Below are 488,315 nucleotides of genomic sequence, written 5' to 3'. Positions count from 1 at the left end.
AAAAATTGTTCCTCACAATCCTGAAGCATAATTTTCTTTTCATTTCAGTGAGTAAACTAAAGAACCTGATGTACACGACAGCTTTTAGGTTTGCTGCTGGAATTACTTTAGATGAAAAGCTGGACTTTGCATTGAATTATATTCTACATGAGCAATGCAAGGGAAAAATGTGCTTTTCATTGATAAAACATGTCCAAATCGAATAGTCTGGGGAGTGTTGATCGAAACTTGAACACTTCAGTTAGTTAAAATAAGCTGAGATAGTGGATTAGGAGAGAAGTAGTGTGAATACCTCTGACTTCTCCTTGCTATGGCTGGCTTCCCCAGCTGAGCCATGTTCCTGCCTTGCACTGCAGCCAGGGCAACTTGCAAGATACAACCCAGTTGGACAAGGGTGGGACCATCCTGCATCCTTGGAGATGTAGTCTCACAGAGGAGGTGAAATCACACAGCTTTTGGAATATTCTTGGAGGAGGGGAATGCCACAGGAAGTGGGCTATCTTACCTTCCCATCAGCTAAAAGAGACAACCAACCTGGCACAAATATCTGCACTTCAGCCAAATAGCGTTCTAGGTATATGCAAGAACCTTTATTGTTTCTTGCCCCTCTATCAGTAAAATGTTGCAACTCATAGCTTTTATTTCTCTAGAAATGTTGTCTTGCAAATTGGGTGATTAGATCAAATACAAAGCTCTTAGCACAGGGGTCCTCAAACTTTTTAACCAGGGGGCCGGCGCGCGGATGCAGTGGCAGGCAGCCATCTGCGGCTGCTTGGTTCCGCCCCCAACCCCCGGCGGGGGGGTCTGTAAATACCGGGGGCCGGACTGAGGACCCTGGGGGGCCGTATCCGGCCCGCGGGCTGTAGTTTGAGGACCCCTGTCTTAGCAGTTCAGTGCTGTCACTGCTTTCTTGGGCATATCCCTCATGCAAACTTCAATAGTTTCAAGTGTTATTGCTAAAGAATATATATATAACCAAAGATATCCATGCAGTTGATAAAATTTCAGTATAGCAGAACCTTACACGCATGTTTTATCTAATCTGTTTCTCAAAAAAATCTTTACAAATCTCTAACAGCCAGAGCTACAAAAGCCCAGTTTCCAATCACTTTATTCATACAGTTGACTAATTTTTTTAATGGGTTATATGTGGCACAAGCTTATACATTTTTATACACCAGGTAATCCATATCGACTACGAGTAGTCAGAATACAAGGATCCTTTTTTCTATATATGACAGCATATTCTCATACATTTTGAAACTTTTATTTTAATATCAGATTAGACTAAAACTGTCTTGACCATTATAGGGAAGGAAATGCAGAGGACTATCCAAGTAGATGAACCTCACCTGCTTCAGAAATCAGTTAAAATGGGTCCACGCCCTTATCAAAGGGATGGGTAAATTTGATATTTCAATTAGCATGATTGATAGAGCTTTTCTGGTACAGTAATTTAATTCTCATAACCTCATAATTTTTTTCACCTTGCAAAATATTCACTTGTCATCCCATTTTACTGGAACCTTTTGAAAGGAAAAAAAAAGAGACACGCAATATTGAAAAGCCAAGTCTGCCTTTGTCAAAAGCGCCAATGATTTGTAGTGCTGGGAAGTCCTGTGTGGCTGAGGTCTCGAGTGAATTAAACCCTGGAAGTATGGCTGTATTTTAGTGCTGAGCCATCAGGTGTGAATATTTCCCTGGCTGAAAGAACCCTCATTTGTTACTACTGGCTAGACGTGCTGACCATAAATCTGAAGTAAGTAAAGACACTGGGCTGAATTGGCATCTCGAAATACTTAGGCTTGCAAAATCCCCAAGTACTCTGTGTGCCCTGAAATGTTGATGCCTGTCTGACTGGAACCAATAACCTTCCATGACTGCTTTTTGACATAGGCAACTGTGTGCAGAATAGGAGGCCAAGCATCTGAGGAGCAATTTATTCTGCTCTCTGCAGCTATAGTTGCTTCAGAGCTTGAATTAGCACTTTTATTCCGTGATGGCTTTTTTGTTGAAACCAAAGTGTTTTATAAATCAGACAAGTATTCTGTGAAAATGTGATTGATGAGGTTCTCCAGTTCAGGAGCATATCAGGGAGACAAAAACATTTACCTGGAAGGAGGGACGCTCAAAGTAAACTTCTTCACTGCCTGGTTCCTTATGGAGAGCTGAGTTTGGGTCTTTTTTTGTCCAAGGTGAGAAACTAATCTTAGAATCATAGACATTTTTTTAGGCTGGAAAAGACCTTTAAGATCATCAAGTCCAACCGTTAACCTAGCACTGCCAAGTCTACCACTAAACCATGTCCCCAAGTGCCACATCTACACGTCTTTTAAATACCTCCAGGGGTGGTGACTCAACCACTTCCCCGGGCAGCCTGTGCCAATGCCTGACAGCCCTTTTGGTGAAGAAATTTTTCCTAACATCCAGTCTAAACCTCTCCTGGTGCAACTTGAGGCCATTTCCTCTTGTCCTATTGTTTATTAATTCTGTAGGTTATAGACAATATTCCAGCTGGTCTCCTGAAATAGTTGTTTGGGGGTTTTTTTCTACATCCTACTTTAGAAGTAGATGTATTGATTTTGGCTGAAATGGTGTTAATTTGCCCCATAGTAGCCCCCACAGCGAGCGCTGCGCTTGCGTTGGTAGCTGGAAAGGTGCTGATAACACACCAGTGGTTTGGTTACTGCTGAGCAGCGCTGGCACAGCATCAGGGCTGTCTGCCCAACCTTCCCCTGTCCCCATCACCAGTAGCCTGGAGGTGGGCAAGGTCCTAGGAGGGGACATACAGGACAGCTGAGCCAAACGGACAGGGATATTCCCTACCATACAATGTCTTTTCAGCAACAGAAGCTAAGGGAAAGGAGAAGGAAGGAGGTTATTGATGATTTATGATTGTCTTCCAGGGCAACAGCTACACATACTGAAGCCCTGATTCCTGGGAAGTGGATGGACATTGCCTGCTGATGGGAAGTACAGAATAAAATCTTTTGTTTCCCTTTGCTTCCATGCATGACCTTTGCTTTTGCTTTATTAAACTGCCTTTATCCTGACCCATGAGGAATTTTTTCCATCTTACTTTCACTGCCCCTGTTCTGCTGAGAGGGGGAGTGATAGAACAGCTTGGAGTGCAGCTGGCATTCAGCCAAGGTCAACCCATCACAGGAGGTATTGGTTTTGTTCATATTAGAACAGGCTTTGAAACCTCAGTATGTTTCATGAGCTGGAATTACTATTTTTCAGCCAGCTCTAATGTGACCTTTGATTTCTACCATGCCCAAGGGTAGTTATTGTGGTACTGTTTGATAGATTTCTGGTAAATCCCCAGGAAGGTCTAATGGGGAGGAGATAAAAGTAGCTGCAGAGGTAGTCATGCACTCTTTATTCTAATATCTTGTTCAGAACTAGATCAAGATTGCAGCTATGATACTTATTCTGACCATAGGAAACAGAAAAATATATACTTAACCAAATGAGGAAAACAGAAAATATTTACTTATCTAATAATGCAAATAAAAGGATATAATAATACAGTATTTCAGTTTTTTCTATGTCAGTGGGTGGTCACCAGGGCTGGCTCATAAAACTTTAGTACTACTATAGTAGAGGACAAATAAATTAAAGAGGTCTAAAACAAAGGTGAAGAGTTCACTGAAGACCTGACTGAACCAGGAGCTCAACATCAACCTGCCAAACCCCAGTGACTTGGATACTACCACTGTGTACTCAGCTGCTTAAGGAAAGGCTCAAGGAAGTTGACATCTACAAAGTAGTTTAGCACATACCACAGATCTTTCTGCATCCTGTGGTCAGTGACTGAGCTTCTCAGACAATATCCAGGAAACTGCTCACCTCAAAAAAGCATCTAAAACTCTCTATCCGTTTAAAATGACCGCATGGAATAATGTTTTACTCTGTTACTTATTCTACTGAGTATCACATCGTCGTGGTTTGTGATAGGGATGCTACTTCATGTCCTGTTTCCATCAACAGTCATTAATGCATCCGTTAGGACCTCCAAACTACAAATTGCCAGCCAAGACCTCAGTCACAGACAGTCTATTCATCGACATTAACTGGAAAACAGTAATGCTCTATTGGCAGAAGAATTTTTTAAGACTAATTTCAAACCTTTCAATGATGCATGACCTCGTCATCTTCATTTTATGTGAACAGACATTGGGCATTGTTGTGGTTCAACCTGGGCTGGTAATGGTGCCACGCAGCCATGGAGCCATGTAAAACTCAAGGGCTGAGATTAGAACAATTTAACAATTGAAATAAAATAAAAATGAAATAATAATAATAACAATAACAATAACAATAATAATAATAATAATGACAGTTATAATGAAAAGGAGGGAAAGGGGGAGAGGAATGAATTCCAAAGGGAAGGGAGAAAAGAAGTGACGCACAATACAACTGCTCACCACCTGCTGACTGATGCCCAGCCGGTCCCTGAACAATGATCGTCAGGCCCCAGCCAACTCCCCCAAGCTTATATACCCAGCATGACGCCCCATGGTATGGAATACCTCTTTGGCCAGTTCAGGTCAGCTGTCCTGGCTGTGTCCCCTACCAGTTCCTTGTACCCCTCCAGCCCTCTCGCTGGCAGGGCCTGAGAAACTGAATCCGTGACTGAGTATAAACATCACCCAGCAACAACCAAACCCATCAGTGTGCCGCCAGCACTGTTCTCACACCAAAGCCAAAACCCAGCACTGCACCAGCTGCTAAGAAGAAAATTAATTCTATCCCAGCTGAAACCAGGACAGGCATAAAGGGAAAGGAACAGTAAACAGGACCACAGCCATAAAGGATACAATTTTGGGACCTTCTTCCTTGAAACAGAACTATCAGTTAGACACTGTACAGTGTTCCTGGTCTACCACAGAGGTGTCACAACCACGTTGCTGTTGCTCGTTTTACCAGCATCTGTTTTGAAACTATTGCAAATCTTTCTCTCTCTCCCCCTTCCCCTACCCTGAAGTCATGAACTTCTGCTGTTTCATTTAAACCGAAAGAAAATATTTCGCATTATGTGTACTAAATGAGATAGAGGCTGCAGTAGCAGTAGCAGCATTCATGCACAGGGTAGTTTAGATAAATAAAAGGGTAATTTTTTCATACAAAAATAAGTAATAAATTGCCTTTTTGCTTAGTGACCCTTTCTAAAAATCTTCACTAGTTGTATTAAATATACCTTCTTCAACTAATTATTCCCGGCTGAGTGACGAAAACTGCTAGAAAAGCATTGGTTTCATCTTATTGGATTGTTAAATGTAAAAAGCTAAATTATATTTTATTCTAGACAAAACTATGGATCTCAGCATGCATTGCTTATCTTTCATTGCATACTGGATTCTTTTTGCTACATAGTCTATACACACTGAAATTTAATTCCTTAAGAATTTGTGCAACTCCCTAAATGATTACAGAAAAATGCTGTTTATGCCTTTGGTATTTTCCCTGCAAATGGAAAAAGTAGAAAATATAAGTTAGACCTTGAGGCATTTCATTTCTATTATCAAGTCCCCTGTGATCTCTTTAGAGAGGGATAATTTTGGAAAATTAAGGTCTGAGCAGTATTTTAGCACAAGATTTCTTTCTGCAGATGCAAAGCATTGTTAAAATGGCTTTGTAATGTTTGTTGGAGAGAGATATATATGTGCGTGGAATGAAAATTATTCTTTCTTTCTCACTACCTGATTCAAAAATACCTAAATATCTGCAATCTGGAATGTATACCTGTAGCCTAAATTGTTCATCTACTCTCCCTCCATAGCTGACAAAAAAGTGTGTCTCCCGAGGGCAGGTCATTCCACCTCACAGCCATCTGTCTTTGGATGGGATGAATTACTGTTTGGAAATATTTCTGCACTATCAAGGAAGGAGCCTGTGTGATGATCTTAGACTCCACACTCAAACTTTTCAATATTTAAAATTAGGAGAGCTAAGTCTCACTCACAGACAATATGCTACTTGGCTAACTGGGATAGGCCTTGTCCTGCCAAATCTTAGACGTCGAGTCACTCACATCTGGCAAAATCCCTGGATGCCTCCCACGTTGAGGCACAGTTCCTTCGTTCTGCAATGGCCATGTAAAACAGATTGGAGGAGTTGTCTAATTCCATACTTCCATACAGGTGACTTTTTCTGGAAACCACTGTACAAGCTTCCCCGAAAGGCTGTGATATCTCCATCCTTGGGATGTTTCCAAGACAAAACCAGCGCTGACCTGATCCAGTGCTGCTGATGGTCCTGAACTAGAAGACTCCCTGTAGACTGCTTCCAGTCTACATTTCTGCCATAGTTTTTTTCTTCCCTGTTTGTGACAAAGCAAGTCCAGATAATGAGCTTTGACACAGGTATTGATGATTAGGTGGGATGAATGTAAACCCTGGTCTTAGGCTGCTTCTGTACACAGTTTGCCCTGTTTTGATTACAGGGAGGTGCTCCTGGTGGTCTACGTGAAGCAGAAAAAATCTTCAGTAGCAATAAATACTAATTCATGGTTAAGTGTGTTAATACCTAAATCTAGAAATGTTAAGGGGTATCTCTAGTTTAACTACACTACTTTAGGGCAAACTGAGACAGACATTTAAATGAGATAGTATCAATTCTTTAAAGTGAATATCTACATGTTTGGATTACTATAATGGAAGCTTATGTAGATTAAACTAGATATCTAACATGTAAATAGCTAAATATGAGTTAAGGATGGAATATAGCTGGGAAGTCAGCTTTTTTCTAAAGAGTTTTCTGCCTCCTTTTCTTGCCTTTTTTCATTACCAGGGAAGCAGAGACTGCATTGTATATACAGCTGTTTGAAAGAAAAGAAGACACAATTCTCGAAGAGTTTTATCTGCTCTTTTTACTGTGGGAAAAAAAAAAAAGGTTTAGAATTTCCCTTTTTACTTTTCTTTATAATTTAAGCCTCTCACCATGTACAGGTTTCTTTCACTTTATTTGTTTCACAATAAATTGAAGTATTTTAAGTTCCCTTTGGAAACAGGAACATTTCAGACAAGCTAAATATTTCTTTCCCTCCAACACTTTTCGTAGTAACCAAAACACTGTATGTGATCTTACTGAATAGAAATATGGGTTTGGAATGTGCTCTCACATAGTGAAAGTATCCAGAAGAGGAGACAGAGAACAAGAAATTTTTAAGGAATAGGATGGCACTAGAATCTTAGGCTGCAGTAGAGGAGAGCATCAATGACGGTGAAAAGACTGCTGTGCATCACTGCAGTAATGTTACTATTTTTGGACCATTACACATTAGCTATCTAACAGAGATATCAGCATCTGTTCTTCAAAGATTAGATCAATTTAACATTTCAAATACATATAATTATTTGTGGAAGAGGGTGGTTGTGCTGTTTTTTTCAATTTGTGGGTTTAGCACTTCTGTTATTTCTCACTCTGACTCCTTTCCTGCACTGAAGTACAGCAGAAATCTCACTTTAGGGATATGTGCTATCAGCCACCGTATTACCTGACCCCTTTCCATGTAACTTACGAGGGCAGCAGTGACCTCCTTGATAGACCTTATGGAGGTTCTGGCTCTTCCCCTTTTTCTGTTCTAGGAAACTGTTTGCCCTGAGATGTTTTTTGGGGGAAGAATGAGAAATGTTCTGGTTATGATAAAAGGTATTCTAACAAATAAAAGGGGCTGACAAAATTTCTGAAGTGTGGTTAGACTCTAGATTCATTTAATCTCCTCTGAAGTTTCATTCCATATTTTCTTTCCACAACTGCACACAAGGGACTAGATCCTCAGCTATTTTAAGTCAACACAGCATCACTGACATCAGCTGTCTGTTAGCCAGGACAATCTGGGTGTTACAACACGCTGGCACACATAAACCCAGGCAGTGCAACAGTTTCCAGTCCTGAACTGGCTTGCACAGAACCAGTTTAAGTGTCCCTGCACTGGACTCCCCTGTGTATTTGGTATTACTTCAGGTGCTGAGGCATGTGAACAAGTGAGACTTTGTGAGAGCTGAAGAAGTCTGGTCATTGCTTTGCCCAAGTTACCAAAGCTTTCCAGACGTGGATGTGCTAAAGACAGCGGAGGCACTGGGGCAGCAGCCCAGTGAAGTCCATCAGGGACAATACTGGCCAATATAAACTGGAGATGTGAGCAGAGTTTGCTTGCTTTCCAGAAGTGGGGAGCCTTTTTGAGGGTCAGATCAGTGATACAGGCTTAACATCCAGCTGTGATACTCGGCTGCCAAAACCCTGCCAGGCACTAGATTGATTCTGTGGAACAAGCTCAAAAGTGTCTTTTAATAAGGACACAGGATATCCCAAAACCTATTTACCTATCTACACTACCTATACAATCTGTTAATATATAATGGATATGAATATACATATATTCCGATACAATTCACCTGTTGGTTTCCAAGAGCTACAGGTCCACTCCAAAGCAAAGGCTTTGGCTAACGTTATGTTCACCTTCTTCTTTGGTATTGGAGTTAATGTAATCTTTCCTTTCATAAATAGAAGTTAATATTTAACACCCTTGAGAAAATACTTTTCATATTTCTTACTGAAAGCTTTGCAGAAGAGGATAGAACAGACATTTAAAGAACCAGTTGCCCAAACATAGGTGTCTCGTGTACATTTAGATCCCTAAGGAGTAGCCTGCAGGTGACTATGGATCTTCTACAGGTACTGAGCCCCTCGTGATTGTGCTACAGCAACCCAGATGGCACTAGGTCTGCTTTAGGTCAGCTGAACTGAGTCCTAAGGCAACTCACTGAATCTGTGTTGGACTTGCTGGGCTAGAGCTTCTGCAAGCAGTGCTCAGAGGAGGCAACCCACCAGAGTCCAATGATTCCTGAACGGAACTGGCAGCCACGACACATTCGCTATGTTTGGAGAGGCCCAAATGTTTAGGAAGAAGTTGATCAGTCAGGCCATGGGTAGTGAACAACACGGACAAACAAGAATGTGAACGTGGCTGACGCTGCCTGTTAAACTGAGAGTAGGGAAGAAACACATTGTTTATGGAAACAACGGGTAACACCAAAACGAAGGTCTCTGATTTTCCCTTGATTTTTTTCTGGAAAACATATTAATCAACCTTGTTGTGCAGTCCTTCAACTTCTTGGAGGTGTCCCTCTCATGCCACTGTGGCTTACTGTTTCTGGGATGGGACACAGAGCCTCTGAAAAGGGAATAAAAAGAGGCTAAAAGGGATCATGTGGATCCAAAAGGTGCTAGAAGTAACACTCAGCTAACGCAAAAACTGATTGCCTTTAATTTGAGAGAAATTCATATTTGTTTCCAAATCTATAGTACTTTTGGCATGTTAGCGAGTATTTGAATAAATGTAGCACTCTACATATAAAAATTGCAACCCAAAGGGATGCAGCAGTAGTTTAGCTCAGAAAAAACATACAGTTCTCTATTTCTCACTGATTTGGCAGAGAAGCCCTCCTATATCCTCAGAAGAAATGAAAACAGATGAAGTCCCATGTAGTCCATTCTCTAGTAGGAAGCAGATCATACTTCTCACATCTGTTACCAACATGGCTGATCCGCTCTGTTCCCACCAGAGGGATAGTCAGGATATCAATGATTTGAGGTTTTGCCTTTTTAGGAGATATATTTCTCATCTTGTTATGTCTTTTGTTAATTTTACAGTAGTTTGATGTTATGAAGGAGCTCCTCCTTTTCTGTCAATAGTACGGAGTCACCCAATAAAAGTAACATAATACATCACCAGCCTGCATGCCTCAGGCGTTTGAATAGATTAATTCTGTCCTGGTAAAATTTAGCAATGCATCTTTACTTCCTGCTTTTCTGTGGACAGTCAGTCCAATGTTAATGTCAAAAGTAACCGCATATTATGGTGAGATATTAGGCTTAAAACAAATCAGATATTGTAAAGATCTGAAAGTACAATGTCATAATGCTTTAGTTCTAGGAAAGTTTGTGGGTTTTTTAATTTTATGAGCTATAAATAAGTTGAAGGATGGAAACCACCTAAACTTTTATCCATTTGCCAGCTTGCCAGTATGCAGCAAGGGGAGAGACAAACAGGTTTACAGGCCTCCATGTCTGAATGCCATACAGAAAGAAATGTGGGGATGAAATTCAAGGACAACAACACACATGTAGCTTCCACAAATAATTTTACACTGTAGAAACTGTGGCCTGAAACACTTCTGCAATGTAGAAGCCTTTGTCAAATCCAAAGATCTATCCCTTTGCAGTGAAAGTTTTGGAAGCATTAAGTACATTGAGTCTCCCAAATTTTAGAGACAGAAATTGCCAGAATAAGTCCATGTGACTTTTGTTCTTGTGAATCTCATATTCTAATAAAATCTCATTATTTGCTACTACTCCAATCAAAGGTATACACCACAGAATAATATTTATTCATCACATGTAAGATAGTGAGTAGAAAAGACCTTGACAGGCTGGTGTAACAAAGTAGCCAATAATGAAATCTCATCACTTCTAGAAATTACTTCAGAAAATTCTTCTCTGAGGTTGCACAAAATAAATGCAGGAAAACTGGGCGCTCACTAAGAAGTAACTACAACCATAATTTTTGTTGTTTATCTGTGACACGGGTGAAGACTGAGGGAGTACCAGTGGAGCAACACAGTGAAGCAATGAGCAAGCTCAGAACGCTGAACATCAGCCATCCGTTAAAGAAATACTGAAATCTTTATAATGCACATCTAAACAGAAGAATGTACAGGGTGAGAAGCCAGGGATACACCTGATAATTTTGCATTCATCTGAGAAATTGCAATGAGATGGATCAAAAATGCAAGAGTTTAAAGGGTAAAAATCTGCCACTTTCTGCTCTGTAAGAATACTTGTTGAAAATTTTAGAGTGAATTGTCAGTTAAAGGTTAAATTTGTCATAGAGTATCTTGGGGACCAAAGATGGAAAGCATGTTTCTGGTGGATCCCTTGAAAAAATCAGTCTCTGAAAACAGCAGAAGATCCTATTTCTGCTCAAATAGGTGTCACAGGTATACACACCATTAAACAGTATACATAGAAGCAGCAATTTGGACAGTTGGTAAGAAAATCACACCTTGGCTGTGAAAGTTACACAGACAAAAAAAGAAAGTGGGAGTAACTGCCACTGCACAATGATTTTCATGTAATTTGTTAGATTAATACACAGGGCTTGTTTCAGTTTTTATTAGTACAAAAAACATGTGTGTTCATATCAATGTAAAGAATCATTGGGGCTTTTGGTTCTGAATCAGGACATCACGTAAGCAATAAATGCTTTATTCTTCCAAGTGATTAAAAAAAAAAAAAAAAGCTGAGATCCTTTGTGTCTTCACATTTGGATGTCAAATGTATTTTTAATTATGATGTTCTTTCTACTATGGTTAGCATTGTTAGCAGATGTTTTTGCTCAAGAATCAAGACTATTGGAAACCACTATGTTTCTTAAACTAGCTGTGTTTTTCCTCAAAGAGAATTCTGATCTAATTGGCATGTGTATTAAAGGGATTTCCTGTTCTAAATATACTGATTTCCTCAACTGTTGTGACTGTGTGTAACATATGTCTCCATAAGTAAAGTCTCCTCAATTACCAGTGTTCCAGAGTTTATGCTGTGCAAGCTCAAAGATCTCACAATTTTAAAATTTCATTCTTAACTTCTGAGTTCAGTGGGATTTAAGGGCACTTATGACCTTTCATGACATGTTCAATAAGTTGCAGGATCAGGCCCTTAAGTATTGCCACAAGAAAGTATTCAGAATATGACTTTCTGGATTTTGTCATTCAGAATGTCATAGAATTGGCTCAACAATTGCAAGAAATTCCAAAACATCTGGAAGACATCACATTTCATACTGATGGTACCTACTAGACTCTAGGTGGAAAAACTCCAGACAGAGTATCTTTTTTTATTTTATTTTAATACTAGCCTTGTTGGAAAGAAGTTGATACACACATAGCTAAGTTCTTAAAAATGTGGAAAATCTCACCAGCTCTGAATAAGGGTTTAACAGAAGGATTTAGAAGAGTCTATTATGACAGCCTCGGGCATGTCATAAGTGGGCCAGATTGGATATAGCAGACCAGATAGAAGGTGAGAGAACCAAGATTTCCAGGAGAACTCAAGTTTTAACAAGAAGTATTAAGTGGAATATGAAATATTACATCCATATGCTAGAGAAACCGCATGTCGAACAGAAGGAATGGTAGACTATCAAAGCAGTGACTTAAAATTTGTTGGGTTTGGCAAAGCAAGACATAATCAGTACAATAAACAGAACACTCAAATATTTAAATAACCTTGAAGAAATGTCGTAACTGCAAACAATATTTTCTTCTTGATTAAAAAAAAGAAAGTGGCAGCAATTCTGTTAGGCAGTATCATGTTTTAGTTTTTTAAGATTTGAGAGTACCCAGAATTACTACATTTTGGTTTTATAGAAAATACTACTCTCTTGTGAAAACACTACCACTTGTTAAATATTGCATGAAAAATATCTACTTTTTGTGGGCAGTAAGTAAAAACAAGTACAGCATATGCAGCAGCAACTGCTGATGAGTGGAAGTGCTATGACTGTTACCTTACAGCATTATTTCATATAAAATATCATGCATTATTTACAGAATTGCCTCACTGTGCAACACTGGAAGCTTTATCCATTATTTTAGAAATTCTGAGGACACCATATAATCTTCAAAACTCAGTTTTCTTTCAGCTGTTACAGTATGTCACACTAACCAATATACTACCTGGAGTCAGAAGTTTAAATTGATTCTCATATTTTTGCTTTAATATAAACTAAAGAAAATGTCATTCATAGATTTCAGACAGATGTTACAAACCAGCAGAACTTACTTCACAAGTTTCCACAATGTCTCCTCATTTATACTAACAGCATATGACTCTAGGAATTATTACTAGTATTTACAAGTGATATTATTCCTAACCCATAGGACAGCAGTCCTGTAAGCTGCAGCATGTAGGATATATCATACATCTCTGAAGCCAACAACTTCTTGAGATATATTATATATTGGAGATGTTCTTTTTTTTTTGGCTTGTGAGGAATCTAATGCTCAGGATGAAGCAATTTCTGTTTGCTGAAATTTACATGTGTTTTAGCTGCCTTTCTGTGTGCTAAGATAACAAATCACACATGAATCAGTCACCAGGAACACATCTATAAACAAAAAATGTCCAGCATACAGGTTTTTATTAATCATTCCCAGTAAATCACAGTGACAGTCTGAAAAAAGGACATGTTGATGGAATCGTAACATTTCTTCCAGTTTCACAGAGATGAGAGCACTGCGTCTCAACTCCAAAGGTCTAGAATGTCTCTGTTACACCACATCAGACAACAAGGTGTCCCCAACAGGAAGGTGTTGATTGCGCTCCAGACTTTGCTTTCAGCTAGAATATACACAGACACCACTGTGAGCGATTTCATTTGGAATGGCCAGACTCCCTGGACTTCCTCACTCGCATTGAAGTGGTATGTCCCTCAAGGAAAGGCTATGTGATCCCTGCTCAAAGATCCTTTCACAAAGCCACAAAGCCTAATTAATCTCTGAACATTAGGGTTCATGGTAGACTGAAGTGCCTGAAATACATCTGATGTGATTTATAAGAAACTTGGACAATAAAAAATATTTTTCTCAGACACTGTATCAAAGCATTTTATTATGAAGTAGTCCCATCACGCACAGTAACCTTTTGTGACTTGTTGTTGAGTGGGGGTTATTCAGTGAAGCGGTAGAGAGTTATCCACGTGGTTATATTTGAAAGGAGAGGGGACAGATGCAGGGTGGATTCTCAAGGCAGGATTTCATTGTGAAAACAGGGGCTCCATACAAGTCTTAGGCATTCAGATGTGACCTGCAGGACTAGCCATACTAACAGGGAGGCTGAGTACGTTCGAGCAACAGTGTGGTAGGATGCTTGCACCTCCTCTTGCTTAAACTGAATGGTGGCAGTCTGTAACTCTAACACCCTTTGTGATGGTTGCCCCAGTCACCTACACTATGCAATTAAAGAATGACATTTTTGAGCAATTTTCTACTGCAGTAGATATGCAATCTTTTCAACAAACTTAGATGTTTTACTGTTCCCTTTTCCCCACCAACTTCCAGGCAGAAACCACGTTGGCACTCTCTGCTAGGGCTTCATCTGTATTTTCAACCCACAAGGGTGCATGAGCAAATGCTCAGTGGGAAGAGGTCTGCTCTGCCCCATTCCTCATCCCAGGGACACAGGGCATCCCTCCTCCCTCACAAGAAAAAGGCAGAGGAAGAGAGAGATTACTCCATTTAAATATAGGCATGTGAGAAGGAAATCAAGAGGTGGAAGAGTTGCATCTCTAATCCTAAAGCATTTCAAATGGGGTAAAGGTTTCAGTTCAATAACTGGAGCACAGCTATTTTTTCCCAAATTAAAATTGGCAAGTGTGTTATTAAGATTAATTGCATATTCAGTTTATTAAAAATATTCAGATTTACTTATACCCTACAATCAAGATTTTTTTTTAATGCTGATTTGGGGATATTTAAGAGTGTTGCCTGTTTAGTGGGGGTGATTTTTAATGGATGCAAAGTGCCCGTCAGTAGCTGCAAAGAAATTCCTTCAGCCTCTGTACTTCATTTTCTTTCTTCTTTGCAACAGTGTAATAGTCTTGGCTTGCTTCAGTTATCATTAACAGTAGCACCATTGTGAGCAGAGAATGATTAAGAACTCCTCAAAAGAAAGAAATCTCCTTCAATCCCATTGCTTACTGTAATTTACATTAGTGGACAGTTTAAACCTGTAGAAGTACATGAAGTTGGTTTGGGGGGTTGCACACCCCAAAAGATAGATCCTTTTTTAGCCAGGCTGCCCTGAAAACCTCTTGTGTTTCTGGATCCCTAGATTAATGGCCAAATCACATCACACCTTGGAGCAGGCTGTGAAGAGAGAAGCTCATTCCAATTTCCTGCCTCACTGTGGAATGGCCCATTTCTGGGACCCAAAGGAACAGATGGTACAGATAGTATAGATATAAAATGAATTTTATGTTATCCAGTATCATGCCCACTCATATGCTAGGAAATTCCCAGCTCTCCATCACCTTATCACTTTTTATCAGTGCAAGGAAGAAGGAAGACTGAATCCAAAGCCAAAATCAAGCTTGAAATGTCTAGTTAATTTTTTCTGGGCTGTAAAGACCCACAAAATTAATCTGGAAATTCATCTGCAAGTTTGAGCCAGTCAATGAAGCCAAAGACTAAAGGAACAATCAGCATGGTGAATCACTAAGGATGTTCAAAGGGAAGTTCTTCCCCAGTTTATCCATTCTGGGGTCACTTATGCTTTCTGTAGTGTTTTCAGTGTTAGTCTGTTGCTGGCTTTTAGTCAGGCCTATTGCTGGCGCCAGAGAGACTCATCATTTTATCAGGCTTGCCTCTGTTTCACGAGCATTTAATTGTTTGTGGGATATTCTTAGAACACAGAAATGATAGATCTTTCTGGCATTCAAATGAATTAATTCGATTTATTTGTTTTCCCTAATAGCACGAGAGGTTTCAGCTGAATATTTAATTGCAAGGGCTTGGTACGTAGAGAAATGTGAAGAAAAACAAATGTTTTTGATCCATTCAGATTATCTGGCTGTAGTGCACATGGAGAACACACAGCCCATGCAGATGCAGAAGAAGAGCCAGTATAAATGTTTGCTTTACAGTATGCAATAAGAACTGCCAGAGGCATAACTTGTTCCTGGAGAAAACTGCTTGAGCTCTGTTCTCAATGTTAGCCACATAGCTTTCTGTTTTTCAGACTGGGTGTCTTCCTTTGATACTAGTAGCTAAAGGCTTTGACTAAGAGCAGGGTACCGCTCCAACACATGCAGAAAACAGGTAGAGCAAGTGTACTGATGCATGTTCACTCATAAGAAAGGATAGGAGTGTGATTTCCATTTTTTGGAGGGAAACATGGCTCATCAGACTCTGTGCAGATGGCCCACATGCCTGACTTAGGGACTACAGTACCGTGTTGTTTGCATTAAAGAGGGTGACTTTCTGCTCTCCAGAGCATCATATTTGAATTCCTTGGAGGTGGAAAGAGAGAGATGGAGAGAGGTAACCCAGCAAGGCAAAATAATCCAGGCCCCTGTAATTCCTGTAATTCAGTCCATCTAGTTCAGATGTTAGGATTCCTCTCCATTGGCTACATAGGCAGCACTGATTGACATCCCTGATGAGAAGATAGTTTTGTACATTTGCTGCAGTTCTGAAGGAAGGTTTCATCCTGGCAGTGCTGACAACTACAGGATGACCTGCGAGCATGAAGGAGGCTGACTGTTGTAGAGGCAGTGCAGCAAATTGCCCAGTATCATGCAGTTGAGCCAGTCACCTGACAGAAAATTGTCCTGTGTTCACCTAAATCTGGCTCCACAATTGTCACAATAAGCACCAGCACAGACCTAAATGACAGGTGCTGCACAGCCTGTGGACATATCTTATGATGTGGGAAGCCGTGCCACACTGCTAGTGTAAATGATGGAGATAGGAAAGAAGATGATTTATGTCTCTTCTCCATTGTGTATCTGCACCTGACCCTACGGTAATACTTCTTTCAGCATAATGTTGAAGTGCAGTAATGGAACATATGAAGGCTCAACAATGCTACAGATTTCTTCAATATGTAAAATTCTTCTGGGTTAGTTTGTTTTTTATTTTGAAAGGGTTCAGACACAGACTGCTATCATGAAACTGAAAATGTCTGTTTTACTTTTTAAAATCAGCCTCCATAGTTCACCTGTGTAGATAGAAAACTATTTACCAGTATGGGTTGCACCTGGAAAATACAGCATCATCAAGATTTAATGATTTTTTTATCAGAGAAAATAACTGCAACCTTCCCACACTAATAAAGCTTAAAAAGTTCATCTGGACTTCAAATTAATGGTATTTCAACATTAGCAGAATGAAATATGCCTGTGTTTTTATGCTTTTTTTTGTCCTTTTTTTAGAAATTATGTTCCACAACACTTTTTAAAAATTTAATGATTTTGTCTGTTGAGGACAGACATTCCATTTATGAATAGCTCTAGTTGTTGAGGAAATCTGGAAAAAAATGATCATGGCAGGCTCAAAAACCAGAAGACCAATAAAAAGAAACAAAAAATGCAGTATTTCTTAATATTTCAATTTTATACCGATGCCACAAATGTTGGTGGCCTGACACTGTGGCTTGGCAGTCCTGCATTCATTCAAATCCTAAATATTTTTCATCTCAGTTGTGCTCTCAGACATTTGTACATATGAATAATTTGCATATGAACAAGGCATCTGTGTAGAGATGAGCCCATTTGCTCTTAGCCATAGTTACTCGTTTTGATTAGTTACTAATTAGTCACATATGAATAGTAACACATTGTGGAAATTGTATAGTTTCAAAAATGCTATATAAAGGGGTCTTAACCAGTCCCCAAACCAAATCTCAAATGTTTTGTTGTGATAAAAACCATGTCTTCTACAGCTGTTTAACCACAGGTCTTGAGCATCACAGTGAAAAGGCACAATGGTTACAGAAACGGGGAACTGGGACACAAAGCAGTGAAGTAATTCTTCTAAGGTACGGCAGTAGGTTGGTGATGGACTCCTGTATCCCTTCAGTTCGACAGCTTGCCCTTTCTTGGCTTCTAAGGCTTTCTTGGCTTTCTTGGCTTTCTGTTCTTGTGGTAGTGTTAAAGCGCTGAAATGCTTTAATGGCCATTTTTTTTGGACAAATATTCTGTGTGTGCTTGTCCAAAATGGGTAACTATTGACTTACACTGCTACACTCATATGGGATAGATTAATTTCTAAGCTGCGATTTTTCACAATCAAAACGTTCTTTGAGTAGTAGGGTAGAAATAGCTGTTAATACAGTGCATATGCTAAGGGGAAAATTTTAATTTACCTAAGACTTTTTTGCAATACATGCAGAACTCTTCCTATTCTGCCCTATATACTGAAATTTATCATCGTTTCCCTATTTCAACTCCTGTATTTTCTGACTCCTATTTCTTCTGTACTCTCCTGGTTGACACCAGAAGATTTGAGTTATACCAAACATTCATTTAATCTAAAATTTGAGACTATCTACCTACAGATCAATGACAATTAATGCTGTTAATATTTATAGCCTACAATTATACATTTGTGTGATCAGGCTAAAAAGGATATGTCCCATCTGTGACTTCTAATGTTTTCTCCATATATACTGTTAACTTCTAAGAGATCACAGTGAAGATACCTTATCAAATAACATGGAAAGAACTATTATTATCATAGGTTTTCATAAATATTTGTTTTAAAATCTTTTACATAAATTCCTAGGCAAGTGTTGCAATAAAGCAATGTAAAATGAAGGCTAAATTCTGCTGACCTTAAACTGAATAAGAAGTGAAATTACCGCTTCACATCAGTCCTGCTACATCAATGCACTTTCAATGAGATGACAGCTGAAAGAGATTTGAGAAGGGTTCTGCATGCTGTCACTTAGACATTAGGGCTAATCTTTTCAGACTATTGGCAAGATGAGTTGGCTGCAATCAGGTTGAGGTTTGAAATTTACATAATTCATTATACAGCTGTCTGATGGTTTGGATTTGGTTGAGAAGAGCAAGTAGGCACCCTTGAAAAAAATTGGTATCTTTCATTTTGGTCTGCCAGGGGACCCCTTAAGATCAAAATCTGGCTTTCCAAGTGACAGAATTCATATGGAATCTGGTGAGGGTTTACAATTTTCGTATCAGCAATAGTCAGTTTGTTTCCATCAGAGAGGTTAGAAGCTGTCATTTTAATTTTTTTCTGCCTTCTGGTATGTTACAGCATTCACACCTGCCAGAAAATGTCAGAATGTTTATTCCAAGAATAAAAATGTGGGCACATGTCCGCCTCCCAAAATAAATAGTACAGCAGATATATTCTGTACGGCCTCCAATACTCACAGGTTAGTCATTCTTCCTGTGAGAGGGTGGCCATCAATCACTGTCAAAGGGAGCCTTGAGTTCAGAGTCAAGAACAGGGGTATTTAGATCAATGGACAAGGAGTGCAAGGAGCCTGTCGGGAGAGGATATGCCTTTTCATATGTGTAAGTGGCAGCACTATGAAGTCCCAAAAGCATCTGGGCTTGAGGAGGAAAAAAATTGCATTATGGAGAGTTTGCTGGTTTGCCAAGCAAATCATCTTTCAGCCACAACCTTCTCTTCCCACAAGACTGAATGGTAAACATTTTCATAATAAAAAGAAGTAATTAATTTTTTGTCTCTGCCAATGGAACATATTCAGCAATCATCTGCATTGATTTACTCGAAAAAAGGAAATCTTTGTTCTATTGTGAAGTGGTACCACAATTTTAAGATGGCAAATGCATAAGAAGCACTAAAAGTGATATTCAGAGACAGATTTAGTGTGTCAAACTTACTCTTTCCAAATAAGTTCTAATAAACCAGTCTCCTTGCAAAATCTTCTATTTAAGTGATCTGAAACTGAAACAGAACAAGTCATGAAAGCTTTACAGGGAATGGTAATACTGCCTTGTATTTAAAGAGCTGGAATAGGAATTGCCTAAATTTCTGGCTCAGTCACAGACTCCTTAGGTGACCCTGGATGATTGATTTAATCTCTTTTTGCCTCAGTACTTACAGAGAACAAAATACTCCCCTTGAACTTGTTGCTTTACAAGGCAAGTATTGAGGGGCAGGTAATGTGGCACAGATTCTCATTTGATACAGAGAATCCAGCAGAGCTTCAGTAGTGAGGAACATGGCAGTTTCAGGCTCTTGCTATAATCAGAGCAAGGGGATAAGAGGCTTCTTTGGCCATGAATGCAGTCCAGCCATGGTCAGAAGGGCCCTTTGACAGCACCTCTTTTCATGCATTCACAGCAGAGGAAACTTAGGGTGACCACAGTCCTCATTCGCCATTTGGCTTAGCTGGTTGCCAAAAAAAATGATGATTTCTCCCCTCCAAGCTGATATGGCCTCCTCCAGAAAAACTGGTAACTTCTTTCTTCTTTGTGTTTCATGGGTCAAGCTCCATAGCTAGACTGTTTCCCAAGAACCACTGCAGGAAAAAAAACACCTCTTATGCATGGCCTTGTCTAAATACAAGAAGACAATGAGGCCTTAATGGCCCTGCAACTGCAGTTCTCATTAATTCAGCGCTTTCAGGGTTGGGTTTTTTTTTCTGAAATGTATTTAATGAGATGTCGGAATCAGTGTTTTGGTTAAAGTTCTGCCGGTAACAACCTCTCAGCTTTCTGAACCGCACCTTATATGACAAGTTGAAAACAAGCAAGAACCCTTTGGCTGCCAAAGAGTTACTTACTCACACAGCATCTAAGTTCTCGGCTTTTCTAGGAAAAAAAAATAATAATGTTTTTGAAACAACAAGGCTTACAAGGAGCTGAAATATTGTAACCAAAGCATAATGGCAATCTAAGAATAGATGGGAAGCTGTGGCACAGAACATAATTTCAATACTCATGCTATTTATGTATTTTATTAAGTTGGACTAAAGAGGAAGGGAAAAACCCCATCAGATATTCTGTTTGCACATGAGGGCCTGGGGAGGTGCACCCATGAAATGTGTGGTGCTTTCACAAAAAGAACCTATTTCAGCAAAAGAGACGGAAGATACCTAGTACACTTGGCCAGGGCACTGTCTGGTGAACTAGAAGGATTTGGATCAAATCCCTGATGAAGCTGCAAACCAGAGGGATTTTGACCATGACCCTCACATCCTGCCCAACATTCCAAGACTATCCTGTTTTCTGTCCTAATTTCCTTGTGTTTTTCTGCTCCAGACCCATGAACCTTGGTAAATCTTGACCTGAATTTGTATTTCCATCAATTTCCTGCACCCTCCACAGCCCTGGAAGCCCTCTGAATATGAGAAATCATCAAGCTCTCCAAGAACAAATAAAAGTAGGATAACAGAGCAGAATTATCCCTTTCCTTGCAATGTGATCCACAGTCAAAAAGTGCATTGTCTCCCACTCCCCCTTATGCCTGTTTATTGAATCCCTTCCATTTTACTAGATAGTTTTATATAGATAAAATTATACCTGAGTAGGGAAACCACAAATGGCTTCCTTGGAAAAAAACCCCAGCGTTTATTTGATTTTTAGCCTTCTTAACTGCAGGTGAGGATAAATACCTGCATCACAAACCACAGAGTTTTGTAAGTCTCTGGTGAATGCTTTCTGGCCTTCAAAATCTCCGAATTTAGCGTTTGTTTCTCAGCAATGAAGTGTAACCAAGGAGACACACATTCCCAGACAGAATATCTTTAACTAGCATAGGCTCCCAGACATGGATAAGGAGAATACAGAATTGCTTGCTTGTAACCTATGAATTAATGTTACTGTGAATATGTGTTCTTAGAAACAAACATACTGCAGACAAAACCTAGATGTGGCTGGCAAAGGCACCCATCCGTCCAAATCTGAAAACTATCTGGTCATATATTTAAAGACAGTCGTCTTAGCTTCATCCTAAAGAAGCTCAATGAAATCTTTGATTTTCTTTGAGAAATTGCATGACAGGAATTTCAATTCATTTAAGAGACTTGATGCTACAGGCTAGTTAAAAGGCTTTGATTTTTGTCTTTCTCCTAGTTGCTCCTAGCAAAATGAAGAATCAATCTCCCATAGTACTTGGCACTTTGTAGTGCAAAAGACCATCCATGAAATGTTCTGATACAGTGTCAAGAACGATGTGAAGTTTCTGAACAAAATAAGAACAGATGACAAGCTGAGGTAAGTAGTAATGACTCCTGAGTTTAGCTGATATATACACTTGGCAGTCACATACGGGTTTTAAGTTTTTGTGCCTTTTTTGGTTTTGTTGTGTTTTTTTTTTTACTTCAGTCATCTAACAGGAAAACAGCTTGATCTTTTGAAACTAAATTAGACAAGCTGTTAATGAAGACTAATTGCTTTGCATAATTTAAAATATGTAGCAAGAGCTCCCTTGATCTGTGCAAGCTGTACTTGGGTTAGCACTGGGGCTGGAGACGAAAGATATCTCCAAGCCATTCGCCATCCTCCTAATCTGTAACCAGACTGAGAGCCAAGATGCCCCTAAGAAAGTTACAGGAACCCAGAAATATGCATTACTGCTCTTTTATTGTGCCCTGTCATATAGCTTAGCTGTGCTTTCATGTTTTAGTCAGGAGGGAATGTGAAGGTCCTTCTCACCCAGCACAAGGTTCTCACTTCATTGACAGAGACCCTTTCCATGCTGTGCTGAAGAAAATCTCGTTACCTCATGAGAGCCAGGAGCCTGAATCTGCCCTTGGAAGTTTTACACTTCAGGAGATGTGTTTGGGGGATGGGGGCAGAGATTGCAGGAAGACGAGCACGGGTGGAACTCGCACTGCCCAGCGCAGGCGATGTAAGGCACCTACTTAGAGAAGTGGGTCCCCCAGAGGCATGAGAAAACCCATCAGGGTGACTGGGGTCTTGCCTGTTATCATCCTGGTGGCACGTTCCCACGTTTCCCCCTGCACCAACCCTGTGGCTGAATATCAGATCTCTTCAGGGAGCTTATCCAAAATTAAAACCTGATCTGATTTTTTTCCTCTGCATTAGATTTTTGGCTGAGCCAGCTCACCACCTACCAGACACATGGGAGAAAGAGCAGGAACGTACAGCTGGAGGTGGAGGTGGGGTTTGCCACACCACTGACTTAGATCAACTTAAAATGCTGTTGAATTGCACTCTTGAGGGCGATTCACAGCCTAGTTTCTCTGTATAAAAGTAAAAGAGTCACTGGAGAGCAGTAGACTCTGCATAAGGCGAGTCAGAGCACCTAAGCTAACTGCCTCGAGTCAGCAGTGTGGCCCCCCATGTTGAACATGCTGTTATGCATTAATGATGCTCTGGACACACTTGGGTGACTGGTAGGTTGGATTTCCCCTCCACCCCCACCCCGAATGTTTATTGATTTAGCAAACACAAAGAAAGGAGCGCCAAATCTGGCAGTTATTAGTTGACCCCATGCTGTAGCCTGCTTGTGAACATACGATGTTCTGAAATATTTTCTAAAGAGCCTAGTTTAACACAGCCTGATTTAACTCAGTTATCCTCTTCACAGATTATTACCTTTTAGGAACTCCTCTGCCTCTTCTTCCAGTCTTCTTCTAGTAGACTCTAGTCTCTAGACTCTAGTATGCCTCTTCTTGCTAGTAGCATAATTTCTAAGTTAAAATACATGGATACAACACAGTCCGGTATGTCTATGAGCACTCACACTGCCAAATTTTAATGATGTAATTTTAGGTGCTCAGGTAAGGAAAGCCACCTCTCCATGAGCTGCTGAGGCACTCACTGGAAAAAGGGAAGCTCTTCCAGAAGCATGTGATGTGTGCTTTTTTTCTGAACCACTGCTGGAGACTCAGTTGCTCTGTAGTGATCAGTTCTTGGGCTTAGGGAGCCTAAGAAAACTAACTTACAATTTAGATAAATGAAGTGCCCAAGATTAAGCACTTGGACAAAAGTGTCATCAAAATATTTTCAATTTTCTTTACCTGCAAAGCAAAAAAATGTTAAGTACACATGCAGCCAGACAATGTAAAGTGCTTCATTGTTCCTTTTGAGATCCACCCATTTCTAAAGGACGTATCTGAGAAAGTAGGGTTAGGTAAAATATTGAAAAATGGCAGAATTCCTCCATGGCCATGAACCAGGACCACTATTCAACTTGGAGAGAAGTTATTGTGGGTTTACATTGAGATAAGTGAGAGGAAAATCAGACAGTACAAGTGAAGTAAGGCATTTAGAGGAACATTTTTCCTGAACTATGGAAGTTTTGTAGACGAGCTCAGTTTCTGAAATTACGAGTTGCTGCACTACTTGGTAAAGAACCGCTATATTTACAGCCAGAAAAAAGTGCTCACACATTTCTTTCTGGAGAACAGTGACATCTAGTGAGCGTCCCGGCCGACACTGAGCATCCCCTGGGGTCGCCTTTAAGACTGAGCCTGCTACTTGGGCTTAGTTTGTTTTTTCTGCTGTTTGAACTCTACAGTTCCTTGAATCTCAGCTGCAGGTGCTGCTCATCTCTGACAGGGTCTAATGAATATAAATGGCAAAGTAGCTCTGAGCTGGAATGGCGAGGGCATGGAGTGACTTCGCAGAGGGGACTTCAGCATGATAAAGAAGTGTAGCTATGTGCCCTGGGACAGATTTGCTGTAGCAGAGGAATTATGGTGGTAGCAGAGCTGCCTAGAAGACAAGCATCAAGCTGTCAAGCGGTCAGGAGCTGCATCAGCCAGGAAACCACAAAGTCTAAGTGTTTCTTTAGTTCAGCACTTTTCTAGTAGATTTTCTGTTTCTGGGCCCCTGGGAAGCTCCTGGCAGAATTCACAGCTGCCTTCTCCTGCTGGACATCCCAGGGCATGTAGCCATACTCACTTCCACTTACAGCCAGGAGGACTTCCCCAGATACTGAAGTCCCAGTCTGAATTCCTCCATCAGGTGCAGCCTGCACTTTTCTTCCCTATTGGGGTTCAGCCCAGGACTGTGAGAGTGTGTGGATACATCCCTCTAAGAGTATAGATGTTCGAGCTTCAAGATAAAATGCTTTTGGAACAAAAAATACTATTCGTTTTACATTGCAGGTCTGTGAATAAGCGATGACTGAGACGATCCTCCTAGGACCCCTGGGCAGCAGAAAGGTTGAAAGAAAGAACTGGAAATATCTCTGTGAAGGAACAATTCTGAAAGATCGCAGTGAATGATGCAATGGACTTGGGGATTACAAATGGTTCTGAGGTACACACACACCAAACTGCAAGTCTTCAGCACTCCATCAGCATCCACAGCTGGACACCTCATTAGTGCTTGGTCTTTAAAAAACTGAAGAGGTGATCTTTCAGCTGGGTCATAAATGACCATTATATCCAATCCCATCTGTCCAGGCTGTAATCATGCATTTTATTATATAAATGACATATATATTTTGTTAGTATTCAGAGAGATACAGGGCCAGATTCAGCAGTGTTTTGTAAAGCAATTTAAGGAATCTAAGGAAACAGTTTTTCTACATCTGTGCCACTTTAAAAAGTCACAATCCAATCCTTTTACACCTAGACTATCGTATATCACTTTCATCTGCCAGCATTTGAAGAAACTCAAAAATTGTGATGAGAAGGCCTAGACTGGTGGAAAACCAAAGGTAATTAAATCTTTACATTATGTGCTATGTAGTTCCTAAAACTGGAGGATGTTTACATAAATGCCTTATCATAAGCTACTTGAATGGACAAAATCCTCACTGTAATGTGAGGTTTTGATCGTTTCCAGTGTCGTGGCATTTACACTGTTGGGTTTTTTTTGTTTTCTCTCGTTTTTCTTCTTCCCACTGCAAATGCTGGAAGTGTGCACACATTTGAGGAAAATTTGTGCAAATACCTCAAATGTCAGGAACAGAATCTGAAAACTATCCCACTGTATTAAACCTCTTCCTGTTTTATTACAAAAAGAAAAAAAGTGGAAAAGCGTAGTATGTGGCTATCTATCTTAATGGATATGCGCAACAGGACCAAAGTAAACTTTTCTAGGCAAACAACCTTAATGTTTCCCATCTTCTGCATATTTGACTTTGCTACCATAACATTTCTGTAACACTGTGATAGAGTCAAACGACCCTCCAGAATCTTTTATCATATTTACAAGGCAGATACATAGAATTTTATGGAAGGTAGTCGTTGAGTCTAGAAAAAGAGCTTGACTTGTTCTTAGGAAAGTACTGCTGACTGTCATAACCATGCTGCCACCAACACAGACACTGTGTCTCAAGTCTTTACTGATCCCTCTTGGAACAAGGGCTTTTCTGCGGAGATCTACTGAAGAGTTTGCTATAATGAAGGAAAGAGCTGCAACTTATCAGTGGAAACATGACAGAGGAGCTAGACTGTGTGGCAACCAGATTCTGGGGGCCAGCCATAGCCAGGTGATAGAAAGTGTTTCTAGGACAGAGGGAGCAGAATTGATTTTCCACTTTACACCACCAACAATCTGACAATGGCACTGCAGAAGGACTTAGATTAGGTGTGGAGAAAATTTATCTTATGTTGAGGTCTTTGAAAATCTGACTGCTTTAAGAGTAAAGCTTCAGCAGTTAAGACATTTTGTCAGTAGGCATGTGCTTTGCTGTTTCCTTCCTTGCTCCTTAGACATCTAATTTAGCTCCTCAGAGACTACATTTTATACAAAGAAATGGATGGGAAATGTTTAATGTTAATGTTAAAAGTTCAAGAGAGTGCTCTTCAACACAAATTTGGGAATCCAGTGCAGCTTCCTGTCAGATTACAAAGTCAGATTAGAGGTCTGACCTAGGATCGTATCCAAAAAAGACAGAGCCAGAACAGTGAGACTGTTATTTAGCCATTCTCAGCTGATTTAAAAGTATGTAAGATTTAGTAACAGAGTCTAAACAATGAGGTATTTGGCTTGGCTGTGCAAGCGTAAACAATGTTTCAATTGAAACCTTCCATATCAGATTATTTTCTCTCCAATTTGCATTGTAGAAATTACTTGGAATTGTACAGATTCCCAAGAGTCAACAGCAAGTTGAAATCATTACACAGACAATGTCCTCTACAACCTGAGCCACTTCAAGCATTAGAGGCTATTTTTGCTCTCAGGGTACCAGCTGCTGGAGGATGAGTGATGCACTTTGCCCGTGGCTTAGTTACTGTTTTCTGGTATCAAAATGTACAGAAAAATTACAATATTGATTCACAGTTGGTTATTAGTAAATTTGTAATGTTAAATCATTCCAATCTTGTCAGGGTATTTTTCTCAGTTTGGAAAGGTATTTGTAATTATTTTTCTACCAGTGATGACTGGAGAACATAAAAATATGTATTTATGGGTTAGGTTTTAGGGGAATTACTTTCTGCTAGGAAGTGCTCTGGATAAATAAAGGAATTCCTCATCCTTTGTTAGTTAAGGATCAGTTTTAAAGTGTTAAAAGATAAAATACATTATCTGTAAACCGCTAAACATGCTTTTTAAAGACTCAAGACCAAAATTTACAATTCTTCAGTTTTTAACACTGTTTCCTTTTATGCTGCAAGTTGGAAAGTGTACAAAAATCTTTGTGCTTTGTAGAAATTTGATTGTAATTTGGAAGTGGTTTACATACTAATAAAGTATAAAATCAACTGTAAGTGGAAAAGTAACTGAGACAGAGTTAGATCACCATTGTATGTGACTGGAAAGAACAAGACCTGTCTTGGAAGGCTGAAATAACTTTATTTTCAAGAAAATAAACCTTATGACATAGCTGAGTATCAGAAAGGTTCTAGACTAAAAAAAAAATTATTCTCTTTAGAAAAAAAAGTAGTGACATATTAGAAGCAAAGGTGGACATAGCTTTGATTTGATGCCCCATGATGCCAACATGTCAAGAGTGGATTAGGGGTGGATGAAGATAATGAGTCTGTAGACAGTAAGAAGCCCATACTTCTGATCCGATGGGCTCCTCCTTTTCTGAAGTTATAGAAAAATGAGATTATAAAGCAAGTAGCAAAAGAAAGCATTTATCCTATTCTCAAGTTCACCACAATTTTTGTAGTTTGTCCATTGGCTTATATAAATGAAGAAATAGCCAGATAAATGAAAATGAACGGTGAAACAAAAATGCTGCAATTCACTGCTTGGCAATAGTGATTTTTCTTTTCATGAACGTTTCTGTAATATGATGACAAGACTGCATTGTCCTGTGAAAGAAAAAGTGGTAAAACATTGCCAAGAAATTAGATTGATATATCGATTTTGAAGTTCTTACCAGGACATTGATTGAAATCTATTTAAATTAAAATATTAGTCGGAATAGAGAATGTTAGAAAGACTTTTTATTTTTTATAAATAAGACTATTGAGATATATTTATATGGTTACTATTTTTTACAGCTCTCCAAATGAATTATTTTTATAAAACCACTTTTCAGACTTTGTAAGATTAAAAATTTTTATCCATTGCTCATCTATAACCCTACACGTTAGGTTGTCTGTGATACACTACGTGGGCCTGCTCAGTCCTTAGCTGGAATGGCTGATCCACCTATAGACTAACTTTGTTATTTACATTACGTTATGGTAACACTTGCTGCTACTTGGAAGAAGTAGATATTCTGAACTCCATATGGCTAGACCACACTCAGTGATGCAGTCTTTGTTAAAGCCTTTCCACAAAAAGGATAAATAAAAAGAATTAAAATGAAATAGTTATTCCTTTTGTTTGTGCTCTCTTTTTAATTTTTGTTTTCCTTTTTTATCAATTAAAAAGTCATGGTTAATAAGCACAACTATTTTCCTTGTCTTTAATTATTGTGTCCCCTAGGTGTTGGTGAGGGCATCCATGTGACTAGGAGAGCAGGACTGCAATCCCTAAATTGGCATTAAGAGAAACAATGACTAAATGCTGGCCTCTCATTTTTATTTCTCCAGATTATAAACTGCAGAGGGAAGTTTTGTTTATTTCTTTGTTTGGATAAAATTACTTGCTGCTCAGCAAATTAAAATGTTTTTTTCAACCCACAAAAAAAATCTGGCATTCTTTTCCAAACTATAGTGTTTACTTAACTATCCACAGGCCTTCATGCTTCTATTGCCATCTCCTGTTTCCCTGACCACTTTTTGTATTGTCTTTTATATTTTCCCCCATGCACTACTGTACTTCAGTTTTTCCTTTTGCAATCACATGGCATTAGAGTATTAATGCCTGGGCTGTCTCACGTTGTTAATATTTTCCTTTCCTGTTTCAATATTCCCCTCTGAGCATCTCCTTCACACTTGCAGAAGCAGGTACAGAAAGAAGTTCCCTATATTCCATTCTGCCACCCTATGACTTCCTGTGGCTAAGAATTGTAGTTACAAAAGTCCTCCTACCTTGGCAACGAAGCATGCACTTTTGCTCAGATGGAATGGCCCACAAGCATTCTACCCAGCAACCAGAACTGAAGCATATTCAGGGCAGACAGAATTTTGAGAGAATTTTGCTTCCAGCTGAAAACAGTCACCACCTCCAGAAACTCTCATGCACACACACTGAAAACGTTAGTTCTTATAGCTCTGTCAAATCTGGGACAAGATTTTATGGTAACAGCAACAGATACATCCCGATATCAGAATAGCTTTTAGTTTGGATCAAAAGCTTGGTTAGCGATATCTTTTTAATGAGCACCTCTTAAAATTTTCAAGTAGAGGTAAATTGGTTGGAAAAAAATTTAAGAAAGCTCTTTGAAAGAGATATGGAAAATTTCAGACCAAATCTTGAAGAAATTATAGGTCTTAGAAGCAACCAGAAAAGAAAAGCACCCTCCAGTAGAGGATGCCATGAAACCTTAGAGATTTAAAAACTGCAGATGTTCTGAAATCTTTATTTAACTGTTCTCTGACTCTCCCCTAAAGAATAAATTCTGGTTTATTTGTGAATCACAATAACACAACTCTCAATACAACTATGTATACTTCAGTATCTAGGCTGGCTAGGAAATTGTCATACTATCTTCATAATTCCTAAAAATACTTCCAAACCTGTAGCCTGTAGAGGAATTATAGAGGAATAAAGGCAGGTTAATTAACAGTAATAATATGCTGCTGTGGGCTGGCTTCAGGGGCGATGGGTTGGCTGATGTGGATGATGTGCAGCTGTGGCTGGTTCCTGCGAAGTAATTAAATAGCTCTGAGGGGTGTGGAAGAGGAGCCCTGGATGAAGAGAGACCTGGAAGAAGTGGAGAGAGAGGGGGAGTTTATTTTTAAAACGTGTGCACTAGACTTTTTATCTTTTTGATAATTCCTTTATTGCCCTGTTTACAATTAGATCTAATGTTAAACATTATTTAAATGTTATATTATGTATCTTTAATATATTTGTACATATATTGCTTAAGCAAGATATGAATTTATTATAGGCTGCTGCTTTCCAGTTTATATTCTAAAGCAAGCAAACAAAACATCTGAAAGGTAATATTTCTAATAAAATGTGTGACTTCAGATTTAAGAGTGTGCTGCAAGCTCCTCAAACTGCACACAGGCCCATACTGTTCCAATTTATACCAATCTGTTGCTGTGAGACTGGTCTTACTACCAAAATTGTATTAAGCAACATAACTATCATCTGCCTGATGTTGTTTATTCTTTTCTCCATCTTCTGCCCCAGAGGAAAACTGTTTGAGACAGATTTTAGAACAAATTATTATGTGTATTATGCTGTGGGTTTATGCTGCATAAAGGAAGGTTGATTTAACTTGGAATGAAAGTAAATAAGCTTTTGCTGTGGCTACCTGTGAAGTTTCATTCCATGGTCTTGACTGTTGGCTGAAGAAAAATTGTTTAGACCATCCATGAACTTCAGTAGGACTGTCTGTATGTATAATTAGCAGTGTGAGTAGAAAGGTGAAGATTTGATCCTTTAAAGCTGACACTGAACTTGAAAAAAAAAAACCCAAAAACAAAAACACAAAAACCACAAAACCCACAAAAAAACCCATACCTCCCAAACCTAGAGATAGATAAACATAGGGTTTATCCAGAGATTTTATTGGGCCCCACCTGTGAAGTCTTGGGGTGACTGGGTACCTTCTCTCTCAGCAAATGCATGTTTAACTTCAGCCTGACATGAAGAGATAACAGAGTCCTACCAATTATCTAAACTTTCTGGCTAGGGCAAGTACATTAAGATCTTTATGTTTACAGTATATCATGTGTCTAATCAAAAATTAATCCAATGATGCCCTAAAGCAAAATAATTGATGAAAAAATTCTTCTACCCACTGAATCTCTGAATAGTGCCAGGCTGAATATTAATTATACAAGATGTTTACTTGTTATTTGTTGAGGACAACTGCTCTGACTCCCATCCCCTAATGTTCCATGAATGTCAAGTCAATATTGACAGATGACAGTTTCCAGTTCATGTTCTTGTCATCCCGCCTAAGGTGCTGCAGTTTTTGATGCACTGGAACCTCCTCCTAGTTGCAAGTACATTTCAGAAACATGGTTGGAAAAGCCAATGGGCAGCCAAGTCAGGCAAATTCAAATTCATGAAAATCAAGTTTAGTTCTTATACAAGAAAACAGTGAATGTTAAACTAATCTCAGAGAGATGACTGGCAGTTTGGTCTTGTTTACTTGTGTCATGGTCTAACCCCGGCTGGTAATTAATTACCACACAGCTGCTGGCTCACTCCCCCCTCACCCAGAGGGATGGGGAGGAGAGTTGGAAAAGAATGTAAAACTCGAGGGTTAAGATAAGAACAATTTAATAGTTGAAACAGAATAAAAATGAAAGAACAATAATAACAATTATAATGAAAAGGGGAAGGGAAAGATTAAAATCCAGAGGGAAAGGAAGAAAGGAACACATGGTGCACAGTGTAACTGCTCACCACCTGCCAACTGATGCCCAGCCAGTCCCTGAGCAGTGACCTGCCCACCCCAGCCAGCCCCCCAGGCTCTTTGACTAGTTCGGGTCAGCTGACCTGGCTGTGTCCCTTACCAACTCCTTGTGGCCCTCCAGCCTTTTTGCAAGCAAGGCCTGAGGAACTGAAAAGTCTCACCAAAAAGTCAAAGCCAAAGCACAGCACTTCACTAGCTCCTAAGAAGATAATTAACTCCATCCCAGCTGAAACCAGGACAACTTGGGCTAGGAGAAGAAAGTCAACTTTGCACAAAACTGCATATTCAATTAATAAGATTTTGACTGGTTTTTATTTTCTATTTCAAGGAGTGGCAAGCTTCTTGAAATATAACATCAAAGTAAACAGTCTGAGGCTAACACTGCAAATAGAGAAATGTCCAGATTCCCTCATCCTATCTGAACCTGAACTTACCCTAACGCTGTCATCTATGAATTAGATCAGAGTTTTATATCAGAGATGCCTGAAGATTGATTCACTTGAGACAGAAGATTATTATTACTACTATTATTGTTATTATTATTATCATTTATTATCTCTACACAAATTTAGTTACTTCTGTGTTGAGAGGTTTGAATCTAGTGCATATGTTGTACTGTGCAACTTACTTTAAATCTCAAGCATAGCTGCAACATTTAGAGATGTGCTGTGTTGTTACTTGTAACCATGAGTAACTTGCCTTCCATATTTAAATGTATATTGGTATACACACATGTATTTGTGTTTTTTTTTACCAGTATTTAATAAGAGCATTTAATGAGTATTTAATATCATACTAAATTACTTTGACATAAAATAACTGACTATACAAATAAGTATAGTTCAAGAGGTATATACCTAGCCTTGAGTAAAGGTCTTCTAAGGATAATCTGAAACTTCTTTTTAAATCTTTTTCTGTCTGTGTTGTAATTTAAAGTACCTGACTTTAGAAATCTTGACACTCCTGGTAGAACACTGGAGGGTGGTATCTTTACTACCCTCTGGTACGAATAGCATAAAAGAGACAAGAACTTGAAATCAGAGAAAATGTTGACATGGTACCTGGGCTGAATGAAATCAGAGTTGCCACTTGCTGTTGCAGATACTTGCTATGAATGGACCTGGACAGAGAGCCAAATCAGTGTGGCTAAATGCATTTGCAAGTACCCATGTCTTGCCCTCAGTACTGATCAGGGCCACACCAGCCTTTTACAGGTCTCATTCAGTACTTTAGGTGCTCTCACTGGGGATTAACAGTTGTCTGTCTTGTCTCTTTTAAACAGGCAGCTTTTGGTCAGGTATCCCTTAATCCATTTGATCCCTTCCAAACAGCCTCACCAAATAGGAGTGAATTGTTTCCACTTGAGCTATAGTCAACTTCTTTTGAAAAAAAAAATTAAAATTATATAAACATTATAACATGGTCTTGCCAAAATCTGCATAATAGTCTTGAAGTCTCAGATCTACACACATAGTCACAAATTACTTGGCTCAGAGAGTAAAATACCCTTGCATCTTCTCTCTCTTTTGCTATGAAAGTTTTTGCTGTGTCTCAGCTAAGTCAGTGACAGTTTTTCATGTCTGTATTGGAGATTCTGCCAAAAATACACTGGAAAGTCTCAGACCACTTTAGAAGGCTGTAATCCTATAATGACAATACTCATTGAGGAATATGATATATTTTCATTGGTACTATAATGATTTTGCCCACAGGCAATTTCTCAGGACACAAGCTCCTTCCTGACACTTCTCCTGTAGCAGTTACCTTTCCGCACTGTGTTAAAAGCACCCCTCTTCCCATCCTAGCAATATAATTTAGCGTGAGATCTAATCGTACATATCATGAGCTTTCCTCTGCTGAGATCACTTTATACACACACATGCACACACCAAAAAGTAGTTATTTTTCTGATTTGCATTCATCTTTCCAAAGAATCCTTTGATCTATGCATATAACCTCTTCTTCACCCCTCCTCCTCCTCCAACCGGCTTTCATTTATTACTACACAGTGCTTCAGTCTTCCCTTGTCAAGGGACAACAGATATGAGCATCCATATTATTAGTCTCAGACAAAAGTGTGATTCTCTCTTCTTCAGGTATATTCTCTGCTTACCAATCTATGCTAATTGCTGCCCTGTTAAACTGAAGACTGGTTTTCAATTTGGCTTTCATTGTTTTAGCTTCCTCTGAAAGCAATTTGTCAATGGAAGTAGAGTGCTAAATGATTCCCAGACAAGGAAGATGTCCTAGTCAGCATGATAGAGCAAGGAAACAGCAAGAACTCCCAACACTTGGACCAGTCTCTGTTAACTGTAACCAATATTGAGTGACTTCTCAGCAGCATACTCAGTCTGTCACATTGTAAGAGAAGAAGGTACTATGGAAAAAACATTGAAAAGAATTAGCAATATCCCATACTATTTACCTCACAAATATTGGTAACACTCAGCATTCAGCTGAACACTTAATTCAGCTCTCAACATAATACACTATATTAGAGTAAGTCACACACCAGTGATCTCCACTGTGTTAATATTATGTTCTATATTTGGAAATAAAAAAATAAATAAAAAATCAGTGATGCTAGAGAATTCAAGCTGATGCAACATGTGTTAGCTCGCTTTCTGTGTAACAGCTTCCCACTCCACAGTAATGCTTCCATTTTGCATTGACAAGACTGCCTTTGAAAAGGATGCATTGATATAAAATTCAGCGAATTATTTAGCCTTAGCTTCCCATTGAATTCATCTTAAGTATGAGTTGGAAGCTTAAAAGTTTTCTTGGATGTGGGCTCAAAACCGTATCTCAAGACATTTTCCAAGTGGAAAACAATTTTCTTACCAGAGTAGTGGTGAGTCATTTGGTCTTTGCGCCTTAGGGCTCTGCAAGTGAGGTGAGTAGCTATTGCTACAGTGCTCAATCATATGAAACCACAGCTGCCTCATCTGTAACCACATGGGCACAAATCAATACCATTAGCTTCAGTGGAGTTATCCTATTGACATATTTGACCCTAAATCCTTACCTAGAACACACAAAGGTGATGACTTGTTGACAGTAACAAAACATCAGAGGACTGTAAGTAAATTTTTCTTTTGTCTTTCTCCAGAAGTTGGCTAAATCATAATTTGCACTGCACCAGTCACTGAGGGAAGTAAGTATAGTGCCCTGCTTGTTTTTCCTATATGTCCTGGGCACATTGGAACTGTAGTTGTGAGGACACAAGTGGGGTGCATCGCATGGATAGACTTCTTTTGTTCACTTCTTTTAGCTTTCATTTCTAGTAGTCAGAACTAATAAGATTAAACTGGAACAGGATGTGCTGCAATTTGTGTATACCCACAGCAAATTATCATCTCAGTAGAGGAAGCAGCAGAAATCTCGCTACTTAGCAGGGCATCTGAGGCACAATACCTACAAGAGATATTACTGAGATGACAGGGCTCAAATACCACTCCTTGTTCAAAAATCCCCTTGATCATTTTAATTCCCCATATTGGGCAGAAATCAAGATCAAGTGCTGTCTTCCAGCCTAAGCCTTTTTTCATTTATGCTGCTGTCAAGCGAACGACCTGGCTGTATGTATGTGAACAGCCGTGTGGGGGCTGGCAAAGGAAGCTCATTTGCATACATACAGTCACACATGCAGTTGCATCTAGATATCAGGCCCAGTGCAGCCCTTCCCATCTTTATGTGAAGATTTCCACAAAGGTTCATTGAAAGCCAGTTAGAAGCATACAAGCTCTGTTAATCTCCTTTGTTATTTTCTACTTAGGATGCATCATTTCAGCTGCAGGCCTGATGGTGCGTGTATGCTGCTTGTCACATCCTGCAATAGGCTGTAGATGGATCACTTGCCGGGTGACCCATCTGCTGCTTCCCCTCAAGGTTAGCCTCCAGTGACCCTTTTGATCAATTAAGCTCAACTTTAGAAACCGATCTTGTTACAGTTCTGTTTCACATCTGGCCTCTTTATGTGGGTCGCTGATACCCATGCAATCCAATTGCTAAGTGTCTCCCGAGTACGTGTTGCATCAGCCTGGTCTGAACCACTTGCCAGAGTTCAGCAGGTCTCAAGCAAACGTTACTTTACTCCTGTATCAGCCATGACTTCCATCACACAATTTCCGCTAACTGCTTATTTTACACCACCAGGCGTTTCGCAGTATATCGAAGGGGAGGATCGGCTCCACTGCACACACAAACCCACACCTCGCCGTGGCCCTCCCAGACATGCCACATCTACCGGGACGAGCCGCATCAGCGCTGCGGTACCGGGCAGCCGCAAACCCCACCGCTCCGCGGCCCGGCGAGCTCCGACCGCTGCTTCGGCAGGGCGCTGAGGGAGAAGCCGCCCCCCTCGCTGCCGCCTCCTGCCCGTAGTGCGGCTGGAACGGGAGGTCTCTCCCTTCCACAAGCCCGTCTCCCGGTGGCGAGCGGGCGATCTTCCACCCACCCCCAGCCGTCGCCGCTTCCCGCCGCCCCGACTTGCCCCTCGCCTCAGGCGGCGCCGCGGCGGCAGGTCAGGGCAGCCGCCCGCCCGTGCGGCGCTGCGCATGCGTAGCCCGCTCCCAGGCATGCTCACTGGCGGGGGCGGGGGGAGCGGGACGCGGCGGCGCGGCGCTGCCCGGCTCGGCTCGGCTCGGCTCGGCTCCGCTCCGCTCCGCTCCCCTCAGCGCGGCTCGCACCATGCGGCGGGCGGTCGCGTGCCTCCGGGCGCTGTGTCTCCTGCTCCACCTCCGCGCCGCAGGTGAGGGGGGCGGCCGGGGCCGGGGCCGGGCGGCGGGGCGGGCCGGGCCGGGCCGGGCCGGGGCGGGGCGGGCGGCGGGCACCCTCCGGCGCACCTGTTGTGGCTGTGGCGGGGGGGCGGCCCCGCGGGGGCTCGGCGCGCGCCGGGGTGACGGCCGCCGGCCCCGGCCGGGCAGCGGCGGGAGGCGCGAGCGCCTTTCAGCACCGCGGACAGCGGGCGGCGGCGGGGCGGGCGGCGGGCGAGCCCCGAGCCCCGCGCCCCGCGGAGCGGCCCCCCCCCCCCCCCCCCGGCCCCGGATCGCGGCGACCCGGCCGGCGGCTGGGGCAGCGCGAGCAAGTCCCGCCTCTCGGTCCCTCTTTCTCCTGCTTAACATTTGGTGGCTTTTTAAACCGCCGGGCGGACGGAGGGCTCGCGGCAGCAGGGTTTCGCAGGGGGAGTTGCGGCTGCGGCGGCGGGCGCTGGGCTGCGCGGTGCGGTGCGGCGGGGGGCACGCACCCGCTGCTTGGCTGGCAGCGCGCGTGCTGCCTCACAGGTGCGGGGGGCCGCCAGCGCCGGCGCCAAGTTCCGCCGCCGGTTGCATTCTGATAGTCGTGGCTTGTATTTCTGGCGTAAACCTTGGGCACGTCATGAAAAACGGGGTGTTTGTTCAGGGTCTCTCTCTCTCTCCCCTGTGTGGACTTAAGCATATATACTCTTGGGAAGGAAATAAAATCTCGGGTGACCGTATAATCGAGTTAAGTTCTCAATCGGTAGAGCCGAAGAGTTTCTTTGTTTCATCATTTACGGCAAGCTGCTTCTGAAGTAGCAAATGGCTGTTGCACCCTGCTTGTAACTTCACTGAAGTTTAATTGAGAGCAACAACTAAATGCACAGGTAATAATTCTTCCGCTCCCGGGAATGTTGTTTTCAGGAGAGATTTTTAAGACACAACTAATTTGCATCATCTTACTGCAGAATCATTGAAAGTAAGAATTGGACTTCGTGTTTCTCTTAATATGGAAGCAGTGCACAGACATGTATTCCATCCCTGCATCCCCCACCCCCCCAAATAAGCTGTGTTATGAAAATAGTTGTTTGTACATCAGGAGGTGGGCGCTGCATTCTGTTGTCAGGAGAAGTGGTTTGCCTCTGTTATATTTTATTGCTCTGGAATATTAAGCTACTCTTCATAAAATCTCAGGAGCCTCTTTCCTTTATAACTGTAGTTAGGAAGCTCACGCTGTTATGCCTTATACTTGTATGTGCAAGGGGTTATCGACTGAAAGCTAGGGAGCATTCCGTGATCCATTTTAACAAAAGCCTTAAGCTGCTTTTAGATAGTTCTTTTACAACATGTATTAAAACGATCACCTGTGCAAAATTAGTGTACATGCCTTCTAATCTCAATATATCCTCTATTAATAGTGCACTTCACATTAGTTTCGATGCTTCGTCCTTCCACCCTACTAATGGGAACTGGGTCTATACCCTGCCAGTAAGCCATTTACTTTCCTTACCAAGTTTTTCATTAATGTGCTGGGAATGCTTGCAAACAAAGCTTGCCCTTTATTATGAAAGTGTCTCTAATAATGAGGAAAAGGGTGGAAAATATATGTTTTTATGGTGTTACTTTCTTCCCTGGGCAATCTTGGAAAATAATTGTTTCAGTGAAGGCAGCACAGGATGGACAGGGGCTGAATTCACCCTTTGTGTGTTGGGCACAGCTCCAGTTGGGTGCAACAACTGTGCTTCCTCTAAGGCAGGGCTAGACATAACTTGCTCTGTTGGAAGTCATTGAAGATGTCACAATAATGAAATAAAATAGCAAGCTTAAACTGTTAAGATTTCTGTATTTCATCTGATGCAAGTAGAGAATTTCATCTTACACAGGCTACCACTATGGACATCTTTTATGTATAGCCTAAACTTTTGAATTATGTGAATTATTGACAGTGATTTTGCAGCCTTGGTTCATGTGGAATCACAAAATGCATTCCACTTGCCACTAGTGCTAGGTCACAAATGATATCCCAAATGTAATTTTTTTTTTAATGTGGTGGAAACTGCTTGGCTTTTTTGTTCTGAGGCTGAATTTATATGAGATGTTTCTAGGGAATGCTACAGACTCTGTCAGCAGACATTAACAAAATCTCCCTTGATATCAGTTGGTGATAATAGATTTTAGAGAAAACATACGTCTGCATTGGCTTGAGCTAATGCCACAGCAAAAAGGATTCATTCTCTAATGTATTTAAATAGTGCTTTGTAATGAAAAGGCAATGCATGTCGTATAGGAAATCTGGTTTCCTATGGAAAGATGATTCTACTACTATTGTGTTACAATAGCCACATATGTATTCACACAAAAAATGGAAAATATTCTTGTCAAAAATATGATCAGAAATATTCCTGTGCTTAAAAAGGTACTGCCTACTAAGTTGATTCAGATACTGATTCCCATAAAGCACGACAGCTGTGTAAACAGAAAATTAAATCCAGTTGTGCTGTTGGTATACCCTTATATTGTTTTCTGAAATCGAAGACACTTGTGTGTGCATCTCTGAAAACAGAATTCGTCCCTTCTGCTGAGTGCAGCAGGTGAAGTAATCAACCTGTATAGAGCTTGCTGTTGGATGAAGACCTAAACCTCTAGTGACTGATTACAGGTCAACATGAACTTTCAACTTACGTTACGCATTGCATGAGAGAGTGCATGACAGCCAGTTTATACTCTTTTTTTTTTTTTTTAGTTAGTATGATCTAATACATGTTCTTGAATTAAAACCTAATGTCTCCCAAGATGACTAGGGAAGCATTGTTTCCTTGTAAAAGAATGGCAGGTGGTAGCAAAAACACAAAGTGATGCATTAGACTAACTTGTAATTAGAGAGCTATTTGAGTCATCCAGATTACTCAACTAATTAACTATTTCACCTCATTTTCTTCTTTACCACATTTCATGAACAGAATTAAAATATATGATTAATTAAATATCCAGTCACAGGAAAGAAGCTTGGAAAATCAACTAAGCTAGAAAAAACCTTAGTTAATAATCACCGTATCAACCCACCACCTGCCTTGTATTAAAAATCTCTAACAGAGCATTTTTGTAGAATTTGCTTTTAAGATGAACAAAGCGTGGTCCTGGAAAAGCAAGAAGTTGACAACTGAAGGTTTGGTTAGGTCATTAAGCCATGGTTTCTTGAGCAAAGGCCTTACACTAGCTTGCTACGGGCTTCTATTACCTCATGTTATTATTTTCATCAGTAAAGAGGTACATCAACAACCTTAAGTCAGTATAGACCAATAGCTCCCTACTAGCCTTTTCAGAGAGGAAGCATGTAGATCCTTCTCTCACCCTCAAGCCCATCAGCGGAATCAGGTAAATAGTAGGTAGGAAATAGTGGCACTTTATCTTCTTGGGGCAATGCTGGAGTAACATGAGGATTGCTTATATCAAGACGGAAATTCTTTGACCATGAACTAAAACTCCTTTGGGTAGAATTCACTAGGTGTAGAAACATATGTTATGAAAATATGTGTGTATATATATATGTATGTTGTGTGTACATATATGACATACATATTTATATGTTTATGTATTTATATTTATGACTGGTTCTCAGTTAATTGTTACCAAAGTCCCAAGGTGAATGTACTAAGTTCTGCTGAGCAGAGACTAGTACTTCAGCATTCCTGGTCAAACATACACTGTGTGGTATTCTCAAGGCTGGAAATTACTTGAGTGGACTGTGGTTTCTACTTAAGTGTTGGGGGGCCTGTTCCCTATAAAATGCACAAGCTCTGTCGCAAAAATAAGAAAATCTGGGGACTGTATTTCTGGGGTTGCGGTGAGATCTGCACAAAATGCATTTGCAATCAGATCCATTTCAGTAACCTCATACTAATGAGTGAATAATGCTACCTTCTAAATACATTTAGAGTGAATGTGAAGGAGATATTGATTTTAAAAATGTATTGGAATTCTGCTTCATTACACTAACATAACCTAAATGAAGCTGGTACTTATAATTGCCTTCTTTAGAAACATATTGCTGGCCATGAGTGGGTGTTTTTACTAGAATAGACATTTGTGCCTTTTATTAGTAGACTCATGGATAATCAGAGGGTAGTCATCTGCCTCTTTAAAGGTTCTGTTGGGGAGAAATAGTTTTATAATTCAGTATCTGACCTCATATTTTTAAGGAAGTATTTAGTTGGAATAGAGACTCTTGTCATGTTTTTACATGTGGAAATTCTTGCTATTCATAATTATGAAAGACATCATCTTCTATGATAGGTTCATGTTCAGTGCATCCGTTAGGAAATTACTGAGATTTGTGATCTTGAAATCCCTCCCTAATTTCATTTGTTGTATTATGAGAAGACTGAAACGTCTTAGACAGCAAAGGCTGGTTCCAGCATCTCTGGAGAGTGAAGCAGGAAACTTGTTGAAAAAATATGAATTGGGCTCTTGGAGGAGTGTGTCGCTCTAGAAGGAGGCTAATGAGATAGCAGTGGGTGGTCATGTTTGGTGGTGGTCCCCTGCCACAGGGATGTTGTGAGGCTTGATGTGGGGAACTAGAAGGAGGGGTAGGGCTCTTACTCCATAAAGCAGTCATTGTTCTGTGGGATTTTCGGCACGGCTTTGGGATAAGTACTTGGAGAAGCTTAATAAGATCTGTTCAGAAATCCTCAGTGTGATTTCCTAGAGCAGTGTTACTGCAAAAAAACACCCAGCCAAAAATTTAAGACTGAACTTGACTCCTCTTCATACCAGCTACTGATTCCCATGGAGATATTATGTATTTCATAGAGTTACTATATATTTACATCCGTGTTATGCATAGCAGAAATTAGCCTCAACCTTCACTTGGAAAATGACAGTAATCACAAAATTAGCAAATTGATGCAGCACTTTCTCACACCTTCTGGGAAAAAAAAGTCTGATGTGAGACTATATGTTAGTATAGATGGATTTGGTACATTAGTGCCAGGGCATAAGTATGGCAGAATACTTCAGTGCCTTTGGGACCAATGTCTCATCTCTTAATTCCCATGAGTAGACCTAGTGAAATCAATGGTCTGTGGTATCCAGTTTCATTATTGACATATCTGGCAGCAGGCCCATAAAATGAAATGCAAAGAGTCTTTTTGAAGAAACATACCACTTGTGCTGAATTCAAATTCATGTAACTGTGGATATTTTTGGCCAGGGCATATTTTTTTTCCCTACTGAAAAGGATAAATTCAGCAAAAATGAATTTGCAGTTGTCTCTATTTTCAGTGAATTGTTTATTAGAAAAGGAAAAAAAATCCTTGCAATCATCACTCCCCCACCCACCTTGTGTGTACTCCCTCCCTCTCTTGGGGGTGCTCTCGCATGCTCACATGTGTGTGCATGTGCTTGTTGCTCTCACATGCACAAACACACATAGAAAAATGAACTGTATATACATGCAAACATTTTGTATTCATTGATTTTGTGTCAATTTTTTGTTTTGGTCAAAAGTTCTGAACATTTTGTTTAAGGGGAAATCAAACTATTTTCCCAGTTTTTTACAGTTGTCTTGTTCTATGCTTGCTTAGCTCTGGTGTAGGTTACTTGCTCTGAATTTTGACATGTCATGGGCACTGTGCTGCAAAAGGGCTGGCCTTTTGGTGACTGGACCTAGCTAGGAAAGTGTAGAACCTTTCCACTGGAACAGGCTGCCCAGAGAGGCTGTGGAGTCTCCTTCTCTGGAGACATTCAAATGCTGCCTGGACACGACTGTGCAACCTGCTGCAGGTGAACCTGCTGTAGCAGAGGGTTGGACTAGATGATCTCCAGAGGTCCCTTCCAACCCTGACCATCCTGTGATTCTGTGTGTGATTCTATGAAGGACTGTGACCTTGTAGCCATGCCATTGCCAGTGACAAAGCCATAAGCTTTGTGCCGAGTTTGCAAGGCCTCATGACTGGGGCTTATCAGACCTGCTGTGCCCAGTCTTCCCTTGTCCTGCCTGTTTTACTCGGTTTAGCTCTGTCAGCAGTTTCTCTAATTGACCAAGCATCTATAGCTGTTCAAATCTTTTTTATTTTTTCATGGTACAACTCTACTTTATACAGGTAGCAGTAATACAGGTTTGGTAGAACAGCAGAGGCACTGAGTGCAGAGGCATGGGATGCAGCATGGAGTGCAGGTGTGGGGTGCTAAGAGATGGGGCACAGGCTGGGCACTGAAGACCCCGTGCTATAAAAAGCTCAGTAATAGGTAAAAATACAGACCTGGAGCTTGAGAAAACTGGTTTTAGGGGTTAACAAAGAGAGCAAAGAAATAGTATCTAGCATGCGTACTTCGCACATTTTATAGTAAATTTAAATGTAACCTGGAGCTGCAGACCAATTGAAGAAAGAAAAAGGTGTAAATGCATGTTAGCAAACAAATATATATACATATGGCCCTAAGAGGAAGGAAGAAGAGAGGAGGAAGAAGAATCCACCAGCACAAACATCATATTCCTTCTGGCAAAGGACTCCAGGTGCTGAAAACTCCTAACATTGCCCCATTGCCAACACTAGTGTGAAAACGCTGACCTTAGGACCCAGAGAAGCAGAGTGTGGGTGTGGGTGTGTGAACCTTACATCAGCGAAAGGGATAGATAATTTTAATTGTATTATTGCTATTATTGTGACTTTTCCTGTATTATTATTATTTGTTTTCTATAAAAGTTAGATCTAGACTAACAGTGCTGCTTGAATTAGATTATGATTGTAATTATGCTAACAATAAACTCTCAGCTTTGCTTACATGTATAAGGTGAGCTTCATCTTTGTTCAAGAGCAAAGCTTTGAATGTAATAGAGCTGAGAAATTCTAGCTGAAGGAGGGTGTGAGAAGCTACGCAGGAATATGCCTGATGAAAGTTCATTAGGTCTAGCAGCCTACTTTGGGTGAGGAATAGCTTCATTTGTATTGCTGTAACGGGTTTTGTCTGAAGAGGAAGCTGTGTTGTGAAGGAAGGATCTGATCAGGCTTTGTGTTTTGGCATTATTCTTTGAATGATGGAAACAGTCACAAGCCTGCAAGTCCCTCTGCTACAAGGGCTGTGGTATGTGTGAAAGTATTTTCTCAGATGAATTCTTTTGCCAGTTCCAAAACTTCCAGCATGTTGCTTCATGCACGTGCTATCAAACCAGCAAGTGGATTGATTAATATTTTTCACCTTTTGGGTTTGCCTGATTTGCCTCACAAAAGCACTTTTGAAAGTATGTTCTGTTATCCAGCTAATGTTGAAGTCATATTCTAGCCACTGTTTAACTGCATTTTATTGGTAGTGATTTTTGGTCCACCTTGCTAAAGATGAACAGTAGTTTGTGTTTAGCTAAAACTGCATAGCCTATCCTAATGAGATTTAGATTTGATTGATGTACTACTATGCTGACAGTAAGACATATTTTTAACTAGTCAGTACAGATGCAAGGCATATTGCCACCAGAGAGCTTTTCTTTTCATTTGTGCTTTCAACTTCCTGTAAAACATTTTTATTTCCCACCAGATATGTTGATTCCTCTGATGTGTTTTGGTTGGTTTTGTTTTTTGGTTTTTTTTTTTTCTCCCAGTAAGACAGATGAAAAAGGTATAAAAGCAATACATTTTGTATCTTTTAAAGTCACAGCCAAAGGAAGATCCTGTTGCTTGCGTCAGAAGGCTGCCCTCACAGCCCAGAGAAGACAGAAATCTTTTAAACCTGTAGTAGTGTTTATCCTGTGTCTAGTAATTACCAGTAGTGAGCACTTCCCTTAGCATCTTTGTCATCAGGACTCCTGAGAGTTAGAGCCATGCTCAGGAATGGCTAGCATGACATTAAGCATTTTAGCATTCCCCTTTCTCTGGGCCAGCATTTATTTGGCCCTTCTATGGACAAGAGAGAACTGCGAATTCTGCTCTGCAGGGTGTGAAGCTGTTTGCATTTCAATGGACTAAAAAGAGGCAGGCAATGAATCTGTTAGAACATTGGCGTTATTGGAGAGGATTGATCAATGGTCTGCATAAGTACATTGACCTGCCTCTCACAGTGACCCTGGGTGCCTGTTCAAGAAGAGGTGAACCACTGTGCAAGAGGTGATAAAGACCACGCCTGGCCAAAGTCAGAGGCTGGTTTACAGGGTGTGAAGAAAGGTTGTATAGGACAAAGAGCATCTTTCAGAATGGTGAGCTGAACAGAAAGGAAAAAAGCATGGGGGACCTGAGGATATGAAATTTAATTACCAAAGTTTAGCAGGTCTTTTTAGTGAAAATGTGAAATTATTTGGCAACAGCATTAAGTATTGTAACTCAAATTAAATTTGAATTAAATGTATCTTTGAAACCAATCAGTCAAGTTTCAGCATGTTTTTCCCTTATGAAATGACTACATTTTCTGTCTTTTTTCCTCCAATTTCCAGCTTGTTAGCGTGAAAATCTCAAGCAGTGTAATATACTAAGATACCTGTAACTATAAACAGACTTCAGTGTTATTATAGAGCTAGTTACAGTATTGAGTTTTAAAGCATATGCACTATGTGTCTATATTCATTTGTGCATTTTACTTACTAATTGGGTCTAGCACAGCAGTTCTGTGGATGGATTTGGGGTGACTGCACTTCTTAGAAGCAGTAAATATACAGTATACCTCTCATTACAGATAATGGGAATGTTCAGGAACTTACCTTGTTATGAATCTAATTTGTTCAGATTAAAACAAATAACACGACTTAAGACAATGACCTCAAATTGTTTTTCCAGATACACACCAAGACTTTAGACACCATTATCTTGGCCCTATCAGTTTTACAAAAGAATCTTATGTCCCACTGGGACTCTCCTTTTCCAGTCAAATAAAGCTCTGGTCTCTGACTCTAGAGAATGTGAGATTAAAAAACCCCTGTAAAATGGTAATATTTTTATGTTTAAAAAAAAGAAAGCCGTGCCATGTTACTTTCTAATGGATGTTGATTATCTTGAAGTTTTTTATCTATTTTGGAGAAAGTGAAGGTATTTGAGAATTGGGAGTCTTACCAATTTTCTGGCAGGTTGCTTTAAAATAAAATGTCAACTGTCTGAGACTACTCAGGGAGTCAAGACAGTCTAGAAGAACCTTAGGATTTCTCTGTTAAGCAGACGCCAACTGGGGCAGTCAAATGTGCCCACAACATCTTTCACATCAGATTTACCATTTATTGTAGACTTTCATTTCTGCATATATAATACAAATTTGTAGTGTAAGACAGGCTCAGTAGCGTGTGCTATCTAACATTCTTGTGATTTACCCATCTATTATCATGAGAAGATTTTGTGCTTCCTATATACTGGGACCATATGGGTATTTCGCATGGACTTCTACTGATCCATTCTCCATCATTCTTCTGTAGATTGGATTATCTTTTTTTTCTTTTTCATTTAGAACAGAAATTGTTTTATCTTGTATGTTTCTGTAGACATCTAAGAAAATCAAGTGAACACAGAAAGCAGAACAGCTGGAACCAGCAGAACAGAGTTTTATCGAAATATTTCCAATTTTCCTTTCAGGATAGATGATGAAGACAAATACGGCAACTGGTGGCAATGGTAGAAATACTGAAATCAGTACAAGCAGTGAAGATGTTCAGATGTATAAAGTATGCATTCTACATCACCCTCAATCTTCTCACTGCACTTTAACAGATGAGGTGTTTCAGTTGGTACAGTTTTTAGAAGCAAAGCTCCAGCGACTGGTTATGCAACTAAAGATAATCTGAAATTTGGAGGAAGGAGAATACTGTTGTATAGGAGAAGCCAAATTAGAGAGGGGGGTTACAGTGAAGGAACATGGAAGCAAGATCAAGACAGGCTTTTTTTGTTAAAAAAAGTTATAAGGAAAAGTAGGAGCAGCATGTGGAAGGAAGAAGGAAAAGTCAGCCAGCAGATAAAGAACAGAGGAAGACCTCTAACAATATTCATCAGGAGCTAAAGCCTAATAAAAAGAGTGATGACCAATCACTACATTGTAAAGACAGAAGAACTGGAAGACAGAATCAACAAATCATACCAGTATAAAGTCACAGCGCAGCACCTGTTACTGAAGGGAATAGGAATGGTTATAAGGTGAGATGATCTACAAGGAGGAAGGGTAGGTGGACTTCCAGGAGCAAAGATACATACAAACCTGCTGCAAAGAGAAGGTCTGATGTGAGTTTGAAAGTAACCATGGATTATTGTTCATTTTGGAAAAAATAATGAAATAATATTTTCCACTGACATAAAAATTGCTATACTTAGCTACAGGTAAAGCTATAGGTGACTTAGAAATAGGTGAAGACTCAGAGTCTTTTTGATTAGAAGAAATAGCATGGAATCACAGTCTGAACTTCTAGTCTATTGTCCTCAATGCCAAGGCAGAATAAACTATAATTCTTTATAAATACATTTGAGGGGAGGGAATTTTAGGAGGTAGAATAAAATTATTTTAGTTAAAGGGTGATATCAGCACTGGGTGAATATTACAAGTCAGTCATGAATAACTACATTTGGCAGTAGAGTTCAGACAGAGTAGTGTGAGCAGAATATCAAAACTCACTTTAGGATCTGGTTTGCTAAGCTTATGGAAGAGATACCTCTAGGAATTCTATTTTTTTAAGCCTTGTCCTAAGCCTCATTTTCTGAATTTCTGCATGTGTTGGGATATCTGAAGCTTAAAAGGCACCAAAATCACTTTTTTGCTGTCATACTTCAGTTCTTCATAGCTTCTGATGGTTTCCCTGGAGCATTTGCTTTTTCTGTATAGGTGTAGAACTTGATACAGGAATCCCAGTTTTCTCTCTCTTAAGGGTTGGAGACTGGCAGTATTTAGAGGTGAAGTGTAGCAGAAGTGCTGGTGTTTCTTAATGACTCGCTTCTCTGAGTGTCTCCTAGGTGCATACTGCTTGTGTTCAGAGCTGAAGTCTGGGGGTCAAGAGAGAATATTTTACCCCTTCATGAGCTTAAGAGAAAGCTTTACGTTCCCCTGTAGTATCAAGGGTGGCCCGCTTGTTAGGGTCACCGGAGGCATCCGTCACAGTCTGGGAGCCAAACTCTGATTGTGTTTGGGGCTTTATCCTATGAGGGCTACTTAGGTCTACTGAGGTCAATGAAGTTTTTCACTTGGGGCACCCTAAATGCATGTAACCTGCTTAAGCTGGGGCTACATGGACTTCTCCAAAACCCAAATTCAGCCTTCTAATTTTCTTGAAATGCTTTTGAACCTCTGTGCTGTCAGCTGGTAAAAATAGATTTGTGAGAGTGCAAAAAGTATGTTGTGTAATTAGACTTATTAATTTCTTATTTCTACAGGATGGCTCTTTACCAAAACATATTTTGTTGTCCATCTTGAAAATCTGCTGCATCGGACCATGTATCGAATCCACTGCAGGGATCTGTGTTGCTGTTGTGATTTTTAGCATTCTAATGGAAGCAAGCTTGCTGGGATTTAGTGGGAAATGGTGATAATGCTGTTAAAAAGTAATGAGACTGATGAGCAGGCAAACCTTTCAGCCGCTTCCTTTATTGTTTTATCAAAAATAAGAAAACTATTCATGTTTTTCTGTGTTACTCTGGATTCAGTCAGGATTAACTCTGAGGTCATACTTGGGATTTACCTTAATACTATTCAGTGCACAATTTGGGCTAGCTCTTATTTATATTATTTTTTTCTGCTTCTTTCAGTAAAAAGAAATGAAATAAAAGGGGAATTTGGAATATTTAAGTGTGTAGGAAGTACAATATAAAGAATTCCAGGAGAATCACAGTGGAGAAACTCCTCAGAAACAAGGATGTAGGAATGAAGGAAGCAAAGAGGAACCACAGTCACCAAATGTGTCTGTAGTTACATTCCTGTATTTATCTATGATCAGAAGACATGAAAAAGAAGTGACTGTGGGAAGTAGGTGGCTATGGGAAGTGCTGATGTTTTCTTGTTTTTATTTTGCCATTCACAACTCTCTACATTGTTAGGTAAGACAAGCCCTCAGGATTTTATCAATGAAGCCAACCTCCACGAAGCTTAATGAGATCCCAGCAAGCTGAACAAGCTTTGAAATTCAGCAACCTTTAAGACTATACTCTGCAGTTTCCTTTTTTTTTTTTTTTCCCCTCTTGCTCCCAGTCATCTTCCCAATCAAAACCTGACAACAGATGTACACATGTGACCCAAGTGGTTATCTAGGAAATTACCAGTGTTTGTTTTTACCGTGTAAAAGAGTAGCCTTAGGTTTAGCATTGTACTTTATAGGAGAATTTCTAAGTGTACTGCAAAATGCAGGATTCTGTGTTGTCTTCTTCATATTGCTTTTCTGCTCATGTATGTTACAAATTGCTTTACTGCCTACCGACATGGACCTGCTTATGGCAGAGAATGTGTTTCCCGATGATGTTTAGCAATACTGTAGCATGAATAAGGTATTGTCCTTGATTTTCCTAACTGAAATTTCTCGAGGAAATGAGGTCAACAGAATGTAATTACCTACACTGAAATCTCCTAAGGGCACTGGGTAGAGCTGTGCAAATGACTGATTATTTTGATTTGCTTACAGAAGCAAAAAAATCAGAGGCAAAAATCAGTCTGAATAGAGCAAAATTATTTATTGTTCAACCTGAATTGAAACATGTTGTTGGTTCTTAACTGTTCTTCACAGCTCATTATGAGAATTAAAATAACATTTATTTTATATATTTTAAACTAAAAATCAGCACAGAAATTCAACATTGCCATTAACTCCAACAGCTTCTCAAGAGGAAATTCCAGGCTGATCAGAGCAAGCTCTCTGGGTTCACTTCTCTTAGAACACAAAGTCCCTTTTGTACCACAGTGGGTTTCTCAGAGCGCTCTTCCAGTAGATGACTAATGCAGTTTCAGTTACTTTTTGTCTGTAAAGGAGCTGATCCTTGCCTATTTTACTGCTCAGAGGGACAGCCCGTCTTCCAGACTAGAAGCTGAACTGGGCTGTTATAGCTGCTCTGTTCTTCATAAAGGCATGGAAGATTCACTGTGTTTCAGCCATTAAAAAAAAAAAAAAAAAACCAAATAAAAATTTAGTTCTGGTTCCTTTTGTAAAGGCATAATTAGAAAGTATTTTGACTATCAAAAGAAAACTTATTTATTACTAATACATAGTTATTAAACCCATGTAATCTAAGAGTTCTTTGTGCCCAACATCAGGGTATGCAAAGTATGGCTAAATCCACACACCTGTATCTCCTCTGTAGCGAGCCAGGTGCTCTGTTGGCTGGCTAGGCAATGCTTGATGAAGGCTGGGTCATAACAAGGGACTGTAATGTTTCCTGATTTAAGCAGCTGAACAAGGAATGCAGAGTTATGATTATGGTCTCAGGCATCTGAACTTTACCTTTCTTCTTTTTCTTACGTGTTTAAGTCTGATTTTTGGATTTGGTTCTTGGCCTTTTCTCCTCAAATCCTCATATATAGAAGATGATCGCAGCAATTCTCATATTTGCTATTACTGGGTGAATTGGAAAGTGGACTGCACATGTTTTCCTATTGGAGTTGATACCAATACGAAAGTTGGACTTGGCTCAGCGTGTGCTCTGCTCTTGCACATCATTTTTGAAATGTTGCCCTGGCTGGAAGTATAAATAACATTTTAAAAGACTATGTAAAAAGGAGTTTAAGAATGTGATACACTTCACATACTTAGTAGACTGTCTGTAGTGTTAAGCTATTGCTATAGAAATTGCATTGTGGGTTTTTAAGGGTGTTCCTATATTACACAAATATTCTTTCCAAATCTTGCAGAACCCAAAGATCTCGTCACATTTCCAGTGCCGTCTACAGAATATCCAAGAGAGACATTCTAAACTTATTCTTCTCTTTCTACAGGCTGTTTTTCTGGAGACAATGACCACTTTTTGGCAATTCATCAGCGAAAGAGTGGAAAGCCTGTGTTCATTTATCACCATGTGCAGAGTGTGGAGAAAAGTCTGGATACTGACAGCTATAAGAATTCCAAACAAAATTTCCATTCCTCTTCCCACACCAAAATAAGCAGGTTGCACCCTGCAATAATTGTTAAATCAACCTTCCCCAGACCTGCCTACGACCCATCCCTTAATCTGTTAGCTATGACTGGTCAAGATTTGGAAATAGAAAATCTTCCTATTCCTGCAACGAATGTGATTGTTGTGGTAAGTGCCTTTTTCCAGGTTCTGGAGGTGGTTTTTGGGTTTTTTTTTTTTTTGTGAATAAATATGCCTGTAGGTAAATACAGACAGATTGTTATGTGGGGTATCGAAAGTTTGTATTCCACTGTCTGGCTGGTCATTAAATCTAAATAATGACCGCACAACTCAAATCACTTCAGTGGAATTTGCTTTCATATAGGCCCACAGTGATCAACAAGCAATCTGATGAACCAGTGGAAAATATAGCCTCTCTGTAGGTAAAGAACTTACCTTTACCTCAAGTGCATTTAGTCCTCTTGTCTTGATTGAGGTTTGCACTGCTTTTGCTGCATGGTTTTTAAACTGATTCTGCATAGGGCACAAGAAAATGTACTTTATGGAACAATTCTACAGAGGCAGGGAGATTTTTAAAAGGCTGACACAAAGGTTTCATTCACTTCTATTTCCCCAGTAAATCTACCATAATGCTTACATAGCTGTTTGAAAATAAGCCTGTTTCTTGCAAAGAATAGGACCTGTGTTTTTGTTGGTGTAAGCCATACGTGCTCCTTCTGTGACCTGTGGGCTGGGACCGTCCTTGTTCTGTTAACTGTATGTGATCTTTCCCATTCTCAAAAAAAGTGATGGCAGTTCTCCCTCCTACAGTGGAGGGCACGTCAGTGGAACTGTATGTTGATGCCACCCTAATGCCACCTTCGTGCCAGCAGAGCCACATACTGTGAGTAGAGCTGTCCTCTGTGGAGTGCACAGCAGAGTCTGTATATGCTATGCTCAGACACTGCTCTGCCTCACCCTGCTGCATAGGTAGCCCTGCTTGATTATGGAGAAGAGCACTGGGTTCATCCTTCTACTTCCTGGAGGGAAGAATAACCATTCATAATGGCTCACGTACTCGTTAGAATGAACTAATAAAGATTAAACTGGAACAATGTGACTAATTACAATCAGCAGCTATTTGCCTAATTCTGTAAATTACTCTGTACAGAAGATGCTAGATTAAAAGAGAATGGCCTTTACAAAAAAGGAAAGAAGATAGAGCATACAACATTAAGGCATGTTAGCACACTAAGTCTTTCAGGATCGTGTATGCGTTCCTCACACTGGTGGTACCTCTAGAGATCTGCCCTTGTGAACGCACCAAATACAACAAAGGCTAGTGACACAGAAAAGAATAATCGGGGGGAAAAAAGGCTAGTAATTTTATTAGTCTTACTATCCGGGAATTAGGCTCAAAACCTGTGCTCTGGACTTGTTGCATCCCACATGAACAAGACCTCCTACTTTGAGATTAGATGGCTAGCATAGTTAGTGGACTAGATACAGTTGTATGTAAGTGTCCGTATCAGAGCAAAATAAGGTTCTGACGTTCTTACTTCACCGGGGACATGCCAACTGTACACAGAGTCCCCAGTCAGCACTGACTGGTACTGGTCAGGAAGAGGAGATGCCAAGCAAGCTGGATACACCCATGCCCCAAGCTAGTGTAAACTAGCAGGGCCAGCCTCATAGTAAAGGTACCTGCTCTCTTTCCGTAGCAAGTATTATTTCACCCTCTGTGAAAGTGAAACCTTTCTGTTAGTGCAAGGAACTCAGAATATGCATGGCCCCTCCTTTTTTCGTTAAATGATGCTGTTATTTATGGCCTGTTATTTTAGTAGAGCTTTGCACACTTCTGGAGTCAGTTCTCAGTTTGCAATGCAAGAAACCTGCAAAATATGCTGGGGCTACCTTGATTTTAAGCTGACTGGCTCTGTGCCTGCATTAAAAGCTAAATGAGGCAGAGTTTCAATTGGTAGTCACATAAAGAAAAGACCTATTAAATCTACATTAAGTTCTCATTAAGTGACCTCGGTCTGAAGCTTTGCTACTACATTTCTAGGATGGAGCTGCTGCTCTGAAGCCTTCTGTTCTGGCTGAGAACCATATGTCCTTTAAAGGGGGGCATAACAGCATGAGCTAATCACAACATGAAAGCTGTTTGTAGCTTGGGATCTTCAGCTGTCTCTGGATGCGTTGAAGGACGGTGCTTTTGGTTTGCTTTTAATGTTGTCCTTTCCAAAAAAGCCATTGGGGAAGCATATGTTTTAAAGCTGAGGTGCTGAGAGTCAGACAGCTCCTTGGATTAATCCCACCCTAAGAAATTTTGAAGATGTCTTCCTCCAAAGGGCAGCTGTCCCACAGCAGGGTGGCTGCCATAATCCAAGCACAGTCCTGCTCCTTCCAGGTCTCTGCACTTCAACATTTTGTTTCTTGCTCTTGAATGTCACCTGAAGTACGTTGTAATGTTAATGTCATTGCCAGGGGAGTCTTGGTGTTTTGGTTGGTTTTTTTTGTTTGTTTGGGGGTTTTTGTTGTTGTTTTGTTTTGTGGTTGTTTTGTTTTTTTTTTTTTAAACGCACATATATCACTCCCTCTTTGTTTCAAACTAGCATTTACTGCTTGTTGCTGCTTTTCAGTTTTTATCATACAGGGCGAGCAGCAACATTTGTTGTTTTGCCCTGGCTGACCCTTTTTGTTCCAGCCTTTAGCAATGCTGTTGGTTGCTCAACTTGAAAGGGCAATTGCTAGTGTTAATGCTTCCAGTAATCCAGTTACATGACTAGAGCACATTGTGATTTAGTATGAAAGCCAGCAACGGGGGTTATTTTTTTGAAATAAATCAGTGCTGTTGTGGCTCTGCAGAGGGGAGGAAACTGAATTAAATCTAATTTCAGTGTCTTGAGGTCCATTTTCTTCATCATCGAGGTGGAAATGTAGGGTGAAAAGATGCTTAATGTAGAATTATTACAAGGTTACATTTTGTGCTAAGGACTGGACCATCTGATAAGCAAAATGTTGCCAATGCACAGCAGAGTGCTATGAAGCCAGGAATTCTGCAGGTATTGTGTCAAAAAGTGATGTTTTGTGACTATCAATAAAGAATGCATGCTAAGCAGTAATTTTACTGAACCTGGGGAAATTGTAGTGCTTGTTTGCCTAAGGAGCAAGGATTTATTTTCTGGGAGTGAGTTTTAAATAACTAACAGAAGCCTTTCCGTCACATTACCCAGTGTTAAGTTCCTGTTGGTTTGGGGTTTGGTTGTGGTTTTTTGTGTGTGTGTCCGTGTGTGTGTGTTCAGTGCACATTGTTTGCTGAGGGAAGTGAGGACAATCCAGAGCTCTTAGAAGCATTTTGACTGTTCTATAAATGCCTTAGTGCTTACCCATATGTTCTGTTTAGCTGTCTCTCTAAATGATGTGTGTCCAACTCATATTAAAATTGCTTGGTTAACATATGGAATTATATACTTTTTTGTAATACTCAAGAGTTTTCTATTTGTATGGGTTTATTTTGGATCTCAGAAACTACACAATCATCCAAGATATTAGAGAGTTAGTAGTGAAATGATCAAGTTCTCCAAATGTCTATTTGTGTTTATTCCAAGTCTTTCCAATACTGAATGTGAGCACCACCAAGGTCAAGGCAGTACGTGGAAAGTAGAAGTAGTCTGTGGATCCAACTACTTATGATTAAAAATATTACTGTCTAACGCACTTGTTAAAAAATGCACATACATATGTATATATAGTTAGGGATGAACTTGAGAGAAAAGCAGGACTTGTAGTGAAGGTTACAGCTCACACTAGGTCTTAATTATCTCCTCATGGAGGTGCTAAAGCATCGTCCCTTGTAGCCTGCCAGTATGGTATGTCCAGAGTCTCTGTTGGGCACACAAATGTGTTGTACTAGGACTGGGCCAAGCTCCTCAGATGCTTTTTTCACTTATATCCCGTGAAGTGTTTCAGAAATGTAAAGGTAATAAATTTGCTCAATATATCAAATTTTTCCCTTTCACACCTTGGTATTACTATATACCTTCTTATGTAAATGTGAAAATCTGTCTCTTTTTCTGTTGCTTGGAAACTCTACAGTAGCATTAAATTCAGCACATCAGTTTTGTTTGGTTTACATGAGTTATTGAACTGAGTTGATTTAATTAGAGTTTCTCTCAGCTAATGTCAATAGGATGTAAGATTTACAGACAGCTACAGAGCTTATGTTGCCTTTTGCATAGCATTTTGCATAAGGCTGAATGGCTCAGAACTATACCTCTGCCATACCATTACATCTATTTTGTCACCAGTATTTGAACCATCTGCCTTCAAGCACACTGAAGAGCACAGTGCTAGTGATGCTAGTGCTTGGAGAGAGGGTTCAGTGGAAAAGTCCACAAATGTATGTTTCTATAAATAGATAACCACATGTGAACTAGGTATTCAAGCTTCAGTATAGGCAGTGGAAATCTAGCCTATTGGTAGTCTATTAAGCTATCTAGCACATTTCTAAACAATTTCTGGGTTATCGGGAAATTAGTATAGATCAGGGACCATATTCAAAGTCAATGTGGTCATCCTGTTTTGGAGATTAGTACTGACATGGGCCATTTCCACATCAGTTTTCACACTGCCAGAGAAAAGAATCAGACACATTTCATCTGCTAGTAGAATGTAGCCTTGAAGTCTGCTTCAGGGTGAACTGACTATTTCCCTAATCCCAAAGGGTTGTAGTGACGAGATTTCTATTGATGATAGTGTGTGCTTAAGCAGCAACTGCACACTGACTACTTACCTATTTGTATATATTCACACACACACAGAGATATGTACGTTTAGTGCTGTCTTAATCTGGAGCTGATCCAAGCTTAAACAACACATTTTATATTTAAATAATGTGGAAATCCTTTCCAAATCTAGGCACAGTTCAAGTAAGTGTCTTCTGGGTGGCTTTGGGTAGCTGAAAACCATGAGGCTGTGAAACCACAGCAGAACTGCTTTTACGCTTACGTCAAATTTATCCCATAAATAATGCTGTATTCTCTTGTCTAGTTTTGCTCATACTACATACTCAGAGAAGATGCATCTTTTGCTTGCTTACTGACATGGCCTTACACGTCTAAGTTCCCCATTTCCTGATGCAGCATGTTTAATTACAAATGTCAAGGCCCAGAATTTTCTTTTCCCTATATCTTATTTCATTATTCCCACATCTTTTTTTTTCTGCTGGAAATGTCTGTTTTTCTAATTCTTTGTACTTCCTATGAAACCATGGTTTCCATGTGGAATGTCATCCCTAAGGCCCTGTAGTAACATACAGAATGTCCTGATCTCTCTTCCTTCATGTATCCACTCAAGACTTTTGATGCAAGACTTGCTTCTTCCTTTTAAAGATCAGCCAAAGAAAGGGAACCAGACTACAAAATAACCCTACTTTCTGAACATTGAAATTGCCTCTACTGATGGGCTTTGTTGGAGTACCATAAGAAGAACTGTATGAAGAGAGCTTGATAAAAAGGTGGGGGCATCCAATCCCTCCAATCATTTCCAGTTGTTTTTTTTTTAAATATCTTATAGGTACATTTTTTTGGAGACACTTAATATAGTTTTCTACTCATAAAAATGGAACAACGTCTATGGAATTTGCTTTTTACTTTTCTTTAGATGAAAAATGCATGTTTCTTCTCAGTGGTATTTTGGTAATATAAGATGCCCTCTTTTTCAAGGCTAAGTCACGAAGTTTTACTGAATGAGAGGAGTAGGACACAGAGGGCCCTCTGAGTCACAGCACCAAGCTGTGTGTGATCTTTCTGTGTACCAGAAGGTAAATGACCTGAGAATCCCAAGAAGAGAAGATGCTCTGATAATGTTTTTTCACTAATAACCTATTTCAGATTTCCCCAGCTGTCCACTCCACTGACTGTTTTTTCATAATCTCTTACTGTTTTTTTTTTTTCCCTGATATTGGATACCTTGCCTTGAAATAAGACAAAGTATCTTCCTTTTTTTCAGTTGTTCTTGTTAGGAGCTCTTCTCTCTTTCAAATACTGTGGCAGCCTTTGCTGGCACAGCATCCACCCAGTTAACTGGCCCAGTAAGGCCATGGCGAACAATCCGCAAAGTTACATTCAAATGATTCTGTCTCAGTCTGATAAAAACGCATATAAGCCTGTGAGAATCTTTGATAGCTGAGAGTGATCCATTAGACCAGAAATTCAGGACTGCTTTTAAGAGACCACAGACCAAAAGTCATTCTTTGTTTGGGAGGGAGAGGAGGGAAGAGGAATGGATAAGGCAGAGGATGTTCTTACAACAGTTCTGCAGCAAGTGGCTTGTTGTTGCTCAAGAACTGTTGGCCTTCCATCATCTGTTGCGTGATACGTTGTACTACAGTTAGTTTGGAAGTTATTTGAAATGGTAATTTTATCTTCCTATTACACCCTGTACAGTAATGTCCTAATTTTCACTGGGATAGATGTAGATGTATGTATATATAGTTCTATCTGTGGCTAGATGTAGTTATACTATATTATAATAATAGAAGTGACTAAGGAGCTGCTTTTTGAATACTGTATGAACCTGGGGTCTCAGCCTTGAGTCTGCCAGATTCTGACTCCAAAGGCCATTTAGCTTCTGGTGTGCAGAAAGACTACACACAGCTTAGCGCTGGGACTCAGAGGGCTCTCTGTATCCTACTTCTCCCATTCGGTAAAACTACCCTAAGCTCACTCCCTCTGTAGACCCTGTGAGGAGGTGATCAAAATACTTTTGAAAGTATATTAAGCTACAAAATGAGGTGAGAATAAGGCAAAAAAATATGAGTGAGGAGAACAAGTAGTCCATAAAGTGGCAGGTCAACCAGTGCTGGGGCAGACAGCCAAGCTAGCTGTCTATGAAACATAACACAAAGTCAGATGTCATTTTTTGTCACTTAATGTCTGTTATTGCCAGCCTGAGAGAGGGATTGGCACTGGACCAGGCAGAGGAGGCATAAAGAGAAAATCATGCCTCTGCAGTGACTTCTCAAAGGAGCCTCCTGAGGAGTAAGATCTCAACATCCAGTAAGGTATCAACTATGTCCCTCTCCATTTCCAGGTCATGTGTTTGTCTGATGCTTGGAACAACAGAGGATAAGTCCCATACTAATAGACAGTGGAGTTTTAAGACCTTACGATAAATACAGTGCTGAATGGCTACAAGCTCTAAATGTTAGTCACACATTACAACAGTGGGCAGTATCAATCAGTACCCATAGTGAGATTGTTATAATCACTATTGTGTTCCTTTGCACTTTACATCATGACCCCAAACATCAGGTCTTCCCAGTATTTGGCATCTAGACTCACATCCACCTTCTAATGAGAATGATGCTCACCGTTATCTCAGTCCTTTCTTAAGTAATTTTACTAGACATAACATATTTGCAGCAAGGCTTGCAAATAGACCTGGTAGCCTGCAGCTCTGTCATTCTGGATTTTGTTTGCACAATGAGATCTAGAGAGTCTGCATTAGTTGGCCTCATTTGCTTGCTGCTTCCTTCTGTGCACTTCAGCAGGGATAATTGCATGCTGAACCATTATCATGGTATTGTTTGCTGTCAGTCTTTGTGAAAAACAGGAAAGATTGCATTAGGTTGTAACATGCACTAAAATCTCCTTAAGGCACTTTTTTGTTATATGACTTGCAAAATGTTAAAAAAATGGTGGGATATTCAGCAACCCAGTGCTTTAATTGATTATCTTACTGCTAGCAACTTTGGGATTATTTTTCTGTAACATTCAGTGGGATGATAAACTTGCACAGAAGTTAGTCATATCTTTCACAAATTGTCCAGATCTTTATTGGTCACAAAGTTTTCTTTTCTCTGCATTTTTTAATGAAGGGAACATGTTTCTTGAAGTCATTTAATTTTCTTCATAAGCTGCACAGTTAAATGAAAAATGGATTTCAGGAGCAGGCATGTTATATGTTTTTAAGCTGAAGCCTAAAGTTTCATTGGCAGCATTGGCAGTCAGCATTGTGCAATTTATCTGTGAAAAAGCGTCAGCTGTTCCATACTTCTTCTTTCAGCTGCATATTCCTATCACTGGCCCATCCCAGCTATAAAGTAGACACCTACATGTAGCAGAACAGAATCTACCTATGTTTTTCCATTCTTCAAATTATTGGGTTTTGTCCTCCAGGAAATTCCTTATTGTTTGTTTGTTTTTTGTTGTTTTTTTTTTTTTTTTTTTTGGGGGGGTGTGTGTTTGATTATTTTTTTTTGGTGGCAAAACGAGAGATTTTCCATGAAATTGGATAGAATTCAGCCACGGTTGCAGCCAAATCAAAGACCTTCACTTTTGCTTAAGCATTTTCAAGATACCTCAAATGTTCAGAGGAACTCACATGTGGAGAAAGACTGTTTACCCAAATGTGGGAGTCCTGCCTCAAAGCGTTGCTCTAAAGGAGGTAGAGGCAAAACCAGAACCTGAGTCTTTCCCATTTCACTGAACTAAGGGGTACAGGGTACGACTTACCTCATATTCACAGGTGAAAGTATTTGTTTGAACCAAAACACATAGTTTCAGCAAACTGAATATTTAGAGAAGTGTTTATCTTGGGCTGATCCAGTACAAATTTCTTGTACATGTTTTGACTTGGTTTCTGAAATAGGGAAAACCCCCACAAACAAGCCCCCCTGCTGCCTCATTATTGCTTACATGACTGCATTTATTCCTCTGATTGAAGTAGGCTAATGTATCATTTCTGTGCCATGCTGTACTGAGTTCCAGGAGAAAAGACCCAGAAATTTTGACATCAGTGGATTTTCCATCCTTGCTCTTTGTTTGACCTTTTTTATGACAGTGCCCAAACTGCACTTTGGGTGTTTCAGCATTCAGCTTTGGAGGTAGCCTTGCACTCCTCGCCAGTTGTAACTACACTGACTCCATTACCCTGAACAGTACAGCAGAAATTCAGGAGATTTCTATACTGCTATCAATGTTCTGTGTTCCTTTTACAAGTGGGCTGAAACCTATTACTGCCTAAATATGACTAAGGAAAGGGGAGGTTTCCTGGCACATGGGTTCTCGGTGGAATCACACATGCTTGACATTCAAAACCATACGAACAAAATGGCTGTGCTGGGGTCATGACACATAAACAATTCAGTCACTACTTCCCGCAATAAATATATGCGTTGTGTTGATAATGTTCAGGAATAAAGACTGAAGAAGAACTTTTTCTTCTTTTTTTTTTTTTTTAATCCCTTAGTGCCCTCAGAGAGCTATCTTTATGAAAACTGAAGTCCCCTACAGTGACATTTAAAAGGCAGATAAAGGGCACTCAGATAAAAAGACAGCATGTGTTTCCTTATCTGTCAATGTTTTGTTGGATCTGGCAGTTCAGCTTCTGGAATAATCCTTTTGGTTCTTCATTTCTGACATTGTTAGGAAAAGTGACAGCTTCTGTAAAGTTCCTCAATACATGGTTAATAATGTGTTCTTGTATGTAACCCTTTAAATATTAAACCTTATAAAAATTGCCTTTGAATAAGAAAAATAATAATTTTTTGTACCATCGCCACATTAATTTGTGATGTTTTTAAAACACAGTGAAACAGACAAACATTATTAGGCAGTAGAAGATGGTCTTTTGAACACACTTTTTATAATGCTTCATAGATCAAGAATTACTGTACTTCAGCATCTCTTTTGCAAAAGATAAATATTGAATTCTGAAATGAAATGCACAAGCTGGGAGGATATTGGAGTTTGAAAGGATTGCATAGCTGTCAACTGAATGATGTTTTTTCAGTCACCTCAGTATTAAAATGGTTCATGGAAAGCGGAATAAGCCAGGGAGGTAAGCAGAGAGGTACAGAGCCTTTGTCTGTCTTTGTTGTGGTTGCTAAAAGCATTTAAGTAATGTTTTGCTGTCCTTCCTTTGAAGGTCAGTCATGAATGACAGTTTGTAATGGAGATAATTCGTATTTGCCTCTGCACCACAATAAACCAGCAGAAAATTCTTTTAGTGGATACAGTGCTCTGAATTGAGTATATAGTAGGAGCATCATGAAAAGTGTTGAGGGTATATAACCAGACTGCTAATACAATGGTGTTGAATAGTGTAGGAAAGTGGTTGACTGCATATGTTTTATCTGTGTTTATTTAAACATAAATTGAAACAGATTTACATTTCAGCATTTATTAGCTGTTGGAGAATAATAGTGGAATGTCTGCTTTGTACAGACTGGCTGAGGACACACATTCTCCTTGGGAATGGTCATTCTGTAATAAACTGTAGCACAGAAATCAATGACAATATAAATCAAGATTTTTAGATTTACGATATGCTAAAGTAAATTTTGCTTGATTTACACAATGCCATTGATTGAATTTAACTTCATGGGTTCTGCCCATTTTCCTGTTGGTGTTTTTAAAATAAGAGGTTATCTTTTGGCTGATACTAATTGTAGTAGTAATCTTGTTTTCTTTTTGAAAACATACTGAGAGAAATAAGGGTCACTTCTGTTACAGTCCTGTGGTGGTCTGGCAACACTTACTGCTTTCTGCACTTTTTAGCCAAATTGTTGCTGATATGCTTTCTTCGTGCAACGTGTAATGTATTGTCTAATTAAGAACACAGCTCTGGAGGCTAACCTTTACAAATAGAGATGATATTTCAATTTTATGTAATAAAAATTATTTCATGTTACAACATTTTAATTTCAGGTACTGTACCATGCAGCTCTATAGTAGTGCAGTCTTCTGAGTTCACAGGTCATTAAAACACAAATGTTTTAGGATAGTGGAAGAATGACCTTAAATACTGCACTCTTAGAGCTTTTGCATTCTTCAGGCAAAGTAAAGCTAAACGAGCATAGAAATTATATTCCTTGTCCTAAGGTGATGATGAAAAATAAGCATGAAGCAGATGCTGTTGCCAAAACCTTTCTCATAGGCTTTCTCTGGAATGGTGCTACAGGATGCTGTGGCTTTGCCTAATTAGCCACAGAGAAAGTGTATACAGGCAATAGAAACTAACTTGAAAATTACAAATACTCGCTCCCTTTCTTCCACTATTTTCTGTTTAAACTATAGCTACACTACGTAAAGGCCTCTCCCCTTTGTCCATTGCCTACTATGACATAAACTTAGTTTTAAGGGTTTCTGGATTGACCGTGGTAGAAAGACTCTGTTAAAGGATGGATGGGATGGGAGGAGGAAGGTGATTATTAGCTGTAGGAACACCTCTCTGGCATGCTGTATACATACTTTTATGGTTGGAACAAGAGACTATTGACTGGAGTTGGGAGAATAAGGAAACATAAACTGAAATTTTAAAAGACCACCCAGATAATGAAATAGCAAGAAAGCTATTGAATGTTGTTCAAGAAAATTGTAAAAAAAAACCCACAAACAAAAGAACAAGCAAACAAAAAAAAACCCCACCCAAAACCACTGACCCCTCTAGAAATAGGTAATAGGACAATAATTAAATAGATAATTTGAAATCCATACGCTAAATAAAAAAAATGATTGTAGCTTTAATTTCTAAATATGCTTCTTAAGAATCTGCCTGAAAATTGATATAACCTTTAATGAGATAACTGTAATGTGAGTCTTTCACTAATGAATGAATTAGAAACCATATGAAAGCATTAAGTAGAATAATAAATGTACCATACACAAAAGTAGGACATCCATAAATCATGTATGATGTCCCTTCTCATCAGTTCTTGGCTCTTTGAGTCTTATTGAGTCTAATTGAAAGCCAGGGTAGCTGGATATTAGAAAAACTAGATTTGTTAGTCAGATAATAGACAACTTTCATTAAAGCATTAATTAATTTTAGAAGGCTGAGGGCCTGATGCATTAAAAATACTTGCAGAGCAGTGCTACTTTAGTCATATTTTTTTCTATTGTAATTACTGTCTTCCTCTGGTCAATGAAAGTTATTCGTGTTCTACTTTAACTTGCTCAGCAAGCATGATAGGATAGTATTGTGTTTATCAAATTAAGTCTTATCTTGCCCAAACAATTCCAAAGGCTTCAAATGGCTTCATGATCCAGGAACAAAAGATGGCTGTTCTTACAGTAAATGTGAGTGAGCTTTCTTCCTCTTTCAAAGGCATAGATTTAGAGTACCTGTATTAAGTAGTTCATTCTGTGCGCAGTCCTTCATGCCAGTAGAGACAAGGGAACACCGTAGAAAATACCTTTTTTCCTCCCCCCTCCCCCCTTCACTTGTATTTAAACATGTTAATTTAAACTCTCTTTTTATCACCTTTAATGGTTTCCTTCCTGGAATCAAATCTCATTAAGATGATGGCCAAAATAAACATTTTGCATCACTTATGAAATGAGAGTACAGCATACATGCTGAAATTAATGTGAGACTCAAACAACAAGCTTGCTCTGCCAAAGTAATACATGTCTATGCCAAAATGACCAGAGTTGCTTTAATAAAATACTTTAGGAATTTTTTTCACAGATAAATGGATTTACAATATTGGTTCTAAAAAGTTAAAAGATCCAGTCTGAAAGTAATATTATTCAGTACAAATAGCACATCTTTGTGGTGGTGAAAAATATGCTAAGAAAAAGTAAAGATAAGGAGCTTATTTACAAGGATCATATTTATTTCTGTCCAGGTGTTGAGTAGGATATTTTTATAATTATTTTTTCATTATTCAAAGTGAGGGACTAAGGGATGTTGTAGATAATGAAATAAACCTTGGTAATGTAATGTAACAATATAACAATTTAACATAGTAAGATCATGATGTAGATGTACTGGGCACAGAGTTAGCTCACATCTATCAGGACCTAACATCAAGATGCTAGCCAAGGCCTAGCATCAGTGCACAGAGCTGGCCATCTCTAACAAAAAGTCCCTTGGAGTCCCAGTGCCAGGGAATGTGTTGCAGAACATGAGAAGCATCAATATCAGCACTGAGTTATGGCATCCTCCTGACTGAGCTACCACTGCTTAAGGGCAGCTTTGGTGTCTCTGCATTTGTGTGTCATTAAACTGAAATCCAAGGGCAACTCAGCACTGACTGTATCTCTAGGCCAGGGAATGTATTTCTAGGCCAGACCCAGATGTTTTCAGCTGTCCTACCCACAATCAAACCCTTTCTTTTGTTCTTATGTAACTGATCTTTCTTCTGTAACGCTACCAGTTTGGTTGGTTGGCCAACAAGGTGTGTTCAGTCCTTGGCGATGCTTCCTCTTCACCCACATCAAATTCACTTTTGCTTTCTACTGTTATCCTTCAGTGGACTGTAAGTTTGGCTTGTCTTACAGCTGTGGGCTTTCCTGGGAGCTAGCCAAAATTTCCCTGGTGTGCCCTGTTTGACTCATGGGTTGCCAGTGGATCAGTCCTCATTTGTTACGAGCACAGTCCTGTAAATTCTTTTCATTAAAGGTAAGAGACTTTAAAGGAAGAATCCAGTGCATCTGGCATGCTGCTTATTCATCTCTTGATCAATCACTGAAGAAACTAAATACTTCAGAAATACGTATCTGCTACTTGAAAGGACTGTTGAACCACTGTGGCCTCATTAATGTCTTGTGTGTCGCCGGTCCCAGTGATCCCTGCCTTTGCCAAACGCAGTTGTGTAAGTTTGGCAGAGGCTGCTGGCTTTTCTTTGTCTTGATGTTGTTATAACCCTCTCCGTCCATTGCTCTAGTGCTATTGATCTTTGCTCTCTTGGCCATGTTACTGCTATCATTGTTTCTCCAGTTGTAATAGAAAGGCCTTGACTATAACCTTTGACTCCAATACACAGTAATTTATTTTCTTGGCTGGTCTACTTTAACATATAAGCTACATCTTTGATTTCTTACATCTTATTCTGACTGGAGGCCGACTGACTCTGCCTCTAAGTTTGGCTTTCTTTTTCTTTCCCTTGTCTCTCATTGTGGACCTCTCTCAAAATTACTTTGAGGCCGATGCAATGCAAAATTGGTATCACATCAGCTGCCAAGTAGCTCTCTAATTGCTTATTAGTTATGGTGTGGATCACCTATTCCTTGTAGCAATTGAGCTGTACATGAGGCTGATCAAGAACCACTGAAATGAAGTCTGAGTCAAAAACTCAAGGCAGAGATATCCCCAAAACAAAGTTCCTTTTTAAAGAATTTCGAGGTTTGGTGTAAAAAAACCCAACCAACCAAAAACAAACAAACAAAAAACCTGCGATAAAATGGTATTATTTAGACCTTTTGATTGGGAGGTAGGGAGGAAATGAAAGTAATGTATCACAAAATGGCCGAGATCCCAGAGTTCAAGGCATAGAGCTACAATGGGCACTCAGGTTCCAGCACCTCTTTTGCCACATCTGGGTGGAAGCCAAGAGGCACAAGGAGAGTTTTAGTTAAATCATCCAAATCAGGTTATTTAGTGTCTTTGTTTACATTTTAGGATAGACCTGAGACAGGCTTATGCAGGGGGTGTTTTCAGTGTACTTGAGATTGGTCTTGCCTTCAATATATGGGAGTTCCAGAAAGCCAAGTCTCTTTTACATACTGAAATGTTTTGCTCTACTTTCCAGATCAATTTTCATTTAATTATTTGGACTGAGTGTACTCTGTGGTGTTGGAGGAATAAGATTTGTCTGGAAGTCTAGTTATTCAATTAATCATGTGGCATATGGAGGACGAAGCAATAATTCTTTATCCTCAAGCATATACAGATTAGGGACTGGAGCTGAGGTCTCCCATAGGCAGTATAAAGCTCTAACCACAGATCTGTTGCTTGTTCCAAAGTAAATCAGTCTCCAGGTCTTCAGCAGGTTGGCCATTAGTGAGATTATCAGCAATATATTATTTTTCAGCAGTATAAGACTCACAATTTTGAGAAGAAATTCTGGGGACAGGAGCTGGAGAAGGAACCTATCCTTAGCTGTTCTTTTGCTAACAGCCTGTGCAAAATCAGGAGGCAGTGTATTGGCATGAGACTCAACACAGATTATCCTGGTAAAGTTTCACTGAGTTCCTCAGGCAACCTAGATAGCCAGGAGTTTTTGCATCCTTGCAAAAAAAAAAAAAAATAAAAAAATAAAAAAATAAAAAAAAAATAAAGGAAACAGTATAAAATAAAAACACAGGCAAGTATTTCTGAACAGGGAGATAAGACCACATGCAGTCCATGTGCTTTATCTGGTAAAGTGGGAAGGCAGAAGCTGGTTTTCACAGGCAATACCAGAAAGGTTACATAAAGAGAAAGGAATGAATAAAAACGCAGTGTGGTGCATCTAGTACACTCCATTATTCCCTGTTAGGAAAGATAGTTTATTATCCATGGAAGCCTTTTAAAAATTCTCTATGTATAATCAGGAGCCATTTAATTTTAAAATCATAATGTCAACTAGACAATTATTTCAGGTAAACTTGCACTGTATTACTTATGCATTGTTCATTCTTCCTTAAATTATATTTCCTTCTGGTACTTACAATTTAATACTACTGATGTGAATTGATGTGAAACTTATAAGAGTTCTAACTGGTACATTTTATGTTGCCCAGCATAATTTCTCTCCATCTAATCAGGCATGTAATGTATTCAAAAATATTAATTCACAAGGACGTTGCTGCAGTTTTCCTATGTCCTTTCCCCCCCCCCCCCCCCCCCCCCATCTTTTCCTGTTTTGGCTAACCACGTGCAGTATTCTGTACCCTTTTTTATTCTTATCTTTCATTCCTGTAATAAGTTTGTTGGAGTTCGTGACTCCAAAATACCTAGTCTGTGATGCCTAGTTAAGACATTTGTCTCATCATCCATTCAAACAGTCCCTCTCATCTACTCCTCTGACTCTGCTGTGTGCGAGTCATATAAATCCTTTAATCCTTTCCTCATCAAACCCTTGTCACATCTTGTTTTTAACATGTATTTGGGTTTCAGACTATGATTGGGCAAATATCTAATCTTACATAATAAATTTGAAATTGGAAAAATACTTTAAATAGCGGATTCATCTTGCTTGATCATGCCCTCATATAGCTGCTGGAAGTGAAGCTCAGCTTCCCTCCTTGGAGTGCCTCATTGTTCTTCTGCACACTTCTGCCCATGCACTCATCCCTTCTTCTCACATCTTCTCATTCTTCTCATGCTCTGCTATTCTACCTCTCCTTTTTGCATACCTTCAGTACTACCTTGGGCTCAGTAAGCCCCAGGCTACTACCAAGGTCTTGGTTTGCCTTTGTTTTTTAGTCACCTTCATCTTAGCCTTTCTTTTCCCTTTTGTTTTCTGCTCCTTGTAGCCTCAAACCATTTTACTGATCTCTATTTCCTCTCCATTTTTACATATTTTTTTAGCCCACACTTCTTTTTGGTTCCCTGGATAAGTCTTCCCCTCTGCTGTGCACATTTGTTTTTTGCCCAGGGCCCTTCTGTTACCAGCTCTCTGACAATGCTGTGAATATGCAGACATTTTCTTGAACCGTGATGTGCATCTTCTCAACATATATTGTGACAGTATGGCAGTTGTTCTCAACACTGCTTTTAGTGAGAAGGTTTTGTCTGTTTTTATTTTTATTATTATTATTATTTAATTAATGATGGCATTTAACTGCTGCAGTTCACTCTGAGTGAAGCTATTTACTTATTTGCTTGTGATAAGCTAGGAAAAAACAGCTGGAGAATATTCCTACTGTTGGTATAGGGTTGCCTTGCTTTTGCAGTCCTCCACGGTCTTCTGGATTGAAGGTGGGGATTATTGTGAAGCATGTACGTACACCCATACGCTTGCAGACCTGGAATTAAATGATGATATAAGTGATTTCTGAAAATCCCATTTAAACTCAGAACCAAAATATGCTTTGAAGTTCAAGATGCAGTTTTGCTATTTTTGATAAAGTGTTACAGAAAAGGTATTTCTTAACTTTGAAAAGGTTCACATTTGCCACATGAGTGGTGACTAAAAGAAACCAAATTAGTGTCTGCTCAAACACAATAAAAATTATCTCAGCTGAAATAAACACTCATTTAAGATTAATTTATTGTAAGCTGTACATGTCAAAGTCACTTAGCAATATAGAAATATGCATTATTTCTTAAGCGTAGGCCATTGAATAGATTGAATTTGTACTCTGTGGAGTTTTGGAGGAAAATATCTAATGAAAATAAGTAAAATAGTATCAAATCACAGTACCGTCCACCAGATGTCCCTGTACTCATAGGTGGTAATGAACAATATTCGTTCAGCTGTCTAATTGCTTTTATTAAAGGCATTTTACATACTGTGTATATATTTCCCAAGTCTCTGTTAACCACTGTGTAATAAGATCATGAAGAAATGGCAATTCATCAACAGTATCTGAGAGCTGTAGTTATGAAAATAAATTACAGGAGTTCACTGTGAAGTTTCCACTTGCCATCTCAGTTTTGTGTGCTTTTCCTTCTGTTGGGAAGCAACCTGTCTTTATCAGGCATTGCACGGCAAAAGTGATAAGTATCGATCTCTTGTATTTGTAATTTATATAGATTTTTATATGTAAATTTGATTAGTCATATAAATGTTACCAATCAATATGTTCTCATCTACCTATCTATCTATAAAAGACTTTACGTTACTAGAACTGACAGAACTAATGAGCTGAAGGCATGTGGCTTTTGTGGAGATTTAACTTTGGTAGTTGTTGGAGCAGACTCTAGTCATGGTACCTGCATTCACACAGGGTGTTTTGGTTCAGTCAGCTGCTCCCTTAGCTCGCCGTGCAGCATGCTGGGCCATCCATTGTCTGTGCAAGTTTGGGGGGCTACAGCAGGACTGTGAAATATCTCTTCTCGAGCGGGTACTTAGGTTACTGCCCTCAAATTTATAGATAACCGTATACCTGCCCATACCCCCAGTGGGAACTGGGCGTGTCTGCCAGCATGTGTGCCCTTAAGCATCATGGCCAATTTGAAGGCACAGCCTGACCTTTTAGTGATGCTACGACAGAGGAAGGGCACCTTGTCCTCCTCTGGCCTGAGATGACTAAGCTGCCAGAAGAGCACCTGAATCCCTGCTGGGAGCAAGGCTCTAGCCTGAACGAGAGATCCCACCCCAGGCATTCACTCTGGCAGGTCTACGTTGGTGGCTATCCTTGGACAGCAAGCTGGAAAACCGTGGTGGCAGGTCACTTGGCACAGGAGCCATGTGAAAGCCTTCCTTTCGTTTTCTGTGCCAGTGCCGCCATGGCATAGCCCAGGTTGGGGATGTGCAGTCCTGGCAAGCTCTGTGGACCTTCCCTACCTGTGTGCTGCTGTGTATCTTGACAGCTACTACACGTGGCCAGAGCCCAGCTAACCACAGGGGCTGCTTGGCCTCCTACCCCATCTCTGCAGAGGGGCTATCGCTGCCAACAGCTGGCGTGCTGAGGTAGGGCCACCCATAGGCAGGGAGCAGCACCTGGGCTTGGAGTGACCTTTAGGTACAAAGGAGGCACATCTCTTGGGAAAGGCCACGTGCCTAGAGTACTGATGGCTGCCGTGGGTCATTCTTTCCTCTCCTTTTTGCTATGAGGATCTGATGGATGATGACAGGAATCAAAGAGGGCTTCTTGGGTAGGACTATGTGGGAAGGGCACAGGTGTTTGTGTTAGCAGGATCTGGGACAGACGCTTGGTGACCCAAGCACTCCCTGCAGTGTTGACATACCTGAGCTGATCTAAGGTGCCTTGGGGGCTGTCGTGTAGACCTTGCTTTGGGCCTGAGGTAATCTTACCAGTATCCAGACAAATGAACATGGACAAAGTACAAGTTTACAGAGCGAAATCTCATGTAGCTGCTAAACAATACAGCCGTGGAAATCCCATCTCAAACAGGAGACATCTATTTATTCTCCAGAGTAGTCCCATTTTATGCAGTTATGCTGGTGCTGAGGCATATTTGCAAGAATGCACCCTGTATTTAGTCCTGGTAAGTTAACATACAACTGTGGACAGAATTATAATTTTATACTTGCAGTTGTGACTCTCCAGATGTTTCTATTTTTGGCAATGTATTACTTGATTAAAATGTTTGGTGTTAATAGTTGTTTTATAAACAATCTGCTGCTTTTTAATCATGATTACAAAGTTTTGCAAGGTGCATAGCCTTGAAGTTTTCTATGGAATGTTTATGAATTTATTGATGGGTGTTTCTGTTGTCTTCTGCCTTTTTAAAAAATTAAAGGGTATCTAAAGAATTCTTATTAAAACCAGATAAACATTTATTTTCCACTAATAGTGCTTTCTGGTCATGATGGTAGAGCAAATGAAACAGTTTTTGTTATTTTTCAATGTGTTTGTGACTGTCTTTTAGTATACACATGTGACTTCCCTGATTGGTGAAGCAGTTATGCAAGTTTTCATGCTAGATACATAGATTGATTCATCAGTAGGAATTCTGTCTTAATAACGATGACTGTCTTCTAGTGTCTAAGCACTGTAAGCTTGATTAAGTAAGGGGAAATCAGTGGGAGCCAAAGGAGGCAGGAAGGGAATCAGAAAGAACAAATGAATTTGGAGAAAATAAGCCACTTTTGAAAGCAGCAGACATCCTTATCTTGATGGATGGGCTAAGGGTTTGCCTTTCCTAAATTATCAACGAACACTTTATTACCTAAAAGTATATCTTGTATTTATGTATATTTGTGTGTATGTATTTCAAAATGGCATATTGCATGGAAAGTTAAGTGTTTTCTTTTGACTTTTTGGTTGCAAAGTTTTCCATTTCCACAAGGCATTATTGTCTCTCACGAACAGCTATCAAACAAAATCATAACGAAGAATGTTTACTGCCATAGCCCAGTAAACAAGGCATGAAAGGTTATTCCAAGTCTAAGTATTAGAAAATGCTACTCAGATTTTCAAATCTATAAACCAATACAAAAGTTAATTATTTTCAGAATATTTTTTCCTCCTAAATATATTTATTTTTATTAAAGTATTCTCAGTTTGTTATATACCATGATATTGATGTAAAGAAGCTTTCAAGAAGAAGGTTTAGTGGAAATAAAAGGGTTTATGTGCATTTTAGCACAACAGAGTGAACTAAATTTATTTCACTCCACTGAGCTAACTATAAAACTTAATCCTGTTATGTTATTTGCAGTTTCCTGGATTATCTCTAGCTCTTTAATCTCATAAAGTACCATGTTTATTAAACTGCTTGCATCTGTTGGGGAAAGGCATTGGCTGAAAAAGAAACAGAGACCACAAAATTTCTTGCACAACTTTCTTAATTTGAATGTAGGGACGTATACCAACTACTGTAAAGGCAGTAATGAAGTCCGATTATGTAAGTACTTGGATTTTTTTTAAATAGATTTTGTGCTTAAACCTAGAAATAATGGTATAAAATAGACAAAGGTATAATCAAGTTGTGACTTAGCTCTGTTTTAGCAGTGTGTTGTTAACGCTACTGTAGTTACTTGAAAATGCTTGTTACAACTTGTGTTTTCAATGAGCTGAATTTTGGTTTACAGACCAATCTAGCACTGATTAGTTCTACAGCGATGGTAGTTATGAAATATCACAATGCTTGTGCTAATAGTCTATAAAGTGTATATCGTACAAACATGGATAAGTTTTGGTCAGCAGTGGCCTTTTTTTTATAAAATTGCTTCCGTAACACTCTTTTTAGAGGAGTTAAAATCCTCTTTCTGTGACTTCTTAGAATTGTCTTTACTGACAGTGAGTGTAACACCTGTCTGTAATCTGGCAGTGCTTTATGAGGAGAGTTGACAGTGCGTTTTTGAATGACAGAAAAATATAATCAGTAGAAGAATTGTTTTAAATAACTATTTAATCATATACATTTATTTAATAGTAATTTACATGCTATTTTAACATCAAAACATGGCTAGAAAAAATGTGGGACAGTTTAGCAGCTCTTGAGTATTATCTATATGATGCTGTACAATGGGAAACAGGTCTTCGATAATACATAATTTTTTAATTCCTTTCTTTCATGCTTAGTGTACCTCCATGCCTGTATGTTTTTCTATTGCCTTGGTGTGGATTACAATATGTAGGTGTATGGAAAATAGCTGTGCATACTTTGGGCAAGTAAGTGTTTCTGTCCCAAGTTCTAGCCACGTCTAGTCTGTGTCTCTGGGGATCCATTCAAACAGTGGATCTTCTCTTTGCCTGTGTCTCACTGAGGGGAGGGAGCCAAAGGTCCCATCCCATGGACACTTGCTCAGACTGAACATGCCTTAGATAAATAGCTGCACAGGACATGGTACTGTGCTCATTTCTACTTTGTTGATAAAAGAAAAGGATCTAGTTCACTGGTAGTTTCTGCCCAGACAGCACTGAGATCTCAATGCATAGGAAAATGAAAGCTACAGGCCAACAGTGAGTGTAATACTGCAGCACAGCAGATGAATGAGGAACGTAGAAGGGATGGAGCGAGCTCTGTCTCCTTATATGTTGTCATTTTGAGTCTTATGAATATGACCACGACTATGTCACCTTGAAGCTCTCGGATTTCAGTGAGCATGGACAGCTACATTTTTTTTGTTTTGAATAGCTGTCAGGATTGTATCTGTAGTTACAGAATACCTTTTTGACTTCTACAGTACTTCTACAGTACTTGCTGTTGGTCAGTGCGATGCTGAGCTCTTCCTGAGAGCTCCCTGCCAGAGTCTCCAGACCGCTAGAGCGGCCCAGAATGCAACTATCCTTCATTTCTTGTTTTGTCCTTTCTTTCTTCCCATAAGGGCTAATAGCACTCATGATGTGCTTTTTTGAGGACAAACCTAATGCCTGATGTTCAGTGAACTAATCTGTTTACATTTGGCTTGGCTCCATCAATGACAAACAATATTAAATCTATTAAATAGCATCCTGGTATTTTAGAGCATTTGTGCATGAGTTTTGCAAAACGGTGCTTGAAGGTTTACACAATGAAAAAGGCAATTCTCCTAACTTAGTGTTTTAGTTATTTCTCATAACATTTGGATCGTGGTCCAGGATAGATGTGATATTCACAGAGGCAGAGATCCAGGAAAAGCCTTTCCTTCAGCACAGTAGCTGAAATGAACAAAATGTTCCTGGTTCTTTAATTGCTTTTCTTTCTATGACTTGTCATGTCACATAATAACATGAAATAAAACAAAAGTGCATCTGTCTAATCCTGTAGCACTCATTCAAGCTGAACTCCCACATACATCAATTTTAACCTTTTCCTTTTAGTTGTGCTCCTTTTGTTACAATAATAGAGGTGAAATACCTGTGACAGAAGTGGTACCAGAAAGGGTGGCACATAGGAGAACAGTAGTTTACTTGGATATCCATGGCCTTGTCAAACAGCTTGCTTGATTCAGTTCTGGGAAGGAGCTTGGGAGAAGAATGATCTTCTGAGACAGTCAGAGCTCTGCCCCAGATCCTACTGCCTTTGGAGCAGGGTAGCTTCCCAACACCATTTCTTCTGACTACAACTCTAAATCTGTCAAGGTGTGCTCATGTTTAAGAAACTACTGCACTCACAGATATTTTAGCCAAGCACCTCCATGTTTTCAGCCTCTATTAAGATCATTTTCATGAGCACCTGCTTGCTGGCTTGATCACATAGCCCCCTTAAAAGCCGGAATAGCTAATAAGGGCACAATTACGGTGTGTATTGCAAATAGCTAGCTGTAAATGAGACAGATGAGGTATTGGAAGCAGTGTGGCCATCGTCACATAGTAGCCATAGCTGTGGTTAACTTCTAAGTTTCAGGAAGCTGTTTGGGTTTTTATTCACTGCACCTCAAAATGCTGACTCAGCAGGTGGCACCTGCGGGTATTGGATGCGCAGGAAGGGACCATGTGGCCATAAAACCTCTTTTCTTCTGGTCCTTCAGCACAAGTGTGAATGTTGCTACTGAATGTCCTCTGAGATGCAAGATCATAAAATAGTTAGCAACATAAGGCCTTTATCATAAACAGGATATCAAATTTTGTGCATATTATATATATATGCATAATAGTATATGTTTATTAATCATGAATAAGAAGAAAATTAATTCTCAATTCTCTGAAATGTATTAAACATTAAAAGATGGAATGGAATTAGTTTCAGGAACTTCTGCTTAAAATGAGATGAGGTACTCATTAGAAGATATTGCTTTATTGCTTGTAATTTAAAAATTATTACTATTTGTATGTGTTTGGTTATTATTTTCTAAGAAAGAATTGCTAATTGTTAGTAACTATGTAAAAAATACCAAATACTGGTATGATTAAATATTTACTGGATAAAAACCAGGGAACAGAGTCCAGGACTTGCCTCCTTCTGTGCCTAAAGCAGTCACTAAATTGCAGAGTTACGGTCACTTTTGTTCTCTATCTCTTCTCTCAAATATCTGGACCTCTTGTATATACTCTGAAATGGCTTCAAAAGGATGGATAGGGAATGCTGGAAATCCAAAAACTGAGGGCCTGTTACACAAGACTCATTCTTGGGGAAATGTGGTTTGAAGTCTCCTTGTAAAAGGGGGAGTATTAAAGCCGCATCTTTCTCACTTTGGATTGCATCCCTAATCCCTAAATTACTAGAAAGAGGGAATAAAGGGTACAATAACTCCCATACTGTATTGGGTGTAGAAACGGGCTAAGTGTAAACAAGCAAGCAAAGTCCTTCCCCAGCGCTCTGGGAGTAAGTCCTTCTGATGTGAAATGGGATTTAAACCATGTCACTGTCCACAGTGATCTCAGTTTGGTCACCATCGCCAGCTCAGATTTTATGCATGACCTGGCTGTTTATGCCTCAGTTTCCCCCTCCACTGAGACACGATATTATTTAATTTTGCCACATACAGAGGCAGCTGCAAATATACATTAACTGTTTATGAATTTCTCAAATATAACAGTAATGACTTTAGAAAGGAAAAAGCCTTCAAAAAATTAAAAACAGTATGCAAATATGTCTGAAAAGGTGCTTCCTAAGTGAATTTTCTCACACTAACAGCAAGAAAAATCTGTAGTCCCCGAGATTCATGGAGAAAAGGTATTGATTATATTGCCTAGTTTTCTGGGTTCTTCTTATAGTTTTGGTTTACAGTGAGTTTATATGACATGGTTGAGTTCAATAGCAAGAAACTTGATCCAGAAATATGGTAGGCGTTTTCCTAATTCTGTTATCTGAAATCAGAGAATTCTTAGTCCACAGCTAAAAGCATAGGCTGGTTTTCACTACAAACATTTAGAAATCAATTGTATGTTTAAATCTGAGCAAAATTGCACAGGGTTTGCATTAGAATCAGTTTTAGGAAACTCATTTCTTTTACTACTAGGTACTGTGAAAGATCCAAGGAATAGACATTTTATATTAAAGCTGTAACACTTAAAATGAAAATCACAATAACAGGCTTGTTGGCATTATGTCACAGATAACACGTTCAGTAGGTTTGGCCTGACTTTACCTAATGAAGATGGATAATTTGTCATGAATCCATCTCTTACAAAAACATTGGCATTAAATATAACTCTAAAAAATCTGACGTGATAAGATATGCCTCTAGTAGAAACAAGTCTACATTTGCTTCTATGATAATTTAAGGAAAGCATTTTAGTGAAACTATTGGTAAAACTGTGAATCAGACTATAAATATGTTTATTATTTTTTTGAGTGAAAGGCTTAATTTGCAGAGGAGGTGCTGCATGCATATGTTGCAGGTAGGGCAAAAGCAGGGCATGAAATTACAGGCTGCCATCTGTTTTAACAAATTAATTTTTCAGTTCTGCCAATCAAAATCTAAAATTCATAATTAATGCATGGTGCTCAGTTTGAAGCTGTTGGAATAACAGACTGTTCAGCACTGAATTCTACTACAGCTAACACGGCAGATCGGGGAGGTCAAAGCATATTTCTTTTAGGCTTACAGAGGCAAGGAAATCCTTCTCCTCATCCTTAGTATCTTTATATCAGAAAGCTCACAACATCTCCAATATGTTTTCTTGGAAAAGAGATGGCTATGTGAAAGAGCTGATTGGTAAGACTCTATTCATGTTATTACTTGTCTTTCAGTATTTTGCAGACATTGGTGATTAACGCTGCACATAATCATCCTAAACCAGAGAAACTCTGTAAGCAGTAGTGATTATAAATTTTAACAGTTCTCTTGCAAAATATATTAATTATAAAGGTAATGGGACATGCTTTTAAACTCCTATGTATCTTTCTTTTTCTATTTTTTTTTTTATTATTTTTTACGGAAAACCTTTGACATTTTTTTCTTCTATTTTTGTCCAACATTGTGGATATTCTATAGAAAATTATATTTGTTAGATCAAAAGTTACTTTAACTTACTTTTAACACACACACACACGCAGACCCACACACCAATTTTACCATTCTTTTGATTTTCTCTTTTGCTATTATGTCATTCAGTAGAATTAATTGTACCTGTGCTTTTTTCAGGATTGTGTTTTATTAATCTTTTTTGCCTTTTACATTCTGTAATTAATTACTTAAGTCTTAAGTCTTAAAAACTTGAAAAGATTTGGATAAGTTAAGCAATAACAAAAAAATGCAAAGCACAAATTAAAAAATAGGAAAACTGGAAAGGGAATGAAAATAAATAGCAAAGCTTGAAATAATTTCTTCTATTCCAGTTGATGGCAAAAAAACTTGGACTGGAGATGAAGAATTAGAGGGGGAAAAAAGATGTACCACAGGTTTTGTTTTCCAAAACTAAATCAATGTAGGAATTCCAGCTGGAATAAGGTCAAGTTTGCCAATTTGATGAGGGTTTTTTTACTTATAAATTTCACATTAAAAACTTTCAAATGTTGTTTCCTTTAGTATAAAAGTAAGACTAGGTTATTTTTCAGAGAAAACTTTTAGAGAGATATGTCATCCAGCTCTTCTGGGGCTGATGGCTTTTTTGTTGTTGTGGATTACAATCATGATTTGGAAAAGTTTAGGAGCTGTTCCATTTGCAGTGATCTCAAAAGCATCCCAAAGCTGCCAGGTACCAAGCTGCACTTCTGAGAGGTTACAAATGCCAATGCCAACAGTCTATTGATCACCAGCTCCATCACCTAAATCAGCTGGGCAAAAGGAAATTCCACGTTTCATTTGTACTATTGTGCATTGTTGCTTATTTGATGTAAGGATATTGTATGGAGATGATCCATAGTTAAGGAAGAAAAATTAAATCTCCATTAGGAAGAAATTATTGTCACTTTCAAATACTAGACATTGTGTGCTTTCTCAAATGAAAGCAAGCAAGCAAGCTACAAGAAAAAACACTTTAGATTATAGCTCTTGCAGAGTCAGTTGTGGAGAAGCCAGTGAGGTTCTAGGTCTCCCAACTGCTCCTGGAGGTTTCTACCTTTCCCAAGAACTGTTGATTGTATCTGCCATGCTGTCTTTACATTCTTACAGTGGCAATACCAAGGTGAAGAAGGACAGTGCAAGCATGAGGTTTTACAGATGACAGGGCAGTGCTCTGCAGTCACAGTCAGAGACTACAGTGTGGCCTCTGAGCAATGTGCGCTGGCAGATCGTGTACTTGGGGAATTGTGCTGCAGGATGGCTTCACGTGAATGATTCAGGTCAATATCCCTTGAGCAAAAAGTTTGCAGTGGAGAGACATTTGTGATTTAACATAAAAGTATACCTGTGTTTTTCAGATTAACAGGCCTTCTCATTATTATTTTTGGTTTTTTTCTTATTGGCCTCATGATCCTGTTTCAAATTTTCTAACCACATAGTAAGAATTTAAAAATTGATTCAATTAAAAATACTTGTATCTTTCAGGGAGAAAAATACTGTCAGAAACAGAGGAAGTCACATTATCTTGTTTAACTCCTGGCCTGGCCTTGCTTACTGGATAAAAGAATTTGAATCAAAGCTAGTCTTCACACAATGTGCTCTCTACTTTAGAGTTTCTCTAGCTTACAAATTATACCAAATGTATTTAAGGCTTTCAAAGCATGCGGTTTCTTTCCAATTCTAACTGTACAAGTGTGTGTGTATCTGATTTACAGCAGTCACTTCAGGATGGAATAGAATAATTAGAAAAAGTCAGTATGTATGAGAAACATGTATCTACCTGCATGCTGGAATTATGAAACTACAATTTACAGCATTCTAGGGAAAAGAGGTGACAATTTAAAACAATACAGCCCCTATTTAGTATGCTCTTGTCTCTTGTATGCATGCATATGCCTGCGTGTGTGTATCACACATGGTATCATGCAGTGTTATCATCCATTTTGAAACTGTTCTCCAAAGAATTTTCCCATGTGTGTGGTTTGCCAGCACATTTTCCTCAAAGTAGCAGAAAGTCTTCTTGCCCAAAATAGGTGAGAACTGGCCCTGGGACAGCTATCGCAGGAAAGAAGCTATGTGGCAGTGCTGGTAGGAAGTTATGGTGGGGGAGAAAGCAAACCACCAAATTTATCACTTCAGGAACACAAATTTTCTTGTTTGGCTTCTTTACTGAAGTTCTAATTAGTTGTTTTTGCATTACGCATTGGTGACTGAAGGTCACTTCTTTGTGGTTCTTTTCTATCATTTCCTTCTGAGGTTAAATTTAATTGTTTATTGTTGTTTGGTTTTGGGTTTTTTATGCTGTCTCATCTCCCATCTCTTTTCTACTCATTTCATCCCTAGATGGGGAATGAAGGAGGAGGAAAGAGAATAGTGGCTATCTCAAGTAGTATTTCTTCTTAATTTATTCATATGACTCAACTATACTGCTTCCCTAATGATTAATACAAAATTTCTTGACCTTCTACTTCACCACACAGATTGACAGCTGAGAGAGACCAGTAGGTGAATGGAGGCTCCCAATCCATCCACATCCTCCTTTTCCAAAGGTCACTCATTAGGTTCCCTCTGTCCTCTCTCCAGAGGACTTTTCTGAGGAAACTTGCTGCTTCCTTCTCTGACACCACAGCAGGCCATGCTAGAGAAATCCAGTCTTTCCCATTTACCCCTGTGAAAAAGCTGCTTAACTATAAAGATTTTAATTTATATTTCCATTCAAAGACGTTCTTCATTTTGGATCTCTTTCAGGCCTTACACTACCATGTTGTACCACCATGTACTGCCTTTCCATTTTTGCCATATATTCCATAGAAAATCACTAGAAGATCTTCCAATATTCTCCCAAGTCATGACATGATGGCACCGCCTGTCCTTTCCATCAAATGTTGTGTATCATCCTATTCAAAAGTGTTGTTCTGCACCCATCACTGTGTTATCAGCATCCCTTTTTCACAGCAATTTGGGAAGCAATTATTTCAGTGCTCCCGTGTATATCCTAAAGCTATGTGAAAGCAGACAGTCAAGGAGATCCACATGAAGAATCACCTTGAAACAATTTCTGTGGTTTTCTCTATTCTTCTTCCCACTCAGTTCTCTAGTGAGCTGGAGAAAGTATTTCTGCAAAATGGTTTAATTTTTTATGAAGCTATAGAAAGATGCAAGAGTTATGTTACCTGCTGAGAAAAGAAAGCCCAAGTGGGCATGTAATATTATTTGAATCTGTCTGCTTTAGCAGGAAAACATGTATTGCATACATTTAAAAATTTGTCTTAACCTCCCAGCGTGAGCTGAGCTGTTCTCACTTGTTACTAAATTTGGCACAACTGCACAGAAACAGTAAGAAAAAAAAGCAAATAAACCTTGAATCTTCACTTCCATTAATAGTTAATTGTTAACTGCATAATGTCTTATTTACAAGATTATATTAGACATACAGTCTTCTTTATTACAAGTGCTGCAGTATTATTAGAGACAGGGAAAAACAATGGAAAAAATATCTGCAAATAAATGTGGTCCTCAGAGAAATAAAACCTTCTGAGATTTTTCTTCCTCTTATGAAACACTTAAGCTGGCCATCAGACTGTAACAAGGAGTAGATCTGGGAGAGTAAATCAATGGTAATGTTTCATAAAAAAAAAACAAACAAGGAAACAAAAAAAAAAACCCCCAAAAAAGGAACTCAGATGCTCTATAAAGGTTTTGTGGTTCCATATTGGTTGTGTTAATGAAGTTCATTCTCTGTAGATGATATAACTGCACATGCTAATGCTTCCTGCATTAGTGAATGAATTCCCTTTTCTCTTATGGCAGAGCAAGTCTCTGGTGAGAAACTGAATTCATGATGAGATATAGGTCAATATCTCCCATCTGACTAGGACAATCCTCCCACCAGCCTGCAGAGAATGTGGGTGGTAAGGAGAAAGGTGCAGGTATTAGCAGAGATTAAAAGAAATGAAATGAACTCTGCTTGTTAACAAAACTATCAGTTCTAGTCTTGAAGACCTGATGTTTAAATGAGTAATGGGAACATCTCTGATGATACAGAATAAAATGAAAAGTGGAGAAGCAAAAGTCACCAGCTTTTCTGCTTTGGCATATAATACATGCTGTGCCCGAGAGTGTTAGACAGAAAGAAACCTTGCTTTAAGGGAGGATGCCCATGTCCTGGCTTGCTTGTGGCCTTCTGGCTCTCCCAGAACCAACAGCTTCAAAAAGCAGAAGAGAATGCAAAGGAACTAGTGACCGTATGTTATGAGTTTGGTTACTGTCAGTAACGGGAAAGGTGATCCCGTGCAGAAGGAAACATCAGGCACTCACTGTAATTATACCATGTTTGAGATGATGGTGAGGAAAAGGTATGTAGATGAGAAACAAGTGGCTGTGATTACCCTTCACATCTTCCAGCTCTGAGAGAGTGGTCTTAAACTGCCACTCCTTCAACAAACAATTTGAATTTTATTATAACAGTAGTTTCTAAACCCAATTCCTACTGAGAGTATAAAGGAAGGATTTAAGCCTTTCCAAGCACTCTAAATTTGCATGAGTCAAGAGCTGTGATAAAACATTTTGAAGGCAAGGAACTTTTAACAGTGATCCCTTCATAACAGTGACAGGATTATTCATATAAACCTGTGAATAGTTTATTTCCTAGGGCTCTTTAGTAAAATAAATAATATGGATAAATGCTCTAACACACATTTCCATTGCCATCAAAAAACAGTTTCTTCACCAAGCTCTGGAGAGCTATGATGAGATGCTGCAGAGAGATAGGTTTACTATTAGAGTGCCTGTCTGCGTGTTCAACAGCAGATAACCTGGATAAACCCATCGGTTAGTTACCTTGCATCCTATTTAGGATGTGACTTGACTTGCCACGACCCAGCTGTCACTGTGTGTTGCAGTTAGGCTTGATTCCCTTACCTAAAAATGTCTGAGAAGCTAATTGGCACAGAGGTACTTTTGTCTCCCACTTGCAGGGAAAGGTACAATTATGCAGCAGACAGAGGAGAGGGAATATACAGGGAAATGATGTTTCCCAGTGTCATTAGAATACTAGGTAAGTCTGGAAGAGTAGGGATCATTGTAACAAGAGATAAAGACAGGGAGTAGTTAAGTTTCTCCCTGACAGGGACAGGGTTTTATGTTTCATAAGACAATCCTAAAAATTAAAAATACCCTGTCTGAGTGCTATGATGCACTCAGGTATTTTGGAGACTGTTACTGCCAGTGAGCAGCTGGCAGTAGTATACTTATTTAATTTCACATTTAGGAGAATTGATCTATTATCCTTCTTAAAAAAAATAATTGAAAGATGTATGGAGGATTCATGGAAAGATTTCACTTCTCATGCTTGTAAATAATTAATTAGTAGGGAGAATTTACTGCTTTATGTTAGAAAGGGTTTAAAAAAATCTACCATTCTATTATTTGCCAACAGAAAGTAAATGCTAGATGAGTGCCAATGTTCATTTTCCAGTCTTGTAGCTTTCTATTCAGGACTATAGAGAGAACTATTTTTTCATGCACTGCCGCTACCATCTAGTGTCATGGAAAACGCTAAACAGGATTTTTATTGTGTGTACTGAATTAATATCTCTAGGTACTTCAGCATAGTTGCTATAACAGAAGACACAGCCATTCAGTTACAGTATTTGTTGTTATAGATTTCTGGGTTTGTGACAGAAGAGAGGGAAATAACCAAAAATAGTTTCAGAGCAGATCTTCTGGTTTGCAACTACACCATATGCCTACCACGCACAATATGTCTGATTATTCCAAAAATTGAAGTGTGGATGGTAAAACATGATGAATGAAATATATGGCTGGTATAGCACTACTGACTTCGGAGAAACTACACTAGCAACAAATCTAGCCAAATGACCTAACAAGTACGTCTATTTTCAGGCACCTACTTGTAGCTGTATCATTTCAGTACAGTGCAGTGTCAGATCAGTGTAACTGAGAGGTTCTTTTTCACTTCTAGAGAGCTTCCAAACTGATTCTGAAACTAATTGAAAAATCACTCCTCTGTTTATTAAGAAATTGAGCCCATCTGGTATATGTCCCTTTCATAACAGTATCCTTTGTGGGGTTTTAATCAAATCTGCATTCTAGCAAGATGTTCTGAGTTTCTGCTTGCTCTCTTATAAGTAAATGTGTCCTTTTGTTCTCAGGGACACTGTTTTTATTAGCTCACTGTTAAGGGCATTAAAGAAAAGACTCTAGAAATAGTCTCTCACCATCCCTCTAAAAAGTTACATATGTGTTGTACACATTGTATATGAAACTACTGCACACATTCCACCCCATTAAGCTGTATGAGGACATGTAGCATCGTATCATCGAGCAGCAGGCTGTTACTTATTCTGTAGTTCATAAACTAATAGACTTCAGAAGACTTATGCAAAAGTGATTTAAATCATGACATTACAGCTGTCAATAAACAATCCCTTCTGACCAGAAGTAGCCCACAGAAGTGGCAGGTTGCAACAGGGCCTTGCATATGAAAAAGGAGGGATGTCTAAAGCTATTGGGAACAGACCAGAGAGGAGATGCACAGTGAAGAGTTTTGACAGAAATAAATGACACCTTGTGAACAGGTTTTTAGCTTTTTCTCTAATAGGGAAATAGCAGCTTTCCTACTGTTAGGTTTTCTTACTTAGTACAACTCTACCCCAAATCCAGCAACGTAAAAAGAAAGATTGTGACTGAATGCAGGCAGCTTTGGTTCCAGATTTTTAACAGGTTTGTTCTTTCTGCTAGCTTTATTTGCCCAATTCTCTTTATCGCTGCTGGAGGAACTCCACAGCTCCTTTGTCCTCCTCTCATAAGCTGAATACTTGACCATAGCAGAGTCTAGTTAGAAAAAAAGGAAGTCTATAGCTTGTGTCTGGTTGTCAGAAAGATTAGCGTGAAGATCAGTTATTCAAGGGCCCGTGTTTGAACTTACCATACTTGTCAGATCTTTCACCTGTTCCTTTAGAACTCTGCCTAGCCTTCTTTTTTTATGTCGTTTATTAAATCAGCACTAATAGATTTGATTAGGAAGATGTCTAGAACAAAGAAAAACAAGTGCCTTCACTTACTGACCTTAAGCTAGGTTTTAGAGTCTGAAGGGAGAGAAGCAGCGTGGGGCACGGAGGTGGTCCGTGCTTCAGCACAACCAAAGTGTAATAGATCCCTCTGGAGTGTAAATCAGCAAACTCCACTCAATGGCTCCATGTCCACTTTCACCACCCAAAGATCTGGCAAAACGATATGAGCCAATTAAACAAATCTTGGAGGAAAGTGTCATCTTTGGGTTTGTTTTTTTTTCATCTTTCAAACTCAGTATAGCTAAAGTGGTAGATAATATGTGGCAAGCCAGTGGCAAGGCCAGATTCTGCGTTGCTTCATTATAACAGCAAGCAAACAACTCTATGGTGGTTCCCTTGGATTTTTTAAGGTTCATTTTTCTTGAATAAAGATGAAATTATCATCATGGTGCCACCTCTGTTGTTTTCAGTTGACATTTCTGTCTAAGGCATTCTGATTTTTACATGGAGAAATTCAAGACTGTTAGAGACTTTTCTGGGAGGTTATGGGTCAGCTAGGGAGAAGAATGGGTTTTGTCATCTAAAATGCATGCAGGAACATGTTTTTATTGGCTTAAGTACATTAGCAAGAAAATTAAAATTTTAGCAGTGCTTAATGATATCGGCAATGACATTTTCAGCTAGTGTCCTAGAAAGATACATGCAGCAGTTCATGCTTCCCAAAGCAATAGTAAAGACTGTTTGCAAAGCTCAGGAAGACAACTCTGCGTGATTTGAAGTTCATTCATGTTTGAGGAAGACTATTCTTGACCTTGTAAGTCCAGAAAGCATATTTTTAAAAACAAAGTCAAAAGTGATGGAATAATTGCAGGAAGTGGTTTTAATGCACAGACAGCTAAGGAAATCTTGGGTTCTTAGCACAGTCACTGTTTTAAGAGATTCTTCTTTGACATTCCCAGAATTTCCCAAGCAAATAGTTAAAGTGAGTCAGGCAATTAAAGATAATAGATAAAAGTAGCATGCAAATATAAAGGAACATTCCTTGCTGAGATAACAACAGGAATAATTAACTGTGAAATCAAGTAACAGTGCAGAAAATATATTCCAGCTACAGGTTTTATTCAGAGACATATTGCTTTCATCTTCTGGTTTCACCTGTGGGGAGCATACAAGTTAGCAGCACTGTCTTGAACTGAAGTAAAGAGTTCATAGGAAAAGTTAGTTTTAAAATACAGATATTTTCTTTTTAATATAAAATTTACTTGTGTTCTAGAATAGAGTATTTAAATTAGTGCCTGTTATTCTGGTTTATTTAAGGAAATACATTCTTCTACCAGTTTCAGAAAGACTCCTCTGGCTGAGGAAGTGATGAGTGGAGAAACAATGATCCGTGCATTCCCAGTTTCTTCCGACCAACTCACTTCACAAGAAAAAATGGTAATGAGAGGATAAATTCTTAGCTACATCGGCATTGCTAAGGCTAGTTTAGATGTCTAGAAATCAGTTTTCTGTTGGACAGATTTGTTTTTAACCCACTTTAACATGAGCCACAATCAGTAAAGCTGACTCAGATATTTTTGGTAGGCAATAAATTTGTCACAAAAAAAGTCATCCCCAAGAGAGTTCACATTCAGGTCTAATTCAGTAAGTAGCTTTGACTGAAAAACTGGTGGGAAAGGCAAAGAAGAGGACACAGAAAATCCCCTGTGCAGCAGCTGAGTATCTAGAATACACTTCCCAGGGTATGGAAACCTTTTCTCATCTTCAGTGGATTCTGAACTTAGTTTCTGGACTATCTGCTTTTCTGGGGCAGGTGCTTTCATTGTCTTGCCTTGACAAGTTCTTACCTAATGTGAGCTAATGGGAGATTTACTGGAACGGTAGCTGTTGCACTCAAGCGCTGTTGGTGTCCTAACCACCAGGCTAGATTCTCTTTCTCTACCATTTATGGATTGAATGTGCTTTATATAAAATGGAGGAGTTTCTGAAAAGGAAATCAAGATTTCCTTCACCCAGAGTGCTAACTGACTCTGTGGGTGTCACTTTCTCCTGGGGGCCCAGAGATGACAATTCAGCTCTCCCAGCTATGATTGCACAGAGTGGCGGACCTTACATCTTGCGTTTCCCTTGGGAGACTTCTGACTGCTTTGTTGTTTCAATGTAGGTGGAAACATTGACAAAACCTAACTTTTCATTGTCTTTTTTTTTTTTTTTTCTCTAAGTGCCCAATAGTAGAATGCCAAATGGAAAATTTCAGTTAGTAGGAAATGCTTTTTTTGGTTCCTCATTTCAGTGGGAAGTCAAAACATGTAGTTTTGCTTCATTTATGCAGTTTGTCAGATACATGAAAGCATTGAGTATTTCTGCAACCCTGCAGTCAGCGAGGGCTGGAACAGAAATATTGAGCTCCAAAATGCATGCCTCTCCACCTGAGCAGGAAGGATAACTGCTCTCACGGTATCAATAACAGCAGGCATCCATTATTTGGTGGCAGGCAAGCAAAGTGGGGAGATGTGGCAAACATTTTGTCATTTATTACATGTAATGTGTCAGAAAAGAGGGCAGCTCTCAGGCCTGCTGAGCTCTGTCTTGCAGAACTTAAACTGCCTGCCTTTATTGCAGGTCATTATTCACCCTGCCCATTAGAAAAAGAGGAAGATTCACTGCAAAACATGCAGCATGGATCTGTGGGGACAGGGGTGATAGAGCATGTACTCCTGCCCTCGTTACTTGCTCTGTTTCTCCCACTGACAGCTGAATTTCTGTGATAAATGGCAGCACTGTGTATAATTAATACTGTGTATAGTTTGTAAACCAATTTGTAATGTATGTAGACATCCTTTTACCTGAAGGGCACTCACTGTTATTGCTGTGAATCAGAGGCTCTTGTCTGGTCGGCAGGCACAGTAAGGCATAAACTTTTTGCCACAGATCACTTTCCTCCCACACCTTGCAGTTATACAAAAACAAGGCATCTCAGGGGTTCCATGTTTCATTTTTATATCATTAAAACAAATCTTTACCTCTCACTCTTCTAATAATTTCCCTTGTCTTTCTTTTCCTCACCCTGCATCAGTCATGTTAATTTAAACAGTGGAAGGTCTGTCCAACTGCTAAAAAAAGAACAGCTCAACTGCTCTCCCTGTCCAATTCATATTTTATGATTCAATCAACTGCTCAAGGTATTAATTGTTAAAATAAAATAATGGCACCAATGAACATCATGTCTGGATCTTTTAAAAAGTGTACTAAAGTGGTTCAGATATTCATTACATATAGAAAGCTACTAAAAAAAAGTGATGATACACCACTAAAGGACATGAATCTTTTAAAGCCTGCTTTGGGTGGGAGAAATATTGTAACACTTTGATTATATTTGGATTAATGTGGTTAATCTCTATGTGCAATTTACGATGTTTTTCCATATAGCAGTTTTGCACCGCATTGGTATGTCAGCCTCAGGGATGGTCAGGAAGCACAACGTTTCTAGATTTGCCAGCTGCCTCCCTATTACACAGGGCTTTTGCAACAAGCTGCAGACCCCACTGTGGACGTGCTTGGGGGCATCCAAATCCATCAGGTGTAGTCAGGTCTTTAATATGCTCTCCTGATGTGCTATTTGAACACACTTTGGTTATATGCCTGTGTTTGATTTATTCACTAATCATAAAGAATTTTGAATGGTGAATTTTGTCCAGGAGTTATTGATCACTCGGTTTTTTTCCAGGCTTTGCCAGATTTAAATGCTGAAAATAATTGATATGTTATCATGGCTGCCTGTATTTAACCCTCCTGATGGAGAACAGTGAATAGGACAAACTCCTGTGTTTCAGCTACTGAATTAATTGTCCAGCATCCTACTGCAAACCTGCCTTCCTCCGTGGTTTCTCTTCATGAACCAGAAGTCCATCTTTGCATCAAGTGTAACTTGGCTTTCTGCAGAAGAAAGGCTGAGCAGACTCTGTGGAGTAGTAACATCATAACTGTACCACTCCACTCCAGCCCACAAATTCCTTGGACCCCATTTTCCAGAGCCCTTCAGTGTCATATGCCTTTTTTTTTTTAACCTTTTTTTTCCAGAGCCACAATGTATCTGTTATTGCGGAGTCTTCCAGTGGAAACAACTATACTGTTCAGCTGGTGCTAGTCCAGGTTAGGAACATGGTTACATTTTTAGAACTTAAATTGCTATTTAGCATTGATTGCTTGGATGAGAGCTTTTGAATAATTAATAATGTTTAATTGTTGCCTCAGATTGGAAGCATGTTATTATTTTCTGATACCAGTTTCAGAAGCTTGTCTCTCTGAAACCTTTATTTTCTCCCACCAAGATATTGACAGATGGAAAACCCCACATTTTTTATGGAGAGGAATTGTTAGTTTGTGTTCTGCATACCTTATACAGAGAGTCAGCTGGGCAGTACAAGTTTAGTGATAATAAGTCCGTAACAAAGTTACCTGCTAAAAGCGGAGGGCTGTTATTGCACACAATCAAAACAGAGAGATTTTTATCGCTACCCTCCTCTGTGTGGAACAAGATACTATACATTTTAGCCAGCTTTTTTTGTGATTTTTGCAAAGCTTATGATATAGCTATGAACAATTTTCTATGGGCTTAAAGCATGAGAGTGATATCCCACTGTAATGGAAGCATTGTTACCCTGATAAATTCCTGCTGAAAAGTCCCCATGTGTCACCATAGGCAAAGTACTCTGTAGGCCTCAGACCTAGTGAATGAAGTAATGTAATGGTCTTATATTTTATTTTATGTCATGTAATGTTTATTTATTCAATACTGAAAAACTGAAAAAACTTTTACCAGGCCCTGATACTGCAAAGACACCATGTCATTTTGGACATAGGGTTGTTGTCATCTTTAACTTCCTTTAAATAGTTTGTAGTCACATGAAAATGTGGATAACTAAATTGTACATGAAAACTTTGTATCCTTTTCTAAGGGCTTTGTGCATTCAAAGTCAGTGCATAGGTAATTTTCAAATTATTCTGAATATACAGAAATGTACTTTTGAAAGATGTCTTTTTCTTATGCCACTAGAGGCCATGAAGGGTGTGGAGCAGAGGGATAGGCAATATCACAAGCTACAGCTCTGTTACTGTCTCTAGCTGAGATTTTCCACTCCACTGTGCCATTTCTCAGTCTCTGCAATGGCTGCTAAGTAAATTCTAACTATGTGGTGTTTGACTTGATTAGTTGAATGACTAAAGTGAGTGGTTTTCTGGATATCATGTTCTCATATGTTTGAATTGCTCTATTCTTAGCTTGATTTGGTGGCTGGGTTGTTTTTTTTGTATATGTGAAATGATTTGGATGCATTTCACATATAGAAAAATAACAGCTGGTGAGGGGGCAAGGAAGAGTAAGCTGTAGCTATCAAAAAAAAGGGGATAGTTTTTATCATATGCCGTTATGTAGAGAGTTCTTGTCTTCAAACCACATCCAATGTGTCTCTTCATCCTTTGTGTAAAAGATCTGTGTGCCTAAATGTGTCCTTTCCAGAAGGCACAAAAAAAAAAAAAAATAGTGTTCTGCCTTGCAATGATAGTAATTCTGCTGAAACAAAGTAAAGTTAATCCTAGTGTAATGATTGAATTAGAACAAGCACCAGCTTAAACAATTGTCTTTAGCATCCTGGGTCTAGGTTCGATCTCATATTCCATGAACTGTAGAGGGAAAGAAATGTAGTGGTCAGAAATGATCAAGCAGAAAGTCTCTTGGAAAACATGTATTTGCCTGGCACCTTTATGTCCCTTCATCAGAAACACTGGGCAGGTGAGAAGGCAGGGAACTTGGCTCAGAAGCTTATCCCAATCTGACAGCTTCTGCAGAGTGCTTTGATCTCTAGCAAGTTCAGAGGGGAAAATTTTTAATATTGATACCAAAAGGAGATAGCCTTCCTGCAGCTTCCCTGTGCTCTCCTGGTGTGCTCCTAATGAATGAAGCAAAATCTAGGGTTGAAACCTGTATTACAGAAGCTACTGGGGGCACTGCTATTGAGTTCAGTAACTGCAAGCTCACACTTACATAATTTATTTAATTATCACCACTTTCTAAAGAGAAAGAGAGTTTTAAGTGGCTTTCTTCAAGCTCTTTAGAACCTCTTACACCTGACAAAATCTCTGGTTTGAAATAAGCCAGAATTTTGCAACAGTTTATGACAATAGTTAATTCATCAACAAAATGCTTTTATTGTTGAGAAATAATCCTAAAAGAAAGCACAGAGAAAAGAAAATATGCAATATCGCAATACTAATTAATTGTAAAAGTGGTTTTTTTTGAAACCAGATGAAGAAAACCTGATTGAAACATGACAAAGCATGTAGACCATACAATATCAGAGCATGTTGTGAGGCTTTTGAGGGGAAGTCAGCATTCTGTAGTGGTAAGCACAGGCCAGAGCAGCTCTGTAGCCTAACCTGTGCACTCAGTGCCCCAGCTCACATCATGGGAATGGCTGTGCTGTGAGGTTGCCTCCTCTTTGCATGACAGCTGCATCCATTTCAGAAGGAGTGAGGTTCAGATCAGATGAAGGCGGCGGTTCTCCAGACAGTGAGCAGTAGATCTTACCTGGTGTTGCTGTGGGTGCAGGACGTTTTTTCAGGTTCACAGAAGGAACTTTGAAGAGCGATCTGCTGGAGGTTATTGTTATGGCAAATTACAGTATGCTCAGAAAATCCTCCAAGCCAGAAGTGGTTTGACACAGGGTTAGTAGCAGGGGAGAGATTTCATATGCTTGCCCTGTCCTTACTTTTCCCTTCAGGTCTACTTACAGCTGTGCATGAGACAGCATTGTGAAAGCTGGACATTTGGTCAGAACCAGTAGGGCTGTGTGCTTCTGTTGTAAAATGTAAGTGCTGGCACAGTATAAATAATGTTTTAATTTTATTTCATGATCTATTGTAAGATTTTATGCCAATTTATGCACAACTAAGCATGAAATAGAATACATATTTCAGAAAATTTCATGCTGTGAAGTGATATGAAGGAAGTGCCTTCCTCCTTGCAGTGTTATACACATAACAGATTTGTAAATAGTGATGGGAGCTGTCCTTGTGTACCATGCACTCACTGTCCACGATCCTATTATAAGTGTTCTATAAAATTCAAAGGCTAATAAGCAGCAAGGCAGAAAAATGCTGAAGCATAATGTAGAATATGTGAATAATTTTGTGGAAGTTAATAGGAGCACTCATGTTCCTTGAACAATCATAAGAGCTGCTCTGGAAAATGATTGCAAAATGCCACTTTTGTTCTTGGCAGGTCTGTGCCATGCGTTTGTTCATAAACACAGCTGTTTAATATTAGATACAAAAGTAAGTTTCTCATTGTGTTATTGTTGTCAACCCTGTAGCTTTGGGAAAGTGATCTTGATGAAACATTTAAACAGCAAGCCAGAGAGTTTCTTCCTGAAAGAAATAAACATTTTTTTAAACTTTCTTACTTTACTGATTTTACTTTTTTCCCTTTAGAAAATGTCTGTGTCTTTTCCCCTTATAGAATTACTTCCAAATTTTTGTTCTAGGAGAGGAGTTGCTGTAAGTTGGCAATACGAGTACAATGCATAGAACAATACCACTGATTCTGGCTGAACTTTAATGTCATGTTTGATTTCTTATCATAGAATGGTTGAGACTGGAAGGGGCCTCTGGTGGTTGTATAGTCCAAATGCCCTGCCCAAAGCAGGGTCCCTTAGACCTGCAGGTTGCTCAGGACCTTCTCCATTTGGGTTTTGAATATCTTCAAGGATGGAGACTCCACAGCCTCTCTGGGCAATCCGTGTTTGACCACTTTTGTAGTAAAAAAAGTGTTTCCTTATAGATAAATGAAACCTCCTGTTTCTGTTTGTGCCTATTGCCTCCCTGTCACTGGGCAGCACCCAGAAGAGCCTAGCATCATCTTCTGTACTTTCTGCCGTCAGATATTTATACACATTGTCAAGCTTCCATCCTCCTGGCTAAGTGATTGCTTTTCAGGAGTTTGCATCAAGTTCCAGCAACTGCTTTGGAGTCGTTGTCTTCATGGAAGTGAAGTATCATTGACTTTGGTGCTTGTGTGAGCAGCAGTGGGTCCCAGATTGCAGCTGTCTGTGTATTTGGAGTTCATCAGGAATAATAATCCCTTTCATTCACAGCCATAGTCTTTCCAGTGCAGCAGAAGCCTAGAGCCAATGGCTGAATCTAACCTCTGCCACTGTCAGAAGCATCTGCATTTCTTCCCCAGCTCTGGCTTACTTCAGGCTGAACAGAAACCTGGAGCACTTGCTGATTTATAGTAAGGTGTAACACCAGGAACTAAGCAGAGAAACTCAGTTTTCCTCATTTTAATGACACAGAAGGCAGTAGAGTCCTCTAGGCACAGACCTGGCTCCTAGGCTTTCTATGTTACATGACCATAGGATTGAAAGGAGAGCTTTTTCCAGCATAGATACTCACTTCAGTGTTCAGGATTATGCACTTACGGACTATTCCTGAAAGCTCTGGACCACGAACTGTGAAGCACTCAGTTGCAGGCAGGTGAAGCAGGATCCAAAGTAAAACAGGGATATTAAAACCCTGCTTAACCACTGAACACCTTACCCTTTCCAGTGTACATCTGCGTAGATTAGCAAAAAGACTAAATGATGCTCCCAAGGCCTAACTCACTTCTAGTTCATTTCTTTATGCACACTCTGCATCTTTATATTGTTCTGTAGGAAAACACGTTCTGAGAATTCCACAGAGGAGAATGGTTGTTATTAGATTGTTATATCTGTCCGCTTACCCTAAACAGGAGTTATCATTTAATGTGAGGAACTGTTAAGCTTATGCAGCAGAGACACAGCTTAAAAAAAATGTTTCACTTCCATTATATTTGTACTTCAAAATCATCTATCCTTGGCATGTAATTTAGAAAATAGATTTGATGACTGTTGGTAATTGCCTGTATTTTCTGTGATCAGTGTGTGTAGTGTTCAAAATTGATGTTGCTAATTAAATAACAGAAACAGGAACTGAGAGTTAATTGCAGTCTATGCAGGTTGCCCCTCAGGTGTTTTGTGTCACCTGGTAAGTCTCAGCTCATCAGCAGAAGCAAAGTCAATAAGGGTTTACAGAACTGGAGGCAGCTGGAGGGTTACAAAATCACCATGTCCCATAGAAACTGTGTGCCTGTGAATGTGTGTGGTCATGGTCACGGTTGTGCTCCTGATCACCAGCATAAGTGAGATATTAACGAATTGAAAAGTGGTAGAAAATGATAGCCTGCATGTAGTTTTCTCTGCTGATTACCAAGATACAAGATGTAATAACTGAATTTTGCCACCACTCAGACGTTGCTGTACAGCTTCCAGCCAGTTCAGAGAGGGGTTGGGTAGGGATTGTATTCACGTAACCTTAGCCTGCATGTTGTCCTCAGAGTACCTGTTCACTCGGTTATCAGATATGAACTGACCCACTTTCTGAGCCACTCCTTTTAAAAATATATTTATTTGCAGGTGAATTACGTGTGCTTTTCCAAGATTTGTATTGTCTTGAGTTTAGCCATATTAAGTACATGATGTTCAGGTGAACTTCACCTGAACTACCCAGTGCTCTGACCTACCTTATTGTTTATCCTGTGTTCCTTGATTCTGAGTAACCTTCAATCTTTTGTGTTATCTTCAAGCTTCCGTATGACTTCGTGTGGCTCAACAGACTTCTAGTAAGGATGTTGACTAGCACAGAGCTAGGGGAAACTTTCTGCAGTCAGTCATCTGTTCCAGCATGTTTGCAGGTTTACCCTTCTACTTGCTCTTTCAGCATCCAATGTGATTACTTTTGGATTGAAATATATACAATATACATCACATTACTATCACCCCTTGATTTCTTACCTCTCAAAAATATCTAGAAGTTGTTACTTCTTTATCATTATGAAAATTTTGCTGTCTTGATGTGTATCGTGTATCCCTGTTGATATTTAAACAGAAAAGCTTAAGTAGACAAGTCCACTGCCCCTTGGTATCCATTGATAGTTTTTATTCCTTTAGCTATTGCCAGCAGTTCATGTAGGCTTTTTTCCCCCCGTTACAGTATTTACGTGGTTATCTAAAGGGATTAAAATTGGCCTTCTTCACAGAAACATAATTTCTGTTATTCTGTTTCTAGTCTTTTCACAAGCTTTGTATTTTTCTTCATGAGGAAGCACTTTGGATTTTCATAAATGGGGAATGTCTAGATGTCAGCGCTCTCTGGATTTGAAAGCAGTGCAGCAGGTGTTCCTAGAGGGCCAGAGCATATTTGCAACTCACGAAGTATTTTTCTATCTCTCCTGAAGGGGCTTTTTAATTGTGGCCAGCAGAACCATTTACAAGTTGGAGCTGTCATGAGCAGACTATCTTTTCCAGATCTGTGGGATACCTGACACAAGAGCCTTAGGCTGGAGAGGCACTGCCACTGCCACCGTCACTATTTTCCGAATTCAAAGCAGTCTGCAACTGGGTTTGCTCTGCGGATAGGTGAGCAGTGCCAGCCTGAGGTCATGTTCATTATGAGGCTCTTTAGGAAATTCTGATTTACAACCTTTTTCTAGAGAGGGAACTCATATCCAGAAAGACAAAATTAATGGCATTACAGAAGTGTAAATATCACTAACGGTGTGAAATTATCCCTTTCATCAAGTTTATTTAATGAAATTTGAACGTTGGAGGAAAAGATGAGGGGAAGCAAACTGGATTGATAACATTAAATCTGAATTCCCAATTCTCTTTCTGCTTTTCTGAGCTTCTAAGCCAGTCTGTTCTTGCTTCCTAGGACCAGCTCTCATCATCTATCTACCTTCCCATTATTTCAGCTCTGAACCAAGAACAGCACTGCTGCTTCTCTTTGCATGCAGATGTAATACCTCTTCAGCCTAAACAACCACATGCCTTGCTAATAATTAAAGCTCTACATGTGTTCTATTGTACTTGAAGGTTGAATACACAGGTATACATAAATCTTATATCCAAATAGCCATCTTCCATAAAGATGTAAAGACTGTCAACTAGCAGCTTCTTTCTTGCACAAAAGTTTTACTAAAAATATCTTTAAATGACAAAAACTGTCAGCTTTCTTATTTAGCTGTATATTCTACTTCCTTTTACTAAATCCTCTCCAAAATATTAAAATTGAAATTAAAAAGGTTTGAGTCACTGAATGAAGATTTGGATTTTTTACTTACATAAATTGCAAAATTCTCGTTGTTCAGGTAGAAGATTAAGCCTATTTGGACTCCTATTAAATGGAAATAATTTATTATCTATTCATTTCAGTTTGCAAAATATTTTGGTAAATGCATTTTTCTCATTTGTGAGCTGCTCTATGATCTGTCTAATCTATATATGAACTGTTAGCGAGCAAGACAGAAGGGAAGACACAGAATACAGAATTACAATGAAATTTAAAAAACTCACAGTTGCAAGCTTACAGCTTAGAATCTCTAATCACAGTCGAACTTTAAAAGATTGATGAGTCACGAATATGTTTTCAAATTATATTAGGTAAAAAAAGAAAAAAAGACATCATTCAGCTGCCATGACAAAGTTTCCATCTTATTCAGGTTATGCAAATAATTTAAATGCTTGTCTTGTATTTTGCATATTAGTTATGTAATATATTATGATGTTGATTAACGGCAAAAATTGTTCTTGATAAAACAGAAGAAAATTTAATGAGATATAATACAGGCTTCAAAGAGAAAAGAACATATATGATAGCATACACAAAAATAGGACACAGTTCATGAAAAGAACTTAGATTCAGTGATCTTTGTAAAAGATATATGGGAAGTCCTTTGTTTCTGTACATTACAATCTATGTAAATCTTAAAGTTTTGGATCTTTGTTAGGGGTAGAACGCTAACATTTTCTGACATTAAGTATAAAAAATAACCCCAAAACCTCGAAAATGAGATAGTGAGGGATGTTGGCCAGAATTCTGTGTTGGGTGTCCAAATTGTCATTTTTACTTGTAGTGTTGGCATTGCGTACCTTCTTCATGTTTGTAAGATAAGTACTTTGCCGTGATGCACTGATTTTTCTTCAGACCTAATGAAGGTTCTTAGTCCCCATCATTGCATCCTTTGGTGTGCACACATGAAAAGAACTACTAGCGTAAGCTGAGAATTATTATTAATTACTAAAGTGTTCTTTGTTCTTGCATCCTTGCTCGCCCTGTCACCCAGCATGATGTAAACCCTCACTATGTGTTTGAAATGGTTTAGGAGGAATACAAATAATTCTGCCTTAACAGAGGTGCTGGATCACATTATACCTGCCTGAGAAAACACACCCGACCCAGGAAACATGATGTATGCAATCATAAGCGAAGAAATGCAGTTACCATATGGATGACCAAAAGACGTTAACACTAACAAAGACAATACTGTCTATTACAAAATCATGCTGCTGGTTAGATTTGCAGCTTTCTAAAACATGTCTCAGGAAATGCATACCAAGTAATCCGGCAGGAGCTGCCTCAGTCTTCATGGGGCTAGCGAGCTCTTGTTGAACAGAGGTCCTGCTCTTTGCCTCATTGGTGTAACACAGCTTTATGTACCTGTTCGAACAGGTCTGTCATGACAATGAAGCCATCCTCTTTGTACAGTCCTGTTGTAGTAGGACAGAAGAAGAGCCGCTGCCCACCTGTAGTGTTCTGCCAGGGGAACACACCTCAGGAGGTCTGGGGCTGCTACCTACCTGCAGGAATAGCTGGCAGTGAATGAATGGGATTTCTTTCCTTTCAGCTGCCTTATAAACATCCCTGATTAAGGCAGATGAAACTGAGTTGCCTCAAGTTGTGCACATGAATGTGAACCTTGCATCACAGGCTGATCAGCTCTCAGAAAAGGAAAATATACCAGAAAGTTATTGAGAGACAGACATTGCTCTGTTAAATATGGCAGGCTATGAGAGGGTAAAATGGCTTCTGTGTAGACAGACAGAAACAAATTTTACTGATTAGGTTTTGTCTAACATGGCAAATATGAAGCATATGTTTATGGAGTTGATCAAAGAATTCTCCCTCATATATTCCTGTATCCTGTGGCAAGAGGTAGATGAAAAATTGAGGGGTCTCAGCTATGACATTCAGCTTCACCGATCTTATTTCTGTCCTCTCTTGCAGTATCAATTTGGGGAAAAATCACAACTGAAAAAATCATATTTTGAAAACCTTTTTGCTACAACAGAGAATATTTATGAATGTTTACCTTCCTCTTGCTGTTTCCTTTGCTTAAAACACAGAGATTTCTTTAAAAAATGGTAATTTTGATTATTTTTTTCGTTTCTTCTTTTCCCTCCAGTCATTTAATTATGCAGTTTCTGGAAGGTTTTCTGGGAGTTTTATATGTAATGGGGAAAAGATCATAGAAACAAGAAGCTGTAAAAGCAGTTTCGTTGATCTTAGGTTCCTTTGTTCATCCCAGCATGGGGTTGTTCCGTTTTATGGTCTATCATCTTTGTTCAGCTTTGTTTCAGCTAGTGAAATGAGCATTCCTCCACTACTATACACAAAATCTAATGATGAAGCTGGTAAGGGAAGTTTGTTGATTATAGTTCAAACTCAGAAAAAAGGCAAAGAAGAGATTAGCTGACAGACTGAGGATGCTCCCTGCCAACCCTAATGACCTTGGCAGTCAGCTACCACATTAGCAGTGACCTACCACATTTTTCATCAAGGTAACGCGCTACCCTACTGCTTTAGTCAAGTAGTAATGGTGGTATCTTGGTGTCCAGAAATACTCTGAAGTCATATACAGAGAAACTGTATTGCTCTTGTGCAACTGATCCAGCTTGTTCTGGTGAAGCTGAACTTGCTGGTACTGCATACAGAGCCGTGATAGCAATGTCACGGTAGAAATGGGGCTGAGCCCTTTGCCGTACACCTCTGGTGCTGTGTCACGCCGTCCTGTTGGGTCACCTAGTGGGCCTACACCCTCATGCTGAGTTGTGTGATAGGGTCTCTGCTGTGCAGGGCTGGCAAGAGAGGAGGTGAATGGATATAACGCATACATTCAGACTGCTGCACAACACTGTGGCTTCTCTCTCTTTGGAGGAGTGAGAGATGTGACATGAGAGCAGGCCAAAATACATGATTTGCCAGCACAGTGTGAAGGGAAAATACAGCAGGGAAGGGGAAAATGAGGATAGTGCAGGAGATACAGCTCTTTCAAGCCCTCTGGTAAATTCACATCTGCATCTTAGAAATTATAGTGCATGTTTAGTCCGGCACTGATGGGATCTGTTGAGTTGCTCCTGTGCAGTGAGCAGTAGCCGTGCAGGCCTGGCACATCCGTGTTTAGCTGGGTGCCGGGCTGCCCCGGGGGCAGCCTGCAGCTCCCCAGGCAGTCATATGTATTCCAGTGGGATAATGTCAGCAGATTTTCTTCCCAGAAGCATTTTCTGGTTAGGACCCTTTGCAGAATGGGTTGCTGTCTTATCACAACTAAAAGGAACAAGAGCTTGTAAATGATAGATCATGGAGATATTTTCTCAAAATCAGCTAAAGTCAGTTGCTCCTTTTAGACATTGTGTATAAAAAATAGTCTCCAGTGATATGCCTGTTAAATCATGTTGCTCCGCTTTTCCTGAGGCTGTGTAGCTTTTTGTTTTGCTTTTACACTTCTGAACTTTTTTGAGTAGACAAACCTCTCCTGATAAACTTAAGCCTTAAGTTTTAGCTGTATACCAACAGCTATATGTATATAAGGTAGAAGCCAGACAGCCTTTTGTTAACAGGCATAGATGCTACTGCTGTGTGTCTTTTTTGTGGAATAAGGTAAATGTCCTGGTTTTTTTTTAATGAAGTCTACAAGCCCTCTTGCCATCATTTGCAGGACTTGTGTTTTGATATGACAGGTATAACACAGATACTGCTGTGGATCAGAGCCATAAGCTCGGTTTCTGAGGAGCTGTGCATTTCTTCCCAGGCATCTCTTCCTGCCAGCACAGAGCAGCAGCCACAGAACCAGGAATCTCCTGGGTTTCCAGAGTGCAGGAAAGAGGCAGGAAGCGTGCATGGAGGTGCACGCGCTGCATTTGTACAGAGGAGCAGTACCTCTCAAACACAAATGGCACTGTTTGTGGTCACTTGGGGAAATCTGGACAATTACTTCTTGTATTTTGAAGAATATTGTTAAAAAATAAGAAAGAAAGAAAAAAAAAAAAAAAAAAGGAAAAGGAAGCCTCACCCACCAAATCTGCAATTGCTGTTTCTCACTGAAAGTATTATGAATTACTTTGCTTTTGTGTATGTGTGAGAATGAGAGAACTGCACACAGTTTTTAATATTCTATTTTAAGGGTGATCAATTCTGAGTATAAAAGGGGAAAAATGCATCTTTCTCATTCTAAACATCTGAAGTGGGCTTTGACAGCAGTGTTGTGTGTTTAAAAAAACAACAACATTGAATGCTTTTCTCATGCTAAACATAAAAAACAGAAATTGAAGATCCGTGAATTGGGCTCTGTGTCCCAGTTATTTTAGAGCAGTAATATCTCATAATACATGGCAGCACAGTTTTTTCATCTTTGACCTCACAAGTGGATTCAACTCTAAAGAAAAGTCACCTAAATTAGCTTGAAAGCATTTTTCTAAAATGTTTTTTCCTTGTGGTTGAGTCAGAAAACTTGTCCTATGTTAGGACATTTGGGACGCAGTGTACATGTCACATTTCCAAAGTCAGAAACCCAAATCCTGAGCTGCTGGTCAAAAATACAAGATTGTTATTAGTATTAATAGGAATTGTTGAAGTAAAACTCTCATTAAATCTTTGAAGATTTGGTGTTAGTGTTTTCCCTTAAGCTGTGCCTTCTCTGTTCAGTACTAGACATTAGAGGGAAATCCTTTGTCTGCCCAGATGTTCAGGAGAAGGGGAATTTGTGCCTCATATCCTCTGAAATACATTTGGTATTAGCAGCTCCAGGAGGTCAAAGATCCTGAGACAGTTGCCAAAATCATGAGATTGTCTTTTCTCTGCATTCTTGTTTCTGAGCTTGTAGGACTCACGTGCAATCATTAATAGTTTTCTAAAACTTTGAGACAAAGGGACATATCCAGTCACATGAACCCATGACAGGATAAAACTCAAAGTAATGCAAACTTTTTCTAAATAAAAATGCAGTTCTCCAAGAGTTTAGCTCTATTTTGCTTAACTTTGTTTCAAGTTCATAATAGTAAAAGGAACGTAAGGCAGAAATTACAAGGGTGCCTTGTACTGTCTGCACTCGGCCTGGTTGGCAGATTTGGAGTGCTAAAGTAGGTAAGGGAAAGTCAGCAATACAAGTTTTATTCCAATAATTTGTGATTATGGTGACGTTAATGGCTGTAAACAAACTTCATGGGCTAAAAGCAGATAAAGACCCAAAACATACTGGTGAATTGTGTCACACTAAAGAGCCGTTGTTGTTAGACATTGTTTCCTGAGAACAGGATCGTGATCTCTCAAGAGCTGAGGTGTAAGAATTGCTTCTTTTTTTAGAAGACTTGGCTGTTTTGGACGAATAATTCATACTATCCTGGGCCACGAGCTGTATTCAGGAATCACACAAGAACAGCCTTTCATGTCAATATCTCAATTCCAGTTGAGCCAAATGTATTTTAAGACTTTGTTTTTCAGATTTATTTCAAATTTTCTTCTTCATACACCCAGAAACTGTAGAGAGCTACAATTATGGGAAAAAAGGGAAAGTGTTTGCCTGTTTCTACAACATTCCCATTGTGCATGTTCAGGCAGATTTTGCTTATCTGAAACTGCCAATAAAATTTGTCTCTGAAAATAAATACATGAGAAAGCTGAGATGTCAGCAGTACTGGAATCTCGCTTTGATTTTCAAAGCAAAGAGAAAGGTTACTAAGGAAAGTAAGTCAGTGGGAGTCTTTTGGCCACATCAGTTCCTGAAAGATGTGGTAGTTGCTGTATTGTCTTAGGTTTCTAGTTTTCTTCTTCATTGGTTTGTAAGGTCACATACATGTCTGCTACAAACTAGATTGAAAATTCTGAAGATAAAATGAAAAGGATGAATTTGGGGTTGGTTTTATGTCTTTCATTTTTCTGGAAGGCATTCTGATGTATTGAGGACCATTTTACAAAGTCCAAACAAGGATTTAAACTTCAAGTAACTAAGAATTATTTGAAACATTAAACTAACTGAAATGAAGGTTTCACAAAAGCAGCATGGAGAAACAATACTGGTTTTCTGGCATTTGGAACTCTACCTAGGGATTTAATAATTGGGCAGAAAAACCCAAACGTATTATGAAGTGCTGTGCTGAACAGGCTCAAATGGGTCTGTTGGCTCTGAGGATTACAGCTGGCTTTGGGATGATGAAATAGGATGTGACTAGTACAATCATGCTGTGCATAAAAGTTGTACCGGACATAATAGCACCACGCATTTCTTTTGTAATGGAAGGAATAACTTTTTGCTAATATTGAATAAAGACAGATAGGACAATTTTATGGAGCTCATTATACATGCCTCTCAAAGAACAAAAAGGTTAAAATAGTGTTTGGCTGAGCTCTTCCAGCTCTCCATGTGTTTCCACCTCTGTATTATCTTGTGCTTTTCCATCATCTTGTCCTTTTCAACTGTCTACCCGTAAGGGAGGAGGGCAGGGTGATGTGGATGGAGGAAAAAAAAAGCCTAGAAAACTCTCAGAGCTTTGAAATGAACTTCAACTGCTATTTTAAGAAAACTTAAATACTTTGTGATGAGGTAAATCCCAATCCTTGAAGAAATGCAGCACCAAATTAAAAAAGAAAAAAAAGAAAAAAAGAAAAAAAGACAGGCAGTAACTTTTGGGGGCAATGTTAATATTATGTGTGAAAGAAGTTGAGAAGTTCCATCCTTTGTATCTGTCCCCCATCTTCTTACTAAAATATATAAAATCCCATTAAACAGTCAAATACTATTGTCCCCATTTTATATAGATAGGACTGAGGCAGACTTGCTAAGGCCAGAGGCACAGAAAACCTTTGGCCTCTCATCCCTACAGGTAATTAATTTGCACTAATTGTAAATGCTCCCAGCTTAGTACTCTCTCAAACAGATGTAGTTTTGTTGTGATCAGGTTTCGAAAAAAGAGCAATATACTTCCACGCGCAACAGAAAAATGTCTCCTTCTGCCACTAGGTACTTAAATCCCACATGGTGGTGAAGCAGAATGTTCCCTTTGCCCCAAAGAAGCTCTAGAAAATCATCCACAAAGTCCAACAGAACTACTGCAGCCTCCTGCGCCTCTCCTTCCCCCTTCCAAATGGCTCCCACGGTACAGAGACCTTCAGGGACTGCTAGTATTTAATAACAGGGCTGCATCAAACTTCTGTCCCATGGGTAGCAGATAACCTCTCCTTCCCCTCTTTTGTACCCCCTCAGCAACAACGAGGATGCATCCCATGGGCATTTAGGATATGGGATTCTGCAAAAATCCTATGTACTGGGCTCTACACAAGGTTATCCCTCTACTGAGGTGGGGCTGTGGGATGCTAGTCTCACACAATCTATAGCACATTGGGTGTTTGGAGGCTGTACGTAATTTCAGACTTTGAAATACATAACACATGATTAATGCATTAATGATACCGTAGCAAAGAGTTAAAGGGAAATGAGTATGATGAGCATTGAGAGGACAGTCTAACCACACTCAGACTGTCACCTCACTAACTACATCACGTTGTGGTACGGGAATGACCCATGTGACTCAGAAGCCAGGAGAACAAAATAACCTACCTTTTGTGATTTCCTTCAGAAGAAAGACAGAAGACTATTCCGTGTCTTCTCATTAGGTGTAATCAGTAAATTCACGTTAAATGACACTGAAAAGCTGACCCTTACCTTTGCTAGGAGGCCGCAAACCCAGAGGTTAATGCAAAACGTAGGACTGATAGAAATCAAAGTGTGCCTCTTGAAGACAGACATTAACAAACCTTATCCTTAATAGGCTGAATGCATTGTCATACACTTTAATCATCCATGAAGGTCACAGTCTTTCTATAGCTGACTGACTCACTGCCCAAGTGCATGTAAAAGCTCAGAGAGGGAATCCTGGACCAAAGCCAGACCTCACAGATGGAGCGTTTCTCACTCTTGTGTTGGTGCTTCCTACAGAAGTGGTCAAATCAGCCCCAGATAGCTGATCTCATTTGAGAAATTAGTTCTCCTCCCTGCAAAAAGAAGTGTAAATCTGTCACATAGCTGAGATAAACCAGTTTAGTCATATCACCCACCTGCCTCCAGAGTAGCTTTGCCAGTCTGAACTGTGGATGCCAGTGGAGTGCACTGACCTTACCTCAACACCTGGCAGAGCATCTTCAGCCTCTGCCACGCCACAGCCTCTAGGATCACCCTCAGTTGCTACATAGATGTGCAAACAGGACTTGTATGAAATCCAGTGTCTAGCCCAGGATGATGGCCAGCACTCAAATTTTTAAATAGCAGACTGAGAAACTTTTTTTCAAAAAAAAAAAAAAAAATTATTGCACTAGGGTTCATCTTCATTTCTGATAGTTAGACATTTGGCTTCAACTCTATGACAAGTTTTGTAGTATCTCTTCTGCACAGTTTTGAGGGACATTAGTGGCATTCAGCATCCATCTAAGCATCCAGTCCTTTTTCTGCCTCTTGTTCAGTTTTTGGCCTCAGCAACTTCCTGTGGTAAAAAGGTCTGTGGATTAACTGCAGTGTGCGAAAGACTGCTTTCTTCGGTGAATTTTGATTTTGTCATATTTTAATGAACACTCGAAAATCAGTATGGGGGGAGACCATACAGCTGTCTTAACTAATTAGAGTAACCCTACATTTCCCGTTAGTGTTACTTCTGTCTTTGGTTTCTTTCAGAGAGCTCATAATATGCATAAATATTTCAATGTATATGCTTTCATGAAAAATTGATCAAAAGCCAAAATTGTTCTTTAATGTTACATGAGAAATGCATAAATGCATAAATGCTTACCTTAAACAAAGATTTTCCATATAAGATGTGGGGATTTTTTCTCTAGCAAAAATGTGAATGAATGTACAATGTCACACCTTGAAAAGCAGCATCCAAATATAAAAAACTTCCCTGGACTAACCAGGACTGAAGCAATCCAAGCATCCCATTCCTATCACTTTTTCTTTAATGTTTATACAGGACCAGTTTAGAGTTCTTTTTCTCATCACCCAAATACTCTTTGGAGAAGCACACTTAAATTTTCGCAGGCTACATGTGGAATTTGATACTGTTTGGCAGATTTGTGTATTCTGCAGCCTCAGTGTCTCATAAGAAAATTGGTGAATTAAATAGAAGCATGTTTCAGGTCCAGAGCATTTCTCAATACTTCTCACTAGTTCTTGTAAACTCAAGCATATGCCTGTAATTTTTCTACTTTCAGGTGATTTTCACTGCACTGTTGTAGAATAGCCAAGACTCCCCCTCACAATTTTTCAGTAATTTCTTCCTGACCTTAGAAGTATTTAAATGTCACAAAATTTATATTTCTAGTCACATCGTCACATTGTGTTTTAGCAGAAATATATTAAGTATGAAAGTTTGAGTAGGTCACTGCAGGCAACTGCTAATACATAGCAACACAAAGCTTCTTTAATTAATCACTAAGAATAATGGATTTTATACTCAGGAGAATTCTATCTTAGTTTACAGACATAATTCAAAGTTTAATGTGAACTTCATAAAAGGGCAGGCTTCCCCTGTTGGAGAAAATAACGTTGCAGAGGGAGAGGTGGATGGGGGAGGAGGGAATGCTGCGTCAGACACTGGTTTGGTTTAGGGCAAAGTGCCTTTGGAGTGGTACTTGGCTTGGCAAAATGCTTTGTTCTAGTTGCATAATGCTGGCTGAGGACATGCTGGCTCCCGTGCCATTTGTGGACTACATGAGACACTAAACTTGCTGTGACACATGACACTTCATATGATAAAAGCCAAAATCCTCTGTGGCTGTGTATTAGTCACCTGAGCCAGCCAAAGGGGCTAACCTGATGCCCAGTGCAGCTGCGGCCTCACATTGTTAAACTGCAACAGGAAGGCAAATCTAACGTGTTTAGGGGAAGAAAAGGGAAAATGCAGGTATTTTCACAATTTCTTGCCAGATTTTTTGTAGTCTTGTGCCCAAACATACAGCTCCAACACTTACACCTTCACTCCCAATAAATACATGCTTTTTTGGTTGTACAGCTGAGGCTGTCTGATGAGGGTGCTAAGATGAAACATGGTGACACTAATTAACTGTAGACACTGTCACTGGCACAGGGTGCTCAGATGGAGGGACCTGTGGCCTGGCCACAGTCCAGTACCTGCTGTAGTGCAAAAAAACATTTTATAGCATTTTTGGTGACTTTCTTAAAACAGAAATAAATAGGTGGAGTGCAGGCAGATAAGACAACTCTTTTCTGAGCTTTCTTTTTTGTTTGGCCTAAGTAAATAGGGGTGTTAATTTTTATTTTCATTTTTAGAGTTGTCTTTCTTTGGTTTTAACACAAAATAGAACTTACTACCCAATGGCCCTTAAGTATGTAAAATTCCTAGTATCTATAATTTGCTGATTTACTTGTACTCTTTTTTCATAAAAATATGTGAAGACTTATACTTTAACCTTCAACCTTCTTCATCCTTGATTATTTTTCTTCCTGTATGTTCAGGTTAGCTGATGTTTGAGAAGACACCTGTGGTGGTAGGGTCAAGAGGAGTTTAGAGTGGAGTAACCAGTGTATAGAAAAGGAATGGTATATCTGAGGCTTGTTGCAGAAAGGCTATCACTGATGACAAGGAAAAGATAAGAAAAGGAGATGTATAATTATTTTTTGAGAAGCAGAACTTGACTTGGGAAATTACAATTTATTGTAATATCCTAAAAATATTATTTCAGAAATTGTGTTATACATTCATCCCTTTCATGCTGTTGGTTTTTGGTTTTGGTGGTGGTTTTTTTTTTTGTTATTGTTGTTTGCGGGTTTTGTGTTTTGTTTTGTTTTGTTTTTTAACATGAAAATCTTTATCAAAAAGCCCCTGTAGGATCTAGGTTGAGAATGGTCTTTGATGTTTTTCTGTGCTGAGTTTCCTTTTCTGGAACTCTGTCTTCCCACATTTTCCACTACAAGCAGAAAAGTTCTTCCCTTCTAACTACCTGTTTTGCTTGGATCAGATAAACCTAGAAACTGTCGCTAGCCGGCTGGTAATTGCTCAGGGAAATGAGTCCTCCAGGGTGTTCGCCTCTAAGCTCAACAAGTCGCTATGACCAACAGTGGCTGTGGGTTCAAAACTGTGAACTCCTTGTGGAGTAGGCTGCAATCCATGATAAACACTGCAGATGAGCAAAGGGTAAATGATTCGTGCTGTCTAACCGGGATGCTTCAGCCCTTTCCTTTTCAAAGCAAAAGGAGCAACCAGAGGAACACAGTAAGACGCTACTTGTGTATCTATGCTAACACTTTATTTATTTCTATGGGTTTACTTTACAGGGGTTAATTTCACATTTTCTTGAGGTGGTGACAGAATACATAATGGTTTAATCTATGTAATTATAATCTGTAAATGGCTGGACAGGTTTCCATTCCAGGAGTGATCTTCTTAATGACAGTTTATATTGATCATCTAATGTACAGGTATTGTTGCATTTGTAGTGCATCCATTATCAGTTTTCTATCCTAATCTCTTACTGTTATAGTCAACACAACATCTAGGTGTGTCATTAGACTAGCACAATAATATTAAAATATTAAATTTTAATAATGTTTTAGGAATTTTCTACTGATAGGAATAGTTAGGATATTATTTTTTTTCCATTCTCTATCTTCTTTCTCTTTCTTTTCTTTTTTTCTTTCTCAGACTAACTTTTCTTAACAAAAATTGTCATAGTTAAGAATTTGCAGAAAGGCAGTTTTGTACCAGACCCTCAGGTCAGACTGAAGTTTCAGTCACTTCTGGAAGGGCACATGCCAGAGCTGAGAATATAATGCCCCCAAGTGTTGCCTTCATCCCAGATCTTGATAGTGTCAGTATGGGTTATTGTAGGATAGCATTCATGTAATTGAGGAGACCCATTGCCTTTTAGTGCTGAGTAGGCATAAATTAGCCTGGATCTTTTCAGAAAGCACTTGGGAAAAGAGTATAATCTCGCCCTGTTCCTATCATTTTCCATAAGCATCCAGAGTTGGCTACAGGATGCTGAACTTGATGTGTCTCCAGTCTGATCCACTCCTGCTTTATGATTTTTTGAATCCAATACAAACAAGTGGGTAATAGAGAGCACTGACACGTTTGTGATGTGCTGCTCACTCTAAAGCAGGTGCTCTCAGGGTCCCATTGAGCATTTCTATACATTATCTTTCACTGATCGAGTTAGAGATCCCATTCCTAAAGTGTCACATTCTGGATTGCTAACTTTCCTCTTGACAGGAAGAGGCAAATGCACTCTCTTGTGCTGCCTGATAAAAGAAAAAGAGGCCTATGTTGCTCTTATTTAATTTTGACTATAATTACCATGGAACTAAGCTCCACACTAATGCCAGCAATTAAGAAGCAGATCATTTCAATGAACAGTGAGGCAAGGTTCTTTTAAAAAATATGAGCTTTTTCTTCCTCAGATACTTTTTTTGGGGGGAGAGGGGGTTGGTTGGGTAGTCACAAAAAAAAATAAATATCCTTTCTGCTGCATAAGAAACACTGAGATGAGGCTTAAGAACAGATTTCTTCCCACCCACTTGGGAGGTTTTCTAAAAGGGTCCTGAAATCTGCAGCTTCCAGGCCAGGTGAGCTTTCTAAGCAGGCTGGTGCCAGCCTGACGCAGCGAGTGCTGTGGTCTTCGGGCTTCCCCCAGGACCAGCACGGACAGTGTAGCTGTTACAGTGACACACGCACGCTCTGCGGCCTTTTATGACTATTTGTTATAGGATGCAGTAGACCAAATTCAGACCTCGTAGGAAGAGATGTGACTGTCCTGAAGATAATGGAGGTTCACTACTTTTTATTGTCCCTGGATATGATGAACCAAAATCCCAGCATAGTAAATCTATAAGAATTTGTCGTCTAACCTTGCAGGCTCTTTAAGATCTTCTATTTCATCTGAAGCCAGACATTTTTCTGGCTGTTTTATTTTGGTGTCTTTGTCAGTGAGCTGTTAACACATTTTAACAACATCTGTATTAATGTGATCTGATCCCTGGCTCAAGTATGTTTAAGTGAATGTATTTTGATTTTATGTCTGCTAATTTTGCTCAGTAACAACAGCTAGCATTACCCCCATGACTCAAGGTCACTGACTTAGACAAGCGGTTTCACACTCTTTATACCATCCTGATGGATCTCCAGGGACCCTCCTGACAACCTTCCTATTTCAGCAACAACTCCCTTTCTCATTTAGCCAGGATCCTCAGACCAGGCTGTCGACTTTCAGTCTAGTGATGGTTTCACAGCTCCAAACCGATTCTCCTCTGCTGTATTGCTCAGGTGTGCCATGGCCAGAGCGAGCCAGTCTGGGGAACAAGAAATGGTGCTCAGATCTTTTAGCTCCCCATATGTCCCCTCTCGAGACATTCCTCTCTTCCAGCGACAAAGCTGGAGTAGTTTTGTAACCGCTCGGGATGTCTGTCTAATTCAAGAAGAAGCAAAGAGAAAAGATCTTGCATTTTGAAAATGCCAGGGTAGAAAGGGTAATTTAAATCAAAGAATTGTATAATACTTCCACTTGAATTAAAGCTCAGCTGTGTAGTAAAAGCAGATCTTCTTGATCCATCAAGACCTAACAAACCCATTAGTGTAAAAAATGAGGAAAAGGGGGTGGGGAGAAATTAAAAACACTCAGTACTGATGGAAAAATCAACTTGACACTGGACAAGGAAAGCAAATATTTTGTGGTTTTATATCATAACTTGAAAATACTTACTGATAAATAAAGAACAAGAGTCAAAACGTGTGATGCTGTTTTTCTTCAAGAAAAAAGTTGCCTTTCTTTCTGGACCATAACCATATTCCAGCGTGATGTCTGACCCATAAATATTTAATTCTCTTCATGCAACTCTGGTTAGAAAGGTAGAATATTTGCTTGGAGCAGCAAGCCGATCTGTTGCTCTGAATAGGATGTTTAAAATAAAAAGTCTTTTTCAACTCAAGTCAACTGGCTCAGTCAGAACTTACTAACTTCCTAAGTCAGAAGTTGCCAGAAACACTGGAGGCCTTCTGGGACCATGTGACATACTCTTCCTCCCTCTCTTCTCCACTACATATTGTCTGCAAAGGGGATATCGAAGTGAAAAAAGGGACCACAAAGTACCACATGGGATTATTGGCCACCAGGCATCACGTGAAGAACCCATATCTGGTTTGTCTTGGAAACAGAGGATTTGAACCTAAACTATTCCCTGAGTAGAATTCCACTGACTTCACAGGAGAGATTTGAGCTTGAGGAAACATCTAAATTTCACTATGATTCTAAGACAAAGAAAGAAAATGCTTCAGTGATATTGCTGGTATCTGCTGAGAAATATAGTGTTCTCTGACTCACATGAGGAAGTTTTAGGAAATTCAAGAATGTGGGATGTATCCAGAATGTTTCTTTTTTGATCTCAGAAACAGCTAATCAAAATTAAAATTGTATAATTTCACTATGTCTGACTCATTCTTCACTTGCAGGGAGAAACACTAAGATAATAATCAAAGCAAACCTTCATTGAGTAAATCCGACATCTCATTCTTTAAAGGTGAATTGATGTTTAATGCTTGACTTTCATTTTTAATGTAGTAATTGTGTTATCTTGTAACTTGTCCAAGGAATTTAGCCAAAAAACCTCTGGAACCTACTTTGAATGTAGTTGAGGAAGGTAGTACTTTGCTAACGAGCAGCATTTAAGATGCTTAAATTTTCCTTTGGGCTTATTTTTTATTGCTTTGTAACTAGATGGCACAGATTATTGTTCTGGGAAAAAAAACCAAAACAACCAAACAACATTAGCAAAGAGTCCCAGAGATCAGTCATCTTGAGAACTGAATGTGTTAAGCAAAGAGTTCATTTGAACTTGTTTTGTTTTTCAGACACTGCAAATGGATGTAAACAAGCTGAATATCACATTGCTTCGGATATTTCGACAGGGAGTGGCAGCAGCACTGGGACTGTTACCTCAGCAAGTTCATATCAACAGACTTATTGTAAGTACCAAAGGGCTGTCTATAATAAAATGTACCTGGGTATTTTGAATTCTCTTAAATTTATTTTCCTGTCACTATGGAAAAGTACAATAAAATAGGACAGAAAAATACTTTTTTCCAATATTTTAACTGCACTACAGAAAAATAGATCTCCATTACAGAATGATTTAAATTTTCTTTTGAAAGGAAACCATTCTTGGTTATAGTCTAAAAAAAAAATAAGTCAGATAAATCTCTTTTGCATCCTATTCATAAGCAGATTGCTTATCCCTTAGTTTTCATTCGAATACAGTTCTACATCACATTCATTAAGAAACACTTATTCGTGTTTTGTTTCTCAAAGGTTGAATATTGCTCAAAAAATACATGTGATTCTCCCTTTCAAAGGCATCTTCACAATCAGACTTTCCATTAGTAAATTAAATGCCTTCTCACAATATTAATATTCATGTTTTGCTATTCAGCTATTAACAATATATGCTCACAAATTATCTCATAGACTACAGTATCATATTTGCAAAAGATGACGACAAATTTGCTTCTAGCAACAAAGGCTTTTTAAAAGCAGTTGTCATTGTATGGTTTTCTGATATGGTTAAGGGCATGCATTCTTAATCCTGTTCTCTTTTTATGACAGATTTACTGTGAAGCAAAAATACCCAACATCATGTGTGTATTGCTAGCATTCGGTTCATGTTGCAGAGGGAAGATTTATTTCATTTCATTCTACATGCACATTGAATATTAGGGAAGAAAACTGACAGGTTCAGCACAAAAGTATTTTCTGCCTTGATAGCTTGATAGGATTGTATACATCAAAAAGGATTATAAAACTCCTTCAAATAATGTCTCTGTGAGAAAAGATCACACAAGAAATATAGCGGAAAAGATCAATAGGAATGCAATGCAGCCCTTTTCATGTTCGCCAGGGATGTCACTCATTCGTGACAAGTGATGCTAAATCTCCTTTGTCCCCTGTATTAACCAGAACGAAAAGCTGAAAGACATATTTAGAGAAAAGCACAATTAAATGAGAAATGTTCCAGACTTTGGGATGTGTATTTCAACATACTAAGTCACTCAGTAGTTTTCTTACTGTGCTCTGTGGAAATTCTGTAACTAAGCAGAAGAAATATGCTGTTTGTTCTACTGGCTCCGTAGCTTTTCCCTTTCTCCTCTCATTTGTGGTCTAAATGAAGAAGTAATGTCATTTTGCACCTGCATATAGCTCAGAATACAGTAAGTACTGTTAATTAATTAGTCTTCTTGACATCTGTAAAAGTCTGCTATGAGTTAATATTTTAGTGATATAAGAAAGACAGCAAACTTTTGCCCTGTTTGCTCTAAAAAATCACAACAGTCAAAATTCACAGGGAAGAAAAATATATCTTAGGAGACATTATCCTCATTTCACATCCTTCTAACATGAGACAGTTCCTCTCATGCAGGGTACTGGCAAGCAAGTAGGGCACATAAAAATTAATCTCACCTTACTTCAGCCTGGTCTGTGCTACTCATTTAGGCTCCCTGTAAAAGCAATATAGAGAAGGATAACTGGAGGAGGAGAGGCACTGAGATCCTGATTATTTTAGGATGGATTAAATCATTCTCTAGAGATGTCAGTCTCTCTCTGCTGACTTTGGAGGTAGTTTAGATGACTGAAATGAGGTAAGCTGGCTTCCTCCCAAGTGAGCAGCTCTCAGAAGTGATCAGGAGCCTTGCAGTCAGGATGTGGCTGGGTACAGGGAGAGCAGAGGGCCTGCTTGCCTCTTCTATATGACAACACATAGTGTGCCAGGAAATGTTAACTGGGCGTTTCCACTGTCTCCTTAACCTTCCCAGTAAATCCTTCTCCTATAAAAGCCTTTTAATGGGCAGAGGAACTCCTAAACAGAGGAGACATGAAACACTGGGAATGCTGCAACCCAACCAAGCCTTGCGTTGTGCCTGCCACCTGCACCCAAAACCAGCCAGCTACCCATGTCAGAGACTGAGTAGGACTGCGGCCTCGCATCAGTTTCTTCAGCTTGACAAAAGTCTCTGCCTTGAACTGATGGTTCAGACCTGTAGGTCTGTTTTCACCCCTTATAACCTTGCTGACCTGAATAGTCCCAGTGAAAAATGCCCAGTCCCACCAGAAGCCAATATCCTTACCAATCTCACTGAGCAGATGGAACAGCGGCGCATGTGAGAGCACAGAGGGCGGATTTAGGGCAAACATGTTTGAAAGCATCCCTTTCTGTGCAGCTCTACTTCTGAATGCAAAACTAGATATTTTAAGAATAGCAAAAGATGTCTTTTTCTTCACTTCAGTGAAGATAATGATGCACATTCAAGGTGATGGGAAGGAGATGGGGGAAATCAGGATTATCCTGGTCCAAACTGTTCTCTCCCATCCCACAAAGACGAATAGCAATTAACCAGACCGGTGAGGTTTTTGCCTGCACCGGCAGCAATGCAGATAGTAGTTCCATGCTTACCTTGCATGTGTAGGAACCTCCAAAGTCTGGACTCTACATCATGGCTTCAGCTAAGCTGGCCATAGCCCTGGTTCCCACACCCAGTTTGGACACCCGCATTGTTTGGAGTGCCAGTCTCAGGTGCTTTTCTAGTCTATCACAAGCAGAGGAACCCTCTGGCAGTCTCTCCTTTTGCTCCTTGTGACAGAGTGAGCATCGTTGACATCTCTAATACAGCACACCTTGGGCTATCAGGACTGCATCAAAGACACCAGGGCAGGAATTAATAGAGGGGAGAGCAGGCATTCTCAGCTTACCCATTAAATGTAAACAGAACTTTTCTGGTCCTTTCATTTTATTGTGCCATTTTAAGGAGTAGCACTGCAGTCAACCAAAAGGACTTTATACGTTGTTGTAGTGTGTGTCTGCAATGTGTTGACATGGGATTAGAAGGCAGTACCAAAACACCACAGCATTATAGTAAGCATTCCCATTTAAGGACCATCTTTAAAACAGGGCTGCATTTCGGCTCAGATCAGATAACTATCTGCTAAAATCCCTGCTGGCACTTTGCCCTTTTCTTCATCCCATGGCTCCTCCCTTCACCATGTTACATCGACCTGTCTTGTTTAATGGTACAAGACTCAGGAAAGGGGTACCTTGTCAACAGTGAATGACACAAAGCACACTTGCCCACGTACAGTATTTGCATTTTCGTGCACAGTCAGCTGGGATTTAAGGAGCCAGGGAATAGATATACTGTCCTCACAGAGCAGGTTGCAGTCTTTATACTTCATGCTTTTGTTTTTGTAATTATAGTTACAATCTATAAACAGCAGAGGTTATCTCAAACCCTTCCTATGATTCTGCCTTTTTTTATTTTCCTAGGGGAAGAAGAACTGTGTGGAGCTGTTTGTGTCCCCACTGAACAGAAAGCCAGGAATTTCTGAAGCACTCCCATCTGAAGAAGTGCTACGTTCCCTTAATATCAACATTTTGCATCAGAGTTTATCCCAGTTTGGAATAACAGAGGTCTCCCCTGAGGTTGGTTATCAATTTTCTAACCTGTAGTTTGTTACACATTATGCAGCTGTTATATCCCTGTTAGTTTTCAGGCTGAGGTACTCAAGCGTGAGGCAGGAAATGTATAAGCTAAGATGGCATTACTGCTATAAGGCAGTTATACAGCTAGCCCCGTTAAATTACTTTAATAGTGCTTCATTAGGCTATTTAAGCATTAATATCCAGGTCCTCTTCACCAACTGGGCTACCATTGAAATCAGAATTTAGATCCTAAGTGTGCATCAATTGCCTTAAAGGAAGTGGGCCCAAGGACTTTTTGTCTCTTAATGTGGGTTGGCAGGTGTAACAATTTCAGTAGAGAGATAAATGAAATGCAGATGTCAGGTGTGAGCATCACTAGCTGTGTAACTTGTGTCTAACACGATTTTGAAAAACTGAATTTGTGCATTGTACCCATGTTTCTTTCAATTCTCGGGAGAAGTGAGAGACTTATTTTGTTTACCTGCTCCAAAGAGAAGGCAAAAATAAAATTTCTAGCTATTATTTGTATGACTACATCCATAGGTTTTTTTGAGAAAATAAAGAATCTATGTCAAAGCAGAGACTGCACTGCTGTCTCCACAGTGTCCCAGACATACCAGTGAGAGGGACATCTAATTCTGGGCTGACCACTTGAGATATGCACAACAAATGAAAAAGCGAAGGCCTTTAGGAAAGGAAATCACTGAGCTCATGGACATGGTCACATCGCTTTGCATGTTATTTAGTTTCTTAGAAGAACCTTACCTGCATGTAAAGACCCTCAGAATCCAGTGTGAGGTCTGAATAACCTCAAAAATGTTATCAAGAATCAGCATTTTCCGTTGAATCTCCCATTTTCACGGAAGAGATGTTTATATCCAAAAATGTAGCAAAAAAAGGAGAGGTTCTGATGAGCTGTGTTTCCTCCTATGGTAAAGAGTTCCTGTATTGTTTACATCCAAACCTATGTTGGAGCCATTGCTGAGTTAATACTGGCTGTTATGTTCATCTGTATTTCTACCGATCAGAAATGCTTCGCTTATTTTAAGTATTCTAACTCTGTTCAAGAATCTGGAAGACGTCTTTGGTACAAAAAATGAAATATAAAATCAAGGCCAGTTTAATGCAATTTTACCTGCTGTACTGCAGCAGCCTGCCACTATGAAAATGAAAGAATTCTCGGTTTTTAGCTGTTCTAATACAGAACAATTCAAGCAGTGCTGTCCAAACATCAGATCAGGTCTTTATATCGCCCATCAGTGACCTGAGCTAAGCTTCCTTTAGGTCAGAATTTCCTTTGTTACTGAAGCATATGAGTCTGATGGCTGTGATGGATGCAATTATCTGTTGCAAGTACTCCAGTTACAAATAATGCTTCAGGCAGACACGGGACAAGAACATATATGAATAATAGATGAATGGAGAAACGTCATCAAGCTATGAAGAAATGCTGGAAAAAACCGCAGCACTGAACTCAAGATCTCGAGTTAGATACATTTCAATAATTTCAAGTGCTCAGATACTTGAATTTTCTCTCTGGAAAAAATGTAGACAAGCAGATGGAATAATTTAGAAAATATTAGAATGAAAGTTGCGCAGACTAACTGCTTTCATACTGTTGGAGGAGCAAGAGATTATTTTAATATTTTAGTTGTTAGCAGCTTTTACAGCTGAGGACCTGATCCTGAAAAGATCATGGAACTTTACATTAATAGGCTTTTTTTTTTTTTTAATCTTAATAAATTGTTTACATATGTAAGACTTCACAGAAAACAGCAGCTAAAAGACAACAACATATAATCTTTACTCAGCTACTAAACAGTTGCTTACTCTTTTGTCAACTTGTTCTAAGAACAAATCATGCCAAAGTAACAGCAAAGAAAATAAAAACAGGCAGTTTAAGGCAGATACAGTTATACAAAGCTTTAAATAGCTTTGACATAATACTTCACCCCTTGTGTGTGCATATTCCTGAGCTATCAATCCTAATTAAATGATGAGCTATAAATTGTACACTCTTCCGCCATTAAGTCTGAATGCTTCACAACCAGTATTGCGTGTGTACTGTCAGTGTATCTGTGCAGTCAAGAAGCATTAATCGCACCTTTTAGTGGCTGACACAGGGGTGTTAGGGCTGGAATTTGTCTCGTTTTTCAACTGCCTATTTCAGTATGAGCTGCTCTAAGGCTTGAAAGTCTACAGGCTCTCTCTACAGTAACCAGAGAGATATGTTCAGCAGGTGGTTCATTCCATCTCTGAGATACCTCTCCTGAGATTGCTTGGTTGACTCTTTTTAACAAGGCTTATCTTAAATTAGAGCTCCAGCTGTAGAGGGTTAATGGTGAGGGAAAATACCCTGTCCTAAGAAACTTTACCAAGATTATGTAGGAAAACTCAAGATCTTTGCTTAAAGTCTCAGCCCATGTAATACCATGAACAGCAGAAGTCTCAGTGGATGTAGGTGGCTGGAACTACATTTGCATTTCTGATGCATTAGTCACTGATTGGTCTATTTTCAATTAAATTGTCTGTCTCAGAATTCATATCCTGGTTTCTTATTCTGCAGTAGCTGAAAGAGCAGATTTCCTATATGCCTTTGCTGCAGGAGCCACTTTGCTGCCTAGTGTGGAACAGGATATGCACCTATGGGAAAGTGAAAATTTAATTTGATGGTGGTGTTGTCATGTCAGGGATCCAGGGCAACATCTTCTGTATGTCCTTTCTTTTCCAAAGGCCTCCTGCAATTGTAGCATTTGCTGGTTTATAATGGTCTAAAGCTTTGTCTGAAATGGGATTTAGGATTGTGTTCTGTTCCATGGCATGTCCCAGGGCTGGGAGCAGACTTCCCCAGAACAACCAGCCTAGCTGGTGCTTGGTGGGACTCAGTTCAATGACTCAGGCAGTCATTACAGTGTGGGAATCCTGACTTCCTCATGTCTTTAAATTGTGCTCAGAGAAAAAAAGAAAATACTACTGGATTTCAGAGCTCAGTGGAGCAGAGGAAAGCTTGAGCTGGTTTTGATGCAGTAAGTAAGATACCATCTCTCAAAAACTGTCTTTTGAGAGATACGTTGTCAGCTGGGACATGTGGCACTGAAGGAGAGATTTCCAGAGTTGATGCCAAAATTATGCCATTCCAAAATGTACCATTACAGCCTCCTTGCACAAGGCTTCTGTTGGTTGCCTTTGAAGTGTGTGATATTAACTTCTTAGAGAAGAAATCAAAGGAAGCAATCATGCACTTAAAGCATGCAGAAACCCTATGTCATTGCAAGGACAAGTGATCAAAACCAACAGCTTAGAAATTACAGCAGCCTAGACCAACAGAGGCGCCTGGGAACAAAGCAGAACACAAGGATGTGCTGCTGCAGTCAGGCAAGGCAGACGTGGCCTTACGCCTGCGCGGGTGCACCCAGAGCGCCCGGTGGGGACTGGAGCCCTGCAGGCCTGCCGCCTTCGAGGTGAAATCACAACGCTTTATCGCACATGTCTGTAAGGTAGAGTCTTTGGGGAGGCTTTGTCATGGGCCACATGAAGTGCGTATTATCCAGCATCCTGGGAGTCTGAGAGGTCATGCACATTCCTGCATGTTTTCACTGGGAGTGGAAGTGATTTCTTGGCAGATTTTCCTAACCTACTTTAGCTAACATAGTTAAGCTAGCAGAAGAAGCAAAGCAGTTCAGTGTGAACTTCGATGAACCCTTTTTGATCTTAAGTTCCATCCCCAGCTCCCTGTAAGCTTTCCTCTGAGCTCAGAACTACAGCTTGCCATGCTTTCATCAGGGTTTCAGCCCAGGGAACTAACTGGGGTTAACTTACCCAGTTTGAAAATTCACCTAATTTCCAGTGAAGACTTACCATTCCTGGCAGCTCCTGATACCTTGGCAGGATCTTTCAGTCACACACTTTACAGTGACTACTGTAGGTCAATGTCTCTCCTGTTATTATCAAAAGCTGGCTGCTCATTTTATTCATTTGTACAAATAGTCCACTAGTTTTCCATAATAAGACCAGAAAGGCCAGAGTGGATTTTTTATGACATTTTTATTAAAAAATAGGTTTATAAAAAGTATTTTCTAAACCCATTTGGGCCAGTTCAGAGCAAAGCACATACCTGTGCAGGCACTCATCAGTAAGGTTAGTGATAGCATGGGATTGTTAAGAATACATTCTTCCGAACTCAAATTATGCTGAATTTAAACTGTTTAAATTAACCTGGCTAATTCTGCCTGAATGATTCACCTGACTGTGGAGACTCCTTAGGAACTGAGTCAAACACTGGGCTATGATGCTTTTGATGCTACACATAACGATGAGCCTGCCTCCTTGTAGCCAGGTTTGCTCTAGGACCTGATAGTTTCTGAACTACTGGAACGCTCCTGCCACCCCACCTGCTCTGACATTCCCCTGCCTTTATCAGCTGTGGCTTTTCACAGCTTAGTTTGAGTTTATCTTCCTGCCCTCTGATGGCAGGGGTACATTCCCACTCCTCAAAAACTATCCGAAACTCTTGGTGGATTCTCAGGCAGGGAGATGTTCCTGACTGAGTGTGAGAAATGTGGAGTAACATCAGTCAGCTGAGACACAGCACACCTCCATGCGGGAGGCTCGTTGCCCATGGTCGTGAACAGGAGCCCTCTCTCTTTTTTGCTTTTCCCCTAGCGTTTGGCCACCCTGCAAGATTGTTTCTTGGGCATCAGCAATCTGTAGTGAGTGTGGCAGTTGCTGTCCCTCTTATCAGTTTTCCCAGACTGAGGAACAAAGTTCTGAATGAGCAGTACTGATGTTTCAGAAAGCAATTTCTTATCATGGGTGTGAGATGACTCAGTTACTGGAGGTCACAGCCTCTTCTGTCACTGGGGAGCAGGTTAAGCAATGGTTCTGCTGTCCTACAGTCAGATCTGGGGGAGAGATTTCCTTGGGTAGGTGAAGGTACTACTAAAGTGTTTCAAATTGGTGTGCAAGATGTGTTTAAGTTGTGGCATACATTTTTTACTCTTTTTACAGCATTTGTTAATACTCTTTGAACTTAATTTTTAGAGAGACAAATCAGGGAAAGATGTATCCTGAATATACATACCGTTAGATAGACATCATAGAGATTAATTCTCTTAGACTCAGTTATGCATACAAAGTCTATTATAAAATATTTAAAGACTTTTGTGACACTAATGAATTACAGTTCATTTAAGTCTTTCACTCACTGAGTCAAAAAATCCCATTAGCTCTTCATTTACTTTTTAGTGTATTTGTCCTTTAAGTGAAGAGGTACAAACCCACTTCATTTACTCCCTTACAAAAGGTCAGCACGGCCAGTTCTCCTTCAGCTCCTGCTTTTTATCTAGGTTTCCTCCTGAGAAATCTGAAACACTGGAAACCTATCAGGTAACCCACCCAGGGTCAAACAGTTTATAGCTAATGGGCCAGAGCTACAGCTGCTCCTTTTGCCATGGGATTCCCAAGGAGCTCCACAGGAGCATCCCGAGTGTGGAGCAGCTGCAGATTTGGGCTGTGAGCCAGCAGTGGGACCAGACTCCTGTGCTGTGAGCGCAGTGGAATAACCTTGCTGTGCTGAGGTAGCAGATTGCACGGAGAGCTGCACCCTGCTAGAGTGGCAGTGCTGTTGGAGTATGTCTAGGAACATTTTTTGCAGAAAAGTTTGGCAAGATTTCCAGCTTATCTTTGAAAGCCCTGATTTTTAAGTTGCTCACTAAACACCAGACTGACACTTATAAACCTTGTTAAACTGTCAATACCTGCAATACTTTTAAGCCCAGATCATGAAACACTGTGTGAACAAACACACACAGAGACACAGACACAGACTCACACACACACTCTACAAGCAGCAGAGGATGAAAGATTTCCATTCTGGTCCCTATGGTTATGACTTCCAAAGAAAACTCTTCTTTATTATGCTTTCTGTTCTGAAACAGTCAACTTGTCCTCTCTTCCCCAGGCCACGATCTCCTCCTCCTCCTCAGCAAGCCTTTCTACATGAATTCAGCTTCATGAGGACTTTCTGTGTTTGGGAGGCTGATGGACACAAGGAGTTTGCTTGATATATTGACTGTTCCAAAGAGCAGGCTAATGGGTACTTAAGCAGACTTTGGAGCATGAAGTACCCATGTAAAGTGCTAGACGGTCCCTGCAGTTACACAGGTCCAGTGAGCAGCCAGTCATCTTTAAACGGAGTAACTCTTTCCTCTATAGAAACTCCCAGTCCTCTTACACAATGTTCCCAAAGGGGAAAAAAGGCCACCTTGAGATGGGAAGGAAAAACTCACTAGTTAAACAAGAAGTTTAATTAAAGCCATAGGGGATTTCAGTGAAAGGGAAATGCCAAGACCAGCGGAAACCAGAATTTAAGAAACTAATTTTTACTCAGCCTTGAGAACTGTACTGAAAATACACAACTAAGAAAGGAAAACAAATAGCTGAAAATTGGGAAAGCAATGTCTACTGAACTGTGGTCATGGAAACACAAGACAACATACTTTATTCTGAATAATATATTGCAGTTAGACCAAGGATACATGTGCCCTGTTTCTACTACAAATCTCTGTTTGGAAACTTAGTGAAATTCTGGTAATTTAATAGCCCAACCAAGTCCCCACACTGCAACAAAACCCCAAATAAATGATTTTACAATTATTATCACATAATCCCCAGGAGTTCCTCAGGAGTTCTGGAAATTTTGGTGTGCACAGCTGTTTTAGAAATGTACTATCAGCAGGGACCCAAAGATAATGAGATCACTTTAAGAACGTTCAGAATTACAGATAGGTAGATAAGGAGATTACTTTCGTCATAATGGTAATTTTTTACGTATGCACGTTTATGTCTGCATGTAATCTAAAGGTGACAGTGTCGAGGCTTCCCAGCTCACAAAGGCAAACCAGGAAATCAACCTGCTCTTTGCTCCTCCTGTGTCAAGTGTCAACATTCCCGATGCTGGTGCGTGGGTGCTGGGGCCGGAGATAAGCACTGGGGAGGAAGAGGCAGGACGGGAGCACTGCCCTTTTACCTGATGAGCCAGGTAGTTTCCAAGAAAGACCACGGGTCTTGTTTGCTTACCTTCAACCAGCCCGTGACTCCTGGTGAAGGATTATCTCAGCCGCCACAGAGAAGGTCTTAGATCATCTCACGTAGCATTAGGACCCCTGGGTCACACGCAGGCACACGGACCCACGGAGTGCAGGCAGGGTGCGTGGCTGAGGTGGGTGTGCAAATAGCAGTGTTCAGAGTGCCATATACTGTGCAATGTGAACTGTGACAAAGCTGAGGACCAGGTGATTAATGCCTGACAAGAGCTATTTAATCTGCGCATGCTGCTGTGTAACTTTTTTTCTTTTCCTCTTTCTGTTTTATTGCTTAAAAAAGAAAAATGTTTTGCAAGGCCAGCGTGAAGCAGACAAAATCTGGAGCAAAGAAGGATTTTATGCGGTTGTCATATTTCTCAGCATCTTTGTCATTCTAGTAACTTGTTTAATGGTAAGTTTCCTTTTTACCTTTTTTTGCTGTTCTTTACTCCGTGCTTTTCTCAGTCTGAAGGATAGAGTCACACAATCTTTTCATGACAGTTGTTTTCTCAAAGCTACTGAAAACTCAGCTACAAAGTAAGAGTCGTTCAGTCTCATAATGCTGTGAAGCCAAAGTTTGAGGAACCAAATTTCTTGATATATTTTGAGTCCAATTGAAGAATGTAACTAGAAGGAAGCTGAAGAAATAAATAATGAACTCTTAAATCAGCAGAGCATTTGCGTAGTGATGTGAGTGATGGCATCTCAACCTGCTTACTAAGGTCCGAGGATTCCTGAAGCTCTGTTAGCTGCCTATATTTCAATTTTATTAGATAATCAAAACAACACCACATTGATACAATATTGTCAGTGCACAGTGTTAAGAGTGTATGTCAGTCAGTATTCGTGTGTCAAATATAAACATTTTAAAATTTTAAACTGAAATGATTAGTAATTACATGAAAGAGTGATCACATTTTGGACAGCTTTGCCATTCACGTTGTCTGATTTCAGTGGCCACATTTCTGGGCATTAGACATACTTCTAATACACTGACTATGAGATGTGGAAGGTTTGCACGAAAGATGAATAACACTACACCACCACTGACTTTCATAGGATAATTTCTGGATTTTTTCCGATGTTGTATCTCACATGTTTTCCTTCTCTGAATTGAATGTTTCTTCTATAGTGCATAAATAAAAAGGTTTACTAAACTCCATGACAATTCTTAACATTTATGAACACATAATATTGGAGTCTTTTGAGATATTTTGCTCTCAAACACATTTAATCTTCTTTAAACTGGATGGATTTCCTGCTTGCAACCTTAAGATGGAAAGAATGTCTAAACTTAAGGTATTAATAAATGATGACATTTTTAACAAAATCTTGTTTAAGCTTTTAAAATCTCCCAAAGATTTGAAAAGCACTTATTTTTTCACAAACACTGTCGGTTCATGTAATTTCTACTGCCTAGTCATCTCCATTTCTCCATGCCATCTCACTCAAAAATAGGAGAGTAATTCTAGAAGTACTAATTTTTACTCAAATTCTTTACTTTGGAGGAGCAGATATTTTCGTCATTACTGACTATTTAACTAGAAGGGTATAGAAAATGTTGTTTGTCCTTGTTCTGGAACTACACAATATTTTCATTAATTATTTGGAAACAGAGATGGTATTTAGAATTGTAAGCATTGTGGAGGACAGTATCAGAACTTTAAATATTCGTAAGGTGCTGGAGAAAAGGTGGGAAGTAACAAGAATGCTGCTTGGCAGGGACAAGAGCTCTAATTGTGTGTATCAGTACAACATAAGAAATACATGGCAAAGCAACAGTTCTGTAGGAAAGGTTCCAGCAGTACCACAGAGCAGACACTGAAGTAAATGAGTAACATCACCTTGTTGGAAAAAATATACTTCTTGCCCTGGGGTGTATACAAGAGGATAAGATCTCCAAGATCTGCATTCAGCTTGGCTCTGGTAATAATTTGGTTATTGCTACTCTTTCTCTGTGGTCTCTGTCAAATACCACACTTGTGAAAAATGTTGGGCAGTTGTAGTAGAGAGGAGATACAAGACTGATCAGAAATACAGAAGACATGAAATAATTTTTGTTTATTTATGATAGAGCAAGGAGAAACATGATAGTTCTCAAACATGAAAAGATTTCAAAGGCTGTAGTAAGGAAGATAATACATTCTCCACTGGAGACTGGAAAAGAAGAAAAAAATTTGAAAGGGTGATTTGGCTGACTCCTTAGAAAGAACTTTGTTATTGCATGGGTCACTAGATCCCAGAGTGCATTGCTTGGGGGAAGCTCAGGAGTTTTCACCCATTGAGGTTTTAGGCAAGCATCTGTCAGGAATAGTTTGGGTGTAGCTGATCTAGAGTTAGGGCAGAGGTAAATAATAGTAGAGTCCTCGAACTCCCTTCCAGATGGATTTACTATGATGCTGTGGTCTTTCCTGCAGGCATTCCCCTTTCTGTCCCCTCCCAAATCCAACCTGTATCTTTATGTGTGCAACTGTTCAGACTGTGTAAGTGGACATTGTCTCAGATTTTGCCAGGACCTGCTGATACATCGAGTATGTGCAATCTGTAAGGCTAAGAAACAGCTCACAATTGTTTTTCATCCCACTTTGTATGTGTCAGAGTGGCATATTTACGAAAAATAGGAATTCGTTATTTCAGATTCAGCCATTGCAGTCTATCAGACCATTCAGCTTTAGCATAAGGCATTAGGGCTCATCCTAAGTAGCTTTGGCTGTAGCAACCATAGAAGACCACCAAAATACAGCCCCTTTTTTAAATTGACAGGGTAGGCACCTGTTTGTCCATAGGTGGTTATTTGTAGTTTAGAGGATCCAAAACCAGAAGCGTAGCCTGCATCTGTAGATGACTTGGGAGGGTTCTTTACAGTATGGAGTAGGAAGTACTTTGATGATTATGATGATCAACAGTGTTCAGTGTATGGCAGCTGAATTGCCAGTGTTACTGTTTTGTACCATGTAATTTCTATGGAAATTGAAAAACATGCAGCCTTATCTCTTAACTGGCTTTCACAAATCATGATGCTTCCCTGTGCTGAGAGTGCACTGTGTGTTAACACTTTTTAGGCTTCTTAATGCTTGGCTGAAATTTAACAAATATCTGACCTATATATGTGAAAACCTGCAGTGCAGAGTATTCCTAAACAGTGTAATACAGTAGCACATTTGGATTTGTAAATTGTACCCCTGAGGTTGTTTTATTAATTTACTGAGCTAGTCCTCATTGTTGTGGTATGGGAACCTCTTGCATCTCAGGAGCAATTCATCACATGTGGAAGCCAACGTGTAGCTCATTGCTATCCTCATCATGGGCTGACCATGGGCTCACATCCACTGGGAACATCGTGCGTCATTTATAAAGTTAGCCAAGCAAAGTGCTAAGTAAGAATAAATATTTTTAGCACTCCCATGTGTAAAACAGGTGTCTTTATTTCTTATTTTACATAGGTGGAAAAATAACTGAGCTATCACTTCATTTACTAAATAACACAGTATTTGACAGTGGATTAAATTATTTGCTATCAGATTTCTTACTAATTGTGCCTGTTTTAATAAACCAGTATGTTTGCATATCCTTTTTTTTTTTTTTACAAAAAACTATGTGCATACAAGTATCTGTTTAGTAGTCTGGAAATATCACTTTCAGATTATGAAATATTTGTAGTTAGTTGTAATAAGAGGGGTTTCTAAATGTTTTTCTTTTTCCCAATAAAAAAAAATAATCAAAAAGTAGGATTTTTTTCATTTAAAATAATGAAAGCCATGAACTTTGAGCAACTTGACTTGTGAAAGATGTCCCTGCTTATGGCAAGGAATTTGGACTTGGTGATCTTTAAAGGTCCGTTCCAACCCAAACTATTCTATGAATCTATGATTCCATGAACTTTACCTTGCCAACAAATTGTGAGAATCTATATTTTTATTACTGTCTCCAGTGTTTTATGAGTTATGAACAGTTATTTGATGTTTTAGGGAGATAGTTACTTAAATGATAAATATTTTTTTACCTTCATGATTGTATTTTAGCATTTGTTTAACAAGAAGAACATTGAATAATGAAAAAATCCATTCCCACATCACATTTTCACATGACCTATCTCTTGTTCTTAACCTTGCAAGTTTCAGGATTCCTCAAGTGGTACAGAACTGCTGAAAGCACTTTGATTATAGAATTTATACAGCTAACAAATATGAGTCTCTCAACTTCAACTTTTGGCAGTATAAAGATTTACATCAAAATTAAAAGCATGTATTTTTATCGTACTGCAAGAGTGTTTAAGCCAACTCAAAATTAGGTGGCTTCTGTCTGTAAACTAGTCCTAGATTGTCTGAATTCTGGTATTATTCTTCTACAGAACTTTTTATAGTCTGTTCAAATCATGGTATCCAAATGCCTCCCAGTAATGCCTGAAATAACATGCCTCACATCTGTCACATTTTTGTTCATTCATCCCTTCCCCAGGTTTTGAGGGAAATTTTGTTACCTGATTTTCTTTTCATGTATACATGCGCACAATAGCTCTGTTCATGCAGAGACACACACGTAGGCTCACACACATGTTAATAAGTACTTGTTAGAGAGGACACTTTTAATTAGAGTGAATTTTCTTATTATCTGTTGTTTCTGGGACATTTTACTATACAGTTCTGGGTACCCTAAATATCTCTAGGCAGATGAAAATTTTCATATCACTGCTGCACATAACCATTGCCAACATCTTCATTCTGGAGACATAGTTATCTCGCTGGGATTTCCTTCCGATCTCTGAAGATGAATAAAAGCAGTTTCCACTGGTATTTTGAATGGGTAGGTAGGAGGTTCTGGCCCAGCTAGGGTGCAACATGTCAGCTTTCCTTTGCAGAAATCTGAGCAGAGATACAAAGGGTGAATGTCACACTGCCAGTACCCTGTAATTCTTCCATATAAGCTGAGTCAAAAAGGAGGCAGAAAGAAGAGTTATTTTCCTTTTGGACTGTGTCTTTGAACCCTAGGCTTAATACGTGAAAAATTCCAAGTGACTCACCTTGTGTGTCCTTGTATGCCTCTTGATTAGCCTCACAATGAATATTCTGAGGTATTGGTAAAATGGCAGTTTTCCTAATTTAGCAGCTTCGTATCTGTTTCCATCCATACTGACAGATGTGTTTAAACTGATTTGAAATATGAGTACAACTAAGTTGTTCCCTCTGCAGAGCTTGGTAATAGACTTGATCACTGTCTTTTTGGCCATTCTTGTTTGTTTGACTTTCACCTGGCATTCATTAAAACACAACGGCCCTGACCACACTTTCTGAGGAAAGTATGTTAACTCTTAAATCAAATGTGGTCCTTTAGCTTTTTTTTCAATTTCTGCTGGTGGCAAGCTATCTTTTTTCCTAGTGTCTAATAATAGAGTATTAAAAAAGATATTAAATAATACTCATCCACATTTTTGGAAATCAAAACCATAATTCCCTGGGTCTCCAAGGGACAAAACTTTGAGGTGTATCAGTGACAAGAAGGTATGGTTAACATTGTCATGACCATGAATGTCAGAGCTGTGTATCTGTGGGTTACCAGAAACAAATGAGACAAAAGCAGTCACTGGAGAAAAAGAAGGTTAAAATATTTCAAGGCCCTGTCTTATCTTTACTGATACCTGTGGCCTTGCTTCACAGTAGGGTTGGTTTTTTCTGCAAAATAATGGCAAAGAGCAGCTTATCTTATCCATGCAATTTAATTCTGAACTCTTCTGAATGAACAGATGGATTACGTAGCTAAGTCTTGTTTAATGGGTGTATTGCTAATGTCATTAGGCCAGTTCCTAGCTAAACCTCTAAGGCTAATCCTTGGAAAAACAAACTCATCAGATACATCCAGTCTTCTCTGGAAGGCTATGGAGTGATAGATCTTAATGCAGTGCTAGCGGGGAAACAGCTGTCAAAGAGCTTCTGACTTGCACTGGAAAAATGCTTTGATATAGGCTTCGTCTTTATGGCTTTACAAACCAGGATTCAATCTGAATGTTTTACAGCAACAGATAAAGCACAGTAGAAGGCAGGAGGGTATCTGCAGACACCTTCAAAAAGCTGCGTAAGTGCCTATCACCCACCTCCCAAACAATACTTAGTAATTCTCATAAGTTTCATAGGTTGCAAGGCACGTTTTGAAAGTGGCACAACTACAGCTCAGAAATCATTTTTGCATTCCCGTCAAGAGAGGTAAGATGTGTTAAATAGGTGTAACACAGGTTCCTCTGGAGGGACGCGTCCGAGCACACGCTGCCCACCAGCCCTCACCGAGCTGCTGTGCAGCAATGTGGGTGTGGAGTTCAGGGGAAGAGGATCAGCACAACTACTGAGGAGCTTTTGCTGCAGATATCTGACATCCAAGTTCATAAGCAATAGGTGGAAAGAGAATCCTGGTATACCAGTATGTTCGGACATCAATGTCTCGATAACTGTGAAACACAATTTTTTGAACAGGTGCATAAATAGCTTCATAGGCCACACGTTGCTTCAGCTTTATTCCAGAACAGGTTATGTTTCTCTGAGGATATTGAGAATATCTTTGTCCTGAGGAGTATTTCAGAGCAGTAGCAGTCTACCATTACAGAAGTGGCCTAGTAAAGTTACTCTGTTCAACCATCAGCTCCATGCAAAATGAGTAAGAGATTTTAAGAACATCTGTTCTAAAACAAATGGAGGCTGCTATAATTAGAGACTTGTACCTGCATATATCATGAGCATTTATTTTATTTTGGGCCATTGTCTCTCTTGTGTTAAATTCTTACAAATATTTCTGCAATTACTTTATGTATCAGTATTTCCCTCTTCACAGTGTCTTTTGTAACGGTTTTCCATTCTATGTTATTTGCCCCTTTAATAATACGACTACTGGTATTACAAATAATCACTGGCTCACAATGAGTACTGTTAAAATCCCTACTGCCCACATGTACACACTGGTTTATGTAATGGAATATTTATCCTGTTGTGGGAAACACAGTGACACAACTTGTGGCTCACCTTCTAGAAATGAAAGCCACACTTACCCAGCATTTGTGATACCTTCCTTGCCTTGTTTACCAGGGTATTGAGATGGGGATTTCCTCTTTATTTCTGTAGGTTCTGTACAGATTAAAGGAGAAGATCCAGTTGTCACTGAGACAAGAGAAGGAAAAGAAGCAGGAGATCCACCTCTCACCCCTTCCCTTGCAGACATCTCAGTCTAAGACCACCAACAGCATGGTCCAGCCTCAACAGACTCCAAAGGTTGTCAATGTAGTAGTGGATCCTCAAGGCCAGTGTGTTCCTGAGCTCAAACCTCCCCTGTGTGTCAGTCCGTCTCCTTTCAGAATGAAACCTGTGGGGCTCCAGGAAAGGTAGGATGGTGCCTGGTGCATTCAGGATTTATTCTGTTTTGTTATACTGATGCTGCATGATTTCATGTGTGCATCTTCAGTCAATGAATGGGAGACTTTGCCATGCAGACAGCTGAGAAGTGGGATCATGGTGTCTTAATATCTGTCTCATGGGTATTCTCTCCTTTCCTTTTGTTTTCGTATGAACAAACGTCCAGAAGTTTGGGCTGAGATTGACTGCAGTACTGGAATTCTTTTTGCTAATTTGCTCTTCCCCTTTCCAACAATTACTCCAAAGAAATAATTTTTCATTTCCCATTGATTTGTTGCCTGTTTTGATCCTGGAGATCCTGGCAGAGGGCACAAGGGCTGATTATGTTTTGTCAGCAAAAATCTTTCTCATTGTCAGGGAGTACCTAGCACATGGGAAACTTAGAAAGAAGAAATATTCACACTGAGTGCATTTACCAATCTCATACAGTGTTCCCATTATTACCTTCAGATAATTTTTCTTCTTAAATCCAGCTTTCCATGATGGTTGGGATACAGTCCAAGGTCTACAGGCTTTACAAAAAAAGAGGAAGAAGTGATTAGTAATGAAACCGCCCCTTGTGTGCTGCTCGTCAGAAATACTTGGGTACCAAACCTTGCCATTCATTCTAAGTTTCAAAAACTGGGCCAGTGCTCTTCTCATAAAACTAGTTATTCTTCCCACGGGAGAATGCACACTGACATCTGTCTCTCCTGTGTTAGAAACCTATATAATTTCTTGCCTGTTGGCTGGAGGCAGCTTTCATAAAGCATCAGTGCCCTGAATAACTAATGTAGCATGCAGCCGTGCAACTGAACTCTTCTACCCCGGCACAGATGATACATGAAAGAACAGACGCCATGCAGATATAATGGGGAAATCGGAATGAAAAGGAGACCAAATGCAGCCTTGTCTGTGAGGACAGTCAGAGTCGAGCAGTAGCCCTGATTCAGCTTGAACCATGGGATTTCAATGACAGAGATTTTATCAATGGCTTTATGAGGCACAGACAGAGCTAAGGGAGAGGGATGGTTCTTCCATGAGTAAAAGGTGCTGAAAGGCAGAGCTGTCACAAAATATATAGTGATATCACTGCAGCTACAAAAATAAGGAATGGAGGAAGCAATTAAATACATTTTGATATTTTCTTTCATTCCACAGCATGGGGATTGCATATTAGGTTTATAATACCCAGTACCTAACATAGCATATGTAATAGTTGAGAGGGATTGGGGTGAAGGAATTTGTAGAGGGAGTTTGTACTTAAGAATCTGGGAAGAAATTTTTCTGTTGCTCAAACAAAGAAAGCAAAACCTATTGATCTAGGATCTTAATTTCCACCACCACATATAGGAACTCAGCATTTAACGCTCCTAAACCAAATTTCATTCTTTACAAAGGCAAAGTTATGAGTCAGATGTGTCAAAATGGAGAGCTGAGATACAAAGAGGAAAGTAAACCTGATGTTTGATCAAATAAAACAGGCATTTCAGCTTATTACTACAGCGAAAAAAAGTTGAAAGAACTGAGCACTTCAGTTTCTACTGTAAAAAAACACTAACAGGTCGTTCTGAAAAAGTGAAAGCAATTGTGATAACATCCCATTCTTCAGTTCTTTTTGTCTCGTTTAACACAGTTACACTTTCTGAGCCCAAGTCCACTTCTGAGAACTGGTGGTTTAAGTTTATTTCAAGCTCAGTGATACGAATGTCTGGGGATGTGAGGGAGAGAACTTTAGAGAATTGGTTGTCTTCTCTTCCTCTGACATAACCAGCTATTATTATGTATATTCCTTATTTATTTCCTATTTCCTGTATTATGAACAAATTTACACACATTTTGACAAACAGAAGCATAGGAGACAAGAAGTGATAATGCAGCAACACATACTGGTTCGGTCATCATCTAATGACCAGGTATGTGGACAGTTTAAAACCCCTCTCCACCTTTCTGCCCCACAACAACCTTGCACTAGGCAAGCTTGGGCCATCCTCGTTACACATGGGAGCGGTGGACCTTACAGCCTGGGTCTGCACACTGCAAGCAGCACACTGCACAAGACAGTCTGCTTACAGCCCTTTCTCCATAATATGGAGTGGGGTCAAGCCTGCAGGTCCCCTCCTGCTCATAGCCACAGCCTGGGGCACCCATACAAGAATGTTTGCTACCCTGATTTTGCTTTCTGCCAGGGAAAGAAGCTCTTGGTAGGATAGTGTGGGTATGGGGAGTCCTTGACAAATTTATCATTGTGATTCCTTTGGCTGGATGGTTCCTGAGCAGTATTTTCTAACTATCCAAACTCCCTGGTTTGATTCCTTAATTGCGATCCATGGTCATGAAATGCCTAGTAGGATCCAGACCAAACTGTATCTCTCCAAAGAGAAATCAATGGACCGTGGGCCAAACCAGGGAGGGAGCCAGCCACTGTGCCTGGCTATCTAGATGGGAAGTTTGTGACAGAATCTCTGAAGGATGGGGCAGCAAAGTCAATGATGCCTGCCTCAGCCTCTCCCAGCTCTGCACACTAGGTGCTGCTTCAAGGAGCAAATCTAAATGCAAAAATATGGTGGACCTGAGTTTTCACAAAGCACCGTATCATCTTCTGGCCCTCTGAGCCTTTCCATTTTTATTGGGAATAGCATTGGCTGTTATGGAGGCAGACAATTTGTTAATGGATAACTGTGCCTAGATCAAAATGTTTCCGGGAGTTTGTCCAGCTTCTTAAAATGCATTGTGCTTCTGAATACGAGAGCCAAGTCCATGTGCATTTTTTTCTGCATATCTGGAAAGGCTCTTCCTCAGCTATTTCTATAAGACACAGCCTCCCCAGCAGATTATGCAACATTTGCACTATCAAATGTGCAGAATGCCATTTTTACGTGACATGTCCATGGTCCATACACCAGTGCTTGGTGCCTTGCCGAAGGACGTTATGAGGGAGTCTGAGCGCGGGGAGGCTGACACCTGCAGCTGTGGGCAGCACTGCCACTTCCCCTGCGCTCACAGTCTACTCAGCTCTGGCATCAGGGTGGCCTGCATTTTTTATTCTTTGGCTGTAGCTCTTGGAGGAGGGACAGTGGTCATATAACCAGGATGGTAACTGACCCTGTGACCTCAGGAGGGGAGTTATTTTCCTGGATGGTGATCATGGATGCATACCCATGTGCAGCATGTGGTTGGGGAAAGGATGGAGTGGTGGTGGCCAGGAGTGGAGTATGGACTGAGAGGTGTGGAGGTGAGAAGGATGTTTGAACAAAGAGGCACTGGCCCCTTTCTATTACAGTTAATGATAGATGGGGCAGGCAAGTGAAGGGCTTGCTTCAGAGCTTCCTGGCGTCCTCCAGGTCATTCAGTAGAGTGCTTCAAAGTTGTTCTCTTCTGGTGTTTTCACAACTGCTGCTCTTTTGCAGCAAAGACCTTCTCCATCAGCAACCCACACAGTGCTTTTACTGACCGGAGGAGCAGGAGAGCTAATGTTGTCCTGTGGGTGTCTTTGGTGATGAACTGTCACAACATCATAGTGCCGACACCTGAATTTAGGATGTAAATAATCCTTCTCTCTTCCATTATCACATAAATGAATATTGCATCAGTGTTTATTTTTTCTGCTTAGGCTTTTACAGGTTTATATGCATAATATATACTTTTTCCTTCAGCAGAGTAAGGCTTCCTTTAATTCTGCTAGTTGGCCCAGAATTCATCTTGATAAGAATGGTCCCAGCCAAAATCAAAATCTGGTGAAGTGGGATGTGATATTTTAAATTTCATTCTGACATGTCAGGCATTGAAAATTCTTAGTACAAGCAGCAAGTTGTTAAAACACAAGCATGGTGGAGATATAAATATAAATAAGTTACTACATCAGCACGATATTCACTTGTTCTACAACTAGATCTACTTTTTCTGCAGCCACTGCTGCTGTGAGTTTTAGTTCCAGTATTGTTTGTGCCTAGGACAACTGTATTTCAACTAACTGGTACAGAATGTACTGCTTTGTTCAAATTAGTTACTATCTAGCATGCAAAAGTACATGGAAGAAAAGAAAATGTGGAAAACAGCTCTTCTACTGTGTGTGTTAAAAAACACAAACAGTGTTTTGGAAAGCTTTTGCAAACATTTGCATTCCATCCTAGCCACAAAGACCTAAAACTGTGGCTATTACACCTGAATAACCAGTGGGAAAAATCACAGCACAATGTTTTCTCTGTCTATTGCGTATTCATTGGAAAATTTTTCTGTCTAAAAGCAAGAGCTCCTCATGTTCACAAATCAGGATGCTATGGGCATGCAGGACTCTCATTCAGACCAAGTAACGTTTTACATGTGCTTCATGCTAGTTTTTTTTCTCTTTGCAAATAAATACAAGAGAGTGGATAATATAATAGAAGAAAAGGTTTGGCAAATAGAGCATAAACCTGGCAGATAAGTGAAATAAAAAAATATTTTAATTTTTTTTAAAATGTGAGATAAAAGCATTCTGTAATGGTATGGAAGCACTGCTGCGACACGGGAAAACAGAAGATAATCTGTGGAAGGGAAGGCAGGCAACGCCAGCATGAGCAAAACTGGAGGAGAGAGGACTGCTCACTGACATCGTTCAACATACACTATCCAAACAGGTCTGCAGCCTCCAGAGAAAATCAGCAGGAATCAGAATAGAGAATAGTAGTGGGGGGAAATCACCTAAATCAGTGCCAGGTGTAACTCCCTACAAACGTAACAGGTAGGACTAAATCTTGGCCTGACCTTGACCATGAGAACCGTGTGTGATGTTACTCTTCCCCACAAAGCAGGGCAATGCTATAAAAACTATGTCACAGTTAACAGGCTGTAAGCAGTTTTTCTTACCATCCTAAAGATGCCTGTAAATTGACAATAGAATTCTTTGTTCCTGTTCCTGTTCTAAAAAGTTTTCAGTGGACATACAGCTCACTGTAAGTGTAATAAAAGTTAAAATAATGTGCATTATAAAGCTGCTAAATGCTCACCTCTGTCCACTTCCTTATAAGATGAGAAAGAAGGATAGTCTGATGGAAAAGAAAGGCAATGCATTTTTAAATAATTTAAAAAAACTTAATCAGATAACCCATAGTAGTCTGTGGAACTCACTGACAAAAGATAAAGTTTGAATCAGGAATGTGTTAGCAAGAGGTACTTACACATATAGTCGCACAGTAACAGAGAGCAGTTACTGTTCTCGGTCTGCCTTTGGCATCCTTCCTCAGAAACATCTTGTGTTTGACACCTTTATAGAGAAAATCATGGACAGTTTGGGCTTCAGGTTTGGAGGTGGAAAAAAAATCCCATGTTGATATTGGTAACTGTTCTCTTTTATTAGTTATTCTGCATAGACAGATTCAACTATTGTTCTGGCCACCTCTACAGTTTCTATGCCCTGTCAATTGCCATCTGGATGACAAATGCTGTGGGTGACAAACACTAACTGTAATACCTGTTTTCCTGGTGTTAGAAAAGCAGGATCTATTAAAATGAATCATTATTTTGACAATACTGTATACCAAATAAAACCTCAAAAGAAATGTTGGAACCAAGCTAAAGCACCCGATGTGCTCTTTACCTCATTAATATAATGGCAGCTGCATCTCAGGATGCCACTGTTCAACCCAAACTCCACTCTAATAGATGAGAGAAATTTCCAACGATTCTCTCTGGTTCTGCTCTGATTTTTAGGTCACAGAGCACAGTTGCTGCAAATATAATTACAGTGTTGCTGATCTGTTATCTTTATACAAAACCATCCATTGTGAGTAATCATTTTGAGTAATGCTTAGAGGGTAGCACCTTGCAGTTGGACTACTGTAAACATGCCAGGTTTTGTAGTTTATGTCACAAGCATGGGAACTTAATATGTTTACAGGAAGGGGCCTTGAATTTCCTGGCTAAAATATACTAGCTTTGCACAGATTTGGAGGGTAAATTTACCCTATTGTGCGGAGCGGAATATGCTTTCTGCATTCTTAATTTAAAACCTAGGGATTGTTTTCAGGAAAATGTCAGTGTATTTGTTCAAAATACAGCTATGTATCAACACAAAAGTACTAGCTGGAGAACAATTTTACAGTGATATCCTATCAGAAGGAATCTGCAAAGCACCACCGACCAGTAAACTGGAATTTTTGTGCTTCGGTCCATCTCTGCCACCAAGTCATTAAAGCACTTTGGACATGGCACATAAACCTCCTGTAGCCATGCTCCCAACCACTGGATTGAGGGTGGCTGCTTGGCATGTCTGTCTGAAGAGATGTAGTGAAAATGAGAACCTTATCCTGAAGTACAGTAAAAGTCTTGCATGAAACTATTTGTCCACATCATTTCAGAAGAGTGAGAGAATACCAATAAAAATAAAAATCCAAAAACTTTCTGAAGGACCTAAAAATGCACTGTTCTCATTTGTCAGACCTCTCAGCTATATTCTGTCCTGATCTATAAGATGCAGTAATAAATTCCATACACCCAGGAACACTTATTGCACTGAGGCCAGCTAGCAGAGATTAGTTTGTGTCCATACTGCCAAGCTCCCAAAAGAGCCAGGGCTGGATGCAGACTGCCTACCAGGAATGGCTTGTGCATGTGCTGGTTCCCAAATGGTGCCAGTGAATTGCTTTGGCATGCTCTCGTTGGCAAAAGCTAAAAACAAACCAGGGCTGCAAGGCTTGCTATGTAGCAGTATCAATTACCAAGTTTCAGTGCCTGGGATTGTTCCCCGGTGCTGTTTAATTTCTTTTTCTAGATGTAGCTTGCACATGCAATGTGCGCAGCTGGTGTGGCAACTCTCATGAGGGGAGCAGTCCTGCTCATGGGCAGCTGCTCACGGGCTGTGCCTTTTAATAACGTTCCTTACGGCACAGGGTCTCCCCACAGCCTGGCGTTGTGGCTTCCCTGTTCCTCAGGCCATCTTGGCTGTCTGGACAGCCACACTGCGACTGCTGGCACCTGTTCTCTGGGCGACAGGGTAAGAGCAAGGGCTGAAAACTTGGGCTACCAAGGTGGGATAAACTGGTCTGAGAAACAGGGAACATAAAGTGGGATCCAGCTCCAAGGGTCGCCTGCCCAGTGCCTGAGAAGTCTTGTTTTAGCACATGGATTCATGACTAGAGGCAGAGTAACTCATTACCTCCAGCTTGCATCCGTGTGACATTTCTGTTAGTGCACGGTCAATCTGAAAACTTTTTGCAAGCACTGGACCTCTGAGTTGCACAAACGCCTGTTCTGTCCAACCCAATACAGACGTCTTTGCTTATCTGCAGGGTAGGAAGAGGGCAGGAATGTGAATTGTCCCCTTCCTTCGGAGGGGAAGTGAACTCGGGCACCAGCCTAACAAAGACACTTTAAAAACCACGTTTTAACTGTTTGACTCCTGGCTGGTTGGAAAGGTGTTTTGGTTGTGGTTAGAGCTCTTTGAAGCAAAACTCTGTGGGAGTTATGATCTAAATAAATAGATGCGAATAACTATGTAGCATCGCCCAAACTTACACCCACGGTCCGTTTCCCTGTGTCGCTATCACATTTTGCAAATTACTTCAGATTAGCGTGGGTAGATGATACGTTTCTGCTCCTAGCTCCATCTCTGCTTTAAATTGTCCCACATCCCTTTTTTCTTTTTGTACAAAGAACTGAAAACTCTTCAAAGCATGTTACATTAATTTCTGGGAGTGGATAATTCAGGCAAATTAGCCCACCCTAGTTCAGGTAAATTCTGGTGCAGCCTCATAGCCATCTTCTCTCAGGTTCCAGGGAGCGCTCCATTTAGCACGCAGCCCATGCCTACCCTTGGTTTTGCTTTTACTGTCCTCAGAGGTTTAGTCAAGATTTTTGTAATAATTTTGTTGTATTCCCAGGTCTCTTATCTGGCATTTATTCTTGTTACTCCAGTTGCTACTGGTTTTAGCTTGTACACAGGAAACCGCAGTGCCAATCAGTGTCGTTCCCAAGGTGACAGGAAACCCTATTTGGTCGGATGTTGATTGTGCTTGTCTTTACTGCTCCACCCATAGCATTTTCTTCCTTTTTGGCTTAAGTTAAGACAAATTAATCAGTGGCCGCCATCTGGTAGACAGTTTTGGAGGTTTTGCAGTGATTTGTCCAGCTGATCTTTTGAAAAGTCACACACGGCACAAGAAGCTGAGGGGAAATAGCCATGTGAATATTTAAATGCTTCTTGAGCCCTAGAATGACAGGGGCTGTTGTTGCCCTGGACACCCGAGTAATTGGAGTTGTGTAACTCCCTTGTCTCATCCAGCAGCAAGTTTTGTTTTTTTAAGTGCTGCTTGGTCAGAGGGTTAAACTGTTGCAGCTTTCCTGCAATTGATTTCCTCAGCTCCTCTCTGCCTCTACTCCATTTCTATGGTTGACCATCTCAGGCAGGGTTTCTGTGACTGCTTCACCAGCTGTCCTACTGTGCAGGCAGAGTGGGACATCTGTGAAAGTGAGGAGATGCACATTAGCTGAGCTTGAATGCTCCAAGTATCTCGGCTCAGCCTGTAGCAGGATGTGTCCATCTGTGACTTTTGCGACCAAATATATCACCTTTTCACATGGGTGGGTTGGAAATGCCGTGCTAAGGGACAAAGAGCAGGAGAAGATCACCATTTTCTTTATGAGACTGAGTTGTAAGCAAGATGCGGTACATTGCATCTCATGAGCCCTTGACAGAACGCACAGTTACTGGTTTCAGCATACAAAGAACTGCTGTAGAAGGAAGCACCCATATCAGATATACAGTTTTATATTTACAAGGAATGTTGATTTCTCAGATCTGGGGGGCTTTGACAAATGCTAATGCTTCAAATTAAAACACAAATATTCACCTTCCTTTTTGTTTTGGAACTGATTTCACCGATCTTGCTGTTCCTTCTGGCCAACTTTTCTGTAGGGCAGCCTAAAGCTGAATTTAGTTCAGTTCCCCTTAATTTAAAATGTTAGGAACTGACACAGAACACAGAGAAAGACAAACAAGAAAAACATCAAAGTGCCTTCAAAACTGCAATATAAAACACCCAAGTGTATCTTTGAATTGGCGTGAAGTACATGTACTTCATGCAAGAAGCCATGTACTGGATAGTACTTACAGCTTATATTGTAGCCATCAGTTAATATTCCAGTCCATGACTCTCTTCTTTGAGTACAATCATAATTAATTTTGTTTCTGTGCATTGTCAAGAGGACACTGGAAAATTAAAAGTTGACGAGTTATACTGCTTATTTTTAGAAAAATCCAGTTCTGGAAATTCAGCAGAGATCTCTTACACAGTCAGAGCTAGTATGTACAGAAAACTTAACATTGCTACCTAGCAGAAGTGTCTCTTGTTTGCAGATCTGTGGGTCAGACTATTCCTCAGCTTTTGTGGGAAATTCTCTTTAGCACTTTTATTAATATAGCATCTGAGAGCCTCGGTCATAGACCAGGACCCCTCTGTGCAAGGCTCCATATGCACACAAAAATGAAATGATCCTCTATCCAAAAAACTTACAATCTGGACATCAGACAAGGTAGTAATGCATACAGTCAGGCAAGCCTCAGGAAAGGAAGAAGTAATAGCATCACGGCAGAGAAGAGGATGCCGGGAGTATGCTATGAGAATGGCTTAGCCCAAGAAACACTGCCCCGAGGCAGTAGCTGATTTCATATGACACTGACATTTCAGCCAGGTTCTTGCTAGAGTTGTTTGTCAGCTTTGATACCACCACATCTGAGATGATGCATCAGTTAGGTTTGACTTTCAACCTTAGCTGTGTGCAGCCAAGAGATTTCAGGAACTCTTTTTACGATTTGCATACTAAGGCAAGTAAGACATTAACTGGTTAAGTGACTGATCCAAGACAATATTGCAAATCAGGACCCTATCTTCATAAATTATCTGGACTTTTGAACTCTTCGTTCAGTTCTCTAACCAGCAGAGTCTGTAACAAGCTACAGCAGTGATATTTCTTTCTGGGACAGGGACTTCCCTTATGTTCCCTATCAAAGAATATACTTTTGACGCTTAACAAACAGTGTATTGTTGTTACTAATTTATGGTAGCTATAATTATCCCTGTTATGTTAATATTGTGGTTTGATAACAGGAGCAAAACAGAACACGACGACTTCAAATGCCTGCTCAAATATGCGATAGGCATCAGAAGGGGAAGTACTGTATATAATTCCCATACAGAAAAATGTCGTTAAGTACAATGTTTCTCTAGGGAACTCGGTCCCGGTGCTTTGGGGTAACTAGTAGCAGCTCCCTGGAAAGCCACGCTGCCAGCCAGAGATGGGGACAGTGCTGGGCAGGAGGCAGCTGAGCCTGCCCCTCTTCCCCGGGCTGGTGCTTCCGCTTCCCACCATCCCCGGCAGCCGCATCTCCTGTCTTCAAGATGTCTCAAATCCTTCCTGAGCTGTAGTAAATTCCACAGGAGGACTGCTGCATAGTCCAGAGGCTTTCCGTTCCTTTCCCTGGATTTGATAGTGGATGTAACAGTGCGCCCTTACAACAAATGAAGGAAAACAATCAGAACAGCAGGAAAGTATGCAACAGCTAATAAATCCAATTTGCGTGGTCTTGTTTCACTTTAGGCTCTATTTAGCTTGTTTTGCCTCGGTGGTTTTACGGAGGTGTCTGGGAAGAGAATTTGGCCCACAGAGCACAATACTGAATAGGTTTGCGAAAGAAGGAGCCATTGTGAAAAGCAGAAAGCTGGTATTGTAATTAATCCCAAAGGTAATCCTCTGGCTACAGGGAATGCATTTGCAGTTTACGGATAAGATCAGAATAAAATACATGTTTTCTGCTTCATCAGAAGGATTTTCCCAAATGCAGATGGCCTAAATACCCCTCTAGTCCCCACATCTATTGTTCACTGTTGTCCTGGGACAGTGTGGAGGTCATAAGGTGGGCTAAGGAAGCTGTCTGAAGGGAAAACCCCAGAAAAGAAGACACCAGACACAAAGATGTGGAAGCAACCTTGGTTCACGACAGTCCTAAACTATGGATTGCCAGAAGCTAGAGGGCATACTAAAAATAAGTAATGGTGTTAATTAAGTAATGGGTGATTCCTGCTTGCTTTGTTCTTGCATTCTTTCCCTAAGCCTCCTCTTGCTGGCCATTGTTGGAAACAGGATATTGGGCAACCTTTGGTCTTACACAGTACACCAAGTTTACGTTCATATTTCTACACCACTCCCTTCAATATATGCTAATCTGACCCGTGTTACATCATCAGCTGTATGGAGCCCTGTGTGTTGGGAATGTTTGTACTGAGATAGATGGGGTGGAAGCTGAGATGGGAGGGAGTTTGGTTTATCCTTCAGATATGACTTCTCCTCCTTTTTCTTTATTTCATAACGCAATGTGCATTTAGAGTAACAGTGCTTTTATCGGAGTCCTCACATTTCCCTCCTCCATTCAGATTCAAAGAAGTAAATTTAAATAAAGTGATTTAAGTTCCTTAATGTCATGATTCCTTTGCTAATACAGAACTATGAATCTGAAGCAATTATAATTATTTCGCTCTGAAATTTCCAGTCTGTACTGACTCATTCGTGGTGCATATGAGGAAGAGTGGATCGAGAAAGCCTTCGTTCTGGCCTGTGTCTTCATCTCTGGGCACAGGTACAGGTGCATTTCCCTCCCCTAGAGCTCAGCTTATGCACTCCCCTATAGGAACATCTCTGATGAAGGCAGGCAGTGGCCAAGGCCGTGACCTTCAAGGGATCTACTGAGCTCCATAGAAAGGAACTCCAGGTTACTTACCTGTTGGTTCCTCATCAGCTGCTTAGCCCTAAATGGGACTGTACAGCTTGGCAATACCTCTTTTAAAGGTCTATCTAATCTCTGAAGTGCAAGATAAAGTACGCCTGGGTATGTAGACACTTACAGCTGTCTTCTAATAGCAGTCAAGCATTGCTCCATTTCAAATAGCAAGCCTAAGTGGATTTTCTACACTTCATTTTCAGAGGGAATCCAGGCACTTTGCACATTAATACACTTGTTTGAGCAACCCTTTCTGTAGAAGGCAAGGCTGGAAAGTCAGACTACTAAAATGAATTGGGGGGGGGAACAAAAAGAAAAAAAAAAGCTGGAAGAGAGAAAGTTTTTTGTACCTAGCTTAGGTGTAAGCTCTGGAAACTTCAGAAGCAGCTAAATGGCTGACCTGAGTGCACATAAACGGTTCCTGTCTCTAAAAGCCTAAATCCCATCAACTCGTAGTATAACTTAGCACGTAAGTCACTCCAGAAATGGGACTGTGCCTTCCAAAGTGTGTGAGCTAAAAGGATTTTTGGTCTGTACGGGCAGCTTGAGGTGCTTCATCCGCGGTGTGACTGAGTGGAGCAGTTTTGTGGCTCCCTTCAGAAGTGTCCATAGATGGCGCAGCTTTGTTGAGCGATGGTATGGGTCTGGAGGTTTTACATTCTGCAGGAACCGCTGCTGCTCAGTAATTTCTTCGAAGTGCACTAACAATTAATTTTTCTGCTTAGAAATCTTCTGTGTGACACTTGCAGTAGTTTAAAGATAATGAAGACCAAGTCAAATAAACAAGGAATGTGCTTTTTTATTATCTTAAGGTTGACAGGGTGTAGTAAACGCCTCTTTTCCCAGATGTTCCTTCCTGTCTTTCCCAAACAGCAAATGCACTAGGAAAGAACTCATTGTACTGATTAGTCTTCAAGTCACAATAAAAGATAATTCTCTCTTACTGATACTGTCGGAAGATACTGCCCATTTACATTAAGAATACTCCTACCCATGTCTTTTTCCAGGTCAGCTGCTTTTGGTTAAAGCCTCAAAAGAGTACTGAAGGACATTAATGTGTGAATAGGCTATATATTTGCTTTTTCGGATCTAAGGGTTGTAGATTATATTCCTTAAATGAGCAGCAGGTGCAGGACAGAGGTAGAGTTTGTGCTTAAGAGATTAATAACTATAGAACACATGAAGCTAAATAGACCTATTGGTAAGGGTGGGGTTTTTTTGGTTGTTTTTTTTTTGAGGGGGGGTGGCACACATGATGACACAACAACCCTCAAACACTTTTTTCATCTAAAAGCTGAGAAATCTAAGATCAGTCCATGATTTATTTGTTTACCATAGGGCTGACCAACTAAATAGGGAAAAATCTGTTAAGCACTCTTAAAAAAAACACTTCCTAGAAGCTGTTGCTGTAGCATTGCACCTCTCCATTCTCATTTATTAGATTAGTTCTCTTAGATAGGCTACAGTTCTCTGAATATTGCAGGCAAGCACCCTCCGGGCATGCTGTAGTGCTCAGCAAAGAAGTGAGCCTTGCATGTGCTGGGAAAAGTAATCAGGCTTTGCACCTGGACAAGAGATATAAATGGGAAATTATGGTGCCTGGCCACAGCTTCTCCAATGCATCGTGGCAGTACTTATGAACTGAAATCATAGAGGGGCAATTCGTGCAAGTGTGACAAAAAGTATATTGCAGATCAATTTTTTTCTCTGATTTTCAAGCAAAAGATACAGCAGACAGGATATGTGGAGATTTTTAACAGCTCTTGTTGCCTTACCTTAAATAAATGCATTAAGCTGTGCATTAGTTTAATCTGTGCAATGCTAGAAGCTAACTGTTACTCCTCTCCATCTTCTTTTCCATTTCCCTATTCTTGTAATCCATTTTGTTTATATTCATTGTAGCTTGGTTCAAATTAGCATGTACATCAATCGGAGAGAGAACAGGTCATCTAGTATGTTTCTGCAGTGAGGCCTCCAGTATGAAATAGAGTAATGCTTCAATGCAAGCAGATAATAGCAATAAACAAGACTGCATTCAATTAAAGCTCTATCCTCTAAAGCAAATTAGCAATAAATTAGTAAACATTTTTCAGCTCTTTGAAAAATAGCTCAAATAAGCACAACAAATTAGCCTCTTCATTTATTTTTACTTCTGAACATTTAACTCAGTTTTCACTCATGCTGAAAACACATATATGTGAATATGAATCAGAAATGGAGCTTTATGTTACCATTCAGATTTTATTGGAGAGAAAAGTTTGCGTGACAAAATGCAATTTGATTGTAGAAATAATCTACAGGAAAAGATGGGAGGCTGTATAAGCTTTGCATTTTTGAACAGTCAGTTCCCGTAGCCCAGTGGCGTAGCCTTATCGAGGGCAGAACAGGAGTGAATTGGCAGTACATTAGAAAGCATGATTAAAAGAGGGAAAGTTGAAACTACTCTCATGTCAGCTGTTTTCCTCTACAGGATATTGAACCATTCCTGTCCTAACCAGATACTGATTGCTTAAAACTTAGTCCAGAAATACTTGTCAAAACCATTTCCTCAGTTCATTTTGACATGCTGAGGTGTGAGTAGATCCTGCAAATTGTTTGCAATTTAGTGCTAGAGGTATTGGTCTGCTCTCACTTGTGGCTGTGGGAACCTCTGGAGAGAACATGAAGTGCCTCCACTTTCCAGAAAAGCTATTTAAGAGGCTCCTGATCAGTTTCTATGGACTGAGAGAGGACTGGAGGATGCTACCAGCTTCTGCCAGGAACTGGCTAGGAAGCTGCAGAGGATTAGAAGTCTTGCCTTACAGCAGCCATATACCCCTCTTCATCTCCTTCCAGTAGGCACACAGCTTGTTGTCACACTTCCAGACACATTCCTCAGGGTAAGAGGCAGGAAGCATCAGTTTTTCAAGTGGCAAGTAAGTGGGAAAAAATAATAATGCAACACTGGAACAAGTATGAGAGCCGTGTGGTAGAGCAAACATGAGCAGAAATGGCAGATGTTCTTTTGAGGAAGATACATAGGATCAGCATGCTTCATCCTATTGCCTCCCTTATAGTCCTGAGCTTAAATATCTTCCATCCATGGCTTTCTGGTGGTAGGTCTTAGCTTCGGTGTCAGACCCTGATTACTCCCTCTGCACTGTAGATGAGGTCCTCTAGTTGGTGAGATTGGGCTGCCCACATAAATGGCTTACAGGGTTTGTCTCAGGTGCAGATGATTGTAAGGCAGAGTAGAAATATTATAAATATCAGTAATATTAATGACTGAATTGTTAAGCATGCTTGTGGAAACATCGGGCTAATATCTCCCTACCTGTCCAGGATCTCCTCTCTGGAGAGGAAGAATCAGAGCCAGAGGAAGGAGGCTTTGGAAATGAGGCCAGGAGCCTATAGAGAAAGAGAGGTCCACTGTTCCTAGGCATGATAGGAGGTCAGTAGGTAACTTCTGGTGGTTTAAGTAGCACTGGTATTTCAGGGGAGAGCAGGAAGGTTTTGACCACCTGCACACCGAAGTGCCGAAGCTGAAACTCTGGTCCTGCATTTTATATTTTCATGCATAGTAAAATTGCTGCAAAATGACCAAACACGAGCTGAGTGGAACAGGTCCTTCAGGGTATCGGGCTGTATCAATTTAGACTGGCCATGATGCATATTATCCTTTAATGCAAAGCAGATCCATCATTTTGTATTCATAGTTACATAATTTCTGTCAAAATCAGCTTGTATTCCTCTGCTGTTGTTTTTTTAAGTAAATGATTTGCATAATCCGAATCTTGACAACAATTGAAGAGTAATTTCCTTTAGAGAAGAGTGCTTATGACAGTTGATTGCTAAATGACTTAAGGTAACTTGAGAAATGACATGAATTTAGGGAACCTTGGGTTTTAGTCCTGCTTCTAACTCTAGTTCTTTGGCCTTGTTAATTGGTTGATTGCAGCTTTCTGATTTTCAGCTTGGCTGTGATGTAAGTTTGGTTTGTTTAAAAGTGTCAATAACCCCAGGTCTGAATGGGTTCCTAAAAGCGACAGCACTTGTTCAAGTGAAAACCAACACCAACCCAGAACTGTCAGCAAGAAAAGCAGAGATCATTTGGGAAACTGAGTCATCATCATAGATCTGCCAAGCATAGTATGTGTGTAACAGTGCTTCATAGGGCACCTAGGAGTGTAAAAATAAAAATTACATTATATACAATAAGTACTGTGTGCAAATATTTCTTTATTAAGATGACATTCACATAGTTACATAATTACTTTTTATTCATTATTTTCTCAGACTAATACCGATGATACTGATTGACCTTTGTTGAAAGTAGGAGTAAATAAGAGGATAAATACATGAACGGGTATTGTATATTATCAGAACTGATGGGGTTTTCTACCAGAATACTCTCTGATATGTGCTGCAGCACAACAGAAAACTCAAACTTACGAGATCTCCATTTCCAATAAAAGAACATAGACCTAGGAAAAAATAAATCTGCTGGTTTTAATTTTGCATCGTCAATAATGGAGTTTTACCACATGCTTAGAAGACTTGTTTGAGATGATAGTGTGCTGATAGTCAGAAAAAACATGAGAGATTCCCACACTTGTCAATGTAACCATACTCTCATTCAGCCCTACTTTCCCAAGACATCCAGTATCATAAGCAGTACAAGATGATGATATATATTTCAGGCTGGCATGTACAGAGCAAGAATCATATATATGCATTTTTAAAAAACATATAAATCGTTCTTATGCTTGTTAGAAGCAACTATTTAACAATACTGTGAATGCTAATTTAAAACTTAACAAATTATGATTCACTTCAAATGAGAGTAATTTCTTAACCTTCTGACTGACTTAATGGATATTATAAATCTGGATTTGTGAAGAAATATCTCAGTCATATATTAGAAGATCTGTGTTACTGTTTGCCCCAGGCTGAAAGAAAATGGCACTATGTTCAGTCCTTTGCAAAGATTATTTTAACCCCTCTCTTGCTGCTTTTCTACTTATGCTTTTTTCAAAACTGATTTTTCTTATGAAGTCAATAGGCGTTATGCAGTATGCTACTTTGATTTATTTCATATCAAAATACAGGATTAATAACAATAACATGATGTCTTTTTCTGGTTAACTGTGCTTTTCATTCCCCTCCGCAGCTTTACGTATCATATTTGGTCATCTACATGACCATATTTTCTCTTAGCTATGTTGCTAAAAGCAGCAGGAAAGCTGAGACCCATGGTTTCTTTCCATTCTCCTTTTTTACAAATGCATGGGGGTGTTTCCTTTGAATTACTCCACAGAAACATAAAACCAGATAAGCAGGTGAAGTCCGGCACCAGTAACGTAGTAAGTGGTGGAAACCATGTGCCTAATTGTGCTCTCCCAGTGCAACTGCAGCAATGCAAAACCCACCTGAATTCAGTGCATTTGCTGATGAGATGGACCAGCAAGAGAAGAGGATCAGCACCCAAGTCTAAACCTAGTCTGTGAGCACTACAGAAGTAAAACGCACAGGGGAATCGTGGTGTTTTTCCCATCATCCCTGCAGTAAAACCCAGGGAGAACAGCCCTGCGGCACATCCCCTGGTACAAGCGGGACCTGAGGGCCCAAAGCAAACTCCTTCCCCAGCGGCCGCAGCCAGCACCACTCTTGCCGCTAATTAATGGCTTCCTTCCACCTGCAGGGCTGACACAGCTCCCGCCTCGGCCACGCAGGAGCTCGGCAGAGGGACAGAGGACCAAGGGCACAGAAGGAAGTGCCTCCCGCATCTGCAGTGCTGGGGTCAGAGGGCAATGGCTCTTGGAAGGCAGCAGCCATCACTGCTACTTCCAAAACCACTAGAGAGATTGAAAAGCCCAGGACCGGGAATCTGGGTGTTGCATTTTTCAGGAGTGCTGAATAAACATGGGAATGTGTATTTAAAGAAATTACCCAGCTTAAATAAACAACTGGGAAAACATGTTGGGTAATTGGATTTTTATAATCACCAGCTATGGCTTAATTTTAGGGTCAGGGAAGACCTGGAAATGACCTCACTAATGATTAATAGGCTTTAGTAACCTGGTGGCCCTCTGAGGTGGACAGGTGGAGCTTCCTTTTGAGTTTTCAAACAAACATTGCATTAATCTTTTTTTTTTTTTCTTTATATGGTCTGTAATGAAATCTGCTTCTATAAATGTATTATTAAAAATACTCCAGTGGATTCCCATCAGTGGACTTGTTCCTATTACCCAATTGAAAAGAAGGCTGTAAGTATGTGGTGAGACCCCCCTCTGGGATACTAGACAATACACAGGCACAAGTGGTTTCCTGATTGCATATTATGTGAATATTTGCATATGTGAATATTATTCACATACCCAGTGTTGAGGTGGGTGAAACTTTGGAAGAGTTAGTCTCATGACAATTTTAATGTAATGTTGTCACGAATGTTTAGAATTCCTCACATTCCTCACATGATGCTCTTCCCCATCAAGACATGACCTCAAGGTGATGCCAGGGGAGGTGTACCATAATAAAATCTTCTCTAATTTGGCCCAGACTATTAACATGGGGAACATAAAGTTACACAGAAGGTAAAAAAGGGTTGCAAATAGGGGAAAACCCATGTCTATGGCTTCTTTACTCTAATTTGTAATGGAAAGATAACTGTATGTAGTTAGGAGATATATCTCTTTCTCTCTTTCCAAGAAAAATAAGTTGTCTGACTTGAACTGTCACGGGTCTGATGCGATTTCTTTACACAAAACCTATTGGAGACGGGATAGTTAGCAAAAATGGGCTTTGTTATAGATGGTACCTCCTTGTTGTTTTGTGAGCAGCCTTGTGCAGTCTCTCCAATAAAGTGGTAAAAGGTGGGCTTCACTACCCAGCCTCTTTCCACTTAGTAGTAAAAGAGAAGATTAGTTAATTATTTTCTGCCCTGTATTCAGTTTTCATTCAATGTGTAGCTTTTAATGTGTTAAATATGCACCTAAAAACTATTTCTTCTCTCCAGAATAAGTTATTTGATTCTCAACACTGGTATTCGTCAATATTCCCCATAAATGGTAAAGCTGTAAACTCAAAGTTATAATTAGATCAGGTATATTTTTTGTTGTTGTTAAAAAGGAAATAGCCTTTTTGCCAAGACTGTCCATTGTAACAATGTAAAAGCCAAAGAAAATATTAACATTTTCACAGTACTTTGTTACTGAACAATGCAAATACTTTTCCTCTGTATTAGGAAATCTCAGTAGGCTCTCCCAGAAGTATGTCTGGGTCTAAATCACTACCCATTTCTCAACGAAAGTAGTCTAAACAGTTTGGAGGGGTTCATTGCACACCTCTTCTGTGGATTTCTGGATTGTTTTTGAAAGATTGGATTTGTGATGTGCGCCCTCAGAGCCACCTGTTTGAGGGACTGCCTTTTTCCATGGAACAAATTGCTAGTCATGGTCAGAAGAGGTGCTTTCGCAGGAGGATTTTTGTGAGAAAGTGGTCTAACAGGATGTTTTCCTTGAGAAGCAGCATGGAGCTGGGGGACTGGCTTCCCCCGCAGCAGGAGCAGTCCCCAGGGAGCAGGGATGTGTACGTGAGCCAGGACCCTCACGACGGGTCTGGCAGAAAGTGGCCACCAGAGCAGGTTCACCTCCCAGGCTGTCACGGCTGTGGATTTGGGTATGAGCACTGGTACCACCGGCTGGGGCTTTGGTGTGATGCAGGTGTGTAGTGAGCCACAGGGCACTACTGGTAGCCTATGCATGTATCTGGTTACTAGTCATTTCTGCTCAGGATGCTACTACACTTCTGCCTACCTCCTAGCAAAATTAGCAGAATCCTACCACACATACTTCCCTCTGCCAGCAGAAATTTTCCCCATCTACCCTTGGAGGCGGCCAGCTGCCTGCAGCCGCCTTGGCTCTCCTGCCTCTGCTTCTGTCGTTGACTCACTGTTACCATCCGCGGGCCTGGGCAGCACAGCTCTTGCTCTCACCCACCCATCGCCTAAGCTGAAGTAGGATTATGGACACCATGGCACAACGTGAGATTCACTGATTCCACCAGGTGGTCTTGTCTCTGGGCCATTGTTGCTTTGTGTTTTGCTAAGTGACAGGTGAGTGCCTGAATCACATCATTTCTATTCATGAAGACTGACGTGATAGAAATGGTCTGATTTAAAATAAAATTACTGAAGGGTCTGCTGACATGTATAAGAGGAAGGAAAGTGCATGGCAGTTGTGTCAGAACAAAAAATGTTATGTTCACATGGTTACAAACAAAGAAGAAAGTGATAAACTCTAAGAGTACTTATTCTGGTGGCAGAATAGGATCAGAAAACTGAACAGCAACACCAGCACTACGGAAGGAATCACGGTGTCTGAAAAGACAAGTAATTTGCTCAAATACATGTGCATACAAATACCTGTGGGCCACCAATAAATAATGAAAGGGCAGTAAAAAGCAAGTACTAACACAAGCGACTTTTGCTGCGGACTAGAGGAAAGCATTCCCCCAATATTAATAGCACTTGCCCCACAGATACTATCTGGTGATGTCTGTGTGATATTTATAAAAATATGTGGTATTACTGTGAAAGGGACAGTTGTATCTTAACAACAACTCAGTGTCCAGAGCGATGTGCAGTCACACTCACCCAGCAGGAGCTCTCCTGCAGATAAGAAATGCACGCAACCACACAGAGTTCCAGCAGGAAAGCTGGAGTCACTGAATAACGGATTAACCAGTAAATGGTTAATCACTGGCATACATGATTTTAAAAATGGGCAAGGTGTAGAGTTGTATTCTGATCTGGCAGGGTGGCTATTAGGAGAGACTTGAGACAGAGATCTTACATTGTGGTTGTATATATCTGAGCATAGTAGAGCAACTAAGAGCTTAAAGAACTCCCCTGTAAGCATACATTGACAGAGATGATAATGTGTGGAGGTAGGAATGCAACTTGCATTGTCATATATCTATATATGCATAGCTGCTCGGTAAATGTTAGAGACGTTTACATTGAGCTGGGCATAAGTAGCCCAGTTCAGACAGCTGAATCTTACAGTCTTTAGTACTGGTTTCTGATTAGTAAACAGAAAAACTTTGATTAGTGCCTACAGATGTGTAGTCTAATCATCATAATTCACAGAGCATGGATTTATTGCAATCAATATGCCTAAAGTTAAGGGCTGAGTAGGTAACGTGATCGATGGATTGAAACTGTGAAAAAAGACAGTTTTGTTAACTGTTGTTTGAAGAAAGCAACAAAAAGAGTAGCACTCATACCAAGCACACAGAAGTGGGCTTTGTATTTTCATGGTTCAAAGGTGTTGTTGAAATGAGTTTTATTTTCCTGTGGAGATGTGAAACGTTGATGAGTTTGATTGTCCTGCAAGAGATGTTTGGCCTTTCCGAATAACCTCTCTGAGTCTGCGACCATTCCTCCTCCTGGGATGCAGCTCATTTATTGTGATTTATTGCCTCTCCCTTCTTTCCTACTTTACGTGAGACATTGTCCACTGTTTTGGTAGACGCAATGTTTGCACGGCCTTGCAACTTATTTCTGCTGATTTTATCACTTTTCCTCCCTCCATTCTATACATTTAATTTGAGTAGATTCTTATATTAACGTATAGCTGACATAATTGTGAATTTATTTCCAGGTTGCTATATGTATCAGTTAGAAGTATATCCCCCCTTTTTTTCTGTGAAACATTTCTTCTTCTGTTAAAGATATCACTTTCACATTTGACACCCATAACAATTAAGTAGCACATAGGGAGCAGTTTCTACTTCTAAGAATAATCCAAATAGTTGCTCCCCAGCACGCTGTTCTTGCAGCACTGGTTGTTAGATTCAAGAGGATGATGGTATATAAAATCTTGGATTTCTGTCCACACACCCAGTGCTGCCAGTAAAACCAGTCTTGAAGTGTTTGCATATCCAGATTTCCCCAGTGACTATACGGAAAGTCAGGGTGCATAAATAACTGAGGATCAGCTGCGTGAGGATGGGACTTAGAGTAATACAGATCTATTTAACTGTTTTAATTATTTTCTAACACAGGCGAGGATCCAACGTCTCACTGACTTTGGATATGAGCTGTTTGGGAAGTGTTGAACCTTTCGTCGCTGTGCCAACCCCACGGGAAAAAGTAGCGATGGAATACCTACAGTCAGCCGGCCGTGTCCTGACACGGCAGCAGCTTCAAGACGCAGTTGCATGTTCTCATTTACTTCAAACGGAATTCATGGTGAGTTTAACAACAAGCTTTAAATGATGTTTTTTGACATAATTGGCACAACAGAAACTGTGGGGAAAATATAACTGGGCCACACTTTAAGGTCAAGGTACAAATCATTTCTGAAGGGCAGAGGAGATAGTTTCAAGGTGGCGTTTTACTTTTATGCGGTAAAGACAGATAAGTCAGTCAGTTATATCCGTGGATAATACAGATTCCTCTTGGTTGGAAGTCCCATTCATAGATGGGATAAATGTCATATTACAGTTACAGTACAAACAGCCAGGACTGTAATACTATGACAGTTTCAAAGAGATTATAAAAGACTATGATGACAGAAAACACAGTAATAATTTGAGATTTTGTTTATTCCCATGTAAACATCACGTATGTTTGCAGTTTGAAGCCTACATTTTTAATCACTATAAATGACTTTTTGGAGCAAACAGGGACACCCACAGTCAGCCCAAAATATCTTTAGCAAGCACTGCATACAGCAAGCCTAATATACTCAAGACCAAAACCACTGAAATGTCCTACAAGTGTGTTTAATAAAAAAGGATAAGAATCTAAAATGAACACAGTGGCTAGGTAGAAACAAGGCAGGGCAGAAAAATTCAGTCAGGGAAAACACATTATTACACAGCACTTTAAGAAGACCTGAAAAAGACTGCTATTGCAAAACAGCCAGATGAGAGAGACTATCAGAAATAAGGAGACACTGTACAAGGGGAATAGAGCAGAGCATAAAATGAAGCTAGTTGAATATGAAAGCTGAATAAGGCAGGCCAAAAAAAAAAAAGGTTTTGAATTTAAAAAAATAATTATAACTACATTTTAACTAGATCAAAAGCACAAAGCTCACCAAAGAGTACAAGGATCAATAGATGACCAAAATGGTAGAAAAGGGATTTGGAGAAGTTGAAGCAATAGGAGAGAAGTGAATGCATTATTTGCATCTGCTTTGGCCATAGAAGAAGTTACGGAATTTCCTACCTCTGTGGCAGGAATAGATTCAAACAGGTCACTGGAGGATCTGTCTGATATTGAAATAGTCATGGAAGAGATTCTAGAACAAATCAATAAAATGAATAAAAGCTACTCCCTGGAATATGCTAACATTCACCCAGGAATCCTAAAGGAGTTCATATTGATGTATTAACTGGGCAGGTGTAACCTAGCACTTGGGCCCCAGCAGCTGAGGAATCAGAGAGCCAGAGGGAACAGGAGTTTTTCAGAAGGGCTCCAGGAGAGATCCAGAGAACTGTAGGCCTAGAAATCTGATGTCTAAATCAGAATAATGGTAAGGAATTATGAAAAAGAAACAAGCCCATAGCTACAGGAAAAAATGCAATACAGTGGGAACCAACACAGTGTAGATCTGGAAGGATCAGTTGCTTCTTAGAGTAAGAGGAGGTGACCAGTGGAGTCCCAGAGGCATCAATTCTGAGCTTATACTGACCAAGATGCTCTTAAGTCATCTGGAAACGGGAATAAACAGTGAGGTGGAGAAGTCTGATGATGACACTGAATTACTGAGAGTAGTAAAATTTAAAATAGACTTCAAAGTAGTTACAGAAGGTTCTCATGGTGGTGATGAGGCAGAGAAAATTCAGGGCTGGTAAATAAAATTTTATGCACTTAAGAGAAAGTTCTGTGTACTTTGATGGGTTCTGAAATACAAAGCTAAGAATCTTGGGAGAAGAACTAGAGAATAGTATAGAAAACATTTTTATGACGTTGGAAAAATGTATATTGCATTCACAACCACATGCTGCTCAGACCTCTCCCTCTCAAAGCACATACAGAAGTGGTGAACATGATCATTGACTAGGGCAGCTTCTGTGTCAGGAGCTACTGAGTAGACAAGGACACTTCTGCTTAGGAGGCTCTAACAGAAGCCTATAATATCATGATAGCAAGGAGAAGGTGAATATAGAGTGATTGTTCATGTTTTTTGCTAAAAGAACAGTATCAGGTGACCAGGGCAATACAAGGACAAAACAATGTCCCATTCTAGTTTCCCCACGTGCCTTGCTACCAGCTGCTATCAGGGGGTACCAGAGAGGAGGAATGTAACATAGCCAACTACCTCGCTCAGCCTTAGCCCAGCTATTTTAGCTTTTACAACTCGTTAGCAAACTAAACTAAATGAAGAAAGCTTTTTAAGACTGGTTTAATAGCTCAAATTTAACGAATAGAGCCACACAGAAATGCATATTCTAACAAGGCATATAAGAGCAGGAGGACCTGTACAACCCCTTGAGCATACTACAGGTCTAACAAAGACATATAAACAATTCAGTTCTTATTAAACATGCCAGAGCACGTGATCCCTCGGGTTTCATTTTGTTTTCAATTTGTGCATGTAAGTCAATAGAATAGATGATGAGTGCCATCTTAGTCTAAATAGTTTTTCATTATGAATAATTGCATCCTATGAAGCAGCGCTTTTATTCAGCTTTTAAAAGCCAGGGTTTATAACAGAAGTCATTTGCTTGAGAAAAATAAATCCCTCAGTTGTTTTACCAAAAACTGGTTAGACAGTGTAATTGAAAAAAATTACAAGCATCCAACATACTTTTACCACCAGTTATGCCATCAGTTCTCTGCCATTCTGCTGCGTAGGCAGGGAAGATAGAAGAAATAACTTTATTGTGCTTAAACCCCCCATTTTAGGAGACCGTTTGTACAGACAGCTTGGCACCTCCGTACAATCCTTTTTGCCCAAATGCTCTCACACAGCATCTGTGCACAGCTTTGGGGCAACAGAGTCTCACATTTTATTTGTCCCTCAGGGAGGCATGCCATGACTTTGGCCATTCAGTGTTTCTGCAGAATTTTGTTGAAAAGATCATGACTTCTCCATTCCATTTTTAAACTATTTTAAGATGAAGCTGTTGGACAGTATCTGTTTAATATCTTCCTTGCTACAGATAATAGCTTTAGTAAGAACTTGAGGCATGCAAAGAACGCAATATATAGCCCTCACTCATTCTGCTCACTCAGCTTGTTTTAACTAGCGGAAGAAATACGATAAGACAGTCTTATTGAGACTAAAATTATTAGTTCCCACAAAAACCTTCCAAGTGTGCAAAAAGTAGAGAAATGGTCAAAGTTTTCAATGGAAAACTGAGACATGAGCAGCTTCAGGTTATTTTTAGTCCTTTAATTAAATCTATTTTTTATTAACAATTAAGGGGGCATTGACTTTATTTTTTTATTGTAAGAAATGGTAAGTTACCATCAAAATATTTTTCCATAATATTTATTAAGAAAAAAGAGCTATTTTCCTTTTTTTTTTTTAATGCTGACAAAAAGATTGGCTACTTTTACTTGGGAGAATATACCTGATTTTCAAGGAGGAAGAAGTGTAAATTGCCCAGCATATACTTCTTTAGTAGCCTGAGCTGCTACTGTTCAAAAGACAGAATGTCTGAAGCTGGTGACCCGACAGAAAAATTCGTTATTCCCAAAATACTGGAATGTCAGAAAATACAGTCCTGGATGGGGAAGTTAAATCTATAAAATTTTGTTCTCATAAAAACAGAGAATTGTATATAATGAATTGTCCTAAATTTTGCCACATTTTCTTGAATGCTTTCAGAGACCCAAATCATATCTTTTTGAGTGTACAAACAGTTGTAGCATTTAAAGGCTAATGTGAGCCAGAATAGCTGTTATTAGAAGAGTATGACCCGGAGAGGTGAAGTAGCCCATGAACAAAGGCATATATGCCTGTGTATCTATAATTGTATGCATGCAACTGAGCGCATGAATGTGTGTAGCTTAGACAGTATTTGTCATTATTTAATGGTATATAATATGTATATATGTTTAATAAAACAAATTGATAAATATTGCCTATATGGCTACAGACTTTGTACGCTAATTTGCACATCTTCATGTAATTTGCAGTCTGCTGAGCTTATTTTCCCCCACGCTGGCAGCAATGTTTTCCTCATAATATCCTGATATTTTTTCTGGAATAGTGGCTTGCTTTGCACAGCCGGTTTCAGAGTAAGTGACTTGTTTGTGGCTGTGAGCCACAGTGTATTGTCAGATTTCTGTCTGTACCCTTGGCCCCACAAGTACTTACTACTGGGAGGAGCTCACTAACTAGAAAGTGTTTACAGGATGCAAGTGATTAATATTATTAATTGACCTTGTTGGTCCAGAGAAATGTTTCTGCTTTCAACTAGGTCGCATTTCTGCATCTGTCAGTAACTTGCCAACTGATGAACTTCTTCAGAATTTCAGCAGGCGTTGTGGGGAGGCAGCCAGGCAGCTGGCAGAGCCCCGCTGACCGCTGTCCCTTCTTGTGCAGGCAGAGGACTCTTCCTCACACATCTTATCCTGGCCTCTGCGGATGACAGATATAGATCATGTTAATGTACGGCTCTCTCAGCTGATACATAGTTCAGCAGGGAAGCCTTTCAAAGGTCATGCACTGGTGGTGGTTGTACTAAACCAGAACTAAACCAGGGAGGCTCTAGGTCAGCCACTAGCCCCTACCAGAGTCCGTTAGGAAAATTCAGAGCCCAAGGGTCAAGGGAAAGAATCTCACAGCAGTCACCACTGGGAAGGGGTGAAAGTCAGAGCTGGGCATGAGGACTGTGTGGGACCTCATTTTGTAGGTCCATGGAGGAGGAAGGGGCATCAGAAGCAGGACAGAGGTGAGATGGTTTGACTTGAAGGAACCGGGGTGAGGTCTACGCAGGAAGGGAGTCATATAAGTGAGAAAATCTTGTGCTTAGCACAGGCATCGTATGGATGGCAGTACAGGGAGCTGAGAAAGGTTTGCGTGAAGTACCTGCAAGGAAGGTGTATCTTAGCAGCAACACTTTGGCTGGCCTGAAATGAGAGGCAAGAAGTCATTCTTTTGAGGAACCAGCTGAATAGCAAGAGTTCGACGAAGAAACTGGGTGAGGGAGAGAAGAATAAAGAAAGTCCACCAAACACATGGGCATAAGGCAGAGAAGGTAGAAAAATAAAAACCAACACAGAAGTTGCAGCCTCATGTAGCAAGATGTCCAGAAGCCAAGTTGGGAAGCAGAAAAGAATTAAAGCAGTACATTATGGCCCATCTCAATTTTACTTAAATTTGCTTTCTCTTTAACTAGAGAAGTGAGAGGGTAACTTCCCCTGCTTGGTGAACCCATGTAAAGGCCTGCTGTTGGGTACCTCCTTGGCAAGCTGTTAGAGGTCTCGTCTGTGTTCCTCTAAAAACCACCCGCAGCAGCCAGCCAAGCTGGGCAGCACCAGAGCCTGCGTCTGAGGGACAGCGGCCGTGCAGCTCATCTGTGCCAAAGTCCTGGGCAAGCCTGCGCCTGGGGAGTTAGAAACCAGCTGATTTTGGAGGAAAATCCTTAAGTAAACTTTCCAGTAATTAAGTCAAAGGACCCTCCTCACATTCCTATGTGTCTGTAAGAGACAAATATTTAATATGCCTCTGTCTCTTTGGCTAAATGTCCCAGGCTAGCCATGTTTTCAAATCTCTAGTAATGACTATGCTTTTGAGTAGAAGTATTCATTCACTGAAGATCAAATTCCAGCTTACCCTACAATCATTTAAAGAATGGTGGCCAAAAAAAATTTAGTAAAAAAAAATGAAGATTTGAGTCAACTGAAGCATTTTTTAATGTGATTTTGCCAGATTGTTTTGAACAGTAAAACATCCCCCACAATCAGGGGGAAAAAAACCCTACATGTTTCATCTTGCCGTTTTCAAAGGGTTGTTCTTATTCAACTGTAAGAACACTTAACAATGTTTCAGGACCTCAAAATCAAAATTATTCTTTCCCCCCTTAGACCAAGTGAAATATTTTGTTCAGTGAAAAACTGGAGGATTTTTACTTTTCATGCTGACAGACAATTTGAAAAACAGTAATTTTGAGTTGTTCAGGAGTTTATCGTTTGTATATTTTTGGAACTTCAAGCAAACTGTCACATTAGTTGCTTGCATATCTGCATATTTGAAGAAGACAACGTGGATCAGTCACTGAAAGATCAAAATGAGAATCAGGAGAAATAGCTTCAGATTTTTATTACACCTTTGAGTCACTGAATGCAAAAGACTAAGGCACTGCATTTCAGTAGTTTCTATAAAAAGCAAGGGAGGTCTTTGACTGACATGGTTAAGGGCTTTGCACAAAATTAAAAAAAAAAAAAGGTTGCCATATATTAATATTTAATTATTTTTAAAGTTCCTCCCTCAGTTATGCAAAATGTTGCACTTTTCTGCTCCAGTATTGCACTTTAACTCCACTTTTCTAGAACTATTGTGTATTTTATCTTCTCTGCTAATCCTGTAAAAACTTTGCTTTTAATACTTAATCGGAAGCGTTCCTTGGAAGTCACCCCTTCAATATGCAGCTCCCTGTGTTTATTAAAGGAAGGGTGTTGACAGGCTTGAGGTGGGAACCACTTTTTTCTTAATAACTTTGATGTCAAAAGACAGTTGTGTAACAGCAGATGGCCTTCTGGTGATAATTTCCTGCATGGCTCCTTTGGAAAGACCAATCTGATTTAATTTATTTTTTATAGGAAATACCAATGAATTTTGTGGATCCCAAAGAAATTGACATCCCGAGTCATGGAACTAAAAACCGCTATAAAACAATTTTGCCAAGTAAGTGAGCTAGCCCATGGTTTCCTACTATGTCATTTAGTCCTGCTTTGAGAACGTATTGCTGTGCAAATCTACCTGTCTTTACCTTTGAACATTGTGTACTACTCCTAAGTGTATTTACAGTCTACACTGAAAGGTCACAAAAGCCCAGTGCTGTAGGACTGGCAAATGCAGAACTCTGACGGGATGCCTTAGTAGGTACACATTTTGGCAGCATCCCAACCATGTACTGAAATGCAGCTCGGGTGCAGCTCGGGTGCATGCTGTTTTTCTCTGGAGGACAGCTCAGGCAGATGGGCAGAAAGGTCTGCCATGCCTTGCAGTAGCTCTCCTGATTTGCAGGATAAGAGGACCTAGACTGTTGCCTCCATCACAGCCCAAACCATCTTGCAGCCACTGAATTCCCTCTGGTTGGGTCAAGCTGCTTAGAATCTTTTCCAACATAAGTGGCCCAGTCTGAAAAAAATCAAGTAGACCCTATCCTTTCTTGTAGTGGAATTCCATCTTTAGAAGTCCTCTGGTGGTATGGTTTTTTATTCTCCGTGTGTCAACTGGCTTTGTGGAAATCCATTTACATTAATAAAAAACCCACTCTCACACAGTGCTGACTCTAGTGCTGTAAACGTGTTACTGCTTTGCTGTTCTTCTTCTGTATTTTCATTGGCCCAAATGTGATATTTCTGACCAAGTAACAATTGCTTTGTTACAATTAGAGGTGATTGAAAACTTTTCAGTGGAATAGTTTTCCTTCAAAATACACAGTTCTCTGAAACACAAATGTTTGTATAACCGTGTGTGTCTGTGTCTGTGTGTGTCTGTCTGTGTGTCTGTGTCTGTTTGTCTGTCTCTGTCTCTGTCTCTGTGTGATAATGAGCTATTCCATTTCTCTTTTATTAATCATTTTTGTTGGTGTTCAGTTTCAAAATACATCGCAGAAGTAGAGACATGAGTAGTTGAGCTTTTATAAATTTTGACATCACCAGAATGAAAAAGTTCACTGATTCAAAATGATTGAGGACACTCCCATAGAAGAATGTAAATATATCCCTTTGCTTAGGTTTGGAATGAAAAATAATTTTAAAATGACAGCATATCTTATCAACTAGAAATCTGTTTTCTAAACATCTCTATAATGTCCTTGTAGGCCTATGTTATATGTTAAGTCACACAAATTCATGCACTTTAAATAAGTTTTTTCTCAGTGAGCCTGAATGCACTGTAATGTGTTCACATCATACAAAGGCCTTGCTGTCAAATTAATGAAAACCCATGGCGTTCAGCCTCTAGACTAGTCTCAGAAATGTGATACGTAGCTGGGAAAGAACCTTGTGTGGAGTCCTCGCTTCTGTTCAGCCCCCAGCAAAATTTCCGTTGTCTTTAAGGTTAGTTCATCTATTGCAACCAATAGCTGTGTGCATCTGAGTGCAATCGAGGAATGTTGAAGGGAATTAAAGAAAGTAAATAACTGATGCAAGTTACATACAAAGTAATCAGAAAATTCAGCATCCCTTAGAGTCTGGCCCAGTGTCAACAGGATGTACACGGAGGGTGAAATCCTGACCCCTTTGACGACAGCAGGACTTTTGCCATCAGCTGCAGTGGAGCCAGGATATCGCCAAGCCTCCCTCCGCCTGACAGGCAGATTTTTGGAAGTCCTCCCTTTCCATAGCATCTCGCATCCAAGCTGCCCCAGCCACCATCAGGTTCACCTTTAGCAATGCCTTGCAAATGCAATGAGTCCTGTTTCACTGCGGCATGTGTTTCGAATTGGGACACAACAGCTGGGCCGTGGATGATGCTGATGAGCTTTGAGAACCAGCATGCCTTTCTGTTTTCACCTCCACTAACTCCATGTGCCACTAACTCCGCAGCACATTTTCAGCCCAAGCACACTGCTGGTGCGCACCACAGCTTCTCACTGACAGGCACTTTGTAACTGTCCTTGACAGAAATCAAAAGGTCTGTTGTGTGTTAGCACCAGGCTTTTTCAAAGAAGGTTTTTTTCAGGATTGAGGCACATGCTCACAATAAATACTCACACACCCCACACCCAGTCTGAGAGGGTTTGGAAATGATTTTGAATGATTAAATAGAACAGCCCTCCTGGTTTCCTGCTCAGATGATATCAACCCACTGCTTCGTATGCGCACATCAACTTTTCCATTCCCAGCGCTGGGTGCGTCTCCTGATTTGGGGCACCTGTGGTGACAAGTGACGTTTGAGCTGATGGATTATCTCCTAAAAATGCCCAGTCCTGCCAGCTCCACCCTCTGGCTGTGGAGGATGTTCTCATTTTCTAAGAGCTAACTCTGTGATGGGGTGCATATGAGGGCAGATTCATGTTAATAGATACTACCCAGCCAGACACACTCATGTGAAATAAAATGAATGCCTAATGAAAATTATTCTGTATGGAAAGACTACAAAGTGCAGGAAATGTTACGTTTCTATGAAAGATGTTTCAGTTGCAATATAACATAGGCAATGCTTTTATGCAAACAATGGGATGCCTTTTTAAGTTTTTAAAGTGTTACTTGATTTGTAATAATATGCTAATACAACTAATGAGGGGACAGTGTGGGATCAGAGGCAAGTGGCTAAACAGTTCCTTAAAATCACCGTTTCTCCATCCTTCCTCCTGACTGCGACCCCACCCACTGGTCCTGTTAAACCCTGCTCCGTGTCTCCAGCTGCATTCCCTCTGCCATCCACCCACAGCATCTCCCACTCCCCCTGAGCAGGCTCCCGGTCCCATACACAGATTTCCCAGTCTCTCACCGCAGTCACATCCTTGTGGCAGGGCATCAGCTCTGCTGCTGCCTCCTCATTCCCTTACTCCACATCTCCGCCTTTGCCTGCTTGTGTTCTGCAGCCCCCGCTATGTGTCCCCGCAGCAGGACCTCAGCTTCAAAGCCTTGTATCTTCTCCACTTCCTACCTCACTTCTCCACCTCAAATCAGAAGCAGTATTCCTGTGGTGCTTCAGGGGATGTGTGGGCTCTTGCTTACAAAGGAACAAGTGGTGTAATACTGTCTTGTGGGTACCTGCCTGTGTGCAACACATCCGAGGCACCTTTCTGAAGAGTATCCTTAGGGCAAAAGCCTACATGAAAACACTCCAGGCAGAAAAGCAGATTCACAGTAACGTGAAGGTAGAAAGCATTTGGCAAGTCAGACCCACAAATCCACAAGCTGTTGCTTGAAGTCCTTGTGCTAAAACTGACTCTGGCACTCCAGCTAAAGACAAGGGGAAAGTTAAATCTCAATCGTATGAACAAAGCACTTTATTGTGCAAGCTTGTAGACAGATGCTGAAAAACTGTTCCCTTGATGTTGAGAATTTTCAAGCTCCCTTGCACTACGGTCTTGACTACAAATGGTCACGTTTACTCCAGTCCTGCTCCCTAATGAAGGCAATAGGATCATAAGCAGGCTTTCAAAGACTGAAGAAAAAGATCATATTTACAAAGCAGAAGGGAAAAAACCCTGTTTAATCTTAATGGAATTCAACAAGAGTTTATCAAACCATTTTTGCATATCCAGTGAGCTGACAAAATGTGTCCTAGTTGTGGTCACCAGTATCGTAACATCTATAATATTTGTAAATAGCCAGTATTCTAATTGATCTGTGTTAGACTGCAGAGTTAAAAATGTAAATAGATATTAGGCAGACCTTATTTTTAGTAGGTAAGAAAGACTCCCTTTGCATGAATGAAACTTTATTTTGGAATGCTGAAGCATGTTTTAAAATGCAGAAGCACTCACCATAATAAATCTGTTAAGTTTTCCATTGAGAAATCCTGGATTATATTGAAAGTGGGAAGAAATTATTCAGATGAGATTAAAAAATGATGCATAGTTTGCAGGTGTTTCATACATGAGGTCTTCAGAGGAAGTTGTATTATTTGCAAGTCTAATAGCCTATTTGCCACCTGGCAGAGATTGGGAATGCAGTCTGGAATGACTTTTCCACTTTCAGTGGTACAATGGTTACCAAATAACACCGGTATCCATAATTCGTTTATGGACTGCAAGCAAAATCAGGCAAAACAGAGGTGGATGAATTTCAAAATGTTTCAATATCCAAAAGATTTATGATGTTTTGGGCTGCAAGCGTGAGAGCAGTCTGCCTCACAAAATCTTTGTCTTCCTTTCCTGCTCACAAAACAGAAATACCTTAAGGACAGCCCTTCTCACAGCTTTTCAGTCCTTCTGTTGGAAAGGCAACTAGACCTGGACTAGGAGTAGCAAATCACTTATCCTGAAAATGCTACAAATGTAAACATGCCCATGCCCTAAAGAATTCAGAACATAGTGGCTGTCAAAATGGAAGAAAAAAACCCGAACACAGCACATCATACCCACCATGCAACAAATACAGCCTTTGCAATGGGACAGAGACTGATGTCTTCATGATGGAGTGGTGCTCATGGAGTGGATGAACCTTTAGTATCGATGGCAGTGGAGGAGGCTATCCAGAGGTGCCACTGCATAGCCTCGCTTGTTCGCTGCCCCAGGCACTCTCATGGGAGCAAGCTACAAGCCCCTGTAACACCCTCATATTCCTATTCCTCCAGCCGGGCAAAATCAGGCTAATACTAATTGATGAAAGATAGAGTTAGAGGAAGCTTCTTCTACTTCAATGGGAGAGCTATTCCAGACTTCCTAGATACTTGGAAGAAAACAGTAGCAATTTTGCCTTAGTCAAAATTGCAGGACACATTTTTTTGTTAGCAATTATAAGTGATTAACAGTTCTGCTGCATTTCAAGATATTTTACAAACATCACTGAATTCAGCCTTGGAACCATCATCCATGTCTTTCTGCTGTAGCTTCAGACTCTTAGACTTTGCCTCCCTTTAGGAAAAGATTATTCCCTCCAAGGTATTTATCATTCAGGAGGAAGCTAATTACTTCCATTTGTGTTTGACGATTGCTTCGTGGCTCTGGATCTTTGGTGGCACTCAGGTTTTTCTCATTTCAGAGCTGAGTTTACAGCACTTACCTATTTCGTAACTGATCAGGACTGTTAATTTATCAGATTCCCATTCAGAAGCAATGCTTGTTTCATTGATTGGAGTTGGAAGGCAGTCTCAGAAATTGTGAAACTGATTTAGCTGTTCCTCACTAACAGAGGAGCAAGGCATGGTAATTAAACTGGATGTTGAGTCTGCTTGGAAGAGGTTTTTTAAGGTAGGGGTCAAGCTACACCAGAATCAGAGGCATTGTGTGAGCTAGAGGAAGTGGGTGTTTTTTCAAGGCCGCATAGCTTGAGGCATTTGTGGAAATGGCTAATGATCACTCTGTGCTGAAAAGGAATGAGAGGTTTCCTGTCCTCATATTGTTAAGGGGGAAAAAAAAGCTCTAAGTGGAAAAGCTGGGAAAGCTAGTACAAAGAGATTTTCACACAAGCTAACTAGGGTCCATGTAGTGCTATTAATGCAGAGGACAAGACTTCCATGCACAGACTTTGAACTAGAAGTCATGCATTCATTTGCACATTTTAAGAAACATACTTTCAAAACACCAGCCTGGCTTCTCCAAAGGCTCCAGTCCTGTCCAAGAAGCTCCTGTGACCTCCAGTGGGAAAAGGACATAAAGTATGTTTGGGAACATCCTTCTTCCTTTGATTTGCAAAGGTTTTATCTTGTTCTTAGGAACAGAATGAAAAGTCACAAAAGAAATCCAAATGCAACTCTGAAAATACTAGGTTTTGATACAGCATATGTACATCTATTATATATTCCTTGTATAAATAGCAGGGCCACATAATAGTGTTTTCTTAGCACTCTCAGTTCAGCAATCCACATATGTATCTTTGAACACGTTGCCTAGATTACACTCAACAAAGCGGTTATCCAGAGACTATTTCCAAACCAATAGGTGTCTGTATACTGTCAAAAAGCTGCTGATTCTAATTAAAGAAACAAATTGACAGAAGAAAAGGGTTTGGGTTTTTTTTCAGTACAGAAATATTTCTATATAACTTTGTTAACTGTAGAATATTTTTTGAGAAAAGATGTGAAGAAGTCAGTGTGCCCCTAGACAGCTACAACGTAGGCACCTCACTCCCCTTCTCCTTATCCCTTTCTGCAACACTGTGTAATTGAGAATTTACTGGCTTTAATTCCAAAAGGGTGATACATGGTGATCACATCATCACAAATAAGCAAGCAAAAACTTCCTTTGCAGGAGGGATTTAGTAACTTTCAGCTCTGTACTCAACAGAACTGGTCCTCACTCCATTCTAGATCAGCCAAGACAGTGAAGGAAAGAAGAGCATGAAAGGGACCGTTCCTGGATTTTGGCATTCTGTCTCCAGTCTAGTACACATGAATGGTCACTAATTGTGTAAGATGAGAACACAGGACTGAAGGGAGGGATATCAATTACCTAGTTCAGCCCCTTACAGTGAACTTAAATTAGTATAAAAACACATAGCTGATTTCATCCCAGGCAGAGGGAGCTTTTCTTAATTTAAATCCAGCTGGAGTCATTGGAGCAGTACAACTTCAGGCAAAGATATCAAAGTTGAATCCAAAGGACTTGGTGTAATTATGTAGCATGATACTATGATATGGCACAGGTTTCAGAGGCAGTCTGGGCAGATCAGCTTGGTACACAGCTCGGGCAGACTAGACCTTGCTGAACATCGTCTGGACCTGACAGTGTTGCTTCAATGCCCACAGCTTGCTGAGATACTTCTACACAGCCCAGCACTGTGTAATATAGGTGCACCTTAGTTACAAGTGATGATCCTTTGCAGAAGGAAGAATTTGATGCGTAATGTTTTAGTGCTTGACAACCCTGAATAATAGTAGATTATTTTCTTCAGCAAGTCTCTGATTCTTTATAGAAATCTTCTAATTACGGGTTTTCTTTTCAATTTCCATCTTCCTTGTGCTCTTAGATCCTCTAAGCAGAGTGTATTTGAAACCAAAAAATCCATCTGACTCCTTGAGTACCTACATAAATGCTAACTACATTAGGGTAAGTAAATGTACACCCTTCATGTGCTTTTGAGACAATATTTGATTTTCCACGTGAATACCTGATTTTGCCATCATGCCACTCATTTTATTCCTACCCATCTTCATTGATAATTCCTAACCTTTTTTTCTCATAGGTGTGACAGAAATAGTTTCATGAGCTGTTTGTACCAAAGCCCACATAGCCATGAATGTACTAAAATGGTGGCAGCAAGAAAGCAATTTAGCAAATAGTTTATAAAAAAAATTAAGAAACACATGTATTACTCTCTGTTCATTTCAGTATTTACTGTTTAATCTTGTACTGCTGCCTTACAGTAAGGAAGAGGGTTATCTTCTCGCAGTGACAGAAATACTGGTATTTTGGTAAAGACAAGATCAGAATCAACAGCGCTATAAGCTGTATGGTTGCTTATTGCAGTCATGTTATCCATAAACAAGTTCAGTGGTGATGGTTTTTTTTAATGCAGAACTATACCAATTGATAGTCCGGAAACCACCAATTAAATAATTTTTTAAATACTGTAACAAGTTTGTGAAAAGGAGCATAAACAGAAGAGTTAAAGATGCACATGTGAAGCAGCACACACACTCATTCACATTTTACTCCCTATATTGAATGATTACATGATACAAAGACTTTACCAGCATGAACCCTGTTGGAAAGCGTTATTTCTGTGTCAGCTATGTTATAATCCTTGCTGAACCACCCACAGAGAGCCTTGAACTCATGGCACAGTGTATGCTGAATAAGCTACTAAGAAACTACTTCAGTCATATTTTGGGAGCGTAGTCCTCTACCTGGAAAATTAAATGTTTTGATTAGTTACATAGCAAGTCCTCAGCTGGAATAAATGTAATAGTGCAACTGAAATTTGGCCCTAGACCTCTAGGGTAATGTTGCTTATTTAAATAACAGTGTATGAATACATACATGCACATCCCCATGCCCCTTACCCTGCCTCACTTTACATGCAATGCTTTCAGTGTTCTGTATGGAAGGCATTATCACATAACTAAACAAAGCAGTTATTTTTTGGGAGCAATTCTTCTGTCAGCCAGGCCGTGTTTTGAGTCCTCTGAGGTCTCCCATTTCCCTATACCATCACCCTTCAGACCAATGTATGTTGATTTCTCCTGCTACTAACACCAGTTGAACTGTCAGAAACTGCAGAAAAAATACAACCCAGCAATGCAATGCAATTTCACATCCATGTATGCAATATCATTGGGCTTGCTGGGAATCTGACAGACCTGTCTCAGACAAAGCATGCTCAGGCAGATTGCCGAGTAGAAGGAGAACTGTTTATACCAGCTGAGGATCTATCCTATTGGTTTATGCAATGAATAACAGCTGTGAGGGAGAAAGGCATTCAAAAGGAAGACCTACAGCCAAAGGCTCCTGCACCACCTCCAGTTATTCTTGATTCACTCATCCCCTTCAGACACTGCCAGGCCCTCCTGATCTGCATTATTGTTGGGCACCCTGTCACTGCACAAATGCACAAGTTCTCCTTCTCACCTGAAAAATAACATGGTCTTTTGGTTTTTTTCCTATTTTCTTGCTTTTTCCCTTTTCTCTGCTTCCCTGCTGTTTGCCTGACCTTTCTTTGACCTCCTATACATTTGCATTCTCAGAGCTCCCTATACTGATATGCTGTCCCTCCTATAAGGTCCGATAAAGGCATTTCTCTCTTAGCAAGAATGCATAGTAGTGTCTTTGACTCCACAAGCATTTGAGCATTTTTAAATCATTTTTTGTGTTGCTAATTTTTGAAGAAATGAGGTTTATAGTTGGTGGGGGTTTTTTTGTCTTCTGTGGCATGTTGACTGTAAACTACCTTGTAAACACTGCAGCAATATGAATCATGAATTAAAGTGCAACTGGATAACGGAAAGCCCCAACAACTTGGAGAACAGAGTAAACTAGAAGAAGCCAAGTAAGCATAGAAATTTGAGAGGGATTGATGTATTCTCAGGATCATTTCAGTCCATTGAATCAGTAGTTTCCTGAGGAAAAACTGTTCTACTGAAAACTTTCTGATCTGCTCTACTGTTAGTCATAACTGCTTTCTGTTTAAATAACTTTTTTTTTTTTTTTTTAATTCCGGATTAAGTTTTCTGCTCTTTTAGAACATTCACCTGCAATTTTGGTTTACCACATGAATTTAAAGTAAATGCTTTTGTGTCTGTTTCTAAACCAGGGGTATGGAGGTAAAGAGAAGGCTTTCATTGCAACCCAGGGACCCATGATCAATACTGTGAATGATTTCTGGCAGATGGTTTGGCAAGAAGACAGCCCTGTTATTGTTATGATCACAAAGCTGAAAGAAAAAAATGAGGTATGACAACTAGTGAAACTGAGAAATTATTTCTGTGGCTGCATACTGCAGGAAAAAACTTAGCAGATAACCGCCTTTTAAACAATCTGGTAATGGGCAATGTGAAAAGTAACGTTGGGGCAGCCAAATATACCAACTGCAATTGCAGAGCAATCATAGAATCATAGAATTGTTTAGTTTGGAAAAGACCTTTAAGATCATCAGGTCCAACCGTTAACCTAGCACTGCCAAGTCCACCACTACACCATGTCCCCAAGTGCCACATCTACACATCTTATAAATACTTCCAGGGACGGTGGCTCAACCACTTCCCTGGGCAGCCCGTTTCAATAATTGACAGCCCTTTTGGTGAAGAATTTTTTCTTATATTCTATCTAAACCTCCCTGGCATAATATGAGGCTATTTCTTCACATCTTATTGCTTGCAACCTAGGAGAGGAAACTGATCCCCACCTGGCTACAACATGCTTTCAGGTAGTTGTAAAGAGTGACAAGGTGCCCCTGAGCCTCCTTTTCTCTGGGCTAAACCACCCCAGCTCCCTCAGCTGCTCCTTATCAGACTTGTGCTCCAGACCCCTCACCAGCCTCGTTGCCCGGCTCTGGACACGCTCCAGCACCGTAATGTCCTTCTTGCAGTGAGGGGACTAAAACTGAACCCAGTATTCAAGGTGCAGCCTCACCAGTGCCAAGTACAGGGGGACAATCACTGCCCTCATCCTGCTGGCCACACTGTTTTGGATACAAGCCAGGATGCTACTGGCCTTCTTGGCATTCAGGCATCAGAAGAGATGTATTAAAAAAAAGACAAAAAGGAACTCCATTTTCTAGATCTGTGCTGTTGGGTTCATAATTTTTTAAGAAATTATTAACTTATTTATCTGTTGGTCACCTCTGTACTTCTTGTTACTTTCTGGTATATAAAGAATGGATGATTAGTGTTATGATTAGAGGTTTTCTGACATGGTTGAAGTTAGCAGTTTGCTATAATGGCAGTTTTTTAAGCCATTCCAGATACTACAAATCTTCTGGACCATCCCAGAAATACAGTTTGGGCTCCCAACTGCCAATACCATGGAGGGACTTAGCCAGAATGGAAATGCATGGCCCTTTACCTTAGTACCAAGTAGAGATGACAATTGCTTTTTAATTGCTAATGACCCTCTAACTGCCTGTTATACATTCTGTTACTTTTGGATGGATTCCTAACTACATCTTTAATAGCTTTATTTAGTATTCATGTAAATTGTTGCCAGGCTTTCCTTGATAGCGCCAGAGTCCATACTTGTGATTGCCAGACATTAGGAACAAAAATCACTCTCCTGTGCAGAGGACCAACACAAAGCTCTGTTCTGGAAGGCTAAATGTTAAAGTGGTTTATAGGGCTTGTGGACAAGAGAGAGACAGACATAAAGGAGGTTTACTTTTTTCTTGAGTCCAAACTGCTAGACTTGGTAAACAATTCCCAGCTCCACATAGGTGCCTCAACCAAGCCTTAGCACCTTGCCACGTAAGCACCAGGGCCATATCGCCTCTGTTCCACTTACACCCCTGATCTCCAAACTCAGGTGCACGTGATCACAGAGAAACACAGTTTACTCAGGCAAAGTTCCCATGCTGGGTGATCAAGGGACCAAGATCCTGAGTGTGTTCCCAGGGCTCAACCTCACTGCTTCATTTAAATATGGACTCGTAGACATACTCTTTCTTCTTCTGCCCTTGACCACTGCTTGGCTCTTTGTCACCCTGAGTTTGGGCTTCTAACATGAACTTAAAATCTAACAGTTTTTAAGAAAGCTGTATGTAAGAAGCAGGTTGGTCCTGTAAAATATCCCAAGATGTATTTCCAAACCAGGTGCCATTTTGCACTAGACTGTTCAAGTGAAGCATCCAGAAGCCTACATTAAAAAAGATTATTCCTGAAAACATAGAGAACTTACCCCAGCCTAACTGGCCAGAAGAACAAGTATTTCACTGAGGAAGTGCTGACTATTTAAACACTCACATCTGACACTGTGTAAGAAGAATGACTTGAAAGAAGTGCCCAGTGGTTTCCATCGTGTCAGGAAACCCTGTGTTTACCTGAGTCAGGCAGGCTGTAGGCATTGGTGTTTGTCTGCATTGTTGTGGCCTGGCAGTGGTAATTTCCTCCAAATAGAAAGGGTGGGGAATCTCAAATCGTTCCCAGGCTATATAGAGAGGCTGTGTTTGCACAAGCTATCCTGCCCTGTCTAGAAACCTTAGGAGCTATCCCACCATTAGCAGGTTCCTCCGTGAAACCTTGGCTGCTATTGAAAAGAAAACAGCTTAGCTAGTGGCTATGCTCAGCATATTAACTTGACTGTTAAAGTATTTGCTCTCTATAGAGAAGGCAAGAGCAGATGTTATTTAGCATAATAACACTTGACATTTTTTCTTCTCTGTGGCCTGGTTTATTTCCATCATTTTCAGGGAGGTGCATCTGCAATATGCACGCATGTGAATACCTTCATGTTTGACAGTGTATTCATCCACTTGTCCACATCCACCCCTGCACAAATAAACCCTCACACCTGACTCTCAGGTATAGGCCCTGTTCCTCAGTTGGTATAATGTCAGTCAAACCTCCATTTGAGCTATAATGTACTGTAATGTATAAAGTAATGTATAATGAGGAAGCGCTCAAAAAAACCCAAACTTTAATCTCAACAACAAATTCATTTATTTAGCCTAGGTAAAATTATTAGGGACATCAGTGTTCTAGTTCAATATACTGATGTGATGAATTTGCAATAACCATGGGAATTGTGTGAAATGATGATGATAAAAAAAGGTTTTTAGAGAGTTACTTCCTTCCATGAGATGAAAAAATGGTTAAGACTTGCTGTGGTAACAGTTTTTGTAAGATGGATGAAGATATAATATGAAAGTAGAGTGCTGAGCAAAATATTAATTTCAGCTGTATTGAAAAAACATGGAGCATTGAATTACTGGATTTTCTTTCTTTTTCATTTTGAAGTCTGATTAAAAAAAGGAGATTGATTTCTAAGCAAGAATAATACTGAAGGAACTATGGATGCTGTGAGTATTTTAAGCAGAATCTGTAAAACCTGTCCTCAATACTACCCAATGTCTGAACAGATTGGAAATCTACCTGTGCAAGGAAAGTCCACAGCAAAGGACCTTCTGCCTGAATTTATAATGAGAAACTTAGAATTCTAGGCTATAATACGGAAAAAAACACATCTCATCTAGTGATTTAGGTACCTCCCTGGTCAACAAACAGCAGTAGTCTCCTCGCGAGGGTGATCCATGCCACTCTTAAGAGAATAACATAATCGCCCACTGAAGATGACTATCTCTAATGCTGTAGTAGCATTTTAGGACATGATCTTACAAACCTTTATCCACAAGGCACATATAAATTTTATATATTACTGAGTTTAGTCAAGACAACTAAGCAGTGGAATTTAGACAAGTATGCAGAGTGTAAGGATTTTATAGACTTCTATGTAATTTTATAGAGAAGTTTGTAGACCTGTTGTATCAGCTGTTTTTCGTAGTTATCCTATGTACTCCACAGATAATACACATTTAGTTTGCCTTCAAAACTTTCTAAAAACATTACCTGTTAACTAGGAAAAATTATGAGAAGCATAAAGAATACTGTGCAGCATTCTGCAAGAAGAAAGGACTAGTACTGACATATGCACTAAACAGTGCATGTTTATTTAACTCAGATAATGTAAATCTTGCTGTCAGCAATTATCTAGGACAGTCTTGTTAACTCACTGTTTTTTTCATGTAACATTTTTTCCTTCACTTGGTCTATAGGCACACTTATCTACGCATAGCAAAATACATTTTGGAATTTGAAAATCCTGCCTTTTACAGAATTCACATAAGCCTCTTTGAAAATTACTTATCAGTTGAGTATTGGCATCATAGATATGTCTTAGATTTTGGGAAAACTTGAGATTTGGTCCTAACTGAGAATTTTAGCATATGAAGGGAAATCCTTTTAAAGTATACCTCTCATGCTTGAGCTAGTAGTAACTGTAAATAGAGGCCAGGAGTAAAATGGGATTCTGGAACTGAAGCCTTGTTGTAATTTTTCATTACTGTTGTGTGTTGGCCTGGTTATTGGGACATTTAATGTGTAAATTTGTTGACATAGCTATATGGAAAAATGAACAAGTGGAGCTGAAGTAAAGCGACTCCACTAATACTTGAGGGTTGTTAAACCAATCCAAGGGTCCAAATCCAGGGAAAGTAAAGCAGGTAAATAACACTTCAGCTGGGAGAGCCTTCCTCCGTTAGCACAACCGGGGAACAGGCTGCAACAGGAGCACTTCTGGCAAGTTAAAGCCAACACACAGCAAACAGCAGAGGAGCAGGAGCACAGGCCAACCACAGCAAATAGCAGGTGCCAGCCCCAGTCTGAGGCAGGGCCAGATCGTACTCACTTACAGAGATCCCCCTCAGGAGAGATGGAGAGATCCCTTGAACCCTGGTACCCAGTGGGCATGGGAAGAGGTGTGCAATAAGACAGGACAGGGGATGGAGGGAGTCTAAGCCTGCAGCCCTGTCAGAGGGAAAGACAAAGGCTGAAATCAATTAAAAGTCAAGCAAGATACTGTTTCTTGTGTAAACTTCCTGTTCAGGTCTGGGAATGTTGGTTGGTTTTAAAAAAAAAAAAAAAAAAAGAAAAAAAAAAAGAAAAAAATTCAGGCACCAGATCAGAAATAAATTACCATTTATTAGCAAAAAGCTAACCAATGGAAATAAATCCAAGGGGGGATTTGAAAGATGGCAGGAAGATGAGAATTTCCACGTGAACGTAAGAAGACTCCCAGACTTTCGGAAGCCGTGCAAGTATTATTATTTTTTTTTGGTTTGGTTTATGTGACCTATTTAGAAAATGCTGTAATAGATGAATATGGTGAAAGGAAATTTTGTGGGCTGAAAGAACAGCAACGAACAGAATCAAGACCAGCACAGATTAGAGGTGGAGGACTATGTGATGATAAGAACAAGTGAATTCTTCCTTTTTTCTGATATATGCTATATGCAATAAGCTTTTACTGATTAGAGATACAAAGCTGGAAAGCAGCCTTCTCAACCACTGTGTTTGTCTTTTGAAGAGGTTCAAATTATACCTACTTGAAAATAGTGGAATTTTCTTTCAGGTTCAAGTAATAGCTTGAGGCAATTTACTTTTTTAGCTGATGTTCCTGGGATTTTCTATACTATTTTCTGTATGCCTGATATCTTTATCCCTCCCATCTTTATCCCTCTTTTACAATTAACTTTCAAAAGCATATTAATTCCTCCACATATCTGTCTTCTTAGAAGTGCATGAACCAGCTGATCTCAGCTCTATCTTCAAGGCTATTTTTTAAAGCAGTAACAAATGGTATTTTTAAAAGATGCACAGAGACTGTGTTAAAAATAATCCATTGTATCTCACTAAATGTAGACAGACTGTTAAATGAAAGTTATTTTAATGAACAGCCCCATTTCATTGTCCATCCAGCGCAAGTTGCCAATTCCAGTTCTGGGAAAGAGTCAAGAAAAACACTCTTCTGGAGTGCCTGCAGGCTTTGTAGTGAGGTCGCATGCTCACATTTATCAAGAAGTCTCAGGGGTTGACTCAACTATTGTTGATTGTCAGGGTACAATTGTGTATTTAAACTTTTCTTTTTCCCATATTAGCACTGAGAACTACAGTCCCAGGGAGGGGCATGAATTGCAAATCTGGCAGATGATAGTAGCTGTATGTGTCACATGGGGGGACTGTACAACTTGTGAATACTTTTTTTCGTACAAATTTCTGAGTATTTTATTGCCATTCTTGATGTCTTCGGGGAGACAGCAAATTTAGGATGTTCGAGTAATTCTGCAAAAGACAGGATTTGAATGAAACCAGTCAGATTGGCCAGCATTATTTCAGAAAATGTGGCTTTCACACACCTTACACTATTAAGGTAATGAGCATCTATTTTTAGAAAAGTATTTCTACAACAGAGATGATTCAGTTCAATCAGCTATTGGGTTATCAAGTAGGATAGAAGTTTAAAGATCACACCTGGTGGTAAAGCCTTGCATCTCACTGATAATTTTTTCTGGATCATTCGTAGCAGGATTTACTGGGAGTTATGCTTTATGGCAATTATGTTAAAGGACTTGTTTTGTATTGGTGCATAATGTAGGCTACTGTCTAAATGTATATCAGTTTCTTCAGCAAAAGTTTGTGAGGAAATACAAACAAGTTCTTCCTGAGGTTCCTATTATTATAGGAACGTCTGTTCTCGGTGTTGTTTTTACCTGTGCATTAGATATAAAAAGAAGGTTTTCTTTAATTGTTGGGGGATGGGGGTGGTTTTTTTATTTAATGAACAAGTCAGATTGGCCAGCATTATTTCAGAAAATGTTGCTTTCAAACACCTTACATTCTTAAGGTAATAAGTATCTATTTTTAGAGAAGTATTTATATAACAGGGATGTTTGCTTTCAGGTGGACTATAGAGATACTTTAATGGAAATGAATATAAAATTGCAGTTGACTTGAAGATAAGCAAATTATTGCAGGGGAAAAATAAAAGTATTCATATTGTAAATATTATTTCTTCATCTACTTTATAGTAGATGCTTGTCAGATACATTGCTGAAATAGTAAAATACTACTGATTCATTAAGAATTCAGTATATAGTTTTGTGTAGCTCTTAGCAAGAGTGATGCATTTTATTAACATTCATTTCTAGTAAGTTATATAGTAGACAACTCAGATTCTGCAAAATACTTTAACATGCATGTTAAGTTCCACCGAATTTGGTAAGATCTAAGGGCACATTTACATGCTTTGTTGTATCAGGGCTCAGGAGAGTTAAAGAAGATAAAAAGTCATGTAAGAAGAGGACAAATTCCTAATCTCTTGCTCAGAAGAAAATCTCATTTGGAAAGAGTAAACTTTATTAATTTAATTCTATGAATTAAAGAGTGTTCTAGAAAAAAAAGATCTTTGATTTTGAATGTGGAAAATAATTCCTTTAACTGAAGTTCATTGAGCTTTTAAGAATAAAAACATCTGTTCAAAATGTTCAGTGACAGAGATCCCTATTTAAAAAACTCAAGATTCTGAAATTCAGGCCTAAGTCATTCATCAAGAACCCTTTAATATCTTATTTAGGAATGCTTCCGGCAGGAGTAACACCCCAGTTGTATTCATCTGAACTTTCCAGACAAATACATTCTCTGTAAACATTAGAGATTAATATGGCTCCAGGATCCAGTTTGTTGACAACACTGATGCTTGCTTTCCAGAAATGTGTGCTTTATTGGCCAGAAAAAAGAGGAATCTATGGGAAGGTTGAAGTCCTTGTTAACGGTGTGCAAGAATGCAAGAACTATACTGTCCGTCAGCTTACAATAAAGGTAATAATGTGCATCTGAGAAGCATTGTTCCTAATGTTTTCTTTTTTTAATGTTAAATGAAGTTAAAGGAGTTTTCTTTAAAGGGCATAATTTTTTACAAGAGGAGTAACTGAGCTATGAAGCTCACAGCTGCAAGGTATGATTGAGACCAAAGTGCTGGAACACTTATCTTATTGCTGCTTTGTATCACTCTGGCAATAAAAAAGGCTTCAAAAAGAGTGCAAGTTTCACTCTCTTGAATTACATTTGCTTTGAGGCCTCTTTAGCATTGCCAATTAGTTAATGAAAGATTTTAGTTAATGAAAGAACTAGCGTAGCATCATTCTGAAAAAGATATGCTGCTAATGTTGTTTGCTGAGTGCATCTGTCGCCCATTTGAGAAGCTAAAAATATAAGAAGTATATAAGGAAAGCTTCATGCTTTCCTGGTTCTGATGAAGCATTAACTGTGCAAAGACAGATGCTCCTCTTCTGAGTTACTCCCTATATTATGCTTACATGCTATTGGATTGATCTGCTGCTCTTGACAGGGCATTACAATAAATAATGAATTGGGAAAATTTTTTTGGTGTTTCAGCCCAGGCAGTGGGAAGTGGGAAGAAGTCACACCTACCAACACAAATTACTCCAGCCATATTTAGCCCCTTTGCTTGTTGAAGTAAGTGGTAGCAGCCTCTGTTGGAAAGAATAACTGGACAAACTGGAATGTTCGATTAATCTACAAGGGCAGTTCTTTTGCACCTTTAACTTAAATATTCTTGTAATTTTGGTATCAGACCCTTATGACAATGTCCTTAAAAGGCAGCAGAAATATATGTAATACTTTAGAGATTCAGAAGCCCAGATCAAGATAATCTATCTAGATCTTATTGCTGATCTAACAGAGACCTTCAACAATTCCCAGTTGACAACACAGTCAGCAAGTCAGTAGTCAGATGGACAGAGCAGAACTTACACAGCTGGAAAAACAGCTAAGTTTTTAGGTGCACAAACCCATCTTACAAATGGGTCCCTGGAAACACACCTGTTCCGTGCAATTGCAACCTCAGAGTGTAATAAAAAAACCAACAAACTGTTAAATCTCTCTTAATGTTTTTACTGCCTTTTTACCATAACATTGAGAGAAATAAAAAGAATTGTTCACCACAAGTGTGCATATAAAAACTTCATGTTATTTTCAGCAAGGGGGTCAGTCCCGGAGTGTGAAGCACTACTGGTACACATCCTGGCCAGACCACAAAACCCCTGACAGTGCTCAGCCTCTGCTGCAGCTCATGCTGGATGTAGAAGAGGACAGGGTGGAATCACCAGGCAGAGGACCTGTCATTGTGCACTGCAGGTAATTGGCAATCCTTCTCTTAAATGACTGCCCAAGGCAAGGCTACACCAAATCACATCAAACAGTCCTCCTTCTAAACAAAGAGCACATTTTGGGGAAGAGTAAAATATCCTAGATCCACTTCATGTTAACTGGCTTTTTCAGTTCTTATTTGAGGATTTGCATTTTGGAGAGAATTCCTTTGTTGCTAGCAAATCATTTCTGAACTGTTCTCCATTTCTGCTAATGAACTCTTTCTTTGAAAGACCAGCTGGAAAAATTATTTTGCTTCTGTTTCTTATTCATTATTTTCTTTCTTTTTAGTCTTGTTGCAAAATTACATACCTAAGTAAGATGTGATGCCCTGTCACTGGTTGGCTAAAATGTTGTAAAGCAAGTCAAATTTTAACAGCAGGCAACAGGTCCAAATTTGGAGACCCAAACAGATTAGTACAAAATTTGTGAACACTTTCATGAAGGCAGTTGGTTTGATACTCAAGAGCAGAGTGTTATTCAGTACTCAAGAGCAGAGTGTTATTCACACAAATTGTAATGAACCAGAGAATGTCCTCTAGTAGTTCTAATTGAATTCCATTTTATTGCTTTATGTTTATTCATGGCCCCATGTAACAATTTAAGTAGTAGGAAGTAGTATTGGATTTGTTATATTGGTGGAAAGAAGGAGATGAAGCAAAACAGGAAAAAAAATATTAAATCAGCGTTTCCTTACTTGTTTTGTCTAGTATGTGTGACAATATAGCTCTTACAGTTGGGATAGTACCTTTTTCTTTTTCCCCCTAGAAGTACATCAAAACAAAACTTTTCACTTTTATCCACTCATTTTCAACTCCATACTTAGGAGATTTAGGGAAATGGAAGCCAGATTTGGACCACTTATCATTTTTCAAAACCAGAATGTGGTGAATAAGGAACTTCCCCAAATTCTATGCACCTATTTTTATCAGGAATTGTACTTTCCCTAAACAATCCACAAATCTGTAGATGGCTATTGAAAGTTCTTCTAGTAAAGATCTTCAGTAACGAAGGTCTTCAGAAGAACAAGGTGTCTTTCTGAGATGAGTGATATGACAGTAAGGTCTGTAATCATGAGCAGGAATTTATTCATGATTAAAGACCTAGATATCACCTCAGTTGTGATTAAAATTAATAGTTCTTCAGTGACAACTCAGCTATCTATACACTTACTTCACTATGGTCTACAAAATGGGTAAACTCACTCATGCTCCATTTTTAGTCAGATATCTTCCCTTTTAATCTGAGTTGCAGTTGAGGTCATCCAGGTCTTATAGAGCCTGTGCGTGTACTTTTAAACTTAGACCTCAGATAGAACTGCACAATTCTCAGTTACTTCCAGGGGGACAATTACAGTGCACGCTCAAAAAATGATCTTCAATCTGAAGCAGAAATGCTTCAGAATATTGGGAATTATGGCACTAGTGCAAAAAACAAAGGGTTTTCTATGTGACTTCTTGTAACCTATCGGCCTAGAGTGCTGTCTTACACACTCAGTGATGAGCCCATTCAGGGTATAAGAAGGATTTGACTTGTTTTTAGCAAAGTAGTTCGTATTCTGCAAAAGAATAGGAAAAAGAATAAACATTTGTTTTGGTCCTTGAAATCAGCAGATCTGATCACACACACCCCAAGAACACAGATTTCCAAAGGGAAAAAAAAAAAAGTTTTAATTTCTTCCTAACCTTTATACATTCAAAACCTGCCTAGACATTATCCTGTGCAACCTGCTGTAGGTGAAACTGCTTTAGCAGGGGACTGGCCTAGATGATCTCCAGAGGTCACCTACAACCCCAGCCATCCTGTGATACCATGTTTTGGTGCTTGAATATACTTCAAATTAGGTAGCTCTCTGTATTTTTTGGATATACCAGGAAAGAAGTGTCAGGCAAGTGAAGAACAATGTCATTTTTATCTTGCACTGTCTGAAATAAAGCTATGTAGTAAGATAGGACTGGCACGCCCGAGCTGAGGAAGAAAATACATTAGAAACCCCTAGTGTTTGTTTAATATATATTAAGAACTTGTCCAAGAACACTTAATCCACCCAAAAAAAAAAAAAAAAAAAAAAAAAAAAAGAGAAAAAAAGAACCCTTCATTATAGCTAACTTAATTGCATCTGAATTGTTTAAACGTGTTAGCCCTGCTTTCAAGGATTTCAAAATACTTGAGGAAGAGAATGGGAGTATGCATTAGATTGCTTTCTCGAAATCCCTCTTTATAAACTATGGCCTTCACCTTTTGGGTACATTTTCCCCATAGATATCGATGTCCAAAGAGACAGGCTGTCAACTCAGGATCTCATTTCACTCGATCCTTTCTTACACTGCCAGTTTTACATCTTACCATCCCCTCATGGCTAGCTTAGACTATCCTCATATATTTACTATTTCTGAGTCCTCTTGGAAGTTTTCGTTTCCAGATGGGAGGGCTCTTGAATCTCTAGAGCACTCCTATCTTTCATCCTGTGCTGAGTAGATTGCGATTTGTTTCAGCTACAGCAAATGCACATACTCCTGGTAACAATTTGCACTCAGATATATGAAGCTTCCATCTGAGACACTCAATGTATTCTTCCTGGCATTAATTTAAATAACTCTTGCAGGACTCATATTAGGCAGGTAGCATTCATACCCATTGCAGAGATAAAGAAGTAAGGCACCCAATGGTTAAGTATTTATTATAAAGCCAGGCATGGAGCTCTTGACCTCTGACTATGTTTTAACTATTTTCCTCACATTTTCCTGCCATGTGGCGTGACAGGGATGAGCTGCACTGAATTCCACATTACTTAAGCAAGAAACAGAGTGGGGCAGAGACTCTCAAAAGTGTTGGAGGCCACAGAGTAAAAATAATGCCAAAATGGCTGTTTCCAAGCAGGCATCAAGAAAACCTGGAGAGTTACAGCACCAAATCCTTCTCCCTCCTGCAGAGTCACAGGAGAGGGAGCTAACTTCATCAGCATGGTCCTGTGTCCTTTTTACCTTCACTGTTAGAGTTACAGTTAGCAGAACAAACTCCTGTATACTTTGGGGGCTTCAAACATAAAGCCCCGCTGATTTTGCCTTTGGGTGGACTTTTCCCCCCCCTCAGGGCATATCTCCATCATTTGCTTGGACTGCGCCAGAGTACATTTGGACTTGGTGGTGCTAATGGAGATCGGGTTTTGTACCACACACTTGTGTGCAAACTGGAAACATGTAAGCCTCATAAACTACCCACATGAACTGGACTGCTGGAACAGTGCACCCTTTCACTTTTCTCTAAGAAAGTGAGCTGAGAGGTTACCCCTGCTAGCCACGCGCCCAGGAACTGTGGGTTCTAGCAATTCCTTGTTTTGTATTTTTAGTGTTTTCAAATATATTTAGTGTTTTCTATTTAACTCCTTTGATCTGTGGACTCTATTCCCCTATTAAATTTTGCCTTCTTTTCAGTGCTGGTATAGGAAGAACTGGATGTTTTATTGCCACAACCATTGGTTGTCAGCAGTTGAAGGAAGAGGGAGTTGTAGATGCATTGAGTATTGTCTGCCAGCTACGAGTGGATCGGTGAGTTCCAAAAGAACCATAAATCAGTCAATGATTCTGAAATTATTCTCAAATCATTACTGAAATGATTCAATAATGCTCAGTGATAATTCAGTAATGATTCTGAAAACCTTTTCACAGTTGAATGTTGCATTACATGAAATGGCTGCCATCACTTTTGTTGACTTTTATGACAGCGTTAGCCCAATATTAAAGGTGACATTTGTATTTAGATCCTAAATAAGGAGTATTGTTTTCTGTGAGACACCACTGAATGAAATTCTCCTGAGATGGCAACCCTGCAGTTGCAGGGCACTTGGCACTCCTCTTTTCCCCTCCTGGAGCTTTTTGCTGTCTGCAGCATCCCACTGGAATACAGGAGACATGGGGCAATCTGGAAGCAAGGGATTGTCTTTGAGCCTGGATTGACAGGGACATCCAGGCTCACTCAGTGTGTAGTTTCTTTGGACAGCGGAGAGCTCCAGATCTGGTGCTGTTGCTATTCTCTCAGCAGTGCTGGGGGTCCTTTTGAATTGGGCTGGCAAACTTACCCAGCTTAACAAAATAGCAAAGCATTTGTTGCAGAATTTTCTGAAGTCAGATCAATTCCCTGATTGAATTCACAGCTTGGGAGCAGGAACACTGTAAGCCAGCATTGTTGCAAACCGCTTTGTTTTGTGAAACCATGGCTGAAGAGAGATTTGTGTTGGAAAGGAGGATGTGGGTATTGTGCACAATGGAACTGTTGGTTTGGTTGTACTTTTCTTTCCTTAGTCTGCTTGGGAAAACAGGATTTTCTATAAAGTAAACAGGGTTGCACCAAGAATAGAGAAGTCTTTTTCCTCTCCTGCTGTAGATACCAGGTCATATAATATCCATGCAAGTATTTTACCTGCTTCTGGCATGCATTTCTTCTTTAAATGGAAACAACCCACAAGGGTGCAAATGCTGAAAAAGAGCTTAGGTCAAAGGGACAGTACGGGATTTTTTTGTTCTGAAGAGCTCTGAAAGGTACTGGAACCACAAATTGCAGAAGGACCAGAATCCATATATTTGACCATGTTTATGGATCATCTCCTCTGCCTTCTTCTCAGTGCTTTCATCATACTAGAGATTGTAATGTGATCCTTACAGGGCAACATGAGTCACTTGGAGTGTAAAATTCTCCAGGGGGAGTTACTGACCTAAAAATCTCAGCAACAAAAAAGATGGAAGAGCTGAGGGAAAAATGCTCTCTGTTTTAAATTATCAATTCCAAATTTCCAACACTCCATTCTGATTATCTGTTCATCTTATTGAAGGTTTGTAGTGTTCTCCCGCATTTTAATATTTCTATTATAAGATAACTTTTTATTGCTTTTACAATCCATCCTAGAGAAGTGGAAGCAAACTGAGGTCTCAGCTACATCATTTTTTATGTCATTATGTCAGCCACAGAAAAAAATAATCTAAATTTTCAGCATTTAATTGATAACACAATTTCATTGAGTGTATCTGACTAATGAAATTTCTTATATGTATTAGTAGCCCAGATAAACTTGGAAAGAGAGTGGAAATCTGACCCAAATATAAACATTCAAACCAGCAATCTCAGTGACACAAAGCTCATTATAAGAATTGTTAAATCTTGTGATTTGCACATTTTGTATTTTTTGAGATTCAGATTATATAAATAGACTCCAGAGATCTTGCTTAAGGTGCCTCAGCTCTTCATATTATCAGGCATTGCTGGAGACAAAAAGTATATCTTTTTATATGTGTTTTAATTTTTAAAGACATTTTTCTGGGCAAAACTCAGAAACCAAAACCTCTTTTACTTCTCTTTTTTCCAGCTGGCCATATGGTAGAATGGCCTTCACTCACCTGGCAGTCAGTTTATAACAAGGATTGCTAACAAAACTTAGCAGCCCCTAAGACTAGAGTAGCCACAGCTAGCCCAGCCAGACTGTGGGTCCATAAATTGGCCAAGTATCACTGTTACAGGGACAAAGCTCAATGACACCAGCTTCCCCTGCTGACGCAGTCCTGACATGGTGTTTATTGGCAGGTGGTCTGTGAGATATGGTCATTACGTGTGGTATGAAGTTGGCAAAATGAACTTAACATTTCACTAGGCTTGGCTGCAAGAGCTGCCTCTGGACATAGCTGTGTTGCACTTCAGTTACCAGCGTGGCCAACGTTAGCAATGGGCTACAGCCAGGAGCAGAGCAGGACAGTGATGAGGCTGTCTCCCTTATGATGGTGGCTAGCAGCTGAGTTCCAATTTATTCTTTGTGCATCAAATTGCCCTCACAAAACAGAAAACAAGAGAGTTCAGCAGAAAAGGATGGTCTTTTCTGACCACCTGGGAGCCAGAAACCTGCCTAAGGTGTACACTGAATATTTCTTCCCTGATGCCTCATCTCTCCTGGGTTCCCAGCCAGGCTTGCTCATGCTCAGAGCTGCACCATCCAGGCACAGACCTACTGATGGAATGAACACACTCCATGGTATCCACTTGTGTGTGAACTTTTTGTCACATGGGTCCGTGGCCACTTCTCTCCCGAAGTGAATCAAGCAACAGGATAAAAGAGCTGCGCTTGAGGGACTCACAGTGATGCTGTAGGAATGTACCAAAACATTCTCATTGCCCAGCACACTCAGTGAGATCCAAACAAGCATCCAGGCAAACTGCAGATTGTGGCAAAAAGTTAAGCTTAAAAATAGTTCAATTAACTGCCTATGTACCCCCTCTGGAAACCAAGTCTAAAATAGAGCTCCAACAGGGAATGAGGCAGGAGAGAACTGTTCCTAGGTAAAGTACGTACAGGTGCCGCTTTCTTCTCAGCTGTTCAGTGTAAATTAAGGGGTGAATGGATCTGGCAGTAATCATCTGTATTGAGCTAATATGAGGAAATGGACCACCCACTCAAAATCTTGACCCAGGATGGAAATACAGCCACACTCTGTGTGGATTCGTAGAAAGACAGACCCACAGGTCTGCTCAGCTTATTTTTCCCCCCTGTTCATTTTTTGTTTTGCAACAGAAACAGGAAATATTTGATGTGAGGCATCTTCAAGACTTTCTGTGATATTGAGAAACTTTGCGCATTCTTAACCTTAAAGGCACATTCTTGGAATGACGTCCAATAACTTTGCTCTTGGCTCCTCAGACAGGATGAAAAGAGTTTCCAGTGTGCGTCAATTCATTGTTCAAGTGTTTTGACTAATCACCTCAGGTTAAAAAAAAATAAAAAATCCCAACCCCTGCATCACATTCATTCTGGAGCAGACTGCATGCAGCTGCACTAGCAGCAAGCCAGAGGGCAGGGTAAACGACCCAGCCCTCCCCCATGGCTGGCCAGGCAGAGCTGGTCACTGTCCCCAAGCCCTCAGGATACCAGGTGCAGTTTTTTCTGAGCGTCACCCCAGAAAGTCCCAAAGAAGCAAAGAGCCCAGCAGCTCACAGAGGCGCTGGCAGTGCGGGCTAGCGGAGGATGAAGGCTGCACGCCCAGAGGTGCTGTAGCTGTGGGTACATCCCTTTTGGGCACTAGGGACACGGGAGAGGAAGCCTCCCTCCTTGAGCAGATTTCCTTCTGAAACGCTCTTCCACACAGCCTTTTGCACAAACTGATGTCTTAGGGTCACAGATAATTCCTTACTATTAAATGTGAGCCTTGCACAAGAACAAAGAGGAGAAGGACTTGAGGGTATTGGTAGCTTAAAAACTGGACATGAGCCAGCAACTCAACAATGAGCTTGCAGCCCAGAAAACCCCTTGTATCCTGGACTGCACAAGAAGAATGTGGCCAGCAGGTCAAGGGAGGTAGTTGTGCCCCTCTACTCTGCTCTTGTGAGACCCTGCCTGGAGTGTTACATCCAGCCCTGGGGTCCCCAGTCCAAAAAAGACATGGAACAGCTAGAGCGGGTCCAGAGGAAGGCCATGAAAATGGTCAGAGGGCTGGAACACCTCTCCTATGAAGGCAGTCAGAGAGCTGGGCTTGTTCTGCCTGGAGGAGAGAAGGCTCCAGGGACTGTTTTCTGCAGCCTTTCAATATATAAAGGGGCTTATAAGAAAGACGGACAAAGCCCTTTTACCAGGGCCTGTAGTGACAAAAGTGGTAATGGTTTTAAACTAAAAAACAGTAGATTTAGATTAGATGCAAGGAAAAAATGCTTTACTGTGAGGGTGGTGAGACACTGAAACAGGTTGCCCAGAGAAGCTGTGGCTGCCCCATCCCTGGAAGTGTTCCAGGCCAGGCTGGATGGGGCTTTGAGCGACCTGATCTAGTGAAAGATGTCTCTGCCCGTGGCAGGGGGGTTGGACTAGATCAAAAGTCCCTTCCAACCCAAACCATTCTATGATGGTATGGTCCTAACCGACAAGGCCAAGTTGTCTGAACCTCTGTATAGGACTCAGGTGCCCCTAGGCTGACAGAAATGTGCATGGGTTTGCCCATACAGAGTTCAGAAGCATCATAACATCCCAGCTGTGCTTGCTGACACAAGGCAAATATGGTAGTGCTGGGTTCTGTCCCAGCAGTCTTATATATGCCTTCTTGAGGATTTTTGATGTTACTTCAGCACTGAAAAGGGAGGAGCAAGGATCACTCACAGAAACAGCTTAGTGCAGCCAAACCTGTTTTAACCTGCCCTTCCTGCCAAGTCCTTCTCCCTGGACGTGTTCTTTTCTTTCACCCCTTCCACACAATGAATCTAACCTGGGAAACCCACTCCCTTAGAGAACATCTTGGGGGAACATTGATGGGGGAGACAGGGAAGGAAGCTGGCTGGAAAGGGGTTGCGTGGGCAGGGCAGGATGCAAGCAGAGAGGAGGAAAGAAGGAGGCTAGGCAGCACAGAGGACCACAGCAAAGCCCTCCCATCACCTTTAGACTCTCACTGGATCTCCAGGCAGGGGACAGGCACAGAGGAGAGCAGCTGAAGGCAGCAGGCAGCCAAGAGTTATGAATTTGTGGATGTCTTTGTTGGCAAAGCTAAAAGGCTGCTGCTTTTTGCACTGGCAGGGACCATTTAAGGGTCCGTGATTTAACCCCTAGGTATAGCATATCATAGTAGACCTGCAGCTGAGTAAAAAGTGTTCTACAGTGGCTTGAGCTCACTGGAGGAGCGCAGACAGCTAGCTGCTTGCTTAAAGAAGTAGGTGTTATTCTGTGTTTTTCCTGCTACAGCCATTTCACCATCCAGTAGCACTGAAGAAAATAAAAGCACCTTGTGGCTGTAGATAATATTTTCTAAAACTAAAGGACAATATTCGTTGAGGCAGTTTTACTATTTTTTGTATAGCTTTGTATATCAGTAGACCTTTTTGTTGCTAGGCTGTCTGAAGGGATCACATGAGGGTTTCTCAGATCTTCTCCTGTAAGATGCCTGGCTTCGACATGGCTCTGGATCCAAATCCCTCACAAACTTGATTGTTTCAATGAAGATCTAGCTGAAGCCAAATACAATACACATCTTAATGTCTTCCTTCCTGCTAAGGTCATTTAGTCTTTCATCGCCCCAGAGGTAACTAGCTGTTCCAGGATATGCTGAGGATGAACTGGCGGTTTGGTTCTAGAGGCAGAGTTGGTAGCTTTGAGTACCCTGGCAGATGAGAAAATAGAAGTGGAATTAAGTAAACTTGAGGCTTTACTCCATGAGAAGTGAGACCTGGAAGACCTTAGTGCTGTCAGAAAGAGGGTCAGTTTAATGTGAGAATGGAATAATATCAGTCTTACTAAATAATGGAACCACTCTTATCTGCCTCCTGTGGGACATCATCCCCTTCCCACTACCGTGCAATTGGCTTTGGAGATGTGGGACTTGATCCTCATACTTAGACCTGAAAAAGGGATTGTTATCAGGTGAATGTATTAAATGCAGGCGTCTAATCCAGGCTGGCTGTAACTAGTCCTTTTTATGGTCAAGTTAAACTCTTTTGTCTTGTTGGTGCTGAAATGAGTCACTGCTGTAAAATGTCTTAGGTGGCTGCTGTTCAGACAGGATGCATTGTAGGCGTTAGAAAGAGGACAGGAAGAGGTGTTCTCTGCACAGGCAATCTGAGGGTCACCAGAGGTTACAGTTTTAGTAAAGGACAAAAATGAAAGGCCAGATTCTGACTACTCCCTGGCTTCATCAGTACTATTGCTGTGTCCGTGTATCTGGCCTTCCTTGCCTAAGTGACTGAGCAAAATTCTCTTTGAATGGGTTGAATTTGAAATGTAGGTTTTAACAATGTAGATGCCAGGTGTTTTCCTGTCTAGTCCCTTCCCTGACAGAATCAGGAATCATGCTGGGCATGTGCTGGATGGCATAAGTTATCAAGAAAGTACTTCTGCTCAGGCAAATCTCCCACTTACTCAAGCAAACTCTAAGTCAAAATTTGAGAGAAAGGCTTGTATTATCTGGTGGTCATGGGGTTGGCAGGGGCTGGAGGTTGTTGCATTCTTAAGAAATAAGTTCTCATTCCAATGGGTTTCCTTTTCAGGGGTGGAATGGTTCAGACCAGTGAACAATATGAATTTGTGCACCATGCACTGAGTCTGTATGAAAGCAGACTTTCTGCAGAAGCTGTCCAGTGAAGCCGAGGAAGGTAAAACCGAATGTCAGTCTCTTGAGGTAATTTGTTTCATTACCTACCAGCAGCTTCTTCAAGGAGTTTACTGCAGTGGGAAGAGTGGCTTTGAGGCCAACTTCTGAAAGGACTGTGGGCTGTTTGGCAAAGTTATAGAGATTGCTGGACCCTTACTATATATGAATGTACTGTGAGCTTCCCAAAAACGATTTATAAAGAAGGTACCGTACTGAAACTACACATGGATTTCGCGTATATATCTAAAGGTGGGTTTAATTCTGTAATACTGGTATCTGCCATATGGAATGTATGTATGTGCTACTGCTGCAGTCAGATGGACATTGGAACTTCTACAGAAGAAATGTTTATCAAGTGTATAAATGCTTTAACGTTTGCAAACTGTCTTGTGAATGGACTGTCAACTGTACTGTAAAGTGCTATTACTGATTATGTGGTGAGCTTGTTTCTTGGCCACATAATATTCTTGCTGCTAAAATTGCAAGTGTTCAATTATGAATTAAGAAAAAAGAAGATGAGATAATAAAAAAATTAAAAGTTGTTTTTGAAAATATTCAAAAGCAGTTAATATTTTATATGGAAATATATGTTCTTCATACTATTAACTATTAAATGTGTATTTACTGTAGGTCTTACAGAGCAGTTGCAGAGCACAATGTCTGTTATTCAGTGTGTATGTATTTACTCTATACTGTTAATTGTCTTAGAACATGCTTCTGCTACAGACCCAAATCCAGTGTATTTGTAAATTGTGTAAGTCATTTTACTTTTAAAAGGAACTTTGTAGCATATATTGAATGGTAAGGATTTTAAATATTTGTCTGTCTTTTATTAATACGGAATTTTTTGCTTATGTTGTTTATCTGCTCTATCCCTTTCAGTAAGAGATAGATGCCTTTAGTGATATGGACTGTTCCACAACAGGTTATACAAGAAAGAAAATGCTGCTATGACTGTTTCCTTTACTGTTCAGTAAGAGTTTGTTTTTAAGAGAAATGCAAAGTTGGCATTATGACCTACGGCACTGGGAGGTCTGTTTACAGGGTATAATGAGTTTTTAATGCAGTGATGTTGACTTTGCTTCATACTGCTAATAAATTACACTTGATATAAAATATTTGCTGAAGTCTCTATTCTTGCCTAGAGCAGTTAATGCACCACACACTCTTGTACCCCCATAAACAGGCACAGCCCAGAACAATTTGGTTAGCCTCCACCATGGCTTCAGACCACTGGAGAACCAATCCAGAGGACCCAGCCAATTTCCCACTGACATGGAGCAAGGAAGATCACCTGATCGGAAGGCAAAGCCAGCATCACTTGATCCCTCAAGGGGCGTTTGTGTAAGACCCAGTGCAGACCTCAGAGCTTTCCCTCCTCCTCTTCCCCTTCCCCACCCCCACCCCCCGCCCCCCTACACTAGGCTTTTAGAACTTGTGGAGTTAGAAGTATCAATATTGAGATTTTGCTTGATTATGTATAGTTACAAAAAAATGTGTGTTCCCTGGATAACACAGTGTGTACTTAGTCAGCACCATCCAGATCACCTGCAGATTTGTAGTATTTCACAGACAGCAAACTACACAAAAGTATAATCCCTTTTCTTTCAGTCTAAAGAGATTCAATATCATCTCTTTTAGTTTACCAGGTGTTTGAAAACCTCTCTCTCTCTCTTGCTTGTACTTTTCCTAAATAAAGCAACTAGTAAACTCTGAAGAATCATATGAAAGGACAAAGTGGTGTAAAATTCCCAAAAACAATTGAATAGAAGGAAGTGCTCGTCACTGACTTTTTCCCCCTGTGAAGGCACATTTCCTTCCTAGCCTTCGCTTCACTTATCTGAGGTGGTTTTTTTAAGAGAAGCATGGGGAGTTGCTAGAGGGAAAATGGACTCTTTATTTCACGTCCTGGTTTCTACCTGTCTTGCCTTGACATTCTCAGGTAAGTGTCTCTCCCCACTTCACCTCCACTGTATTGCTCTTTCTGCCACCGAGCAGAGCCCTCCGGCACAGCTGGTGACTTACAAAACCCAAGTCATTTCTTCGCCGGGGGTTCATACAAGAGGAATGGGGGGCAGGGCCAACATAGCCTGTTCTGTTTAGATTTCTTTCTAAAGGAAAATAAACTGTCTCCTTCTATGTTGGAGATACCTCTTCTTTTTTTAAGAAGATCTCCTGCTAGACAACCCAGGAGCTGAGCTTTGGGACAGTCTCTTTGAGAGGGAGATTCCTCTTTTTTTATTCCTCCTTTGTGAAACTTCCAGAGCTAGGAGATTTCTGTGATGCTTAGTCAGAAAATACGCAGGTCTGTAAAAACAGGGGGATGACAAACCTCAACCAAGGGAAATAAATACACATTAGATTTAGCACTTTGTAACTAATGAGGCTAGAAATGTTTGAGTAACTGAAAGTTAAAAAAAAAGGAAAAAACCTAAACAAGTTGTGGCAGGGAGGCTGCATTTGAAATCACCAGTTTTGTGTTCTGTAACAAATAACAGATTTTGCACTGGTAACTTTGAGCTTTTTTGATGAATGCATTGTAGTTCTCTTCATTTAAGTGTTTGGTGTTGCTCTTTAAGTGTGGTAGCACAAATTGCTAATCCAGTATGAATTAGGATGATTACAAAACTAACAGCTAGAGACATTGGAGTAAATCCAGTAAAATAGATGTACTTCCTATCAGTAAAGAGCCTCCATTCCTGTAACGGCACAGGCACTGAGAGGCACACAGATTTGGGAATGCCCTCTTATATGTTTTCTTCAGAAATGCCATGAGTTTTACCAAAACAATTCACAGGCAGTAAATTATATTGTGAAAAGACTGTGTTGTAAAACTGAGAAGCAGACTGAGGGTTTGTGTAGATCTCTGTATGCTTTTAAGCAGAGGAAGTTGGGTATTTAGAACTGGTATTTAAAGTTAATAGTCCAAGGATTTTTTTATATCCAGTTTAACTTTTTCTTCATTTTTGTATATAATGAAGGTCAAGGTAACCTTTGTTACAATAGTTTGCTTTTTTCATTCTCGATCTTTACATTTACCAGCACTTGCATCATGTGGGTTGTGCGTCTGGGTTTTTTTAAGGTAGGTTCAACATACGTAAAGTTCATTAAAAGTTCAACACATAGAAAGTGGGAAGAGAGATTTATTCAGTAATGTATTTTAAATCATTAAGAATTTGCTTTTTGTTAAATAACCATGTGTAATCTGTTGTATTTTTCTGGAATTTTCTTCTTCCAGAAGGGTTTCTGATTATCCATGTCCAGAAACAGCAATGTCTTTCAGAAAAGAGAGGAGTCATTATGGAAAAGTGCAATATGACCAGCCTCAACCAGAGGTGGCAGTGGATGGCAGATGACAGGCTCCTCCATGTGAAATCTGCCCAGTGCCTGAGCATCTCCACACGCTCTGCCCTGTCGTCTCGCAGCATCATTGTTGACTGTTCCCAGGCAGTCAGGTGGACTTGCCAGGAGGAGGATGGGCTCCTGAAGGTGGCCAACAGCTCTCTCTTTCTCACAAAGCAAGGTCAGAAGGTAATGGCCAAGCAGAGTAAGAAATACCTTCACACATGGATGCAGCTAGAAGCCAGCGAGACGGGAAAACCTGTTTATGTAAATCTGTGCTCAAAGCAAGGTGAGCTACTCCTTCAAGGAAGTACCCTGAAAGTTCTGGTAACAAAAACGTCTCTTCTGTGCTAACTCAAATGTTAAAAATGATGATATTTTATTCATAGAGAAAAACATTTTTAATAGTTGAAAAGAGTTGAGAGAACTATAAAAAGAACAGCTAAGATGACTGCTGTCTTTCTCACAACTGGTGGGTTTTTTAAGCCGTTTTATATTTCCAGGATGTCTCTCCTTTTCTCTACTCCCAGTCTTTGGATCAAAGTGCTTATGTTAAGCTCATCTTTCTATTCTTGTGTCATTTCCTTTTTCACTTTTAAACAGAATTGTGGGTGCTAATTCCTAGTACTTTAAAAAAATATGGATGTATAAGTCCTCGTCCTCCCCATTCATTTTATCATACAAGTCCAGATTCAATCTGTCAAGAGCAAGAAGACATCTGAAAATCAAACATATGCACAATTATTTCTCTGATTAACCCAAATGCATGATTAGAACAGACATGGGTTACACGTTCACGTGTTTACACAGTGTCACTTTGCTAGTTGCAATATATATGAGAACACTCAAAATCCTGAAAATAATGAACTGAATCAAAAATCTCAGAAATTCTTGAGGTAGCACTTTGAGATGCATGGGTCTGTGCACAGACTTACAGATGTGTTGCTATACCTGTGTGGTTATATGTTTCCATATCCATAGCAAAAGGGAAGGCAGAATGGTTTGAATAGTGCTTAATAACACTTTGAATACTGCTTAATAACGCTTTCCTTGATGTCTTGTTGTCAGTCCTTCCTGACAATCCTGTTGACGTTGTTGTGCACTATTAAGCAGTTCTTCATGATAAATAAGAACAGCCTGCAGAGTTGAGCCTTTGATTGGGGAACACACATTTATTCTTGTCTTCACAGGATTTTAAAAAGTGGTTTATGACCCAATATTTTTGCATATGACCAAGTTTTCTGAATGTTTAAAACAAATCCTTGTTCTTTCTAACCTTTCTAACCTCCCATTCATTGTAAGGCAGGGTACCAATTTTTTCAGCAAATTTGCATGTGCAGAACTCTACTCACAGCAGCAGGACTACTCACCTGAGTGGAGGTCTGAAAGGACAGCTTGCAGAATCAGAGAATGGAAAACTGGCTAAGATGCCATTCCAGCCCTCCCATATACTTTAGAGATTAAAAAGGGAAAATTATTTGAAGACCTGTGCATAGGGTGAGTATGGCTTGCCTATTCAAAGACACCATGAAAAGCTAAGATGAGGTATGCAGGCATTGTTATTTTCTTTAGATAACTGGATGAAGTGTGGTCTAACAGAGTTGAAAGTAACTTTACATCCTTTTCTTAACCATCTTCAAAGCAGAAGCAATTTAAGACCAATGAGTACTAAGACAATTGTCGTGGGGTCGTAAAGCACCTTCTCATCTATTTGCTGTGCTCAGTCCTGTAATGAATTTACCTTAATTTTGTGAAATTCTCTACATAGACAGGTCTGTAAGTCCCCTTTAAGGGTCTCACTGTGTCAGTTATCTCTTTTTTGACAACTCTGGGAAGCTCTGCTGAGAAATCAATGTACATTATGATCCTCAATATGTAACTAAGAATTCCAGGTATATGAGAAACTCATAAAGAGTTTAAGTAGTGCAAAGAGAGTGATTTTTCTAAAAATAATAATAACTAGTACAAGAACAAAATCTAATGCCCACAGTGCTGGTCTTGACATCCATATACGTGTCAAAATTTTCATTGTTGAATGTGTAAAATTAGTCTTCCAAGAGCATCTGTCTACTTTCTGTGAAAGCAGCAGTGGATCAGCCTAGAATAACATATTCAGTCTATATTTAGCTAAGATAGTAAAAACTGAGCAAAGTCTTTGGAGCTGCAACAGCTGTAAGTTTTTCTACTCCTGCCTAACACCATATTTTGATATAATTTACCCTTTGTTTTCACAGTACTCATAAAAGCAGTTTTATTTTGGCAAAGGAATAACTCACTGAATTGCATCCCAAACATCTTATCAGCCTAGATATAGTACAAGCTCCAAACCCAACAGCTGCAACTACCTTTTATTCTGGACCTAACTCAAATGCCAAGCATGACTTTTCTGAGAGTGAGGAAAGTTTGAGCTTGGATTTGGATTTCAAATCAGCCATCTGAGATGTGTTTGAATATGCATTTTTTGCTACAATCCTGACCTGACTTTATGTGGGAATCAGGATCAGTTTAAATATGTATCCCATCTCTGTTCAGCCAGAGATGACTTTAACAACAGACAATCCTTCTCAGGCAAACACGTGGTTGAATGTGGTCTCTGGCTGAAACAGCTAATGTGAAGAAGCTCCACGAGGTATCAGTCTCCCTTGAGGTGGTGATACTTCAGTTCTCACCAAATTCATAAGGAGATTCTGGGCAGAGCGAGGAATACTCTGTAGGGCCAAGGCCTTCTTTTCACTAGCCGGCTGTTGGGATCAGAGCTTCTCTAACCCCAGGATCCAAAAGGGACAGGAATGGAAACAAGGAGGAGGAAAACATGGCGGAGATGAAGGAGTAGAAGGCAGGATGACTGAGAAGAGCAAAAATTGTTGCATGTAAATAATTGTGTAACAAACCCCATCTCCTCTTGTACGTCTGGATAGCACCCAGAGCACCACTAATGCTGACACACTAACACCCATGCCACTTCTGCTTTGTGTAAGCAGTTCTTACAAGCTTCTTTCGTTCTGGGTAGCTTAGTTTCAATAAAATTAGCAACGCTATGTGGCACCTCAAATATTACCAACAAACCTCAAAACCACTACAGACCAAAAATTATTCACTAAGTGGAGAATGACTTCAAATAGGGAGACACAAGTCCAGGCTGTAAGCTGCAGTTATTCACTGAGATCTAGAGACTGTCACACAGCCTGTAGAGCCGTCTGGATGCAGAAGGTGACATTAACTGTTTTGTAATATGACGCTCTGCATTGAATTTCTCTTCTACCATATCATACATAGTAGGGGCATCTCCTGAAGGAATTGTAGCTGCAAAGCTCTAGAACTGTGGATATCAAGACAAAGCTCCATTCAAAAGAGTTTTGTGGAGGATAATGGTTTTATTACTTACTGTTATGTGCCAAGAACTTAAGAACCATAATGGGATCTACAAAGATACAAAGCAAGTTGGACAAGGAATTCAATACTGAATACAGCGTCTTCCTATCTCTTGTTTTGTTTGCAGTCTAAAATAGACAAAATATTGGACACTACGTATGAGCCAAAGCCCAACGTGCCATCTGATGTTCAAACTGTTACCACCACAGTCCTTCCTCCTTTTTTGCCCCAGTTTCTCACCCTGTATCTTCTGTTTCATGTGGGCTTTTCTCTTCCCTTTAACCCCTTTTCAGTTTGCCTGCTTCATATCAGAACCTGAGTTTATTGAGTTCACATCACACTGCTGATGCTTCAGTGGATGAGATGGAGGGTAGAAGAGACCAGAGCAGTGCACACTCAGAGCACGCTCTGAACCACTGGAGCAACAGCAGCAACTGCAGAACTTGGTAAGGGAAGACACATGTATCTTCTTGGCACTCTTGGGAAAGCAGGCCACCACCAAAGAAAGGCGGCAGAAGCACAGAAAATGCAACAACTCTTACCCATTTTTGTGATCATGTTAATATCTTTGGGCTTTAATTTTTTCACACCTTTAGTGTTTGTAATACCTGCAACAATCCACCTATAGGTTCACAACAGCTTGGATTGTTGTGTCTGTAACCTTTACAGATTTCTCCAGGATAAATTATAACAGTGAGAAACAATATTTTCATTCAACCTTCAAGCTGACTCAAAATTTCTTCCTAAAAAAACATTCACTCAAACCCATGTTTTTCTCCCTGCATTATTATTTTATAGGATTTTGTAAGTACAAGAGTTTGCTAACATGGATGTGAACCTGTGAAATACCAAAAATTACTTGAATCTTCTTTCTTTGTTCAAAGCAATACGTGGTTGACCACTTTTGCTCAGCTCCACCTGGAAAAAGCAAGGAATCAATGTCAGATCCTTGGACATAATTACAAGACCTTGTACACAATCCAACAGTATACTGGGAGAAGCTCAAAGACAAATGTGTTTTTACATTTTGTAAAAAGAAAGGGAGAGATCTGCAGCTCAGCCTAGGTTTTGGGTTTTCATAAGTTTTCAGTCTCAGTGAGCCACAGCACAGACAGTATAGAACAAAATCAGCTCAGCTACTTTCATAGGGAAAAAATGGAACGATACAAACAGCTTCCCAGAGCAACCAGGAGGATGGCAAGTCCTGCTTTACTATTTCATCTTCTGCTGCAAGTGCTAACAAAAATGCCAGTTTCAGAAAATTATACTGGTAATTTTCATGATGATGTTATCTCCCTTTACTTTGTGTGGAACTCTGTGTAGTAGCTGGAGTGGGTTTCAGCCTCTAGGTGTCTAAATGTATGTGTCTGATGGAAGGGCTTATTTCAGTTGTCTCAATGTAGGTGCTTTCAATCATTTGAGATGCTCCAGGATATCCCACCTGACCTCTGATTGCCTACTCAGAAAGGGACAGGTCTCCCATAGGTGCTATAAGAGCCCTGAGCAGATGTCTCAGATGCCCTAGGGCAGCTCAGATTGCACCAGGCAACTATATTTAGGCAACTGAACCATGTCCTAGGTGTCTTCATAGTAGCTACCTTTCTAAGCTTTCTTCAGCAGAGCTCCATCCATGGAGTTAATGGAGTCTAGATACATTTCTGTGACCAAAAATCCACTTCAGAGTGAGCTGGGACTATCCAGAGTGCCAGAAATAAGGCTGATAGAGCTAAGGTATTATGACCATAGTTATCTGGGATGTTCTGCTACCACCAGTGATGAAAGAGCTTTTAAGTGGCTACTTCAGCATTTCAAAAACAATCAAGTAAAATAGCAGCTCAGGATGAGAGTGGAGTTTGGAGACATTTGACCACTCTGACATGAGATGTAAACATTGCTAACTTTACAACATTTCAGATAAAGGTAAATTTTTTTCAAGTAACATAGACTTTGCAGTTTTTAAAAGGTCTACACTGAATGGGAAAGGATGGACATTTAGTGGATTTTGTTCTTCTGTCACACTCCTACGTATAAGAGAAATCTGAAGTATGTTTTTTAAAGAGTCTTTTTTTTTGCAGTCTATTTACAAGTAATTAGACAACTGAAAGGATAATTCATTTTGTCCTGCACATACAGAGATCTTAAAACAACCCCTTCTGGCTTCAAGTCTTGCTGTCAGCAAGTTAGATGCAGTCTCACAGACTATTTTTTTCTTGTACAGTAGAGATCTGATTCATTTATGTTTCACTAGCAGTTCAGCCTTAGTTTTGTGAAACCATACTTAGGGTAGGCAGATTTCAGAAAGCTGCACCATGCTCACTCGTCTGAGTCTGGAGACACCACTGTCGGGTTCTCAGTACTTGACAACTAATCAGCGCTCGTGCTCATCATACATGTAAAACGTATAGATTTCCTTTGTTTGCAAGCGGCCTGCTGCTGTACAGATGGAGGCAGTCTGCAGTACACCCCATGGATGAAATATGCGCTTAGTCAGAATGTCATAATTTCTCCTGGGTGTGCTACTGATGATTACAATGGTATGTTCACACACTGTATATCATTCAGCCACTAGTCAGTGTCAGTGCTGGAGCTCTGTTCCCATGAACAGTTTTATGACTGATTTCCAAAGAGACTGCTAGAACAATGCTAAACACTTCTGAAAGACCCTACTGTTGAGAATTCTGTGTACTTTACTGATGTCCAGATGGGAGGTGAGTTTTTTCTAGTTTAAAAATTTGTAACTCAAGTTGCGTTTGTGTAGAAATATGTTTGCTTGGGTCTTATAAATATGCAGTTTTCTTTTATAAGTGCCTCCTATTGAAGAAGGGCTGTGAGGGTCCTTATGCTAGGACCCTAGTGGTTTTCCTTAGAAAAATAATATAATTCTTGAAGTGAGGGAAGATATGAACCCTATTAGTCAGTCTGATGTTGGACACATGGAAAGTGCTGGGATGTATATCTGAAGTTTCAGGATGGCACCGTGCTATGCAGAAGCCATTTCCATCCACAGGTTACAGATAACAGACTGTTAGTCTTTGCTGGGAAAGATCTTTCAGCTGGAAACCCAGGGTAGCCCTGAGCCTAACAAGGAATCAGGTTGTATAGTGACCAAGTGCTTGTTCATGGTACCTCCTCAGGATGTTGGAACATTTCTGAGGACCAAACATTTCACTTCCAGGAGGGTCGAGCTCTCCCTTTGGCTCCTGCACTAGGAATGCCGGTTATCCTCTGGCTGCTGTGTCCCATAAATGTCACTGGCAGCACCAGCTTCCCTTTTATGGAGCAGCAGCTTTCCTAAAGCACAATTGTACTGGAACGCAAACATCTTCCTGTTGGAATTGCTGCTATTTGTCTGTAAATTAAGCCAAGATATTTTTTTTAATGTGTTTTTAAGTTGGGTGTGTAAACCTATATTTAGTAACCCAGCTGAGTGGCCTTTTTTTTTCTAAGTGGCTGTTGATCACTCAGATACACTTTTTTTTAGACATCTTTCTATCAATAAGTCCTACTCCCTTCTGAACTTGGAGATATCTGAGAGGCACAGAGCCAGCAGGCCTAATTCTTTCCAGGTCTTTAGGGCTAGCATTTCTAGTTGCCTACTGCAGGCTTTCAAAGATCCCTGATTAATAGGAGGTCTCCAGAAACAATGACTGATACGGAATGTAGACCAAGTCAGGACTTGTGTCAGCTAATGGTTTTGTTGTGGCAGCTGATGACAGCTTGAGCACAGGGCTGCTCCTGCCAGACTTTTCCCTGTCCTTTTGGTGAGGGCCATGAAGATATGTGATGTAGGACCAGAGCAGACTCTACACCATAGGCACTCTGTAGAGGATTCTGCAAATGCAGCAGCGTGAGGATGATCATGCAGTGTTGGACCAGACCTGAGGGTTCAATGAAACCCTTTGTGTGGGTATAAGAGAGAGCAGAATTAGATCTGTAGTATTGTTCTCAGTGCCTTGATTTGGAAAAAAATATTTGATCAACATTTGTTGTAATTAAATGGAGACTTGGAGATTTTTATTCCCAGAGAAGCACAGTTAGATAAAAGGAGGGGAAATATTTAATCTGGTTATCAACCCATTCCAGCAAACTAATCCTTTTCAGGAGGATCCAAAACTGTGTACCAGTTGAACATACTGTGCTGTCAAGCACAGGAAAACACTTGCATGAAGGTGTCTATTACGAGGGCTTACAATCTCACTTCAATTTCTGAATGCAAATGAAAGTGCTGCAAGTTTCTTTATATAAACATGTTAACATATATATTTACACATATACAGAAAAAAACTATCACATTGACTTCATGGAAGCTGACCCACTGATCCTTTGGTAAGAGGTAACCACACATTGGCCTGCTAAGATATCATAATTGCACACCAAGTAATTACGTTTGGAAGCTTCTGCTGCAATTTAACCCAGTCATTACATTTTTTTTGGAGGGTTTGTGAACTAAAATTGTTATAAATGGCAACCAGCCCAGTGGCTCAGCAGCAAAACAAGGTTCTGTCATGCTGGAGACACCAGTTCAAGGACAGACAAAGTGTCTTGGGCATTGAGCCAATGCACACTAGCTGTGCTACAGCAGTGGCAGGACAGCTTTTTGTGAGGAGAAGGGGCCAGTGAGTAATTCCAATCACTTAGCTGAAATGTGATGCTACCAGATGTAGAGGCCACCACAGCTTGAACCCTGCCCTCACAGCCACAAAGAAAGGATATTAAATACATACCAATGGGGAGGAAGAGCCATGAAAATGTGGAGGAAAAATGTGTAGTAAAATCTTTCCTGCACTCTAATTGCAACTTTGGCATTCTCCGAAGGATACGTGACTAAAAAAGCAAATCCACCATTATATTTGTAGGCACTTCAGTTAACTGATACAAATGTTAGCTGAATCTTGGGAAGAAAGCAGCCAGGGGTTAGCATGGTATCTGCATGGGAGTGATTTAAAGGAGCAAGAAGAATATCCCATATGGGCACAAGGAACCTATCTTGAATTAATATCTTGAACAAAAAAAAAAAAATATTGAACAAATTATCCTGAAAAATTATCTTGAACAAGCCATATTTTAAACTTACACCAACAAAAGACAGATGAGAATCTGGCCCATGTACTTACAAAGGGCAGGGTTTGACAATATAAAGCTGAAACTGTGTGCTGTTTGGTAAGACTCAAGCAAGTGAAAAAGCTGCAAGTGTAAACGTGCTATTAATGACAAAGTACAACCTTTCTCCTCAGAATCATTGACAGACTGTATTTAAAATGAATGGTATGAACATTCAGGGAAATTGATTTTCTTCTGCCTTTGTTTTGCACAGACTTTGGTATTGATGCAAAATATATGTTTGCTCTGAAAACAAAAAACTGTGGAACTGACAGATGCACTTGAACTTCCTAGAAGTCATATCAGCCACATATATTGGCATCCAAAGAATTGTTTATAAAAATGTAGAGCTGATTTTAATTATTTTCCTTTATTTGTCTTAGGTCTCCCTGATGCAGACATTTCTGTATGGAGTACTAGAACTACATCTCCCCCTTTAAACACTGTTACATCTAAGCCTGAAAATCTGCTAAAGAGTAGCACAGAGATGTTCATCAGAAATGTGACTGAACATGTCAGTAAAAATCTTACTGAAAACCTCTACTTCGACTTGAAATCTGCAGTAACAGAGAAAGCCTGGATTCCAACAACTACTCTTCAATACTCTAGCACCACAGAAGAGGTAAGGCAGAAGAATTAATGATTTTTATTAATCCTGCTCCACTCTGTGGAGCCTGATAGCTATTACAGGTCGATGTTTCATGAACTAAAAAAGCAGCTACAGTGCTAAGCTTTGTTCTTGATTTTGATGGGATGGTTTGTTCATGCTGATAGGGCCCTTTGCTAGAAGCTGCAGAAAAAATCTGCCTCTTCTGTACAGCACAATCCTGTTGTGCACAGTCATTGGGAAAATCTCTGAGCTCAAGAGAAATGCTGAGGATATGTAAGGAGTGATGGAAAGGTCACAGATGTGGCAGGAGCCACAGGAACCTGGGTATCTGCTCTCAGTGACTTGGGCCCTGCCATTGGTTTGTTGCACAACATGAGTGTCTAGCTCTAATTACGCTCTAAGAATCACACTGTGTTTTATGAACTTATTTAGGATAAATGAGTCCTAAAATTACATACATGATTTACAGGTCAAAACAAGTGAAAACTGAATGCTGTAACTTGCCTTACAAGAACCCTGGCCTTGATCCTGGTCAGCATATCTACTGACCAGCAGAGTGGAGATGCACAGCCACTTCTTGATCTCTTGCCTCTCCCACCACAAACAGCCCTGGCAGAGGAGAAGAATGGGGAATGCCAGCCCCATCCATAGGAGCTAATGGTGGGCATTTGGTACCTCCACATCAGTTTCTAGTCTTCCCTTTCTGCAAGGCACACTTAAGTAATCTGAGAGCAAATCTGGAATCACCATTGGCAAGATGTGCTTGGGCAGTTAGAGCTAAAGCATACGGGACATTGTTGGTCACTGTATGGCTATCAACACATAGTGGTTTAGACTGAAAATCCCTAAATTCCCTGTGGTGGCTTCTCCAGGAGATCACACTGCACTCAGTGTACAGGGGCAGGCAAACATGTTGTTTCAGCTACTACTTTGGGTGTCCATGTTACTGTGGGTAAGACTAAGAAATGTGTTTGGTATTTGGGAAGGCTGTGGACAGAGCAATCTGTGCAATCTGGTATGAACAACATCACTAGAGACAGGGAGAAAGGAGAAGTAGTGTCACCCAGGACTATGTTGACCCAAATGTTTACGGACCCTGACACTGCTGTTTTAGTGCTGATGAGGGGAAGGGACTGAGCCGATGATGAATGCGCTGCACTCTGTTCCACAGATGGTGGAGATGGTTCTTTTAAAATACGATTATTCTGGCTTTGTGCAGGCAGGCTGAGCTTATTTCCCCATGCCCTCTATCCAGATGCATACCTCCTGCCCAGAATACTAGTCTCCTCCAAATAGAAACGTCCTGTATAATCTGATATTACCCAAGATGCCTCCAGCACTCCTACTAAAGAATCCCACCGATGCTAGAGAAATGGCACCATTTGAACTGAAGGTACTGCCTCCTGTGTTCCTACCCTGGTTCACTTTCTGATTCACGTGCTTTGCACTGAGCAAGTTGCGTAGGTCAAAGCTTTCAAGCCAGAATCCTAAGGATAAGCAGTCTAAGTATATCTGTGGAAAAAAAAAAAAAAAGTAATATTCATGAATAACTGTCCCTTAGAGCCTTCAGCCAGGTCTGGACTTTTGAATTTAGACACACAAACTTTAAATCTTTGGTCTCTGTCTCCCTGTCTTCAGAGCAGAGTTTAAAACATTTTTGTCAAACTATCAGGGACGTTTAAAGGATTAACTGGATTTAACATGATACTTTGAAAACACATAGACTAAGTAAGCCTGAGTGGTGGTGTTAGGAAGACAATACCTTCTACGAACTGCATTTGCCCAGGCTAGGTCCTCTTGTTTGTAGAAGCAAAGCCTTGATGTTATTTGTCTGTGAGCATACCCATTTTGGGGGAAGGACACAATGGTGACACTTCAATCGAACAAAATGTTTGGATTAGAGCAGCCTTGGATTTCAAGTAAAACTGCAGCTTGCACTTTCAAACCATGACAAAAGCTGTGCAAAGCCCATTTCCTCTTGATTAGAAAGACATAGAGAGGTTGGTGTTAAAAAAAAAAAAAAAAAAAAAGTCAGGAAACCTTGGGAAAGTGTCTGAAAGGGACTTTGGAGCCTGCTATTAGAGACATGTCCGGCCACTCCCAAAACTCACTTCCAGTTCTTTTTTTCCTTTTTCTTTTTTAATTAGTTTCTTGGCTTGCCACACAGATCAGTAAGTGTTAAAGGCTGTGTGACTGCTGATTTGCTAAAAGCCCATTTATTCAATACCAGTCTGGAAATAATTACTTGTATTGTGTTGGCTATTCTATATAAATATATTGCCACCAGTGAATGATGGACCCCTCCTGTTTTATTCCAGTTCTGGCATAGACATCTGTGTCAGACCTCACCCTTACAGCAGCTTTGTGCTGCATAACATACAGAAGTCTCAAAAGTAAACCAGTACTTTCCTGAATATACAAAAGGGTAGTTTTAAAGATTTTGTGATAGCAAGAGTAAGAGTAATAAAGTAGGAAATTCTAAATTATGGGCAACGCTGAGAAGCAAGCAGCAACATCCCTTTTCTCCACACTTTAACTTAATTTGGCTGGAAGAACAGACAGAGCTTTCCAGGAATCTTTAAATTTTACTTGTGGTAGGTTCAATTTCTTTCCTGAATCTTACAAGTTGCACTGCTGTGGATTTTTTTCCCTTTCACATATTACATCTACTTAACTAACTTACATATGCATATCTGAATTGTATCTTCCCTGCAAATTCAGATTATGGATGTTTTCAAAAACCCTTACAATGTGAGTTCCACTTTCCAAGAAAAAGCAGGTTACTCTGAATATTGTCACTTTCAGAGAGGGGTGTGAAGTAATCCAAACATCCTGATAAGCCTTCAGATTTGTTCTTCTCCAGTGCTGGAAAAATATTGGCATGGTTTATGCCATTAGGTACAAAAAGCATGATCATTTAAAGATGAATTTACACTGTAAAACTCTCTCACCTTGAACTGATTAAAAGACACCTATGTCATTTTAGTCCCAGTTCAGGTCCAATATACACACCTTGTGTTTTCCATCAATGGTTTGTTTATCACTGTGCTAGCTGTTTGGGGCATGGTCCCTCCTTTTGTCTGAAGTACATAAAACATCTCTTCCAAGGGAGATCTTGCTCTGTAACGAGCTTGAGAATGGCATAATAAAAACACATACTTCTGTCATCACTTAAGGTGATGATCATAAAGTTATGAATCATCCCGAGCTTTGCAGAGTAAAGCCCAACACCTTTAGTGCCTTGTCCCTAGGACCCGGCATGGAGCTCCACTGGGACAGATGAAGTTTTCCACAGGTGCAGGTGACACCCCTGAGTGCTCAAACATTCGGTTTCTGAACAGAAGAATGAGAGCTAAAGTTTTTCAGACATTTGTACCTTGTTTGACAGGCTGATGCCCAGGAAGATCCTGCAGCAGCATCTTCCAGAAAATGCAGACTAATGTTTGTAAACCCTAGCACCTTTTTCTCCCTAAAATGGGGAAAAGTGAGACAGAGGTGATGTTGAATTTGCTTGAGGTGTGGCTTTTAGAACTTGAAATCTCACATATATCACACAGTACAGGAAGATGCAGAAAAGTGCCATTCCCATTGAAGAAAGTAAATGTCAAATTCCTCACTCTTTATGCAATCTCAAATGTACCCCATGGCTGCTGGGGTATTGTTTGAGTATCTGAAGGTCTAAACCACTTCTGGCTATATATTTCTTCTCCCTTACCCCACCCCACATACACATATACATGAGTTTTAAGAGGCTGAAATGTAAACAATAAGGAAGCGGGCACAAATGACAAACAGAGAGCTGTGCTGTGGTTGCAGCCAATTCGGAGTTGCGCTCAGCTGGTTTGGTGCAGCCTGAAAAGAGAGAGACTTTCTTGCTTTCTGTGGTGTGTGTAATTTTAGCTTGGGAGTTATTCCTGGGATGTGGGAAGGAATTGTTTCAAGGACACAAGTCAATGCAGAACAAAACAAAAAGCTGAGATAACTTGGCTGCTGACAGACAGGCTTCTCCTCTACTGGTGCGTGGGGCTGCGGGCAGCAGCTCGGCATCGGGCTCTGCCAGGACTCTCCTTGCCACAGTGCCTCTGGTCACCATGTCACAAGGCCAGGGAAGAGAAATAAGGCCTCAGCTAACCCCTAAAAATGTCAAAGTTTGGGACACAGGAGCTGGAATGGCAGTTGAGTGATGGCTGAGGCCAAAAGGAGGGTGGGCCAGGTGTGAGGGGTGGCGGGCGTGAGGAGAGACAGCTGTGAGGGGTGGCGGGCGTAAAGAGAAGGGGGCACACGAGACATGGTGGCCATGAGGTGAGGCAGCCACGAGGCGAGGCAAGCACGAGGTGAGGCAGCTGCGAGGCAAGGTGGGCTGCAGGTGAGGCAGCCATGAGGGACGGCAAGGCGGCGCGCAGTGAGGCACAGCCGGCGTGAGGCGGCTGCCGCCCCCACCAGCGGCGGCACGGCCTGAGGGGCCCCGTGAGCCCGGGGGAGCGCAGCGAGAGAAGCCCCGGGGGAGAGCTGCCATAGGGAGGATGCGGCGAGGAAGGAAGGAAGATGGGGTGGGAGAGGAGCCGGGAGGAAGGTGGGACCCACAGAGAGCGAGGGGCGGCACCCCGGGGCCAGCCGCCCGGGTCGGGGGGCGCAGAGGGCGGCGGCGGGCGGCAGGTCCCGGGTCGCCGCGCTTCGCCCCCCGCAGCGAGACGCGAGGAAATCGCCTCTTGATTGCGGAAGTCGGCGGGAAGGGCTCCGGCAGTCAGCCCGGGTCAGAATGGCAGCGTGGGAAGCGGCGGCCGCCTCCCCCGCCTCCTCCGCTCCTCCTCAGCCGCGGGCGGGCGGGCGGCGGGCAGCCCCCCCACCCCACCCCACCCCGGTGGCAGGGAGGCGGCGAGGCGGCCGGGGCAGCCCCGAGCGCATGCAGCAAGCGGGCGGCCCGGCAGAGGGCTCGGCGGCCGCCGCGCGGAGCCCGGCGGGGAGCGGGGGGCCCCCGCGGCCCGCCGCCGCCGCCGCCACTCGGCTTCGTAGCCTCCACACCCCGCACCCACCCCCGCCGCCTCCCTGCCCCTCCTCCCCTCCCCGCGAGGGTCTCCGGGGTTAAAAACTGTCGGCGATGCTCAGCTATGGGGCGGGATTCGCCCTGTGGACGGCGCTGGCCCTGACCAAGGTGAGCGGCTGGGGGGGTCGGTCGGTGGGGTCGCCCTTGGCGAGCGCGGCGGGGCGCGGGCGGGTCGGCACCGCGGGCAGCGCGGACGGGGTCGGCGGGTGAGCCCGGGGGCGGGCAGCGGCGGCTGGCGGAGCCCGGCGGGTTTCTGAGCGCTCTCCTCGCTGTCCGCAGGCCGCGCCGGGGGAGGCGGCGGGATGCAGCGCCAACCTGACAGAGCGGCGCGTCGCCGGGCAGAGCGTCCGGCTGCGGTGGAGCGCCGCGGGCCGCGCCTGCAACTTCAGCCTGAGCGGGCGCTCGGAGGACGGGGCGGCGGCCGGCTGCCAGCCCGCCCCCGCGGGCAACGGCTCCTACGGCTGCACCCTGCGCGGCCTGCAGGCCGGGACCCGGTACCACCTCCGCATCGAGCCGCTCGCCGACGGGGAAGCTGTCAACATCTCCCTGCGGACAGGTACGGGCGGAGGGCGCGGCAGGTGCTCGGGGAGGGACGCCGCGCTTTTCCTTCCCGGCCCCTTGCTTCGGCCGGCTGCAAGGGGAGGGTGGCGATGCACTGGCAGCTGCTGCAAACCTACGGTGTTTGCTGGACGTGGCTGTGCTGCACCTGAGGTCTCTTTACCCCACCGCCAGAAATAAACGCTGCTAAAAGTTAAGGAGAAGGTGCTGTGAGGAGACTGGGTCAGTGCTGGGGGTGCTCCCAGCAGCTCCTTTAAGCTGCCGTCCAGCAGAATGCTTTAAGAAGTGGTAGCCCCTAACACTCTTCGTGCTCACGCAAACTATTAGCTTCATACTTCCTTAGGTTCCAACTTATTTACTGTGCTTAAAAGTACAATCTATTTCATAGCAGGTAAATCCTGTTCAAGGGTAACTTACTATTTCAGCCCGTTTCTATACTTTCATTCAGTGTAACCATAGTCTACAAGTCAGCAAGTGAAGCTGAAGCTTCTTGGCAGTAGGTTTTTCTTGAATACCGCCGGTGAGGTGTTACGATGTACAGTTGTGTGCAGAGCTCTAGCACTGTCATATCCATGACTAGCTGTAAAAAATTGCCAGCAGCCTGCCAGAGTGCTGCCACGGAAAGCCCCCTTTCTGCATGTGTGTTTGTGTATGCATGTGAACTCCGCTGTGAAGCTATGAATGACACAGGGCCACCAGCTGCAGTGACAGAATTGGACTCTTTCTACCTGTATTAGTGGGGTTTTTTTAAAGATGATGAAATACGGTATTGTCCAGCGTCTTAGGGGTATTAACACAAGACTCAAAACAGACATGTCTTAAATGAGGTCCATCATTAGATGCCTCCCTGATTTGCTCCTAAAGTGTTAGTTTCAGAGAGGTACTTTGCAGTGTTACTATTGAAGATTATGGCAGCCAAATATTTAATTAGAAGTTCAGAGACATCATTTACTGTCAGACCCTTTTCCCAGCATTAACCATACAAATGCACTAAATAGCCTCCATTAATTTGCTTTGGTAAGTCAAGTTTAAAAAAGTCCAGTGACAAGTCTGCTGGTGTGATAGCTATACATTAAGCACATGTCACTTGGTAAAAATGAATAAGTTTCTATGCAGGCAGTGATTTAAATCCATGTCATGCATCATGCCAACTGGTTTTAATATTGATGACTTGTAGAAAGAATAGATCAACTGTTACCAGAGTGACAGGTATAAATCACCATCATTACTGGCCAGTAGAGATCTAGTATTGAACACTTGCATAGAAGTAGAGAAAAAGATACCACTTTAGACTGTGTTTTGATTAATGCAAAAGCATTTAGACAATAGCATGTTCGTGTCATTTATGACTTTTATCAGTAAATAGATTTTGCAAAGGCTGTAAGATAAAGTGATTAGGGAAGCAACTGCTGATTATAATCATAGCATCATCAGAGTTGACATCATAGCTGACATCAGAGTGAAAAAACTGATTAAAGTTTAAGCTGAAACGCTGCACATCAGTGGACTGTAGTTGAAGTGAAGTTTATGTTTGGATATTGGGCAGCAGAGATCAGTCAAAAGCATAAAATAAGAGTAGAGGAACTGTGGAGGTTTCCTGCAGAAACAGCTACTCAGATTGCTTCTTGGTTCCTTTCTTCCCTTGATTGAATCACATCAGTTTTATCGCTTGATGGTGTTTGAAACACACAATTAGCTCCAAAATTTGTCAATGTGTTTTATTTCTCAAGAATATATAGTGTTTGTTATGCCTGTCAACAACCCACGTTGTATTGTCAATATTATGCATTTCAGTGCAGAATGAGGGAGAGTTATTCCTCTGTATGTTTCCATGGGGGGAAGCATTGTAAACCAGTTTCCTGGAAGCTGTTTTTCACCTGTTCCTTTGTAACCTGTGTTAGTAGTTATGTTTTACAATCTACTCAGCCTGAATGTCCATAGACGTGTTCCTGGAAACTATTCTGTGAATATGGAAGCATGAGGCACGTTGTCAGGTATATGGTAAACATAATTCCCACTGATTTGAATGCTAGTGGAGTAAGCTATCATGGACCATCTAAAAATATGATGTCTGACCTTGGTGCTCAGTGAGGTTCCTTTCCTGAGCTCTTTGAGAAAGGTGGGCTAAGATGTCCTTTGGAGGTGCCCAGCTTTCTATGCTGACTATAAAAGGAGCCTAGGTTAAACCGGACCAAGTTTAGACGGTTGAAGTAAGAGGAATCCCATCTCATGTGCTTACTTTTGCAAAATGAGGTTTTGAACATCTGTATCATCTTGATACAATAAATGTACACAGAGACAGTTGCAGATTTTTTAATTTGTTTTGATACCTAGTACAGAAACTTTAACTTTTTGCTCCTATTCAATCCTGTTAAAATTTTCATGTGCTTATTCCTGTCATGAGTTCAGGTTTCATTGTATTTCTTGTATAAAGTACTGGAGTAGCTAAGCCCATAACATCTAAAATAAATTGTTAAATGTTGAGTGTAATCTGTTCTAACTAAGGTCTTAAGGTGAAAGTGACGAATAATGCATACTATAGTTGCAGCTGTAATGTGAAGGCTTGGAGACAACCAAATCCCTAACTTAATTTGGCCTTTTAATGTGAAGTTAAGTACTTAACTCATTGTCATAGCTATGATTTTAAGTCTATTTTGTTTGTGAGTTTGGTATTCCAATAGAGTAAGTGCACAGCTCACCAAGACTGCATAAACTCTCAAGTAACACCAGACCCTTCGTGAATCTTTGGGTGGAGAAGCAGCTTCTGTTTCACTTGGGGAGGCATAGGTCTCAAATCTGATAATGTATAGCATACTGGTACAATAATCCGTATTAGTCCACCAAGGTGGAGTCTCTTTTACTCAAGAAATTTTGGTCTATGGGTTATCAATTTAAAAGGGCAAGTATTTAATCCTCTAGAGCAGAACTAAAATAGTTCACTCAAAACAATGGAAAATAAAATCACATATGCACTATATAAGCCAGGTATACCCAGGCATACAAACACACATACAATGTTAGCACTTCAGCTATTTTGGTAGAACAGGAAACGAAGAAAAAGCTGATAACACCATTTATCAGCTCTGAGCTACAAGTAAATTTTCCACTGCAAAGCTGAGATTACAGATGTTAGTAGGCGCAAATCTGTATATTTATTTCACAGTAATATTTACCATTTGTTACATTTTTTTAATATATATACATTAAACAGCGCCTAAAACCATACACTAGTCAGCATGCTTGACACTGTAAAGTTAGGACATGCACCTGTTGATCCTTTCATGTTATCTTCTTTATTGGTCTCAGTAAAACTATTTCTGTGACTGAGAGCTATTATATGAAAAAATGCGGTGTTTTTCTTGTTTTCAGATAAAATACTTAAGTTCTCAATTCTCCAAATATCTGTGGACCAGAATAACTGTGTATTTCAGTAGCATATTTTCGGTGAATCACTACATCTTTAAATAGAATTCTAGCTAAAAACAATAGTACATGAACAGATCCTGCTAAATTACAGTTAAATTTATGATTTTCAGTTCTTAATTGAAATTCAGATTTGGAATACTGGTCTTGAGAGCCATGAAAAATGACTTGGCAATTCCCCTGCTTTTGAATATGTCTTCTATAATAGGCTTATAAACGCCATTTTCAACACTGTTTTCTACAAAAGTATTGCAGTAGTATCTTATGTTACTGCCTAATCCAAGCTACCTGTACTGAGACAACTGACAGGTAAATAAATTTTTTGTCAGAAAAACTGCTAAATATTTGAATGGAAAGAGGTTAAAAATTCTACCTTCTAAGACATATACTGGTAGAGTATTTTTCCATTGTGATATGTAACTCTGTAAATGCCAGAAGCATGTAAATTTCAAATTATTTGGGACAAATCTGATTTATTAGCCATCTGTAGGAATAACTACCGTGACATGGCTCTGACTATAGGCTGTATAATCCTACCATCCATAATCACGTAATGGTTATGATCATAGTCTCAAAAGGCAGAGTACAAGAAGAAAATAAATAACTGTGTTTTAAGGAGTTTCTAGGTTGCATATCATCCCAAAGAATTGAATATTTGTACTTAATAAGGACCATGAAATCAACCCTCTTTACTTAATCTTCACAAAAGTCCTTGTGAAGTAGGTTATTGTTTTATGAATAGGGAAAACTAGGAAAAAAGTTGATAGTTTGGTAGGAAGATGGCTGAGACTGGCAGGAATTCCCTGTTACTCAGTCCTGGGCTCATATCTCTCAGTTATTTTTTTTCTCCTGCATAAGATAGGGCTGTTTCTGTGCTTACGGACTGTGTTTGGGAGTCGTGTCATTGGGACTGGACATGATGATATCTATCATTTCTATAAAATGTATCTGTAGCAGCTGTGCACACAAAGCGTATCGTCTTCCCAAAAATTGAAAATGAAGGTGCAATATAATCCAAACAATATTTAAGTCTTCTGGAAGATTCCTTTGTAGACCAGGAGACATTAATTTATATAGTGGCAAATGGTATAAAAATATCTTTGTGAAAATACTGTGTTTCTGTGATATATCAGGGTTGTATCGTTGCCAGCAGAGACTTGTATAACAATGTAAATGGCTTTTTAAGTGTTTGTTTCCATCCAGGGCTCTTTCAGGCCAGGCACTTCCCAATCTCATTGTTTCTTTGTTCTAGCGGATGTACAAAGCACTGAGTGTTTTGTTTTCTGGACCAGAGAGATTAGATAAAGTCTGAATTTCTGAACTTCACCTTCTAGGCACGCAACTCTTTTCTTTGCTAATGCACCTTAGAAGACAGATTACCCAGGACAGTATAAGCGCTTCTAAAAATGTATGTGTCTTCTTTTGTAGAATTTGGCAAATAATGCAGATTAGAATGTTGATTACTTTTGCAAGACTAAAGAGCAGTCAACCTTATCCTAGCTTTGTCAGAGAGAGAGTTAAACTTCTTGCCATGACTGTTCTCTTGATATCAGTCAAATTAAAACTTTTTCAGCTGGCTGTGCGTCTGACCATATATAGCGCTGGAATTTATTTCTGACTCCCAAAGTTTGACCTTTCTGATTAGAACAATTGCCTTCAAGGAACAAGATTATACCCCCACTATTCATTCTTGCCAACATAATAGTCTTTAGTGGCTTAGTATATATTATAGGTGGAGTTGGTGGTCAAGCCTATTGTTAACATTTCCTGACACTTTTCATTAAAACCTCCTGTTGCAGTTGCTGTAATTGGGTGAAATTTTAACTATTTGGCTTGAAGTTTGATGTGCTTGGTCTTTGACTTGAGTTTTAATCCCCGCCCGCCCCCCCCCCCCCCCCCCCCCCCCCCGATTTAAACAGACTTAGTTTGGCCTTTAAGAAAGAGGTCAAAAAAAGAAGATATTTATTTTTGTTTATTGATTTTGTTGATATAAATTTCATCTCTCTTTCTGAAGAGCACTAGCATCTCTGTAGTCCAAAGCAAGAATCTGAATTTAAGCAGGGACCTGGCTTCAAGGGGATGCACTATTTTTCACAGAGTCGTAGAATGATTGAGGTTGGAAGGGACCTCTGGAGGTCATCTGGTCCAAGCCCCCCTGCTCAATCAGGGCCACCTAGACCTGGTTGCCCAGGAACATGTCCGGACAGCTTTTGAATGTCTCTAAGGAAGGACATTCTCCCTTAAAATTCCTAATATACTTGGTTGACAGAGCATATCAGCAGAACCTGGCAGCAGTGTGTTCTCAGCAGAGCTCTGCAATAAGCTGTTAAACCCTCTGCACCATCCAGGGTTTGAAGAAAAAGAAGCTTAAAGGCTACTAGCCCCATGATACTCTTACTGCTGTATTTGTAGGGCAGGGTAGGGGTAGGTTCGACTTTGTCCTTTTAGCCTTTACAGTGCAGTTTGTAATTATGTCGTCTCACATTCTTTCTCCTGCCTTGTTCAGGAAACCAGACAGCAATGATGGCACTGGAAATACAGCTTTATTCTGTGTTTAAGGCAGTGTTTATAGGGAGACGTTAATTCTCTACCTGGATGCACCCTGTCTGATGCTAGGCAAGAGTAGCACAGAGTGTACTCACGTGAAAGCCAAATGTAGTTGTTAAATTGTTGGGAAACCTTTATTCTTTAACTCCCCGACATGTGAATGTTTGATTTGGCTGCTTTGGGTTGTTTTATGATACCTTTTTAATATGCAATTGCCTAACCTTATTGGGATATATAAATGTCAATACTTTAGTACATCAACTTGTAACACATTTCTTTTGATTTACATGAAGTCTTGTGAATGATGAAATACACCTGGAGAATACAAGCAACCAGAGTGAGTTGTTTTGGTCAATGTTTGCCATCCCTTTAGTGTATTGTATTTTACAGGTGATTTTACTTGAGAGCTCCTTAATAAACACCATAATGAATGTTGAGAGTTTCTCAGAGAAATAGTCCCAATTAAATATAGTTCCTAAAAGTTTATCCAACGTACTATTTGGGTTTTTTTTTAAGTTGTATGAACAATACTACAGCAGAGCAGAAGCGTATTCTATCAGAATCTGTTTGAAGTGGTTGAAGTTAATACTAAAAGCAAAGGATTGTTGCCCCTAAAATTGTGTAAATGCTCATGCCCATTAGTGATAAAGTGTTTAGCATGAGTGCTAGGAAATGAAAGCCACTGGTACCATTGTATCTATAAAGCAACTTTACACTGAGGCATGGAGTGTGATTTGCTGGGTTTGCATGTTTGCTGTTTCTTATTAAAGTTGTTACAGTTTTACTATCAGCAGATTTCTGAACTTGTTACATACATCTACAACTAGAAGTATTTTCCTACATGTGTGTGGTGTTTGTGTGCGAGAGTGAGTGTGTACACATATGCACAAGTAACATTTCTGAATTCTGCAGGACTCCGGACATGTTTCAGTGATACGATGTTTATAAATAGAAAGACAAAGGCTTTTCGAAAAGTATTGAGCATGATGATGATAAAGGAGAGTTCAGAAAGTTTTTTGTGCTGCTGTCTAAAACATCAGACAGTCCCGGTGCAAAAATCACTAGTTTATGTTTTCTGTTATTTTTTTTTTGTTGTTGTCTTTTTTTTTTTTTTTTTTTTTTTTTTTAACTACAGATCCTTTACCACCACCTCGAGTTGAAATTAATAAGGAAAAAGCTACACTTACAAGCTTGCAGGTTCAGTGGGATCGTTCCCCAGGAAAGGTGGACTTGTATAACCTAGTATTATTTGATCATGAAAATAAAAAGATACAAGAAGTCTCTGTACCAGGAAGTATTTCAAAAACAGAATACACATTTTCTAGTCTCATCCCTGGGAATAAATACAACGTTGTCCTCAGCGCAGCTGCTGGAAATAAGACTACCCCAGAACTTCACACAAGTGGATCTACTGGTAGGAGTTCTTTTACTGTAGTTCATCTAAATAAAACCATTTAACAGTGTTTTGCGGTTCTGCATTTTGAAATTAACAAATATATCTAACTCTTCTACCTGGTGAGATATATTATATGTAAGTTTGTATTGATTATAAGTAGAAATAAACAAAGCATGAATCTCTGACTAACATAAAAGAGAGTTTTTTGCTAAGAATGGAATTTTTTTTAATGTTTCTATGAAGTATTTGGACATAAATTTGGTGTTGGGTTTTCACTAACCCTAAAGAAACTCAACATATTTCAAAAGTAAATCTGTTTAAAATTGCTGAAATTGTGGCGATAACCATTAGGCCTTAAGCATGTGGGGTTTGTTCCAACAGTGCCATCCCCTGTGAAAAATATTCAGGTCACCGTCAAGACAGACACTATCCATGCTTCATGGTCTCCTGGCTCTGGCCACGTGGATTCTTACAGGCTGGTGGTAACGGATAATCATGTCCCAGTTCATGAGATTCACCAAGAAGATCCTCTGACTTCCTACAGTTTTTCAGGACTTACAGCAGGCCACCTGTATAACCTCTCTATCATAACCCAGGCTGCAGGACTGGAGAGCAGCAGTTCTCAAACAGTCAGGACAGGTATGATTTCAGAATTTGTCACAACAGAACAAGAAGCTAAGGCCATAATCTAATAATATTACAGTAGATTTTTCAGAATAATAAATGATTCATGTTCCAAGTGTATATTCCCAGACTTCAGTGGCTGAATTACCCTTGGCAGGTGTTTCTCTCCAAAGGCTATAGAGAAAGTTAGAGACACCATACGCTTATTTAGCTCCTGAAGTTAGCACTGCAGCAAAGTTAGTGGCTAAATCAGCTTGTAGGGTGTCTGCAGTGAGCTTAGCTGCACTGCTTAATGTAGGCAGCTCCATTAAACGTGAAGTTAGGTATTAACAATCTGAGCCTAGGTGCCCTGGTATCATCTTCCATCTGTGAAACAGGTTCATCTAGCTCCTGTACAAACTTCTTCAGTGAACAGAGGCAGTGTGTAGTCTGCTTATTTTACAGTACTGAAGACAGTTTAACTCCATGATTCTTACTTAGCTGAATGGGAGATGTAGAGCTTGTGAGTTTTGCAAAAAAATATTTTCTGTGATTTTTTTTTTTGATTGCAAAATAGCTCCAGTTCTGAAAAGGAAGTGGGAAAAAAATGTAGAGCAGGTTAAGAACTTTAAAATTGAATGGGTTTTGGGGTTTTTTTTTTGTTTGTTTGTTTTTATTTTTTACAGAGAAATACTGATTCACAGAAACAGAGTTTTAGAAATTTTTTTTTGGGGGGGGAGGTTCTTCAGGGTAGAGTTCTGTGGTCATACAGAGGAAGATAAGATGACATCCTACTAGACTTCAATGGTTAAAACACTCATGTAAACAAAACCAGGGTCATGCAGTTGCTTTCCTAATTTCTAGGAAACATGAGGTGCAGTTTCTCCTACAGAAATCTCACCATGTAAACATAATTTAATATCAAGTGAACAATATTGTGGTGTCTAGGGCACATAGATGACTGCTGTTGTCACCTGGCACTGGTTGTTCTGGGGATTATATTCTTGCTTAATTTTATTTCTTTAGAATTTTTTATTTCTTCCTGTTGTGGGGTGCAAAAACTTTAAATCTCACAGGTTTTCTCAGGGTGTAGAAGCACTTCATCTGGCTTGCAGTGAGGTCCTCCATTTCAGTACCCAGCATGCCCAGAGCCTGAGAAATTAAGATACTGGGGGTGGCTATGCTTTTCTTTTGGTAGAGCATTTGAATAAAGGCGTTTGATTCCAATCCCTTCTACACTGGTGTAGATCAGGCATAGCTTCAATGATGCTGTAGGATTTACCAAAATGCACGCAGACGTCTCTGTTCTTAGGAGCATGTACCTGGTCTGTTTTATAGTGAACATGACTAGTGTGAATGCAGACATAGCTAACAAATTTTGTATTCTGTGAAACAAGAGTGGGCATTGTGAGAGGTGTCACTCTCAGCAGTAGAATATCTTAAACAGGGCTGGGTTCGGTTTCACTGTAACCAGAATTTGCCCTTTCACTGTTCAGGCACAATCATTCATACTCCATCTGACATAACTATTCAAAAGCAGAACTTAAGTATTGTAGTTTGGAGGCAGCAGGTCGTACACATTCTCTGCTGGAAATATTTTATTCTTTTTCTTATTTTCTATTTTTAGCCCCAGCCGAAGTCTTAGATTTGACGGTGACTAACGATGACAGCTTAGATGCTTTAAAAGTTCAGTGGAGAAGACCTTCAGGAAACCTCAATTTCTATAATATCACTCTGTCTCATCTTGGATCAGTTAAAGAAGTCAAAACTCTACAACCACCGGTTACAGAGACTCACTTTGACAAGCTAACTCCAGGACGTCTTTATCAGGTTACTGCCCGCACAATCAGTGGTGAATTGTTTACTGATCGGATGGCAACTGGCAGAACATGTAAGTCTTTCGCTTCAGTAAGAACATTGTAACCAATGCTATTTTTGCCTACACTGGCCTTGTAGAAAATCATTGTAGGAGACAAAATTATTTGGATTTCAGGGAAAATAAGATAAAGAGCACAATATTGTTCCAGGAGTACCCTTTCCTGACTCTCTGGCAACAGTTAATCTGGCAGCCAAACCCACCTTCAGCATAGCTTGGGAGCAGGAAACAATAATGCATTTTGGACCTTATAGTTGTGTGAATCTCTTACAAAACTGTTCCACACCACTACACTTCTGACCAACTTTGTTATCTTGAATTCAACTCAGCATAGTATATAAAATGTATTATATCACGGGGAAGTCTGCTTGTATCAAATTGTTAACAGATTTTTAAGTAATTTTGAAAGGTCTAATATTACCTCTTGCTCCAAATACAAATCTACAAATAGGAAAAGATTAGGTCTTGGCTTTCTTTAGTACCAACAGCATGGATTAAGGAAGGCGTGTGGCAGCCTGGGTAGAGCTGGGTTATGATTTTTTTAATCTTCTTTTAGAAGTATAATTTTCTTTCACATATCTCTGGCATGATTCTCACACAGCGTTGCTGGTCACAGAGCCATGTCATCTTCTCCACACCAGCCTAGCCCAGGCAGAATTTAGATAGGAAAAAATATCTAAGTGGGTGAAGAATACATATATAAATTGTTAGTAGACTCAAAGCCAAGAAATATAAAATGTGTGTGTGAGAGAGAGAGCAGAGTATCTATTTTAGAGAATATTTATCATCTACAACTAAACTTGTGAAAGGCACATCCTTGACATATCTAGCTGCTACCCTGTTCTCATGCAGACTGGAAGAGACCTGAGAAGCCTTTCAGGTCCAAGAAGGACAAAGCTGGACTGGTTATATGCATGTCTTTTTTTGTTTGTCTAGCCTACCATTAAAGATCTTAAAAGATTCCCATTTCTGTCTGAAGGGAGAGCTTCAGGCCCTCACTCAAACCACTGACCCTCAGATCTGTGACCTAGACCCAGTACTTTCAAAGCTGAGGATGTAGAAGTCCCATTTCCAAGGATGCTGATCATGTGCAGTTCCTTCCCTTGACTTTTCCATAGGTACCAAGAGTTTTGAAAACAGAGTCACTTCAGCAGAAGCTTTGTGGCCTAAAGATCCATTTGTAGGTCCAGGCAGTCAGGTCTACAGGTACTGAACAGGTTTAATTCTTAGGATCCCTCTGTAACTCACAGAGAGAGCTGGGTGCCAAGACTATAATCCACATCACTGTGTGTTGAGAGGGTGCCAAACCAGCAGCAGAAGCTGCTGAGAAGTGTTATGGTAAGGAATATGGACATTTCAGGGACTGAAACTTACGCCATAAGGGTGTAATGATGTCCAGCCAGGCTGACAAGGCTGAACTTTATCTGTTGTGATGTAAGTACACCCATGCTTCCTAAGAAAACAGTGTGCTTAGATCCACTCTCTCAGCAATTCAGACATATCTCCCATATTCACTGGCGTGTGGGAGATCTAGGTTTGACACCCAGCTATGCCTGTGGGAAGTGACACTGGCAATTATTTTGTGGTGCTAGTAGAAATCTCTCAGTCCTTTACTGAGCAATTAAGCTAAGCCAGAGAAAACACGAGAGCATGATTCTAGCCTTGCAGTTTACAGCTAATACTTGTTGATGGTCTCAGGGCTCCAATGCTGATCTCTGAGGATCTTAACACTAAGTTATAGGTATCCTAACCTAAGTATCTGCATCTGTCTTCCAGTCTCCGTTTGTTGTGGTTAATATTTAATTATTCCATGAAAATCACAAGAGCTTCAGTGGTCCAGTGTGACTTGCAGCAGTAGGGCAGGAAGGCTGAGCATGTAAATTCGGGACCCTTGAAGTGGAGGACGGGACAGAGTGGAGGGTTTAACGGACCTCTGAAACTTGGTGCCTTACAGCTCAGAGGGACTAGGATATACAAGGTCTTTACACAAGAAGCCATCAGAATTTGCATTTCTGCTGCTGAGAACAGAATTTGGCCCATAGCAAAGGAAGCTTTGGCCATAGCTTTGAATAATTGATTGACAGTTTCTAGATGAACTTAAGTCCAGGAAAAAACTGGGAAGCTAACTGAAAACTGCAAGATGATCTGAGAAGTCCATGGTGGAGATTTTTCCTGCACCAAGAAGGGTTCCCCATTTCTGGTGTCAGAAACCGACAGTGAGTGGTTTGGGTGGGGAAGAGTAAAAATTGTCTTTAAAATGAATGCCAACCTTTGTAACAAGATACGCCACATTGCTCTATCTGATCCAAGTATTTCTAGAAAAAGCTATGCTGCGAGGCAGGTTTTGCCAGTGCTCAGTTGCACCTTACCAGAAATAACCCACTTGAGAATTACTCCCTCAATCTCTCTGTTTCAGTTCCCCACAAAGTTTCTGAGCTGAGAGCCGGTGGTGGTGGCTGGCCGCGGTCCCTGCGAGTGAACTGGCTGCCCCCTGCGGGAGACTGGGAGAGGTACCACCTGCTCCTGTGGAACCGCTCGGCCCTGGTGCTCAACACCACCCTCGAGAAGGACACCACGGAGTACCTCATCCACGACGTGGGCCTCATCCCGGGGAGGCAGTACAGCGTGGATGTCATTGTGGAGAGTGGGGATTTGCAGAGCAAGACTAGCTGCACAGGGAGAACAGGTCAGTGTGCTGATCTGGGAAGTGTGAAAGTGCAAAATGCTCCGCAGGGCTTTGTGGACAATAAAAAAGAATACTTGAGAATCCACAGATGAACTTCGCTATTAATACAGTAAAAAGGAGCTCCCTTGTAAACAACAGAAATAATTATTTTTAGTGGTGTCTGTGAACACTTTCAGGGTTATTTTTGTGGTAAATGTTTTCTTAGTGAAAGTTTTGGAAATTATATCACCACTCTTCATGACTGAGACATTACACTACATGTACAACGTTTCACTGTTATGTTTTGTAATAGATTGTAGATCCTCGATACAGTTCTTCAAAAGAGCAATATAGATCTTCCTGTATTCATCAGTATTTTTGGTGGCAAGCTGGTTTCCTTGCCAACCTGTATAAAGAATATCAATGATGTTAAACAAAACTGGCTGAGGTATATGTTAGTGTGGCTGTTCCATAACATCCCAGTTCTTGTTCTTGTGCTCCAGAAAGAAAATGGGATTAGTCTGTTCAAGTCAGCCTTTCCAAAGGAAATCCATATACACTGCAGGGACATGAGTAGAATTCTTCTGCAGCATGTTAGTCAAAGCCACGTCTGATTGCTTCAAGCTTAAAAAATAATTGCAACATAACTGTTAATGTTTCTGCTCCATAAATGCAAAATAAGTGCAATTCAGAGGAAAAGAAGACTTGGATGAGGAGTATCAGGCAAGGCTCCAGCCTGAGCCTTATCTCACTGAAAAATGTGAGAGAAGATAGGGCTACTCCTCACCTTTTCTTGTGCTCACCTTTCCTGCTACACACTTACCTGTCATTCCTGTAGGGCTTGATTTTACTAATTTTGTGCAATGACAAGACCAGTAGAAGCTACAGAACCGAAACTTTCTCTAACTTCTAGCCAACTTGATCAGAGCGAGTCACATTCTCTTCTTGCTTACTTTGATATACGTAACAAATAAGTTAATTTCTTATGGTGTTGCTTTTAATTGACACAACTAAGCAATTAGAACATGGTCCAATAAATAATATCCAGCAGTGGGTGTTTCACAACTGTGTTTGACCCACAGTCAGGTACATAATGTACCTGTTAAGAAGCATAGGTATTGGGCCCTATTCTGACTTAATTTTCTCTTACTTAAACCCACAATCTTCGAAAGTTGTGTTTCAATGTAATAGGGACAAAATCAGATCAGGGCACTACATCAGGTAACAGATGCCCTCTGTGTGCATACATGCGCACACACACACACACAGGCACACACACAGAAATTCACTGATCAGATTCTTTCTTTTATACCACTGTAAGTTTGGATTGTCTCCCAACTTGACTGAGATACGAACCAGTGCAAAATCAATGTCACTGATCCTGTAATTTGCATTCTTGTTTGTTATAGCTAAATTGGCGTAGGTCTGGTTTATGGTACAAATGTTTTATATCCCTGTCTAGCACCCACAGTTCAAGAGGAAGCTCACTGTCTTTACAGCATTTCCATTCGTACTAAAATATAAATCCTGACATAAGTCTAAACATAAGCATTACAGCCATAATGTATTGCTGAAGTCTGCTGCTACAGCCCTTTATTGGAAGAGTAGTACAAATACTAGATATTAATAATATAGATAATAATAGTATTATCTATAATAGTACAAATACCAGAAGACTGGCTTCTTAGAGATAGGTAAAGAATCTCCTCTTGATTACAAATAGTCTGTTGCTGTCCCATTTCTGTCTTATGGAACATATTCTTTACAGCAGCTTGAGCTATAGCATGTGTGTTCGCTACAAAGTCCTGTTCTCATGATATTTGTGTACTTTTACAGCTCCAGAGCCTGTTCTCCATCTCCGTGTGAAGCATGCTAATGAATCTTCACTTAGTGTCATGTGGATGACACCTGTTGCAGAATGGGACAGCTATGTGGTTTCACTGGGAGACAGGGATCTTACTGTCATAAAAAAAGGACTTGCAAAAGAAGCTAAGGAATTCACTTTCACTGACTTGGTACCTGGAAGAAAATACACAGTTACCATCACTACCATTAGTGGGATTTTAAGTAACTGGACTTCAGTGGAAGGAAGAACAGGTATCGTCTTGTCAGACTATTTTAATCTTTACTTCTGTTAACCTTTAACAACCTTCTTTGCGTTTTAGTGACCTGAATGAACTCAGTTTCTAAATCTCAAAAGTTTTGAATTTACGTTTGTTTCCTCAATAGAAATGTTATGTTTCTGAGTCTCTTATTTCTGCCTGTCAGTTATCTTGCAATATTTATTTAAGGTTTTGGGGAAATGGGTATGTAATTCCTGGCAAAACGGTTTCCTGAAATATTATGTCAGGTCTGATCAATCTACATTAGCACGATATTCCACATAAGAAGAAAACTTTTCACTGGGTATCTTTAGGGAGGTCATTTCCTTCGTTCAAAGCATTCATCATCTGGAGGAAAAAAAAACACCATCATACAGGAAAACATTGCTTTAGGGGGAACATTCCAAGGTTGACAGACACAAAACATATGTGACCTTGAAAATGCGTTTTCAATCTCTCTGCTCTTCTGATTCCAGAATCTATCTGTCACTTAGGATGACTGTGACACAAGGAAGGTCCCATTCCCACCCCCTGCAGGGTGCTAATTTTGTGCACGTGTGCAAGTTTTAAACCATATGTGTTGCTTTACTCTGTTTGGATTATGCATTCTCCAGTGCAAGCAAAGTCCTAAAATGTAGCTCTGGTCTGGCACAGCACAGGGAAAAACAAGCTGCTGGTGTATGAATCTAATCATGGCTATGGCTTGATAGTGGTCTGTCCTTACATGTTGTGACTCCTTCCAAGGCCTGAAAAATTTGACTTACACTTTCATTTCTCTGCTATGTGATTAGATAGCTGGGATTTCATTTCCTTCTGCCTTATGCCCCTTTAGAAGGCCTATTCAGGTATAAAGTTTGCAGTGTCCCACTTCACTAGTATGAACCAATACTTGAAAATACATCAGGCAGGGATAGTGTGTTAACATGACATTCAGTGATGAAGACTGAATATCAATTAATTTGAATGTAGGTCTTAATAAGCATTCTAAACCCCTGAATCTTCTTTGCAGTAGGACGGCTTACTAGGCTTGTAAAATACTGTTGTAATATGACAGAAGTAGGTCTTAGATGCATCCCAGGTTGGTCATCTTTAGCACAGAAATGTGGCACTTCATTGTCTTGCTGGAGCTTACTGTGTCATGACAGCATTATCAAACATGTGGGATTTTTGATTCAGTTTTTTATCAACATGACATTTTTTCAGCTATGTGCCTAATTTTCTACCTTTCTTAAATGATTGCAAATTCAGTACTATGTATGCAAAAAGGCTGATATAAAACGAGATGGAACTTGCAACTGCATTTGGTAAAGTTAGTGTTCTTTATTTCAGTTGTGCTTGGTTGTGTAAGCAGAAATACTTAGAAAGAAGTAACTGTATTTCCTTACTTTGACCAAATGCTGTCAAATTAAAGAAAAAAATATTTTGGGTAAAATTTGTGCTAGATATTACATGCCTTTTTGTTCTTTCTTTTTCCTTTTTAATCTGGCTAAGTTCACCAGCTTATACTTAGAGAAATGTTCCGTTTGCTTAACAATTAATTCATCTTTTGATGCCAGAAAAGTTAGTATCCTGCAGATCTTCTGACATAAAATTAAAACCAAAACCATCCATCTCAGTTACCCTCAAAATTAAAGGGTCTGACACTTTGCTGATGTGTAATGACTATGCCTGAGGTATTCATCAAACTAGTTTGCCATTCAATAGGAATGAGAGACAATGAATAGGAGAGGAAAGGGAGAAAGTCACAGACTCTATTTGAAATAGTCATCAAAAAAACCAACTGATTTCCTAAATTGATGGCTCTTGTTTAATGATATTTATGAAATGCTATCTCCTCCAGTTCCCTGATCTTGAATCATTTTAGCCTGAGAAAAGCTGTACTAAAGCCTGAACGACCTTTCTGTGCCTTAGATAGTTTCCCATAGACCACATCCCATCAGACAGGAAGCAGTCCACAGTTAGATTATTTTTAGCCCTGTTGAGTCTGGCTGCAAATTGGAATGTTCTTTTGATGCACTTCCTCAGTGTGACTAAACTTGGGTTATTTGGGGGATTTTGTTTTGGTTTATTTTGTTTCTCCCCAGTAACATTATGACAATTTTCTTTGCAGTGCCAGCCCAAGTGACTGGTCTGACCGTGGCAAGTCAGGGATCAACCAACAGCTTGTTCACCAACTGGACAAGAGCACTGGGAGATGTAGACTCATACCAAGTGCTACTGATTCACGAGAATGTTGTCATTAAAAATGAGACTGTTCCCAGTGAAACCAACAGATACCACTTCTATCCCCTGAAACCTGGAGGACTCTATTCAGTTGTTGTCACCACTGTCAGTGGTGGGATATCTTCAAGGCAAACGATCGCAGAGGGGAGGACAGGTAAAAAGGAAAATACTCCATCATGTCTTTTGTCAGTTCCTAAAAAGCTGAATTTATTAAAGGGAATGGTTTTATGATTAAGCCACTGCACTGAGAATTCAGAAACACAGGAATTTCAGCCATATAATTCCTGTATATGACCACAGACATACTGTGGATCCAGATTCATATTAATGTATCTTTGGGGAGCTAACAGCTCTGCCTGCAGGAGGAACTCTGTAGAGCAGGATCACTCTGAGTGAAGACAAAAATATGCCCTGAGAGGGCTGTACAGCTGTGGTGGGTGAATCACTCCTTTGGAAGGGACTTTCTAGTTCCATTGACTAGATGGCAGCCTAGGGTGATTGGGTGCAAATTAGCTGCCTAAAGGTGGTGGGATGAATTTGTGTCTCAGTCTCTCATGACACATTCTTTTTTCCAATCCAATATTAAAGGATGTCCACCAGAGCTAATTACTTACTATGAAGCCCTTCTATACTGTATAGGACAGGATGTACTATTGTGTCAAAATCTGTAAGTTTAATGACTCATGAAATGTAATACCAGTCCTTTGGATATTTAGATAGGTGAAACTGCCCTGTGCTGTCAATTTTTCCCTCTTTTATGTAAATCTGGCAAAGGCTGGGCATTCTGCAATTGGCTCCAATGTTCTTCTTGAAAACAACTCCTCTCAGTTTAAAAAAAAAAAACAAACCAAAAACACCAATTGGAGAAGAATAACGTTAAAAGGCTTAAAGTACATAAACATATTTGGTAAAATCTAGGGGGTTTGACTCTGACAGCTGCTGGCCAGCCCCTCTTCTGAGATAAATCAGTTTAGTTTATCAGAGTCCGGTGAAAATGTGGCAGCTCATTATGATTAAGGTAATCATGATAATTCTGATGATAGTTTTGTACTTGAGTGATGATGGTCCTGGCAATGTGAAACCTTTGAGCTCACTTTGCTGGCCTGAAAAAAAACTTGCATTCATGTTTTGGCCACTAGGCGTCAGAGAACTCATTGTAAATGAAACATATTCTGCTATGGGCCTGAACTTCATACAAGCCTCAGTAGTTTTTGCTATTACTGCTGAACGGCAATTTGAGAGGGTAACTCATCTTCTGGGATTTTAGAAGTGCTGGAGTCAGGTCACCAAAGACAATTTCCTTCACTGTATCCAAAAAAGCAGATGAGTACTGCTGAGTGGGAGTCAGTGCAGAGCTTCTCGGGACTCCCAGACTGCTTATTTTGCGGAGTGGCATTCCAGGCATTCTCACAACAGGAATTGGCTAGTTAAAGCTCTTCTGGTTTTTCCTTTTTGTTGCACAGTTCCTTCCAGCGTGACTGGAGTAACAGTAAATAACTCAGGTCGCAGTGACTACCTCAGTGTTTCTTGGCTGCCAGCTTCTGGAGATGTAGACAGTTATTTGGTAACGCTCTCTCACGATGACCAGATTGTTCAGACTCTCACCATTTCCAAATCCTTCAGTGAATGCTCCTTCAGCAGCCTCACTCCTGGGACGCTTTACAATGTGATGATAACCACAAAGAGTGGGAAGTATGAAAATTATTCCTTCAGCCAGGAACGAACAGGTAAAGAGAGCCTCTGAGTAAATCCAGTCACCATAACTACTTGCTATAGCTGTTATCAATGATCTATCTACATCTGACTAAACTAGGATGGAGTAAGAGTTGGAGGGTCAAACCATAAAATTACAGCTTTACAGGCTTAGTTTTATTCTTATGCCCCTACTGCTGCTTTATGTCATACAAAGTTACTTTAGCATGAGTAAAAGTCATGGATCAGTCCTTGTAAGTGAGCAGAAATCATGTATCAGTTTTGGCTCAAATGCATTGTCCCCTCTACTTAACCCCTCTGCTTGGGTCTTCAAGTATATCCCACAGAGCATCCCCAAAAAAGTTATTCAAACACTGAAAGAATGGGATAGGATAGGCTAACTACTAAAATATTAGTAAGGTGTGACATAGATTAGTAACACCCATGTCTATTGGTTTTTGTCACATAACACACGTCTGTGGTTTTGGTTGTGCAATATTCAAGGAGATTTTTACAGGAATAGAGAAATTTCAGAGAAGCGTGACAGTAACGATGGAAAACTTTTTAGAACTTCCTCGAAAATTGAAAAGGCTGAGACTTTTCACTGGGTAAACCAGTAGAATAAAAGAATGACAGTAATGGGTGTTAAAACGACAAAGAGTATCAAGTTAGTGCAGTTTTAGTCTTCTCTTTATGTTTAAGTGAAAATCCAAGGGACAGGCATTTGTATGAGGAGAAGCAAAATCAGGATTAATGTGAACCTTTGGAACTCACTGCTGTAAGCAAAACTGACCAAGTTCCAAAAGACCAAAAATTGGAAAGACAAACCATTGTCATATGATGTAAAGCAGCGTGGAAACTGCAGTTACTATTTTAGAGGGTAGAGTATTGCTTAAATCCACATTGTGGTCTTTTTGCAACTTCCTCAGAAAAGTCTGGTAATTACCACAAGTATAGTCTACTGCCACAGCTCCTGTTACTTCAGGAAGTTACCGCTTTCTGAATCTTTAATTGTATTTTTTCTTTCAGTCCCTTCAAGTGTTCAGGGACTTACTGTCAGCAATTCAGCCAGAAGTGACTACTTGAAGGTGTCCTGGTTACACGCCTCTGGATATTTTGATAATTATGAAGTGATCATCAAGAACAACAATGATTTCATCCAAACAAAAAGTGTCCCAAAGGATGAAAATGAATGTGTGTTCACTAATCTGGTCCCAGGGAGGCAGTACAGTGTCACGGTCAGCACAAAGAGTGGGAAATACGAAACTAGTGAAAGGGTCTATGGAAGAACAAGTAAGTAAACACCCTGGAAACATCCTGAGACACTCCAGGATTTTTTTCTATTTACCATACTTAGGCTCAAAGATCTCATATGATTTTAACATAGAATACTTAGTGTGAATCTTTGAATGTTTGTCGTTCCAAATATGGAAAGCAGAATTTGTTTATGACCAGTGTTTAAGTTAAAGATGTATAGAAATTAAAAGAAGAGACTTGTGCTGTGAAATTGGAAAGCAAATCCTGAAACGTGGAAAACTGAAAAACAGATTTCCCCATAAGCTTAGTATTAATGCTTAAACTGTGCCAGAATGTACAAGATAGTTTTTTCTGGTCGTGGAAATGTATAAGAAAGAAGATAGACTAGACCTCACTCTACTCAAATTACCCAAAGAATTGGAGTTGGAGAACGTGGGGCAAAGATGGTAAGGTGGCTAGTTGTGAGCCAGCAGGAATTTGGATGCAATCCGCCTGTCTTCACCTGTCACTACATGTAAGTTAATGAGTCATGCTAAGAAACCGAGTTTTTTAACACAGATGTAGCACTGGACAAAAATAACTGACCTGTGTCTGGCAGGAGTTGGGAACTGCGCATGTGATGTTGCATCATGTAGATTGCCTCAGGTGTCCCATAGTTCCGGTCTGTTTGCACTTCATTTGTTGGTACATGCAGATCCTGCTCAATTTTTGTTGGCTATGCAAACTCCTTGCAAGCTCTGTTGTTGTTTGTTCATTATTTTTATGCTGATAAATTGTGGACTTTCTGTTTTGAAATGGGACCTTCCAGTGTTAGATATGGTACAAACCACAAACAGCAACCCTTGCAAATAAGTGCAGTCTACTGCTTTTCCTAGGGAACTGAATGAAAAGTTTTAGCTCAGGAGCATGGCTTCAGAGCTATTATCTTCTTGCTGTGACCTGGTAATAAGTACTGAGAAGTTTCCTGTCTGTCTTCTCATCTCTTCAGTGCCAGAGTCAGTGAAGGAACTGACTCTTAGTAATAGGAGCACAGAAGATCTGCAGGTAACTTGGTTAAAGGCTGAAGGGGATGTTGATAAATATGAGATTCAGCTCCTCTTCAATGATATGAAGATCTTCCCACCCATTTTCCTTGGGAACACCGTTGAGGAGTATTGGTTCACAGCTCTGACTCCAGGACGTCTATACAAAATTCTTGTCTTGACCATCAGTGGAGATGCACAACGTGCTACTTTCATAGAAGGCCTGACAAGTAAGAAATAATGTGGTATTTAAAATGTGTTGAGGCTTCTCTAGAGGAAAGAATGAGTCACAGAAAATCAAGGGTGAGCCACAATCTTATTTGAGCTCCTGTAACACTGACAGGACATAAAGACAGCAGATCTCATTGAAAATCACACTGGTACTTCAGCCAACTTGATCTGCACTTAATAAACAAATGTCACAGTTACCAATATCTGATTGTTGGCTGATAATCTGATTTGTTGCATAGGAATGGTAATGAAATGTTAGCGTTTGGGTTTTTGTTATTCCCATTGTCGTGGTTTAGCCCCATCCAGCAACTATACCATGCAGCTGCTCTCTTACTCCCTACCCCCTCATCACCCCCAAGAGACGGGGAAGACAATCATGAAAAAGGTGAAACTCAAGAGTTGAGATAAGAACAACTTAATAATTGAAATTAAATAATAATAATAATAACAACAACAACAGTTGTAATGAAAAGGAGGGAGAAGGAGAGAGGAATAAAATCCAAAGAGAAGGAGGGAAAAAATAATCCAAGTGATGCACAATACAATTGCTCACTACCCACTGACTGATCAATGTCCAGACAGTCCCCAGGCAGTGGTTGGCTGGCCATGGCAAACTCCCCCCAGTTTATATACTTAGAATAATGTTCTGTGGTAGGGAATCTCTCTTTGGCCAGTTCAGATCAGCTGTCCTGGCTGTGTCCCCTCCCCATTTCTTGTACCCCTCCAGCCCTCTCGTGGCAGGGCCTGAGAAACTGAATAGTCCTTGACTTAGTATAAACATCACCCAGCAACAACTTCAAACATCATTGCATTATTAACACTTTTCTCTCACCAAACCCAAAACACAGCACTGCACCAGCTACTAAGAGGAACATAAACTCTATCCTGGCTGAAACCAGGACACCTATGTATGCCAGTTGTTTGTTTAGTATCTCTAGGTAAATCACTTAAGCTATTTTACACCTCTACCCACCTGAAATGAATGGGTGAGATTATAACTGCAAAACAGCTAACTAATTTAAGTCTAAATAAAGAGATTTGATTTTCTGAGATGTTTCTAAAGTATTATTTGGAGAAGAAGGAGGTTTTCCAGATAAACGAACATACAATTTTTTTCCATTTCATTTATATTTTCTTTACTTTTGTTCCTGTAAACATAGACTTGCTTTTCTAAAATGGCACAATCCTACACAAATGTCTTCAGCTTTACTTGTGTTTACCTATGACTGAAATTACTTGTACCTGTAAATGCTCTTTGCCCTTTGAATCGTTTGCTGTGGCTATAAAAAAGTAGGAATTGAAAAAGTCTGAATCAAACAGGAAACTTGTGAGCAGGTGCCTTTGTGTTCCCTTTTTTTCAGTTCCAAGTGTGGTCAGAAACATTCATGTGTCACCTAATGGCATGACAAACAGCCTGAAAGTGAGCTGGACTCCTGGAGGTGGAGATGTTGATTCCTACACAGTGACTATATTTCAGCAAAACCATCAGCTTGATTCCCAGAGTGTCTCTAAACATGTCTCTGAGCACACGTTTCACAAGTTGGAAGCTGGGGAGCAGTACCAGGTGGTGGTGCAATCTAACAGTGGCACCTTGCACAACAGCTTAGCAGCTTTTGGGAGAACAAGTACGTTTCTTTTGAGACAAGGAGCAAGTTGCATTATGTATTCCCAGAAGCTGACCCTTATGTAATGTTTATGAACACACCATTGGGTATGGGGACACCCAGGCGCACGAGAAGGTTTCATCTCAAAGAGCATTTGAGTCCTTACACTTGCAGACACTTAGTCTTGGGTCTGTTAATACCAGTGAGATCTGGCACATCAGTAGCTCTACCTGGGTGAATGTGTGTCAAATTCAAGTCCCCAGCCCAAAATGTGCCTTCACAGGATGCATGCAGTTCCATTCCTCCCGAGTCCTATGCCTGTACCCATCTGACAAATACATCTGCAGGGTTCCCTGTAGTCAGATACTGTGTTCTAGCAGAACCCGTTGCATGGTCAAGGCTTGTTTAACTATGTATTGCCCCAATATACTGTGTGTGGGAACACACAAAACAGTGGAACACCTTGTTTTTAATCCATTCTCTCTCTTTAGCACCTGCATGCATTTGCTCTGGCCTTGACTTTTGTGCAACAGCTGCTGGCTAACATTTTATGTTCTGTGCCACTATTTTGCACCAATTTACCACTTCTTTATTTTTCAGTTCTTTTTCACATGCCTGCCTTAACTGTTTCAGTCAGTTCATCTCACTCTTCTCTCTCTTCATGGTAATTTGTATGTATCTATTGCTTCTCTATGCCCAGTTCAGATATCCGTGATGCTCTGTAACCTCACCTGATTGTATTTATATCTAGGAACCATTTGCCTGAGTAAATATATGCACAGACATTCCTTTTCCCATAGTAAACATGCAAATGTATGAAGATATTTTCTATTAATTACTCTGTTCACAGTTGTGTATTGAATGGTCCATATTTCTCCTGGTAACATCTTGCCTTTAATTGTTGTTTCCAGTTCCAGCCTCTGTCCAGGAATTATTAGCACGTCATGCTTACAGCAGTCATTCCTTGTTAGTAACCTGGCAGAAAGCTCCTGGTGTAGCTGAAAGATACGACATTCTGCTCTTGAATGAGCAAGGAATCCTCCTGAGCAACAAATCAGAGCCAGCTACTGCCAAACAGCACAAATTTGAAGATTTATTGGCTGGCAAGAAGTATAAAATACAAGTTTTCACAGTCAGTGGCGGGCTCTTCAGTAAGCGAGCAGAAACTGTTGGCCGAACAGGTAATTAGAACGTAAAATCATAGAATAGTTTAGGTTGCAAAAGACTTCTAATATCATTGAGTCCAACCATTAACCCAGGAATGCCAAGTCCACCACTAAACCATCTCAATTTATTTATAGTTCCCTTAGTCAGATATCATTAATACAGGTCTCATCTGTATATCTTGATTCTGGAAATATCCTAGTAGGAACACATTCCAGATGTGTTTTATCTGATATGTGCTTGGTATGTGAATCTGAAATTTTTTAGGATAATAATGTGGCCATGGTTCAGAGTAAGGATATTAAACCAAAGTGCTGAATGCTTTCCTCAGTCTGTTATAGAATTACCCGAATGCTTTATTGTCATCAAGTTTTTAATTCACAGTCTCAAGGCTCTTAGCACAGGATTTGATGTGAATGCACACCTCTAAACCTAAAGCCGAGCCTTGCAGTCTTTACTCAGTTAAAGCTTCTTGTAGAAGCTAATGGAGAGTTTTGTGTGAGCACAGGCTGGAGAACCAGGTCTGCTGGGAAATACGAACATTGTATTGAAGAGACTCAGAAGCACTTGATAAATTCGTTCCCCTTGCTTCTGAAAGTTGCTGTTGACAGTACTTAGCTACTTGTGGCTTAATTGAATGTGTTCCAGCCATGGGTTGTTACTTTATTAAAAGTTCGGCTTAGTAGCTAGACACTTTGATATTTACTCTTGCATTTATCCTTCTTTTCAGTTCCAGCAGCTGTTACAAATCTGAAGGTCACAGAGAACACTACTGACCGACTGTCCTTCAGCTGGACCACCTCGCAAGGGGAGCTTGATTCGTATGACATCTTCCTATACAACCCAGACAAGTCCCTTCATGACAGGATTTCAGGAGAGCAGCACCTCCAGCAGTGTTCATTCCAGAACTTGCGGCAAGGCAGGATGTATCGAATGGTGATTGTTACCCACAGCGGAGACCTCACTAATGAGTCATCTGTCTTTGGGAGAACAGGCAAGAACCTATAAGAAAACCACCTGTCTCCTCTGTGTTGCTTATGGTGCTCGTGGGAGACACCAGTGATCTGGTCTGAGTCTGATGCTCATGCTGGATTACAGCAACTATTAGAAATATCAAAATTGGCTCTTACACAGAAAAAGAATTAAGCAAATAAGAAGGTAAATTCTGAATGATGTCTTTACAACAGAAGAAGTGAAGCAAAGACCTTTACAATAGTTCCCAGGTACTCAGGTCAGGAGAAGGATGTCCAAATACATGCTGCTTAAGTCTTAAAGGAAAACAGCTGTCTCCCACCGTAAAAGCAATATTGGTCTGTGAGTGGAAAAGACAAAAAAGCAAAGCAGGTAGGGTTAATTGGTAGACAATCTACCAATGAAATAAAACTTGTTTCACTTGGAGAGCTTTGCCTGCAGCTCTGTGTTTGTTCAGCCACATGTGGGAAGCAGTTTCCTAAGCAGCTCTAGCAGCCCCAACATTATGAAAATTTATCCTTTAGGCACCATATAGTAACCCCGTTGTAAGACTGCCTCTGGACAGCAGTGCACTTTCTTCAGCTACCTCAGAATTGGATGTTTCCAGACGCTGACCAGGAAAAAGCTGCTTAACATTTGGAAAACTATTATAAACATTTCAGCCTCTTTTTGGGGACAGTGACAGTTCAAAATAAGAAAGGAAACTGTTGAGATATACTTCCTGATACCTCCTGGCTTTTTGGCCACCTGTGATAGCTGTCTAGTTTATTACACAGCTTTCATTAACAGGATAAGGTTCAAGTCTGCTTGATTTTGTTGCTTCTCCTCACCCTAAGGATGTTCTACATAAAGTAATAGTCGTCGTCTTTTTTCAGTACCAGCCCCAGTTGTTGGCCTCAAGGCATCCAACCGAAACATGACAGACAGTCTGTGGTTCACCTGGAGTCCAGCAGCAGGAGATGTTGACTTCTATGAGCTGAATCTTTACAACCCAAATGGGTCACAGAAAGAAACATGGCACAGGAAAGACCTGAAAGAATGGCATTTCCAGGGGCTAGTTCCAGGCAGAAAGTACACGCTGCTTGTGGTGACTCACAGTGGTGATCTGACCAACACAGCAAATGCTGAAGGAAGAACAGGTAAAAGATGCGAAAGCTTTGGGATTTTCGTTTAGTCCCATGTGTCAAAATTCATATTAGTTCCCAACAGACTTACTCTGAGGGAGGATTTATTGTAAGAGTCACTGAAAGTGTAAAGATAAAGGATATTCTTAAGCATGTTAAACCATTGCAGTGGGATTTTGTTCAGCACTGGTTTTCTTTCAAAGACTCAGGAATATGTCTGTGAAAGTCACCACCATCAGCACAGATGCAGTAATTGGCTCTGTACATGGGATAATATAAAGCACTTCGTAATGCATGAAGAAATTAATGCATGTTTCATCTTATTTGTTTTTTGTAAAAATTTGTTAATAATATCTTTTTTTTTTTTTCCCTGTCCCCTCACCCTTTCTGTGTAGCACCCAGCCCTCCTAACACTGTATCGTTTACTGATGTTACCAACACTTCTTTATCAATCACTTGGCTGGGTCCTCCCGACTGGACAGATTATGATGATTTTGAGTTGCAGTGGCTTCCAAAAGATCACCTCACAGTATTCAATCCCTACAGCAGCAGCAAATCTAAAGTACGTATCATCTATGGCCTGCGACCAGGAAGATTCTATGAGTTCAATGTTAGAACTGTCAGTGGTGACAGCTGGAAGACATACAGTCAGTCACAGTCTGCAAGTGTGAGAACGAGTAAGTAAGATTTCCATTGCCCACTAACACTTAGCTGGAGAAGATGCAAAACTGTTAAATCTTATCAATTCCTTTCACAGTCAGTAATTTTCATTAATAAATTCATGAATTAAAGCAATAAATTCAGCTAGATTTTAAGTTCTTTCTGTATGCAAGGTCAACTGTTTAAAGATTGAAAATGGACTGACATTTACAATCTTCACATCCAGTGTGGGGCAGTTTGGTTGCAGAGCCTAAATCAGTCAGTTTCAGGGGTAAAATTAGGCTGAACATCCACACTTCTTTGACAGTAGGATACTGAAATAATCAAAATGTTTCTGAATCATCAGACAGGAAGGATGAATGAAACCCTGCTGTACTAGATTTGAAACTGTAATCAGAGTGTTTCACTTCTCTGCGTTTCTGTCCATGTCTGTGGATCCACATCATCTCTAGCTGTCTCTAGCAACCTCAGTTAGCAGGCTGATTTGAAAAAGTGACCTGGAACTGTAAAAATAACTGAGCCTCAGCAAACCCTCATGTCACTTGGGGTAGGATTCAGCTCCAAATCGACATATGTGTTTAGTAAGCTGAATAGCTCTTTAGTCTTCATTCAGCGTACTGATTAAAATGAGAGCATATCTACCTCTTTCACCTGTATTTTTTCACTTAAGTGTAGATGTCGCCAACTGAAAGTAAAATCCTATCTCTGTTACGTGTCACGCATTATAAATGGTGCTCCAATATTACATGGATAGAGCATACTTCTGTAGTATGTTTTAGTAATATGGACACACCACATGCTACCCAGGAAACCAGATCAATCATGAGATGACAGATACTGTTGACCACATGTAACTTCCAAATAAGTTGTAACAGTTCTAGAAATCCATTGCTGTGCATTGTTGTTTTTGTTAAGACTTCAGCAAGTAGTTTTGTTTGTTTTCATGATTAATTACCGAAGCTTCACAGCCCTGCTGAAGCTGATGTCACTATCAGGTGGGTAAAATGAGTTAGACAGCGTTGCCTAATAATCAGGCAGTGCACACTTGCAGGAGAAGTGGGAATTCTGGCTCCCAGCCAGATGCAGAATCTAGGGGCTGTAGGGTGAGCAGAGTGTGTGATGCCTGTCCCTTTTCCCACTGAGCTTCAACTTCTCAACGTTCCTCTAGAACCAGACAAGATACAAAGTCTTCATTGTCGGCCCCAGACCTCTACTGCCATTGCATGTTCCTGGACTCCTCCTGATTCTGACTTTGACGGGTATAGCGTCGAATGCAAAAAAATGGACACTCGCGAAGTGGAATTTTCTAAAAGGATAGAAAAAGACAAATCACTGCTTAATATCATGACACTCGTTCCCCACAAGCGATACCTGGTGTCCATCAAGGTGCATTCTGCAGACATGACGAGTGAAGTAGTTGAAGACAGCACCATCACAATGATTGACCGTAAGTGGAATACAGAGTTGCTGCAAAGGGAGGCAGTAAGCAGCAGTAAGCAATTGCTTGTGTTGGTTAGACAGCAAAAGGAGTTCTGAACTCCACAGTTGCCAATGTGTGGCACTCATAATCTGGTGGCCAAAAGAGAGTGAACCCGTCCTTTGGTCCCTGTTGTGACACACAATGCAGGATCTTAACTATATTGCCTCTCGTTACTTTGCCAGCTTATTTGGCTCATTCATGAAGTATGGCCTGAGAATCATGAAAAATTATCCTGTCACTCTGATATTCAGCACCAAAGATGCCCTCATCATCACACACCTTTAATTGTCTTCAAGGTTGCTGCTTGGCTTCCTGTGCCTGCCTCTTTTCCCTCACAGATGGTAGCCATCCTCAGCACAAATATCCATCAGTAAGGACATTGGGTTGTGGCACTGTATCCTCTTTGCACTCCCTGTACACTTTTCTGAGGTGCTACCTGACCAAATCACCTGTAAGAGTTATGCTTGAGAGAGGATCACAGATTCTGTAGCATGTGCTTTGAAACAGCTTGTTTGGTTTCTCCACCCAAAGGCTGCTGGATAGAGGGTAGGAGTAGCATCTGCTGGTGCCTCTGCACTGCCAGGTGTCACCATGGTTAACAGCCTGGCATTGCTGTCCCTAGAGCTGCTCCAGTTTGTCCAGCACTGCTGGATCAGTGGTGCAGCCCAACACAGAGACCTGAACCATTCCAGGGCTAAACTTCTCAAAAATGGCAGGATGGCCAGGAGGCCTGTATTCAGGGATGCCTCTATAGCTGCTTATAAAAAGCCACATTTGTGTGAAATGCTAGATCATAAAAATTATATTTGGTTTGGAAGCTAGTGAGCTAAGCTGCAGAGTTCAGTCATTAATGCACCTTCTCCCTGCCCCCATCAATTGCCTTTTAATTGCAACCATGTCATCTCCTTCCTCTACCACAAAGGATGCTACAAATTCAGATGTAGTAAGAGCTAGCTACTTGTGCCACAAGAAGTGAGACTGAGTCCTATTTGAAGGGTAGCTGTTTCACATTTGTTCTTATTTGTTTTGAACTCTGCTGCTCTCTCTGGCTCTGGTTAACACTGGGGGCCCTACCTCAAGGGAACAGAAAAAATTGCAGCTAGGCTTTGTGGATCTAAGAGGTTCAGCTAAACAACATATAAATGTGTGAATTATTGGTTCTTTTTGCATAATCTAAAACCTTTGAAGTTTAGCCACCTGCTTACTATGTTTCCCATACATGCAATAATAGTTTCAATAATACCGACTGAAAAGATTCAGTGATGTAGATTAAAATCCCCACTTTTGCTGCACTGGTCCTCTGAAGGTTTTTCTGTATGTACTTTGCTTTCCAGTGTACTTCTGCTGTGTCACTGTTCAAGGTATAGCTTTCTATCATATGAAGAATATTTCCTATGGAAATTCTGCAGTCAGTCTGGAAAGTGGTACTCTGTAGTTGAATGCTGTGTCTGGCTGACTCAGAGCTGTTCCTCTGGAAAAGGAAGCAGAAATTTACATTCTTAAAATAGGTAACTTTCTGTAGTGAGTGTGCTAAGTGACCTCCAATTACCTGGCTTAAACTTGTGTCATTTTTAGCAGCTACAATTTCTGATTTCATAGATTTAGCAAGACTTTAATGCGTTTCAGTGTGGGCTTCTGCAGGAGTTCCTACTGAGAAGCTGCCACTGTTATTATGGTTAACTCGGTGCTGGCTTGTTTCATGCTTTGGCAGTTTCCCTGGGGGAGGTGAAGACACTTTCTTGACTGCAAAGAGAATAGAATCAGAGACTTGGTCCAGTCAGCTGAGCTTTATTATGAATTGCATTTCCCTTTCTAGGTCTAGCTTACAGCAAATACAGAGATAATGCTTTCTCTCTCTTTTCTTTTTTTCTTTTCTTTTTTTTTTTTTTTTTAAATTACTCAGGTCCCCCTCAGCCACCTCCAGACATACGAGTGAACAAAAAGGAGGTCCTGATTACCAAATCCTCCATCAACTTTACTTTTAACTGCAGCTGGTTTAGTGATACTAATGGAGCTGTGAAGTACTTTACTGTGGTTGTTAGAGAGGCTGATGGTAAGTGTCGTCATGTAACACCATTCTCTCTATAGGAGTTACATGGGGAGGTACACTGCTGTCACTACACATCAAAGGAGGTTCTTCTCATCTAGCGGCTGAGTTTCGTAGATGTTTTGGATCTATACCTGTTCCCTAGCCTGGGGACTTAGGAACTCAGTCTTCTCCTCAGAAAGTCAGTAGAAATTGCAGAGCTCAGCCAGAAGCAGCAGTTAGCTTCTGTACTCTAGGTTATGCTGTCATGCATGTTCAGGAAATTTCCACAGTAGGAGACATGTTGGATGCCATTGGAAGCGAACACAGAAGAAACTTCCTTGCCGTGCACAGATCTCAAAAGGCAGTTTAAATGTTTGCTGGGAACACTAAGGCAGCTCTTTTGGAGAACCTCAGTAAGCTATGCTGAGAAGGCAAAGGTAGCATCTCCCAGGTGGTGGCTGCTTACTGAAGAAAATGACTTTGTGCAGCACCATAAAACAGAACAGAAATTGCCCTTGCAGCATGCATGTAAACCTCCCTTTCTGCAGTTGACCTATATGTGACAAAACAGATGGATGTCTCAATTAATACCTTGGTTTTGGAAGTGGCTCCATTTACTGGCATGCCAGGATGTATTTTGTGACCCTTGAAAAAGCTTCTTAATCTCTCTGTCCATCAGCCCTTAGGAAAAAAGCAGAGATAGTATTTCCACTATTTACTCTGTTGTATTTGTGCAGACTATGAAGCTGTTTGAGAAAGGGACTATTCATTGCCGTGGCTTTGCCTACCTGAGTCTTTTACACAGTATTGTGAGTTTCCATTCAGGGAACGCCTGTCATTTCCTATTGCAGCTTTTATCTCTATACAGTAGACTTGTCAGTGTGTGGATTTTTTTTACTTGCTTTTTTGAAATAGCTGGTGCTAGGATCCAGGAATCTGGATCACAGATTCCCGCCAACAGCACTAACAGGAATAAAAGTCATAGCACTGAATTCAACCTGTGCACGGCTATTGCATGTATCCATGTATTCCAGATACATTGCACGTATCTGGAAAAGATATGTTGAGGTCTTTTGAGGTGTTGTCTTCCTGTCTGAAGTTCCCCAGAAAAATAATAGTAAGCTTGGTACTAGAAACAGGGTACCCTAACCACTGTAGCTTCGTATTCGCAAGGTAGCCTGTGCAGCCTCTAAGAAATGCTATAAAGTTGGATAAGAATATGTCTGTCAACAGCTTGAGCCTATAAACTGCATCACATTAATGCTGCAGTACATAAACCTTCTGTCTTTATTTGCACATGATGTAGGTAGTGAAGGACCAAAGCCTGATGAGCAGCACCCATTACCTTCCTACCTGGAGTACAAACAGAACGACTCTATACGCATCTACCAGACAAACTATTTTGCCAGTAGATGTGCTGAAAACCCTGACAGTGACTATAAAAGCTTTGACATTAAGCTTGGAGGAGAAATGGAAAATCTGGGTGGAAGGTGTGATCCAGATCAGCAAAAATTCTGCGATGGACCTCTAAAGCCTCGGACTGCTTATAGGTTAGATTTATGTTGGTAGCTGTCCTCTGTCACGTTATTAGGCATAGTGCTGTCTGAATGTCTGATACGCTTGACCTTCTGTAGATTAATAACTGTTGTTCATAGAGGAACTGTTGTACGATGTTCTTCGTGTTTCACTCTGAATTTATAAAAGCTTTATACATGCCCCCATTCCATAGTCTTTCACTAGCATGGGAATGAACAATTAATTTTACACAAAACTCTTTGCAGTGAATAGGTGTATGTATTTCCCTCAACTTGATGGGGAGCTCTATAGCTGCTAATTCTTTCTTTGGAAAGATTTAAGACGATCAGCTAAGTCAGAAGGGTACTTAACAGAGGGCAAGGATGCTTCACTCTGGTACCGCTACCCCATGCCAGTCCTTTGGAACAAGCTAGAAAAACCTGGAGGTTATGCTAACCTGTGGCACCATCCCCTGGCTCCAGAGCTGGGCCTGGGTTAGCTGTAGGGTGTAGAAGAGGACAACTGCCAAGACCAAGCTCAGCAGTTATGCAGTCTGTGAGGCCAAACCTGAGCTCCAGTGCAGCTCAGTCACAGCCCTCCCGCGGGCAAACACTCTCCCAAGAGATCTGCAAGCTGCTCGCCAAACAGCCACATGGACAGAAGGGTGCCAGGCAGTGCACATGATGCCTCTCAACTGCTTCACTATCATTGAGACAGTGCTGCTGTACCACCGTCTGTTCTCATTAGGGCCCATTTCCCCAAAGTTCAGCCTGGGAAACACGCACGTTACCAAGAGGACTGTAACATTCTCCGACAGCACAGCCCCACCCAGCCAGGCGAAGGGAAAACGTGTCCTACGCTACCGACAGGCATTTCTGAGTCCTCTCCCCACTGCAGCTTCTGCTGGTCCTGCCTTCAGGCACTGTCAGGCTGTGTGTGCCAGCAGCCGGAGACGCATCTGTTCCCCCTGCCAGGGTACCTCAGAGCCTTCCACCTGCACTAGCTGTATTCTCCCAACTAAAGCAAATAACTCAGGTGCCTGCATTAAGAACTGCCTGTGGTCAGTAGAAAGGCTTTAGTTTTCTCTAAGGGGCAAATGAATTCTTACTTTGCTGCTGTTGGTTCTGAACATCTGATGAGCTCTAACTATAACGGTACTGGTTTTTTAGGATCAGCATACGGGCTTTTACCCAGCTCTTCAGTGAAGACCCAAAGGAACTCCCTAAACCACTCTTTGCAGACACCTTCTTCTCTTTACCGATCACTACAGAAGCAGGTTAGTTTCAGGCTGGTTTTTCAGTGACTGTAGCATGTGATTATATAGTGTGCCTCAGAACACTGGTGTCTATAACTATTTGGAAGGAGTGGAACAAAACCCGATTGTTTTGCGCGTACTGAAGGCGGCTGGAGCCATGGCTTATCCAGCCTTAGTTTGAAAATTCAGAGGACTGCGTGATGGAACTGCTGACAGTAGAAGAAAGGATGAATGCTCAGTGAAGCTATCACCAAGAAAGCTTCGAAGTGCAAGAGAACCAAACTCCTATACAATGGGGCTGTGTTTTACTGTAGTTGGGAGTGAAAGATTTTGTGTAATATCTGGAAAAAATAAGGACAGAACATCAAGGCTAGGTTTTAGCTGAGTGTTTCAGTGCCGTAATTTCCTTGTATTTAACCATTTTCATAGCTGATATAACATTTTCATAGCTGATGATAGCATAACCCCTGAAAGTTATTGATTCTTCATGTCTTTTCCTCAAGATACATAAATACACTGTTCTGTTTCTAGAGCCTCTGTTTGGAGTTATTGAAGGTGTGAGTGCTGGCTTGTTTCTGATTGTGATGGTGGTGGCTGTTACTGCTTTATTTGTCTGCAGACAAAAAGTGAGGTAAGTTGAGTCCCTATATCAGTCTCTGTTATTGAAGTCAGGTCAAATTGTATTCATTTAAGCAATACAACATTTAAAATGTAACTGTAAAACTGAAGGAATGTGCTGGACTATTCAACAGAAAATTAATGTCCTCCAACATCTGTACAAAGTATAGAACTAATGACTCACATATTAGACATCTATATATTCTTGATTTAAATACCTACTGATGTTAGTCAGAATTCTCTCATAGAGGGACCTTGTAACCTCTGGTTTTCAGTAGAGTCTGAATATTTCTGAAAAACTGGTTTATCATTCAAATAGAATGCCTTTTGTCAAAAAATAAATGTTTCAAATTAATTTCATTTGGATTGTTGACAGAAAGCTCTTGAAACTGTTCATTTAGGCTTTATAACTTCAGTTCAAAAATCTTTAAGTTGTGGCATTACCTTAGTGTCCAAAAGATTAGTTCAAACTTTACTTCTCATTTTTTTGTCAATTATAGTTGTATTATTCACTTTATAGATGAATCTTAAATAGTAAATTTTAAATATGTTTTTTAAAAGTTAAATATTTTATCTCAACTTTGTTAAAAGCTTTATCAATTTAAACCATTTTGCATGACTGAGACATATGATATTATTGATGTGAAATTCCATGTCATTTCTGAAATTAAAAAAAATCAACATTTACAACCTTTACAAGGGTAACTTTGAAAATCTGAAATTCCATTCTTTTACTGATACAAGATTAGATCTATTTTGTTGTGAATTTGCTTTTCAGATGCCAGAATTTCACGTTGAAAAAAACCTGTCATACATAGCTTTCAGCCAGAATGGATTTAACCTTTAGCAATGCTGTTCTTAGACTCTGTGAAGAAATTCAGTGTATTCCTCTATATGCCATCCAAAAAAAAAGAGGCATAAATCATTAGCAATAGTAAATAAAGTCTGCTTTTGCATGTATAGACTTGGGCACTCCTAACCATCTCAGTGCATAGTGTCATATAGAGCAAGAATAGAGTGCAGGTTGATGTGTTTTCCACCTGCACATCTCATTGCATTGTTTTAGTGTAGATAAACTTCAGATAGTGTGGTTTCATGTTGTGAGTTATATAGCCAGCAGGACTGCAAGTATACTGGTATGGTTTTCTGACATCATATATAAAGAGAAAGTGTTCTCTGAGGGAGGTGTGTTGAAGGAGGAGATGGCAGTGAAAGGAAGAAGGGCAACACTAACTGTATGAAGTCAGTACCACTTCTGTGGCTTACCCAAAGCCTACGCCACTTACTCCTGCTATGAACCTAGGCATCTCCTAGAGGCCTGGTCTGAAGGGGGGATGTGCTGGAATCTGCATACCTTTTACAGCTTTGAAAATCTACCTACACGTTCCTCTCTGCATGTAGAGAATCAACTGATTTAGGGCCTGTCTTTGCATAGGACACTCTCCTTAGTGATAGGTTGGGCTGTGAGTGTTTCAGAGCAAGAATTCTTATTTCCTATGCACATGCATACACTCCAGATCACTATTACCAAACTAAAATACAAGAAAACTGTGCCACAGCTAAAAGCAATGTCACATGATCAGAGCCACAAATCAAAACAGACTTTCTTAAATTCCTTTTTTCCAACTTACCAACTTTTTTCAAACATAAACTGTGTTATTGGCAGCCCTTGCCACTATTAGAGCGTAATGATAAAACAGAATACCTTCCTTTTTATTCCAGCAGTGGCCACGAGAGACCTACAGCAAGGCTGAGCATTCGCAGGGACAGGCCACTGTCAGTCCATCTGAACCTGGGGCAGAAAGGGTAACATCAAAAGTTTTGTTTCTAAGAGCAATATTTTAACATGGCAGTATGGATGGACAGTGCCATCTGGTCACTCACTGATGAAGTGTTTCTTTTTCTTTTGAAATCATTTCTAGGAACCGGAAAACTTCCAGGTAAAAAGAAAAAAATTAATACCTAAACAAGCTTCTTGATAACCAAGTAACTCATGACTCTGATTCATCCTGTGATTTTCTTCTTCCTGTTGAATATTTTAGTCCAATCAAAGTCAGTCATTTTGAAGCACACTTCACCAAACTTCAAGCAGACTCCAACTACCTCCTGTCCAAGGAGTATGAGGTGGGATCTTAATCTAGGCAAAGGACTTATTTTATGAAGGGGCGGGATGGCTGAATTAATGGGTTAATGCAACAGAAAGACCTGCATTTGTTTGTCTTATTCACACAAATCCAAGTAAGTTTGAACTCCACTTGTGCTGGTACAGAACCCAGCTCTTCATTTAGCATAGCATCTTCTGGTTGGCTGCCTCTGCCCGATACCTATCTGACTGAGGACAGGAGCATTCATTTGTGTGGCATATCTGTGTGATAAAGCATGGAAAGCACCTGCCAGCCATGTGCTTGCTTTAAAACAATATGGTCAGCTATTTAATTTCAGTTGTTTTTTTTTTTAAAAAAACACCCATTCTCTGTCCATGGCCTTCGAAAGTAGATAAGCACTATGTCCCCCTGTGTTGTCACGTCCTTTAATTATTTTCACCTCACATTTTATTTCTACTGTTTTTTCGCAGGACTTGAAAGATGTGGGTCGAAACCAGACATGTGACATAGCACTTCTGCCAGAGAACAGAGGGAAAAATCGATACAATAATATATTGCCCTGTGAGTTTTAGGTTTCGTTGTGTAATATTACATCACACCAGCTATTTTTCACTTTTTTCAGCAGCCCTAGTGGAAAAGAGAGTGCAGCCAATCCCTTCCCTCCTTCCTGTCAGAGATGAAATACCTCTGCCAGCTCAGGTTCTGGTGCTTGGAGGCAGATGATATATGGCCTTGAATGGCTTCACAAAGGCCAGTAATTTCATTTCGCACTAGAGATGTAATGACTAGCATTCAGTTTACAGAGAAGAAGCTCCAGCTATTAGGGGCATTCAGTCACTGCTGATAACAAGGATAGTAGAAATAACATTAGGATTGTTTACATACAGGGTATCATCCATTCAGTGCTTTTTGACAGTCTTGTCAAATCTTTCTTCTTCAGAGGACACAAAAAACCTACCATACAGGTAGAGCTAGTGTGGTTCTGCATGGTAAGACACACTTGTGAAGTCAGCCCTGTTCTCCTGAGGCAAAATCTGACATTGAGAGTTCCCCCCTTTAATCTCCTATCTAGCAGTTTTGGAGCTAACACGTGCGGTGCATCAGGGAGGAACACCACATGTCTTGCTGCTCCACATGCTGCCTTGCTGCTGGATGTGGTATGTGCTTGGAACACAGCCTCACAGCATCTCCCGTGTTCTGCCTGCCATGCCGTGCTGGGGAGCATGCCTGCTATGTACAAGAAACAACACCTGACGGAGATCCAGCGTGGCATTCAGTGACCTAGTAGCTTAGAGGCTCTGTACCTCTCTACAGAGGGTTCTCTACCTAGGGAAGACGTTTGGCCTGCTTACACATTAGCTCCCAAGCTGTGCAGACCACTGAAGCACTACTGCTCTTTCAAGGCAGCACTGGGTACTGCTCTCCAGTACAGCACACTGCTGTCAGGATCAAAGGATAATGCTGTTGTGGCTCTTTTGTTGCCATAACAAATCCTATGCAACTCAGCAGAGGAATTTTGGGATATTCACTGCTTCCTTCTTACCCATCCGTCTCCTAGTCTTTGGAATGTGCTACAACACTCATGGATGAGAGAGGCAGTACAAATTTAAAGTTATTCCTCTAAAATAACCCTCCATGTAAAATCCTTGTAATAATGCTGCCAGTCCTTTTGCAAATGCATTTCTGTAAATGGGAGAGAGACTGAAAATCAAGACATAGCCATAAGCCTCTTGTAATCAATTTCTTTCTAGATGATACATCAAGAGTGAAGCTTTCCAATGTGGATGATGACCCTTGCTCAGACTACATTAATGCAAGCTACATACCAGTAAGTGACTCAAGGATGGTATTTTACAGTCCTCCCTCCAGTGGTAATTTGTCCTTCATCTAAAACTAAATATAAAGCAGGATGCTTAAGGCTCCCTTCCCCCTTCATTTATTCACTTGAGCTAAAAGTCTTAAGAACTTATTTTGTGGGTGTGCTAAAAGGTTGTGTCTCACTGCCATTAAGTTAACTGTGAGTGATTTACCCAGCATTTAAGGATGATTTCTTGGATTGCTGTAGTTATGTAAGATAGCAGGTCTGATTGGCCAAGGACACATTCGTAAAGGTCACTGGCTTTATACAGTGTCCACAACAACTATAGCTTTCACTGCAGGTGGCATCCTCATTGTGGAGCTGTAGCTCATCCTGACAGTGTTGGCACCTTGCAGCATGGCGGAACTGGCTGAGATTAAAATGATACCATTTGCCAAAGAGTTGTGATTGATAACAGCGGTGGCTTTAGCAATCCAGATTTCAAGCCAGAGCTCAGCTAATTTATTGAAAACAGTAAATAAAACAAAAACTCCTGGTAGTTCCAAAATTGCTTGAGACTGTGCTGAACACAATAGAACAATGAAAAGCTTTAACTGCCACAAAAGGAACAGTATTTAGATACAAGGCCACAGTCTCTTCCTTCTCTCTGCTCCAACCAGCCTTCTGCTTCCGGGTCCAACACAACAGCTTCACTCTCAAAACTGTTGTCCCAGCAAGGGCATTGTTGCTGCAGAGCCCTGGCTGTAACCCCATGGCTTGTTCAGTTGCTAGAAATTCTTTTTTTCTGCCTTTATGGAAACTAATGGAGTCCTCTTTACTTGCAGGGCAATAATTTCCGCAGGGAATACATAGCAACTCAGGGCCCTTTGCCTGGCACCAAAGATGAGTTCTGGAAGATGGCTTGGGAGCAAAATGTTCACAATGTTGTCATGGTAACCCAGTGTGTTGAGAAGGGCCGGGTGAGCAGTGACTCTTCTTTATTATTAATGACTGTTCTAACATCTGTTAAAAGTTCACGCTTATTGTTTGCATCACACTAATGCCAAAGGCCTCAGTCAAGGAGATGTACAGTAAGAGATAAGAGGTATAATCTAAAGACTGTAGACAGATTAAGACTGTGAAGTGAGGATGCAGTGACCATCCCAAGATTATGCGACACATCAAGGCTAGAGTTATGAGCAGAGCTCAGTGCTTTTGGTCTTTAATCCGGGACTTTGCTCACTATTACTAATATTATCCCCTTAAGCATGCAGAAGGACAACCACCAGCAAAAAATGTCTGTTTATCACATCAACGACTACTTTAAGCTCTAGAGAGCAAATGCTGATCATTAAAGACATGGAATTCTCTCTGATACATAAGCCCCAATGTTGTAAGCAAAGAGATCACTCACACTTAACAGTCTTACTGAGTGCAAGTGTAGGTAGGTTATTTAGCTGTTTCAGCAATCTAGCTCCCCATGTATGACCACATCCTGCACCCATTGTAAGACAGGGACCAGATCTGTACAAAGGTTAAAGAGATGAAGTAGCGATCATCTAGTGGCGCGTGTGGGGATGTTTCCTTTCGGTTTACCGTTGTTTCTTGAGGAGGTGGCAAAAGCAGATGCAGGACAGGATGCCTCCTGTCTCCTTCTGCACCTCACTGGCTTTAAGTGGGACCCACTGTCATGTCTCAGCAAGAGGTGGACAAGCGGGCAGTGGAAGGCTAGCTCTCATACAAGCAGATGTGTGAGAAGAGTTGGTGCAGAAAATATGGCATCCAGAAGAGGGCATCAGTGAAGTGCTTCCCTGTAGAAGAATGGCTGCAGAAGCATGGCCTTAGAATCTCTGAAGATCTGCACAATCCAGGCCTGGTATTAGAATAGGCCTGTAATCGGAATTGTACTGAAGTTGCTGTGCTGAAGTTAACAAGAAAGGTAGCCTTGAGCTATTCTTGAATCCTGAGACCGAGTAATTGTGTTGTGCCAACAGGCCGTGGCTGTAACAAGCTACAGCTGCTGGGAAAGCAGGTGCAGGGCCAGGAAAGATAGGGACCGGTACGGGAAAATAGGGACTAACAAACTACGAGGCTGAAGCACAGCAACACAATTAGCTACATGGATAGAACGCTTATTTTAGTCATGATAATTAGGGGTGTGAGAACCGCACGTGTTTAGAGACTACTAACCAATTATGTTTCTGCTTTACGAATATGCATGTGTATCGGTTCTATATAAGTAGTGTTAGAAACTAATAAAGTTGAGCAAGATGCATAACTCATATTGAGTGTCTTCTTGACTCTGGCGAGCCCTTCTTCCAACACTTCCCGTTGTTGTCCCCCCCGCCCCCATCACAAACATCTATGATGCAAACTTCCACTTCCTAGCCCCATCCTAGCCTGTTCCCATCCAAGGCCCTGTTTGTTGAGCTGACATGGCAGGGAGTGGCGTCTCTTTCTGAATTCAGCTGCTGCGTTTCTGTCTTTGTCCTCAGGCACAGAAGGTCTAAGTGTGCTTCTGCCAGTGCTGGATGGAGGCATTGTTTATAGCTGTTACTCACACTATATCTGTCTTTTTCTGTGTGTCTGCAGGTGAAGTGTGACCACTACTGGCCCCTTGACCAGGATTCCTTGTACTATGGAGACCTGATTGTTGAGATGCTGTCTGAATCGGTGCTCCCAGAGTGGACAATACGAGAGTTTAAAATCTGCAGTGTATGTTTGTGTTCATGGTTTGTTTGTTATTGTTTGATTTTTTTAAATAATAATTTGCTTGAAAACACCTGCAAGGCTAAATTTGGAAGGTTTCTTCCACCGTAGCACAGTTGCACCATGCCCAGCTCATCTCTGGTGGTAGCAGTAGCATTTGTTCTGAGGGTGCATGTTGTATGTGTCCCCTCCTCTCGCCTGTTCTGATGACCCACACTTTTGTTAATAGGAAGAGCAGCTTGACTCAACGAGGCTTATTCGTCACTTCCACTACACTGTCTGGCCAGATCATGGTGTGCCGGAGACCACCCAGTCCCTGATCCTGTTTGTCAGAACTGTAAGGGATTATATCAACAGGACCCCAGACACAGGACCAACTATTGTGCACTGCAGGTATGTGCAGCAGCAAAAGGTCAGTGGCACAGAGCCTTTGTGCATACCCTTGGGAAGATCCCAAATGTTCATCCCTGTTAGGCCATGGGCAGCCACAGAACCTGAGAGACAGCTGATGGGCTTAAGTCTGCAGATACATCACAGGAGTGTTCCCAAGGCACATGCAGTTGCTCACAACCTCACCCTGGAGATGCCCCAAAAATTATTTAAGGGGAACCACTGTGTCTTTCTGGGACTGCAGGAGAGCACTAAAGGTGTCCGCAGCGGCCACTGCTCATAAGCTTTTGCATTCTTGAAACTACCTGTGTACTGCTGTTGCAGCCCAACATCTGAATCACAAAGGGGTGTTCTGAAAAGGTAAGATATACCCAGGGGTGAATCAGACTATGTATGGATGTTGAGACTAGCTGGTGGATCCATCCTTTCCCCATTCTGACTGAGACTCCCTCTCCTTCTGCTTTCTCATGCTCTCCTGCTGTTGTGCCATCTCTGGCAGCCATAGGGCTGCAGTTTTTCCTCTGTTCCATGATTCACCCCTACACACATATACAAAACAGGCAAAACTGGACTGCCTGCTCCATGATCCACTGGCCAGCTGCAGCAGAATATAGGATTGCAAAGTGAGAGTGCAGTGTAGTGCTGTATCTCTCACTGCTACTGGTTAAATGTTGCATCTGACCCCTCCACCCATTATATGGGCCGAGGCATGTATCTCATATTACCCTACCTGTGTCTGCCTGTACATCATTGCAGTGGGTTGACCTTGACTGGATACCAGCTGCCCACCAAGCTGCTCTATCGCTCTCTTTCTCAGCAGAACAGTAGGGGAGAAAAGAAGATTAAAAAAAAACTTGTGGGTCAAGATAAAGGCAGCTTAATAAAGCAAAAGCAAAAGTTGTGTACACAGAAGTGAAGCAAAACAAAAGATGTTATTCTCTACTTCCAATCAGTGGGTGATGTTTGGCTGCTTTCTGGGAAGCAGGGCTTCAGTATGCATAGCAGTTGCTCTGGAAGACAAACACTGTAAATAACAAATGCTCCCCTTCCCACTCCTTTCTCCTAGCTTTTATATCTGAGCAGATGTCATATGGTATGGAATATCCCATTGGTCACTTTGGGTCAGCTATGTCCCCTCCCAAGGTCTTGCCCACCCCCAGCCTACCAGTCTGGGGTGTGAGGGGGGTGTGAGGGAGGTTGGAGAGACAGCCTTGATGCTGTGCCAGTGCTGCTCAGCAGTACTCATAACACTGGTGAGTTATCACCACCTTCCTAGCTATCAGTACAAAGCACAGCACTATGAGGGCTGCTATGGGGCTCAGCCAGACCCAATGCAATCATGTGCTGCAATGTATCAGATGTCTACTACATCACTGCTATTGGCCACCTATCTCCAAACCTAACCTCCCAGCATTTCAGCTACTGGGGACTCTGGGATACTTTGCCTTGCTTTGTCCTTCCACGAGGCACAAGCCAACTGATCTTTTATGATCCAGTCTACTGGTTCATCCCTGCAGAGAAGAGGTTTAAAAGTTACAGTCAGGTGCAGTCTCCCGGTGTATCTCAATGACTGAGTTAATGCAAAGCAGAAAGCAGTACAGGCAGTAGCAGAGATACCTCTACCCTCGCTATCCTTTCCTCCTTCCTAAACAAATGCCACTATGAAGTGTTTGAAGTCCCAGAGATGCCATTTGAAAAGTGAGCTTCTCACCCTGGAGATCTGAACTTTACAAAAGCGTCACATGAAAATCTTGATTGCTATGATCCATCTCCTCTTAAATCTTTCGGGTTGTTTTCTTTTCCAGTGCGGGTGTTGGCAGGACTGGCACATTCATTGCACTGGACAGAATTCTGCAGCAGCTGGATTCAAAGGACACTGTTGATATTTATGCAGCAGTGCATGATCTAAGACTTCACCGGGTTCACATGGTTCAGACAGAGGTAAGTTTTGCATAGCCTACAATACAGCAACACCAGCTGCACTATATAATAATCACTCTCTCATCTTAAAAGCTTTCAAAGCACTTCACAGTTACTCCACTGTGAAATACTAATTAGTTATGTTTTAGCTCTGTGAGTTTTTCTAGTTCAGGGTTGTTTCCATTGTCTCTCATACAGTGGACCCAAACCATAACAAGTGATAGCTATGCTTCCTATAGATTTCTCCTATTGGCAGTGGCCCACAACCACCTCAGCAGTGTTATGCAGCAGACACTTAACAGCACGTTGTTGTGTTAGTGCAGTGTCCAGTAAATGAGCTTTGAGCACAGATAGGTCCTTCAGGAATTCTTTGGAAGACAAATCTAAACCAGACAGATCGACATAATAGGGAAAAGGAATGGAGGGCAGAGAAAATTAGATGTACATAATTTTAAAACTCTAAGCACTGTGACCTTGTGGCTTTGCAGTTCATTTTTTATTGAGCTGCTCTGTCATTTTCATTAATGGTATTGGAAAGTTGATCAGCATTCTCCTAAGATACTATGCAAAAGCAAGTACATTTATTCTTGAAGTGCATAAAAAGTACATGTTTGGGATTTCTTTCTGCACTTTTAAAGCTGCAAGAAAATCACATTACACTAATAGCAGCTAAACACTTAGGAGCTGATTTAATAAAGGCGAGTTGTGGAGGCAGTATTTACATTTTCCCTGTGAACTGTTAATAGAGGAATCAGAACAAGTTTGATGAGTATGCCTGTAGCTTGATACTAATGGAGCTCTTTGTTGCAACTTGGAAATTAAAATATCGGTGACAGCACTTTCTGATAGCTGTAAAAGTTACACATGGGTATAAAGAGAGGCTCAACTGGGAATGCAAAATAAAGATTTCCTGGAACTATCTTAATCACAGAACACCTTCTGTTGGAGGGGAGACAGATTCTCAGCCTGGTCTGGGCATCCTCAGAGACAGGTCTGTCTCGCCTTCTACATTCCCATCAGCCATAGTCAGCAAAGGCAGACAGGTATCTCGGGAGGGTGGCTTTTTTCCCCTAGCTGGAAAAAAGAGGCAACTACTTCAAAAGCCTAAATTTGACACCATGCTTATAGACAACTGAAGTTGTGTGATACAAAGTCCACCTTTAGCATGAGCTTGACATGACATCTAAGTCAAAAGGCAGCCAGATCCAAGCAAAACATCTACAGCAATGGTAAGGAGCACCCCACCTTCCCACTACCAGCACTACATGCACTTCTGCCCCAAACCCGCAGTGGGTCAAATCTTACCCAGATCCCCACTGTAACCAGTCCCACTACTGGAAGAATTCACAGTCAGCATCCCAGAGACAGGTTGACAGAAAGCTTTTGCAGCTCACACATACTCACTCGCCCCACTGGAGCTGTAATGTGCTTGTAGACTGACCGTGTGGCTGTGTCAGTGGACAGCCACTGAGCTGATGTATTCTCAACAAGTCTTATTAATCTGGACTGTCAGTTGCATCTGTATATGGTTTCTGATTTGGAACAGCCTTTCATCAAGGTAGCTTGGAGCACAAGCAATACTATCTCTCATGCTCCTGCAAGAAAATGAAGCAAATATATCCTGGAGTTTTATGATGATTCAAAGTTTGCAATGAGCGGTGAATTATGAATTCTTACACATCTTGTAAGAAAAAGTAAAGGAGGTGGGGAGAGGGGGAAGAAAAGATCTGCTCCACAAACTCCATTTGATTTGTGTGAAGACCCTAGTTCCTGGTGTTATTGTTCATGTCTTGGCTTCCACAGTCTGTCTGGGGGTTGAGATAACAGCTAGGTCCCCATCTGTTGATGTGATGGAAGCCAAATCCCACTGGAGAGCACAGGCCAGCAGATAGGACTGTTTGCAATGAGATGCTCCAGCCAGAGGTCATAGCACAATCCTGCTTGACATCATGCAGTCACAGTAAAACAGCAGCAACAAAACACTGCCTCTGCTTTAGACTTGGCTGAAAGCTGTTAAAGACGGAAAACTGTCCATCAGCTCGAAAGGCAGTAGGCTCAGCACAGCAGCTGTAACACAGGTAGAGAAGCTGTCTACCATTTCAGTCCCAAATGGTCTCTACCAAAGGGGTTCTCCGTGCCTTGGCCGACTTTCCACTGAATTGGTGGGTGGGGTGCAGGATTCTGCTCTGCAGACAGCAGCCATATGTGCATAACAGCAGCCATCCTCACTTTCCCAGAGCCAGAGCACTGAGAAAAATGCACAGAGTAATAGCTGAATTTCTTCTGAAAAATAGGTAAAGAAGATGGGGGGGCGGGGGAGAAAATGCATATGCTTATTGGGGGAATTATGTCTTTCAGATAAAGTAATATTAAAAATGTACACCTTGATATATAAAAATGCTTAGCCTAATTTTCAGGTGCCATGGTAGAAAATTCAGCTTGATCAAAGTTATATGAAGTAGTTATATATTATGATAACATTCCATGGAAAAGATTTCTTTCAGAACAAAACATGTTTGTCTCTTGTATGTGCTTCCCTGCACATATTAATTCTGTTACACAGACTTTATACCAGAGCATTCAGAAGCAGTAGCTATCCAACACAGCATCATGACAAATTATACCTTACAGTTGATAGAGCTTTCACTCATGACACGGTCTGTCAAAATATATTATGTTCATTTATGTTTTACTGGTAGCATTTCTAAGAACAGGTGATCACAAAAGTTTACTGTACTACTAGTGTGAAAAGGGGATTAATTCTAGAAGTGTATTTTCATTTTTAACACCACCCTTGACTTTGCATGAGGGAATTAGCCTGTAATGATTTCTCGCAATGCAGAAAATTAAATCACAAAATATCCCAGATTGACTAAAAAAATATTACTTTGCAGTGTCAATATGTGTATCTACATCAATGTGTGAGAGATGTGTTAAGAGCTAGAAAACTTCGCAGCGAACAGGAAAATCCCTTGTTTCCAATATATGAAAATGTGAATCCAGAATATCACAGAGGTAAGTGCAAGTTTATCTAAAAGTGAAATGTTCCAAATGTAATAGCTCATTGACAATGTAAATGAGGGGGGAAATTGTGCTGTCCCCTGCCATTGATACTTGTTCTCTTCCTGGACCTTCATATCTTCAATACTCCTTAAAATCGCATCTTTATTTCCTCTATTAGTAGTCATTGTAACATCTCTTCCTGCTTCTACCTTATCTTCATGCTCTCCCTTCACGATTCCTGTGCTGTTGGGGGAAGTGAACCCCTTCCCTCTCATGATATTGGCTTCTTCCTTTACTTCACTAGTGTTTACACCATCCGCTTTTAAGCACACTGAGGCCACTGGCTGGGCTCACTGGGCTCTCCTGTCATTCATGGAGTTCGATTTCTGTCCTGACTCACCCTTGGCTGCTGTTGATATATAGGTGGCCTTAGAGTTGCCATCTGCCTTGACCGAATAATGCAGGTGTCCAAGGCTGTGCTGTTTCTCTTTCCCTCAACTCTCCATCCCTGAGGCTTTTTTTTCCTAGCCTGCATCCAGTCCCTTGGTGATATGAATTGCAGGAGTAACAAACCTGGCACTATCACTGCCCTTCACCTCCTGTTCTGTTGGCCAGAGGACCGGTCTGGAGAAGCTGTAAGCAGAGGTGGCCTGTGTATCCTGGTAGAGCTGATTCCTGAGGGGTGTACAAGTTTTCAGAGTCAGGCAGCAGGATCTTGGTAGCTCCTCAAATTTGGACATTAGGAATGGAGATTAAATTATGAGAAATCAAAATAATTGTCTTGATCTAGCCTGTAGAAGTCAGAGTTGTCATCGACAGGTAGAGCAGGCTTGGAGGAGGTCAAAGACTGAAATAACCAGGGCTCCACAGGTTGGGAGTGCTAACAAAAGCAGAGGTAGGAGCTGTTCTTCAGCTGTCACATCAGTCACCAGCCAGCATTGCTGCCACACAGCTACCTTTCAGAGCACTGTAGTCAGCTGGCAATGCTGAACATGAAGCCACCTGGGTTGTTTTATTTTTTCTAATCTCAATTTTCCTTGCTTTCAGATGCTGTTTATTCAAGGCACTAAGGATGTTACAGACATCTGCTTTCATGACCACATTTTTTAACTAGGGGGTTTGTTTGGGGTTTTTTATGTATTTCATGCAACAGAAAGGTGCCAGATTTTTCTGTTGAGACTGTGTATAATTTATTGGTCTGGTGATTTTTTTAAAGGATATATAATTTAAGTGTAATAGATATTAATGTATATAATTGTATTTTGGCATTATGTAAATATGTATTTTTCTATATTGTTTATATTAATATTAAGCTTCAGATAATACTATTTTTTTCTCATCACAGTTTTTATGAACTGTTCTACATAAACTATTTTAAATTGTATGGCTACCAGGACTGCTGCATTTAGGACAGTATTGGCATATAACACACAGGAAAATCCTATAAGGAGAACCTCATTTTTTTTAACTAGTTCAATGTTTGTGAGATGAGATAAGCTACTATTAAGCAAGGGAACAGTAGTCCTGTGTAGGAGTTACAATGCTACTCTACACTTTAAACTTACTGCTTTTTTGATCTGAAAAAATGGGTATAACCCATAACACAGTGACATACTTTTTACAGAACTCATTAACATCTGAGCAAAACAGGGTCCACCTCACTAGAAGCAACTGTTTCAGTCTAATGTGACATAGTAGAAAAATATCAAACACCATATGCTGCCATGAAGCCTAGCAGGCCTTTTTCCCCCTGTATGATTTGAGGGGAGACGGGTCACATTCTGATTTCTTTACACTAGTTTAAGAAAGCAGAATCAGACCACAGCCTGTGTCTGTGCATTTTCACATGCATATAATTATAATAAGAAAAGTGTTCAAGGAAACACCTCAGACATTCATGTTAACAGACCTTTAAGGGTGTGAAGTCTGGCAACTTCCACAGCTCACTAAAAACAATGCTGTACCATGACAGCTAAGAAAGTAGAGAGATTACAAACGTATTGAAATAAAGACATATAAAGGTATATTTCCTACAGTTTAAACTGGCTTCGGCCTTAAGCTGCTTGCAGCATAGCTGCCTTGGCCCAAGTGTTGGTCTTTGAATGCCACATGCTTTCACAAAGGGAGAGCATGGCCCCCCCATGTCCTCATAGAAAGACTCCTCCGCTTCAGTAGATGTTGCCTGATGTCACCACCACAGGGGCAGCTGGAACAGAGAAAGGCTCATCACTAAACCAGAGGATGTAGGCTGGCAGGACTGTGCTAATCATCAGATGACTCAAAGCATTTAGTGATAAGTAACAAGTACAATCGGAGAGCACTCACCAGGTGTTCTGCCCAGCCAAGCGAATTAAGACACATCCCCTCTCCTCTGCAAAGAGGCTTCTCATTCAAGGGACTGAACACTGTTCAGCTTTTCTTTGTCTCTATAAAACACGATTCAAACAGAGAAAAGGCAGTACACAGTTTTTCTCCATCACAAAAAGAAGGAAGGGCTTGATAGTTCTCCTTTCATATATCTGCCCCTACTTTACCTAGAGAAAACAGCCTGCTGCTGAAGACAAGTGCCTAAATTCCACGTTTATTTTGGATAGAAATAAATATTTCTGAAGGTCTTCTGAGAATTAGCCAATACACCTAAGTGCCTAACCGAGGAACTGCTGTGACCCTGAGCCAAGACTACTTGTGACTACAAGATACCATGACTTACTGAAGCTGTACTCTTCTTGTGGTAGGAACGCCAGCCTGACGATGGCTAAAGAAATCAGCTAGGCAGCTCTGACATAGTTCTCTTAAATGGTTCCAAAGCAGAACCACCAGGACTATGAACATCCATGTCACACTGGCTTTCCTAGAGAGAAGGCAACAGCCTGATAGTTACTCTTCCTTCCTACTGCATCTGGAGTCTCAGTGTTTCTTGACCTATTATCTTCGCATGCCTCAGAAGCCACCTTTCACAGAATCACAGATTGGTTGGGGTTGTAAGTGACGTCTGGAGATCATCTAGTCCAACCCCCTGTGAAAGCAGGCTCCCCTAGGGCAGGTTGCACAGGATCATGTCCAGGCAGGTTTTGAATGTCTCCAGGGAAGGAGACTCCACAGCCTCTCTGGGCAGCCTGTTCCAGTGCTCTGTCACCCTCAAAGTAACGAAGTTTTTCCTCATATTCAGATGGAACTTCCTGCATTGCGGTTTGTGCCTGTTGCTCCTTGTTCTGTCGCTGGGCTCCACTGAAAAGAGCCTGGCCCCATCCTCTTGACACCTGCCCTTGAGATATCTGTATGTATTGATAAGATCCCCTCTCAGTCTTCTCCAGACTAAACAGCCCCAGCTCTCTCAGCCTTCCCTCATAAGGGAGATACTCCCATCCCCCCATCATCTTTGCAGCCTCCACTGGGCCCTCTGCAGTAGCTCCCTGTCTCTCTTGAACTGGGGAGCCCAGAACTGGACCCAGCACTCCAGACGCAGCCTCACCAGGGCAGAGCAGAGGGGCAGGATCACCTCCCTCCACCTGCCGGCCACGCTCCCCCTAATGCCCCCCAGGATCCCACTGGCCTTCGTGGCCACACGGGCACACTGCTGGCTCATGGGCGGCTTGCTGTCCACCAGGGCTCCCAGGGCCTTCTCCGCAGAGCTGCCTCCCAGCAGGTCAGCCCCCAGCCTGTGCTGGTGCCTGGGGCTGTCCCTCCCCAGGTGCAGGACCCTGCACTTGCCTTTGTTGAACTTTATCAGGTTCCCCTCTGCCCAGCTCTCCAGCCTGCCCAGGTCTCGCTGAATGGCAGCGCAGCCTTCGGGTGTATCAGCCGCTTCTCCCAGTTCTGTGTCATCAGCTGGGGGTACACTCCATCCCTTCATCCAGGTCACTGATGAGTAAGTTGAACAGGACTGGACCCAGTACTGACCCCAGGGGAACGCCGCTGGCTACAGGCCTCCAGGTAGACTCTGTGCCGCTGATCCCAACCCCCTGAGCTCTGCCATTCGGGCAGTTCTCAATCCACCTTGCTGTCCACTTATCTAACTCACGCTTCCTGAGCCTGCCTACGAGGGTGTTATGGGAGACAGTGTCAGAAGCCTTGCTGGGGTCAAGGTACACAGCATCCACTGCTCTCTCCTTGTCCACCCAGCCACTCATTCCATCACAGAAGGCTATCAGGTTGGTCAGGCATGATTTCCCCTTGGTGAAGCCAAGCTGACTATGTCTGGTAACCTTCTTTTCCTCCACATGCTTGGAGATGAGCTCTAGGATGAGCTGTTCCATCACCTTTGCAGGAAGGGAGGTGAGGCTGACTGGCCTGTCATTTCCCCGCTCCCCCTTCTTGCCCTTTTTGAAGACTGGAGTGCCTTTGGCTTTCCTCCAGCCCTCGGGCACCTCTCCTCCATGACCTTTCAAAGGCAATGGAGAGTGGCTTAGCAATAACATCTGCCAGCTCTTTCAGCACTTGGGGCTGCATCCCATCGGGGCCCATGGATTTGTGCGTCAGGTTTGCCTGAATGATCTCTAACCCAATCCTCCTCAACCGAGGGACAGTCTTACTTTCTCCACAGTTTCTCTCTTGCTTCCAGGGTCTGGGATACCTGAGGGCTGGCCTTGGCAGTAAAGGCTGAAGCAAAGAAGGCATTCAGTAACTCCGCTTTCTCTGTGTCCTTCTTCACCAGCTTTCACAGCTGCTCAGAACATGTAAGATTGGTTAATCTTTTACTTGTCTCTGTATGAAAATACTGCTCTTTCCTCTTGTACATCCTCTTTGGCTCCACACAAACCTCAAGATTCACCACCCTTCGTGGCAACTGAAGAAGGGAATTAGCATTATAGCGGAAGCCGTTTTCACAGAGGCAAACCTAAGCAAAACCATGAGGAAACATGCAAATTTTCTGCAGGCCTCTTTTTTTCTCTGTTTCGTTTGCTAGATAGACTGTAGGTTACCACACAAGGACAAACAAGCATGGCCGCTTTAGATTGATTGTTGACCCTGCTAATAACAGATGAACTTACAGCATCATTAAAATTGCTGTTTTGTTACGTGCACTGCATTCAGTCCTTTCTTTTTGCAGTGGTAGCTGAGGAACGAAGATCACCATGTTTGTTACCAGCAGTACAATTACACTGTGAAGACATACCAAATGTACCTTAAATTATTTCACATTATATATCACTGTGTCATTTTCTTATACTAAGGGAAATGGAAATGGCTCAACAATATATGGTCAAAAGTCTGATTGTATACTATGTATGCATGTTGTTTCATTTTCAGAAAGACACACATCATTCTGCTCTTTTATTTTAACGTTGTTTCTCAGCTCCCCTCTCTGCACCTACAGAGTTCACAAATATGCACCCAAAATGATGATGCAATAGCAGACAGCTATTTTCATCTTTTCTCTCAGCTAATAATGGATACAGTTCATAAGCTTCTTCCTCCTCATCACTTAATAACATGACAGATGACCTTAAACACTCCGGCACAATGCTCTTGAGCAGCTTTACACTCTGTCTAGATAGGTCACGTGTGAGACTGTACACACATTACTGCTCTGGTTCTGCTTTCTAGCCAATTCTGCTCATGTAAAACCAGTGTAGATCCACTAAGAATAAGTAAAAAGTATCTATGTAGCATTTTGTTAATATAAGACACCTGCTATCAGTATAATTAATTATATTTACTGTGCCTCTAAGCTGAATAACAGGACTGATGGGAAATCATTAATGTAACAAGAATGGACTTGAAGGAGCCTGTGTACTGAACAAAGACAGCTCTTAAGGAGAAGGACATCCTCCACTGAAGAGGATGTTTCTCTTTTGAATGTCCATGAATGATGTTCAGAATTCCCTTCTTGATGTTTCCCCATAATAATGTTATAAAGCAAGGCTGGTGTTGTCACTGATCCATAAGCTAAGATTTGCACACTTGGAGCCCAGTCCTTTGAATCTCTGCATTATCCATAAAGCTACCTGAGTACTTTCATGGAATTCAGCTGGTATGCTTGCCTGAAGAATACCATTCCACTTCTGAAGCACTTGCAGGGTTGGGCTTTTAGGTTAATTCAAATTTTTGTATTGAAAGTTATTTAATAATGAAAAAAATGTAATAAATGTTTTTTGGTTTTTTTTTTTTAATCTGTGCAATACAATTACAAGATCCACTACCGATTGTAGGGAAAAAAAAATTTGCATAGCTGGAGTTGATAAATGATATTTTTGTTACTAGTGGAACACAAAAGTGGGTGAGAGAAATAGGCATACTGTGAAGATGTCATAAAAGTGCAACTTTATACATTTTTCTCTGCTGCTAGAGTTATTTATACAGCTTATATGCGTGCCTAAAATTGCCAGAAATATTATTTTATGCCATAATATACTATGAATTTCCTTTCATTTGTAGAACAGAGAAAAGAAAATGTGTGAGCTTTGAGTTTATATTATGTATTGCATACGGTTATTTACGCTTTGACTTTGAAAACAAAAAGTTAAATACTAGGCAGATAGGAGTACATGAGCACTTAGCTGTGCTCCTCAGCCTGGGTGTTAATGTATGGGCCAGAGGGCTGAGAACAGTAACCATCTAATCACTGTATTAGCATCTCCTCCCAGGGCCACAGATCAGAGAAACTTGTCTGACATCCCAGAGATCCAGCCTACTGCAGCCACAGCTTCGCTACCAAGGAGTGGCGTAGCAGATGCTTACATTTATTCAGATTTCTTTCAGTGTATCAGATACACAGTTTGTGTGAATAAAACAACATATTGAATGACTACCACTCCCCTGATGGCCCTGTCATCAGCTCTGGAGCTGTGAGCTCTGCGATTTGTAGTCCCAGGAGGCTGCAACTTGGGATAGAAGATGAGTGTGCACCCCAGTGCTTAGGCAGCTCGCTGTGGACCTCGTGCCCTCGACTGTCCCTTTCAGGACGACAAAGTCAAACTCCTGACTTGTTGGTACTGCCACTATGGCCAAAGCAAACTGGTCTGTTGTCAGTAGCCTTGCAGCTCAACAGCTAGTTCAGACCAGGATTTGGTTTCTAAGACTGGCAGGAAATACTGGAAACTAGGGACTAGCTAAATTTAGCAAATACTGTGGAATTTAGGCACGTGCAGGGTCAACGATGCTGGTAGATTGATACGCATGATGATTTAGTGGTTTCTTGGTGTATTTGAAAGCTAAGGAAATACTGTAAGTAACATCAGGTAGCTAAACGTGTATTGCTCTACAGCAGGGCAGTATGTTATAGTGAAAAAAAACCACAATTTTGAAATGTGGCTAGCCGTAAATTCTTTGCCAGTGCCTGGAGTAAAGTGTCTGAAAAACATCTTCAGGACACATTCCATTCTCATATGCTATATAATTACTTATATTTGTGTTCCTAAAAAACACTGGGTGAACACAGAATTGTGCTACTATTGTCAATTTAATTTATGCATTTGTTAAGTATATTTTTGTATTTTTAGCTACAGTCAACAAATCAAATATATTTGAATGTATTTTACACATTTTTATAAATAGTTCATGAATAAAACATTCATTTACAAAAAATCACGTCCTCATCTTCTGTGTGACTGCCTTTGCGTTATAGATTTTGTTGTCCTGCTACTCAGAGAAAAGGTCGTAAGTGAGTTTGATTTCAAGTGAGACGGTCTTCAGAGAACATTAAGTTCATCAGAAGACTCAGCCTTTTGGGGGAAAGGGGGCTCTGCTGTTGCCCGCTGGCTGGATTAGTGCCCATGCGGAAAGATACCGTAGTTCCCTTTGCCTCCCCGGTTTCTCTGCTCTCCCCCTTTAATAAACCAAATACTGTCTGCGTTATGCAATGGGTATTTGAAACAACAGTGCATTTTGAACTTGAGTGCCTGTTATTTTAGAGACATTTCGCCAGGCAGTTGTACCAATTAACACCGCATTGGAGCTCCATCACTGCCTACCACCCGAGGATCTAAACCATGCTTTTTAACAAATGTATTTCTTCCCCTCCCTCTCTCCACAATGCTTAAAAACCATTAGCATTCTTGTGGGCTCAGGGTGCTTGGCAGTAGCATGCTTATTGCCAGCGCTTTGTGTCTCAGTTATTCCTTATTTGTCATCAGAAGTGTTTAGGACAAGTTAATTCTGTTTATTTAAAAGAAGGAATGATTTATTAGCTTATATTTTGTACTGTGAGCTATTTGTTGAGGGGATGTGTACTGAAGGCTGAGGGAATTGCTAGATTTTCTCTTTGTGACATAAAAGCTTATCTCTGAGCTGTACCCTGTCCTGAAGCCAATGTAGACGCAAAAGAGCAGTAATAAAGATAAAATAATGTACCGCTAATATTTCAACACAGGAGAAACATAGCCAGCATTGCAGACAAGAATAAATACTAATGTTTTTATATACTACAGCAAGGAAGCTGAAACACAACGGGTCTCTTCTACTTTAGCAAGAATGTGATGGTTCATTCCTATTAAAATACTGCCAGAATCTAGTTGTTATTTTTATAAAATGGACCTGATTTGTACCTAGTTTTCATACCTGTGAGCTGGCTGTTTTGTCTGGTAAGTAATTTCCTATACCACAATCGCCGTTTCCTGCCAGTCCCGATCTTCACTATCTGCTGGTTTCCCAAACCCTGGAAATAGCTACTGCTGTCAATGTCTCATGGCAGACACAATGTGGCTATATTGATGTGTCAGCAAATACCACAAGTGAAAATTTCGAGTGTTACTAACCAAGCATTTGCACATTACTTAGGGTCAATACCAGTCCCAGCCTTTGGGAAAACAAACAAACAAACAAACAAACAAAAAAAAAAAAAAACCAACAGCAGCAAAAGAAGAAAAGGAGAAAAAAAACAGCATTCCAATTAATTTGTGGAAAATGTCGCATTTTGGAGAAGTTGCAAAAGCCAGACCCGCTTTTCCTTGCTCTCAGGGTCAGTGACATGTGGGGCTGGGGGGATGCACAGCGGCTGTCATAAATAAACATAAATATATTGTGCGTGGCCACCTGAGCCCTGGGTGGGGGTGGCAGTGATGCCATGGTCACTGCTGCAGTGGCTGGGCTGTATTGATCACCGAGTTGCCAGTGGCTGTCCCTTTGAATTGATCTGCTGGTTTTTATCACACAACGGCTGTGGGCACTATCTCCAGGGTGCTGGGGGGTCTTCAGGCACAAACAGCCCTGGGGCCCTCGCTGCTGCTTCTATCTGCAAGAACAGGCACGTGTGCCTCATGCTTTTTGGCATCTGGCTCCTGCAGGTGCCTGACATCCTCTTCATACCCACGTTAGGTGCTAACTGTCATTTGCATCATGCGAAACCTCAACAAGCAGCCCTGATTGGGATGAGGGGTGGCCCCTGCTCCTAGAGGCATGGAGTAGTCAGCAGCACTGAGCAGGCACTCAGGTACCAAGGCCCAAGAGGGCAAAGATTTCTGTAGACGTCAAAGTCTCTAAGTCTCCAGGCAAAACATAACCTTAGCACCTACGGCTCTGCCGTTGCAGAGGTTCTGGGGTCCCCAAAGGAGGCTAAAGAGCCCCTAAAGGCTGTCACTGACCAAACAGGGTCATCAGCACCATCAGCATGGGGAGGGTTCACACCGAGCCCAGCTACAGGCTTCCCTCCCCACCCCTCCTGACCCAAGTTCCTGGCAGGAAAGGGTGTCCTGGCACATCTTAGCCCACAGAGGTGCTCCAGGTGGGTGCACACAGCTTCAGGGGTGAAAGAGAGAGGAAACAATGAGGACACTCGGCTGGGGCTCGGCACTTGGCTCAGTTCCTCCTTCCCTGCTGAGGCCTTCCATCCCCGAGCCATGGCACGTGGGGGTGCCTGCGGAGGCGCGACAGGGACGCACTGGCTCTGCTGGCTGGCAGCGCCCTGTGACTGCTGCATGCCATCCCGCGGGGGCACACCACCCCCCAGGTGCCCCTGTCCCCAGGCTCGAGGGGACCTGCACGCTCCAGAGGGCCAAGAGCACAAGACGTGGCCAAGAGCTGGGCGGAAGGCATGGCCACGTGGCCTTGTGCACAGCCGAATGCTGGCTGGCCAACATTGCTGGCAAGTGCTGCAGCAGCTGGGCCAGATATTTTTGTACATGGCCTTCCCCGCACTCATGCCAAAATCCCTGCCAAACTACATGCCGTGTCCTTGCTTGTCTTTGGTGTTCAGGCACCCAGCCTGCCTATGGGCCAAATCAATAGCGGAGAGCAGCTGGAGCAGCCACCTCCTACTGAGGATAAAGGCAGAGGTTTCCTGCTCTCCCTACAGCAGTGAGGCCACACAACCTTGTCCTCAGGTGCCACTTGAGACCTGCAATCTGACTCTTCTCAGCACAGGAAAGGGCCCCAAACCAAGTATTTCTGCCCCTACAAATCTTCACCCATTGCTCAAGGGGAAGAACTGTTCTCTCTAAAAGGTGGGGCACGGGCATAAAGCAGTGAGCTGAGTGAGCTGAGCGAGCCCCTCCTGGGGTTACGTGTCTCCCAGCAGCCCTGATTCACAGCACGGCTCTCACGGATGCTTTTTGGATGTATTTGTCTCAGCTGGGTTGGTCTGCATCAGGCCTTAAAACTAGACATGTTTCGCTGAGCGATGCTCAAGTGCACCCTTCTGCATAGGTCCAACACCTGGGTAGAAGAAAGCCGATGATCAGGCTAATATAACACCTTCATTAAAATCCTTTGGTGGGTTACCAGGAGTATAAATTTGGCTTTCGTCTGGTCCTTCCTTGTGGAGAACAACATACATTCATTAAGTCCTTGTCACTTCTAGTAGAGCTGTAGCCTTCCCATCAGCTCAGAAAAAATAACTTTGTCCCTCGGATGTGGGAGCCAGGCACCCAGATAGTATTGAGTTCTATGTGCCCTGCACAGGCTTCACTCAAGAGGCGCTGACCAAGCCAATGACTCACCTTGGCTCCTTCCATCTCCCCAAACCTGTTGTGGCAATCAGCTCTGGAATCTCAGGTCCGAAGTACCTTCTGGAGAAGGTCATTGACTGTGGAGAAAGAATGAATACCAGGGGTGTTTCCATCTGACCACAGAGAAACATTTCCAGCAGAGGGATGTCTACCTATCCAGGGTAATCATCCCAAAATGCCAATATGACTGCTTAACCGCAGGCAGCCAAAGGGGTTTGGAAGACCCATACCCCAGAGGAATGCCTTTCTTGAAAGACACAGAAAGTGGTTAGATTGACAAAGCAGTCATCTTAGTAGACTTCTACAGCACCCAGTGTAGACATCCATGGGCTTAAATGAACTGGTTACTATCCCTGTATCCTGGTCACATTTGAGGATGGACTAGGAGCTAAGCATCTTCACCCTGCTCAGTGGAGGTGGCCCTGGGGTCTCATGGGGGTTTCAGACCCTTGCAGCTCTGTAGGAGTTGCTCCACATTTTCAGAATAAAGCTTAATTTCAGCAATGACCTCTGGAGTCACACTCAGAGGTCTGTCACTAAAGTAAAACCTTAGCCCAGTTTTCACACTAGTTCAGCTTCTTCCCCAGGACTGCTACTGGTGATCCCGAGAGAACTGCGGCTGAAATGTCTCCACTAATCATCAGAGTAGCGAGGTGCTGGGGGAAAATAGTGCCAGCACTAGCACTAGATCCCTGCATCGGTCTGAAAGCATGAAGGAATTGACAGAGGATACGTACTCCTTTAGAAATTCTCTGTCCTTGGCATAGATACGCACATATATGTCAATAGGTATGGCGGTGCGTTTCAAATCAATCTGTTTGCATTACCACATGATGCAAAGTTAGGAAAATAATTTTTACTTGGCAAACTTAATATTAGAAGTTTTTAAAATTATCTGTTCCCACTATAATCACTAGGTCTTTCCCGGTACTATTGGACACACAGGGCAAACGCATGTGGTTTTCGCCTAGACCAAGTTTGATGTTGTAGCACAGCCAGCACATAAAGAAGGCCCTTCAGTTCTGCTTTCCATCCCACAGAGAGTAAAGAATCTTGAAATTAAAAAAGAAGACCAGTGGCATTATGGATAAGAAAGCCCAGACTTCCTGGAGAATCAAACACAGACCAGATGGCGTGTAGTAAAGCTACTCAAATAGATTTGGTATGAGCCTAGCTACACTGTAAAAACACGGAGTAAAAATAATTGGGTGCAGAAAGCAAAGTGAAGGTGGTCAGAATGCTTCATGCAGCTTGGCTAGGGAAGAAAATGTTATGCAAATAAAGGACAGCTACAGAAAGGTCTCTGTGTTAATTGGGGGCATTTCTCTCGCCTGTCAATGCCTAAAGTAGCATTAATGAAACCGCTAGGAGAAAAAGATGGATACTTGCAAAGGCAATAAAGAGATATATATGTCCAAAGTATCAAACAGATCAGAAAATACATGCTCAAGACACCACACATGATAAATGCCAGCATCCTGTTATCTTATCACTGGATCCAAAAGATACCTGGAGCTGAATTATTTGTGAGAATCTAACTTTGAGAGAAAGAACTGGCAGACAACTGGAATTAATTAATGCCCTACAGATCTGTGCTAGAAAGGTTGTAGAGCACTAAAAATATCCAAGGAGCCTGTTTCTTTCCACATCATGCCAATTAGATCTGGTCAAGATGTGACAAATTTTCTGTAAACATTCTGGTGAACAAGCAGCTCCCCCAGTCCCCTCTGACAGCTCCCAGGGTGGCTGAGACCTTGCCTTTAAGATGCCAGAAATTTCAATGCAAAAATGAAGGAGGGAAAAAACAAAAGGAAGAGCTTGTGTAAAGTATGTTGTGGTTAATGAACCAATGCAGGTAGGAAAATTTCAGTTCTTTGACTTGACAATGTTTTTCAGCTTGGATTTCTGTTTGCTTTGGTGGGATTAGACCTAAACACCTTGTTGCACTGACTCCATTAGAGGAAAAGGAGAACACACAGAAAATATGGTGAGTGAACTTCTGCTGCTTTTATCTAGGGTCCATTTCAGTGGACAAAAATGCACATACATTCATGCTGGGATGGAGAGACAGCTAGAAAGAAGGATAAAGCCACCAAAGACCACCACCAGCTCTATGGTGACATGTTTTTTTTAAAAAATCCCTTCTCTATCTGAATCACCATCAGAGACCAGGTAAAAGAAAAGCCTGTGAAGGACCGTACAGTATGATCGCAGGGGCTGGACCCTGTCATGCTCTGAGTTGGGGGCTGAGTTGCTGAGATCACATGGTGTGGGTGGGAGAACACGCACATGACCCAGTAGGTCCTCGTACCAAAGTGAGACCCACTCCTCCTGCCTCACTCAGCCTCGCCAGGGAAAACCACACTTGAATTTTCTGTGTGAGCTGCAGCTGTCCCCAGGGAAGTGTCTCTGCCCAGCCTCCTCCCTCCCAGCCCCTGCGCCACCCACTTGTTCCTGCATCCCTCTGCTTGCTGCCACTCAGCGCAACAGACTAGGGAAGTGATCTGTGTTAAAATTACCTTGTCATCAACAAAAACAAATGGCTAGTTTTAATCTTTCTGGTCTGTCCCAGGAGAGACCATCTGAGGTTTTTATGTAGCCATGGGCTGGCAGGACACAGGTTGTCAGACATCGCTGGTTTTGTTTCTTGGACCTTTTCTTGCTCCCTTAGCCCAGCTGCTCTGGCAGAGCATGACTTACCCCCAGAAAATGAGACTCCAACCCAGCTCAGTCCCCAGCTGGCCACCTGCCCCTGTGAAGAACAATGGGTTTGAAAAAAAGTGAGTCTAGCACTGACTTTTCCATAGATGTAAGTATGATCGATGGCTGGGAACCAGTCTCAAAGAAGAGGGAACCCGTGAATAAGAAAGAAAAGCTCTGGACAGCAGGAGGAGGATGGATATTGGTCCACGCCCTGTGTTATGCCAAGTGCATGAAAGCCCAGCATGGTGTGACTTTGTTCTCTTCATGGATCTCCTCCAGGAAGATGGGGAAGCTGAGGGTCTTGTTAATGTGGCCAGGTCCCATTTGCTCCTGAAATGCTACTTTATATCTTCTAGTACCAGCACACTGAAAGGGATAATTGGGTGCAGAGGCTTCACAAACAAATTTCCCTTACCTACATCTCCATATCCTCCCCCCTCTGGCTCTTATCTCAGTAATTAAATTATGCAGCTGGGGAAAGTGATTTGGAAAACAGATGGCATGCAAGATGCTATAGAAAACAGTGGTGCTTTTTAAACCTTACGGCAGAGACATAGGCAGATTTGAGTGGTATATGGGCCTTGAAGTAATTGGACTTCAAAAGGCTGCTTGTGCAATGGCCTTTAACCAGAAAAAATGAATGGCCCTCTAGCCTTCAACTTGATATTCATAATTAAGTATTAAAATCAAGCTTTTTCCTGAACATTGTGGCTGGTCTAATTTGCCACGTAAGCTGGTGTGACCTAACCATAGTTCCTGATAAACGTCAGCAGTAGGAAATGTGGGATTTGGGCAAGATGCGATCCCGAAGCAGTTTAGCCTAACACTAATCTGAAAAATAAGGCAGAATGACACAAAAAAGAACAGGACATTAATTAATCTATGTGGGGCTCTAAGCCCATTCTCCCACAGTCCTCCTTACAGTTAAGAACACAACATGAACTCGACAGGGCAGGGCTGGGCGAGGACCAGGTGCCACAGGTGCTGGCAGCATGAATGCCATGTCCCCAAGCCTGCTGGGGAAGCACCACATGGTGGGAGCCCACTGCTGCCTCCCAGCTGCTGCATGCCCAGCGGGGAAGGAGAAGGAGAGCTTTTCTGCCACCGTAGCTGAGGAAAGGGGTTTGCCAACGGCATCTGCCTCTGGATCAGCATTAAAAATGTCTTCACTCAAAAATTAGATAGTAAAGGAGATGGTGCTAGCTTGTTGGATGGGGCTGCTAGCAGCCTTTTTCCAGGAAAGTGGCATGGTCATCAAATCCCACCCTCTGAAACGGCGCTGGAGTTCGCCTTGTTGTAATGAAAACCATCACAAGAGGAGCTAAGGGAGCCCTACGGCTGGCAGCTGTTTCCTCCACTGCGTATATTTCCACACAAAGCTGGAGGTAATTCTCACAGAGACTAATAAATTGATCATAAAGAGTTTAAACCGTCGGGATAAATAATGGCAGATGTTTAGGGAAGGGAGAGCAGGCAAAAGTATGAGTTACGCAGTGCCTGCAGTTCAAAGAAAATTAGTTCAAACTGTGAGGGCATTGTGTAGAGGAACAGTAAGGAATAAAGCAATGGGGACAGGGAGGAAGGGGAGGAAAAGCAGTCTCCCTTCCCTCGGGCGTGTGAGTACCATCCCCTGCTAGCCTAGCGAACCACCACTTCATCGCCAGACTCTTGTCCTGCGCTTGCTGTGGAAGCAGAAGCAAGCACCATCACTTGCAATCGCACGTCCTGGCCTGCAGAACTGGCATCCCCAGAGCATTGTTAGAATTCAGTGGAGCCACTGATGTGCAGAAATGCTGAATCCCAGCACAAAATCTGCATCTTCCTGGAGACATTTTCAGCAAAGGACAAGAAACTGCACTAGTAGCTGGGGTAGAGACTGAGGAACTAGGATCCCGGCACTTCATACCTGTCTCTGTTTCACTGCCCAACCTTCTGCGTAACACCTAACCTCTGCAGGCAGCAGTTCAGCTGCCTGTAAAAGAAATGCCCATTTCCCGGGGATGCAAGGAGATCTACAGTCCAATTAAAAGCCCTGTTTGAAATATGCTATGAAAAATAACTGTGCTGCCAGCCCTCTTCTTCCTCACCCAAGGACGGAGCAGATTTTAATACCGCACACTTGCCAGAAATCTACTCTCTTGAAAGGGGAAGCAAATCCTTCATTGTCAGAGAGACTGCAGAACTTATTACGTGGGGTTTTTCTGAGATTTCATAGGGGATAATAGGTAGCGTTTAAATGGAGAGGGCCAAATTATCAGAGCACTTTTGGGCTACATAATGAGTAATACTAATAGCAATGCTTGACTTGGCAACACAGACTTCAAGGTTATTTAGCAAAGCACAGAATGTATATCAAACACAACAAAAAAGTGAATTTTAATATGTATTTGCAAAATAAATATAGAATTAATCAGTTTGGCTTTTCACTTTTGTTTTGCCTTTTTATTTTGGCTATCAATAAAACCAACCTTGAAAATGCAACATAAGAAGCATTAGACAGGAGTGATAGAGAAACAAAAAAACTAGGAGGAATGCAAGTTGGTACAGAATGTCTTTGATCGTTATAAAGCTAATTATTGAGAGAGACAGCTCAGTGTGCATGAATACAGAATAATGATGAGTTTGGTAAACCCTTACTGCACAATACATATGTATTTGTGTGCCTGGAGAAAGGGTGCTTAAGAAGGAAGCAACAGAGTGAAATCAAAGAATATGTGCGTCACTCCAGTAGCAGGGTGGAAGGAAGGAACAACTCCCAATCCATCTTGGAGGCACAGTTAACACTGCAATGAGCTTCCACTATGCAGCCATACATTAGCTGCTCTATTATTACAAAATGGGTTGTAAATCTGTAGAGATATTAGGGACCAAAAAAAAAAATAATTACCACAAAGTCTCAAGACAGGTCAAGACATAATTTAAACAGTAGGTCATTAAAAACTGACTTGAAATGTGGAGTTTTGCCTAAACCTTTAAATTTGATCACCTTTCAAACTGAGAACTCCTTAGGTGCACGTGGATATCCTGTATGCAAGGAAAACAGGTTACTGTCAAGTAACTTGTGTGCATGACTATGTCATTTATGCCCAAAATATCACTGGAGGAAAAAGCAACCTAACCCAAAACCTGTTGACATTGACTCCAGTAAATTTTGAGATGTTCAGCCTCAATGATGTTCTGCTTGCTGCATCCACTTGTGCAAACTCCTTCCTCTGGGAAAGAGTTTAGGCAAGGATTCTGCAGCCATGCAGGAATTTGCAGCAGAAAAGTGTTGCTTTTCAGAAAGAAAAATCAGTGTGAAGGTCCTGATGCTGCAGTGACAGAACCTGAAGCCAGCAGACCCCTGCTGCTGCCAGGTTCTGCCAGCTTCAGCTCCACCCCCCTCCATGCTGTGCCCAACACGCAGGCTCAGGTAGCAGAAACTGCCTGAACTGCTGCAAAAATACCATGCAACACTACCTTTAACGTCCCAGTCATTTCACCATAAAAAGAATGGGAAATACACATTGCTCTGAGAAAAACAGGTTAAAAAAATAGGTTGAAACAGGTTGAAAAAACCAACATGGTAACCCCATATTCCCCTAAGAAGTCACTGAGTGAGAGCTACCAGAAAAAAGGCAACAGTTTCAGTCTGAAACACCAGCTAAATGTCATCAGTGTCGGGGTTAGCTAGCAGCAATCACACCAGCGTGCTGTCAGGCATCTATCCGAAAGCTCTACAGTCATGTTTTTGCTTGCCAAGGCGTCTCCTCCCACTAAACATTATATTTGCTCTGTCCCTCCTGTCCCCATTTATTACCTTGTATTTTTCAGGAATAGAAAAGACATTTTATTTTTCTGCTAATATTTTTAGTACCTCAGATTTTGAACCACCTGCCCCTCAAACCGGAGCTCACAAACCTCCTGATCTGGCATATTTTAAAAAAATTCAATTAATTTGCCCTGTACCTTGCCATTTCATATTACAAATAAAGCTTCCGAGACACCTCACCCCACACCTGTGCTCAGTATCTCACTGTTCATTATTGCTTTGTGTTGACAGTTCTGCAGCCCATTTTCAATCTCCCCTTGCTTGTTGCCAGCCTGATCTAAATTATTTTTTCAATAAGATCTTGAGGCATTATTTAAAATGCTCTCTACAGTGTATTGCTTCCCGTATATGTCTCCATTAGTCTCCAGTTTGGCTGTAAAAAAAAGCAGCAAAGTTCACAGGACACTATTTGCTTTTAATGCACCAGAATCATTTACTGCCTGGAATTCACTTGTCCAGATACATGTAGATTCATAGCATACACTCTGTATTTTCAATTAGGAATGAAATTTAATCCATCAAGAGCAAGAGATGTTAGCTAACTCCAGAATTTCCATATTATTTCTTTTTCTATGGTATCAGACACATTTTTCATTACATTTTAGAAAAAAAAATAGGATCTAGGCTACTTGCCGTTTAGATGTACTGACTGCTGTATATTCAGTCCTTCCAAACTCGTCTCCCCCTGCCTAAAAACAGACTTCCAGTCAATTTCACGGTTAGGTTTTAATCATCTGAAACATTATTCTTCAGAGCAATAGTGCAGGAAAAGATAGTTCAGTCCTTTTAATTTCACAAAAGATTTCTCTTGCCAAACCCACATCCCTTCCAGTGTTTTGCATTTGCCCTTAGGTAGGAGCACGCTCTGTGACATACCCGGGTTGTGCTCTCGTGCCACAGCCCCACACCCTGACAGGGTTCCCAATATCCAGGCCCCCAGAAAATGCCAAATATTACATCCTGGAGATGATGCTGCCTCCAGCCTTGGCAGGCACAACAGCAGAGAGGGGGCGGCCACTCTGCCCCCCTTGCCTGTGGGTACCATGAGCAGGACCAGATTGCTGTAAGGATGTAAGGATGTAAGGATGGAAAGGGGCAATCCAGGTTGCAGCCCCACAAACCTTCGGTGTAGGGTCCTGCATTTCTTGTATTGAAATGCATTGAAGTTGCATTCTTGCGCTGAAATACATTGAACTGAAATGCAGCCGCGTGCGTGTATTGAAAAGACACAGGCTTCAATATTGGCGTGTGCTCTGATAGGTATGGTCAAAAATTACTCCTTATCTGAAATCTGGATTTGTCCTAATCCCACAGTGAGGGAATGGAAATGGCCTGAAATGGAAATTGGCTCTTCGGGGGTTTTGAAACAAAATGTTAGCTGCTTGCATCTCTTTTTGAATTGATCCTGCTGTATGGGCTCCAAACAGTTGAAGTATTTTGTCCAGAAACCACCAGTTCTTGTCACTTGCTGAATAGTTACATGAAAGAGCTTAGTGGTTGATTTTGTACAACTGCTTTTAGTGAATGGCAACTGGCATGCAAATAAAGAGATAAATCTTATGTTAGCTGTAAAGTTATGAAAAGGTTATGTTATTGAAGGTAAAGTTTGGCACTGCAATAGCTCATTAAATTACAGGCAGATTTCTTTTTTTAATGCAATACCAAATGTGATTTAAGTAACTTTTACTGCATTTCTGTGAGAGTTACCTCAGGTTGATTGCTGTATGTGCTGTTTGGAAACTGTATATTGTAGGTGAGTATGTTATTTTACAGCTATGTCAATGTACTTTATAATAAAATTTTACATCCAAATTAGGGCTATCTATTTTAATGGGCTACTCACTGTCTTCTTATTGCATCTCCAGCCATGCATCCAATGCATGCAAAGTGATTTCTTGACTCATGAGGCTTAAAACCATTAGACCACCAAAGAGCTGTGAATTAAACGCAGTGCGAGTAATGGAGGCATTCACGCTAGCATATCAAACCAGAAAGAAAATTGCACAGCCTCTCAAATATCAAACTTTGGGATTGATTCATTTAGTAGGTCTGTGACCTGACAAGGCAGTATGATTAATTGCACACATACTCCCTTCGAGGTTTTCCCGCTCATGCTTTCTGCAGCAAGGATTGTTAGCTTGACACGTCGGTGTAGCAACCTCTTAAGATGCCAGAAAGAGAAGGGGTTGGGTTCTGACTGAAAGTTAATGGAGGAATAGCAGCTGCTCCATGCTAAGAGAAAAAAAAAAAAAAAAAAGCAGCTTTAGATTCTTGAAGAGGTCACACACAGAAATAAGTGGATTTTTTGGTAACTTCAGCTGTAGGATTTCTGTCAGGGATTGCAAGAAAATATTTGCATAATACAACATGCTTCATAATTAAGAATTCTGCTGTGCTTCCTTTCATCTGTTTGTCTAAATATAAGCCATGGCCTCAGTTTTTTTTCTTTTCTTATTAAATGCTGTTCTAGGTGTCTCCTTTTCTGCGTGTTTATTCTTGGCTTTAAGATATTTTTGGTCACCTAGGCTAAAGTTTGCAGAAGCACAGATTCAGCAGGAAGCTCCCGTATTTGCAGTGCTGAGCAAACATGCTTACATTGCATGTTTCTTCTGTTAACAGGCAATCCACACTGTCCCACCGCTGTACCAGACCCACACAGGTGTTGACTGCCCAATTTAAAACAGTTTTAATTTGTCAAGTAAGGCCTGAATACATAGCAAACTGCATTAGCCACTTCCTCAAGGTTACTTAATCCCTGCAATGTGTCTATGAAAGGGTTTTAAACATTAACCAGTGTTTCCCTTTTCACATTTCCCAGCTGGACTCTGACGGGATAACACACGCTCAACAGATCCTTTTATATAGTGCGTGAAATGAGCTGAGGTGCCTGACGGCTGTCTGTAGGCATCCCTGCTCCTCGGGAGAAGACACCGCAGCCCTGGCTCAGGAGCAGAGGGTTCCTGGAGGCCAAGAGCAGCCAGGGAAGTCCTGTGGGCAGCAGCACCAGGGCTGGGGCAGGCAGCAGCAGGCTGAGCTGAGGCGGCACATACATGGAGAGCTCTGCACTCTAGTGCCTCACAGATACCTTTGCTGTGATCTAGGACAAATCCCTCAAAACACATCTGGAAGTGCAAGTTTGGAAACAGAGATCTGTGCTACCTTTCCACCGTGCTTCCTAGCTTGCATCCTGCGGCAGCTACCGAAGAGCCCAGGTTATAACAGCCCCTCAAATCCAGCAGACTCTGCTGGACCCTTGCCAAAGGACTACGTTTATAGCAGAAATGACAGGTAATGATCTTTACAAATGCCCCTGGATACCCCCATGACATCCCTCATCCTCTCCAAGCATTGAACTAAGCTTCTTCTTCAGTAGCTAAATTTTCTAATACATCGTGAAATCTTGCCTGTTACTGGCAACACAGAAACACACAAAGCAGGAAAAGTGCAACAAAAAAGAAGCCTAAGAAGCTAACAGAGAAAGATACTGTATAAACAAAATGATTTAATTGCACTACATGAAAGAGAAGGCAGATCTTGCTGAAGCAAAGCAGCAGACAGCATGATGGAACAAAATTCCTCAAAGCAATAGCATATAAATATTGAATAAAATGCAAAAATCGACTCTGCAGATGACTCTGGAAAAAGCAGCCACTCTGGCTGCAAATACACTTCAGAGACTGTGCCTTAAAAACTGGAAATCCACAAAGCCAAGGGGGAAATCAGTGAATAATCCGCTGGAAGGAAATCCCCATCTTCCACAATCAAGTATGAGGATTAGAAAGACATTTCTAAATCAACGAGGTGCAGGCTGGGACAGAAGAGTGAATTTTAGGATTATTTTTCCCCCCCTTAGCATCACATACTACCATGCCCGGGAGATATTTGCTGCCTGTCTATGCATGCCAATTTGGGCGTTTAACTTGGGATGTTAATCTCTCTGCAAAATTATTTAATATCATCTTTGTAACCATTACTTATTTCCAGAGGCCTTTGCAAATGGCATTTCTAACAGATTTAAGGATGTGATTGCCTATCAAGTGAGCTGCATCCATTCAATACGCTTCTTGCCTTTTGCTCAGAGAGCCAGCTGTACAAGTCAGTCACAAAAGCTTCTGAAGCAAAGCTAGAGGGGATTTTGTTAATCTGGATTTGAAAGCCCCAAGCTACTGGCTTAAAAATCCACGCTGAATCTGTGTCATCATGTATTTCCTTCTCCCTTGGGAAAACAATGGGTGTGTATATGTAGAAAATCGGGGTTATTCCTCTTGCCTGTAGGAAGTTACCAAGGGGAAATGGAGGAGGAGAATTTGCCACCACCTTACCCAGATAACCAAACCACCCCATAAAGGCAGCTTTCTGGGATTTTCAGAGTGTAAAAAAGTATTATATACATATAAAAAAATAGACGTGTGCACGTGTGCAACGTTTCCGTGGGTTGCCAAGGCAAGAGAATCGCAGAGGATGCAAGCAAGAGCACAGCAGTGAGACACGAGTGAAATGAAAACCCGTGTCCTTTGCAGGACAGCACTTCCACAAGTTGGCGGGCTTTCAGGTGACGGGCTGAGAGCTCACCACCTCTCTTCATCAGGTATATCCAGGTAGCTTTTCAGAGGCTGAGCCAGCAGAGGGTATCTGTACGAGCCTAACAACAGGCACCTCCAAAGGCATGATGTTTAACACAGAGAACTGGAAATCTTTCATGCAAGTAGCATTTTTCATCCACAGAAGTGGACGTGCTTGAACATATGCAACCAACACCCAATTAGATCTTTCATACAGAGCGACTAGCCAAGAAGCATCAAGTTCCTGCCTCCAGAAACAGATTTCCTTAACTTTCTTCAAAGGAACAGCTATTCCAGCATGGATTGGGACCAGAGGACTCTCCAAAATTCATATAGCAAGTAAGCAGGGGAGTGAAGAATGATGCCCTGCTGCCCTCATCACTGGGCACAATGACGTGTAGAAGTTTACAAAGTAAGAAGCCTTATGGAAATCAATTCTTAAACACACAATGCAATTAATCTGAGAGAGACGCTGGGCAATACAAGCAGGTTTGTTACTGTGCCTTGTGCCAACAAAGCTTTCAGGCTTTCAGATCTAGCACTTTTCTCATCCTCAGGAAATACATCTCCTATGTGTTAAAAGCACAACAAAATACAAGGTATTTAAACATAACGCTAAGAGTATCAGAGATTAGTACAACGCACAGTATGGTTAGAACTGTAGAACTGTTAATGTAGATTAAAATGCTTTGCCAGTAATCACATGCTGAGAGACTCACTTTCCCGACTGAGCCACACAGCTTTTCTTCTCTGCTGTATGCCAACCCTGCAAAGCCGCACAGCGGGCCCCAGGGGTGCCCAGCTCTGCAGGGGTGAGGATGAGTGCCACGAAGCTGCTCTGGTCTCAGCCCCTGGCTACAGCATGCAATGGATGTGCTTGGGGAAACTGCCAGAAACACAGAAATCTCTGCACTGAGCAAGTGGACTACGGCCAGTACTCCCACCTTACACAGCGAGGAACTGCGACAAGCACAGAAAGGCGATCCAGCAAGATGCCACGCCGAGCCTGCCTTGCATTTTCTGCAGCATCCCCTTGAAGCCCTGCATGGACCTGGCGCGACTTCGGTGAGCAGTTCAGCAGCAAACACCCACAGCCCTACAGAGTTGATGTCCTTCTTCGGCCATCCCCGGAGTCTGGTGACATGTCACACCACGACTCACAGGCTCCCCTCAGCAAGTGCTCAGACACACCACTATTTGGGGAAATTGCTGGTAAAACATATTGCAGTAAAAGCACTCCAAATCCCTGCTCCTTACAGCCTGAGAGCATTTTGAAGAGAGTACTGGAAAGGACACAAGAAAAACTGTAGAGACTGAATACCACCCAGGCAATAAAATTAGATCCAATATTTAATCACCTTTTCCGATAACTGTTTCATTTTTTGGAGAAGTATTTCTGAGAGATTTCTACATTCCTTCACAATGAACAGGTGGTGAGGAAAGATTTCACCCAGACAGAAGTTAAAGTCTGAATTTTAAAATTAAGTTCTACACAGTGGAAAAAAAACAAAATCAGCAGTATTATTTTTGTCTTAAAGCTGTTTTTAAAAAAAGAATTAAAAGGTTAAAAAAAAACCCAAGCAACCAAACTTTATTATTTTGCAAATACCATATATCGTAAAGTAAATATTTTAAATATTTAATATTAAACAATAGTAAAGATAATTTTGTGATGAAATGAGCGTCATCAGGGGTTTTTATAAACTGTCTCTCAATACCACTAGGACCTGGGTAGCTGCTGTTCAGGACTAACAGCACACAGCATATTTGGTGCAGTGTAGAATTATTTTTTTTTGGTAGAATATACTTATTTACTGTCATAGCAGAAGAAGCAACTAGCTGACATTTCATGGGGCAGTCTCCCAAGAATAATCCTGAGGCAAGAGCAACTCCACCATCAGATGAGACGCTGGAAGGAGGTGCAGCTGGGTGCCCCACAGACCTGCAGGTGTGTCAGGTTGCCCCACTTGAGACCTTCTTGCAGGTTTTCCTTTTCCACCAGCAGCCTTGCCATTTATAAATGCTTCTTCTTTTTTATTGCCTCTGCCCTGACAGCCAAGCTCTTGGCACAGATGGTCAGGACCACGATGAGGACTCCAACCAGGAACGTAACCAGAGGCCAGAGGAAGCAGTGCAAGAGGACAGTCTCATCATGGGTGCGCTTCAGCATCACATCATCTGGCCTGTGAACAGGAGGAACAGAAGAGGAACAGAATATAAATCAACTCGTCATCATCAATTCATGATAAGTGGAAAGAATCTGCCATGGAGACAATAAAGGTGTTTCATTTGCAACAGTGTTAGAAAATGATGAAGTGGGCCATTTCATTCACTGCTTTCGTTTGCCCCGTCTATCACCAGCACTTGTGGCGGCTGAGGGCTTTCCACTTGCAGTGTTTACAGGTTAACAGGTTCATTCAAATGAAAAGGAAAAAAACAAACCAAAAAACGATGGTACTTTAGGTCTTGCAGGGGTTGTCATCATCACAAACAGCCATGACAGATACGATATCACACTGTGGATTGAAAAAAGCACTCCAGCAAAAATACCGGGCAGCAGCTATTCATACCTACCTGAAATGGCACCAAACACGGTGCAATGAGTTAAAGTGCAATTAAAGCTTCCCTTCTAGATTTAAGTGCTGGTGTGTCCATGGGGTGTAGGGAGGCTCCTGATGAAGCCCTGGCTGTGGTTAAGTCTGGATGGAGAGCCAGTCCCTGTCCTCAGTGCTTCACTGCTGGTAGCCCAGGCTAGCCCAGCTGCACCGGCACGCAGGGGTCTGCACAAAACCTACCCCCAGGAGAACTCCAATTTGGCCCTGGGGTGCCAGAGGCTCCCAACTCAGCTTCTTCCCAGCAGAGGCTACTTCAGCAATAATCTGTGACTCGGTACTCCAAACACCAGCTCCTCAGTAGACTTAAGTATGCTCCTACAGGAACACTCTGGGGAGCCTCCCCTGAAGATCCGAACCTCCATGCCTCTGCCAACAGCATCTAACGCACAGTCACAGTTGTGTCTGTGACAGATTTACGCGTTTCCAAAGGGAAACAGAGAGAGGAGGAGAATAGGACGATGGAGGCATCTCAAGAAGTTTGGAAATTCAGCCATGCCACGTGTCTGAAAGATCAGGTGTCCATCTGCCTCTTCCAAGTCTGGGAAGTTGGTTGGGAAATCTGATGGCAGGTTTTCCTCAGCTCTGGCTCTTTCTGCTTTCCCTGCAGTTTAACAGTTATTAAATCAGTCTCGTGGCATTTGTACTTCACTGCTGCTTCCCCGTCTACAGCCAGAGACGCAGTCTGCTGGAAAACTATCTGCAAAGGAAGGAAACAGAACTTTCTCTAGGAAAATATATGTAGTCTTGACTCATATTTGTCCTCACTCACAATAAACACTCCCATCCCGTGTTGCTTCATCAACACTACCCGATGCTCCTGGGAGTGACAAACCTCACAGCCTAAAATCCTGGCAACCCAGGCTCATCCAGCTGGGCCCTGGGAATTAAGCTTTCCTAATGCAGTGGCACAAGGGAACAGATACCTGTGCAATGACTGTGCTGTCCCTCCCCCAACAGCTTCATCCTGATCAGAATGCACCACTAAGAAAACATTCCCTGTAGGGGAAACAAGAAGAAACTCTTTTTCCTTCATGGAGAAGTTAATTAATGGAGATGCCCACAAATCTACAGGGTTTTATCCATCCTTAAGGAGTTAGTGGAGCCAGACAGCCAGGCTACATCCGATCCCTGATTTGACTGCACCCATATTTGCATCTGGAGGTCCTGCCCCAAAACTGCTGTGTTAAGGTTCCTCTGCGCCGTGCCAGCCTGCAGGTCCCCAAGGCCAGCACCACACATCTCTCTTTATTTTGGTAGTAAGGAACAAAAGAAGACTGATTATGAGCAGCTCAGCTATGTAAAATCTGAAACTCAGCAACATAAAAAATGATCAAAAGAAACCCAGGTGTATTCAATAGTGGAACACGTGGAATCTGCTCAACCAAAATCCTCCAGACACATAATCAGGCACATGTGGAGACCATAAATTGAATACAATAATATTAGCTTTATGGGCACAAACTCACCAGCCTATGCCATATAAATGACAGCACCCAAACAGAAACACCCTTTCATAGGAGGTAAACTACTACTCCCCTCATATTTACCTTATCATCATCTGTGAATAACAGAGTGCTAAGTGGCAAGGAGGTCGTATGTAGTCTGTATTCAATCCTTGTAGCTCTCAGTTTACAAGTGATGTTGAATTTTAAGTATTTTTTTTAAAAGCAGATACTAATCAAAGAGTTCAAAAATAAGGGGCAAGCAAACAAACTAGAAAACTGGATTCAGTTAAAGAAAAAAAAGTGTGACTGGGGAGAGCAAGATATCCTTTTGACTTAACCTTAGATATTTTGGAAAACATCTATACCAAAGGTAGCAGTGATGGATACCAAACACTCATTATAGGTGTGACTGTAACTCTTACAACTTAGTAATTTTAAAAAGTTTCCCTTTTGGAAAACAGCCAAAGGTTTACAGAAGCCTTTAATGAAGCCTCAAGATGAGGTTCGGGTTCAGATGGACATTATTGTTATTCTTAGCTACCGCAAGAGTCCCTGTGCAATTCCTACATGGCAGAAAGCGTACAGCAATTCACTCTCAACTGCTCACGGGGTCTCTTCAGACAATGCATCAAGTCATGGCTGGGTCCCTCCTAAATAAGTCATTAAATTACTATTAGCACCACACTTAAGACATTAAATGCCCTTCTTCAGGCTAGCAGAGGGGAAAGCACTCCTGGAGGGTGACCCGATGAGTGGGACTGCTCAGAGACCCTCCATGGTATAGTTTCTCGGTATTGACTCTTGGTGCCAAAAAATGATGGGACAAATCTCAGCCTTGCTCCTACTTGGTTATTTAATCTGTGTGGTTATTCTGGAAGAACGGCTGTGCTTTCAGCTGCTCTTTATCTTACCCTGAATTAACTTTCCAGTGCTGATAAACACTGCTGGACCCCAAGAGTGAATGAGAAAAACTAATAAAGGCAGACAGCACTGCAAGCAGATAGATGGCACGCTCCTGGATGGCAGCATCCTGGTTATCTGCCTGTAACAGCTCATGGAAACTTATCAAGATCAACTCTGGCAGCATATAATGCCATTTCTTTGTGTTCGTATGGTTCCCTCCCTCTCCTGTCGGGGCCAGCTCTTCCTCTGCATCTGCTGACCCATTTGGGCTCAGCCGTGCCCAGTTGAGGAGCCCTTCCCTGCAGTCCATCACTGGAGCTCCCAGCAGCTGTGGACAGTGCTCTGGAAAACAACTCGGAGGATGTACTGGCAGCAGAGGGTCCCACTGAGACGCAGCTATTACAGCAGAAGGAAATACCTGAAGAGGGGTTATTGAAAACCAAAGTGTTTTCTATTTTCCTTTACAAGATAACTCCTTTTACCTCTGCTTTTTGGCACTGAGACTGCAACCCTTGACAAATAATAGTTTCCAAAGCAAGGAGCGAAAGCCAGCCGTACTGCACCCTCACAACACACTGCACGAGACCCCCGGCCCAGGGCTGATGCCAGAGGGGCGCCCATGCAGCTGAGCTGGCCTTCGCAACCTCAGAAGGACCATCTAGTCAGAGGAAAACACCCTTGACCAGCAAGAACGCACCAGCATCACATGGGCTATAGTGGACTTGGAAGTCGGTGGTGAGAACAGCCCGAGGGGTGGGGGCCGGGCAGCCAGACGTCCTCTGCAGCAGGAATGCTGCAGCCTCAGCAGCCCTGCAGCTCTGCAGGAGATGCACAGAGGTAACCACCGGGGCTTACGGGGGTCCTCATGGCCCCACATGCTGCTCCTTGTGAGTGAGGCAACTGGGCTCATCCCCAGGTTTTTGTTCTCCCCTTGAAAAGAGGGGTAGGGAGGCGTGAGGTGGGCAGGCTTGCAAGCTGGGTTTTCGAGTCCCATCTCAGCAGCCAGGAACTGGCATGGTGGGCAATGTGAGTGAGGGTCTAGGAAGCCGCCCAGCTAAAACCTGAAGAATAGACATGTTTGTGTTTGTTTCCTGGTGATCCATGCCAGGCTGAAAACCATAGGTAAGGTCCAAAACAAAACACTGCAGAAAAATTAGGACATAGAGGGAGTAAGATTCAGAATTAATCAGATGACTTAAATATAGCAAAGTCATTAGTGATTAATTAACAGGTTAGCCTGCAGAGGCTGGATTTCACTTCTTCCAGGCTGTTTGTTGGCCTCACATGATGACATCAGTTTAGAAAAGGGTTATCCTCCACCTCCTGAAGAAACGAATTCTCAGACAGACCAGAATGGCCACCACCACCCAGTGAGCCTCTGAAGGAGCTGGCCAGCTGGGCAGAGCAGCTGTCCTCTAACATCTGAGTCTTCAGAATGTTTGGGGACATCCCTGGGACAACTCCTAAGCGATCCTGCAATGAAGCCTGATGGATAAGGAACAAAATCTGCTTGTAGAAAATACCCAGAGCAGCAGCCAGGACTGCAGAAGTTCTGTTTGGCCAGTGGGACACAGCTGTGGGGCTGGGCAGCTCGCTGCAACCTCCTGCTCGGGGCTGGGCTTGTTACCAGGGTGCTGGTGACCCTCAGGGATCATCAAGAGCTGGGTCTGTCCTGCTGTCCTGGTACAAAAACCTTTGGCTTTAGCTCCAAGGCTTACATGGTGATTAATACAAGAGAACTGCCTGGCATGTTTTTGAGTCAGAAATATGCGCCCAGAGATTCTTGTCTTGCCAAGGGCAGATAGAGAGTGTCACCAAGCGAGCAAAGACACTGCTAGTGAGCCGTCAGGTTTATGGGGCCTGTCACAGTTACTTCTGAGCCCTGAGATAATCGCGGTGGCTGTGCTGTGAGGTGAGGGGAGCCAGAGCTGGGCTATGCGAGCGGGGCAGAGCCCCAGTGTGGTGCTGCACCACGATGGAGATGACCAGGCATTCAGAAACCAGACACACTACATGGCCTTCAGGAGAATGAGCCTGTGGGTGGTTATCACCTGCCTGTGAAACACCAGTGCACAGCAGTAGGAAAATACTTCAGCCACCTGGGAACGATAGATACAGGGCAAAGGAGCAGATAACTTTAGCTGGAAACTCTGGATTCCGCCTCTAAAACAGTAACTCTTATCAACAGCAGAGGCAAGGAGAGCTGGAGCCTGGAAAGGAGCCATGGAGCTGCCGTGGGAATGGCAGGAGCAGCAGAGGCTAGCGGGGCTGGGCAGAGAAAACAAAGGGATGGTGGCAGGGGGAAGGGAGAAAGGTGTATTTAACAGCCAAACAGCAAAAAGAAGAGAAGACAGAAGGCTGTACATCCACAGCAAACAATCCCTTTCCTTGGGAAGATAAATAAACAACCATCGGGACACCTGAAAGGTAGTAACGTAACCGCTGGTTTTGCACAGCAAGGTCAGCATGTATCGAAACTGCAGTCTTGACTTCTTCTTGCTACTTTTGTACAGATGACCTGCCTGTTCCCAGAGTCTGAAGACTTGTTGTTCAGGCTGGAAACAGAAAAGGGAAAGTGTCCACATCCCTGGGGGAAAACCCCTCATGACAAAGACATGGCTTTGCTGGAAGCCCCCAGAGCATCTCTCCCCTGGTGCTGAGGTAGAGATGCCAAACCCAAAGGAGGTATGTCATGCCCAGAAATGGGTTTCTTTTCCCTGTGAAAATCAGCAGATATAATTAAAGATATCACCTTGTCTCTGCAAGTGTAGCACAGCATTTAATAAACCCATCTTTGCTCTGCAACTTCCATATAATACTTTAGTTCAAAGTTGTTGACCAGAGGGGTAGCACATATTCCCTCTAAGCTTGGTTATGGACCGTCTCTTGTTTCTGGTGATGCTGCTGTTTAGCTCTCTGGTAAATGCAGAGCCTGTCAAAAGGATGCACCCAAACTCCTAACATCAGTGCACAAAGCAGTGGCAGGGGACAGAGAGAGATCTAGTGGGACAAAAGGGGGGAAAAAAACTGAATACTTTCATGCCCTGCTCAGTTATTGAGACCTGGTTCTGCTGCAAGCAGCGATGGCCACTGTGCAACACCACCACCGCCCAGCAGCAGCCCCAGGGTGAAGGAAGAATGAACAAACTAAAAAAAAAAGCCCTAAAGAAGTCTCTGGAAACACACCTTTCCCTTTCACTGGACAAGGAGGGAGGAATTTTGTTTTCACCGCTAAAAGGTGAGACCAGTACTTATTTTTAGCAGGACTTTGAGCTCGAGGCTGGAGCCTCGTGGGGCTCTGACCAGGAGTAACTGGATTAGTTGTTGCATTATGCAACACGTCCCTGTTAGGTGCTGCCAAGCAGTTCAAACAGACGCTGGACAAAGGCCTCCATCAGAGACTTTGAAGCAATTACCAAACATCACGGGAAGAACTTAGGTGCAAGGATCATCAAAAAGTCATGCAGAACCAAAAAGTTACAGGCCTGTAAACATTTCAGTCATCATTTATGCATCACACCATGTAATTTATGTGACACAGTGGAAGCTGACAGAGACAGAGGCACAGGACAGGAAAACCTTACAAATATTTTTTTATATTCAAACAATCTGGATTTAAAGATGTTTGCAATCTGCATACACTTATTTTGCCCACAATTATTCACATCACAATGACAAGCACTCATGGGTACTTTTTCCCCCTATTGTTGCAAGACAGAGATCCTCAGCTGGGTGGCTGCACACAGAGGCAGTGCTATGTCTTACCAATAGTAAAGTCCTTTCCCTCCCAGGCCCAAGCACTCCTCCACAGGTGATAGAGTAAAAGAAAGGATAAGGAATAGCAGCAGCATCTTCTGACTGGAGGGAATTTAGAAAACTTTGTGAAATACCAGAGCAAACCGAGGTTTCTGTTGCACCATTTAAGAAAGAGCAGTCCTACTGCCTGCAGATAATTCTTCCCAGATAAATGGCCTGCAGGGAAACCAAACACCTCACAAGCGGTTGCTAATTGCTAGGCAGTGTTTGCTCTTTAAATCTCAGGTTAATTTGTGTGCAGCATCCTGCAGCAAACACAGAGAAGTATAAAACGTAGCTGGTTCATCTGCTGTGCTTGTGGCAGAGGGACCACAGAGCATTGTTGCTGTACTGGAGGAACCCAGAGCTAAAAAACAATAATGCCACATAAATAAGCCACTAATAAGAAATACTTGATGTATGTTTCTCTGCCTGTCTCTGCATGGCATGAGACTGACAGGTCTGAGCTGATGGAGATCTTGGTTTCTCTCTTTTCATTCTTATTATTGATGTCAATGAGACCAGGGACATGAAGAAATAAAGTGACAGGATCTCCCCCTTCCCACCCATTCCTGCAGGCCTTCCACTTTAGGCATGTAGCTGTGACCCTTGTTTGCATGTGGTCATGACTACAGACATCCTGAGACACTCAGCATGAGATCCAGAACACTGAAGAACTAGAGCTCAGTGCCTTCTCAAACCTTTGGCAACAGCCAGAGAACCTCATCTGAATTTGTCCTTTATTTTGTGCTCTGAAACACTGGGGGATGGTTTCTGCTGGGCAGGGCTCCCTTCAGACCAGAGTATCATCATGCCAACAGACAGACACCTTCACCAGAGGTCTGGAAAAGCATCTTTCCCATACAGCATGCACCAATTGGCCCAAAGCTGGCCAGAGAAGAGCGGGACACTAAAGGGAAATGCCTACAGTGGCAAAACAAAACCTCACTTTTCAGTAAAGTGCTGAGCTCCAAGCTAAGCCGTGCTTTGGTTCCCAAAGGTAAATATCTGACAGGTAGTTGTGCTGGGCCTCTCTGTTTATATTAATCAGGAATGATTGAAGTTGCCAAGTCTGCTTCTCATCTCGTTTGTATAACTTTGGACTACACAAATGACATAACTTTCTTCTTTTCAAAGCAGCCTGTTGAAATGTGCCCCGCCAAACTGAAGGGAGATGTTACCTAACAGTGCACTCTGCACGCAGCAGCAATTCTGAGAATGATGCTAAATTAAGTTTGATAAAGAGGAGACAATGTTCATGCATTGTCTAGATATTTACCTAGAATTTTATTCTGCCACTTCAAAAGAGAGAATATTAATATTGCAAATACTGCTCTCTCTAAGGAACCTACCACTATATGTTTTATAGAGACACAGAAGAGTTAGCTCTAACTAACTAAGAGTTAGTTAGTTAAAAAAATACTGACAGAAAATATGCACCCTTCTATTTTGAAGTGAACAGATTTTTCCCTCAGTTTGTATGTTTTTTTAGTGCTTCACAAGCTGTTTAGTCATCGTAGCTCTAAAAGTATACCTAAGCAAGCACGTTCCTTGTCAGCAAAACTTTCCTCAAAGCTCAATCCTATCTCCAGAGGAAAATAGATGGTGTACACATTTCAGCTTAGACTATCTTCAAGTATCTCTGGCAGCAAGCCTCTCTTCTGCTGTACATAAATTGTTGTATGATCAGCAAAAGTCAGCATTTCAAGGCAGCCGTTACATTTGGCAAGAACATTTAACAGTACAGGATGTGGCAACTATAAGGAAAAAACCTTGCCTGAGTGCTGCACAATTCCTCAGTGTCAACCTGCATAAACGGCAGACCCTAGGCAGTATGCAGCCTCAGAAAATTTCTGCCTTTCCTTCACCCACAGATGTGATGTGAGAACCAGCTCACCTAGCTCTGGACACCTACCACCTAGGTGCCTACACCCAAGCAGATCACCCTAAGCTCCCTTACAGCAGAGAAATGAACATCTCTGAGCATCCAACCTGTATTAGGCATTTATTTCTGGGCAAGTTGAAAGGCCCTTATTTCTCTCCACTGACTACAAAAACTTTCACAGCATCTTGCCCACACTAAGCTCACATGAATCCTAGCCGTGACACCTCCTGTGGAAGATCCCATGTTTCTGACTGTCCTGCTCACTCAGGCAGCAGCTGCTGCAGGTCCCAGGTCTCAGCACCGCAGTGAACATAGCACCTGCCAGGAAAAGCCCAAATCATCATTCAGTTGGTTAGCAGACCCAAGCGTTGACAGCTTGTGGGCCAAATCAGCCCAAAGAAGGTCCCTGACAGGTCTGATGTCACCACACAAGATGCCCTAGATTTTAATCTCTGCATACTGTAGACAGTGCTTGTTTCCCCGCTATAAGAAACAACCAGGTTTTGCTACAAAGCATTGGGGGTTTCCCTCTGCAAAGAGTTAACGGAAGACAAGAGACTGTCATCCTGGGCACACTGACTAGGCCTGCAGTCTCTCCAAGGAGGAGAACAATCATAACCAGCCTAGGGCAAACCTGAAGGCCCCAAGGCACTCAGCGAACCACACACAGGAGAGTCAGGCATCTCCCCTGGTTCCTCTAAGGTCCTAGCAGACACTGGCATCTGTTTTCCTCTTGTGTGTCTTAATAAACTTAAATATCTGATGCCAACACTCCCACACTGAGCCCTGAATTGCACCTGCAAGCCCCAAGCTATTCCCACCGAGGTCTCCCTCATCTGTTTAACTTCCAAGTGCTGGTGGGGCCAAGCAACCACCTCCTTTAGTCCCTGATGTGACAGATATTTGAGTGCTTAACTTAGCAGCCAAGAACACTCTCCCCAGCTCTACTAAAATCACTCCTCTGCTCAAATTAAGGAAGTGTCATATGCCTCCAGAATTGGAGTCTAAACCCCATAAAACCTTGGCTCATCTGGAGATCTTAAATATTCTCTTTCTGCCTCCCTGTCTACATGGACCTATCATCCCAGTTATTGCTGTTGTCCCAAGTTGTCCCAGCGACCCTGCACACTGTGTAACAGTAAGGTGCTGCCACCATATCACCTTTCACTTCCCAGCACATCATTGTCAGAAAGAGACAGGCAAAAAGAATCCCTCCCCTTCCCAGTTACTGATGGACGGAAACCACACATCATCCTTACACACATGTAAGTCACATCAACATTGGCAGTAAAAGTAAGAATTGAAACAGAAGAGGAGATACTTTAAGTTACAGCTTTCTACTCTGCAAGCATGTATAAAAACTGACAGTTCTGTGAGCATTTATTACACGTATCTGATTTATTAATCCTCTGTGAACACAACTCCTTGAGCTGGTTTATACTATTTACTGATCTCCCCTTTTCTTCCAGCCCCTCATGAACACAGTAGAATTTCTCTTTCATGGAGGGAAGGAACACTAATATCCAAGACAGAAATTTTCTGTCTGAGAGTTAAAAGCCAGGATGCTTTACCATAAAATGTCATGTTTTGAGGGAAACTTTCCTCAGAGTTTTGTATTTTTGCTTCAAGCGGTAAAAACAATTCTCTGCTTTCTATGTAGCTTTTAATCAATAGAATTTTCACGCAAAGTTCACCACTAAACACGGTGTGGTAAACCCCATCACTATATGGGGGTTTGTTCATATATATGTGTATACATATATATATGTATACATTTACATGTATTTTCAAACAGAACCAATGGACAGCTGTTAAACAGATGCATAAACACTTCTGCCTATACAAACTTAGATTACTCACCTCAAGTGCTGGTTAAAATAGCATGTAAATGGTTGTGAACCCACTTTCTCTTTCCAGTATTTCTGCTTGTACGTGACGTTCTCAGAGTTCTCCTGATCATCTCTTGCACAGGGAGGGATGTACGAACACTGCCAACACACATTGCAAAACAGAGTTACTTCTACGCTCAAGAAGGCAGGGCATCACTTCCTCTGCATTTTCCTCATATAACCAATGTGACAGAAAGGGGAAAAGAATAGTAAGTACAAGTTCAGAGAAACAAAACCCAAAAGTTTGCTGAACTTTACTTCAATTGTTAATTACTCCCTGCAGGTACTGGAAAAGAATAAGCCAGCATTCAGAAACAAAATAAGGGTTTTACCATGTTTGGTTCCATTATCAAATCAACCTGCCACGTAAGACCTTGGGGTTTTGCATGATGAATGTAAAACTGGTTGTTTTATTTTGACATATTCCTAGCCAGGTGCATGGATTGGATTTGAATTACTTCCTATTTTGAATGAGGCACATAATCACAGGTTTTGTTTAGGCCTGATGCTAACAAATAACCAAAACGTTCCTGCAAGCTTTCCCAGATGATGGTATAACCATTGGCAGAAGACAAGTATCTTTCCACTGTTACAACACCAACACGGGGAAACAAGCACAGAAAGTTCCAAGCCCCACTTCATCAGAAAGGTTCAGCATCTGGTTCTGCTACACAGAAGTCAACAAGAGTTGAGTTTGCAGCTGAGCTATCTGCAGATCTCACCCTCAGACATCTGCTTCAAAGCCCGAAGACATCAAGGGAAATTTCTCCCCTAGCTTGGTGCAAGGGACTGGGCTTTCAGAGACTCTGCTCTGGGTCACACACAATGCACATACTTCGTTTCCAAGTCTTGACTTTGACACATCACCCCTCCCTCCTAGCCACAGGGAGTTAAACAAAAAAAAACCAAACAAACCAAACCAACAAATAGTCCACTGGATCCAATGTTGGCAGTATCAGGATCTCAGCGTCCAAGCCCAACCCCTCCTATTGTTACCAGGCATCCATATGGGAGATCATTACAGGAGATGTTGAACCAAACTGAGTAACACAGCTTAACTGATCCTTGGATAACATAAAGGTTTTTCACCCTTGACACATGGACAGCAAGGCTTCAGGTGCATGCACAGATATTTAATTTCTTTAAAACTGGGAGCTGCAAGCAGAAAAAAATGACTGTGAAGTTAGTTAAAAGACTCCTACTTAGGTAAGATGAGGAAACAGGAGGTGCAGGGCATGGGAAACCCCTAAAAGGATTCCCACATATGATCACAACATGAGTTGTGAGTACACTCACTGCCTACATCTGACTGTAATCTACACCCTGCTCTTCCCCAAGCCCCCAACTTTTAGGTATGCTTTTGCAATACAGGTATACAAGAGGATAGAAGTAAACAGGCTTTACTCAGTCCCCCAAACCATCCACTGTTCAGCCAGAACACAAAATGCAGAACTGGTTGGCACAACTAAGTACCAACATATATTCTTCTTCTGCCTAAATTTCCCCAGCAATCTTGAAAACTCCTTTTCCTGTGGTACCGGCTCCAATACAGTTTCCCTCTCTTCTCTGAAATGTTTCTTCCTCATGACTGAACCTACTTCTGTCCTCTGCTATGAAAGTGTGACCACCCCACCACTCCTCTGCTGGCCAAACTTTCTCCGGATCCTTCAGAGACCTTCCACCTCCCCCAAATATTATGTGAATCCTTCACAAAGTTCACAACTTGGAGAACCATTGTTTATCCCCATCCTGAATTTCAGGCTTAGAAACAACTGCAGAGATCTCTTTCTCCAAGAGATGTCCAAGCTGTCCATCTAAACTGACAAGTAGCAAGCCACGACAGTCTCCAAGGACAGTTCTGTCACAGAGGACTTCACAATTTCTGAAATCAGCCCCCACACTTTTAGCTCAATATGAAGCTATTAACAATGGAGGTTTTCAGGGCAGGGATTTTGCTTGGTTTGGAAGATGTAAAGGGCCCCCCAGACAGCCTCCCTGATCAACACATCTGTCTTTCCCCATCCCAAGACAAAACAGTGTATGGGAATACAGCCAGTGCCTAAGAGAGGGACACCTGGAAGCTGGGGACAGCAGAGAATATGTTCTCCGTAACTCAAATTTCACAGCCCTCTTTGCACAAGTAATCCCAGCAACAGCTGACAGAAAACATGTGGGATTCATTTCCATCTCTTCCTCTTTATCTTCATCTGGAAAACATACCGGAGACACCCAGGGGCTTGCCATAAATCCATGGGAACTCATTGCTTAAGCCTGTCAAGGATTAACAGTCTTGAAGAGAGGAGTGGTCCCTGCCCAAGACAAAATCATCATCATATGAATCCCAAGGGCCGCCCTGAAACATCTTCTCAATGTGATGAAGGCCTTGAGCCACAGTGAACACCCAAGGTCCAACTCAAATGTGAATTTATAATCTGCTGCACAAACACCACAGGTTGTTTGCCCCCCAAGAATGCCAGCACAGTTCCCACCAACCTGACGTTCATTTTGGCCCCTTCTGATCCACAAGGGTGGTGGATCTTGCTTTTCTCAGCCTCCCAGCCACACTTCTTGGTTACTGTGTGATCAAATGTATCGCCCTCCAAAGCAGTCAGCAGACAGATAAAAGGGAATCATAACCCAGCAGCTTTTGCTGCTGTGAGTTGGTGGATGAACCTGAAACTACCTCCGGCTTTGGCAACAGGCGGTTTCTGAAAGGTTAATTCCGGAGTCCTCCCCCACAAGACACGGCATGAAATCCTACCATCAAAACATAAACAAATGCTAAGTGTTTGAAAGGAAGCTAGGACGCCTTGAGCTCAATTGTAGCTCACGCAACAACATCCATTTTCAGTGGAAATGTCCCACTCCATATCTATTTGATGTTTTTTCCTTAAACAAGTTACAATAAAGTTGGAGAATAACACTTAAGATTAGACATTCAGAATAAATCTAATGGAGCAGAGGCCTTTTCGGTGGATCCATTGGCACATGATGCCATAACCACACCTCCTACACTATTTCATAGCAACGATAAAATTATTATGCAATTCAAATACAGTCTCAATTACACAGCTCAAAATCAGTATCAGGCTAATAATATACCCCCTTCAATCAAAGCCAGTGTTTAAAGAGATGATTCAGGATTTAATTCAGTAAAAATGTCAGCAAGCACCTAATATACCTTTACACCAAGTTTTTATAAGATCTGTACCTGTGCTTGCTGCTGGATTCTCCCACTCCAGTGTCTCTGCAGATGCCCAGGAAGATTCCCAGTCCTTCTGAACACTTTATCAGAGCAGATATTCTTCCATATCATGGAGAAGGGACACAGTCATGAACTCTTAACCGTGCTTTATCTTCCAGATTGCAATTCATGATTTTCAAAGACTAATCCTTGCCTAATTCAATCACAATTTTATGAAAAAGAAGCCAGACTAGGTAGGCTCTGAGGCAGGCTGTCTCAAGCCTGGAAGACACTGTCTACAAGATAAGATGAAGAAAGTCCCAAACACAAACAGACATTTGGGCCCAAAGTAGAAGTCAGCCTGTCAAAAGACAGACTGATGGTACTAAGAAGCAAGTCTCTAGCCTCAGTCTCCAAGCAGCTTGGAAAGAATATCCTCCTGGCTGCTGGTGAACTTTGGGACACAGCACATGCCATTTGCTTAGCACAGCAGAGAGCTCCCACGTTGTGTGCCACGCAGGCTGGGAAGCTGGTGATGAAATGAAGGAGTGGAAAGGGCGCTCTAGGTAAGTGTCATTGCAAAAGTACAATGCACCACTAAAGCCAACAATTTCTGACTCCCCATCTCCAAGCATATTGCATTTGCATGGCCAGGTTTTGGTAGCAGGGTAGGGGGGTTCAGGGGTGGCTTCTGTAAGAAGCTGCTAGAAGCTTCCCCTATGTCAGACAGAGTCCATGCCAGCCAGTTCCCAGACAGACCTGCTGCTGGCCAAGGCTGAGCTCATCACCAATGGCGGTAGTGCCTCTGCAATAATGTATTTCAGAGAGGGAAAAAACTGCTGTGCAACAGCAGCCAGAAGAGAGAGTGACACTATGTGAGAGCAGCAACCCTCCCCACGTCAGACACCCAGGTCAGGGCAGAAGGGGCAGGAGGGGCTCCAGGCGCTGTAGCAGAGATTCCCACAGCCCATGGTGACGACCATGGTGGGGCAGGCTGTGCCCCTCAGCCATGGAGCTCCACGGTGCAGCAGATCCCCACCTGCAGCCCACGGAGGACCCCACGCCGGAGCAGGTGGATGCCCAGAGGGGGCTGTGACCCGTGGGAAGCCCAGGCTGGAGCCGGCTCCTGGCAGGACCTGTGGCCCCGTGGGCAGAGGAGCCCGGGCTGGGGCAGGTTTGCTGGCCAGGCTGGTGGCCCCGCGGGGGACCCAGGCTGGAGCAGCCTGTGCCTGAAGGGCTGCGCCCCGTGGGAGGGAGCCCAGGCTGGGGCAGGGGCAGAGTGTGAGGAGCCTCCCCCTGCGGAGGAAGGAGCAGCAGAGACAGCGTGGGATGGACCCACCGCAGCCCCCACTGCCCGGCCTCTGCACCACTGCGGGGAGCGGGGAGAGAGATGGGGACTGAAGTTAAAAGCAGGAAGAAGAGAGAGGTGGGGGGAAAGTGTTTTAAGATTTGGTTTTATTTCTCATTACCTTTCTCTGATTTGGTTGGCAATAAATTCATTTCCCCAAGCTGAGTCTGTTTTGCCCATGATAGTAACTGGTGAGCCATCTCTCCCTGCCCTTATCCCGACCCACGAGCCTTTCATTATATTTTCTCTCCTCTATCCAGCTGAGGAGGGGAATGACATAGCAACTTTGGTGGGCACCTGATATCCCACCCACCACACCAAGCACTGTATGAGCTTCTCCTAACTTTGTGTGTGAGCATCTCCACACATTACTGGGTTATCTTCATGACCTGGAGGGGAGGAAGCGCTGCCATGACCATTCCTCTGTGGCAGAGGATGAGCAGGAGGACTCACTCCACTAGTAATAAAAAATACCTGCCTCCCAGGTGACTGTACCAAGGGAGTTGGGACTGAGCATGGCATCTGGTTTTCACCCGCATCCATCAGCACAGACACCTACCAGGAGTGACCAAAGCCACAAGCCCTCACGGAGGCTCGCGGCAGTGAGGGCTGCCCCAGGTGAGATGGGAGGGCAGTGGGGTTTATCCGCAGTACCTGGGGCTGCTTCCAGAGGAATCGCTAGACAGCATCTGTGGAGTTTGCCCTTCACAGGCACCAGCCCAAACACAGATCTGATGTTTCATCAGATGCACCAGACCCTCCCAAAATCATTGCAGGGTCGGGCGTATTTTGTTATGCAACCTCCTCTGTCACGGGTCATATTTAAGAGAGTCCAAACCCCAAACCCAATTCCATTTACAGGCGGACCTGTAAGAAGAGATAACTGTACATCATCTTGTCAGGCCAAGCAGCTACAGAAAGAAGCACGACAGGAGCACACACGGATGCAGAGCGCAGACAAGGAGCAGCGGCTGGCTGCTCTGCTCCCCTGCCTGCCACAGGGGTGGGGAGAACCAGGTCCTGCTGCACAGCTGCTAACGTCAGGCTCACCAGTCACTCCCCTAAAAGTTTCTTCAACAAAACGGTAAGCGAATTCTCCCGGCCCTATGCTTAACTTCAAGCATAGAAAAGCAAAAGCCTAAAAAGCCAGAAAGCAAATCTTTTTAGCAGCTGACGTACTCCCCTGCAGTTTTGCCCAACCAAACCTACAGCCAGGTCCCAGCACTGACTACACCACCAACGTACTTGATGGCCAGAATGATAGTGACAAATTGACTTTGGAATTAATCCCCCTTAAGCCTTATCTCAGAGATTATCATTGCTATCAAAGCAGCTGAAGAAAGGCTACTGTCACTCTGATGGAATTTCTTCCTCTGAGACAACAATTAAAGAAAAAAAAATCCACAAATCACTCAGACTGAACACAAATGTAATCATGCCCAGTGCTTTATATATACATTTCTGGATTAACTCTGACCCAGCTATATAATCTTTTAAGACCTAAAATGAATCCTGGGCTGTATCATGATGTGATTATCTTAGGAAGTAAGAGAGAAAAAAAGAATAAAATTTCTTTTTCCTGCAGCTAGACCTGGCTAGAACAGATAGATTCGTAGCTGCTTATGTGTTCATGTACCAACCCACTCTGTTGCAGAAAGCAGATTTTTGGTCTCATACACCTGGGGATTTTTGGGGTGGAGTGAAGCTGCCAACTGATTCAGTATTGTTGCACGTTTTAAGAAGCCTGAACTATGCCTTTTCTGCACTATCGATCTACCCGGAAAAATTGCTACCCTACAAAGAGAAGCAGCTAAACAGAATGTAAAATGTCAAGACTGTTCAAAACAAAATTGGTCTTTTTTTTTTTTTTCTTCTAGTTAGTTGGAACTGATTAGCATGTTGCATGCCTAATTGCATGAACACAAGCGAGCACGCTACAAGAAGGCGATGGAAATGGGAAGGGTTAAACAGCTCCCTGAGTGTTCATTCATAAATACATACCGGATCCCAAGCATTACATTCAGCAGATTCCCACTCTATCGCTACAACTAACCTACTTCAGTACAAAATCCCGGAAGCTTTTAAAGACAGTAAGACTTTAGGACAAAAATTAAAAGGAAAGTATAACTGCTCAGCTTCACAGACATTAAACTAGGGACAAAAGGGAAAACCAAAGTGACAGTTACGCATACTTCATTCGCTTATAAGAGAATGTTTTCCTAATGCAACCTAAACAACTTTTCTTCTTATTTTATATTGTTTTTATATAAGCTTCTTAAGTTAAGGAAAATAATGGGAGTACGTTTTTTTTCTATGTTGTTTTCCACTTAGTTAAATTCAATTACTACCAGAGAATACCGTTACATCAAAAAATACATCCTTTCTGCTTGGTCTCATCTGGTAAATCAGATTTAATCCTCAGCAATCAATAGCCCAGAGTAAACCGCACACACCTAGACATGCAAGGTGCAAGTTAAAGAAAACGGACTATATTTGTAAGAGTACGCAAGTACCATGCACTGCCAACACACAGCCTTGTGTTTCGTTATTAATTGTTAAATAAAAATAGGCTTCTGAGTGACATTTACAGGCATTGCTTCTGAAATTACAGGCATTGAAGAAACTGCAATCCAGCCCCTGGGCAGGTGCAATTCTCCTCTTCCCACCAGACTTCCAGAAAGGCAGAAGATGGGATCAAGTGAAAACAAAACAAAACACCCCAACTACTCAGAGAGACATTGCGGTCACAGCCCAGTTTGAAAGCTTCTGCTGAAACCGAGGATGCTGCAAGAGCTGCTGAGCCCAGGCACGCTGGTGGCACAGCTCACCACCCACCTCCCACCCTTGCTGGAGGCGGCCACAACAGGGCCGTGGGGCTGTGCTCAGGGACAGCCACAATGCACCCTCTGTGACAACACGGCATCCTTGCCCCATGTCAACAGGGTGGCTTTTCTCCTGCATTTCACCAACTTTCCCCTGCCTGCCTGAAGATGGAGAGAAGTTTAGGGCAGCCCTGGTGCTCAGAGCGCTGGGGTGCTCATGGTGCACATCTCTGTAACCACGGCACCCTCCACGGGGAGTCTGGCAGCAGCACCCCCAGGGAAAGGAAAAGATTGCAAAGGTCCTTCACAGGCCAACATTTCATCTGCTTCACTGTCAGGCGCCATCCAGCACCACAGCTTCATCGCTCATCAGTTCTGAGTAGTGCCAACAATTTAATCCAGATCCTGTCAGACTTACCGTCCTGCTTCTTGCTCTGTTGATTTTTGCCCTGACCACCCTTCCGAGCCCACAAGCCTCCAAAGGGAAAAAAACCAAGCCCCTAAACCTGAGCTTGCAACTTCATCCACCTTCGAAGGGACAGAGCGCCCTGCCAGTGTAACTACACGGAGATGTGAGGCTGCACATCCCAAACTGGAGACGCAAGTCTGCTCCCCAGCCCCTGCACACAGACACCTGCATCATGCTTAGCATGACCCTTGGCGCTGCGCTACATCCATGTTTTGGTCGAAAAGGCAAAATCTGCTTCTTCAATACACTCCCAATTTCAGGCTGTTCCAGGGGGAAGGGGAGTGTTCTGCCACATTTTTTATTTTCTGGGAACTACTGAACAAAATCTGCTCCACTCAAGCAGCATGCTGGCAGGGTGATCTTCACTCAGCACGAAAAGAAAAAGGAGAAGGCAAAATAACTGCCTTTAAAGAAAGAAAAAGCACAAGTCACACGTTGCCTTCAGACTATCCTAGTTTGCCAGGAGACACAACTTGAAAGATGCTTCCCTTCAGTTTTGTGTGGAGAAGTTTAAGAATCAAAACAGCACCGAGGAAATTTCTGTTTCAGCCCAGCCCGCTGCCCAGCCCCCCATTGAAATTTCTCCTCGCACTTCAGGGGGCTGCTCTGGGAAGCCCCTCACCCTCCGGGACACACAGCACAACAGTGTCGGTCACCGCTGGGGCAGACAGACCTCCTTGCCCGTAGCAGGAGCTTCTCCCCGGCTTCTCACGGGTGTCCCGAGGCTGCTGGTGGGGCGGAACGGGGGCCAGCGGCAGAGGTACCCCGCTGCTCCCCGCTGCTCCGTGCTCGGGCTGCCCGGGGCTCCGCTCCCACGGGAGGTTTGGCCAGGGGCTTGGGCTGAGTGGGAAACATCTATATATAGGGGGTGTGTATATATGTATATAAGGTGTTATATATATATAGTAGTGCTATACTATACTGTATGCCGTGTGTGTAGATATGCACACACTATATATATATATACACCATCTATATGCTACACATACCATGTGTAGCACGCTTACATACACGCTCCTTGCTGAGTAAGAGCACACGGGTGTCTCGGAAGGGTGCTCCGCGGCTTCGCCCCCCACCCCCCTCCAAGCAAAGCCCGCAGCCGAGCAGAGGGCGGCGCAGGGGACCGGAGCCCACCGGCGGGTCCCAGGGACAGGTGACAGGGCACCCAGCGGGGTGGCGGGGGCGGGCGGGCTTGGCCCCGGGACCCCCCCGCCGCGCCCCGGGGGTCTCACCTTGGGGTTGGAGCGGAGCTGCCGCTCGTCCTCGTGTAGCAGCGCGGGCGCGGCGGAGCGGGAGGTGCGGACCAGGACCTGCAGGCAGGGGTACCGGGCCGTGCCGCGGCAGGCGGCCCCGCAGGAGAAGGTGCAGGCGAACCGCTCGCCCAGCTGCCGCACCGCCAGCACCGTGCAGTTGGCGGAGCCGCCGCCGCCCCGCTCCTGCAGCGCCGGGCGCAGCCAGCAGCAGCCCAGGCCCAGCAGGGAGAGCAGCCCGGCGGCGATGAGCAGGAAGCCCAGCCGCATGCTCTTGTCCTCCGCCTCCGTGTACTCGTACGCCGCCCGGCTCCGCGCCATGGCCCGGCCGCCGCTGGCACCCGCCGCCGGGCAGCCGCTGCCATCGGCTGAAGCTGCGGAGCTCCCGCCCCCGCCCGGCTCCGCCCGGGGAGGCTGTGCACGCCGCCCCCCCGGCAACAAAAATGTAGATAAGTAAATAAAAGGCGAATGTAAAGCCGGCTGACCTAATTCAGGCCCCTCCGGGGGTGGAAGGGACAGCTTGCGACGGGATTATCGGCCCCGGCAGATCTGCTGCGGGGAGGGCTGCTCCGGATTAATAGCGGGCACTGGGCGAGGGGCAATAGCTGGAGGGGGGCAGGCGGGTGGGGGCCCCTCTGAGCCAACATCGCCCCCAGGATGGGATAACAACTGTGCAGGTAAATCCAGAAGAATAAAATCACAGCTCGAGCCAGAATGTGAAAACAGTTTGTGCTTCCCAATCCTCACCGCCAGCTTGCTCAAGTTCCGGAAAGTCCGTGTGAAGCCACGATCAGTGCCCCCGCGTCGCAAAACCCGCGAGGACGCTGCGTATAAGTGAGAAGTCAGACCTGCAATTAATGAAATTAAATATCTGGAAGTAAGGAAGCAGCTGCTATTTTCACCTTACTGAGAAGGGAGATAACGGGAGCTGGCCGAACGTTATCCTACCTCAGCGTGACTTCTTGGGGGTGCAGGGCAAGTGCTCCGCTCTGGCCAACCCCAAAGCCAGCATCCGCGCAGCGGGGACGGACCCAGCCTCCTTCGGCATTATTTGAAGATAATAGGTAAGCAAGATGATAGCTGTCAAAAGGTTTTTACAAAGGAATTGTTTTCAACAGGAAGGTCTTTTGAAAAGAAGTGCCCTCGGGGAAGCAGGTCTGCAGAAAAGCAGTTGATCCAAGAAAATACACATAATTTTCAAATAAAGTTTGGTACTTCTGATCCAGGCAATACAACAGAACAAGCTCTTCAGTGCCAAAGTATCATAAGCAGTAGGTATATTTTTATTCTGTAGTCTTTATTATAGGCAATTAGGTAGAACAAAATGTGACAGTTTTGGACCCGGTAGCCGAATTTGATGATACAGCAGACGAGAGGGCACAGAAACAATAGAAAAATGAATACGGGAAATAGCACTTTCCTCTGGCCACCTTTTTCAATCACTTTCCCACTGCAGAGTGCAATGTCAAACTTTTAAAAATAAAGTTGATCCATACATTCCCCAAATGGACTATTGAGCAAGGTTTGGCAGGAAGGCTATTAAGAATCCATGCTGTGACATGAATATAAATGGATGCAAAAATTGTCCTTGGTTGCACCAAAGCACTACCACGCTGTCCTCAGGCCAGCTGCTCTGTAGTAGCCTTCCCTAATACCAAAGGGTTTCAGAAAAAGTATGCCAGCTCTAAGCCTGGGATTATTTTTATTTTTACTTAAACCTGCAATAGGTTTTTGTACTAGAAACTGAACTCATCTTGGTTAGTCCTTGGCTCTGTTCATCTGTTCCCCTCAGTCAGGCTTTGCTGCCAGCATTTGTGGTGATGGCAGCCTCTGATGGTGAGGCTTGCTGCAAAGAGCTCTTGTATTATGAAAAAATAAATTTTTAATTAGGTAGATTTGTTGCCTGCCACCTGAAGGGAAGCTCCAGCCCTGCTTTCCCAGGTTAGATGTGCTGTGACTTCTTGTCTTTTCTTACCTTCTGAACAGCTGGTGCTCGGTACTCGGTTCAGTTCTTTGCTGCTCCTGTATGTAAAGTGCCGTCAGCTGAAAACTAAGGCAACAGCTCACTGGGAGACACAGTAACCTTGAAAGTCAGTCCTGCGTGCACCCAGCTCCTGTATCATCCGCAGCCGGAGGAGATGCTGAGACTGTATTTTAACTGGAAACGGTGTTTAACGTTCAAGCAGGTAATCTCAATTGGGGGTTTGAAGTTCTGCACAAATAACTCACTCAGGACTCAAAAGTCTATTTGGATCATTTGGAAGTAAAAACCGATCATCAGCGCCCTGTTTGCAAGAGTAAAGCTGGGCACCAGAGGCCTGTTGTCAAGATTTCAGCTCTGCTGTCACCTGCTGAGGGCAGGAGTTGGGACACCGGCTCCATGACCACAGGCTGCGTCAGGAGCAGCCAGTGCCGAGAAAGCTGCCGTACCAAGTTACACGTCCATATGCGATTTCCAGCAGCAGCAGCACAGGTGGCTGCCTGCCTCTCTGGGCCCTTCCTTGCCCCGCGACCCCCAGGGCAGGCTGGGCTCCACGGCCCATGGCCAGGGCGCCTCCACCTCGGTCGCATCCAGGACAGCCGTGGCGGGGCTGTGTCACCACCCACAGTGGCCAGCCAGCGGGAACGGGCTCAGGGCCCTGCTCCCTTGCAGAAGCCCGGCGGCAGCCCTCCCTCCCGATGTGGATGGTGGAGCTGCCTTGCACTGCCTGTTTGACAGTGCCCGTGCTGAACTGCCTTTTTTAACTAGCAAACACCTATCTACACAACAACAAAACGCCTTTTTGAAACCAATACCGCGACGCCCACCAGAAAATAAATTGGCCTTCAAAGGGAGGGAGATCAGAGCCAGCTGGCAGAAACACACCTAGGGGCAAGGGAACAACCAAAACAGCCCTTTTGTCCAAAAGAAGAGCTGTAAAGTTAAAGTTTCCACAGAACTGCCTCGAGGGGCTGCATCAGAGCAGGGCCAGGATGCCTGCCCCCCCTTCGCTCCTCATCAGGACCGTTTTACAGGTGAGGCAGGATGGTGCAATTGTAAAAACTGGCTACTTCACTGGGTTGTTTGTTAAAGCAGATGAAGTTCAAATAAGTGGTTTTGCAGAAAATTATTTTGGCAGCTTCAGCAGGAAAATTCTGATGCATACCCACGTTCAATATCGGTATGTTAATACTGACAAAGGAATATGAAATGTAAATGATAAACTGGTCTAGGAAAATGATATGCAAGCTCAGCTAGCACTGCTAATTCTGAAGCAGGTCAAATCATTAACACTCAGAACTACTGTTCAGAGTGCTCTAACGTTGCTTTCAAAAAAACAAACTTTAACTCCAACAGGAACGTGGTTTTAAGTGGTAAACCTACTGAAGCCATTCAAACCACAATTTCAAAATAAGTCATCCAGCTGCATTTCCTCAGGTCTTTTAAACATACTAGCAGCTTTCAGGTGTGTGAAAATGAGAGCATGCATGCTTATCAGAGGAAACAAAACCAGTTACACCATTTTAATTCTCATACCATGCGAAAATAAAAGCATCAGCTGTCAATCCAGACTAACTGCTTAGCGCAATCTACATTCTTCACCAGAATTCAACTTCTACTAGCGTAATTTTTAGGCAGCGGTAAACTTTGAGGAACACGATGAAAGGATATAGTATTTGAAAACTAAGCATGGTCAGAAATTTTGCTTTAATAGAAAAAATTGTTGTATTTAGGATCTTCAGTCAAAAGCACCGTCTAGACATGCCATGCTTGGGATGACAACTGTACATTTAGAAGTTCTTCTTGAGTGTGACAGATAGCAATCATATTCTTTTTTGTTTCAGTCAACATCCAGCCGTGGAAGTACTTTCAATCAGAAGTTACAGGGCATTAATCCCCCACCCCCCAATAAATTAAAATATGTTCCTTTTAGGTGACAAATATCTTTAAAACAACGTTATTTAGAAACTGCTCACCCTTCCTTCAATAGCCACGGCCACATATGAGCCACGCAGGATTGAGCTGACTGCCCCACAGACCACTATGCCTTCCAGTGCTGCTTAGGTCATGCCAACAGAAAGAGCCCCTCAGCACTCTGCAAGCAACTTCCTATCTGACTACAGTACACAAGTTCTTATTTTGGGTGCATTCTTGATATTATTTTTTTCCCCATGGAAACTGCAAAATGGAAACAGAAAAGTACAAATAATACTGGCTAAGGGATATAGAAGACTTCAGGCAGCTCACACAGCAAAGTGATATGATCACACATCTTTGTACCGTATAGACGCCACATCTCTGAAAGCGCAGCGTGGTCAGTCAGGAATCCTGACACACATGCAGCCAATGCTTCAACGGAGGTCACAGTCACGTGCAAAATAGTTTTACCCATGTGAGGATCTGCAGGCTTCCCTGGATTACTTGTGTAATTAGATTAATCAAGCCCATGAAGGTTCTCACATGCTTAAGTATTTGTGGCACCAGGTAGCAAGGCAGAGATTTGAGCCCTGGGTGCTTTTTTGTTTTCAAACACCCAGGTGGAGGATCCTTACCTCCTTCCTCCATGACTTTTCCCACAAGGAGGGTGGTTTCAGTAGCAACTGTTAAAAGAACAACTGCAAGTGTTTTCTGCAATACTAGGGATAATCAAGTGAGCAAAACTGATTTTAACCCCGAAAACTCAGGGTAGCAGATTTCCAGAGAAAGAAACTGGAGCCAACTACTCAGTAGAGATTTATAAACGCTATGCAATAAGAAGCGATGTATATGAGAGTGTGTTAAACAGGCCAGAAATAGGAATACTATTTTTGTTTCCGGGAATACCAGGTGTACTACTCAGAACTTACCTTGCACACTGTTGTACAATGCTACAATTACAGGGAAAAAATCCATCTCAAATAAATGTATTCTTAAAATAGCATTCTATTCTCTCCCCTGATTCATAGTGTTAGTGGAATGTAAAAACATATCAAATCAGCCTCGGGCCTTAATTGTCAGTGTTAAAAATCCGGGTCAATTCAGTTGCCAGTCTGCCCTGTGTGTAAGTGAGGACTGACGTTTTCTTCCTTTCAGAAAAAAAGGCAGTATGGGTTTCTTTTCAGTTGTTTTTTTAATTAATGTGATATAAACTAAGAAGAATTTATACTTTTACACCTTGCTTTCTGTTTAAACCTGTTTCTCTTGCTTCAACCCAAAGTGCAATATAAAATTAAGTCACAGATTTTCAAGTCTCTACATATGCTTGTTTAATTGACAAACAAAAGCCAGACCGTTCTTCTCCTTGGAAGGAACAAAGCACCAGGTTCCTCGCTTACAGATGAGAAGTTTGCTAAAATCATGCACCTTGCTTTTTTGAAGTATCATGCAGTTGAATACAACTGTATCATCAAAGTAACTTTTTAGAGAACTTAGGTTCCCAGTTTCGGCTTGATAGGTACTTAGCATCGTAAGATACCATTTTTAATGTAACTTATCTTGCTCCCTTTACCGTATCTGTTGTTCATTTCCATGAGATTGGCTACGCAGATGAAAAATGACATTAAAAAAACCTCCAAGCCCATATAATAAATAATCATATTTGATTTGAAGATACTTCAGGTATCCTTAAAAAAAAAATATGCAAAGATCACAGCAGACCTCTGACAGTAAAAAAATGTAACATTGTGTAGTAAGCAAGATGCTTTTGGAAAATTACCCTTTTTAAAGTTTATAAATTTAATGTTTGAATAGTTAAATGTATGTTTGTATCTGCTCTAAGAAAAAAAGCTACCATTTTTTTCAGCTGTGTTAGCCATCATCTGGATTATAACCATCCACTTTCAAGTTGGTAAGCAGTCCGCGCTTTAATAAAAAGAATAATTATATTCCATAGGCTTGTATTTTTATGTCTATCATCTTAAAATAGATATAAAAAAGTGCAGAATTTAAAATTGCTATACACCTGATACAGAACCACAGCAATGCCATTAATGGTCCAATTTCCAAGAATAATTCTATACATGCCAACAAGCTGCTCTTGCACTACATAGAAAACCAGATGAAAACCTAAACCCATACCCCCACAATTCACTGATGCCTTTTGTTGTCTTTTCTTGTCTTGGTAATTTAAGCTATTTTGAAACTGTTTGCATCACCAGAGGCAACTCAATGAGAAGTGGCAGACACATCAAGAAAAAGGAAACTATCCCAACAGTTCGTTTTTCTTCCTCCGCTCTAGAGAACAGTTACAATTTTCAGAACCAGTGCATGTTCGTGTTTGTTTGCATCTGGAAGTTCAAGTAGCAGTGATCATCAAATGAAATGTATTTCTGTTTTAAGTGGGAAAATACCAACCTAGAACTAAGCTACGATCAGTTCTAAACCAAATGGTCCTTCTGTGATGAATTCTTGAAGCATCTTTCTATCATTTTAAATGTTACCCACCCACCTTTCTCAAAATTATTTGCCATTTGCTATTATAGAGAGGGGACCTGAAACCAAGGTTAACCGAACTTTTTGGCTGTGGAAACATTACTGTGGAAAAGAATATAAAAACTCTCAAATTTACTTGTCAGCAGCAAAAAGACTCTTCAAGTGTCTTAACCACTGTACAGCTCAATAGTTTTAATACTTCAACTTTGTTTTTCTTCCATTTTTCATTGTTGAAAAAATAATTTCACAATCTCAAATCAAAGTCAACACTGCAGTGAGGAGAGCTTTTCTACTTTATTACAAAGAGAAGAAGCCTTTATGTGGTCAGAAAATACAAGATTGATCTTTTTTTTTTTTCTCTTCCTATGAAACGCTGCTGTTCAAACAGCCAGAGTGAATTGTCTCAGTTCACTTCTTTAAGTCCCATCACATTCACTTGGGTATGGATGTCCTTGGCTGCTGAAAATCTGGCCCTTTAGTGCACAGGGCGACAAAGTAGTCCCCTGACCAGCAGTTCCAGAATGTCCCGTTTTCATATATTGCATCCATGCACACCTCCTAAAAATGAGGTACAGCAGGGCAAACATTTTCCAAAATAGATGTCATATATATAATATATACACATTCGTACATACATACCTTTATTCATGTGATGTCCAAAAATTTAAAAAAAATGTACACATTTATTACAAAATCGTAACAAAGACTGGACAGTGTTTTGCTCATTCTGGAAAGATGAAGCTCAGTAATACACAACTCTGGAAACTAACCAGAGACTGTGGCAATATCTTTCTTCTAAACAGTCAGATATTCTTGCATTAAGCTTGGCGAAAACTGCCTTTCAAAAACAGAAGGGGAAGTAAAATGAAGGAAGCAAACCTTGCTCATCTTTCCAAATGAAATACGAGAAGGATCTTCACATAAAAATGCACAAACATTTTTTATTACCAATAGTGCTACAATGAACAATGCAAATTTTGTTGTCTAATTTTTTGTCTTTTTTCTTTTTTTTTTGTTTTTACATTTTGGAAAAACTAAGTGGTAAACTTTTGTCAGTGTACTTGCTTGTCTTTACAGACCCAAGCTTGTCTGCTGGCAAAAAATAAAACAGAAACAAAAATTCAGACCCTGCTCAAACTAAAGAAAAACAATTACAAATTTAGTTGTTGGGCAGCACATAATTAGTAAGGCAGGACCTCAAATGGTGACCCTTCGCATGAGCCAATTGCCAGATCCTCAAGGAATTAAAACCAGGATGCCTGAGCCACATCAGTTCTGCAGTTATGTTGAGTATTGTGCTGAGACAGCCATACCCCAAAGAAAAGGGAAGTCTTTAGAAGGCTTGCTGAGCAGGGTTGTAGTTGAAGGTTGATGGCAGATGAGGCCTTTCTTCTAATTTGTCATATTCCAGATGAAACTCCTACAATAAAATAATAAAAAAAAATACAAAAACAGATAAAACAACATATCATTTACCTGTCAAGCCCTGGTCTTTGTACCAGCCATACTCGAAAAGCACAAACACAGAAGGGATCAAGTTCTAGCTTATCTTAAGGCAGGAACACGTGATTTCTCCATCTTGGATTCATGTATTTTAAGTAGAAAAAAGATCAATATCCTAAGCCATTATACCTGCAACATTTAATAATGCTACACTACTCTCAGAACCCTAGTCATGATCTCAGTTTTATATACATACACACACAAAACACAAATACACAATCACAGCATGAGCTCAATTATGAATAAAAGCTTTGGTCTTTCAACACATCAGTCATACAGAGACCTATTTTGGATGACCTGAAGCTGGGGGATATTTTGTGGCATACTACCAGGCCCAACTGTACGTTAAACTAGCTAGGTTCCTCCTTGGGGAACACCATCTAAAATGCCAGAGACACAGTACTGAGACCTACTAAAGCCATTATTTAACAAAATATTCCACTACATTTCATACTCTGTTTTAAGCTTCAGACTCACCCAACCCTCCTGTATATCCTAAGCTCCTCGTTCCGGTATTACACTTTGCCAGCATCTTTCACGAGATATTCTCTCAGTCTTTTGTAAATAACCACAAATAAAAACCCTTTGCCCATGTACTTGGGTGCCGCACAAGCTACTGGTTCATAAATAAGGAGCTTTATTGTCTCATCAGCACAATCACCTGACTTGCATTTGAGGGTGTCTGGTTTGCATAATTGTAAAACACTTCCGTGATCCAGTAGGAATTCTTATTCTGACTAGTAGCCACCCGCCCTTGATGTCTAAATGCATACAGATCATATTGGTGAAAAAAGCAGCTTCCTTCCCTGTGACCTTAATTTGTGCACACAACCCTCATTTAGCGCACTTCAACAGTTGGTGCTTGTTACTTCATTTGTGCAAAAATGTATAAGGACTTACTGAAATATTTTATTTTTCAGATCCTTTCAGCAGCTTAACTTGTGTCTCATCCCCATTTTACCTTCATTCAAGAAACAGAGTAAGCGGAAGTTTCAGAATTGTTCTTTAAGAGTATTTCTTGGAAAGTCAACAACAGCTACATGCACAGTAATTTTTTTGCCTAACTCAGTGGAGAACCTCAGCAGATCATCATCTGTATCTGCAGAGAAAACTTACCCTACTACTGTCACATACAGATGAAAACTAAAAGTAGTGAATAGATTATTTTAAAACACTCCCTGAAGTGATTAAACAGTATACTACTACAGTTTTTACAGGCAAACCAAATTAAAAACCAAGTCAATGCAAGACCAGAAAGAAAATCTATGAAATCCAACCCTCAGACCTCTCTTCTTTAAGGCAAAAGAAGGTCCATCTAGCATTGAGAGAACATTCAGCATGGTAAAGAAACGAAGTTGTGGAGAACACTAAGCATTCAGTACGTCTGTATTCCCCAGAGAATACTGTCCCTAAACCTGGAAAATCCTAGCAAAGCCTATGTGAGGTTACTGCCACCTGCACCAAAGCGCTGCACATCTGCTTCATTTCTGGTTCTCTGCTCTCTACTCCAACCAAGGTGTTTTGTTTGGTTGTTTCTTTTTTATTTGGTTGGTTTGGTTTTGTGTTGTGGGTTTTTTTTCCCCTATTTTAGTGGTGTGTTGGTTAGTCTGGGCTTTTTTAGGTTGTATATACAAGTCAATTGTTTTTGGCATTCCTCATTAACACTGCATGGCCAGGTGGTGTATGCTCTCTTTTTGTGCAGACACATGCACATGTGCTGATACTGAAGAGATGCCTGCTCCCTCCTCTTGTCAGAAGCAAGACCAAGGTGTACTAATCCACACAGGTATTTTGGTGTCAAAGGCTGGTTTAGTTCGGGTAGATCTTCAGTAATTCTGAAGTAATTTTATAATAGAAAAAAATACCAAACTTCTCTTCCATTCATGGCTGTCAAAGTTTCCGTTCTGCATGTAATTGTGGCAAGGATCTGCAGATTACTATCCGTCTATGGCCAGCTTCAGTCAGTCTCCTGAACCTCTGCAAGCTTTGAAATGCCTTTGAAATTACCTACAGAAAACGGCAACTTAAACTGGTAAAACAGTATCGGTGGCCTGAGGAGGCCTTTCCAAACTTCAGGTGGTTGCGTGCCTCTATCGGCAGTAGCAGTTGAGCAAGGTGTGGGCCTCAAAGATGCTCAGTAGCTTGAGCAGTCCTTCACGTGTCACAAATCGCAAGCCCCTCATTCAGAAGAAATGTGATTCCCTACCAAATTGTCTTTAGAAGTGAGTTTACACTTCAAGCTGTCATCGATTTTTAAAATAAGCAGGCTTAAATCAGCCTTTTTTGTTTTGCATCCCAGTGTCAGCAATACTCATGTCCAATATCCAGTAGTGTATAAGAACACCTAAAGTTATATCTGACAATACCAGAAAAAGAACTCATTGACCAAATATTTTTGAAAACTAAAAGGCAATTATTTATTACATATAGAAAAATAATTGTATTACAGGTATACTTTTTGGTTTTATTTTTTGATTCCAGGGGCCACTGTAGTATAGGATGTGAACAGTAGCACTGACGTTTTTAAATATAAACAGATACAAATAAAACGTGAAAAGCCATTTATCCATTGACAAGTATCTGTTAAATAATTTTCCACATGGAAGAAATTACTAAAAACTAAATACTTTTTATTAATCAAGAATAACAAATACTAAATGTACGCAGAAACTTAAAGCACATGTGCAACACTGAACAAGTCATTCTATGCAAAGAAATCAATCCCTTCTCATGTCATTCTGAAAACTTATTTTGATGGTAAAGTTACATGAGCCTGCACATGTACAAACAATAATGGGTAAGAATACTAAAGACAGAAAAGAATTGCTTAAGATGATCCATAACATTAACAGAGTAAAACAAAACAAAAAGCAGAATAGGAAGTGTCCTGAGGACAAAATATTCTGGACTGTGTAAGTCCATCAAAGGAGACAGCAGAAATCCCATGGCTAGCTCAAAAACTCAAAATGGGACCAGAAAAGCAGCATTTATACTGGCTTAAAGATGTATGTAAAGACTCAGAATTAAATTAGGGGCTAAATTAAAATGCTATGGCACATCTCTAATAAAGGAACAAATTTAACTTTCTAACAATGGAAAAGTATGTAAATCAATATTGACCTTAAAAGGATAGGGAGTAATTTCATATAGGCAGCAAGTCTTACAAGCAAATAAACACTTGGAAAATTAACCTTCTCTCCCATAGAGATTTCTACATTTCATAACTACAAAATCAAAGTAAAAGGATTTTATAAACTTGTTCCTTAAATGGGTTTAATTCTCCTTACTTCTCAAATGAGAAATTCCAAACAGTTTACTTCAGACAATTTAAATTAAAATTCTCAGTAAATGTGCAATTGTAGAAAGCATTTTTGGTGTCATATCCGTTTCCCTTCCTCCTTCATGCCTCCTCAACAACAGTAAACTATATGGCCAAATCCTCAGTGAAAAACCAAGTGTCTTTAACCATACTATACTTTCCACATGCCCTAGAATGAAAAAACATATATACAGACATATCTGCAGTCAGCATTTTCATGCATTTTCTTTTGCGTTTCAGGCAAGTTTGAAGTTTATTGTCATTCATATTTTTTCACTATTTACTACCACATATCAACATAGAATTAATTTGATTTTACTTCTTAACAGTTTAGGAATTGACTCAGCAGTCAGGAAAAAACTCAGCAGTTTTTCTGCATTTCCTTCTCTGGTCTATTAGGAATACAAAAAGAGAGCCTACAGCTTAATAAAAAAGTATGTTACTTGATGTTTTCTTGAAAAAAAAATATGTTTTCAGTCTACTTTACTGAGCTTTGTTAAAACCAATCTAGGATGCTACCAAAAAAAATCTGTTAAACCATGTCTGCTTTATGTTTTTACAAACTTAGTCTTAAGATTTAGTAATATTATCCAAAGTAAACAGTTCTATTTCCCCGTATCTATCCTAATGCAGTATAATTTAAAATAGACACAAATATATAAGCTCATAATGCACCATGTCTGCAAAGCATAACACATTAAAATATGTGCTGCCCTATATTTGAGCATACACACTAGAACAAGACAAATTTATGAAGTACCTTGAAAAACAGTTGCATTTGTATATAGGAGACAGTAATTTACCAGAAATAATTCTTGTCTGACTGCTTCAAAAAAGGACTAATAAACAGTTAAGTGATGGCTATTGCAGCCTTCTAAGGAACTGATATTCCCAGCATTCACTAATAATGTAGCAGTTAGAGACTGAAATTTATCAAGTTCATTCTTTTTTCCCCACCTTCTAATATTTTAATTTCTTGAAACATAAATTAATACTTCTGTGTGTGTTAAAAAAGATTACTTGGCCATACTTTTATTTGGGTTCAAAGCAACGTGGAGTTACCAAATACTGCCATTCTTATTATGGTAAGTCTATGTTAGTCTTCCTCCAAGGAAATGTCACCTCCAGAAGTTAGTATCAGGAGGTAACAACATTCCCATCCAAGGTGATACCTGACATACACTTGAGTTGCTATTTATCACACGCGGAAGTGTCACAGAACTATTTCTAGCAAGTGATTCCTTTTCCATGTAACAAAATAGCAACTCTCCCCCAAATCCTTCCCTAGCTTCCTGTGATCAATACTCACCTTGCTGGCTATATTTTGCACAAAAATTAAATAATAATTTTAAAACAATATTCCAGTTCCAAATTTTACATTAAGAAATACACAAGCCTAAAATAAAAGATGTTCTCTCTTTCTATGGACACGGAGGAGTGGGGAGGGCAGGGGTGTGTGTGTGTGTGTGTAGCAGACAAAGAGGGGAAGGGGGGGAATCACTTAAACTTACTGCTGCAAAACTTTTAAAAAGTGCAAATCTTTAGAAAATACTATCGTTCTACATACTAGCTACCAATTGCTTCTTAATGTTGGGGGAATTACTTTCAGTAAATAAAGAGAAGAGAATTTGTGTAGACCTATAAGAAGTGGGAAGGGAAAAGACTATCTTTCTCATTTTTTTAATGCCTTGGCCTAGAATACAGAAAACAAGCGTCATGAAAATATGCCGCCTCCCTAAAGAAGTGATTTCAAAGTACTCTGATGTTCTAACAACAGCAGCACAACAAGTTCTGCTGTATGCTCAAGGTGAGAAAGTACCTGAAAAAACAGAACAAAAAACTACTCCTCCCACCCATCCCACCCCCACTTTTAGTTCCGAGATGTGGTAGGTCCCTAGTCATTCTAAAGCAAAATAGTATTTGCAAGCACTATTTCTAAAATGCCAAATAATGCTTTCTATTTTACAATTCTGTACTTGAAAAAAGGCTTTCAATTTTAACAGAATTCATAACGCAAGTTCTACACCCTTGTACCTCCCAAAGAAAATTGGGAAGAGTGACACAGCTCCTCCTTTTCCACAAGAAAGCTAGTGTTTTAGGCAATGTTTATTCCCTCACACATCAGAAATTAAGATAATGAACTTAAACAATAGGAGGTTAACAAGTCTGAGATTTGGGGGGAAGAGGCTGGGTTTCACTTTTGTCCTAAAAATATATGGTTGACAAACTTAAAGAATCTGCACAAGGGAAAAGAGATACCTTAGCTACTTTCCTCCAGTTAAGACAGTCAAAGAAGTAATATGTTCCCCTCTCATACGTATTGGTTTTCATTGTTGGCTCCATGCCGGGTGCCCTGGTGATCCATACTCGTTCTTCTTTGTGGTATCTCCAATCCCGGTTAAATCTTCCATTTTTAATAGAAGGAAAAATAATTTTTAGTGTTAGTTATCTGAATTTCACTTAGAAAACTAAAATTTCAAGGGTTTCAATCAAAACTGTACAATGCATTCAAAATCAAACCAAAATTTCTAAGACATTATTATACCTGTGATCTCATACCTCTTCCATACAATTATTACACATCAAACTAATCACATATGAAACTTTAAGAAGTCTGGTAGGTTCAAACAACAAACTTTTTCATCATTAATTACCAGTTTTCATTTTGTTGAAGATAAGTTAGATGTTTAATACCGACTAGCACCTGCCACTTTATCAGAGTGCTTCATAATAAAGCAAAATTCACGAGACAGACTTTTGATTTCCACTATGTGAATGAAAAAAAAGGTACAAAATGGAACGAAGGTTGGAGGAGGTATTTGAAAAAAGGTTTCCGGCTTTAGATCGACTAAGCTTCTGTTTTCAGTATCTAACTTGTTGGGCTTCTTTGGGTTTTTTTTGGGTTGGTTTTTTTTTTTTGTTTTTTTTTTTTTTTTTTTTTTTACATCTACTACTTCATTAGTGCAATAGATTAAATCATATAAGACTGACAAAATAGTTTGAACGTACAGCTCTACTGCTGCTAATAGCTGTAATACATCTCCTCCATTCATGTAATAGAGATAAAACAGGAGATCTTCTCCATATCGGCCAAGTTTTATTGCAGCCAGCTGAAAAAAGATTGAAGAAAATGAGGATGAAAAATCACAATAGATAAATGTGTTAAGACATACTATCCCACTTAAATAACACAAGGATACATCCAGAACGTGCTTCCATCCTAAGTGTGTTCCAAGTGATACTCTAATATAACAAGAGTAATAATTAATAAAAACAATCAATTTCTCTTCACTTTTAGTTAACCTTTCCAACTTAGAGGATACAACAGAAAAAGAAACAGAAGTAATGAATTGGTAAGACAGAATTTTGTCCCTGTACTGGTGTGTATCCTCATCTATCTACTTTTTTTAATTTAAAAAATACAAAACCAAGCCAACAAACTTTACATGTATTTGCTCACTTCACACTCTATTAAGAAACATTGCTAAAAATTCTTACAGTATTTCTAAATGATTGCTCTTACAGAACTACAATAGTTGAACGAAAATATAGCCAACAACAAAAAACCACCCTATTCATGTAGATATGGAATGCAACAGATAAATGTGAAATTATCTTGAACTACAATTCTGAGCTTATCTCAAGAAGAAATAGCTCAATTTAATACGGCATTTGAATAGTACAGTATATAGACTATAAGTAACTTTTATTTTGCGTGAAGGGCAAACTCTTAAAATCATAATGTGCTCTTTTGCTAATCATGCCTATTCTCAGTTTTATCTTCCCTTTCTGTTCCTAAGGTGGAATGAGTGCATGATGTGTCCAATTAGCCGGTTAACACACCACTGCTCCTAAAAAGATTAAGGACATCCATAAAATGCACTGATTTTGAACATTATCTATCTGAAAGAAAATTTAGAAAATTACTGGTAATAAGTTAACAAAAAAATACACACACACACGTACTCACCTTATCCCTAATGTGAATGTTAGTTAAGTATTCAGATGGAACATGGAAGTCTAAAAAAGAATCGGAATTGATGCAACTATTAAGACATGTAAATGAATAGAATTTGCAAATATTAATATTGAATTAAATAGTTATTTCTCTCTTACCTATGTCTTGAGGTCGACAAGGTGACGATGCCCAGGGTGATGCAAATTTGGGATAAAGATTTCTAAAGAAAAAGAAAAGCACACATTTATCAAAATTAAACACAGAACCCAAACCAACCAACCAAAAAAACCTCCATAACCAACCTCACAAACCTAAAACCCACACCACACAACCAAAATCACTAGCTGGGGTGAGAAGGAAGGAAAAAAGGAAATTTCCAGCCCGCTTTCCTAAAACAGTTGCATTTATTTTCTTTTTAACATGCAGAGTAAGACTGCATTTAAAGTGCCACATGTCAAGATTTTCTTTTTTATCTATCATTCCTTCAACTTAAGTGCCAGGGAATCCAACCCTTTTCAGGGATCCAACCTTATACAGCGTTTCAATTTGTATAGGAACAGCTGCCACAAGCCTGGTGGGTTCTGATTTATTAGCCTAGGATTTAAAAAGGGAGGAAAAGCTTACACTGGCAGATATTTTTTTTTTTAAAAAAAAAAAACCAAAACAAAAAACAAAACACCTAACCAGTAAAGATTTTACTCTTCTACATTTCAGTGACAATTGAAACAACAAATTGAATTCCAACATGAACATAAGGTTATTACTATTTAATCTTTTTCTTTCATATAGATTTTGCTAAGTTACATTAAAAAAGGAGCCATTAGTTTAATAATGAGAAAATGATGGACCTTTCAAGTCTACTACAATGACTGACGTACCGAGGAATGAGTTTTCTAATTAACAGGTAAAGGGAAAAAAAGGACAAGCAAAATGTACTTTTGGCAGGTAGTTACAGCCTGCTTTAATAATTCAAGAGAGCATGACATTATGGCAAGTTTTGTAAATGAAACTTGAGTATGGTACACCCTTATCAAATCCTTGCTTCCTTCTTGTCAAAGACCTCATACTTACTATTAAAAAAATAAATAATTGAAAACCTATCAAATAACCTGAACACAACCAACTCCCAGTTGAGCTATATGGGAAAAAAACCAACACTGATCAAGTGGTGTCAATCTTACTCTAGGCTAACTAATCTTACTGTTAGCAAAAACTTAAGATTTAGAGCCTGAAGGAAGATCTCAGTGGCAAAATCTGCAAAAGTTGAAAATCATGAAACCATTCCTTTAACTGAAAGCATGGATAGGCATCGCCCCAAGAAGAGGGGTGTCATGTGTGCTCTAGAGTTTTGGTTTCCTAGGGCAAGGAATCCAGGATTTTATAGAGCCAGACTGCACCATTGCATGCAATAAAACCTGCAGAATTCGTGCACAGTGTTCCCTCTAAGATACAAATAAACCTCTTCTAATTTAACATTTTTCAAGGAGGTACTGGACTGCCTAGTCTATTTGATGACTATTTCAGAAAGCTTCAGAATGTGAACAGCTACATAATCACTACAGAATTAAATGAAGTAAGGCCATTTTTTTCCTTTTTGTTTATGTAGGTTTTTAAGTTGTCCTAAGGAATTAAAAGCGTATTTATTAACAAAGAAATACAGGACTGTACAGGCAAAAGATAATCATTCTTTCAACTGAAAAATCTTAACCTACCTGCATAGAAAATCTATATAAAACCAGGAGTTAGAAACAGTTTTAGAATTTTGTGTATATCTCTAATGGTTTGAATTAACCCTTCTAAAAAGCACATTTATTGTGCTAAGTGTTTAAGTCACACAGGTATTTTTACCAGAGTAGTACCTCACAGGGCAGAAAATTTTAGTTTTCCACAAGTGAAATGCTTTTAGTTTTTCAAACAACAATTCATAAAGCAAGCAAAGTATTGTTTAACCTAAGGCAAGATGGCAGGCCAGACTGAGGGCTGCACAGGCTGTTTGCAAAGCTTTTCTGTAGTATAAAGTAAAACTAACTTTATGATACAGAACTGTCTGGAATAAATATTAACCCTATCCTCTCCTTCAAAGACCCTAAATACCCTATATACAGTAATTAAATACTAAAAATGTTAGAAACCCAGCTATTTATAGCATAGCTGCTAAGGAAAAGCAGCAGCCTGCCAGGTATATAAACTGTTCATATAAACACACACTCGTAATTTGGATGCTGTATTCAGTAGCTGCTAACACAGCTACAAGTCATCACAGCAAAGTACGTTTAGTATTCCTCTGCAATGAGGTACTGTGTAAACCTGTGAGGATTTATGTAGACTTTCCAATAGGTATGTTAAGCTTAAGCTTTATGGCATTCATTAAAACTAACAAATAACACTGAATAACATATGAAATTGTATCACCAAAAGTAGTATCGCTACTGCTATTCTGCATGCCAACACCTAGAGAAAGTAGCTGTAGAACCAAATGATATAACCAGGTTCCACCTGTCTAGGAACAGCTCAAGAATTCAGACACAGATGTACTTGATCAGCCTCAAATTAAGTTTAAGCAGCCTCTATTAACAGCAGCAAATTAAGTATTGCGTAGATCCAGGAGGCCAGTCTCTCAGTCAGTGCTGTAAGCTCTTGGACTACCAAGGAAAAGCAGGAACCTGTGGCCAGCGTTACTGCTCTTTACACATCCTCTTTATGTTGTGGGAGAAGGGGATGAGAACGGGATGGGAGTGGGGAAACTACTCGATTTAATGGACAAGTGACTTCTGAGACTAACACTACACATGAAGACAACACTACATTAACGTAACATTCTGCAAATAACTACAGACATTTGACTTTGGACAATTGTTTTGAAATATTTCTACAAGTGCCGATGGCATAACAATTTGAAGAAGTTTGGATGCAAGCTCTATAGAAAGAATTTCTGGAAGTGGCAATTTCTAAAAAGTTAACATCTCTAAAAAGAAATGCATAAATTAATGCCAATTATTTCCAAACAGAAAAATCAGGAGCTATTTTTCTGTGCTTTCCCTCTCACCTTGATATGCACATGCATCAATGTACCCTGATTACATGCAGCTCCATATAAATTTGTAGCATGGAAACTGTGCCTGTGTATGCTGTTTAGTCTTTGTCTTGTTAATATATTATGTGGAAACCTTAAAATACATAAAGCTACTCTGTCAATAAGGCTAACTAACACTATGTAAACCTCTGCTGAAACAAAATGATGGGAGATTCTCAGCAGGAAAGTTGGAGTACCAGAAATTAAATTTCTTTCACAATTACAGTCACATAGAAGATACCTGTTTTGTCCAGTGATCTAGGTTCCTTCTGTAACTAGTGGAGAAAGAGAGGTACCCTGGGCTGGTGATTCACCTCACCTGTCCTAAGCGCTTATTTAGTACAGTCACTAACTGCTTTTATCCCCACTGCCACTACAGGAAGCCTAGATGGCTAAACTTACATGAACTGAATAGCTAGAAGTTAACTATAAAGCTACAATTTCATTTAAATTAATCTTTGGTGCAGGCTAACACTGTAGATGCTCTGTTCATTATTACATTAATATAGATTGAATTTCCCCCTCCCCCAAACTGCTGAGAGTTAAGTGCAGATATCCTCAAGGAATATTATTATATTTGAAAAATAACATACATGAAATTTATTAACCATACATTGTCAATTCCTTGAAGAAAGTCCTAAAGAAGTTAGGAGAACAAGAAAAACCACTAGGCTCACTGAAGCTTGCATAACAAGATCTCAGCACACCTTGAAGCACGATTCTCTTGTATGAAAATTTTATTTTACTGTCATTACATTTTCAAATTTTATGTGGCAAGATATCTTGTGGGTTTGGCAAGTCACGTGAGCTAAGTGAGCCTATTTTGAATGACAGCATAATAAATCCAAAACTCAAGATAGTACTAAAACCCAGAAACTTACTCAGGAGAGTTGAGATTGAGACCTAGTGTTGTTAAATCACTTCCTAATGCAAGATGTACCATTCCTGGATCTGTCTCTGCTGCCCTGATGAATGTTAACAAGCCAATCATTCCAAACTGGTCCGTCACCATCCCTTGAGGAATGTTGGTAACCCGACCTGGGCAAGAAGAACAGATTAATTTTCTCCTTTCAAGAAGTAGAGGAATCAACAAAGTGATCTAAATGACTGTCAAAACTTTTAAAGAAGAAAAAAAATGAGATTACACATACCATCAGGTAACACCTGGATCCCTTTTTTCTGCTGGTTGTTGTTTTGCGTAGTTGAACTTTTATCTCCAGGAAACTTGGGCCCATCTGTGCTGGATGATGTTTTGCCTGATGTACTCAAATTCTATTAAAAAATGATTTGCAGAGTTGGTAAGATGGAAACAAACCAAAATGGACAACCTTACTGATCATATCTTTCAGTCAAGTGCTCTAAAGCACTATGTCAAGTCACTAATAAATGAGGCACTACAATGGAACCAAACTGAAGCTCTTGAGTTCTTGACAAACCTTACGTAATAATTACCCTTCCTAAAGTATACCTGTCATACAGTAAGAGCTATTAACGAGACAGCAGCTTGTAGTTTAGAAGGATAAGAAAATATTTCACACCTGAGTTTGAATACACAATGGATATCCTAAGTGCCTGTGACTAGAGGATATTCTGGACTCATTACTTCATGTGTTTTTCCCCACACAACACTCCATGATGTAGCAACAGATAATAACTCAAGCTAATTTCAAGTGCAAGCAACTTACATTTGGCACATTTGCAACTATCAGGAAAGAGATGTAAACACTATGCCTGGCAAGCAAACTGCGATTGCGCTCCAGCCCATATACTAACAAAAGATATCTTCCACAACTATTACTTCTTATTCTTTATCATTTTTAAAACACATCTGCAGTAACACAATGTGATCATGTTTACTCCCTCCTTCCTTACTGCTTTCAATGCTAACTGTATCAGAACATTTTCCACATGATAAAGCTGGCCACAACATCTGGAGGCTAGGCTTCCCCCATGCCTTTTTTGAACAGTTGTATTTTCCAGTGTTCACATGAGATTGTAGTCACATCTACTACTTACTCATCAGTATTTATACCACACTGATAAGCTTACGTTTTGTAATTACACATAATAAAGCAATCAGAAACTAGATAGAACGTTTTGTCAGATACTAAACTCTTCTCTGCCATCCGTATTTTTATTCACCTTTCATTTGTAATAAAAAAGCAAACTTACAAAACTTTTAGAGTACACAACAAAAAAAATCCCATGATCTTATGATCTAAGCTACATAACACATGATAATTACAACAATACTTAAGACACAATGTATTGCACTAGTCTACAATATACCCATGAATGCAATGGTGTCTATTAAAAGAGTTGATTCTTTGTGATTTCATTTCCCCATCAAGAATTTTACCTTGAAGTGATATTGTACCACCTAACTTCTAAAGGATTTGACACCTTTGGAGAAAGATGTTATAATGTGTAAATTGCTAGTACTTATGAGAGGCACCAACAGCGAAAAATGAGCTGGAATTGGTAGAAAAAGAAATTATGAATTGCAAAACTTGAAAATATGTATCAATACTCAATTTTTTAGGTGTTATTCAAGTTCTTCCCTGGACCTCCCCCAAACACAAAAAGATACACAGGAGTCATATCAAATTAAGAAAGCAACGTCACGGTGACTGTTGGGACTAAAAAACTTCCTGAGAAATTCCATTTACACAGTTATATATGAAATGCTGCTTATGCAAAATTTAGAGGGTCAAATTTGAAAACTGTATATTACAAATACAGTCACTTCCCATTTTAAAACATAATCATCAAAAGAAATATGAACGCTCAAAATAAAAGAAGATTCAACATTACAGATTTAACAATACAGATTATTACTTACAGATTTATTGTCATCATTACTCGATGTTGGGTCTTTGTAGCTGGAGCCTGGTAATGCTGGAAAATCTTCATTGTGTATTGAAAAGTCCTGGGACTGCTCACTTGCTGGTTTTGTTACCATTCCAACTATCATAAAAATGAAAGCAGGAATAACATTAAATGACTGCTAAGTAGAGGGTTTTCTGCTGTTGATGTTGTTTACTGTCCATTTTTACTATGTGCAAGCTGTACACCAGAACTTACTTCCAAAAAACAAACAAACCAAAACAAAGCATATTCATTTAAAACATCCACACATATTAAAGGCTCTTATTTAAGTGTGAGCTGAGAAACACTCAGTGTTAAATTCATACACACATCCACTGCTTTAAGAATGAATCCCAGCACTTTTACCAGGAACAGTACCTGTTTTGCACATCTAAATAATCAAATAATCTTTACAGGCATGATTAAAATGGTATTTAAGGAAATCCACTGATGAAGGAAGGCTGTACTGCTTATAAGATTGCAATACATTTTTCCTTCTCCCCTAATTGCATGAGGAATCTCTCAGCATAAGCTCTTTAGAAGCATGTATTCTTAAAGGATGCCCAGCTAACTTGCAACAGAACGTATCACCAATGAAATACTTGCCTATAACATAAGAACAACTCCTACTTTCAGTATGAAAACTGAAAACATTTAGCCTGCAACCCTCACTGCTCTGACCCCAATTTAAAAAAAGTAGGCCAGTCACATTGGAACATGGATTCTGACTACTGAAAAGCAACATTTGTGTTTGGTTTTTTTTGAATGCCAGTAAAAAAAAAACCACCAAAACTCAAAACAAACAAACAAAAACAACCAAAGAAAAGCCCCCACCCTCCCACCCACCAGCAAACAATCTTTGCTGAGACACAGATAAGTAATACAGTGATTTGGTTGCAAACAACACTGCACTAGAGGAACAAAAGAAAAAAAGAAGTCTAGGCCTGTTTTTCAAAGATCCTTGATAAATGTATAGGATCCAAAATGATTCAGTAGGTGACTGTATTTGACTTTCTCTAGTATTCTGAAGTTAGAAATCCAAGTTCCTCTATTTAACTAAAAAGCACCGAGTTTATCTCGTTTCTGCTGTCCATCCTTTTCATCCAGAGTCATTACAATTTCTTCTGCAGGATGAACAAAATTGATCATGAATTGTGTTGTGTACTCTCATTCTATCTACAAGTTTCTGAAGTCTATTTTCCTGAATAAATGAAGCATCAAGGAAGTACATCTCTGCTCAGTTTCAAACTTTTTCTTCACTACAACCAAAACTGTTCCCCACTTTTTGTTGCTGAAGACAGTGTCCAGTGTATCTCATATCCCCATTTCCTGATTGTTTCTACCACCATACCCATCCCCTGCATTAAGCAGATGCTCAAGACAACTCTTCAGATGGAGAAATGCCTTTCCTGTTTCACCACGTGGTTGTGTGAACAGCTGTGTTAACACCAAAATGGGGAAATGGTATAAGCATGGGAACAGTTACAGACTGTTTTTTAATGTGGCAGTGCTGCTGAATGTTGAACTCCAGCTCCATGCTGGAAGTATGCCTCTGTGGATCTTCTTCCTACCTTCTATCAATTTCCCATGTAATGGCTTCTCCTTCAGACAGACAAAAACCTCACGTAAACCACAAGCTGTTTTAGCTCTCCACTCTCAGTGTGACTTCTCAGTGCCTTTATTTGGTGAAGTGACTTTCCCCCGTGTTTAGCACTTCAGTTTAACTTGTCTAGCAATTTCTCCCAACTATCTTAAGCAGAGGGTCCTGGTTATGCCTAATCCACGAGGCTACCTTCTCTTGATAATGCAGTATCTGTTATTTTTCTCCAATTAAAGTTGGAGATATCTCTGAAAAATGCTAGCTTTTTATAGTTAGAAAACACTGGGTTATTTTTGGTTAGGAATTTCACAAGTGTCACGAAAATAACTCCAGGTTACAAAAGCACTTTTTCAGAGTAGCCGATGCAACATGCATGACAAAAATCTACTATAGCAGTAACAAACCCAACTAACCAACCAACAAGTATTGTGCCTCACACTAAGCTTACCTCAACTTTTTCCAGACCCAAATAAGAAGATTTCTATCTACCATTTTTTTAAGCTGTACAGCAAGAATTATGTAAGACACAGATTTTGAATCTGACTGATAATAGTTGATGCTTACAGGTTATTTTTTGAAATCTCACATTCATCGTAAGAGTAACAAGTGAACAGTACTACAAGTACTACCAATAAACAGAGAAAACACAGTATGTTTACAGCTGCTGACTTCTTACACAGTAACACCTCTAGTAATCAAATATTATTTCTAAAATCTACTACTCAGGCCTTGACAGTTCTTGTATACGTGCAATGAAAAAACAACCGTCTAGAGCCAGCAGCTTCAGAGTAATTATACTATACAGACTGAAAACCCCAGCCACCTCTATTGACAGTGAAATTAAAGCAGATGAGTTATAATACTTACAAAAGCCTGAGAGGACTCTCCAGTCACAGATATATTGATTATTTTTTAAAATGAGATGCAGGAGCTCAAGTGTCTGGCATTTTTGCAAAGACTACCTATTTGTCTTATGAACAGCAAAAGGCAAATCAAGCAAATACTAGTTTCATTCAAAGAGCTTTCAAAGGTGTAGTCTTACCATAGGGTGCCCTTCCAGCTAAAGGGTTTATTAATGGAGTTGGATTGCCACTTCCTTCCCTTCTGTTTCTGTCTGCTAGTGCTGGAAAATCTGAGAGGTCCAGTCCTGTCACATTTTCACTTCCATCTACAATAAAAAGAGGTATTTTAAATTCCCTTATTTTTTTTACTCAAAGACTTCATTATGTACAAGATAAATGTCAGGCACATTTTCTTTCTCCAGGCTGATCTTTTTAATCTTACTACAGTTATCACAAATAACTACAGTCTCTGTGTTATGAGGCTAGCCTAAAGACTGTCAAGATGTTTGGGGTTTGTTTTCAAACAATAGCTGGTCAACAGTATTTAGTGACAAGGTCTACTCATTTTGAATTAAAAGACTGCGCCGACTACCAAAATTACAGTACTAGGATAGGTAGCCTGTTTAAAATTAAGGAGCTATTAACAAAAAATTTGAGAAAATAACCCATATTAGCAGCAGTATCAAGGAGCTTCTGTCTTGAGAAAAGGTAAGATAAAGCTGAAGCAGCCATAGAGCCAATGCAGCGCAAGTTACATGGGAATATTTTTTGATTTGCAGCAGAAAATACTACATAGGTGAGGCCACAGCTGCAGCTCTGTAAGATGTCACGAGGTCCCAAGAGATGCCCAAACCCTTCCACTCTGTGTTGTCACCAGCAGCTCAAATTGTTTCATATACACAGCCACCTACAGAAATGTAAGCATGGAAATCAAAGGCACAAGGATATTTCCCCCTCTCTAGTTCATTAAATTCAGGTGAAGAAGAAATTCCCAGATTTTTTCAATCTTTTTAACTGATTGAAAGGATCACACTTTCAGCTATTCAAAAGGCATTTGAGATTTCAAAAAAAAATGCTTTCTCACTGCTTTTACCCTATAATGTTTTCATAGAAAATGGATAAATCTTTTCTTCTCTGATCCCCTTTTCAATTCCATAAGCTATTTTGCATTTCTGACTAAGTATAATCTACAGTCATGTGATGTACAGTAACTATTATACAGAATAGTTTCACCTTGTCTTCAAAAGTATTAAAATCCACTGTTATGAAGTAGTTAACAGTTTCATAGCACTGCTCTCAGAGCACCATTTCTATGGAACAACTGAAAATTATAACAAAGTTACACTCCACCAGAACAAATAATTTTCAAATTGACCGATTTTAAAAAAATCTCTCCACTGTATTTTCAGATCAACATTAATCAGAGTAAACTCACCTGTTCCATTAAAAATGTTACTTGACAAGGAGTTATTCATTCCAAAAGCCTGATTTCTGTTCATCCCAAATCCAGACATACTGTGAAAAAAATCCAGGAAGTCAGACAAAAGGGGTACTTTACTTTGCAATTTCCAGTGGAAGGCATTTGGGGCAGGGGAAAACCTTAAGACACTCATAAATTATATCAAACTTATGCAATCCACATTAGCCTAAAATCAGTTTTTAATTATTTTCTATTATACTTCTGAAAACTCTGAGAAGCAGCAGCAGGCACTGTATGAAGACAACTAGAATGACTTCAAAAGAACTAAGTTTTTAATAGCCACTGTTTGAGATATCTGTCAACCAGCAAGTTACAAAAAATGTGATTATTACTCAAGAATTTCATATAGAAAAATGAAGCAGCAGTAAATGCAACAGCAAAAAAGTCAGACTGCAATCCACCCATTTGCAGGTGGGAAGCTGGGTCACAGAACTGATCAAGTTTGTCACGATTCCGTTATAAGCTGAACAGTTACGGCGTGCAATCACCACCATGTACATATAGGATGGTCTCTGCCACACAAGGACACCAGCTAAATTAAAAAGTTCATGTAGTCAGGCAAAAATTTTTGAAGACATCTAAGTACCACATAAGACTACTATGGTCGGAAAGACACCCTCACAAATGATCTGCTTCATTCTGTGCAAGCTGGAGATGTTGAGAAGCCCAAAGGTAGGCCCCAGTTGAGTGAAATTCTGAACTGCTGACCTGTGGGAAATTACAACATTCATTTTTCCCCTGTAACAGGATGGAAGTTGAAGTTTTAGAAGCTTCCATATATAAAAACGTCGAACGGTTTCCTGGTGAAAATTTTACCTGCATGGACTTTTTTCACAGTTACAAATCTGAAGTACTTAATTCCAATTTGAAATAATCCTAAGTGCTTCATTTTGGACTGAGACATCAGGAAAGGGAACAGTTAGACAAGACTGGTCCTGTCCTGCTCTGCTTTCCCAAGGTGGTGTTATTTGAAAGACATTCAGATCTTTGACAACTCACACATCTGAAGAAATCAATTCCTGGTATCATTTGTGAATCCTAGACCTGGTGAGAGCACCAACAGGAGGCAACTCAATCTTGAAGGCATATAATCTATCCTGATGACAGACAGTATTTCTCATGCAATGTTTTTGTTGTTTGCTTTTAGAGTAATTAGAAATAACCACCTTAAGAATTGCAGGGATAAGAAAGGGATTAGGCCACAAAATGCATATTCTCTAAAATTATTTGTAACTTGTTTTACCAATGTAACTAAGAAAGGGAAAGTGAGCTATTTTTTATGTTCAAAACCCTAAACACTTCCACTGCTCCAATTAAGGCAACCATTCAGAAAACACTTCTTGGAAGTCACAGAATTCATGTACTTGTCAAGGGAACACCATGATTTTTTTTCCCCAAGTATCATTTCAAAATTATGTTAAATATATCAATTAACAATTGGGTTATGTACTAACTACTGCCACACTTCTGTAGGCTAATAAATTGTGCAATAAGAACTCGTCACTGTTCCAGTGATATTTCCTTCCCAGCTTGTAATTGAGACACACAATGCAAACAGGGAAAGATGAGGGTTTTAATTCAAACGCTCCTACGAACAGGAATTTCATTATCTACCCTACAGCTGAACTATATTTAAACAAGTACCTTCTATACATATAACAATCTCCAAAAAAACTGCACGAGGAGGACGTGATTAAGTACATTACCATTTCAACCTTTTATGACACACAAGTTTGAAAAATACTTTAAAATATAAAATTATATTTTTAAATTATCATCTCCTTTACTTGCTGCTATGCATCACAGGAAAGAAAAGGCAAATTTATGGAATCAGAGGCAAGATACAAAGTCTTCTCACACTCCAGGATCGTTAATGGCTACTACCAAATCTCTATTGCTGTGATTGAGAAAAGCACTTTTATGCCTGTATCAGTGAAATTACAGACCTATATTTAGCCTGACCAAGTTTCAGGTAACTGTGACATTAGTTTTCACCTTCCTTTACCTATGTTGCAAAATACTAGATACTTGTCTGTGCTCCCTGTTAAGAGTCAGTCCCCTAAGGAAGGGCCTGAAGGGACAAAAAGGACAAAACTGGGAGCACAGAAATCAGGAGGTTGTGGAATGAAGCCTGGAAAGCAGTCCGCTGTGCAAAGCTGTGACTCCACACATTAAATAATCAGAATCAACACACTTTCTGTGAGTTTATCACTATGAACTAAGCATAAACACAGCACCAAACACAGTTAAAAGCCTAATGACTATGATGTTAGAATCTCGCCCAGAGTTAGAAAACCAGCAGAAGTGATTGAGAAGCTTTTAGCATCCAAATGAGCACCAAATTCTTAAATGAATGGCAAGCCACTGATCGCTATATTATTCTAGAATTTGAAAAAAGTAAAATACTAGGTCCCTACCGTGTCTAGGTCAGTTAACTACTCTTCCAGAATAACTACTGTGTTTTTAAATCTTGCCTCGCTTCTTCCCAAAGTCATAGATGAACAGTCTAAAATGGATGCATATACCCCCAAGAAGAAAATCAAGATATGGTTCAAAAACAAACTTGGGAACACATCAGAAACATCACATTTTAAAGAAGCAGCATAGAAATTCAATAGTCAGAAACAGAACTTAGCTTAAAGGGCTCAAAAAACTTGTGTGACTATTAAAAGCAGCTTCAAAGTTTATTGCCAGGAGACGAGAACATAGAAAGCAGCTTTCGAGCTTATTGTAATGGATAAAAATTAGATTTCCAGAGTAGCATTTAAGCATGTCCATGGCTGCACACGGATGGTCCAAGTAAACAGCCTTACCTGTTCACAGTAAAAGGTTGTCGAGAGGGTTGCTGCTTTGGCATACATATTATGCTTGGAGAGCTTCTGTTGGGGCTGCCTAACCCTGAACTGCTCATGCTGTTTGTCCTGCTGGGAATTCCAATGCCCTGACCAACCTGGGAGTGGTTCATCATATTCCTAGGATTCATAGGCAATATCCCCCTGAAAGAGAAAAACCATCCACAGAGATGAATCTGCACCATAGTATTTGGTTACTCCTTTATATTACTAATGTAGGACGGACTCTGAGCTGTTGCAACTTAATTTGTGCTTAGCGTCAATAAAGCATGTTTGGATTACTCTCTATAATTAATGTAGTTTTGGATTTCTTCAGAAATACCAGGTGACCCATTATATACTAATCAAGTCCTTGGTCAGGTTTAGATAAATACTTAAGTCTTATGCATTTGAAAAGATGTTACAGCTCTTTTTTTAATGAGCACTTCAGACCTACTACATTAATATTCTTATACCATGTATGACATCTGTACAAAAATTTTAACCGTACATTTACCAGAACAATCAAAAGCCTCTTACATTCTGAAGCAGAATTTGCCAGCAATGTGTCCTTTACATACAAAAATCAAATACTGTCTTACAGTAAGTCCTTACTGTTTTACAGTATTATTTCCCTAACACAGGTAGTGGTCGATAGAAGCTACTTTGCTTCTTTTTTTAATTAATCAGACTGTAAAGTAGTTGAGGCAAAATATGCAGAACATTTAACAAGAGCTCTGCAGAAAGACACAATCGCAGAAATATTGGCTATCAATAAATACCTGCTCGGAGATGGAGGCGTGTGAAGTGACATTGTTGGTACCCCTGTTGTTGGCGTTACGTGGCTCGGTAACTGAGTGCCTTGTGATAAGCTGCGATTTAACTGAGGGGTATTGTTGCTCATTCCCCTCATTGGAAGGCCTAGTGCACCTATTGAAAAAAAATTCAGAGGGGTGGAGATATAGAGCAATCAGGAACAAAGTATTCTCCATCATGTGTAGATGGAAACAATTTACACTGACAACCCACAAAAAAGTGTAAAGACTGAAGGAAAGTGCAGTGTAAAAACTAAGTCCTTGTTTGCATAGTAGAAGACCAATTATCTCAAATTTAGTCCCATTTTTGTTAAACTTTAAAAAGGCTCTTTAAGGAATTTCTGTATTTGAGTTATAACAAAATTTTGTTTCCTTTGAGATGTATACTGCAGAGAATGGGTTCAGTTTTCAGTTTTTTGATGAGGACATGAAAAGTATAATTATCTCAAAGGCGGCAGCATTTTGAGAAAATCAGTAACTGCACTCAAGAAATGTGTCAATTACTTCTGAATAAACTGGTATTTATTTGGCCAGTATTTAGAACACTGATCTGTCTTGTTAAAAATTAAGCAAATCTTTTTTATCAAAGGAAAACTATGAATATTTAGTTAACAATAACATTGCTTTTAAGACAACAAAAGCAACATTCTAGGCCAGTTCTCTGTAAAGTTTATGTTGCTTCTTTTTGATAACAGAATTTCAGTGTCCACGATCAAGTCAAGTTCAGCCTCTGGAGAAAAGAAAGCAAGCAGAACTTTAATTGCTCTCTATTAGCATTTAAAAATATAAAGATTTTTAATATTGTGATCAAAAGTATTTTCTACACCAACAACTGGGTGTGACAGAATAAAGTAAGCAGTTCAGTGAGGTAAAAAAAGAAATTAATTTTAACTCGGAACAGCAAAAGATAACACATTGCTGCCCTGTCGCAAAATAGCAAAAAACTTCATGAAGTTTCTCATCATTCTCGCATTGCTTTTCTATGTAGTTTCAGAATTATTTTTCAAAGATGAGAAAAAATAATTTAGTGCAACATATCAATAGAAACAAACAACATACAAAATGTGACAGCTCTAAGTAATGGTCCCTATTGCTTTGGCATAAGGCTGCTGAGGTAGAAGACTCACAGAACTCAAAACTATATCTTGCAGGACAAACAAAAGAAAAATTATGATGAAGCAGCAGTATCCCCTGCAGAAGAGCTGAATGTGCCAGCGTATAACACGATCAAATACTAAGAACACAAAGAACAGACATAGCATATGCTCAGGTTTATCATCATGGACAAGGTCTGAAAAAACCTCCAAGTGACTTGGCTCTCACACCTGAGGAACTGCTGTCTGTGTCCTACCCTATAATTTGCAATCCAGGAAGTTTCCTATAACACTCCAAGATTTGATAACACTTATATTTATCCCTATACACTCAGATTAAGATGCACTGTGACTTGCTGTAACAAGCTTCTTAATACTTCATTAAATGCTGATTATATCAAGGTGTTCACTGTAAATATTTTGGCAATTTGCTGCATCAGAATAATTTCAACACAAATATTATAAATAATTTTTCATGCTGATTAAAAATTACATGGAATTTTAAAAATGGTAAAGAAAAAATACATACACTTCCAAACTAGATACGGTACAGTGCAAAACATAATTACAATATTCAGGTTAATTTCGTGCAAGCATTTATTTTGGCAAAGCTAGTTTTACACTAATGGTTATTTCTTGTTGTTGGCTTTCTTAAACTAGAATTTTTAATGAGTAGGGCTGTCACAGTAAAGCAGAACCATATTCCTGTGGCTGGCAAGTAGGGGTAGTTGAAATATTCACTATAAGGAAAAAAAGATTTCTTTTTTTTTTTTTTTTTTTTGCTTCCTTTTTCCACCTTTTTAACTGAGACAAGAGATCTGCATGGGCTGTACTGGAGGCTGATCAACCAAGTGGCCCATTTCTTGTCTAACAGCTAAGTTCAAGTTACATTAACTCTATAACATGAAATCTTGTTCAATGACTTGACAGCTACCAATCTAAAAGTGCATAGGCATTATGAGCTTTGTTTTTCCTATAAGTATTTTTAAGCATAAGCACCAACTTCAACACAGAAGTTTTGTGCCCCTTTTTCTCAATATTTAGTAGAAACTGAAGCCTGATATTTAGTTTTTAGCCATGCATGTCTCCATGTTAGAGAGATTATGTCCTAGGCACCACAACCAACTGAATGAACAAAGTGCACTTAAAAAACAAACAAGTAACTGATAAACAGAACGAATAAACTACTTCAGTATCTTTACACAGTTAAGTCTGAAAGGTTCAATAGTGCCAGATTCAGGACACAAAAAAGCCAAGAGCCAAACACAACTCTCAGCCTGGCCAGAAACTGCTCAGATAAATTTCAGTAGCATAATCAAATGTCAGTTTATATTACGTGGTCACTCATCAACAGCCATTGAGATAGTGGGGGGGGTACCCCACTATTTTTTTTAAACTATTTGAAGAAAGCCGAAAGAAGTTGTAAAGGCCATGCATCTAGCAGACAAAACTTTTAGTTTGTCCAGATAAAAAAGTCCAGACTCTCTGAAGTACTCTGAAGACACCTTTTCTTGAATCCAAGTCAGATTCACTTGGCAAGAAAGTTGCAAACATTCAAAAGGATACAGTGATAAGTGTTCACAAACCCATTTTACTTGTGTAACTGTATCTAACTCATATTCTGAGTCACTTTCTGGATGCACCTCTCAGCTACAAAGAGGTTCGGTTCTCAACACTGGCCCCTGAGTTAGGTGGCTGGCGTTAAACACTGTGACTGTTGCTCTATAGGTCTTCCATTGCAGCAGTATACACAAGACTGGCAGGTACAGAAAAAAAAAGTCTTCACAGGATGGGAAAGAAAAAAACCAAACAGTGGTGCAGAAGGCAACAATCTTACCAGCATACTACTTTACCAAATGCAAGGTGCCAAGCATGTACACAAGATTTAATTAGCTCCTGTAGAGCACGAAATATCAGTTATAATTTAAGGTAGAATTTCCTTCTATTCCTTACATATTATTCTGAACCAGGCTCATTTTGGCCCAGCTCACCTTCCTTAGTTTTTCCTTCAGAGAGTCACTGTTAAGTCACAGACATTCTTTATAGGAAGATGACATTTGGATATTTAACAGCTATACAGTGTCAACATATGACACTTTGCATACTAAACACTGCAAAAATGCATACTAAGCAAAGCAAAAATGTATCTTAAAAAAATAAAATCACACAAATAAGGAGACTTTTTTAACAATCACCAGGAAACAAAGCCCTATGCATGTTTTTTTATCCAAAGAGCATGAAACTAGAACATATTAAGCATAAAATAAACATATCATCAATAAAAAGAATTCTTACTTTGTTGCCCGTATAAACTTGCCCCAAACTGAGACAGCTGACCTGATGTTGATGGTGATGCCAGCATCTAAAATATAAGAATGAAAAGTTAAAGACACAAAGATATTATGCCATCTTGCTCTGAAAGTTAATAACAGTAAATTCTTTTGCCAAAAAAGTCAAAGCAGCAACTGAAAACTCATTTTAAGTCATCAAAAGTTTTAGAAACTTCCTAAAAATATCTGCACAGTAGCAACTGTAACAGCATTATTACACATCAATAATAATTTATGACTTTAATAAAAACACTTTCTTCTACTTGTAACAAATAGCATAGAGGAAGACTTAAAGCTTTCAGGTTTTCTACCCTTGTAGCTAAGAGACCCATCTTTACAGAGGAAGAAATACTCAGTTATTTAAATTTTTTACAGGTTTTTCCCCCCCCTGCAAAACATCCATCACAGAAGCAGATCAATCCCTGTTCAATGTAATAACAGCAAGTGCAAAGTTCTGTATTATCAGTCACAATAGCAAAACGTGGGAAATGAGTTGCAAGGTAGCAGCAGGTATACAGAAACAGATGTGAACTCCAGATAAGATTCCAACGTTAAAATTACAATGTACCACCCCAATAGCTAGCTTCATGCTTGAAGACATCACATGTTACCAAATATTTCCATTAAAACCTTCTTTGTCAACTTTCAGACATCACACAAGAAATCTGACAAACTAAAGACACTCTTAGGAAGAGTGAAATAAAAAAAAAATAATCATGACCTATGAAGGAAGACTGAGATTTGGGTTTACATACTCCAAAAATAAGGCAACTGAGGCAGGGACATGACACCAGACTTCCAGTCATTGCTGTAGGAGGAAGAGAATACACTATACTACACATTGCTGCAGAAACGGAAATTATTCGTAAATCTGAGAAACAGGAGATTAGGCTAAATACATGGGGGGAAAACAAAGCCTTTTGCAATCTTAAGGACAGTCAAGCATCAGAACATCTATCCTTGGATGTTTTTAAAGAACAGATTCGATTTTCATCAACATTAGGTATTGTTGACTGTCCCCTGGAGCAAGGAGGCATATTAATTGACCTAATCAATCCATCTCACAACAGAGTAAGACTCGTACTTGCTGACCCATGAGCAAATGTCCGCTTGTTCAGTACAGTAGTTTGGAACTTGGATTGAATCTTTGCATGGTTTTGAGGAAAATAATGTCTGGATTCTTACACATACAGGGATTTCAAGCTTTTTCAGCTTGAGAGTAAAGAATTCAGCTCAAAATAAATTTTACTGTGATAAACTGTAAATTGCTTTGTTGACTTTATCTAAACAGATTTAAAACTCAAACTTAATAAACTGAATCTGCTAGTTGTCTATACTGGAGCCAAATCTAGATGGTAGAAATGAGAAAGACAACATACACTGTAGACACCAAGTATCAAAAGCAGCATTCATGCCTGTAAATCATGAAGTATTTATGATTTTTTGAATACATCAGAAGGCATAAAACCACAAATTACAGCAGGCAATTACTGTATATGATCAGAAAATGCATCAAAAATATCACTCTAAAATACTATATAGTCACACATTCTGAACAAAGTGCACATATTTTATAGTAAGCTACTACAGCAATAAACATCCACACTTAAATATACAAGAAGTTTGAAATACTAAGACAAAAACTTCCTGTAGAAAAAAAAAGTGCCAAACTGGACCAAAGCTCTCCTTTCTCAGGGAAGAACTGTCCGTGAACAAAACGAACACTTTAAATAACTACAGCGGCTTCAACTCAGCACCCATGCAGCAAAGTTCACAGGCCATATCTGCATCAGCAAGTTACACAGCCAGTGAGAAGTGCATTTGTAAAAAAAAAAATAAAAATTTGGTCCTGAGGGCCTAACATACACACTGTATGCATTTCTAGAGTTAGCTGTGACTAAAACACCTGATGCCATGAACTGGCTGCCTGTTAGTGAGTGGAGCGTGTTTGGTGCACCCCTGCACTACCTCTTCCAGCCTGTTTTGATATCAAATTCACTCACACTAACACTGCTCTGCAACACAAACCAAAGCATGCTGAAGTGGGGACCCTTGGAAGACAGACTTCAAAAGCATACTTCAAGTTTGACAGGTTGGAAAATCCCAGAACACCCTGTAATTCCTTGGAAAAAAATAAGAGAAAAAGTTCTGAGACACTTTCAGAGACAACAATAAGGGCACAAAAGCAAAAAAAAAAAAAAACAACCCCCCAAAAAACCGACCTACAAGCCCAAACCAACCAGCCATTGAGAGGGAAACTACCAGCTTTGGGACAGGTAAGCAAAACAGTTAAGCAAAACAATGATCCTGTAAGAACAGCTGCTCAGGACATTAAAAAATTGCTGTAATGGCATGTAATATAGAAAGCAGAAGACAGTCAAATCTCACGTAAAACCCTTTTATTTGTAATAACAACTTGGATACAAAAATAAGACTAATAAAAAATATCAGACTTGAGAGGTACTAGATTACTTGAAAGAAAGGAAAAAGAATGCCATCTCTTCTACACAGAGTACTACTTGATTTTTTAAAAATTCAGTTAAAAGAAAAGGAATGGCAAATAATAGTTAATGAACACTGCTTATTAGAAACTGGATTTTCTTTTGAAACATTACAAAGTAGGTCACATGTATTGTGCCATTTGCTTTTACATGAAAAGTTAATTGCAAAATGACTTGTAGAGAAACCTTTATAGAAAACCATAATAAAGGCCAAATATTAAATTCAGTAAGTCTAACAACTAGTCTTAAAGTCATAACACACTTAGAACATCAAAGAAAACAAGCCTCAAGAAGGAATAAATATGAATTTCTGTGGATCTTCTCCACACCGATTAAATGCAGCATTTCTCAAACCTAATGGAGAAGGAATCTTCTGTACGGGTATCTTACTTTCTCTCTAGTTTATTTTGCAATATGCCAAAACACCTCCCCAGTATTAAATATCTTTTTTCTGTCATAGCTAAAGATGACAATTTTAAACTGATCTTTTTCTATTATTTCTATAGAATTTAGGTCAACAACAACTAAATTAGCCAGAACCTCAACCTGTGCTATCAGGACCTTTATTTGCATTCACTACCTCTGAGTCACTATTATAGTCTACTGAAATTTGGTCTACCAAAAGATTCAGATGAACACTACTAGTATTAAACACATTCCTTCTGGCATTCTGCAATCACTGTTTTACCCAACTGGTCCACTAGCCACACGACACAAAATATAACTCTCTAAGAGTGTACTTGCAACAATGGCTGGAAGTCACTCTTCAATTTCTTTTAGTCTACAACAGCCAAATGGCATGATAACCTTAATAAAAACTTAAGCAGTCTAACCCTTAGGGTGACTAAAGCTCTTCCAGTTGCCAAGATCTTGTAACCTTTACCCAATTATGTTAATATATTAGGAAAACAAAGGCTCAGAGTTATACCTGTAAGAACCTTTGAAAAACAAAACGTACTAAGTGACTGAGATCGCATCAACAAACAGCACATTCCAACAATATGTATACAATACCAAATTTTTTTAAAGAGTGATTAACAATCTTCAATTGAGTCAAGGAATTTCTGAAATAAGCTTCTGACACTGATAGCTTTTCCTGTACATGTACAAAAACCCTCCACTCTTCAAAACTTTGGCATTTAGGTTTAGATCAATCTGCCAGTGGTTAACAGCTACAAAACTCAAATTGTGAAATAGCAGGGGATTTCTGTTTCTATTCTAACCTTGTATGACTGAACTAGACTAGTTGTTTCAATAGACTTTCCCTGTACATGTTGTTAGGAGACAGAGGATGCCTAAGACTTGCATCTCCCACAGAGCAAGGAGACAACTGAGCAAACAGATCTTGTGAAACATGAAGGGTGCTTTATTCTCCTAGCGTATGGAAGGACCACCACTCAGTGGTACTGGCAGACTCATGGGCTGAATTGGTAACAGTCAACTAAGATGTGAACATGATTTTACTCCCAAGTCTCGAACAGTCATAGTGCGGTTCTGAACATGGAAGATTCTGCATCTAAACTTGAACCAACTGATGATCCAAGCAGATGGCCCAATTTTTCTGGACTGTTCCACACCAAAAATTAGTAAGCCGTAAGGTACTATCAAGCAATTTCCTACCCCTAGTGATGAATGAGATTTTACTGCAACTGCTTTCACTAGCTTGTGATGGGTTTACTGCAATAAATTACTTTCAGAGTATCAACAATCTCAAAAAAAAACCCCAGCACCAGCAACTGCTTAAATTTGCCAAAATGCTGAAAAAACTGCCGCACTTTACAACCATCCTGAGAGACTGGCAAACACAGGCTGAAGCCTCCTAGAAAGCAGAGGGAGGCAGTGGGAAGAGGCCCAGCAGCAAAGCTGGCTGACAGGGTTCCCTGCCTCCCCTGTACTGCAGCATCCTGCCTCTTAAGCAAACCCCCCAACTTACCGAAGGGACAGCTGCCTGTCACCATAACTGCCGAGGTACCATACCTCAGCGCGGCGGCACCAAGAAAACTCCATAAAGCAACACTTCTGCAAAGGCTTCTATATTATGCAGTTAAAGCCTAAAGCTACTTTCTTAAACACAAGGCAAGCTGAAGTTAAAATACATCAATCCAACACTACAAAGTGAACTCCTAAAAGCAAAGCGTGTTAGAATAAGCAAATAAGTCTGTGAGTAATATCTGGTCTGATAAATGATGCGTTTCTCACAGGTGCAAACATCAGCATCATTTTGTATTTGCACTACTTAATTTCTGGTACCTGCCATCTGTGCTGCACTATTTAATAATAAAACAGCTGACCCACAGCCTCAAAAGAAGGAAGTGTTATACTTTTTATGTTATAAAAAATAATAATAAATCAAGCCAACAGATTAAAAGAATACAGATTTTTCTATACTCTGCTCGTTGTTTTTTAGTAGTATTATTAGGTAGGCCTCCTCTAGATTACAAACCACCTTTTAATACTGTGCTCACAATATACTCATGTTGCAAGAAAATATTTCCAAATCTCAAAATCAGAGATCAATGCAGAAATTCTGAAAACCTTATAATTACAGGGTACTATCTGCAAGTAAAAATTATTACCAAATTATTTGTGATATACAAAACTAAATACAATACTGAAAAATAAATTATTCAGTCATTCAGATTTCATCATTTACAATTGTGGCCTTCTGCCTCCAGTGGCACTTGGGAAGCACAAGGAGGTAGAACTGCATTGTTGTTGGCAGCAGTATCTCAAGATCTGAAAGGCAAAGTGTTGCCTTGAATGATCATAACACTATTAATATGAGGTTAACATGACTATTAAACTCTCAAAAAAATTCTCCCTGGGTAGAGATATCCAGTTTGATGGTACAGTGTATTAACGAGCCAAAAGATTACTGAAAACTTGTTGAAAACTGCTACAAAAAATGCCATAAACAATTAAGAACTAGAAAAATAAAGCAAATATTTTCTTTCAATTAAATAACCACTTGCACATGAAAAACTTTAAACAAAACAAAAAACCCAAAACAACAAAAAATCCCACCCACACACTCAGTAAGTAAACCACCAATACTACAATACAGTATGTTCAGTGAACTGAGTTATTGTGTAAGAAACCATAACCTCCCCCTTCTAAAAAATGCAGATGGTATGCATGGAATTAATCCGGTCCAAGGAACCACTTCAAATGCTAAAGCAGACATACAAAAAGTATTACGTATTGTTAATTTAAGTGGAGACGCAGTAAAATATAGCTTTTAGATGAAGTACAGAAACAACACCTACCACAGTCATTAAGTTCTTCTATAGAAGAAAATCTAAACACAATTTAATCCTTGTGACAGAATTTCAAAGTGATGTGAAATAACCAATTCAAATATATACTTTTTGCAAACTGTGTGACAGAGAGGGAAATGGGGTTTTATACATAAGTAACATTACTTTATCATTTATTGTTTTATTTGATAAACCCATCCAGGTACCAACTTAAAGGTGACAGTAAAAGGCTGCATTTTGCATTCTAAACCTTTTGTTCTTTCTTCATACTGTATAACTATTATGAAAACATAAGCTATAGGTAGAATGTCAGTAGGCTTTGAGAGGGTATACTGCATTAAAAGACTGAAACTCCCCCAATTTGTTTCTAAATCCTGCAAGTCCTTCCAGCTGTTTTCATTAATGGAATTGCAATTTTCATTCATTTAAAGTTTGGGTTTGTTTTAAAAGAAACATATTATGTACTCACTAAAAGATGCAAAAAATCACTCTCTGGGAAGGTAAAAAGCAACTCTGCTGCTTGGCAGCTCACACTTCAAAGAAAAAAGGTTAAGCCATGTGTTTCACAAAGGAAGCAAGGCAAACCAATGCACTATTCAGTCAAATCTACAAGTATGTTTACATGCAAAGCAACCTACATGAAATATGCATTTGCCATTTATAATTAAAGACATTAAAGCTTAGTTTGGGAAGAAAATAAATTACTTTTTTTGTCCTCCACGAACAGATCAAAACTATTCAGACTATGACAAGCTACGTTAATGCAAAGTAGCTCTATTCAACCAGGCAGTATTAGCATGAATGCTATGACTGCTCCTGATACATGAGGGTTCCATGGGAATTCTTAAATCCTTACAACTCCTCCAAGTGCAACATCTTAAGGTAAATTATGACTAAGCTAACAAACTCTCATGCAATGACTAAGGCAAATGCCAAACAAGATGCCTTGGGAAACGAGATACTACAGGTTTCCTTCGAATCCTAAAAAATATCATTAGAAGTCAACAATCCAGCTGGAACAACATGCTGTTCAGCAACCCTAAAGCCAAAGCTGACTCCAAAAGACTGATTAAACCTTTCCAAATTTAGTTTCCCAGACTTAGCAAGATCTCCATTGTAAGCTAAATCTTGTTTCAGGGTTTTCTCTCTTGTAAAAGTACCACCTCTTTGTAAGGCCATTTCAAAACACAGCAAGAGTTAGATAAAGGTTCTACAAAATAACTTCAATATAAGTTTGCAGTAAAAAGCTTTGATATCAGCTTCTGACCACCCCTTTTGCTCTATCACCACCACTGTGTCCATTACAAGACACACACACTGACATCTGCCTTCATGCAACTGTCATGACAAAGGAACACCTGAATTTGATCTACCACGGACACGCTTCCACTACGTCAGGATGGAAGAAAACTCTGGAAAGCAGGCTCCCAGAATCAATAACCCGTTTTGCTGTGCTCAATAACCATATCTGAGGACCTCCTACTCCAGGCAAGGTAGGCCAAGGAGCTAGATTACCAGTTGCAAAGACCCAAATCTAATCTGCAGGCTTGAGTTTACTTGCCTCAATTGTTAAAATACGTTTGACTTCACAGGAGGCCACATTTTGAAAGAACTGAACTGCAAAAGAACATCAGATCTCAACTGAGAACATCCAGAATTATGCAACACATTAAGAGGAGAGTAAGTTCAAGCTAACACATAAGAAATGCAAATCAGTGAATTATTACTATATTAGTGTGAGCATTTTATCATTTGTTGAGCAACTGGGAGAGAAAATGAACAGCAAAGCACTGGGCAAGAAATGGAAAAAGCATTCACTGAAAAAAATTATCTAACTTTCCTCATAATTTGGGCAGATCATCATTAAAAAATTTGGCTAGACTGATCAAACCTTGTAGAGCACTTCTTACATTCTTATACCTGAGAAATCAAAGAAGTTCAGACTGAACAGGTCCCATCTTTTCTCAAAGCTCATTGTCTTTTTTTTTTTTTTTTTTTTACTTATTTGAAGACAAATTCAGAAGTGGATGAAGGCTTTGAGTTACCCATTTCTACAACTGTCACTCTATGCAAATAAAAATACAGGTACCCCTCAAAATGATTTTGCCGAGTGCATAGACAGCTCAATTAAGCTGGTGAAATTGGCTACAAATAAGCTTTATAATTATTTTGTCAGCACACTGTACATCATCTTGTCAATTTAAGTTACAGGACCACATTTGTTTCAAGCCAAATCTTAAACTATTTTCTTAAAGCATTCTATAAAATATCTCATTTCTTTGCCAAAGGATTATTGACCTGGTTATCATGCATTGACCCCAGAATTCATAGACAGAGCATTTATGGATGTGCTCTGTTCCACCTCCCTACTTAGCACTGCAAGGTTTCTGATGACTCAAGGTAAAGCCACTGATTTAGTAAAAAGGAAGCATTAGACGGCTTAATTAAGACCTAATCTCATCTAAGGAACTGCAATTTTATGCCTAAAACATTAGACCCAAACAGCATCTGTATGATTTTGGAAGCACTTGTGCATGAACAACATGCAACTTTTCCATTTCAATTACCATATCAGCCCTGACTGTCTAGAACTGTATTCCGTAACGAAAAAGCAGGTAAATTAAAGGAAAGCTTTTAGTTTTTAGCTACACTGAGGCTCTGGATTAAAAATAACAAAATAGTGTGTCCTCAACTATTTGCTGCTACTTCTTCCAACTTGTAAAAAGTCTTCAAATTTTAAGACAGGACTTGAGCAGCCTTAGTTCACTTCACCTCTGTGTAAAGGAAATTATTTTAAAATTCAAATTAACCAAAGCAACAAGTCACAGGAATACCACTTTAAGCGCTATGAAAATTATTTATTAAAAGGCATACAATATTTTTCCACATCTTTTTCAGATAGGTTCTAAATCTTTTTTCACTTATTGAATGAAAAACTATTTCCTAATATAATTTGAAAAAAAATGAAAGCCTCCACCTTAGGCGTTAAAACAAGGAAAAAAGCTAAAAAGCTCCCAACCCAGTCAAAAAACTGTGAGAGTCATCACATAGCCCACAATGCCTCTTCACAAGGACAAAAATTCTACTGCAAAAGTGAAAATTAGGTTCTGAAGTTTAATACAAAATATGCTTGCAGTAATAGTCCTTACTCTACTCTCAATTTTAGGAAGGTTTCACCATTCCGTGTGTTCCTCTGCTTGGAGTACACATACACAAGCACAGTAACAATTCCTTGGAAAGTAGCAGATTAAGTCAGAATCAGGAAGGCTTTCAACAAAGCGAGAAATAGAAAAAGACCTACTCACATCCAGTATGACGGTAAATACCAAACATGCTTTAGCCCTTTCCAAAAAGCAGTGATTAAGGAGGCCATTCACAGAGGGCTTCCCTGAGAACACCTCTATTTCAGGTTGAAGAACTCTAGAAGATTCATGCGTACATATGATACATTGGAGGGGGGAAAAACCCCAAAAAGTTTAATTCATTTTCTACAAGTTTGTGGCAAAACCCTGCAATACATTAATTTTATGTGCCCTTAGTAAAGACATTCAAGAAACCAAAAGTGGAAAAAGAGGAATAATTTAAGTTGCACTAACACTACACCTTGTTTAGAAAATTCTGCTACAAAAAACAGGCATAAAGAATGCAGAGGTTTTTGTAAGCTTACAAAGAGACTGTGTATGCTATATTTTAAACTTTTTATTACCGGTTGGATTTTCTGAATATAAAACCAATTTACTCCTTCCTGCAAAGTGTCTTCTACCTTTATTTTATCCCCAACTTACCTACTCCATTTCAATATAAATGTGAAGACAGAAAGACTCAAAGTGTTTCAAGATCTAGAATGCTGGAAGTTTTTACCCCCAGGGTGTCCATTAAACTGGATCCAGATTTTGAACATTAGCCCTTATGAACTTACTCAGAGAAAATTCTGAGCAAATTTATTTTTGTCTGTCCATACTAAGTGTCATCCAAATAACAACACAGGCAGTGTATTTATTGTGTTCTCATATACAGAACATCATCTTTAGTAGAACTCAAGTTGAAAAACTATTTGAAAACAGTTATTTTCAAATAGAAAAGGTCTGCAAAGCTGCAAGACTGGTCAGAAACTAAAATACAACAACCACCTTTGCAACCTCTCTCATCTAAGGTGAGCCAAATGAGATATCAAAAGGAACATGTAACACAGAACACACGTTTAGCTATACATGAGCAAACAAATGTGTACAATGTCAATATCACCGCCATATATTTATTTTGATCAACTTCAAAAAAAATTACAATAGCATATAATGGCTTAAGATTTCATGAGCATAAACTCTAAGTTGTAATGGTCAATAGTGAAGCGACAGGAAAGAAAAAACCCTTTAAAAGGATTTGGGAAAAAAAAAAAACTTTAAAAAGCTTTTGCAAAAATCACTCTTCCGTTTCCTGTCGGAACGACATCACTCTTCTGCCAATTACAGCAGCTTCTATGACTCATTTTGGCCACTTCTCCCACAAGCTTTCACGATTTCTTATTTGTCATTCCTGGTGTCTGGAGCACCCACCTTCCTCCTCTTGAAGTCCCATTCTAAGATCCACTTCTGCAACGTTGCCTACAGAAAAAGTAGGCAACTAAAACACTCATTCATTGTGTCAACAACATGCCAAGCATCAGCTTTCACTGTGTACACTGTGCAGCATAGCATCCATCTCACTTCACCTTCCTTACTACACCATAAGGGTTTCTCCCTCTGTGCATCCAATCTAAAAGCAGGGACTTAATACCCAAGAATCACTTTGGAGAAATAAGTGTCTGCTGTTTTTCAGAGCCTTACCTGCACCTCTCTGTGCTCACAGAAAAGAAAGTATGTTCAACATCATAAATATTCCATTGTGCCTGTGTGTATCTGTGGTACGTGCACATATGTAATGGGCATAAACAGAAAAGAACATCCTATTTAATTTTCTTTTCATTGCAGTACATTTTAATCCTTTGCTGGCTCACGTGAAATTTCTCATTAAAGTAACTTATGAAACTGAATTGGAAAGCTGCATTTAAGCACTTTTGTTTTTAAAAGCTTTCTGCTCTAAACTTATTTCCTTCACTTTTAAATCTGGATTAAAATTCAGTTAAGAGTCTATAGGAAATGGTTGTTTACATACATTAAGCTCTATCAAGACTATGTTCACATCTGCTATTAAACAACTATATTTCTGGACAGTCATGGAGGCAGACTTGAAGCAATGACACCTTTTTGCAAGCCTGCAGGACTTTTTTTTTTTAATTAAAAAGAAAATCTAGCCTATATGTTGCTTACACATATTAAATGCAAGTCTGTCATGAGATGGATTGACCTTCAGGTGACATGAACTTCAAGTCATGCTTTCAGTCTTCCATGTATCTCTACATGGCACTCCATATAAAAGTGAAATACTTTACTGGCTAATTTATTTATTAAACAATAAGCAGAGCTTTAGTAATGCCAATGCAGTTCTAACATACAATAACACATTACCAAGGGGAAAAAATGTTTAAGAATGATTGGGTTTGTAACTTTGTGTCATCACAAATGGAAGAAATACCTAAATTAGAATACCCGAGCAGACAAACAAGCTGCACAAGGCATTTCCCAAAACTAAGAACAGCTGACGATGTAAAATACAAAACCACAACAAAACCACATGTAAACACAAGATATAACCCAATTTAAGTTACAAATTCAATTCTTAAAGGTGAAAAAGTAAAGCCCTGGCAAGCACATGGCTGAGGTTCACATGCATAAACTCACTAAAATTAAAGCACTTGCCACTGAAAAGAGTCATGTACAGCTTAAAGCTAAATGAAGCCCCTCCTCATATTTCATGTACTTGAAACTATCTTGCTATTGAAAGGGGACAAAATAAGCGTATTCAACTTACATCTTTTTCTGACCGATGTGGGAACATCGATGATTGGCTGTAGTACATGTTTTCATCATGGTAGTCACCATCAACCCCCTCTACAAACTTCTTCCTTGAAGCACCAAACATGCTGTTTGTCACCTAAATAAGAAGAAAAAATGTTATATACCACGTATTATTTGGTTTGCTACATACTTAGTATATCTTTTAAATATATGTAAACATTGCCAAAAAAAAACCCACCCTGTTTCTAAAGATTTGAAAATTCCTCTTTAAAAATATTTTCTGTATATTGCCAATGTAACAGTTCTTTCAAGTGGGATTTTCATGTGACAAACTCATACTTCAGAAAGGACTGGGGTGGGAAGAGGGGACACTTTTTTGGAGAGAGGTGTGTTTGTTGGCTGGAGGGCTTTTTGTTGGTTTGGGGGTTTGTTTTTGTTTTGGGGGGTTTTTTGAGTCCCATAACCTTTCACTCAGGTTTATTTAAAATTACAGAATGTCAGAAAAAAGAGCAAATTCCTCAAAAATTCCTCTCCTCAGGTAAACACCTTCAATCTAAAAGAAAATTAAGGAATGTTCTTTAGTGCTCAGCCACCTTAAAAGAAATAACGAAAAGGGAAGGAAAAAAGAATATCTGTGAAATCCCTCCCATGTCTCATCACCACAACATTGGAAAAGCAGCTTTCTACTTGATCCTGTGCATTCAGAGTTGTGAATAAGTAAGAGAAAGTTGAGCTAGCCATGGTCAACCACCTCACCACAGACTGGCAAAGTTACTGCAAATGGCCCATCAAAACCACTAAATTTTCTTGTGCCCTTACTCCTGCAGGCACACAGAGCAAGCTGCTAAATCAGGAACTGGAAACTAAAGAAACAACAACCATGCAGCTGGTCACAGAACCTTCATTCATTAGAAAACTTAATCCCACAGTAAGATCATACATCACTAAAGCATCTACCACATGCAGTCCATATTTATACACCTGACACTCATTTACGTAAAAATACACATACTTCTTAAGTTTCTAATCTATCTACTAACATGGTGCAGTGTGGGCTAACAAAGCCCTGTTCAGACCTAATAGGTTAATGTTCAAACCAGCCAAATGGCACATACTGGTCAGTACTGAGCAACTCGCCTAGTTTCTTGTACCATATGGGGAGACTGGAGAGATCATGACCAACAGGATGCTAACCAACCCTATATAACACACTTTCAAACAGATCTTAAACATCTTGAAAGATAATGAAGCCAAGTTATAGTTGGCTTATGAAATGCCCTGAGCCCTAAGATTTACTGTCTTCACTACTGATAGCATTAGCTAAACTTAAAACCCCACAGGAGCATTTTTAAAATTTTTTTTTAAGAGTCATTCTGCACTATCTTAGTCTCATGCTTGAAATTGAAATTTCAAAACATTTATTCTGGTTAGCTGCAAGGAGAGTCACTTTCAGCTTGAAATCCTCTTATCCCTACTGACAAAATTATTCTGATATTCTTCACAGTGTGGCTTATTCAAATTTCACCTTTACTGACTAAGATTTCTAGGTAGCATTTAATAACATCAGCTCCTATACTAGCAACAACTTAACCCCATGATTTCAAAGTCGTAGGAGTTTTGAATAAAGTCAGCACTTGAGATGCATTTAATACAGCTATAATCTGAGAGTTGCCTAAAAACGTTCAGCTAAACAAAAGCTTATTCCACCACTCCTTCAAGAGGGTTACAGTTACTTAGACTACTGATGTCTCAAAACAAATTTACAGTCTGTTACACACATGTGAAGGCATGCAAAGGTACCGCACACCTTCTCCTGATGAAGCTTGTATTTTAAAATGTTTACAAAAATGTGCAAATGTGAAGTCCCAAACTGCTCAAATGCACTCAGCTGACTTTCACACTTGTAGTGAAGCTTTCATTACACTATAAGCAAAGCATATCCCACTGTGCTAATCCCCTTACAATGCAATTATCACCTACCAGATGGGATGGAGCATTTAACAGGCTAAGGGGATTATCTTGTCCTTTGCTCTGCCTGAGTAAAGTGTGGAGAGATGAGCTGTTGCCTTTTAACCACTGTAAAAAGCACAGTGAAATGCTTTGGTGAAGCTATTCGAGCAACCAGGGGAAGTTGACTGTCTCAACAAACTACTGCTTTTGAGAAGGTAAAAGGCAGCTTCTCACAAGCCCCAGACAACTTTTTGGTGCTCCTTTAACAATACCTGGGATAACAGAAGAGGTTTTTTTGCCACATAACCTCTTGTGATACACCATCAGAGTAACAAAACAGAACTCTGACAGAAAAGAAGTCACTGAAGCACACACCACACTGTACTAATGTAATACCTAACCCTGAGCTACAGTACAGGAACTGCGTAAGGGGGAAAAAACAATTCTGTCTTTGACCCTGGAGCTTTTCATCTTATTTCTGCAAAGGTTTACACACGGCTGACTACACATGCATGATAAAGATTTCCGAGTCAGTGGGGTAAGCTCAGAGCTTTCAGTCTCAAAATAAGTGTTTAAAACTGGTGCAAGAAAGCTACAATGTCCAAATATGAAGTCTATATACCAAAAAGCTGAAAAATACTTTAAACACTCCCTACTGAATTTAAACTGTCCAAAAGATTTTCTATACTGATAAATGTATAAGACAGTAGCCCAAAAACCAATCAAAATTATGCCCTGAAGACTGATGAAGTGCACTGATAGTAACACGGAGTCTTAAATTTCTTTTTTAATGACCATGCTTTTGTAAAAAAAAAAATAGTAATTAGATAGATTAAATATTAGTATTTTTATTAGCACCCTGTGTTTCTACAAAATACCTAACAGGAACGTGCTGCTACAGTGCACCGAAGGCTGCAGCTGCAGGGCAAGAGGGGAAGACTGGAGAAGCCCTGCCTACAACCCAGCTGCATCACTACACCGGGCTGCTCTGAAGACCTTCAAAAGTTTTTGCAGAGACTGACTGACAGTTCTTCACAGCAGCATTTCTGTAAGCGATTCTGTGTTGTTCCATGCTGCCATGCGGAGCAGTCGCTTGCAGTGCTCAAGCTGTCCATGCTCCCACCGAGGGAGGTGGTACAGGCGCTGGAGGGCATCCTGGCAGCTGCCTGCACCCCTAACAGGATTTCACTTCACGAGAAAGAACTGCCACTTGTTCTCAGGGTGAACCACAGCACAGACCACAACAGAGAAACACTGCATTGCAATTCATGCTGCTCTCCAGCCCTGTTACAAAACTAACAGCTCAATAAAATGAGGCAGCTGCTAAAGACCAGTAACTGGTATCAGAGACTGAAGCCACAGCTGTGGTAGCCAGGCTGTTTGCCTCTTGCTGCTTCTTCCGCTAACACCAGCGGTCAGTACCAGTAGCCTGCAGTGACAGTAAGTGGCCGGCAAACTTCTGAATCACAGCATCTATCCCAGTGCAGAATTTTATAACGTTAGAGAAGGTTTACTCAATGACAGTGTCACATGGTTGCCAAATTAGCAGTCGGCATCTTCCTATCCACGTTAAGTTATTCCCGTATTCACTAACATATTCATTAGTCGGTCACGCTACAAGCATACACACGGATATTGAAAAACACTGTTGCGGTACTGTTTGTAAGAAGGTGTGAGAGTAACTGGGGCTGTGCCAAATGTGGGCAGATATGCAGATGGAACTTTGTCACTTCTATCTTAGGACAGGAAGCCACCTGGAAACTTTGTACACAAAGACTGCAGCTTCTTTTTCACACTCATAGATTAGTGTCCTATCAGCTACAAAAGTAAATACAACAAAGTTCATGCAGCGCTTATAAATATATTTTAAACCCTTTGGAAAGTAACAGTGTCTTTAGGTTTTGTATCTTCACAGGGTCTAGACTGATGAGGTAAAAAGTAGAAATCACCTCTTGTATTTCAGTCCCTTGTTCACACCTATATAGACACACAAACGCGTGTATGTTTATGCCAACACATCTCCCAGAAGTTGTACTCCAGTTGCATGACAATTTTACTAAGTCAAGAATTCCTGTGTACTCAGCCTAATTCCATACAGATCCTTCTCCTAATCCTGTTGGGAACCCAGTCCTCTGTTGCACAAAACACATTGACAGTGTAACCATTCATTAAAAACGTAGGAATGGTGCACTTCCATCAATTCATCCTTTAGCACAATATTGCAAAAGTATTTACAACTCCCACTGGTAGACCCATGTACAAATATTATTTAAAAATACTCATGGTAACAGAGGAAAGAAAGGGAAAGAGCTACATGTTCGGATTCAAGTTCAGAGAGATAACCAGCCATGCTACCACAAACCATGCCCGGTTCTGATCAGGTGAACACAAGCTCTTCTTTCAAAACACAAGTACGTCATGCTTAAAAATCAGATTTGCCCACAACTTCAAGTTAAATTAACCAAGCAAAATGCACATACAATCCTGACAAGATCTTTAAATTCTTCTGTGGAACACTTCCTAACAACCTCCACTATGGAAGAACTAAAAGCATCATACAAATGTTAAGAACTTGAAGCATCTAATAAACAGTTTGTGGCAATCTCTGATCTTTACCTTCAAGCTGAGTACATAACACAATAACCATCAACAATAGTTATTTAAAAAATAGTAAAATAAAACCCCACAAAACCTCCAGATTTCAAGAAAAATCCTTTTCATTACAAGAAACATTGCAGTATAGCATACTCCAGCACACAAACCTGTTAGCAACAACTGAAAATAAATTAATGACACAGAATTTAAGTTGACACTTCAAAATGTTGTCATCTTCAGTTGCAAAATGATCTTCTCTAGAATCACTTATGAAGTGATTCTATGATTGTATATTAAATGAATTCTATAATTTGCTTCAGGCTGTTAAACTAAAGTATGAAAACTAATTACATTTTTGTTTTGCAGTATTACTATAGATAGTGCTCAAGAAGAGCTCACTCATGACGTTAACGTAGCCAACTTCAAACTAAGAGAATACTACAAAATCTCCCTGGAGAATGTATAGTTTTGATTTTGCATAGAGCAGAAAAAAAACCAAACCACCAATCAATCATTGCATTACAACTGATTAATCTCATCTTTACGTGAGCTGAACAATACATACAGTAATACAAATTTAAAAAAAGAAACCACTTTAGGAATTTTAGCAGTATCTTCCCTTTCCTGCTCCTCCAATGAGTATGGTATTTGTCAACATGTACACTATCATTATGTGAGAGCAATTAGAGGTTATAATCTCAGTCTGATGTTACAGAGCTTCCACCCATCTATACACTAAGGCTTCTGATGTTGCTGTTTAAGTCTTTAGTAAGCAAGGTTAGCACTTCATTCCATTTCTCTTCTGTTACAAATCAATGTTTTCACATAAGGCAACATACTTGAATATCCAAAGTATCTACAAAAGTGACCTTTAATGAGCAGTTCAGTGAGAAGTGAGTGTCTCAAAAAATAAGTGACTACCAGAAATCACGTTGGTAACCACCAAATCAGCCTGCAATTTAAGTCAAAAATATAGAAGTTGGAACTCCATCAGGTGGTAAAAGATAGCATAAACTCAATTTACAGTAAAAACCGCCATTCTTTATGATCCTATCTCTCAGTGTCAAAGATAATTCCTATTTGGCCCAAACTGGAACTAATATACAATAGAATATATATACTCCCAACTCACTAGATGCAAAATCCCAACCCTTGAGTGATAAACTAGAGCTATTAAAAAACACCATGGAAAGCACAGACGTACAAATAGATATATTTTATTTTCAGAATGAAAGACAAAATAAAACTAGAAGTTAAAATCCTTTGTTCCCTCATTTGATTTCACAATGAGTCACTTCATTTCTCCAAGGTGACTGATAAGTTCTAACAGTATACTATGCACTTATGATATGGTAGCCTTTCAAGCAACAACTTTCTAGTATTAACAGTACATAAACATGGAAAACAGTACATTTCACTATATTTCTTTTTTGTTAAAAAGTCTTTTTCCTTGATAAGCTTAATACTGGCACAGATTTGTACTCACTGTAAGAATACAATAGTAAAATAGGTGTTCTGTCAATTTTTAACAACTAGCTTTACATTCTTTTAACTTAAGTGTTTTTAAGTTTAAATCTCAGAAATATGGCAGACTAAAATGAAGACCACCACACTATGAGGCACAAATCTACCAAAAAAACCTGAAGGTTGGATAGCCTTTAGAATAATCTCATTGTATTTGTGTCATATGGTTCATAAATTATTTCAAAATTCACAGAGCACTGTAGAGAACAACCGCCATAAAGCAAGTATCTGATTTACAGACTTATGTCAAGTCTCAAAGTAGTTCAAGATACAACCAGTCTCCTTAAAACTTCGTATGGCCTTTCCTTACAAAAATGAAATACGACAAACAAGATGCATAGCAGCTTCTATGCAGGAACTCCAGACAAAAATTTTGAGTATGAAAGAAATAAAGAACATACAGTTATGATTTTAGACCATCTTCCACTCGTATTCTCAAGAACGGCCATCTACAAGGTAAAATTTTTCAAGTGTCCTATAAAGTATAATGATGTTTGCAAAAGCTACACTAGAACTGTAAATCTCTGCTGCATGCAAACTGTGTCAGGAAACTGCAGTCCCTAACATCAAACAAGCCACAGAAATTCTCCTGACCAAGATCTACAGGCTGGTTTAATCCTTTAACCATCCTTAACTATTATGAGATTAATATTTCAAAACATTCCTGAAATAAAACAGCACAGAAGAAATAAGAAAAGCTATCCTACATTAAAATAAAAATAAACCAACATTGAAATTACTGAAGTTAAACTTGAAAATAGAGATTACAAGAAGCTCCATTTGGTTTCATAAGATGGTTGACACCATGCCCATCCTGGGGCAGATTCCCATAGGTTCTACTCCTGTTAATCACAAGCACAAGATTTGGATGATATGACAAATCAACAGTGGCTGGGGATATGACTATGCAGTAAGCTACGTGGATGTCTCTTATGGGTATGATCAGTGGAATGTACTCAGGAAATAATCTTTGGTCATGCCATTCAACAAAATCCAAACACACACAAGACAGACATTTCAAAGATGAGAAAGGCAGCAAGGGATCTGCAAAAGTGACCAGAAGAGCAGATGAAGTAGCACTCCATCTGGAGCAGCTGTGGGGAGAAACCAAGAATATGCCAGGTGCATTCAACCTTATTTAGGGATGTGACCTGAAGAGATGCAGAAGCATCTCCTTCATAGACAGGGCAATGATGTCACAAGACCTGCACATACGCATACCCACACACATACTGTAAAACACACAGCTGGATTATCTGTCAAAGACATGGTTTAAGAATTCTGTCAATCAAGAACAACTATCACTTGTCTGATATTACAAATACTATTTAGTCCGTAATAAGAAAAAAAATAAAACACATCAAAACCAATGTATCACATTCAAGAGCCTATCTAAAATGCAAGTATATTTAGCCCCTTTCTCTCTTCTTGATGTTTCCATTCATTTGTAGCATTTACAGTCCATTCAAGACTAAGAGTAGTTCTAGATTTAACAGCATTTCTGACTTACTGTTTTAAAACAGTATATACTTGCCTGTGCAATGCTCTTCAACTCTTAAGGTTTCATCATGAAAGATGATTGTATTTTAGAAAGAAGTGACAATTGTGTCAGTAACTTTAGGGGGCAATATGCTGGCTCATACTTTTAAATTCAATGCTATTTTAAGTAGGAATGCAGTGAACAGCAGCAAGAATCTTGAAAAGAAATGATGTACTAGAATGCTTCTATTACCTACTTAAGACATTCCTCAGCCATATTTTTTTAAAAAAAGAAACTAGTTCAATTTGTAAACAAAAAGTAACTTTTAAAGTATGTTCTCAGTTGATGATCCATCAAGACAATTATCAGCTAAATATATACTACCTGTGCATCACATTATTTACTGATTGTCTTCTGGGAATGCCATCAAAGAAATCAGTTATGCTAAGAAGTCAGGCTTAACCAAAATTAAGTTCAAAAACCAAACATGCTTCTGAAGTACCTACACTGTCATGGGAAAACAAAATAAAACCCAAAAAGAAGCAAAGCAGCACATAAAACAACAGATGGGTAAACTTGCATTTCTAGTAACTATTACAGTAAATCTGTCTGTGAAAACTGGTATATGGTTAACATGGAAATGGGTCAGTCTTAGAAAAATTCAGCTGTGAAGTTTGTAAATAAATAAGCAAAAAACAAAATTCCATTCTGGAATGAAAGTTGTTTTAAATATTCTCATGATAAACTTATTACTACAGTGGCACTTCTGGCTCCTCACAAGTTAATTCTGCGAGTTTCTCTCCACCACTTTGCACCTCAACCATAAGGAAAACTGCCATTGGAAGATACCAAAATGACAAGTTCCTACCTTCTTTTGTTTGATAACCTTTGACTCATTCCATTAGGTAGTTCATAAATGCACTGGTGGAAAAATACTTGCAGTTTTAAATAGAAATTGGTTTTTCAATTGAACAACATTGTAGTTTGTCACATGGACTGCATTACTACTTTTGAGTATTTTGCTGTAGACAAGTCTTGCTGTGTTTCAGAAATCACCCTTCCATAACAAATTAGAGTAAGATATCCTTTAATTCAGCAAGTTTATCTATTTGAATTTTATCTCTAGTTTCATGCCTGAGACTGCCTTCTTTGTTGCTCTGCGCTGTGGTTTTTTTTTATAACATAAAAAGGCACTTTACTCAGTTAGGAATTCTAGATCTACTCAGATGTAGTCTAGAGAGTTCCTTAATAGGGCATATACAATGGTAAAACTCAGCTTTAAAATATTAGAATATCAGCAAATCCACTAAGTTCTTCAGAAATAACAAAATCCTGTAATTCCCTACAGTCCCCAGAGAAAGAAGTTGGAATTTGGTATTTTCTTAAGCATTGCCATACTTGGAGCAAATTGATAAAAATGTAATTTCTGTTTTCAGCAGACTCCTGCTGCAGTAAATTGTGCATACGGCCAAACTCACATGATGTATGTGCAGTCTGAAAGCTGGATCAGGTAACTGGAGAAATAAGCCCATAAAATAACACTATACTAAGCACATGCAAATTGTTCTCAAAGACTTAGAACTGTGACAGATTTTGTGCATTTCTCACAGAGGCAAAATAGATAGTGACAAAAAAGCCAACAGTTAAAGAAATCTGCACTTCCTACTCTACAAACCCATTTCTGTATGAAGTCATACAACTAGTTATAACAGAAGTAACTTCAGCTGAAAACTCAAGGAGGGGTGCCAAGACAACAAAGCAGTTATAGGGAACATCAAGTTTCAGCCTGAAAAAGCTGTTGCAATCTGGATAAGGGGATTTCAACAGGGAAAAGCCAGTCTGCTGTCAAGAGTACTCTTCAACTTGCTCTTTACTGTACTCCCCCTCTGCTAGAACGCACCAAACAGGACAGCTGTTTTATACTAGTATATGTTCTGTGATATGTCTGTGGAAACATGGCAGAGAAAAGATCCTCAAGGGACATAAATGAGCTCCTATAAAGAGAATTAAGTAGGTTAAGCGATAATCAGACAGGCAGTAAACCAGGTTTAGAACTCTAGCATTTTAATTCATAGAATCCCTAGACTGGACAAATATGTTAAAAATGCAAAGTAGTAAGATTTCTGATGAAAAGCTCAAAACACTTGGGGGGTGGGGAGAAAAAACTTTTAACAGGTTGTCATTCCTCACTGGTATTCAATAGTCATCACATACAAAACATGTATTTTTTTTAACAGCAATTAGAACAGGATGTTAACTAAGTAAGATTATGTAGGTGGGACTTCAGCTTCACAATCAAGAGACACGCTATGCTAAAATACTTCTTCTCTACCAAGCGTTACAGCTTCAATATCAACATGACATACTTTGCCACCTCTGATGCTTGTATCACTCCCACCTACTCAACGCCTTTTTCCACAAATGACAGACAACTCAGATGATGCACATATGGACTGACAGAGCTTAAGCTGGAAAACAAACCAGGTCCTGATGTGGTCCAAGCCAGCCAATTACTCTTACTAAGGTCCCATTTGTGAAGCAGAGATAATTGCTCTCATTATCAAAGAAATTACATAAAGGTTTCATTAATAAGGAGCATCTCAGAAACGTTTTATGCTGATGAGTCCCCTAAGAAGTTATAAAAACAAAGTAAAACCCTGGGTGGAGTAACATGCAAACCTTTTTTTACAATGAAATACGATGGTAACCATTTTCCTGAATTATGGCCATTGTAACTAGTATGCTAACAGCTTATCGTTCTCCCAAGAAAGAGTCCTTACCTGTTCCGCAAGCCAACTTGTGCTACCACTTACTGAAAGCGAGGAAAATCATTTGCCCACTTGGAGGGCTGATAGGTATTTGATTACCAACATCATTGCAAACAAAGGGTCTTGCTTTTTGGTACTTCACAACAAATTTTATCTGCAAGGTTCATTACACTCCCTCTTTTTAAAACATCTACACATTTAGTTGCACACTGTCACAGCACTAGCAAAACTATCGAGCTGAAACAAGGTCTTTTACCATCTCATACCAGCATACTCTTCATGCTAGTCCCTCTGCTGCCTTTTCCTGGTCTCTCCTCACCCAGGGCACTCATTCTCTCTCCTTTCTTTTCTCTGCTTCTTCCACCTCTCTTCCTTGGCTGCTCCCTCTTCATTGGCTGCCCAACCTCTTAACTTAACCAGCCACAGCTGCACCTTGTCTACATCGGCCAACCCACCGCCCCTGAAGCCAGCCCACAGTTGTATATTACCAATGCTAATTAACCCAGCTTCATTCCTCTACAGCACACCACTCTAGCATGACATGATAATTAAAAGAACAAAAATGTATATGCCTAAGCCTCCTAAAGGGTAAGACAGTTGAAACAAAATAGCCTTAAATAAAAGTGGCACACTAAAACAATAGCTTGTGTACTGATAGCCAAACATCTTACTCACTTTGTACAATTTAAAGCCTTTTAATTCACATGTAAACTGCATCCCACTGCTTCAAAACCTCTGCTGAATTTCTTGCAGTTGCCAAATCAGAAACTTTTACAGGGAAAGCCAGTGGCAAGGAAAGAGAAAACAACACTCCAAAAGGTTTTAGGGAGGCTTTATCCCTCCAAGGGATGAAAAATTGAAGATCACCAGCAGCAGCGATACTGGCAGGGCAGGGGGTGGTAGCATGGGGATGGGAGTGGATGAGTAAACATGAAGGTCAGCTGGGCCTCACAAGCAAGGGAAGATGGTTGCTGATAGTGGAGCTAAGAAGCAACTCTCAAGCAGCATTAGAAGAATGGTGTCAATACACTTGTCAGTGAACAAGCAAGATCACCACATGTGCGGTCTATCACTTAGAGAGCGGTTTTTCCCTTCCTCTCAATCTTGATGTGGTCCCTTATAGCACATCTGAGCCAAGCTAAAATCGTTTCATCTGCTAAGTGTCCTCCAGCTTTCTCTGTAGAGTCATTACCTTACACACTCTTCAAAGTAGTATTTCTTAACAGTTCCTATACACCCGATTCAGTTGAAGCCAGAAATGCCCATTGATAAGCTTTCTAGATCTGTACTTCTGTAAAATATTAAGCCTTGGGTAGGCTGTACCTGCTCACTGGACACTATCTTTTGTTAGTTCATTCACCATGTAAAAACTTTTGCACTATGTATCAGACAGGGAGATAAAGCTTATAAACAGAGAGGAGGGGGGAAAAAAACCACAAACTACTTTGAAGTAATCCAAATTTGGTTCATGATCTCAGGATTTAGCTGGTTTCATCACGTCAAATCTCTTCCATTGTGGGAGAAGAATAAAAGATGAAAAATTAAAGAAAAGGACTCTTCTGACTTTTTATTCACTTTCTGTGAACAAAATTCAGGAGGCCAGATTTCTGCCTCTATGCTTCAACTAAAAGGGTAATCATTGCTCCAGCTGGGACATTTCCATCCCGATTCTGAACATGCTCCTCTTTCCAGGAATATGGCAGTTATGTAGAAAAAAAAAAAAAAAAAAAAAAGGAGAAAAAAAAAAGAAAACAACCAATTTCACTAACTTTTTAAGACGGCAGCATTGCCTATCTATTCCTTCCTGGACATGGCCAAACTTTCATGTTTTGTTAATCTGAAACATTGTATTTTAAATAAGCCCTTGTTTCCCAAGCATTTCCTGCAGTTAAGCACTATACAGTCAGATGCAGATCATGATTAATAGAGTAGCAACAGGAATTTATTTTCTTTCTTTCATTACTCAGACAGAGTTTGTTGACATTAAATAAATCAGAACTAGGCCCATTTCTACTCTAGCTTTTGCCAGAAGAAAAAAAGGCATGCTGTTGGGTTGGAGGTTTTTTTTGTTTAGGGATCACAAGATAGAGGACAACTGAAAAAGAGCACAACTAATTTTTAAAGTTTTATCTACCAGTACATTCACACATACAGTATTTATTTAATGTAAGCCGCTGACCATTTATTTGTTTGAAGTATCCTCAAGAAAGAGGTAACAACACTATTTTTACTTTATGTTGAATTTTAGGAAATACAGGGTTCTTCTTGGTTTGAGCTGCTTCTTTTTTTTCTAGAGGTATTCTAAAAATAGAAATAGCTGAGAATATTCTTGCCAAAAAACTCATTCTGAACACACAGCCCATCAAACACCTTGTCTTACTTTAAAATAAGTAAGTTTATTTACTTATTGGAAGATTCAAAACATTAAGTATATTTAACATTGAATCCTTGAAGAGAAAGAAATATTTACGAGCTGCAACGACTTACTGGTAACATACTTGCTTCTCAGTGACTCTCCTCCAGACTAACAGTATATTCTGCAAATGCAGAAACATTTCCCAAGAGCACAGACAGGTTAAAGTTAAATTTGTGTATGGCTTCTTAGCGTATCCTCCTAGGACATAATTACATCCTTCTGAGTCTGTGACTCTTCAGGGCAAATGCAAAAATGCAAAGTTAAAATTAAAGATTTCAATTCTTCGGTTACTTATTTATTATTTTTTTAAATTAAATCCTTAAGATGCTTTAGGAAGCATGTTTCTTAAAATATTCCAGGCCTGTTTCTTGTAACCTGACTATACAGCCAGGCTATATTGTGATTATAGCTGTACTGTGTTCAGCCATAAAATAAAGTACGACAAAACAACTTTGATGTTTTTACATCGTATCTAAAGAACAAGGACACAACCAATCTGAAATAAATTCAGTAATTATTTTTTTAAAGATAATGAATTATTTAAGACTTTAAATTGCCGAACTGCAATTCTTTACTGATTTTTTTTATTATGTAAGTGTTAATTGATGTTAATAAAGAATTTCCAGAGTTAGATTCTATACCACATTGGAAAAGATAAATTACAGGCTCCCAGATCCCTACTATGCTACCACAAATACAATCATGTAAAATTAAGGAAGCAGTAAATGCACCTATTATGCCTTTCCACTTTACTGATCTTCCACATTTAATTTAAACCTCTTCAATCATTCTGTTCTCCATTAAGGTTGTCAAAAAAATTAATCTAGCTATGTACTCTCCCATCTGAGCAGGTGGACTTCAGTCAGACTCCCACAATGTAAAACTTTGGCTCAATATGTACTGTAAACTTTGTTCACGTATCAGAAACTGAAATAACATGTCATTTTTCATTTTAACACAATTCCCCTTTGAAGTGACAGACTTTACATTTTAAAATAGAGCTACCTCAAACTGGCAGCCTAAGCTCAGACTGCAAGTGTTGCTTAGACCTGGCCCAAGTCCCAGGCATGGAATGGTCCCTTCCATCTCATACCTTCCTCACAGTTTCTCAGAAAACAGTCACATGTATTTAGAGCTCCAAGACAGGACAGCAACGTTTAGCACCTCAACAGCCTGGTAAAACAAGCAACAGGGGATTACTTCCCATTATTCTGTTCTCATTAAAAAATAGAGTATTTTTACTGAAAACAGGCCTACTCTTTCTTCAGGTAATGTATATAGGTTGCTCATACTGAAAGTTTTGTAGTAGGTGAAATGCTTGCAAATGCAAGATCTCAACTTCCAGTTTTCCTACAGCTGGCACTGTAAGATTCAAGTTATCCTGACCAGCACCATTACTGTGCTTTCATCTAGAGTTGCAATAGCAAAACGCTTAAATCTATTTCAGTCTCTACCCACTTCACCAGGATTTCAGACAGGGAAATTACAAGGATTTAAATCATTACACCACAATCTGATGCCAAATTCTTTCATGTCTTTTCAGGGTCATACAAGTCCTGGAAGAAGTTCTTGCTTCTTGAATGATACAATCCCTTCCCCACCCTGCACAATCTTGAACATGAAGCAGGACTGTTAAAAGTTTTGCTTTTAAAAAGACACATTGTTCCAGCACTAAATCTTGTTCACAAAACACAGAGAAAGATTAATTCCTTTACCACATTTCCAAAATCCAAATGAATACTCTAAAGGCATGGATATGTCTTTCTTTGAGCATCAGGCTGGTTGACAATACGAAGAGCAATACATTTAATCATGAACTGTATACTGCATAACTAGAGGCAGTTACTTTATTTAATTTAGGGATAGTTACAAATGTATGTAATGTGTATCACCCACATAGTGCTGCTCTCTTTCAGTGACAGGAAGTCTACAGTAATCAGCTCAAAAACTACAAATGGCAAAAGCACTTACAAATACTGAAGCATTCTTTGTATTTGATCTCCTTTCATTACTGTCATTTTTTAAATATGGTTTCTGAATCTATGTGGTGCCATAAGCTTTTTCACTGTGCTGTTAGATAAATGTATTCTTTACTATGTTTATTAAGTTCTTCCCCCCTTTTTAAAAGGGAAGTTATCAAAATGCTTATTACTACAAAGAAAAACATTCCTGGAGGCAGTGTACATGAACAGCCCATAAGGCAGCACTGTGCACAATTCACAACTTCCAAAACGTAGCCATGCACCTGAAAAGTACGTTTTTTCTAGTTCTGTCCAGAATTTACCTTCAAAAAGCTAGTTTAGAAACAGCAATAATTTTAATGTAGACAGGTAAGAATAAAAGACTAAAAAAAAAAAAAGTATTTCATATAGTGACTGGTTATATATCTTGCATTAAAAGCTTTCTACTTATTAACAAAATAACGAGATTGTTGGATCACCCACATCTAAGTGAAATGCAGAAAAAATTGAGCCAAAAAAAATTATGAATTTTTAGGAATCTGAACTTAAATAGTTACCAAGCAAATTTACTGCAGACAAACCATTTGCCTCCAAAATTGAAGATTCCTGGAAGGACCCATTAGCACTCACTGCTTCTGAAGTAGTGAGGAGAATTTTGTTTGGTAGCTGAAAAGAAAGGTCCAGATGACTCAAACTAAATACCTGATAAAACCCTTGAAGCAGAACAAGGAAACCAAATATACTACTGATAGTTGGTAGACAGCAGTTTACTTAAGACCCAAACTGTTCTTTAAGAATAGGAAGGTTGTTTAGGATACTCTAAAATTAGTTTAAAAGTGACACCAAATCAGTTACCGGGAGGGAGGAATACAAACAAATAATTGTGATCCACTACAGACGACATTTAAAAAATCTGACAAGCAGCAAGTGGTTTGGATTTTGGAATGACAGAGAAAAGCCTTCTACATATTCATCGGACAATTAAGGTCCTGCATAGGAAGAAGTTTTTTGGGTTTTGGTTGGTTGGGGGGGTAGGGGGTGTCACCTGGGGTTTTTTTGGTGTTTTGTTTTTTTGTGTGTTTGGGGTTTTTTTAACTGAAATATTCACTGCAGTGTGAATCATCACTGAGCAGGATTTTCAGAAGGCATAGGGTTTCACAGCAGCAAAGTCTACTGTCACAGTCTTTCTCTTGGCTGGCTTGTTAAATTTCCAGTCAGTTAGCTCCGTGGTTTTGTTTGGCTTCACTACATGGTTACACCACACCAGAGGGGTAGGACAACATAATAGCCCCGATTTACAGTACTTTTAACAGCCAAGAAACTGAAGATCAAGGTACTAGGAAATGAAGAACAGCAAGCACTCTGTTGTCCAAATTCACTTTATCAGCAAGATGAATCCTTCCTTGAATGATGGACAATACCATTAACCAAGTATAATATGTAACTGAATACATGCGGTGGTGGATTGAACTAGGGTGGCCAATACTGCTGCCGGCTTAAGTTCTTCCATCATGCCCCTCTCCTTGGGGTCTGCTGACAAGCTGCAGAACACAAGTAGCAACTGAAGCACCAGCAATTTACTCCTGGTAGAGTATACTGAAATTCACACAGGATTTGCTGCATACCCTGTCCAACCATCCCTACAGCAGGTACAATCACCTCTGGGACAGGAGGAGGAACACAGCTGAGGGCAGCAACCACAAACTACCCCACTTTCACTCAATAGGGTGCCAGTTGCCATGCAGCACCTGCGTGCGCTATTTTCCTTTATCTGCTCAACTGCTTTTTCATTGGGAAAGAACAGCAGCAAAAACCCAATAAACCCACGGATCCTAAAAGACCTAAAGTACCGTTACCCTTATGCTTTTCATGTCACATCAAGAGTTAACCCTCAGTCTAAAATTTCCATTGAAAAAAACAAAATATTGACCAATGCTTGTTAATTTATGATTCACATAGTATAACAGGAATGCCAAAGGAAAAGAATCTGTTAGCAAGCCACAAAGAACATACAGAGAAAAGTTGTGTGATTTGAAGAGCCTTTTTATTTTGATTTGGTAAACTTTAAATTAAATGCTTAGCTGCTTTGGGCATGCACAGTCCTAGTTAAGCAGATAAAACTGAAGAGCTGTAGATTTTGCTTTAAAGGACCAACTTTTTAGAAGAGTACTTTAAAAGTTTCTATGTTTCAGGTTATTTAGGAACACAGTAATTCTATGAAGACTTTCAGTATGCTGAGGCTCTGCGAGCTTTTAAAGTGTTCTCAGCATCCACTGTGTATTCATTTTTCTGGGCTTCCTGTGAAGTCTATAGTCCAATTAATTGACAAAAGACTGAAATGAAACTGTTTAGGCTTTTTACTTTCTGGGTAGAAAGTGCATCCTTGGTCAGTTCTGTTTTCCTCCTTCTACAACTGTTTTCCAGCTTAACAGCTTTCCTATCACAGTTCTGATAAATTTCAGAGGAAAAATTACTTCAAATCTCAATTATTTATAGCGATATGACAAACTGCTAAGAAAGAAAAGGTGGGGCTTAGCCTAATAAAAAATAAAACAGAAGTCCCTCTGGGAACATCCAACATTGCTTATCTAATTTTTTGCTCTGTATTGATGCTTCCTGATTTCTTCTCATCAGGAAGAGAGCATGCATGCTGTTCTCTAAAAAGTTTCTCCAGTTTCTTTCTGTAAAGATTACTGGCTTCTATAATTGGTCTTACGCTTAATATTAAAGGAGATCTTTAGTTTGTTCCCTCCCCCTCATATATGCTCATAGAGATTGACATATCCTTTAAATCAGGGTCTCTGAAATGTAACTACTTCATTCTTGTTCAAAGCAACAAACCCGTTCTCAAGGATTTAATACAAACAAAAATCCACATCCGAAAACATTCTCACGAAAGCATCCTTCTGTTCCAAGTTCTGTTCTAAAATACCTACTTTTAAGGGAAGCAAACCACACATTAGGTATAGACTTCTGTGAGAGGTTTCTGTAATATTTCTTGGTATCAAAAGTGCTAGAGACTGGAAAAGAGACAACGCAGATAGAAGAATACACAATCAAAGCAGTTTTATTTTACCAAACAAACCCATTTCAATACTTCAAAAACAACAGAGCTGAAAATTACTCTCAATAAACGAATTACTTTTCATCTGAAAACAGGTCTGTCTGGTACTGCTTCAAAAAGCGTGAGATCTACTCTAAATCTGAGTAAGTAGGGCTGCACTGCCACTCCTGAATCACATGGGTAGGAACACTCCAGCTATACCAGTCCTTACTCCTCATGCCCTGGTGTCTGCATCTGTCTCAAGGATTTCTGGCTTTAAGAAGTGATCCTACTGCCTGGTTCAGAATAAATAAATTCAGTAAACCAGAGCAGTCACCTGCCTTCCTCACCACAACAATTAAGTCAGGACAGCTTTTGTCTTCCTGATACTGAGGATACTGAACTGCAACTTCTCAAAGTCCTGGTACGAGTCTACATACTCCATTTGCTGCATTTTAAATGTCAGCTTGCAAAGTTGAGCCTTCACCTCTGTAGGGAACCGTAATACCACACTACAGGCTGCTCAGATCTCAGCCTCTTTCAAGCACTACATGGGAGACTGAAGAGAAACACACTTTGCCACCACTCTATTAGCCACACCAGACTCTTAGCAAAAAGGCACACTCTCTAACAGTAAACTACTTACCCAGCTTTGCTTCAGGAAAGCCAAAACAGTCTGGAGGCTGCCTTGGAAGCAAAAGCAACACACTGATAAGTTATTCTGAGGAACAAGAAACCAACCTATGCCAAGCATAACTTTTTCCTAACCAATTTGGGATTTTGGGACAAAAGCTAACAGAGCATAGGAGAAAAGTTCACATTCACATTTAAATCCTCAGACTGAAGCATAACAAACAATACATGACAAATTAAATGAACAACTCTTCAAAATTACTTCTGGGACTTTCTGCAGTGTATCATTAAATTCAAACACATATTGCCAAAATGTAAAACGCAAAAGCAAGCTGTTCTTGAGCTTTACTGACTGTACTGCTCATCTTATTTTAATGAATCTTAAGCACGTCATGTCATGACATGTTCCTGGGAACATGTCCATGCTACTTTAACATGATATTTGGCAAAACCCTAAAGATAACTTGTATGTTTTTAACTCCATGTCTTCTTATCACATTTGCTTTTTTTTTTTCTCCAGTAATTCGTAGGCTCTAATTAACCCAGTCTTGCAGTCCGTTGAAATCCCTTCCTAAGTCACAGGAATTAAACAGATTTTAAAATAGTGTAATACCCCATTTAGAAATGTCACCTCCTTCCTACTCTACTTTCAGGCCACAAACATAAAAACTGGCTGTATTACCTAGCACCACAGTTTGAAACTTGCAAAGAAAAATAAAGCCACTGAATTTTTACTTTACTGAAGTAAAGACAAAACAAAACAGTCCTGAAATTGAACCTTCCCTCTTCAGAGATTACTCTGAATTAAATGCAATGCTATCCTTAAATACAGAAATGTATGTTGTTAATAATCACATAGGGTATGAACAAAACAAAGTTGTTTGTGGGGATTTTTTTAGCCTTTGCCATTTGAGCTGAAGGAATGCTGGGGATTCCAAAGAACATTTATTTGCAGACTATGTTAGTTTGAAAGTTTTAATCAAGGATTTATTCTATTTCTTTTATTAAGGGGATAAATATGCACATATCAAAATGCAGAACTCACCCACCCACTGTATGGTACTACTGCTGCAAAGCTACGATCATGGAACCTTGACTAATTTTTGTTCTGATTACAGAATACTGTAAAAGAAAAGAATATACTGAAGTGTTGCAATTATCACACTACATATCAGCAGATGGAATGCAGTAAAACTCCAACAGTCAACAACAAGATGCCTGTGCCCAATCCCTTTATAACTTACATTAAGTAAACTGTGTTCAAAATTGGGGAAATTATCAGAAAGAACACTTTGCTTACAAATCTTAAAGATAAATACTTGCAAAAAATTTTAAAGCACATGTAAAAATAAATACACTTGTTTCATTTCCCTCTACCACATGAATGCATATATGCAGCATTCCAAGGCACTTTTAAATAAAATCTCATACTTCAGAGCCACTTCCTTCAACACCTCATTGTTGAATGTACTGCCTGAATGTTTTGAAGAGCAAAATCTTACATTGTGATACCTATCCCACTCCCTCTGAGTAAGGTTCTCCTCAAAGAACCTTAAGTGCACTGAAAATAGCTACCTACCTACTCACTGTACTTTTGCCCATTAATTTTTTTGTCTCTGCTGAAGTAAGCAAATTTTGACCGATGACCACTTCCTGTAAATGAAGTAGATTAATAAAACATCATTAGTAAAAATATAGTTATCTTCCAAGCTTTTTACAATTCTTACTGTCCCATAAACGGGGGGGTGGGGGGTGGGGAAGACAAAAACATTTTGTGCACCTAAAAAAATATAAAATTAAACTTAAATTAAAAAGCTTCGCAGTAGTTTTAAAGCAAATGCAATAAAAAGCAATGATCACACACAAAGTAAAGCAGGAGTCATTAACTGTCAAAATTTCATTTTAAAAACAAAATTAGTACTACCTTGGAGACTTAGCAAAAAGATCAATCAGCAGTAAGCTCCCCCCCCTCCCCAGAAAAAGGAGTTGGCAATATGAACTAAAAGGCTACAGAGATCTAACATATCTACAGATCCTTTGTCCAAACAGAAAGGCACAGACGCTTCAATCTTCTAAAGATAAGTTATTCTAAAAGTAATACAGAATGAAGTCTCATAAGAAAACCACAGAAGAAATGACAAATGCCCCCCAAATTATTTTAAACTGTGTGTAATTTATTCTTTGCTAAACCCAATAAGACTTGAATGCTGGCTGGATCTTTCTATTATACATTTTAAAGGGAACTTTGCCTCCTTACAAGACAGACCTAAGCGCTTCTGAACCACCCTTGGGACAACAGGGGAAAAAGCTCAAATCCACGCCCCAACAGTTTTCAGAGATGACTGGAAAAAACAAAACAGAAGCTGGAAGCACAGAATCCACATTTCCAAATCCAAAGGAGAAGGAAGGGAACAAAAACTGTTCCACCAGAAATCTTGGTTCACTGAAGAAATGAGAAGGAAAAAACCAAACAACATAAAAAAAACCAAAACACCAACAAACAAACAAAAACCACCCAAAAAAAGACAAAAATCACTAAAAAACAATTGGGAAAGCAGAGAGACTCTGACCTTTTAGGATCTCCAGAATCAGTACGTTCCAGTTGTAATGGGTACAGGAAATGAACAACTACATTGGTGAAAAAACGTATCACCCAAGTCTTGAACGCAGAGTGGTATTCTAGGACCCTAAGCTAGTGAAGGGATCAGCCTGTTGCATGCAATGATAAAGTTGTAATTCTTTTTTCACCAAAGAGCCAAGAGGCACTTTCACTCTGTTAAGAGTGATGGCCAGAAGAACCACAGCACAACTAGTTGAGGGTACTGCAGCTATAAGGTAAACTGATACACCAGGGGACATATTCAGAGTGTTCTTGAGCGCCTGAAGAATGCAACCGAGTTGCCCAGGCCCACAGCAGTTAGCCCTGTGGTCCCTGAGCAATTAAAGTGCAGCCCTAACCAGGGCTGCACCATGCAGCAGAAACCATGGTTTGCCAATGGTGGGACAATGGGAGGAAGCAAAGGAGGAGAGGCTGCCACCTGATGTTGCTGTATCACCCTGGTGCACACCCAGCCTCATCACATCCTGCAAAGAAGCTGTAGGATGGCAGGCAAGCGGCTGTCTTCCTCCTTCCACTTACAATGGTTGCCAAGTCAATATAAAACACCAACAAAGTTGGCAGAAAGTTTCAGATACCCCTGGTCCTGCAAAGGGACCTAGTCTCTTGAGTGCTTACACCAGATGATCCAGAGACACTCTCCCTTTGCCAGCACTAGCAAAGAGCAGTAGCACTGCCCAACACAAGTAGGACTTGGCACTGTTGTGTACAAGGATGTGTCCGACAGCTGGTTCTTAAACTCACAATACAGAAATGATACTAAATACTGCTGAAAATCCACAGGTTTCTTTTTTGAGAAAGGGATTTCTATAAGAACTACATTCGATATAAAATTATATCACTGAAGTCTTACAGGCAGACATCCTTTCCACCTGACAAAGCACTGGATCCTTAGAGAGCTCCAATACTGTAAGACATAAAATTTTATTTTCCAAGACTCCCAGGTAGATTCTAAACTCAGAATGCCTCACCCCACAGGCAGTAATGCTTTTTTTACTTGTTTTAAAATGCTATGATTTCAGTTCTAGCCATACACCTGACAATATTATTTCTTCTAATGCTGTAATCATTCAGACTGTATTAAGTTTCTTTTACTTCATTGAATTCAGACTTGTTATACGTGGAATGGCTTTTTCATTCAGTCTTACAACCCTATCAGCGGGAGCATGCACCATATTTGACATGCAAATACAATAAAATCATAAGAGAAATTAGAGAGAAAGGGTTATATTCTTTTCCTGAATAGATATTATAAAATTAGTCACAGCATAAGCAACTGGTTTTAGAGTATAATCGAGTATCACAATTTCAACACAAAACTAGGCTGCCCTTTTCCCTTGCAAGAAGGGAAAGGACTTGGGTTGCAAAGCCTCTCCAGGCAGTGTCACAGAAGTATCTGGGTTTCAGCTCCTCCCTCTCCTCTCTTTACAGCATCAACCAGCTACACCAAAGCACCTTTCCACTCAGTTCTAATGGAAGACAGACACCTCACGCCCTCATGCCATTATAATGCAATCTTTACCAGGCCAATTCAAATGGCACTGACTAGATTTCACAACACTCCAACCTCATCATCTCTGGGACAAGGGTTAATAAAGCAAGAGTGGGACCTTACTTGAGTACCAAAATATGACTTGAGAGTTCTATAGTCAAAGCAAATTGGAAATAAATACATTTTGAATGAGAAAATGCCAATCTTCATCATTTTGTTACACATGTATATAAAGTTATATTAAGAAAAGAACATGCTAATAAAAATATTAGCCTATTTCATATATACACACAAACTATGCTGATTAAAATCACTATAATTCCACCTCATTACAAGGCTTTTGTTCTCCACGTTTCATGGAAAACGAGAATTCTTTGGCCCAAAGGCTGTGCATCAAGCTGTATTCTTCTTTTCCAAATTAGATGTTAATTTGCTGATTAAGAATTTTGCAGGAAATGGGAAATTCTCCCTAGCAAAGAGATACCTCATACTCAAGAGAGGCTAGCAGCTGCAGCTATGTCCTGCATGGTAACTCCTAGCTCCTGCTGAGCTTTCACTTCTGCAGAAGGCAGGAGACAGTGTCTACTGGGCAACACCATTATTAGCTCTCAGATGCACAACAGCTTATACAACCTCCCTGAGGAACCTATCCCAGCATCTGATCATACTTACCAAAATTCCCTTTGACCTCCTAAAAACCCTTTTATACAAACATCATGATGATCTTATTCCTTCCCAGAGGGCAAAGAACAGCTTTTCCTTTCCCCTTCCTTTTGTGCTCACTCCCAACAGAGCGCAGCTTTGGTTCTTCCTCTCTGTTCTTCTGGTCCATCTTTGCTAGACTTATGTTCCTTTTTAGTCCTTTTAGAAGTTAATACACTTCTGTAAGTACAGTACTCCATGTGAGCTCCTAACATCTGTGAATACAGCAACGGTATTTCACTACAGTTTGGACACAGGCACTCCTATGTATACATCCTGGAACCGTGTCTGCTTCCCTCTCTCCCTCAACGCACTGTTGGTCTGAACGGCTTATTACTCACAACAAGCACTACATCCCTGCCCTGTTAATCAGTAGTCCTCATTATGTATTTGCACTGTTTGTCATTTCAGCATTTGCCTTTTTATGCAAAATGGGTATATTACTTTCTGGTCTATCATCCAATAATGCAGGAAAATATCAACAAGTACAAGGCCCAAGAAAATGCATATGAAACCTACAGTTTCCCTCCAGTTTTGCAGTGAAGTATTCCTACTACAATTTTCCAGAAAACCTGTAGTAGCAGCTTCAGTCTAGGACATACCTCCTTAGCTTAAATGGACCATACCTGCATGTGCCAAAAGCTCTTCTTAAAATACAGTTGCCACTGCTTCTACTCTACTCGGATCTTCTGATCCGCCACAGGAGGACACTACATTGCTTTAGCACAGGTTGGTTTTGTACTAAATCCCTTTCAGATTAAACTTCCAGAGTAATACCCAAGTCAAATTCTATCTATAGCATAGGTTTAGTTTTTCCAAAACCTCACCCAAGTGACTGACCCTTCATTCTAACAAACAGAGACAAAAACATTGCTAGGTACTTAAAAAGTTTAACTAAAAAAACAAGCAAAAAAACCCAGAATGACGATGCAGTCTAAGAGCTATCTTATTTTACAAAAAAGTTAGACACAGAGTAAAGGTCACAGAAAAATAAGTAACAATCTCTTCTAAAAAAAAAAAAGATAAAATGGGTATTAATGATAAATTTGATAGAAGCACAGAAAACTTAAACATCTTATCCTCAAGTATCAGCTTCCCTCCTTTCCCCCTGCCCTTTGATTTTCAGAAATACTATGCAGTGATCATACTGACCCAGTCCCACTTCAAATTTCAGACAGCATAGCTTGGACAACTGTCTCCATACAAATCAATCCTAGTAGGAAAAACTCCAAAAACACAAAGCCAAAAAAAAAAAAAACCACAACACCACCAAAAAAAAACATTAAGGGACAGGAAAATTGGAAAACATTTCTTCAAGCATTCCAAATTTTAACATGGATTAATGCAAAGCTAAAACAAAGATGCCTCTGATGTTAAGACGTTAGGTCACATACAGTAAGGACAACAGGAAGTATTTCAGTACTGGAAAGATTTCATTATTTAATTTATAAATCCCAGTAAAAGTGTCAAAACAGTGTTTTAGTATAAACACATTAAAATATGCACATCATTTTGCATAACATTTCCTGTATGCTAAGCTCAGATAATATAGTCTGCTTCTATTTGCGATACATTAGTTTAATATTTGCATTTTAAATACTGGGAAAGGTTGCCTGCTTTTTTCCCTGTAGAAGAATTACTTTGAAAGGTATTCTCTGCGTAGTCTTCACACTCATTAGTCTTATACTCATTAGTCCTGACTGATGGACAATTTCATCATTTTCAACTTTGATTTACTGTTGTTATAGTTGAAAATCAAATTCAATTCTACACCTTCCTTCAAAATCAAATACTCTTATATGCTTCAACCTTACATACTTGCAAAACCTGCAGATCCTAATCCCAACCACTGCAGGTCATTTTCAGGAACAAACTGTTGAGAATGGGGTTTTTTTTGTTTGGTGAGGGTTTTTTAGTTTGTTTATTTGGTTTTTTTTAACAGAAAACAGCTCCTGTCTATAGTAATGCATAAATAAAAAGGAAAGGTTTCTCTAGGTAAATGAGGCCCTTTTGTATGCTTCACCAAACCAAGCAAGTCTGCAGCACAAGGTCTTTGTCAGTAATGGAAGAGATCAGAAACAGCGAGCTGCATGAAGAATCCTGCTTTCAAGAGTAACAATTAAGACCTGCTTTATAGTCAGTCAAGGGAAGTATCAGGGGAGGAATCACTCTTAGACTGACCTCTATCCACTGACTATAAAGGGAGCCTGAAGAGGTAGGTGAACCAGATTTCAAACTTGTTAGTAATTAAACATAAGCAAGGCAGACCTACTCACTGCATCTAGCTGAGCATACTTTACATTTCCTCTGATCTTACTGACTGGAACAAAGCCAATAATCCTAAATTTGTCATGCCTGATTTCTAATGGGCTCATGCTAAAAAGAATATCGTCATTTTATTTGTCACACAGAAATACAACCACCATCTAAAATGAATAATTAACCATGCACAATAAACTAAAAGTTTATCACTTACTGTATTTACCCGCAGCTCATTTACTTAAGCTTTCACATACTGTATTTCAGCTGCATCTTACACTCAATCTAAGACTGCTCTAAATTGCTGTTAGTTTCTCAGGATGCAGCACTTGAAGCCTGAAGTAGAGCAGGCACCAATGACCTGCACTTAAAACAATCAAAAATTATTTACAAACTGCTCAAACATGTAGAACTTTGGCAGGAGCACAAAACTACTACACAAAGGGTAGTTAACAGAAAACAAACATTAAACACAAAGGATCCATAATACTCAATTATCTTTTACTATATAACACTACCAATATTAGCTTGAGTGGGAGATGGGTATCAAAGCAGAACCACCGCTACTTTGTGGACAAGTTCACCTACGTAACCCAGGTGTCACACCTGGTAAGTACAGATGCACAGAAATATCCAAGTACAGCTTCTAAAATTTCCTACTATGCAGGTAAAATGAATAGGGAAAAAGAAATACTTGAAGCTTGTTCTAGTATCAGTTTCCCCTTTAACCACTTCAGGAGCTGAAAACAAAAAGATCACCTTTCTTTCCATAGAAATGTCCAAAATACAGTAAACAGCTTCCCCTCAGAAAAAGTCACAATCTGACTATTATGAAGAAAGATAATGCAGGAAAGTTTCAATTAATAGCTTTAACGTATTAATGCAGAGATCATCCCAAAGCATTCGCATGTCTGCATACTTTTCTGTCCAGTTTACTTGGGAAAAAAAATAAACGGCTCTACTTGGCACCTCACAACCACATTCTTGTTCACTTGCATCATCTAGATGACCTAACAGTCCTAGCAGAACAAAGATTTTCATTTCACCGAAGTTAAGGGGCAGGAGTGTAACAATCCATATATCAAGATATACACACATACAAACATGTGCATACATCCATATCTCAATAAAAAGGTCTCCCTGCCAACTACAGATTGCAAAAGCTTTAGGAACTGCTAACACTTACATTTGCTTTTGTTGTTGGGTTTGGGGGTCTTTTTGATTTTTGGTTTTGTTTTCTTTAACTTGTACAATAGAAGACTCTTACAACGTAAGCTTTCTTTTATCCCCTCACCCTGAAAAGCTCACAAAATAATAATGGAAGGGTATTCAAAGTCATAAGTAGATATTACCAGCATTTGCAAAGTATCAGGGCACTCTGAGAATTATGATGAGCTGTACCAGCTTTGGAAGCTGCCATAAAGATTAAGAATTTTAGCATATGCTCTAATTTAATTTTCTGCTGTATTCAAGATGTGTAGCAAGTTTTTATGATGTGTATGAAAGGTGGGGCAACTTGTAAGGTGAGGCTCCTGTGATACACGGAGTTTCTGTCTAATTCAGTTTCTGTCTAATAATATGCACATTCAATAACATTTTTCAAATTGCTCCTTTCAAATTTCTTCATTAGCCTGGACAATTTGACAACTTCTTTTCATCTTTCACTTTTAATTCCTCCTCATGTTGCACCTCTGACAGCATAACCTTAAAATCCGCATCTCTTATCTGTGCATAAACTGTTTTCCTCAGTACCTGGGATGGGTACATACACCGAAGACTTCATCTGAAGAATGAATTTCCTATGGGAAGACTATCTACTTTTAATAAAGATGACTAAAAATGATGGAGCATTCATTTAGATTTCAGATTGTCAAAGATTTTCTAAACGGATAAAAAAGGGCAAGTAAATGTCACCACAAAAATGCATAAAATTGCAGCATTCCGAAGACACTGACTCAGCCCACGTTGCACAGATGTAACACAGGCTCCCTACGATGACCTGATCAATGGTAAGAATTAAAACCAGTAATCTCTTTGGACAACATGCTAGCAAGAAAACAATTTTACTGTGGCATAACAGGGCAAAATGTGAAATGTGACTAAACTGCCATCACTATATTGATACTGAGCCATTTCCAGTGCTGAATTAACCTAAAATGAGAATAAACACACAGATAAAAGGAACTTTAAATGGGTATATGGTCAAGAAGTAATAAAAAAAAAAGAAAGTATCTGGCTTGGGCCAGTAAAGGTAAGCATTTACAGTGTCAATGACATTACACAATTTCCTGTTGATACTACATAATTTTATGGTCTCACATATTTGTTCCATTACCTGGAAATTACGGCTACCTAAACCATTCAAGCTGGTTTTCAGTGGTTCTCCTATCAATAAAGGACATTTCAAAATATCTACTGTAGGCAATCATTATTTTAATTACAAATTTTAATTCAAGAAACATTAAATTAATATTATCCTAAAAATTGGAAGACACTACTGCTGGAAAAAGGAAACTGAAAAGTACTTCAGGCTCCCAACAAGATGCAGAAGCAGGTCCAAACAGGAGTATGGATAGTAATTAAAAGAGCAACCAACCTTCCCACTGGTCCAAGGCAAATTTTGACCCTGCTGTGCTCTTCAACGCGTGCATATCCCAACACACATCACTGCAGCACTATAATTAACAGAACTGTTATTTCAAGAATTATTTTCTGAACACGTTAAACAGAGCTGACAAGAGATCCACCTGTACATGTCCACCTCTAATACACTGGCCCAAGGCCCCCATTCAAACTCAAAGCCATGAAATGACTCGGACTTCTACTAAGGTACTCGCGACACCCAGAAAACAAACTAAAGGCAAACTCAACCTCTGACATGTTAATTTCTTTGGTCCTTCTAAACACCATGTGACTTCACAGTATTTTCTTCAATACTGCTATACTGTACTGATAGAGATGATCACTCCAGAAAGTTGATGTGACATTTCTGCTTCACTGGGATGAGCAACTCAACTGCAAGACCTGTGCATCCCATCCTAGATTAAGTTAAGCTAATTTAAATTAAATTTTAAATTGGAAGGAGCAATCTGTTACAAAGACAATCCTAAGGGCCTTAGTCTAGGTGGTATGACAAGCACCTAGACCAGAGGTCCTCAAACTACGGCCTGCAGGCTGGATATGGCCCCCCAGGGTCCTCAATCCGGCCCCCGGTATTTACAGACCCCCCCGCCGGGGGTTGGGGGGGAAACCAAACAGCCGCAGATGACTCCCTGCCACCTAATCCGCTCACCAGCCCCCTGTTTAAAAAGTTTGAGGACCCCTGTTCTAGACCAAGACTGAACAGGGTTCTGAATCCAAGACGACAGGAGAATCTTCACAGATACTGTGTCCAGAATCAGCCCAGTCAGCTGCATCCAACTGATGGGACATGAGCAAAATTTCTGGGCGCTGGGCTTGAAGTTTAGTCCTCCACTGAGGAAAAAAAAATGATGCTTCAACTCAAGAATACAGTTTGAGTCTCTTTTAATTAAGAGACCACTATTTCATTATTATGGAGACCATGTCATCATATCTTAACGCCATAAGGAAGCCAATGAACCAGATATTTTACTGTTAGCAGATCTGCATCACTAAAAAAAAAAAAAAAAAAAGATACTTCCTCTATGATGCTCACTTCCATATTTCCATTCCAGTATCTTGAAATCAAGAGATACACTGATTTCCTTCCTGATTGGCCAAGAGAACGGCCAGTGCTGAAGCCCTAAGGAAGAGGGAGGGGAGAAGATGAATGCTCCAAGTTTAATATGTCTCCCTCTTTCTCCTTGTCCTGGTTTTGGCTGGAATAGAGTTGATGTCTCCTCTCAGTAGCTGGTACAATGCTGTGTTTTGGATTTAGTATGACAATAATGTTAATAACACACTGATGTTTTTAGTTTGCTAGGTAATCTTTACAATAAGTCAAGGACTTTTCAGTTTCTCAGGCCCTGCCAGGGAGAAGTCTGGAGGGGCACAATAAACTGGGAGAGGACACAGCCAGGACAGCCTGACCTGTGCTAGCCAAAGGGATATTCCACACCACAGAATGTCATACTGAGCATGTGAACTGGGGGGAGTTGGCCAGGGCCTGCGATCACTGCTCAGGGACTGGCTGGGCATTGATCGGTCAGTGGGTGGTGAGCAGTTGTATTGTGCATCATTTTGGGGGGGTGGGGGGTGTCCCCCCTTTTGGATTTTATTTCTCTCCCCCTCCCTCTCCCTTTCATTATAATTTTTGTTGTTATTATTATATTTCATTGCAATTACTAATTTGTTCTTATCTCAACAGACAGGTTTTACCTTTTTCCCCAATTCCCCTCCCCATCCCCCTTGGAGGGGTGGAGTAAGCAAGTGGCTGCGTGGTGCTTAGTTGCCAACTGGGGTTAAACCACAACATTCTTCCTTTTTAGTATTAGAAAAACAGCCTGTCAAATCCTTCCCCTCTGCAGGACAATGAAACTTTCTCCAGTGTACTGCTGAAAGCCACACACTGACTCCAGAAAGGTAGAAGTAGTGATGAACTGTAGGATAGTAGCAGCATGACTGGTAAGACTTGTGGCAAGTGTTATCAAGAACAGGAGAGAGTGTGTTGTGGTTTGGGTTTTTTTTTATTTAAAGAAAAAGGAAACAGTAAGCAGGGGGAAGAAAGCAGGTGATATGAACCTGCTGGGACATCTAGTCACAGCAACAAGGGAATACAGATGGGTCATAGGTACTGGAGGTAATGCTTGTGAAACCTTGAACTGACAGTATTTTTCTGCAAGTCTAAACAGAAAGTAAGGAAAAGCTGAAGATAAGGTCTTCAAGCAGTATAAAATCCACTTTAATTGGGGGGTGGGGGAAGAGGCAAAAGAAAAGATGGAAATCACTGTCAGCTAAAAACCTTGAAAAAATGAAAGATCATCTGTTTTCACACCAAATGCCACAGATTTATTTAAAGGCAAATCCTCTACAACAGACATAACCATTTCGGAAAGAAACAGGTATATTCTTGCATATCCTGGGCTTTTTTAGAACACCTGTCCCTAAACTCTATTAAAACTTCCCCAATTTTGTCAACAGCCAGACATGAAGGCAATACCAAAATACCCCCCTACAAGCCTGGAAATTCTGACCTTTCTTTCCAACAACTGAGGAAACAGAAGTCTGCAGCAAAGCACAGCTGGGTTTTGGCTACCACAGCAGGTAAGAACAGCCCAGCCCCTACCAGCTACTGCAGAGCATCCACAAGGCTGTGAGATGTTTCCCTTCCCCTCCTCTATTTCTAATGCACCAGACACTGCCATGCCTGCAGTTAAATCCTAGAAGTAAAGCCACTGTCCCCCTAGCACCTGGGGGTGGTGCTTCCTCTGAAGGACAAAGATGGCACAAGACCTGTCAATTATTTTACTTCCAGATGATGTGGGGAAGACAGAGATCCACTGACATACTGCACAAATTCGCAGCCTGAAGCACATGCCCAGACAGGTTAATTTATCAGGCATCCATCATCTGCTGTTTAAGGAAGAGTTAAATAGAAGCTTCTGCACCTAGCCACCACCTTTTGGCCCTATACCACACACAACTTGAAAAAGACTATGAAGCCACTACCACAGATACCAACGACAAGTAGGGTGAGTAGACTTAAAGGCCAGAAACTCCAAATGAAAAACTGTACAACTCAGGGAAAAACAAAAATAGCAAAGTGTTGTCAGCAAATAGGGCAGGGCACCAAGAACGCTCCAGCTAAACACCACTAACAAAGGAGAAGAGGTCTCTAGTTCAAGTAGCTGTGTACTTACAAGGATCACTGTGCAAGCACACATGTGGCTCATGCCTCAAAGGTAAAACAATCCTCACAACCATCAGAAACCTGCAAAAGTAACTTTTATTTTTTAAGTATAGTTAAAGGAGTATTGCATTCAATAAGAAGTTTGGGCAAAGATGTTAACAAGCGAACTAAGTATCTCTCAAACTGTTGTATGCAGCATCTGAGCGCTGTCTTTAGAACACAAGCAGCATTTGGCACAGTGTCCGCAGAAATGGAACCGAGACACTTGGGACAACAACTCAGCCTCTGGACACTGGGAGTTCAGTGTGAATCAACACCACCCACCTGAGCACACCTGCACTATTCCTGCTTTCTTGTTTGAAGTTGGTCAGTATACATCACTGCAGCTAAATCTATTTTTACACTGAAACTGGATTCCATTCAATTTCATCTAATGGATTATGGTTTCTCCAAGTCTCCTTCTCCTTAGCTCTTCAAGCATCGTATGTTTAAGTGGAGCTACAAACACACACCTGTGCTAGTTTAGCACAGTCAAGCACTGATGCAGAGCTAGTTTAATTCACTCAAATCAACATAGCCCAGACACAGGTATATTTTTCTTCTCCAATTTTCCATTCAACCTAACACCACGGTACAATATCCCATGAATGTTTCAAGCATTTTATCCACCGCTATTTAAGTGGATATTAGATAATCCCAAAATGCCCTTATTTTTAGGCTGCCAGTACAGCAATTTTACAGTAGTGCAGCAACAATAACAGAGCACAATAAAAGTGCAATTCATGATAAACAGCTACAGATCTCCTAAGTAGGACTTATTATTACAAGGATAAGGAGACATGCCTTCACCCTTAAAATACACATACTCCTTACAGAGACACAAGTACATGACTTCAATAAATATCTCTTACAGACTTTATTAAAACCATGAAATGGTGGTTTATGCACTTGTCAGTTCTGCTTGCAAAAAAATGCCTAATTGTCACTAAAAGTTAAGCAAAAATACTAACAGTATTTTGAGTATTTGGTTTGAGAGCACTTTGCAGGTCACTGGTTTCACTCTTACTGGCATTTCCTGGTTCATCCATAGATGCTGTGCACTGCTCACACACTCCTGTGCACCCAGACCAACTGCAGCACCCAACCGCAACAAACAGCAGAAACAACCCTGTCCCTGAAGAGCCAGCAGGCAGCAAAGGGTGCAATGAGGAGAAGAACAGACAAGCAAGATACCTTTGCTGACAATCAAAAGAGCTTCTGCAGCAAACTGTAGATCAGCAACTGAGATGCAGGGAGGGAAGAAGTATTTGAGTAAATAAAAAGGCCTCATGCTGAAGTATTCAAAAGGTGTTATTAAAAAGTATCAACTTAAAACCAATCAGCAGTGTCCCTTCTATCACGCCTCTATTTACTTTTCACACAACCTACTCCTCAAGTGGAAACACTATACACACAATTTGCCATCAGAAACTCATGTCTTAAGTCGAGCTATGTTTAGCATGGGATCAGGGCCAATCCATCCCTAAATGCAGGTGCTTTTACACACAGGGAATTTTATCAATACCAATAGGGCCCAATTTGTTCTAAATTAAGGTCTGAAAACTAAGTTCCCCTCGTGCCCCCCTCCTTTTTTTTAAGGAGGAAAAGAGGATTGTAGAAGAGCCTTTTCCCTCCTCTTGCTTTAAAGAGACAGCAAGCAAGAAAAATTCAACGTGAAAAATACAAGAAAAGCACCATGATCTACAACTCCCCAGTAATAACATATCCTTCATACAGGAATTTCAAGAAAAGCTGATTTTCACATTAAATATCTTAGCATATTCTTTCCTAACTGAATGTTTACCTGCATAACTGTCTGGCCAGGTACACTGAAAATGCGGACTTTATTGCTTACTTTTCAACACTGGGCAACAGATAACTTAAAACATATGTCTTTGCAGAGTACCTATAATTATCAAGCAAAAATACAAAAATCTAATTGCAAAAAGTACGGCTATAATTACTCCTTCTAAGGCTCATCCAGATTTTATATTCCTTTTATAGGAAAGACAAGGTAGCACTGTCAATTAACTAATTGGCACATCTCTTCCAGCTGATCAGTGTCCAGGTTATTTTGTCTTTGATTAGACAAATCATCTTTATTCCTGGACAGTAAATCCAAAGTACCTAGGAACAACATGAAGCTTACTCATTTCCTCTTTCATAAACACGATCAGTTCTCAAGTCAGAAAACTATTCAGCCTTTTGCTCTTTAAATTGGAAGAGCTAAATAGCAAACTTTTCTTTTGATGTATTGCAGATGACAATGCAAGAACTCATTAGGTCAAATTATTGCTTCAGTATTGTCTATGCCACTCCACACTTTTAATCTGTTGACAGACCAGAGCAGTAATTCCACTCATCAGTTCTTAAGCCACTAGTAGTATTTAGAAGACAGATGAAGAAAAAAAGCTCCCTTTCTGAAGTACGCACAGATATGTCTGAAAGCATAAAGGATCTTGTAATTAAAAATAAGTCATTACACAGGCAATCTTATAAATAGAGCCATATAGAGCACTGCTTTGATTATTTTACAATATATTAAGAACCATTCTTCTAAAGGAAGGTACATTAGAATGCTTAAGGCTTTACATCAAATTTCAGTATTACAAATGTTACTATGTATGCTAAACCCTTCTCCTGCAGTATTTAAAATTAATTAAGCTTCTAGGAATGAGTATCCAGAGATGATCTTGACTAACTATATGTAATTAAGATTAAAAGATATGTATGCATAATAAAACATTCAAAAAGTGTTCCAAAGTCAATGCTAGAGATAATGATATTTACATGGATTTAAATATAAAAATATATATTTGTATTAAGTCTTCCCAATAGTATCATCCTCAGGCTGCCTCATATTCAAATTTTTCTTGCTACACGTTTGCTGGCCTTTCGTCCCTTAAAAATAGCTCCTGTAACAATACAACAAAAGTATTTTAAAATCTTCCATGACAAATCAATTGAAAAATATTATTTGTATAATCTCTGCTCTTGTACATACCTGGACTTCCGAGTAAGTCCTAAGTTACAATATCAATACGCAAAACAACTTTTTGGAAAGTTCAATACATTCTCATAATAAATTATTTGAATAAAGCATAAAAGAACACTTTATGTTTAGATGACAGGATTATTAAATATTAGGTATCTTTTAGAGTTTACTTTGAGTTGAATTGGACATGCCCTATACCCATTTTCACTTGCTTCTGACGAGAACATAAAGAGCAACTGAGACAAGGGGAAAAACCCCAAAGGTCTCAGACAGTACCACTTGAACACCAAAAGCAACAGATAAGTAAAATGACGCTAACAGTTTTATAAAAAGATTGACAATGAGAATTAATGTCATACAAGTTAGTCTACTTTTCCTTCCTTTGCATACTATCAATGAGCCTCTAAAGCTAAAATTTTTCACTAAATATTTGTTAGTACAGAATAGTTAGAACAGACCTTAACCAGCTGAGAGTAATAACACAAACAAAATTTATGGGGAATTGTTAGCATATTTTGCTACGACACAAAAGGGCAAATCCCAGTTTTATATTCTTTACTGAATGGCATAGGTTCCCTCCTTCATTCCCTCCCTATGGATAGAATGCAAGGAATTCAGCTTCTGTTTACCTATTTAAAGTTTGAGAAGTGAGACAAACAACTTACTACAAAAACTGTTACTTGTAGAGAACTAAATTCTGTAAGCCTATTATAACAGATACTCAGCCTACTGCAGCCAAAAGCCAGGACTTGCTACTAGAAAGGCAGAAGGTCTGGCTCCTGGAAACAGACACAATTAAAGACGAGGAGAAGTAATTTGAATGTTAGGAAAATATCAGAAAGCTGCCTTTGGATAAGACAGGCATACAGATAAAACCAGAACAAAAACAAAATTTAAAAAAAAAAAAAAGCAGAGGAACGCAAGACAACAGATTTGAAGCTTCTTCCCCATAAAGTTTATTTTACCATAACTCAATTTGTAGATTTGTCCCAATCAACCTTTTCTGTTTTGGGTTAGTAGCTTATCAAGTGAATTTTGTAAAAAAGTAATAGTGACATGGAAAACAACAGGACTTTCTACACATTTGCCTACTGACATGATACTCACCTTTAAGTAGGCATCAAAGCAGAGGAAAAATGCAGAGGTTATTCTGGAAATACTGCACAGAAGTATAATGGCTACAAACAGTTACAGGAAAAGGCACCCTATACAGAAAAGTATCTTGGACTTCACCTCAACTTGGGCAATTTCAAATGGATACTCCATGAAGTATCATATTACTCGCATCATGAACAGACCGTACATCTTACTTCAATGACACATTTAAATTAGTTGGCAAGCCAGGATCTTCATCTATGAAACATTCCATCTCTCACCTCCAAAACCTAATTTTGTGAGAAGGACCAAGAACAGCAATAGCTTCCTAGATGACATTTAAGCTGGACAAAAGCCCAGCAAACTACCTGAAATATCTCTTTAGAAACTTGTTCCCATCTCTCCCTGATGTAGCAGTTCTCTTTAATTCAGCTGCCTTGCTGGAAATCAGAGATAATTGTTAGAGCCTGAGGCAGTGCTTGCAAGCCTGTCTAGCAATGAACAGTGAAAAACAACTTCCCAGATTTATCAGAGCAGGGTTTGCCAACCAACTTCTCCACTGGTTCTCACAGCAACTTTGTAGCCAGTTTAAAGACTGGCAGGATCTCCTGTTTATTTCCTCATTTCCCTGTCACACAGGTACCTGGGCTGGCAGGCCGTTGTTTGCCAGGAAGCTTTTATGAATGAAGGAAAAAAAAGGAAGCAGAAAGTGCTTTGTGGCAGTGATGATCATAAATAGTCTGCTCAGATATGGCTCTATCAAAGCTATTGCTCTGCAGGTGACATTTCACTCAGAAGGCTGACACCACAGAAGTAAAGCAGAACAGGTTTAGACCATTCTTCCCTAGTCTCTTTCTAGGGGAAGCCAGCACCTTGCATAAACAGTTTCTCTCTCTTGCTTCCGTGAGAGAAAAACATGACACTGTCCTGAACAGCCCATGTAGTCCCAGACCTTCATTGCTTTTTACATTCCCACACTTCTTCTAAAATCTCTCCATCTAATGCTTTTCACTTCCTATACAAAACACCTTTTTCAGGCTATAAATGGTAAGACTGGCATTTTCCAAGGAAGGCAGAGATATAAAAATAATTCTAAGAGACAGAGCTTATTCCTCAGTGTCTTTGGAATGGTAAGCTGCAAGACCAGCTGCAAAGAAACAGAGAAGTCATATAAACAAAGAACAGTTTAATCACTTCTGCTTTATAAACCCTTAAACAGCACTCCAGGGGGCACCCTCCTAGAGTCTTGTATGGTACGTTTAGCAAATACTAGATCAGATACCTGTCCCCAAAACAGGAGATCCAGAATCAGCTGTCCCTCTCCTAACTCAGCAACAGCAGGGAAATCCCTGGATCTGGACATTTACTTTCCCTAAGAACCCTGTGGGAAGGTCCTTGGAGCTAAATGAGGAAAGCTAGACCTAATGCTTAAGCAACATCCCTGTTAACCCTTTAACAGATTCATTATTTACTTAAAGGGATAACAGAGACATTACTTAGGAAGTCCATCAGGTAGTTTTAAGCATCCCAATAATCCAAAGTGTTTGCTTAACAAATGTGACCTTGACAATAGAAGACACTACTGTCAGTCTCCTATCTGGACACAAGCTAAAGATATTTTTAAGTGGGTATCATGCTTTTTACATTTACGCCTCCTGGTGACATTCTGATCTTGAGGTCAGGATCAGAGTCCTCTGCAACAGCTAGTGATATCACAGGCACTTCTCTGCACCATATTAGACGTGGGATTTGTTACATGTCAGGAGGACAAAAATTTTGTTAACTTGGATTAATGAAAGTGACACTGTGGGTTTGAGGTGTTTTGAGGCACCTTTCAATATGCAATCCCAAATTTTATTTTTCCCATAACAAGGTTCTATAAGGAAGTTCACTTGAGAACTGTTTACTAAGTCGTGCAAGAATGCAAAATGTAGCAAAGCCACAATCTCAGGTTATATTATCCCTCAAAAAAAAAACCACCTATGTAAAAAACCAAATGCCCTATTTTGTAACATATACCTGATGGCATAGAAGTTTGGAGATTGCAACTCCTATTTGTAAATTAAGAGTAAACATATTCTTTTCACTACAGAATTAAAATATACAAAAATTCCAGAAATCTCTATAGACCTCCCTGTAACAAGAAGAAAAAAATAAAATTGCATCTCACTCTTAAATCTATTACCTGCAATATTGAGAAACTATAGGTTTTAATACTGAAATTAAATCCAGCAAGGCTGATGCTTAACACAAAGAAATTTCACTTTTTAAAAGAACTGGCCTTTCAAGAATCTTCAAAACTGCATGAAACTTAAAAGTTTTAACTAAAGTATGAAATATCCTCGTCTTTTCTAATTAGCACAGTTACCATTTAATGTCATTTGGTATGGCTCCAGTGTAAAAAAATCCTTTTAAGAAAAAGTTTTCAATTAAATACAATTAACCCACTCATACTTTTCTTTCAGAGTAAAGGGTTCCTAAATTATGACCAAACATCCCAAGATAAAAGCCTAAATGAAAGAAACTGTTTCAGTAGTTTACTCCTTTGAAGTGCACCATGATTAACATGTGTCAGTTACATGATGTATATGGAAGCAATATACTTCTCCCACCCTAATGGAGGCTCCCTTAACAACTTCCATATCTTAACTCTTTTCAGAAAATTAGATATATTTTTTTTACCATTATATTTTACTGATCCAGAACTTTTTTAAAAAAAAGTTTTCACAGTACATGTTTACCTTAAGTCCATCAGTATCAAGCAGATTTCTACAGTTGTAAAATCGAATAACCAATTTAAAGGACAAACACATCACAAAGAAATTTGAACACTATGAAAACTCAATGATTCTTGAGTAAATTAAATACTTGACCTGACACAGACAAAAGTTCAATTTGAAAAAAAACTTCAAAAAACCTGGAAGGCAGTGTAGCCTGACTGAGAAATTTGTTAGGACACAGGAATTGGTGACCAGAACTCTACCTCATATTCTACAGAGGTTTTTATAAGCAAGGTCAGTACGTTGGGCTAACTTCATACTGTTAGCATGGTGGACTGATAAAGGCTTTTCCACAATAACTCTAAAAACAAGCACAAAATTAGAGGACATCAAGTCATTAACTAAGCAAAAATTACACAGCTTGCAAACTTTTTGTTCTGCATATTCTACACCTAATCCAATTTATACTGTTCAGATTCTCTAAAACTAAGAACAAAACTGGAAGTTAAAACATCTTTTGTCAAAACCAGCAGTGATTTATATATCTGCGTGTGAAGGGGGATGCACATGTTAAGGGTCTGCAAAATTAACAAATCTGTACTAACGCTACATGCCATTGTAAACTATACATTAAAATTTTTTCAGTTTCCAGCCAAAAGAATCTTAACAATTTTTATAAACTATAGACTCTGGTTTCCCAGACAAAGGCTTAAAGAGGAAAGATCCCAGAGGCACTCTGCCTGAGGAGCAAGCAGTAAGAAGCTAGTGAAGAGCTGGCAAACAAACCATAATTCAATACAGGCCCTTCACCGAGGACAAACACCACAACACAGGCCTGATGGAGAGGGGAGAAGAAAGCATGAGTCCAGAACTGATCCCTTACAGGAAAATGCACTAACCACATTCTCATTCGTGATCTCAATAAACACTACTCACACAGGCACATGGAGGCAGTCTTCAAAAAAAATGCATAATCCTGTAGGGATTCTACTGACTATACATTGTTACATGCTGGCTGGTTTGTGGGGCTGTGTTGGTTTTTAAAAAAAAAAAAAAAAAAATTACCCGAGGGTTTCACAGTTGTTAATACTTTATACTGTAATTGCTATAGAGATACAAGATTTACTTAGGTTCTTACACTTTAGTACAAGCCTAGCATCACTACTGCCTATTTACATTGGAAGAGTTTTACCAAAACCCTGGGTTACAGGCAAAAAAACAAGACCTGCAAGGAAAAAAAAATTAAAAAAAATACATCTCTACGTGGAAATAGAAGCATAAAGCGGTAAAGTTTTCCTCCAGCAACTCACAATGCCATGGCTACACATTTTAAGTCCATCCTAGTGAAAATTACTGATTGTTCATTATCTGCAGCATATCTGCATATTGCCAGTAGTGTGAAAAGGAGGAAAATGGTACAGCAGCACTTAAGCTGACTGTATGATCTGTTATACACATTACAGTATCAAACGTACTCTCTTCAGTTATGCTGAACAGTGAACAACAGCTCATTTCTGGTATATTCATGTGTTTTCAAGGATACATAAGAAGTGATTCCATTTCTTTCCCTGGACTTCCAAAGTCCTAGAGGTCTACCTTTTGGCCAGCTGAAGTCAGAAAAGAGAAACTTCACCTCAAGCATTAAGTGGAGGAAGATACTGGGATAAATGTGGAACTTAAACTGACACCGAAAGATTTATAGCTGAGTCTGGGTATTAATTGTCTCACCTGTACAATACAAAGAAGAGGAGAAAACAACTCATATACTACTTGAATAGACACCTTTATTATTTTCAAGATATTTCTAACATAGGTGAACACACCAAATACAATTAAAACCTTCACCCCACTCAAGAACATCCACTCCTCTTGTAGCAAAAACTTGCTCTTTAATTGCTTCACCCTTTTTCCTTACTACACAACGCTCTCAAACCCTTACAACTAAAGTATCTTCATTTACAATACAAACTTTTTTTTAATGTAGCAACGGTAGTCATTCCATAACTATGAAGTTACAGCTAAGCTCTGCTTTCCACTCCATTTTCCTAAATAAATAAGTAATCTTCCCATTGATACAACTTCCCTCAAGTGAACCTTCTTGTCAGAGAAAAAAAAAAAAAAAAAAAAAAGAGTGTGCAAAAATACCTTTTCTAAGCATTTAATTCCATTAATAACTCCAAAACTGCCATTTTCAAAAGAAATCTTGGGCAGGTAACTCACTTTGAAAACCGTATCATGCTTTGAAGCTAGGAATTATGAAAACAATCCTGTAATTTCAGGTTTAACCATCACTTCTAGACTAACCGTTTTCCAGAAATTTTCTACAGCTCTTCTTATACTCTATATTCAGAGAGCTGCACAATAAACTGCATGCACTTGAAATGCACTTTAATCTGGGTCTTGTTTAAAATTACCTTCAAATGTGTTATTTGGGAAGAAGGAAAAAGCTATGAAAACATACAGATTCATTTTTACTTTTAAGAGCAACTTATATTGTTCCAGACAGCATAGGCAGTAATACTGTGTTGGATAATTTTTGTCATTGCTTTTAAGACCCCATATTCATTCACTTGGCCAAATTACAGAATACACAAACCTTTTATGCCCAAATACCTCCCTCAATGAACTTTCAGGCCAAACTGATTAATTTTATTTTTTTTTTAAAGTAGCTAAGATAGTTTAATAATTTCTGGATGTTTTTGAACAAGAAAATACCCTCCTCCTGCTGAAAACATTTTAAAATATCTCATCTGTTGGAATGCTCTAGTATTGAAAGCTGTGCAACACTCACAAGCAGGGCATGTCCTTATCTTAGGAAGGCACTGTGTACCATCACAAGGAATACATGCTCAAGTCTGCTTCGGTTGTAAGGCTCTGCAACACTCACATGCTACACTGAGATCCTACAGTATTCCACAATTTCTCTCAGCCTTTCCATAACACGTTTCACCTTCTTGCATGAGACCTCTGTGTGACAGTGTGGATGTAAGCCCAGCTGCAGAGTAGTTAAGGACTCTTCATCCCAGGACTGAGAAATACTTTAATTCTCTTGAAAATCAGTTGGGTGCCATCAGGAGAATAGCTAGGACACAGGGGAGGAGGAAACCAGAAGAGGAATTAAGACTTCACAACAGGAACAGAAAGAGAAACTGCAGAGAGAAAGAGACAGACATGTAAGACGCTGATGGGAAAGCGGACAGTCCCACTACAGCATACAGAGCTTCAGACCAGGATCCACCATTTCTGGATTTCCTCATTCTTTTGGTGTGCAGTCAATGGAACAGGGACCACTGTCAAGATCTACCTCTATCCTCTTCTAATTAATGATGCAGAGACTATAGAAAGCAAGCAGTATGTCTAGCTAATGTTTAAATGTCACAAAACTAACTTTATGCCTGTCTCACGGTTTGTCTTTTTTTTTTTTTTTTTTTTTTTTAATGATGGGGGGAGCCACACAGATTTTCACAAGTGCCTTCTGCTTGAAATATTTCAAGAGTCTATGCAGAAGCATTAACCATTCACAGCTGCAAATTAAATGAAAGATATTTCTGTTATGAAATATTAAGGCAATGCCTCAATTTCTCTATTTGTAATGCATGGCTGTCACCTCAGTGAGGCAATATAAATACATAATTTCTTGAAAACCATATTATACAGCACTTCCATGACAATGTAATGAAGAAATTGGGGAGACAACATTAATGTGGAATTTACTTACAATTTTGCATAGCATGATCTGAACAATGGATTAAAAAAGAAAAACCTCAGTGAGCAAACACCATGCATCCTGTCTAACAAATGAGACCAGAGTCCCCTGGGAAAAACACCATTTGATCAAAAACCTATGTAACAGTGATATGCAGATGAAACCTGACTTAAGACAGGAAGGAAAACCTTCATTCAAGCATTTCTTAAATTCTGATTTCCCTGAGTTTGCATTTTTAACAGTTATTGAAGCAGGGGGTTATGTAGTGACTGAGGGAGGGGTTTGTTTGTAACAAAACTTCAAATGCTCATATAAACGGTGACCTACATCCCTCTCAGTTTATGAACTGAAAATGAGACAAGCTAATGACATAGCAATAGAAAGACTACCTGACTGTTCTTCCTGCTGATTAATCCAAAACTTCGCTTTTCAATCTTAAATTGATGGGGAAGCAAAGAAACAGTGGAAAGAATAGATGGAAAAAAAAAAGTAAGAAAAGTACAGGGATAAAAAAAACCCCAAGCCGTAAGAATGCATAGAAGTAAAAAAAGGAGGCATTCTGGGAGCACAGGAGATAAATACAGAATGCTTTAGCTAGCCTTATTTTATCTAAAGCTACATTTTCAGATAAAAATTAATTTCACAGCATTATGTGCCTATACTAACACTGGGAATGCCTTCATCACTTGATGGAACCTAGCTGCTCCTCCCTAGTTTTACACAGAGAAACTCTGAGTTAGGCTACTAAGTGGGGGAAAAAAATTGAACTTTTAATAGTCAAAATTTCAAAGCATATTTGATATTACAAGAAAATGTAAGGAAATTATTACAAAATGAATATGTGAGGAATATGACTACCACAGCAGTGCTGCACAGATTTTTATCACTCTCACTTCATATATCAACCCTGAATTTAGATCACCTCCTCATAACAGATGTGTAATTACAAGGTATCACTAGAAGTCTCACTCTTACTCAAGAGACATTTTTCCATTAGTACTCTAGCCATTTGTAATTCTGATTTTTTTGCCGATTTTATTTTGCCAGTTTGACAGCATTCACAGAGGTCAGACTGCTGACAGGAGCAGGACCTGGTAAGGTTTCCAGTGAATGACACAACCTTGCTGTGGAACCCAATCCAAACCTACTCTATCAGCAGCTGTTCATCTTATTCCAAGAAGCACTCTTATCCTGACACTGCTGGACTGTTACCTCCAAGAGAAAAATACTGAGTGGTTCTTCAGAGGAGAGAGGAAAAAAAATAGAAAATCAAAAGAAAAAAGGATAATGTGGGCAGAACCATGGTAGCTGCACTCAAGAGAGAAGAAACACACCACCAAAGGGAATTTTCTTTCAACTAAGGCAAAACTTGATAAGTCTTCTGGGTCTGACACTACAAAGCATGAGGGCAAGACCATTTTCACTTTTTTTTTCCCCCTGTTTCAGTATTAGAGTTTGACACTGACAACTGGATTATTTTAAATGCTCTTCATGCATGACAATTGCAGAAGCTTACCGTCTTAAGTGAAATCTGTCATTCTCTTGCGGTTTTAGATGCTTTCTTCCTTTCCAGTAAAAACAGTAACAGATATTTTAAAGTGTCACTACAATTATTAGTGACTAAGAGTTTTCACAGAAAACATGTTCAAAACCAGAACATCCATACCTCAAAGGATCAAAACATACCCAGACATTTTTATAGCATGCCATGGCAAGGGCAACATTAGAGGGATGTGAGCTCATTCCGACCCTGTACGAGTCAATGAAAAGACTATCCCTTCATTCCATAAGTTGCAAGTCAAGAAGACAGACATTGAATAAACCTGACATAAAATTTCAAAGTTTCACATAATTAAAGAGGAAAGGGGGGGTTACACCATCTTCCACAAATACCTAAATACCTAAAACTTTTCATAAATAGCAAGTTATACAAGTGCAGGTTAAACACACTACGTTCGCAAAATTAAGTTATATTAGCAGGACAATTAAGCATTTAAAGTAAAAAGCAGGTAGTGATTCTTTACACAAAGATAAATAGGAAATTATTTTCCAAAAACACCCCTCTCCTAACAACCTCCCATGAACCTCGTAATACCAAGTTTCCTGACACAGCCCTGGCTAAAACCAGGCCAAGACTCAGTGATAAAATGCCAACAACCACCAGGGCCTCCTTGACATTAGCAGTCTTCTCTTACTAGTGGACAGACAAACAACAGACAGCCATGGTGAGGAAACTCTGGGATACGCTCTTAAAAAAAAGACTGGGCATATAAATGCTGAAATACACAACCAAGGTGTTATTCTTGTATTTGGCTTCCTGGATTACTACTCCAGAAAAAAAAAGAGGAAACAATACCAAACAGAACAGAGGAACATATTTACTACAAAGACATGGCACTTCTCTACAAATGCAGTATTAACTGGTAGGCCAGGCCCAGGCTGACACACCAGGCACTGAACATGGCTTGGCCTGCACAGGCTCCTCCTCTCTGGGATGCTTCCCCCATCCTCACCCTCCAGCTCCTTGCCCCACCTACGGAAAGTGGCTAGGGCACAGTCCTGGCCTTTCTATGCAAAGAACACAGCGCTTGGCATGTTCTTTCCTATCTTTCCCCAGACCCCCAGTGCTCCAGCTGTGTCCCAGGGCTCTTTGGAGGGCCCAGAACTGAGAAAAAACACAAAACACTGCTATTCACAAGGCAAAGCTGAGTAACAAAAATTTTGTGTTGGTCATCCCGCTCCTTCCCCTCACAAGCATACCCAGCAGCTCCCCAAGAACAGGAGGGATTGTCTCCCCGTCACCAGAATAAGGGGATGGTACCCAGAGGTCTTCAAGAAGGGTGGTGCAGTGCTTTTCCCCCCCCCAGTACATAAGCTGGATCAAGAGGATTTCTTAAGATCCAAAACCAAAGGGAGAAGGCACAGGATGGCAGGCTTGACAGCAGGCAGTCACCTACCCACTCTCCCACTGAACAACCCAAGTCCAACCTAGAAACAGAACCTATCCGTGTAGAAGTGGTACATACCTACCTATCTGAATACCTATATATGCTGCTTGCCTCAGGAAGGACAAAGGTAACTCATGCTTTGCCAAGGGTAAACCCTCATACTGAAGGAAGGCCTTCTAGTATCATAAAAAACAAGCTTCACAAATTTTTCAGTCTCTCAGGATGACTTTCATGGTTGACAAGAAGGTCCGAGAGCTGACAGAACTTCCACTGGCTACCCAGAAAGTTCTGGATACCTGACCTAGACACTGCTAGGAAATTGAATAGTCTGAATTGTTCAGATAAAACAATCATTAAAAGCATCTACAAAGTCTCATTTATTCCTAAAGCTGTGACCTAGTGAAGAGATTACCTGTTTGTTTAGTTTTACAAATATCTATTTCTTCAAACCTCAGATGCCTTTGAATTCACTCTTCACTAGCTACAAGATTCCTCAGAGAAAGAGAAGGACCTTGTAAAGCAAAGCACTTGGGTTGTCAGAAAACAATGCTAGAGAAACAGCATAGAAAATTTGTAACAGAACAAACAATGGATGCCTCTGGTTTGGCCTCAGATTTTGAGGCTCTCAACTTTTAGTCCTCTACTCTGAAATTTCAGCTGTGCTTCCAACAAAAATATAGCACCTACTTCAAGAAGCAGTGAAAAAATGAGAATTAAGTTACTCTGTAATAAAGCTATAGTTCTCGGTAAATCCAATTTCTGCCTATTAAATTATTTACATGACAAGTTTGTTCTGTACAGATGTCATCCTATCAGCAAGACACAATTCTATTAATAATACTTCTATTACTAATATTAATAATACTAATAATAATTCTATTAATGTAACATGTTATTTGCAGCCTGAATTCGAAAAGCACAAAGTCACATTGAAGAGATCAAAACATTGCTAAGACTACAGCAAGAGGTGTATAACAGGTAAGAGAATAGTATAATTTGATCACGTCACTTAAAATACTGAAAACAAATAAATTAGCTTTGTCTTCAAGCATATTTAAAGTTTGCCCTCAATGGCGTACTAACGCGATTAACATCTCCTTTTCACACGTGCAACATCCACAGACCTTCAGAACTCTCACAGTTACCGTGCAGAGCCAAATTATTTGATAAGTCTCTGAGAAAGTGCAAGTAACTGTGAGCAGGAATCCACCAGGCTTCTTCAAATTAGATAAAAAAATATCTGCTGTACTCTACAGTACTTTCAAACTGTTGTTTTGCTCAGATACGCCAAAATAATACTGTAAAACTCTGCAAATGCAGAGGAGCAACATACCCAACTGTGCAAACAAGATATCTGATATTCCTAAAACACAAGCAAAGTTACTGTTTAGCCATAGACAATGATGGGAAAATATTTCAGATGTAAATACATACAATCAAACATTATGTAGGATATGTTCCACTTCATACTAGTGGGGTGGAAGCCTCTAGGTGCTAACAATACAAGAAGTGTTACATAAGACTATGCACTTAATTTTGTAATGTGCTTCTAAAAATAAGTACTCCACTGGAAGCTGTTGCAGAGCCATGGACAGTTACATCAATGTGCACAAAGAACAATTGCTCAGTTGGAGCAGAATATTAGATTCGATTCAGATTAGCATTCTCCTCTGCCAATCACAAAAAATACTGAACCAACGGAGACTAAGAAAATTAATTTGCATTCATTAAGAAAACACACACACAAACACACTCCTAATCATAAATACAGACATATTCTATGAGCAGAACTAATAAAAACCAGTTTCTTACAGATCTGGTTTTTTGTTTCTTAATACTTCTACCACACCATGATAACCCTCAACTTCCTTCTTTTCCACACCTCTTCATGACTCCCGCTCTCTCTCTCCTCCCTGAGCCAGGGAAAAGAGTAGTGGTGCGCACACTCTGGAAGTCTGCATGTGGCCACAAGCTGCTTGACCAGCCATCATCCTAAAGAATACATACTAGATCAGGTCTGACTATATCTTTTCCAAGAGGGTGTACGAATTTGGACATCCTTCCTTTACCTAGACACAATTCTATAAGGTTTGTAGGACCATAATTTGAGGCTTAAATTCTCTTCCTGATTTAAGTTTCCATATATAAATACAAGTATAAATTAAATGCTTAACTTCTGAGTTAACTCAGAAGTTGGGTTACCTATACACACGACATTTTAAATCTTTATATATACACATAGACATATATACACTCACTGGGGGAAGGGATAGAGAAACCAAACAATCTCATAAATCACTTCCCTGAGAAAAATTGTATCAAAGCTTCCTAGGTATTTGCTTTTTTTTTAAAGCAGTACTAGATACTGTAGAATGAAACCAGCATGCATTTGCCTAGATTAAACTCCGCTCTTCCCTCACTATCCGATTTTCACCGTTCCTCTAATTTTTACCATTTTTAAAAAAAATTACAGTTAACTGCATCATCATGCATCACACTGCTCTTCAAAACAATGATTAATCAATGTTGCTTGCCCTGTTTCTTGCAGGTAGAGACATAATACAGGCCATTAAGTGTGTTCTACTATCAGCAGATTTTACTACTACAGCTTATTAATTTGCAGCCTATGTTATTCCTCTTCAGGCTCCTTGCTAAGTACATTAACACCATGGCCTGTGGACTACACTTAGTCTACCAAGCTTTAAAATACACTTCTAAGTATTTTTGTTTTAAACGCTGGACTCCGCAAACACAGGTATTCACTGGTATAGGAAAGTCCAGCAGTTGTACACTGGAATACACACATGCTGCACTGAAGGGGCAGTTAAAGACGCCTGCTCTCAGCAAGTCATTCCTGATTGCCAATCAGACCTACAGTTGGTCATCCCAGTTTTCAAGACTTGTAAAAGTGTTGCTATAAAAATGAATTCAGTCTAGTAGTGTATTTAAGAAAGGGAGGCCTGAAATTGAATCTACAGTGAGGACCCTAAAGGAACTGCCAGATGCTTCAAAAAAGGTCATTTAAACTAAAGGTATGCATCCTTTGGAGACAAGTAAAAGATTAAGATCACAGCTAATATCAACAGTTTGCAAATTCTTAATTAAACTGTTATGGAAATACTACTTGCCATCAACTGTATACTGCTGGTAGTCACAATACACACCTACCTGAGATAAGGGAAGCTCAGAAGAGCACCAATTTCTGGAAATCTCTGTTACCCTTCCACAAAATTCAGAGTATTTCCTGTGTCATCATAGATATCCCATAGCATACATGTTCCAATATAACTGAAATTCCACAAATTAGGGACAAAACAAATAATACATTTTGCCTTAAAACGTATCATCCTGAAATGCCAAAAAGTTTCCTAAAACACAACCAAAAATTAACTCCATATCACAACAGCATAGGAACCTGAATTTACTTCCAACTTCTGCCATGAAATAAAGAGAGATTCTGACTTACTTTCACATATAATGCTGATCCTAATTTGATCTTGAAGAATCAACTTATAGAAATGTGCATCTGGATCCAGTAAAAAAGCCAACAACTTCAGATTTCAACATAAGGTACCCTTCTAATTTATGATGATACTTTTGACATGTTGAAAAAGGCACACCACACAATTATGTATCAGTAACAATACCAACATTGCAACAAATTAATCAAATATCTCATATAGAAAGGGTTTTTTTACTGCAAACTGTTTTACAGGTGGATACAATATTGCAAGGTACTTTCAACATTCAGAATTACTCATCACCTCTTCAGTCCTTCGAAAGTTGACAATGCCTACAGCTCTGATTTATTTCTGAAAATCTTGCAGATTTCTACTTCTCCACACCACAAAGCATGGTATAAACTCTCAAGAAGAGAAACTATCTTGTATGCATTTTTTAACCTACTTAGTCTACTTCAGCTATTTTCCTGCTTTATACTTTTTTAAAAAAATTATATTTATATGCAACAAGTACTTTCTTACTAATTGTTACTACTGAATGATGAAAGATTTCAAGCATATACCCAAGAAGTCCCCTACACAGTAGAGAAACAGAAGGAAGGTTGGCAGACCTTTTTTCCATCATAATTCTCCACCAACACTTCCTTTGCAAGAACAAGTTTTCACAATTAGAACAAAAAACGCATTAAAAATAGTTACAAAGAATAGTCAGTCTACCTCAGACAATGCAAGGTTTTATTATTAGGCTGGAAGGGGAAAAATAGTATTCCAGTGAAGCTTGAAGAAAAAACTCACGCAGTCATACAGACTGTATGACTAGTACACAGTTCACTGACTCAAGCATTAGTTACTTATTTTGCACTAGGACAGCCATCTTCCTACAGTCCTTAGGCAAGAAAAATAATATATTACATTATCATTGTCTGTGTTACGAAGGCAGCCTTAGAAAAACTCATTTGCCAAGAAGTTGCCTACAAATCTAAACATTTACAGTTTATAATTTAAAATAGCTAGCAGTTATTTCAATGTAGTTAGTCATACTGCTTCTTTTTGGCGCCTGGAAACTCCTTGCTATTGTTTTCAAATGTACACATTTAAATTGCAACGAAATTGTTGTGGACATAGAATTCTAAAACATGGAAGGACAAACAATACAACTTCCTACCTCCTGATTTTGGTATAGGACCATTTTGGTGGTTTTAACACTGCCATCTCTAACTATGCATGTTAACTGCTACTGGTATCAAGTTCCAGAAGCCTCAAACCATGCAAGTAAAACACAGGAAAACATGATCCTCTTATTACAGACTAGAACTTGGCTATAAATTGGTTAAATGACTTACCCAGAGTCACCCATCACTTAAGTAGGTAACTCAGAAAGACAGAAAGCATGCTCCAAGTCTTATACTCACGCTTAACCCATTGGATTACTGTCTGCTCAGCAAGAGTAATACAAAGTAGGAGTTTCCATTTTACTTCCCACAAATCCATCAGCATTTCATATTAGTTTTCATTTTAAACAAAATATACCTTTTTACAAATAACTTGACCTCAGCCAACTATATTCAACCATCATGGACCTCAAATGCATAAAAAAATCTGAAGGCAGAACTTTGAAAATGCTTCAGAAGTTCATTAGACTACTCACTGCAGCCAAAAAGTATCCTGAGCAACTTGGCGTACAAGATGATACTTAAAAATACCCCCAAAAAATTATCACAAATCAGAAGGAAAACAGGAGGAAACAACAGTTTACTTACTAATGAATTTCTGATCAACAACTCTTGCAGTGCAATTCAACAAGAGAAGAGTATGTCTGAAAAAAGTCTCAATTACAATCGAGTTGTAACCTACCAGCATAATCTGAAAGGAATCCTCCTAGGAAATGTAGAGAGTTGTGAAATTAAGCATATTAGCATGCAGAGAGTGGTCAGATGGCAAAGCAAGCAAGTCAAGGGGAAAAAATAATGCAGGCTTTTCTGTAACACTACTGATAACCAATGTGATCTCAAAACAAACTGGAGGGGGGCTTGGAAACCTCTTTCAGCAAGGATCATTTACACCTTTGATTTGGGGCCTCTTACACAACCAGACCAAAAGCTGAGCCAGTAGTACACACTACCACAGTATAAATATTCCAATTTCAGCAGAGTATTATAAATGAAAGATAAAAAAATAAATTCAAAGCCATCTGGACATTTTAGGAGGTTTTTTTATTACTATTTTTGCTGATACAAACACAAAAAGATTTAAATTCCTACGTAGAAATCTCTTTCTGACTAGCATAAACCACGTTTGGTGTACAAACACACACCTTCTCTAAAAACAAAATAATTGCATACAATTTTAAACATCTTACTGTGCAATAATTTCATTTGACACAATTCTTCCTACACTGGTATAATGCTCAATAAAAGCATAGTTAGCTGTCAACATACAGCATCCATCCCAAAAACTCTCAGGCAAAGTTAGCCACCAACATGCAAGTAGGTGCTTTTAAGTCAATGAGACTACCCACAAACTTTCAGTTGTCCATAGTTCTTACAGGAACCTGGGTCAGGAGACCAATGCAACACACACATAAGCACAGAACATACGTGCTTTGAGAAAAAAAAAATAAAAAAGAGAAAAGAAAGGCCAGGTCTTTGCAGGAAACAACTTAAACAGGTTATTTTTAATTGCTCAATACAGTGCATCTGAGACATCAGGACAACGTTCAAGTAAAAATATTCACAGATATCTGTTTTGTAGAAGAATGTTCATATACAATTTTTATTTACTTATACCTCAAAAGTCTAGATGCAGCAAAGTTAGGTTAACTTGAACTTCTTGGCTCTTGACAACAAGCACTGTAATTCATGTATACACCATATCAATAATTTTTAAAAAATAAGAAAGATTGTATCATTTGTGAGCAATCATTTTAATGTGTCAAAAAAAAATATTTTTACTTACTATGGCACTGTACTTTCATATAATCTGGCACAGTTTTCTATCTAAGCTAACATTTAGAAACACACACAAATACAGCAAGTATTTTGCCAAGAATTCATGATTATTTTTAAGAACACCATTTTTAAAATGCCTTTAAAAAAATCTGTATTCATGCATATTATAGCTTTAAGGAAAGACACAACAAAAAACATTAAATCCAAGAATTTACTTACTTTAGAACAAAATTCTGTACTTGGAACCTTAGGTGCACTTTCTATACTACCTCATAACAAAACAAACAATTCGTTTCTCAAGTTTCCAGATCAAGTCAGAAAGCCAGGGGCAAGAAACCCCTATTTGAATCCAACTGCAGTGTATCTTTAAGTTCTATTAACTTCTGGAGTCAATAGCAAGGAAGCATAAGATATTTTTGAATAAACAAAGTTATAATAATACAGGACTGCTTTAAATCTATAATGAGGTTACAGCTTTGCAATTACTACACAACAGACAGACCATTACACCAACACAAAAATAAGTAAATTTTTTTTTAAAGCCACAGCAGAGGCTGAAAGTGCAATAATGTTTCTGATTTCAGTCCTAACCTCTTATCTAGACAGAAATGCATTTGAAAGCATAGATAATACAGCAGAAATACTTCCTGAGAGCTACTGTTCCACTGCAGGCCCAAACAACTTTCATGCGAAAGGACTGAGGTACAGACAGACCAAGATCTTCAGGTGCAAACAGCCACTTATGGGACCAGTTTTTAGCATGAAACTTCAGGACATGCTAACTGCCCTTTTTCCCACTGAATACCAATTTTCTAAAGTTAGATTACCTTAAAGAGAATACTAATCAAATTTATACATTCCATGATATTTTTATTATTTTCATTTCTTAGCCAAGGGCTCTTGATTTCATTTGTTGGTAGAACTGACACACAAATGTTTACAATAGCAATGACTATTTTGACACCAATATGAAAGTTTCTAGAAGAGACTTGTAGACAAGGTTTATCTACTACTACACTCTTAGCTTTATCAACAGCTTCCTGAAAGTGAAACGGAAACATACTTGCAAGTCAAGTCAGTCAGCTCATGATAGCAAGTATTCAAAACCCTTCCTAAAATCAGAAGCATTCGACACCTTGCAGTTTAGCATGCCAGCTGAATTCTCAACATAAACAACAGTGAAATTTGGGGGAAACAAACAAAAAAAAACCACCCCAAAAAAAGGCACTGGACACATACATTGTCTTCAAGATCACAACACTGGATCTAGTAAGTTGTGTTCTATTAACATGCCACAATAAGAGAACTCAAAGTACATCAACACACTCAGAGCAATTCTTCCAGGTCCAAAGAAAGATGCCTTTACAATATAAACTTAAACAATTATTTCACTCTTGCAGGTCTATACAAGTCTTAACAGTCTGAAACACATCCAAGCTTCCAGAAACACAAAGGTTTCCACTTAACTGATGTGACAGCAGGTTTGATCATCTCAAACTCCCTTCCCCCAGCTGAAGCGTTAAGACTAGCAGCCAGTCACCAGCGCCAGATGTTACTGCCGTGCAAGCACACAGGAATGTCTCCTTCACACACACACATATATACAAGAAAGAGACACAAAAAGTTCTTGTCTTCCCCTGGGGATAAAACAGCACAAAGTTGGAAACAAGTTTTTCCCCCGATAAAACAGACTTACAGCAGAAATGAAAACATGCTTGTGTTAGATGTGGATCAGCACCAGAAGCTGCTGATCCACATCTAACACAAGCATGTTTCCATTTTCTCATATTACAAAACCTCCAAAACAAAGTAACTTCACAAAAAAACCCAACCCAAAAGAGAAATGCTAAATCTAGAATACCTGTAAGCAAATCCTCGTTTCCGCCAGGATCACGCATACACTAACTACAGCGTAAACACTGCCTCCTGCACCCTTCCCCGCTGCTCCAGTGTCCCCCTCTCATCCCCGAACTGTCATCCCTGCCCGTACCTGCGCGCTCCCCCCGGGGCCAGGTTCAAGCCGAAGCTTCAAACGGCCGCCGCGGCGGGCAGGGGAAGGCCGGCTCCTTCCTCGGGGGCAGCGCTCGGGAAAGCGGCTCGGCCCGTTTCAAGTTTGTTTTACAAACACGTCCGAGGGAAAACCAGAACCGATTTATACACCACCTTAACCGCCGCCAGGAGGAGAGCGAAAAGACGCAGGCGAAAAAAATATTTTTCTAAAGCCAGCCAGCAGTGCCCCGTCCAACCCCCTCTCTGCACCCCCGGCCTTCCCGGGGGCCGGCGGCGCAGGCCGCAAGGCCACCCCGGCAAAGCGCGCAGCCCGGCGGCGCCCGGGAGCGGGGCCGGCGGCAGCCCCGGCCGCGGGTGGCAGGTTTCGCTGCCCCAGCACCGGGCCCGGGGGAAGGCGGCGGGCGGGGGCCAGGCGGCCGCGCACGGCCGCCGCAGCGCGGAGACAGGCTCGGCGGGAGGGGGGGGGGCCGGGGAAGCAGCCACCGCTAGGCCCGGGGCCGGGCTAGGGCAGGCGGCGAGGCGGCGGCGGGAAGAAGCCGTCCCGGGCGGGCCGAGCGGGCCGCGGGCCGAGCTGCCAGTGGCGGCCGCGGAGGATGCGGGGCCCAGGCACCGCTGGGCCGCGGCCTCGGCCTCGGCCGGCCCCGGAGCGGCGCCCGGCGGCCGCCGCCGCCCGCGGCCGCGGAGGAGGGCGGGGGGCGCCGGGCCGGGTCGGGCCTGCGGCTGCGCTCCCGGCTCGGGCGCCGCGCGTCCCCCCCGCTCCCCCTCGGAGACAAAAGCAAACGGAAACCCGGCGGGACGGCCCCGCACCCGCAGGGCTCCGCCGCGGGCCGCGCCACCGCCCGGCCCTCCCTCATCGGCCCGCGGCCGAGACAGCGACGGGGCCCGGGCCGGCGGCGGGGGCCGGGGAGGGGGCGGCCGGGGCCGGACTCACCGCATGAATTTTCTTGTCCCGCGGATCCAAGATGGCTGAGTATCCAGCACGGAGGATGCTGGGGGAGCAACCTTTACCCTCTGACCCGGCCGCCGCCGCCGTGACCCCGCCGCCGCTCGGCTCGGCAGCCCGCGCTGAGGGGCGGGGGCATGCGCCGCCGCACGGCCTGGCCTGGCGCGACGCGGAGCTGAGCGGCCCCGCAGGGAGCAGCGCGGAGAGGCTGAGGGGGACGGGGAGGAGGAAGAAGAAGGAGCTGTGAGGCTCGCTCCGCTGCGCTTCCTCCGCCTCCCGCGGGAGACGCGGCCCAGCGCTTGGGGCCGGGCCCGCGGCGGGGCTCGTAGGCCGCGGGGCTGTGGGGCCTGGCCGCGCGCCGTGGGCCTAGGGCGGCCGGCGGCGTCGGCGCTGACAGAGGCGCTGCTGACCGGGGGCGCGCGGGTCCGACGCTGCCGGCGACAGCGCCTGGCCCCATTTTGTGAGGGGAGAGGGCGGCCCGGGTGCGCAGGCTGGGTGCGCCGGGCCAGGCCGAGCCAGGCGCGGGGTGCGGGAAAGAGCAGGGGCCAGGCACAGCAGGGCTTCCCGGGCCGCCTTTCACCCTGCGGGGGTATCAGCCCCCGGGGGTACCGGGGGGGCTGTGGAGACCTACCCCAGGCGGACTCAACTGCCCCGAGAAGCGCCCCAGCGTCCAGAGGGGGTGGGTGCCCCATCCGCTGTGGCCCCGAGCTGTCAGCTCTGCCTGGGTGACAGCGCGGAAGGAATGGCCTGGCCTTGCCATAGCTGTGCGTTAGCCTGCAGAGGATCTAGGTCAGGAGCTGCCATCCTGCTTGGGTACATTGTGTGAAAGTTTGTATTTTCTGTTAGTGAGGCAGCAGTAGGCAGGCAGGCCCTGCTATCCCCTTTGTTATTAAAATGGAAAAGCATTGCCAAGATGACAGAACTGAATTTATATATTTTTTTTTAATTTCTCAACTCTGAAAACACGTATGCTACAACAGTGGCTCAAGTACAGCACATGCTGGTGCACAAAACATAATGCAAATAATCCCCTTGAATTCAATGAGACTATCAATGGTACAAAAGCTAAGCCTGTGTGCAAGTGTTTACCTGACCAAGGCCACTGTTATTTGTGAACTGGCTTCTCTGCTCCATCAAGAAAAACAAGAGCACCTCTACCTTAATTTTCTTATGAAATCATTGTAAAGTTTAAAAATTCAAACAAAAAAGATGAGTATATAATACTTTGCCAGAAATAGGGCATTTCTTTCAGTAAGTTCATGCTTAGGCTTTCTTGATTTTAGAGCTCCAAACAATTTAAAAAATAATCAGTAGGTTACACAACAGGAATATGTTATAGAAATGTTAGTACTACAGTAACATGTCTATCAACATGAACATGTTTTGAAGATCAAAGAACAGAGTCTTTCATCTAAACTAAAAGACCAGTTTCTTAATGCCACCACTTTCTTGTGCAGCACAATTGTGTGCTGAGGGTGTGTGCCAGTCAATGAAATGAATGTCTATACACTTTGCCAGGAAAATACTCCATTCTAATACTTTAAACTTTCCTTTGTCACTCAAATACTCATGCATTTGCCATAAACAAATACCATAGTTTGTGTACTTGTTTATGGTGTTACATTTTTGGAACACCGTAAGTGACATCCTGTTTGTGTGAACTTCCTGGAGTACTTTTGTTGTTCAATCTGAAAAACCAAAGATTTCTTTATACCACATGACAGATAAAAAGGCAGTATTTCTAGATGAAAACAGTAATGAATGTTATTAATCTTTACTGTTGTTAAATAAGCTTTTCTGTAGTTTGATTGACCCTTTGACATACATTTATAAACATTTTGCTTTATTGTGTTTCATTTTAAACTTTAATGGTCTGAGTTTCTTTTTCAAAAGCTAATTTTTGTTCTGTTTCCTAAAAGAGGAATTTAAGATTTAGGATATTCCATGGTATGAGGCAAGTAAACTAAGAACCTGACATTGTCATTGCATCTATGTGGACTGATCTCTCTGTCCATTACAGAATTACAGTTTACATGCAAATGAGTTACCATCGGTACAAGAAGTCTGTGTTATTCAACAGAGCTAGGGAATGGAAAAAAAAAAAAGGTTTTCTTGTCTTTGAATGGTTAGCTTAGTAAAACAACATAACTAGCAATCACATTATGGTTAAATTGTGATTTAAATTCAGTTAATGAAAAAAAAATCCTAACCTGCCTTTCTGCCTAAAACTGTGTGTTTAGTTGAGGATCATCGTCATTGCTGTGGCTGTAGTAGGTGTGTATTCGACTTCCTTTGTTTTCTTAAAGAAAGTGAAAGCTTTTAGCTCTTTAATGATTTAAAATAAACTTTGAAGCCACTAAAGAGGATGTATTGTCATGTACATGTTCATACATTTGCTACTTTTAGTCTTGGCTCAATACATTTTTCTACAGCGGGGAGGCCTGTTACGCATCATCGCACCTGCTGAATTAAAGAGGTGTCCTGAGTTCCTTTAATGCAGTGGCTGCTAATCATGTGTGGACACTCCTAATCCATTTTGAACCTTACATGGTACAGTTTGACCTCCTTGTGTCAGTCTTTGTCTACAAACAGATACACATTTTTCATTTTAAATCTTGTTTAATCAATGGTCTTTTTTTTTTTTTTTCTTTCCTTAACTTACTTCACAGACTAGGGTGATATACATCAGTTTTTAATCCAAGTAAGAATGTCTGTAGGAGTCAATCTGCCAACTTTTGTCTATGACAGCACAGATAAAGGAACTATAATACATGATGGCACCAGTTACAGAAAACCTGTCCTACAGGTGACTGCATGTACAGGCCCATGTAGTCAACAATTCATGTGGTGCTATTAAAGTCAATCAGCTCAGTCTTCTACCTAATTATGATGAAAGCCAGGGCCTTAATGTGCATGTTCTGAAGCAGTCATGACATTCATCTAGTAGCTATTTGGATTTCCAGCTGGCTATTGCTTCTGGTAATACTCAAAGAGGGCTAAAAGCCTACAGCAGCTGGCTGGAAAATTTAGGAAGAGGTCATCAAGAGAGACAGATGTGCTCAGAATCCCCAAATGCATTATTATCATGGCACTGGAAATTCTCTGCAGCTTTTCTGAACCTTTGCTCCAGAGAGTTTGTGGATGCTTTTTGGCTCCATTCAATGCACCTCCAATAGATGTGGGCCATGCAGTTGCAGAAGTGGGAGGAAAGGAAATTGCCCAGTGTATGTGCAGGGCACAGTTAAGGTGTTCCACTTTACACAGACATAAAATTAAATTGGTCACAGTAAGACCACCATCCTCCATCATGAGTGGAGGCAGAACATGGTGAATAGCCAACCCTGTCAGTCATTTTTAAGTAGAATAAATAGAACAAAAAAGTGCACTGGAGTGCAGCAAGGGTCTTTCTTTTTCCCATGTACAGATTGTCCCAGTATTCCTCAATAAAAACAAATACAGTGCAATCATCTAGAGTGAGGGTTAGCAGCTTTTCATCAGTGGTGAAACAGGCTGTATTTTTCTTTCTCAAATTAGGGTTTAAGATCCTTGCAAAAACCAGCTTGAACCAGAAGATAGTGCCCCTTGATTGCAAGGTGTATTTGATTAGCTAAACCAGTCGTATACCTCTTCTGAAGGAGGCAGGGGTTTGTGATTTCTGCTGAACTCATAAGTGTGTGAGCCTCATCAACCGGGAGGGCAGCTTCTCATGGATATGTTTCTTGTTGCATGATGTTCAAAAGTCTGTCAGTTGCTTTCTTTGGAAAAAGGTTTTCAGGTTACAACACTGCTATGCATTAATCTTTGCCCTAGAAGAACATCGCAGATTTCTTTTGTAAATACAGCCTATTTGATTTTTTAAATATTTCTAAAGCACAACAATAAAGGTGTGTCAAAGTGTATGTCAAATCTGGTGTTAAAGATCTCACCACAAAGAGGTGTTAAAACATTTTTTCAAGAATAGAAGCACTTAGACCTCTCATTTTCTTACTGTATTTTCTCATAATTCTTAATTATTACACTAAAATGGAGCACAAAATACTTAGATTTGGGAAGATTTGGTTAGTTTGACTTTGCAAGTTAGTCTCCGGTCTCTATTTAGGAAAGGTAAGGGAATGATCAGCTGTTTCCATGGCACTGTCCTTATCTATCCTTTCACTCCTACAGGGGATTTCCAGGGATGGCTGCTGGCAAGGGAAAGCCCTAGAAGTGCAGCTCCATTACTGTTTTAGTGTTAAAATGCATCACAAGGTATCCACACAGATGGCCTCTCATCTGCTGGATTTGTAGTTTCCAGGAGGGAATATTGGGAGCGGAAGTATCTTTATCTCAGTCTCTCATATTTTTACTATCAGGAAACCCTATCTCAGCCTTCTGCTGTACTGCCTTCAGTGTCTGATTTAGTGCTAATTATACCGGAGTACTAGGGGAAAAAAATATCAAGTTTAAAAAGAAATCTGCCAGTTCTGGAAAATAATATGACCCCAAACAGGAGATAAAATGTAAATTTTTCCAAAAATAAGATGCTTCATGCTCCTGTGTAGCAACTAAGAGGTCTGCCAGAGTGCTAGTAAATGGGAGGATAAATCAAGAATTAGAGATAGCAGTTTTAAGTATTTCTTAATACAGAGAAGAATAATGCTGCAGACAGAAATCTGTTTTCCAGAGGAGAGAAAGTATTAGAGAAACACAAGCTGGTGCCAGAGTAGGTGCTGACTGACATTCCCAAGCAAGATTATCCCTGGAGAGACACGCGTTATGGCAGTGGTGACAGGGGAACCATTCCTATCTTAGTTCTCAAGATTGCAGTCAGCGGCACTGTGCCTGGTGGTCATTTGAGAGCTGCCTGCTCAGAAATGTTGTTTTTCATTTGGAAGTATTAAATCATAGAATCATAGAACTGTTTAGGTTGGAAAAGACTTTTAAGATCATCAGGTCCAACCGTTAACGTAGCACTGCTACATCCACCACTAAACCACATACCCAAGTGCCACATCTACAAGTCTTTTAAATACCTGCAGGGATGGTGACTCAACCACTTCCCTGGGCAGCCTGTTCTGATGCTTGACAACTCATTTGGTGAAGAAATTTTTCCTAATACCCAATCTAAACCTCTCCTGGTGCATCTTGAGGCCATTTCCTCTTGTCCAATCCCTTGTTACCTGGGAGAAGGGACCGACCCCCACCTGCCTACAGCCTCCTGTCAGGCAGCTGTAGAGAGCGATAAGGTCTCCCCTGAGCCACCTTTTCTCCAGGTTGAACCACCCCAGTTCCCTCAGCTGCTCCTCATCAGACTTGTGCTCCAGACCCCTCACCAGCCTCGTTGCCCATCTCTGGACACGCTCCAACACCTTGGTGTCCCTCTTGGAGTGAGAGGCCCAAACTGAGCCCAGGATTCGAGTTGTGGCCTCACCAGTGCCCAGTACAGGGGGACAGTCACTGCCCTTGTCCTGCTGGCCACGCTGTTTCTGACACAAGCCAGGATGGTGTTGGCCGCCTTGGCCCCCTGGGCACACTGCTGGCTCATGCCCAGCCGGCCGCCAGCCAGCCCCCCCAGGTCCTTTCCCACCGGGCACTTCCCAGCCGCTCTGCCCCGGCCTGTAGCGCTGCATGGGGTTGTTGTGACCCAAGTGCAGGACTTGGCACTTCTTAATGAACCTTATTCAGTGGGCCTCAGCCCATTGGTCCAGACTGTTCAGATCCCTCTGCAGAGCCTTTCCACCCTCAAGCAGATCAAGCTCCCCCACCTTTCCCCCCCCCCCCCCCCCCGGTTTGGTATCATCTGCAAACTTACTGAGGGTTCACTCGATCCCCCCATCCAGGTCATTGATAAGATGCTAAACAGGACTGGCCCCAGCACTGAGCCCTGGGGAACATCGCTTGTGATCATATCAGAAGACAGAAAATGTTTTAGTTTTGGTGTTGTGGGCTTTTTGGCATGACATTTCCATGTGACTGACTGATGTAGTTACTATGAATAAGTGCTACATAGGACATTCTTTCCATTAAGCTGCAGTGCCTATTGATAAAAACATAAATTTAAGTGTTTAAGAGGGTCATAACTGAAAGTTAAGCTGGGAAGTAAGAGTTATGACAATGGCTTTTTAAAACATTATTGGTAAATATGTAACCAGCAGCCTGGGGAAAGCAATCATAAGTGTCTAAGTCAAAAGGACAATTAGTTTCCCTTATGACAGGTCTCAGTTGAGGAAGGGAAGAGCCCGGGGGGCCTGGAAAGTGTTGGATTCTAGTTCTTGCTTTCTGGCAGTTTTTCAAGTTTGACAGTCAGGCCTATTTCCAGAAATGTGCTCTCCCCTAAATCAGTGTTAATGGGCTCAACAAATAAACTCTGACTACAGCAGACGATGATAGTCTGCTATCCCACCAGCTGCCAGAGGACTCCAGCACCGCTGTCCCACTAGGCAGAGTGCTGGGAGCGTGGCCCCAGCTGCCAGCGTGCATAAGACCCACAAGAGCACAGCTGCCCAGGCAGCCCCAGTTAGCCAACTCATGCCGTTATCAGGAGTCTGATGGTGCCTGGAGAAAGGTCCCTGAGCTCCCCAGCGGTGCTGTTAACTACCCAGTCTCATGCCGGCCCCGCAGCCTGTGGATGGTTTCATGTGTGGACAGACACTGGGAGCGCTTGCTGACTGCCCAAGTATTTGGCTAGTCTTTGCGCTTGTTTGAAGAGGAGAGTCAGCTGTGAAGCTACTTTGAAAGTTTTGCTGGGGTTCTGACCATTGCGTTGGATGACTCTGAACATGGGCAGAGAGTCTGTTACAATTTTTCTGCGATAAGGCCAAAGGCCAGCTGCCAGTTTGTTACTGGGTTGCAGATCCAGGACAGAATGAGGCTTACAAGGGCTTGGAAGGGCTTGAGCTACCTCATTTTCCAAGGCCATCATCAGCTCACGTTTTAAATTGAAACTTGTTTACTACAGACTTAAGCAGAAAAACAAAATGCACATCCTTTTGCTCTTGCCAGCCTTGGTGTATCTGCCTGTTCATCCCAATAAGGGCTGAAACCCAGATTGTAAATCCAAAGCTGCTGCTTACCTCCTTAGCCAATTCAAGCAGCAACATGTTGCTAGGCTGGTGAGAGAGGGAACTTACTGCATTAAAGCTAATCTGTGTCTGCAGTCAACATGCTGAATTGAATTACTTTTCATTCTGGCTTGCACAAAACCAACCCCTGGCGTGCCTGGGAAACTCCAATAGCCATTACCATCACAGTGCTTAGACTGAGCCTTCCCAGCTGAGCAACAGCCTTGCTGTATCATGGACTGTAGCACTCTATCGAGCAATAACAGCTACTTTTGAGCTCTTCTTCACCTCCAGTACACTGCCCAGCAAGAGATACAACTCTGTGCACATGCCACCTCAGGACCTTCCAGAAGTTTTCTGGGTCTCAGTTTTTCTGGAGCAAGTAGGGTGCTAGTTTATTACAAAACTGCTCCCAAAGCTTTGCATACCACCACAAATCCAGACTTTTTTTTACTGTGCACCCAAGCTATTTATGAAATCTCATGATGCAGAAATTCAACTGTAAATATTGCATGATCAAACATTTGAACTTCTCCCACCTCTTCCCACTCCAGTCCTGCTCATCATTTTCAATACTCTTAGTGGTGGAGCTGCCCACATCTGAGAGCAACAGAGCCACTCTGCATGGGGAAACCAACTGACTGAGGCAGTCCGCTGCTTCCCTAGATGGATATGTCTCTCAGCAGAAAAAAAGCTGAATTTTAAATTCAGTGACCTGACCTGCCATGTTCCCACCACTTCCAACAGAGCCTGTGGTTCCTATCACAGCCCTGCTCCTCGCCTAGTTCTACTTCTTGCTTGGGGTGGCACTGAGAAAAGTGGCAGCATCTTCAGAGAAGAAAGTAAGATTTTCTTTGTTTTTCTCTCTCTCCCTATTTTTCCTTCCTCCCTCCCTTCCTTCCTTCCTTCCTTCCTTCCTTCCTTCCTTCCTTCCTTCCTTCCTTCTTCTTTCCTTCTATCTTTCTTTCTTTCTTTTTCTCTTTCTCTCTTGCATGTCTCTTTGGATTTATCTCTTTCTCTCATCTTGCTATATTTTTGAAATCACACACATATAAATATTCTGCTATAAGCAGCCTTTTAGTGCAAGAGACTGACCCCACTCCTGCTGTGGCTTCTGCGCAAACAAACCACTGTGCCTGTTGGAGAGCCCCACAGATTTTGGTATGGACCTGAAACACACAGGTCATATTGTGCAAAACTTATGATTACGGTTTCTAAATCCAGGATGTTTCCTATTTCATTACACTTTCTGATAGCTGGAAGTGAAAGCTTTAAAACCCCAGTTCTGCAGCACTTTCTCAGGCAGAAGCTGGGGCAGGTGGTGCCTGAGTTGGGGCACAGGGGCAGACCCACCAAGGCAACCCTGCACATTTTAAAATCTTTGGGTTTGTTTTTTTTTTTTTCTAGGTACAGTCCCAGCAAGCTTATGTTCACAGCAAGTCGGTGGGGTAGACACACTTTCCCTCTAAGTACCCAACGGTGTAACACTGATTCCCAGTGGTGACTGCAAGGACACAGTATCACGTGCAGGAGTCATGTATCTCACATAAACAAATATATTTTACTTTTTGTATTTTTCCTTAGATGTTAAATCAGATGAATTTGAAAGCTGAGGATACAATTCATCTCACCATCTTTAGCTGTCTGAAAAGGAGGTATCCAGTCTAAACTATTCATCCAGCTTTCCTGCAAGTCAATGGAGAGAAAAGGGAATTTTTACTACTCCTGTAGGGTCCTGAGGGTGGGTGTCTCTGTGGGCTGTGGGTGGCTGGCGTACATGGGATGTGTGGTACTCGGATGGCTAGCTCTAGCTGGGAGAAATCATACAGTTTATTTGCTCAGATGGGAAGCCTGAATATTACTTGTTCTGTATATTTAGGAGGTGTTTACTAAAAAGTAAGTTTGTGCACAAACATAAAGATTTGCTGTTCAGGGCCTGTGTTTGGAAGGTATGCAAGAAAGTCTCTGTTTTATGGACTGCATCGTAAATCTGGTCATAAAATACTATGTTGGCGTAAAAGAATGGGAAGTATTCTTTTGGCTGCAAGATTTCATTTAATAGGAAGATCCTAGATATGAAACTATGTAATCTTCATGTTTATTCCTAAAAACAATTTCAGAAGGACCCTGCCTTTTTCAGGGCTGGAAAAATCATCTGCAGGAAAACAATTTCTTAAAATGAAATTGTTATTGGGTTCTTGAAGTGTAAGTTCTAACATCCTGTTTTCATACTGATTAAGTTATGTCTGGCTTTTTTAGTATGAAGGCATATTTATTTCAAATTCACAATCATGAAGAGCTGTTACAAGCTCCAGAGATCAAGGTTCTAGTGTTATAAATACATAGCTGGAGACAGCCCTTTCCTGAACACTTACAGTCAAAAGAGACAAGACAGAAATGGAGGACAAGATGAAAAGGAGTTGAAATAACTTGCAAAAAGTCATGTAACAGTCTCCTCTCCCAAACTCCAGTGCAGTGGTAAAGCAGCTGACTGGGACTGCAGATGGACTAGCCTACCCTACAGTTAGCTTGGCCTTTCCAATTCAAGAAAAGTGTTCCCAGGGAGAAAAACAATACAACAAATCACAGATTATATTCAAACATGGAATATCCTGAGCAAAAATTTTATGATTTTTAGCACTGGTAGCATGGCAAAAGATTTTGTGATGAATAGCTGTCGTTGCCACATCCTTGTTAGCAACCCATACTAGCACCCAAGTAAAATAGTAGCTGAAGGCTGCCGAGTATGATATTTTTTTTAAAAAGTGCACAAATATGAGATAGTCTGAGGCATTTTCTTTAGTGGCACAGGTGTACTCTGGCCCTGTGCCAACTTTCCCACTCAGCCTTGAATGTTTCTTTAGTGAGAACATTTATGGAGGTTTCTCATGTTAATCCAGTGAAAAGATAGCTGGTGGTCTGAGCCCTGAAACCACTTGAAGTTTGGTCAGAACATAAATCTGACTTCAGAGTTCCCAATACTGACTCTAAAAAATCATAGTCGCTTTTCTGTTGGTTCCCATTTGTTTAAAAAAACATAAATGGATTAATTTTGTAGCAGCAGACTTTGTGCCGAATCAAGAGCCTAACTTCGTGCCAGATCATGTATTGTCCATCCTTTAGCAGTCAACATAAAATCAGAAAAAGCTGTGAACTACCTCTGGCTGGGACAGCAAGCCCTTACTGGGATGGACCAGAGTGTGCAGTGACCCAGAAGTGCACAGATCTGGCATGAGCCGTCATGGCATCACAGCCTGAGGGCATAGCCATATTTTGGGCTGGGTTTTTTTTTTTACAGCTAGTCACATTGCAAATTGACAAAAAGCTGCTTAGCCCAGGAAGCCCATATAATTAGGTCTCTGTGCTCAGCTAACAAAGTTGTGTTGTTTTCATGGAGGATGAGCTGTGGGAGAGGCCTCACATCTGCCTGCAAAACATCGAATGGATGTACCCTGAGAGCACAGCCTGTGCATTGCCCTGCTGCATGGCAAGGCACTAGGAACTTTGGCTTTTGCACTTTGTCCCCCTCCTCTTGGGTGAAGTGTGTCAGTCAGTCATCATTCATTGCTTTTGGGATACCTGAGATGGCATTGCTCTCTCCTCTCGTGCAGATGAAGGTTTTACTGTCCCATCAACCATTAAAGCAGTATCTGTAACCATCATTTCTAGTTGTTGAGCCACTAAAGCAATAAAAGGGAGTAGGGTGTAGAACACTCATTCCCAAAATCATCCAGGTCTAAAATGAAGCTGAAACACTGATCACTAGGCATTAACTGCTGCTGGCTTAACTCTCCATCAGTGAATTCACATTTACATAAGTAGTTTTATTTATCCCTTCGTGATTCCCATAGGCGCTCGTAAGCAGGATTTGGGGAGACAACTGTCAATGTTACTGTTGGCGTTATCATTATTATAGTTGCTAATTACCTGTAAAAGAGTTGTGTTTAACAGAGCCCAGGTCACTGTGTGTTAGGTCAGGACCTGCCCTGGAAGGTTCTCAGCACAGCAGCCAGCTGCGGTGGAGCAGGGGACATCAGTTTCTAGCGCAGCCTCGGGCAGATATATTGAGCCCTTTTCCCAGATCTGATGCCCAGAAGCAGCCTGTTCTCTCTGTGTTTCTCCAGATGGTTGCTCTGTCACAAGTATCCAGCTTCAACATTTCCTTCCACCGTCTGTTGCCACTGCAAATAAAGAAATGCGTGATGCTGACCAAATTTTCACTAGTTATCAGGAAATAGATATCTTAGTTCAAGTCTGCGGTGAAGTGACTTCTGTGTCTTGGCCTTGTGCTAGTTTCAGCAGATCTTCCTGATGCAATGGACAAAAATTACGTTGGAGGGAAGGGAGTAACCCTAGTGGCAAAAACATATGTTTCCAAGCTCACTGTCAAGCATTTTCGTAAGTTTAATCATATCTAATGCACTGAAGAATTTATCATATGTAACATATAGTTAAAACCCCTGTGGTATAATATAGCAGTAACTTGTACAAATTCATCTGGAAAAGTACAAGCAATATTTTTTTTTGTTTACAGTATTATCAAATATTTTACATTTTATGGCAGTTTGGGGAAAAGAAAAGCTATTGAATCAGTTTAGAATAATTCCTCATTTGTTTTCTCTAAACTGGTCAAACAGTCTTTCACTTCTTTATAAGAGACATTTTATGAGCACTGGGGCTTCACCCACCCACAGCAATGAAAATAACTAAGAATTGTGTTTTAAGGGCTTGTCACATGCATGTGCATCGTATGTGTTTGAATACTGTACTGTTACAGTTCTCTGGAGAAAAACAGAGCAGTTGTGGATCCTACTTTCTAAATCCATATCCTGGGATGAAAATGTATGCTCACTAGTCACCCCTGCTGCTGCATATCTCATGACTTTCTTTTTCTTTGGGGTTTCTTGAGAAAAAGAGATGCCCAGATATAATTTTCACACGAACATTCCCTCCCTGAAATTCTTGTATAACAAACAGCTGGAAATACTGTCTAAAACCAAAATATTTTTAAAATACATTCTGATTTCTCTTGTCTGTCAGATACAGCTGGTGTTGCACTCATCTGCCAACAAAATTACTTCTCGAGTCCTAATACTTATTTATTTTAGACAGGGAACTTTAGCAGAGGGGATATACCCTGACTATTGTATGTGAGTTAAACACTACTTCTACACCAAACCAAAATTGCCAGAGAAATGAAATTGGCATACAAAAGGAATCAATATGTCATAACACAACAGAAATGCCAGAGATATTTACCTCCCTACTTTATTTCTATTGTAGATACATTGCTACTTCGCTTATAGCTTGCATATAAGAATATTTTCCTGTTTACCTTTGCAAGGGAGGGATCTGCAGTGGTTTTCTTTTTGCATCTTATAAAAGCAACATCTTTCATCCATTGATACTTTCTAAATCATATATTCAGCATTTAATTATTTTAAGTCTGCTTCTGAAATGAAATTCTGATCTTGCACAAAATGCCTAGGGAGTGTCATAACCTAAGCCAAATGTCCCTGCTGGGCATTCACTGCATGGCTGCGTGCTGGCTGCCAGCACTGACCCGCTAGCTGCGAGCCTCTCCTGGGCTGGGTAACCCACAGCACTGACTCTGTTGGTCCCTCCAGCTCACTCCCTGGATCCACGTATCAGTATAGACAGTATAGGTCTATAAATCTATAGATCTACATAACATGATCCATTACCTTATGTGGGATGCTCCAGTACAGCTGTAGTGAACATCTCTGGACCAGTGATAACCACTGAATACAACATATTAGTTTAGCTTGTGTTGGCCCAGAATCCAAATCATGTGGAAACCCTCATTCTGAATTAAACTCCTTCAACTGGATTTTATTTGAGCAGTATAAGAAATATAGCATATAAATCTCTTCTTGATTTCCCTACCACATTTTAGAGTTCTTTAGTATTTTGGTCAGGGATTTTTTATTGTTCCTGACAACTTCCTCCTCCCTCCTCACCCTTCTAGAATTCCCTTCTAGGTTACTCTCTTTGTCTAATCAGGGACTCTTTCTTTCCCTCTTCATCTGACCTTTGACAATTTGTTCAGCTCCATTTGGTTGATCAGTGGAAAAGGGCATTCTTGCCCATAAAACCTCTGTCTTTTAGACTGTTCTCAATTTGATAGCCTGGATACTTCTTGGGGTCTTTTTATTTGTTTCATGTTGCCTGCTTGGTATAGCTCTGCACTCTACACCTGCCTCCATCCAGCTCTCTGGGACGGAGAAAGGATCCTTCCAGGTAGTGCACACTCTTAACATCCCCTCTCTCTTCTCAGTGTGAAGTCTTAATGATTTCTGTTTCTCCTCTTTACTCTTTTGCATGACAAGGTTCTTACAAGCCTTTAGCTATTTTGCTGCTCTTGGAGAGAAGAGATTGTACAGATTTCGTCATCACCATCAGAGCACACTGATACATCAGGGATTGTACCGATCCCCCACCATGCCAAAACAAGCTTTTGCATGTGGGAACCCCTCCTGGGCTGCAGCTTCTTCTTTCCAACTGTGACACATCATGAGGGATCACCTCCAAGGCCAAGGATGTGGCAGCTATGACTATTCAACATGAAATCTCTCATTGAGGAGGTGATGATGGCTGGAGCACAGCGGCAGGCTCACCAGCATGCTGCCTGTCATATGGGCTGGCTCTAGCTCTCCTCAGCCTTGGCCATGCTTACAGTCATGTTTTGCTGTCGCACATGAAGCTGCTTCCTAGAAGTGAAAAGGAGAGTAAAAAAGTGCTGAAAAAGTGCTTGGATTAGAAATCTGACATTGCTGTTAGTAGCTTCACACACACAACTCTGGCAACCTGGGATGTGCGACACTTACAGGAGCACAATTCTCTGCAAATGATGCCCCTCTCTAGCCACTCTTATTCCTGTCCTCTTGCAAAAGGAAACTGGGAAAAGAGAGAGGAGTAAAGACAGAGTCCGCAGTAGGTGGGCTCTTTTACATTTTGCTGCTTACACCTTCCTCTGAAAGAACCGTGGCAGGAGAATTCAGTATAATAACTGCAGCCTCGCCCAATAACACGGAATTTCCTTTCCTGGAAATGCATTTTGTGTGCTTCAGCTTCAAACTCTAATAATCCTCCTAGCTAGCTAGAAATGCGATGTTCATGTTTAAAAGGTAGATAAAAGCTTTTGCTTTCCCGAAACATCCTTTCTAATTATGAACAAGCCAGATGACATTTTTCCTTGAAAGATGCATTTACGTAAATGTTTTGGTTTGAAAGCAGAAAAATGTTCAAGAACCCAATCAAAATTCAGATGCCAGTCATGCAAGTCATCCTCCAGTATGAAAAATTCAAACAGGATTTCTAATCTGATGACTGTGAAATGCAAAATACCCAACAGTCTGAAAATCCCCCAAAAGACAAAAACCCCACCCAAACTTTACAAATAATTGTTTCCTCTTTTCTCATTTAAAAATTCAGTCCAACAGTTTCTCACATGCAGCCACTAAACTCTTATTTAAAATTTTCATGATAATCTACTTCTGGCCTGTAGTGACGTGAACATGGTCCTTTATCCATTTGGCCCAGCAGGTATTAACCAAACTCTAAAATCATTAGCCAAGTGTCTTGGCACTAAGAGCTCACAGGTGTGATGCCGCTGACCCCTGTGCTCCTGGGATGAAGTCAGCCAGAACCCTGGCACGGCTGCCCTGCTTTTCATCTGTTCATGTGGCACCCTGCCCACTTACAAGGGGTTGTGCCAGGCTTAACTGTGCCATCAGTGCCATGATGTGGGTGTAGATAGCTCTGTCCCCATCACAGGCACCACTGTATTTGGGCACCTGGGGTGTGGGGCTGTTGGAGCATACAAGCATCGGCAGGATATCTGTTTTCCCACAACAAATAGGAGTTTTGGGGGTTATGAAAGCCTTCATTCACTCTCCTGGGTTTCTTTCCTGTAGTGTTACCTGGCAAGTGGCTACTGAGCCTCGAAGGAGCTGGGGTCAGCGGGGCAGCGTTCCGGAGGGTGCTGGTCCCAGCTCTGCAGATGGTGGCTGGCAGAGCCAGGGCCACATCCCCCCGGTACGCTGAGACACACCACCAGCACAGCGTGCCATAGCAAGCTGGTACCTCATGCTGCTTTCTTAGGCACCTGCCAGTGGGAAATAGAGAAACCCTTTGCTAGATGGATTTTTTGAAAGCAGCAGGAAGCTTTGAAGTGGTGTAGGCAGACAAAGTGCTATTCCTGGGTGTAAAGCTGATTTTATAAAAGGAAAAGGGGCTGTTGTAGCCTTGCACTGCATGAAAAACCTGAAAAAGACCGTAAGGTCTTGACCATCATTTTGCACCTGCAGCTGCTCAGGCCCACCGCTGCAGAATCATAAAAATAGAATAGTAAATGCCTCGCTGTGCCCCTCTTCTAATTGAAAAGAAGTTCCTTTACACTTAAATATCTTTTAGCAAGATACACAAAATGCATACATAAGAGTGTTGTATCGGATGGTGCCTAAAGTGTATCTATATATTTTTTCAGACATACAGTAAAACTTTTAAGACCATCCAACTTTTCCAGACTTATCCATCTTACGTTGATGGACAATCAATGTAAGTGCCTATGTTTGTCTCCTGAAATGCTTTTGTCCTGTGTAGTCAATACTTGGAAATAACTTGCAAAATAGTTATGGAATTGAAAATGTTAGATTGGTTTTTGATCGGCTCAGGAGCAAGATAATAGCCAACTTGTCAGATAATTTATTTGCAATGAATAATTTGGTCTTAATTATAATCAGCTAAAGTTTTAATCCCTTGTATCTTTCACTAATCAACCTCGCTTAGCACATGGGGAATCAAGATAAATTCACTCTTTTAATTAGAAAATCAAAAGCCTTTATATGTTTGTTGGTTGATGACAGGCCTCATAAAAGCACACCCCCAAAATGCTGATGTTTCAGAAATTCTGTCTTATACAAGTTGTTGATTACAAAAGTTGTTTTTAATCATGAGATTAAATTCTGCAAGGATGCCTGATGGCAGAGCAACAGCACTTCTGATGGTGCTTTGTGACCCCAGCCATTGTTTAGGCATCAGTGGTTGTTCCTCTGTGGCACCTGGGGCAGGATTTGAAGTGAGAAGGCAAAGGTCGCATGGCACCTTATGGCAGGCTCTTGTTTTTCAGGTACTCTTAATGGTCTTTGTGCCTTTTCAAACAAAGAGATTTAAGAAGCTTAAGAAAATATGATCCACTTCTGGTAAGAGATGCAAGAGAAAAAAGTTTTTATGATATTTTGCTACCAGAAATACCAGCTTTTAGAGAAGTATCTTCCCCTTGACAGTATGCTACTGTCTATTCTTGTATTTTCTGAGTAGCCAGACCAGAGAAGGTGGGGTGATGATTAAAAATATTAGCACAGGATGGAAAAAAAGAGTCCTGGCTCTCGGGTGGTGAAAGAGCAAGAAAGAGACTTGTATGATTATTCCAGAAAACCAGATTAAATCGATATAAAACCATGAGATATTTCACATTTAAATGGACAATTTTAAAGTGTTTCCTTGTAGTGAAGAAACTGCCCTGGAAAGATATATCAGAGTACTGTGATCACAAAGAACCAGTCAGGGGATCTTGAAGACTAGGAGTTTGAGAAGGGTTGGAGAGCACCCAGACCTGTGACCACAGAAGGAGTTCCACCTCTTCGCTCCTGCTGCTTGCCATCTGGTTTCTTCGCACCATCTCCAGCTGCAACTACACTGCTAAATAAGGCAGGCCAGGGAGCCTGCCCCTGCCTGTGAGGCCAACCAACCCCCCACAGCTCGCCTTTACCAGCCTGATTTTTCAAAACTGCAGAGTGGGCACATGGAGCATGTGTGCTGGGGACATGCTGCCCCCGGACATTGCCCAGGCATTTCCCAGGAACCACACCAATAACTGTGTGTGGATGGCTGAGTCAGGGCTCAAGCCCCTACCCCCCTGTTTGATTTACCAGTAGACTTATAGCCTTAATATCTGCCATGGCATCGTACTGCTCCTGCTAACAGATAAACTAATGGGATTATGGGAGAGATGGGGAGAGGGCCATTGATAGTGCATCCTGACCCTACAGAGAATAGCTCAAACAGTGGGGAGGAAGGAAAGGTTTTGCAAAAGAAAGGAAGGAAATGGGTTTTGCAAATAAATTTTCTTTCCCATTGGAAAGGCACTACTACGAGTAAAAGTTCCTCTTCCTTTTTTCCCCATTTCTCTGCCTGGTCTCCTATTCTAAATTAACCAAAGTATGACAAATATTGCAGCACAGCCACATATCTTTCCCTTCCCAAACCATTCAGCAACCTTTGCTTCTGTTTCAGGCTTACAATGGAGGCAATATTAATACAGAAGAACCCATCTGTTGTCCCAGACCCACAGAGACAGACATCTGCCTTCATTAAAACTCAAAACCTTTATCCAGATCAGAAATATTTATTTAGAAAACAGAAAAAAAGTGAGGGATTTTTGTACTGCATTAGGTCCTTGCCTGAAAGAGGACATATAATTTAGGAGTAGCTCCCTTTGGACACATTCTGCTTGCTTTGATGGCCCAGCCTTCTTCATTCCCAGTTTTCTTTGTAAGTGAACCCGTTCTTCCTTGTGGTAATATTTTTAATAGATTAAAAAACAAGAAAAAAGAAAATGACACAATTTTCCAATTATTATCCAGCTATGGATCATAGTTAGATACCCATAGTCTAAAGTGTGTACAAACATGTTTGGTCATTATCCTGATAACAGCACCCATGTACTGTAAATACTACCCTGGCTTTTCATGAATTGAAAACTTGAGCAGTTGCCCATTCTTATCAAAACCAAGAAGAGTACAAAGGGCTTCAGATGTCAAACACCACAGTAGTAGCTGAACAGTCTCCACTATATTTTTGGCTTACAGTGATGACATCTTTCACTTGCTTTCACTGTCCCAAAGAACCACAAGTAGAGATGAGGTCACTGCCAGCTCTCAGATGGGAGACCTAAATTACTATAGCAGAGGTCTGGGGGTAGCTATGCTGGTGACTCATTATGTGACACATTTCCTTCTGAGGCACGGTTGAATCAGTGCCCCATCAGGATGCTGAGAGGCATCGACAGGAGCTGACTCCATCTCTTGAAAGCAAGAAAGTCACTTGCTGACAGTGAGGTTCTTCAGCACTTTCTGACTGACCTGGAGAGAAAGCAGAAACAAATTACAAAATGTTTCTCTAACAGGTTCATCTGACTCAGAATGAGCTGTTTATTCCCTGCAGTGTGCTTAGGTTCCTGGTAGTCCCTGATCTTTGCAGCTCACAGCAGGATTCTGTAGTCATTGCCCACTGTGCAGTAGACTTGTGGCTACCCGGTAGGCACCTTCCACCAGGATTAAGTCCTGGCACGTGCTGAATTTTACTCTTAGTTTTTCAGTATTGAAGCTCTGACAGTTAGTTATATTATGTCATAGATTTTTAGATTGATCTGCTTCAGTGAAATATTTAATAATGGGAAGGACAGTGTAATTGCATTGGTGTGAACAGTAAGGGGCTATAACACTGAATTCCATACAAAAGAAGTATCTTCCCAGGTCTAAGAAAAAAAAAAAAATCCATGGCATACTGCTTTGTGGATATAAACACTAAAATGGATCATTTACTGATAGCAGTGAACGAAAATTAATTGATGATGCATAAAAGTATATATTTTAAACCAATACTTCAAGGCAATGATGTCAAGCAACAAAGAATCAGTGTTTTAGCAAACATCTATCATAACAGTGTTGTAAGCATGATGTTTGAAAATCCACTACAAGAAAATGCTTGTAGAAAGAAGTTATATTTTTGTTAGGCCATCTGCAAAAGCTGAAGAGCACATAGCGTCTCCATCAGATCTGGCAAAAAAGTGTCAAAAATCCAAGGCTAGAAACATTTACTTTTGATATACTGTTTTTAGACTGAGATAAGAATTATTTGTCTGACAGGGTGTTCATTTAATTCAGCTGTATCAGCTGATCTAATAAAAAGTGTTATGCCTATCTACATATTTTATATTAAGAAGTGAAATAGAAGCCATCATGCGTCTCATTGTTTATTTTGAGGGCAGTAATATTAGATCACGTTACTTATGCTGGTGAACATAGTTTCCTAGACATTCTTTAACTGTGTACCATATTAATGATAAAATTACTTCTAGAAAACAAAATAGACTGTATTATATTTAAAACCAAAATGAATACAAGACCCTGTCTGCAGAATTAAGCAGTGATTTGATGATGCCTAGCCAATGCTTTATTTTGTAGGTGGATAGCTGACAATGAGAAAATAAACTGTGAGCTCTGTACTTAAAACTTAAAACTTACGAAATGGTGAAAATAAAAAGGACCACATCAGGCCATGCGGTTTACTTATATGAAAGATTTTGTGCATTTTAGAGATATATTACTTCACATTACTATGTGTCAGGAAAAAAAAAAGGCAGGAATCGGTAATTTCAACATAGGCAACAGCTTGCCTTTTTAGTCAGTAATCTAGAAACACAGAAAAACTGTGCACACTATAACCTGAATGTGTGACATGATTCCCTGTTATATTACCTTTGAAGTGTTCAGTATATGGTTACCTCTTTTTTCAGTAAGATGAAAGTAAAAACATCTCCAAAAAAGGGAAATGCCCTGTAGGTGGCAATTCAGAATTCATTCACTCCTTTAGTAATTGCTTTCAACTTCTGAGACTCAGATTCAGTGACAATTAATGCCCTGCACTTGCAAATAGCACTCAGTGATGCTGAGATGCATTGCTGAGCAAATAGACTGATGTGTCAAACCCACAGGAAGATATTTTGCAGATGCCATTTACTCCTGTTAGCAGTCAATGAAGTAAACACCACAATGAAGTAAATCACACGGGTGCCTACTGGAGTGATGACTGAGATGCAGCACATGTCAATAGATGAGGTTTGGGTGTCTCCGCAGTAGCAGTTTCTGAGCCCTCTAGTGGCCCTCTCTGTGTTTCACTAGCCACCAGAGACAGCATGGGTGTGCTGAGATGGACTTCTCACAGTATATGGGGCCAGGGAAACCGAATCTGTTTTCTTCTCACTACATGGTACGTGTATAGAGTGAGGCACCCCTGCTGCTTTGCTTCACACCCCTCCTAACAGCCTGAGACCATGCACGGCCACATAGGAGAGAGCTGCTGCTGCTGTGCATTGCAGCCACCCTGTCTCCTATGGGTTTCCAGGTGTTTCAGTAGCTATGGGTATGTTCCCCTTCAAATTATGGCAGGCATCAGTGCTGAGCAGGCATCCAGGTGGCCTTGCTGCCTCCATTTGCGCTGCTTTCCCTCCCAGGAGGAAAGCAAGAAGGATGTGCGTTGGCGAAGGCAGGAGATGAGGTTGGAGATACAAGCTGAGAAGACCAGGGGTGGTTTGGGGCTTTCCAGCTTGGTTCTGAGAGCACATGTCCACTACCTTTAGTTGCTAAATCACATTACTGCCTCAAAACGACTCATTTGTCTGTCCTTATTCATTTGTGGCCAAATGATTGGCTCTTTTTCACGTTCCTTGAGAGTCTCAAAACCAGAAACAGCCTGAGTGCTTCTCCCCATGCATGTAAAACAATCTCTGTGACTCCCCACCCAGTCAGCTATAAATAACCCCAGTCCCCCGTCATTACCACATTATAGTGAGAAGCATTAGTGAGATAATTTTGGGCATGCAGCCAGCTCTTAACAGCACTTGATGTCCCATCGCACAGTCTAGTATCTCTTCATGAAAGTTACCACCACAAAAAATAAATGCTTGCTCTGCTAACGCTGTGACAGCACATGTTACAGCATGGGAACGATGAATATACACACCCTGTCATGCAGCACCCTAGATAAACAGCTACATTTGGCTGTCCCTGACACAGTATATAGGCACCAGAGCTTGGTGGCAGCACCTTGATGCTAGTTCAAAAAGACCTTTGATGAGACCACGTCCAGCGCATCAGTGAAGGTTCAGCAAAAACGAAGCAGAGCTTAGAAGTATGAAAATGGAAAATGTCATCTGTCATGTCAGATTTAAGGGTCTGTTTGCCAAGTGAGAACACAGAGCACAGCCGACTGAGTGGCAGTGTGACATCCTGGGAGGACACAAGATGAAATTCATGAGTGCTGCCTTCCCCACTTGCTACTGCCTGACACCACCAGGTCCAGGCACATGTGGTGAGTGGGAGACACCATCCCACGCTGAGTCCTGGGACAAAATGTCCATCCCCATCTGGCCCAGGACATCCTCCCTGATCCCAAAACAGAGGTGGACCCTCCAAAGTTCAGGACTCATGTGGCACAGATGAAGCCAAGTTCTCCATCTCCTCTCTAGCTCTGCACATCAACCAGAGAACTATTATTAAGGTTTGTAAAAATGAACACTACTTCGTAGTAGTACACACAGCATTTCCAGCAAAAAGTATACAGCTAAGCTATTTGCCTTCCCACAGTCCTTGCCTTTTTTCACTTTATTCTGTCTTTTTCTTTATTTTTAAATGGGAAAAAGAAAGAAAATAGATGGTTTTCTCTCTTCCTCTCCACTTTACTTCCCAATTTTTTCTAATAATTTTTTTTCAATAAAAAATTAACCAACCTCTTCTTGATGTTTCTGAAGTTCTCCACCAGAAAAATAGCAATTCTGCTGTTGTCATGTAGTTTAGATAAAGTATACATCCCACAAAAAACACAAAATCGTCACCAATGTTAATGCATTGTAACAGATATGATATTGTGATGTATTTTCCTGACAAATTAATAGACCTTTGAAATACCAGATTACATTTTTTCAGCTGTGTTTTTGTTAGTATTTTGTAAACTGTAGAAAATTACTTGACTAAGTCACATAAAACTTGGGCAAGTTTAGAAATCCAGAGTGTCAGTCAAGGAATTTTATTTGATCATGCCTTGCTTGGCTTCAAAATTATTTTCTACTTCAGTGGACTTCATGGAAGCAAGAGCTTTATGGTGCATATCTGTGTCTGCTTTTTGAATTTCACACTAAACACTGCAATTATATACTGTGATATTAATATTCATAATCTGCTCTCTCCATGGTGAACATGCTCATCTTAAAGTAAATTTCACTAAATAAGTGACCTGATAAAACTCATATACAGGAGAACTGGCTTTTTAGGGTGTCTAGAGCAGTATGTGATCGAGTGCAGCTGATGGGATTATATCAAAACTAATGCAAGCCTGGGAAAGTTTCTGCTGTATTTTGGTGCAGAAGAAAGTGACGGAGCAGTGATGGAGTTTGGGTGAGTGGGGAGACTAATAGCGTGGGATCCAGCTGCATAACCTTTGAAATTGTAAAGGCAGCTGCAACTCAGGGATTCCGTCTCAAAAATCTGGGCAGACAGTCCACATTTATTATAATTACTCTGACCTGCTAAATATATTATACAAGGAATTACTTGCCAACATTTTATACTTTGTAGACTCTTTGTTTATCATAAAGACTGGTAAAAGTACTTTACCAAGTTTTGTAAGTGCACAATTTATATTGCTTTTGGAAAAAGAATCTGTAAATGCAGTGTTGCATCCTCACCTTAGACGTGGCTGGTTTTACAGACAAATTTGTTTTAATAAACTCTAGGCAGGAATGGCAGCAAACCCTCATAAAATATAAAAAGGTAACTTCCCCTCTAAATTATGCATGCAAATCACACCGCAGTACATAGTGTTCTTGCATGTTTAATGAAAATAAAAATTTCAACAGGTTCCAGATACCGCTATTGAATAAAATATAAGTATTTTCACACATCTATCTACTCAGATTCATGAATGCTATAGGCTACGTGTACAGAGCAGCTGCAGGTATGCAATCTCGTTGAACATCCAAGGTGATTACAGCCCAGACAGACTTTTCCAAACCATTACATACAGTACTCAGCGTATTATGATGATGTTCCTTCTCACAGGAATACATTAGCTTGAGTGGTCTAACTGAAGCATGTTACCGAAGTGGCTTTCTGCATATGCGGTCAGTTGTGTTCGCAGCAGCGCAGACTTGGAGATCTGCCATAATGAGGAAATCCCGATGCCTCCACAAGGCTATGAGGAGTTGACAAGACAGAGCATCTGCTGCTCACCCTGGACTTCTTTTATCTCTTCTGGAGAGGAACAGGCACTGCCAGAGGGTAATTTGTGTTACCTAGTCACATCAGATCAATCGACCTCTGTAGGCATTTACTTCATTGCATTGGCTAGAAGAGGGAGTCAGCTGCCTTAGACTGGACACCTAATTTTTAGATCACTAAAGCCAGGTAGGATGCATCACACTTTCGGTTATTCATGGAAGGATTCGTTCAGCCAGGCACTCCTAGCCTTCCAAAAGCTGGGTTCTGAGGTTAAACTGGTTGTCTGAGGTTCCTCCATAGGGTGTGGGGAAATGGACATGCCTGGGAAGATGGAGATGCTCTACAGCATCGGGGCTGAACCACCCCTGGGGGCCTGGGTTGCTCCCCATCACCCCAAGCAGCAAGTGTAGACTATTGCGTATTTCTCATCCTGAAAAGCTTAAGTAAGAGGACATGTATACGTAGCTGCAGATTCCAGAAGCATTAGGAAGTACCCAGCAGATCACTTGAGCTTGCCAAGTGAATCACAGCATTTGCCTGCCTGCAGCAAAACCTGATCAGCAAGGTATCTGCATCTCTGTGGTTCATTTTGTCACGAAGGTGTTTCCCTCCAGATCCCATTTAACTCAAAATGCCTCTGCGTTTTGTTACAGACTGTGTTGTGCCCTGTCCAGGCCTGATCCAAACTCCATGAAGTTAAAAAACTCTACACCTCCAAATCTAAGCTTTGCCTTCTTTATTGATAAGGTTCTCAGGTATGACAGGGCAGAGCAGATGCTGTGCAGAGGCTAACCTGCAGGAGCAAGCAAAAGGGTGTTTAATCCCCGTAACTTTTTTTTTCTCCTGCACTCATATAAAATCTCATATATTTTCCTCTCTTATTAGCACATTTGTCTAATCTTCCCTGCTACATTCTGAAATGCAGTATAAAAAAAGCATTTCCACAACAGTTAACAAAATGCTCACTTTGCAACTGTGAAGTTCTTTGTCATTCCACAGATGGAGCTGTATTGTTATATACTAATCCTTTTTTATTCCAATAACTTCTCAGTGCTTGGATGTTTCACATATTTATCCTAGAACTCTCCCAAAGGAGGCAAAGGAAAAGTAAAACCCGGTTTCCTAGAGATCTCCCACAAATTGTCTTTCCAAGATTATCGCATTAGCACAGCAGATTAGCTTGATAGATTGAATAAAATGTGCTCTCATTTTAGCTAATGCTGCTTTACTGAAAGGGCTAACAAACTTAATTCTATCCCAGCCAGGATTACCTGACACAGTAACTGAGCAATTGTGTGTGCTTACAGATATGATGAAACAGGTAGTCTCGTTTCTTTGCTCTATTTGCATTACTTTGTTGGAAATTACTTATCCCTGGACTTACTCCGAGGGCCCGCACTGTTGTTGGCATGAGGCTGTGATGATCTCTTACCACCTGGAGGGGTTTCACTGCTGGGTCCAGCAGCTGAAGGCTCATCCTCAAGCAAAACGTGTTTTAACTACATCTCCAGCCATGGTCCCTCGTTGCCAGCGCTTGCCTGCCACTGCAGAGTGGGGCAGCCTCTGGCAGGTTGCCAGTCCAAGAAGCCAGACCGCTTGCCCAGGAGCTTGCCCAGATGATGGGGCCCTCACCCTCCCCACTCTGGGCTCATCCCATGGCTTCTGAGCACCCAGTGAGGTATTTTTAGCTTTTACTTGCTTTGCTGAATGATGGCAACCCCCCTGGGGCCAGTGCCAAACCACCTCTGGGCTTGTGCTGTCTCTGTCGGACTCTAAGGTCAGCAGGGAGCCTCCCAGGCTGGACAGCCTGTGGTCACTCCGAGAGGTATCACACTGTCTGGGTAACCTCACGTTTACTCTGTACCAGACAGTCACAGGTTAGCAGGCATGTGCTGAGGCTGTGCCAAGGCACAAGAGCCAAATCCGTCTGGGCAGCAATAACAAGGCAGTCACAGGGTGAGCCGCAGGGCTATAGTTGACCCAACCTGTAGTAAAGCAGAAGCCAGTGCGTGGGTAACCTTCCTCTAAAAGACAAACTCCAGACCTTCTCATCTCTTTAATTATATGGTCCCTACCAACAGTTTAAACAAACAACATTGGGTTTTTTTTTAATATGCTCATCATAACTGTGACCATGCTGTGGAGGCTCATGCATTTCAGAGTCTTTCTCTGCTAGTAGAGACTGGAGTGGCCATAGCAAGGCTTCTTTGAAGAAGAAATACTACCAGTGAAAAACTTTTGTAGCTTGCTGATGGCTTCAGACAATCTCCACGGTGTTAAAAAGCAAGAGAGGACATGAAAGAGGGAATATTCAGGTCACAAGAAGAGACTAATGGGAGATCAAATTATATATACTAATAAAATCCACTATGTAGGGCTGAGGATAAGTGACAAAAGGAGTTTCATTCTCAAGGAGTTTAAATTATTAATGTCCTTGTAAAGAAGTCACTGTAAGGTCTTTCCTACTCTCAAATGTAGTGAGAAACGTGTCCAATGCAAGGAAGTACTGGAGAAGAAAATAATGATGGCAATCGACATGGGATGGCACAGCAATCACACTGAGAAGGAAGAAAATTCTTCATTGGGAATTAAGTCTTATAACACCTAAACCTTGTTCACTGGTACTTTTGTCCATGGACTTTAAATTGCTTTACCAAGGAGCCCAGGTTCCCCTATTTTACCAGGGAGGGAGCTGAAAGAAGTTAGAGACAAACCTTTGAACAGGTGATTGCTAGTTTTCTTTGCCCGGTTTGACATCTCTGCAGCCTCGCTCTTAAAAATTGTGGAGGACCACAGACTCCATCTGATTAATTTGTTTTGGGAGAGCCCGAGTGGGATTGGCATGACCAAATTCACCCCAAGTAACAGTAGAAGAGCATGAAATAACAAGTGTATGTCACAGTTCAGCTTGGCATCCCTCCCTAGGGAATATGTGCTAGACACTGCTTCTAGTCAAGCCATTTTGACAAAAAACAAGAGCTAACATATGCAATGGCAAAACTAAGAATCTAAGCAAATGTTGAAATCCAGCTCTGTTTGTCTGTCTTAAAATAACATGCCCTGCAACAATAATGCTGCTGTATTTGTATAACTGACAGCGGAAACATCAAACAGATTTGAAGCATGACAATTTTTGAGACTATTCGTTGTTCCTATACTTTGGCTGCTCTCCCTTTCTGAGCTGCCCAACAGCTCTTTGGGAAGTGGGATGCACAACCTGTGCGAGCAAACCTCAGGCTGTGGCTGGACCATGCAATGAGGGCTTTTATCAGGTTCCTGGAGCCAGATCAAAACCCCACTGGGCACCAGGATGTGCCCTGTATAACACAATCTCTAGTTCAACCTTGCTTAAAAAGGGTTGAGTTAACTCTGCACAGCAGCATTCAAGTCCAATCACATATCATCTCTCTGGGCTGCTTCTAGTTTCTATCAGATCAGGCCATGCCTGTGCTCCCACAAGCAGGCTAGAAGCATGAACTTTCTGTGATGTGGCGGGGTTAGCCCATCTCCAGCCTGTAGACATGCTTGGATGAGGCTGAAGTTGTTCTCCTCCAGGCTTCAATATTGATCTGGTATTAATGAAGGAGGGATGCCAGGCTCACTGACTTCTGCAGGCCAACATAAAGAACTAAGCATCAGTGAAAGAGTTGTGTCCAGCCCTGAGAGGTTGTCTCTGTAAGCCTTTGGTTCAAGTTAAACATACATACTTCCTTTTTCAAATGGTATTTTGTTCTCATGAAGGTTGTGGTACTGACAGCCAGCTTTGCTCAGCAATAAACCCTGTGTGAAGAGTGCAAAAATGCCCTGCCCTGGCAGTCTGCCCAAAGCCTGTTTTGCTGCGATTTCCCTTAAAAAGGAGGTATGGAAGTCTCCATATGCCTCATGGTGAGCCTGTGGTGGAGACATCCTGGCACAAGGACCATGAGACCTGTTCAGGAGCTGGGTGGATGCAGCGGTAGGGAGCCAGCTGTCTGGGCACAGTGGGGGAGCTCGGAGAACAGAGCTACAGGAGCTGCTGGAAGCTGAGGAAAGAGGTTTGGTTTCCCACATCTTGTTGCAAACTTCAAAACGGATAAGGCAACACCTACCCTGGACCAGCCTAGACAATGTACAGATCACACGTGTCAAATGCTTCTACTTCTTTGCATCAACACTGTAAAACACAAACAAATATATGTTTTGCTTCTCAGAGTTTTAATTTCTGGGTTGCTCTATGTTGATTTTTCCTATTGGAAGAAACTACCTCAAGTCCTGTGAGTTTGTCCTCAGAAGTGTCCCTTTAAAAAAGGAGAGAAAGCTTATGTACAGAATTATTTTTCAAGTTTATGTATGGAGGCTTATTATTATCATTGAAAATTTCCTGGCACCATTAATAAATGGAATTGTTTGTACACTCTTATTCACGTACACTAATTTATCTCCTCAGAGTACTCTGTTGTTGCAGGGAGTTCCCAGGATCAAAGTCCAGCTAGTACAAAGACATTATCTGACCAGCTCCACGCTGCTAGCGATTGAAATAGAAATTTAATGCTAGAGGAAAAGAATGCAGTAGTTCCTGCCGTAAAACTTATTTCATAATACTGGCCAATATATATGGTGTTTTAAATGCTGGTTAGCATACCATTGTATCCTAGTTGATTCCAGCTGCTGCAAGTAACCTGATACATCATGGTCAGGAGCAGCTCCAAGAATAATGCAAATATTGCCAGATGCTGGAAGTCTGTATTAGGAGGAATACTGCTCTGTTCTTCCGCATCAGCTGGGTTTATGTTTCTTCTTCCTTAGAGAACCTTTTTATTTCTTATCCATTCATAAGTCAGTCCATTGTGTGTTTCTGATTCACTTGTCCAGCAGAATGCTCCAGTCTCCCACTTTTGGGGAAGAAAGTGAGCCTTACTTGCAAATTTCTTAAGGTGAAAATGTATCATATTCACCTATAAATGTAGCTCCTGTTAGCAGCAATGACTAGATTTCCACGTAGCAGGTTGTTCTACTATTCCTGAAAAGGTGCATGCACTATGCAAGAATATAGACAGAGAGGGCTTTTTTTGGTAAATGTAACAGATGCCCATGTTCCATCAATATGATCAGAAAGAAAAAGAATACTTTTGATTAAAAGACAAAAACATGACAGTGCTCCAGGGCAAAACTCATGTTTAAACCAGTCAATTTCTGTTGCTTTGTTCCATCTCCAATAACTTATATTTTTCAGTGTCTTCATTCTCTACTAACAGTAGTTACACAGGGCAATATTTCCAGTGTAACTGGATACCCAAGGGCCATGGAAAGAAAAAAATATAATTAGCTGTTTCACCTGTATATACCTATTTTCTCCATCTTTTGAAAGACTTTCCAAAGACTTTGGTTTATTATCTGTTTGCAAAACATCTTTTGAAATTATTTGGGATGGGGATTAAAAAAAAGTATACGCATCAACAATATGAAATTAACAACACAGAGGAAGATTTTTCTCACAAGTAACTCAATGCTGTTAGAGACTTCTGAAGAAAAAGAAAAGTTTGGTAAATGCATTTTCTGTATACCCACAGAAACAGCCTTCTTGCTTTAGTGTATTTGTGAAAATCAAACAATGGCTTTTAAAATTTAGCTTAGAGGAAACTCTGTCTTTCCTCTTTGAATTTACCATCAGTTTGGGGGGTACCAGTTTTTGTTTTATCAGAGGTATTTTCACTGATTTTCATGTTTGGAGATTTTCACTTACATAATATTGGGGTTTTGAGGGGAAACAGAGGCAATTGCAGTTGACCTCTGCAAATAACAGTATTAAATTTCATTAACTTGGCCTATTCTATAAGCATTAAGTGAAAGAAATACTACGTGCAATACTCAGACAGGAGCTTTTCAGGACTGTACCATGAAGCTCTGCCAGTCAGAAAATTCATAAAAAAACTGGCTCAGCTGTACGAATCAATGTCACTCAAAACCTGAGACTGGCTTATTTAGACGTGTTACACTAGCACAGATCTGTTTACTTCTGGATTGCCAAACATAACCCACCCCAGAGGAAATGGCAGAAGATACTTGAAACATGGGGACTGGAAGTTTCTACTGGCAACTGCAATGTAGCTCTTCATCAAGACAAGCCTGCATCACAAACACAAACCTCACTATATATTAATTCACATGCTGTCAATCACAAGAGAGGAGAAGAAGCAGAGAGAACCAGAGTACTACGTCCATGCAGTGAATAAAAAGTTTACCAATCAGTTAAGCATTAATTTCGTTTTCCTGCAACCTCATCCTTTGCATGGTACCTACTTTTCATGGAAGATTCCAACACAAGCTGAATTTCTTTTGTTCCTGCTGGTTTTGATTTTCCCTGTCCGTGAAGTTTCAGTCCAAAATATTACTTTTAGATGCACTATTAAGTGGCCTTTGACATGATGCCAACATCTTGCCTTGAAGAAGTATACTCAAGTTTTTCATACAGAGACCTTGTTCCTGGAATTGCTTTCTGAGATAAAATAGCATGCATTCTTCCCTCATGAGTTTAAAAAGTCCACAGACTGTTTTAACTTCTAATTTAGATTTATAAGAAGCAAGTAAAAAGAAGAAGAAAGTATCTGTGTACCAAGCTGTGACCACCAGCATAGGGAGCAACACGAGAGAAAATAAACCCGAACTTTGATCTATTGTTGGGGGATTTTTTCTTTTTTTCAGAAGAAAGATACTGTATTTTTGACAGGTTTTATTGAATATACTGTGAGTTAATTTGTTGATTATATTAATATTCTGGAAGTGAGCAGTTCAAAATATTAAGGCCTGAGGTCTATCTGAAGACATATAAGGACATCTTAGGTCGATGTCTCAGATTCATCTCATCTATCTCGGGGTCTGGGTATGCTAGGCATGCTCTGTCACCAATAAGGGACATAGGCATCTTCATTTGGCTAATTACTCCACTGAAATCTCCACTGACTGGAAAGGAAATCAGGGTAAATCCATGCTTCACTTAATTAGATGCCTCATTTCAGCAAGATGCAGTAAGTGCCAGAAAGCTTGAAGTTATAAACACGAGAGCAGAATTTGGCACTGCATGTGTATAGTATTAAACCGTAAGACAGGCATCCAAATTCATTCAGTAGAAAACCTCACATTACTTAAAGTGCTAATTAAATTACATGTCAAAGTAACATATCTTTACCACTACAAGGGAAAAGTTGATAATGCTGTTCTATGAGGACTGGTAAGTATAGACAGCCTTACGTATGAGATTCATTAATAATCATAAGTAGCAAATGACAGTAAAAAGCAGTAACTTTCTGTTGCAATGTTAAACTTAGTGAAGCTATCAAACCACTCACTGCATTGTAAGGCCATGTCTTACTGCAGCAACAGTGCAATTGGATACAGATCAAACAGCTCCACAAGTAGCATAGTTAGAAGCTTCAATTTAGAAGTCTTAATTTGCAAGAAGTCATATTTACAACCAGTATTTATCAACTATCTGGCCAGTCCTTGATTAAAATTAAAATAATATTTTGTACACCTGATTAAATTCTAAGAACTATGAGACTGCTGATCCCTTCACTGCTACATGCAGCTTTTCTTGTTCTAATCTCTTTACCCTTACATTTTTCTCTCCTAGCTCTTGTAAGGAGACTCAGAAGAATTTGGGCTAAGGAGGTATTTGCATCAGTATTACATTAATGTGCTTCCACTCTTCCATCTTATCTAGCAGCCGAGAGCACTACATAGTGCTTAGGGCCAGATGCTTATATAACCTTAACTAGGTGCTGTATATCACATTAACTGTCGGAGCACGTACAAAAAGTCAGTAGGATCACCTCTGCAGGAAGGCTGTATTTGTTGTTTGAAAGTGTGCAAGAACCTGGCCTCTGTGATTATACAAGATGTGCACGTAAAGCCAATTTTGATTTAATGATGATTTGACAAATGTAGACTCCTGCTGATAGAGCTACTAATTACATTCTGCAACTGTGCTGTTAGATCAGAAGGATTAATATATGACATTCATAAAAATTCTTATTTTGATGGATATCATGTACATTAATTCAGTAATTCTTCATACATCTCTGTAGCCCAGTGAAACAAGGAATTACTGGCTTACCAAGGATATATAAAATAACATGAGTTTTTAGGAAGATCTGTCCCTCCAAGTTCCCGCCATCTTTGCTGCTGCTTCTTATTTTCCTTTGGCATTTACATTTCAGTGTAAGAGCAGGATTTCAAATCTTGTGCTGTGAAAACTAATGCAGTGCTTATTACAAGCAAGTATGTGGCAAGAACAAATGTAGATACAACACCTGAGCTGAGAATTCCAGCAATCTTCCACCAAGCCATTCCTCAACTGCAAGAACCAGCTCCAAAAGAACGGGATAATCCAGGCTGCCAGATTATCCATTTACTACTTGATCTTTTGAATGTCATTACAGGCAAGGATGCAGTTCTCGATCATTTTTGTGATGTATTCAAATATTCCTGGGGATTTATGCTGCCAGGACCAAAGAGTCACTTGCAAGCATCAATTAATAGAAACCTGGGTGAATTTCAGTCAACTGCCTGCTAAGAGCTGGACAATTCTGTAGATATCAGAGGTCTTCAAGACATCCAGACTGTGAGGAACTTTTTTTAAAAATTAATGGAAATTTTCCAAGTACTTAAGCTTATGGAATGTATACTTCAACTTCTTTGCTGTTGTACTTTTAACTCAACCTACCATTAGTGATGTGTCTGAGACTCCAGGCTCCGACATTCCTTTGAGAAGACTCCTTATTTTTCTAAAAACCAGCTCCTAGTCCTGTAAGGACAGTTTAAGCCATAGCAGATGCCGCTAGCGCCAGGGTGAGAGTGTTTTTATAGGATAGAGACATGGCCTGATTCCCCTTTCCTCTAAGATGACCACACAGACGATGAGTAGTTTCAGTGGAGTTAGAAGAATCTTGCAAGTGCAGGACTGGTGCAAGTCAGCGAGGAAACCAAGAATCTGCAAATGAGTAATTTTTAGTGTTAGTTGTGATGAATATGAGTCTGAAAGTTGCCTCCCTGATGCCACTCATCACCCAGCAGGCTCAGGCAGGGACCCTGCCAAGGTGGGGGCAGATGTTTCAGAATGACAGCTTCACTAAATCCCAGTCTCCTTAAAGAAGAGTGATCTTTACCAAATTAAACTTATCTAGACATTATCTTTCTTATTTATTTGCCAACTTTTCAGTTTTCCCAGATGTCTCCAATCTGAAAGATTTCTGCCTAGGGAAATGGAGAACTGCATAGTATGGGACAGTCTTAGCTAGGTGTGGTGACATGGACATAGTTTAAGCTGAAATATTTGGAAGTTACCATAAAGGGGCACATGAAGGGATAATCCCTCCGTTTTTCACAGGGCTGTAAGACACTGTTTGGCAGGGCTCCCACAGGACTGTGGCAGTTGGACAGGCAGCCTGTGGCTAGCAAACATGACATATTAGGGAAACAATTCATCCTTATTCCAATTTATCTGCCATTAGTCACTGTGTACGTGTATGCAGTAATTAATCCCCTTTCTTGCTGAAGGGCTGATTCACTGTGTTGTAACACAAATTTCTCCATCTGCCTTTGCTACCATCAGCAGCTTTCCTTGGACTTTCTCCTGATCACACTCTTCCTTCTTTCCTCCTCACGCAGGGAGCAAAAACAGTAGTGGAAATTCAGACACTATCCCAGAGACAAATCTCTTGGGTAAAGTAAATCTATAATCATCCAGTTGCAAAGATCTGTTAGAGGTGATGTAATTTCTTTCTGTATCCCTGGTATGTTGATACGTCAGACGAAAAGATGAACTATGCAGGCACCTTTCATTACAAGAGAAGCCTTTAGAAAACCTATGGAGTGGGAGATCGATGTGACTTTCTCCATGTTTTCATTCAGATGAGCAAATCTTTTTTACATTCAGGTGTATGTGATAATGAAAGGTGGGTTCGGATCAAACCCTCCACCTAAACACCTTAAAATAATTCAGACTTAAATGGATGTTGCTTATATTTTTGTATTGCAGGTAAGCCATCTGCCCCACATATGTGAGATGCAAAGACAAATTTTACAGTGTATGGGGTTCTTTATACTTATTTATTGTTATTCTAGCCAGCATATTAATAATAATAATGTAGGATTGGGGATTTGTTGCCTTGACATTATTTATTTGGTTACTTTTTATGTAAGTTGAAGTGGGAAACACTTTCTGAATGAAAATTTATGAAAAAAATTGTATTTGGTCGACAGGTTTATTTCATTTGTGCTATTTTTAAGTCAAAATTTGAGGTTTTGTTTCCACACATTTTAGCGGAAATCATTCTAGAACTAATGTCTGCTTAGAGTAAAACACATATTTGTGGACTAATTATTTTTGTACATACTTCAAACTGTGATTGCCAAAAATGGGCTAGTCTCTTTCAAAATTAGCAAAACTCAGTAATTCCTGTGTGCAAAACACAATTAGCACAAAGTTATTGCAACAGCACATTTTCTTAAAAGCTTTACAGCTGAATGGTTGGAGGTATCCAAAATATAGACAAGAAGGTCCACACAATTAGAGATTCCAGCTTTTCCTTTAATATTCTCAGTAGCAGTTGCATAATTAAGCAAAGTGGTTGTAATATTAAGGAATGCCACCTGGGGAGTAATATCTTTGAAATTACACCCTCCTCTATCCGTGCCGCATGATACCATTTTACACACACCGGCTTAGATGTATCAGCCCAGAGAACAGCTTTATGATGGTATCCATCACCATTACTCTGTTAATTATAAAGCTAATATAGAGGTATGCATATGCTACCTTGGGGTCTGCAATGTCAGTGAGATATATTTTTACAGTTCCAACTGTTAAGGGAAGTGCACGCTGTGGTTTTGCATTTCCTAGTCTTATTTTCCCAGAACACACCTTTTCTGAAAACTTCCATCTGGTTTTATCTCTAAATACTACCTTATACTTTGGCTGAAGAATGCTCTAAATTAACTGTTGTTATTCTCCTGCTGTTATTATGCAAGCATAAAACTATGAGCCAAAGTTGTCTATCCTCGACCTTTTTTTTCAAATGCTTTCAGCTTTGTAAGAAAGGGAGAACAGTTCGAACCATCTTAAAAATGAATGGGGAATGGGGGTGCGTTCCTGCATTTTTTGATTAGCTATGCCAGTAAAATGAAAAACCTGTCATACAACAGTTGCCATAAGTCACAAAATAAGGAATTATTTTAGCATTTATTAATGCAACTTAAGGGAGGGGGAGAAAAGTATTTAAAACATTGAAACAAAATCAATAAACCTAACCTTTCTTCTATTTATCTGTAGTTCAGTCAAGTGGGTTATTTGGAATTGTGCTGAAGATGCTTGGATAGTTGGGGTTTAGCTAGTACAGGATTTGGCAGGAACCTCCCTCATGCTTTCCCTGTCTGGGAGATGATCATTGTAAACATCCACAGAGTATGGCTAAAGCACTGTTTAAACTAAGCCGCCTTTGTAAAGCAACACAAAGCAATTGCACAACGTAGGGCACAGTGGGAACAGCCAAGCGTAAGTCAGCTTCTGTGTTTGAAGTTTGTAGATCATATGGCGCGTGACCCAATTAACCACTCTTGATCTTAGATTTGCTCCACTGCCACTAAAAAGTCTTCAGCTATGTTACTGTTGTTTTGTTCTGGCTGCAGTGTGGGAAGAAAACATTTTAGTGCACGATTAGATTGGCTGCAGGCAGCTAAACTGGACTCAGACAAAACTCCTGTTTGGGTTCTCATCATCTGAGATCTCGGGCTCTGTAGCATGCTCCTCCTTGGCCTCAGCAAACCCGGGCAGAGCAGGGATGCAGAGAGCCCTCTCCTTGCTGGTCCCCTCAATGTGATTCCCCTTTCCTCCCTCTTCCCCAGCATGGGGTGCTTGTCCTTGCTGGTGCAGCAAGTCAGTGGTTATTCCCCTTCCCTATCTCTACTGTTTCCCACCCCCTAACAAACTTATCTCTCTTATTAGGTATCAGGAGGGGACTTTCTGCTTCACCTTGGCCCATGACGTTAACCTCTGTCAATAATTCTTCACATATACTTCCCTGCTTGGAAGACACTCCCTGCAATCACTTACAGAGCTACCTCACTGTCCTTTTATGGTCCCATTCTTAAGCCCCCTTGCTCTGATAGCAGCAAAAGATGTGATGTAGCTCACTCCTTCTCTGCAGAAGAAAACTGCAGAAGAAACTTTCCCCACAGAGAATGATTTCAGGGAACATGTATTTTTCACCTGGAGCTGCATCAAGATTTATAGTATATCCAGAGGCAATGGCTCCATTCAGAGTCAGAAATCTCCTGCCTAAACATACTAAGGATCAGCTCATTCCCACTGCTTCTGGGGGATGGCCAGGGACCCTTTCTTCCATCTCCTGAGGTCAGTCAGACCTTCGTGAGGCTCCCAGTTCACAGGCACACTGTCTGGGCATCACATGGGCTCTCTGAAGCAGTCACACATCTTTCTTGGATGATAACCACTTGTGAATAATGGATCGCCGCAGCAAGGCATGCTGGTGATCTATTATTCAAATGACAGCAAAACCCAAAAAAGAAAAAGCCAGGCTTGAATTCTGTATAATCACAGGATAGCAATCAACCTCAAAACGCACGGGTGGCTGCTTCCCTGGCACCACACGTCTGGTAGAAGAATGCCAGGCTTGCAACCCTTAATTAGTACTTAATAAACTGAAAAGGTGTAATTTACACTGCTCATTTAACTCTAGGAGAGAGACTTATTCTTCTTGCTGCCTCTGAGCCTTTCCGGGCTTCAGACCTTGCCTCTTTTCCCACTACAGTGATGAAGAGAAAATACAGTGGCATCTTTAAGCTAAGCGAGACAGTTCATTTATTATGATTGGTGGCACTCTTCTTGCAGCTAGCTAGCGAAGCCAAAATCACATGTCTTTTTACATATAACACTGAGCTGAATCCATTCAGGAGCTGTATTTCAGCAAAATGTTCCATGCAGCAAAGGCAGTATCCTCTGATGGCACAGATGCAGACACGAGTCTCCATTTGGCTGTGTTTAACCTGATGAGAACATGGACTTAAACCCTTTCTGTAATTATTTCAAATCACTGTTATCTATCCAGAGAAATACAGCCCCATGGCTACGGGGCAGGTTATATTCTAGTTGTTATGTAGAGACTGAGGGCTCAGGTCTTCCAGCCTGACATGTGCCAGTCGCCCTTTCTATAGTTTCAGCAGATCTGGCAATACGTAGGTCTCCTCTCTTTAAAATGGAGGTTGTACATACAAAAGGAGGCCATGCAGGCATACACATCTCTGCAGTTCCTCATGAATGTCAGGAAACTCAGTCATTTTCATTTGCTGGGCAAAGGCAGAGCCTGGGATGATAAATCGTAGCTCACAACCCCGCTGTATAATGGCACATCAGTTGCTGAGAAAGCAGCATTCAAAAAAATATGTCTTCAGCCACAGACAGCAAAAAGGCTTTAAACTGTGTCTTTATGTTCAGTGAAAGTATGAAGAATATTGAGAGGGTTTATTACTCATGACACACAAAAAGAAGTCACTAAATGTAATTTCAAGAAAATGAATGTGGAGAGCAGGTTTATAATATAAAACATAAAAGCTTAAGAACAACATGTACATGTTCTTTTTGTCCCAGAGCAGACATATTCTGAAAAACTATTTAAAAATACACTTATTCTGATACTGTAATAATTTATTTCTTTCAAGAAATTAATCCATCCTCTTGTATCTCTAAATACTATCTTTTACTCAGCCTTAAAAGTGCTCTTGAATTAACTATTATTACGCTTTTCAGCCTCGTCATTCTTTGAGTGTTACCGTGTAAGCATAAAACTGCCAGGCCCTTTCATCTGACTTCAAACAAATGAAGCGGTATTGTGGATAAAGACCTACAAAATCACGGTTAAAGCTCTCGTTGGCATCAGAAGTGCCAAGGCTTCATCCAGATGTTCTTCTCTAATACGGTGCCTTTCTGAACCTACAAAGGCACTTGATTATAGGTAGCACCTCCAGCTGAGGTGCCGACCCTTGCGTGGTGGGTTACAGCCTACTGGCAATAGATTTGCATTTCTTGGTTGCCTTTGAACCATAGGTACCTGTGAACAGAAGACCAGAAGCTTGGTCACCACTGGGATGGTGCAGACCCATACCTGAATGGCAGGTTCAGCAAACGGCAAAAACTGGTGGTGTGCAGCTGCAAAGCTCTGTAGGGCAGTCTTTGTACACCACGGAAAGTGATCTGGAGCTCTTTTCTACTAATCTTGTATTATTTTTTCTCAGTGTGACTGTTGTGTCTTTAGAAGCCACAGTGTGATTTCAGAGTGTAAGTCCTGAAACATCTCCAAGCATTGCACAAAGGTTCTTTCCCATTAGTTGCCAGAATTTGGTGCATCAAAGAAATGTTGAAGCTGAGATTATTCACATATTTAAAGGTGTCTGAGCTGATACCTGCCTTTCATAGGTTGATGCAGATCCTTTTGCGATGCCTCCTGGATCTGAGGGCTGGCCAATCTGGGGACACAGGCATCCTGTTTAAGCCTATGAAACACAAAAACATAGGCAGTTTTGTATAAAAAAAACCCCAAAGAAACAAAAAAAAAAAACACCAAAAAATGGCTAGGTTGCCTTTCAAAGAGCTTTGCACAGTTCTGTGGTATCCAGATACAGTAGTCTGCAGGATCCCCTGTGGGTCCGTCCCACTGTGCCCACAGCAGAGAGTTAACGGGGCTCCCAGGGCCCGATGCTGGCTGAAGAATTTAGAGGTTTTATGCTAGGTCTAATGATGGGAAAACTCCTCTGGTCTCCAGTGCCCATAGAGGTGTAGTGACTAATGCAGCAGAAGAGACAGGTTTGCAAGACACGACTGTTTTGTGACCACAAAAGGAAATCTTTAACATGGACCCTTTACTTAGATGGGAGAGAAAGAAAAATCCAGTCCTGAGCTTCCAAATAGTGAACTGAGATAAAAGAAAGAGGGCTTCAGGGAAGTGAGCATTAATCAATTTGCAATACGTTTCATTATTTAAAAACTTAATTCTCTTTCTGCTAAATTAAGCTGAATCAGTATCTCAATTTAATTCTGTCTACTGTAGTGAAATCCACCCTCATTTTCTGATCACTCTCCTGCCTTGTAATGGGAACCATTCTGTGAAGTGAATCTTTGATCTAAAAAAAGGAAGGAAACATAAATACTCTTGTATTGGCCATTTAATTTAGAAACCTGGTGCCTTCAGGAAAATAACACTGAGTTTTGATCCATCATACATTTGAAGAATAAGCCAATATGTTCATGCTAGCAGTTTGCATCTGTGGAATAATTTACAGAGGCATGTTGATTTTTAGATAATTTGACTATGGAGACATTTTCCTCTTTTTTTACAGCTCAATTGCTTCTTTTTTTTTTTTCTTCTTTTTTTTTTTTTCTTTTTTTTTCTTTTTTATTTTAAACAGAGGAGTCATTCCACATCTTCCAGGATTTTTTAACATATATTATAGTTTTTTTGTTGTTCCAGAATTGCCTTTTAGTTAATGGGTATAGCTTAACAATTCTTGTTAATCTCATCTCAGTCCATTAAGCTTTGAAAGTAATAAAGTGTAAGGGTATATGAATTAAATAAACATGTGAGAGATTCTTTTCAGTGAATGCCAAGATATTTTTTCTAAATAAATAATGAGCCAAATTGATTTATATTTTTAATGTTTTCTGCTTAAAAAAAAAAAAAAAAAAAGTTGCTACTCCAGATGAGGCAAGTACTTGTTAGTTTAGAATGTAAAAATAATCAGTAAAAAGCTAAAAAAAAATTGTTATGTTTGGAGAATAACAGAAAATGCCGTTTCTCTTAAGGCTGTCTTTGGAAATTTTATACATCATTAAATATTCCTAGTTTTGAGCATTCAGCTGCTTTTGGATGGCAGCGTTACTTACTCCCACCTGGGATGTTTCACACAACAGTCACCTCAGGATGTTGTGAGGAGCAGAACTGCCTTTATGGAATTCTCTACAAAACAAACAGCTTTCAGCACAAATAAAAAAATAATAATGAGGAGGACTCACACAGGGAAATGATTGCAGTGGTAACTATTCCTGGCAAATCGGGTGTGTTTGTGCAGATGATCCTTTTAACACCCAAGGAAAGTGTCGGGGGGTGTTAGGAAGGGACTTCCCTTTCCCTTGCTTTGCCTTCCTTGCCTTCTTTTGCCTTCCCTTCCCACTGGGAAACTAGGGAGTTTCCACATTAAAAAAAAAAAAAAAAAAAAAAAAAGGAAGTCTTTTTTGGTGGTTCTGTGAGCCATGGTTACGAGAAGGCATCAAGGCTGTTGCTTCTATGGATGTTTTTCACAGCGTACATTGGGTGCAGTGTCCATACTAGGACAGTACCTGAGCATTCTGGCATCTTCAAAGCACAGATCATCACAAAGCCACTCTGAGTGAGAAGATGCTACCAGGCAAATGCTAGCCAAGTGCCACAGAGTTTTATTTCTGTGGTAATACTGGCTCAAACGTTTCCATCAAATTTCAGCCACCCACTCCTGCTCCCTATCACCTTCTCAGCTATGTCTCCCCAGTTACCTTTAGGGCCATGTGGTAACATTATGTCAGTTAATTGATCCAGAATAAAAATAAGCCTGCATGAAAAGAGGGAAGGCTTTGTTTTCTACCTGGAGCAGCTCCCTGGTAGGACTCATTGCTCAGCCCCACAAACAGTGGTGGCAGCATGTCACCAGGACATGTTGGGGCAGGAGAGCCTGAAGCTGACACTGTGGCCAAGGAATGCGAAGGAGGAATCAAGCACCATGCTTGATATCTGCATCTCTCAGACTGCACTGAGACGCTCCTGGTTGGAAGTGAGATAGCCTTAATTTGGTTCGTTGAAAGTCTGGTGAACATCTGTGGACCTCAGTCTGCTCTGGTTTAATGAGGTATTTTACACACTTACCTCTAATTAATGCAGATTAATTTCCTGAGGATATGCCTATACATGAAGATATTTTGGAAAGGCAGCCCCTGAGCGCTTCAGTGCAAGCAGTGCTGCTCCGGAAGATGCCCCAAAGCCCTGCAGCAGGGCAGGAGCTGCCCCCAGCCTCTCCCCCAACCCCAGAGTGCCCTTCTTTCTCCTGCCGTGGAGCCCAAGGGCACAGCAGCCAGGAGGGCAATCCCAGGGGATTGCTGGGGGCAGCAATATATGCCCCCTCAGCTCAGTTTGTTCTCCCTCTGGCACCCCACCAGGGGACAGGCAGCCTGGCACAGACTAAAGACAAGTTTCTGGCCTGGGGACAACCTGGCCCACTGCAATTTATAATGGAGCTTCCATGAAATTACTTTGTTGTAACTTTGTCAGTACCAAATGAATGCACCGTAATTAGTGCATTCAGTGTGAATCCCAGTGGAAGCAATAATGATTTCCAGTTTATTCAAAAAGGTTGCTATTTTCCCTGACAAAAAAATGATGACCTAAAAATATCTGATGTATTTCTCATTATTTTAGTGACTGTAATGATATGTTTAGAAGAAACACCAATTTTCCTGTCTACTGCTTTTGACACAACAACAATTAGTCATAAGCAATGAAAAAAATACTTGCATTACTTAAGAAATGGTGAGAAACACAAATGTTTCTGTATTTGCAGCTGCTTCAATATTATTTGGTTGCATTAGCCTGAATGAGTTTGTAGGAGCAGGAATTTGGAAAACGTAACCTGTAAAACTTCAAACTTGTGGATAGTAAAGAGGCAAAAGAATTGTATTTCATCAGGATAGTCCTCCCAGAGGAAAAATATACTTTGGTAGCATCCAGGTGTCACATCATGTAATGAAAATAACAATGCAGTTTTCAGGAAACCACAGCTAGCCTTAGGACAGTGGTGTTTGTCTCCTTACAGAGAGAGAATGTAATTACATCATATTATCTCTGTGTCTTGTCACTAAGTTTGGCTGCTATATCTGTAGTTTTTCAAGTAAATATATGGAAAAATACATTTGTAAATGTACTCCTTAATTAATTACTTTATCAGCCTTTATTGGCATGCTATTTGATAAACATAAAAAGCTAATATGAAAATGATCACTCCTAGTATTTCAGAAATTTTAAAAACCTTCTCTACCACAGCTTTACTGTATCAATTTTTGCCTTTACTTTCCCCTTCTTTACTCTTCCCAAGTCCTTTTCCCTCTAGATATAGCTCTTTCAGCTATTATCTTTGCATGTGGTGTCTTACACTTACTTTCCAATGTCACAGCATTTTCTCTGCATCCATCTTCATAAATAATGCATGGGGGAAGAATCTACAATTTCTGTGTCAGCCCTTATCCAGAGGGTAGGTTCGTTCTCCCAGCCCCAACAGGTGAGTCATTGACACACGTCACCCTTGTCACACAGACTGGGTGTCTCAGAGTGAGCTGCATCTTTCTCAGCTTTTCCTTGTATCACGTCCTCATTATACAATTGTGAATTTACTGCCTGTTAAACATAAATCTAATGTGAATTCAAACTCTAGGCTCTCAAGGCCACCATCCACGTTCTTAACAGAAGAGAGACAGTGGCTGAGGTCTGGGGCTCTGTGAAGGTCCAAGCTTCTTGTACTCCTCCACGTGGACTTGGAGCCTTCCCATGTAATGATGGGACAAGGGTTAGGCTATGTCCCCCTCTGGTAAGAGAATTCCCAAGGCTGGCTGCTTCCAAGCAGAGTATTAATCTGAGCATGAGCTACAGCTATGTTGGCAGAAAACACACGGTCATGGGCCCAATGCTCTCAGCTCTGATGAGAAGGTTTGGCTCCTTTAAAAGTCAAAAGGAAATTTGCTTCTTACTCAATGCAAAACCAGGTTCTACCACAGCATGAGGCTATTTCTCCATTTGTTTCTTTTTCTTTCAAAGTTAAGTAGATTCCCTCCCCCACTTCTTCATTTCTTACTATTTCTGGTAGACTGAGAAATCTCATTCTGGTAATTTTTGTACCTTGAACACTGGAGAAAATAGTTTTGTTTCATTACTGCTCACCATGCAAAATTTGGGCTTCTGCTGTGCACTTTGCCTTCCAGTTTCCAATTACACACAAAGATACACTATTAAAATTTCAAATAACTTGCACTACTTACACTTTTCTAAGCCCTACTGTTCATACGAGTGATTAGAACATCACCTACTGCATCAGCTGGACAGTTTGGTCTTATTATTTTCTACAGATAATGGGGATTGTCTGGTATTAATGAAGCTTAATTCATTCACCTCATTTTCCTTGTTGAGTTCCCTCAGCAACAGACCCCAAACAACAAGTGAATGATGTTGGAAATGTTTGTTAAAGGACTCAGCATTAACACAGCCAGAGATCTCCAAAACAGAGGCTATGCCAACACTGCCATAGCAAGACAAGTCCTCTTTGAGGTTTCTTCTTTACAAAAACCCCTCTGACACAGGGGACTGAAATGAATCCCACCAGAGCTGGTGTCCAGCAGTGCTGCAGCTGCACCCACTGGTTCTCTCCCTTTACATATAGCGGCCCTTTCTCAGAGGGTCCTGGGGCAGGGAGCAGGCTTTTAAAAACACCAGTTAGGAAACTCCACTAAAGTGGAGAACTGCCTGCACATCTCCTCCCTGGAGTAAGGTTCAAAATGCTTTACAAAATAAATGTTGTACCTGGTTACTGGTGAAGAGCTGAGTTGTTCAAAACTCATTTTGTTTTACTCATAGAATTGCTAGCTTCTCATATGGAGCCGATGTGTCTGATTATAAATGATTAAATGAACACATATGAATGTTTCCAGGCCTCCTGAGCCCCTCCCTCAGCTTATAAAGCCTTTTGAAGTTAAAACAAAAACAAACCTCTTATTATCTTAAGATAACCCTTGCAAACAAGCAACCTTACCATCAGAGAGAAAATTTCACCCATCATCTATTCTATGCTGGTATGTAAAATCTTTGTCTGCACATTTTCTAATGCATCTTCCCTGTGGGTGACTTCTGAAAGTCTTCAAGTGAAGGTTCATCTATACTAGGAGCCCAGGAAAACACACTTTTTCTTTTTGAGTCCCTTATTTTTGCTGTGGTCCCTACTGAAAAGTTGCACTGTTGTGATATTCTATAATATTACCAATCATGAAATATTTGGCTTAAGAAACGTAATGAGAAAATCTTACATTTATTAAGTTCATTGACAGTTCAGACTATAAGGGGAGATGACCTGGGTTCACACAATAAAGCAACACACCCAGCCCCAAATCTGGATTGTACACCGAGAGAGACAGAAGTGTTTGGGAGAGAGCTCTCTGTTGACATTAACTTCAGGCCTGATGCAAACAGTGCAAATCATTTATCCAGGGCTAAGTAAGTTTCAAGTGCTCAGAGATACCTCTGATCAAAGAAAGAAGAACAATTTCTGTATCTCAGTGGGTAAACAAGCAATCTCAATTCCACAAGCTGCCACTGCTGCAGATACTAATGTTAATTTTCACTAATTTGGAAAATCAGGTCAGCTGTGTAAATCTTTCATGATCAGTGCATCCAAATTTGAAAATCTTAGATGTAACAAGACATGAAGACTCTGTGGGGTTCACCAGCTGTTTTCAACAGAACTTCAAAGGGCAGTAGTGGAATGAACTGTTCTGTTGAAGGAGGATGGAGGTGGCTTGATGGGTGAGGTAGAGCTGTCCTGTTCCCTCATTTGTCAGATCATATTAGACTAATTCTGAAATTTTACACCGGCTGCACCTCTTCTGATCCTGTGGGCAGCACAACAGACCCCAGGGGTGCAGATGGTGAGTGACAGGAGGTGAGGGGGAACATGGTCCAGCTGCCCGTGCCACTCCCCACGCTGCTGCAAAGCCATGCTGGCCACATTTTTGCTGTAAATGGGGGAACCTGGTGGTTGCCATCAGCTACGTTGTCAGTTCCAGGGGATGTTTCAGTAGTGCTGAGCCACTGCCACCTCAGAGTGAACACCAAAATGCCAAGCCCCAGCCTGGGGGTTGCGCAGAAGCAGATGCAGTAGCTGTGTGTCCTCTGGGGGCTTGCTGATGCTGGAGAAATCCTCTGGAGAGGTGGATGAACCCTGTTAAGGGCTGATTTGCATGTCAGTCATTCATACCACTACTTCAGGGCTTACAAGCCAGTTCTTAGCATCTTCAAAAATATCAATTGCTACCAAAAATAATAAACAGAAGTTGTGTGCATCCCAATCAGCTAATGCCCGTTAGAAGATCACAGCATAAAGTGGATTGCCAAGGAAGAGGATGCACCCTTCTGAAGCTCTTGGCAACAGCTAAACTCCAGACTGATTGGCTTAAAATTAGCCCCAAAGGCAGTTGAGAGCAGTTCCATACATCCCATGTCACATGTCAAAATGTCATTGTCTGGAATGGAAATGGTTCATACATCGCAAGGCAGTGCAAGAGCACGCCAAGCAGACTATCATTAATTGCCTACTAGGAGAAATAACCTTTTTAACAAGCAAGTTTACAGGAACTACTGTAACCAGAAGGGAAAAAAAGAAACTCTGTATTGTCTGTCCTTGGAATTATTTGCCTTTATCTGTTCTTCCCTCAGAAATCTCTGAGTTTTCTTCACAGTGTGTTCTTCAATTCTCTTTAGCAGCTAGAAGGTCAGAGTTCAGTTTGATAATGCAGAAGGTACCAAATCCTTTTCTTTGCTGAAGGAAGCACTGACAGCTGCGTCTGCACCTGGTCCTGGCATAAGCAGGCATGTTTCATGCGTGTTTCACTTGCTAGAGCAACAGTGGTTTTGCTGTTCTTCAAGCCTTTCATTACTGGGCCTCAAGATAACCACATCTGATGGGTTTGCTGTACCAAAGACGCATTGAGGATTATGTCATGTGTGGGTCAGATGTCCTTCCAGGAAAATATGGGTTAGTTCTGAACAATGACAAGCAATATGTTGTCCACTCTGTGTGTGTATGTACATGTGTCTGTATATCATGCATAATATTATAATACTTGGTTTTTGCAGATGGAGGTGTTGACTCTGTGAGTGCCTATGCATCTACATGAGAGGAAGAGAACTGATTTAACTGTGACTAACTTACATGTCAAAAGCGAGGCGTGTGTGTGCTTGTAAACTTGAAATACAGAAGAATAATCTGCACACACACACTCTTAGGCAGGGATAAAAGCCTGCGGACATTTCGGGATTGACAGCATGCCAGACTCTCTGGAGAGCTGGTTGGTGGAGGGGGTAATTTTTTTTAAACTTGTAAAACAAGAATTCTCAGAAGGCGGCTGGTCTGCAGGCAATTAGGAGAAACCTGCAGTACCTCTGCATGGAGTGCTTTGCTTGTACCGAGGCAGCACGTAGCCAGGTGGGCATGGGTGTTGTCACACATGCCAGTGTGAGTGGGACAGTAGGATCACACTGAACCACTGCCGGAGTTCCTGCTGCGTTGCCCCACTGGAGGGTTTTCAGTATCATTTTTGTGTGTAGACAGGCCAAGGGGCTCCACACTTCCATGCTGTGTCTGGGAGGAGCGTGTTGTTATACTTGCAAAAAAGAAACCTCTGTCTTGAAGCAGCCTTTAAAATTCCACCCCCAGTCATTAAGACCCAATAAAACTGTTAACACCTCCTCAGATATCCTATTTTCTCATACCATCTTTCAGGTGTGCTGTATGGGCTTCCCTGTTTAATACATGCAGGATACCTTTTAAGAGCCTCATGAATTATTTTGGGTAAAGCAAGAGGAAGCAAAGTCCTGGCTCCTGAGGGAGGTTAATGAGGCAGCAGCTCCAGAAATGGGTACCCTGGACCTCAGCCCGATCCTCTTTCCTTCCCAATCTCCTTTCCACTTAGGCATGATTTCCAGGCAGGTAGCTGGAGCATGGGAGACAGGGGGCTTGCTGGAGCACCTGCCCCAAGACAGGGAGATGCCTGGGGTGGCTGTGGAGGATCCTTGCAGCTGGAGGGGATCCCCAGGGTTTCCCACCCCACTTGACATAGAGTTCGGGTATAAATGGAGGTGGAAAATGAAGATACCAGAGAGTATTTAGAAGCATGAACAAAGGATGCTGGAAAACATGCAGCATTCACAAAGAGGACATCCATGGGCAGCTTTTGTAGCAGGCAAGGGAAGGTCTCATAGACACAGGCACATCGGCTTTATCAGGTCACACAACCATATTCCTCAGGGTTTGCTTCACTTTTGTAAATTGTGGGTTTTGTTTTGAGCTTTATTGCTCCAAAGGGCTAAAAATTAGAGACCCAAGTTTTTACAAAAGTCATTCCAGCATTGTTCTGGTATGAGAACTTTTTCCTTTCTTTCCTTGGCACCGCAAAGACCTGCATAAAATTAATTTACATCTACTTACTTTGCATTAGCATATCCCTTCTCCCTTGTCAAATCACCATGCATTGGTTCCTCGGTTTAGGATTTCTTGTATTTCAGAAATTAGCACAGAAAGAATCATACCTGCAGGGGAGAAAGGGCATTAGAGCTACCTTAGGAAAAATTTAGTTTCTCACACAAACATGTTTTTGCTGATACTCTTCTCTTTTGGAAAACTTTCTGATTTTTCTGACTTGAAGATGAAATGTTTTCATTAACAAGTATGTTTTCCTTTAAAAAAATAATTTAAAAAAAGGTATAGGGTTTTTATTCCTTTTCCCAAACCTGTTGAAAACAATTGGCATAATAAGCTACCTAGGCACTCAGCTTTCATCACTCCCAATGGGAATAAGATATCTAAGAGTTAAACATCTAAATAGCCTAACTAATTGCCTCCTGACAAAGAGACTTTACGGAATAAGCCATTCAGCCCACACCATTGTCTTCCTTCCCTTCAGAGAACACCATTACAGCTGTCAAAGGCCTCCTAAGCCTGGTAGAAGCTAAGGGTTAATTGAGGATAGAGGGGTTGCTAAATATCTTGATTTTCATGAATAGATCTAATGCGAATCTCCGCTTTCCATAAGCTTTTATGGACAGAATTAATCAGCTTAAAGATGGGAGAGCAGATGCAATAATGGTACTTCCCACAGGGCCAACATAGCTGTAACGATGGGCACTTCTCTTTCCTCACTGATAGAACAACATTGGCACGCCAAAGCCACTGCAAACAGCAGCACATCTTCTGGCTGTGTAAAAATGCCCCCTCTTTCAAGAGTTTGCCTTGCCTCAGCAGCTAACCCAGGATCCCATTAGTTAATCCCGTGTTTGTCTGGAGGCCGTCTGGGAGATGGAAGTGAAGCAGGCGCCATCTCCCTGTACAGCACAATCCTCACTGAAGGCAGGTGCTGGGGCTGGTGAGAGCAAGGTCTGGGGAAGGCCCCAAAGCAAAGCTCCACTGCAACGTAAAACATCTGCATCATTATCTGCAGGGGACAGCAGGCTCAGGGCTGGAGGGAACATGGTCTGGGGCTGCTGGGGGCTGCTGGGGAACCACGTACGGGGGCTGAGATCCTCTGCCTGCTGGGGATGTTTTCTTCTCTGCCAGGTTGTCCCAGTCAGAGCAAGGCTGGGCTCAGGCCTCAGGCTTGGGACAATGTGTTACAGTGGGACAACCAAAGTCACTGCAAAAGCTGCGCAGAGTAGAGGTACGGGCAGGAGGCACAGCTGGGAGCTGGGCAAGAGGAGCAGAGGGCATACCGTATGGGAGGGCGAGTCACGAGCGCGGTCAGACGGTAGAGGCAGAGAAGACAAGGAGCTCATGCTGGACCAGGTGCTGGGGCAAAGCATGATCGGAACCCAGAATCGGTAAAACAGAAACACAGCTTCAAGCTTAGCCAGAAGGAGCTGCAGGGATTGCCTCCTCTGGTGTCTGCGTGGAGACAAGCCGGGGGCCGCCGGTGGGTGTGAGGTTTATTGTGCCCCCAGATCAGCTGGAGTAAGGGGGGGGGGCGGGCTGGCAGTCACTGCCAGCAGCGACTGCGTGGGGCCAGCACTGCCAGGGAAAAATAAAAAAATAACACCAGCCCACCGAAGGCATATTTAAAAATACAATATGGGTCTGAAAACCACAGCTAAATAATGTGTTGCTTTAGCTAATTATATATTAAGAACCTTACTTTCAGAGACAAGTAGAGCCTAGTTTAAATTAGCACATTGCCTGATAATTAAGAAATTTGCTACAATAACAACACAATTATCCAAAACCAACATAGTAAAAATAACCGTGAAAAATATTTGACTTTGTTAAGGCAATTAATTAGGGGAATTATGTCACAAATATTCTGTTAAACCAGTGGTGGTGCAAATAAAGACGTAGCAACTGCTGGTGAGCAGATGCAACAGAGAATTTACATTGTATGGAAGGAGGGAATATTACATGCAGACTATAAAAATACGTTAACATATTAATCATTGTGCACCTCGTATTTTCAGTAATCTTAAATTGATGTGTACGTGATACAGCTAGAATTGCTATTGATTCCAATAGTTTCAAATAAAAGGCATTATACAGCTAAATTCTGCGTGGATGTGGAGTGGAAGAACTCACTTTCAACAAATCTGGCCCTATTACCACACTATTTCGTTTCATTCCCTTTGGCCTCCCATCCTGGAATATATTAACACCTTCTTTTTCAATCTCTGAAACCATGGGCATGACAGGCCCCAAAGGCCATCCCAGGGCTGCTTTTCATTCCTCTTTGGCTTATTTCTGGACCCCTTCTGGGGAGGGTGAGGGTCCAAATGGTGCTGTCTGAGAACACTTTACCTGTTCTTTCCGTGTGATGCACATTTGTTTAAATCCTGCCCCACTGCCTGCTCGGATAACCTCTTCCAGCACTGACCACCACAAACTTGCTGTGGGAATAAAATTTTATTGCTTGCAATTTTACTTCCCTTTCATGTAAGCATCATCTTGCTCCTTTATTATAAAATACAGTCAAGAGAACAGATTGATCTGTGTTACACCCATCACAAGCAATCAGATTCTCACTACATCATCTTTCTCCTGAAAAGAACCACTCCCTGGTTGTTGTATTCTCCTCATTAAATGTAAGTCTCACCAAATCTCTAACTTTGTTAGTCTTCCTTGGATCTTTCCTAAGTTATGTTCTGTCTTGAGATAAGAAACAGTACTGAAGAAAAAATTCCAGATACATTGTTTATAGATACACACATACGTTCTGTTTGTACTACTCCATTCAGTAGTTTCTGTCTCTATTTAATCAGCATTAATGCATGATGCTCACTGCTGCTGTGCATTTCACTGATACCCAGAAATTCTTACAGTATTTTCCATAGACCCAGCCTAGAAATCAGCAACATATGCATGTATGACCTTTTTTCTAACATCCGTACCTGTTAGATCTAATCAAATAAAAATATGTGACTTCAATTATATACAAAGTGCCCAATATATAGATCTATTTAAATCATTTAAACAAGTTTCTTATAATTAAATTTTACTAATCAAAATCACTTAGAATCAAAGTTCCTCAGTTCGTATAACAGGCACGGCAGGAAGGTGCGAGTCTAAGACCTGCTCAGCGGGGGAGGCTAAGTGGTTTGCATCTGTAGTCGGAATGGCTGCATGCAGTATGCACCATATCTCTAATTCTCTAATGCTGATGTTTGTCAGTGTTTTAAATGGGAGGGTATATGTAAGAAGGAAAACATAGCACTTGCAGGGAAAAGGAGCTGTCAGAGCTTCCTATATGGGTGGACAAGAGAGAAGGGTTGAGAAGTAGGAAGAAAGAGGAGTAGGAATAAAAGTGAGCAATGGATTTTTCAGGTGAGGAGGTCCCTTACCATAATGCCATACTGTGCTCAGGAGATGTGTTCACACAGGCAGTGGTCAGGATGGTGGGTCTGCTGGGCACACGCAGCTCAGAGCAGTGAGTCGTGACACTGCTGCTTCCCGCAGCGCGACCTGCGAGGCAGGCAGGCTTCCTGTTGGGACTGGTTCCTTTTAAGCCCTGCACATGAGCCATTGACACAAACACAGACAAACTGGTGAGTGGCCAGTTCCAGTGACAGGACAACAAAAGCCATGCAAGACACTTAACACTTGGATGTGAACTACCAGCTTGTTTCCTTCCATGATTTCCTCAAGGTGACTTCGGATGTGTACATTCAATAACACATGCTTTCTATCTGCACCCTATGCATTTGGGGAGACACACACATAAAATTACTATAGCCACCTAAAATGTGGCCATCTGAGTCCTACCCTTTCAGGGCTTCTCACTGACCCCCACTGCAGGCACAGCCAGACCATGCTCTTCAGGATGCTTCTCTTCTGCAGCAACCTCAGAAGAGATCAGCGGAGGAAGCAAACACTCTTGGTAAGCAGCAAGGCAAGGATTACAGAGGCCAGATGGCCTAAGGTCCTTAGGTCCTCCCAGGAACTTCTCAAGGGGCCAGTTTAGGTCTCAGAGTGCTGGGCCATTTCTTCAGTACCCTCAAGAGTCAATAAGGAGGAAAATTAATCCATCCCCCCACGCCACACCCCAGCTATATGGGAAGTCTCTCTGTTGCAGCACCCACATTTGCTGCCTGACATTGGGTAATGTGAACATTCTCCCTCTTCATGAACACCCTAAAGAGACACCTCCCTGCTTACTGTATACAAATTGTCCTCTCCTTCTGCTGTTTGAGCTGTGTCCCATTCATTCTTTTTTTTGCTTTTTACCTGTGACATTTACTTTAAGTCCTTCAGGTTTATCTTCTTTTAAGAACATGGTCTTGGTGGATTTTACAGTGCACTTGTGGCATGGGTTATAAGTTCTGAGTATATACACCCAAAAGTTACCCAGGAAGCTAACAACATTGAAAAATTAGTTACTTTGTACTGGAAGGAATTCTGCACCTCAGGGATTCTCATCAGGATGGACAGAGTGGAGGACACATTTCAGAGGAGACATAACCTGGGGCTTTTAATGCAGTTCCTACAGACACGTTGCTCAAACACGGGTTTGCCAAACCAACTTCCTTCTGTAAACACCAACTTCATCATATTAATTACACTCTAAAATTCATACACACTTGCTCAATATTTGCAAATGATCTCCTTACAGCAGAATCCTTTTTATTTTTTCTTTCTAAACTGCACATACACATTTTATGGCCCATAAGAAAGCATACAATAAAAAGAAATTCAAATACCAGCTGGCCCAAGCCTATACACATTTGGAGAGAGCTACAATTTACTCAGCTGAATTCATTTCCCAACAGTATATTTAAGGGCAGAATGTAATTTCAAGGTCTAATGGCTGATAAAGTTAACGTGCGCGCAGGAGAAACAAAAGGTGCTCTCACTGCTGCAAATGATTCCAGCGCTGAGATGATTCTCCTCAAAAACATGACATACACAGCCAAGTTCCCTGGGGAGCACAGGGGCTGTGGGGGGAGGCAGGGGTGCACTGGGGAATGGGGAGAACTGTGGGGAGAAGAGAGGGTGAAAGTGCTGGGAGAGAGGAGGGTGTTCATGCAGGGGATAAGAGCACAGAAAACACCCTTTTCTCCACAGCTGGGAAGATAAAAGAAACAAGGAGCAGGAGCACAGGGATGTGAGAAGACAGGGATTAACTGTTGGATATAGCCTATGGTCCTGCTCCTGCAGTGAGGACAAGGCCCAGATGACACACATTTGACTGCTCGGCCTGGAAAGGCACCATCACTTGATGGCCTTGCTGCACTAAAACCATTTTCCCTTCTGTGGGTACCTAATTGCCAAAACCTGGCTAAGATCAGTTTAAAAACCAAGCTTTGCCTTTTTTGTGCTTTTGCCTCGTGAGAACTCCTGTTCTTACTTGTGATTAAAGCTGGGAGCTGAGCAAATGCCAAGACAAAAGGAAGGCGTTGTTTAAAGTATCCTCCGCAAGAGAGCTGGAAAAATATATTTTGGGCTGTTCTAGCCCAAACAATTCTCGTTTTGCTAAGCTGAACTGCAAGAGCTTTCAGTACCAAGGGCCAAAGCGAGTCTCTTATCTTTGTGTACTCATCAGGAACGGGAATTTAGTTTTTAAAGAGTGGTTCAATTTGGATTTAGTAAAGAAAATAAAAACAACATTGAAACACAAGTGAAAGCTGCACTTCAGTTTTGAAGAGATCACGGATGCGAAGGGCCAGATCCCATGACGGGGTGTCAGGGCAGATCTGAAAGGAGATCCTGGTGCCTGAAGGTGAATGTGGCACCTTAACCCCAAACCCCGACCTGCTCAGCTGAACTCCATGGCACCTTTGTCTGCTCTAAGAAAGCTCTCCTGTTCTCACCATTTAACACACTGAGGCTATTTCCCCCTCCTGAAAAGAATTTGGGGTGCCTTATGCCCAATGGCACAGCATACGGAGGAGAAAGGTGCTGTATGGCCACCTTCCCCTGCTCACCCCCCCTGCTGTCCTTGGCAGATGTCCTGGCTCCTCTCCCCGTCCCTCCTGCAGGCCAGTGCCCAGGGTGCCAGGGGGAGCTGGTAAAGAGGCGCAGGTCCAGACCATTTTGAGGGCACAGTCAGAGCATGGTGTCATGAGAGAAGATGCCAACCCAGGAGGGCAGGGGCACAGCCAACCCTGTGTGCAAAGAGGGACGATCTCACCTCAAGGTAGCACCGCCACAAACCCACCCTTTGCTGGAAATATTGGAGCCTGCAACAGCCTTAGCCAGAGAACCAGGGATGTACAAATGCTGTGCTGTGCACCGTGTCCTCTGCGCGGCTCTCCAGGGCAGAAGGTCTCTGAGACCTGTAAAGGTTGTGTTGTACGTGCCCCAGGCCAGAGCTGCCGTGGCTGTGCGAAAAGCCCGTCAGATCTATGAACCATCACATCAAGGAAATGAACGCTAATCTGTGCTCAGAGAGGGTTTCAAACTGATCACACAGGGCCGTAGGTGGCAGAGCTTCTGTTTAACCCAGGCAGAGAGCAGCCAAGGGCTGGGCTGCTGAGGAAAGCAGCAGATGCAGATTCAACAGCAGATAAAATAACTGGACCAGCAAATTCACAGGAAAACCCTGGATGTTTTCTGTGCTGAGCCAGCCACAAAGCCTTGTATTAAAGAAACAAATCAGTCTTAGGAAAGATGGAGGGAAAAAAAAAGTCCAGAAAGGCAAAGCTACCGATACACGGAGAAAAGCCAGGGCTGGAAGTGAAAGGTTTGCAGTGCGTTCACCCCAGGAGCTCCTGATGGGTCTGTGAGGCAGAGGGGATGCATCTTCACAGGGGTGCTGCCACAGGTGCCCTGCACCCTGCAGCACGGATGGGGCTGCCCCAGGGCCAAACAGCCAGGTCTAGGGCTGGGAGAGCCCCTTTTCCCTGCACCCTTGGAGGCCTGCAGGGAGATGTTGTTTGTAAGCAATTGTGTGTCCTACCAACAGCCAGAGTTTAAGCCTGGCTACTCAGCCTCGCGAGGTGTTCCCCTGCAAATCTGGGCTAGCGCAGCAGGGTGCTGATAACCTGCAACGTCTGGAAATGGTCACCAAAATTGTGACCTCCCTCCAAGCACAGGGGTTTGGGTAGAGGTGGTGGGACAGATGAGCTGAAGAAAAATGTACAAAGATTCATTTTGCAGAGAAGATTATACAAAACAAGGATTTTAAACCAGTTCTCATTCCCTCCCCACAGAAGCATTTATCATTCATAAAAAAATGGTCATGATAAAAATCACATTCATAAATGGGGAAGTGGGCAACTGCTAACCCTCGCTCTAAAAGGCAGGGAATGCAGTTGTGAGGAATATAAAGAAAACATGCAAGTTATAAAACAAGAGACTGGAAGCTGGTGACAGCTTAGGACAACCTAGTGGTTCATTCACTCAAAATCCTTCTGCATAAGGGAGATGTCTGCCCCAAGCACCCTGCCCTTGATGCTGCACTCAGAGCCACAGGCTGGGTGACAGCACGGGGACCTTTGTTGCCTGTCTCCTCTCATCTGCCAGGGGTCTGTCAGCTACAGAGGTAGAGTCCTTCGTAATGGTCAGGGTACTGCCTTATTTTTCAGACCGTGCCTTGCACAACTCTGCCTTTGTCTTCCTTGGGGTTTCTAAGTGCTACAGCCACATACCTAGAGAAAGAGAGGAAGCACTTAATCTATGCTACTGAGATTCACAACTAAACATTGTAACACTACAAACAGTCTAACAGTCTGTAGAGACTGTCTGATTATGCCATAAAAAAGTCATTAAAATGTTGGATTTAAAAGAAAAACCCTTAGCCCTGGAAAAACTCATTAAAAAGTCATTATTAGGTGGGACTGCCATAGCAGAAGGAGGTGGGTGTTTGGGTAATGGACCTTGCATATGCACAGAAGGACCTCCTGGTGATGCCATTACAATGCAAGATTACAGTGGCTAAACAATTTCAATGCCAATCTACAGAGACCCCATTGAGTTACAGAAATGAAGCAAGGTTCTGCTGTGCAGAAATCCCGCTACTGCTTACAAAAATAAGAAAAAGATAATGTTTTCTATAGTTTTATTTTGCACCAGAGATAGTCTCATAAAGCAAACATCTCACCTTTTCCAGGGTTCCTACATGCCAGCACTCAGAGGTTGCTGGAAATCAGCATGCACAACCAGTACAGCTCACACACCAGCAGCACACCCTGGGCAGGATGGCTGGTTTCAGTTCACAATGTCTTGATACAGTATAATACACCTAAATACATCTAGGAACTTGTAGTCTACCACTGGCAAATGGGTAGGTGCATTGAAAAGAAACATATAGCATGATATTTTGCTAATAAAAAAAAGTTTACCCTGTCGTCATTAAGAATGGAGCTGGCTTTACTGGGAAACACTTTTTCTGAGCGTTTGCTGTGGCCTTTGTCCTGTCCTCATGGGAAGGCATGTAAACTGGTGTGCTGGGATGAGCCTGACTAGTTTGCTCAGGGAGTGGGGCAGCCGTGAAGCCCCACATTTCCTTAGATGGCCCATGGTAGCTCCCATCCATCAGCACCCCATTGTCAAAGAACATGCTAAAATCTGGTAACTTTTGTTTTTAACCAAATTGTTTGCTGCACGTAAAGTCACAGGTGTATTTAGTGCACTTAAAGCCTTTTGATTTCTCAGCTAAACCCTGTTCAGCAGTGGAGGTTGCTGGAAGGAACTGAGGGCCTGGAGAGCTGTAGTTACAAGGATGGAGTCTGAACCGGTACATGATGCTCCCAGCTGTGACCCTGCTGTCTGTTCTGAAAATGCTCTCATTTAAATGAAAGAAAGCATCTTTGATGAAGGTGTGCAAGCACCTGGTCTCAGAAATTCCCAAATCAATAAAAGATAAGGTAATGTGTAACCCTTTTCTTTCCTGCTGTGACCAAGGGTCGCCCCATCCCTGCAGATGTGGCAGCCCTGGTGCAGCAGTGACAAGTCCGATGCTGTATGATGTGTGTTCCAGGAGTTTTTTTCTGGACAACATCTGCTTCCCATTAGCCTGTTACTGTCAGTTTACATCTATTTTACAGAAAACCAGTAACCATACCATTGTGGTAGCTGGAAGAGAGTCTGGTAAATAATATCCACTTTCATGACAAACTGGAGCTTCTTTTATTTTCTATTTCCATCCAGCTGCAGTCATCAGGAAAAAAACCTGCCAGTGCTCAGGCAGTTTTACTGTCACATTCAAAGGAACTCCTGAAACCATCTGTCAGTTCAGAGATATTTTCCTACCCATTTCCAAACCTTCTGACATATTCATAGGAAAGTTTGCCATAAAGCAGTTACTTACACACCTCGGCTGCGGTGACCTGAATCCCTGTGTTGCTGTGTACACCAGCAACAATTTACGGGAAAGGACTTCACGTCTTGCTATGTCTGTATGGGAGAGGCTCCCTCCGTGTTTCAGAAGTGTTTCATGTGGTCACGGAGGCAAACATCAGCTGAGGTAGGAGCTACCAAATTACACATAAAGTGCAGGCTGTTGTGTCACTTTTAAAGGTATTTATAATATGTCAATAACGGTGTGACTAAATATGTAATTAGAGTGGAGCCAAGTTTCTTGGAGCATAACTTCCCAATTTAGCTTTGACTATACCCTGAAATAGCTACATGCAGGCAAAGCACCGTTTGAGGAGAAAACTTTTGCTAAGAGGGATTGCCTGGGAACCTGCCCAACCCAGGTGTCTCAAAGGGAGGGCTGGCCACTTGCCAGGACTCGTCCTATTCTTTGGATTAATTCCCAGATAACTGCAGGAAACTTCCTGGTCCTTCTGCATTTTAAAAAAAAAAAAAAATCAGCTTTCCCTATAAAAGCTTAAGCCTTAAAATACCCACTGGGGAACAGACCTTGGAAGCAAACAGCAGGCCAGACCAGCGATTGGTGGCCTGAAGAGGAAGAGGACTGAATGGTGGTAAGAAAAAAAAACCGCTCCTCGCATTTCCTTGGGCCCCTTTCTTTCCATTTACAGTAAATGAACTCATAGTGCCAAGCTAAGACAGATCATTTGGGCTTCCTCTGCAATATCCAGGCTATTTTAGTGAGGTGGTGAGCAAAGGTGTGAGTTCAGCCAAGGCTGTCAACATGGACGAGCTGCTGCCTGACAGCTCTCCAGGCAAGCCAGGCTTGGATCTGCATGAAAGCTAGCTGTCTGCCACATCTGCAGTCTGACACTGGTTGTGTGGACCTGACTGCTGCATCCAAGGCAAAAGCACCACTGACTTGAGGTTTTCACCCTGATTTCTTCAGGGAGAAGGAGAGCATTACTGCGGGAAGGCTCTCGCTAGGTTTCCTGAGACCAATGTCCATCTGTCAAACAATTCCTCACCAAAGAGTGTAATAACCCAATTAAATTATGTGTATACACACAGCACCTAGAAACCTCAATTACAGCTTCATATCCCACAGTAATGCTTAGCTGCATTAGCTGTCCTTGCTGTTAAATATTAAGAAAAAAGGGAATAAATGGGAACTGCCTTCATGCCCTTAGGGGTGCAGGTGTGGAATGGACATAATCAGTACGTGAAGGGGACTCTAGATGTAAACGTAGGCCTGTATTTGTTTTTTAAATTTATTTATAGTTTTTATTGTGTATTTTATTATATATATAAATAATTAAAATATTTACTTGTTTATTTAATATTTACTGCTATTGTGGAGCCCTATATGCCATACGCTATACTAAAAATTGCTAATCCTTAAGGGTTCAGAAAATCATGCTAGGCATAAAAATATCAGGACACCGTCTTAGAAATGATTCCATTATTAACAAAATTATTTAGTTGCATTCTAATTTGAAGGTTTGGGTTGTTCTCAACTCATGGTTTTAGGGCTTTTTGTGCTATCAGGAAGATATCTGGGTAGAACAATGTAAGCATGGATCACAGAAGTAGGGCTGGAAGAGATGTCAAGGCTCATGTAGTCCACCCTTCATCCTGATGGCTGGAATCAGCGATCCCTAAACCATTTCTGTCAGATGTTGGTTTGGCCCATTCTTAATGATCTCCAGAGATCTCTGCAGAGATTCCATAAATGCAGTTTATTCCCATTTGCAACAGAAATGCTAAGTCTGAATGAAGAATGGATGCGAAAGTTTAGGAGAAGCAGCAAAATAGTGGCAGGGGTTAATAGCACCTTCCTTACCAGGTCATCAGGATCCCATCACATCTACAAGGAGATTCTCCAGACATCCGGACTAAGAAAACAGGGAACTACCTAAAAGAGGGGACAGTTTACAAACAGACTAAGAAAAGTCATTGAGGCGATCTTAATGGTCTTAATGCAATCCAAGTAGGAGGTCAGAGTGGTGGCTACAGAGGACGGCTCCTGAAGAAACATCCCAGTTATCCGGGGAGGGAAAAACAGCAGATGAGGCAGCGGGCTAGGTTTGTGTGCTCAGCACCTCCCACCCAGCACCACTTTCACATGCTCAGGGCAAGATTTGGGGGCTTGCAGCTTCCAACAAAGCAGACAAAAGAAAGTACATTTATGTGTATGCTAACAAATGCAGATTCAGCACTTGAAGCCACTCTACTGTGTCCACACAAACAGGTCCCTGTGATGGCAAGGCAGATATACCTGCTGTGAAATAAAACTCCAGTGGCAGAAAACAATTATATTAGTGGCAACTGAAACTCTGGCGTATGAATGTCCCTCATCAGACACTACCCAGGAAATGTGCAGTTTAAGCAGCATTAATAAGTGTATCAAGACAACCATAACCTGAAGACAAATATTTCCTTTACTTTGTTATTCCCTTATGAAGATTATACATGCGATGGGATTGAATCTCCAGTTCATGCCTATTCTATCAGTCTGCAAATAGGGGCTCTTGCAGTCCATTCAATCTCCTTCCTTGCAAAGGCACCTTTTCCAGTTCAGGGTAATTTCACTAACCTGATGTGGAAGGTGGAACTGTGGTGCTGTAAAATACCATTTTTCCTTAGCACAAGGCACTGATCCAGCTCCAAGTGCCAAATCACAGTGATGGGCACTTGATTTTCTACTGCTGTGAGTAAATCTAGATGTTCAGAAAAATGTTCCTAATTGCAGATTGGTTTTGCTGCTTTGTGGGTTTCATAGCTCTGCTGAAAATTGAAGTCCAGCCTCTCAAATACAATCAGCTCCATTGTCATCAATATTGGGCTTAATGCCTGCAAGTTTACAAACAAACTAGGGTAATGACAGACTGGAGAATAACACCTTGGTACCTCATATACCATTACTTGGTTCTTACAGGCCACAAATGTCTGTGTTGTTAGTCCAATAGTTTTATGGGGTTACGCGGTCCTTTATGAGCTGCTAATCACTTGATCATGCTGAATTACTGCAGGCTATGATATTTTGCATAGCACTGCCTGGCAGTGTGCTGCTGTGAGTTTTGCAGCACAGCTGGTGCCCGGCCCTGGCTCGGAGGCACTGCCTGGCAGAGGTGCTTGGCCAGGCAGCCGCAGCGCGAGGCCAGCCCTGGAAGCATGCTTTCTGCATGGGGGTCCCATGTACAGCACAGCGCAGCCGTGGGAAGCATGGGCATCTGTCATGTCCCTGCTCCCGCATTCATCCATCACAGCCTTCCCCGTAAGCCCAGCACAGTCAGAGCAGAGACCTGGCAACTCGCTCTGCCCAGCACAGGGGATCAGGAAAGAGGCTGTGGTGCCACCAGCGTGCCATGGCCCTGCCACTTGCAGGCGATACAGGCAGCACATCTGGTTTCCTCAATAGCAGGCATACAGCTGGATCCATGCGGGGACAGAAATGCTGATGTGCAGCTGGCCAGGGCAAGGGGGTGGCCAAGGTGGGCAGGATGCATCCTGGGAGAGGAAGAGATCCCGGGCAGAGGCGGGTAGGAGCTACCACAAGACTTGGGAGGGGGTATCCAACCACGCGTGTCCTTGCCCAGCACCACATTGCTTTGTGTGGGGTGTTAATAATATTTCTTTCTGGCAGGTTGCACCAATACAAGTAACATCCAAAGGCAATTTCTTATGTATATAATGCTGATCGCTCCAGAGCATGTCACACATACAGTGCCCACTGTGCCGAATTCAGCATCTCTTCCATGAGTACAAACACCCTGCCTCCACGTGGAGAGGGCAGTGGAGAGCCCAGCCCTTCAAATGCCATGAAAGCTGCATGGAAAGTTATGATTTTTGATCACTGTTTTCTTTAACCATGGGGACTACTAAGAAAAAGAGGGTTTGTGTTGATGTTACTACTGCTTTTCAGAAAGTGAAAGGGCAGAGGTGTATTATCTGCGCAGTAAATTCAGGATTGCTGCGGCGACCCGGTGGCAAGTGTAACACCAATAAACTTTGTGCCACCAAACAAAGCAACATCAGGCAGAGTGTCGCATAGGGCAGCTAATGGAATAGATGGTGTGACAGCCCCGTCACTTCTTGGTACCTTGCACACAACTCGTGGCTCTTCACATGACAGTTTCAAGTCTGCCCTCCAAAATGCTGGCAGAGAATTTGGGTTTGCTAACCACATTCCTGACTTTGTTCTTAATTACCTTCCATGGACCTGGTTGACACCCCCCGCTGAGTGCCACCAGATCGTGGGCTGAGAACTATTGCAGCTCAGAGGCACCGGCAGGAGGATTTCACCAGCAAGAAGCACTCAGGTGAGCAAGGAGGAAGAAGGTTATTCCTCACTAAGGCTTTCCTTCCCTTCCTCAGCTTCTTGGCAGGATTAACCACACCTGAAGTGTTTAATTTCTAGGATCAGCTATACAATCCTGGATTTTGTGCTCTGGGGGAAAAGGGGGAATCACACAGAGAAATTGTCAGGAAGAAGGTAATCTTTTTTTTCTCAGCTGCCAGTGGGAATTCACCCTGTCCCTGCTTGTAAGCACTGATGTGGGTCACAGGACAGGCCACTTTAGTGAGAGGTGCCCCTATAGGTGCTGCTGTCAAGTCCCTACTCGCAGCTCCCGCAAGCAAGCAAAATTAACAGCAGCTGAAGGTCTCCCAGTGCAGAACTTCTACAAAACCCAAAGGTTTTTGATTAAACTGATCACATCATTTATTCTGAGAGTCTGGTTTTTAACATTTTGGTATTTGTTATAATCCACCACATGGATTTGCCTTGGATTTAATACTTAGGAAAAAGTTTTTAAGTTTGGAAAGAGAACTTAGGAAATCCAGGACTTCAGCAACCAGACATGAGATGAGATGATTTGCAATCTGTGCAGGATGTATCTATTGCTCTCAGCCTGGCTTTCGTTACAGAAATGTGTATTAGCATGTGGAAAGGGCTCAGTATCACCTCCTTTTAAGAGGAAACATTTCCGTTCCTGCTTTAAATTGTTCCTGCACGTTCTTGGCTGTCACGTCAGCACTGCTGTCATCAAACCGGATTCAGGTGCACGGCTGGAGTGACCCTGCAGGAGCCGGTGCCTTTGCCCCAGCTTTCCAGGAGTGTTAATGAAATCCAAAGCCGGGCCTTGGAGATTTTCCTTGCTCCAAGTACGGATAGAGGCAACTGAATTAGAGGGGGGAGATGCAATTTCTGAGGCAGAAGTTAATTCTGCTAAGTAATTGTTATTTCCACCTCTCAACAATGCTTTGATCTTTCTGACGGTGCTGAGCATGGAGAAATAAGGCTTGGCGTGGCTCCAGGCTCAGCAGGCACCTGGAGATTTTGCCTTGCATAGCTCCTCTCAGGGGTGAAGCTCCAACCTCAGGGAGAGCAGTGGGGAGCTGCTCCTGCCTCTCAGAGAGTCAGGAGCAACCAGGGAATTGGGACCACCACCGGAGCTCAGAATGAAGAGGAGGAGCTTCCCTCCGTGAGCTCTCCCAGCTCCCGGGGGGACCCAGACCCTCCTGTTCCTGCCAGAGGCAAAGTATCAAGGGCATCTTGCTCAGGGAGAGGCAATAACTCCTAAAGCAGTCTGCTCCAGAGTGCCTGAGGACACAAGCAGGGCACACACTCTCCCCGAATGTCTCCTCCCAAATGCAATGCATGACCCAGACCTGACAGTGTATTCATTTTCTAGATTTAAAACAAATCAGCATCACACTGGGCCACATCCAGCCCTCCTTGGAACACTGAACTCCATTCCAGGGAATGCTGCCCTTGTTCATATGAACACCAGCCTCTTACAGAAGTCAGTTTGCAGAAGTTGTATTTCGCAAGAGATGTTGTAATGAGGCAAAACTTGCCTAAAAGGAGCTGATCCCCTCTGGTCTGCAAACTGACCAAAGATGGTTGCTTAACCCTTAGGACAAGAAGAAAAACTCCATTATTTGGATGACATTTTCTGGAGGCGATTTGCCTTTTTAGAACATGCTCGTGATGTTTGCTTAGCTTTGGACTGGCTGAGAATTTGTAATGGGATGCCAAAATACCATGGTCATATGCTGGCTGTTCATGCCACACAATACAGGATCACAAGTGAAAAACATCAAAGCAACAATCAAAAAAAACCAAGGGTGTTTGGCCCACCATATCCAGACCTTTGTGCAACCCACTGCTTTCCGTGAACATCCTCAAAACAAGGAGAGGATCCATCTATGTATCAGATGTTAGCGTGAAATGACATTCCATGAGTTACACAAAAATAACCTAGTCCTACAGAACTCAAATCAAAGCAAGTTGCACTTTTCATCTATAACTAGTACTTTCGTGTTTGCCAGCAAGACCCCAGCAGCACTGGTTCTCATTGGAAAACTCCATATAAAATCCCAACGAACAGCCCAGTAAAATTGTGTTTGCTGTTTTTCATCTCCAACTTGGACACATCAGAGGTTGTATCAGGCTGCACTGAGGCAGCTTGCTGTTGCAACATGAAAAGCATAAAACCAGCACCAAATGTTTCACTCAAAGGCAGCGTCGTGGTTTAACCCCAGCTGGCAACTCAGCACCACACAGCCGCTCGCTCACTCCACCCTGCTGCAGCAGGCTGGAGGAGAGCACTGGAAGAGTAAAAATGAGAAAACTCATGGGCTGAGATAAATACAGTTTAGTAGGACTGAAAAGGAAGAAACTAATAGTGATGGTAATAATAATAGAGTTAGAATATACGAAACAAGTGATGCACAATGCAATTGCTCACTACTCGCTGACTGATGCCAAGCCAGTTCCCAAGCAGTGGCCCCCAGCCAGCCTGCCTCCCAGTTTATATACTGAGCATGACATCGTATGGTATGGAATATCTCTTTGGCCAGTTCAGGTCAGCTGTCCTGGCTGTGTCCCCTACCAGTTTCCAGTGCCCCTCCAGCCCTGTCTCTGGCAGGGCCTGAGAAGCTGAAAAGTCCTTGACTTAGTATGAACATTACTTAGCAACAATTAAAACATCAGTGTGTTATCAACATTATTCTCATACTAAATCTAAAACACAGCACTGTACCAGCTACTAAGAAGAAAATTAACCCTATCCCAGCCGAAACCTGGACAGGCAGCTATTTATACTGTTCTCCTGGAGACAGACAGCTATTTTCTCATTATTTAAATGGGACCCAAACCCTGTAAAAGAAGCTGCAAGTAACGGTCTCCTTATGTCTCTACAAAGGAGGCTTCCCTAGTTGCTGGCCCTAAACCAGCTCTTATTTGACAGCCACGCTATAATTACATCTAGGTCAGGAGGCATAAACTGACAAATTTTATTTGGAAACAATAATTGGGAAACGAAGCAATAACTAAGCAGAGCTAATAATTTGGGGTTCATTTTGCCATCCTGGAAAGGCTTTTCACAGATTTTTATTAGCATAGGAACTAACAAAAAATGCACACCTTGAAGAGATGTGAGAAATTGTGCTAAAAAAATAAGCATAACCAGAAAAATATATAATGAGCTCCGAATTCTCAGCTGAACACTCCAGAGTGGGGAAGTGAAGCAGTAGCCTGAGAGCTGCTGTAACAGCTGGAGGATTTGGCCAGTCTGGTAGGAAAGACAAAGTTCCCTTTTCCAGACCTCTGGGAGACAAGACACCAACTTGGTCATCTATTTTTTGCTGCATTCAGTGTTGATTTCTGAACTCTTGCTGATTACATCGACTAAATGATTATAGCTTTAAAGTGGCCTATTCCAAATTGCAACAAGGCATCTAAGAGCTGGTTACTGTACCCTAGACCACAGGATACTTGCAGTAGGCAATTTTTCTTCTGTGATTTTGGAGCTTCTGGTAGTTCAGGCAGATGCCTGACTGAATGAGGTCATGGGTGACTGAGCGGCAGCCATGACATATATTTATAAAAGCAGTGCCAAGAGGCCAGCAAAGATCAGGAAGGATGGTTATAATGGTATCACCAACTGTTGGCTTGACTTTCTGTGTGAGGGATGCCAGCCAGTCATATCAGTGTACGAGCTATTCCTGATACTTGTGCTATAAGACATAAATTGGTTCTGATGAGTACCAAACAGACACTGAAATTAGACCTTCCAGGGAAGAGCTTCAGACTGCCAAGCTTCTCACTCAGCACCTATGCCGACCCTCTGAGCTCTGCAGATACCTGCTGCAGACCAAGCACTCCTCCGAGGTGTTCAGCACATCTACCTCTCCTTCAGCTTCAGAGACACAGCATGGGGAGAGCAAGTGGTCACATCAGATGCGTGAGGCTGAGCAGTGTGACACATCCTGTGTGACTGTGGAAAAAAATATGTCCCAAATAAGTGAGTGTGAGGGTGGTGCCACCCTGAGTGGGCCACGGAGACCAAGTGCTTCAGTAGCCCATATCATGGAGAAGTCATTCACTGTTTGATACGCTGCTAAAAGATCATGGCAAGCACAGCCCTGGCCCTGGCCCAGCAGCAGAGTGGAGAAGCCCTTCAAATCCCAGGATAAGGAGAGCACATTTACAGAAAATTATGAGCTCTACCGCTTCTGAGACAGGTTAGCTTCAGATCTGTTTTGAGAAAGTTTCCTTTACCTGCAGGAGACTTGTAATACCAGGTGTAAGACCCTCTCCCTGCTTTATCAGGGAGGTAGACAAGATGTCAGCTGATCAAGAGAGACACAGTTGCGCTGCCTCACTTTGCTGTGGATGTAAAGCAATGCAGTATAGGTCGTGTCTGTGAGATGCAGAGGGGGAGCAGGCGCTCACCTGCACTGGCTCCTGGCCTGGAAATGGGTCAAGCACCATCAGAGCAGTGAGTCAGCCGGGATCAGACAGCGAGGAGCAGAGGAGGCTCTTCTCCCTCGTGCTTTCACAAGCCCAAGGATCAGGCTTGGCTTGGGGGAAAGTTGCCTGAGGAAAAATAACAGGAGAGAGGAGATGGGGCAGAGAGGAGAGGAGGTGAACTTGTCTAGGGATGAGGGAGGACCCTAACATGTAAGAGGTCATGGAAAGGAAAGGAGAAAGTAGGAAAAGTCTGGGCACGGGTGGTCCTGGGGAGGTCAGTCAGGGAGCAGGAGCATTTAAGAGCACAAAACAATTTTTTTTTCTAGTACAGTCAAATAAAGATAAGTACATTTTCTACAATGGATTTTACATTAAGCAAGGTATATCTAAACCACATTGAGCACATTGCCTCAGCTGAGCAAACTGCTCTGATACTCCACTGAAGGTTTAACATCTTTCTAGCGTTTGGTTTTGTCACCTATGTCTCCCCACCAGCAGTCCCTCAGTGTATTCAGTTCTCACCCTCTGGGCAGGCAGCAGAGGCATTTACCTGAGAGCATGGCCACCAAGAGCCATTGGGGTCTTTCAGATGGGCTGTGCAAAGATGTACTGCATTTTCAGCTGCTGATGCTCCTTGGATGCAACTGCCTATGAAATAAGATAAAGGTGTATATGTACACACCCGACAGCGCACATCAAGGATATGCAGTGTCCTACAAAACCCTTCCCAGAGGAGGAGGACAGCGCTTCAAACCATTCACGATCATATCATAAAATGGTTTGTTAATCACCAGCGTAGTTGGGATTATGAAGCAGTTAACCAGATAAAGTTATTTAAGACCAGTAAGCTGGACTTGGCATCCTTCTCCCATTTTTAACAGAGGTTCGCAGAGCTCTGTGCTTACAGCAAAGCTCTAACAGAGGCAAAACACCCAGATGTTCCTGAAGAGAGGGGGAAACTTCTCGTGGTCACCAATGCGAGGTCAGATCCTGGTACATTGCAGCCTCTTTCACACTTCCCCGTGTTCTTTTTGAAATACCGATACCACTATGTTCCTAGAAAATATCAAAAGATCAACACAAACATGCTGCAAAACAACACTTCTTGTTCCCACACAGTTCTTACCCCAGGGCTACAGGTCATTTAATGGGAGAATCGGTTATTTCAAAATGAACTGTTCATTATGGTATTTTCATTGACAGTTCAGTGAAACTGTCAGCTCTTCTCTTTCTAATTGCTTTTGATCAATAAAAGAAGAACATGCACCCTTAAAAGAAAATTGTTTTGACGCAGCTGGAACGGCTCCCTGTTTAAAGACACTGACATGTAAAAGAGCAAGAAAAAGACAATGATGAGAAGAGAATGAAGGGGGGGCAGGGGGGTGGTATTTAACACATTTTCCCAAGCAATCACTTCTTACTTCAGTATTTCTGCAGACAATGCAGTTACTCTAGGAGAAATCTTTCCATGTCCTTCAGCAACCTCTGCCGGAAAAATAATTTATTTGGATCCACTCTTGCTAGCACTCAAGAAAAAAACAAATTCTTGAGTATTTAGAGGGGAGCAAGTTGTTAGCTTGTGTTGCATGAGTCAGGTTTCTCACTAGTGCCATACAATCAAGCTACAGAGATTAACTTGGATATACAGTACAGTAAAACCTGCCATGGAATACCCATAATTGAATTTAGGCTACAACTCTAGTCATAACATAAGCAGCAGCCATGTAATCCCAAACCCTAGCGGAAAGTGTGATATGTCAGCACTTGGATTTTAACAGATTTCTGTAAAGCACTTTGCATTAAAAAAAAAACTTGGTCCCTCATTCCTTGTCCTTGTAAATTCATTAAGCTGTTGTATGTCACACGGAAAACCAACCAACGCCACGGTCCTTTAAAAATTAAATAGAAATTTGTGTTCATTTTCAGCCCACTTCTTTTTCCCAAATCCTGAAATATGGCAAAGAGAAAATTAATGAATCTCAGATTTTGGGATCAGAATAAAAGGCCTCGTACATTCAGAAAAAGCACAGGAAAGCCCCCAGACACTGGACAGCCATCAGCTCACACCTTCATCAGAGCCTGTGGTGGGCAGGGCTCTGTTCCCCTGCAGTATCTCCCCTCCCATGAAGCAGGATGGGGATTTGAGTTTGGGTCTTGCCCCTCCTTCCTGGCTGCAGAATTTGCTGCCTGATCTTTGGCAGCCCTTCCTTCCTACCCTCCCGGTGCCGTAGACCCACCGCTCACAGCAGTGCTCTGCAGGTCCTGCATCCCAGCCACCAGCCCTGCCCTCCCTCCTGGCTCAAGGCACCAGCTGCCTTTCTGGAGCCAGGAGCATCAGGCTTTACCTGGGGCAAAGCCCCTGCCAGAGAGCTGGAGGGAGATTTCCAGAAGGGTGATGCTGATGAGAGTCACCATTCAGCCCCTAGCTAAAAAAGTTAAATCTGATGTATAAGCTCAGGAAAAATAAAGTAGCAAGACCAATTGCTGAGCACATCTGGTTCAGGCGACAGCGTGCTCTCTGGGAAGGACATGGCTGTGCACCAAGCGAGCTACTCAACCTTATACCCCTTTCTTCTAACAAGGGTCTTGATTGCTGGACATTTGAGATCAGAATTGTGCAGAGGAATGAAGCTGGGTTGATTACCATTGATAATATACAGCTGTGGGCTGGGTTCAGGGGCGGTGGGTTGGCTGATGTAGATAAGGTGCAGGTGTGGCTGGTTAAGTGGTTGAGAGCCAATGAAGAGAGCAGCAGCTGAGGAAGAAGCAAGAGAAGAGAGAACACATGCCCTGGGTGAGGTGAGACGAAATGAGGAGAAGGCAGCAGAGGGACTAGTATGAAGAGTATGCTGGTATGAGATGGTAAAAGACCTTGTTGCAGCTTGATAGTTTGGAGAGTGCTGCAACAGAATTGGTTTTGTTTGTTTTTTAAAAAAAAAAAAAAACAAACAAACTAACTTTGTATGTAGTGCACATTATCTGCTAGCCAAAATGGTCACCCTTGGGATTTCAGCAGAATATGTGAATGCTTAGCTCTTCCAGGAACTGAATTGCTCAGATTTGCACACCTAATTATGGATTTAAAAGCTTAACTTCTGATATGCCAGTTTGACAAATGCAGCCACCTCCTTCCTGGTTATACATAGCAGCTGTGAAAAAAATAAAAGTGGCAAGAGAATGTCCCTTAGTCTGAAAGAGCTTGTTTTGACAGCCAGAACAGCATCTCCTGGGAGCACATGGAAGATACCTGTGTTTAGCTGCAAGGAATGAATGGACTGGACGTGAGACGGAGAGGATGGGAAGATACCTTCATTTGTCATGTCAAATGCAACCTTCCTGTGAAATTCCAGTGCCAATTTAACCCGCTATTTCAAATAGCTGGTACTGAAGCACACCAAAGCCTTTGAAGTTGAACTGCAGATTCCAGAACAGCCAAAGGAAAGCAAGAGCATGCCACACCTCCCTGATGGCTTCTGTCAACCAGATCTACCCATTTTTCCAATACAAGTCTTCCTTCTGGAGAAACAGTGTGATTTAGCAAATCAGCTGGGCTTTGCATGATGATACTTTCCTCATGGCTTTGAAGAAGGCAAGATGAAGACCCAGGGGTTACATTGTACTTTCGTAGTGCTGCCTTTGCCCAGCCTGTAAATGATGAAGCCAGGGGAAGTTTAGATTGGGTATTAGGAAAAACTTCTTCACCAAAAGGGCTGTCGGGTATTGGCACAGGCTGCCCAGGGACGTGGCGGAGTCACCATCCCTGGAGGTATTTAAAAGACGTGTAGATGTGGCACTTAAGGACGTGGTTTAGTGGTGGACCTGGTAGTGCTACATTAACGGTTGGACTTGATGATCTTAAAGGTCTTCTCCAACCTAATGATTCTATGATTCTGTAAGTGTAAGACCTGCAGGAACCTGCAGAGCCCACATGCTGTATCTAATCCTGCAGCAATAGCAACCTTTTTGGTTTCTGATGATTTTTTTTCCTCCTTGCTGTATAACTCCCCGAGAAATATTGCATTCAGACTTCTTCTAATTTTGCCTTTTTTTCTATTTATCAGACATTGGCTGTTTCCACTCCTGCCTCCCTAATGTAGCTTGAAATTAATGCAGCCTTTTAATTTATGTATCAGCCTCCTCAATGATATATGCACAGTTTGAGGAGAGAAATAATTAACAGGCTGTTGTGGAAGAGCACAACAGGCTGGTGTCATCACATCCCAGGCAAACTCCAGCTTTGTCTGGAATTTGTGGCATATGAGATTTTTATTTTTAAGATGTTTGATCTGAATGTTCTTTCTCTAGACAACATAATAATTTAAATCAGATTAGGACACAGGCAGTTTCCTGCTGTTCCAAAGCAATGCATGCAGTGCCTTATGCAGCATCAGAGATCGCAGGAAAAAAAAGGACTAAGAGGACATGTTCCTGATGCCTGCTGGACAGGGAAGTTCCTTATTCACTGATTTTTGAGGCTGAATAAGGAATAGGAATGTTTTGACCAAAACTTGAATTAAAAGCATTCTGGGCAAACATATCTAAAACTAAGTAATAAAGATACAAAGTTCAGGAGAAAAACTTAAGTGTCCTTTGCAGTGACAGCATTCTTGGATCTGTAATGTTATCAAACTGTGGATAACTCACTTCTTGCCAGAAAAAATGGTAAAGCTTGCACTGCTGTTTGAGAGAAGAGCTTCGTCTGTGATCCACCAGGGCCAGCCATGGCTGTGGATTTCAGACCATGAGGATCGAAAATGAAGAGAAAACCAAGAGACATTTTACCTGGGGGCTCTGACCTGAGGCACCTGCTAAGCAATAATAAGAGAAAAAGGTTTAAAAGTTTCCAGTGTATTTCTGATGACTTTCTGTGGGGTATCTTGCTGTGGTCCCTGGATATTTAGGTAGAAAAAGTAGTGCTAATAAAATGAATATGCTTTTAATTTAAAAAAAAATATCCTACCTCACCTCATCAATTACCCTGTGGGCGCTGTGATTGAGATTAACTCTGGCTGGAAAATGGCATTTCCTTGCTATGGAACTTCAGAGTTGCTGTCATCTCTGAGTCTTTCTGCCAACAAAGAGAAGGTAGGTAGAAGCCCACAGCAGGTACCAGAGAACAAGGAGAAGAGCAAAAAAATCCCAAACTTTCAAACAAAATATATAGAGCCTATTTTTTACACAAAGTAGAATCCCATCCAGAGATGCTATGTATCTTTGCTTTATAGAAGGGTTTTTAACATGCTTCTGGACACCACTGGGGTTTAGCCTTTTGATTTGTCATTTTTATTCATAGCTAAATTCAGTTTCCATTAAAGAATATTTGTTGAATCTTCTCAATTTGTTCAATGTACAAACAGCATATATAACAGGAATAAAGGCAGGAAATAAAAAAAACAATTACTTATGAAAATGAGACATTTTAATGACGTATAATGGCACATGGTATTATTTAGATAAGGCTGCACTTCTTGTTTAACATTGTTCTGAACTGATTTTTTCTCCTGAAGTAAGTTTTACATTACAGACCAGGTACCAAAAGACTATAAATAATGACTATTCTGAGCATTTTCAGTGTATGCTGTGGCCAGTGGGATATTGCACAACCTTGTGGTCTGAAGACCTTTGTAAGTATTTAAGTTGGTGAAGTGGGATGGCACTTGTCTTACCTAGGTATAGGCTAGATAAGTCTAATCTAAACATATAGGCTTCCTTCTCTGGCAAAGGGGAAAGAGAGCATCTCCAAGTGGCAGATCATTTCCTTAAGTGTTCAAGATCTGCAGGTTAAATAGCCTTCTGGGGGTGCCTCTCTCCCTGCTCTGAGCGTGGAGCAGGAACTAGAAAAATACTTTTGGCAACTGTACTTACCATTAGAAGTACATAAATAGAGAAATGAGCTCATGCTTTAGTAACCTGATGAAATTAAAGCCGAGCCTTTAATTTATTACCTTTGGCATGAGCTGTTGCACTAATTACTAGGAAAAACAGGTGCCAGGTTTCAGGAAAAAAAACAACCAAACATGGAAATAGTAGAACATGCAGCACTTCAAACATGACAGTTCCAGGTAATCAGTTTTATATACAATGGTAAATCAGAAACCAATTTACAAAGAAAGAGAGGAAAAAAATTGATCTCTGTAGTCTGTACAATTTCATTCTGATAAGAAGCCACGTTACAACGGTAGTTGGCTCGGTTCTACTCTGAAAAGTACATAAAAACATCTCAGAGGGAAATCTCATTACACTATGACAACAATAAAAACACGTTTTAGTTGGCCAGCAGAGCAGTTCTAGAGAAATATTTACGAAGGTACTGAGCAGAAAAAAGTGGATGGATTTTGCTTACTTTTACACAAAAAACTCACCGGGTAAGTTGAGTCGGAAATCCAGGGAGCCTCAGCTCTGCAGAGCTCCCCACTTAGCGGGAGGCAGGAGCTGTGCTGTGTGCTCTCCCACATATTCAGCAGTCATCCAGAAAAAAAAAAAAAAAAAAAAAAGATTGGAGGTGGGCTGTGCTAAATGGCACTGGGAGGCACTGAAAGCCACACAACCTAGGGGACACATAGTAAAATGCCCAAGACGAAAAACAAGGGTTGAGGGACCTCTGATCTAACCCGTTCTTCTAATGTCGCCGAAGTAAGCACTCCTCAGGCCTGGAGCAAGACTTAGTCCCTCCCTATGACTGCAAAGATCAGAATGACTTCTCCTGTAAATATCAAGAAGAAATAGCCGCTGCTTACCAGTCACAGAAACACGAGCGCTGTGTCCCTACCCCGCAGCATTGCCTGGGCAGATCGGTGGTGTGCCTACAGCCCCTCGCAGCAAAACCCCTTTGCTTCTTGAGAGGCGAGTGTTACAATTCGCCCATATCTCAATCAGAAATCTCTCTGCTGTGTTTTATGTCTTTTCACTTACAAGGCAGAGCAAAAAATATCTGCAGCACAGTCAACTCAAGCTAGCTAATAAACAAATGCACAATTACATATTTGAAGAGGAGATGGCGAACGTTAATATTATTCTGACTGTAAAACCACCCTACTGTTTACTGAAATCAGTATTCATCACCAAAAAAAGCAGTATTTCAATGTGATATTTTGTAAAATTTTAATACTGTGATTACTGCAAAGGTTGTATAATTGGATGAGTTAGGATATGCAGAGTTTTTGAAATACACTGGGTTTGTTCTTTTCAGTAAGATTGCTAACAATTTCTTTTAAGTCATTCATTTTACATTAACACATTCATTTTACAAAATCCCCTCTTATGCTAGTACTGGAAGGAAATTCAGTTGGGCCAATTTACTTGCTCTGTACTGTTTGTTATTGCAGATGCTTCCACCATGCCTCTGCATTCATCTCCTCTCTAGCTGAAAAAAAATCTATTTTTTGTCTGTTGTATTTCCCAGAGATGTTTTCCTGCTCTCGTTATGTTTTATTGCCCAGTTCAGAGCACTCTCTGCTCTGCTAAACAACAGGCAAACAGAACAGGAGCCATGCTACTGGTAAGGTGGACAGCAAATTTCTCGAAAGGAAAAAAAATAATCCCATGTAGTTTTTTTTCCACTCTGTCCCTTACACAATCTGGCACTTGGGTTGTTATTTTTAAATCACTAAGTACATTGGCTAGAGGTTTCTGTGATCTGTCAATGGTCAGATCTTGCTTTTTCCCTCCATCCCACCTGCAAATCAATCCAGAGTCCCTCGGGGTAAATCTGTTGTTCAAATCATTCTTGTCAGCAGCTCATAAAGGCCTTGGCCAGTTCACCAGCACAAGAACTGATCCCAGGCCTCATCACCTCGGTGGGTACACAGCTGCCTGGTACCATGCCAGGCTGGGTCCCGACCCCCGGCAAGGGCCAGGCCACCCCACAGCACAAAGCCACCATGAATTTTGCCTCTCAGCAGGAGGCATGCTCAAGGCTCACTCTCATTCATCGTCCAGGAGGGACAGAAGTACTTTTTCTTCCACTTTGTGCTCTGACCTGAGCGGATTGTGCTCCTCTTTGCACACACCAGAACACAAGACCATTAGTTAATTGCTCTTCCCAATCTCCCTGCTCTAAGGGGAAATAGCTACTGCCAATGAATAATAAATTTTACATTTGCATATTTTCTTTTTTTCTTTCCTAATTCAAAGATTTGATGTTGTTTGCAAACTATGGATGTAATTATTTATTTCCATTCCTTTTTAAGGTTTTTAGTATGTCGAGCAAATAACTCCATGGTTCACTTACAGAAGGTGGAATTGAGGGTCCACTGAACAGTGGATCCAATTATTTTCTTTCCCTCTTGATTAGGAGAAAAGGGTTTGCTTTGCCTACTGTCTGCCTCCTTTATTTGAGCCAAGGTACTCACAAGACATTGAAGGCATTAGAGATACTCTGTTTGTTGGAGACCCTTCCCTCGGAGCTCATGGAAAGGATGCAGAGACAGGTCCTGAGGAGCTCTTCTCCTTGGGAGACCTGAGAGGTGGCAGCCACCAAGGGGCAGAGATTGGACTTACTTCAAGCCTCGAAGCATTGACTTTGGGTGACACAGCCTCAGAGAGGAGAAGCAGCATCCTCATGGGCAAAGCAAATCCTGCCTGGCTGGCTGAGTGCAAAATCTGATGGAAACAATGCCCTGATCAATATTAAAAAAAAAAAAAAAACAAAAAACAAAACCAAAACTGAATACCACTGAGGCAAAGCTCAACTAAATAACATAAAGGCTTGTCCTCAAGTAACTACGTAGAATAAGAAAAATTGTCTTCACTGGGGGTTTTAGGTTACAGGACCTATTTCAGCTCTTTTATAAGACTGTTAGATACTCCCACCCCACAGGAGACAACTCCCCTTCCTTGGAAAACTTACAACTTTTCTTCTCTCTTAAAAAGCTTCTAAAAAAAATAATATCTAAGAGTAATTAATTTTCTAGTTTATCTGCAGAGAGCTTGAGTAAAGATAATTGTGGTTTACAGCACTTGAGAGAATCCAGAAAGCAGTTCAATGTCAACTTTTATGTTGAGGGGACCCAACCTTGCAGATTAAATACTAATAAACATACTCAAGATGCATAACTCCTGGTAAACACTAAAGTTCATCATATTGTAAGTGTAATTTCGATGCTGACTACTTTGTCACTAATTCAAAACAACACCTGTCATTGTGTTTGAAGTAGGCAAACTGCTGAACCAACAGTGCTGGAAGCTGTACTTCTTTATTCAGAGATGCCTTACGGAGACACAAGTGCAGCATCAGCTCCTGTAAACAGGCTCATCTCCGCATTTCCATGTCTATCTGGAAAGGCTGTGGCTTTCAGAGCATGAAAAAATCCCTCCTTCGTTCATCCCTGGTCTCTCCACCAAAATAGAGAGCAACAGCGTGCTGCTGCAATACCAGCTTTTGCAAGGGGTTCCCTTGACTGGTGGTTGAATAACACGCAGAACAACATCCATGACCCTGCACCCCATGCCTGTAAAAGCTATGGGAGAAAACTTAGCAGGGCAGCAACCTTTGCCCCTAACCCATCCATGGGGAAGGTCCATTTGCTGTCCTTTCATGCTCTGTCTCTCCAAAATCCTGCTGTTGGACATCGCCGTATCACCTGACACCTTCCTTACTGAGGTAACTCATTGCGCTATTCCTGTTTATAATGTATCAGACACAGTCTGCCTTTCATATTCTTGTAAGAGGCCAATGAGAAGAAAACCTAAAAGTTAATGGTTAACTTGCTTGACTAAGAAAGTCATGCCAAAAGACACGTACCAAGGACCAGTGGGATACAGCACCGGCTTCCACCACCTTTTCATGCACACCACGTCAGCCCTGAGTTTGCCACGCTTCTCACTGACAAAGCATGTCCTCACCACGGCCCTGGAAGGAGAGCAGGGTGGCCTGGTGAGGTGGGCACAGGAGGGGTCCCCATCTCACCCTGAGCACCCCCCAGGCAGGGCTGGCAGAGCGACCTCGGCTGCCAGCCAGGAGCAGCTTTCACCACATACACCAGCAAAGCGCTCCAGAGTTTTCATCGCTCGCATGATCAACACTAATTTACTGCTTAATTACATCTCAGTAAGAAGCAGTCTTTCTCCTAACAGAAAATATTAGTGATATGAGATGTGGCCAGTGCTGGCAGGGGCGCAGGCAGGGTAGCAGAAAACTACAAGTAAGATGTTATCAGAGCAGACTGTTTTCCCCTCTTCTATTTTAAGTAATCAATTGTTATTTAATTAAAGTTTAGCAATCGCAATACATGTTTAAATACAATGCAAAAATTTTAGATTAATTAAAATCCACTTGATTAAAAACATTTGAAGGCTGATAATTTTGCAACTGATTTTATGTTTCATAATTCCTATTCTCCAATGTTGCTCGCAAAAATCAATTGCCACTTAATTAACCTATATCATTGTCCCATTCAACCAAAACTAAAAGAACTTTGGACAGTTAATTCCATCTGTTAAGAACTCTGTTAAACAGAATAACCAAAGCCTCAACTATATTTTCATAACAGATTTTCTTAAGGACAGTTTCTGTCCCCAACTTCTTGTAAAATGAGAATGAGTTGGAAGAAGTCAGATTTATCCTGAGGGACATAGGAGGGCACCACTGTCTCAAGAAACTGCTCCAGGGTAGTGTGAAGAGATACTGGTCACCTGTGCTGGCCTTCACACAGCCAGGGTCTCTCCAGAGGTGAACAATGCCCCTGAACCACAGCTGCAGGAAGTTAGTTCCCAATGGGCCATCTTACGCTGCGCACTGAGGAGCAAAACCAAGCAACTCCAGCCACCGGATTCCATCTTTAAAACTGAAAAAGGAAAAAAAAAAATCTGATTTCCCACAGGAGAGAAGGAATAAGAAGTCACGACTGCAAGGGCATGGCAGCTAATAGTTGTCTCACTTATGGGACTTTGGAATAGCAACACAAGCAGGCAAACGTGATGCCAGCTATGGATAACGAAAGATGCAGCACCTCAAGCATAATCCCAGCTCACCAGAACCGGCAGCCATCTGACCTCGTACTTACATCTGTCTGCTAAGGCAGCTGGTGGACGATCTGAGGTGGTTGCGGGGGTGATGACTGAGCTGCTGTGCTGCAGACCACCTGCACAGACACCTCGCGCCTTTCCCTTTGCCAGCAGCCAGGATGCAGTCCCGCCAGGCACATCTGAAGTTGAGGATGCACGGACCCTCTGCCCATCCAGCCAGAACCTGCCCCCCAGTCACACACGAAAGACACTAGGAGTACTGAGGACAGTGTATCAAGCAATAAGCCTAATGACAGGTATATGCGGGACAACATCTTCAAAAAGCACTATAGGATTGAAAGTCTCTCCCAACAAAACGCTGGCTGTCAGCCTCAGGCAATCAGCATTACAACTGAAACATGTTGATAAATATGTCATATTTTTGTAGCTCATAGAAAACTTGGGAGCATTAGGGAGTCCTCAGGACACTTTCCCTGAAATGCAGCCCGCAAAAATATTCTCATTTTCTTCAACACACTGGAGGAAAAGATCAAAGATTTATTGGTACTCAGGCACCACATGTAAGGCCAAGGGGAATGCATAGACAATGTGTTATTGCAGGGCTCAGAGGCATTTTTCCCAGAGACATTGACCAATATTGAACATGGGACACTGACCTAGGTATGGACCAAGGGTTATCCTGGAAGGCAGTTCCTGTATTCATAAAACAGTGACAACAATCCATTAGTGAGAATCCCTCACAGATGTTTGTTAATCATTTTGTGACACACAAAGCCAAGAGAGAACAAAGACCAGGGAAGTGCTTCCCCAGCAGCAGTTTATGGCCCTATATAACCCCGCCTAAGCACCTGCAGGCAGAAAGACAACCACTTTGCTCTGATTACAGCCAGAACCTCCAGGCAATGAGTCTTCAGAGCTGCTGTGAGCTTAAATGTAGCCCACCTTCCCCAGCTTTCAAAGGTGCTGGAAGCTGGGGTGTTCTTTCTTGGTGTCACTTTATGCCTAGGAGAAAATGACACCTCCTTTCAGAGTGGACTTGGCACATCCCTCATGCCCAGAAATCCACTAAAATAAGGAAGTTTTGGAACCACTTGTGTCCCTCACTGCAGGATGGCAGCTGGAAAGGTGAGCTTACAACATATTTTCTAACCTTCTCTGACTTTGGTTGATTAACAGAAGAATTGTGCTAGTGATGCTGAGCATCGCATGGAGGCTTTATGCTTTCACGGCCAGTGATGTCTGGAGCAGCACAGGATGTGTGCCTGGAGAAGGCAGAGAGAAGAACTTCAAGCTTGGCATGCCACACTGCATGAAAGTCCTGTGACACTTTCAGCCACCACCAGATTTTGATAGAGACCCAAGTCTTTGAATTTGGGGATGATCTGGTCCTGCTGTCTGCAAGATGATAAAGTCAAATGGTGAGTTGCTTCCTCTCTTGGCAGAACAACATCCAAAGTACAGGTGGAAGTCCCTGAGTAGGAGGTGCAAAAGCCTGAGATTCAGCCTTGGCTCTGTCTGACGGCTGGTCGTACAACATGCAGAGACAAGAGCACTGCAAGGACCTCTGCTGAAGTGTACTGAATTAAGATAATTAATGGGACTAAAAGAGCAACTGTAAATATGAAAATGAAAATCACTACTCTGATCTGCCAATTAACTGGAAGATAACTCCAAAAGGGCACTTCATTCATAAAGCTACTGAGCCTAGCACCTTGGACACTACAGGTCAGCCTGTCAAGAAGTCATGCAACCAGCTTTAAGAGAAAGCTATTTTAAAATTGAAGGGGCTATTCTCTTTATTTGTTTCCTGGGTTTAGAAAGCGAGGTTTATCTTCAAAGGAAGAATTAAAAACTTCTAATAAATGTTCCCTTTTGTCTATAAATTCAGTCATGGCGCAAGGAAAGGCACTACAGGCAACTTAAGCCAGTGCAAGACCATGTTTTGGCTGAAAGGCATGAGCTGGTCCCTAGCTACATGTTCCCACAGCCACTTCTGGGTCAGGGCTGGGGATGCTGTGCCACGTGGTGTGTCAGATCAGCTCACGGCTCTGACCAGGCGTTAACCTCGGCTTATTCATTTGCTGTATAAGGTTTCAGTGTGCTCCTCAACCTGAACCCAGTGCATCGCACAGTGGCACAGTAGTGCAGCAACCGACACCAACACAGGGAGGAGAGGGGAGCACCAGGGTGGAAGGGGCAGCCCCGGCCCTCCCAGGGCAGCAGCACGCTCTTAAGCACCTCTGCTTAAGCTTGTCAAGGTAGGCTCAGGCAATGCTGGGAAAGATGGTTATACTGAGACTTGGGATGTAAAGGAAAGCCCATACCAATCTCCACACTGAACCAAGCAACCTACCAAATGCGACCCCGTTTCTTTTACAACAAAAACTCAATGTTACATGAGCTGGAAACACAAAATAAATGCCAGAGGAAGGTTCACTAAGGACATGCACCACACAAGTGTGGTTGGCTGGGAGTTAAAATGCATTGGTTGCCAGCGACTTTACTGTCTCTGTATACATATTTTTCATGCTTTTGTGTATAAAGTGTGTGAGGGTACCTGGAGGCAATATTTTAAGTGGAGGGCACAAGGCATGTTCAAAAGCCAGACCTAAAAATAGGATTTAGTTGTGTTTTTCAACTTATTTCATCATCTCTGCATCACAGGCTGAGATTGGTATAGGTTTGGATTAACTGACCTAAACCTTTTCTTCAGTGAAGTTCTGTATTTTAAGGGCACGTTCAAGAAGAACCATCATTAGCCAAGGTTTAGGTAATACATATGATCTAATTATTTATTGAGCTGAAATATGCCTTAAATAACAGTGATTGTGACATTCTTTCCAAGTCTTGTTTTCTCTCACTCTCAGAATGAGTATAAACACATACCTGTCTGTCTCATCTCTCAAGGAAGGTACAACTTAATATTTCTCATGCAATTTTACCTTTTGGAAAATGTCTATATCACTATTTATATTACTATTTCTCGTCTGATTCTGCCTTATTATTTCAGAGTTATCAAACTCTGCCTGGGCGCCTGTTCGGTAGTCTCCCTTTTCAAGGGTATACAGATGATTACAAGTTTATTTTCACAAAATATATGGAGTGGTTATCTCTGCTAAATACCAAAACAGTATTCAATCAGAATTAAGCTTATGAAAGAGATGTTAAGCCAATGTCAAAGATCTTTTAGGAAGACAGAACTTCTACGCAATAACAACATGGTTGGATTAACTTTACAACAAAAGGAAATTAGACTGGATTTCTACAGAGTCAGTTTTGTTATTCTAGCTAACAATATGATTAACATTGAATGAATAGTAAAGGCCTCATTCACGCTTCGCTTAGCCCAAATTAATGTGACTGATTACCCGGCCTCTCTGTTCTGGCAGAAATTCCTGTGCCTCCTAGGCACATAGTTTATCCAGAGTTTCACTTTTAAGGGGATTGACCCCAGTCAGAAGGAAACAGTAGCTGAAGCCTTTGAAGCATTTGCACTTCATTGCCCTTTCCTCTGGACAGCCAGTTCCAACTTATGTTTAAGGGGGTAGAAGTCTATGGCCCCAGCTACTGTAGAAGATCCAGCTGGGCTCCCTCATGGACACACAGGTGTTTGACACATGATTACAGTAAATTCAGGAATTGTCCTTTCCTCAGGGTGGTTCCTTTTTTTCTTAAATTATTCCCATGCTCCACATTGCCAATTATCAGACCATCCTGGATGGAGGCTAGTAGTAGGCTTGGGATTAGTGGCTCACCCTCCTTGGGGAGCATCCCTGACTCCCCACGGAGCTGTGAATTAAGCTTCTGATGAACAACCCCTTTCTGCCAAGCACCTGAGGAACCTGAGAAGACCATATGGGCTGTGAAAATGACAATATGCACATCAAGCACTGTTTGTGTTTGCTGTGAGAAAACAAGTCGGCACAGACTGACTTAAATGCCAGCATGATGAAGGCTGCAGAAAAAAATGTAAGCTGTAGATTTATCCTAAGAGGCAGGAAAACAGCCAGCAGCAGGTAGCTCCTGTCCATCCTGCTCCCCCTGCCCCATCGCATCAGTAATGCTTTCTCACTGGAGCAACCTACTGCCAAAACGTCATCAACATGAAGAGCTTTGACTTTTCCTTCTCCTCATCCTTACCTAGGTGCAATACAGATGAAAACTAGACACAGTGGAAATAGTCCACGTGCACATGCAGAAGCAGGCAGACAGCTTTCCACAGTGCTTACCTCTAGAGTAGGCAGGTGTCTTTCCACATAACCAAGACAAGCGTCTTTCCACTGCTTACGGCAACTGGTTGTGGTGCTACAGAAAAAAAACAACCCTTTGCCACCAGTCCACCTCACCAGGAGTTAACATACTCCTTACATTATCCCTCTAAACACCTTCCACGGTCAGCCAGAGGAGCCCACCTCTCATAAGTCCACAGGAGGTGCCTGCAAGGCTGAGCACCTTCTGTGGTTTCAAGATCTGGTAATGCTCGAGTCCAACACCCACCCTCCACCAAGAAAATCTTCAGCTGCATTTCTGGAACCAGACTTACTGGTAAACTGAGTCCTGGCTTCATCCTTATACATTCATGGCTGACCCGAAGGGAAGTCACTAAGGATGTAGTTACGCTGCATTGCCAGGGTGCACACCTTGGAAATAGCACTGACCAGTGGGGATCCTATCCACCACCCTTCAACATCTGTCTTTTCAACCACCAGAAAAATGACCATACTGTCTTAAACGGCACTAATTCTCCAGCTGGATCAAATGCAAGTCAGCCCCCGGCTCCGCTCCACCAAGCACTTTGTGCTTACGCATTTGAACGAAAGCCTGTGTGTAAATACTGGGAAGGGCAGCAGCGCTGTGTGAGGGGCAAAGCGAGGGAGGCAGCTGATCCCAGCACAGCCTGGAGGGCACAAAACAGGAGTAAATGAATTGAGTCAAACCAGCTGCGGCTTACTTGACTTCTGCTACTGCCCTGCAAGGTACCAGAAGGGGGTTACTGGAGATAGTGCTTGGGAGCCAGAGGAAGCCAGGGACTCGTGGGAGGAGGAGGAGGACTGAAGAAGGCTCTGGTGGTCCGTGGGTAGCACAGGAAGACAGCAGGCTGCGCAGATATTCAGACTGAACACAGCTATGGAAGTCCCAACATTGTCATGTTACTTCCATATTTTTTTTAAAGCACACGAAGAAGTTGAATGCCCTGCATAGTACAAGGAGGTTTATTCAAGCTAGAGAATAGGGTATGGATCCTACCATTGGGGAAGTGGAGGCAGCATCTCCATTTTCAGTGGACTTGCCCAGGAAGAGTGCCTGAAAGAAATGGTCAGATATTAGTCATTAGGTAAATTACTTCTAATACAATTCTCAAAACTATATGTTAGGTAAATCTTAACTGCCGTGTTACTTCAGATGGACAAAATCCAAAACCAATCTCGTAGCGAAGCTCAACATAAAACCAATTACCGCTGACTGTGAAACATATGCACATCTTGGAGGTCTTTGATCTTTCAGAATAGGTGACAGAAACTTCTTGCAACACGCTTCATCCTGAAATGATCTGGCTATGGTGTCATGACCCTGAACACTGCCACGTGCTACAGACTATTTGACTCAGAAAAAAGCTTTGTTCCTTCACACCGGTCACTGGTTTGAGCAGTGGAAACCACCATTTTGCTCTGTTTTCACAAACTCATGTCAGACGCACAGAAGGAACTAGTGAATGCCTTCTCTAAATCGCATGCTGTCGTCACTACCAATGGCTCCTGCATGACACTGTTTGAGTCTCCCAAAGGTCATTCTGGCATCTGCAATGCACATGTCAGTGGCAACCAGAACCAAACCAAATCCCCCCCTGAGCCCTACAAGATGAACAAGAAAAGAATGGGAAAGCATCCTAATATTCTTCCAGGCAACATTCTACCAAGGCTTTACTTTTATTACCATCATATAGATCATGTCTGCAAAAGAAAACAAAAAAGAAAGGAAAACCAAAAGATTTCTCCAAGGATATGCATATAATTTTCATAGCAGTGTAAGTCCTTGAGTCATGCAAAGGACAAAGCTGTGATAAAGGTAAAGCAGTATCACCACATTTTCCAGCCCTACCAAGCTCTAAAAATTTCATATCTTGCAACATCTATGTGCATTTTAAAAGGTAAAAATAAAGAATTCTTAGAGAAATAAGCGTTCATACATACATATAATATGTGTTTGACTCTTGGCTGGAAAAGAAAGAGGTTTGTACATTAAATTGGAAAGCGCTATAGCATAGAATATGGTTCCAGAATGAAAACAAAAAAGAAAACTCCATTCCAAGAGATTGTATTGTCATAGTTTGTCCTTAGCTGAAAGGAAATCCCTGATAAATTTTAAAGATTTGTCATTGGGACAGATCTAGGCAATAGTCTGAGCAAGAGACAAGAGAGGTGATCAGATTTTGTTAATTGTTCTGTCATTCATGTTTTTCATGGTAGTTAACTCATCTATAAACTTAACTACTTGTACAAAAGGTTTTGTAGATCTTCATGACTTAATGCTTTTGAAGACTACCTTTTTGTACAAAGAAAGGCATCCTGGAAGTGCCAGTACTGCAGATCATTGTTTTGATGATGGTGATGGTGTTGAAAACCAGAGAGACAGCTATCCAGCTTCCTGAAAAAATACATTGCTTTTATGAGCATTTCTAGAAACAAAATAACAATGGTAGTACGGCACTCCAGCACCAGAAGGGTGGAAATACAAGAACAATGTGTTTTCTTACAGAATAACACTAAAGGTTTTGGCTTTGGGAGAACAAAGAAAGGTCTTAACTCCTGACAAGATAAACATGATGTCAGAATCCAAGACAGGATACATATGGGATTGATTTCACAACAGGACAAGCATCTACAATCATTGACATTGATGAAATACTATGTATACAAATATACATAAAACATCTGCACACTGCATTATATACTATCTTTTTCTAAATCTAGCAAGTTTCCCTGCTCTGTCACGCACATACAGTTTTCCAGGCCGGCTGTTACAAGGACAGAAGCCATTTACCCAAGGTCACTCTGCCAGCAAATCCCTGGGGATGGGAGGGAAGCTGGAGCTCTCAGGGCCTCCTGCCCGGAGCCCTCTGATCTCAGCCGCCTGTCCCCGCTTGGCAGCAGGCAGGTACGGCACGTGGTGGCCCTGTGCCAGACACACCGTGCATCCGTGGCTCCTGGCAGAGAAAGCGTGTAATTCCTGGGGAGGAAAACCTCCTCTGCATGCCAGGGGAACCGAACGAAATTACTCCTGCCAGGACGTAGAGCAGGGATTTCTCACACACGATGGAGAGCTAGATTGCGGGGTCAGAGACTGAACAGCGGACAAGCCAAACCCGACTGGGAGGAGGAGAGGGGACAGACAGACATGGAGAGATCTCTCCCTTGCAAGCAAAACATACTGCTTTTGGCAAAAACATGATTAAGATTTAATTACTAGGTAAGAACAATCTTAGAATCCCCAAAGGAAAATCTTACATTGTTCAAGGCAGGAATAAAACACCAGATTAATTTTTGTCAGTACATATATAATCCAGCCTGAGGCAGAACTAACATTTGACTTAAAATTCCTTGTAGAGCAAATCTTTGTTTTATCCTGACAGGAATCAAATATCCATAACACACTCAGTTGTCATATCAAAACAATAGGATTTCTGTTATAAAAAAAAACATATGGAATAGGTTTTACAGAGCTCAGTTCATAAACCAGAGCAGGCAGCAAACTCAGAAGGGCTGCCAGTGAACCCAGCTTTGCAGCTTCACTCTGAAATGGACAGGGGGACATGGTAAATTCCAAGTGGGAACATTTGGCTGCCATGACCAACAAGCTCTGCTCCCCACAGTCTCTATTTCTCCTCCAGGAAGACACAACGTCATACGTTTTCCATGTTTTCACAGAGGACAGAACAGCAGAGTAAGATAAGTTTGCCAGCTGAACATCTGCTTGGATAACATCACCCAACAATCACTGCATGCTCAGTAAGCCCTGGGGTGCTATCACTGAACTTGGGTCAAGTGCTACCATCAGCTGACTTCAAGCTCAGCACTGCTCTCATCTTCAATATCGAGCTGAATGTCTAGTCAGACATCTGTTGTAACCAACATCCTTGGTTGATTTCCAAGCAGTGCATAGCTGAACACATCAAACATCATAGACAAAGTGTCAGGAAGACAATCCCATCTTCCTTCAAACCTCAGGTCTTTTCCTCAACTTCCAGTCTTCTACTGCAAACCCAGAAAATACTGCCAGCTTGCAGGCTGATTTTGAGAAGTACGGATGTTTTCATACAATACTCATGAACAGCCAAAAGACTAGCAGAAACTTTTGCTGCACTCCATCTTATTATGAATATCAGCCAGCCTGTTGCCGATGCTATGTATTTTCCCAACTTTCCCAACATAAGGGGTAGAGGGCTGGTTTTTAACGCCTTTCTTTCCCTTATTGAGAGAAACTGAAGTCAATGTAAGAGTAGGAAGCTCATCACTTTGGTAAAAACCAGTGTGTGAAGGAACCAAAGAAACTAATATCTGGTTATGGGTTAGGAAACAGATTTCATCAAATTTCCATTATTTAGTTAGCAAAGAGGGTGCCTGGGAATTCTGGAAGTATAGGAAATTAGATCTAGTCAAAATAACTCCTCTGAAAAAAAATGTTTTCTTCAGTAATAACACAATAAACTTTGGTGGTCTTTATGTCGGCAGTAAATGTCTCATGAAGTCTTAAGCCCTTTTTTATTATTACCATGACTCACAAGCAAGCTTCTAGTTCCCCCCCCCCCCCCCCCCCCCCCCCCCCCGGCAGGCAAATTTTAAGGGCAAGCCAGCTGGTAGAGAGCATCAAGGGAAATAAAGCATTCTCTGGAAGTCTGTGATTGGGTGATTCTTCTTGGTCTCAGGAAAGGATCATGAAGAAAGCTGTCAGCAGCAACCTGAGGTGGTCAGACTTCTCAGTTCTTCATTAATGAAACCCTCCAATCAGTATCCCACAGCACATCCATAATGGAATAACAAATAAAATAGTATTAGAAAGAAAAATATGAAAGGCTTTCTCCACCAAGCCACTGTCCTCAGCTGATTGTAATGGCAGCTGGTTCAAACCAAAAACCTCCAACATTCTTAAAAGGCAGACAGATTCCCAGTAGAACTGCACGTTTCTTCCAAACTCAGGCAAACAGGGACAAAACACCCAGGGGCTTGATATTTCAGTAGGATCTTTCCATAGGCTCTGTCCACTGTTGATTGAAAAGAATTTTTCTAGTTAGTCTGTGATAAAATACATGAAATTATTTTTAAAAACCCAAAGACTGGCTCCTTCCGTTCTCCTAAGTCCTTAAAAACACCACCCTCATAATAAAAAATTTCGTCCTTATATCTAATCTAAACCTACTTTCTTTTAGTTTAAAACCATTACCCCTTGTCCTGTGGGTATAGGCCCTACTAAAAAGTTTGTCCCCATCTTTCTTATAGGCTCCTTTTAAGTACTGCAAGGCTGCTGTAAGGTCTCCCCAGAGCCTTCTCTTCTGCAGGCTGAACAACCCCAGCTCCCTCAGCCTGTCTTCAGAGGAGAGGTGCTCCAGCCTCTAATCATTTTTGTGGTCCTTCTCTGAGCTCACGTCATTCTTACATTGGAGGCCCCAGAGCTGGATGAAGTACTCCAGGTGGGGTCTCACGAGAGTGGAGGAGAGGGGGAGCATCGCCTCCCTCAGCCTGCTGGTCACACTTCTTCTGATGCAGCCCAGTATATAGTTGGCTTCCTGGGCTGAGAGCACACATCACCAGCTCATGTCCAGATTTTTATCCACCAGTACCCCCAAGTCCTACTCTGCAGGACTGCTCTCAAACCTTCCAGGCTGCTCTCAAACCTTCCACCACTCAGCCTGTATTGATAGCAGGGTAATCATGGCAGTCAAATAAATGCAAGAATGGAGAAAATTTACAAGATGCTGCACATGGAAGTAAGCAGAAGGGGACCAAGAAACTGGGGAGACATCATAGCACAAAGCTTTAAATATTCCACCAGCTGATGCAAGTGAAGCTGCACAATTTTGGATTGCTTAAGAGCAAAACTTGCTGCTACTGCTTCAAGCCTGAAAAAGGTCTTGTGGGTCCAAACCCACATCTGTTAGATCAGTTGACAGAGCTGGAAAACACAGATGATATCTGCTCTAGCTGCCAAGCCTCACCTTGCTCACATGCACAATGACCAAGCGCCATGCAGCTCCAAGAACCAGGCACGTACCCCTCCTGGGACTGCCAGGAGAGCCATGGGTCCCAGGCAGCCCACGCGCCCTGCAGCCCTGTGCCACAGATACCCCACTCGAGAGCCACAATAGCCATGCCGGCCCGAGGGTAGCTCTGGACCAAAGCACCGTAGCTATTTCTGAAGACCAGGCTCAAACAGCACGTGTTGGCACACACCAGGCTGCTCAGCAGCAGCTTGGCTAGTTCAGGCCTGCCTTCTGCACCCTGTGCACATAAACATGCCCTTTGCAGCTGTGCAACCCCTCTGGATGTTTCACTGACCTATATTCCCACGGGTACCTCTCGCGGAGCAGCACCAGTGCTGGGCAAACGCCGTTTCTTCCACTCATTACAGCAGTTTTCCATTGTACCCTCCGATCACATTGCACGCAGCATAAAGGACCACTTCCAGCATGTCCTCAAGCCTCAGATGAAAGCACAAATCTTTGGCTGAGTATTTTGGCGTAATCCTGGCTTCAGCACGCTCACCGAAGGGGTGCAAGAGACGGAGCAGTGCAGCTCAGATCACCAGATGTACAACTGTGTCTGAACAGCAGCGGGCCAGCATGTCAGGCGCAGCAGGAGCTCACTAAACAGGCCCATTTGCCAGAAAACTAGGGCACTCTGCCAATTAAATTATTAAGCTCCAGGCATATTTAAATGCATTGAACATATTCAGCTTTTCCAGTTTTACTCCTTTTGCTACACTCAGTAACACATACATGTCACAGAACTATTCGTGTCTAAAGAGCAAGGTGCATTGTGTGGCTAGGAAAACATTTTTATATCATTCTGTAAGTGAAGAAAAGTAGAGACTATGTCCTGCAGAAGATCACACAGCAAGTCAAGGGAAGAGCCAGAAGATACAACTCCTGACTCACCATCCAGTGGTCTATCCATCACACCAATTTCAGCATAGGGACGTTACTGTATCTGCCACATGCTAATAAAGTTGTAGGCGTTCAAACAAAGGTGCTAAGTGTGCGGGCTAAAGCATGTGGGATTTTAACCCAAGTGAATAGCCCATTTGCTTGCAGTTCATCTTCTTACATGGATGAAATCGTATGCACCTTAAAGCCCTTGTAGGGCGTGCTTTTGTAAGTGTAAAGATCTTGCATTTCAAAGTCTGTAAAAAAGAAAGTATAAAAATAAATAAAAAATAAAAAAGAAGAACCGTTCAACTTGCACAGGACCAGTTCCCCTTCCTCTCCACTCTGAAGCAAATGCAGCCTTCCACCCAGCAGCTCTCTGGGGTCTGTCGCGTGGGGTGCGCTGCCCTGAAGGACGCCTCGAAATGCACAACAGCAGCACAGGATCTGCAGCTGGCCAGGCCACACAGGGACTGGATCCTCCCACTACGTTTACGGTCACAAGTTTTTGACTGGAGTTAAAGCTGAAAGAGTGACATTCTTTCATTAGTCAGGTCAAATGAATTCATTTTTAAACAAGCCAAAACTTCCAAAAATCACTTAAATCATTTAAACCAAAGGTGTTTATTTTTTTCCTGAGTCTGAACAAGGGAAGTACCCACATAAGCAGGCTGGAGAAAGCTCCGCAGCATAGGAAGCTCCAGAGTACAGCTCTCACTGGGTTTTCATGGGAATTATGCCCTTCGGTTGCACAAATGCTTTTGAACACCATCAGTATAAATCTTTGCAAGCTCCATGCCAAGTGGCGCTGCCATTTGGTGTTGGGGAATGTCTGGCTGCTCTCCTGATGTAATGCAAATAAAGGAGAGAGACAAAACTGACCTTGCTTCAAATCACGGAGCAGCGTTGTTGGTATTAATCAGTTCAATATAAGAATAGTGAAAAGAGGTTTCCAGAAGTTAATATTTGACAGGGCATTTGGAGAGGCTCGGGGAAGCAGGAAACTACTTTTACACAGTCAAAACAAAAGCAGGAGGTAAAACCAGGTGTTTAAAAGCCTCTAACACTGAAGATTTTCCCTTAGTATAACCTCTTTTAACCATCGCATTGTGATTTCACGCAGCTGTTGGGTGACCGTCATCCCACCCGTATGCTCTAGCACCATCTAGCTTCTAGCTTGTGCCTGCGGTAGCGAAGCTCCATTACTTGCTCCTCAAGTGGGCAAATCCTTAATTGTATCCTTTCCTTTAAACATGAGTGTCTGTACTTTGGATTTGTTTTTGTTTTTTTTATTACTTCGACATCATAATACAAATGAAAGTAAAAATTTCGAGTACAAAGCAGCCTCACGGGTTAAAGATGCTCCCTCGTGCAGTAGTTCCTTCGGCTGCATCCTTCTCCATCTGTTGGTTTCTCTGTTCCCTCTTGTCTGGGCTTGAATCCTGCCGAAGATACATACGCATAGCAAATAATTCTGGAGTTTACATTTAGAGGTTTTTTGCTTAAATAAGGTTCCTCAAAGGACCTCATTAGAAAAAACAACAGCTAATGGGACAACATAACACAATACCAATTCTTGTTCCAAAGGAAAAAGCACCAAACGATATGAAAACCAGAGATTAGCTGCTGCTCATCATAGGCAAGGCTAATGGTCAGTATTGGGAAAGGGTTTGCTCATGGAGGACTGAGGTGGCACCCAGTGGCCTTGGTGCCCCACAGAGGCTACCTTGCTGCACCCTCCAGCTCTCCATCTCGCAGCTGCCACCAGCAGCCAGGGCTCAGATGCAGGCAAGGCAGGTGAGAAGAAATACCTCCAGCGAACCACTCAGCAATGTGGCAGCTGATGTTTGATCTGGATCACCCAGCAAATTGTACAATGCAAATCCATTCAATACTTCAGCTGACATAAATGCTCCTGCCCAGATTCCCGAAAGTGAAACTCATAGTCAAGACAAATGCCTGCGGTTATGCAAACTGTGATAAGAACCACCATTGCCCTGCAGCAGATGTCAGAAGACATCTCCTGAGGAGTCAAGAGGGCTGTTCCTCTTTCCCTGATACTTTCCCAGACACAAATGCCAGGAGAGCTTTTGCAAGTTGTGAGGGCTCTCTAGTCATGCCTCTGAAGGGCTCAGCAATGCTTGTAGAGACCTTGCTTATATGTTGGGGTGGGCTTCTAGCTGGTTTTCCCACTTCTCCCTGAAGAGCACCATGCAGATGAACTCTCACACAGATGGCACTGGCTTACACTGCAGCACCAAACAGCAGAGGAAGCCAAGTTAATAAGTCAAGTTCTCCTTCTCCAGGTCACTAATGGACACAGACAAACGACAGCACCCCAGTCTCAGGGTGGCCACTGCAGAGCTCCAGGAACCTCATCAACTGCTTGCAATGGCTGCTGCATATTTCTCGCACATGGAACAGCCACAGGCTTTCTGTTTGAGTGGCTTAGTTAGGTCCACTGAAATGATTTAAAAAAGGAAGAAAAAAGCAAGGCCTCCAGGATGAAGCACAGCATGTGCTTCGTTTGCAACATTGCACCCACCCCTGTTACGCAAATGGCCGTCTCCCTGCTCAGACGTACGGCACGCTCCCTGCAAATGCAAGCATGGAAAGGGGGGGGAATATTTGCTCCAGAGACATAAAAAGGTGGATGTCTGACCCCCATCTGGAGCCCCATCTGGACCAGAGCAGCTTATCATGGTGCAGCATTCAGTAGAAGCAAATTCAGTTGCTCCATACTGGCTCTTTTCCTGCATTTGTTGCCAAAATCACAGACTTATCTGTTGAAGAGAACAGATTAATATTCCAGGATATGTTGAATGAGATGTTTTTAAAACAAGATCTGACATGGCTACACTAAAGCAGAGCAATGCACTGACCCTGGGTACCGGAAGCCTCCAGAGCCTGGGGAGGAAGCTCTGTTAGCACCGTTACAGTAGATGTGGGAAACATGCTTTTCAGCACATTTTGAAATGCAAAACCTTCCCAGAAAGGAGGCAGTAACTGAGAAGAGAACTGCACAGGGGCCTCTGGAGACATTATCAAAATCCAGCTGGGCATATACCTGGAGAAGAAAATGAACACAAGTCTGAATAAAACCTGTAGGAAGAGGAAGCAAGGACAAGACACACAGGGGCCACTATTTTATGACTCCACAATCCACAGAAATGCTGTAAGTACAAGATGAATCGTAAGGGAAGCACCCTTACGCTCTCTTGTCCTGTGTACAGCTTGTGCTCCCGCATATCCCATGCAACAGCGGCTGCTTTTGCTCCCTCCCCAGAAGATGAATCAACGACGCCACACAGCCAAGGGAGAACCTTACTTCTTCTGAGATACGCACATTTTTGTAATAGCCTTTTTGGAAAACACAAATTTAATCCCACAGTCAGTGAGATTTCACTCAACGTGAAACTGTCTGTCACAACATCAGCGTGATGCCGGCTGTTTTGAGACACATTATCGGACTACAAAACTCCTTGCAAGCCTGTGTGAGCTGGCTCTTTGCCACCTCCTGAAAGGCAGGCACACAGCAAAGCTTATGACGAGGGGTTAGGAGACAAGCTGTTGTCTTGGAGGCTGTTTTGCGGTTTGGAAGGTGCAATTTCCGCTTCTTGCGCTGCTAGGGCCCTCTTGGGTAAACGCAGGTATAGTAGTCTCAGCCTCTGCTGTCCCTAGCTCAGCTTGACAATTTATCACCTTGTCCCCACTCGATGGACATCTGAGCTGCCTGTCAGTCTAACTGCTGTTTTAAGGCACACCGCCAGCAGTACTGGTTTGCCCCTAGACATTATTCTGTTCGGGGCTGAGCCACCTTCATATTCTGGCTATCTACCTCTTTACAACCACTGTGAGTGAGAGCTTACAATTGTTTCAAAAGCGTAAATAACTACAACCTTTGTTGACAAGTACAGTGTCTTTCTGTTGAGCAAAGATGATGTCGCTTTCCTCTTTGCTGTGGTGACCCGGTGAAGGTGCACAACCCATTTGTTCCAGGTTTGATGCTGTTCAGTTCATCTGGGGCAAGAGCTCGAATACCAAAACTCAATTCTTGATCTAACACTTAAGATTAAAAGCTTCATTTTAAGGTTCCACAAACATCCTTGGTCATCACAAGGCAATCAAGCCCAGCAAATGACTTCTGGAAATCACCCATGCTGGGAAAACATGCAACCCAGGTTAGACACAGCTGAAATGAGGGGACTCATAAGCAGCAGCAACTGAGCAAAGCTCCACTGTTTTCTAAGGTCTGTGCTAAAACCCTAACCATTATATAATTTATCGATGGTGACACTGCCTCTCACAAGTTGCTGGAACTACATTTGTAACCCAGGTCATCACCAAAATGCATCAGGTGGCACCAAGGCAATGACACCACCGCTTCACCAGAGCTTTAGGATTTCTTGGCCTCCTTTGCTAGCGCAGTGGGAACAGCTCTCTTCCATACAGGAGGCAGAGGATGAGGCTTGCCTACCAACTGTGTGTAACGTCACCAGGGTAGGTAGGTCACATTGAACGAGCACTTGTGTTATGTCCCTCCTGAATGAGAGCAGACAGGCCCTGAGGCCACAGCGTCTGCAGCGCTGGCTCTGGCAGCCCTGGGGAACAGCCTCAGCTCCTCCGCTGCAAAGGACTTTGGCAAAAAGGAGCCGGGGCAGGCGTGGATTTGGGGATCGTTCCCATTTTTGCTGTGCTGAAGCTTTAGGGGGGAACTCGCCAGGTTTGTTTTCCTGTCAGCAGCTTCATTGCTGGATGAGCTGGTGAGTTACGTGGTGGTGATGCCAAGAGCACAGTAGTGCAGGGAGCCTGCTCACAAGCAGGTGTACCTAGACACCAAGCAAAACCTGCCCTTCTGCCCAAGCTGCAGCGTCACTTTACACATCTATGGGGAAAGCCCTTAAACCTGTCAGTCAGGAGCTTTCAACTTAATTTTGCAAACATGGTGAGTCTCCAGGACTTGAGTCTTTTTCATACGAGGCAATGACAAACACAGGATCCAGGCTCAGCAGGCACAGCGGTCCTCAGAGCAATTTAGAGATCCCCAGCTCAGTGGTATGCCCGGACAAACCATTCCCAAATCCCGTGTTTTCCTGCCTGCAGGTTACGATACGCTCACGGAGACAGAAAGCTCATTACTGGCCCTAATCTAAAGTCCGTCCTTCCTGACTCGGCGTCTGCATGACATGCCCATGCCGGCGTTTTCCTGTGCAGGGGGTCAGGTCCCTGGGAGCGCTCCCACCCCTGGGCAGGGAGCTCACGGGGCACACGGCCAGAGCACATGCCTGGCGACAGACAGCTCGTCTACCGGCAGCATTTGGCAGCGTGGCACGATTTCACAGAGGATGATGCTCCATCTGTCACTGTGTTCTGCAGCACAGCCTGACCTCACTAGCACTAAGGAAGCCCCAGCAGATTAACATTTAATGATGCTTTCACTTTCAGCCCTTGTAATTTTTCATCTTTTGGAGGGCAGACATAGAAGAGGAAGAAAGTCATATATTATGTACAGCATATGGGGCTTCTTCTTGTAACCATCTCCTTTAACATGCTTGACTTCAGCAGGTTTGGATTTTTTTCTTCTTTCTGCATTGGAAAAAAATGCTCTACATACTTTTTACTCCAGAAACAGAACATCAGCTGCTTCTTGTATGCACAGATCATTTTTTTATTATTATTTGTTTTGATTTGTGTAACCATGATACCTAATTCAGTTCAAATAAGTGAACACGGGGGGTATGGTTCTTGGTAGCTGTCTGAACAGAAGCAAGGAAACTAAACCCCACCAAGAGAGACAGATTGAGTGAAACTCCTCGGGTCACTCTTGGTTGTCTTGAAAAATACATTTAACCACATAGCTTAATGAAAAAAGAAATCCTTAAGAGACAGTGAAGTGAACCAGAAATGCAGAGTTTGCGTTCTTTTTGTTAAGCAGTTCTGTTCATTTTTTTATTTCCTGCTTGTGAAGCATTCAGGCTGTGCCCCGTGCTGAAGAGCACATGCGGACACAGCACCCTGAGGCTTGCTGTGTGCACCCAGAGGGCCATCGGTGCCATGTGGAGCACCAGCTGAAGTCAGTAAGACCATCCACAAGCATAGAAGACACTGAAGAAACAACACTATGGTATGAAGGCTCAGGAAACACGTATTTAGTGGTGGGGCTGAGCCTCTAATGATTTAGGTTAGCATTTGTAGGAAATAGTGACCTGGAAGAAGGATGTAGATGAGAAAGCACAGGGACAAAAGTCATGGCCCAAAAGGAGGCAGAAACACAAAAGCCACAGAGAGACATCCCAAGCTCCTGAAGATTTCTGGAAGATAAGGGCAAGAATTTTGAATTTGGGATAATATTTACCAAGAGATAAGGCAATAGACAGATCCTTAAAGCAAGTAGATTGCAAAGGAAAGTGATGAGGCTGCTGCTAAGAGGATAATTTGAGTGGTTTTGTAGAGGAATGAAGCTGGGTTGATTACCATTGATAATATACAGCTGTGGGCTGGGTTCAGGGGCGGTGGGTTGGCCAATGTAGACAAGGTGCAGCTGTGGCTGGTTAAGTTAAGTGGTTGGGCAGCCAAGGAAGAGGGAGCAGCCAAGGAAGAGAGAGAAGCAGAGAGAAGACATGCCCTGGGTGAGGAGAGATGAGAAAGTGGCAGCAGAGGGACTGGCATGAAGAGTATGTTGGTATGAGGTGCTAAGAGACCTTGTCGCAGCTGGCTAGTTTGGAGAGTGCTGCAACATGGCTTCAGCCCTGATGCCCGAGGGGTACGCTACATGGGAACGCAGCAGACTTACAGGGGAACAGCATTGACCGAATGCCGCTACAAGTCATTTTTGTGGCCAGAGCCCAACCACGTGCACTATATTAAAGAAAATGCCTGAGATGGCAAAAGGCCGATGAAAGTAAGAGCTGTGCAGTCATGAGGAGAAGGACAAGGAGATTAACCTGCCCACCCAGTAGCCTGTGGGGGTCTGGTGTTTTTTAAGTAGTACCAATGAGCCTGCAGCAGCCAGCATCACCAGCACCCTATCAGCAATGAGGTTACCACAGCAAGCTGCTAGTGCAAGTTTCTGTGCCTGAAGAAATCAGAGCTTCAAAAACTATTATCAAAGCCTGGAAAACTGGCAAAAGTAAATTGGGAAAAGGAGAATTCAGAACTGACTTTTTTTTTGCAGCCAAGACTCTCCAAAGTAAAAAAAAAAAAAAAAAGGAATTGCTTTTTTTAAGATGAAATTTGCAAAATCATAAGGTTGCAGCAGACTCCAAACCAGACTAGAAACCAAGAAACGTGATTTCAAGGAAAGGGCACCCTACAAAGACTTAAGACACCCTCAAAAAGATAAAGAACTACTCCATTCACAACAGATGAACTTCCCAGGTAGTCAGCGTTCGTGTTCAACAGTTCAAGTCACAGTAGAGCTGCCTCACAGGAAACTTCCTTCTTCATGGTGTCATGCAAGGCTGCAGATACTTCACATCTTCATGGCCCATCTCTGTCCTACTCTGTTGTAGGACAGATACCCCTGCAATGGTGAGAGACACGCTGAGCTGAGGCATATCATTCCTCAGAGTGAGAGAAAAGCTTCTAGGGAACTTTGGGGCACTGACTTTCCAACCTGCAAATCTTACAGCCCCTTGCTAAAGCGCAAAGCAGATATAATGGCATGGAATTCAAAAGGCAATTTATTATGAATAGTAAAAATGGGTGTTTGTAGTTAAGTGCAACTATGGAAACAAAAAAGTACAGTCTAAGACCAAACCAGATTCCCTACAGCAAAATTCTGAGGTATTAGTGTGCATTATTTATAAGCATCCATCATTATTTTGTGCTTTCTCTGCCCCAAACATATGTACCGACAAAGTCCCCAACAGCAACACATAGTAGGGAAGGGAAGCGTGCAGCAAAGACCTGTAGGCAGATCTGTCTACCTATATAACATTTTCACCCAGTACCATCCTTAAGCGTAGGATCTTGGTCAAAGTACAGGTGGCACAACTACAGGACATAACTACTTCAACCATCCCTAGATGCAAAGATATCCAACCCCCTCAGCAAGAATATCCCCAGTCTTGATTAAACTCGTGAGAAATCAGAAAAAGATAGATTATGCTTAGTTACTGCCTCATTTTGCTAATGAGAAATAATTGAAAAAAACACATGCTAAAGTGATTGTCTAATCATCACATCAAATTAGTTTTAAAAAATCAATTCATTGTGATCAAATAGTTATTCTTTAAAAAAGGCAGGAGCGCACGGAACACGTTACTTGTTTGGGGTGAGTCTCATCCAGTCTGAGCAAATGGCCTTTGTGCAAGGAGCTTTGCAGAGCAAGGGAGATAGAGGCTGTACCCCAGCAGCCTTCGCATTAATTTAGGGAATCAGAGCATCCTTCCCGCTGCTTTATCACCTTCCATTTGAGGACATTTCCTGCCCTTTGCTGTGCATCCCGAGGAGCCTCTGACACCTGGATCAGTGTTGCAGCAACACCCTGACCCTATCCATCATCCCTCTGCCATCCAGGTAAAGGCACTGAAGAGCTTGCACAACTCTACCCCTCTGAAAGGCAGGATTAGGCCCACTGACAACAACAGTCCTCTGTCACTCTCATCCCCTAACAACATTCTCTTAATCTAGGTTTTCAGTGAGGAAATGTGTCAGCCAAATGCATAATGAATTATTTGTATGTAATTTAACCTGAAGAGTTTTGTTCCACATTCATGTAAGGCTCAGCAGATGTAACAAAGCATTCAGGGCACAACTTATTTTAGGAATCAGCAATATGCTTTAGGCAGAAATCTCGATTTGTAAACCCAGCAGATTTCTTTCCTGATAGACCATGACCACTTCATAATTCTAGGGCAAAACCATGAAGATTAATAAAAAGCAGAAAGAGGATTTTAATCAACACAGCCAGCTGGTCTGTGGTTTACATTATGTTGTGGAAGGGAAAGTGTAACATTAAGATTGAATGAAAAATGCAAAGCACTGATTACCCCACAGAGTATCTCTACCAGCTAAATTAACATTAAACTCAAATTTGCAAATCCTGTGCTTACATTACTGCATGTAGGCAACTGTGATATATTTAACATCAACTAGAAACTTAAACATCCACCTTGAAAATAATGAGCTTTGTTTTAAATCTTGTTCATAAAAGTCACTTTTCCTTTCTACCTGTTACTAAGCAGATGACCCATTCCAAAGCTCGTCCTTTAAAAGTGTTGTGACCGTTTCCTTTCTTGGAGGGAGTAAATCAGGACACCGGACAGCTGGAAAGCGACTACTGAGGGAAGAGGAGAGGGAGCCAGCTCAAAGCCTGGGAGCAGAAAGATGAAGGCTTTTCCAGTACAGGGGCATGCAGCCAAAGGGTGGGAGCTGTGGTGTGCAGGGGAGCAGCTCTGGATGCCTGGGAGAAGGTGCCTCTTCTGGGAGACGGACCTGGAGAGGCAGCAGAGCCTGCAGCCTGGCTGCTGCTCCCGGCCGGCAGATGTAGGCTGCTGCCACTGCTGCGGGGTGAGGGAGAAGGGGGGAAACACACTGGCTGGACCCAGGCCAAGGAGCAACAAAAAGCTTGTGTGCCACCACCACGCTGCCCTGCCCCGCAGCCCGCCCAGCCTGCAGAGCGCCGTAGCAACCAGGGTTAAAACTGGGTGAGGACTGCCAGGGTGAAACCTGTTATTTTGAATATAGGGCTTGGGCTTGCCCTGAAAATATTTGTTCATGTGCTATCTTAAGAGAAAACAAGCTATTTGGGGAAGGTGGAGAGGGAGAGGAGACTATATTTATGAGGATATCGGTGCCCCAAAGTTTTGTGAGTGCACAATTTTTTCTTTTTTTAACGTACACTGGACCTGAACAAGACACACTAGGACCAGCTAACGTGCCTTAACAGGTTTTGAACCTCACCGCTGCTCTGGTTGTGCTCAGTAAGCCCCGTGTCCATTCTCTCTGGGACCGCTGAGGCTGTGCCAGGCAGGTACCCCAGCCCAGCCCGTCGAGGCAGAGCTCACCATGCCCCCTGAGCATCGGCCAGGCTGCTGGTGCCTGCTACCAGGGTGCTCACCACCAGGACAACCCCAAAGCTTAGCAGGAGGGGAAGCAAATCAGTGGACAAAATATATGTAATCTAGGATGGGGACATGCTTATGCCTTGGCCTTAGAAAGCACTGTTCTTTCAGCCAAGTGATTCTGAGAGCGTGGGACGTAGCCAGCAGCTGCCACTCCCAGTATTATTTGGTGGTTTGCAGATGTTAACTAAAATTACTCATTCCATAGTGAGCAAACACACACCTATATATTAGAACAATGTAACAAGTACATTTTGCTAATGGTATTCTTGCTATTTAGAATACTATAATACTATTACATTTACAATATAAATGATGCATAACATCAAGGGAGGGGGTGTGGAAACTTAACAGTGAAAACAGTTTTTTCCAATTACTTGATCACCATCGTCCAGAAAAAAAAAATATTCATGCCTTTTCTGGACAAACATTTCTTTAGCCTAACAGGGATTTTGAGTTAACATGCCAAGACCAAAGCATTCAAACTGAAAAGCTGAAGTTAGACCTATACAATCCTCACTGGGCCTGATCTTTCAAAGTGCTGAGCACATTGTTTTACTAAAACAGGATCTGTTTGATTAGTCCCAAACATATATATTCCCAACACATATGAGCATCTCAGTGTTTAATGCATTTACCCTTACAACATTGCCCCACTTTCAGTTCCTCTTCCCCTTCAAGAAGGAAAAATACTATAAGCAGATTTTCATTAGTGAGCAATGAAGACATGAAAGCTTCATCAGTGGCGCCAAGTCTACACAGGAGTGAGACTGAATCCCAGTCTCCTTGTGTCAAAGCTGTTATCCAAAGCTCTGGATCTACAAACTAAAACTTCCCAAACATCCTGTTTCCAAAAGCACCATCTCCCCTAAGAAACCGGAGAGACATCACTCAAGATTTTATGTTTAGAATTAACTAAATCCTGCCTTTAAACATAAAATCAAATTTCCAGGCTGGTATGATCAACCTCCCTGTTCTGCTAACTAATAATTTTTAATGTGTTGACCAATAAAACCAAATTCAGTAAAGGCTCAGCTGTATTATGTTTGCACAAGATTCAAGAAAATCTGAAGCCAAGAAGAGAAAAAGACCCAAACTGGAACCCACAGAAAGAAGCAGACAGGAACAATTTACTGTTTGCAAAGGCAGGTAGGAATTCCTGTGTGAGGGAGCAGCCAGCTTTTCCCCGTCAGTATGAGAACAACTCAGATCAGGGCTTTCCAATGGGCAGGGAACGTGGGAGGATACAAACATCATGTGGAAAAGCAATCCACAGAAGCCAGCAGAGCAGCCGGGATTTTTGCAGTGGCAGACTGTCAGCAATACAGGGCACAAACCTGCAGGAATTTTTTTCTCTGTAGTACCGGTTTAGCTGGGACATGAGGTAGAATTATTCCAAGATGAAGGTAAGATCAGTAAATTATTCCTATAATGAGTTTCCGTCAGTTGTGTTCAATGCTTTTAAGTGACTATAATGTCATATATAAAAGTCGTATCTTCATATAAAGCGACATATTCAAGCACTGCAAATAGTTTATAAATGATTAATTTTGTGTATCTTGAAACTAGTTTCTGTACTTACAATGAACTGATTTATGTTAAACATACTCTAGCACTCAGATTAACAGAAAGAGTGAACCTGGTGTAAATCGGGTTTTCATTTTGCAGCTGGATTGACTCAAGTTTTATGTAATGGATTTGTAATTTAAGTCAACTTCTGAGCGAGCAGCTTCTCACACTGTGAACAGAATTTAACCTGCTAACCATTCTTAATGGAAGTATTTTTCTGGTTCTAGAAAGCAAGCTATGATCCTAGAAAAACATAGGGAAGTAGGGTTTGATCACAAGCGCACCCCAAGGTCTCCCTTTGGGGCTGTGCTGTGCAGGACTCCAAGCGCAGCTTTGGGATGGCTAGCATCTCATGGTAGGCTCACATCACCTCACCAGGAAGCCTCCTCACTACCCACCAGCCCTCTTCTGAACTGAGGAGTCACTGGAACTGAGCTGCAGTCAGAACGCAGAACGCCCCGTCGCTTACCACTGTGCCTTGGGCACAATCGGCTGTCGGCTACCCAGCTGCGGGCTCGCAGCCCAGAACCACTCCTGCTCCTCTGCCTTGCCCTTGGTCTCTGGATTTCCCCTTTACAGCCCCTCTGCTCAGTGGCCTCGGGTCCTTACTTAAAATACCGCTGACACCACTAGATCAAACCCACTGAAAGTAGGTAATTTGTGTTACAGTCAAGTAAAAATGTGAATTGCCACATCACGTTCTTGGTATGAACAGCATGGTTTGAAAACCAGATCAGATGGTACTAGATCGCCCTGTTCTCATTCTGCCTTTGCCTCCTGCAATTTACTGCTGTGTCTATCACCCGGACTGGACGTTTGCTTTGCCTCAGCTCCCTCCCAAGTCAGGGGGAGATAGTCCAGCTGATGGACGTCTGGAGGTCTCTGCAATTCATCCACATTGTGTTAAAAATAGGTAAGGGAAAGGAATTTCCTGTTCCAGGTAGAATGTACATAAAACATCAGTTATTTGTTACTCGGTATCACAAAAAATATTTCAAATTACATTGTAATAACCACTATTAAAAAATGTTGCAACTTCATCAGGGAGCACACAGAAATGGCGAAAAAACCAACAGAGACACCTGAGCTTTTTAGAACTATGGTGTTCATTTGAAAAAGTCAATCCACACCTCCTTTAGCTGCTCAGGATGTAAAATGGTGCTGGCCATGCTTTCCCCATGGTATTCCTCCATGGTAGTCCTAGTTCAGCATTATACAAGGGAGAAGGACTGCACAATGTAGAGAATGCCACCAGTCCAGTGGTGTCAAGATGAGTTCCACCTCCCCAAACACAGGAAAGTGAAGGCTGAGCAGATACGGGAGTGAGAATCATTCCTAGAGTTTCTGTATTTCCACACTGAAATGGACAAAAACCTGGGCATGTACATCACCCACCATGTATGGCGGGGCTGCATCATGATTTAACCCCAGTAGGCAGCTAAACACCACCCAGCCACTTGCTCACTCTCCCCCAGTGGGATGGGGTAGAGAACCAAAAGTGAGAAAACTTGTGGGCTGGGATAAGGACAGTTTAACAGCTAAAGCAAAAGCTGTGCACACAAGCAAAGCAAAATAAGGAATTCATGTGCTACTGCCCATCGGCAGGCAGGTGTTCTGCCCTTTCAAGAAAGCAGGGTTCCACCACGCATAATGGTTACTTGCAAGATGAACACCATAACTCCAAATGTTCCCCCTCTTTCCTCCTTTTCCCTCCAGCTTTTATTGCTGAGCACATCTTACAGTCTGGGGTATCCCTTTGGTCAGCTGGGGTCAGCTGTCCTGGCTGTGTCCCCTTTCCAGCTTCTTGTGAATCCCCAACCTACTCACTGGCAGAGCAGGCTGCGAAGCAGAAAAGGCCTTAGAATCACAGAATGGATTGGGTTGGAAGGGACCTTGAAGATCACCTAGTTCCAACCCCCTGCCATGGGCAGGGACAC

The 488,315-nt window shown here is 41.0% G+C and overlaps 4 protein-coding genes and 1 long non-coding RNA gene across 25 annotated transcripts; 2 read left to right on the top strand and 3 right to left on the bottom strand.

Moving 5' to 3' along the window:
* Positions 1 to 36,104: 36,104 nt before the first annotated feature.
* PTPRR (protein tyrosine phosphatase receptor type R) lies at positions 36,105 to 183,336 on the top strand. Of its 9 annotated transcripts, none has more exons than XM_080392677.1 (14): positions 36,105 to 36,180; positions 50,030 to 50,334; positions 108,441 to 108,554; positions 111,902 to 112,057; positions 119,441 to 119,551; positions 126,243 to 126,499; positions 148,306 to 148,492; positions 155,027 to 155,111; positions 162,020 to 162,099; positions 164,303 to 164,440; positions 171,741 to 171,851; positions 173,032 to 173,189; positions 176,636 to 176,749; positions 183,198 to 183,336. In XM_080392677.1, the coding sequence occupies exons 1-14, from the start codon at positions 36,120 to 36,122 to the stop codon at positions 183,289 to 183,291; spliced, it is 1,971 nt and encodes a 656-aa protein (XP_080248803.1). In that variant the 5' UTR covers positions 36,105 to 36,119; the 3' UTR covers positions 183,292 to 183,336. The 9 variants fall into 9 exon arrangements, with proteins under 9 accessions (XP_080248803.1, XP_080248811.1, XP_080248804.1 ...); XM_080392685.1 differs by lacking the exons at positions 36,105 to 36,180; positions 50,030 to 50,334 and adding exons at positions 51,805 to 70,398; positions 108,042 to 108,109; XM_080392683.1 differs by lacking the exons at positions 36,105 to 36,180; positions 50,030 to 50,334 and adding exons at positions 80,608 to 89,267; positions 108,042 to 108,109.
* Positions 183,337 to 185,086: 1,750 nt separating this feature from the next.
* PTPRB (protein tyrosine phosphatase receptor type B) lies at positions 185,087 to 263,731 on the top strand. 4 transcript variants are annotated; one of them, XM_080392674.1, is made up of 34 exons: positions 185,087 to 185,243; positions 186,540 to 186,932; positions 195,499 to 195,737; positions 201,049 to 201,325; positions 208,433 to 208,711; positions 209,075 to 209,332; positions 210,924 to 211,187; positions 213,589 to 213,858; positions 215,674 to 215,934; positions 218,050 to 218,316; positions 219,626 to 219,889; positions 220,884 to 221,147; positions 222,100 to 222,363; positions 223,726 to 223,989; positions 224,880 to 225,149; positions 225,863 to 226,126; positions 226,980 to 227,243; positions 227,624 to 227,905; positions 229,057 to 229,335; positions 231,272 to 231,421; positions 232,704 to 232,947; positions 234,082 to 234,188; positions 234,699 to 234,798; positions 236,511 to 236,591; positions 236,708 to 236,725; positions 236,828 to 236,909; positions 237,361 to 237,451; positions 238,642 to 238,718; positions 239,534 to 239,668; positions 241,281 to 241,403; positions 241,627 to 241,790; positions 243,593 to 243,728; positions 246,602 to 246,722; positions 247,758 to 263,731. In XM_080392674.1, the coding sequence occupies exons 1-34, from the start codon at positions 185,189 to 185,191 to the stop codon at positions 247,778 to 247,780; spliced, it is 6,630 nt and encodes a 2,209-aa protein (XP_080248800.1). In that variant the 5' UTR covers positions 185,087 to 185,188; the 3' UTR covers positions 247,781 to 263,731. The 4 variants fall into 4 exon arrangements, with proteins under 4 accessions (XP_080248800.1, XP_080248799.1, XP_080248801.1 ...); XM_080392673.1 differs by having other exon boundaries at positions 236,508 to 236,591; XM_080392675.1 differs by lacking the exon at positions 229,057 to 229,335 and having other exon boundaries at positions 236,508 to 236,591.
* A 124-nt stretch (positions 263,732 to 263,855) lies between these two features.
* Positions 263,856 to 291,015, bottom strand: KCNMB4 (potassium calcium-activated channel subfamily M regulatory beta subunit 4). 2 transcript variants are annotated; one of them, XR_013928988.1, is made up of 4 exons: positions 290,257 to 291,015; positions 281,173 to 281,300; positions 270,612 to 270,852; positions 263,856 to 266,339 (listed from the first exon to the last, which is right to left on the bottom strand). XR_013928988.1 is itself a non-coding variant. In XM_080392699.1 (3 exons), the coding sequence occupies exons 1-3, from the start codon at positions 290,593 to 290,595 to the stop codon at positions 270,684 to 270,686; spliced, it is 636 nt and encodes a 211-aa protein (XP_080248825.1). In that variant the 5' UTR covers positions 290,596 to 291,015; the 3' UTR covers positions 267,498 to 270,683. The 2 variants fall into 2 exon arrangements, 1 of the variants encoding a protein (XP_080248825.1); XM_080392699.1 differs by lacking the exon at positions 263,856 to 266,339 and having other exon boundaries at positions 267,498 to 270,852.
* Positions 291,016 to 296,940: 5,925 nt separating this feature from the next.
* CNOT2 (CCR4-NOT transcription complex subunit 2) lies at positions 296,941 to 388,470 on the bottom strand. Of its 9 annotated transcripts, XM_080392691.1 has the most exons (18): positions 388,133 to 388,261; positions 353,980 to 354,053; positions 352,414 to 352,454; positions 334,044 to 334,166; positions 332,690 to 332,737; positions 322,344 to 322,410; positions 318,922 to 319,069; positions 318,122 to 318,304; positions 315,264 to 315,343; positions 314,029 to 314,154; positions 311,361 to 311,485; positions 309,670 to 309,790; positions 309,400 to 309,556; positions 305,604 to 305,665; positions 305,458 to 305,507; positions 304,497 to 304,597; positions 303,747 to 303,891; positions 296,941 to 298,085 (listed from the first exon to the last, which is right to left on the bottom strand). In XM_080392691.1, exons 4-18 carry the CDS (start codon positions 334,152 to 334,154, stop codon positions 297,999 to 298,001), a joined length of 1,611 nt encoding a protein of 536 aa, XP_080248817.1. In that variant the 5' UTR covers positions 334,155 to 334,166; positions 352,414 to 352,454; positions 353,980 to 354,053; positions 388,133 to 388,261; the 3' UTR covers positions 296,941 to 297,998. The 9 variants fall into 9 exon arrangements, with proteins under 9 accessions (XP_080248817.1, XP_080248816.1, XP_080248822.1 ...); XM_080392690.1 differs by lacking the exon at positions 352,414 to 352,454; XM_080392696.1 differs by lacking the exon at positions 332,690 to 332,737 and having other exon boundaries at positions 388,133 to 388,259.
* Positions 388,471 to 425,779: 37,309 nt separating this feature from the next.
* On the bottom strand, positions 425,780 to 472,418 carry LOC308065974. The gene is made up of 2 exons (XR_013928989.1): positions 437,966 to 472,418; positions 425,780 to 434,680 (listed from the first exon to the last, which is right to left on the bottom strand). It is a non-coding gene; the product is annotated as an uncharacterized lncRNA (long non-coding RNA).
* Positions 472,419 to 488,315: the final 15,897 nt, after the last annotated feature.

Source organism: Falco punctatus (assembly GCF_963210335.1).
Source record: "Falco punctatus genome assembly, chromosome: 6".
In the NCBI taxonomy this organism is placed as follows: domain Eukaryota; kingdom Metazoa; phylum Chordata; class Aves; order Falconiformes; family Falconidae; genus Falco; species Falco punctatus.
This window is presented reverse-complemented; position numbering and strand designations above follow the sequence as displayed.

What these genes read in the sequence shown, in the direction of transcription:
- PTPRR (XM_080392677.1), top strand. Translation starts at nt 36,120, where the DNA reads ATGCGGCGGGCGGTCGCGTGCCTCCGGGCGCTGTGTCTCCTGCTCCAC. An exon ending in TAAATGCTAACTACATTAGG is followed by an intron (nt 162,100 to 164,302) that starts GTAAGTAAATGT and finishes TTTCTAAACCAG; the next exon opens with GGGTATGGAGGTAAAGAGAA. An exon ending in AGCTGAAAGAAAAAAATGAG is followed by an intron (nt 164,441 to 171,740) that starts GTATGACAACTA and finishes CTTGCTTTCCAG; the next exon opens with AAATGTGTGCTTTATTGGCC.
- PTPRB (XM_080392673.1), top strand. Translation starts at nt 185,189, where the DNA reads ATGGACTCTTTATTTCACGTCCTGGTTTCTACCTGTCTTGCCTTGACA. An exon ending in GGTTGTTAGAGAGGCTGATG is followed by an intron (nt 231,422 to 232,703) that starts GTAAGTGTCGTC and finishes CACATGATGTAG; the next exon opens with GTAGTGAAGGACCAAAGCCT. An exon ending in GAGAGTTTAAAATCTGCAGT is followed by an intron (nt 241,404 to 241,626) that starts GTATGTTTGTGT and finishes TTTTGTTAATAG; the next exon opens with GAAGAGCAGCTTGACTCAAC.
- KCNMB4 (XM_080392699.1), bottom strand. Translation starts at nt 290,595, where the DNA reads ATGGCGCGGAGCCGGGCGGCGTACGAGTACACGGAGGCGGAGGACAAG. An exon ending in AGCTCCGCTCCAACCCCAAG is followed by an intron (nt 281,301 to 290,256) that starts GTGAGACCCCCG and finishes GTGTGTTGGCAG; the next exon opens with TGTTCGTACATCCCTCCCTG. An exon ending in TATTTTAACCAGCACTTGAG is followed by an intron (nt 270,853 to 281,172) that starts GTGAGTAATCTA and finishes TCCTGTTCACAG; the next exon opens with GCCAGATGATGTGATGCTGA.
- CNOT2 (XM_080392698.1), bottom strand. Translation starts at nt 334,154, where the DNA reads ATGTTTGGTGCTTCAAGGAAGAAGTTTGTAGAGGGGGTTGATGGTGAC. An exon ending in CACATCGGTCAGAAAAAGAT is followed by an intron (nt 332,738 to 334,043) that starts GTAAGTTGAATA and finishes CTTTTTCTGTAG; the next exon opens with GCAACGTTGCAGAAGTGGAT. An exon ending in CAACCTTTTACTGTGAACAG is followed by an intron (nt 315,344 to 318,121) that starts GTAAGGCTGTTT and finishes TTTTTTTCACAG; the next exon opens with TATGTCTGGATTTGGGATGA.